Source organism: Stegostoma tigrinum, chromosome 2 (assembly GCF_030684315.1).
Source record: "Stegostoma tigrinum isolate sSteTig4 chromosome 2, sSteTig4.hap1, whole genome shotgun sequence".
Taxonomy (NCBI): domain Eukaryota; kingdom Metazoa; phylum Chordata; class Chondrichthyes; order Orectolobiformes; family Stegostomatidae; genus Stegostoma; species Stegostoma tigrinum.
The window spans coordinates 27308532-27875103 of record NC_081355.1 but is presented as its reverse complement, the minus strand read 5'-3'; the positions used below and the strand labels follow the sequence as shown (position 1 = coordinate 27875103).

At 41.7% G+C, this 566572-nt stretch overlaps 4 protein-coding genes and 1 long non-coding RNA gene across 13 annotated transcripts in view; 2 read left to right on the top strand and 3 right to left on the bottom strand.

The window, feature by feature from the left end:
* Positions 1-97780: 97780 nt before the first annotated feature.
* LOC125462512 (uncharacterized) lies at positions 97781-102577 on the bottom strand. The gene is made up of 3 exons (XR_007249672.1): positions 102472-102577; positions 102094-102143; positions 97781-97846 (listed from the first exon to the last, which is right to left on the bottom strand). It is a non-coding gene; the product is annotated as an uncharacterized LOC125462512 (long non-coding RNA).
* A 68226-nt stretch (positions 102578-170803) lies between these two features.
* Positions 170804-424463, bottom strand: elmo1 (engulfment and cell motility 1 (ced-12 homolog, C. elegans)). 8 transcript variants are annotated; one of them, XM_059652972.1, is made up of 24 exons: positions 424333-424417; positions 403136-403381; positions 364696-364849; positions 360417-360457; positions 359486-359558; positions 351281-351331; positions 347806-347975; positions 338294-338329; positions 322325-322424; positions 320810-320961; positions 314413-314491; positions 301631-301675; positions 294856-294906; positions 288501-288623; positions 285490-285618; positions 273306-273410; positions 261209-261317; positions 247334-247470; positions 196316-196479; positions 190469-190581; positions 188766-188873; positions 187981-188063; positions 180352-180429; positions 170804-171933 (listed from the first exon to the last, which is right to left on the bottom strand). In XM_059652972.1, the coding sequence occupies exons 3-24, from the start codon at positions 364771-364773 to the stop codon at positions 171733-171735; spliced, it is 2226 nt and encodes a 741-aa protein (XP_059508955.1). In that variant the 5' UTR covers positions 364774-364849; positions 403136-403381; positions 424333-424417; the 3' UTR covers positions 170804-171732. The 8 variants fall into 8 exon arrangements, with proteins under 8 accessions (XP_059508955.1, XP_059508960.1, XP_059508962.1 ...); XM_059652977.1 differs by lacking the exon at positions 424333-424417 and adding an exon at positions 424204-424323; XM_059652979.1 differs by lacking the exon at positions 403136-403381 and having other exon boundaries at positions 424333-424463.
* Positions 424464-439592: 15129 nt separating this feature from the next.
* Positions 439593-473522, bottom strand: rp9 (RP9 pre-mRNA splicing factor). 2 transcript variants are annotated; one of them, XM_048562625.2, is made up of 6 exons: positions 473207-473522; positions 467144-467174; positions 464132-464261; positions 457939-458030; positions 444646-444689; positions 439593-442324 (listed from the first exon to the last, which is right to left on the bottom strand). In XM_048562625.2, exons 1-6 carry the CDS (start codon positions 473347-473349, stop codon positions 442147-442149), a joined length of 618 nt encoding a protein of 205 aa, XP_048418582.1. In that variant the 5' UTR covers positions 473350-473522; the 3' UTR covers positions 439593-442146. The 2 variants fall into 2 exon arrangements, with proteins under 2 accessions (XP_048418582.1, XP_048418572.1); XM_048562615.2 differs by having other exon boundaries at positions 444628-444689; positions 473207-473507.
* Positions 473476-488784, top strand: ggcta (gamma-glutamylcyclotransferase a). The gene is made up of 4 exons (XM_048562646.2): positions 473476-473749; positions 477150-477292; positions 487627-487765; positions 487989-488784. Exons 1-4 carry the CDS (start codon positions 473597-473599, stop codon positions 488139-488141), a joined length of 588 nt encoding a protein of 195 aa, XP_048418603.1. The 5' UTR covers positions 473476-473596; the 3' UTR covers positions 488142-488784.
* Positions 488785-536620: 47836 nt separating this feature from the next.
* LOC125448769 (oxysterol-binding protein-related protein 10) overlaps positions 536621-566572 on the top strand; it is a 189164-nt gene continuing 159212 nt past the window's right edge. The window contains exon 1 of the mRNA XM_048524291.2: positions 536621-537665. Coding sequence (XP_048380248.1) covers positions 537364-537665 — 302 coding nt within the window. The 5' untranslated portion in view covers positions 536621-537363. The remainder of the gene's footprint in view (positions 537666-566572) is intronic.

Sequence of the window (566572 nt, the reverse complement as noted above, 5' to 3'; positions counted from 1 at the left end):
TCTTGGCATCCTCAACATTAACTCCATACCCATGAAGTCTCATGGCGTTATGGCAGAATATGAGCAATGAAACCTCCTGATTGCCATGTACTGTCCTTCCTTAGCTGATGAATCAAAACTCTTCCATGTTGAACAACTCTTGGAGTAAGCATTGAGGGTGGCAAGGATGCAAAATGTACTCACTGAAAGATTGCAATGTCCACCATCAAGAGTGGTCTGACATCAGTCCTACTGATTGAGCTGTTCAGGTCCTAAAGGATATATCTGCAAGATTAGGTCTGTGGCTGATGAAGGAACCAGCAGGAGGGAGAAACATATTTGGCCTCATCCACTATAACTAGGTGTAGAGCTAGATGAGCACAGGCCAAGCAGCATGTTGGGAGCTGAAAAGCTGACATTTTGGGCCCATATCCTTCAGATTTTTTTTTTCTGATGAAGGGTCTAGGCCCAAAACGTCAGCCTTCCTGCTCCTCTGATGCTGCTTGGCCTGCTGTGTTCATCTAGCTCTACGCCTTGTTATCTTAGGAACTGCAGATGCTGGAGAATCCATCATCTTTGGCCTCATCTCCTCAAGTCTGCCAGCTTCAGGTGCATCTGTCTAGACGGTCTTAGTAACAGTGATTTGTGTATTGTTGTTGTGGAGAGAAGTCCCATTTTCACATCAAGTATATCCTCTATTGGATTGTGTGGTGCTATCACTGTGCAAAATGGAAAAGACTTCGAATAGATCTAGCAACTCCAGACTGGGCACTATGGGCCATCGACAGTAGCAGAATTGTACTCTGGCACAATTTGCAATTCATGGCACTGCATATCTCCAACTCAATCAATATCATCAAGCAGGGGATCAACACTGGATCAATGAAGACTGCTGGAGGGCATACCTAAAAATGAGGTGTCAACCTGGTGAAGCTACCATCCAGGGCTACTTCCATGCCAAACAGCATAAATAGCAAGTGATAGTTAGAAATAGGTGATCGACCAATGGATCAGATCTACAATCTATCGTCCTGTCGCATCCAGTTGTGAATGGTGTTGGGCAATTAAAAACTCATTGGAGGGGGATGTTCTGTGAATAGGTTCAATGATGGAAGAGCCTTATACTGTGTGAAAGGATAAAGCATTTGCAACCATCAGCTACAAGTGCTGAGTGGATGATCCTTCTTGGCCTCCTCTAGTAGCCCCAGCTTCACATGTGCCAATCTTTAGCCAATTTGATTCACTCCACGTGACACCAAGTAATGCTGGAGGCACTGGATACTGCTAAGGCTATGGACCTTGACACCATTCTGGCAACAGTACTGAACACTTCTGCAGAACGTCCTGCACCCCTAACCAAGGTATTTCAGTGCAGCTACATCACTAGCATCCACTCAAAAACGTGAACATTTGTCCAGGCATGATCTGAGCACAAAAAGTAGGACTAATCCATCCTGGCCAATTAGCACCCCATCAGTCTACTCTCAATCATCAGTAGCAAAGAGTAGGGGTAAATGGGTGTTTTTCTGGTTGGTGGTCTATGGCTTAAGGACATTTAAGTGGTCATTGGGTAAACATCCAGATAATAATGGAATTGTGTAGGTTAGATGGGCTTCAGTTTAGTTTCATGGGTCGGCGCAACTTTGAGGGCTCAAGGGCCTGTGCTGCACTGTTAAGTTCTAAAGTGATGGAAGGTGCCATCACTGCTATCAAGCAGCTTTTGCTTAGTGACTAGCTGCTCACTTTCACCCTGTTTGGGCTCTGCCAGGGCGCCTCAGCTTTTGAATTACGGCAGTAATGAAGTCAAACATGGACAAAAGAGCTGAGTTCCAGAGATGAAGGTGAGCGTGAAAGCCCTTGACATCAATACTGCAGTTGATTAGCTGTAATGTCAAGGAACTGGAGTCAGTGGGAATCAAGGGCAAAAGTTTCTGCTGGTTGGAGTCGTACTTGGTAAAATAGAAATATGGTAATGGTTGTTGAAGATCTGTTAACTCCAGGACACCCCTGTAAAAGGTCCTCAGGGTAGTGTCCTAGACCCAACCACCTTTAGTTGTTTAATCATTCCCTCTCTACAGGTCAAAATTGGAGATGTGTTTGAACATTGGCAAAATGGTCAGCATGATTTGCAATTCCTCAGACATTGAAGCAGTTCATCGTCAAATGCAACAAGACTTGGGTTGTATCCAGATTTAAGTTGAAAAGTGGCAACTAACATCTGTGCTACACAAAATGCCAGGCAGTGACTAGCTCCAATAAAAGATACTAACTCCTAGCCCTTGACATTCAATGGTGTTGCGATCACTGAATTCCACTCAACTCCCAGGATGTTGGGTATCATTGACCAGAAACTGAATTGGACTCTTCGTAAGAATACAGTGGCTACAAGAGCAGGTCAGAGGTTAGGAATACTACAGCAAGTAACTCCCCTCGTGACTCCCCAGAGCCTATCCACCATCCAGGAGGCACAAGTGAGAAGTGTGACAGAATATTCCCCACTTGCCTAGATGGTGCAGCTTCAACAACTCTCAAGAAGCTTGACACTAACCAGGACAAAGTACCTGCTTGCTTGGCACCAAATCCACAAGCATCCACTTTCCCTTCCACTAATGCTCATTAGCAGCAGTGTGTACTTTTGACATGATTTATTGCAGAAATTCACTAAAGGTCCCTAGCATCTTCCAAACCATGACCACTTCCCTTTAGAAGGGCAAGGGCAGCAGATATGTGGGAGCACTGTCATCTGCAAGTTTGCCCTTAGGCCATTCACCTTCCTGACTTGGAAAGAAATTGACGCTCCTTCACTGTTGCTAGGTCAAATTCCCGGAATTCCCTCCATAATGGCATTGGGGGTCTACCTACAGTGCTTGGATTGTAGCAGTTCGCCACTACTTTGAAGGCACCAAGGGACAGGCAATAAATGCTGGCCTAGGCAGTGATGCTAACATCATGAGAGAATAAAATAAAACAAATTTCCATCACACACAGCAGGATGATCCCTCTATTGCCTCAATTGATCTTGTCCTTCTTCAAGATGGTCATAGTTATGGTGTCTCTAAGGTGCACTGGAATGGCCTCCTCCTCCCAGATGAGGAAAGTATGGTCATATTTTATGGCAAGAGTGCTCTACTGCTGTAACTCTATTCTGGCAGCATTGTTGGTTCTCTGATTTCAGGCAGCCTTTTCAACCTTATGTTAGACTAGGATTGAACTGAGGTGATGGTAGGTAACATGCTGCAGTATGTGGCCAAAATTACCCCCATTGAGACCTGAGTAATGGTTAAGACACACAAAGTACTTCTAAAGAGTTCTGACTGCCTGTGTCCTTCAGTTCCACTTACTTTCTCAGTTCCCAGTGGAAGAGATCCTTGGGTGCTTGAGCCATACATGGTGTTGACTGCACTGAAGGATCCATATGTGTAATGGCTGTCAGTAGCTGAATTTTCTACCCACCATGTATTCTTTGGTTCAGACTTTTTGATGAATCCCAGCCATCATTTGTCTGTAAACCTGCCTTTCTTTTAACTAGATAACACAGTGTAGAGCTGGATGAACACAGCAGGCCAAGCAGCATCAGGAGGAGCAGGAAAGCTGACGTTTCGGGTCACCGTGTTATCTCAGATTTTCCAGCATCAGCAGTTCCTACTGTTTCTTCTAACTATACTGATTTGTCCAGTAGAGGAGCACCTTGCATTTGTAATGCGGTAGCCCCTGGATTCTTGTCAAACTAGTCTTGATGTTTTCTGATCGAGAAACAGGGTAGAACCTGCCTAGCCTCTGAACAACGTAGGCAATGCTAAGAAAGTTGGGAAAACATAGCAGGAATGAAGATGAGATTCTTGATGTCAAGAAAAACAGCCCAAATTTCCGCTTGAGGTTATAACTGCGACATGAAAGTCACACTAGAAAGCCGCAAGAGGCCCATTTGAATATAATACCACCTTTTATTACATAATGTCACTTAAATTAAGTGCAGGTTGTTACTTTCCCAGATACCAGTGAGAAACTAAACTGTCACTTCTTAATGTGAAAGTTAAAGTATGGCTGATAGCCAGAGCTTGCTGAGATCTTCTCTTGAGCATCTGTTTTGGCTGGCAGTTCTAAATATCTCAGGCCATGTTCCATATACAAGTGCCCACCTGCACCCTTTTTTCACAGAGATGTCTTCAGCCTCACCACATCATCATGGCACATCTTGAGCAACTTTTAATACAGTTCAGCACTTCAATTCTGCATTGAGGATATAAGGATAAATGGTGAGAGACCAAGTTCCTCTTCCCCTTGTTACCTCACTGTTGTTACTGACACTTAATTGGCAAGGGTCTTTTCCCTGGGGTTGGAGGGGAGGGTTTCAAAACTTAATTTTAAGGGGAGAGGAAAAAGATTTTGAAAAGAACAAGAGGGGCAGTTTTTTTTTAAAGAGTGGTTTGTTTGTGGAATGAACTGCCAGAGAAATTGATGGAAACAGGTACAGTTATAACAAGTAAAAGACATTTGGATAAGTTCATGAATAGGTTTGGAGAGATATGGGCCGAACGCAGACTGGTGGGACGAGTTTAGTTTGGGAACATGGTCGACGTGGACTAGTTGGACTGAAGGCTCATGCAGTGTGACTCTGACGAATAGCTGCAATGATAGAGCCTGGCTTTCCCTGGAAGCTGCTAACCTGTCATAGAGCTGCACAGCATGGAAACAGACCTTTGGTCCGACTCATCCATGCTGACGAGATATCCTAACTTGATCTAGTCTCATTTGCCAGCATTTGCCCATGCCCTTCTAAAGCCTTCCTACTTATATATTCATCCCAGTGCCTTTTAAATGTTGTAATTGTACCAGTTTCCACCATTTCCTCTGGCAGCTCATTTCATACACTCATCACTCTGCATGCATAAGTTGCACCTTGGGTCTCTTTTAAATCTTTCCCCTCTCACCTTAAACCTATGTCTTCTAGTTTTGGACTCAACTACCCTGGGAAAAAGTCCTTGGCTATTCACCCTATCCATGCCCCTTATGATTTTATAAACTTCTATGAAGTCATCTCTTAGCCTCTGATGCTCCAGGAAAAATAGCCTCCATCCATTCAGCCTCTCCCTATAGCTCAAACCATCCAATCCTGGCACCATCCTTGTAAATCTTTCCTGAAACCTTTCAAGTTTCAAAACCATCTTTCTGATAGCAGGGAGAACAGAATTGAATGCAGTATTCCGAAAGTGGCCTAGCCAATGTCCTGTACGGTTGCAACATGACCTTCCAATTCCTACACTCAATGCAATGACCGATAAAGGTAAGCGTACCAAACGTTGCCTTCATTATCCTGTCTACCTGCAACTCTAGTTTAATGGAACAATGAATCTCCATTCCAAGGTCTCTCAGTTCAGCAACACTCCCCAGGCCCTTATCATTAAGTTTATAAGCCCTGTCCTGATTTATTAATTAAATTCCATTTGCCATTCCTTGGCCTATCTGATCAAGGTCCTGTTGTACCCTGAGGTAACCTTCTTGGCTGTCCATTACACAATCTATTTTGGTGTCATCTGCAAACTTACTAACCATACGTCCTATGTTCACATCCAAATCATTTATATAAATGACGTAAAGCAGTGGCCCCATCACCGATCCTTGCAGCACACTGCTGCCCACAGGCCTCCCCTCTGAAAAGCAGCCCTCCACCCCCAACCCCTACCTCCTACCTTAGAGCCAGTTGCATACCCAAATGGCTAGTTCTCCCTGTATTCTGTGTGATCTAACCTTGCTAACTAGTCTACCATGCAGAATCTTGTCAAATGCCTACTGAAGTCCATATAGATATTAAAAACTGAAAGAACTGGGGATGCTGTAAATCAGGAACAAAAACAAGTTGCTGGAAAAGCTCAGTATGTCTGGAAGTATCTGTGAAGGAAAAAACAATTAATATTTTGGATCTGGTGACCCTTCCTTAGAACAGTTCTGAGGAAGATCACCAGACCCAAAACATTAACTCTGTTTTTTCCTTCACAGGTGCTACCAGACCTGCTGAGCTTTTCCAGAAACTTTGTTTTTGCTTCATATAGATAATGTCCACTGTTTTGCCTTCATCATTCCTCCTCATTATTTCTTCAAAAAACTCAAACAAATAAGTAAGACATGATTTCCTACACACAAAGCCATGTTGACTATCCTTAGTCAGTCTTTGCCTTTCTAAATACATGAAAATCCTGTCCTTCAGGATCCCCTCCAACAACTTGCCCAACACTGATGTCAGGCACACTGGTCTATTCCTTGGCTTTTCCTTACCACATGTCTTAAATAGGGGTGCTGTGTTAGTCAACCTTCAGTCTTCCGGTACCTCACCTGTAGCTTTCAATGATACAAATATCTCAGCAAGGGGGCCAGTAATCACTTCCCTAGCTTCCCACAAAGTTCTAGGGTACTGTGGCAACAGTCAAATGAATGCTTACTGGGGTCAGCACTATACTGACAACATTGACGGACTCCTCCAGCCTTCAATCCAGTTTCCCACGTGTCTCCACCAAATTTTCCCTGCTGCTTCTGTGTCTGTGCATTTTCACCATTTGTGCATTATTAATTAATGGTGCCCTTTCCTGCCTGGGCTGAGTAGATGCCTGGTCTCCATGTGTCCTGAACATTGCTGACCCAGGATGTTTCTTCCTTGGTTAGCTGCAGCAATATGCAGGTGATGTGATCACCAGACTGTGCTCCCAACTCTAATCTGGCTTAAGGAACCACAGAGGTAGAAGTATCTGAGCTAGTGGAGGGTGCAGAAGAAAGCCATGTCGGTGCTTCCTCTGAGAGATCTTTGGTTTCTTCAGAGGGGCAGTGGCTGAAAAGGCTGTTTGGATGATGCTGGTGCATGTAGAAGACCAGCAAGGCAATGAGTTGCACAACAGGGGTGCAAGCTTAAACATCCTGTGAATATATTCACGGAGGTGGTATTTGAGGAGCAGCACATCACAATTAATGTTATTTGATTGCTGGGACATGGAGGTCTCGACAACCCTGTATGAGTGATCTTGATCCTGTTCTGCAAATGTGAAAATCCTCTGATATGGTGTGGGGAGATGAATGTCAGCCACCCCACTATCACTCTAGCCTCTCAGCCCTGTTGAGGGCAATTTGATGCCATGTACCAAAAGAAGGGATTGACTGAGATGAAAATGGCTGGCACTGCTGTTATTGTTGGTGCAGTTGCATGAAAGGTGGTGCGTGCCCTGAGTGAGTGAATAGGAAACATAGAGAGCAGGACGGGTTAGTGAATTGGGCGTATTGTGGTGGATGAGAACTACTGAGCAGAGATGCTTCACACAATAGTAAGAGTGGTAGACCTTGAGTCTTGATGGGAGCTGGGTACAATAATGCTGTTAGATAAAGTGTGAGGCGGCAGAGAGAAGATGGCATTTTATTTTGTGGCGTGCAGAAGCCACTTTCCTCTGGACCATGGAATCAGCACTGTCCTAGATAGCAGCTTCAGACCACTCTGTGCACCAGCTGTAAACCCAGCTGCGCACCATGTCAAACATGAAAAGCATTGTCCTTCAGTGTTCAGCTGCATAGCTCTGAAGGAGATGGTCAAGAGAGGCAGATTAACAGCCCAATTTGTTAAGCAGAGCCTTGAAGACAGTGTGCACCTTAATGAAGTGAGAAAAATTGCCAGGGTTTACAGAAGGCAGCTCCCTAAAATTGACACAGCCACAATACGGGAAAATTCAGCCCAATGACTCTCCTCACTGGTGCTGTTCATGCTGGATTTACGGGCAGACAAAGTGTTGTGGCATTGTGGTTGCTATCCATTGAGTATCACCAGGTTGTTCTTGCAGTGCTGAGTATGTAAGGCTTTCCTGTCAGAGTCCTGGAGTTCATCAACATTGCAGTACTGCTTCAGTTGCCACACCTTTTTGGACCAGGTTAATGGAGATAGCACGCCAGCGTAGGTCAGCCCGGGTGTAGTCAGCTCCTAAATAAAACTATAATACTGTGGATGCTGAAAATCTGAAATAAAAGCACTGCTGGAGAAATTCAGCAGGTCTGGCAGCATTCGTTAACATTTCAAATGCAGTATGACTCCTTCTATGCATGAATCGCTACCCCTGTTTCCCTCTCCAGAGACACTGCCAGGCCTGCTGAGTTTCTCCACACTTTATGTTTTTTATGCCATCAGCTTCAGTCTGGGGATTATTGTATCAGACAAACCACGGTCCCATACTTGGGTGAGGAGCCTGTTGCGCAAAATTGCCAATGAACGGAGTGATGGTCTCACCATGAGGCCTTGCCTTTGTTTCTCTGGTGAAATAGGGTGTTTATTATGACCAGGCTATGCTCCAGGCATTTCATCAGGAGGGGAGGACTTTTGGGATTTTACCTCCCCTATGCCTTCTTTGCCAAATGAACTTTTCCAGGGGTATTTATCCTTTCCAACTTTGTCATTGAATTCACAAGTGGAATCAGCTTTGCTCACCTCGGGAAATAGGCCAATAATAGAAGAAGATTCCAATAGAATTAGATTGCATGAAGTGGAAAGCTTGGAAGTTCAATGAAGTGGGAGAAGTGATGAATCTTGCTTTATTTTTTGTAACACTCCTCACTTCTAAGAATTCCATTTAATGAATGAGTGCATAGAAAGTGGGCATGACAAGGATGTTTCCTTTTATGGATAATTTATAACACGGAGGAAATGTTTAAAATTAGAGCCTCCCTTTTAGGACAGACTTCTTTTTCCTCACGTAGTTATGTGACTTTGGAAATCTGCCAAGGAAGGTGATGGAGGTGGGGTCATTGAATATTTTTAAGGTGGAGGTAGCGAGATTGTTGTTAGGTGGAGCAATCTAAAGTTATCATGGGGAGATACTAGTGCAGAATTCAAAATACAAACAAATCAGCCATGATTTGATTGAATGGTGGAGCAGACTCAATAATTGAATAGCCTACTTTGCTCTAAGTTCTTTTGCTGTTCTCTCGAATTCCTCTTTGGCTTTATCTCTTGCTAATAAGTCTGCCAATAAAGATCCACGAGGCACTTGTTCATCCCACAGGGTAGTGCCTGTGCTGGTCAACTATTTTGGGTTTTATGGTAAAATCGATCCCATCATCTCAGCAACTTTTCTCTGACTTACCTGTGCCACCACATTGTCCTTTGAACTAAACCTCTCTTGCCTGCTGGGTCTCATTCAGGCAGTAATATCAATGTCTTAGCCCCAGAGTTCCTAGCCTTTGATAGCAGGCATGCGGCATTCAGGTCTGTCAATGCTGTGCTTGTCCATGGTGGCACTGACATTCTAGATCCCAAACTTCATTTTAACGTGGTGGAATCCACCTGTACATTGATTCTTTTATTGTGGGTTGGACATTGCTTACCAACTACCAAAATGACCTGGCAGTCTTCAGTCACTGGCAATGTTAGCTGAGGCCAGCTTCCGCTGTTTGGTAGGGAACTGAGAGATACACATTATTGATCATAAGCCCCGTTCCACCATCCTAGGAGTCTCTAGTCCTAATTGCTTGTCGGTCTGAGAGGGTGCTGCGTATCAACCAGCCTCTATAACACTAAATAAACATTAAAGCACAAAGGGCTGCATATACTGGAAATCAGAGAAAAAATCAAAAATTTCTGGAAAAGCTCCACAGGATTGGCAGCATCTGTGGAGAGAAATCAGAATTAGCATTTCGGGTCCAGTGACCTTGCTCAGAACTGACAAAGTTCTGAGATGAGTTCTGAGGAAGGGTCACTGGACCTGAAATGTTAATTCTGATTTCTCTCCACAGATGCTGCCAGACTTGTTGAGCCTTTCCAGCCATTTCTGTTTTTGTGAGGAAATACCCATTGCTGCCATAGAAGTGGGCCGTATGCTTCAAAACTGGCCAGTTGGAAATCCCCTGCCTTGGGCCAATGCCACTTATAGTGGCTGGCGTTATGTTTCAGTCTCTGTGTGTCTCCTCTCCTCCTGCTCGAATTGACTGGCTCCAACTCTCTTCTTGTTCTTCACTCTGAAACTGCTCTCCTCTTCTCTACTGCTTTAACTGACCAACTCCAACTTTCTTCTTGCTGCTTCTGACTCTGATGCTAAACAAATTCTTCCTTTAAATGCAGCATTAGGTCTTTGGTGTCTTGTATCTACCCATCATAATCATTTGAGATTTGCAGCAAAAGCCTTTTAAGATCCTTGGCCATCTCTCCTGAGGTGCTTTTGTGTCTGTATAAAAACACAGCATTGCTGATTACTTATTCCTCCCTGACAATATAACGCATGTACACTGAACATCCCATGTGGAAGCAAATTGCCCAAGTTCATTGGATTTCAGCTCTTTGCTGGTTTTGTTTATATAACAGCTCCAAAAGCACAGGTTATGTTTTATCTATACTGCTGGCCAAGATTGGGATGTTAGATCTATTTACTAGCAAAGCTTTCAGCGGTTTAAAGAATAAAGATTTATGGTGGTGCTGATTAAAAAGCTGAAGCTATCTCAATGAGATTATTAATAGATAAGTGTTGTGCCAAAATAGTGTGGTAATCCTGACACTTCATAAAATGTCCCAACTACACTTTGAATGTAATATGCCTTACATGCATCATTATATGAAAGGATACAAAAGTTGAAAAGACACATTATGGGATAACTAGAGTGAGAAGGAGATTGGATTATGTGTACAGCCTTTGAACGCTACCCATCAACATCCTGCTGGTAAAGAGAACTCCTCTTCTATACTTCAGAATTCAAAAGAAACTTGAAGTGGATATGAAGACTGTTTAATCTTATTTGTCTATGTTGCAGCTAAGGACATGCCTTAGGGATTCGTCTCTTAAAGGACCCACCTCCCAGAGCTGCTGGTTAATCGGAGTGCTGCAGCTCTTCAATCCCTGACCTGCTTGGTGTCAGAAAGGCACCGATTAAAGAAATGGAGAGATGGAGCAGTTTACTGCAATTATTGTTCATCTTTTTATGACACTGGCATTTGCTGCCCATCCCTAGTTGCCCTTGAGCTAAGTGTCTTGCAAGGTCACTGTAGATGGCTAAAATTCAACCGCATAGCTTTGGATCAGGTGTCACATACAGGCTAGACCAAATGGCAGTCAAACACAAGCAGAATAGGCAGGGTCTGGGCTCCTGTACCTGGGGATTATTCACTCTGTCAATGTTGCTTTTTTTCCCCTGTTTTCTTGTTTTATTTCCTTTTTGGTTTTTGTTTCTACTTACCTTCTGGGGAGTGATTGCTCATGTCATCATCAGAGGTGACAGCATTGACAAGGAAGGCAGCTTCATCAGGGGCCAGAGCGTGCTGGTGGGTGGTTGGTGAGACCGGAGTGGAACTCTGACAGATGCGGCAGCAGTGAGTTGGTTGGTGAGCCCGGAGTGGAACTCTGACACAGAAACAGACCTTTCAGTCCAAGTAGTCTGCACCAATCAAAAATCTCAATTTACCTGGTCTCATTTGCCAGTATTTGGCCAAAATGCCTATAAACCCTTCCTATTCATATATCCATCCAGATGTCATTTAAATATTGTAATTGTACCTGCCTCCACCACTTCCATTGGCAGCTTGATACGTACACACACCACCCTCTGCGTGAAAAAGTTGTCCCTTGGGTTCCTTTTAAATCTTTCCCTTCTCACCCTAGACCTATGCCTGCTAGTTTTTGACTCCCCCACCCTAGGACTCCCCATTGGTTGTTCACTCTATCCATGCACCTTATGATTTTATGAACCTCTATAACTTCACCACTCAGTCTCCAATGCTCCAGGGAAAAAAATGCCCCAGCCTATTCGGCCTCTCCCGATAGCTCAAACTTTCCAGGCCCAGCAACATCCTTGTAAAATCTTTTCTGCAAACTCTCAAGTTTAAAAACATCCTTCCTATAGAAGGGTGACCAGAATTGTAGGCAGTATTCTATATGTCCCGTAAAGCTGCAACATGAAATCCCAACTCCTACACTCCAATGCTCTGACCAATGAAGGTAAGCGTACCAAATGTTTTTCTTCTTCACCACCCTATTTACCTGCATCTCTACTTTCGAGAGACAATGTGCCTGCACCCCTTGGTCTTTTTGTTCAGCAACATTCCCTCAGGCCCTACCATTAACTGTGTAAATTTTGCCCTAGTTTGTCTTACCAAAATGCAACATCTCACATTTATCTAAATTAAACACTGTCTGCCACTCATTGGCCCATTTGGTCAAGGTCCCGTTGTACTCTCAGATAATTTTCACTGTCCACTACACCACGATTTCGTTGTTGTCTGCAAACTTACTAACCATGCCTCCTATACTCACATCCAAATAATTTGTAGAAATGATAAATTTTAAATTATACTTAAACTGCCCAAAATGGCACAGGAATCATGGCAACGTTGGAAGTTTTTCACTGTATTTAATTTTACTTTTCACTGTAAAATACACGTGGCAATAAAATCATTATTTCATTCATTCATAAAAAATTCCTTCCCCGAAGGACATTAATGAACTCAATTGGATTTTTAGAGCTGATTTTACAATTGATCATTTCATGTTTAGCATTACTAAGATTAATTTTATATTCCACATATCTTAGTTGAATTCAAATTCCTCCAGCTGATAAGGTTATAGTTGAACCAATGTCATCAAAACAATAAGCCTGGGTTTAAGGGTAACAGGCCCAGTGAAATTACAACAATGTTACACTGTCCCCACGAGATTGGGGTCCCCGGGATCGTTCAGACATATAGTTGGGAGGATTTGCTAAGAGCATTTATTCCTCATCCCTAATTGCCCTTGAGAAGTTAGTGGTGAACTGCCTTCTTGAACTGCTGCAGTCCATTTGCTATAGGTAGGCACGCGATATTGTTAGGCAGGGAATTCCAGGATTTTGACATTACTGATTTTGAAGGAACACTGATATATTTCCATGTCTGAATGACAAATGGCTTGGAGGTGCCTTCATGGTAGTGGAGGGAGTGAATGTTTGTGGATGCAGTGACAGTCAAGTGTGCTGCTTCATCTTGATTGGTTTCAAGCTTTTTAAGTGTTGTTAGAGCTGCACTCATCCAGTCAAGTGGGGAGTACTCAATCATTCACCTGACTTGTGCTGTGTAAGTGATGGGTCAGTATTGAGGAGTCAGGATGTGTATTGGAGTTGACACACCTCCAATAACTGCACAGTCTTCCTTTATGCCAGGCATGACTCCAACAAGATTTCTCCTGCTTTCAATTGATTCCTTTTACTTGAGCTCCTTCATGTCACATTTAGTCAATTGGGGCCTTGACACCAAGGTCCTTCTCATCTTCCCTCTAGAATTCAGCTCTTTTCTCTGTGTAACTAAGGCTGTAATGTGGCCTGGAGCTTGGTTAAGGGTGTCTCTCAGATTGCCTGGTTCAGATGTCATCCCCAAACCCCCACACCACCTGACACCACACCAAAAACAGCAAGGATGCTCACCAGGTGAACTTCCATATGGTAGAAGACCCAACTGCTGCTGGTAAAGTACCTGAAGTGGTGAGATAAGTGCTTAATTGCACACTCAAATAGCACAATTTCCCTTTGGGTGGGTGGGAGAGTATCCTCCAATCTTGCTACTGTCAGTAAAATGCCAAGGGCAACAGAAACTAACCTCCAGATTTTTTGACCCCCAACCTGCTCCTGTGGGTCATATAGAACTCAGCCCATGGTGTGAACTGATGTGTTTACCTACTCTGTCAGTACCTCATTTAGTTTTGATGAGCTATCTGGGTACGTTGCTAGAAGATTCCACTGTTTGCTCTGCAAGCGAAGTGGAGAATATTTCTGACACATTGATCAGCAGTGGGCTAGGAATGGATAGAAGATTTCAAAGCATTCCTTCCGATCCAGCTTCAGGGTAGATAAGGTTCTCAGAGTGTGCTATTTCTGTAACATGTAGGGACACATTGCCCAAGCACATTGGGAACACAGGGAAACTGGTAAATATCTCTATCTGCCACTCTAACGCCTCATCTGCGCTATCCCCTCACCCACCGGATACAGTTACTTTCTATCCATAGACTTTCAGAGACTTTGGGAATATTTAAAAGGGGTTGTGACATGGACTGTCCTGAAAATCTTACACTGAATTTGGACTCCAAAAACAGGGACTTTTCATATTTCTGGACCCACTTTGGAAGTTCAGACCAGAAATGTGGAGGTCTGTCAGAAAGTATAGAATCAAAGGGATAAAGTTGCAATCCAATGGTGATTGCCACCCTTCAGAAGTTTTTGGCATTATTTTTATTAAGTTTTCTGAAATAGTTAACATTTCCAACACAAATTAAAACTGGACAAAGGAGATGCAGATGTGGTACACAGAGAGAAACTGATCACATAATATAAACTATTTTAAATTCTTACTCTATATTATGTCTGTAAATAAAATTGATCCATCATTTCAGAATCTCTGATGTGAATAACACTGTTTCAAATCTGCTCAATAAACAACATAAAGAAAACCAGACCCACATCTTTGACCACAGTTATTCTTATCAAGGATGGAACTTCCCTGCACAGTAAATATGGAGAAGATTCTTTCAATTATGAACATCATAAATATAAGAGTCATGAATACAATAATGATTTTGGGAGAAATTCCTTTTCCCTGAGTTTGATTAAAATGTGATGCCCATGACTACATGGAATAGCTGAGGCAAATATGCAATTAAGGTGAACCTAGAGAGGTACATAAGAGAGATAAGAATTGAAAGGAGTCAGATTAAATAGGGTTGGAGTGACTCCTGGACGATAACCACTGCCACACAAACCAACTGAGGAGAATGACTGTCTGTATCTGAAATATATTTAAAAACAAACACTTGCAGTGCTGCTATTTGTCCAATGGGTGGCAGGCTAATCATCTACAGAATCAAATTCAGCGGAGATAATGGGAACTGCAGATGCTGGAGGATCTGAGATAACAAAGTGTGAAGCTGGATGAACACAGCAGGCAAAGCAGCATCTCAGGAGCATAAAAGCTGATGTTTCGGGCCTAGACCCTTCATCAGAAAAGGGGGTCGGGGAGAGGATTCTGAAATAAATAGAGACTGGGAGAAGTGGACTGAAGATGGATAGATGAGAAGATAGGTGGAGAGGAGAGTATGGATGGGGAAGTCGGGAGGGGATAGGTCAGTCCGGGGAGGACGGGCAGGTCAAGGGGGCGGGATGAGGTTAGGAGGTAGGAAATGGAGGTGCGACTTGATGTGGGAGGAGGGGATAGGTGAGAGGAAGAACAGGTTAGGCAGGCGGGGACGAGCTGGGCTGGTTTTGGGATGCAGTGGGGGAAGGGGAGATTTTGAAGCTTGTGAAATCCACATTGATACCATTGGGCTGCAGGGTTCCCAAACGGAATATGAGTTGCTGTTCCTGCAACCTTCGGGTGGCATCATTGTGGCACTGCAGGAGGCCCATGATGGACATGTCATCTAAAGAATGGGAGGGGGAGTGGAAATGGTTCACGACTGGGAGGTGCAGTTGTTTATTGCGAACCGAGTGGAGGTGTTCTGCAAAGCGGTCCCCAAGCCTCCGCTTGGTTTCCCCAATGTAGGGGAAGCCACACCAGGTACAGCGGACGCAGTATACCACATTGGCGGATGTGCAGGTGAACATCTGCTTGATGTGGAAAGTCATCTTGGGGCCTGGGATGGGGTTGAGGGAGGTGTGGGGGCAAGTGTAGTACTTCCTGCGGTTGCAGAGGAAGGTGCTGGGTGTGGTGGGGTTGGAGGGGAGTGTGGAGCGGACAAGGGAGTCACGGAGAGAGTGGTTTCTCAGGAAGGCAGACAAGGGTGGGGTTGGAAAATTGTCTTTAGTGGTGGGGTTGGATTATAGATGGCAGAAGTGTCGGAGGGTGATGCATTGCATCCGTAGGTTGGTGGGGTGGTATGTGAGGACGAGGGGAATTCTCTTTTGGTTGTTATTGCGGGGCAAAGTGTGAGGAATGAGTTGCAGGAAATGCAGCAGACACTGTCGAGGGCGTTCTCGACCACTTGACCCCACCCCCGTGCACCAAACCATCATCTCACAAACCATCCATGACCTCATCACCTCAGGTGACCTCCCACCCACAGCCTCCAACCTCATTCTTCCCCAATCCCGCACGGCCCGCTTCTATCTCCTTCCCAAAATCCACAAACCCGCCTGCCCTGGCCGACCCATTGTTTCCGCCTGCTCCTGCCCCACCGAACTCATCTCCACCTATCTGGACTCCATTTTCTCCCCCTTGGTCCAGGAACTCCCTACCTACGTCCGTGACACCACTCACGACCTCCACGTCCTCCAGAGCTTTCAATTCCCTGGTCCCCAACACCTCATTTTCACCATGGGCGTCCAGCCCCTGTACACCTGCATTCCTCATGCAGATGGCCTAAAGGCCCTCCACGTCTTCCTGTCCTGCAGACCCGACCAATCCCCCTCCACCAACACCCTCATCCGCCTAGCCGAACTCGTCCTGACCCTCAACAACTTCTCTTTCGATTCCTCCCACTTCCTACATACAAAGTGGGTGGACATGGGCACCCGCATAGGCCCAAGCTATGCCTGCCTCTGTGTAGGTTACGTGGAACAGTTCATTGTTGGCACCTACACAGGCCCCAAACCCCACCTCTTCCTCTGTTACATTGATGACTGTATCGGTGACACCTCATGTTCCCAAGAGGAGCTCGAACAGTTCATTCACTTCCCCAACACCTTCCACTCCAACCTCAAGTTCACCTGGACCATCTCCAACACATTCCTCATGTTCCTGGGCCTTTCTGTCTCCATTTCAGGCAACCAGCTACAAACCGATGTCCATTTCAAGCCCACTGACTCCCACAGCTACCTGGAATACACCTCCTCCCAGTTCCACCCCTCTTCCCAATTCCTTCGCCTCCGCCGCATCTGCTCCCAGGACGAGGCATTCCACTCTGGCACATCCAAGATGTCCTTGTTCCCCAAGGACCGCAACATTACCCCTGCAGTGGGTGAGAACACCCTTGACCATGTCTCCCATATTTCCCGCAACTCATCCCTCACACCCTGCCCTCGCAATAACCGCCATAAGAGAATCCCCCTAGTCCTCACATACCACCCCACCAACCTCCGGATACAACGCATCATCCTCTGAAACTTCCGCCATCTGCAATCTGACCCCACCACTAAAGACATTTTTTCCAAGCCACCCTTGTCTGCCTTCCGGAGAAACCACTCTCTCCGCGACTCCCTTGACCGCGTGACACTCCCCTCCAACCCCACCACACCTGGCACCTTCCCCTGCCACCGCAGGAAGTGCTACACCTGCCCCCACACCTCCTCCCTCACCCCTGTCCCAGGCCCCAAGATGACTTTCCATATTAAGCAGAGGTTCACCTGCACATCCACCAATGTGGTATACTGCATCCGCTGTACCTGGTGTGGCTCCCTCTACATTGGGGAAACCAAGTGGAGGCTTGGGGAGCACTTTGCAGAACATCTACGCTCGGTTTGCAATAAACAATTGCACCTTCCAGTCGCGAACCATTTCAACTCCCCTTCGCATTCCTCAGACGACATGTCCATCCTGGGCCTCCTGCAGTGCCATAATGATGTCACCCGAAGGTTGCAGGAACAGCCAACTCATATTCCTCTTGGGAACCTTGCAACCCAATGGTATCAATGTGGACTTCACAAGTTTCAAAATCTCCCCTCCCCCCACTGCAACCCAAAACCAGCCCAACCCGTCCCCGCTTCCCTAACACGTTCTTCCTCTCACCTATCCCCTCCTCCCACCTCAAGCCGCACCTCCATTTCCTACCTACTAACATCATCCTGCCCCCTCGACCTGTCCATCCTCTCCGGACTGACCTATCCCGTCTCTACCGCCCCACCCACAGTCTCCTCTCCACCTATCTTCTCCTCTATCCATCTTCAATCTGCCCCCCCCTCTCCCTATTTACTTTAGAACCCTCTCCCCATCCCCCTTTTCTGATGAAGGGTCTAGGTCCGAAATGACTGCTTTTGTGCTCCTAAGATGCTGCTTGCCTGCTGTGTTCATCCAGCTTCACACTTTGTTATCTCAAATTCAGCGGCGTTCTCTTTCTAGCTTTCAAAATATATTTTGGGGTACATGAAGTGAACATTTTCACTTTAAAAGGAGAGCATTGCCTTCTTTTCTTATCCTTTGATTTATCAATAACTGTGCACTGTTCTCACAGCTGTATTTCACACCAACGTATTGTTAGCAAACTGGATCAGTGTCAGTATAGTATGTCTAAGCTTTTGATAACATTTGTCAATAGCTGTGGCCCAAGCATTGATTGTCACACCTCTCCACTACATACACTCTGCCATTCTAAAAACAGCCTGTCTATCTGTATCTGAGGTTTGCATAGTTGTTTCACTTTGCTGGCCTAAAGTTTGTTAGATTTTGATGAATTCATGCTTCCACTGCTATTTTGCATGTTCTCCGTTACACCCACCACACTTGTATAATCTTTGTCTTCAGCTGACAGAAATAGCTGAACTCAGTCAAGCAAATTGCAGATGACAGCTATCAATATGTATCCCCCTCCAATGATGTTTTGGAATTGCAATAACAGATACTAAAATTAGCCTTTCATGGAGTACAGGTGAATTTTTTGATTGTAAGAAATGTTCATCATTAGATAATTGCTGAGGAAGAAAGTTCCCTGAGAAACTAGTTATAAGACTAGTGATCATAAGCTCAGAGATAATGGGAACTGCAGATGCTGGAGAATCCAAGATAATAAAATGTGAGGCTGGATGAACACAGCAGGCCAAGCAGTATCTCAGGAGCACAAAAGCTGACGTTTCGGGCCTGGACCCTTCATCAGAGAGGGGGATGGGGTGAGGATTCTGGAATAAATAGGGAGAGAGGGGAAGGCGGACCGAAGATGGAGTGAAAAGAAGATAGGTGGAGAGAGTATAGGTGGGGAGGGAGGGAGGGGATAGGTCAGTCCAGGGAAGACGGACAGGTCAAGGAGGTGGGATGAGGTTAGTAGGTAGATGTGGGTGCGTCTTGGGGTGGGAGGAAGGGATGGATGAGAGGAAGAACAGATTAGGGAGGCAGAGACAGGTTGGACTGGTTTTGGGATGCAGTGGGTGGAGGGGAAGAGCTGGGCTGGTTGTGTGGTGCAGTGGGGGGAGGGGACGAACTGGGCTGGTTTAGGGATGCGGTGGGGGAAGGGGAGATTTTGAAACTGGTGAAGTCCACATTGATACCATTAGGCTGCAGGGTTCCCAGGCGGAATATGAGTTGCTGTTCCTGCAACCTTCGGGTGGCATCATTGTGGCAGTGCAGGAGGCCCATGATGGACATGTCATCTAAAGAATGGGAGGGGGAGTGGAAATGGTTTGCAACTGGGAGGTGCAGTTGTTTGTTGCAAACTGAGCGGGGGTGTTCTGCAAAGCGGCCCCCAAGCCTCCGCTTGGTGTCCCCAATGTAGAGGAAGCCACACCAGGTACAATGGATGCAGTATTGGCAGATGTGCAGGTGAACCTCTGCTTGATGTGGAATGTCATCTTGGGGCCTGGGATAGGGGTGAGGGAGGAGGTGTGGGGGCAAGTGTAGCATTTCCTGCGGTTACAGGGGAAGGTGCCGGGTGTGGTGGGGTAGGAGGGCAGTGTGGAGCGAACAAGGGAGTCACGGAGAGAGTGGTCTCTCCGGAAAGCAGACAGGGGTGGGGATGGAAAAATGTCTTGGGTGGTGGGGTCAGATTGTAGATGGCGGAAGTGTCGGAGGATGATGCGTTGTATCCGGAGGTTGGTGGGGTGGTGTGTGAGAACCAAGCGGAGGCTTGGGGACCGCTTTGCAGAACACCTCCGCTCAGTTCGCAACAAACAACTGCACCTCCCAGTTGCAAACCAGTTCCACTCCCCCTCCCATTCTTTAGAGGACATGTCCATCATGGGCCTCCTGCAGTGCCACAATGATGCCACCCGAAGGTTGCAGGAACAGCAACTCATATTCCGCCTGGGAACCCTGCAGCCTAATGGTATCAATGTGGACTTCACCAGTTTCAAAATCTCCCCTTCCCCCACCGCATCCCTAAACCAGCCCAGTTCGTCCCCTCCCCCCACTGCACCACACAACCAGCCCAGCTCTTCCCCTCCACCCACTGCATCCCAAAACAAGTCCAACCTGTCTCTGCCTCCCTAACCTGTTCTTCCTCTCACCCATCCCTTCCTCCCAACCCAAGCCGCACCCCCATCTACCTACTAGCCTCATTCCCCCTCCTTGACCTGTCCGTCTTCCCTGGACTGACCTATGCCCTCCTTACCTCCCCACCTATACTCTCTCCACCTATCTTCTTTTCTCTCCATCTTCCGTCCGCCTCCCCCTCTCTCCCTATTTATTCCAGTTCCCTCTCCCCATCCCCCTCTCTGATGAAGGGTCCAGGCCCGAAACGTCAGCTTTTGTGCTCCTGAGATGCTGCTGGGCCTGCTGTGTTCATCCAGCCTCACATTTTATGATCATAAGCTCGTTGTTTTGCGCATGACATTAAACAATATGAAGCAAATGAGCCCTTCAATATTTTCAGATAATTTTGTAAGCTAAAATAATGTATGTTGCATACTAAAATACTGCAGATATAATTGACAGCGCAGTAAGAAAAACAAATATACAACTGAGGAGGAAACTACTTAAGAGGAAGAATTGAGACCTTTCAATTTCATTTTGTAAATGATTACAACAAATTTATTACTTTTATTTATGGTTGTTGAACTCAAAACCTATAATTATTCATTAAAACATGAAGTCTGGGGAAAAGGATGCCACCATTCCTTTGGAAAAATAGTCTATATAGAAATGCTTAATGTAAATGTTGAATGCTGAAGAGAGGGAGACGTTACTAAAACTTATTGTGTAGTACTCATCAGGGCAAATAAAAGAACACCAAATTTCAAACAATCACAACAATTTATACTGCATGACAAAGGAATGCTGGTAGTTGACAAGTTAGCTCTGACTAACTGGGGCATTGTCAAGTAAAAATTTGGATGGCTACCCAATTACAATCACCTTAATTCATTGTTGATTTCTTTTAATTACTTCAGATCCAAACAAGACTTTTAATTTGAAAGGTAGGACAAGACTCTCAGTTGACATATTTAGAAGTTTCTTCAAACTGAGAAAATTTATTGATGTAGTTAAAGTTTAGAATTAGCACTGCCTGAATTTTGAGGTCTCTGCATTCATACAGAAGAGCTTTCCTAATTCTGATTTGCAGAGCACACATTTGTAATTAAAATCAATATATTTCCTCCTTTCTCATCAGGACAAATTCTAATTGTAATTACCTTTAAATACAGAAAGAAAAGTACACACTTTCCCTATACAAAAAAAAAGCCAGGACCTTTTATGACTTCCAATCAGTGCCCAAGCCATGAAAATATAATCCTCTTTTTATCTCTTCATCGACAGGTATTCTTTTCGTAATATAATGAGCAGTGGGTAGTCTACAACCGATAGTGTTTCTCGATTTTGAGTTCCATTTTATCAGCAATTACTCTGGTTTCTTTCCAGAAGTGAGAGAGCAAGGGCGTGATGCTAATTATATAGCCCGAGGGCCTTGCCAATTTTCTGAAACTGATTCAACAAATGATCCTAAACTTCTAACATGAACACAAACTCTAATTCTTCTGTTTTCCGCTGCAGAATGCCATCTTCTGGGTTTGTACCATGTTATTCACTATCACCAGTAACTGATCTATAATTCTCAGCTACAACATATGCTTTCCATAGAAGAATGTGTATATTTGTTGCTCAACTGCAATCAACTGGAGGATTGCACTTTGCCACTTGTTTGAAGAATTTGTTTGCCTGTAATATACATGTATGTTGGGTTTATTGAAAAACTTCAAGAAGTTGCTTTTGTTCTAGTTAACAATAATAAAGAGAAACAAATTGACAGATTTTGGTGAATGAATAAGACTTTTACACTTACTCATGGAGTAATGGATCTTGATTCCCAGTGCACTTCTCCCAACAGAGTTGGAACATTGGCTGTTCATTTACTACTGTGCTTTTTTTAGTTCAAAGAAATTTGATAAGTATTCAATGGGAAAACATTCATTGGGTGATATATAGCTTAAAATGAGTTAGGTGATAAACATGTTTTATGTGGTTGGCAAGAAATAGATCAAACCTAGCTATGAATCCTATCAAAAGCCAAGAAAATTATGTAGCATATCAAACTTTTCATTGTCTCCCCTAAAATCTTATTCATGTTCTGTTAATGTGCACACATCTGCAAAAATATTCTCCAACTACATGCCTACAATACAATTGCTCCTTTTCTATCTGTTCCTCCAGGTGTGAATCCAAAGTTAATCCATGTCACCTCATCAAATATGAGGACAAAACTTTTCTATGATACTCGGAGTTGTCATGAATCCAACAGGACTTTGCCAGACATTAAACCTATTACCAGCCAATGCCATTGGTGATGTTTAGAAAAGTTTAGAGACCTTCAGTGAGCACAACTGGTTGTAGAAAAGTATACTAGCCACCATCAATTATATTTTTCACCAACTCTATTAACTTTCATTGTAAGAAATAGACCTATTGAGCAATAGTTAAATTTGTTTTTTGAATAACAACTTCATTTTTCAGATGGTCTATTCCAATGTTAACACTCTGGAGAACATTTCTGAGTTCAGAATGAAATATTATCTTCTGTCAAGGTACTCCAGAGATCAAGAATATTGTGTGTCTATTTTCTTTAGCTACGATTTAAGACTTTATAACATTCTCAGATGTATTTCTCATATTCGGATATGTATCATTCATCTATCTAGAAGAGGTAGATGTTAGAGTTGCTGTGGGATTAGCTGACTCTCTTGAGTATGAGGTGCCTTCTTTATTGCAGTGATGTAACTGACAACTTCTGTTAATTGTTTTAGCCACCCTTCAACCCGTTGCTTCTTTCTTCCCTTCTGACCTCCACTTTCAAAAAGTCTCCTAGTTGCAACAGGTTTCCTGTAACAACCAGAGGAGTAAACCCTTTGACAATTTTTAAACAGTTAATCCTTTGTTATTACAAATAAGCCAGAAGTAAACAATCCAATATATACATTGAATAATATACCTAGTTACCTGGCGTAAAGAAGACAAGGGTGTATGTTCCAGACCTTCTTAGTTTTTGAAAATTTATTTTATAAATGGGAAAATAAATCCAGCCATACAACAGGAGTTTTTGCCACTGTGGCCAGGGTGCTACAAAGGCACAGACAAATTGAAAAGAAACAGGCACATAGTCATCCAATGTGGGGAGTATCAGAAATAGAGTAGTCCTTAGTGATGTAAGCAGTCAGCATTCACATCACACACAAATGATGGTTCAAAATTTAGAATACTGTGTCCAATTTTGGGCCCTACCCCTCAGGAAGGACATACTAGCCCTGGAGCGTGTCCAGTGGAGATTCACATGGATGATCCCCGGAATGGTAGGTTTAACGTATGATGAACGGCTAAGGATCCTGGGATTGTATTCATTAGAGTTTAGAAGGTTGAGGGGAAATCTAATAGAAGCTTACAAGATAATGTATAGCTTAGAAAGGGTGGACGTTGAGAAGTTGTTTCCGTTGGGCGGGGAGACTAGGACCCGTGGGCACAGCCTTAAAATTAGTGGGGGTAAATTTAAAACTGAAATGAGACGACATTTCTTCAGCCAGAGAGTGGTGGGCTTGTGGAATTCATTGCCACGGAGTGCAGTGGAGGCCGGGACGTTAAATGTCTTCAAGGCAGCGATCGATAAATTCTTGGCCTCACAAGGAATCAGGGGCTATGGGGAGAGTGCAGGGAAGTGGAGTTGAAATGCCCATCAGCCGTGATTAAATGATGGAGTGGACTCGATGGGCCAAATGGCCTTGCTTCCACTCCTATGTCTTATGGTCTTATGGTCTAACATAGTCCTCCATAAAGTGGGACATGAAGGACTCCAACAAGGAAGGCCATGGAATGCCTCTATATGTCCTTTGACATTGAGGACCTTATTCCAATGTATGCAGTTACTGTCATGTGAGCACAGTAGCATACTGTTGGTGCTGGATGATGACTGATATCTTGCTGCTCACCTCATTCACCGTATTGCCCAGAAAGACTGTATTGCAGGTAAAGACCATGTTAGCAATTGCCCACAGTTCAAGGTAAGAGGGAGTCAGCTCTGCACTCTTCCATTTCTAGTGCATATTCACTGTTCACGTGAGGATGGAAGGCAATGCAGGTCACACTTGGCACAGTGAGCCACAAGCTCAGCTCGGTAATGAAGGTGCCAACTAAACCTTCAAGTTCCTTTTCCCCTTGTATTCCCTGTCGACCCAAACAGTCCCTAGCTTTCAAATGTTCCTACCCAACATTTTCATTCATATCCTCATTACCGGTAACTCCCGCCATCCCCGGCCCTGCAGCATAGTCATGCCAACCATCAATGCCAGAGAGATTGTGACCACCAATGACTCCTCTTCCTGAAGTAATGAATGTCCTCCAATACGTTATTTTGTCCCACCAGTATATGTTGAATTGCCGTCCTTTACATTAATTGGCCCCTCTGCATCCAAAGATGTGGACTCCAGTCTTCAGAATTGACTTCCCTAACTTTGTTACCACAGCAGTGGTGCCTGATAACCCTCTTGGCTTTCACGACCTGATTTCCATAATTGACATGGCCTGCCTGCCTAGAGAATTGCAAATTACATGTCAATAGGTGAGATTAAGCACTAGTGGCATGCTAATGCATGCAGGTTGTCTCACCATTCATAATGTGGCTTCAGAGCTGAACAGTTTTTGTGGATGTCAAAAATCTCATTTCTTCTGATCTCACGTGAGTTTCTCAACAGGCTTGCCACTGCCCATGTCATTCAGGGGCTGGGAAGACTTGGCCCTCAACATTTAATTTGCTAACATTAGGTATGTGTGATAGATATTTACTAAAGAAGGAGAAAGTTGAACTAATGAATCAAACGTTTCATATATTTCTTGTTTTCTCATTATAAATAACCAACCTATAAAGAGAAAGATTATAATAATGAAGATTCCTCTCCCAAAGCCTGCTCCCTCCACTCTACTATATTTCCCAGCACGTCAAGTTATTTCAATGTAGTATATGATATATTTTCTGCATTTATCCAGGTATATTTGGAGAATACTAATTATTTTTCATAAGCCAATTTAAATAAGATTTACTTTGTTTCCAGGGAGCTATTTCACACATTCCTTTCCAAGTTCTTTCACTTGAGAGGTGAAATATTACCACCCCTTTATTTCCACACCTTGCTTTGCACACAGTTTGTTGTGACATTGTCATGAAGATCTACAAGTTATTAAACATAATCATTTTACATGCACTACGGAATTATTCTACCACAAAGTAGCATGCAAGCACTAAACCCAATTTTTGTTGAGCAGCTCCATACTAACATCATTGGCATTTCAATTTAATTTAATTACTCCATTCATTTGGGTGTGCGGAACTGTGGGTATGATAGTGCAGTGAAAAGGGAAACCAGATTAAAATGTGGCATGAGAATTGCAAAGAATGCACAGTGCAATGTGTGGGTGCACTGAGTACATTGTACAGAAGTATTAGAAGACTTTACTCAGAATTCATAAACTGCCAATAACTACCAACATTTCCTTGATTCATATGTTTTTCAGAATTTGTAGATCAAGCAGAACTGATGACATAGTTTATTCATGCGTCAACAGCTTCTGCGTTTTAATTTGCTTCTGAATCTAAAGAGTTTAGCTCAACAGATTTACAATACAGGACTGAACCAAAAGACTAAACTGAAACATTGGTGGCAACAGTGGGTCATTTACTTAGGGAAAACACACTCATACTGGTCAGTGAGGGATCTCTGAGAATGGAATTTGGATACTGGGTCCAAAAAAAAGGTGTTTATTTAGTGCCTCAGCATGCTTCTGAGAAACATTGGAACACAGTCCTTTATAATGATTTACTGCGGAAGTGCAGTGACTTGCTGTTTTATGTAAATGAGGGTTTGACCTTGAAACTAATCTGCTCTGTGCATGATCTGTGAATGCTTAATGCCGACATGGAATGCCAAAGCTGAAAGGCATTTCATTGATATCCCTTGCATTAATAAATACAAATGGGCATCAAAGTGACAAGACATACTTTTTATATTTCATGCAATTGAATTGCAATTTTGATATTAGATTTAATCATGTTTAATTTCTTCTGTTTAAAAAACTTACGTGAACACATTCTGAACCTCATAGTTTTGTTCATATTTTACAACAGTTATAACTGATAATATGATAATTTACCTTTCAACAACGGAAGTTGTTCTATTCTGTTCCTAAATAAGCTTGCTTGACAGAGATATTCTTGATCATTTCATTGAAAATAAAAACTCATTCACAAGTCTCCCTGCAAAATGTCTAATATCCAATCAATGCTTTTAAAGGGCTACCATCTTCATATTTTTGATAAATCTTTTGCTTTAAGTGCTAAATGAATGGAAATAATATCAAAATATATCATCAAATCAATAGCAGTAGAAGTTATATTTCTAAAGTGAATCCTAAATTTGGTCATGTTCGATAAAGAAGTGCAACAAGGTGTCTTTAGCCGTTATTTATGACGAAGACGTTCACTGACTAAGGCAGTCTCAATAAAATTAAGGAATGTGAAGTCTTATCTAATAAGGGTTGTCTCATCAATTTCAGTTGATACATGTCCTGGAATTATACAAGAATGCATTCGGTTCACCATTGTTGAATTTCTATATTGAAGAATAAAGGTGCGGTTGAGGAAATTGTTTCTTGATCTGATATTTTCATGACCCAATGAAATAAGTGTCTCAAGTGCAATGAGCAAACTGAATGTTTATATTTAATTTTTTGCAGCAAGAAATCCAAACAACTTCAATGGAACAAAGGGTGATGTTGTGCAGAATATACAGTCAACAACAAATTGCATTTTCTAAAGCTCCTTTAAAATTATTGACATTCTAGGGTGGTCCAAAAGAATGTTAGGAAATAATGAACAATGAACCATATGGTACGGGACAGATAACCACAGGCCTGTTTAAAGAGATGAGTTTTAAGGGGCTTGTTATAGGAGGAGAGGGAGGGAAAGGTTTAGGGAGGAAATTACTGAGACAGCTAAAGACATAGGCATCAATAGAAGAACAAAGGAAATTGTGGGTTCACAAGACTAGAAGACTACAAGGGTTATAGGTTGTAGAGCATTAGTGGGATAGGGAGGGTAAAGCGATGGTGGAATTTGAAACCAAGGATTAGAATTTTAAAACTGAGGTGGTGGGATGTGAACTTTCAGTTTACTATTCCAATAACATGTGCTAACATCTTCACAAAATGTCTGAAAGTGCACTTATTTCTGAATAAAAGTATCATTCATCTTTAAAACAAATTGACCAATTAAATTAAATATTCATTGAAGAAGATAGTATAAACATAAAATCTCCAGAAAATGTAATATGTTCTTTTCAATTGTTATTTAAGAGGCAAAGTCACCAAAGTCCTATTAGGCCATAGGACTAACTTCTTCTTAGAGAGACAGTGAGGTGGTAGTTTAACCTGAGGTCACTATATACTTCAGGCACGAGGAGAGGTTGAGACTGAGAGTTCTTCATATTAACATCAGCCTGCGTGGCAATTGAATCCATACTGCTATTGCTACTCTGCATTGCAAACCAACCAAATGAACTAACTGACCTCTGGTGTTATTTATGCTACGTTTAGAACAAGCTGTTCGATAGAAATTGAGTTAACTCAATGGACAGCCTTTTGCTGGAAAAATAATAGCACTTAAATGCAGAAGTCAGTCAAAAAATTCCTGATATAATTTTAAGTAATAAACATTCCCAAAGTAAGAGATATGAAATGAATCGCATATCTTCAGTCCTGCAACACCTAATGATCTGCTTTGCATAAATTAACCTCCCCATGACTTGTAAGTGCATATTGGGTTTTCACATTAATTTTCTCTTAAACTCATCACAGAACTTTAAGATTGGCAATTAAAAGACTCGGCAAACTATTAACGATGTGATTAAAGTTGTTGCAATGTCAATCAACCTCTCCAATTTAGAAAGGATAAAACTGAAACCATTAAGTGTCATTCCTTCAGGTAGTGAGTCGTTCTGTGAGATCATAAAAGCCTCTAATTTTATATACTCTTACCCTTTTCTTACTTTTCCCTCTATTTTCTCTCTCCATAGATGCTGCCAGATCTGTGAGTATCTCCACACTTCCTGTTTTTATTTGAGGTCTCCAACATTGGCAGCATTTTGCTCTTGTTTTAGTTCTTTGTGGGTATTGGTTTTAATAATCGGACTACATTACCCTGGAGATGAAAATGGTAGACTGGTACTCTTGTCCGACAAGTATTGTGGAAGCAAATTGAAAACAAAGCCGTGGGAAAGATTAACCTTGTATCTAAAAAGATAAGAATCATATATATTCAGGTCTGAATCTATTCCACCACTTAATATTTTTCATTATAAATTATATTATGCTTATTTCCCAGTAGTCAATCTGAGATGATCTGTTTACTGCATATATGCTTTTCACAGTGTAATCTGGTATTGGTAGCTGATAAAACATGTAGATATTGCATAATCTCGTCTGGAAAAATTGAAATAATTCAACCTAACTAATACACATTGTACAAAAACCTATTTAACTTCAACAGTACTACAGTGAAGGTGTGAATTATTCAATTTGATATGGTCTCTAATATCACAGCAAATATTAATCTGAAGACTCAATGAACAGAGATAAAGTGGCCCTAAAAGTTATAAAATATTGATTTCCATCTGTGAGATTGTGTGAATAGGGTAAAAAATGTAATTAATCAATTAGTTACTGATATAGAGTGAAATAAGTTTCAGATTAACATGAATAAATTGCAATGCTAGTAACCTCTGCCTCCTGCAGGATGATGAATAAACTGGCATAATGTTTATTCAGCATCTTGTCCAGTATCTTACATGATATTGGAATGAAAATCAATACACCACAAAGGTAGCTGCATGCTTTAACCCTTCAGGCACTGGAGGTCATATACATTGGCTGCAAACTGTCACAGCTGTAAACTGGAGGAAGACTTCCTATGTTATTCCGAGCAGAAGTAAATTAATAGCTACCAAACAATTTCCCTCCTGTTTTACAAGGTAAACAGTGGCTGCGGAGATCTTGCTAGCCTTATTTACTTTATGTAAAGTTGAGGTTCTTCCATGATTACATTTTAGATTCAACTCTGGCGTAGACATGGAGAAAAGAAAAATGAATTCCCAACAGAAGCTAAATTGAAATCAATGAAAATTGGGGAGACGATTCTCCACTGGTTGGAGTCATGTGTGTCACAAAGTGGGGCAGTTGTGGGTTTGGAAGTCAATTATCTCAGCCCCAGGAGATCGCTGCAGGGATTCCTCAGGCAATGCTCGGGATCCAGCCATTTTTAACTGCTTCATCAATAATTGTCCTTAAATCATTCATTAGGCCAGGAGTGAGGATATTCACTATAATTGCACTGTGTTCAGCACCAGTCACAACTTTTCAGAAACTGTAGCACTCCATGCCAACATGCAGCAAGACATTCATGTTTGGCCTGATAAAATAGCGAGTAATATATCATGCTTCAAAACGGTCATATAATGATCATGTCCAACAAAACAGAATCTGTGTCTCCCTTTGATGTTCAATGGCATTACCACCACTTAATCCTCCAGCATCAATATCCTGGAGTTTACCATTGATTGAAGTCTGACTGGAGTAGTATGTAGATACTGATGTTATAGGAACAAGTGAGAGACTGAGAATTCGGTGGTGATGGATTTACTTCCTGACTCCTGAAAACCTGCCCACATTTACTAGGGACAAGTCAGGATTTGATGGGATGCAGCACCAATAACACTTAAGCTTGACACCATTCAGCCAGCTTGGTTGCACCCAGCCCACTCCCTTAGACTTTCACTCCCTTCACCGTCAACTAACAGGAATGCTTAACAATTACAAGATACACTTCAATAACTCATCAATGCTTCTTTGGCAGCACCTTCTACACCCACAACCTCTACCATCTAGAAAACCATGGTTAACAGATACATAGAATCATCATCTCAACTGCATGTTCTCCTCTAAGTGACACATCAACCTGACCTGTAGCTGTCCCTCCAGTGTCACTCAACTAAGATCACAATATTGCTTTCCTAACAGTACTATGGGTGTAGCTGGACACGTAGATTTCAGTTGTTCAAGAAGACAGCTTACTATTACTTTCTCCAAAGCAACTACGAGTGGGTTGCCAGAGATGCTCACATCCCATGAACAAATGAACAAAAAGACTTCCCAGAAGGAACCTGTAGCTCCACCATTCCTCTCCCTCAAGACAACATTGGAGTAAGCTATATGGCCCTTGAGATTCAATTGGATCATGGCTCTTCCACTGTGATCTCAAGACCGTCTTCCTTTCTGCTCCACTCATAACCCTTGACTTCCTTATCTATGGACAACCTATCTAATTTAATCTGGAATAAATTCAGTTATTCTGTTTCCACTGTTTTCTAGGATGGAGAATTCCACAGACTAACAACCCCCTGAAAGAAGAAATTTTCCTTATCTCTGTCTTAAGAAGTGAGACCCAATGTCTTCTAGTTCTAGTCTCCCCTACAAAGGGAAACATCCTCCAGGAATGCATTCCGTCACGTTGCTTCAATGTCTTGCTCATTTCAATAAGGTGATCTCTCATTCTGCTAAACTTTATTGAGTGAAGGCAATCCTGTTCAACTTGAATTCATAATATAAGCCTTTCATTCCCAGGAATGAGCCAAATGAACCTTCTCTAATTTGCTTCTGATGCAATTCCTGCATGGGCTTTTTCAAATAAGGAGACCAAAATTGTACACAGTGCTCCTGATACAGTCTCACCGAGGCATTTTCCATTTGCAGTAAAACTTCCCTATTCTTACTTTCCATGTCCTTTGCAGTGAATGACAAGAACTCCCTTTATCCTTCGTAATCATTTGCTGTATCTGCAAAACATTCTCTTATTATTCATATACCAGGACACCCAGGTCTCTGTACCTCTTAGCTCTGAAACCTTTCTCATCTTAAATGGTATGCTGCTTTTCTACTTTTCCTGCCAAAGTGAATAAGTTCATATGTTTCACATTATACTTTGCCAATATCTTTCCCACTCACACAACTATGTCATTTTGTAGATTCTCTACTTCCTGTTCATAGCTTAATTTCTTAGCAAACATGGAAACATGCAGGTGGTGGTTTTCCCATACATGAACTGCTGATGTCCTTCTTGATGGTGGAAGATGTTTAAAAGCTGCTGATGGAGGAGTTTTGATGAATCACTGTTGCGCGTGTTGTAGGTGAGGTTGAAATGTTCTCCAACATTTGCAGTTCCCATTATCTCTGATACAATTTGAACGTCACTGGGAAGCCTCTTCCAGGGATGCCTAATCTGAAGAAGTTATCCTCCTCCCTCCGGACCAACCTCAGGGAATCTCTCTCCCACTGTAACTCTCTTGTAATCTCTTCAGCCTTGAAATGGCTCGCCTATACTCACCTCTACAGGCTCCGTTCCCGCCCCTTTAACTTGTCTGTCTCCTCTCCACCTATCTTCTCCTCTATTCTTCTTCAATCCACCTCCCCCTCTCTCCCTATTTATTTCAGAATCCTCTCCCCATCCCCCTTTTCTGATGAAGGGTCCAGGCCCAAAACGTCAGCTTTTGTGCTCCTAAGATGCTGCTTGGCCTGCTGTGTTCATCCAGCTCCACACTTTGTTATCTCGGATTCTCCAGCATCTGCAGTTCCCATTATCTCTGTTACAGTATAATGAAGTGTTGTGAATGATGCTGAACACTGTGCAATCATCAGGGAATATCCCCACTACTGATGTTTAGATGGAGGGAAGGTCATTGATGAATCAACTGGAGATGGTTGAATCGAGGGCTCTACCCTGAAGACCCTTGCAGAGTTCTCCTGGAGCTGAGTTGATGGGCCTCTAAAACCATTTTCCTATGTGTCAGGTATGACTCCAACCAGCAGAGAGCTCTTCACCTAATTCCCAGGTAGTTCAGTTTTGCTGCCACACCCAGTCAAATGTGGCTTTGATGTGTGTGAAAATAATCCTCATCTCATCTCAGGAATTCAGCTGTTTTGTCCATTTTTGGACCCAGGCTGTAATGAGGTCTAATCATCAGAGAGCAGGTTATTCCTTGCAAGTCCTGCTGGATAACACTGCTGTTGATCTTATCCAACAGTTTGCCATTGATCAATAATAGACAGATAGAGTGGTAATCAGCCAGGTTGGATTTATCCTTTGTACAGTGTTTCTTTCAACTTGATACTATCCTTAACTCCTATTTTTACCATCCTTCTCATGAAACTTTTCCACTGAGAAAAGTCTTTGCTGAGTTATTAAATGTCTCTTTAAGTGTCTACAACTGCATCGCTGCTGTGCTAACTTATAACCTGGTTTCCCAGTTCATGTTAGAGTTCAACCTTTGTGTTATGTTGCTTAACTTTACTTAGGTTTAAAACATTTGTCTTAAAACTACACGTCCCACCTTCGAATAAATTGTGAAATTCTACCATATTATGATCATTGTTATCTAGAGACTCAATTACCACAAGATTATCTATTAATCCTGGCTCATTGTTCATTACAAAGTTTGGAGTAGTTTACTCCCTGGCTATCTCTAAAACATATAGCTTTAAGAAATTATCCTAGGTACAAGGTATGAACTAACTTCCTATGCCGTCTTTGTTAGTTTGGTTCCCTAATCTACACAGAGTCACAGAGTCATACAGCACAGAAACAGATTGTTCGGCCCATGCCAACTATAATCCCAAACTAAACTAGCCCCGCCTGCCTGCGCTTGGCCCTTATCCGTCCCAATACTTCTTATTCATGTACTTATCCAAATGTCTTTTAAATGTTGTAACTGTATGTGTATCCATCACTTCCCCGGGAGTTCATTCCACACCTCAAACCACACCAGAAAGTTGGATGAATTGTGTTTCTTACTAGGTAATAAGTCCCATTTTCCAATTAAATATTGAAAGGCTAGACAAGATTCTCATTAGTGAGTAGTGAGAGGTCTATTTGTATGCATTAATATGCAATAACATCCTCATAATTATGATACCCTGCCTCATTGATACACCAATTCCTAATTCACCCACCTGCAGGGTGGGAAATAGGCTGGAAAAATTCCCAACAAGTCAGTCAGAGCAATAAATGGTTACTTTTGCTCACCACTTGTTTCTCCGGACCTCCACAAGTCACCAATGGCTCAGGGCACACTCCATGTACAACAACCACACAGAGCCATTTCAGTAAGACATTCGGATCCCCTTCAGGAAAGCAGGTGCAATTACCCTCTATCCAACATGCCCAGGAGAAAACAAACCCATTCAGGGCATCCCCTGGCTAGCAACACTTGATCAGGTGTATGTCTGGGCTTTAAAGTTGGTGTCTTTGACAGGAATCCTGGGAGATTCCAGCGTAGCCAGTACTTGCCCTATCAAGAGTGTGAGAATACAACAAACAGGCCACAATGGAGGTTAGTTTGGGAATACAGTGTGAAAAAACTCGTTAGGTCTTATGGATAGAAACTTGTGAAAGTTGTCAATGAGTCAATATTGATAAAATTCTGCTCACAATGATTATTAGAGTACCAGAGAAACTTCAAGCATTAACTATTTTCTCTCTCTTCACAGAAACTGCCAGACCTGCTAATTTTCTCCAGCACTTTCTAATTTTATTTCAGGTTGCCAGCATTGGCAGCATTTTGCTTTTCCTTTAGTAAATACTCTACCTTTCTATTGTTCCTTCCGAAGTTGATAACTTCACATTTTCCCACGTTATATTCCATGAACCGAGGTAGATAGAGTTGAGATATAGAACAGCCTGATTCAAATCTAATTGAATAACAGAACAAGTTCGAGGAGCTGCATGAATAGTTATGCTGTATTTTCTTTTTAATACACAAACTTGCCATAAATTTATTCATGAGGAAGTGGGGAAAGAAATGGTTTGAAATAGAAGTGTGACTGATCAGGTTTGACTCCTGGCTTGTTCAGTGAAGGCTGTTATTCACTATAGGGTGCTAACTATTGATTGAAGTTGGAAACTAAAGCTTTAACTTCGAGTGGTTCTATTTTAGACGCGACCGTCTGCAGAGAATGTTCAAACTTTCCAATACCATTTTGATGAAGGAATTGCTTCTTGACATCATCTCTGAGCGACCGAGCTCTGATTTTAAGCCTATGCTCCTACATTTCAGACTTCCCCAGCGGAGGTGAGAGTTTTTCCCTCTCATTCCTTTCCAATTTTAATCGCCGAAATAGACCATTCCCTAATCTTCTAAACTTCAGGGAATATAAGCTCCTGCAACCTCTTTTCGTTATTTACCATTTTTCAACCTGCACTTATAAGGCCCAAACTCACTGTCTGAGTTAGATCTGACTGGAAATGAGGAGGATTAACTCCTTTCCGAGGGTTTAAATCTGTGGAAATCTTTAGCACAGAGGGCTGTCACGGCTGGATAGACAGATTTGTAATCAGGATAAGGAAATAAAAGGTTCTGGAGAAAAGGCAGGGATGTGGACATGAGGATTATCAGATCAGCCATGATGTCATTGAATGGTGGATTAGACTGGAAGGGCCAGTTGGTCTACATCTGTTCCTACTTCTTATGGTCTTATAATTTGAAAGTGTAGCATTTATTACCCAGAGGGTTTTTAAGAGTAAGCCACATTGTTGTGTGTTAGACTGGGTAAGGATAGCAGATTCCTTTTGCTAATCAAATGTTTCATTTTGTCACAGCCATCACCCAGTGGTCACATAGGGTGCATCTTCCCTGTTTTTTAATTTGAGCTATACTGAATTTCTTGGAGTGTTTGTTGCTGTGAGATCTAATGAGTTCTCTCTTTATCTTTTCAATTTGGCCCCTTTATTTATCTATTGCTCCCTATGACTTTGCTGATGTCTGATTTCTGCTCCATCTTACCATGCGCCATTCCTGGAATGACTTGTCACTCACTGAATATTTGCCAAAAGACTTGCACCCGCGTCAAATTTGAAAGCCTGTATTGCACCCAGACAAACACTGTCAGTGCGGATCAGTCCTGCTTGGTCCCTGACATTTGTCCCAGATGTGGCAGATGGGGAAATTGGTGCCTCACTCTGGTGGCGGTGTGCTGGAGGTCCTGCTCCAAGGGATGGTGGTGACACAGGATGCAGCAGTACAGTCCACAACGCCAGATGGTTCAAAGTTACTATCTAGATTAAAACAGTCTCAGATATTTGGAGGAATGCCAAGTACTGTGAGGGGAAGGTCAATGACCTTCTGTACTACACCAGGTTAAGTGCCACCATATTCTCTCTCATTCTTCAGACATTATCTCTCACTATTGCCTGCAACATTTTCTCTCATTTGCTGTTGACCTCCCCAGCCCCTTACACCACTAACCCCACAATCCTTCTGTGCTACCGACTCACTCTCTGCAGTACCTGCCACCTGTACCAACAGTAACAGCTATGCCATCCACTTCTGTCTCCCTTTGTACCCATCTCTCTCTCATTGCAGGAGGGAAACAGCCCACAATTGGGTAGAAAGAGTCAGGACAAGTGGTGTGAACAAAGAACAGCACAGCGTAAGAACAGACACTTTATCCCACCAAGACTGGGCCGACACATGATGCACTTCTAAACCAAATTCCTTTTTGCTTCTGTGCAGTCTCACTCTGTTCCCAAAAAGCATTGCTATTACAATACTGCTATTATAGCTGTTTCTACCATCTCCTCTGGTAGCACATTCTAGGCACTTACAACCCTTTGTGTAAAAAACTCACCTCTCATATATCCTTTAAACTTTCCCCCTGTTACCTCATACTCATATCTCCTGATAAATGACATTTCTACTCTGGTGAAAAAAAGGCTCAGGCTGTCCATTCTATCCATGGCTTTCATAATTTTGTAAACTTCTATCAGGTCGTCCCTTGACTTCTGATGTTCAAATGAAAACAAGCCAAGTTTGTCCAGTGTCTCATCATAGCTAAAACCCTCTCTGGCACCCTCCTGGCAAACCATTTCTGTACCGTCTCCAAAACCTCTGGCAGTATGGTGACCATACAGCTTTTCACCCCCTGTGTGGAGAGGATCTGATCGTGCCAAGCAAGTTCTGGACTGATATTGGAGGCTTCCTACAATTTACTGTGCCAAGATCTCCTGAGCAATGGCTTATTCCCCCTTAAATTGATTGGAGCCCACTGACAATCATGACAAGCTTCCTGGTTTTCTGCCTTCACTAAACAACAGGGTAGTATAGCAGTAATATAAGCCTGGAATCTATAACTGAAGGAGGGAAAGTGCAAAACGGCAAGTAATGCAAGGCAGGGATGCTTTGAGGTCTGGGTAGGCTCACAGAGAGTGAGATCCATTTGATGAAGTGAAGACCTTGGTGATGCAGCTTTGCTCAGCCCAGTATCCGGGTGCATGTCCCTGAGTGTAGTGTCCTAGCTGCAGTATTACAATAGTAGTTGCTGGAGCAGCTCCAAGCGCAGCATTTAAGTCAATCAGAAGTATGTCTGTTGTCAGGACATGCATGAGGCCAGTGTCTATGGTCAGTGCCTGTAGCGTGTGCCCTGAGATGTTTGTGCCCAGCATCTATCGTGGAGGTTCTTTGAATCAAGTGGGCAAGCTAAAGTTGCCTGGTACCCATACTGACTTGCATGTGGAGAATCCTTGATGTCTGGCTTATTTGGTGTATTTGATGCACTAGGAAACTGAACATCAATGAAACAAGTTGGACTGAAGTAGAGGCATTCAACAAGCAATAATTACTGTCATTTTCCAACTCACCGCTACCTGGCTAGCACATGAAGGATGCCAATGTCTCTAGATGTGGGATGCCATATGGCTGGTGACCATGGCACCTGCCCTGAGATGCCGATGCCTAGTTTCTAACGTGGACGGCACTTGGAACAAGCAGTGAGCTGAATCTGCTTTGGCTTCCTTGTTGAGTTTTCCTGACTTTGAGCTTGTTTGGTGAGTTTTGTGAATGGAAAGCTGAATATAACTGAGATGAAATGGCTGTGAACAAGGCATTTAACAAGCAATAATCACTGTCAACTAGCAACTCCCGTCACACAGACAGAATCTCAGCAGATGGCTTGTGAAAAGTATAAAATGTGGCATAAGTTAAGACCATAAGACATAGGAGTGGAAGTAAGGCCATTTGATCCATTGAGTCAATTCCGCCATTTAATCATGGCAGATGGGCATTTCAACTCCACTTCACTGCACTCTCCTCGTAGCCCTTGATTCCTTTTGAAATCAAGAATTTATCGATCTCTGTCTTGAAGACATTTAACGTCCCAGCCTCCGTGGCAATGAATTCCACAGGCCCACCACTCTGGCTGAAGAAATGTCTCCTCATTCCCGTTTTAAATTTACCCCCTCTAATTCTAAGGCTGTGCCCACGGGTCCTAGTGTCCCCGCCTAACTCTCCCAGTGTCCATCCTTTCTCAGCCATACATTATCTTGTAAGTTTCTATTCGATCTCCCCTCAACCTTCTAAACTCTAATGAATACAATCCCAGGATCCTTTGCCATTCATTGTACGTTAAACCTTGTAAGTTGCTCCCAATATCGAGATGGACTATGCCAAACTTATTGCCTGATTGTGCCACATATTGCACCGTAATCCCCATTGCTCGGACCCCCATAAAATTCTAACCATGATCATCATTAATTTACTTTTTTGGACTGTGCAATCCCACAGTGCTAATGGTGCTGTGTATAATTCAAAAACATGTAACTGAATAGTGCGCAATCTTGGGATATATAATGGAGCAAGAGGCTCTTGCCTTTAACAAGATATAGTGAATCAGTTTCAGGTTACACAGGAATGATAGACATGAGGGAGACACAGGTGCTGAGTCAAACTCCTTTGGGATCCCAAGCTGTTCTCCCACTCAAGCTGCACTGCTAGCTCCAGGCAATTGCCGCAAGCCTTTTATGAACGGGGATCTTAACTGGATGCCTGTGTGACACCATCACACCTCAGCATTAACCCTTTCATGTCTAACACCTCATAAAACAGTGGAGAATGTCTACATTTGATTTGTGAAAAGAAATTTGCATCCAGTGATGTATGATAATGAGAAAATGGTAATTGTTTCAAGCAATTTACTAAGTATCTCTGTAATTTTATGTGTCTATGCTCTGACGCTGTTGATGTATTTGAGTTAACAAAGAAGGTCCATTTCTGCTCCCTGGTGGGATTTAGTTGAGCATACCTTCAACTTACTTCTGCCTTGATATTCTCTGGTATTTTAGAGACACCCATGAACTACTAAGTAAACTTGGATAACAACATTTTAGGATTTCCAAAACTAAAACCTAAGCCGATTGTAAAGGCACACAGTTATCACTGGCTAACAAATATTTTGTCAAACTTGTACATAGGATGGGGTGGAAATTACTGTGTACTGGTTTCTGGCAGTGTAACTGTGCAACCAAAGGCAGGACTGTTGGCAAGGGGCCACTTAGGACAGGCTTTACCTGTGCCTGACATGGTGAGAAGATCGAAGAGTTGCTGAAGTTAATCAAGTGAGAGATCAAAAAGATCCAGTTCTCACCAACAATATAAACTTCTGTGACTAAATACTCTGCCTTCAGGTTAACTCTCACTGACAAATGGTGAGGTGGGCATCTGTTTGCATTTGCATCTTGTTAATACCACAATTCACTGGGTTTAACTTTGCTTTTCCAATTAACTGATAAAACCATGAACGCTGTGAAGGGGAGGAAGGCTAGGTAAGGAAGGAATGTGCTCCTGCCAGTTCAGGAGCATAGCTCCTGTCAGTCTGGTGGCGACAGTGTGGGCAATGCTCCAGTCAGTCTGGGGATGTGATCCTGTGGTTTTGAAGGTTTTTGGACCGCAGTCAGTCCAGTTTGGTGAAAGCCCTTTCCAGAATCTAGTCTATACTGGGGCCAACTCTTGCCTGGGACTCTGCTTGCAGTGCTGATGAAGCTGGGGGGATGGTCACAAGGATGGGGTTCGGAAATTGGGTGTCATCATCAGGAATGTGGACGGTGAGGGTTGGAAAGTGTCTGTGGAGTGGGGGGTGCGCAGGGAAGGGGCGGTCAAAGAACATCAGAGTATGGGGACTTAGATGTAGAGACGGGTAAGTCTCAGCAGAGGCAGAGGAACCTCAATGAAGGCAGCTGTGAGGAACTTTTGGGAATCTCAGTGGAAACATTAACTGATGGTGCACGGAGGAAGGAATTATGTACATAGGGATGAAAAGAAATGGGAGGAGAGGCGGTAAATTACAGTCAGCAGCAGCACGGTAAGAGTTAGTACTGTATCCTACCATGTTGGTAGAGTGTTGCGCAGCGTGTTTAATACCCTATCAAAGTTTGAAATGGCTGCAGCCAAGGTGGGAGGAGACATCATTTGGTGGGGGCTGAGCTGAATTCTGTGAACCAACAGTGCTCCATACCACATTCCAACAAGAAGTTGAACTCAAGGAGCCAAGGTATATTTTCACCCAATTTCTGTGTTGCAAACCCTCAGGTATGTAGTAAGCAATGCAGCAAGGGAACTGTGTTCGAGAAGCTGCACTGCTAGCTCCAGGCAATTGCCGCAAGCCTTTTATGAACGGGGATCTTAACTGGATGCTACAGCTATATAAGGGCAACCCTGACAACTGCTCTGGTTCAGGGTTGGGGGAGGGGAGGTGAAGTATCTAGCAATGCCATCATACCAAGGCCATGTTGGAAGTATTCTGCTTCTAGCTCACCTGGAGAGGAGCTGTCAACTATGCCTGGACAGGTGGACTGGCATACTGTCAGTACAGTGGGCACTGCACACTGCCTCACCCTGTACCAGTCGTGGTGCTCACAAAGAGCTGTTCCCTGAAGCTACATGGGATGCAGCTTCCCATGGAATGCGTGAAGGCTATGGAGGAGGTTAGGTGAGAAACACTGCATGGGGGACAGACATTCTTAGGCACAATGGAGTAGGCTGGAAGTCTGAATATTTAAGAGAGATATGATTATCGACATGACATTACTGAGTCCCCAGATCACTTGAAAGCAAATGTCATGGTAGCACAGACCCACCCCATTATCATTCTGGTCATCTTGCTTCTCAGAAGGAATTGCAGCTGTGGCCTGTCCAATGGCACCAACAAAATCAGGAGGAGAGGACCAGCTTGCAGATGCACAACCGCCCGTACAAGAGGCCAGTGTGGATGATGAGAGTTGGTCAAAAGCCCAGTTTCAGTGCAGATATCTGCAAATCGCAGCCTGTTAGTTTTGAAGATATCTCAGGACGTCCTGGGAAGCTAACATTTACATTTGGCAATTGTTGAACAAGCACCAGCATTCTTATCTACCAGAAGGGAATCCTATCTTTGTTGCCTTAAATGTGACAGCGGCTCTCGATTTCTTTGCAAGTGGATAATTTCAGGGAGCCAATGGAATTCTCTGTTGAATGTCAGGCATCCGCCATCAATGTATCCAGTTGGCGACTGATGCTTAGTTTGCTGACAATCTCCTGGTTGTTAATTTTCTCTTGGATGTTGGGAGGCAGGTAGTCAAGACTGTGGGATTTGCTACCATTGCAGCATTTCTGTAGCTGCAGGGTGAAATCAATTGTATCCATGCAGCCATCAAAGCACCTGCCCAGCACCCAGCAGTGTTGATGACTGGGAGAGACTGCAGCTCCATCTGTGAGCATACTCACCAGATCAGGCATATGTTATCTGGTAGAAAAGCTGCCCCCTCCACAAATGATCCAACAAAAGGGGTTTCTGTTGCGGCAGGACAAGATGAAGCAATGAAAGTCTCCTCTGGGGAGGAAGCTGATGCTGAGTATAATGAACTGGCCCAGGAGGGCCTCTCACAGATGCCAAGACAACAGGGCCAAGCCTCAACAAGGCAGACAGGCAGTTGGAAGCCTCAAAGCCTCCTGCTATGACCAAAGTGCCCTCAAAAGCATTTCTTCTTCCACTAGAGCCTGCTGACTGCTGTGGCATTTGAAACGTAGTGTTGTAGGAGCCTTGGTGAGTTGTCGCAATGCAGCTTGCAGATGGGACACACTGTTGTCACTGTGCACCAGGTCAAGTAGGGTGAATCAGCTGCTCTCTTCTAAATCTGTGTCATGTAAACTTGAAACATGTGAAGGGCTAACACTAAGACCTGGAGCATTCAATAAACCCCCACCTGTAATTCCCACACAAGTCTTTTAACAAATACCTGTTGCTTTCCCTGTTAAACCATCTTTTTTAGTCTCTTTGGAGGGTCCTGCATCCATGCTGCAGGAATTCTATGATCTCCGAGGATGTATTTAATTTGAACCTACTCAGCTTATCCTCCATTTCCTCTCGTTCAAAACCATTAATTTTCCTTTGGTTAGGGCTGAATGTGGAGAGAATGTTACTCAATGCATTCCCAAATGAATGATTAGCATGATTTACTCTATTGTGTTCATGCTCAGTTTCACTTTGTATCAAATGTAGTTCTCCCGTCTTGGGAAATAATGGTGCACTTACGTTTGGCTTTAAAGATGTTATAATGCCATTCTCTGGAGCAGAATGTTCACAAAATGCACAAATTATTTCAAGCAGTTAAGAAAGCAGTAAAGCTTATTCTATACAGTAAAATCCACCCAACATTATAATCTTCAATATGATCAGTAAATAGTGTAGGCTATGTTCTCGAAGGAGCATTTTAATTTAGGGGTGAATCCTAATTAGCTGTGTCTTTTCCCTAGTTGTTTTTCAGTAGTTGTGGAATTATTCCATTTCTACCCTTTGAATTTCTGTGCTGCTGCCAGTGGCAATATTGAGCCTGGTGTCAGTGCTTACAAGACAGGACAGTTCTCCGGAGTAACAATGTGCTCCTGAAAACACAAATGTACAAGAATCTAGAGAGACAGCACCACTGCCAGCAATGATTAGAAACAACCATTCCAGGCATTTTAGAACCTTCCTGTTTGAACAGTGGTAGAGTATTAGCCAAGCAGCGATGGCCAACAGTAGGAGAGATGGCAAGGTTCATTGCCACATAAATAAGGAACAAACCTTGCATTAAAGACAGGGTTAATTACCAGTATCAGCCATGTCGCTTGTTTAAGGCTCCACATTTTGCCCATTCCCCTTGTACCAGTACATCCCTGGTAGCTTGAGATATCATCATGCCGGCTCACTAATGGCAGGTGTGCAGGCTTATGAATTTCTGTTTCTGTCTTTATAGGTTGTCAGCAGCATGATATTCATGCTCTGGTGTTAACCAAATTGTACCACGGCATAAGGAGCTCGGCATTTTATCGAGCTAACAGGTTAAAGTAATAAGTGTCAGTGCATTGCAAGAAAAGAGATTCTACATCATATTATTGGTAGCTATGGGAATGGTTTGTTTGCAGATCACTACTGGGTCTTTTGTGGCATTCAGGCTTTATTTGCATTACACAAAACAGTCGGCCTAAAAACAATGTGCAAACACAGTGTCTGCAGGATTAAAAGGTCTAGGATGGCTGTGTAATATATAAGCACAGAATAAATATAAATAGCAAGAATTTTATATACATTTTTACCACAACAGTGTTTCACATCCAATGAAGTATTTTTGAAATGTAGTAAATGTAACACAGGGTAAAGAAAACATTGCATTTATATTGGGATATTTCTTGACCTCAGGACACCGAAATCACTTTGCAGTTCATGAAGTGCTTCTGAAATGTGGAAACTGTATTAACATAAGAAGAACACATCAGGTTTTGATGTTGATTGCTGGTGGCAGGCATCTTTAACTTAAACTTTTCAACAAATCACACCTGTAGAACATTTGTTTTCTCCCTTAGTTTTCAACCTGCTGAGGTTTATTTTATAGGATCTAGCAAATGTCACTGTTTTTATGTTGATAAATGCAGTAAACAGGCCCCTTAAACATAAATGACTTGTTTACGTTTTTTAAGTGGTATTAACTAAGGGAAGGATTTTGACCTGGGCATTATAACAAAAGTCAGCAGATAGAAAACTAGACTGAAAAATTGTGATTAAGTTAGTCTTGAACAGTTCCAATTGTGAAACCCATGGACTTGGCTGTCAGTGTAATGTGCTTGTAGCCTGAAGCAATTTGCTTTTAAGATTCAAAAGCAATTGGTCGATGTTAGTTCCACAGATCCACATTTTACTTTCATTGTTTGTTGTCGCAGAGATTTCAGTTCTGAAAAAGATTCATACTTGACTTGAGCTTTTAACACCGTGTCCCCCTTCACAGCTTGAGCTTCTTTGCCCTTTCTGATTTTAAGATTTCCATCATGTACAGTTGTTTTAATATTTCTCAATTCTTATTTTAATGAACTGAGCTGTTTGCAAAATAATTTCTGTGCAAACCTGTATGAATGGCTCTTTCTTTCTACCATTATTCTCATTCTTCCCTACTCTTTCCCCACCCACAAAAAGTAGAGATAATGTAAATGGATTATCTCTCTGAAGATTTGACTCCTTGTAATGTCAGCATTAATGTCTACACAGTACGACAAGCATGCCCCATTCAAATATACTTGTTATGTGCCTATATAACGCATATAATGTGAAGATAGTACTTCTGAATCAACTGCGTACATGTGGCTGTCAATTTAATTAAATAAATGCCTGAGATCATCTTAGAGACCTTTATACAGCTGAGTGATGGTAAAAATGACTTGAGTGCAATAAGCTGAGTGCATTGTGAATTCAGCAGTCTTGACATGAAGCACAGGAGAAGAAATGAACAGTAAGAGACAAGGTAATCTCTGAGTCAGTACAGCGCATGCCAATTTTAGAAGCCTAATTGACATCATTCTTTCAGAATTGCCTCTTGTCAGCTGCTCTTAGAAAACCATACCTGTCTTCTTAAATGACAGGGATATTTCCTTTTATGTATTGTGAATGATATGGTATTTCTTTTTATCTTGAAAGTTAACTCTCCAAAATAAGAGTTGGATCTTATCAACTCACAATGTCCATCTCATTCATGGTTTTTATTATTTGGTTAGGGGTTTCTTTTTTGCCTTCTTGCTCATAGATGTTTTTGAATTCCATATTTTAGATTATTGTTAAATGAACCCTGGATCCCTGCACCCTTAAGGACTGATATCGAGGTGAAACTTAAAGGATACCCAGTGTAACAAGATGATCCCTTGGAAAGGTAACTGACAGTAATTTTTCCTCATTCTGTGCTTGCATGCAATCCTTTACAAAAGACTACATTTTAGGCCATAATTACCTAACAGATTTATTAAAGGCTAATAAGGCAAATGAATTGCAGCCGTACAAAAATAAAACAATGTTAGTTTTCATCAGGATAGTAGGAATTACAGATGCTGGAGAATCTGAGATAACAAGGTGTAGACCTGGATGAACACAGCAGGCCAAGCACCATCAGAGGAGCAGGAAATCTAATGTTTTGAGCCTAGACCCTTCTACAGAAAAATCTGAAGAAGGGTCTAGGCCTGAAACGTCAGCTTTCCTGCTCCTCGGATGCTACTTGGTCTGCTGTGTTCATCCAGCTCCACACTGTGTTATCTCAGTTGTTACCGGCTTTCGTTCACTCCTACCACCTTGCTAAAGCCTCACTCAGCTCTTTCCTGACTGCTCCTCTCTTGGTGCTGCCTCAATTTGAAAATTCTTGTCCTTGTTTTTAAATAGGCTCACCCTTCCCCATCTCCTCAATTTCCTTCAGCTTTACAATATCCCAGAACTCTGCACACTGTTAATTCTGCCTGTTGAAACATTCCCAGTTGAAATGACCCCACTATTAGTGACTGCTTGTAAGATTATTTGCAGATTATCAAGAATATTAATTGCTAAGTCTAATTTTATTATAAAAAGACTAACATCTAACACATGATAGTCCAAAAATGTGCAGTTTGGATAGATTGCCCATGCTGTATTGCCCATAATGTGCAGGGATGTGCAGGCTAGGTGGATTAGCCATTGAAAATGCAGGGTTACTGGGATGGGATAGGTGGTTGGTCTGGATGGGACAGCTGATCAGTGTCAATCGATTGACCTACTTCGACACGATAGGAATTATATGAAGTAGATGTTAATTATAAATTAAGAAAAACAAGGTGATAAATACATTTATTCCCTTTATTCATTCACAGGATGAGGGTGTCGCTGGCGAGGCAGCAGTAATTGCCCATCCCTAATTGCCCAGAGGGCAGTTAAAAGTCAACCACATTGCTGTGGGTCTGGAGTCACATGTATGCCAGACCAGGTAAGGATGGCAGTTTCCTTCCCTAAAGGACATTCAAGGACATAATAAAGATCGCAAGGCAGGTGACGTGTGGTGACTGCAGAGTGTGGATGTTCCTGGGTCCCAGCCTGATGAAGGGCAAACAGTCTGCAGTGAATATTGGTGGCTTGTGGAAATTTGGTTCAAAGTGTCATTGAACTGCAGGCAATTGTGACATATCAAGGAAGAGAAGCATTCCTCAATCATTTTGTACCAGGAACTGGAAAACCTTTAAGGATAAGCTCTTCTAATGTGAGCAGTGGTCGAGGACAAGAGGGTATGATTGAAAGTTAGACAAGTAAGGAAATCAAGAAGGCAAAATTTGAGGAGCCTCAGCCTTTGCAATTGCCCAACAGGCTCAAAGTGTTTGCAACCTTTTTGGGTGAAAGTGGTGATTACAGTGTAGATGAATGAACTGACCACAGCCACATGGCTGAAGGAGGTCACACAAGTGGGGTGGAGGGAATTAAAGTGGAACGTAGTGGTAGTTGGAGTCAGCATTGCTGGGGATAGAGGCTTAGAAACAGCTCTCTGCAGCCAGGAGTATGAGTCTCTGAGACTATGTCCATCCCTCTGGCTTTAATGATGCCTTCCACTACTACACTCCTATTTATGGAGGCAAAGTCCAGGACATCCGTTTTAGGTTGGAGAGGGACTTCCTGTGTAAAGGGAAGGATCCAATGTGATGGTCTACGTTGGCACCAATAGCATAAGAAAGATTAGGCAAGAGGTTTTGCTTAGGGTTTATCTGCAGATGGGGGCTAAATTGAAAAACTCTGCATTATTACTTGAACCATGGGAAAATTGGCTTGGGGTAAATGTGATTGCAAAATTAAATATTTGGATCAAAGTTTCAGGTGGGAGAAATGAGTTTCAACTGGAGCACTGAGAGCAGTGCTGGGAAAGCCTGAGCTGTATTGTTCATCTGGATTTTACCTAAACAATGTAGGTACCGTGTTCTAAGACGTCATGTAAGTATGATATTAGAGAAAATTTTAAACTAAAGAATGGGCATGAGGTATCAAGAATGATATGATAGTGAAGAATTTGTTTAGTATGCTTGCCTTTACTGGTATAGCAGTTGGGATGTCATGTTGTGCCTATGCTGGACATTGGTTCGGCCACTGTTGGAATACTACATGCAAGCCTGGTCTCCCTACTATAGGAAGATGTTGTGAAGCTTGAAAGTATTCAGAAAAAATGTACAAGGATGTTGCCAGGGTTGCAGGGTTTGAGCTATATGGAGATGCTGAATAGGCTGGGGCTACTTGCCCTGGAGCGTCAGATGCTGAGGGGTGATTTTATAGAAGTTTACAAAATGTTGAGCAGCATGAATACAGTGGACAGCCAAGGTCTTTCCCGCAAAGTAGCAGAGTCCAAAACTGGAGGGCATAGGTTTAATGTGAGAGGGGAAAGATTTTAAAGGGACCCAAGAGGTAACTTTTTCACGCAGAGGGTGGTGAGTCCATGGAACAAGCTGCTAGAGGAAGTGGCTGAGGCTGGTACAATTACAACATTTCAAATACATCTGGATGGGTATATGAATGGGAAGGGTTGAAAGGGATATGGGTTAAATACTGACAAATGGGATTAGATTTATCTAGGGTATCTGGTCGGCATGGATGAGTGGACTGAAGGATCTGTTTCCATACCGTACATCTCTATGATTCTTTGACTCAATGGCGTGATCTTTACTTAGGACATAACAAACATAGGAAATTACTTTGTGGAAGTGGTTTCTAAACCCTCTAAAAGTGACCATTCTGCATAAATACATTCCAGTGCGAAAGAAAGATTCTACAGGAATGATGCATCATCTATAGTTAACCAAGGAAGTTCACAACAGTATCAAGTTGAAAGAAAAAAGTGTACAAAGTGTAAAGATCTCCAACAGGTCAGAAGATTGGGCAAAACAAAACAAAGATCAAAGAACAACTTAAAGTATAACAAGCAGGGAGAAAATAGCCAGAAATGCATTTACAGATAGCAAGACTTTTGTTATTTATTCAAAAAGGAAAGGAGCAGGCAAAGTGAATGTTAGTCCTCCACGGACTAAATCTGGGAAATGGTCATGGATAACAAGGAAATAATAGATAAACTAAACAGATATTTTGCATTTGACTGAAATGTAGAGGATATAAATAACACCTCAAAAATAAGTGTGTACCAATGTGCATTAGAGATGGAGGGGTTTAAAACAATTGAAATGACCAGGGAGAGGGTGCTGAGAAAAAGCTGACAAGATTTTGGGTGATGGACTTCATCCTAGAGTCTGAAAAGTAGTAGCTGCTTACATAATGAAGTGCTGGTTTTAATTTTCTACTATTTCCATTAATTTTGGAAAGGCCCCATCATACTAGAAAATAGTGAACATTACTCTCAGATTCAAGAGACAAGCAGGTCAAGAAGTTTAAAATGACAGGCCAGTAACCCTAACATATGTCATTGGGAAACTGCTCAAATCTATCATTACTATTAACAGGGTACTTTTAAGATATTGATGTACTCATGCAGATTCAACATGATGAAAGCTTTGTGGGAAATTGTGTTTGACTAACATTTGATGCTCTTTGAAGAAGTGACAAGCGGCATTGATACAGGGAAAACGTGGTGTTTTTAGACCTTCAATAGGCATTTGACTATGTGTAACAATAAATAATACTTCCTGGTGTAGGGGGTATCATATTAATATGAATAGATGATTGGTTAGCTACCAGGAAACAGACAATAGCATAAATGAGACAAGACAGTGTGGAGCTGGAGGAGCACAGCAGGCCAGGCCAGAGGAGTAGAAAAGCTGATGTTTCGGATCGGGACCCTTCTTTAGAAAAGGGAAGGGGAAGGGACCTCTGAAATAAATAGAGAGAGGAGTGGTGAGGCTGGGGGAGGTAGGTAGGGTGGTGATAGTGAGTGCAGGTAGGTAATGGTGGGGATTGGTCAGTGAGGTGGGAGGGAGGATAGATGATTAAAAAAATTTACAGATTGTGTCAGGTCAAGGAGGGGGGGATGAGCGGGAGGGCTGGTCTTGGGATGAGGCCAGGGTGGTGGCGAGATATTGAAACTGGTAAAGTCCCCATTTAGACCATCGGGCTGTAGGCTTCCATGGCAGAATATGAGGTGCTGCTCCTTCAGTTTCTGGGTGGCATCGTTGTGACACTGGAGGAGGCCTAGGATGGATGTGTTGTCCAGGGAGTGGGAGGGGGAGTTGAAGTGGTTCCCCTCCCACTCCCTCGGTGACATGTCCATCCTGGGCCTCCACCACTGTCACAATGACACCACTTGGAAACTGGAGGAGTGGCACCTCATATTCTGCCATGGAAGCCTACAGCCCAATGGTCTCAATGTAAACTTTACCAGTTTCAAAATGTCTCTACCTACCCCCAGTTTCATCCCGAGACCAACCCTGCCTCTCATCCCCACCTTCTTGACCTGATACACCCTGTCCATCTTCTCTCCCACCCATCCGCTCCTTCCACCTCACTGGCCAATTCCCACTACTGCCTACCTGCACTCATCTATCACCCTCCAACCTATAATCCCCAGCCCTTGGCCTCTGCTTTCGATTTATTTCAGAGCTCCCTTCCCCTTCCTCCATTTCTGAACCTAAAATGTCAGCTTTCCTGCTCCTCTGATGCTGCCTGGCTAGGCTGCTGTGTTTCTCCAGCTCCACACTGTGTTATCTCTGACTTCAGCATTGGCAATTCTTGCTGTCTCTGAGTAGCATGAATGAGCCATTTTTAGATTACAAGATAAAGCAAGTGGAATGCCACAAGAATCATTGTTGGAACCTCAATGATTTATAATCTGTAACAATGACGTAGATGACCAGGTGTACGGTTGCCCAATATACTGATGACGCAAAAATAGGCAGAAAGATTAGTAATGAAGAGGAGATAAGAAGCCTGCATAGGTATATAGTTAGCTTAATTGTGTAGCCAAATCTTTGGTAATAGAATACAATGCGGGAAAGTGTGGACTTTGGGAGAGATTGCAGAACATTGCATGCAGAGGAATCTGGGTATTGTGGTACATGAATCACAAAAAGGTTGTTTGCAGACACAAGTGATTAGGAAAGTAATTTATTGTAATGGAAATGGAATATAAACATAAGGGTGTTCTGCTGTAGTTGTGCAAGACCTTGTACTGTGTATAGTTTTGGTCACATTATTTAGTTGCATTGAAAACAGTTCAGAGAGGCCCTCTTGACTGATTCCTGGGAGAACGGTGTTACCCAATAAGGGAAGTTTGGGCAGGTTGGTCCAGCATCCACTGGAGTTTAGATGAATGCGAGGTAATCTTATTGAAATTTATGTTTCCTCTGTGGCCAAGACTAGAATTTAAGAAACAGGAGTCTCTCATTTAAGACAGAGATGAGGAGAATCTTTATCTCGTACAGGGTTGTGAGTGTGTGGGAATCTCTTCCCCAGAGAGCTGTGCAGGCAGAAGCATTGAATATTTTTAAAGCATGGACAGATAGATTATTTATTAACAACGAACTCAAAGAGTATTAGGGGTAGGCAGGGAAGAAGCTACAAAGAGATCAGCCCTGACCTTATTGAACAGCAGAACAAACCCAAGGAGACAAATGGTCTTCTCTTCCTTCTGCTTTAAGGTTTCATAAGTAACAATATATTTTAAAGGAGAGAGTGCTTTTAGATTATGTTTGGCAAGTTGAAGCCAATTGTTGTCAATTTCTACACTGTGTAAGAACTTAGCACAATTATTGTCCTGAGGGTCTAGGCCCACTGGAAGTGTTTCCTGCTGCTTCAATTCAAATTTAAGATTTCCAATATAGAGGGCCAGTTGGAGTCACGTGGAGCCATTATAGATGAATATTTAATGGAATGTACTTTGCAGGACATGACGACCACGCAGGCAGAAAAAGTTTGAGAGATCTGGAAGAACTAGAAGAGATAGAAAGTGCGGGAGTCTATGGGTTGTGCTGGTCTCAAACCAGCACACAACGTTGGGGATTGCTGGAGTGCAGTCCAGAGTGTTGCACGAATGGCCTCAGGAGAAGCTTTTTTTCTGTTAAAGCAGTCAGGGCCTTGATGGGAAACCAGAAAACTGAGGAGAACTGCATCTCAGCTGTTTGTTGGACACTTCTGCTGCACTTCGGGCTGATCGAGCAACTAATTAGTTGCTGTCTGAATTCCCGTCCCTTTTTAAATGGAGACAATGTTGTTGCTGGGACTATATCCAGCCGAGTACTTGTCGTGATGGACACTGCTCTCTCTGAATGAGGTTGAATGTTGTCAAAACAAGGAAGAATAGGCCTGAGGAAAACAGACTGAGAGTGGAGGTGGAGGTGGCTGGTGAGGTCAAGGAAGTGCTGTTGCCACAGGGATGGGTGGCCATTACTACCAAGCGCGCCTTCCCAGGTCACCATTGAGGAAGGCAGCCTCCTGAATGTACAGGAAGGGTTCCAAGGTTCAGCAAGTAGTCTCCCCAAATGGTGGGATCTCAGCTCTGCTGATAAAATGATAATGGTGGAAGAAAGAGGACTGTATTTGTCTGCTAAAGTAGTACAATTGGCCTTTGGTAGGCCATCTTCCACCTCCCCTACTGCTGACAGAATTCTATAACAGATTGAGGGCGATGGCACTCCACCCTGTAGCTTCCCTTGGCTCATGTACCTCCCAGACCCCGCCTAGGGAGCTGGATAAACTGGAGGAGAATATCCACAGAGAAATCACGGAAATGTAAAAGAACACTGAGAGATTTTAACATTATTCCAATCAATATTTAAATAATTAGACTAAAAGGTAAGGAAGGAGAAGAATTTATGGAATGTATCTCAGGACAAGAAATATGTTTCTTATCGATATGCCCTTGATTCAACTTGAAAGCAGGCATTATTGCATCTAGAGCTGGAAAATGAGATTGTTCAAGTGTCTGGAGAACACATAGTAAGAGATCATAAAGTTTGGAGGAGTAATAGAGAAGAGCAAGGAACAATTGAAGTAGGCTGCTAAATTGGAAACAAATGAACTTCAATGGGGGATGAGAAAGGATCTAAGTGGTTTGAAATGGGACTAAACACTGATAGGAAAAATGATCACTAAAAAATGGATGAGCTTTAAAGAATAGAGTAATTCAGAAGTGTACTCACTGTTGCAGGTGAGTATGCTTCCAATTGGCACAACAAAGTCCCACACACAGCAATGAGATAATAGATAAAAGCAAACTATGTTTGATCGTGTTAACATTGGCTGGAACATCAGATACCTTCACTGCTCTTCTTTGAAAGACAATATGTAATCTCTTAAATCCAGCCGAGAGTGCAGATGGAGCCACGATACAACATCAATTTCAACAAGAATGAAACTCCCACTCAGTAATATGCTGTAGCATCAGCCAGCGTGTACTCAAGACTGTAGCAGGACCTGAACCCATGACCTTCAGACTCAAGAGATGCTACAAAATGACTCAAGCCGATGGAGTGAAATTTTGGATTTTATTTTGCTGGTAGCAATAGAGAACAATGTGCATCTATCCTACTCAACAATAATCCGGTAATCCAAGATAACAAAGTGTGAAGCTGGATGAACACAGCAGGCCAAGCAGCATCTCAGGAGCACAAAAGCTGATGTTTCGGGCCTAGACCCTTCATCAGAGAGCGGGATGGGGAGAGGGTTTTGAAATAAATAGGGAGAGAGGGGGAGGCGGACCGAAGATGGAGAGAAAAGAAGATAGGTGGAGAAGAAAGTGTAGGTGGGGAGGGGAATAGGTCAGTCAGGGGAGGACGGACAGGTCAAGGAGGCAGGATGAGGTTGGTAGGTGGGAGATGGAAGTGCCGCTTGAGGTGGGAGGAGGGGATAAGTGAGAGGAGGAACAGGTTAGGGAGGCGGGGACGAGCTGGGCTGGATTTCGGATGCAGTGGGGGAGGGGGAGATTTTGCAGCGTGTGAAGTCCACATTGATACCATTGGGCTGCAGGGTTCCCAAGCGGAATATGAGTTGCTGTTCTTGCAGCCTTCGGGTGGCATCATTGTGGCACTGCAGGAGGCCCATGATGGACATGTCGTCTGAGGAATGGGAGGGGGAGTTAAAATGGTTCGCGACTGGGAGTTGTAGTTGTTTATTGCGAACCGAGTGGAGGTGTTCTGCAAAGTGGTCCCCAAGCCTCCGCTTGGTTTCCCCAAAGTAGAGGAAGCCACACTGGGTACACCCGCCTCCCTAACCTGTTCCTCCCCTCACCTATTCCCTCCTCCCACCTCAAGCGGCACCTCCATCTCCCACCTACCAACCTCATCCCACCTCCTTGACCTGTCCACCCTCCCCTGACTGACCTATCCCCTCCCCAACTCCCCACCTATACTCTCCTCTCCACCTATCTTCTCCTCTATCCATCTTCGGTCCGCCTCCCCTCTCTCCCTCTTTATTTCAGAACCCTCTCCCCATCCCCCTCTCTGATGAAGGGTCTAGGCCTGAAACGTCAGCTTTTGTGCTCCTAAGATGCTGCTTGGCCTGCTGTGTTCATCCAGCCTCACATTTTGTTATCTTGGAATCTCCAGCATCTGCAGTTCACATTATCAATAATCTGGTAATCACCTTGTTGGTATTTCAGCGATTTGACACAAAAACTAGAATGTGAATTCTCGCCAATGATCTTCCTCAAGCTAAATTTTCAACATTAGTTTTGTTGCTAGGGGGTGCCACTGAGCCAGGGATGAGGCGGTTGGGGGGGGGCGCGGTGGTGGTGCTTGGTGCAAGGAAGTAACAATGTAGAAAACAAGAGCTAATCATCCAAATGCTTCCTTTGAAACTGCACTAGACAATCATCTAAAACAAAATTTATGTGATTTAACAGTGTGAAGCTTCAATCAATAGTGTGATTGTATGTTGAGTCTTGCCTATTGTACAGGATCAGGTGAAGTTGTTCAGAGCTGTCCTTTTTTCTTTTTATCAATACTTACGTACTCCTCCATTAAAAAAAAGACAGCATTCTGTTTATAGATATGAGGAGGATCTAGTACATAATATCCCCTGGTTTTATTTTTAATTTTTAATCTTATTAGATTCAAACACACTTTTTCATCCTAGGTTAGAAAGAAAGTGTTCTTATGCTTCTTTTCCTTTTTATTCTCACTTTTCCTTTGCCCTGTGTAACTTAAAGTTTTAAGTTGAAGATTTACTGGGTGATCAGTGTATTAAGAACTTATAGCACATACTTTTCATGACAGTGTTTTACATTTTTGTCACATCTGGTTTAGATAGCTTCAGCTGCTCTGGGAACAATCTCATGCGAAAGTACCTAGGGGATCGGCTTGTTCTTTTAATCCTACTTTTTCCCTTTGTTTCTCTCATTCAGCAATAGTTCAGTGAACACTTCGCTGCAATCAATAGGTAAAGAGTTTTCAGATGCCACTGGTTTTGTTTTAGTTGGTGCTTTTTAACCTGAAATCAATAATTGAGATCAAAAATTCAAATGTACCAGAAAGTTTGGTTTACCACAAAGCTTTCTGCTTATAATCAGTGCTTGAACTAGGAAAGTCTTTGGAATCTGCCATTTGATAATGCTGAAGATAGGCTTTAAAACATAATTTCTTGTGTAAAGACTGTTCAAGATTCATGATTTATCTTTTTGCATACAAATTTCCCCCATTTTATTTGCATGCTCTAGTCTTGGCTAGACCTATTTTTAAATATGATGTTTTTATCTCTGCCTCCAACTCAGCTGTGATACCAGCTGTCGCTGTCTCCTCCAGGCCAGGGCAATCAACTTGAGAAAAAGTAAAGTTTTGTTAGAGTACCAGGGGTGTGGGGGAGATCTGTTTCTATCTCTCTCTTTTACTTTCCCACTATGTCTTTCTCACTCCCTTACTCACATGAGGGACAAAAAAGACAGATATTTCATAAAATCGATCCTAAGCATTGCAGTGACAGAAAATGCAAAGCAAGATCGATGAACAAAAGATCTTCCAGAGATAACTGCAGTATACAACAAACCTAAAATGGGTACTCATGGTATTCTGCTGCCAAGAAACTGTTTATAAAAGGCAGCATTAAACATCTGCAGGAAAGCAAATTTGTTCAATGCAGGTGGTGCAAAACAAGCTGACTGAGACATGATTGCCCACTCCATGCCCATCCCATGTCTTTTTTGATAACTTTGATGGCTGTACATTTGCCATAATAAAGACATTAACTTATACAACCCCTTAGACACAATATCATCCAGAAGCATTTACAGCCAACTAAGCCCATCTAAGTCCTAGCAGACAATTTGTGCACAGCAAGATCCCACATGCAATGATGGCACAACAATATTTTGATGGTCAAGGAATAAATAACAGCCAGGACAATGGGGAAAACACATCTGCTCCACTTCAGGTGCTAAAAGAGCTTTTACATCCACATGAGAGGGGCCCCTGTTTGATGCTTTCTCTGAAAGAAAGCACATCTGACAGAGCAGCACTACCTCAGTACTGCATTGGTCTGTTAATCTTGGTTATGTCCTCAAGTCTCTATGTCAGAGAATTTTCTGACTTGGCTTAAGAGTGCTACCACTGAATCAAGGTTTATAACTGGAAGAGAGCTACACCTAGGTATGACTTGCTGTTTGCATTTATATTGATGTCTGAATTAATATATTATGCTGTTGGAAATGAACACTTCACACCATTATAACTTTTACAGAAGATGTAACATTTACACACTAAAAATATTTATTGCCTTCCAAAGTGACCCTTCCAAACTTTCAGGGTTCGGTAGAAAGAAAAACAAACTGTGATGTCTGTATTGTTATTTCAAAAATACCCTGCACACTCCCATCATGGGCTGTATTCTGCCTTCAATTTACTTCTACCCTCACTATTTGCCACACCCTTATCATATCCCAAACAGCCATTTTATAGGAGGGGCAATCAATGGTGATCACGGATTAACCTTCCTCCAGGAGACTTTTTGAGTGTGGGGTATTTATAATTCACTCATGGGGCTTGACCATCACTGACTGGCCAGCATTTATTCCCACACTTGGTCCCCTCCAGTCTGCACCACCATCTAACATTCCTTACATCCTCTTTCTTGTCCATAAAAAAGGATGATAAAGGAATGTACAGCTTAGAATCCCTTGATGGGTAAGGCTTTAACCTAAGACCATGGTTAGTTAGTTTATTTCTTGGACTGTCCATACTGCTGAATATTGTAGTTTTTTTTTAATCATCTCAATTCTGTCATGTTTTTCTTCAATCAGGGCTGACCGCAAATGCTAGTCTTCATGTGAATGAGAGAAACTTCTTAGCTTATGTTCAATTCAACATTTATAAATCCATTTCCTCTGGTCTGCCAATGAAGATCAAATGTGCAGACACAAATTAGCTGCAGGTGTAGGCCACATGGCTGTTCAAGGATCCTGCACTGCTCCTTGAAATAATTTCAGCAAATAGGGAACTTTCAAAAAAAAATTGTTAAGTGTTCCAGGCTTGATAAGTGCAGGCAAGTATTGTGGAAGAGTCTGAAAAGGATGAATATTGACAAGTGCATTAACTACCGTTCAATATGCTGATGTCACGCAAGCTAGGGCAAAAGAATAGCATTGTATCTCGAAGGAGTTACATTGGGATCTTCCTTATATTCTCAGCAATAATACCAATGTTAGGTGCTTGGAGCATGCTGCCAGGGGAGGTGGTAGATGCTGATACAGTAGCAAAGTTTAAAAGATGTCTAGACAGATACATGAGCAGACAGCGAATGGACCATGGCTATGGACCGGGTTAAGGTAGATGGGATTAGCTTAGAATGACAGCATGGTCTGTAGACATAATGGGCTGAAGGGCCTGCTCTTGTGCAGTACTGTTCAATGTTCTATGTTCTAATGTAAATTGTACATAATTGATATCATAGTGCAATCTGTACTTCGTTTAAGGCCCGGGTCTCTTCTCGTTAGACTCTCAAGTAGTCTTCTTCTACCACACTTGACCAGGAAAGCCCCATAGATCCCTATTAGGAAAGAGGATGATGGCAGTACTATCATAAGATGGGTCTTCTGCCAGGAAAATCTGAAGAGAGGATTCATCTTACAACAATAAATTTTCATCTGCAACATGAGAAGATTCTCATAATGGTGTAAAACATAAAGGAGATGAGGACAATTTCACATGTCTCATGGGAGTTCTGGCTGACTGATTTTATTGCCCATGTGGAAAATGTTAATTTTAGCTCAGACTGTCTTTCATCTAATTCACACTGGTTTAATGAAAATTAACCAACCTGTGTCAGTTAGATAATCCCTGTAGCTATTTTAAGCTAGTCTTTTGGTGTCTTTTTAAAACCATTTCAGTCCTTGCAAATCCCCAGCATTAAATTGGCTTCTGAGATTAAAGGCTCAATTGCCTGTATTTTGTATCACAACAACATTTATACAGCATCTTTAACACAGCAAAGATATCACAAGAAGCTTCACAGCAGGGTTATCAGACACAGTTTGATGCTGAACGATGTATGCGATATTAGCACAATTAATCAGATGCTTTGTTCAAGATTGATATTGTAAGGTCAGTCTCAAAGGCACGATCATCAATGATGAGCCTAAGGATATTGGCACACAGTAGAAAGGAATTTGGAGGAATACAGAATCCTTTGACATTTGTATAATGGAGGAGGTGCAGACATAAGGAGTGGCAAAGCTGTGAAGTGATGTAAACACAAGGATCAGAGGCTTTGCACATCACGATCTAGCATAGGACAGTGAGTACCTGGGTAGTATTTGAACTGGAATTGGTAAGTCTTTCACAGTCCTAAAATCCTCTTGTGTGCCAAATGTGACAAAGCGGACAATCTGTTCCTGTAAAACAGACCTAGTATTTCACATAAAAAAAACACATCATTTAAAGCTTTTTATGTCTCAAAACATCTCAGAATATCTGATGTGCCTCTTGATGAAGGCAATAGGAGTTGATGGAAACACAATCAGTAGATTAAATATATAAAAAGCTGACTTGTAAGTCATTAACCTCCAGGGTGAATATGTCTCTTGAAATCAGCATGGTGTCTGCTTCTCCTGTGCTAACCCAGCAATTTTATTTTTACACAGCCATTAAAATGTAAAGATGAGTTAAGATTATTTGCTACGTTCTGAGTTGAATTTCAATGATTCTATTCTTCAACAAAATGGCTTTCTGCAGTTCACAACGTGAATGCACTTTGTGTCAATCAACATTTGGAGGCATGCTGATTGATCTTTCACAGTGCATATGTGTGCACACAGACACACACACACACACACACACACACACACACACACACACAAATGTATATTTATTTCCTTTCAGATCTGCAACAAAGGTCAATGTTGAAACAGTATTAATATATAAATGAGACACAGAAAGCAAGTTTTTTTTTGATCTGACAAAAATAATTCACATTGAAACAATTTGATTTTCTCCCATTCTTTAGTGAAGCACATTGGATTGATGACAAATCTGAATCTTACCGGATTGGGTCAATGTCATTTTTAGTGAGTTTCATGAAGGTTTTTGTATTGATTGTAATTAGGTCAGCCAGGTTGACATCATATAACATGAGTTCCCTGATTGGGGATATTAATCTAGTCCAATCAGGGAGCCCTAGCTGACAGATAAAAACTAGAGTGTCAGACATCCTGTCACTCTGAGAACTGGCTCTAAGGGAGCTGGATCCATGTCAAGGACTTTCAATGTGTAAATAAATGGTGAGTTGGTGATAGGATACTTCTTCTGTAGAGTTATTTCAGGTGTGACAACAGTACAGCAGGCCCATGAAAACAACTGCTCACAACAGTCGCCTTTGAGTTGGGGGTATGCATTTCTGGCATACTGTTATTTGGGAGGCTGAACTCATTTGATCCTGATGTAGAAGACTCAGCCCAGCATACGGAAAGAATGCAATTTTTTACTGAGAAAATGACACTGAGGCAAATGAAAAGCATTGATAATTCTCCTGACAGCTTGTGGATTCACAGCTTTTTCAGTTATTAGGAGCTTAATGTTCACTAAGGCACAAGATACTAAAACTTTTCAAGATTTGATGGTTTTGGTGAAGGAATATTATAGCCCCAAGCCTTGTCTAATCCTTAGATGCTATTGGTTTTACTTGGCAATTTGAGAACCGTCGGAATCTATGTTGGGATTTCTGACAAGGTTAAGACAATTGGCAGAGGCATTTGATTTCAGTTACTCCTTAATGAGAAGCTGAGATACTGGTTGATAGCTGGGAGTAATGATGTATCCATGCAAAAGTGCCTACCAGCTGAAGACCAACTGGACTTCAAACAGGTACTACAACTGGTATTATCATTGGAAAATGCGCAATTAGAGCAAATCATTTGTAGAGTATTCCAATGGAAATGGACACCCTCACCTGCCTGACTGAGCTTGAATGCAACTTGAGAGAAAGCAATCGCATGTCCTCACTCAAGATACATCCTGAATGGAAGGACCATTGGTCAGCCCACAACAAAACCACAAAGCAAAGCTAAGGCTTGACCAAACGGTTAAAATTTTCTTCAGGGTCCGGACCAGCAGGCCATTGCAGTGGCTGCTGGTATGTAGTCTCAAGACAGCAAGAGTCCCACTAGGCCTAAATTGAGTAAAAGCTCTCTTAGGCCAGTATGCAAGAGAGTGCACACCCCGGAAAGGCCACTGAGATCTGGTTTAGAACAGTTAAATTGCTCAGCAACATCCAAATCAGAACCAATCAAAACAAATGTCTGGTCAAATGGGCACCCAGTTCTGATGGAGGTCAACACCGGTGCGGCTGTTTCAGTGATCGCAGAAACAGTCTTTAACAAAATTTGCCCTGGTCTCCAATCCTTAAGTTTGCTTAAGACCTTGGTTAGACTGAGAACCTATGCCATGAAACTTTTACAGATTAAGGGTACAACTTCAGTTCCGATCTCTTATGAGAAGTAGTTGGTTCAGTTCCCACTGATTGCAGTCAAAGGCTCAGGTTCAAGCTTGATGGGATGAAATTTGTTGAGAAAGATTCACCTAGATCGGCTCAACATTTTTCAATTAGAAAATGGCTGCCTGAGTGAAGTCCTAATTAAATACCAGATGTCTTTCAGGAAGGCTTTAAGATTGACAAGTCGCCAGGCCCGGATCAGATTTGTCCTCGGCTGCTTTGGGAAGCGAGAAATGCAATTGCTTCGCCACTTGCGAAGATCTTTGCATCCTCGCTCTCCACTGGAGTCGTACCTGAGGACTGGAGAGAGGCAAATGTAATTCCTCTCTTCAAGAAAGGAAATAAGGAAATCCCCGGCAATTATAGACCGGTAAGTCTCACGTCTGTCGTCTGCAAGGTGTTAGAAAGGATTCTGAGGGATAAGATTTATGACCATCTGGAAGAGCATGGCTTGATCAAATACAGTCAACACGGCTTTGTGACGGGTAGGTCATGCCTTACAAACCTTATCGAATTTTTTGAGGATGTGACTAGTAAGGTTGATGAGGGTCAAGCTGTGGATGTGGTGTATATGGACTTCAGTAAGGCATTTGATAAGGTTCCCCATGGAAGGCTCATTCAGAAGGTCAGGAGGAATGGGATACAGGGGAACTTAGCTGCTTGGATACAGAATTGGCTGGCCAACAGAAGACAGCGAGTGGTAGTAGAAGGAAAATATTCTGCCTGGAAGTCAGTGGTGAGTGGGGTTCCACAGGGCTCTGTCCTTGGGCCTCTACTGTTTGTAATTTTTATTAATGACTTGGACGAGGGAATTGAAGGATGGGTCAGCAAGTTTGCAGACGACACAAAGGTCGGAGGTGTCGTTGACAGTGTAGAGGGCTGTTGTAGGCTGCAGCGGGACATTGACAGGATGCAGAGATGGGCTGAGAGGTGGCAGATGGAGTTCAACCTGGATAAATGCGAGGTGATGCATTTTGGAAGGTCGAATTTGAAAGCTGAGTACAGGATTAAGGATAGGATTCTTGGCAGCGTGGAGGAACAGAGGGATCTTGGTGTGCAGATACATAGATCCCTTAAAATGGCCACCCAAGTGGACAGGGTTGTTAAGAAAGCATATGGTGTTTTGGCTTTCATTAACAGGGGGATTGAGTTTAAGAGTCGTGAGATCTTGTTGCAGCTCTATAAAACTTTGGTTAGACCGCACTTGGAATACTGCGTCCAGTTCTGGGCGCCCTATTATAGGAAAGATGTGGATGCTTTGGAGAGGGTTCAGGGGAGGTTTACCAGGATGCTGCCTGGACTGGTGGGCTTATCTTATGAAGAGAGGTTGACTGAGCTCGGTCTCTTTTCATTGGAGAAAAGGAGGAGGAGAGGGGACCTAATTGAGGTATACAAGATAATGAGAGGCATAGATAGAGTCGATAGCCAGAGACTATTTCCCAGGGCAGAAATGGCTAGCACGAGGGGTCATAGTTTTAAGCTGGTTGGTGGAAAGTATAGAGGGGATGTCAGAGGCAGGTTCTTTACGCAGAGAGTTGTGAGAGCATGGAATGCGTTGCCAGCAGCAGTTGTGGAAGCAAGGTCATTGGGGTCATTTAAGAGACTGCTGGACATGCATATGGTCACAGAAATTTGAGGGTGCATCCATGAGGATCAATGGTCGGCACAACATTGTGGGCTGAAGGGCCTGTTCTGTGCTGTACTGTTCTATGTTCTATGTTCTAAGGCCTAGGGACTACCAAAGGTGAGAAGGGCCACCTTGCATTTTGACCAGCAAGCAATTCCGCCACTCTGCAAATCCCACCCAGTGCCATTTGCCTTATGTGCAAAAGTAGAGGCAAAATCAGAAGGTTGGAAAAATCAAACCAGGCAGTTTGCAGAATGGGCAACACTGCTCATACGAACTGCGAAACCCAGCGGGATGGTTTCCCTTTGGGGAGATTTTAAACAAACAGTAAACCACTTTACACAACTGGATAAATTCCCAATTCCTTGCGTAGAGGATTTATACACAAAACTAGCGGAGGGTGGGGGGGCGCGGGCTGTTCTTCACAAAGCTGGGCATGAGCCAGGAGTACTTGCAATTGTAGTTGGATGAGTGTTCTCAGAAGTATGCAACGATTAATACACGTAACGGTTAACCCATTTGGTGTATTGTCAATCTGTGCAATTTTTAAGTGGACATTGGAGAACATTTTACAGGGTCTAGCCTGGGTTGCCATTAATCTAAGGTGACATGATAATAACAAAGAAGACCAATAAGGGGCAGTTTGAGAACTTGAACACTGTCCTTAGATGTTTCTCCCAGGCTGATGCATGCTTTAGAATGGAAACATTGTGTGTTCCAGGCACCCCAAGTGACCTATTTGGCTACAGAGTTGGAAGATAAGGTGAGGGCAATCAAAGGTACCGCAGCTCCCAAGTCTGCAGGAAGTTAGGTTCTCCCTTGGGTCAGTGAGCTATTAGAGAAAGTTCATACATAACCTGGCCTCCATCCTGGCATCTTCGCATCAACTCTTAAAAAAAGGGCAGCCTTGGAAATCGTTGTGTAGCTGAGCCATATCTTTCAGAAACAGCTATCATCCTCTAAAGTACTGGCACACTATGGTCCCAAAAAAGAGCTGGAGTTGACATGCCATGCGTCTGCATACAGCATCAGGTTAGTATTAGTTCATAGGTGGCCCAATGGAGAGGAAGGCCCAACAGTGAATGCATCCACAATTTTGACCAATGCCGAGCATAAATATGTCCAGATACAGACGGAAGGTTTGGCGTTATGTTTGATGTCAGGAAGTTCCACCGATACCATTTATGGATGTAAATTAGTAATAATGACGGACCAAAACTCCTGCTAGATCTAATTAAAGAGGACAAGGCAGTGCTGCCTGTAGCTTCAGGCCAAATTCAACAGTGAGCTTTAATATTATGTGAGTATAATTACAAGTTGGAACACCATCTGGGAGGCCAAGTAGCGACTGTGAATGCATTGAGCTGTCTCCCGCTGGCAGTTACACTACCGGTGGTACCGCCACTGGAAGAGTCCATAATGGTTTAAATTTGCTGGATACACTTCCAGTCACAACTGACAATGTCAGACTTCGGAAGTAGAAGGATCTGGTCCTGGCAAAACTGAAACAGCTGGTGGTGATGTGGGAACCTAAGGATCATCACAACCAGAATTGAAACCTATTTAGACCCTGAGATACCAGATCACAGTAGAGGACAGCTTGTTATTACGGGGAGCAAGTGTGCCTGTCCTGAGGAAGTGTTGTCGCCAGATACTGGCTGTTCTCCACCAGGGTCATCAAGGGGTTTCCAAAATGAAGATGATGGTGAGAAGTTATGTCTGGTGGCCCGGACTGGATGCAGAAATAGTCGCGTTAGTGTTTAAGTGCCTAGAGTGCCAACAAGGACAAAAATTACGACCAGTAGCTCCCCCACATTCGTGAGAATGGCTGGATAAACTCTAGACTTGGTTACACATCAGCCATGAAGGTCCTTTCATGGGCTCAATGTTCTTATTTATTGTGACCACTCAGTCAAAGTGGCTGGACATGTATAGAGTTTGTTCATCAAACGTGGGAACAATGATAAAACAAACAATGTGCATCTTTTGCAATATACGGACTCCTGGGAGTGTTGGTCACAGATAACGGGTCATCACTTACCAGCAGAGAATTTGAGTATTTCCTAGAGTCGAATGGTGTTATCATATAAAGACAGCTCCATACCATCCAACATCAAATGGTCTGGCAGAAACAGCAGTCCAAACTTTGAAGGTAGAAACAGCTTTCAACTTTACTAGATACCAAAATGTTCCAGTTCCTATTTGATTATAAGACCCTAATTATGCAACTGCAGGGACAGCAACAGCAGAGTTGCTAAAGGGGAGAAGACTCCACACCAGGTTAAATCTGATCTTCCTGGACCTGGAGTGGGGGAGGGTGAAATGCCCTCAGGAACATCAATGCTGGACACAAAACTCCGCTAAGCGAGAGAGACAGTTTACTTTAGGGGATGAAGATTTATGTAGGAACCATGGGAGTGGCCCTGCATAGATAAGAGGCATGGTTGACATGATGTCAGGCCCAGTAACATATAAAATTTGGGCAGCTGATACAGTCCTGAACAATCAGGTGGACCATATGAAAGCTACAAAATCACAAATTGTGTAGGAGCAAACTATGCCCAGCTCCTTGATAGCCATTTCTGATTATTCCAGAACCTATGGGTTCTCCCCATTCATTAATCGTTGAAGGTACTTTGGAATCTGAGATGGACACGGAGGATGTCCCTGCCTCAATGCCTTTACTGACTGAAGAAGAAAGTGAATTTCTTCTGAGACACTCTGGGTTCAAGAGGCAAGCATTACATGCCACCCATATCAGAGGCAGTGTTGGAGGAATCTGACCCAGTGCTAAAATGCCCCAGGAGGAGCTACAAAAAAACACTGACTCACATCTTTGGACTCAGAGGGGGTAGATGTAGTGATTGTAATGAGGTCAGCCAATTGAGCCTCTTGGAATATAAGTTCCCTGATTGGGGCTATTAATTGGGTCAAATCAGGGAACCCTGGCTGACAGATAAGAACAGGAGTGTCAGATGTTCTGTTCACTCTGAGGGCTGGGTCTGAGAGAGTTGGATCAGTGTCAAGGACTTTCCACATGTAAATAAAGGGTGACTTGGTGATGGGATACTAGCTTCTGCAGAATTATTTCAGTGAGCTCATCACCAGCATGTCTCTTTAGCTTATCAAGGAAGAAACACCCCAGTTTCCAGCACTGCGAGGACTGCTGGAGACCAGGCACCTTCTCAGGCCTGGGGATAGGTTGGTCCCATGGTGTTGATAATTAATAACTTCACCTGAATGAACAGCCAAGCATGGGGACAGGTTATTGACAAAGGCAAGAGAGGAGATTTTTGGAGCCTTGATGAAGATTTTTGTATCCTCACTAGCCTCTGGAGAGGTCCCAGAGGACTAGCAAGTAGCTAATGTTATTCTTCTGTTCAAGAAAGAAAATTAAGATAATCCAGAGAACTATAGACCAGTGAGTCTCACACCAGTGGTTGGGAAGCTATTGGAGAGAATCCTTAGGGATAGGATCCACGAACATTTGGAAAAGCATAGCCTAATTAGGTACAGTCAGCATGGCTTTGTGTGGGACAGGTCATGTTTTACCAAATTGATTGAATTTTTCAAGGAGGAGTCAAATGTGATTGTTAAGGGTAGAACAGTGGATGTTGGCTACATGGAATTTAGTAAGGCTTTTAACAATGTCCCTTATGGTAGGCTCACACAGAAGATTAACCTGCATTGTATCCACAGTAACTTGGCTGCTTGGATTCAGGAATAGCTTGCCCACAAATGGCAAAGGGTACTGGTGGGAGGGTAGTTTTGAGACTGGAGGTCTATGACTAGTGGTGTTCCGCTAGGATCTGAACTGGGGACCTCCGCAGTTTGTGACCTATATGTTCGGCTTGGATGAAAATGTAGATGGGTAGGTTAGTAATTTTACAGATTATACAAAGATTGATAAAGTTGTGGACAGTGTAGAAGGTTGTCAAAGGATACAGCGGAGTATAGACCAGTTGCAGATATGGGCGGAGAAATGACAGATGGAGTTTAATCCAAGTAAATGTGAGAAGCTGCACTTTGGGAAATCAAATCTTAAGGAAAAGTGTACAGTTAATGGTAGGACTCTGAACAAGCATTGATGTACAGACGGATCTTGGGGTTCAAGTCCATAGCTCCCTGAAAATGGCCACGCAAGTAGATAGGGTGGTAAAGAAGACATATGGCATGCTTGCCTTTATGGGCCTGAGAATTGAGCAAAGAGTCAGGATGTCATTAGCAACTTTATAAGACTTTGGTTAAGCCACATTTAGAGTATTACATTCAATTCCAGTTGCCACATTACAGGAAGAATTTGGAGGCTTTGGAGACGGTGCAGCAGAAGAGGTTTATCAGGATGTTGACTGATTAAAAAGCACGAGAGGCCAGAAAAACTCAGGTTGTTTTCTCTGGAGCGGTGGAAGCTGATAGGAAATTTGATAGAAGTCTATAAGATTGAGTTCCATAGATAGAGTTGAAGGTCAGAATCTTTTTCCCAGAGTTGAAATGTTTATTACTGGAGGCATGAATTTAAAGTGAGAGGGGAAGAATTCAAAGCAGATATGAGGGTCAAGTCATTTACGCAAGAGGAGTAGTAGGAGTCTGGAATGTGCTGTCAGGGTTGGTAGTGGAGGCAGATACAGTAGGGACATTTAATAGACTTTTAGATAAGACATGAATATGCAAGGAATGGATGGATATGGAACAAGGGCAGGCAGAATGGATTAGTTTAATTTGGTGTCATGTTCGCTACAACATCACAGGACAAGGGGCCTGTTCCTGTGCTGTACGGTTCTACATTTTAACTTCAGGAATCTTTTATAGTTTTGAAAAAAAAGCATCCTTGATGGCCAGTTAAGCTGCTCTGTTCTGACAAAACATCGTGAGCCAAATCTTCCAAGCTTACTTCATCACTGCAACACACCATGCCTGGCATCACTTTAACCAATCATTGTAGTTTGATAATACACATCCCACGTTTAGAAGGAGATTTTGTGGCACATTAGGTAGCATCCCTGCCTTTGAGCTAGAAGTGTGGGTTTAAGTCCTACTCCAGGAGTTGATAGCCATGAAAGGTGTATTCATAACATGGCCAAACAGGTTGACAACAATCTGTAAGTCCTTCCAAAATGCCCCTTGCAGCTGGTAAGAATGAGTCTCTTGCTCAGCCATACTTGAATTAGCACAGTGTCCCTCAGGGTGTATCCCCTAGTGACAGCCTAAATGTCCACTTCTAAGGAAAACAAGTTAAAGAAACAGACATAAACCCATGCTATGGTTGCTTCCTGCATCACTGGGCACCCCTAAGTCATATTTGAAGTACCCAGAGTGGAACAATATGGTCAAAATAATGTTGTGCACAGCTAATGGCTAATGGCATGCTGGCCTTCGCAACAAGAGGAATTGAGCATAGGAGCAAAGAGGTCCTTCTGCAGCTGTACAGGGCCCTGGTGAGACTGCACCTGGAGTATTGTGTGCAGTTTTGGTCTCCAAATTTGAGGAAGAACATTCTTACTATTGAGGGAGTACAGCATTGGTTCACGAGGTCAATTCCCGGAATGGCGGGACTATCATATGTTGAAAGATTGGAGCGACTAAGCTTGTATTCACTTGAGTTTGGAAGGATGAGAGGGGATCTGATTGAGATGTATAAGATTATTAAGGGATTGGACACTCTGGAGGCAGGGAGCATGTTTCCGCTGATGGGTGAATCCAGAATCAAAGGACACAGTTTAAAAATAAGGGGTAGGCCATTTAGAACAGAGTTGAGGGAAAACTTCTTCACCCAGAGAGTGGTGGATATATGGAATGCTCTGCCCCAGAAGGCAGTGGAGGCCAAGTCTCTCTGGATACTTTCAAGAAAGAGATGGATAGAGCTCTTAAAGATAGTGGAATCAAGGGTTATGGGGATAAGGCAGGAACAGGATACTGATTATGAATGATCAGCCATGATCATAATGAATGGTGGTGCTGGCTCGAAGGGCCGAATGGCCTGCTCCTGCACCTATTGTCTATTGTCTATTCAATTTTATTTCCTCAGTGTTACAGCTGGTATCCTTGTCCTCAAAACAAACAGTTGGATTTTGATTGTCATCTCACTTGCACTTCTACTGTTAAATATCTGCAGGCTGCATTTTCAGGTGATTGCCCATTGTTAATGGGAACAGCAGTAACCTGAAAACGGCAGGCATAAACCAATTCTTGTTGATGTTGTTATACAATCCATGGCTACAGATGTTGGTTTCAAGGTTAAGGAAGAGAAAATCCATCCTCTCATATCTGGATCCCTGGGGCCTCTCCCTTCTTGTTTTCTTTCAAAATCCTTCCCTGTTAAAATCTACTGTTCTCTTTTCCAAATGTACTGTTCTATACTTCTACCTTCTCACTCCACTAATCTGTTGAGGACCTCTTGAATTTTCGAGCACAATTTGCCCTAAATTCTGCTTAATTGTCAAAATTAGCATTACCTGAGGACTGAGGAATTCTATCCTCTGGAATTTACTGCCCTCCCACATGATGGATTTTGTCATGTGGGGCATTTAATCAATTGGTTGGGTGGCAGATGAGGTCTCTTGCAACCTCTACTCCAAGTAGGTTTGTGGTGGGATGGCCCATTGGCACTATTCCCATCGTGCCATCACCAACTGAGACTAGTGCCCACTTAAAGCTCTCCTCCTGTCATGGCTGGTATTCAGCAAACAACCAGCATGGTTTACGCTGGAAACCTGAAATGCAAACACAGTTGAGATTGCTTATGCACTCCTGGGGAGACCCTTGATACAAATGGTACCCTGTGCCTCATCAACGAACACAGAAACAGGAAGAGGCTTGCTGACAGCCAATCCCCTGCCCTTGATGTCGACACCCACCAACTCTATGAACCCTGTTCTGTAGTTCCCTTCTCACTATTCCTCACTTCTGGACTGTGTCAATCTTGGCCCTCGGCTGAGTGCACTACTGGCAGTAGCCTCTGGCTTCCAGGTGGTGCTGTTGAGCAATGTTGAACCTTCTGGCCTCTGATTGATCAGGGAACAGGAATTATTCCCCTAGGGTACTTGATCCTGGATGAAATCTCAGAACAACCCAGTTGATTGGCACAGGCAGTCCAGAAAAGAAGCATGATGGGTCTCTCACCAGAACCCTAGTAGTGGGCAGGATTTCCATCACTAATATTAATTCTCATTTTTGAAGTATCTTAAATTCTGGGTCACTGTTGATGGATCATATGCCCCCTCCTCATACTGATGTGGCCTCATTGATATGTCCAACGCAGTAGGGTATCAAAGGACAATTCGCCTTGTGGTAAGCTTGAGATTTCAATTGTGAGAAACTGTGGGATAGAACATTTATTATTATCCCACAGGCAAAAAGTGAGGAGTGGCTCCTTAAGAAATAAATGGTGAATATTAACCCAAAAATTTGTGAGGGAGGTAGGTGGTTGTTCAAAAGAAATTTTCTAAATATATAATACTGAACAAAAAAAGGTAACACTAGAATCATGCCAAGGATAAGGGATATCAATTACTTAGAGAGACAAAAAAACTGGTATTGGACTCCATAGATCAAGCGGAAACTTTGAAAGGGGTGTTCAAAATCATAAAGGATGTTGATAGAGTAACCAAAGAGGAACCATTTCCAGTGGCTAAAGGGTTGATAACCAACAAGTGGACAATTTAACGTAATTACAAGGAAATCCAAAGGATTGCTGTGCAGAAATATTTTATTCAATGAGTAATTACAAGGAAACCCAAAGGATTGATGTGTAGAATATTTTTATTTAATGAGTTGTTATAACCTTGAATGTGGTACTTAGAAAGTGGGTGGAAGCAGATTCAATAATGACTTACTAAAGGGAAAGGGATAAATGCTTGAAAAGGGTAAAGAATTGCAGGGCAATGGGAAAAAAGCATTAGAGAAGTGGGACTAATTGAATAGTCACGAGAGGTGCACTGATGAAGTTACCTAGCAGGGTGACAGAACGTCTGCAACCAAACACACTGGCTCAGCGAGCATGTCTACAACCTCATCCACAACCGGAGCTACAAATCTTCTCAAAAACTTTAAACTAATTGAATAATTCTTTCAGAAAGTAGAACGAGCTGAATGCTGTCCTTTTGCGCTGCAGCATTCTATGATTCTATTTTCGATTCATAAAACATGCAATCACCCACTCAGTACTTTATTGATAAATTCTCTTGTCAATCTGATTTACAGAGACATTTGCAATCATTTATTTCTACCTATGACATCTTCTCGACACAGCCAATGCAAATTAGCTGCAACTTTGCAATAAGTTTGATTTACAGCTTCAGTCGAAACACAAAATTGAGAGACACTGACAATCAACTCAGTTCTTCATTATCTGGGAGGTATTCTTTAGAAAATTACCATAAAGCCTTGTCTCTCATCAATAATGCAACAGCTCTATTATTTTAATTTTTTGCCTGGAGAAACAGAACTGTACGTGAGTCTATGTTTCATCTCATTGCTCTATGCAGCATGTGTTTGATTGCCTGCAAACCTTTTTTTATTTGATTCCATGTCCCTTTGCCAGCAGCAGCCTTTGTCATTTATCAAGTTCTTCTCTGGGAGAATAACAAGAAGGGAAATAACAGGAGAAATTGCTGGAATTACACAGCAGACCTGACAAAGTCTAGAAGGAGAAACAAATTGGTCAACATCAACAATAGACTGCCCATCAGAAGGGTTCTGTTACCCTATTGGCGAACTTGATTTTCCACTTTTGATGAGTTGTCAGAGATGATGTGTATTTAATGTAGTTTCTGTTCTTATATCAGATTTTCAATTTTGTATAGGTTCTCTTTTTTATCGACCAGATAGCATTTAATCCCTTTCTGAAATGAATCTTCTTGCAGCATGATTCAAATTGGGTTTCTTTCACCAGCTTTGAAAATAAATATGGCTCAAGTATTATTCCCTTGATCTTAGAAAGCCAAGGAATTATCTAGCCACAGCATTAAAATGATAAAAGGATTCTGTAGGGCAGATGCAGAAAAACAATTTCCTCAGGAGGGGAAAAGCAGAAAAAGAAATGGACAGTCATTAAATTAGAAGTGGCATTTCAGATATGAAATCAGGAAGCACTTTTCTTACACAAATGCTACTGGAAATTACCTTTCTGAAAGGCTGAGAATGCTGGGCCAATTAAAGTTTTCAAGGCTGAGATTGATGTATTCCAGCTATCAGTGTCTTCTGAGTGGTTTCATATCATTAGATTCATTCAATGAATTCTGTGTATGGCACAGAGGTTTCATTAAGTTTTGTTTGAAACTTTGCTTTGTAACTGTCCATCATATCAGGTTCCAAAGAAAATTTGTCGAACATTTAAATAATGCACAAATAATCATACTGCAAATGTACAAATTTTTAAACAGTAAAATTGTTTTGCATTTTATTTTTTACTTTTCACTATTTTATAAATGTCACCAGCCTGATATTTTGCTTTTCTGTTTTATTCTCAGCAAATTCAACTATGTGCTTTCATTCGCTGGTTGGGGACTTTCTGTCAAACAGTATGGGCGAGTAATTTATTTCAATCTTTTTCTCTGGGTCTTGAAATGTTCAAATATTGGCAGAACGCTGCGAGGTCCAGAGGCTTGAGATTTGACTAAATTAATTGATACCTACCCGACAATATGAGAAGTTATCCAAGTATAACCTATCCAAAGAAAAGAACAAATTTAATCCAGCCAATCGCCACATTCTATTCTCAATCATTAGAAAAATGACAGACAGAATCATTGACAGTCCCATCAAGCAGCATTACTAAGGGGTAACCAGGTCATAGATGCCCAGTTTGGATTCCAACAAGGCCATTTATTTCCTGGCCTCATCACACCAACATGAGACCTGAACATCAGAGTGATGTGAGAGTGACATCAAAGCAGAATTTGACTGAGTCTGGGATCAAGGAACACTAGAAAGACCAGAGCCAATGGGAATTGGGGAAAACATTTTATTTGCTAGTGTCATACCTAACATACAGGAATTTGTAATTGGGTATTGGAGATCAGTCTTACCTCCAGGAGATCTCTGCATGAGTTCCACAGGGGAGTGTCCAAGGCCCAACCATCTTCAGCAGCCTTGTGAATGACCTTCCCTCTATCATTAAGTCAGAAGTTGCACAATGTTCAGCATCATTTGCGATTCCTCGATGTGGAAGCAATAACTCTCCATGTACAGCAAGACTTGGACAATATCCAAGTTTGAGTCATAGAATCCCTGCTGAGTGGAAACAGGCCATTCAGCCCAACAAGTCCACACTGCCCCTCCAAACTGCATCCCACCAAGACCCATTCCCCTACCCCTGCATTTCCCATGTCTAACTCACCTAACCTAAACTTCCCTGGACACTATGGGCAATTTAACATGGCCAATTCACATATGCTGCACATCTTTGGGCTGTGGGAGGAAAGCGGAGCACCCAGAGGAAACCCACAGGCACAGGGAGAATGTGCAAACTTCACAAAAGACAGCCGCCTGAAGGTGGAATCGAACATGGGTCTCTGGTGCTGTGAGGCAGCAGTGCTAACCACTGAGCCATCGTGCTGAAAAGTGCGGAGTAATATTGTGCAATACAAGTGCCAGGCGATAAACTTCAACTATGGATAATCTCACCAGTACCCCTTCATGTTCAATGGCATGATCATTGCCGTGTTCTCCCATTATAACATCCTGGGGTTTAACATTGACAAGAAACTGAAGTGACCAGCTATAATGATACAATGGCTACAACAGCAGGTCAGAGGCTAGGAATACAGCAGAGAGTGACTCACCTCTTGATCCAAAGCCTGCCTACTATCTGCAAGGCACAAGTCAGCAGAATTATGGAATACTCCTCACTTGCCTGGATGAGTGCAGTTCCAACAACATTCAAGAAGCTTGACACCAAACATCAAACTTGATTGACACCAAGACGACAGCAGAGCATCCAAATGGAGTTCCTCTGCATCACCAGTTCCTTTCCCTTTCTCTGTCTTTTATTTTTCTTGTTTTTTCGATGGTTTTTCTCACCCTGCCCCGACAATTGTAACTTTTTAAACTTACCCAGAGAGTATGGAAAATGGAGGCAATTCCAACTGCAGGCCAGTGTGGCAGATGAGTTGGAGGCCACATCAGCATGACAGATGAGTCCCAGAGTCAAGTCATGGGCCGGAACCCAGAGCGGGAGGCAGTCCGAGCCCAGGCTGGCCTGGGAGATGAGTCCTGGAGGAAGTCCTGGACATGAATCCCAGAGGCGAGTCCCAGGCTGGAGGACAGTATGTGGAGGAAGCAGGGCCTTGTGTTCTGAGGCCTGGCGAGTACAGAGTCAGTGAGAAGGATAATAATCTGAGTAGTTTTTACAGATGCTTTTATTCTTATTCTAGACTAGTTCTAGTACTTTTTAAAACTTTGCATTTCTATGCTACACTTTATTTCACTGTATAAATTCTGTAACAAACACTTAAAGTATCTGTACCTAGGTACCCTGTACCTAAGATGATGCCAAAGCAGTGACATTACAAACTTTTCACTGCACTCAATTGAATGTACGTAACAATAAAGGCTATTCTATTCTATTTTATACACAAACACCATAAGTGAACGAAAGTAAGTCATTGGTTTTGATGTAGGAAACACAGAAGGCAATTTGTGCACGGCAAACTTTACAAATAACAATTAAATGAAGCATTATCGTATTTTCATGACATTGGCTAATGCACCAATATTGACCAGCACAGTGGGGAGAACTCCCATGCTCTTTTTGAATAGTATCTTTGGATCTCTTCCACCCACCTATGATGGCAGACAAGGCCTTGATTTAATGCTTCAGTTGTAAACAGTGTCCCCAACAGTGCAGCACTCACTCAGTACTACATGGCTGTATCAGTCTGAAAATATGTTCAAATCTCTACAGTGGGATTGAAACACAGAGCTTTCTGACTCAGAGGCTTTAAAGGAGGCTATAGCTTCACATTTTGTCAATCATTTTTTCCTTTGGAATTTGTGAATTAAGAAGTCAGCCCTATCCTTTGAATCAAATCTAATTAAATTTTCATAGCACTATAACAGTCCCTAATGTGGTTTATCAGTGTTCAACTTGGAGTTCAACTGGTTATGTTTAGACTTTGTTGGCTGTACATGAGCAACAAATTTTAATCTGAATTCATTAAGGGAAAAAGAATTCCTTGATTTTCCATAATATTGCTCAATTCTCTCTCAAAGGATTAGTTAATGCTGATATACAGTCCTGCAGGATATAGCAGTTCCCTGGTACATTGCCAAAGTGACCATGCTTCACAGCTCTTTGACCCATGGAGAACATTAAATTGCCGCAGATTCTCTATCTATTCACTGCTACATGTATGGCATTTACAATTGTGGGTTAGTGCATGATGACTGCTTCTATCAGCCCAGTAAATTATATTTTTGGACACTTCTTTCGAAATGGACCAAGTCGCATTGGAAGTGAGGGAACATAAGGCTGCTGACCCCAGTTTGAGGACATTCATGCCAGGCAAGGGCACTTAAAAACAAATGCTTGGTCACTACTGGAGATGTGCCAAGGGCAACAGGCTGAAAATTCTTTCAGATGACAAAAAGTAAAAGATGTGTCTAAAGCAATGATCTCAGCATAACTTGGTTTCTCATGTTTGTCAAAACAACAACGTTTAGTTATACTGCCTTCTAACATACCACAATGCTACAAGGCATACTCAGGAGAATTAGCAGACAGAATTTGCCACTGTACTAATAAAGAGATTGTCATGACGATAGATTTTGAGGTGATTTTAGAGGAGGATTAAGGGTAGAGAGACAAAGAGATTAAGTGAGAAAATTCCAGAGCTCAGGGCCCAGGCATCTGAGTGCATGGTTGCCAATATCTTATTTAAGCTATATTTTAGGCATCGATTCTTTTTTCACTTTAATTCATACAATATGGAAATACCTGGCAAGACCAGCATTTACTGCCTCTTCTTTATCACCAGTAAGAACATGAGGCATCTTCTTAAGGTGCGGGCCTAATGACGTAAGTGTACTCACATGCTGTTTGGTAATCGATTCCGGAATATTGACCCAACAATAATATATTTGCAAGTCAGGGGGACACTGAGCTGGAATATCATGGTCTTTCCATAGCCCACTATTTTTATTCTGGTAAGCAGTAATTATCACAGATTTGCAAGATGCTGTCAAAGAAGCCTTCATGATTTTTTGAATTGTGCCTTGCAGATAGTCAGCCATAGTTTACTGACGTTGGATGTAGTGAAAGTTTAAGGTGTTAGATGGGGTACCAATCAAGACAATCGCTTCATTCTGGATAATGCTGAGGTTCTTGAAGCTGCATTCAATCATTACACTCCTTTGTGACTTGATCATGGTGGGCAGACCTCGGGAAGTACAGAGATGAGTTATTATGGTAAAGCAAAGGAAATTGTGAGTGCCCAAAAAAGAGCTGAAGAGCTACAGAGATTGCAAAAGGTTATAGAGCTGAAGGGGGTCACTGAAATAGGAAACGGTAACATCATGGCAATTGACCAAGGCAATTAGGAATGGGCAGCGAAGCCCAGGTCCCATGAATGAATGAAAAAAAATTGAATAAAGGAATAAAAATTTTAAAATTCAGGTCCCTTTTCGAATGACCTTTTAGTTAGGAATACTAATGATATTGGAATCAAAAATCTTAACTTGCACTGGTTGATCTTTCATCAAATCAGCATCAAACATACAACTTTCTCCAGAAACTGATAAACACACTGGCTCAAAGCAATTAGCTGTCCCTTGATCATGAAACATAAACAATCTCAACTATCTCTCTTTAATAATTTGCACTAGTGGTGAATGAAACAAATTGCGAAGTTATTCATGAGAGAACCTATTATCCCAAGGTGAGACTTAACCGTCACTGTCCTAGCAACATCATCTGAGCACCTCACAAACTCATTGCCGAAAGGTGATATTTCTACACCACCTAACATCATTCTTGTCTTTATGTCATTTCACATCCAGACAACTCAAAATAACAACAGCTCAAGCCATCTAGTTGCATTGAATTCCTGTTTCAAGTGCCTCCCCGTTATATATGAAATATTCATAGAAGAGAAATGGAATGAGGCGTATAAATGGAACAAGTCAATCAATGTCAATTCAGGGAAAACAGAACATTTTATTTTCGAGACTTACACACCCTAAATATTTAAATGGACAGAAACTGCAGCATGCTGTGGTATAGATGGATCTCGTTGCCCTTGTACGTGATGCACAAAAAATTAACATGCAGATATGGCAACAAACATGTTGGACATTACTGCAAAGGTTGGAGTGAAGAAAAAAGGAAGTATTGTTAAAACTGTACAGAGCATCAGTGAGATCACACTTAGAGTATGCATCCTTTCTTTAAGAAAGGATATTTTTCCAGTGAAGGCAATGCAATTTGTTGATTCCTGAGATGAAGGGGCTGGCTTATGAGGAAAGATCAGTAGATTCAGCCTGTGTGCATTGGAGTTTGGAAAGATAAAAGGTAATCTTGTTGAAACACACAAGATCCTGAGGGTGTTTGGCTGGATGAGAGTTTCTCATCGCTGGGGAAACCAGAACTTGGAGTGACAGTTTCAAGGTTAGACAACCCCCTTTTTAATTAATTCCTTCATGGAATGAGGGCCTCACTGGATAGGCCAGCGCTTAATACCCATTTCTAATTGCACTTGAGATGAATTGTAGGCAAAGCTGAGGAGATATTACATCTCTCCATTAGGCTTTGAAATTCGCTTCCGCAGGGGCTGCGTCATTAAACATTTTTAGTCAGATTGATGATCCACCAGTGAGTCAAAAGGTAAGAGGCAGGAAGGTAAAAGAAATACTACAATTCGATCAACTATTATCTGATTGAATGATAGGGCAGGAGTAGACAATTTAGCCCCCAGAGGCTACTCTGCCATTTCATACAATCAGGCCTGATTCCCATCTTGGCCTCAACTTCACTCTCTTGCTCACTCTCTATAAGTCTTCAACTCATTATTAATTAAAAATCTGTCTGTCTCCTCCTTAAGATTGCTCAATGTCCTTATAACCTCTTGCAATTTGGGTTTGTGAATTCTCCAGGTTCATGATCCTTTGAGAGAAATAATTTCTCATCTCTGATTAAAATTTACTACCCTTTACCCTAAAACTGTGATCACTTGCTCTAAACATCCCTACAAGAGGAAACATCCTCTCCACGTCTACTTTGGCCATCTTTAGCTTCTAATATACCTCGATTATATCTCCTCTAATACTTCTAAATTCCGGAGAGTGCAGGCCTAGACTGTTAAATCTCTCTTCATAAGACAAACCACTCATGTCAGACAAATCACTCTCCTCAAGTAATGGAATGCAAATTGTACGCAATAATCAAACTGATATCACACTAATGCCTTGGACAGTTGCATCATAGTTCAGAATATTTGCAAGTTTTGTGTCATCTGCAAATGTTTAACTTGTGTTTAGAATGTCGATATATATCAAGGAAAGTAATAATCCTAATATTGCCCTTTAAGAAAACTTACTTTATATCTTCCTCCAGTCTGAAAAATTCTAAGCATCTTAGAATTAGAGGAGGCTTGGGGTCATAATAGACCTTAACTAAAACACGAAAGAAGTGTTTCCTGACACTCAGCCATTTGTATCCACATCACCACTATCCCGTCATTCCACGAGCTTCAACTTTTCTGGCAATTACATGGCACTTTTATCAAACACTTTTTGGAAATGAATGCATGTCATATTAAATTATAAGCCTCATTAACCCTCGTGTCTTATCGTAAAAACTCAATCAAGTTAATTTACTAATCAAAAAATGTTGAACAAATCCAGACAAATCTTTTTCCCCCATCAAGAATGGGCCTAAACTTTTTATTATAAGCAATGATAACCAATCCAGCTGCTTCTTATAAAAGATCAGTACCAAAATTGTACCCTTCATCTGTAAAGGTTCCCCAGTACAGGTTCTCAGTCTAAGCGAGGTCTTGCACAGATCTAAGGGTTAGTGTTCAGAGCATATTTTGTTAAAGACAGGTTCTGCTGATCAATGAAACAGCTGCGTTGGTTTTGATCTCTGTTAGAAGTGGTGAACATTTAATCAGACTTTTATTTTGATTGGTTCTGGTTTGGATGCTGCTGCACAACTTAACTGTTCCAAGCCAGATATTGGTGGACTTTCCAGTTTGTGCACTCTCCTGGATACAAGTCTATGACTTCACTTACACAACTCAGATCTAGAGACACTCTTTTGCTGTCTCAAGACTGCATACCAATGGGGTCGCCAATGGCCTGCCGAGCCAGATCCTGAAGAAAATTTTAACCGTTAGGCCAAGGCTTGGCTTTGTTTCTGGCTTTTTGCTGTGGGTTGACCTAGAGTCCCTCAGTTCGGGACATATCCTGAGTGAGTATGTGCAATTGCCTTCATTCAAGCTCAGCCACACTGGTGAGTATGTCCACTTCCATCGGTCCCATCCACGTGCCTACTAATCATATGCCCCACTTGCAGCCTTTTCACTTGGTAAAGCCAGTTGTGGTGCCTGAAGATCGGTTGCCCTTCAGATAGTAGGCTCTTATTCATGGTTTTTTCATCAATCCTACTGACCAAGCAGTCTCTCAGCATCTCATTAAGGGTTAAACCAAATTCACATTACTCTGTCAGTTATTTTAACCTTGTCAATAATCCTGACATGGATTCCCCTGGTTCTCGGATTCCTGACTAAAACCGATAGCATCTTAGAATTAGAGGAGGCTTGGGGTCATAATAGACCTTAACTAAAGCAATCAACTCTTGAAAGGTTTTAGTATCTGATGTCGCAAGGAAAGTTTAGATTCCTAATAATGGAAAAAGCTACAGGTCCACAAGCTGTCAGGTGAATTATTCATTGCTTTTCATCTGCCCCAGTGTCATTTGCCTGGAAAAATTAATGCATTCTTTTCACATACTGGGAACAGCCTTCAACAGCAGGATCAAATGAGTCAAACTTCCCATATAATGGCATGATGCCAGAGATACTTACCCCAACTCAAAGACGATTGTTGAGAACAAATTTCTTCAGGACTGTGCTTTTCTTTTCATCGCTACTGAAATAATTCCACAGAGACTGGTATCCTGAGACCAAAACACCTAAAGAGCCTTTGGCACTGATTGAGCTCATTCAGAGCCAGTTCTCAGAACGAACAGGCTGTGTGACACTCCTGCTTTTACCTGTCAGCCAGGACTGCCTGATTGGACCAGAATAACAGCCCCAGTCAAGGAGCTCACACTGTGAGACGTCCACTTGGCTGACCTATTAGAATCACTATACTCACTACATTGTGCTGAATTATGTGGTTATTGTATTGTTACATACTGTATATTGTAGCTGGCTGGGAATGCATCTACACTAGTAATAAAAAGAAGCTGACAGAATGTTGGAATTTTCTTCCCAATTATTGTTCCAAGTGTCTCCAATTAATTGCCTACTTTAATTTTCAGATGCAGCATCTGTTAGAGTTGCTTCAGATCAGTGACTAGCTGTTTGATATCCTTCAGTGGGTAACATAAATGGGAAACACAAATTTTACAGCATTCTGTTCTTTCATTTTTGCAATGAGATACAATCAGGACCATGTAGCATTATAAACATTTCTATCCCTGTTGATGTAAAAGCCTGTGTTTTCTTACATAGGAACGTAGGAAGAAGGAACTCAGGACCCAAGTAGGCCATTCAGCTCCTTGAGCCTGCTCCACCTATGATTTTTTTAATTCACTTGTGGGAGTTGGGCATCGCTGGTTGGCCAGCATTTATTGCCCGTCCCCAGCTCCCCTTGAGAAAGTGGTGGAGAGCTGCCTTCTTAAACAGCTGCTGCCCACATCCCTTAGGTAGTCCCACAATGGCCTGAGGTAGGGGGTTCCAGGATTTTGACCTAGTCACAGCAAAGAAACAGTGATTTATTTCCAACTCAGGGTAGTGAGGGGCTTGGAGGGGAACTTGCAGATAGTGGTATTCCCATGTATCTGTTGCTGTTGTCTTTACAGATGAAATTGGTTGTGGGTTTGGAAGGTGCTGTCTCAGGATCTTTGGTGAATTTCTGTTGTGCATCTTGTAGATAGTACACGCTGCTGCTACTAAGCATTGGTGGTGGAGTAACTGAATTTTTGTGTATGTGGTGCCTACCAAGCAGACTGCTTTGTCCTGGAAGGTGTCAAACTTCTTGCGTGCGTTTAGAGCTGCAATATGTGCGGGTTGTCTGCATTGCGGGGCCTTGTAAGGCTCTTTCTTAGGGTATCCTGTACTATTTGTGTCGGCCATCTTGATGTCATTTGTTCTGAGACAGATGCCCATAGGAGATCTACAGCTGTACTGAATCTGCAGTTTGCTTTAGCCTTGTCTGACTGGTATTTTAAAACATTGTTCACAAAAGTCACACATCACAGCATTCTGAACATCTTCACATTGGGAAATCTTTAAATATTAAATATTAAATATTAAGCCTTAATTCTACAGTTTCCTCCCAAAAAAAACACCGACTGCAGCCAGGCTTACAAATAAAAGACTCTTCTACACCATTGCACTCCTTTCATTGCCCTGCTGATATTTACAAATCTTTCCCTTTGTTAAGTTCATCAAATTTAGATTTGGCTTCAAGTAAATTGCTCACTTTATTCATTGACTTCTGAAGGTTGCCTGAATTCATTATAGATATTAACATGATTTTTAATCAGCAAACATGAACCTTTCTCTCCTCTCTATTTGTTTGTCTTTTTGTAATTACTGTTCAGAAGGCTGCAGATCCCTGAGGTAATCCGAACACAGATTAATAATCCCTTGTCACTTTCACTTCACCTTCTACACGTGCCGACATTTTAACTGAAATTAATGAAGAAAATGACGTTGGTTCCCGTAAGCCTGGTATTTTAATTTCTGGACTCACGATTGACAGGCTAGGCATGAAATTTGTCCAAAGCAAAAGCATGAACTGGCAGTCTCAATGAAGGTTGTAACTGCCTGGAACATAGAATGCACAGTGATCTTCTACATTCATAGATTGTAGAAGGCTGAAAGCCCAAAGGGAAGTGTTTGACAGTGCCAAGATTGCAGAATAAAATGAGAATGATGTACACTGGTAAATAAAGAGGTTTCAACAAGGAAGGTAAATCATACAAAGACAATCTGCTATCACCTGTTCATATAAAATATTATACTTTCAAAGAAATCACCCGCTTGGAAATGAGTAATGATCACTTGATACCAAAGAGCTAGACATTGTGCCTTTGATCAACTAAGTGTGGAACACAAAATATGTTAAAAAATGAATTCTGTTTCTTTTTACTATTCTATGCTTGTGGCCACTGTACTGGAACTATTTTCCTCTCTCACATTGGCCCACCAAGAGTCACGAGCTTCACCATGTTGCACACCCATGTATAGTACTCCTGGTTATTTTGCAGAGATAATGGAGCTCCGCGGCACTCAAGTTTTTCCCTTCATAGTAAAAACAAAAATGGAGTAACCCAGCTGGTATGGCAGCACCCATGGAAAGAGAAGCGGAGTTAACATTCTGGGATGACTCTTCCTTAGAACTGGCAGTTCCAGAGCTTGGAGCCTGGAAACTGAAGATATGAACAACAATGAAAATGGGAGATTGTCAAGGTGTCAGATTTAGATATGGCAGAGGGTTGTGAGGCTGGAAGAAGGTACAGAGATAGGGAAGATTAAGTGGGCTTTGAAAACAAGGGTAGAGTTTTAAAATCAATTCATTGCTTGCCTGGAGTCAAAGTATGTCAGCGATCATAAGGATAATAGGGGAACAGAACCTGATGTGAGATAAGACACAGGCAGCAAAGTTTTGATGATCTCAGTTCTGAAGGGTAGAATTCAGGAGAGCAGCCAGAAGAATGTGAGAAAAATTGAATCTAGAGATTTTTTAAAAAAAGCACGAATGAGAGTTTTAACATCAGATGAGCTGGCACAGAGACAAAGTTGGGCAATGGTATAGAGGTAGAAATAGGTAACCTTAGTGACAGTAAATATAAGAGGTTGGTAGCTCATCTCAGAATCAAAGGTAACACCAAGGTTTTGAATGGACTGGTTTAATCCATGATGTAAGGTGTGTTGAATATGTATAATGAAATATAATTTATTTTAGAATTTAGATTTTGAACTAGTGGCATGTGGGTTTTGATCTATGTGTATGAAGAGGTTTAATGTTTAACTTGTTAGTACTTCTGGAGACATGATTCTTAGAATTAGAGTGACTAATCAGAGAATAGGCTACAAAACCCTCAAGACTGGGCCTTGAAAGAAACAGTAACATTAAACTGTTAAGTTAAACAGTTAAGTTAAACATATGACAGAGAAGCAAACTCTGTCTGGTGTTTGAGTGTCATAATGCGATAGTGTTGAGACAGACAGGTTTTCTTTTCTTAATGGTTCAAACTGTCTCAAATTGTGTGACATGAAAATAGGACTTTGTTCTTTTTATGCTATTTCACTTTTCTTTCTTTTGATATTTCAACTTCTGTTCTAACATTAAACCCAAATCTGCAGCATGTGTACTTTTGTTTCTGTGAAAGATGTCTCATTTGATCTGCCATGTCCAGATTTCTGCCAGACTAAAGGAATAAGTCAATAACTGGGAGCAAGCAAAGTTTTGAGGGGATACTGGAAAAAAAAATGATTTTCAAGCACTATTTTAATTGGATACTTGGTTCAGTGGTTGAATCTTATGGTATTTTCATTAAGTGACTATTCATCAAGAATTGCGGAGCATTTCTCTTCATGCGATCTCTCCCACGGCTAAGGGCTACCTCCATTGATTTGACTGAGGCCAGTTAATAACTGTAACACACTTTCTGGTTTTATGCCTACACTAAGTGGGGGTAATACATCAGCTCCATGAGTCCGGATATGTGCTCCATGTGGCTGGTATCCATAGGCCACGCCCTGGGATAGATGTGCCTGGTGTCTAACATGGAGGTCCTTTGAAATAAGCAGCAAGATGAAGTCATCAGGTAACTGAGATAATAAAGTGTGAAGCTGGATGAACACAGCAGGCCAAGCAGCATCTCAGGAGAACAAGTTGCTACTTGGCCTGCTGTGTTCATCCAGCTTCACACTTTATTATCTTGGATTCTCCAGCATCTGCAGTTCCCATTATCTCTCATCAGGTAACTGCCCTGATTTCGATGTCATAAATTCTTGGTGTCTAGATTGATCACAGAAGGTGGTAGAATGGGAAGCTTCATATTAATGAGGTGGGACGTACAGTTAACGATGTGTTAAAAAGCAACAATTTCATATTAATGTGCAATTTGCCACTGCCTCATGACACTGTCGCCTCACCGCGCAGAACTCAGTTAAATGCTGCAGTGATGTTGAGATAGATCTCACAGGATTTTGTGTGTGGTTCTGCCACATTTCTCACCATAGTCCACATAGTTCAGGCCCCTACAAGATTCTGCCTAATTTAATTAATCAATGTGATTTTTATCATATTCAGTAATGTTACTTCTCTCCCCACAGAGATTTAAACTCTGAGGGATATAATCAGATGATGGGTAGCAAGATGTAACCTATAGATTATCTTCTTCCATTGGCAGGAGAATCAAGAACTGGGGACACAGTCTCAGAATAAAGGAACAAGCCACTTAGAATCGAAATGAGGAGGAATTTCTTCACTCAGAGGATTGTAGACATTTGGAGTTCTTTACCTAGAGGACTACTGAAACTCAGTCAACGACTACGTCCAAAATAGGGATGTTTAGATTCATAGAAATGAATGGCATGATGGTATATGGGGGTCATGTGAGAATATTACATTGAGGTAAGATGATCACCCGTGTTAGAACCATCTCTGGAACAGAGGAAAATGGTTGTGGTTGTTGGAGGTCAGTTATCGCAGCTCCATTGCATTTCAGTAGGAAGTCCTCAAGTCAAAAGTAGGGATGTTCCCTGATAATTGCACAATGTTCAACGCCACTTGTTAGTCCTCAGATACTAAATGCAGCAAGACCTGGTCAATATCATGAGATGTGGATGTTGCTGGCTGTGCCAGTGTTTAGTGCCCATCCCTATCTGCCCTTGAGAAGGTGGTGGCAAGCTTTCTTCTTGAATCACTGCAGTGCATGTGCAGTAGGTAGACCCACAATGCCTTTAGAGACAGAATTCCAGGATTTTGACCCAAAGACACTGAAGGAACAGTGAAATATTTTAAGTCAAAATGGTGAATGCATTGGAGGGGATCATCCAAGTACTGGTGCTCCCATGTATTTGCTGCCCTTTCCCTTCTAGTAGTGGTTGTGAATTTGGAAGGTGTTGCTAAGGATCTTTTGTGAATTTCTGAAGTGCATCTTGTTTATATAAACATACTGCTGCTACTGAGCATCAATGCTAGAGACAGTGGATGTTTGTGGATTCGATGTCAATCAACCAGGTTGCTTTGTCCTGGATGGTGTCAAGCTTCTTGAGTGTTGTTGGAACTTCACCCATCCAGGCAAGTGGGGAGTATTCCATCACACTCCTGACTTGTGCCTTGTAGGTTCTGGACAGTCTTTGGTGAGTCAGGAGGTGAACTACTCTCTGCAGTATTACTAGCCTGCTCTTGTAGCCTTTGTGTTTAAATGGTGAGTGCAGTTGAGTTCCTAGTAAATTATAACTCTCGGGATGTTGCTAATGAGGGATCCAGTGATTGTAGCATCATTGAATACCAAGGGATGGTGGTTAGGTTGTCTCATATTGGAGAACATCATTGTCTGACATATGCGTAGCACAAATGTTATTTGTCACTTTTCAGTCCAAGCCTGGTTATTTGTCCAGATCTTGTTGCATTTGAAGATGGACTGCTTCAGCATTTGAGGAATCATGAATGGTGCTGAACACTGTGTAATCATCGACCAACATCCCCACTTCTGACCTTATGATGGAGGGAATGTCATTGATGAAGCAGCTGAAGATGCTTGGGCCTAAGACATTACCCTGAGGCAGAGATGCCCCAAAGCTGGGATGACTGACCTCCAACAACTACAACATTTTTCAAAGTGCCAGATTCGGCTCCAACTTGTGGAGAGTTTGCACCTGATTCCCATTGATTCCAGTTTCGCTGTGGTACCTTCCATCACTGATGGATGATGAATAAGAGTCGACTAATGAGGCATTAATTAGTTGGGTTGAATTAGTCCTGCCTTTTGTGTACTGGGCATGCTTGGACAAGGTATTTTCCACATTGCTGGGAAAATGCCAGTGTGGTAACTTTACAGGAGGAGCTTTTCTAGGAGATACAGCAAATTCTGTTGCAAAAGTATTCTGCATTATTGCTGGCGTATTGTCAGGGATCATTGCTTTTGCAGAATCCAGTAGCTCTGACCATTTCTTGATATCACGTGGAATGATACAATTTGGGTAATTCCAGGGACCTCTGGAGGAGACTGAGATGGATCATCCACTTAGCATTTCTGTCACACAACGCAATGTAAGGTTTTCTCAGTGTGAAGACCAGACCTCATCTGCTGGTTCCCTAAGCACCGGATTCAAATCCAGTCTAGCAGCAATGTGCTTTAGGACTCAGACAGTTCAAACAGTAATGTTGTAACAGAGCCACTCTTAGAGGTAGACATTGAAGATCCCTATCCAGAGTAAATGTGCACCTTCATCACTCTCAGTGCTTCACCTAATATTATTCAACATGAAGGAGCACTGATTCAGCAGCCGAGGTAACAGGATGGTAATGAGAAAGAGGATTCCTTGCCTATGCTTAGCTTGGTACCTTGAGACTTCATGGTTTCTAGACTCAATGTTGAAGACTCCTGGGTCAACTCTCTCCTGACGGTGTACCACTGTGCTGTCACCTCTGCTGGTCCTGACCTCCCAGTGAGTCCAAACACATCTAAGGTTGGTGATGATGGTGTTTGGAACATTGTAAGGTATGATTATGTGAGTATGACCATGTCACGTTGTTGTTTGACGAGTCTTTGAGACAGGTCTCCTAATGTTGGCACTAGCCCCCAGATGTTAGTGAGGAGGACTTTGCAGGGTCAACAGGCTGATTTTGCTGTTGTTGATTCTGGACCAATGCCAGGTTGTCAGTCTGTTTTTGTTCCTTTTCTTCTTTCTAGTGTTTTATACAACTGAATTGCTTGCTGAGCCATTTCTGGGGACAGTTAAGAGTCACATGCATTACTATGGATCTGGAATCGAATGTTGATAACACCAGGTAAGCATGGCACTTTCCTTCCCTAAAAGACATTGGTGAACCAGGTGGGTTGTTCTAACAGTTAGCAACTGTTTCATGGTCATCATTACACTCTTAATTCCAGATATTTTTAAATTCAGATTCTACCATTTGCCATGACAGGATTCAAACCAGGTCAGGTAAATCTCTAGATAAATAGTCTAGTGATAATATGACTAGGACATCACCCCCCACTCTAAAACATGAAAACTAAACATGCTTCGGACCTCAATGCGATCTCTCTGAACTGCCCTAAATGTTTTCAGTCTCTGGGTTTTCTGAACTGAAAACAAACTAATTGTCATCAATGTTTACCCACCGGTCATGAAACTCCACAGCATGAACAATTTTCCATTAATATCACAGTCACTTATAGAGTCATTCAGCATGAAAACAGACTCTTCAATCTAATCAGTCCTTGCTGACCATAATCCCACTCTAAACTAGTCCCATATGCCTGCACTTGGCCCATATCTGTCCAAGCATTCCTTGCTCATGTTCTTGTCTGAATGTCTTTTAAATGTTACAATTGTATGTATCTGCATCCACCAGTTCCTCTGGAGGTTCATCCCATGCATGAATGACTGTAAGGTTTTGTAGCTCGGGTTGTGGGTATTGAGGTTGGTTGGCTCGTGGAGCTGGTTTGTTGATCTGCAGACGTTTCATTACCATGCTTGGTAACATCCTCAGTGCAGCCTCCGGTGAAGCATCGGTGTGTTTTCCCACCTGGTTTTTAGACTCTGTAGTCCTTTGAGCTGAATTGCCTCACTTCCGGTTTTCCTTCTTGGTGGAGTGTAGGTGGTGTTGAGCTCTATGTGTTTATTGATGGCTTCCTTCGTGGAGTGGCATGCTTCTAGGAATTCCCATGCCAGCCTCTGCTTAGCTTGTCCCAGGATCCTGGTGTAGTCCCAGACGAATTGATCGTGCTCCTTATCCATGTAGATTGAGATGAGTGAGTATTGGTCATATCTTTTTGTAGCCAGCTGGTGTTCATGGACCATCGTTGTTAGTTCCCTTCCTGTCTGCCTGATGGAGTGCTTCTCATAGTCTCTGCAGGGGATCTTATAGATGACATTGGTCCTGTCCATGGCGGGGACTGGGTCTTTAGTGGGGTGAGCAGTTATCATAGGGTTGATGTGGGCGAATGTGTCTTTCTGATGCCCAGCAGTGGTCGGAGTGGTTAGTTCCAATGTGTTCCTGACGTAGGGTAGTGTGATGAGTGTGTCGGGGCATGTAGTATCTTCTGACCTGGTTTTTTGGATATCCATTATCTTTGAAAACCTGGAAGAAGGATTCTTCTTCCTCTTCGCCTAGTTCTGTGTTGCTGCAGTGTGTTGTGGCCCGTTTGAATAGTGTTTGCAGGCAACTACTCTCTGTGTAAAAAAAATTGCCTCTCATGTCTTTTTAAAATATTTCTCCTTTTACCTTAAAAATATACCCCCTTGACTTGAAATTCATCACCTGAGGGAAAAGATGAATGCCTTATCTATACCCCTCATGGTTTTACAAGCCTCTATCAGGCCAACCTCCTTTTCTCCAGTGGAAAAGGTCCCAGCCTGTCCAGCATATCCTTATGACACAGACCTTTCATTCCCAACAACATCTTGGTAAATCTCTTCTGAACACTCCAGCTTAATAATACCTTCCTTTAACAGGGTGACCAGAACTGAACACAGTACACCAGAAAAAAACCTCACCAATGCCCTGTACAGCATCAACATAACATCCCAACCCCTATACTCAAAGGACTGAGCAATGAAGGCAAATAATTCAAAGCTTCAAAGAATTATGTACCTGAACCCCTCGGCATCTCTGTTCTACTACACTAATCAAGGCTCTACTTTTAATTGCACAAGTTCTGGCTATGACTTTGCATGGTAAGAGCCTCCATTGGAAACCCAAGGAGTGAAAGGCATTTCGAGGCTTCAGAACAATCATTGGTGGTAGAGAGATAGTAGGAACTGCCGATGCTGGAGAATCTGAGATAAAACAGTGTGAAGCTGGATGAACACAGCAGGCCAAGCAGCATCAGAGGAGCAGGAAAGCTGATGTTTCAGGTCGAGACCCTTCTTCAGAAAATGATGGTATACTGTTTTTATAAGTAGACTTTTGAGTAGGCTTCTCCACGCAGTGAGATATATTGCACTCAAATAACAAGGGACATGCTGCCTTCATTCATCCACATTCAGGCTCAGCCTGTGCAGCAACTTGGTAGAAGTGCTGCATCGATTTAGTGACCATCGATACTATCAAGAGGGAAGTGTCCATTCCCCACACCCCAACCACATCAATCACACAACTTCTCACTGCATTCAGTACCCGCTATCATTACATAAAAGGTAAACGATGAAGCAATGTTGTACAGCTCCCATAGGAACAAATAATGGTTCCCCTTCAGCCAGCATGGGGCTTTTGTAATGTCATTGCTGCTCACTTCACCATCATTGAGCTGCAAATGTTCAATGTGCAAGAAGCAATGGACATTTTGCAAGGTGCCTTAAGCTAGCATCTGAACCCTCAGCCCCTCCACTCTGTATGCGCAGGGAATGGGTGATGAAATGATTACAAATTCAATGTGGTTGCCCTTTGCAAATGGCTGCTGCATGTATTTATTGCCTCGATGTCCTAAAGTCCAGCAAATGTGGATCCAGTGCCTCTCTTGTAGCCTACCATGACTGCTGATGCTGGTTCCCATAGCTCCCATTCCACTTGTGATTCCCAGCACTGTCCTTGTCCCTGCCTCTGCAAATGCTTTTGCTTTCCCTCTTTCCAACTCTGATTTCTCCACCTTTTCTGGCAGTGATTCCCCCACTGATTTTTTAAAATCGCTCTTGGGAAGTTGGTGTAGACCTACAATTTCGTTAGGGAGCAAATTCCAGGATTTTGACCCAGTGACAATGAACAAATGTAGCCTTTTTTTCCAATTCAGGATGGCGAGTGGCTTGGAGGGGAACTTGCAGGTGACAGTGTTCCCATGTATCTGCTGCCCTTATCCTTTTCAATGGTAGTGATTGTGACCCTGTGAGGGACAGTGCATTTCCCAACCAGCTGACCAGACTGGGGGTTAGTCCCCTCCCCCCTAGTTTCTGACATGGCCATTTTGTTGACTGAGCATGTAGTGATTTGTCACACAGGCAGCTGGCATATTCTGTAAGTGTTACATTGACACCTCAGTGTGTCATTCATCAAATGTCCCTCCACCTGGACAAATTCCTACTGCCAAACAGCCTGTCTTTATATCTCTACTGAAGAGTACTTCATGATAAAGATATTCTTTGTCTAGCTGAAATGCCAATGTGCTAAGAGGCATGGCATGGCTAGCATGTACACAGGTGCCTCATGAGCTATCACCAAAAGGATAAGAAAGCAGCCTAATCCATGAGCTGGGTCCTGTCAATACGTACAAAGTGTTCCTGCAGCAGCTTTTCATTTCCGACTGCTGGTGCGCCCTGCAATGCGTCCTCTGCTTCCAAAGTGATCAGTTCAGTCTATCGGAGGAGTGTCATCATGGTTATTTGGCAGATACCAGTGCCCGTAGACAAGGGATGTGTGTGTGCCTGATGCCTGTGGATTGTGCCCTCAGCAACACTTTGGTCACATACAACATTTAAATTGTTCAGACCAATTCTGAGCTGAATCTGCCAGGCACCCAACCTTGTTTTCATGTCACGTTTTCTCGACTTCAAGTTCGTTTAGTAAGTTTTGCAAGGTAGATGTTAATGAGGTGAGTTGGGCCATTAACAAGACTTTTAACAAGCTTTAATCAGTGTCAAAGAGCAGCTCACTGCTGCTGCGCTGCATGAAATTCAAAATCTTTCTTGTAAAAAGACTTAAAACATGCAGTGAGATGCTCTACACTTCATGTCAGTCAAGTAAGGGGAATTACGCATTTTGAAACCTGACGTAATGTCATGACATGGATCATGAGCCTATGTTTATACAGCTGCAAACTAGCTGTTCATTCTTTACCTTACAGCGCCTATAATTTTCTTTATTCATTCACAGGATGAGGGCATCACTAGCTATTGTCCATAGTCCAATAACTATTATTGCCCATTCCTAATTGCCCAGAGGGCAGTTAAGAATCAACCACATTGTTATGGGTCTAGAGTCACATGTAAATCCGACCAGCTAAGGATGGCAGTTTATTTCCCTAAAGAATATTAGAGATCCAGATGGATCTTACTGACAAGCAACAATGGATTCGTGGTCATCATTAGACTTTTAGTTCCAGATTATGTTTTTCCTCACTTGAATCCAAATTCCACCATCTGCCATGGCAGGATTCAAACCCAGGTCCCCAGAACACTATCTGAGTCTCTAGATTAGCAGTCCATAGATAATGCCACTAGGCCATTGCCTCCCCAACAAGCTATGGTGACTAAAGCCTGTCACTGATCACTGTCAAGGATGTAGATTTCATTTCACTGTAGTCTTCATGGAGGAGGATAGGATGGTGATGGCTAGCATGAGGGGACATAGCTTTAAACTGAGGGGTCATAGATATAGGACAAATGTCAGAGGTAGGTTCTTTACTCAGAGAGTAGTAAGGGCATGGAATGCCCTGCCTGCAACAGTAGTAGACTTGCCAACTTTAAGGGCATTTAAATGGTCATTAGATAAAAATATGGAAAATAATGGAATATTGTAGGTTAGATGGGTTTCAGATTGGTTTCACAGGTCGGTGCAACATCGAGGGACGAAGGGCCTGTACTGCACTGTAATGTTCTATGTTCTATGTTCTATGTTCTATCTCAAAGAAACTGGCATTAGCAAAATACTATTAGAGAAATGAATAGGACTGAAAATCGGGAAAGCCCCTGTGCCTGATGGTCTTCATAATAGAATTTTAAACATGTTGGATGCAGATTAGAAGTTATCAACTATAAACCCACTATTTAATAAATGTGTGAGAGAGGAAATGGGTACGTATAGACCTGTTAGCCTGATATCAGTAGTAGTGAAATTGCTGAAATTGTTGACCAAAGATGAACTAAATGGCTACCTAGAAAATAATAGTAGGATTAGGCTGAGTCGAACTGGAGTAATCACGTTTGACAAACATGTCAGAGCTTTTTGTGAGTGTAGCAAGTAGAAAAGGCTAGGGAGAGCCAAAGGAAGGAGATACTGGTAAAAGAGAGTGCGATAAATCTTCACCAGACTGAATCCTGAGATAATAGAATTGTCTTATGAGGTGAGATGGAGAAAACTGGACTTTGCTAGAATTTAAAAGAATGAAAGCAGATCTCAATGATGCCTACGTAATTCTCACCTGGTTTTCCCAGGTCTGGATGGGGGTAGTGTGGGGTATTAAGGCACTGGATATGCCCAAGAAGGCAATGGTCCAAGATGGCGGCACTGTAGGGCTCCTGTGCCGGAGCTCGTCACATCTGACCACTTTTCTTTGTCTTTCTCTCTTTTTTTCCCCTCCGTTTTCCCTTTTTTTAACTGACCTTCTCCTTAACTTGGACAGTATGGGCAGCAGCAAGAGCCTGGGCCCAAGGCGCAGACCTCAGGTGGGCCTACTGCGGTCTTTGAGCACCCCCAGCTTGGAGGAGGGTGATCCTCATGTGAACCTCGAGATATCCTCTACCTGCTTTCCAGAGGAAGCACAGGACCTGTAATCGGTGGCTGCCACGTTGGCGGATGCAACGTTGGTGAGGTAGGGCCAGCAGCAAGAGATGGCACCTTGGGAGCAGTGAACCAATTGCTGGTTGGGTCTGGTGCTGGCAGCAATGGAGGGACATCACAGCTACATTGATGAGGTGAACCCAGCAGTGAGAGACACAACCCTGACATTGGTTGGTCCAGCACATGCAGCAGTAGAGGAGTTTTGGTCCAGCATTCCTGAGGACAGACAATTTCAATGTTGGTTGGGTGTGGTGTAGATGGTAACGAAGTGGTGGCAGTGGGTTGGTGGTGCACACATTGCTGATGTTGATGAGCTGGCTCAAGACTGATGGATTGGCTCTCTTCAAGCTGTATCTTTCTTTTTTTACCTTATTCTTGAATTATTCAAAATGGCGCCCTATCGTGGCAAAAAATGAAAGCTTTTCATTGTATTTCATTGTATTCCTACTATAAAATACACATGACAATTAAATCAAAAATCAAATTATGCAAATGTCTTGCGAGAATGTCCCCAGTCTGCTGCGGTCAACTGCACAAGAAGTAGAATTGTCTCAACAATGTCTTGGGTAAGGTTAGTGAGCTCACAGACCTATTCTCACTCAAGGCAAAATAAAACCCAGTGCTCCAGGCCCACTTGTACTAGCACTTGCAACATCACCTCTGATGAAGAAGAGTCAAGACCCTAGAAGGATGTATAGCTGTGGTGTTCCTCTCCACCTCCATCAATGGCGAGACGTTCTCCTCAGTGAATAATCTCTCTAGAGCAGACTCAGTGTCACATTCTAAAGAGCATATCATGGGCGTAGGCCTGCAGCTGATAAAGGAGATTAGGGCTGAGGCCTCTGACACGCAGAGGATAGTTGGAAAACTATCCCTCCTGAGTCTACTATAGCTGCTGTGCCTCCAGATGAAGCCATTAATGAATTAATGGAGATACTTAGATAGGCATGAGATCATCTGGCAGAGGTGCCAGAGATTATCTGTACCCTGGAGTGAAGGACAAAAGGGTCTGTTTGATGTTATGACTCTAGCATGCGAGTGCATGGCAGCCTCTATGGAACAAGTTGCATTGATGTGGGAAGATAGGCACAGAAGAGCAATTGGTATCTGGCAGTTACACATTGGGAACTTTTCTCCGTTGCTTAGACCATGGATGCATTCCATCTCTGGCAAGGTGAGAAGGGGCCAGAATATCTCAAATTCCCTCCGGGTGATCCATTCCCTCAAGGGCTGAGAGATGTTGTATTGCGCTCTGACAAGGAGAAATCCCAGCAATTGTCATCTCAAGACTCTCCAGGGGTAATCTTCTTCTGTGCCTCCCCTTTACCACTGATCCCATTGGCCCCATCGAGTCAGGCCAAGGAGGCCATACTTGTACCTGGGCAGGGGGGCCCCAGCAGCTCGGAGCCCTCTCAGCCCCAGATCACCAGACAATGTCCACTCAAATTATCTGAGGCAAGCTGGCAAAGCATTCAGAGTGTCCCTGAGGCTCAGCTGTGCGCAGAAGGAGCAGTAGAAGAAGCAGGATTAAAGGATGTCAAATTATTTTAACTGCACTGTTCCATAGAACTAAGCGCTTCCCAAAAATAAAGCACTTTGTGTGGCAGTAATGCGGCGTGATTCTGTGTGAAAAGGCTTCTGATTGTTTCTGTTTCTATTATAGCCATCCTTGAAGGAATGGCTCTCCAATTTTCTGCAACTGATGAACGGCCCCTTTCACACTGATGTTTGAGAAATGTGTGCAAGGCCTTAAGTATTGTTGAGAAACTCTCTTCTGGTGCTCTGAGCCAGAAACAGAGCAGAAGATCATTATAGCAATGCTAAAAATATAACTTTTTAGAATGCCAGACAAAGCAGCATAAAGTCTAAATATTAGAAATCAAACTTTCCCTTCAGGGCAGGATTGCCTCTCAACCATTTATGATTGTGGTTCTGAGTGTCCTATATTTTTCTGTTTGTTTTTGTTTATGAAAAGTCATTCAGCCTCAAATCCAGCCACTATGAAGGTCTCTTGGGCCCATCTACTACATCGCACTCGTGCCTTAGCCTCATCATCGTCAACATCTCTGTCGGACTCTTTTTCTTCCTTGTCTGAGGAGAGCTGTGGTTTGACCATCTCTTCCTCAGCTAAGTTGTTGCTCAGTCACACAGCTAGGCAATGTAGGGTACAGTGGCTGATCATTATCCTGGACATACGGTCCACAGAGTACTGGAGAACAGACCCAGAGCTGTCCAGGCATTGGACTATCATCAGAGGCGAACTGTTCAACAATGACCCTTGAGGATGCTTGGCTAGCACTGTACTGCTAGTCAGCATCACTTTGGACATTCTGCACTGGGATCATTAGTCAGGTTTTCTAGGGGTACCCAGTGTCTTCCAGAAACCAATTCTAGGGATGATGCAAGCAAATACCTGTGTTACCCGGGCGTTGTATGGAATGTAAGTCTTAGAACAGCGCCCTGAATAGTGGGCGCGCAACTACAGGAATTGATGTCTGAGGTCAGAAGTGAGCTTGATATTGACGGAGTGAAGTTCCTTCCTGTTCAGGAATCTGGCTGAATGTTGCCTGGGAGTTCTGAGTGTCACATGGGCTGTGGAGAGTCCCTTAAATCTTAGGGAACTCACTGAAGGAAACAAAACCAACAGCTCAGGAAACTTGGATTTCTGGGGTCTGCAGTGAATTGCACAAATTGACTTTGCTTACCTAAAGTTGGTATCCATGAACTCACACACAGACTTGTGGGTACCTCATGGGGAGATGTCATACAAATCCACAGCTGCATTTTGAAAGGACCAGTGGTGAGGGAGGTCATTACAGAAGGGCCTGCTACTGCTCCTGTTTGCTACATCCTTTCATAACACTATATTTCAAAATCCATTTGTTATTCAACAAATCCCAGATGTTAATGAATCACTGCTTATGTTGAGAAACAAGCCATATCTAAGCTCCTCTATCAATTGGACTTTAGTAGAAAAAACATTTATTTTCTGAATTATATGTGCCTGCTCATAAAATTGAATGATGATGATAACTGTGAGTGAAAGGATAATAGAATCACACAGGCCAGAGTCAAGTACAGAAAGGACAAACAAAATTTGGAGCCATCCATATATTAGTTATGAGCACTTATTGTAAATTAGCTGTCAGATTAAAGAAAATCTTTTACAGGCAAAGCCAAAAACTTTTGAAGTATATTTCCTAGAATTTAGGTGTAGAATACATAAATATTTTGAGACGTGAATTTTTGTGTTGTTTTAGGAACTTAAACTAGTGCAATTTTTTCACTTTCTGAACTGCAAGCCAATCCATGCATGACCTATTTAAGTCTTTACTAATCTTTCTCTCTTCACAAGCCTATAGAATCTTTTGCTATTTCCTTGTATATTCCATGCAAGCTTACTCTCACACTCTGTCTACCCCCTCTTAAACAGTCTCTTTATCTCCCTTTGCATAATCTAAGCTGTTATCAATGCTCAAGTGAGTCGCATTTTTTAGGCCAATTCATATACATGGACCTTGGATTTAATATTATCCCTAATTTCCCTTCTCAGTCATGGTCCAACAATGTTTCTTGTTTATTTCTATGCTGGACTGGGATAAATAACTTTTACAGTTTATCCATGTGTTCTTTAAATGTTTGCCATTGCCCATTGACCATCATCCTTGAAAATAACATCCCCAATCTATCATTGTCAACTCGCACTATGTACCATCATAATTTCTTTTAATTCAAATAAGGGCCCTAGTCTCAGAAACGACTGAGCTGGAGTGCTGTGTGTCTATACCTAACAATAGGCTACACTGCAATGTGTTCCTCAAATCTCTAATTTAAGAACTATCTACAGAAGAGGACAAACATCTTTACCAAAGATTTATACCTGAAAGTGATATTTCATGTTTCTACCCCCTTCATTACCATTTTGCAGTTCTTGGGAAGAATCAGTACAATTCAGCAAGTCTCCTTCAGAACCAGAATTACGTATACTATTAAAATGTCAACTTATTAACTCTCCTAGATTCCCTGTTGAACGGAGTGCATGTAATTCACAACACACTGCAGATTTCAGTGTTTCTTCTATGGTTGATGCTTAGCTGATTAGTTAGCAGTTTTCAGGGTTTACTTTGTCTCATATTTTTTGTAAGACCTGGACATATATTGCCATTTTTGCTGTTTACAATTCTATAATTTCCTATCTAACATCCTTTATAGTGCACATTCACAATGCGGGGAGGCGATGGCCTCACGGTATTATTGCTGGACTCTTAATCCAGGGACCCAGATAATATTCTGGGGACCTGGTTTAGAGTCCTGCATTGGTAGATGGTGGAATTTAAATTCAATAAAATATCTGGAATTAAGAGTCTCATGATGACTGTGAATCCATTGCTGGGAAAAACCCATCTGGTTCACTAATGTCCTGCAGGGAAGGAAATCTACCATGCTCACATGGTCTGGCCTACGTGTGTCTCCAGGCCCACAGCAATAACTGTAGGCAATTAAGGATTGACAATAAATGCTGCCTAGCCAGGGACGCCCAGTGATGAATGATTAAAGGAAACAAAAGCTGCAGTTTAAGTAATGTCCACCACGACAATCTCAGGTACCTAAGGCTAGAAATAAGTGCCAACTTTGTCCTATTCCAAGAAGAATAATTAGTGGGCATCTTGGCCTATGTTTGTCTTCAACCAATAGCACTGAAACAGGTTGACAGATCATTATCTTTTTGCTGGTTAGTGGGAGATTATTTGCATGAGCATTGGCGTGTTTGGGCAATTCGAGGCATGCAGTGATGTTCCAGCATTTCTAAAATGTAGCAGGCTTGCTGGATCAGCTAGTCTGTTTCTACCCACCATTTTTCTATGTTTATCAACTGTAATCCCAGCTGGTATTGGGCAAGATCCCTCGAGGAGGTGTCCTTCATGCTGTGCTTTGCTCTTTCGATATCAACCAGCATTCCTTTTGAATATGACCGCTCCCTTTTCTTCCTCTTCCAATAAAACAAGGGTATTTTCATTAACAGATCAGCTGATCTAAATCAATACGTTAATATTGAATTTATAAAAGATCAAGCGTTATACTCATGTGGCCTGCAAATCAACACCCTAATAATGCAAAGTATTATCAAATCGGGTGGCACCATGGCACAGTAGTTAGCACTGCCACCTCATAATGCCAGGGACCCAGGTTAGATTCCAGTCTTGGACGAGTATCTGTGTGGAGATTGCACATTCTCCCCACACCTCTGTGTACTCCAGTTTCCAAAGTTCAAAGAAATGAAGCTTGGGTGGATTGCCCATGCTAAATTGCCCATAGGTGTCCAAGGATGTGTAGATTAGGTGGATTAGCCATGGGAAAAACAGGGTTACAGGGATAGGGTAGGGGGATGTGTCTGGGTGGGATGCTCTTCACAGAGTCGGTGTGGACTCAATGGGCTGAATGGTCTGCTTCCACACTGTAGGTATTTATGATTCTATGAAAGGGTAGGACTCGGTTTATGCTAATCATAGCATTTAAATTCTGGGGTCTCATTGAGCAGGATGTGTGTGCCTTTCTCTGCATGAAGCACAGAGAGAGTTTTGCTTTGTTACCATACAAACCACAGTGTTAGGTTCAGACTGGTTGTATGACTGGAAAACAAACATTTCAACCTGGGCAGGAGACATTACATTTCTTTATTAAAAAAATTATAGAAGGTAGAAGTGAATCGTGATAATTGTAAGGTAAAAATTACTGTTAGCAGTTTTATTGTACCTGAATTTTGCATGCTCATCATTATTTTAAGGCGAGGTAGAAATTTGCTAAAGTGTTAGTCGGGCATTTGACTAATGAAATTGCTGTGGATTGATTGTACTCACTACCCTGCTAACTGATGTTTTACTTTCTTAGGAGCAATGTATAGGTTTAAGTTGAAATTATATTTCATACGTCAAAAGGACTTAGATATGGGTTAGTTCCACATTTGAATGTTTTTGTGGGTCAGTGGCAAGAAGTCTGGAGGTATGTTTTGTTTTGCATGTATTTTAATGAAATTTTAAATCCTTCAGGTGGATAGTTCAATGCATTATAAAAAGTAGGAAATAAGGGTGGGATTGTAAAGACTTGATAATTCTGAAATCCTGCCCGTCTCAGAGTGGTGTATGCCAGAAGATGAATGATGGCTGAACATCGGATTTAGTGAGATCCTGCAGGTGATCTGAAATGCAAGTTTTAGTTCAGTTTACCTTACAGTACGTGGGAAGAGTCTTAGACACACCAGATGAAGGGGAAAGCAATCTAGTAACTATAAAGAAATTCACCAAAGGAAGTCAATTGCAGCGGTGCCAGCCTGAGTCTGAGCAAAAGCGATAATAGTAACACATCAGAGGTAATGGGAACTGCAGATGCTGGAGAATCCGAGATAACAAAGTGTAGAGCTGCATGAACACAGCAGGCCAAGCAGCATTTCAGGAGCACAAAAGCTGATATTTCGGGCCTAGACCCTTTCTGATGAAGGGTCTAGGCCCGAAATGTCAGCTTTTGTGCTCCTAAAATGCTGTTTGGCCTGCTGTGTTCATCCAGCTCCACACTTTGTTAATAGTAACACATCATTTAGGTTTGGCTGTTTGTAAAGACATTTCTGGGTCAAAAGGGATAGTATGACTTTGAATCCTTTTTACATGTCTATGATGAAATATTTACAATCTTTTATTTATTTCCAGATAGCTCTTGATTCATTTTGTTCAATAGAAGTTTTATTCTTTGTGTCAGAAATATTCTGGCAACCTCTTATGAAGTGCAATGATTCCAGCCAATGGGCAGTTCTGATTTTTCGACAGATCTTTTTGTTTGTTTGTTTAGTTAATGTAGGAACAAATCACTGAGATATGCTCGTACAAGGCTGTGCATTTTCTTTAACCAGAGCAAAAGTTTATTACACAAATGAAGAAATTACATGGTGAACCATGCAGTTAAAATGATCTTAAGTTACACAAAGGTTCCTGACAGCATCCAGTGAAAAGTAAAAAATCAGGAGGTACTGCTGTAAAAGTAAAGCAACACAGTGTTTTTCAACATGTGATACCTCTTCAAAAATACTGCAGAAATCTCTGCAAATGCAATAGAGGTACAGGAAGTGTATAAAACAGAAGCCATAAAGGAGAAGAAAATTTTCACCACACACTGATAACTTCCTGATTCACCGCAGAGTTCCAGTCATTCAAGTAAAAGATGGCATTCCATTTCATTTATCAACAGTTGTCAAACTCCTGATTGATCTAGAAAATGAAGATTTGTGAAGAATTAATTTTTCCAACAGCAACCAGAAAGACCCTGAAAATTTATTTCATCTCAAAGGATGGACTCGAGCTCAAATACCAGCACTATGCCTTTGAACCCTAGGGCTGAAACTCACTTCGAACTGCCCCTGAGAACACTTCTGTTGAAGATTCAGTGTGAAACCGATCTACTGACTAGTCTCAGCAAACAGATTTGCTTCCCTTCACCATTTCTTATTTCTTTTCTACTTTCATCATTAAAGAATGTCTAGCACATTTGACAATATTTAGTGTCTCCTTGGCGTGACAAAATCACCATTTATAAGTGAAAAACATCTCAGTGAACCAGTCAATGACTTGCTCAATGCATCAGCCTCCACTGTCAGACATGTCTAGGCACTGTGCCCTTTCTAGCCTCAGAGTGATGGTACAGCTTGCTCACTTCTCTCAAAAGCTGAGATGCACATGCAAATGCCCTTGTTGTGGATCTACCTGTGGGGACAAATGTTTTTTTTTCCTGCAGTCAATGCAGGGAAAGCTTCCATTTCAACATCCTGCTGCATTGATCATCCCTCAGTCAGAGGGCTGAGGTAGCCAATGATGTTGTCAGCACCTTGTGATGTAGGTGCCCTCATCCTTTTTTGGTGTTGGCCTCAGTTCTTAGCTGACATCTGAATGGATAAGGGGAACATCAGCTGCAGCATAACTGGCATCCAATCCAAACATCTTTACATCAACAGCCTTACTGACCAGCCAACATTGAAAGCGTTGTTTGCATTCTGTGTGTTTGAATGCTCTGCTCCTGCTTGCACTCCAAGTGCTGCTAGATATGGCTGTCTGTGAGATAGCCACTCTCTCAATGGACAAGCTCATATATTCAAAGCCCTGACCCATGGTGGTGCGCATGAGCTGAATATAATAATCCTCCATTCTCAGCCCATGAGCCTGCACTGCCTTAAGGAACTTTGACATTTTGGAACACCTCAGTTGCTCCAAGTAGAGGCTTCACTCTTGTAACCTTCAAAACTCCGCATTTATGCTCAGTTGAGCATGTCTGTTTCTGTCCATTCTGGTAACTGCCCACTCCTGTCTCTGCCTCTTCCAACTCCTATTCACTTGTGGTCTGCTCCTCTAAAAGTCCCATCCTATCTAAATTTGTATAAAGACCCATCAATATCACTGTATTTGAGCTGGTGGAGGGTCCATTGGTAAAGGTGCTGACCACGTTGGCTCAGTTTCTTGAAATAGTCCTGTTTCCATGACACATGTCAAGCATCACACTACCACAGTAACAGGAAGAAGATTGTGAGAGCTAGATTTTTGGAGTAGAAGTCTTTGATATGCTGTCAGACTGGTAAGGGTGCACAATATTCTCTTCATCTAGATTGCAATATTTTCTCATCTTCTCCACCAGATATGCCCATTCCTCCTTTGCTAATTTTATCTCATTGACTCATTTGGCAAGCAATTTCCTTGGCTCATTGCTACTTATCATGGTTGTCATAATATTAAGCTGGAGCTCTCCACTTACTGTGTACAGTTCTGGTCGGCACATTACCAAAAGGATGTGGATGCTTTGGAGAGGGTGTAAAGGAGGTTCACCAGGATGTTGCCTGGTATGGAGGGTGCTAGCTATGAAGAGAGGTTGAATAGATTAGGATTATTTTCATTAGAAAGACGGAGATTGAGGGGGGACCTGATTGAGGTCTACAAAATCATGAGGGGTATAGACAGGGTGGATAGCAAAAAGCATCTTCCCAGAGTGGGGGACTCAATTACTAGGGGTCATGAGTTCAAAGTGAGAGGAGGAAAGTTTAAGGGAGATATGTGTGGAAAGTTCTTTACGCAGAGGGTGGTGGGCGCCAGGAACGCGTTGCCAGCGGAGGTGGTAGACGCAGACACGTTAGCGTCTTTTAAGATATATTTGGACAGGTACATGGATGGGCAGGGAGCAAATGGACACAGACCGTTAGAAAATAGATGACAGGTTAGACAGAGGATCATGATCAGCTCAGGCTTGGAGGGCCGAAGGGCCTGTTCCTGTGCTGTAGGTTTCTTTGTTCTTTGTTCTCTTACTGTCAGAGCTGGTTCCTGGCATTGAAAGACACTTTCTCCTTCAAGGAGAAAGGAGAGCAAGCAAAATGGCACTGTTTGTGGTATTAGAGTGTAAGGTTCTGAAAGGGTTGATACTGAGGGGAACCTCAAGCATCACCCACCATGATGAGATCATATGGTTTTGTGGGCAGAACAACTTAGGATTTTGAAGAAGTGAGACCTAACACTTAGCACTTGTCAAAGTCATTTAGTTGAGATCTGCTCGCTCAGTTACAAGTAAAAGATCCCATGGCACCATTTGGAAGAAAGGTTAGGGAATTCCTTCTGGCACCCCAACAAATGCTTGTCACCCAGCCACCATCATCAAAAACAAAAATTATCTGGTCATGATCGGATTACTTGTTGTGGAAAAAAGCTGTCTGCAAATTGGATGCTGCCCTTCTAACAGTAACAAATTACATTATAGAGATAACAAAGTGTGGAGCTGGATGAACACAGCAGGCCAAGCAGCATCTGAGGAGCACAAAAGCTGACGTTTCGGGCCTAGACCCTTCATCAGAAAAGGGGGATGGGGGTGAGGGTTCTGGAATAAATAGGGAGAGAGGGGGAGGCGGATCGAAGGTGGATGGAGGAGAAGATAGGTGGGGAGGAGACAAAGGGGCAGGGATGGAGCCTGTAAAGGTGAGTGTAGGTAGGGAGGTAGGGAGGGGATAGGTCAGTCTGGGGAGGACAGAGAGGTCAAGGGGGTGTGATGAGGTTAGGAGGTAGGGAAGGGAGGTGCGGCTTGAGTTGTGAGGAGGGGATAGGTGAGAGGAAGAACAGGTTAGGGAGGCAGGGACGAGCTGTGCTGGTTTAGGGATGCAGTGGGGGAAGGGGAGATTTTGAAGCTGGTAAAATCCACATTGATGCCATTGGACTGCAGGGTTCCTAAGCGGAATATGAGTTGCTGTTCCTGCAACCTTCGGGTGGCATCATTGTGGCACTGCAGGAGGCCCAGGATGGACATGTCGTCTAAGGAGTGGGAGGGGGTGTTGAAATGGTTCGTGACTGGGAGGTGCAGTTGTTTGTTGCGAACCGAGTGTAGGTGTTCTGCAAAGTGGTCCCCAAACCTCCGTTTGGCTTCCCCAATGTAGAGCAAGCTACAGCGGGTACAGCAGATGCAATATACCACATTGGCAGATGTGCAGGTGAACATCTGCTTGATGTGGAAAGTCATTTTGGGGCCTGGGTTGGGGATGAGGGAGGAGGTGTGGGGGCAAGTGTAGCACTTCCTGCGGTGGCAGGGGAAAGTGCCGGGTGTGGTGGGGTTGGATGGGAATGTGGAGAGGACAAGGGGGTGCCGGAGTCCCGGAGAGAGTATTCATCCAGCTCCTCACTTTGTTAACTCGGATTCTCCAGCATCTGCAGTTTCCATTATCTTACATCATTAGTTTTGAAACATTTTGAGACATCCACGTACAAGTCTAATGATCTAGCGGATGATATTGCTGGACAAGTTTGATGCCAGATGGAAACCTGGCTTTTGTTTTATATTTTTAGTTTTAACAATGTGCTGTTTCACCGAAACACAATCGTGTAGTTCTCCAGATTCAATTTTATCAATAAAATGAAAGTTTATTAACAGAAGAAAAGAAGATAAAATAGAATAACCTAAACTATTGATATATCACAAGTTTAAAGATTTTGAAACATATGGTAAAATACAATCCCTTTAATCCTAACCGCACTCCTTTAAAGTACTCACACCAGATAGAATTCCCTTCTCTAACACACTTATATTGCTGAACTGAACTGTGGATTCAATTTCCCATCTTGAGAAATTGATAGCCTCTTCATTGAGTGTTTATACAATTGGGTTTAGATTTTCTCAGCTTCAAACAATCCTTTCAGGCTATTAACAAACCAAAAATTACATTCCAGAACTTTCTAACTGAAGCCAAACACAGTATACTTTATTTTATTCACTTGTTAAAAATCTCCCAGTTAAAACAAAACCCTATTACTTTCTAGGGATTCTCTCAGTCTCATTCTGTGTTTTAAAATAAATTACCATGGCTGTCAAAATAATTACAAGTTCACCATTAAACCTTCTCATACATACAGGATAAATTCCACATACCAGCAGTTCAGAATCCAAACACAAAAATAAATTGCATAAAAATATATTTTTATTCTATATAAAAATCACATACCTTACATCAGACAGGGACAGCCCCAGATCATTCTTTGAATCTGCTTTGATCTGGTTAATTGTAAAAACATAAATTCTGTCAGCAGTGAAGTAGAACTTGCAGCATCTTTCTAGTCATCAATATCAAGCAAAACACATTATTTCATATTTGTTAAGCAAAGCATATACTAGAGTTAATAGTTTTCTTTATAACCCAATGTAGAGATGATGTGACTATTGTTTATTGTGTTATGCATCAAAATTGTGAGAGCTGCTATCAGTGACACTGGCGGCCTTACATGTAATATATTCCCCTCACATTCACAACACAGTCAAGATAAAAGTAGGTTATATAAGTTAATTAGTTTAACTCATTGAGAGAAGATAACATTGACCTCACCTCTAGTTGTACACAACTTCATCTGAACCCTTTGATTAAATCAGTCTCACATGTTGGATCAATTTCTCGTTCACTTGGAAACTAGCTGCACAGTCCTTCAGCAGCTTCTTGAGTTTCTGGCTTGTGGAAATGAATCAGTTGCTGATGTAAAGTTACAACTTGCAAACAATCAGATCTAAACTAGTCAAAATCATTTTTACGTTAGGCCAAATGCATAGATCCCGAAATACATTTGAGAGACTGTTTTGATCGCTGTATTTTTTTTTAGCAAACAATCTCATTCATGAAAATTCACTTACTTGATCATTGAAAATTTGCCATTCAATCTACTCTATTCTTTGCTTATTTAACATGTTGAAACTAGCAATGACATCCAAGAGAAAGCAAAAGCAATATTACAATTTGTAATCATGTGGTTGACTTTGGATAAATGTGGTGTTATGAACCAAGATTGGAAGCCTTATGGATCAAATTACACACCATTCACTTCCATTGTATAACATTCAAATATACCAAATCATTCTCAATACACTCATTAAGTGGAACAAAGCTAAACTATCTATAGCCATGGTGCCTGAAAATAGAGTTAATTTGAAATAGAGGACTTTGAGCTATAAAAATAATTTGTTACTGCTTCATGCTTGCTGTTCTGATTGCTTCCCGCCATGTTTATAGACACAGTAATAATACTGAATTGATGTTATTAAGTTTCCAAGATTCATTTTAACTTACTCATTTTTATATGATTGCATCAAAGGTTAAAGTGCTATAAATGTACACCTCATTATCACCTACTGTAGTATTGGTTCAGGATATCAAACCTCATTCATTGCCCTGTTCAATTTGCTTTTAAACTGCAGTATTTGCAATCTGTGATGATACAGAATAAAACAGTGATAGCATTGTCTGCACACTTGTCACTTGACCCAAGGAGGGTAGAGGAACTACACTTGGCTCAGTGTCATTTGTTCTCATTCCTCTCTGTCAAAGTTAGAATTAGAATTTACAGCGTATTCATTTGCCAAGTGTTGGATGATGGGATGTATTTGTGGTTCAGCAGGTACTGAGAAAATAACCAAAGTGACAGAATTACACTTTGGCAGGTTAACACTTTCCCATCCATTATTTCTTTCCTTTTTCTAACCCTCTCAAATTTCATTTGAACTCCAAGAGGTTGGGCAGGGATGCAAGAAATGTAGAATCGCAATCATGCCCTATTATAGACATTTGAAAAATCAACTTGTTATGACACATCATGGAACAAGTGAGGCTTGATCCAAGGCTTCCTGTTGAGATATTATCACTGCACCACAAGAGCCAGCTTTATCCACAAATGCTCTGGACAAACATTTGGTTTGATGAGTAAATGGAACTGAATATTGGAGTAAAATATAGGTCTTTTCTAATTAAGCAGTTCAGAAATATCATTACACATTTCTGGTGCAGGTCCCATCTACCAGATAAGCCAGTAAGCAGCCCTTGCCTGTAAAAACTATTTAACAATGCTATACTTACTATGTAGCACCAACTGCCAAGGACAAAGCATTTTTAACATTTGCCACATGCATCAGGAGTCTGCAGAATAATGGATACAACTAATGTGGCTATGTGTCGAGGTGTCAAGCACCAATCAATCCAAGGAGGGAATCCTGAAGGCATTGCTGGAAATGGTTTAGTGAAGGGACAGGTAATTAACTAGAGAAAAGTAGATCTTAGGAGGTCTTGTGCAGGACACAAAGAGAATCACGCTAAGGTCCTTAACATCTGACCTCCTCAACTGACTGCACAGCCTGTTTATCAATGCTGGTATTATCCATAAACTTTGCCTATTCAATATTTATATGTTTTTGCATGGTCCCACTAACATTTCCATCTTTTCTTCTTTTTCTCCCTCTTGTTACCCACTGGAAGTTAATTCTTTTGGTTTCTGCTTCATCACTTCCCTCAGACTTATGTTGGCCTACTCCATCCAGCATTAGCCGAACTTCTTGAGGCCAGCACTTGATTGGCAATGAATTTTTCACATTAACTAGGTTTCTCTGCAGATGTACAGCCTGTTTGCAGCATTATTGCTGCTATGTGAATTCTATGTCACAGATGAAGGTTATAACTTTCATATTTAAATGACCTCTTCATTTTCTTCTCTGTAATTCTGTTGGACACCATGCTATTCTAGGACTGGAGAGTTGCACAGTCTGTGATCTTGAAACGTCATGATCCCAATGATCGTCAATGGATGATTCACACACATAAAATGCTTTAGTCACTGTGAATCATGACCTCAAGTGAAAGAAGTACCTCTATCCATACCTGGAGTCAATTAATACGATCAGAAGTGACAGGCCCACAGTTCAAATTTCTATCGATCATGAATCAAATGAAACACTAGCTCCACTTCAGATTTGGATCTCTCAATTTATTACAGTTCCAAAGTGCTGTCACACATTAAACCTTTCTTGGATTAAGCCCAAGCTTTCACTGTCTTGAGGGAATGATATTCTAGAATTGTTCTGGATTAATTTTGGGCTTGGGGCAATAAACTCAAGCCCACCTACTGGAGATTCAGTAAATTGAGATAAAGGTTGATTACAAGGTGGTTTGTGCCTTCTGCTGGAAGAAATGGTGTGGTGTTAATTTTCTCATTCCGAAGGAGTTGAATTTAGTGAAAATGTTGCAGGGTGAAATTCAATTTTTAGCAAAAGCACAAAATGGGAACTGTAGATGGATGATTAACTACTGCCTGCTCTGTGACCCCACTGAAGCTGGATTTGATCCGCCATGACCTTATTGCACTTTTACGAGTTTGAAGATGCTACACAAACGCAAGTTGTTTCTGTTGGAAAGCCTTTCCACAGGGCAGCGCTCTTCCACTAAAAAAGTCCCCTCAGTTTAATGGCATGTGTCGAAACATAATTTCCCTTGAGGTTAGCCAGCTCCAGTTCCATCCCTTATGTCTCACAGTAATCAATCATGGAAAGTTGTTTTTATTAGTGGTGTTACCACTAAAAGCCTTGGTGTTGGACAGATTGTCTGATTTGACAATAGCACAAATACCTCACCTCCTGATTACTTTTTATGCTATGAAGCACAGGTGGTAACTCGCCAAGTGAAAACCTGTTCTCTGAGCAGTTCTCAATTGCCACTGTCATAATATGTAGGAGATTGACAAGATGTTTCAATTGTTAGGAAATTAAAATATTAATATTCCTGGTGGAAGGAAAGAAAGCAAAGACAAAAATACTTGCATTTATAGAGCACCTTTCACAAACTCAGATCAAGAAAATAAAATAAAATTCCACCCTTTAACATTTAATAGTGCTGCTATCACTGAATCCTTCACTATCAATATCCTATTAACATTGATCAGAAGCTCAACTGGACTGACCATATAAACACAATGGCTGCAACAGCAGGTCAGAAGCTAGGAATACTGCGGCGAATAACTCACCTCTTGACTTCCCAAAGCCTGTCCACCATCTAAGAGGCACAAGTCAGGAATATGATGGAATACTCCCCACTTGCCTGGATGAGTGCAACCCCAACAACACTCAACAAGCTTGACACCATGCAGGACAAAGCAGCCTGCTTGATTGGCATGACACCCACAAGCATTCACTCTCTCCATCACTGACGCTCTGTAGCAGCAGTGTGTACTATCTACAAGATACATGGCAGAAATTCAGCTAAGATCATCAGACAGCACATTCCAAACCCACAACTACTTCCATCTTGAAGCAGAAAGTCAGCAGATACAGGGGAACACCAGCACAACCAAGCCACTCATCATATTGACTTGGAAATATATCGCTGTTCCTTCACTGTCACAGGGTCAAAATCCAAAAATACCTTCCCGGTGAAGCAACACTTCACCTGCACTTCCCAGAATCTAGTCTACTGCATTCACTGCTCACAATGTGGTGTCCTCTACACTGGGGAAATGAAATGTAGACTTGGCAACTGCTTCACAAAACAGCTACATTCTACTCACAAAAGAGACCCTGAACTACCAGTTGCCTGCCACTTCAACACACCACCCTGCTCTCTGGCCAACGTCTCTGTCTTTGGCTCGCAGCTGTGTTCCAGCGAAGCCCAATGCAAGCTGGAGGAACAATACCTCATTTTCCACTTAGGGACCCTCTGGACTCAATATTGAGTTCAAAAATTTTAGGGCCTAAACTCTCCCATGTCCCAGGCCCCCACCCCACACACCAGGCCTTGTTACCACACAGCCTGCCACTACACACCCCCGTTGTTAGTCACTAACAGTCCCCATCAACAACTATTCACCCTCCCAGCCTGATCGTTAGCAGCTCCTTTGTCTGTCCAACTGTCTTTCTCTCTCTTTGGGCTCTATCTTATCTTTTACGCCTTACCCCATCCACGTCCCTATTTTCTGCATATAAACTGACGTTTTCCCAGCCACCGTCAGTTCTGAGGAAGGGTCACCGGACCCGAAACGTTAACTCTGTTTTCTCCTCCACAGGTGCTGCCAGACCTGCTGAGCTTTTCCAGCAACTTTGTATGTGGCACCGCTCCATATCAGGCATGTTTGACTAGGAATTATTCTCCAGCTCTTAATGTCTGCCATTAGCATAGTGAAAGAACTAATAGGTTGATCATTGAACTATTTGGCCGTGTTATGAATGCACCTTTCACGCCATCATTTCCTGGAGTGGGATTTCAACTGGTTCAGAGGCAGTGCTGCTATTCACTGCACTTCTCTATCCTATAAGCAGATATTAGAGAAGCTACTCAATTAAACCTGTTTTCAGGCATGGAATTTGAAACACACTAGTCTCAGCCCTGATGAAGAGGTGTCATGCTCCTTTATATGCTCCTTGCTTATTGAAATGTTGGCATAAGCGGAATTATGAGAGGGTACTAACTGGAGCTGCATAGTTCAAGATGGTAGCTTGCTCACCAAAACTAAATGAAAGTCTGTTTGATTGCATAATGTGTGTACACTGTAAGATGTTGGCACCTACACAACAAGCTCACACACTCTAGTGCCCTATAGACACAGTATACTGCATGAACAATGTCAGGAAAGTTGTATCAGAGATAATAGGAACTACAGATGCTGGAGAATCTGAGATAACAAGGTGTGGAGCTGGATGAACACAGCAGGCCAAGCAGCATCTTAGGAGCAGTAAAGCTGATGTTTCGGGCCTAGACCCTTCATCAGAAATAGGGGAGGGGAAGAGGGTTCTGAAATAAATAGGGAGAGAGGGGGAGGCAGATCGAAGATGGATAGAGGAGAAGATAGGTGGAGAGGAGACTGACAAGTTAAAGAGGTGGGGATGGAGCCAGTAAAGGTGGAGGTAGGTGGGGAGGCAGGGAGGGGATAGGTCAGTCCAGGCAGGACGGACAAGTCAAGGGGGTGGGATGAGGTTAGGAGGTAGGAAATGGGGGTGCTGCTTGAGGTGGGAGGAGGGGATAGGTGAGAGGAAGAACGGGTTAGGAAGGCGGGTACGAGCTGGGCTGGTTTTGGGATGCAGTGGGGGAAGGGGAGATTTTGAAGCTGGTGAAGTCCACATTGATACCATTGGGCTGCAGGGTTCCCAAGCGGAATATGAGTTGCTGTTCCTGCAACCTTCAGGTGACATCATTGTGGCACTGCAGGAGGCCCATGATGGACATGTCGTCTGAGGAATGGGAGGGGGAGTTAAAATGGTTCGTGACTGGGAGGTGCAGCTGTTTATTGCGAACCAAGTGTAGGTGTTCTGCAAAGCGGTCCCCAAGCCTCCGCTTGGTTTCCTTGATGTAGAGGAGGCCACAATGGGTACAGTCGATGCAGGTTCACTTGCATTCCACATCAAGCAGGGGTTCACTTGCACATCTGCAAATGTGGTATACTGCATCCGCTGTACCCCTTGTGGCCTCCTCTACATTGGGGAAACCAAGCGGAGGCTTGGGAACCGCTTTGCAGAACACCTACACTTGGTTCGCAATAAGCAACTGCATCTCCCAGTCACGAACCATTTTATTGCCACCTCCCATTCCTCAGACGACATGTCCATCCTGGGCCTCCTGCAGTGCCACAATGATGCCACCCAAAGGTTGCAGGAACAGCAACTCATATTCCGCTTGGGAACCCTGCAGCCCAATGGTATCAATGTGGATTTCACAAGCTTCAAAATCTCCCCTCCCCCCACTGCATCCCAAAACCAGCCCAACTCGTCCCCGCCTTCCTAACCTGTTCTTCCTCTCACCTATCCCCACCTCCCACCTCAAGCAGCACCCCCATTTCCTACCTCCTAACCTCATCCTGCCCCTTTGACCTGTCTGTCCTCCTGGACTGACCTATCCCCTCCCTGCCTCCCCGCCTACATTCACCGTTACTAGCTCCATCCCCGCCTCTTTAACTTGTCTATCTCTTCTCCACTTATCTTCTCCTCTATCCATCTTCAATCCGCCTCCCCCTCTCTCCATATTTATTTCCGAACCCTCTTCCCCTCCCCCACTTCTACTGAAGTGTCAAGGCCCGAAACATCAGCTTTCCTGCTCCTCTGATGCTGCTCGGCCTGCTGTGTTCAGCCAGCTCTACACCTTGTTATCTTAAAGTCAGGAAAGTGGTGACTTGCCTGATACAGTTTAAGGTTTCCCTAGTACCAGCTCCAGTGACACAGTGGCAAGAACTTTGAGGCAAATCTGCTTCCATGATGCGTGTCGAGGGATAAATATAAACCTGGACACAGCAGATTACTGTGCTGCTCTTCTTTGCAGCAATATCATAAGATTGCTGCATTTAGTATACTGGGAGCAATTTGCAGTTGGTACTATACTGCTGAACAATTTACTTGCAGTTCTGAAGAAGTCGTATCAGACTCGAAACATTAACTTTGTTTCTCTTTTTGTAGATGATGCGAGACTTCTCAGGAAGAGTCACTCGACCTGTAATATTAACTCTGACTTCTCTCCACAGATGCTGCCAGACCTGCTGAGCTCTTCCAGCAATTTCTATTTTTGCTTCTGATGCCAAACCTGCTGAATTTCTCCAGCAATTTCTGTGTTTGTTTCAGATTTCCAGCATCCACGGTACCTTGCTTTAATTTAATGTCAGCTCCCACCCACAATTTTGTTGCTATGGTCAGGTTCTGATCTTAGGTAAGTAGCACTAAATATTTGTTGTCATCATCATGATATTTGATTACAAAGGCAGTTTGTATGGGATCTAATTAGTTTTCTCTCTCATGCACCGCTTCTCGAGTCCCAGTGGTGTTTTCTGTAAAAAGATTTTTTTACAGCACAATAGGTTTATACATTTTCATAGATACCAGTCCTGTTTCAGCCTCCTTCCAGATTGCTCTATGTAATCATGTGACCCACTGATTTCATTGTTGCAACATTATTCATTATCATTACATATTCTGCTGATTTCTCATTTCGCAGACTACTTCATGCAATCTAGAACTAAGTGATTTAAAATCTGAGCTGATTTTAGGCCAAGTTAGATATTAAGGAAGTTTTCATTATCTCTTTACAACTACAGGAGACAGTCAGGAAAGTGGACATTTGGGCAGTTCAGTCAGCTGGTCACTCTTTGAATATTATGGTTTTACTGTCTGCTCCACAGTGATGGTAAGCAAGGGAGGATGAACGCACCTAATACTAGCAGGAGATACGGTAATGTAGACTCAATTATTAGGGTCATACGAGTGGTCTCAGTGTCTCAGTCTGGAAAGCAAGGATTTAAAATATAGTCAAAACTAGATGACTCATTCTTGACGACTTTGGCCCCTGATGGAAAAGTGTGAAGGTCAAACAAAGAGCAATTCGAACATTGATATGATGCCTTCCATGCTTGAGGATCACATTAAAGCTCACTATTGTGCTCACACTTAAAGAATGGTCACTTGGCTGACATTCTGGAAAACTACAACTTTAGGAAGACAATCACGTTGCACTTTATGGATGTTCTGCATTTAGTGAGATCATGGGATGTTATGTACCTAACTTTAATTTCCCACCCTGACTCCACATCTCTTAATACATTGACTATAAAAAAAAGTCTGTTGACCTCTGGTTTAAAATTATGAACTGAACTCTAATCTACGTTTTGCAGGATAGAGTTCCAATATTCCAAACTAAATAGGATGATTCTGGTTTTAATCCTAGTCCTTTTACCTTAAAGTCACTTACCAGGTGAATGAAGCTCTCTCCAGCTACTCTTATCAAAACTTTTCAAAATCATAAACATTGAATCAAATCACTCCTTCACCTTGTCTATTCCAGAAATATGAGCCCAGCTCATGTACAGTTTAAGTCTTGGGACCCAGGAACCTGAGTGTCTCTTCGCCCGCTGCATGAAAATTAATGTATTTGATAGAAACAATTCCGTGGAAAACTATAGAATGGGAAGCAATGAAAGAGAGACAAGAGGACTGATCGCCAGCCTAGGAGCTGTTTTTACAACTCGTGCTTCAAGACACTGATTTTTATTTTTGCTCATGTTGATCATTTAAATCAACCATTAGTTCAAGTTACAAAACTAAAATAACAGATGTTAAAAAAAGAAAAATCAATCAAGGATAAATACTGCCATCATATTATTCATAAAGAGCCGCACTCCTATTTTATGGAACCCTTGATTAAGCTGCAAGCTTCAAATTAAATAAAATAAACATGAAAGTTGCTGATTACTGGTTTTTGGAATACATTATTTATCACATTAAAAATTAAAATATTTTTCATCCCATTTTTGCATTAGTTAATTTAAGAATAAACTGTGATGAATTATTCATTACTTCCCCCATTCAAGCTACATGCTAAAACTTAATTTGGATTGAAAGAACTTAGAATAAGAGCTCAAAGGTTAAAAATTAGTTCACGTCATTATCTGAGTATGTCTGGGGCACTTCAGAAACTGACAGTGACCATTGAGGTAGAGGTAGGCAGCAAGCAAATTTAGTACTGCCACCTCATTTACTGGGTTGTTAAGTAGAGCCTTGCATCAGCTAGGTTACAGGCTACCTCAAAGTTTGATAGAAGACCTTTTAGAAAGTGCCAATAGCACATGGTGCAGATGTCTTTCTATTGTTAAAGGCAGTCTGCTTCTCTTAAAGGAAAACACTGAATTACAAGAGATTCTGCTGAATATATTGCTGAAATTGTGAACAATGAAAATGGAATGGCAGGCCAGAGAGAGGACTCTGGGGTTATAGATGCTGTGTGGGAGGTCTTAGTGCACAGGATGAGACACTCCATGGTTGCAGGGGCATCTACCAGCCCCATTCTCAGAATGTATTGGCTGCAGCTGATTAGTAAGGTCCATTCCTGAATTTTGACCCGTGGAACTGGTAGCAGAGTCACAAGAGGTTTAGTCATCTTTCATAGGTGATCAAGATTACTGAATGCAATTTCTCATGACATTTCATAATCACCACAACATTACCTTGCCTCAGTACTTAATATGCCACATTCCCAACACTGGCCCATTGTATTCTCTAGATATATTATGTTGAAATACAAGTGAACACTGTGTACTTACTGAGAACAAGTATCAGAATATTTATTCTCAAAGCAGCCAACTACTTTCCAATTCTATCACAGATGCTGCATATTTTGGGCTCAAGCTGGGTGAAAAGTGGGCTTGCCTGATGGATTACAAAGTACAGAAGTGCCTATTCAAGATGGAGCTGATACCTTTGTTCAAGAATATCATTTGGCATGATATCACACTGAAGTAGTCTCTTAACTCTCTTCAAGGTATATGTCTACCTGACCACAGATATATCTAATATCAGAGCATCCTCCTTTTCCCTCTCCCATGAGAAACAGATATGAAGATACAGATCAGAAATAACAGTGCTGCATTTACATATATTATCTTGACGCATTGAGATAATGTTTTGTATAATAGCATCAGATAGAGTTCCTGTACATTTCTTAAGATTATAATATATTGTTCTTTCACTGTTGCTGGTTAAAATTTCATCTCTCCTCCCCCCTCCCCCCACCAGTTTCACATAGGACATTGTAGAACTACACTCAGCACATGGACTGCAGCGATTCAAGAAGGAAGCGCTCTACCACCTTCTCAGGAACAACTAGAGATGGGCAATAAATGTTGCCCAGTCACCAATGCCCAAATTCCATGAGTGAATAAAAGAAAATGTGCTGCACTATTTTACACAATTGTGTGTTATCTCTGATCGTACGTAGTTGTGGGCTGGTCATTGTGGATGTATTATCGGGTTAAAATAATACTTTCAATGTTTGAATTATTGCCTCGGATAATCGTATGTAAATTGAATGGGTCTTCTGTTCAGATTGAGAACATGGGAATGCTGAATGATCTGGGTAGAGCACTTGTTTTCACTACCCTTTCAAGTATCCAAAAGTTGGTGTCATTGCCTCACAGTCTCGTGTATGGACTGAGCTAACCATCTAACTGCTCTTCTATCATGTTCCTCCAGCATTCTCTCTTTTTTGCAACCAAACATCATGTACATAAGCAGGAAGCATATTTGAAAGGAAGGTGCAGCTTGTAGGTGCAACATGACAATCCTAAAGGCTTGATGAGTTGTCTACTATGAGAATTGCTTTCATTGTGCATAGAGTATGCTATGACAGATGCATGGATTGTGAATAATGAGGACAGAAGATGACATACTGGATTTTTCATTTCCTGTGCATACCTTAGAATTTCTTGCCAACATACTGAAGGCTGTTTTCTGGTATGATCAGTGGTAGAATGCCAAATATGTTGAAAATAGCAGTTAACATGCCATTGACTTTCGTATCCTTAACCTGCTTGACAAAAGAACATTTGGTAAAGTAATCTGTCACCAATACTATAATCTTGAGTGTGGAGTAAATCAATGGTCATCACTGATTATGAATTGAAATCTCATTAACTTCAATAAGACTTAAGAACACAATCACTAACACCCAAGTTGAAAACAAAATGGGGCATTGCATTCTTTCTTTGCATTTTGTGCCTCTTCCCAGAAGTCAGAACAGTGGAGTTGGGAGAAAATGTATTGAAAGCATTGAGAATATTTCTGGAAGCCCTGTTTCCAATCTGGTTGGGAACTGCAACCATAGTACAGTTAGGTTGTACTGGTAATAAAATGCTGCTGGTTTTTCAATGTTAGTTCTCCGCTGCTGTTGGTTTAAAATTAATGGGCTTTACTACTGAAGCGCGAGAACTGGGAAGTTAATTGATTGCACTTTTGGTGAATAGAAAATACTCACCTCCTCCCTAAGGAGGTTATTGTGTTGCAGGGTAAGTTGAAGCATTTTGGTTATTGTTCAGTGTAGACCTCGATCCTGGTCTGTGCAATTTAGTTTCCATGTTAATAATGGTCTTCTAGTGTTAACAAAACAGGTTTATTTTGGGAAATAGCCATTGAGCAATCTTCTAAAATGCTCATTCAACGCTGTATGTTGGCTGCACTAAGTTGCTACTATGACATGTTCTCTAGAATTTCATGGATTACATAAGTACTGAAGTAGTTATTTAAGATGGAGTTAATTCTTTTCTCACAGATAAAACAGACAATTTAGGGGTTGGCATGGAATAGCCTTCTTGACCTTTTCCCTGGTAACTGACCCTGAATCTTAGTGGTCCATATTTCCTATAGCCATCAAAGCTATCCTGCCAGTTTTGAAAGGTGATGAGAAAAGATTTTACCTGACTTTCTTTAAATTTAGGCACAAGTTCTCTTGCCAACAGCACCGAGGGTCTACCAGAGCATATGGACTGCAGTGGCTCAAAAAGGCAGCTTAGCACAGCCTTCTCAAGGGCATCCAGGGACTGGAAGCAAATGCTGGTCCACCCAGCCACGCCAATGCCACATGAGTGAATACAAAAAACTGCACTGCATTTTCTGCCAGGATGCAGAGGGTCAGTTCCAAAGGGTTTACAGCACAAATTAGCCTCGAGGCTCAGCTCTGGGACAGGCCGATTGTCACCAGGTGAGGAATCTGGACACAGATGGCTCATATCCAAGCCATTTGTAACATCTTTAGCTGGAATGCACAACGCAGGGGGTTCAGAACATTCTGCAAATATGATCATGTGATCAGTCTCATCATTGTATGAGTCTGGCAGAGTTCTCCAGTTTTAAAAAGAAATAAAGGTTAAACATGGAAATATAGAAAAGGAACATGACGGACTTGAGGCTGTTTTCGTTAGAGAGAAGAAGGTTAAGAGGTGACTTAACAGAGACATACAAGATGATCAGAGGATTAGATAGCATGGACAGTGACAGCGTTTTTCCTCGGAGTGATTAGATTATATTAGATTTCCTACAGTGTGGAAACAGGCCCTTTGGCCCAACAAGCCCACACTGCCCGTTGGAGCATCCCACCCAGGCACATCCCCCAGTAACCCACATACCCCTGAACACTATGGGCAATTTAGCAAGGCCGATCCACCTAGTCTGCACATCTTTGGACTGTGGGAGGAAACCGGAGCACCCAGAGGAAACTCACACAGACATGGGGAGAATGTGCAAACTCCACACAGACAGTTACCCGAGACTGGAATCGAACCTGGGTCCCTGGCGCTGTGAGGCTGCAGTGTTAACCATTGAGCCACTGTGCCGCCTAAATGTGATAGCTAGCACAAGGGGGCATAGCTTTAAATTGAAGGGTGATAGATATAGGACAGATCTCAGAGGTAGGTTATTTACTCAGAGAGTAGTAAAGGTGTAGAATGCCCCGTCTGCAGCAGTAGCAGACTTGGCAACTTTAAGGGCATTTAAATGGTCATTGGATAAACATATGGATGATAACTTACCGGTAGCGGGCAGCGGTGTTTTTCCTCTTTCAGAGAAGGAGCGGGAGCAGCGGAGGAAGTGACGAGGACCAGAGGGGCAGCCTGGAAGGAAAGCAGTGACCATATATATCAGCAAGGCGGCTAAACCCGAGACTCTACAACTGTAGAGTCTCCCACCCGCCCTCCTCCTCTAACCTAGTTAATAAGGTAAGGTTCATTCTAAACTTTCTCTATTGAATATAAGTTTGTTATTAATTTGTTATTATTATTTGACGTAAGCTTTCTACTTTAGTATTGAGTGGGTGTTCAGATAAGTGGGGTATGGATGCTAGGGCAGTTGCTTGCTCCTCCTGCAGAATGTGGCAGTTGGGAGATGTGGCACACGTCTCCGCTGGCTACATCTGCGGGAAGTGCACCCAGCTACAGCTCCTTGAAAACCGTGTTAGGGAAATGGAGCTGGAGCTGGATGAACTACGGATCATTCGGGAGGCAGAGGGGGTAATTGAGAGGAGTTATCGGGAGTTGGTCACTCCTAAGGCTCAGGACGAGGATAGGTGGGTTACAGTTAGGGGGAGGAAAGGGGACAGACAGACAGTGCAGAGATCCCCTGTGGGCATTCCCCTCAGCAATAAGTATACCGTTTTGGATACTGCTGGGGGGGATGACCTACCAGAGGAAGGCCATAGTAGTCAGTTCTCTGGCACTGAGCCTGACACTGTGGCAAAGCAGGGAAGGGGGCAGAATAGAAAAGTACTCGTGGTAGGGGACTCGATAGTTAGGGGAATCGACAGGAGATTTTGTGGGCAAGATCGGGATTCCCGGAAGGTATGTTGCCTCCCTGGTGCCAGGGTCCGGGACGTCTCCGATCGGGTGTATAAAGTTCTAAAAGGGGAGGGCGAACAGCCAGAAATCGTGTTACATATTGGCACAAATGATATAGCCAGAAATAGGTTTGAGGATATAAAAAGTGATTTCAGGGAGTTAGGATGGAAGCTGCAGAGCAGGACGAACAGAGTAGTGTTCTCTGGTTTACTACCGGTGCCACGAGATAGCGAGGTGAGGAACAGGGAGCGGGCGCAGCTGAACACGTGGCTACGCAGCTGGTGTAGGAGGGAGGGCTTCAGATATGTTGATAATTGGGATGCCTTCTGGGGAAGATGGGACCTGTACAAGAAGGACGGGTTGCATCTGAACTGGAAGGGGACCAATGTCCTGGGTGGAAGGTTTGCTCGAGTAGTTCGAGAGGGTTTAAACTAGTATGGCAGGGGGGTGGGAACCTGAGCTGTATACCAGAGGTGAGTGTTGATGCAGGTGAGGCAGTAGCAAGAGGTAGACCAGCTAGCAGGAAGGATTTCCCTGGGAAGGAACCAAGGGATCGGTTAAAGTGTGTTTGCTTTAATGCAAGGAGTATCAGGAATAAAAGTGATGAACTTAGAGCATGGATCAGTACCTGGTGCTATGATGTTGTGGCCATAACAGAGACATGGGTTTCTCATGGGCAGGAATGGTTGCTGGATCTTCCAGGGTTTAGAACATTTAAAAAGAATAGGGAGGGGGGAAAAAGAGGAGGGGGTGTAGCACTACTAATCAGAGAGGGTATCACAGCTACAGAAGCTTCCATTGTCGAGGAAGATCTGCCTACTGAGTCAGTATGGGTGGAAATTAGGAACAGCAAGGGAGTAGTCACCTCGTTAGGGGTTTACTGCAGGCCCCCCAATAGCAGCAGGGAGATTGAAGAAAGCATAGGTCGACAGATTTTGGAAAAGTGTGCACGCAGTAGGGTTGTTGTAATGGGTGATTTTAACTTTCCTAATATTGATTGGAACCTCCTTCGAGCAGAAGATTTGAATGGAGCTGTTTTTGTAAGGTGTGTTCAGGAGGGTTTCCTAACGCAGTACGTTGACAGGCCGACGAGGGGAGAGGCCATTCTAGACTTGGTGCTCGGAAACAAGCCGGGCCAGGTATCAGATCTTGTGGTGGGAGAGCATTTTGGTGATAGTGACCATAACTGCCTCACATTCTACATAGCTATGGAGAAGGAGAGGATTAGGCAAAATGGGAGGATGTTTAATTGGGGAAGAGGAAACTATGATGCGATTAGACATGAGTTAGGAAGCATGGACTGGGAGCAGTTGTTCCATGGTAAGGGAACTATAGACATGTGGAGACGGTTTAAGGAACAGTTGTTGGGAGTGATGAGTAAATATGTCCCTCTGAGACAGGCTAGAAGGGGTAAGATTAAGGAACCTTGGATGACGAGAGCGGTGGAGCTTCTAGTGAAAAGGAAGAAGGTAGCTTACATAAGGTGGAGGAAGCTAGGGTCAAGTTCAGCTAGACAGGATTACATGCAGGCAAGGAAGGAGCTCAAAAATGGTCTGAGGAGAGCCAGGAGGGGGCACGAGAAAGGCTTGGCAGAAGGAATCCGGGAAAACACAAAGGCATTTTACACTTACGTGAGGAATAAGAGAATGGTCAAAGAAAGAGTAGGGCCGATCAGGGATAGCATAGGGAACTTGTGTGTGGAGACTGAGGAGGTAGGGGAAGCCCTAAATGAGTTTTTTGCTTCTGTCTTTACGAAAGAAACGAACTTTGTAGTGAATGAAACCTTTGAAGAGCAGGTGTGCATGCTGGAATGGATAGAGATAGAGGAAGCTGATGTGCTGAAAATTTTGTCAAACATTAAGATTGACAAGTCGCCAGGCCCGGATCAGATTTGTCCTCGGCTGCTTTGGGAAGCGAGAAATGCAATTGCTTCGCCACTTGCGAAGATCTTTGCATCCTCGCTCTCCACTGGAGTCGTACCTGAGGACTGGAGAGAGGCAAATGTAATTCCTCTCTTCATGAAAGGAAATAGGGAAATCCCCGGCAATTATAGACCGGTAAGTCTCACGTCTGTCGTCTGCAAGGTGTTAGAAAGGATTCTGAGGGATAAGATTTATGACCATCTGGAAGAGCATGGCTTGATCAAATACAGTCAACACGGCTTTGTGAGGGGTAGGTCATGCCTTACAAACCTTATCGAGTTTTTTGAGGATGTGACTAGAAAAGTTGATGAGGGTCGAGCTGTGGATGTGGTGTATATGGACTTCAGCAAGGCATTTGATAAGGTTCCCCATGGTAGGCTCATTCAGAAGGTCAGGAGGAATGGGATACAGGGGAACTTAGCTGCTTGGATACAGAATTGGCTGGCCAACAGAAGACAGCGAGTGGTAGTAGAAGGAAAATATTCTGCCTGGAAGTCAGTGGTGAGTGGAGTTCCACAGGGCTCTGTCCTTGGGCCTCTACTGTTTGTAATTTTTATTAATGACTTGGACGAGGGAATTGAAGGATGGGTCAGCAAGTTTGCAGATGACACAAAGGTCGGAGGTGTCGTTGACAGTGTAGAGGGCTGTTGTAGGCTGCAGCGGGACATTGACAGGATGCAGAGATGGGCTGAGAGGTGGCAGATGGAGTTCAACCTGGATAAATGCGAGGTGATGCATTTTGGAAGGTCGAATTTGAAAGCTGAGTACAGGATTAAGGATAGGATTCTTGGCAGCGTGGAGGAACAGAGGGATCTTGGTGTGCAGATACATAGATCCCTTAAAATGGCCACCCAAGTGGACAGGGTTGTTAAGAAAGCATATGGTGTTTTGGCTTTCATTAACAGGGGGATTGAGTTTAAGAGTCGTGAGATCTTGTTGCAGCTCTATAAAACTTTGGTTAGACCGCACTTGGAATACTGCGTCCAGTTCTGGGCGCCCTATTATAGGAAAGATGTGGATGCTTTGGAGAGGGTTCAGAGGAGGTTTACCAGGATGCTGCCTGGACTGGAGGGCTTATCTTATGAAGAGAGGTTGACTGAGCTCGGTCTCTTTTCATTGGAGAAAAGGAGGAGGAGAGGGGACCTAATTGAGGTATACAAGATAATGAGAGGCATAGATAGAGTTGATAGCCAGAGACTATTTCCCAGGGCAGAAATGGCTAGCACGAGGGGTCATAGTTTTAAGCTGGTTGGTGAAAAGTATAAAGGGGATGTCAGAGGCAGGTTCTTTACACAGAGAGTTGTGAGAGCATGGAATGCGTTGCCAGCAGCAGTTGTGGAAGCAAGGTCATTGGGGTCATTTAAGAGACTGCTGGACATGCATATGGTCACAGAAATTTGAGGGTGCATAGATGAGGATCAATGGTCGGCACAACATTGTGGGCTGAAGGGCCTGTTCTGTGCTGTACTGTTCTATGTTTCTATGTTCTATAATGGAATAGTGTAGGTTAGATGGGCTTCCGTTTCAGCTCCTTGGAAAGCATCTTCCAAATCCATGAGCACTTCCATCTAGAACGACAACAGCCACAAATAAATGGGAACGCTGCCAATTTCATGTTCCCCTCTGACCCACTAACTTTGCTGGCTCAGAAATATATTGCCATTCCTTCACAATCATTAGGACAAAGTCTTGGGATTCTCTTGCCACAGCACTGAGGGTCTACCCAGAGCACATGGACTGTAGTGGTTCAAAAAGGCAGCTCGCCATAATCTTCTCGAGGGCATCCAGGGACAGCAAGCAAATGCTGGTCCACCCAGCGATGCCAATGTCACATGAGTGAATACAAAAAACTACTGCATTGCATCTTCAGATTTCACAGGTCAGCACAACATCAATGGCCAAAGGGCCTGTACTGTGCTGTAATGTTCTATGTATAGTTTTCTTTACAATATCTCTTCAAGCCCTCTAGCCTTGAAACCTTGCACAATAAAAACATGACATGGTATCACACTAGTATTATTTATTAACTCCCTTCAGAGTACATGTTTGACTGCTCATAGAAAAGCAATATCACAAGACTTGGCACTGATGCTTCATTTCTCACATCCAGATAACACCAACACAAAGCCCAATGGTACCACTGCCACATGTGGCTTCTACAGTGTCCACAGTCCTCTAGGTATTCAGTTATGGCAGGCATATCCCCCAAATGACATTTTTCCATCTCTCGTGGGTCAACAGACCAGAAGTAGTGGAGGCCAAGGACACCTGCTAATTGTTTCTGAGATAGTAGGAACTGCAGATGCTGGAGAATCTGACATAACAAGGTGTAGAGCAGGATGAACACAGCAGGCCAAGCGGCATCGGAGGAGAAGGAAAGCTTGACGTTTGGGGCCGAGACCCAAAGCGTCAAGCTTTCTTGCTCCTATGATGCTGTTTGGCCTGTTGTGTTCGTCCAGCTCTACAGCTTGTTATCTCACCGGCTACTTGTAAGCCCTTTGGAACTGGCAGTCCTCTGTATCCTGGAGGAAGATGCAATGCAGTAGTTTTTTGTACTCACTCATGTGACATTGGCATCACTGGGTGGACCAGCATTTGCTTCCTGTCCCTGGATGCCCTTGAGAAGGTGGTGGTGAGCTGCCTTTTTGAACCACTACAGTCCATGGGCTCTGGGTAGACCCTCAGTGCTGTGGCAATAGAATTCCAAGGCTTTGTCCTAGTGACTGTGAAGGAATGGCAATACATTTCCGAGCCAGCAAAGTTATGGCTCAGAGAGGAACATGAAATTGGCAGCGTTCCCATGTATTTGCTGCCGTTGTCCTTCTAGATGGAAGTGCTCATGGATTTGGAAGATGCTGTCCAAATATCTTCAATGAATTTCTGCAATGCACCTTGTAAATAGCGCACATTGCTGCCACTGAGCATCTGAGGTGTTTGTCGATGTGGTGCCAAGCAAGCAGATTCCTTTGTCCTGGATGGTGTCAAGCTTCTTGAGTATTGAGGCTCCACCCATCCAGACAAGTGGGGAGTGTTCCATCACACTCCTGACATGTGCCTTGTAGACGGTGGACAAGCTTTGGGGAGTCAGGAGGTGAGTTATTCACTGCAGTTTTCCTAGCCTCTGACCTGCTCTTGTAACCACTCTATTTATATGGTGAGTGCAGTTCAATTTCTGGCCCAAATTAACTCCTGGGATATTGATAGAGAGGAGTTCAGTGATGGTAACACTGTTGAATGTCAAGGGGCAGGGTTTAGATTGTCTTTTATTGGATATGGTAATTGGCATTTGTGTGGTATGAATATCACTTGCCACTTTTCAGCACAAGCCTGGATATTGTCAAGATCTTGTTGCATTTGAAAATGAACTGCTTCAGTATCGGAAGAGTCACAAACGGTGCTGAACATTGTGCAATCATTTGTGAGCATCTCCTCTTCTGACCTTATGATGGAGGGAAGGTCATCAATGAAGCAGCCAAAGATAGTTGGGCCTATAGCACTACACTCAGGAACTCCTACAGAGATGTCCTGGAGGTGAGATGACTGATCTCCAACAATCACAACCTTCTTCCTACGTGTTAGGTCTAATAGCGGCAAGTTTTGCCTCTGATTCCCATTAATTCCAGTTCTGCTAATCCTGCTTGATGCCACACTCCATCAAATTTAACTTTTTTTTCTGTGTATTTGAACCAAAGCCGTGGTGAGGTCTGAAGCTGAATGACTCTGGCAGAACCCAAACTGGACGTCAGTGAGCAGATTATAAATCTACCATTTTACTGATGATCAAGAATAGACTGATGGGATGGTAATTAGCGGTAATTTGTCCTGCTTTTTGTGTACATGTCACACCTGGACAATTTTCCACATTGTCGGGCAGGTGCCAGTATTGTAGCTGTGTAGATGCAAGTGGTATGGCTGAGACCATTGAGAAAAGTGGTATATTCCAGTCTTAGGCACCTGTTAAGTTTCCAGCTCACCCCCATCCTGCTATCCTGCATAATAAGCAAGCTGCTGATGATACAACCATGAACCTCTAGTCTCTCTGCCTACCCTAATTTCCTCACACCAACCTTCCCCATCTAAGTTCCAGTATCCAAAAATTGCAGCGCAGAAGCCCCATGAAGGAATGAAATAACAGATGGGGTTAGGGGTAGGTTTGATATGGGTAATATGGATGAAGTGGTATATTCTTTGATAAAGTGCCACATAATGAACTTGTCTGTAAAATTGAAGCCCATGGATTAGAAGAGGCCCAGAGACAGGAAGCAGGGATAGGGAGGGAGGAGATTTCCATGATGCAATTTTCCATTCTCATCTTGGTTTTGGTCGTGAAATTCTCCTTCAGTATGTGACTAAGCCAAGGTAGCAAAATGTGGCCCGTCAAAGGCCTAACTCTTCCTAGAGTTTTCAACATTGCTTCAGCACATACATAGTCATTTATGGCACTGAATGAAGCATTTGAGATATATGCAGGCTCTCTGTCACTCTTAGTTACCCACACAATCACCATTGTTCTCAAATTCTTCAAATCTTCATATAATATTTTTTGAAATTATTGATCATTCCTGCTTTCACCATCCTCCTGGGTGGGGCATTCCAGGTTACATTAAAAATGTCCTTCATCACAACCTCTTGAAAGTCTTGTCCAAAGCCTCAAATCTGTATCCCTTAGACCTTGTACCTCCAGCTAACAGGGACAGACTTTCCTCGTTTACCTTGCCGAAACCTGTCAGAATTATGTGCACCTCTATCAAATAGCAAATCTCCCAAATTTAGTTTGTCCATCTAACCTTACAGTAAAGATATCCTGCCCCTATTATAATAAAACACCACCACAGCCTTTCAAGCTCCTCATATCCTGAAAGCTTTATCACATGACCTCCAGGCCATTCATTTCACTCCATGTCCTTGCCTTAGGTCTACTGACAACTCCACTCTCACTGTTCACCATTTGTTTTACACTAATTCAAAATCTACTGCCACTTCATTACCCAATTAGGTGATGCTTGAATGAAGGCCACATTTTCAGCCCTTGACCTACTTCCATATCAGAGTAGATCAGGGCTGTTGGAGCAAGTGGCAATGTCCCTAAGCCTGAACCAGGATGTTTGTGGTGTCAGGTTCAGGTCCCACCTATTCCAGAGATATGTCATCATAGTCTGAGCAGGTCAATTTAAAAAATATTAAGTATCTCTTTGCATTGAAACAGGGTATAATAACCTTGCCTCTCAAATACCATCCCATAATGTTATTCTGATTAAACTTGTGGCTGGATATCACTTGGTATATTTTAATATTTTATGTTAAAGTGAAATATAAAATTTCAAACTGTCCAATGGAGAAGCAAACTCGAGACTATCAACCCAATAACAAAACCAATCCTACCAGCACCACTTCTGAAACAATACGGGTGAGAAATGTCAGTTCTCCAATCAAGCCCAGACCCTAAAAATGAATTTAAATTAATATTACTTGCTTAATGGAACTTGCTTAGTACAATTGAATGGAATGTGGTTTGAATGGTGGAATCAGGAATGCTTTGCATTGGAATACATTGAGAAATCTGATGGAAAACATTACTAAGACATCACGAGAGAGCAGGAAAAGAGCAGTTCCGCCTATCCCTGGAGAAAAGGACAAATGATCATTTTCTGCAATTCCTCACATCAATATCCAGTGGAGTAGTCTGACAAACACTTAAAGGCATCTGCTCAATCGGATTAGGCTGATGTGCGGGACTGCACTTAAAATGATTCTGCTCAAGGGCTATTATTTGAACAAATGATTAACTGCTCCATGATCTAACTGTTGTGTGAAAAATGTTTTTGGAACAAATTACTTGCCTGTAGGCTAAAGAGATGCAAAATGCTTGATTTGAACATTTATTTTAATCTTCATTAATAGTTTCTTCTCAAATGGAAGCACGCACAGCAGGTTGGTACATCTGACCTCTGGAGAACAGCATACAATTAAATCAAGTTCATTAATATTGTGCATTTGCAAGCTATGGAAAATATAGCTCTACTCAGGACAGCAGCAAACTGTGGCTTATATCCTTGAGTAGCCCTAGGTTTATTTCCAGAGCGGCCCAGCGCATTCTTCAGAATATTCATTAGTTTCAATCACTGCTTTTAAGAGCTGATTTTGACTTCCTTTTAATTGGATATCATTGTGAGCGTTAAAGGGTTAAATCTTTTGTAATAAAATGCAAAGAGAGCGAGAAAAGCAAGCGAATTTGGCTCAATGCCTCAAGATGTTCCTAAAAGCTCGAAAACTAATGAATTTCTGTTGAAATATGGTTATTCTTATACAGATAAACATAGACACTATTTGAGACACAAAACCCCACACACAAATAAATCATACTAATTTAGTTTTGTTGCTACTGGACAAGGAAGAAATGTTGGCTGCAGCAACAGAATAATTTCCACTCTTCATTAAGTATTTTCAATCCAATTATTCACCAAAGCAGGCAGAAAAGGCCAATGCTGAAAGAAAAAATAGTGCCTCAAATAAAGCTGTACTCTCGTCAAGTAGCAATTGCTGATGAACTAAGCATTGGTAGTACAAGAGTGTGTGGATGACAAGGGGTGAGAAAATGTAATGCATTAAACTGGGCTCACCAACACACGATGACTTGTGGAACAATGAGGCCCAGGTTGCTGGAGGGTGAGTGAAGGGAGGCAAGTCAGACTGTCTGAGGGAGGTGAACAAGATCAGGCTTTTGGCTAGGTGAGAGTGGATTGAGAGTGAGAACATTGTGGCGTGGCAGGGGAAGACAGGTCATCAGAAGTGGGTGGGAATAGGGCTGTCCTGAAGGGAGGATGGTTGGGCCAGCTGGGGAGGCAGGAGTCACTGTTGTGAGGGATGGGGAGTCAGGCCATCATGGGAGTTCATCCAGCTCTACATCTTGTTATCTCAGATTCTCTAGCATCACAGTTCCTACTATCACGGGAAAGTGTCGTGGGTATCCTCCACCAGAGCGTTTTGCTTTCCTAATGGACTCTTGTGACACATTGATAGCATTTCTACCTCTAAGACACGAGGCTAGGGTGCAAAATCAACCTGCTCCAGTGGTGTGTAATAGCATCTCAGGACAGCGTGATCAGGAAATAGCTATTTTTCTTTCCCTTGTTCTTTCTCTAAATTCCATTAGTATTGAACAACAATGGCTTTTTTGATTGGATCTCTCAGCAGAGTCCCTGATTGGCTGTTCCATCCAGATGTTCTACTTGGCTAAGTAAGGATTCCAGGAATAAGATCCCTCCACAGCCACATATACCATCCTTGAAGCACGTCCAGGGATTTTAAAACTATCCCGGACTCTGACACTTTCCCGTGATAGTAGGAACTGCGATGCTGGAGAATCTGAGATAACAAGGTGTAGAGCTGGATGAATTCCCATGATGGCCTGACTCCCCATCCCTCACAACGGTGACTCCTGCCTCCCCAGCTGGCCCAACCATCCTCCCTTCATGATAGCCCTATTCCAGTAGTGGTACCACCGGTGGAGTATCTGCCAGTGGGAGGTGGCTCAATGCATCTGTATTTGCTACTTAGCCTCCTGGACGGTGTTCTAACTTGTCATTATGTGTACTTGGTATTAGAACCCACCATCGAATTTGGCCTGAAGCTATGGGCGGCACTTCCCTGTCCTCATCAAAGGGGCCTAGCTGGGGTTTTGTGACCTGTTATTACTACAAATTTATGTCCGTAAAGGTAACGGTGAAACTTCCTGACTCCAAACGTGACCCCCAAACATTTCCTCCATATCTAGGCAAATTTTCACTATGCATTCACCAAAGCCCTGGATGAATACACTATCGGGCTCTCCTCTCCATTGGGCCACCTATGAGCTAATACTATCCTGATGTCGTATGACAAAGTATCGCATGTCAACACCAGATCTTGTCTGGGATTGTAGTGAGACAATACATTAGAGGATGATAAATGGTTCTTCACTTCCCTGAAAGCTAATGCTTGGCTGCAAAACCATTTCCAAGGCTCAACCTTTTTTAAATATTTAATGCAAAGGCGCCAGAATGGAGACCAGGTTATGTATGAACTTGCCATAATAATTCTGACCTAAGGAAAGACATAAGCTCCAGTACAGAAAAGGGGTCCGGAACACTTTTGATTCCTCCTATTTTATCTTCCAACTCCCCCTACCAACCATGTGTATAAATTCTCAATGCGAGGGATTGGATATTTACCCAATTGCAACAAATGGTTTTCTGGTTGTTTAAAATCCCCTCCTCACAACCCTCACAATTGGTGCTGCCTATTCCGCATATGGACTGGTTTGAGGATTCCTTCATTTTCCAGCCTCCTGATTTCTACCTCCCCTTTCACATGGAAGGCAAATGGCACTGGGCAGGCCGTACAGAATCGTGGAATTGTTTCCTGGTCAACAGGCAAGGTAGCCTTGTCTCCTTTGAGTCCCTACACCTTCCCAAAAAACCTCTGGATATTTATTTGGATTTCATTCAGGCAGCCATTTTCTAATTGAAAAATGTTCAGCCAATCTAGGTGAATCTTTCTCGACCAATTTTACCTGATTAACCTTGGGCCAGAGCCTTTTACTACAATCAGTGGTAACTGAACCAGCTGCTTCTCATAGGAGACTGGAATCAAAGTTGTACCCTTAATCTGTAAAAGTTTCCCAAGAATAAGTTCTCAATTTACCTGAGATCTTGCACAAACTTAACGGTTATGTTCCAGAGCGAAGTTTGTTAAAGACATGTTCTGAAATCACTGAAACAGTTGCGCTGGTATAGACCTCCATTAGAACTATGTGCCCACTTAACAAGGCATTTATTTTGACTGGTTCTGATGTGGGTGTTGCTGAACAATTTAACTGTTCCACATTACATGTAGGTGGACTTTCCAGGATGTGCACTCTCTTGGAAACCAGTCTATGCGTTCTCTAATTCAATTTAGACTTAGTGGGACACTTCTGCTGTCTCAAGTCCGCATACCAGCAGCAACGGCAATGTCTTCCTGGCTTGGATCCTGAAGAAAGCTTTAACAGTTTGACTGTGACTTGGCTTTGTCTTGGGGTTTTGTTATGGGCTGACCTACAGTACCTCTGTTCAGGATATGCTCTGCATGAGGCTGTGCAATTGCCTTCATTCAAGTGCTGACCCCAAGCTCAGTTGTACTGGTGAGGTCCACTTCTATCAGAAAACCCTGCAATTCATATGGTCCACTTGTGGCTTTTTCCAATGATAAAGTCAGTTGTAGCCCCTGTTTGAAGTCCAGTTCGGTTCCAGCTTTTAGGCGCTTTTGCATGGATACATCATTAATCCCACACACCTAGTGGTTTCTCAGCATCTCATTAAGGGTTAAACCAACTCACATGCCTCTGGCAGTCATCTTAACCTCATCAAAAATCCTGTTACAGATTCCCCTGATTCTCAAATTGTTGAGTAAAACCAATAGCATCTCAGAATTAGTGGAGTCTTGAGATCCTAATGTTCCTTACTAAATCCAAAAACTTTTGAAAGGCTTCAGTATCTGGTGCCTCAGGGAATGTTGGGCTCCTAATAACCAAAAAACCTGCAGGTCTACACATTGCCATGAGAATTACTCATTGTTTTTCATCTGCCTCAATGTCATTTGTTGGGAAAAAATTAATGCATTCTTTCATTTTGGACCCACTCTTCCACAGCAGGACTGACCAAGCCAAACTTCCCAAATATTGGCATGATGCCAGAAATATTTATCTCAACTTAAAGACAACTATTGCGAGTGAAATTCTTCAGGAGCAAGCTTTTCTCTTATCGACTCTGAAATGACTCCACAGAGGCCAGTAGCCCACCACAAAATTGCCCTTTATTTACACGTGGAAAGTTCTTGACACTGATCCAGCTCCCTTAGAGCTAGTTCTCCAAGTGAACAGAACCTCTGACGCTCCTGTCTATATCCATCTGCCAGGGCTCCCTGATCGGACCTGTTAATCTGGTCCAATCAGGGAACTCATATTCTATGAGGTCCACCTGGCTGATCTTGTTGCAATCACTAGAGGAGGCAAAAGACACAAAATGTTTGACCAGTTAATCTGATGGTGGTAGGATTAAAATCCTTTATTAAAACCCATCATTAAAAATGAGATTGCAGTGTACTTGGAAGTACACAGTAAAATAGGCCTGAATCAGCATGGCTTAATCAAGAGGAGGTCATGCCTGACAAATCTGTCAGAATTTTTTGAGGAGGTAATGAACACATTAGGCAAAGGAGAGACAGTGATTTATTCAGATTCCCAGAAGGCCTTTGACAAGGTGCTGTGCAGGAAACTGTTAAATAAGGTAAGAGCCCATTGTGTTAGGAGCAAGGTATTGGCATGGATAGAAGATTGGCTGAGTGGCAGAGGGGAGAGAGTGGGGATAAAGAGGTCTTTTTCAGAATGGTAGCCAGTGACTGGTGGAGTTCTGCTGGGTTCAGTATTGGGACCACAACTATTTACATTGTATACTAACGATCTGGACGAAGGAACTGAGGGCATTATTGCTATGTTTGTAGTGACACAAAGATAGGTGGAGGGTCAGGTCATGTTGAAAAAGCGGGAGGCTGCAGAAGGACTTGGACAGGCTGGGAGAGTGGGCAAAGAAGTGGCACATGGAAGTGTGAGGTTATGCACTTTTTGTTGGAAGCATAGAGGCATGGACTATTTTCTAACTGGGGAAAGGCTTCAAAAATCTGAAACACAAAGGAACTTGAGTGTCCTAGTTCAGTATTCTCTTCAGCTGAACATGCAGTTCCCGTTGGCAGTTAGGAGGCAAATGCAATGCTAGCATCTATTTTGATAGGACTAGAATACAAGAACAGGGACAAGCTAATGAGGCTGTATGACACTCTTGCCAGAGTGCATTTGGAATATTGTGAACAGTTTTGGACATTGCACCTAAGGAGGGATAAGCCCATGTTGGAGGGGTCCAGAAGAAGTTTACAAGAATGATCCTCAAAATGAAACACAGTTATATGAGGACAGGATTAGGACTTTGGGTCTATACCCAATGGAGTTTAGAAGAATGAAAGGTAATCTGAGTGAAACTTACACAATATCGAGAGGCCAGGATAGAGTGGATGCGGAGAAGATGTCTTCACTAGTAGGAGATACTCGGACACAGGCTCAGAGTGAAGTGATGACCCTTTAGAACTGAGATGAGGAGAAATTTCTTCAGCCGGGGGTGGTGAATCTGTGGAATTCATAGACCACAGAAGACTGTGGAGGCCAAGTCATTGGGTGTATCTAAAACTGAGATAGGTAGATTCTTGATTAATTAGGGGATCAAAGACTATGGGCAGAAGGCAGGAGAATGTGATTGAGAAACGTATCAGCCATTATTGACCAGACTCAATGAGCTGAATGACCTAATTTGGCTCCTGTATCTTATGGTTTATGGATGAGCTGAAATTTATGGAGAGTACGAGGAGAGAAGTATTGCAACAGCATTGCAAAGAAATGAAATGGATAATGGTTTTAACAGCTGAGTTATGGTTGAGATATAAAAGAGCAATTATACATAAATGGAAGTAGGCAGTCTTAAAGGTGGAGAGAGCATGGGATTGGAAACTTAGCTCATTTGAATCGATTTGATGCCTGAGTAGATTTGTTACATGTGTACGAGATGAAAGTCAATAACTCAGTCAATCTGGGCTGACAAAAGTCTCTTAGAAGCTGTTGCTTGTCTAAGAATTCATTGAAAATTGACTGAAGGACAATATAACTGTCTTTACATGAAAGATGGACAGCGGAATTCTCTGCCACAGGATAACATTTTTCGATGAAATCTAGATACAGATGGAACTAAATTACAGGGCACAACTCACAAATGGGGAATTAGACTAGATGGCTCATGGAGATAAAAATACTGATACTGGGGATGCCAAATGGTTTACGTCGGTGATGTAAAATTGGTGGTGGTTTATTCTCCTTTACTCAATATTGTACTTGATCACTGATGAGTTATACTAATGCCATGAGGTATTGGGTATGTTGCATTGCCTTGTCAACACATGAAGAACAATATATACAGGAGATCAGTCCTGTAAGCAATTAATCCTAATTGCACTGCTTCTCTCTCTCTTCAGGTTTTTAAGGAGGGGTTTTGTACACTGTATGATAGTGAGCCTGACCTCCACTTTGCTGGAGTTAACAACAGCGTAAGACTGCTTAAAAGCATCTTCACACACCCAGTTGCGCAGTCAACAAAATCTAATCCAAGAACATCTAACCACTTCTTTGTAATTCCAAGAACCCTGCAGTTAAGTAGGTGCTAACAATGCTTTAAATTAGTTTTACTATGTAACATGTAGTGCTGACAGCTTCATGTCATTAAGACTGCGTCCATAGAATTACTTAAAACTGTAGCATAGATATAGATTTTACAGCCCTATGCATCCATGCTCCATTTCAGCTTCCACCTACCTTACCTCATCCCAATTTATCTACATATTCTCTTTTCCCTCATGTACTTATCCAGTTTTCCTTTGAATACATCCACTATTTGTACCTCTTCTTAGGTCTAATGGAATAAAAGGGTACAGGGAGAAAGTGGGGACAAGGTGCTGCATTGGATGGTCAGCCAACATCATATTGAAGGGCAGAACAGACTCAGAGAGCTGAATAGCCTACTCCTGCTCATATTTTCTGTGTTTCTGTTCTTCTACTGTGTGTGGCAGTGAATTTCACACTCCCAACTGACTTTGAATAAGACTATTAGGCATGTTTCTTTTGTACCTGTAAGGATATGCTTAAATAACAAAATGTGCTTTTAAAAGTTGTAAATCACGGCAGGAATAGCCAGTTTGTGAGTAGATTGCATTGACTGCTGTGCATGCTGCAAGGAAGGAATATGTAATCAGTCACAGTGGGGAGTGATCTGACTCCTTTTAGGTGCCATGTGTCTGAATCAGTGTTACCATGGAACCGTGCCTCACAGTGATTTTGCTTTGCACTTTCACTGGTTTAGCACCTTCTGTTGTAGGTTATATTGTGTAATGAAGGTTATATTGTGGCCAATTTTGGAACCAAACTGATCTAACACAAGGAAGGTGAAGCAATAAATAAGACACAGACTGAAGCAAAGATAAGTCATTAACTGGGGAGCTGCCTTCCATAAAGAACTTGCTTATTGTGAGATCCAAGGGCCATCGCTACTGCAATAATCAGTCAAGCAAACAGCATAAGAACGAATGTGTATAAAACAGGATAAGTCTCAGCAGATGGTGTTCTCGACGAATTTACAAGAATAAAGATGATGAAGAGCTCACATTGTTCTCAACTTTTCATCCTTTATCTTCTAAATTAGTATTGCTGTTTTCATAGACAAAAATAAATGAGCTGACCTGTGCAATTAACCATAATGCCTAATGGGTCGTATTCTCCCATTTACATTCACTTCAGATGATACCGCCTCTTCAATGCAACACCATATGTGGATATTTTCGCAAATGGTACTTGATTATTTAATTGGTCTCAATAGGTTCCAGGTCTAAAAACATTATTAAGACTGCTTCAGCTATGAAAAATGTTGTGGGTCGATCAAGTGGCCACCGTGGTCAGAGTGTGGTTTCTCACAATGCTAATGAGCGGACTGCAGTTTATTCTGAAATTGCTACCATTCAAGATAATGGAACGCACCAATGGGAAGAGCGTTAGAAGTAAATACATCATGGAAGCAAACCTCAGGCTCAGACCTGTGTTCAGACCACAAGGATTCTGGTTTAAATGTGGCTGGCAAGTTGCCAAATGGACACCAGTCTGTTTTTGTGGGAGGGCTAGAAATTATCCAGCTGGGCAGGTCTTGCAAGATATTGGGCAGGATGAACTTGGGCTGGAGGAGAAAGTGATTCTTGTGCATAGGGAAGAGAAGCTGTGGGATAAACCTGATGGGAGTGGGACAGTAGTTCTCAATACTTCACTGAAATGTCAGCCAAACACTGCTACATACTGAAATATAGAAATACAGAGTAACTAGCATTCATTAGCTTGTATGATGAGCCAGAATTCAACTCTCAAGCTACATACAGAATTGCATAGGATTTTGCAATAGAAATAGGTCATTTGACCCAAAAGTTCTAAACATTATGTTTCATGTGACCTTCCCATCTTAATTTATCTCTCACTAATAAATAGTACACCTGTCTTCTTCTTCATTACTTTTCTACGTTCTGCTTAAATGCATTTTAAATTGAGGAACATAAGAAAAAGAAATAAAGCCAAAGACTCAATTATACTAGTCACATACATCTCTTCCAGAGTGTATTCTGTTCTACATCAGCTGTTTCCTGTTTGAAAGCATCAGCTGGCAAAATGAACAACCTAATGATCAGGAATCCAGAAAAATAGGCTGGGGTTCACACAGTGTTTAGAGGGTGGGGGCAAGTCACACTTGCTGACCCTGCCCCATTTCCAGCATCATTCATATCAAAAGCATGACTCAAGTACTGTTTCAAAACCAAAACCATGCTGTTTGCTTCATAGACCAGCTTTCAGGTTTGAGTTTGGTGGTTCAAGCTAGATTGGATCAAGGTTTGCTTGACCATGGGAAAAGACAGACCTGTGAAGCTGATAGATAGTGTACTGTTGGATGCACTGTTGCAGCACTGAGTTAAACTGATCTAAAATCTGAAGAAAACTAAAATTCTTGCATGCCAGTTTATAGAGGTCAATTCTCAGACATCACTGATTTTGTATAGCAAGATTTGAGGTGCTGTACCAGTGAAAAAATTTACACTGCTTCGTGGTATTTAAGTGCAGATGGTTTATCTAGTCCTAGAATCTAATTAGACTAAGTAATGTTTTGACCATACTGTGGTATTGAATTAGAGCTGTGATTAATTCGGTACATGCTTGTGATAATGACAATAGAACTATGACATACCACTAAAAGCCCATTTATAGCTATGATAAATAGACATCAACACCATGGCAGACAAGTTATTTTTCTTGTCGACTATTCATCAGCATAATTTAGGAGAATTTGCTGCATTCGTACAGCATTAGACACTCGAAGCAGAGAACCTTACAGTAATGAAGGAGGTTATTTGGTCTATTGTGCTTGCATCAATTAGGCCCACTCTTTTTCCATCGTCCTACAATTTATTCTTTTCAAGTGCTTGTCTAGTTTGCTTTTAGAGGGTGCTAGAAAATTGGATCTGCTTCTACAACACTTTCAGAAGTTTGCTACACATCAAAACAGCTAGCTTTGAAAAAAACAAATTCTCCTTAACTCTTCCTTGGATCTTTTGCCAGTTATCCGAAATCTGCATCAAATAGTGGAAAGAGTTTATTCCAGCAGAACACTTCAAATTTCGAACTCCTTTATTAATTCTTCGCTTAATATTTTCTGCTCCGAGGAATTCACTCCCCGTTTCACTGGTCTCTCCAAATAGAATCATAGAATGACAGCAGTGCAGAAGAAGACATCGGCCCGTCGAGTTTGCGCTTTCAAAAGTAATTTAGCAGGTTTCATTCTCCTGCCCTTCCCCCACTGCCGTGAAAATGCTTCCCATCAAGTACTTATCCAATTTCCATTTGGTTGCCACAATACAATCAGCCTTGACCAACCTTTTCAGGCTATGTGTTCCAGATTGTAACACTAACTGAGTAAATATGTTTCCCTCATGATGAAGCTGCCTTTTTGGCCAACATGGGTGTCCTCTGGTTCTTACCTCTTCTGCCAATGGGAACAGTTTCTCACTATTGAGTCAGCCTAGACCCCTCTTAATTGTGAAAATCTTAATCAAACCTTCTCTTGATTTTCTCTTCTCTAAGGAGAGTGACCTCAACTGCTCCAATCTACTGATATAACTGAAGGTGCTGAATCCTGGGAACCATTCTTATAATTCTATTGTACATCCTTTCTGAATTGTAGTGTCCTAATTGAGGACAAAATAATGTTTTACATATTTTCATCCTGTTTCCTGTCTTTACTCAATGCCTCTATTATTAAAAATGCATCATCCTATATGCCTTTTAAACTATTTTCTCAATCTGCCCCACCACCTTCAATGACTTGTGCACATCTATCCCCAGATCTCTTTCTTCCTTTCGCCCCGTTCAGCATTGTTCCCTTTATTTTTTTTTGCCTTTCCTGATTTTTCTTACCTAAACTTTATTAGTTCATACTTTTCTACAGTAAATGTTATCTGCCCATTCTATCAGCTTGTCTACATTCTCTTGAAGTCCCGTGCTATCCTCTTCATGGTACACAATATTTTCAAGTTTTGTGCCACCTGCAAATTTTGAAATTGTGCCCTGGACTCTGAGCATACTTCATTAACATATGCCAAGAAAAGCAGTCTAGTATTGTTACCTGGAGGATCCTACCAATGTCCCCTCTAAGTTACTTGGCCATGTACAGTGATTGGTATTGGCATGCTGATTGCAGCATTAATTTCCGATTCTAGAAGTCACTACCACTCATGGGCTTCAGAGGCCCCTGCAGATGGGAAGAAGTTTAGAGGGAATGCTGCACCTTACCATATACTACCCAGCTCCAAAAATGAAACATTCTGTTTCTTATCACTCACTGTACATATGTTCCTAAACTCCCTTTGATGAGTTTCAAGTTTTCTGGCAAGATTGTCATGTGACACTTTATCAAACATTTGATGTTCCTGTATGTCACATTACTACCATCAGCCTTATCAAGGAACTCAAAAAATATAATTACACATGTTTTGCCTTTAGCAAGTACACTTTGGATTTCTTTCATTAATCAACACCTATCCAAATGACTGTTAATTTTGTTCCGGATTATCATGCCTAAGTATGATAAGTTCTTTCTCACCATTGAGGTTATGTGTCCCAGAGTTGTAGCGATTATTCTTCAGCCTTTTTTAAAACCATGATGTACCATTTGCAATTCTCAGGCCCTCTCAAAACACCTCTGTATTCCTATTGAATTGGAAGATGATGGCTAAAACCTTTCCACCTTCTACCTTTACTTTCCTTGGCATTCTCAGATGCATCAAAACCAGTCCTAATGAATTACAAACTTCAGATATGGTCATCTCTTCGAGAATCTTCTCTTTAACAATTGTTGGTCATTCAGCAGTTTGGTTACCTTCTTGTTCATTATGGTGCTGACAACATCTCCTACCTTGTTTTAAACAGATGCAAAGTATTCATTTCATACGTAAGTCACGTGCCCTGTCTTCAGGCGCAAAATCTCCTTTTTTAAATTCATTTGTCCAATTAGGGATGTGGGTTTTGCCGGCTACACCAGCATTTACTGCCATCTCTAATTTCCCAGGGGGTAGTTAAGAAGCACATTCATTTTGCTATAAGTTTGGAGTTGCATGTAGGCCAGACTAGGTAATGCTGGCAGATATCCTTCCTTCACCCGACAATTGACACAAGTTCCGTGGTCATCATCAGATTAATTTCAATTTTTTTACTGAAGTCAAGTTCCACCATCTGCCATAGCAGGAATCGAACACAGGCCCCCAGAACATTACCTGGATCTCTGGATTAATAGTCCAGCCGTAATGCCACCTGGCCATTACCTCTGCCTACTCAGTCCCACCTCTCCTCTTACTTGTCTTACTTTAAGATTTACTTTTATATTCATTAGCAAACTCTCCTCATATTCTCTCCATGTCCTTCTTAAATTCATCCCTGAACTTTCTGTGTTCACTTACATTGTCACTTATATTAACAGCTTGACATCTGCCAAACAAGCCTTTCATTCTGAGACAAAAGTTGGCATTGCTGGAAAAGCTCAGCAGGTCTGACAGCATCTGTGGAGAGAAATCAGAGTTAACATTTCGTGTCAAGTGACCCTTCCTCAGAACCTTTTTTTCTGCTTCATCTTGCTCTCAAGACCCTTTCATCATGCAGTACCCTCTCGTTTTTGCTGCCTCACTCTCCTCCTTGTTGAAAGGTGCTTCAACAGTACCTAAATCATCTCCACTTTAGAGACAGCCTCTTTTTCTATTACAGGTTTACCTGCCACTTTTTTTGGTTTCAATTTACCTGGGCAACATTTATCACAATCCACTGAAATTGGCCTTCGTCCAATTCAATATTTTTAATATGGATTGGTCCATGTCCCTCATCATTGCTAATTTAAACCCTATAGTATCCTAAATGGCCCCTCACTGATATTTGTCCCACTTGACCCACCTCAAATAGCAGAACCAGATCTTGTGAATTCGGAGACATTGTAATCAAGAAAGTTGTTCTGAACACATTTCAAATAGCGATCTAAAAAAGACATGAGGGGCAATTTTTTTTCACAGAGGATTGGGCACGTGTGGAATGAACTTCCTGAGGAAGTGGTGGATGTGGGTAAAATGTTCAAAAGACATTTGGATAAATACATGAATGGGAAAGGTTCACGGGGGTATGGGCCAGGACCAGGCAAGAGGGATTAGTTTAGTTCGGGATTTGGTTCGGCCTGGACTGGTTGGACTGAAGAGTCTGTTTCTTAGCTGTATGGCTCTATGACCTGCATTATCTATACCCTGTAATTCCTATACCTCTCAGTAATATTCCAGCTCATTTTCTCAATCTGTTCCTCTATTGTTTCTTAATTCTAACCAAATAGGTTATGTCCATGGTTCATCAAGGGCATGGTGTCTCTCCAACAATTCCTCCAACAAATATTCTTATTCATCAGTGAGGCGACACCTCCTCCTTTCCTTCCTGCATATCTGTCCCCAAACACCTGTTAGCCTGTAGCATTAAGTATGTAATCTTACCTTTTTTGAGTCAGAGTTATAATACTGTAATGCTTGAGAAATTTTTACGAAGTTCCATTGGATGTTTTACAACCACTTGAGAGATCAAATGGAGCTACATTTTAATCCAAAAGACCACATACCCAGCAGTGCAATACTTCCTCGGAATTGTCATTGTCATTATAAATCTTCTGTTCAAATCCCTGGATTGTGACTCAAGCTCACAGCCCTTTCACAAAAATGCCTGAATTCTAAAACTGAGCTGCAGCTGACTCTCAAAATCTAATGCTGTCAGTAGAACCACAGCGGAATAAAATGCCACTTTTGAATTGCTCACCTCAGAGCGCACATGCAAACAAAGCCTTCACGCATCTCTAAGAAATGTCTGGAAACAGAAATACCTGCTTAGAAACAACTTACAATGTACAACGGTACCATCAGTAATGGTGTGATCTTTTAGCTTTTGACTGTGGATTAAATCAAAGGTTTATATTAGCCCACATTTTGAGCTGTCAACTATTTTTGGAAGCTGATTAAAAATTAAATAAATGTGGTTGAAAGTTGGGTAAAGCTTGTTTCTAAAACGGGTAAAATATTTATCATAGTCAAAGCAATATTGTATTGTCTCAAATTGTTACCACAGCTTCCTGTCATTATTAATTCCTTGGCTAATATATCTGCACAATAACGTTCCTTAGGAGCAAATTACTGCAATGCTGGAATCTGAACTGAAAACAAAACATGCTGGAGATCACGGCAGGTCAGACAACGTCAATGGAGAGAGGGAAAGCTAACATTTCGAGTCTAGATGACACTTAATCAAAGCTTCTCTCCATGGATACTGCTTGACCCTCTGTGATGCAGCATTTTTTGTTTTCAATAACGTTCCTTCCCTTCTGACACCTTACGGTCTTCTGTTCTTGGAGCTTTTCTCTCAATGACTTGCAAGCTACTCAGGACTCTTCTGCCCTTAACCTTTTGGAGGCTTCTAAACTGCACTGTTACTCTCATAGGTGTTTTCTCTCTGAAAGAAGGATGTATACTCTTAGACTTTTAGATGGCTCTTTCTCCCTTTCTAAGAGGAAGCTGACTTCTTTCTATGTCTCCCTATGTCATAGGACTCTTTGTTGCAAATTAGTGATTATTTTACTGTTTTCTCTCTCTAGAATAACCAGTGAATTACCATGTGATAATACAGTAGCAGAGAATGGTCAAGTGTTGTTAGAGTAATTAATCAATAGAATAACTTGGAACTTATTGCCTGCTATTAGAGTAAGAAATGAATGGCCATGCGATAGTGACAGCACCAGACTTTTCAAGATGGTGGCACCAGCAAGGTGACATCTGTAGCTGAAGGGGTCTCCTGATCCGGCCTGGCCCGGTAGTAGAGCCAGCCACTCCTGGTTGCAGTAGGCCCATAGCGGGGACTCTTGGCACCGACATAGCAGCAGTCGCAGTGGGTTATGCCCGGAGCAGAGACTCCTGGCATCATCGAGGCAGCACCGGAACCAAGCACTTCTGGTTGTGGTCGCAGTAGGCCCTGTCCGGAACTTCTGTACTTTTGTACCTAAGATGGTACCCTCACGTGGCAACTTGTAAACTTTTCACGGTACTCATTTGAGTACATGTGACAATAATATTAATTCAATAAAATAATTCAATTCCCTACACAGCTTCTCCATCTGGCTGAGGATATCATGTTAGTTTAATTCAGCTACCATTGTAATAGGCCCATGGCAGGTGCCATATCCCAGGCCCAACATTCATCTCTGGAACATCTGGATAGCAAAGGCACGTAGATTGGTCTCCTATTTATTGGCTTTAGCTCCACCTTCAACACTATAATTCCAACAAGACTCATCTCTAAACCCCAAGGCTTAGGACTCTGCTCCCCAACCTCTGCAACTGGATCCTTGACTTCCTGACCCGCAGACCACAATCAGTAAGAATAGGTGGCTACACTTTCTCAATAATCCTCAACGCCAGTGTCCCATGAGGCTGCTTACTCAGCCCCTTACTATACTCCTTTTACACTTGTGAATGTGTGGCCAAATTCAACTCTAATTATTTACAAATTTGTTGATGACACGACTAAAGCAGGTTGGGTCTCAAACAACAAGGCAGAATACAGAAAAGAGATAGGCAGCTTAGTGGCAGGGTGTAAACACAACAATCTTTTCCCCAACATCAACAAAACAGAGAGCATGGTCATCAACTGCAGGAAGTGGCGTAGACGGCATGTCCCTGTCTGTATCAATGGTGCTGAGGTGGAGATGGTCGAAAGCTTTGAGTTCCTCGGCATTAAATATTATTAACAATCTAACCTGGTCCATCCACATCGATGCTATAGTCATGAAAGCACACCAACACCTCTACTTTCTCAGAAGGTCAAGGAAATTCAGCATGCCCATAATGACTCTTGCAATCTTTACAGAAGCTCCATAGAAAGCATTCTATGGGTTCATCCCAGCTTGGTATGGCAACTCCTCTGTCCAAGCCTGCAAGAAATTACATACAGTTGTGAATGCAGCTCAGTTGATCATGCAAACCTTCCCTTGGCTCTGTCTGTACTTCCCACTTTTTTTGGGAAAGCAGCCAACATAATCAAAGACCCCTCCCACCCTGGCTATACCCTCTTCCACCAAGTTCCATAAGGCAGAAGATATACAAGTTTGAAATATGGACCAACAGATTTAAGAACAACTTCTTCCCCACTGTTAATCAGGATTTGGAACAGACCTCTGATATATTAGAGTTGAGCTTTCTCTGCACCTTCTGTAGCTGTGACACTACATTCTGCATTCTTACTTATGTAAGGAATGAGTTATCCGGATAGTGCACAAAATAATACTTTTCATTGTGTCTCTGTACATGTGACAGCAATAAATCAAAAATGAGTGATGTGTTGAAATTTTGAACTGGTCACAGATTGATCATATATCTCTGTTATCAGAAATAATCATATTAGGTATTCCGTTAGTGATGAATATTCATTGTAGGACCTTGACAACTGTATCTACGTTGGTGGAAGATAACCTCCTTCATTCAATCCAATGAGGGAAATATGTGACCACTATTAAATAAGAGCACCTCTAAAACCACAAACAGGTCATTTCCTTTACACTCCCATGGTCTAGTGGGAAAGGTACTATGGAATCAGAATGAGATCTCCTGATCGGAATCCCTAATAATTCCTGGATACCATACTGATGCTCAAGCTCTAACTGGATATTTGGTGACATCCAGACTTCTTGATATACCTTGTTAAGGATATTGGTTCACAATGTAGGGGGAATAACAAGTTTGCCATTGAAAACCAATAAGTTATCACCAATAGTGAAATGGCTGTGTGTGCAATAGGTTTTCATTCTTAAGTCATTGGGTTATTTTTGTTGGCCAACATTCTTTATAATATCGACACACAACAATTGTTCCATTCTGTTGAGGTTAAGTTTTGCTTGTTTTTCTAGTCACAATGTTTTAGTTGTTTAGGTGTATAAAATGAATTTGCCAGGAAATACTTTTCGTCTGCTGTGATGCCAGGGGGTACTCCATTGACAATGGCTGCGCACACTCCACATCCACAGACACTGGTATCCAACATGTGCCAACCTCTCAGAATCCTCATGGTACATCTTCAATCCACTGTCAGGATGTTTCTCCATTTCAATGCCCAGCAACTAACATTGCAATGCTGCTCTGAAGACATGACACTCAGGTACATGCACCCAGCTCCTGGACTGGACTATGTTGCAATGCCATCTGTTTGCTTGCTCTCATGGAGTTGACTCTCTCTGAGCCTACCTGCATGCTCACAGCATTGCTACCTTGCATCGTGTTGCCTTCATGTTTTGTGCATTGTCCACCAAAAAAAATACCAGACTCACTGCTCTCCTGTGTTGCTGTTCAATTTGCCACAGACACAAAGCCCAAGAAGCTTGTCCTGGTTGTCGGAAGTTTTTCGGAAAGTGAAGGGGAATGGGGAGTCCTGGCACAGTAAGTCAAGAATTGCATAGGATACCAGCTTGGGAGCTTGGACACGGTCAGTCAGCCACTTGGGATTGCTAGATTCATGAAGTTTTCCACATTTGCAGGAGAAGACCGAAACCATTCCAGTGGGAATGCTGAGACATCCACATCCCACCAACTGAGTAAATGCTACTCTTCATTCCTATGCAACTCTCACACTAATCATGCCGTCAGTGTTGTTTATTGCACGTTGCTTCTAACCAATGGCTGCTATGTCTTTTTTCCTTTCTGCCTTGCAGTACGAGTGGGATGTCTATGGCCCCTTCAGAAAAGCAGCCAGATCTGCACGAAGCTACATCCTGCCATGAATATAATGAATGATGGAGCTGGCTTGAAGGGCTGAATGGCCTACTCCTGCTCCCATTTTCCATATTTCTGCAGGTTTCAATGTTCATAGGCCTCTGAGGAAGAGAGTATCAAGGCCTCAGAGGAAACATCCACAAGACTGCCTCCTGTCCTCCCGCTAGCTCAGACTCTAATGCCTTAATGACTTGGAAAGTTTGGGATTATTAATCTGATAAGCACCTCCCAGTGTTAACTCCACAGCTATCAGTTCTTGTCGCTGCATTATAAGAACGATATGGAAGCATTGGAAGGGGTGCAGAGGAGATTTACCAGGATGTTGCCTGGTATGGAGGGAAGGTCTTATAAGGAAAGGCTGGGGGACTTGAGGCTGTTTTCATTAGAGAGAAGAAGGTTAAGGAGTGTCTTAATAGACACAATAGACAATAGGTGCAGGAGTAGGCCATTCGGCCCTTCGAGCCAGCACCACCACTCATTATGATCATGGCTGACATCCACAATCAGTATCCAGTTCCTGCCTTATCCCCATAACCTTCAATTCCGCTATCTTTAAGAGCTCTATCCATCTCTTTCTTGAGATGGTACTCCGATTTACTCTCTTCCACCATCTTCCATCAGGCAGAAGATACAAAAGTTTGAAAATGCGTATGAACAGATTCAAGACAGCTACTTCTTCACTGTCATCAGGCTTCTGAATGGGCCTCTCAAACATTAAAGTTGATCTTTCTCTGCACCTTCTCTGTAGTTGTGACATTATGTTCTGCATTCTGCATTATATAACTCTGGTGTACAAACCTAAGGTATGATTTGCCTGGTTGGCACACAAACCGATACTTATCACTGTATCTCAGTACATGTGACAATAATGAAATGAAATGAAATAAAATGAAATGAAATCAAATCAATAGATTGGAAATCTAGAAACAGTAGTGATCCAAATAAATTTGGGTGGGGAGGGGAGGGGGTTTACGTCCATATGTAAAGAGCATTAACATTTCCTGAAGAAGTACAGAAAATAATTAAAAAGCAGTTGGAACACAGGTCTTTCTCGCTGAAAGTCAAATTTCAGCTATACAAAGCCCTGGTTGGACTCCTAAGGCAAAATGAGCAGTTCTGGGTACACCTTATTTGCCTTGGAGACAGTGTTGTGCAGATTTGTCTAACCTAATCTCCAAAGGTTAAACTAGACTAAAGAATAGAAGACAGAAAGTAGGATTGTATTTCCTGCAATTTAGGGAGTTAGGCATGATTTCACTGATATTTTCACAACATTAAGGAAAAGAGACGGGTACTTGCCAAGGAAATAAATTCTACTGACTGGGGAGTACAGGACTACAGGGCACAGGTTAAAATATTACAGCCAGAACTTTCAGGCATGAAATTAAAAAATGCTTGTACTGTACATGTAAAAGGTAGTTGAAGTTTGGAACTGTCCCCTGAAAATAGCAATTTATGCACGTCAATTGTTAATTTTATATCTGGGCCGGAAAGTCTTTTTGTTACTCAAAAATATAAAGGATTATGTGATAAAACAAGTATATCTGTAAATATTGCAGATCAGCCATGATCTAATTGAAAGGCAGGACTGATTGAGGAAATAAATAGCTTTATCCTGTTCCTTTTCTCCCAGTGAAAAAGGAAGTGTATGTATTGCAATACTCAAAGCATCAATAGAGTGTGACAGGCTGGAATAAGCAAAGGTTCTTTTCCAGTGCCTCATTGGTTCATATGTTATAGGGAGTGTTTGCTCAAAAGAAATAGAAAGCTCACAAATCATATTATTTGGAAGTTACAGCTTTTTGTGTAAAGTATGGGATAATTTAGGAGTATGTAATTCGCATTTGTTAGATTGTGAATACCAACAAAATTTAGCATTTGTAATGGTGAGACTGAAGTAAAACAATGCATGCACAAGAAATGTTTTCTTGTTATCACACCTAACTAGAAAGCTCCAGGCACATAACAACTTCTGTTTAATACACTAGGCACATCTCCAATATCTAGCTTGCAGGCAGTAAATCATTTATATCACTTCACCTAACAGTGCCAGGTTTCAGATGATTTTTTTTTCCAATTAACACGTGGGTGTTAATAGCTCTCCTGTAATTTAGAGAAAAATGGTAAAAAGGGCATTTAAAATGCATGGTCTAAAAACGTGTCTAATCAGTATTAAGGTGCTATATGGCTATATAGCCCTCAATATGGCAAGCAGGAAGCATGTGTATCAATTCTGAATGCAAATGCACCACTGAAAAAGCGGTAATGTCAGAAAAACTTGCAGAGAAAATTTGAAGATGGTAATAACTCATAAAAATGACGAATTCTAATGCCATGATACATTTTGGGCGTAACCAGAGGTTTTACAATCATTTACAGCCGAATGTTTGAACAGCTGTGAGGGCAGATGGGGCAGCAGGTTATCACCATTGGTTGGTATGTCAGTTTGCTCCAAGTGCTCACTTCTAGGCTATGCCCGTTCAGAGGAACATATCTATCTGTCTGCAAGTGGTCCTATTAAACCAATGCAGGCTGGCAGTTTCCATTGAGCACATCCTACTGAAGCCAAGCACTCTTAGGTTGGAGGGAGACTTACGGTTGCAGACCAGGGTGTAGAGTGGGAGTAGGATAACACTCCAGCTACTATTTTTAACGCCCTCTTCATGGCCACAAATCTGAAATGGCCACAGTCATGGTCACAGACTGCCCTGTGGAGAGACTTCTCTTGCACAGCAACAGTTTGATCGCTATGGCCAGTTGTAAACATCACTTTATGCATTCAGGGAACACATCCATCTTGAGACACAATCTCTCTCTTCTATATATCAGCAGACCCCAACACTGGGCCATTAATCTCTCAGGGGATCACTTTTTGGCATTGAACACTCAGAAGTCTGCCAGTTACCCTTAATTAGACGGTGAGCACATTTCTGGTAAACAAAATAGTCTCCTCATTAATAATCAAGTCAGATCTCACGCACTGACACATTGCAAGTTTGGACACGGAAATGCATTAAGCCTCCAGGCCCTAGCCCTATAAATAATCAATATGCAATCTTCTTTCAGTCTGCGCTCATCTACTAAAGTTAAAATCTATCCAACAAAGAGGTCTCTTCCTGAAACCTCCATAAAACTGACCCTCTCTGTACCACCTCTATCTAGCTGCTGCTGAAATCCTTGTCCGTGCATTTCAATACTTTCATAGAATCAAAAACAAAGTTGCTGGAAAAGTTCAGCAGGTCTGGCAGCATCTGTGGAGGAAAAAAACGGAGTTAATGTTTCGGGTCTGGCGACCCTTCCTCGGAATGGGGTTTTGTTCCTGATTTACAGCTTCTGTAGTTCTTTCGGTTTTTCTTTCATAGAATCATTGAATCCCTGCAGTGCAGGAAGAGGCCATTTGGCCCATTGAGGCTGTACCAGCCCTCCAAAGAGTATCAACCCAGACTCAACCCTTTACACTATCCCCATAACTCCACATTTACCACGGTCACCTAACCTGCACATTCCTGGGTACTACTGACAATCTAGCATCACAAATCCACCTAACATGCACAGCTTTGGACTTTTCAGATACAATTAACTCAATATGCTTCCTGCCTAACCTCCCACCATTCATACTCCCTAAATTTAAATTCATCCAAAATCTCTTCTGGCACATACTATTTCACATCAACAGCCACAGACCAATCGCTTCCTGGTCTCACTGATCCACAGTAGCATCTTTTTTTCACAAAATCTCCAAATTCAGAATTTCCTTCCTCAAATCTCACATTAATCATCTTTTGTTATCTCTTTGCCACAGTTCTCTCAAAGACTCCCTTCCTCTCACTCTGATTCTGGTCTCTTGTATTTCTTCCCACTATTATTGTGTGTGCCTTTAACTGCATTGATCCTAAACTCTGGAATATCTTCCTTTCAACCTCTGGCACTCTGTCTCTATCTTTGCTTTCTCAGCAATGCTAAAACCAGTTTGGTGACATGTTAATGCCACAAAAACACAACAACTGAAAGTGACATGATGCACCATGAAGTAGCAGTAATAAACGCTTTGGCGCATATATTGCAATAAAAAAAGTCCATCTAAACCTTGAAACAATTTGAACCATTTTTCAACTATTTGTAGCATTTGACTAACATGAAAGACACATAAAAAGGGATTTAAGTAAGCATGGCATTGCAATGGTATGACTTCATTACTAGGCTAATAATTCAGAGAATGTAAGTTCATATTCAGCCCAAGATGACTAAAAATTTGAATTTAATACGGGTGATCAGGAAGCTGTGGGATTTCATAAAACCCACGCAATGGTAGTTACTTGTCATTTCTTATCCAACCGGGCTTATGTGTGACTCCAATCCCATGCTAAACCCCAAAGGATATAGGTGCAGCCTATTCCAAACTGTCTTTATAATACGACACCACCATCTCAAGGATCAATTGAGTGAACCTGCTCTGAACTGCTTCTGATGTTTTTCGTACTTTCTTAAATAAAGAAGCCAAAACTTCGCACAATACTCCATGTATGATCTCACCAACACTCTATACAACTGTGCAAGACATTCCTACTTTTGTACTCCATTCCCCTTGCATTAAATGACAACATTCCATTTGCCATCCTCCTCATTTGCTGCACCTACAGACTAATATCTTGTGATATGTGACCCAGGAGACCCATCTCCTTCTGTACTTCAGAGTTCTGTAATCTCTCTCTATTCAAATAATAAGCTGCTTCTCTATTCTTCCTGCTAAATGGGCAGTTTCATATTTTCCCATATTATGTGTTCGTCTTCTAAGATCTTGTCTGCTTTGATTAACTTACCATAATTCCTTTTCAAATCCTGTACTACCTCTTAACAACACTTTCCTAACTATCTTTGTATCATCAGAAAATTTAACAGCCACATACTCTGCCCATCTATCGCCCTGATTGATTTAAATTGTAAGTAATTGAGAACCCAATATTGATCCCAAGCCACAGCACATCCTGTCAACCCAAAAATGATCCATTTATGTCCATCTTCTGCCTTCTATTACCCACCAGTCCTCTTTTCATGATAATATATTACCAAACCACTCTGAGCTACTAGTTTTTGTATACTAATCTTTGAAGTGGGACTTTGGCAAATGTTTTTTGGAGATATACGTGCAGTACATCCATTGGTTCCCTCTTTTTCCACATCGCTCATTACTTCCTCAAAGTACTTTAACAAATTAATCATAAATGCATCATTCCGGTTGATGGTATGATTCAGGCTGGAATCTAAGGGGCACAGGCCAAAATCTTTCAATGTCTTAGATAATTTTGCTTTTAGGAACATCCAGTGGAGTTGAGTACACAATCACATTTTCATAACAAACAGCATCTCCAGGGAAATCAAAAATGAAGAGGTACAGTTTATTCACAGAATGATGCACTTTAAAGGATAAGTTAGTGGATTTTCTTCAAACATGTTCACTATACCTTCAAAGGATTTCCCTGTATTGTTAGTACAGCTGGAGGTTTTGTCACTCTAAGCTGTTAACTGATGAGCTGCTTTTAAAAGTGAAAGGTATTTTTGAAATCTCACTTTAGTTTTTTTTAAATTTATGTTTCTTAAAAGATCAGGGAAATGGTGAAAAATATATTATTGAGGGAATGAATGTTGTTTTTAGCGGTTTATGGCTTCTCCAACACTGGGGCACATGGATCAAAGATGCTACTTAAGGAAGTAAAAGTTCAAAATGCTGGAGAAGCTCAGTATGTTAGCAGCATCTGTGGAGCAGGAAACAATTGATGTTTTGAGTTCAATATGACCCTTCTACAGACTCTTCTCCATCTAAAGAAGTTTTATTTTGGTAGAAGAGCAGTCTTTGAGATGACAGTTAAATTGAAGCTTCACCTGTTGTTCAGGTGAACATGAGAAAAAAAAACCCATTGCTCTAATCCAAGGGGAGCAATGAAATTTCCTCATTTCTTGGTCAATATTCAATTCACAGTCAATTCTGTCAACAAGAGATTAAATGCATGGTTACAAGATGCTCAGGGATAGGAAATAAACTTTTCAGGGTATACAAGAATTCAGAGAGACGGGCAGAGTTGTAAAGAAAACCCGAAAGAACTGCGGATGCTGTAAATCAGGAACAAAAGCAAAGTTACTGGAAAAGCCCAGCAGGTCTGGCAGCATCTGTGAAGCGAAAAGCAGAGTTAACAGCGACCCTTCCTCAGAACAGAGTTGCAAGAAGTAAAGGTAGTAAATAATTACATTAATTAACTCAGTTGGCTGGGTGGTTGTTTACAAGGCAGTGCAAAGCCAATAGTGCAGGTTCCATTCTTGTACTGACTGAGGTCACCATGAAGATCCCACCTTCTCATCATTGCCTCTTGCCTCGCGTGAGCTGACCCTCATGTTAAACAATCCTAATGAGAGAACAACCCTCTGGGATTATGATGACGTCACTTACTTATTGTTTAATGAAACATGGTGAATTAATAATGTTGTAGTAAACGATCCTCTGGGAGATGGTGATTATAATACCATTGAATTCCACTTATTTAAGAAAAAATATACTTGAATTAGTGGGTGAAATCGAAAAACTAAATTAGTCCATAGAATGATGAGTTGACCTCTGATGAGGCTGATGAGGGAGTTGAGTATACATTCTCTGGAGTCAAGAAGTATGAAAGGTGGCCTCATCGAAACATAAAAGTTACTCAAAGAGCTTCAAGCATAGAGATTGTTTCTGCTGATTAAGGAACCTAAAATATGTGGCAGTGCAGTCTCAGGGTAAAGTGCTGATTACCTGGGACTGAGGTAAGGAAGAATTTCTTCACTCAGTGTGTTGCTTGGAATTCTCTGTCCCAGAGTGTTGTGGAGACTCTATCACCAAATACATTTAAGGGATTTTTGATGCCTCAGGGTCTCAAAAGAAATGGAAGTGGGCAAGTGAGTGTTGTTGAAGTCCTGTGTCTTCATTGCATTGAACAAGGAGCAGCGTTGATGGGCCATATACTCTATCTTTGCTCCTATTCCTGCATTCTTATGCTGTTCCAATTTGTCGGATCCTGCTGTATGAAATCGATTGCAGCAGTTCCTCATGTAATAAGAACAGTGTGGCAAAACGAACATCATAGGATATAAATTGCATGGACACGCTCAAAGGATGTGAAAAGGCTCTAGAAAAAAACAATGGCCTTTCAGGGTTAAAACAAGAAGTGGACAAAGGATTTTCTGTCATTTCCTCCAGCCCCGCCAATATTTATTGACCATATATTCTTGTTGGTCAGTAGTGGACAACAGTACAAGCGACTGTTGCAGTGCTTGTTATTTTGTATCTTGACTGCTGTTGATGAGGAAGTGATGAAATAAATAAAGATTCCTTGCCTTTAGTATTAATATTCACTTACCTTCCTGTTTTTCTCTTAAGTATTATGGAATGCACTGTCGCTCTGAACTTTCAATACCCATTGTGAATCTCTTGATAACGCATTAACAATTGTTTGTTCAGACATGAGTGAAAAGCCACAGGAAAGGAGAGAAATCAAAGGAACATGTGCCTAGGACACAAGTAATGCACAAATACCTCCCCATGAGTGGCCAACATGATAAGAAACATAATAAGCTGAAATTGACGAGGAGGCATTTCTCGTAACCTATGCCTTAATTACATTTATCATTCACCTTTCAGCCTCAACATTTTTGTATTATAAGTGCTGAAAGTCTGACTTGATAAAGGTGAAATGAGAGAAGATGGGATTAGGAACATTAATCAATGGCAGACTGAATGACCCAAATGTTTATTCCTCTCTCTCTGATCAAGACTCTTGTTGCCTTCTCTCTTAATGGTACAAGGTAAGGTACAAACTGTTACACTTCAGCGGGTTAGTGCACTGTAAATCAAGCCCTACTATTTCCAGGATCTATGCAAAAGTTACAGATTTCAATAAATACACAGAATTCCTTATCTTACCTGTTGGATTCAGGTTGACAGAATGCAAGGACCAGGTTCTTAACAAGAATTCTGTTTATTACAAATAGATTGATTCTCACTAAACAATTATGAACCATTGACTTCAAACTCTATTAGTTAAAACTCTAACCCACTTGTAACTCTTCCCAAAGCACACACTTACACACAGAGAGACAAAAATATTGTCTGTTATAAGCAGAAGGAAAGACTTGGAAGGCAGTTCAACAGTCCCTAAAAATGAGTTAACAAGGTGGAAACTGGATTAACACAGCAGGTCAGGCAGCTTCAGAGGAACAGGCAAACTGACGTTTTGGGGCTGGACCTTTCTTCTGAAGAAGGGTCCAGGCCCAAAACATCAGCTTACCTGCTCCTCTTACGCTACTGACCTGTTGTGTTCATCCAGCCCTATATCTTGTTATCTCAGATTTTCCAGCATCGGCAGTTCCCACTAATTCCCCCTAAAAATGAGGTTTGCTAAGATAATCCTTTTGATCATCAGGAAGTTGCCTCTCAATCTTCATTCTCCAGATAATTTCATTTGTTTGCAAGAGGCATAAGGTGACTGGTTCACACTTGTAGAAGTCTCTGATTTGTTAATTAAAAGGCATGCTTATAGCAACTGATGAGGGGAAATAAAGTGGCTATCTACATTCTTGAGAGTCTTCTCTCTGCGGAGGAAGATGAGTTTCTTCCCTTCCATTCACTTTTCATGTGAACATTTACATCACCCAAGCTGTCCAGCTACCTGGGAGCCAATGACTTAGCTATTAGCGGGCAGAAGGTCTATGTCATCATTTCAGAGACCTATCTGAAATAATCTGAAACCAAACTTGTTGCTGGCTAAATCCCTATTCGTTCACAGGGCCTGTCACCAATTCATCTGTAACTCGGCTTTCCTTGCTGTTTGAAAAGCTTTGTAAACAGAACTTACAATGAATGTCAAGTAACTTAATTTTAAAAAGTTCAACAATTCTTCAACATTCCTTGGCTTTTAGAACAGTCCTTTTCCCATTTCAGTCCACAATCAAACCATAGAAAAATAAAAAATATGGTCTTTGCAATGGAACATAAGCCATTCAGCCTGTTGAGCCTGTTGCTCAATTAAATTCAATTAGCTCATGGCTGATTATCTACCTGAAAGGTACTTGACCACATTATCTCTATATCCCTTGATATTATTAATCTCCAGAAGTCTATAGATGTTGAAGTTATACAGGACATTGGTGAAGCCTCTTCTGGATTACTGCATGCTGTCCTTGTCACCCTGCTATAGGGAGAAAATTATTAATTTGGAGAGGGCTCAGAAAAGATTTACCTAGATTTGGCTGGGAATGTAGGGTTTGACTTAAAAAATAGGCTGGGATTTTTAAACTGGAGAATAGGAGGCTGAGGGTTGACCTTAAGGAGGTTTATAAAATCGCTAGAGGCATAGGTAAGGAGAATAGCCAGGGTCTTTTCCCTAGGATGGGGGAGTTCAAAACTAGAGGCCAAACGCAGGAGAGTGGGACTGGTTTAGTTTGAGAACGTGTTCATCATGTACTAATTGGACCAAACGGTGTGTTTCTTTGTGATATGAGTCTATGGCCCTAATTCTGCGTCAAACAATAGTTGAACCTCCACAGCCCTCTTGGGTTAGAGATTTCCAAAGGCTATCACCCCTGAGTGGAGAAACTTCTTTCTATCTCAGTCTTAAATGGTCCACCCCTTATCATGAGATTACATCCCCTGATTATAGGTTAATACAAGGTTAAATGTCCAATCATTACCCATTTGTCAACCTCAGTAAGAATGTTGTAACTTTCAAATTAGAAAAATTCTCATTCTTCCAACTCTAGGGAATACTGGTTGAGTTTTCTTGATCTTTCATCATGAAAATATCCACCAGGGATTAATCTCGTGAACCTCCATTGCACTCCTTCTACAGCAAGTATGTTTTTCATAGAAATAGGGGCAGGAGTAGGCCATTTCACCCTTTGAGCCTGTTCCTCCATTCATTACGAACATGGCAGATTATCCAACTCAAAAATCTGTTCTTACTTTCCCCCCCCCATTTCCTTTGATCCTAAGTGGCCTGCCCAACTCCTTGAAATTATACGTTTGGTCTTAAGTGCTTCCTGTGGTAGCAAATTCCTCAAGCTCATCATTTACTAAGTGAAGAAATTTCTCCTCTTCTCAGTCCTAAATTGTTTACGCATTGCCCTTGATAAGGAGATCAAATCTGTACATGATATTTCAGGTGCAATTTCACCTCAGCTCAGTAATTGCAACAGGCCACTCTCATTTCTGTACTCAAACCTCCTTTTGATACAGGCCAACATTCCATTTGTCTTCCTTATTAATATTGTACCAAGATGATAGCTTTTAGTGACTCATGAACAACGACACCATGTCTCTAACAACACCTACACTTCTCAACCTCTTAACAACTCAGGAACATTCTAATCTGCTTTTCTATCAAAGTGAATAACTTCAAACTTATTCACATGCCATGTTCTTGCCCATTCATTTAGCCTGTCCATTTCTGCTTGAAGCCTTCGTGTATCTTCTTCTCAATTTCCATTCTGGCTGGTTTGGTGTCATCCGCTAAGTTCAAAATATCGCAACTGGTTCCATTCATTTCTTTAAATTGTGAACAGTTATGGCCTTAGCATTGATACCTGTAGTGAGCCTCAGGTAAAAGCCTGTCACTCTGAGAATGACCCATATATACCTGCTCCCTGCTTTCTCTCTGTTAACCGATTCTCAATCTGTGCTATTTTATTGCCCTAATCTCATGCAGTCTTAATTTGTTTATCAGCCTCCTGTGTGGCACCTCATTACTTCCTCAGTGAACCTCTATTTTTGTTGAGAACCTAACTTACCAAAATGTGGAGAAGCATATGGTGACAAAGCTCTCTTCTGGATAAACACAAACGCTTTAAATATATACTGCCTGATCAAGACCCCTGCTCCACCAAAAGTCAAATGGACACTTTGTGATTGAATTAAATACTTCCTATTTTATCTTACTGTTTTTACTAAATACTCTCTTATGATGCTTATGATATACTTATGAAATTCTGGGGAAAATAAAGTGTAAATGCTAGTAAGGGAACAACAACCTCATATTAGTTACAAATAAAATAAACACATAAAGTTTGAATGGATTAAAAAAAACCTATTCAGTGTCTGACCACATGATTTTACCAGCATTTTAAATCGTGGCTCACAATGTACAGATTTCTCTAAGCAAAAGCTTGTTCAGGGTATTATAGTGGAGAATTTCTGACTCTTGTCAATTCCTGTAGAATCCAACTCATCAATAAATCTAACTATGGAGCAGTCAAGGTTTATTTATCACAATTGTTGATGGACCAGATTTAGAAATTTCTTGCAGTTTAGTAGTGAGGATAGATGTTTTACCACATCCAGTTTTGCTGGACATTTCCTCACACTGAGATTACATCAAATAAAGTGCAGAGGAAAGCTACAAGTGGGATTTTTGGATTTAGAAAATCACATCCCACAAAAAAAGGCCCATTACACTTAGCTTCAGAGATAATGGGAACTGCAGATGCTGGAGAATTCCAAGATAGTAAAATGTGAGGCTGGATGAACACAGCAGGCCAAGCAGCATCTCAGGAGCACAAAAGCTGACGTTTCGGGCCTAGACCCTTCATCAGAGAGGGTGATGAAGGGTCTAGGCCCGAAACGTCGGCTTTTGTGCTCCTGAGATGCTGCTTGGCCTGCTGTGTTCATCCAGCCTCACGTTTTATTACCATTACACTTAGCTGGCTGTTTGGAAGAACTATCCAATTAGTTCCACCCTGTCACATCTCAGGCTGAAAGGCAACTCTCTAAAGTTACATATTTAGCTGCAGGTGTTATATCATTTAATCTGCCACCTTCACTAGCTTCCAAAGTGTATCATCTAACTTTAAATCCCAGGTTAAGTGACCATTTATGGTAAACAGTTTGCCTTACAGTAGTTTATCCAAGTACTGTATACTATCTAACACTCAAGTTCACACTCAGTTATGATTGTGAAAACCCTTCTCCACTGACTAGAACACATGTTCTCTTTGTTTTGTTTGTATCTTCTTTCTTTATATGAACATGTGCCATTGTCCGATTGGAAACTTTCCAACCAATAATGCAGCTTTTGAAAGTACAGCAGCAACACTTAAGTCAAACTTAATCCACAAGTTTCCATATTTTGACATTGAAACATCAGTCAAAATTCCCTTCATCACTTTGGCTTGGTCCATATGTTTTACATTCCATACTGTTGTATAAGATAATGGCTCTGAATGAGTTAATGCTCATGTTACATTGAGTCAGTCCAATCTGATGATACCATCCAGCCGTTGGATGAAGATAGGTGAGTTCCGCCTGTCGATGGGAGCCGATGTATTCTGTTCAGCTCCCAAGAGTCCTTATTATTTATGACTACTAATTTAATATAGACTGTACCGGTTGCTATCATGCAATAAACTACTTTGTTTGTAAGACATGTAGCTCTCCTGTTTAAATTCACCAGTGGCCTATATTCTACCACAATTAGGCAGGCCCTAGAATCAGCATAGAAAAAAGAAGATTGCTAACAGAAGACCACCCAAACCAGAATACCACATGCAAATCGTGTGGTATCTAAAAATATGACATAGTGTCAATGGTTATATTGTAAAGCATACCCAGAGCCTGATGATAAATCGAATCCCTCACCAAATATGCTACAATAAATTACTGTGTAAACTAATTTCTTTAAATATGAATGTCAAGTAAGTGCAATGTATTATAGTTCATTATTTCAAATTCTGGAAATAATATTTCTCTGTTTCTTCAGATAACAACAACTAAACCTCTGATTTGTTTTTGTTATTTAACAGTGGCATTCCTTATAATAATTATTGGATATATTTTAATGTTTCTCAGTTATTGAACCTAATTGCTTCCTTGTGTACTTACAAACAAATGAAACCGGAGTAAAGGAGGCATTTGATATACGTCTTTATTTGTTCTGAACATAATTACAACATATAACACTTCACATGCTTTGCATTAAGATTTGCTGTTTTCCAACACATTATCATATCACCTTCTTATGTCACATTATAGACATCACATTATTTTGAATTAAAACAGTTGCTCTGAACTGATTTCTAATTTCATGTTCAGTCAGTAACTCAAATAAAATCCTTATTTCATTTTGGTGGTTGCCTCTCATGCCTTGATCTTCCTGCTGTCTCAGGAACACTGGACATCTTGTAAGGATTAGGCAGAGTTATTGTCTGCTCTAGAACAAATGTCTTTTTTTCTGTTTCCTCTGGATATCAAGTTACCTGCATACCATTGGCATCACTGGCTCGGGCTTCTGGATTTGTATATGTCAGCTTCATCTCAGCCCTAAATCTGGTTCATCTGCTCCAGCATGTTTGTTACCAGGATATTTTTTGACACATGAAAAATCTCTTTCATACAGTCCTCTTTCTGACAGCTACAGAGTCACGTTGTTTCCTTTGACAGTGATAGTACCCGGCTTGTGTAACATGGTGTATCCATCTTACTCAATCTTTGCCATCTCATCAATACTTCATCACTTGGCTTTATACCAGGCTATTTACTTCCTCTTCTGTGGTTTACAGAAAAGTTTGTATCTTCTTTTTGCTTAACATCATGACCTCAAACTTCCCAATCAACACTGATGTCCCCAATTCTGACATTTTTGCATGGATCTTGCATCCCATAAAGCAACTCAGCTGGAGTCCATACATTAGAACAAGAAATAATTGTTCTATACATGGCAGCACACGACAATAATGTTACCTTCCATCTTTGCCCTCAGCCTGAGCAATCAATTCCCTGGCTGTAGACAGATCAACTCCAGCAAATGCCATGTGACAATCCTGAAGGTCTCCGCATCTATTCTCGTCACTGATTTCACATCTCAGCCTGAGAGTTAACATTCAAATTCACATATATAACTGCCTCAACTAGGTGGCCTTCTTGGCTAACTTCCGATATGTGCTTTCTGATCTGGCACTTGCAGGTCAAAGAACTCCACACATAGCACAGAGTGTATACTCCAGTATCTTGTCCAAGTGCTATACATTATCTCATGAACATGTCCACAAACAATCAGCACCCACTCCTCTGCTTTTTCGCCTTCAAATGTTTAGTCAATTTCCTCTTGTAACTTCCTGCTGAACCCACTCCCACTACTCTTCTAGGCTAGCCATTTCAGATTATAACACGATGGTAACAGAAATCTTCCTCATCTTGCCTCTTGACCATTGTAACAAAGAAATTAAGCTTATTCTTTTCAATAAACCAAAGAAATAGGCAAGTTAATGTGATTATTTAGAAAAATCTTGTTTTCTATTCCCATTGTTTGCTGTCTTCAAGGAACAGCCTATTGCCAGACGGCCTATCGGAGTATTTATCTCTGCCAGTACCAATTTGTATGATGTATAGAAAAACAAGAGGTGACAGCAATTTCCTTCATCTGGAATTGATTGGCCTTTTCTTTGCACTTGCCATTGCTGGCACAATGGCAGTTAGGAGCTGGCTATATGGAGAGTTGAAGCAGTTAACCTGCATTTTATCATTCTGTTTTAATGCCTTCTATCTGCACTGCTGATGACTAAGCCTCTCAGAGGAGGTTACTTGCTCCATTCTAAGCCTCGCCCTCATCAATGCTCTGTTGGAATGCATTAGACACGACGTAACACTTTGCTAATAACACCACCTTCTGCAGGGTGATTAATGTGCCATCTGATAAGTCGTGTCTAAAATACTGTAGGTGGAAAAAGCTGGAACTGCACTGTGGGTGGACAAATAGTGCGGCATCTTTAACACAAAGAAGGCACTGACAATAATTTAGTCAAGGTTTCCTCATTTTCTTGCCATGCCACATCATTCCGATAAAGTTGCCACACTGTTCAGTAAGAAGCCCTTGATATATGTCTTTCAAATGATTTTTGAACAATGCTGCGTCTGAAAAATCATCTGGAATGAGAATCCAAGTAGTTAATTTCTGTTTGATCACAATTGTCAGCTTTGTACTCCACTCATTCTATCCCCAGTGGGAGGAAAATCACTGATTATTCTTGGCATGAATGTAATCTAAAAATATTAAAAGAGTATTCAATTTCACTGTTTGGTGCCAATAACTCTTTATTCAGATTTCACCATCTTCTCCCCCAAGATGTTCATTCATTCATTCATGATCTTTGTCTGAGGCTCCTTGGTTGATGCCTGTTAATATACATTACAGGGAACTGTTTGTAGACATGTTAAAGCTTTGAAATTCATACCCTTTGATAGTTTCATGCTGCAGAATTGAGATTTATCTTTGGAATAATGCCAATGCTGTAAAATAAATTTGGAGTGGGATGTAAACTGAAGAAACTGTTGTAAAAATTATCCTGTGTTCATTTTCAGGGATGTACTAGCCTCTGTTCATATTGAGAGTGAGAGGTCCAAGAGTCAATAGACATGCTTCCCTGGGCCTTACTAGCATGCTGTGTTTTCAAAGTGACAGTGCTAGTTGTGCCTCTAATAGCAATTCAACCAAGTAAAGACGTTAACTTCATATTGCCTGCTTTGGTTGGCACCTATTTGAGCAGCTGAAGATTCTTGATCTACATTGGTCCCATTGTTTAAGGCCCATTTTACCTCCACAGATTGAAGACAATGCATACTAATTTCTACCCTGCCCGAACTCTGATTGCACTTGCCTATGGAGCTCTATGAGGATTTCTTTGCTGGGTGGTTGAGCCCATTCTCTTTAAGGTCAAAGGAATGGAATTGATTATCAATCCCGCACAAAGGGTTCAAAAGGTTAATCCAGACTTTCATATCTCTGGAGATACAAGATTTACTATATCTACAACTCATCATTCTCAACAAACCATAAGCCACAAGCGCAAGAATAAAAAGCCATGATGAGGAATACAAAACAGAAGTTAGGCAAATTTCTTTCACTAAAAAATTACATGGCTATAACTTCATTGGGAATCATTTGAAACTCATAGTTTGAATGGATTCAAAGAAATACATTTCTGAACGAGAAATTGTTGAAGAAAATTAGTTTTGTCTGTGAAAAAGATATGCGCTTTTTTGAACTGATTAGCTTTAACTGTCCTCCTGAAGACTATTCTGCTCTTTAATTACAAAAACAATTGCAGCAAAGTTTCACTGTCCTTATTAACACTTCATTATTTATGACAGATTGCTGTGGACAAACTGGGTGCCATGTTTTCCTATATCATAACTGGACCTACATCCTTGGAAGGACTTTGGAGTGTCCTATGGTCATGAAAGGCGCTTTGTAAATACAAGCTGTTCTTTCCTTTGCAGTATTGAGTTCTGCCTCTGTAAAACTGAGCTTACAACAGAGATCAACATTACTTTCTCTGAATTTTAAGCTGTGGGAGGTAATATTATATCATGAAAAAAGCGAATTAACATACCAATGCAGGCTCTGGGCATTATCAAATTCAGAAACATCTACCAACTTCAGCATCACCCCACATTTAAAAATATTGTTAACAAGAAAGGAAGCAGAACTACAAGATTAATTAGACTGTTAAAACAAATTTATACAGCATTTTATAAACACTGGATAGGCCTCAGATAGAATGGAGTTTTCCCATTTTTGATTAAAGTGTTTTAGTTTGAATGAGTTTCATGGTGCTTGATCTACTCAGGCTCACAGTTGCTCTTTTCATCTGATCTTCCAACATTTTCGCTCTACTGATTATGCAATCGAGACCTTCAACACATTTTTTGCGGAATTGCATGGCCAGAGAAGCAGAAGCGATTGCCACTAACCAGAGACTTCTGAGATTCATGCCACTGGTGCCATATATCAAGCCCAGCAGCGAATCACTTCAGATGTGGTAAGTCAGGAATTGACCCTCATTCTGTGGCCCTGCATCATTAAGTCCAAGGAATGACGCCAAACAGCAAGTTAGCATCCAACATTGTGGACAAGGACCTGGTGGTGATGGTAGGTTGAATGGTGGAAAGGAAGGAAGTGTTTTATCCCCCGAATCACTAAAGAAGACCACAGTGCCAGATCGAGCCAATGTGGACACAGTTGGCTGGGTCAGTGTTGTATCCTGAGTTAAACACAATTCATAGCTATTAGAAAAGTCAGTGATTTTCTGTATTTCACAGGGTTGCTGCCTCCATCTCCTCTTTGCTATCTCACACTCACGGGACCACCATTCACTCCGACTCTACCAATGCGTGTGCATTACACCAGAGCTCATGACTACAACTCTCACAATTGCATGTATCTTATTCATTCAAGTACACTCACCTAGTCCATCCTCCCAACCTAACAACACTTTACTGAGGAAATATCATGAGCTCTTGTGCTCATATATAGCCATACACTGCTATACCAGTCATTTGCATCATACTCAATCCCTCCCTTTTGTTCCACTGAAGGGGAAATGGATTCAGGCAGAGAGACAGCAAAGAACCGTAGGGCATGGCAGAGAGAGCGATGGTGAATGTAAAACATCTCATGCCATTCAAAGAGACAATATTTAAGTTGGCCGAAGAAAAGCACAACTATGCCTGTGGGATGGAGAAACTGAAGAAGATTCATTGTGGAGTGCTGCGCTGCCCTCCCATTATTGCCAATGCTAACTCATATGTGATCTACAGAAGCTTTTCTCTTTCTTAAATAAATTGTTTCCTCTCTTCTTTTGTGCAGGCATTGGCAGTGCCCAGTGAACCCTCAATCCCAAAGAGGGCAGTGCCAGAGATCCTCAGCTACTGAGAGGAAGCTACTGACTACTCAGAAAATGCATCAGCAAAGCTTTTCTTGCATACTCAACCAGCTCAGAGGCTTTCATCTTGGCAGCTAGATCTGACTTGGAAGCATAATCTAGTAAGGACCTCACTGGCTCATCTCCACTGCTGCTGAAAGAAGAAATGTCCCAGGACTCGAACACTCAGTGGACTGCCAGAGATCAGGCACCAAACTTCTAGCTATTAATAACTTTATGAAAATGCACCAAGAGACACTAACAAAAAGCAAGTTTGTTAGACAGAGTATGCTAGAATGAAGGATGCAGGAGTCCTTCAGTATTGTCAAGACTGCGTTGGCTCTGATGTATGTGTATTTGGCTGTCTCAATGGAGAGGTTCCTGACTGCTGTGAAGACCCAGGTCCAGCACATACTCAGCATCTGCTGGATATACAGTTGGACCTACACGTTATTGCTCTAGCCATAAGTGCTTAGCATCAATGGAAAGGTGAGGATAGGCCTTGATCTCACACCAGATCTTTTCCTTTATGGCACCTGCAGGCATCCAGAGAGTGGGAGAGATGTACACAGCCATCCCAGAAACTTCTCAGGACACTCTGGAGGTGCCCAGCTTCTCCTTATTCTCTCAACTGAGACTCCGAAATCTGCAGAATTCCAAGCTGAGGAGGTTGAGCCTGCATCTGCTCAGGACATCCCCTGTAGGCCTGGGTCCTGTAGGTCCTAAAGACCCTGGGGATTACCACTGAAGTTTTTCAGCCATTCAGAGCCAACTACAGAGCAGGGTTCATTCCACCCCTGCCATGGACGTTGGGAATGCTCTTACACACAGTGGGAGGGAGAGGAAGGAAAAAATCCTGAGGATATATAGATGACACATCATTATAAATAACCTTGCATTTTTGAAATAACATCCTTGTTTGCACTTTAATGTCATTTCTGCTGTCAGATCTGGTTAAGTAGCACTCATGTGAGAGGTGAACAGCCTCTTCAAACTCGCCAAGGATGAAAGAGGTTGTAATGGTTAAGCATTACTCATCTCTCATAATCAACTGACTCTTTGACTACAGATAGTCTCAGGTGTCAGGAATGCTTGAATCATGACATTGATAACTGTAGCCAAGGCATTGCACTTTAATGTAGACAACACTGAGAGTAATACAATGTGCACAGATTGTCCTAGGAGCTGACCAACACACATCATTGCACACTTATTCTCACTTTCAACGTGAGATTATAGAGCCGACAAGTTAGCTTAATGTCTGTTATTGCGAAAATGTTAGTGTCATTATAAAGGATTTAATAACAGAGCATTTAGAAATACATGAAATCGTAAAGCAGATTGAGCATAGCCTCATGAAGGGGAAGTCATTCCTGACAAATACTATTAGAATTCTTTGAGGGGGTAACAAGCAGGCTAGATAAAGAGAAAGCAGTGGATGTGATATATTTGGATCTTCAGAAGTCATTTGATAAGGTATCACATAATGGGCTACTTAATAAGATGAGCTGACAGTTTTGGAGTTAGTTAGTTGACATGGATATTGATTGGTTAACTAATAGAAGAGTTGGGATAAAAAGGGTATTTTCAGGTTGGTAACTTGTAACTGGTGGTGTTCCACAGTGACCGTTGGCTTTGGCCACGATTATTTACAATTTATATAAATGACTCGCATAAGGAAAGTGAATGTAGTATCGCCAAGCTAACAGAAAACACAAAAATAGTTGGAAAATGATTGGAATAACAGCGAATCTGCAGAGGGATATAGACAAGTTAAGCAGATGGGCAAAAACTTGGCAGATGCAACATAATGTGGGGAAATGTTACATTTTGCATTTTGATAGGAAGACTAGAGGAACTGAACATCATTTAAAAGGAAGATAGAGGAATTTGGTAGTCCTCATCTATGAATCACAAAAAAAGCTAGAATCCAAGGTCAGTGGGTAATAGGCAAGTAAAATGGAATATTGGCTTTTACTTCAAGGAGAATGGAATATAAAAATAAGTAGGTTTTGCTAAAACTGTAAAAGGCACTAGTCAGACTACAGATGGAATAAGAGAATATTTTTAGGCCCCTTATATAAGGAAGAATATACTGGCATTGGAAACAATCCAGGAAAAGTTCACTAGGCTGATACCTAGGGGTCAGTTAGCTCAGTCGGCTGAATGGCTGGCCTCTTTTTGTACTCCAAAAAATCTCAAATGGTGGACGGGAGAGATTTGTGGCTATCAGAGCCGCTCCTTTTTTGTGTATTTTTTTCAGTGTTGGAGCTGATTTCATTGATTTCTTGGGCCAGTACTTAATTTTGGGATACATTTTTGCTTTGTTTTTGAAATTAATAAAAATCAAAAATGATATTCTAAACAGGACAAAAGAGAGAATTCAGAAATTCTGAGACAGGCCTTGTGGAAAGCCTAAGAATGGCTCTAGTGTTCATCAGAAAAAGTTCCTAGCAGTGAGCCTTCACAACTGACTGATTGTGAAACTACAAGAAGCTCTGGAAATCGGAATTTGAAAAATAAACAAACAAACAATGAAATTCATGGCTGATGTTGGGGAGACCTCATTATTGGAACTACCCACAACTGGGAGTGTCAGGATTTTATTGATCAGCAAAGCATTTGTTTTTAAGACTTATAAAAATGATCAATCATGATTTTTTTTGTTAATCTATAATAGCGAGTAGGATGAGGATGATTTTTTAAATGTTTTATTGTGATTTGTCTGTTGATTAAATTTCTTTTTAATATAAAATATAGGTTTTAAGTCATCCTAGACCTGCGTTTTTAGAGCTGTACTTTATTTTCTGGTTCTGTCGATTAAATAGTAGAGATGGCCTTTAGTAAAATGATGTGCTTTTCCTGTCAGATATGGAAATTAATGAGAATGTTCCTGATGATTATGTCTGCAGGAAGTGTGTTTGGTTGTGAATCCTACAGGGTTGTATGGCTCATTTGGAACGCCAGTTAGAAGCAATGAGGAATGTACAGGAACCATGGGTGTCATGGGTGGCAGTTTCAGGAAGATGGGAAAACCATGGACACAGACAGGTAAATGGGTCACTACTCTAGGAAAGGTAGGAGCGGTACACAGGTAGTGCAGGAATATCCTAGGGCTATCCCCATCTCAAACAAGTGTGCTGCTTTGAAAAATATAGAGGATGACAGACTCAGGAGAATATAGCACTGAAAGCCATGTTTTTGGTACTGAAACTGGTGCTGCTATAATGAGGGGTTTGTCAGGTTCCAAGCAATTGATTATGATTGGGACTGTTTAGTCAGGGGCACAGACAGACATTTCCGCAGCCGACATCGAGACATCAGAATGGTGTGTTGCCTCCCTGGTGCCATGATTAAGGGTATCTCAGAGAGGGAGCAGAACATTCTCAAAGGGGAGTGTGACCAGCCGGAGGTTGCTGTACACTTTGGTACTAATGATGTAGGAAGAGAAAAGGACAAGGCTCTAAAGGGAGAACACAGGAAATTAGGCAGGAGGTTAAAAAGTAGCTCCTCCAGGGTAGTAATATCTGGATTACTCCCAGTCTCACTGCTAGTGACAGTAGGAATAGAAGGATAGAGCAGATGAATGTGTGGTCGGGGAGCAGGTACAGGGGGCAAGGATTTGCATTTTTAGATCAATGGAATCTCTTCTGGGTTAGAAGCGACCTGTATAAGAAGGGCAGTTTGTAGCTGAATTGGAAGGGAACCAATATCCTGGTGGGGAAATTTTCTAATGCTACTCAGGAGGTTTTAAACTAGCAAGGGGGTGGGAGTGGACCCAAAGAAAAGTGATAAATCTGAGGCTGATACATTTGAGAAGAGGAGCAAATCAAATAGTGAAGGCAGGCAAAATCAAGGCAGAGAACGATGAGGATGAATAAATTAAACTGTATTTATTTCAATGTAAGAGGGCCAACAGTTAAAGCAGATGAACTGTAGTCATGTTTGGAAACATGGGACTGGGATATAATGGCTACTACAGAGACATGGCTCAGGGATGGACAGGACTGGCAGCTTAATGTTCCAAGATAGATGTTAAAGGAAATATAGAAAGTCGGTGGGCGGGATGGGGGGAGTTGCAAGACAGGAGGGGGAGTGGTGTTTTTGGTTGGGGATAACATAATAGCTGTACTTGGGGAGGAAATTTCTGCGAGTGCATCTGTGAAGTTATTTGAGTGGAAATGAGCAATAGGAAAGGGTTGATCACTTTATTGGGATTGTACTATAGGCCTCCCAACAGTCAATGGGAAATTGAAAATCAAAATTGTAAGGAGATTTCAGATATCTGTAAGAATGATAGAGTTGTAACGATAAGGGATTTTAACTTTCCAAACATAGACTGGGACTGTAACAGTGTTAAGGGCTTGGGTGCAGTGGAATTTGTTAAGCGTGTACAAGAAAATTTTCTGGTTTAGTATATGGAGGTACCTACCAGTGAAGAATTTAAACCTGCCCCTCTCTTGGGAAATAAGGTGGGGAACGTGACTGAGGTGTCAGTTGAGAAGCACTTAGGGGCCGGTGTTCATGTTTCTATTAGTTTTAAAATAATTACGGAAAAGGATAAACTGAATCTAAAGATTAAAGTTCTAAATTCGGGTAAGGCCTATTTTGATGGCATTAGGCAAGAACTTTCAAAAGCTGATTGGGAGAGGCAGTTCACAGATAAAGGGATGGCTGAAAGTTGGGAGGCTGTCAAAAATGAGAAAACAAGAGCCCAGAGACATTATATTCCTGTTAGTGTGAAGTGCAAGTCTAATAGGTGTAAGGATTGCTCAATGACTAGAGAATTTGAGGCAATGCTTAAGGAAAAAAAGGGAGACGTATGGAAGGTATGGATGGCTGGAGGGGGCACCATTATTTAAGAAAAGTGGTAAGGAAAAGCCAGGGAACTATAGATCAGTGAGCATGACGTCAGTGATGAGTAAGTTGTTGGAGGGGATTCTGAGGGAGAGGATCTGTATTGATTTGGAAAAGCAGGGACTGATTAGGGATAGTCAATGTGGCTTTCAGCATGGGAAATTGTGTCTCACTAAGTGAGTTAAGTTTTCAGAAGAAGTGACAAGGGAGAATGATGAATGCAGGGAGGTGGACAGTCTATATGGACTTCAGCAAGACTTTTGACAAAGTTCTGCAATGGTAGAGTGATGAGCAAGGCTGGGATCCATGGAATCCAGGGAGATCTAGCCACTTGGATACAAAATTGCTTTGAAGATAGGAGACAGAGGGTGATGGTGGAGGGTTGTTTTTTTGGACTGCAAGCCTGTAACCAGCAGTGTGCTGCAAGGATTGGTGCTGGGTCCGCTGCTGTTTGTCATTTATATAAATGATTTGAATGTGAATTGAGGAGGAATGATTAATAAGTTTGCAGGTGACACCAAAATTGGTGTAGTGAACAGTGAAAGTTATCTCAGAGTACAACAGGACTTTGATCAGATGTACAGTGGACCAAGGAGTGGCAGATGGAATTTAATTTAGATAAATGTGAGGTGCAACATTTTGGAAAGGCAAATCCGGGCAGGACCGATACACTTAATGGTAGGATTTTTCAAGAGTGTTGCTGAACAAAGAGACCTTGGAGCAGGTTCATATTTCCTTGAAGGTAGAGTCGCAGGTAGACAGGGTAGTGAAGAAGGTGTTTGGTATGCTTGCTTTTATTGGTCAGTGCCTTGGGTATAGTGGTTGGGAGGTCTTGTTGTACCTATACAGGAAATTTGTTAAGCCGCTTTTGGAATAATGCATTCAATTCTGGTCTCCCTGCTATAGGAAAGATGTTGTTAAACTTGAAAGGGTGCAGAAAAGATTTATAGGGACATTGCTGGGGTTGGAGGGTTTGAGCTATAGGGAGAGGCTGAATTGGCTGGGGCTATTTTCCCTGGAGCATCAGAGGCTGAGGGGTGACCTTATAGAAGTTTATAAAATCTTGAGGGGCATGAATTCAGTGAATAGTCAAGATAATTTCCGCAAGGTACAGGAGTCAAAAACTAGAGAGCAGAGGTTTGAGGTGAGAGGGGAATAATGTAAAAGTGACTTAAGGGGCAATTTTTTCATGGAGAGGGTGGTGCATGTTTGAATGAGCTGCCAGAGGAAATGTTGGAGGCTGGCACAATTACAACATTTAAAAGGCATCTGGATGGGTATATGAATAGGAAGGGTTTAGAGAGGTATGGACCAAATGCCGGCAAATGGGACAAGATGAATTTATGACATTTGGTTGGCATAGATGAGTTGGACTGAAGGGCTTCTTTCCGTGCTGTACAACTCCATGACTGTATGACTCTGATGTTGAGTGATGCCTATGGGGTGGATTCAGTTCCTGTATCAGGTGAGGTTACTATGCATGTTCCACTTTCTCAACCTCTTCTCTTGCCGGAGGTGAAATGACCCCCTCTTAAACACACTACTAGTCATCTCTCTCTATCTCTCTCTCTCGCTAATGAGAGGGCAACCCATAGTCCACCAGCACTACGGCAACTTTACGTTCATAGACATGGAGGGACTGTCTTATGAGAAGACATTGAGCAGGCTGGGCATGTACTCATTGGAATAGAGAAGAATGAAAGGTGACCTTATTGAAACATATAAGGTTCTTCAAGGACTTGATATAGCAGATGTGGGAATGTGGTTTACCCTTGTGGGAGAGTCTTGGACCAGAGGGTAGAATCTCCAAATAAGTGATTGCATATTTAAGGCAAAAATGAAGAGCAATTTCTTATCTTAGAGGGTTTTGAATCTGTGGAATTCTTCACCAAAAGGCTGTTGAGTCTGGGTCATTAAGTATTTTTGAGGCTGCGATAGATAGATTTTTAATCAGCAATGGAATTAAGTGTTATGGGGAAAAGACAGGACAGTGGAGTTGAGGATATCAGATTAGTGATGATCTCATTAAATGGCAGAGGAGACTTGATGGCTCGAATGGCCTACTCTGCTCCTCTATCCTATGGTCTTATCTGTTGAAGGAAAAGTTCATTCTATCTATCAGCTCTTCAAGAGAGTACACTGCCATACAAGAGTGGGAATTTTATAATAGGCACTTCACACTTCAACTCTCCCTCTTACTGCAGCGACCTGCTGGGAATAAGGGAATAACAGCACAGGCTGCTGCCCCTCACAAGATCAGGACTACCCCACAGGATACTCAAACAATCTCAGGGGCATTTAGCAGTCTACATGCACTCTGAAACAATTTCTCAGGGTTCCTCTCAACTAGCTGGCTATCATACAGATATTGATATCCTGATGGCAGCAATAAGACCAACATAGTCTTAGCACCATGTAATAGTCATACAACCTCTTGACTGCTACTTTTTTGCAAAGTGTCAGTGGACTTATAACATTTCAATACTTGAAAATGGGATCCCCTGAAGATATCAAACATACAATCAGACACCTACCTAGTTATTTATTCATCAACAGAAATGTGTAAAGGTAATAGGACTCTGGAGCAACCTTGTTATGATGTCACAGGTCTGCACATCACTGGGTAAAAATTCTCCAATGTGGGCAGAGATAGAACATACTGAATAAGAATACTGGAATATGCACACTGAATACGTCAATATCAGATACAGACTCAGAGAGGACATGGCTATGAATACTTGTAAAACATAAACCAATCATTACTTAATGTAACTTACACAGAGCCTGATATAAGATTACTGTGTATGTTTGGTATGAAGTCTAATAAATAGTATTACTTTGACAAATACGCCCAAAGATCATCAGTTTTGATGAACAATCACCAAGCTAAGGTTCTTGAGTAGATTTGTAGCTCAGGTTGGGGATGCTGTGGTTGGGCTCGCTCGCTGAGCTGGTTCGTTAGTTCGCAGACGTTTCATTACCCATCAGGTCTGCTCCACCATTCCATCATGGCTGATATATTTCTCTAATCAGTGTTCCTGCCTTCTCCCTGTAACCCTTGATCCCCTTAAAAATGAAGAACCTATCTATCTCCGTCTTAAATACACCCAATGACTTGGCAGCCACAGCCTTCTGTCAATGAGTTACACTGATTACCCACCCTCTAGCTAAAGAAATTCCTCTTCCCAGTCCTAAAGGGTCATCCCTTCAGTCCGTGGCTATGCCCTCTGGTCCTAATTTATTCTACAAGTAGAAACATCGTTACTATGCCCAATCCATCCCGGCCTCTCAGTATTCTGTAAGTTTTAATCAGATGCCTCCTGATCCTTCTAAATTCCATCGAGTACAGATCAAGGGTCTTCATATGACAAGTCCTTCAGCCCAGGGATTATTCCACTAAAGTTCATCTGAACCCTCTCCAGGGCTGGCACATCCTTCCTTACATATGAAGCTCAAAGCTACTCAATATTCCAAATATAGTCCAACCTGTGTGGCTCAGTAATTAGCACTGCTTCCTCACAGCACCAGGGACCTAGGCTCCATCCCAGCCTTGGGTGACTGTCTGTATGGCATTTGTATGTTCTCTGTGTCTGTATGGGTTTGCTCTGGTTTCCAAGCGCAGTCCAAAGATGTGCCGTTTAGATGGATTGGCCATGCTAAAGATGTGCAGTTTAGATGGATTGGCCATGCTAAATTGCTCATTGTGTCCAGGGATGTGTAGGTTAGGTACATTAGCGATGGGAAATGCAGGGATACAGGTATATGGTGGGGGGTGGGGTGGTGATGAGTCTAGGTGAGATGCTCTTGGGAGACTGCCAACTGATCCTCCATCTTAACTTTAAGAGAATCCTGAACTAGGTCTGACAAGTGCCTTTGTGCTTCGGATTTCTGAAGCATTTTTCTGTTTAGAAAATACGCAATGCCTCAATTCTTCCTACCAAAGTGCATTACCTCACACTTTCCCACATTGCATTCCATCTACCACTTCTTTACCCACGCTCCTGGGCTGTCCAAGTCCTTCTGCAGCCTCCCTGCTTCCTCAAAGCTACCTGTCCCTCCAACTATATTTGTATCGTCTGCTCACTTAGCAACAATGTCCTCAGTTCCTTTGCCCAGATCGTTAACGTATAACGTAAATAGCTGTGGTCCCAATGCTGACCCCTGCAAAACTCCACTAATCACTGGCTACTATCCGGAAAATGATCCCTTTTGTCTCTTCTCTCTGCCTTCTGTCAGTCAGCCAATCATCTATTTGTGTCAGTACCTTGCTCCTAACATCATCAGCTCTTTTATTTAGCAGCGTTCCATGAAATATCTTGTCAAAGGAATTCTGGAAATCCAAAAATATTACATGTACCAGCTCTCCTTTGTCTAAGGTGCGTTCTTGGACAGTGAATGATTTGTTGGTGAAGTATAAATTGAGCTAGATTGTGCCATTACTAAATCATTGCAGTCATGATTGAGGCCCTACCAGGGGCAAATGGCCTTACTTCCGCTCCTATGTCTTATGGTCTTATGGTCTAATTGCAAATTCCAAACACTTTTCTCTGGTCCCCAAAGCAAAAAAGCAATTTACTCTGCCCAGTCTATTTCCAGTGTCACGATTTCATGCAATTATTGTGCAGCTGAGTTTCAATTTAAAATGCCAAGGTTCTAACAACGTATTCTTCTTTAAGTGACTTACAGGCTCCACATGAGACACTCAATCTCCCACATCATTAATGATACCTTTTATGACCTTTCAGTCTTCCTTCATTTCTGTGAGGCTCTTTATTTAACTAGTAACATCTTCCCTTTACCCCAAAAGCCAATGGCTTTGTGAATTACCTTGCCCTTCTAGGCCCTATGTTGTCTCCAAAAGAGTTAAGGATAACCACGACCTCTCTTAACCCCATCTGACAGCACTGAAACCCCTTCTACGGCCAACGAGATCCAACAGTTCTAAATGCATTTTAGTCTTTTTCTAAAATTCATTTATATGTATTATTTTTCACGTTCTCCACCCCCAGAACTTTTTCCTGAAAATTATGTGAACATTGGGCAATGCAGTTCAAAGCGTACTTGCAAAAGACAACAAAGTGAATGGTGGTAATGGAGTGTGAAGCTGGATGAACACAGCAGGCCAAGCAGCATCTCAGGAGCACAAAAAGCTGACATTTCGGCCTAGACCCTTCATCAGAGCATCAGACCCTCTGATGAAGGGTCTAGGGCCGAAACGTCAGCTTTTGTGCTCCTGAGATGCTGCTTGGCCTGCTGTGTTCATCCAGCTTCACACTTTATTATCTTAAAGTGACTGGTGGGATGTTACTGTGTTTAAAAGCCCAGTGCCAGCTGCGGAATCTTTGTTTGTTTGTCCTTATTCAAGTGCACATTTGGTCCTCACATGTTTACAGACTGGTCTCTTGGGGACTTCTGAAAGATGGATGGCTGAGGACTCTACCATATGATGTATAGAAACTTGACAAGAGCATACCAGTTTTAGTCTTTAGGAGTAGGCATCATAAAGTAAAATAGACAAATGGAAAATCCTGCGGGGCTTGATGTGATTCTGATTTCAAAAGTACTTTTCACATGAAGTCTAAAATCTACCCTTGTGTTTCCAGAAGTCACTGTTCCCCATGCAACATCTGAGTAAATTCACCTATTTCAGGACAACAAGACAGCATAAATTCATAGATAATGAAATGTGAGGCTGGATGAACACAGCAGGCCCAGCAGCATCTCAGGAGCACAAAAGCTGACGTTTCAGGCCTAGACCCTTCATCATGGCTAGCACGAGGGGTCATAGTTTTAAGCTGGTTGGAGGAAAGTGTAGAGGGGATGTCAGAGGCGGGTTCTTTACACAGAGAGTTGTGAGAGCATGGAATGTGTTGCCAGCAGCAGTTGTGGAAGCAAGTTCATTGGGGTCATTTAAGAGACTGCTGGACATATGGTCACAGAAATTTGAGGGTGCATACATGAGGATCAATGGTCAGCACAACATTGTGGGCTGAAGGGCCTGTTCTGTGCTGTACTGTTCTATGTTCTATCAGAGAGGGGGATGGGGTGGGGGTTCTGGAATAAGTAGGGAGAGGGGGGAGGCGGACCGAAGATGGAGAGAAAAGAAGATAGGTGGAGAGGAGAGTATAGGTGGGGAGGTAGGGAGGGGATACGTCAGTCCAGGGAAGACGGACAGGTCAAGGAGGTGGGATGAGGTTAGTAGGTAGGAGATGGAGGTGCGGCTTGGGGTGGGAGGAAGGGATGGGTGAGAGGAAGAACAGGTTAGGGAGGCAGAGACAGGTTGGACTGGTTTTGGGATGCAGTGGGTGGAGGGGAAGAGCTGGGCTGGTTGTGTGGTGCAGTGGGGTGAGGGGACGAACTGGGCTGGTTTTGGGATGCGGTGGGGGAAGGGGAGATTTTGAAGCTGGTGAAGTCCACATTGATACCATTGGGCTGCAGGGTTCCCAAGCGGAATATGAGTTGCTGTTCCTGCAACCTTCGGGTGGCATCATTGTGGCAGGAGGCCCATAATGGACATGTCAGCTAAAGAATGGGAAGGGGAGTGGAAATGGTTTGCGACTGGGAGGTGCAGTTGTTTATTGCGAACCGAGCAGAGGTGTTCTGCAAAGCAGTCCCCAAGCCTCCGCTCGGTTCGCAATAAACAACTGCACCTCCCAGTCGCAAACCATTTCCACTCCCCCTCCCATTCTTTAGCCGACATGCAGAAACAGCAACTCATATTCCGCTTGGGAACCCTGCAGCCCAATGGTATCAATGTGGACTTCACCAGCTTCAAAATCTCCCCTTCCCCCACTGCATCCCAAAACCAGCCCAGTTCATCCCCTCCCCCCACTGCACCACACAACCAGCCCAGCTCTTCCCCTCCACCCACTGCATCCCAAAACCAGTCCAAACTGTCTCTGCCTCCCTAACCTGTCTTCCCCTCACCCATCCCTTCCTCCCACCCCAAGCCGCACCTCCATCTACTACCTACTAACCTCATCCCACCTCCTTGACCTGTCCGTCTTCCCTGGACTGACCTATCCCCTCCCTACCTATACTCTCCTCTCCACCTATCTTCTTTTCTCTCCATCTTCGGTCCACCTCCCCCTCTCTCCCTACTTATTCCAGAACCCCCACCCCATCCCCCTCTCTGATGAAGGATCTAGGCCTGAACCGTCAGCTTTTGTGCTCCTGAGATGCTGCTGGGCCTGCTGTGTTCATCCAGCCTCACATGTCATTATCTTGGATTCTCCAGCATCTGCAGCTCCCATTATCACAGCATAAATTCATATTCTGGCAATAAATCTTATTTTATTGTAAACTTCATAATTTCAAGGACATTTACTTAAGATATTTCAATGTTGTAAAGGTACACTTCAACAACACACGGATGTGCATTTTCCATTAAATATATACGTAAGGAGCCAAAGATGGTAGAACTTTTTTTTTACATATATAAAATGTTTCCTGGTAAATTAACATCATAATGACACAACATTGACATAATACTGCTTGCTTGGCATATTTCACAAATTGTCACCATGTAATACAGAATTGGTATCTTACTGTACATAGAGCCAAAGCCATGACCATATGTTTAGACTGATACAAAAATTTACTCTTTCCTTCTAAGTATGATACACATTAATAAGCTCTGACATTACCGGCATCATAATATACATTTTATCTATCAAGCAAAACATGTGGCTGAAAGGACAGACCATAAAGGGAATGCAAGTTGAGATATTAATAGCCCTAGATCAAACTGATTTCTAGCTTCCTGAATGAACACAGGCTGATTTTCCATGTTTTTTTTAAACACATGCACAAGGGTTTATACACATACAAACACATTGATGCATGATCTGAAATCTCTCATTATACTCCTGATCCTATTCACCATTCTGATGAAGTCCTACCAGAACCAAACATTCAGCAAAAATGCAATTTGTAACAAGTCATGAGATTGTCTGAGAAATGGTCCAACTCCCAGTGAAGGTAACACTGTAGCTAAGACACTGCTTTCAGTGGCACAGAAGCACAAAGGGTTTTCTTCCACCAAATAATGCCCAAGAAATCAGAAAACAACCTGGTCTAGTTAAAGGTTAGCAGAAGCCAGAAGGTAACAGGAAGGTATACTGGTAACAGAGAGAGCAATTGGGGAAGAGGACAGCTCCAGTCACTGCTAGTTCCAGTTTATTCTCACAGCTGTGAGCCTGTTCAGTTACAGTCATAAACAAAGTCGTAGTTGCTTGGCTCCTTGGGGATAGGAGGCGGAGCTTCTGGAATTTTGATATTCTCCAGGTCAAGAAGGCGAAGCTTCATCTCCATGCTGAGGAGTGTGTCGAGGTCATTCTTGGTCAGCTCGCTCATCATCTCCTTCCCAAGAAGAGCATTCAGTCCATCCGTCCACACACAGTACTGGAAAAGAGAAAAGGACAGAGTTGAGAACGTTCAACCGCCCATACTCATTGGTTTGAGTTGCTGTCTTTTTAATGCCAGGTCTTTGAGAAATTCTTGTCTGAAGACCCACAAAAAAGCTTCAGAATCAACACTAATTCATTCATCAAATGTGCAGTGCTGTCTGATTTCTTGCATTCTGTGACATATTCATGAGTGTTCATAGTATATGCAATTCTAAATCCTTCCAGTGGTCTGCATTCTTAATTTTAGTTTTTGTTGATTAGGAATGTGTGAACCACTATTAAAAGTGCTACATTATCCATTGGTAAACAAACCAGATTACGATAACTATGATTATGAAGAATGCCTTATGAAGAATTTACAGCATAGAAACAAATCATTCGGCCCTCTAATCTGTGATGATATATGTTTTCTCCCATCCTACTTCATCTAGTCCTATTTGCATATCCTCCTATAACGATTTGATCATCCCTTCGCATAATATTAAAGGTCTCTTGTTGGGTCAACTCACAGACTTCCATTTTCTACAGAAAAGAGCCTCAACCTATTTGATATTTACTGATTGTTATAACCTATGAAGTTATGGTATCAAAAAACAAAGAACTAGAGATGATGAATATCTAAAACAATAGAGGAAATTGCTGGAGAAACACAGCAGGTCTGGCAATATCTGTGGAGCGAGAGAAGACTGAATGTTTTGAATCCAACTGATAGTAACTAGTAAAAGGTGGCATTTATGCTGAAAGACAGGGAGTGGAGAGGGGGAGGATTAGTGAGCAGAGAGATGGAGACAAATATGAGAGAGAGAGACAGACAGACAGACAGACCAACAATTAGACAGACAAAGAGATAGTTGATAACAAATCAGGGAAGGAGAAAAGCCGAAAATAGAGACAATGTGTAAGTGAAAATGCGTTGATTGAGGTGAAAGGAGCCCATGTCATGACATAGCCTGGAACGTGGGGCGAGATGAAGGACATTAGGCCCGAAAATTACTGAACTTGATATTGAAATTGAAGGCTGTAGGATCCCCAAGTGCAAGATGAGATGCTATTCTTCTAGAATGCGTTGAGCCTCGCTGGAGCACCACAGAAGGCCCAAGACAGAGATGTTGACAAGGGAGCATGGGGGTATGCTGAAGTGGCAGGCAACTAGAAGTTCACAGTTATTTTTTGGACCACTTTGGTATCATTCTGGTAAATCAGTGCTTCCCAAAATTTTCTTACTGTTAACACCACTTTGAGGAATATTGTCATAGCCGTCAGTGAAAACTGACAGCTGTTGGAACTTGGTCAGTGCTCCATTGTTGATAATTGCTGCTTCAGAACTGGCAACTGCAAAAATTAAGCTTGCAGTCCCGGAAAAGTTTGTGATGCCTACTTTGGGAAGCTCTGTCGTAAATCATTTTCATGCTGTTTCTTCAGTGACTTCATATTCTTTCAACAATCATTATAACTGTAAACATTAGTGTGACGAGATGGTGAGTTTGCTGTTTATCTAAAGCCAGTGAGTACATAATTAGACAATATATGATGAGCGTGTTACCGTTTGTTCAAGGCTACCTGTTATGGCCATACTTTATTTTTCAGATATAGAAGTACTTTTAGTTTTATTTATATAAACGGATTTTCCCTTTTTGGGCAGAGACAGCAGGGCTATCTTTTTGATCTAATCTATTTCCTGATTTCCCCAGGGCTTGGGCCAACTACAGTCAGGGAAATCAGTGGTTGGCTCAGTTCTATCACTTCCCATAATGTAACATTTACTAGTTAATAGTGAATAAACAAGATGGTGCTCATTCCCTGACTAAACAAACTGGTAGAAACAAAAACAAAATTTGCAGGAACAGCTCAGCATGTCTGGGAACATCTGTGAAGAAAAATCAGAGTTAACGTTTCGGGTCCGGTGACCCTTCCTCAGATCTGAAGGCAGCTAGGAAAATGTCAGTTTATATGCAGAAGATAAAGGTGGGGGGGTGATAGTGCTGTTAGTGAAGATTTAGACAAATTTGGCAGGGGCATGGAATAGAAGCCAAAGTGCAATAGGTGTAGATGCACAAATATAGAAGAAAACAAATTCAAACCAGTGCAAAAGACAGCATTTACAGTCAGGTTATGGCACAAGGGATTACAGGCTAAACATAAGAAGGATGTTCCCAATGGCTGGGGAGTCTGGAACCAGGGACGATTGTCTAAAGATAAACAGTAGGCCATCTCGGACTGAGATGAGGAGAAATTTCTTCACTCAGAGTGGTGCGAGTCTGTGAAATTCCAAGCCACAGAAAGCAGTCAAAGCCAAAACCCTGAAGTTTTCAAGAGGAGTTAGTAAAGGGATCAAAAGAGGAAGCGGGAACCCCAAGATGACTTTCCATATTAAGCAGAGGTTCACCTGCACATCCGCCAACGTGGTATACTGTATCCATTGTACCCGGTGTGGCTTCCTTTACATTGGGGAAACCAAGCAAAGGCTTGGGGACCGCTTTGCAGAACACCTCCACTCGGTTCGCAGTAAACAACTGCACCTCCCAGTCGCAAACCATTTCAACTCCCCCTCCCATTCTTTAGATGACATGTCCATCATGGGCCTCCTGCAGTGCCACAATGATGCCACCCGAAGGTTGCAGGAACAGCAACTCATATTCCGCTCAGGAACCCTGCAGCCCAATGGTATCAATGTGGACTTCACCAGCTTCAAAATCTCCCCTTCCCCCACTGCATCCCAAAACCAGCTCAGCTCTTCCCCTCCCCCCACTGCATTCCAACACCAGCCCACCCTGTCTCTGCCTCCCTAACCTGTTCTTCCTCTCACCTATCCCTTCCTCCCACCCCAAGCCGCACCTCCATCTCCTACCTACTAACCTCATCCCACCTCCTTGACCTGTCCGTCTTCCCTGGACTGACCTATCCCCTCCCTACTTCCCCACCTATACTCTCCTCTCCACCTATCTTCTTTTCTCTCCATCTTCGGTCTGCCTCCCCCTCTCTCCCTATTTAATCCAGAACCCTCACCCCATCCCCCTCTCTGATGAAGGGTCTAGGCCCGAAACGTCAGCTTTTGTGCTCCTGAGATGCTGCTTGGCCTGCTGTGTTCATCTAGCTTCACACTTTATTATCTTGGATTCTCCAGCATCTGCAGTTCCCATTATCTCTATTATAGTGGGAACAGGTACTAAGTTGGATGATCAGCTGTGATCTCACTGAATGATGGAGCAGGCTCAAAGGGCTGAATGGCCTACTCCTGCTCCTATTTTCTGTTTCTGAATGTCTTGGAGGCAGGGTGAAGTCAGTTTTGAATTTTTTTCTATGTATTAGCCCCTCCCAATGCCAGACCATCCATTTCGGGGGCTATAATTACCCTCTAGTTTCATGCTACTTTGAAGGTGGAACATTACTTGAACTGCATCATCTGTTAGCACGTTTTTGCTTAGTTGATTAAAATATTTTAATTAGCAAGTGTTGATGATATTTTTGTGGGTACAGGTAGTGTTGAGGAATCAGGGACGCTGCTGCAGAAGGTCTTGCATAGACAAGTCTGGGCAAAGAAGTATCAATACAATGTGGGAAAGTATAAGGTAATGCACTCTGGCAGATGAATAGAGCCATAGAATATTTTCTAAATGGGTAAAGGATTTAGAGATCTGAAGCATAAGGGGCTTGAGAGTCTTAGTTCAAGATTGTCTTAAGGTTAACATGCTGTTTCAATTGGCAGTTAGGAAAGCAAATGCAATGTTAGCATTGATTTCAAGATGGCTATAATACAACAGCAAGGATGTACTGCTGACGCTGTATATGCTCTGGTCAGACTGCATTTACAATTCTGTAGGGAGTAGTTTTGAGCCCCGTATCTAAAGAAGGACATGTTGGCCTTGGAGGGGGTCCAGAGGAGGTTTACGACAATGACCTATAGGATGAAGAGTTTGTCATGAGGTGAGGAGTCTGAATCTGACTTTGGAGTTCAGAAGGATGAGAGGGGACCTGATTGAAACATACAGAATATTGACAGGCCTGAACAGAGTGGATAAGGAGAAGACATTTCCACCAGTCACAGAGAGAAGGACCTGAGGGACTCAGCCTCAGAGTGAATGGATGACCCTTTAGAACTTTGAAGATGAATTCAGCCAGAGAGTGATTAATCTGTGGAACTCACTGTTACGGAGGTTTGTGGGGCTAGGTCACTGAGTGTATTTATGACAGAGATTGATAGGTTCTTAATTAGTAAGGGGATCCAGGGTTACAGGGAGAAGGCAGGAGAATGGGGTTGAGAAACATATCAGCTGTGTTCAAGTGGAGGAGCAGACTTGATGGGCAAGTGGTCTAGTTCTGCTCCTCTATCTTATGGAAGGCTGATGGCGTGAGATAGGTGAATTAGCACTTGCAGACGTCATTGAGATTACTAATGCATTGAGTTGGTGACAGAATCCATGGGGGTGAGATTGGCTTCGTTGCACTCTGAATTCAGTAACACTTTACCACTTCTGCACACTGAATGAAGACAAAAGTTTTAACAAAAGTAAAATCCATGGGACATGGAAAATGTTATCAGAATTTATCACATTACACCATAGGTGTTCTTTTAAAAATCCATATTTTGTCCTTATGATACTGTCCGCTCTTTGAATTCACCTGAAGATGACAATTATTGCCAGTTCAGCACATCTAATTCATTAGTTTGATCTGTTCAAAGGACAACTGCAAATGGCAGATCTACTTCACTAAATAACCTGCTGATTTTGTTTTGCTGCAGTCTTCAATTTTAGTATTTAGTATTAATGTTCTGGTATTTGTCAGGCTGAATTGTATTGGTTTTAGGCATCATTTACCCAGGGCAATCAAGTTCAAATAAACGCACAAAAATGATGAATGTGCTGTTAAGATTACGCAAAACAACTTCTTGCAATGTCAATATCTGACTCGATATCCTGAACTGTACACACATGGTGAAAAACCTCACAATCTTGAGAAGCATAAACAGATCCTGATTGGATTTCATAGCAGAAAGTGAAGCAATATTTAATATCTTGTACACTAATATTCTTCTGATAATTCCCCTGGGCAATTTTTACACTGCGTGTTCTGTTTTCTCATTTATCAATTAATTGCCCTGTAACCTCATGCATCAGAATGCACAGCTAACAACGAAAAGTTTATGCAATTCTGCTCCAAGGCTGAGCACCTTTGAGATGATTAGCCCTGGCCACTAGTTGACTTACATAGCAACATACGTAGTATGTTTAAAAATGACTGGATGAGTGCAACCCCAACAATACTAAAGAAGCTTGACACCATCCAGGGAAAAGTAGCCTGCCTAATTGGCACCACATCCACAAGCATCCACTCCCACTATCACTGACACTCAGTAGCAGCAGTATGTACTTATCTACAAGATGCACTGAAAGAAATTCACCCAAGATTCTCAGCAGTGCCTTCCAAACCCACGACCAGTTCCATCTAGAAGGACAAGGGCAGCTGATATTTGGGACCACTGTCACTTTCAAGTTTCCCGTCAAGCCACTCACCATCCTTATTTGGAAATATATCACCTTTCCCTCACTGTCACTGGGTCAAAATCATGGGATTCTCTCCCTAATGGCACTGGGTGTCAACCCACTGCAGGTGGACTGCAGCAGTTCAAGGAGGAAGCTCACCACCGCCTTCTCAAGGCTAACAAGAGACAGGGTGTAAATATTGGCCACCCAGGGGCACCCAATTATGAATAAGAAAATAAAAACTCTATCAGCTCCTTGAGCCCATAGTACCATCTAATAGAATCACTGCTGATATTCTGCCTCTACCTCACTTCCCTGGTTGTTGCGCCTATTCTTTGGGTTCTGAGATGCTATCAATTAATCTATCTCATCTACGAATATACGCTATGATGGAGTATTCTGCTAACTCCAAAATGCCCTATTAATTCCCACTATCTGTTTTCAGTTCATTTACCAAGCCTCCTTCCGAACTTATACAATGCCCTCATTTCCACGAGCTCTTACCTTATCTTTTAACCTTAGGTGTGATATCTTACTGAACGACTTTGGAAATTCAAGTATACCACAGCTGCAACCCCACCTTAACCATTATACTATTTACATCCCCAAAAACTTGAATAATTGGTTAAACATAATTTCCACTTGTAAAACTGTGCTGACACTGATCTTCTCAGTACATTGCTAAGAATTCATCAATAAGTTACAGCAATTTGCAAACAACTGATATCAGAATATTTGGCTTGTAGCTCTGTTTTCTCTTTTTCCCTTGCCAAGAATAATCGTATTACATTTGTTAACTTGCAATCAGTTGGGACTGTCTGTAATCTATGCAATTCTGGAAAGTCATTACCTGTGCTTTCGCTCTCTCTGATTCTAGGACATAGGCCTCCAGTCCCAAGAATTTATCAGCTTTAAGCCCCTGAGGTTTCTCCAACACTTCTTCTCAGCTGACATAATTCATTTTACTCTTAGTAGCCCCTCTATATTTCCAGTATGAAATCTGCATTCTCTCCATGAAGGCAGACACAAAAGGCACAATTTTCCCTTTTTGAAATTCAATGGCAAAATCACAAGTCTATCAGCTTGTTAAGAGCTGACTAGCGAGATTCAGACAGAATCTCAATGAATCTCAGGCCTCTATGATCAACAATGGTGCCTCCCTTCCCCAGAAGCTGCCAGAGGCCAGCAGCTTCTATGTCATACAGACTTCAGACAGGCCAACTCCTCAGGAGATCCAGTGAGAAATTAGGTCTTTTTCTGTTCCTTCTCATAAGGTGGGGGTCACAGTGCGAAAGGGGAGGACAAATGGATGGCTTATAGAAGTCACTCACTTGTCCCTCATCTGACACCCTCCCTCTTCTTGACAGCAGACAGCTCATTCTGGTTACCCAGTCAAAAGTCAACCATTTTTCTCACCTACCAATATGGTAGCAAAATTAGACAGTGACGATAGATGTCTTTACTTGTCTGTTGATTGACGACTTAAAGACCTTAATTTGTGTTGAATGATCCTTCTCATTCAGAAATTAGTTTTTGAGTTAGCAAGAAGAAGGTGAATATCTCACCCAAATGTTTCCTCTTCTCACCACTTCAAGGGAGGTGAATGTTTTGCTATAGCAATATGGTTCAGCCATTTATTCATTGGCCCTACCTCTAAAGGACCAACATTTACCTTAGCCACTGTCCTCCTTTTATAAACTTGGACAAGTTTTCACAAGCTGTTTTGATATTCTTGGTTACTTTATTCTCATTCTAATTTTTTTCCTTTATATCTATATTTTGGGTATCTTCTGCTATTTACAAAAGTCTCCCAGTATTGGGCTTAATAATATTCTTCCCAGTAGTACGTGCTTCTTATCAGCATAGTGGCTTAGAGGTTAGCACTGCTGCCTCTCAGCGCCAGAGATCCAGGTTCGATTCCAGCCTTGGGAAACTGTCTATATGGAGTTTGCATATTTTCCCTGTATCTATTTGGGTTTCTTCCCACAGTCCATAGATGTGCAGGTTAGGTCGATTGACCATGGTATCCAGGGACATGCAGGCTAGGTGGATTAGCCATGGGAAATGCAGAATTATAGGGATAAAGTAAGGGGGTGGATTTGCGCGGGATGTTCTTCGGAGGGATGGTGAAACTTGATGGGCTGAATGGTCTGTTTCCACATTTTCTCATTAACTCTTAACTTGCTTTTCCCTTATGCTCAAGTAATTAGCTTTAGGATTTGTGTTTTGGATTTAAACTTGCCGCTCTCAAACGTAATAACTGAACTTAGTTACAATAACACTTTGACACCTCTCAAGCTACATATGTTTAATTCCTTAGTTGGACCATGAAAGTTTGAGTAATCATCAGTAAATCCAGCTATGGCACACGCTTCACTGTGATTTAACCTAAAGGCTGGCCAAGCAACAGGAAAGTTTGTATTAAATTCTCAAATTCTCAAGCTCACGTTCTGGTCCCCATAGAAGAAAGGGGTTATGTATTGATAATAAGCACCAGTTAAGATAATAGTATCATGAATTATCATCAAAAACCTGCCATTTTTTCTTATCTTCCTTGACCTTACATTTCTCCAAACCTATGCATTAGCAGCAGCACCATCAAGTACCTGGTAGGAATGTATATTGTAATCTTAAAAAAAACAAATATACTGATGTAATTTAATTGCTGCATATTTATAAATCAAATATGAAGAGAAAATACTAAACAGGCTGATTTTAAAGAAGTATTGACTTTGTTATATTGTATTTGAAAGAACTTTGGCAGCCAGTTCTTCATTCAAAAATATTCAAGGCTTTTCGTTATGAAGTGCCATTAAATAAAATATTAATGGAAAATTCTTCAAAGGTTGCAACAGTTTCCACATCAAGCACAAAACTGTTGAGAAAGCACATTAAAAATAACATTAATGGAAGAAAGGTGTTGCACTTACTTCATGCTTGTCAGGAGCAATGAAATTCAAGGCATCATCTGGGTCATACAGAATAGAGAAGGCAAGTTCTAAGACTTCCTGTGGAGACCATAACAACATGAGCAATCAGTCAAACAAAGGGCACCACGTACAAGGGAAGAGACTATCTGCTCACATCAGCTCAGGTCCAAATCACGTATGCTTTTTTATCTGACAGCTGCTTTCAACCACAACTTGCATTTATATAGTAATGTAAACATAGTCAAATGTTTCATGCAATTTGCCTTACGAATAAAGCAGGATTTTAAAAAGAGTGGTTTAAAGAAGGTGAGAGAGGGAAGGGAGAGAGAGGGGAAGATGGAGACTTGAGAGATATTCAGGGAAGGAATTGCAGAACTGTGGATCTATTGGCTCAGCAAGGTAAAACGATGAAAATTAGGGATGCACTGAAGACCAAAATTGGGGCAGCACAGTGATCTCAGAGGCAATGAGGGAGGGAAGAAGGTACAAAGGAATTCTAAAACAAGGATGAAAATTCGTAAATGGATGTGTTAGCAGATCCAGTGCAAATGATGCAAGTTAGGATGTTGTCCGCAGAGCTTTGAATGATCACAAGTTTAAGGGCAGAGCATTACGGGAAATTGACAGGAATAGTTGAGTTCGGAAGTGACAGAAGCAACAGGAAGAGTTTCAGCAACACAACAAAATGTGAGGCTTGATGAACACAGCAGGCCAAGCAGCATCTCAGGACCACAAAAGCTGACGTTTCGGGCCTAGACCCTTCATCAGAGTGGGGGATGGGGTGAGGGTTCTGGAATAAATAGGGAGAGAGGGGGAGGCGGACTGAAGATGGAGAGAAAAGAAGATAGATGGAGAGAGTATAGGTGGGGAGGTAGGGAGGGGATAGGTCAGTCCAGGGAAGACAGACAGGTCAAGGAGGTGGGATGAGGTTAGTAGGTAGATGGGGGTGCGGCTTGGGGTGGGAGGAAGGGATGGGTGAGAGGAAGAACAGGTTAGGGAGGCAGAGACAGGTTGGACTGGTTTTGGGATGCAGTGGGTGGAGGGGAAGAGCTGGGCTGGTTGTTGTGTGCAGTGGGGGGAGGGGACGAACTGGGCTGGTTTAGGGATGCGGTGGGGGAAGGGGAGATTTTGAAACTGGTGAAGTCCATATTGATACCATTAGGCTGCAGGGTTCCCAGGCGGAACATGAGTTGCTGTTCCTGCAACCTTCGGGTGGCATCATTGTGGCACTGCAGGAGGCCCATGATGGACATGTCATCTAAAGAATGGGAGGGGGAGTGGAAATGGTTTGCGACTGGGAGGTGCAGTTGTTTGTTGCGAACTGAGCGGAGGTGTTCTGCAAAGCGGTCCCCAAGCCTCCGCTTGGTTTCCCCAATGTAGAGGAAGCCACACCGGGTACAGTGGATCCAGTATACCACATTGGCAGATGTGTAGGTGAACCTCTGCTTAATGTGGAATGTCATCTTGGGGCCTGGGATAGGGGTGAGGAAGGAGGTTCCCCTGCAACCGCAGGAAATGCTACACTTGCCCCCACACCTCCTCCCTCACCCCTATCCCAGGCCCCAAGATGACATTCCACATCAAGCAGAGGTTCACCTGCACATCTGCCAATACTGCATCCATTGTACCTGGTGTAGCTTCCTCTACATTGGGGAAACCAAGCGGAGGCTTGGGGACCGCTTTGCAGAACACCTCCGCTCAGTTCGCAACAAACAACTGCACCTCCCAGTCGCAAACCATTTCCACTCCCCCTCCCATTCTTTAGATGACATGTCCATCATGGGCCTCCTGCACTGCCACAATGATGCCACCTGAAGGTTGCAGGAACAGCAACTCATGTTCCGCCTGGGAACCCTGCAGCCTAATGGTATCAATGTGGACTTCACCAGTTTCAAAATCTCCCCTTCCCCCACCGCATCCCTAAACCAGCCCAGTTCGTCCCCTCCCCCCACTGCACACAACAACCAGCCCAGCTCTTCCCCTCCACCCACTGCATCCCAAAACCAGTCCAACCTGTCTCTGCCTCCCTAACCTGTTCTTCCTCTCACCCATCCCTTCCTCCCACCCCAAGCCGCACCCCCATCTACCTACTAACCTCATCCCACCTCCTTGACCTGTCCGTCTTCCCTGGACTGACCTATCCCCTCCCTACCTCCCCACCTGTACTCTCTCCACCTATCTTCTTTTCTCTTCATCTTCGGTCCACCTCCCCCTCTCTCCCTATTTATTCCAGAACCCTCACCCCATCCCCCTCTCTGATGAAGGGTCTAGGCCCGAAACGTCAGCTTTTGTGCTCCTGAGATGCTGCTTGGCCTGCTGTGTTCATCCAGCCTCACATTTTGTTGTCTTGGATTCTCCAGCATCTGCAGTTCCCATTATCTCTGATACTAGAGTTTCAGCAACAGATGTGTGAGGCAGTTATAGACAGAGGTAATACAGAAGTGGATATCGTCATTCTTTGTGGATCGTCAGGACAAGTAATAAATGTTGGTCCTGGCAGAGATACCCATTTCCCAGTAATGAATAAAGTAAAATGGTAATTAGCAAAGTTGCTTTTCTTTCCAGTAACTGAAATTGGAAAACTAATTGAAACTAACTTCTGTGCTTGGAAAATGTCAACTGAGGCACACAGTAGTGTTTCTGCTTCAGAGCCAGGAGGCTTATGTTCAAGTCCCACCTATTCGAAAGCTAAGTAATCACATCACACCCCTGAACAGGTTGATTAGAAAATATTGATACTACAGTGCATTTAAAACATGTTACAGATGCTGATCGGAAACATTCCATTTGGTGTCCACATAGTCACGGTTGCTAGCTTTCTCAAAGGTACTTGTACTTGCTGAATGCTAACCAGCCTGGAGTCTCATTTGTAGGCCATCCACTGTGTTCACAAGCCAAGAGAGTAGCATTGCTACAGCTGAGAATTGTGCAGCAATTCAAAACCAGCTCAGATCCAAGAGTTTGCACTGGATAAGTACTGGACACTGCTTTAAATGTCACGCAATCTGATTCCCAACACTGTTGACACACACTGCTTTCTCTAGCAGTAGTCCAACAAATCTTCAGCCTTTACAAGCAGTTGACAGGTTCGTCTCCCGAGAATACTTTAACACGTTCATTGGTGTCTGTTTTATATTACTTTGGAGAAGTGGCAAGATTCTGTTTTTTGCTGATGATTCAATGTCACATACAATTATGATCTCAGTCTGTTGCTGTCAGCATCAATGTTTCAATCATGGAGAGAGTTGACTGAGATATACTAAGCCCCAACTCCTTTGGGTTGGATGTTCAACTCCAATGAAAGTTCTTTTTAAAATACAGAATCTTCAAAGTGATTGATTTAAATTGATTTGTTTTGGAATTCTTTTAAAAATAAATAATCATTTAGGGCCAGTAGTTATCTCTTGATGGAAATGCCTCTGCAGTGAAGTGTCATTCATCATTTCTTACATTCTGCACCATCTTTTGAAGCTGACAAAAACCATTTACGTCACTTCAGGAGAGATCGCCCCGACTGTATTGTGTGCTGAGTAGAAAGCCTGACAACAGCAGTGAGATATAGCTGCCATACTAAATAGATCTGCTGCTCCAGGGATAACATTTCGGTAATTCTGCTCCCTCCCTGGTGTAAACCTTAGCTTGCTCAAAACTCAATATGCATTTCACCCACACGTAATGTCACTCACCAGCATTCGACAGCTCCACAGCTCACCAACTGCCCATGCTCCTCCATCTTTGAAAGCCTCCACAGTCATTTACAAAGGGATTAAATGATGAGCAGGGAAAGACCAGGTCTATTTAACCTGCCCTGTTATCCCTGGTGCTTGGAACATTGTAACTAGACAATTCTAACCTCACTCATCCCCACACTGGACACTAAGAAGAAAGTCCACTAAAAACCCAATCTTATTGAAGGAAAAAATACATTTGGAGCAAAAAGTGATCAAAAGCAGACTGGGAGACCAACACATCGACAAAAATGTTTCACCCTGCCAATGCAACAGTTTTCAGTCCAAATCACTGACCACACTCAGTAGTCTTCTTCTGGGCTCTTAAACAACTATATCTCCCATCATTCCACCACTGACAACAAAGCCTTCATCTCCCTCTTGGTCTACGTTCTGTAACTCTCATTTTAAACGCCTACACTTAATCAACTTTGTGATAATGGCTATCACTGGCAGGAATTACCTTTATTGTCCCTCCCTAGTTTACCTGACTGAGTGGCTTGCTTGGCCACTTCCAAGTGCAGTTTGAGATGCAAATCTGGAAGCCCAGGATTCATATGTAAGTCAGACCATGTAGGCATGGAAGATTTCCTTCTTAAGAGGATACTAGTGAACTGGCTACGATTTTACAATTTAAGAGTTCCATTTTTGAGTTTATTTATTCATAAATTGTAATGAAGGAATTTGGGTAACTGAAAGCGGTCACTTCAACTGATATGAACATTTTAGTTCCACATTCTCAATTTTCTGCTGGTGGAATTTAAGTTCATACTGCTAGATTGTTAGCTCGGCTCTCTGGATTTACTACACTATGCTATCGTACCCAATTTGATTCCCACTGTACAAATAAAAACTATTCATCAGCATTGTTTTCAAAAAGTCAAAACACCCTTTCATCTTCCATTGTATTCAAGAGGCATTGTTTCCTAAACTGTGGCTGTTCAAGTGCATTCTCCACACATTCAAGCAATTTTCATTTTAACCCCCTGTGCGCGCTCAGCATGGCAGCAAAGATCCAGTCCAGAATCATCTTTGGAGTAAAATTCAATTTGGCAGTTTCCACATTGTGTCAAACAAGCCTATTTTTGACTGTTTATTTAACAGTCTGGGAATTGTAATGAAGGAACATTGTGACAGAAAGCACAGCAGGCAGAGGCCTACACACAGGATTCAGTACAGATTTTATAGAACCCCTACCGTGAAGATTGGGCATTTGGCCCATCAAGTCTGTACTGAACCTCCAGTGGGCTCCCAGACCCACCCTATACCTGTACCCCACATTAACCATGCCTAATCCACCAAGCATACATATCCCTGGCCTGCAGGAGGAATTTGGAACACCTGGTGGAAATCCACACCAACACGGAGTTCGTGCATACTCCAGTCACCTGGAATGGAACCCAGGTCCCTGGGATTGTGAGGCAGCAGTGATAACCACTGAGCCACCTTGCTGCCCATTAAAAACGCTTTGCCTGACACAGAGTTGAACCCTGGACCCTCAGGTTAAATTCTAATGTTCTATCGACCAAACTATTTAGACCCTAAGATTTATTACTGTATCATGGATATTTCCCTTCCACCCACCACCAGGTCATTCATGATATTAAATTATTAACATTGTGGAATTAAGCTGTGAAGAGGAAGAACAGAGTTTGGGTTTAGTTGCAAGTTACATTTGTCATAAATGCCAATAAGATGGAACAGAATTTTAGCACTTATTTTCTTCCCATTTTCCAAGCTGTGCTCTCCCTGCTACACCAGTGTCGAACAAGTCTGTAAATTGTTTCTACTCAACAGTGGTAACTCAGGTACAACACTGGTTTTAAATTATGGCTGGTGTTACTCTCTAAAGTCAATTTTAGACAGCATTTTAAATGCGTGTTCCATACAATTTCACAGGTTCCCTTACTGATAGGTGTGGTTATAGTTTCATCCAATTTGCTCGGCAATGCTCAATTAAGAAATATCACAGAACAGTTCAGTCGCCAACCTGCTCTTTCATCAACTGATGTGAAAGGGTCCCCATTTGCAGCTGAAAGAGTCCACCAGCAAACATCGTCTATGCTTGTTGCGATCAGACACTTGACATATCTGCAGTCCCAGTTCCCTATAGGTGGTGATGCATGCACATCACAGAATGCCTTTGTATGTTATGAGGATATTATGTAACTCAGTGGCAGCAGGCACGCCTCAGAATCAGCAGGCTCTGGGTTCAAATCCCCCCCAAGAGAAATTATCTAGGCTGACATTGCCAGTGCAATCTGCACGAAAGGAGTATTTTTGGGTCCTGTCTAACGTCTCACCTGGAAGTAAAAGCTCTTGTGACACTATTTTGATGAGAAGCAGAGTCATTCTCTCAGTGGATTGGTCAATATATATTTCCCAAAGTAGATCAAAGAAACAGATTGCCTACTCATTATCACATTGGTATTTGTAGGAGCTTGCTGTATGCTAAGTGGCTGCCATACTTCATTGACTGTAAACACTTTGGAGCGATCTGACATTGAGAATGGTGTGTATAAATGCAAATTCCTTCCTTCTATCCTCTCTTAAATGAAGCACATTATATGTTAATTTTGGATTATTTGAGCAGGGTGCTAACGTCCTGCTCAAAATTACGCTGCAAAGTGTCTTTATTGCTGCAGTTTAAGTAAATTTTATCCGCTGAAATGACTGCAATGAAAGAACCTCAATGCAAAGTCAAAGACATGGCAGTCAGATAGAGAAGTGATCCTCAAGCTAACACGTGCACTGAACTCTACTTCAATTTTCACAGAATTAAGTACATTAATACACATTAGTACAGGAACCTTAATTTACATACTTAGCAGAGGAACAATAAGTTCTTGTGTGTTTCCAATGTCCTTGAACTCCTGTTGAGTTTTACTGGGCAAATCACAATGGATCAATACCTTGATCATGGGAGTCTGACCTTCAGTAGCCAAGGCTAACATACTCAATAAATTTCCACCCTCCTTTTTCCTATGTCTTGTTTATTTTGTGATGAGTTTTTTTTAATGAAAATAAATTATGTTATTCAAGGCTACAAATTAGTGGCATTCATGGAATAATTTTAACAAAATACCCTTTATTAATACCACAAAAGTAGAGCCTGGTTCATTAAAAGAATCCATCAGGGAATTCAGAAGAAGCTTTATTAGTCAGAGTGATGAGAATGAGCAACTCCCTACCACACAGAGAGATTGAGTTTCCTGTACAGATGCACTGAAAAGGAGGTGAGATAAGAAGTGGGAGAAAGGAACAGAGGGCAACGCTGATCGTTTGAAATGAGGAAAGATGGGAGAAAGTTCAAGCAGTGAAATAGTGTGTTTGGACTGAATGACCTGTGATATGTGCTATATCCTATATCATCAGTCAATAATCAATATACCTACACACTTTAGACATGAAAATAATGTGCATCAAGCCTTTCCTCTTCTCAAGGCAGGAAATGATAAAAACAGAGGAAAGAAAGATTTATGTTTATACAGCACCTTTATAACCTCAGGATTTCCCGGGCACTTTATAACCAAAGAGGTATTTTTGAGGTGTAGTCACTGCTGCAAAGTAGAAACCAGGAGCCAATTGCACACATAGCTAGGTCCCATAAGCAATTGTAAAACAAATTAACATATTGTGTGTTTTAAGTCTTGGTTGAGGTATAAATGTAGACCAGGATACTTATAAGTCAATTGCATTGCTTCATGTAGCATAGAAGAATATTTTATGCCCACCTGAGTGGGAGAGATGGAACTTTGGGTTAATGGTTAATTCAAAAGGCGTGCATTTTCATTGTAATACTCTGAATACACATTTTTACATTCTTTTACTACTAACATGAGATCAATAATTATCTTGGCATAAAAGTGGAATCTTTCTGAAGTTCACGGTGAATATTTACCTTATTTTGCTTAAGGGCACCCTTTTCTTTCATGTGCGGACAATCCTTTCCGGTCACAATAGCTTTGATATCGGCCACCGGTACTGATTAAAGAAAAGAAAAGATTTGTTGATTCTGTCACCACAGTATACACTAAATCATCGAACAGAGAAAGGTATTGGTTATGTCACTGGGCAAATAATTCAGGGGCCCAGATTAATGCTCTGGAGATAAGGATTTAAAACCCACCATAGCAGCTAGAGGAATGTAAATGTAAAAACTCATCTGGTTCACTAACAGTAGGGAAATGTGCCTGGTCTGGTCTGGTCAGGTGACTCCAGGCCCACAGTAATGTGACTGACACTTGTCCTCTGAAATAGCTTAGCAAGCCACTTGGCTCAAGGGAAAGTAGGGATGGGTGTGGGTATGAGCTCAGTATGTGTAACAGATTTCTACTTGATCAAAGCTGCTCTGGAAACCATAGTCTAAACGTGACTCCGAAAGCAGCGATGCAACATTTTTTTAAGACCTTGATTCAATTATTCATGAATTCTGTAATGGTACCGTTGATGACACAAGGTCAGGCAGGTTGCCACAGTGCTGTTTTAATGTGGTCACCTCCTACATCACATATACCGAGGGGGGTGTGGGGAGGAGTAGGGGGGCACCGTCTGGGTGCCACAAGATTACCTTTGCGCTGGGGCACAAACAGCACAACTCTGTAAGCATTGTGGACAAAAAGAATGTTCCCCACGTTTATTGCACATGTGAAGAGTTGCTATCAACCTGTAACTGACTTCACTTACACTTATCCTGCAAAGATTCATGTGGCACCTCTCCCTGAGGGCTCTCCTCCTGATCTCCATAGTGCAGGACTTTGTGGTTTGGCGAAAGGCGGCAATACCAGAATTTGTCTGTAAATTAATAATTATTTGGCTGTAAAATTAATAGTTTTGTCACTTCTCGCTCAGGTTTAAAAAGTCATTGTTATGAATATAAATATTCATGCACATTACAAATTTTAACAAAGCTGAACTGATATAGATAACTCTTCAGTCCAAATATAATGACACATTTACCAAGGCTGAATCAACATAAACCTTCCGAAGCCTATTTTCCCATTCTTGTTGTGCTGACCTTGCCACCTGGTACCGGCACAGCAAAACGGAAACATAAGCCAATACAAATATTAGTGGTTCTTGGTTCATAAAGGATGCGGGGTAGCCCCAGCAATCCCTCCAAATACCTTGATATCACTGATTCAGGCCCTTAGAGTCAGCAAGAAGGCTCTTTGCAAAGTTCATCCACTGTCAGTATGTAACATGTATGCTGGAAGTGTATATGGCACACGGTGATCTTCAGGTTAAACCCTTAGTCATCTCTCTCTCTAAGGAGAATGCAGCCCTATGATTTGGTCAGACTAAGGTGATTTTACCTTTATACTATCAAAATAAGAAGCTGGCATTTATGTTGCATCTGCAATGAAATAAAAAATCCCAAAGTTCTATAATCCATGAATATACGTTTCCACATAGTGTAAAATGCAAAGCTTTAAATGATAATCAGATGGAAGTGCTGCAATTTTCACACATCTCGAAGAAACTTTCAGTCTATCTTTGCAGAGTGCCAGGTTAGTGTTCTTCACATTTCTCCAACTTTAGTATACGCACAGTTAACTGTGCAAATTTGCTCTGTTCTAGGCTTGTTCAGTTCTGAGGAGAATTAGGAGCGGGCAATATCTGTTGACATTGGCAACGTCATTCAAAATTTAAAAATGAATAAAAATGATATAATGTATAAAGTTACAGAAAGATATAGTCCTATTCATTAGTAATTTATTAAAAAAGTACAAAATAATGGCTCAAAACATTCCAGCAAGTTTGTTTTACTTTGACATTAGAGAAGTGGAGTGATCTATTTGATTGTGATGTTACTGTACAGAATCCGCATTTCCAATGCATCCATTTATATAACTAAGGCTACATTTGCTAACACCAACGCAAGTGCAACTTTAAATTGCGCATGTGCAGACTTTGGAGGACATGGCTGGCAGAGTGTGGGGTCAAGACTGGCTCGCAGGTGGGGAAGAGATTAGGACATGTGGGGAGAGATCAGGAAGTGGGTGAAAGGGAAAGGCATGGAGTGGGAAGAGATGGGGATGGGGGGAGAAATCTCTCTCACTGCACCAACCATTCCTGGGCTCTCCTCATCTCTCCAGTAACCCCAACTTTCTTTCCTGAGTCCTGGGCACTGCACTCCTTGACTCATCCACATCTCCTGGCTTCTGGGCCCTCTTCCCTTCTCATGCCAGGGATTCCCCACATGCGGCATCCCTCTCCTACAGCAAAGCCCAGTTCAAATAAGTCTACATGATGACATCAATGCTGGGAACCGTGTACATGCCAATGACTGCACATATGTAGTTGCTCGCAGTTGCTGGAATCAGTATATAATTGAGATGTTTACTTTGCTAGAGGTGAAGGTGTGGATGAATCTGACTGCTGGCTACCTTGTCTCCGTCGGCTACTGATCTTCCTGAAACAGGTTCCTTCACAAAGCCGGTTTAGCCGCTGCTGTTTGACCAGTTCCAGGATTTCAGGCTGAATCTTCTCTCGGAGTTCACTGCGGGCAAGAAGGACAAATGGTCAAAGACAGAACACTATTCTTATAAACAGGAAAGGGATTAAGCTGGGATGAGTGCATTTAGGGGTGTGGAACATTAGTGTACAACGGGCTTTGGGCTTTGTGGGTGTAGATGAATAAACATGCAATGGAGAGTTAACTTTTGGATTAATGTTGAAACAAGAAGTGTAGCTCTCTCACCTACATAACTGGGAAAACTAATCAAAACTAATTTCTGCCAGGAGCTAATTAAAATTTGTTTCTCCAAATCCAGTTGGTCTGGCAACCTGCATTTTGCTGTGTCTTCTAGAGACCTCATATTTAAGGGGGTCTTGAAAACAAATGCCAATGATCTTCGTGGAAATCCAGCCCCACTACACTACTGGAACAGCTTCTATTCTGTATGGGGATCTGTATCTAATCTAACCTGGGATTAGCTGATATAGGAATTGCAAATTCAAAGTAGAAAAAAGTATTTCATCTCTCTCATTAAGTGATGAGAACAAGAATTCAGCACAGATACCTCTTCAAATGAGCATTTAAAAAGTTTTAAAAAATTGCAGCATCATTCCTGAGGAAAGGGTTATAATTTTGGATGAGCACTTAGTCACACTAGATGTAACCATTCAACATGCTCAGCAAATAGAGCTTCTCAAGTAATTACTTATAATTATCCTGCTTGTTATCCCTTTTGAAGCCATAATTAATGGAGCCTTGTGTTTCATACTGACATTTATTACCACATGGCAATCTGTGCAAACCAGAATATGGACTCATGCCTACAATTCAATGTAAACCCTAACACTTTCATGGTCTTAATTTGAAAGATAATTACCTACCACTTCAAACACATTTGAAAATACCAGTTTTAACAAACGCAAGTTTAATTTACTATGTGTGAATCCATTTTATACAACACTTTGATTATTTTCTCTCTTCCCCTTTTAGAGTGACTTTGCTCTCTCTCCATGTCATTTCCTAGTTGTAACATTTACCATTTTCATTCACAGGTACAGAAGACATATCTTCTGCTTAAAATGCTGAAACTTGGAAGTAAAAGATCAACTGTTTATCACCTTGAACCAGCTGGTCAAGACTTAGCACTTTGTGTGCAATCCTAAATTTAGCTGTTGTATAGGTTTCACCACTAATACTGGGCATCATTTGCCTGAGGAATTTAAATACTCTTTCCATCAAAATTTTAGAAAACCATGTCCATTACGTGTCAGTGATAAATAAAAGAAATAGAAGTTACAATACTGCTTGTTGCCAGATTACTTTAAAGGGCTATCATTATCTCAGCAGGGTCTGGGATTTACAGTTTAGAGGTGATTATGGAATAGTGATATTGACACTGAACTTTAACTTAGAGGCAAATGTTCTTGGAACATAAATTCAAATCTCACCATGGGAGCTAATGACACTTTAAATTACATCATTAAAATCAGGAATCGAAAGGTGGACTCAGTAATCGTGACAAGTATCAGAGATTGTTACAGAAACCCATCTGGCTCATTCACATGCATTAGAGAAAGAAATCTGCCATGCCTACCTGGGCCAACCTACATGTGATTTTATAGACACAACAATATGGTTCTTCTAAAATGGGCTAGCGAACCATTCAGTTCAATGGAAATAAGGGATGGGAAACAAATGCTGGCTTTGCTGGTGATGACTAAATTCCATAAAAGATTAATGAGAGAAAAGCAATTTGACTGATACTTTGAAGATATTATTAAAGGACTAGCTTGTCCAGCTTGTAACTGATGTCCATTTCAAGCCCACCGACTCCCACAGCTACCTGGAATACACCTCCTCCCACCCACCCTCCTGCAAAAATTCCATCCCCTATTCCCAATTCCTCCGCCTCCGCCGCATCTGCTCCCATGATGAGGCATTCCACTCCCGCACATCCCAGATGTCCAAGTTCTTCAAGGACCGCAACTTTCCCCCCACAATGATCGAGAACGCCCTTGACCGCGTCTCCCGTACTTCCTGCAACACATCCCTCACACCCCGCCCCCGCCAAACCGCCCAAAGAGGATCCCCCTCGTTTTCACACACCACCCCACCAACCTCCGGATACAATGCATCATCCTCCGACACTTCCGCCATTTACAATCCGACCCCACCACCCAAGACATTTTTCCATCCCCACCCCTGTCTGCTTCCCGGAGAGACCACTCTCTCCGTGACTCCCTTGTTCGCTCCACACTGCCCTCCAACCCCACCACACCCGGCACCTTCCCCTGCAACCGCAGGAAATGATACACTTGCCCCCACACCTCCTCCCTCACCCCTATCCCAGGCCCCAAGATGACATTCCACATTAAGCAGAGGTTCACCTGCACATCTGCCAATGTGGTATACTGCATCCACTATACCCAGTGTGGCTTCCTCTACATTGGGGAAACCAAGCGGAGGCTTGGAGACCGCTTTGCAGAACACCTCCGCTCAGTTCGCAACAAACAACTGCACCTCCCAGTCGCAAACCATTTCCACTCCCCCTCCCATTCTTTAGATGACATGTCCATCATGGGCCTCCTGCAGTGCCACAATGATGCCACCCGAAGGTTGCAGGAACAGCAAATCATATTCCGCCTGGGAACCCTGCAGCCTAATGGTATCAATGTTGACTTCACCAGTTTCAAAATCTCCCCTTCCCCAACTGCATCCCTAAACCAGCCTAGCTCGTCCCCTCCCCCCACTGCACCACACAACCAGCCCAGCTCTTCCCCTCCACCCACTGCATCCCAAAACCATTCCAACCTGTCTCTGCCTCCCTAACCGGTCCTTCCTCTCACCCATCCCTTCCTCCCACCCCAAGCCGCACCCCCAGCTACCTACTAACCTCATCCCACCTCCTTGACCTGTCCGTCTTCCCTGGACTGACCTATCCCCTCCCTACCTCCCCACCTATACTCTCTCCACCTATCTTCTTTACTCTCCATCTTCGGTCCGCCTCCCCCTCTCTCCCTATTTATTCCAGTTCCCTCTCTCCATCCCCCTCTCTGATGAAGGGTCTAGGCCCAAAACGTCAGCTTTGGTGCTCCTGAGATGCTGCTTGGCCTGCTGTGTTCATCCAGCCTCACATTTTATTATCTTGGAATTCTCCAGCATCTGCAGTTCCCATCATCTCTTATTAAAGGACTAGCTGTCTTTGATGTTGGGTTATGAAGACAAGACTATTTTAATAAAGGATTAAGTGGCTGGAAGTTTTTGAAAGTTTTATTGTCAGATACAGTGAAGGTCACAATATTTTGAACTTTATTTCATCTCAACATAGTTCTGCAGGTTTGCATACAATGATTGATTTGGCGTGAATGGGTGAAAGAAAAGAATGGTGGCTAGATTGGTATGAGCTGACATTGGGGCCTATACAGACCATCAATGCAGTTGGCGGGGGTGAGGGTGCATAATTTGGCATATAGGGTAAGAATAGCTGCCGAGGTGAGTGAGATATGAATTGGCATGGAGAGTGAGGAAGTAAGGGTCATGAAGAATGAGGGATAATGAGTCTAAAATATGAGGAAACACTGTGGGAAGGACCTAACAGTAGATAATTTAAACAGCCCATCCCATCAATCTCTGGCCATCCCATCGCAGAACCTTTGGCCTCAACCAATTTGCATCTGGGGCTGGCAGAACCAAATCCATTCCACAGCAGTGTCCAACACCAGAAAAACACCAGCCCCTATTAGGGGGAGCTTTCTCCAAGGCCAATATGATGAACTGGGAAATTTCCCAATTTGTGTTACTAGCCTCAGAGCCACAAAAAAAAGGCCCAAAATTCAAGATCCTGGAGGGAGCAGGATGAACAAAGTAGGACTGAAATATATCATGGGCCTCCTGCACTGCCACAATGATGCCACCCGAAGGTTGCAGGAACAGCAACTCATATTCCGCCTGGGAACCCTGCAGCCTAATGGTATCAATGTGGACTTCACCAGTTTCAAAATCTCCCCTTCCCCTACTGCATCCCTCAACCAGCCCAGTTCGTCCCCTCCCCCCACTGCACCACACAACCAGCCCAGCTCTTCCCCCCCACCCACTGCATCCCAAAACCAGTCCAACCTGTCTCTGCCTCCCTAACCGGTTCTTCCTCTCACCCATCCCTTCCTCCCACCCCAAGCCGCACCCCCCGCTACCTACTAACCTCATCCCACCTCCTTGACCTGTCCGTCTTCCCTGGACTGACCTATCCCCTCCCTACCTCCCCACCTACACTCTCTCCACCTATCTTCTTTACTCTCCATCTTCGGTCCGCCTCCCCCTCTCTCCCTATTTATTCCAGTTCCCTCCCCCCATCCCCCTCTCTGATGAAGGGTCTAGGCCCGAAACGTCAGCTTTTGTGCTCCTGAGATGCTGCTTGGCCTGCTGTGTTCGTCCAGCCTCACATTTTATTATCTTGGAATCTCCAGCATCTGCAGTTCCCATTATCACTGAAATATATTTAGTGGTTTTTCAGAATTAAAATCTATGATCTTAAGGAATCCAATTAGTGCATTCAGCCATGCAGATCTCTAGTGCCGAATCTCCTGTTAATATGCTTTGAATCCCCTAGCCAATTCTGAGTAATTCTAAAAGGGGTTTAATTTATATGCATCAAAATGTAGGCGATTGGCAACAGCACAGTGCCTTGAAGAAATGACTTAATTTAACTTCTGATGCTATTAGAATTTCAGATACATCAAGTAGAATTAGTGAGCAAACATAGCCATTTCTACCCGAAGGAACCAGAACACTTAAAATACTATAAAAGCATCAACCTTGAAATTGATGTTAATGTAAATAGGTAATGAGTAGTGCATTTTGGTAGATATAGCAACTGTCCATTTTCAACATGGGCATTTTAAGAGAAGAGTATTGTATTGTACAGATTTAGAAGGGATATTTTTTGACATAGCAAGGGGATCTGAGAGAGGAATCTTCAACTGGAGTCATTATTCTTAAGGTATCCAGAGACCATAGTGGAAAATGTGAACATTTAGAAATTGGATTGATGGTGATGAATTTATTTGTAATACTATTCATTCTCAAACAACCTGTGATATACGATACCACCAGATTTGGGTTTTTAGATGTACCAGAAGGCTCTACATGTGTAACTATATTACTGAAGAGGAGGAGAGAAAACTGAGCTAAAAATAATTTAGCCCATTCTTTATAATGATCAATCTGTATTCACCCTTTCGACATTATTTGCTTTAACCACTATTTTTCTCTTAAATAGGAACAGGAGCGGAGCAATCATTCCCTGAGAGCCATCCCACCATTCCACTAAATCATGGCCAATCAGTTTCTCAACTCTATTTGCCTAATCACCATACCTCTTGATTCCATTACCTAAGAAAAAGCTATTGATCTCAATCTTGAAATTTTCAATTAGCCTCCTCAATCACTGCCTATTTAATTGGCGATTTTACAGATTTTCACAGCTTTCCCTATGAAAATATGCTTTCTGATTTAATGCTTGAATGGTCTTGCTCTAACTTCAGGATATTTCCCTCTTGTTCTGGATTCCCCAACCAGAGAAAGAAGTTTTTCCTTTATATAACCTAGCAAATCCTTTGGCATTTCAAAAACTTTGATTAGTTCACTCTTCAACCTTCCGTACTAAAGGGAATGCAAACAAAACTCCTGCAAATTGCCTGCCTCTGCATGGAAATCACTCCAAAAGGTTTCAGATGACACATATCAAGAAGAAGAAGACTAGAAAATATTGGATGCTTACAGGATTGGACGAGACTGGAAGTCTTCCTGGTTCATCCTCTCGGATTGCCGGATTTTCAGGATCTCAGTATAACTCAGGTTCTGCAACTTGCTCTTGAACTGATCCAGTGAGTTAGGCTTGGTAGTCAGTGCTCTTGTGATCTGCTCCTTTACAACTTGCATCACCTGAACAGAAATTTAAAAACAAAAACAAACAAATCCTGGTCAGCCTATACGTTCACTTACATTTCATCTAGTGGCTCTGAAACAGCTGAGATTTGGAATGCAGCATTTAAACACAAAACTGTTCCGTCTACAAAACTGAATGCAATTGCAAACAGGAGGTACAGCTTTGATTTATATGCACATATTAATCAGATTCCCGTAATCTACATTTGGGATATCCCCCAATTAGGTCAGTTTTTTCCGTGCATTGAAATAATCAGCATTGTATTCTTGCCATGGATCAGCACCACATAATTTGTATCAATCCATAAATTTTAACAAGAATTGACAAAACAAAATCTTAAGTTCAATTACAATCTGTATCCGTTCTTTGTGTAAGAAGTACTCTTGCTATGTAGAAAAGTTGAGGATGCAGCACACTCACTCCTTGTTTTATACTGATTCGCTAATGCAGATCTGCATACTCGCAAGGTTGGTCCTGAACGCGATTTTGCTTTTTTTGCCCCCACTGACGAGTCCCAACAGATTGTGCATCCTCTGTGGAAGTTACGAGAATTACATCATAGCAATATCTCTGTTTTTTGTTTTCTGCACGAGATCCTTGCACTATTGCCCACAAATAATGAAGATTTGGTGTTTTTGCTTGTTTAATACATTGATAGATTTGGATGGTACACTAAATTAATCACATCAAATTGCACTATTACTAAAAGTGGTGGTACTGAGTAACTTGATAAAGTGGCAATTCTACTGCTTAAAACTATTACCTACTCAAAACGCCATCTGCACACAAGTACAGACAGATACAAAAAGAAGTGTTATGGGCAGAGGGAAAGACTGGGAAGGTAGTTCAGTGATTCTGTCCACAAAGTTTGCTGATCAGAACACAGCTCCTCAAATCTTCCTTCTCACAGGATGACTAGGCATGCACTTCCAGCAACTGGAGAGGGGAAATAAAGTGGCTATTCACAGGCTTGAGATACTTTTCCCTGCACAGGAAAAACAGCTCCATCCCTTCCACAGGCTCTTAAGGTGAAGTGGTAGTTTCTCTCCCTCTGAGCCAGGAGGCTTGCATTCAAGTCCGACTTGCTCCAGAACTGTGTCTAACATCTCTGAACAGGTTGATTAGAAAACAGTTTTCTTAAACTACATTGAACCACATCTACAATACTGCATTCCGAAAAGGGCACCAGACCTCAGGAGGATATATGGGTCTTTGTATAGGTGCAGTGCAGATGTATCAGATTGACGGCAGGGTTTAGGTTACATGGTTATATTTTATAACCCCGGCACAAATTCCCTTGCATGCATAAGATTAAGTAGTCACAAGATGTTTAAAGAGTTGCTAAGGATAGCAAAGATAAACTATTTGTTTTGGTGGGTGAGTCCAGAGCAAGAGGCACAACCAGTAACTTTGTGTTAGTCATTCAGCAGTGAAGTCAGGAAGCACTTCTTCATGTGAAGGACAGAGGAAATCTGGAATGCTTGCCCACTTCAAAAATGGTGCAGCCTGGATCAATTAAAAATGTCAAAATCTAGTTACAGATCTGTATTACTTAAAAGTTTTAAGGGTTAAAAACCAAAAGGTGATAGATGAAGTTAAGATGTAGATAAGAATGATCTAATTTAATAATATTAGTTTGAAGCATTGAATGCCCTACTCTTGTTCTTATATTACGAAGTTATTCCCAATACGGTATCATTTGCTAACACTTCATGGCTGAAAATATGAACTACACCAAGAGCTGCCTTTTGTTCATTTTATCAACACTACTAGATATATCCTCAGTCACCTTAGGAGGAGGAGTTGCACTGGGAGATATCTTTTTAGGATCACCAGCCATGGACCTCAATTTAAACTTTTGGAGGGTGAGTGGCAAACTGCAGAAATCATATCTGGTCTACTATGACTCCTGGGCTCAACGCAAATGCTGGCATTCCACTTCTCAGCTGGGACAACAAAGTAGCGGCAGAAAACTGTGGCGATTTCCCTCTCTGCTAAAGTAAAGGAAACATCATGCACTTGGGAAGAGGAAAATCCGAGGTAAGGATGGCCTAAGCTCTTCTTGGGGAGCTTGGAACAGTAGGAGTTCTTTTCCTGGCTTAAGCAGGGAATATTTCACATTTTTCAGCAGCGTCTACAGTTGATTCCCTTCAGTCACAGGCCTTGTCCAGTTCAGTCCCAATGGCAACATGACAGCTTTTGGTGGGCATCCTTGGCAGCTGTTCCTAGCAGCAGATTAAGATCGCAAGTGACGAGCAGCAAAGTAACTTGTAACTCTGTGCCAGATAAATAATAAATAATAAAATTGCCCAGATATTCTTTCCAGTGCTTTGATCGTGTCACAACATCCCATCCCTGTGCTCCTGCAAATCACCCCCATGAGCATTGTATCAAAATCTGAGGTCACCAAAATCTATTTGTAACAAGTACACAGAATGTTATGTTGAAAAGTTCTTCATTCATAAGCTTGCAATCCCCACCATTCTCTGGGCTTTGCTGATACTGTAGGTGGACATTATTTTGCTGGGTTTTTTTTTCAAAATCATCCTTTTGCTGCATTAACAATCTCTTTCTCTCACTTGAGTTACCATGGTTTCCCAATCAAAACTGACTCTCTGGTTGATTTCTATTCTGTGATGATATGCCTGTTTGGAAGTGAACTGACGTATGATCTTATTGCTGCAATATCTCCACTGGGGCACCCATGATGGATGCCCCTCAGCTGCCTTGCTCATTGAACAATAACTGCAGGATTTCCTGAATACCCAGAGGCAGATTCTGCACTATCCAGGGAGACCTCCGGACACAATTTGTAACGAGTAGTTAGTACTTTCTGTCTAGCAGTAAAATATCCGTTTTCCTTGCTTCACTCATTTATGATTGTGCATAATATGTCATTTTGGTCTAAATCTGAATTTGAGAAGCATTTTCGCACTTGGGTATACCCAAGAGAATGGGAACTCAACAATCTAGTGAAAAGCAAGGGCAATACTCCATACGTCCAAGAATGGGATTCATCAAAAACACTCTCATAGTTATGAACTCTAATTAAATACAAATTTATATTCTGTATTAATATTGTATATGTGCATTTTCTAAGTCATTTTATGTCTTAAAGTAGATCTTAAAAGAATCTTATTGAGGTAACTGAAAAGAAGTAGTATCTATTAACATTTTTCACAACACCCCCAGATATCCCAAAAGTACTCTGAAACATAGATAAAGTTGTAAAGAGGGAAGCCCAGCAACCTACGTGTCCCAGCGAGATCCCACTAACAACAATGCAATTCGGAACAGATAAACAGTTCTTTAGGTTATGATTTAAGATAAATATTAGCCAGGAGAACTCCCACCCAAACAGGATCTTTAGCCTGACAGAGTTGACATGACCTTGGTTTAATTTCTCATCGGACAGACAGCATTTTTGACAGAGTAGCACTCCCTTAGTACTACACCGGAGTCTGTGTTAGGGGCGGCATGGCGGCTCAGGGGTCAGCACTGCTGCGTCACAGTGCCAAGGAACCGGGGTCAATTCCACCCTCGGGCGACTGTGTGGAGTTTGCACATACTCCCTGTGTCGGCACGGGTTTCTTCTGGGTGCTCCAGTTTCCTCCCACTGTCCAAAGACGTGCAGGCTAGATGAATTGGTCGTACTAGATTGTCCATAGTGTTCAGGCATGTGTAGATTGGGTGGGTTATAGCGGATGGATCTCAGTGGGATGTTCTGAGGGTCAGTGTGGACTTGTTAGGATGAAGGGCTTGTTTCCACACTGTAGGGATTCTATGATGATTTAGACTGACCCTTAGTTATTAGAATAGAATTTCAATGCAGTGGGAAGAGTAGGCACAGTTGACATTTACTTCAATTTATGCCAATGCTATTGATCTTTTCCTGCTCATGAACCACATCAGAGTTTACTGACAGTACATAAACAAGTAAATTAAACTGAAACTCATACCTGCAGAATGAAATATGAGCAAGAATCAGTTAAGGTGGGTGTTATTTACATGTACTAGATAATTTGTCAACAGAACCCATTATTTTCTGATTCAGAAGCTATCATTTTATAATCAGATCCAAATCTGACAGTGAAAAATCAAGCAAAGATTGCAGTGAAATACAATCCATGTGAGGACGTCAGTTAGGTTCAGCTAATAAAAGGTATCCCCGTTTAGTGGTTGTCAATAAGACTTTGACTATAGCATAGCAAGCACATGATATCGCCGACTTGGTAGCATTCCAACTGACACTCAGTATATCCAGTTTTGTAAAAAGTCCCAAGGAGCTGGGCGATCTGTGAACTCTGCCATGTTTTGCTGAGTATTTTTCCAACAGTTTGTTGCTATCTCAGCTCTTCAGTGAGCTTCAGAATGAAATATAGTTGTATGCAATTAGTAACCTGACAGTCCTGGTTGTTAAGACCTCTGCTTGTCTACATTATAAACTGCAAGCAGACTGCTCCATATTTAAAATGCAACCAGAAGTCATTAGAAAACAAAATTCATCCAGCAGTAAGGAAATGTCATTTAGGTTCCATAACAATTGTGGAAGGGATTGAATGAGATGAACAGGTTTCACTACAGGGTCAACATACATTTACACAGCACCAAAACCAGGACTGCAATTGTACATCTGCATGGTTTATAGTCCTCCTCACTTATAGCAAGTGGCAGGGCCTTCAGTGACCTTGTTACTATTCTAAGGTACGCGCTTCTGAAATATTTCCCCTCATTACGTTCCCTCTGCCTTTTAAAAAAACACTTCACAAAATGTTTCAGAAAGACCAAGCTTCTGCTCACCACTAGCTCCTCTTCCCATCGTGAAAAAGAAAGGAAAGAGTTTACATATAAGTGTAGGCACTAGACACATGTTCAGGTAGGATTAGAACCTATAGCATCAATTTAGCAACAGTTGATGCTACTCTGTTTGGTATCCATTGACTCGTATATTGGATATTTAGCTGTTTGAAGCACACCATGTTAGTGGCCATCATTCTGTTTTGGCTGGGGAAGATGACTACATTAACCACTAACTGGACCAACTGTACCTGCTTTTGCTCTCTCCTCAAAAACAAATGGGCAGCACATTGGCTCAGTGGTTAGCACTGCAGCCTCACAGCACCAGGGACCCGGATTCGAGTCCAGCCTCGGGTAACTGTCTGTGTGGAGTTTGCACAATCTCCCCGTGTCTGCGTGGGTTTCCTCTGGATGCTTTGGTTTCCTCCCACAGTCCAAAGATGTGCACGTTAGGTGCTTCGGCCATGCTAAATTGCCCGTAGTGTTCAGGGGTATGTGGGTTATGGGGGATGGGTGTAGGCGGGATGCTTCAAGGGGCGGTGTGGACTTGTTGGGCTGAAGGGCCTGTTTCCACACTGTAGGGAATCTAATCAATAAAACCTAATCAGGATTATTGAGAAGGTTGCCACTGCTTTTCATCAGACACCAATGTGATGCTCAGAGATAATATAAACTGCAGATGCTGGAGAATCCGAGATAACAAAGTGTGGAGCTGGATGAACACAGCAGGCCAAGCAGCACCTTAGGAGCGCAAAAGCTGACGTTTCGGGCCTAGACCCTTCATCAAAACTGAAAGAACCGTTCTGAGCAAGGGTCACCAGATCTGAAACGTTAACTCTGATCTTTTTTCTTCACAGATACTGCCAGAACTTTTGAGCTTTTCCAGCTACTTCTGCTTTTGTTGTTGAAAGAGAAAAGCAGTTGGGTAAACAAGGGGGTGGGTAAAGGTCAGTCCAGGAAAATAACTAGCTGCTAATGGGGACAGTTAGAGGCTGTCAATGGGTTGTTTGTGGTAGTAGGCCATGTGATAAAAAGGCCTGGTATATGGGGGCTGGGTTAAGGACAAAGGAGAAGATGCTCAGGCCCAAAAATTACTGAACTTGACACTGAGTCCTGAAGGCTGCAAGGTCACCCAGTGGAAAATGAGATCCTGTTCCTCCAGCTTGCTCTGAGCTTTGCTGGAGCAGTACAGCAAGCCTGAGACAGAGATGTTGGCTGCGGAACATGGTGGTGTGTTGAAGTGGCAGACAACAGGAAGCTCAGGGTTATTTTTGCAGACAGAGCACATGTGTTGTGTAAAATGGTTGCCCTGACTGCATTTTCCTCAATATACAGGAGACCACATTGTGAGCAGGGTAGGCAGTAGACTAGTTGAGTGAAGTGTAGGTGAATTGCTGCTTCACCTAGAAAGTGTGTCGGGAACATTGGATGATGAAAGGGGAGGCAGTAAATAGGCAAATGTTACATTTTCTATGATTGCATGGGAAAACACCATGGGGGTGGAGATGGTGTGGACCAGGGTATCCCAGAGGGAATCATCCTCGTGGAATATTGACAAGGGAGGGGAAGGGAAAAAATGTGTTCTGGTGGCATCCCACTAGAGATGTCAGAAATGGCAGCCAATGATCCTTTGGTTGTGGATGCTGGTAGGACAGTAAGTGAGGAATAGGGGAACCCTACCAGTGTTGTGGGAGGGAAGAGAAGGTCCAAGGCCTGAGGCGCGGGAGATGGGCTGGTCATGGCTGACGGCCCTGTCAACCACAGTAGTGGGGGCTCCTTGGTTGAGGAAAAAGGTGGATATTTTAGAAGTCCCCTTTTCGAATTTGACATCATCGGAACAGACATGAGGGAGACAGATAAACTGGAAGAACAGAATGGAGTCTACAGGAAGCAGGGTGTGAACAGAAATTGCTGAAAAAGCTCATGAAACTCAGGCTCTTTGTGTCATCATCATTATTTTGCCTCCTTTTGTCTTTTGCAAACTTGGCTATAGTACATTCACTTTCTTCATCCAAATCATTATTGTATGTTGTAAATAACTGTGGTCCCAGCACTGGTTTTTATGGCATGTCACTAGTTACAGGTTGCCAACCTGAAAATGCCCCATTTATCCAAACTCTTCATCTTCTATTAGTTAGCCAACGACCTATGCTAATATACTACCTCTAACACCATGGACTCTAATCTTAAGTAACCTAACGTGTGGTATCTTAACAAATAGCTTCTGAAAATGCAAATATACCACATCCCCGGCTTACCTTTTAACTCACTTGCATGTTACCTCCCCAAAGAATTCTAGTAAATTTGTCACACATGATTTTCCCTTCATGAAGTCATGGAGACTCTGCTTGATCGTAGTATGCATTTCCAAATGCTGTTATTATATCTTTTATAATAGACTAAAACAATTTCCCGATCACAGATGTTAAGCTAACTGACCGATTGTTACCCGGTCTTTATCTCCCTCTCTTAAATAAAGGTTTTACGTTGGCAGCTTTACAATCCTCAGGGACTTCTTCAGAATCTAAGAATTTCTGGAAAATTACTATCAATGCAACTACTAGCTAGTTCCTTTAATATCCTACGATGCATCCCATCAGGTCCAGGAGACTAATTGATCTTTATTCCCATTAGTTTCTTTTCCACACCTTTTCTCGAGCAATGTTTGTTGTATTTATTTCATTCCTTCCTTTTAATGCTTAAGTATTCAGCAATTTTGGAATGCTATGTGTCTTCTACTGTGAAGACTGATGCAAAGCATTTATTCACCTCCTCTGCCATTTCCTATCTCCCCATTACTATTTCCATTACCTCATCTTCTAAGGGGCATATGTTCATTTTGGCTTCTCCCCCTTTTTATAGATTTAAGGAAGCTCTTGATATTACTCTCAAGTTTTCCCTGAAATTTTATTTTCTCCCTTTTTTTGGTAGTTTTTATTTATCTTTGTAAAAGCTTCCCCAGTCCTCTGACCTACTATTGATCTTTACCATGTTGTCTTAATATCTGATGCTATCTTTAACTCCACTGGTCAACTACGTTGGCTTACACCGTTCCTAGAATCCATTTTTGTCTCCATTTTACGGTTTTGCGGTGAGCTAGGAACTATTTTATTAACCATCTGCCATTTTTTCTTAACTGTTTTGAAACCACTTTTCCAGTCCACTCCAGTTGGCTTTGTCCTCATTCTTTTTTTAAATTATCCTTAATAGATTAGCACAGTGGTTTCTGGGTTATTTAGCACTAATTTAAACTTAGCACAGTTCTTCCTCCATCTCAAAATGAATATTAAATTCTACCACGTTATGGTCGCTGTTTCTGAAAGGGGCATTTTATTAAACTTGAGATCATTGATTATACCTGTCTCATTGTTGGATCCATCACATATTATTCGAGGAAACTTTCCTGAATATTGTCTGTTTTTTCTTCTTCATGGTTTTTCTGTCAACCTGACTATCCCAAGCTACAAAAAGAATAAAGTCAGCCACGATTAACGTACTCCCAATTTTACAGCGGAATGTTGTAATAGTAACATAAACTTTACAAATAAAACTACTTTGTTATTGCTCGGACATATGATGATTTGTGATACGCATGTGGAAACCAATCTGGTAATGCGTCATCAGGGAAGTGGTAAGGACAGACTGTTCCTCTGTACGGTCTCAGCCATGGTGTAGCACCACTCTGACATGCATTTTGTACCTGCTCAAAGGCCACTGCAAAGACCCTCACTGACCCGTAACCATATTGAGAAAACATTGATAATAATCTATGATCGTATGTATGATCTGGATGTGAACATAGGAAGTATGGTTAGTAAGTTTGCCGATGACATCAAAATTGGACATGTAGTAGACAACCAAGGAGGTTACCTCAGAGTACAACAGGACCTTGATCAGATGGGCCAATGGGCCGAGGATTGGCAGACGGAGTTTAGTTTAGATAAATGCGAGGTGCTGCATTTTGGAAAGGCAAAACAGGGTAGGACTTATACAGTTAATGGTAAGGTCCTGGGGAGTGTTGCTGAACAAACAGACCTTGGAGTGCCGATTCATAGTTCCTCAAAAGTGGAGTCGCAGGTAGATAGGATAGTGAAAAAGGCGATTGGTATGCTTGCCTTTATTGGTCAGTGCATTGAGTATAGGAGTTGGAAGGTCATGTTGAGGCTGTACAGGACATTGGTTAGGCTACTTTTGGAATACTGCACAGTTCTGGTTTCCCTGCTATAGGAAGGATATTGTGAAACTTGTAAAGGTTCGGAAAGAAATTACAAGGATATTGTCAGGGTTGGTGAGTTTGAGCTATAGGGAGGGGGTGAACAGGCTGGGGCTATTTTCCCTGGAGTGTTGGAGGCTGAGGAATCACCTTATAGGAGTTAATAAAATCATGAGGGGCATGGATAGGGTGAATAACCAAAGTAATTTCCCCAGGGTAGCAGAGACCAAAACTAGAGGACATAGGTTTAAGGTGAGGGGGGGGGGGCAGATTTAAAAGGGACCTGAGGGGCAACTTTTGCCACACAGAGGGTGGTACATGTATGGAATGAACTGCCAGAGGAAATGGTGGATGTGGGTACAATTACATTTAAAAGGGATCCAGATGGGTACATGAATAGCAAAGTTTTAAGAGGGATATGGGCCAAAAGCTGGCAAATGGGACTAGATTATTTGAGGAAATCTGGTTGGCTTGGATGAGTTGGACTGAAGCGTCTGTTTCCATGCTGTACAGTTCAATGACTCTTTATATTCTTTCCAGTGAGAATTGTTGTGTCACATTTATCATTCAGAATTATAGAATGGTCAAATTTACTTCCTCCCCACTTGGTATAATCAAATTCAGAATAGATAAAAGGACAAAACATTGCATAACACTACAAAGATTATTCAAACCGTATTTCTAGGGTATTCACGCATTGAGGCAGTAGCAAGCTCACAATCTGGGTTAATATGGGTGCTATAGCCATGTCAATGGTAATTCAGTTCCCAATGTCACCAAACAAATGTTCTGTAGGGGAGCAAAAAGGAAAACATTTCTGATATCAGTTTGTTTTAAAACTTGTGATTCAAAAGGTTCAGCTTTACAGTTTTTAATTTTTGTATGCTAATCACTTTTAATAATTTACTAACTGGAATTGATGTGATAGATGCAGAGGATGAAGATGAGACCTTGAGAAATGGCAAGGCAGAGTAAAATTTCAAGAATGCTGAGGAAATGTGGAAGGACAGTGTACAGTGCATCTTTCAGTTCTCTGGTTCAACTATCAGTCGCTGGCTTGATGGTGAAGTAGCTGAGCACATAAATAACTCAAAAACAAAATGTGCTTTCCATTGTTCTGTTTCTCCTTAACATTTATTTTAAAGAAAGCAGATGCTGTGGTGCACTCCAGCATTAATTCAGTTGTAAATAATGCACTGTCTGATTATAGTCAGTTTCATCGTCCCCAATAACATAAACCGCAGAATTGGGCTGCTCAAAGTGCATGACAGCATTACAAATCATTATAGAATTGGGGAAACAGTATCAAAAATATAACAGGGAAATGTGGGGTCAGATTATATGCTTTAATTGTTTCGCTCATTATTTATTGCAAAATGGCAGCAGCAGAGTAGCAGCATTCGGGCCTGGGTTCCAGGGCTCAGGGATCGTCTGCTTCCTTCTGCCTTTTCTCTTCCTTTTGCTCATTTTTTTTTAAAAAAAAGAAACCTTTCTGAGAGGGTGGGGGGGGGGGGCCCGAATTCTCACTGGAAAGAATATGTAGAGTCATTGAACTGTACAGCATGGAAACAGACGCTTCAGTCCAACTCATCCATGCCAACCAGATTTCCTCAAATAATCTAGTCCCATTTGCCAGCATTTGGCCCATATCCCTCTTAAAACTTTGCTATTCATGTACCCATCTAGATCCCTTTTAAGTGTAATTGTACCCCGGAGAGTCGGCAGCTGCGGGAGCAGTTCCTTCCTCGGCTGGGGGGTGGGGGTCCGGTTTAATGGCTGAAATGGTAACCCTGGGTGGTGGCAATGGCAAAAAACGTAAACCAGAACGAGGCACTGGCTGCTTCGGTGCAGTGGGCCCAATGTCAGGTTTGAGTCCAACTCGGGGTCCAGCTGCTTCAGCGGTGGCTGCGTTGCCAAGATTTGCCCAGTACGGGACCACGGCAGCGTCGACATCAGTGGCGGCAAGTTGGCGCCGAAGAATGCATTTCCAGCAGGGTCGGCGTGGCTCCAGGCCATGTCTGGGCCCAGGTATCTGCCAATGGAGACAGTGGCATTCTGGCTGTGCCACAGTACAGGGGCTCAGGGCACCTGAGTGATCGCAGCTGGAGGGATGGACCTTGCAGCTTCGTTTTTTCTGGCAGAAAAGACTCATGGCAGAGGTGGGAGAAAGATCTGGACATTTCCTTTCTTTTTAGCTGTTTCTTTTATTTCAGTTCCTGTTTTTAATCCTGTCTTTTACACACCAAGATGGTGCCAGACAGTGGCATTCTTGTACACATTTTGTTGTACTCTGGTAACCCTGTAATTGTGACAATTAAATTTTAATCTAAATCTACCTGCTGAGTTGTGCTAATTAGTTCCATTTGGTTGGTCTCGCCGATTTCTTTCCAATCGCAGCTTGTGTTGGGAATTTGCAATGGAGTGAAAGAAAAGTTTTATGCTTCATAGGGGTTAAAGATCTCTGCTATCAGTAGAAAACATAATAAGAGACCTGGCTGAAACTGAGGCCTCAAAAACTACAGAATCTGAGAGAGACTGCTTCTGTTTCCCTGACATAATGATAACTGAGGGCACCATATTGTGATATCCACTGTGTAGCAACAAAAGCAGTCTACAGATAGTTACTGGGAGACTTTCAACATCATAGCAGACATACAGAGACGGCCCTGGGTTGTTACATTTGATAATTGTTTGCCAATGTTGAATGCTGTATTGAGGCAAATGTTAAGGTAAATGCCTGGCGATATTTTCAAACAAATAATTGGTCCTCCAACCCTGGATTAACAAAAATCTTTGAGGTTTCTGCACTCTTCCAATTTTGAGTTCTTGTGTAATTATGATTGTCATCAGTTCACTGTTGAGCGCCCTGGCTTCAAAAACCTTGTCCATGTGTTCTGGCAATTCCTCCCTAGATATATCTGCTCCCTCGAAGACACTGCTGAAAATCAACCTCTTTAACCAAGCTTTAGAGACCAATTTTAACATCTCCTCACATAGTCCAGTGTCACATTTTCTTTGATAATGCTCCTGTGAAGTGCCTTCAGGTAGTTTATTAAACCATCATTGGTGACTGTGGTTTCAGATACCTAGATCCTGAGTTCTGTAATACCCTTTCTACATCTTTTGACTTCATCAGCTCTCTTTATGACCCTGCTTAAATCCAACCTCTTTACCAAACCTTTAGTCATTTGGCTTGAAATCTCCTATGGCTCAGTTTCATACTTTTTTCAATATAATGGTCTAGTAAAGCACCATGAAACATTTTAGTACATTAAAGAAGCCATATAAAGATAATGTCACTATCAAAGGGGCTAAATAAATGCATATTGTCATTCTTGATATTTTTAATTCTGTCCTCATCCCCAAGTCGATTAACTGAATGTGGAATTAAAGCTTTTAGCATGTGTTTAAAAATATGCAAATTGTTATCTTTACTGAAGGCAATTTTCTAATGAAATAAAAATATAATCTATTCTCCATTTAAAGTATGGGTTCAGTGTTCACATCTGTGCAATGTTCTGTTTAAGTTGCAAAATTAAAATGCACTAAATTATTTTCAACTAAGCTGAGCAGACTATAACTGAAGCAACTCTATTTGAACGGAGCTGTAAAAGCCAGCTGGGTTGCATTGTTGCTCACAGTTTATGGGACCAAGAAGCAGCGGAGTGAATCTGTTCTGGGGAAAGGGCTTTTGTATAGATTCACAAACAGATACAGGATGGGTTAAAAAGTCCGTCAAATACATTCACAGTGAAAATGGCAAGGACTTCGCAGCATCTGTCTGTTACTTTTAATTATTTTCAAAGTGACAAAGGCCACAACCATCCCTCACCTTTCTCAAATGTCTCGTAGCCAGTTTGGTAATGTTGGACCTGCATAATTAGTAATATATGCAGTCCTAGGCACAGTGTGCTTCTTGTGGTCAATTTATACACAGTTTAGCGCAATGGTTAACATGAAATGGTATTTAACAGTCTGGATTCTTGTATTATCATAGGCAGAACATTAATTAAGAAGAAAAAAAGTAACAAACAATATTAACAGAAACTGGATTCTTAATTTAAATACATAAAGATTGCAACTAAAACCCGCTATTATATAGCCCCTGATAATGTAGACAAGCAAGTCAAGGTGCTTCAAAGTTGTCACGAGAAAATCAGCGTCGGAAAATTTTCATGCTCATAAAAGGAGAGTTTACTAAATGTTTGGTCAAAGAGCTATGATTTAAAGAGCATCTTAAAGAAGGAAAGAGAGAGCGATAAAATAAATGGAAGCAACCAGGGAAGGAATGAGAGAGCTTAAAGCCTGACATTTGGAAGTCTCACCACCAAGAACAGGAGTAATAAAAATCAGTTCTGCACAGAAGGTGGGAATTGGAGGACAGGAGGATATTACTGGAATAAGTAACAAGGCATTGCTGCAACGTCAATGGAGATCAACACAGGGGTGTTCCAAGTGGGAGTTAGGATAGAGGCAGCAGAATTTTGATGATCTCAAATTTATGGAGAATTGTAGATGAAAAGCTGGTCATAAGGACAATATTAGTAATCCCCAGGTGTGTGGTACATCTGTAAACCAATCAGGTCAAGCAATATTGGTACGGAGATGGGGAAGGATTGCAAGTGGCCAAAGAACCTGCGAAGATCAGGATCACCAGGGTCCTGCCATACTTAACAGCAGGATCTCCTCATCCATTTTTGGGTCCATTTCCTTTGTGGTAGCTGACCAGATATTTAGCTGGTTGCGGCTGCAAGTGGGGATCCAGGAGAATAACTCCTTCCAACGTTGGGCAGGAGTTGGGGAGAATGTTGGTCTTTGTGCTGAGGTGAGTTAGGGAGATTGGACAATGTACCTGGGAAGGACAGGTTCATGATCACAACGAGGGACAGAATGGCTGCAGTTGGTGGAAGGGGGACCTGAGGGCCAGAGATTCAACTTGCGCTCCATGTGGTCAATAACAGGCCAGTGAAGCCACCAGCCCAGACAGCAGTGATTTTCAAATTAGTCATGCCGATCCATGGTAATACTCAAATCCAATAAAAAGGGAAGAAGTCTGAGTGCGGTGAGCTAGGATCACATTTCATGCACTTTTGTGATTTAACCATTACCCTTCTCCCTCATCAACAAACCCACTCCCCAGCCCGTGGTCAAGGAGGCGAAGGGAATTTAATAACGAGGTCATAATATTAGTAACTCACCAGGGTTTACACAGTTACTTGATTAGCTGTGAAAGGTTTAATTGCTTTTCCTTTCATTACAGTGAATCATTAACACAGAACCTTCGCACAATGCTGTTTGACTACCGATTTTTGATTGATTCTACCTATCAAGGTATTTTGTAGACACGTAGAAATGTATAATGGAAGAAGTAGTTAGCACAGAGCAAACAGAAACACCATTTATCTGCAAATCACTCCAAGTAATTCTGGTTGACATTCAATTCCGTAATGTCAGCTTTCTGCGCAACGTGCAGGTTTACTGACTTTCCATAACACTAATGTGGCTTCTGAGCAATGTGAATGTTGAGGAAAACAATGCTTAAGAAACATTTTGAGCAGTTGTAACCAAGGCCGGCAACAGAACTAGGTGCCAGTTAAGGCTAAGTGGTAATATTTTCATATCGGGGCTCAGAAGATTGTGGGTCGAACGCCTACCCCAGTGATGTCAGTGTAGTGTGCAAGGAATACAACATTCCCACAGGATCCCCTGTCAGATGAAACATTAAAACAAAGTCATGAGTGCTCTCTCAGTAGATGCATAGTATCCCAAGGCACTATTCTGAAGAACAACAAAATAATTCACCACAGTAATCCACAAGTTAATTGTCAACCAGAGTAATCTGCAACCTGGTCATTATCGCAGTGCAATTTGGAGCAATTTCATGTGCACAAATTAAATGCTGTGCTTCCTACATTACAATAGAGAGTATACCTCAAAACTACTTCACTTGCTTCAAAATGCTTTGGAATATCCTATGGTTGTGGATCTCCAAAATACTTGGGATACTGAAGAAATCCATTCAGCCTATCACGTCTATGCTAGCCAGTAGAAAGCTATCTAGCTTAACACTAATTATCATCTCTCAGTCCATAACCATGCACGTTACAGCATTTTAAATGTACACAAAAGTGATTAAAGTCTCCAACCCTATCACCCTTTCAGGCAGGATTCCAGATCTCATCTGCCTCTAGGTGAAAAAATCTCTTCTTAATTGCTCTGTTATCTTTCAACAAATTACTTTAAATCAAAGCTGAATGCTATTGACCTCTTACTGAGGGAAACAGGTCCATCCTATCCACACTACTGAATCATCTCATTGTTTTATACACCTTAATTAGTCACTACTCAGTTTCCTTAAAGGACGTCATACAGCTTATCTAGTCTTTCCTCATGGAATAAATCCTCCATTCCAGGCAATATCCTCATAAATCTCCTATGCAATCTGTCGCACAATCACATCTCCCCTGTAATGTGGTGACCAAAAATGGACATTGTGTTCTCCACCAGTGGCCTATCTAATGCTTTACAGACTATTGGCATAACCTCCCAGCTCTTATATTCTGTGATCCAGCTAACAAAGGAAGGTATTCTGAGTGATAAAATTGCTCCTCAACGCTGTCTTAAACAGAGTCCCCTCGCTGTTAACTGTCAACAGGCATCACAGATAGGCCTCTCACTGTCTGCATAGAATGTCCTGAGCAAAAGGCAGATAGAGATACTGAGAAAAGACAGGTCAATACAGAAAGAGAGAGAGAAACATAGACAGAAAATCATAGGCAGTTGTAGTGGCACTCAGCAGACGGTAATCAGAAATGGGAACCTTGGCTTACACACCCTCTGCGGCTGTATCATTGCTAACCAAACCAAAACATGAAAAAACCCACGATGCTCATTGCTTCACTTAGATGAGATATCAAAAAGTGGGAGCCACGTGCTGGAATTTTACTTTCAATGTAGCGGTTTTTTTGACAGATTAATTGGTGTTGTCCCATGGCTAATTTTTAATCTTGTCATGGTGCAAAATCAAACAAAACTTTTTTTGCAGCAGACAATGATAAGGCCTTGTTAATAGCCAAATTTCACCACCTTTTAAATATGTGCTTAAAATAAACAACAAACAGCACGAATCTAATTAGTTTCACACTATTTGCTATGCTCATCAAACACAAACAAATGTGTAATTATAGCTTTCAGACATTTTATGGACTTGGCACAAGTTATAAAACAAGCAGCTACTGACTGCACAGGGGTGTAGTCTTGAATGATGATGAATTGTTCTTTTAGTTAAACTTGTAAGCAATTTCACATACACTGAAGTGCAAGTAAACTTTCACCAACAACTCAGATTCCTTCAAAATGTTCACATATAAGAAAGATGAATGAGTCTATGAAAGTGACCAACTATCTGACTGGCTACACTATGCAAGCCAAATGACTGACAAGTTGACCAATCTTGACCATCCTATTGATGCATCAAAGTATTCAAATAGTGAATGATTAAAACCTGACCTAAATGGTCAGAAGCTGAATGACCAAAGCCATCCAAGGAATCTCAACTGATGTGATTACCAGAAGGAAGGAGCAGTTTGTGTGCTCCGCCTTGACAGAGCAAAGGTAAGGGCTTTTATCTGTGGTAATATGGAGCATCACACTCTGGAGCTGGTGATAACGTTCTTTTCCAGGAAAACGAGGAATGTTTGTAAGAAAAGAGGGCATTGACAGTTTACACAGATATATGGATTCTTGAAAGTTATTTATATGCTTAAATTAAGTCCAATACACCATACGATTGAGTATGACTATAGAAGTTCCTCAATCATTGACAGCCATCTGCGATTCTGATATAAACAGATCCACACACAGTTAATTAATACAACTGCAAGTGAAAGAAATTGTGGAATATTCTCTGAATAATTATAATTTGGGATGCAGTGCCTAAGTTTAAAAAAAAACAGGCTCTGGATGCAGAGATTTTAAACAGACACCCAGAACACAATGACATTAGTTTAAATGTTTCTGTATTTGATTCGTGATGATAACTGTTTTTCCCGAAAATTAGTTCTTCCTGAAATTGATTAAACACAGGCAACAAAAGCGTAGTCTCACAGTTCTTTCCAAAAATTGCAAAGCACAGTGCACTATCCAATTATTCCCAGTATAAAGAACCCCAATGAAAAAATATAATCCATTCTACTACACAAAATATCAGACTATTCCCTTCTATTGTATACGCATCAGGCATACCTTTTTGCTTTCAGAAGGTCAGTGTACCAATCCAGCCCCTTAATTCATACAGATCATCAGTGACCCAATTCAATCCACAATGCAGAACATCAGTGTATCAATCCAATCTCTTCAACTATTCAGAACCTTATGAATTTCTGAATAAGGGTCACTGGACTTGAAATGTTAACTGTTCTTTCTGTGCACAGATGCTGCCACACTTGCCGCGTTTCTCCAGCAATTTTGGTTTTTATCTCTATGGTTCTTAGCTTTATTTCACTAGTTAGATGCATTCCTAGGGTCTGTTAAATGATTACCCCCCCCCACCATCTCCAATATTTTAAAACTTAACAAACAAAAATACTTGGAAAACAATTTTTCAAAAATTGTTTGGATTACAGCAAGTCCAGTATTTACCCTACCTGAGCACGTTTATCATAAAATCATCGACCAAAGTCCAAAGATGTACAGGTTAGGTGGATTGGCCATGCCAAAATGCTCATAGTGTCCAGGATCGTGCAAGCTAGGCAGATTAGCCATGTGAAGTACAGGATCACAGGGATAGAGAAGGGATTGAGTCCCAGTAGAATGCTCTTCGGAGGGTCAGTGTGGACTCGATGGGCTGAATGGCTTGCTTCCACACTGCAGGCATTCAACGGTGACTTGGCTAACTTACCAAGAAATATGACCTGCAACATATCTTGGTCAACATAATATGCATTTACTGAGACTTCAACGTAATACTGCTAGTGCAGCATTGACATTTGATGTAAATTTAGCACCTACTTTGCACAGAGCAATTCACAGATTGCTTCATGCAATTATCAGCATTTTAATTTAACCTATCAAACCTCAGCTCTAGCATTCAACAGTTGATGACTTTCACCCTGTCACTGAAATATAACCCTGGAACTGAGCTGTCTGCTTCACAGCTGAAAGTTCAAAGCTTCAGGACGTGTCGACCAGTTTGACAGTGACAAAGGGCTTGATGTTGAACCTGCAACAGTTGTGTACATATGGTTTCCTGGACTTTGACTGATGAACGCTTCAAAGACAAGACATAAAAGCTCATGGTTCTCTTGGATGCCAGCAAAATAAAACCATTTCTGACCCTTTGTACAAACACCAGAGTCGTGAATCCTTAGAAATGAGAAAGCAATCCCAATTCCTCAATATTCAATTTATTGTTGAAGCAATTGATTAAAGTAGTAATGAAGCGGTTCTATAAATCTTTCTTAATACATTTCCAACCGGTGTCTTCATATTATTAGCAGTTTTTTTTAAAAATAACATCCAATTTACTATGACGGCTCAATTTATTTATCCCTTGTTCCCACTACACCCACACCCAGCTCGTTTCATTCTTGTTACTGTTCTACATGAATGGCCTTTGTTTTCTTACCTGAGTCTTTTGAAAATTTTAAAAAAACTAAAAACCAAAAGAACTGTGGATGCTGTAAATCAGGAACAAGAATAAAGTTGCTGGAAAAGCTCAGCAGGTCTGGCAGCACCTGTGAAGGAGAAAACAGTTAACGTTTCGGGTCCAGTGACACTTCCTCAGAACTCAGAAGTTTTGAGGAAGGGTCACTGAACCCGAAACGTTAACTCTGTTTTCTCCTTCACAGATGCTGCCAGACCTGCTGAGCTTTTCCAGCAACTTTGTTCTTGTTCCAGAAAAAACAACTAATTTAGGTTACTAACAGCGCCATAATATTTTGGAATTGCAGGCAAATTATTTAATACGGTAGAAGATTTGTTACTAATGCAACACTTATCCTACGTGCTATTAATTACTTAGAAGGATGTTTTGGAAAAAGTTTCTCCACAAGTTTGCTGAACATTTACTGGCAATTATGAGCAGCAGGGAGGAAAGAGGGGAGCTGTAGATGAATCTAATATGTCAGCAGAATTGTCATGTTACAGAAATGTAAAATTCAAAACAGTAGTTAAGCTGAAACCAATAAGATATTGCCAAGGATGGTGTATGCTTGTGAAGTTTATGCTTTAATTAAAAAGAAGGTTGTCATGTGCAATTTGACTTGTACTTAAGACAATTATCTGAACACCAAATGCTTTGAAGCAACATGCGAAGAAATGTTGATGCCAAATGATGTGTGTGCCACAGGAAATCACTTCCAAAGTCCTAAGAAAGTTCTCTGGACAAGAATTTGGGAAAATAAAGGAAAATAGCCTAGATAACCGAGTGATACTCACAAAAATGTATTATTAAAATCTGAATATTTGACAAAAAGTGACACTTGAATGTGTATGTCTCAAAGAGCTAAGATTCAGTTTTCAAAATATGTTGTTCACAAATAAAAAGAGAAAATTAAAACCTTTTTAATGCAATTTTAAATAATGGCCAACATTTGAAGAACCTCAAAAAATACAGGGCTAAAGAAATAAAGTAAGTCTGAAAGATATTAATTAACAAAACTATGGTAGTGCAAAAAATAGAAAATCGAAACCATAGTTGGCCATTCTACTCCTTGGGTCTGTTGCACCATTCAATTAATTTGTGGTTGAAATTATCTTCAACCTTGCTTCAATTCCATATTGATTAATATCCTTCCTTACCAAAAACTTAATTGGTGAACTCTGAACTTTGCCTAGTTCTTGCTCAACATTATTTGTGATTCTATAATGGCTACAGAGATTTCAGCAGAAGATCCAAGCTGACATTCCTAAGCAGTTCTAGCAACTGCACCAGGCAAGATATTGACTTCTGAATGAGCCTTTAAATCAAGCCTCCATCTGCCCTCTCAGCTGAATGCAAAAAAATTATGGCGCCATTCGGAGAATAGTAGCTGAGCTCTCTGAGGCAGTCTGGCCAATATTTATCCCTTAACCAATGTCAACATGAGATTCTGCAAATTTAGCACAGTTACTTTCAGGACTATTTGCAATATGCAAATTGGTTGGTGTATTTCATCAATTACATTAGTGATGATGCTACAATAATATTAGTTGTACAACTATTTGGAACATCCAATTATCATGAAAGATACGGTATAAATGTAAATTTGTTTTTTCTTCAGATACCCAGACAGAGTTTGTATTGACCAATGATAGACTCAGTTTAAGTATTGCTTATATATGATTTTCCTCCATTTAATAATTTGCATGCTCAAGAACTCAATGTAATACTCAACATATGGAATATTATTGACTGTTTAAAGTCAATACCACATCCCCAACTAGGTTCAGCACAATTGTAATGAAATCAAGTGTTCTTTTACTCATTCTTCTCTGTTGCACACATGTAGATTATGTAAGCCATCCATCTATATATGTTCTCTCTTTTGTGTTAAGTAATGTCCAATAATGAGATGCCCACTAGAAATTAAGCGGAGGCTGCTAAAGCTAGGTGACACTAATGGTGAAGAGTGGATGTTTCTGTCTCAACAACTTAGGCTGGATTCAAACACAGGTCCCACAGGTGGAAGAATTATGCATTGGATCACTCAACAATATTTGAGTGTCTCCATAAATAACCACCACTCCAAATCAATTAGCAACAACGAGCAGCGCAGTCACATAGCTCTCCTTTATACACTCAAAATTAGAACATCATAGCTTTTTCACACAAATTGCACGCTCAGTTTATTTAAGCAATAGTTTGTGCAAAGTACCAAAATAGTAATAGATCACAGGGTTCAATATTTATGGGATACACTATAGAGATATAATATAAAGACAGAGGGGAGGATATGAAATGCTCACTAATAACTACTTGCATCTTTAACAAGTACAACAGCCTAAGGGATTTCAAAGGAATGTTATCAGATGAAAACTTATACAGAACCAAAAGAGGATGAGCATGGATGATGAAAAGTTTGGTCAAAGTGATAAATAAAAAATGTAGACAAATTTAAATAAATGTAGTTTTGTCATTCCTTTCAAAATATCATGAAATTCCAAACGTTTTAGAGGCAAAACACTTTTTTTGAGTTACAGGCACTGTTCTAATGTACAAAACACCACAGCCAATCTACACAGCAAGATCCTGCAAACGGCATGTTAAATGACTAGAAAACCTCACTTGGGCATTGAATAAGGAATAAAAGGTCAACCAGAACACCAAGGAGACTCTTCAAATAATGTTGTGGGATCTCTTAAGTCCATCCTAGATGCTGTTTCAATTTGTTGTCTCAGCCAAAAAGCAGGCTTTAAAAGTACCTGCAAATGAGGAAAGAGAGCCAGAGAGGTGGATGGGTTTAAGAAAGGAATTTGAGAGCAAACATAGCAGGGATCTCCAATTGATTAGAGGATACAGAGTAGGGGAATTTTTTTTAGCACAACACAACCGGAAGCCAAACTGCCTCAAACTCACAGTGGTTGAAAAACATTACATGCAGCAGACAGAGGTGAATTCTAAGATCCAAGATCAGGCTGAAATCAAACACAAGCCCAAAGAGATCATTTGTCAGAAAACTCAACAACATTGGAGCAGAGAGTAATACAGCATGGAAACAGGTCCTTCGGCCCAAACTGGTCAATGCTGACCACAGTACGCATTCAGCTAGTTCCAATTGGCCACATTTGGTCCATATCCCTCTAAACCCTTCCTATCCATACCCTACCCAAATGGTACTTAAAATGTTGCCATTGTACCTGCCTCAACCACTTTCCCTGGCAGCCCATTCCATATACGCACCACTCTCTGCATGAAGAAGTTGCCCCTCAGATCCTTCCTAAATCTTTCCCCTCTCACCTTAACCCTATGCTCTCTAGTTTTCAACTCCCCATGCAAATGCATTCATCCTATCTATGCTCCTCATGGTTTTATACACTTCAATAAGGTCAACCCTCATTCTCTTACGTTCCAAGGAATAAGGTCCTATCATGGCCAACTTCCCCCTATAACTCAGGCCTATTAGTCCTGGCAACATCCTCGTAAATCTTCTTTGCACACTTTCCAGTTTAACTGTATCTTTCCCATAACAGGGTGACCAAAACTGTACACAATACTCCAAGTGTAGCCTCACCAACAATTTATACAACTGTGACAATGTCCCAACTCCCACACTCAATGCCTCGACCAATGAAGGCCAGCGTGCTGAATGTCTTCTTCATTACCTTGTCTACCTGTGATGGCGCTTTCAATGAACTATGCACTTGTACTCCTAGGTCCGTCTGTTCCACAACGCTCCTCAGGGCCTTACCATTTACTGTATAAGTCCTACCTTGGTTTGACTTTCCAAAGTGCAACACCTCACACTTATTTGCATTGAATTGCATTTGCCTATGCTCAGCCCACTTCCCCATCTGATCAAGACCCCTCTATAATTTTTGATAACTTTCCTCACTATCAACGATACCTCTTAATTATGTGTCATCCACAAACTTCCTAATCATGCCTTGTACATTCACATCCAGATCATTTACATAAATAACAAATAACAAAAGTCCCAGCACCAACAGGACTAATAGGCCTGAGTTATAGGGGGAAGTTGGCCATGATAGGACCTTATTCCTTGGAACGTAAGAGAATGAGGGTTGACCTTATTGAAGTGTATAAAACCATGAGGAGCATAGATAGGATGAATGCATTTGCATGGGGAGTTGAAAACTAGAGAGCATAGGGTTAAGGTGAGAGGGGAAAGATTTAGGAAGGATCTGAGGGGCAACTTCTTCATGCAGAGAGTGGTGCGTATATGGAATGGGCTGCCAGGGAAAGTGGTTGAGGCAGGTACAATGGCAACATTTTAAGTACCATTTGGGTAGGGTATGGATAGGAAGGGTTTAGAGGGATATGGACCAAATGTGGCCATATTTCTTACATTACAGCAATGATTACACTTCAAAGTTATTTCATCAGCTGTAAATCACTATCATATTTTGAGGTTGTGTAAGGAGCTGCATAAATTCCCAGTTCTCTCCTTTCTTCCTTCTTGTTGTTGATAAGCATTAAGTTATTGAACAAGAGGTGTTTTTAATGCTTGTGTATCAGTGCTTTGTGTAAAAACTATCCAGGGTCATCTCATCATTGAATGTCAAGCCTTCGTCTCCAGTACTGTCACTAACCTCATCTCCACTGAAGATCTTTCCTACCCAGCATCCAACATTGTTGTACAGCCCATTTCTACCTCCTTTCCAAAAATCAAGAATGGTCTGGTCAAGCCTATTGTTTTAACACTGAACTTACTTTCTCAATGTCTTTCTTTCTCAATTATTTTTTTCTCTCCCAGTCTAGCCTCTTCCTTCCTACCTTCATGGTTTTTCCAATGCCCTCTGCCACTTCAACGCTTTCCAATTCCTGGCAATAATTAACCTCCTTTACACTTTCTAAACTCCATACTCCATTGGGATGGGCCGGAGCTCCTGATTTCTCCCAACCGGTTCTAATTCACCACAGTGACTTCTGCCTGGCTAAACCTGCTCTCACATTGATCAACTTCTTGAACCTCCATTCATTTCTTCCAAATAAAAGGTGCTGCTGTATCCGCACATGTCCTAGCTATGTCAGCCTTGTCATGGAGTACATGGAACATTCTTTCTTCCAAGCCAAATCCCTATCTCTGCCCATTCCTTGGATGAGGAACTCCCCTGTTAAATCTTGCCCTTTCAATACTTGTTTTTTTTGTTTTCAGATTGAGGTAATTATCAAAAACTGCAAAAGTTTCTTCAGAAGTATACCCTCCTTGATATTTTGGTGATTAATAATGTCATTTACGACAGAACACAATGAATATGATGGTGCATTAACTTGTTTTGCTTCAGAATTACAGTTTAATTTTTGAAGGAATTTTGTTTGATAAGAATTATTTTATCCAACATGTTCAGTTGGGCACAGTCTGCCATTTAGTCTTTTTGTAAGTGCTATTTCCCTTTTCACTTTTTCCGGATGTATTTATTTATTCTCGTTCCTTAAAGCTTGTTTGAATCCATAACATTTCAATGTTTGTAATCTGCCATTTTCAAGCTTGCATTAAATCAATGCTGTTCAGACACTGTTGTCTTAAAGGTTGAATACTTCTGTAATGTAACAATGCACCAGTATTTTATTGAAATTTCTGAAATTTGACATTACTGTATGAAAGTCTTCCAATACAGCTTTGAAAATTAGATTAACATTAAAACTGTATTGAGTTACTTCTTTCAATCTTTACACTTTAAGGAAATGTAGTCCATCTTTTTACTGCTGACTGGAACTTTCTACCATTTCAAACAGAAAATATTTTAAATTTCCTGCCTTTTACAGGTTTTTCCTACTAACTGCAAGAAGAAGACAGGCTTCCTGACAGGCAAAATGGACATTTTTCCACCTTTCACAGCCCAAGACATGTATAATTTCTAAAGGAAATGTCTGTGGCTGCTGTATGAAAAAATCTTCTCAGCAAAAGTACAGTTTAAGTTATGAGTATATCAATCTTACATTGGTCTCAAGATTCTTATATTTTTCTTCTGTTAGACTCTTCCTTCAAATCTTTCAAGTTTGTCTTTCTGTCCCCCTTAAATAAAATGCAGCTTTTATGATAAGGCAACCTTTGTAAAAAATAACTATTAATTAATCATCCAAGCATATTTACACTGACGTAAATTAAGAAAACCATAATATCCAGACGAAATTGTATGTTAAACAGTATTTGAGAAACATCATTTTTTTCCAGTTAAAACAAAGTTTGCTGTATTATGCTACGACTAAACATCTTCATAAACTGAGCCTAAGGTCCTCATTATCAGGGTAGGGGATAGACCACTGGCTGGTTTAAAAAGGACAGATACTTGTGTGACAAGCAGTTTATTGCATGAAAGCAATATGAACTGGTTACATTCATTTGTTCTGGATAGGTACAAGACAACCAGAGCTTGGTCAATGGCGATCTGTTCTGACTAGAGATCTGGTGGTAGGAAAAGCTTTCTAATGATGCTTTACAAATGGCGGTTTTAGCGCTTACTACAAATATTAGAATCTGAAGAAAAATGTTTCATGTATTTAAAAGGCCTTAGAGTGAGAAGTAGGACATTTAGAAAATACTATTTTTAACAAACTGCATGCCAACAAATATAAATTTTATACATAAAGTAAAGAATTGCCAAAAGGTTTTGACAAAATTACCTGCATCTTAAATAAATTCTGTGAAGCAATATAACAACTAGTGTTCAAATATTTTTAGATCTGTAGTTTCCATGATAAGAATGATACTGGGGCTTATAATGACAGGTTTGTAATTGCTGATAGAGCAGTTTAAACCATTAAAACAATGTGAATGGGTAAATATGGAGAAACAATTTGCTTGGGGAACATGGGAACATGATCTTAAAATTAGAGTTAAACCAATCAGGAGTGAAATCATGCACTATCTTTTCACACACTGCATCAGAAATCTGGATCACTCCCCCCACAAAAATGCTGTGGATGGTGGGAGAATTGGTGCTTTCAAAGCGGTGATATATGAATCAAAATCTTTGAAATAAGATTGTGGCGCTGATCAGATGGCACCTGGTCTGAGAAGCTGGAGACAGTAAGAACTGTGGATGCTGGAAGCTAGAGTCAATTAATGTGGAGCTGGAAAAGCACAGCAAGTCAGACAGCATCCAAGGAGCAGGGAAGTCAACACTTTGGTCTCAAACCAAGGGTTGACCGAGCTTCTTTCAAAGCTTTTGATTTATATATCACTTGAAATCTAAGTTTCAAACTTATATTGAAAGCACCAATTATTGCACCATAGATGCTGTCTGACCTGCTGTGCTTTTCCTGCTCCACATTTATTGATTTTGCTCTGAGAAGCTGGACAGCCTGCTCCTCACAGAAGTGACGTGGAGGAGGCGGTGCTGGACTGGGGTGAACAAGGTCAGGAATCACATGATACCAGGTTCTAGTCCAACAGGTTTATTTGAAATCACAAGCTTTTGGAGCGTCACCCCTTCTTCAGGTGTAATGATAGAGGTAGTATCAGACACAGAATTTATAAGTTCAAGATCAAAGGGTTTCTCTTCCATATGCATGCGCGCGCACACACACACACACACACAAATTTAGGGGGTGAATTTGTATTTGCAGATACATTTTATTTTGTTCAAAAAGCACACAATTTATAGGCAGTCAGTCATGGTGTCTTACAAATTCCTACTTTAGAAATAAAAATAGTCTGACTCCAAACTAAAACATAATCAGATTCTAAACAAGGCCTCACACTGAACATGCATTGTCTCACCTAAAACATCACCTCTTCTTTACACTGATAAAACCTTTAGTTCTCTCAGGACTGTGACTTGAAATGAATTTGGGGATTTTCACATACATATTAATCAATTAAAACCTTCTAACTGATTAAAGACTTGACAGCATCTTAGGTTTGTTTAGTACATCCTCATCATTGGTGAGACTTTTTGATCTTTTACTTATAAATTCTGTGTCTGATAGTACTTCTCTCACTAAAACCTGAAGAAGGACTGAGACTCTGAAAACTTGTGTATTTGAATAAACCTGTTGGACCATTACCTACTGTCGTGTGATTTCTGATCTCATAGAAATGTTATGGCTCAGAAGGAGGTCATGCAGCCTATCCTGTGCTGTTGAGATAGTGATGCTGATGCTGGAGTCTGAGATAACACAGTGTAGAGCTGCAGGACCAAAGCAGGCCAGGCAGCATCAGAGGAGCAGGAAAGTTGATGTTTTGGGAAGAAGGGTCAACTTTCCTGCACCTCTGATGCTGCCTGGCCTGCTGTGCTCCTACAGCTCCACACTGTGGTATCCTGTTCTGTTCTTGTGTTATTTCATGGTAGCAATTATGTTTTGTCTCAGTTAATCCAGAGCATTATAATGATATGTAAATTGCATTCGGGGACAGCCTGATCCAAGTAAACAGCAGAAATCATTTTCTATATTTTAGAATCCCAGTTGCAATGCCATAAAAGATCTATAGGCTAGCTCAGTAGAAGAGGCCAGGATGTTTTTGTTATTGTTTTTTATTGCACAAAATTGACCAAGCAAAAAAAAGACAAACACAATGTCACATTACTTACCAAAACATTAAACAAAATAAAGGATGTGCTTTGAACTTGAACGAACTTCTTAGTGAATGCTACAACACAATCAAAATGTTCTTCCAAATGAGGATACATTTGATCTAAATAAAAACCCTAAGAACTGTGGATACTGTAAATCTGAATCAAAAACAAAAATTGCTGGAAAGGTACAGTAGGTCTGACAGCATCTGTGGAGGGAACTTAGAGCTAATGTTTCGGGTCCAATGTTCCTTTCTCACAAAGGTGTGTGTGTGTGTCTACATTTATTCTAAACTACAGGATGGGTACTAAAAGTTTTCAAATCACAGACAGCAATTGTGATTTAACTTCAGATTGATTGTGCTGTTAATCTCCACCTAGTTAGGATTAATATTATGCCACTGAGATGTCCTCAGTCAATTTGTTTTCTGTGTGTCACAATCTTAGTTTTGAATGACGCAGTATCTTCACTTCACTGAGATCAATCAAAACAATACTTGAATACAACAATACTTCAGGGCTGTTAAAAAAGAGCAGGTAAATTAAACCTTGCTGAAAATAAACTCAGATATATTTCTTCCCATATAATGATAGCTTCATGGCATCAGAGTTAGTTAAACAATGTTCTGTGAAAACAATGACTGGAACAACAAGCAGATACATCATCCAAGCCTGTTCAAAGCAAAAGGTTATTAAGGAAAACAGACATGAAGCCACATTGATCAGAAAGGACTTGTGACTCCAAGCAAAGTACTGATGACAAAGGTTCCTGTGATGTAGCAAAATACCATTCTTGTTGACAATAAGGAATTTAAGTAATGATTCTGTTCCATGCTTAAGTTGGAAGGCTTAGCTCAATAAGTGGAAAATTCACAGAATAGCTTGGTAGTATTTAATTTAGTAGGTTACATTTGATCAGTAATACTGAAAGCCAGCGATTTATACTGCCAAATGCCTGTTGAACTGAATGATCTGTTTTTGGAGATGTGGATTATTATGATTCTGGACCACAGTGGCAAATTCATGTTATGGTTTTGGATGAGTTTACCAACTTAGGCTATGATCTGATTAGGTACCATAAATCTTTATTCTTAAAGTGATACTAAAATGAGAGTTCCAGGGAGTTTGGTAAGGGAATAAAGACACAATTGTCCATGGCCTTGAACACACATTAAATCATTTACAATACAAGTTTGAACAGTAATATATTCTACAATATATGCACATCATATTTCTAACACCCAGAATTAACATACAGTGAACACAGATAAAAGTCAATGATCAACCAGCCCACAGCATACGTTAAAAATTGGTCACGCAAATAGGCTGGATCCCAAAAAACTTCTGGGTAACTCCCCCCGAAAAAAGAAGTTAATGACATGGTGAGTGTTAAAATCAATTAAGCTTCACTGGGGGCTTTAATTCTTCATTTTTGCAAGTCTGGCCTTGACATTCCCTCTCAAGAGAGACTTTTTAATCATGGATTACCTTAAATGACTGATCCTTTTCTAGGAGTGATTACACTTCTGTCAAGATCAGGCTTCTCCCCATTTGAAAGTATGCAATCCAGTCGGTACTGACACAAGTCCAGTCTTTCACCAATAGCTGGCTTCATCAGGCTTGTTACATCCCTGAGATTTTCCCAAATTCTAACCTTGTTCAGTTATATGAAGCAAATTCTGCTTGTGGTTTTTCAACCTCTGCTCTTTCAGCTACACGTATAACGCTTACAGGTTTCTTCTGAGCCCCTCACATCTTCCTCCAACACAGAACCAGTCATGTTCCCACTTTCATAGCTTCCCAAGAATTCTTCTGAACTTCCTAGCTGCTTATAGCTCCTGGAACTTCCTCCTCAGTTCATTCTACCAGCACAAAGCATCCTTTCTCTGCCAACCAGCTAAAATTCAACACTGCAAATTTGGAATCTGCCCCATCTCTTTTTCCAACAAACTGTCCCTGGAACCACTTTTCAGTGGCTCTCTGAACTATCATGAGTGTCTGATCAAAGCCCGACAATACGCCCTGCACCAATGCGGGGCAGAATTGAATGCTGTTACCTAGCAACTTTTAGAAATGCTTATTCTGCAAACATATATCTCAGAATTCCTAGAAATGGATTTCACCATGGGATATAGGCATGAACAGAATACGTGTTGTATCACAGGCATCAAACAGAAATTTTCAAAAAGTTCTCCACACAGTGCCAACAAAAGTTTTCGCCAATTCATGTTTTAACAGACATTTCCTGATCGGAGGGTGCTAGTTATGGTTACAATGATAACGCTGAGCAAGGCAGCTGTCAAATCAAATCTGTTTTGATCTTTGATCCTCACTGTAAGTTATGAAGCTGTTAAGCAGTACTGGGCATTCTTAGTCCAGTGCAAACCAGCCTCAAGAAGCTATTATGAACAGCCAGAAGGAAAGGATTCAACATACAGCATCAAAACGTACCATTTAGTTCAGATAGCACAGAAAATATGCAATATCTGCCAACATTTTATACTTGGCTAATGAGGGTGTGTTAATTTTACACAAAATGGAGGATTACCTTTGCATTACAGTAGATCAGATTACAGTGTGCAGATCTTTAATTCTGCAACATAATTCCAGGATGAAATACTGTGGTTCTAAAGTGGCATTCAAATCTCACACTAGGAGAGGAGGAGCTTGGTAAAGAGCTTATTAATTAGATGTAAACTCATTGACATGCACAACAATCCATGGGAAGCAGTGGAAATTAATCAGTGATAGAGCCTGGTATTAGCCTGTTATTTAGTTGTTTACTTAATCATGTTGTTGAGACAGCTGCTATAGACACATCACAATCCCAAACACATACTTTTCACTGTCAGTCACTGGCAGGCAACAATCTCACGAGCTACTGTTCTCTAGAACTGAAGACTAGTCATTAGCAAGCCATTCCATCCTACACTTTCCAAAAGCAGCGTGCGCTGAGGGACACACTAAAGCTTGGGGTATCGCTGTCAAGTTGGAGTGGGGAAAGACCACTGTCTAAGATCTTTTTGCTGAAGTTGAATGGGCATCCATTCAACAATTGGACACGCACAGCACCCCCAACACCCTGCGCCACCCCAAGGTGCCTCAAATGCATGTAAATATTGTATAGTTTGTGTAAAAGATGTCTTTGGTTTGTTGGATAGTCAAACTCCAATGTTTATTTATTTCTTTGACATGCTACTCTGCAGAAGCAAACTGCATTTGTGATTATGTGCATACACAAAGATATTTTTTATGAATAATGTATATTTTTGAAATTAAAGAAGTGGTCATTAAACAGCTCCCATTTCCCACATGCAACATCTATAAAGAAGCATCTTTTCTCATTAGAATGTCAGATTGTCAGTAAATATTATCTTTACCAAAGTCTGCAACATTAAAGAAAGATTTGTATTTATATAGCAACTTCCATGGCCTTAGGATGTCCCAAAAGGCACCACATGAATTCTTTACTGCAAATGTGGTCTCTCACGCGTCAGCAACATCCCTCAATGACTGAACACTCACTTGTAAGTGATCTTCCATGAAATATTGGATTAAATATAGCTTGCATCCTAGGTACCATATCTGTCCCTCCCTCAGAAGAGCTGCAGCTTCAGGAAAGGGAAACTGACAGGGTGGTCATGAGAGATCAGAAAAAAACTCACTGTCATATAATTGCTTTAGTTTAATATGGGGAGATGCACCAAAGACGACCAAACTTTCATGAGACTGCACATATAATAAGGATCAATACCTCTTTGTGAGTTAGAAAGCAGAGTGCTTTAAAGAGTTACTGTATTAAAGTACTTGCATCGTCTGAACACCCACAATTAGATCACTGCTGCAAATCCAATCAGCAATCCCTCTCTTGATTGACAACCAACATATCGTAAAGTGTAGTGATCTTTCTTCTGCTGCACTGCAACATTGTCGCCTCAAGAAGTTGTTCAAAAGATATCAAAACGCAACATTTAAGCACATTGGCACTCCAAGAGCAAGCAGTTTATTGGATTTGATCTGATAAAGGAATGACTAATTCTTAACATCTAATGTTTAGTATGTCAGATAAATGCTCTTGCTGCTGAAGGTTCTGACCAAGTTCCCTGATGTAACCTTAACAGCAACTTTTTAAAAATATAGAACATAATTTCTTGTAGCCACATTGCACTTCTAGACACCCCAGAATAGGGAATCTGTTTAAAAAGAGAACTCGAGAAAGAGTATAGCATAACGTGTAAATGTGACACGAGGTTTTCAGTCAGGTAAAGAATGAACATGAATACCATCCCTGTTGTTTAGTGTATTAGCCACCTACTATGTAATGTTTAGTCAATGTTGAATTTTATTGTTTCCTTACTGTAAAAATCTCAGAATGTAATTTTTTTGAAATGCAATTGTTAGTGTAGGTCACTGGGAATTTGTTTCGCTTTTTAAACAGTTTTGCTTTCCACAGGGACCTTATTGAAATAAAGTGAAAATGCTAGAAATTACTGTAACTTGAATGGTAGAGCAACAGTTTGGCTTCCAATCTCCAACCTGTCAACATCTCATTTAATTTGCAACTAAGCATTTCCATTTAAGGCATATGGTGTAGGGCACTGGAAAATACAGAACAGAACATACAGGAACACTTTCTATTGTAAGCCACAGGCAACGCTGACTTGTTTTGAGGAAGGGTCATCAGACCTAAATCATTAACTCTGATTTTTCTTCACAGATGCTGCTAGCCCTGCTGTGCTTTTCCAGCAATTTCTGATTTTGTTCCTGACTTGGACAGACTTGATTGTTCTTTCTTCATCATTGAGCTAAAATCTTGAAATTCCCCACTTAACAGCACAAGGGAAACGTCTTCACTACTTTGAATTCAGCAATTCAAAAAGGCAACCCACTACCACCTTCCCAGGGTAACTAGCAATTGAAAATAAATGTGCTAACAAAACCTTTGCTCCAACAATGGAATTAAAAATTGGTTACATTGAACCTGGCTCTAAAATCTGTGGTTTACCTGGAAAGAAAAGTTCCAGAAGGAAAAATGATCAGTGTGTTTTGTTTTCTTAACAACTAAACATGCGACTGGTTTAAAAAGAGGTTTATTCTGCTTTTCCTCATTATGGGAGATGACAAGTCTACTGTTTGTCATCATAACAGTGGCAATCATCCAGAAAGCACCAGAGGAATTGGTGGTCCAAATGCCTGTATGCATTTAAATGTAATGCTGCAGCATGGTGATAGTTAGTAATATTAATATTTAATGTTGCAGCTCCAACAGAGGCTGTATAATAATTGTTTCCATATCATCTGCAAATTTCACAATCCATTTCCAGATGCTGAGACAATTCATTCAAGTATTTGGTCCTCGTATACCTTGCCCATATGAAACTGCTAAGAAATCTCCAACAAACTAGGATATTCATTTCTCTATGATATGTTGTGTCTATAGTGACAGAGTTCTGAAAGCAATGAACTTGTTGGTAACCATTTCAATTCATTTCAGATTTCTTTCTGTATATATTCAGCTATAGAAGAGAAGTTAGATTATTAATCCTGATTAACGAAATATACATGACTGATTCTCAAATTACATTTTACTATCCACATTGGACTTCCAAGCCAAGCTATGCTTGAAATGTTTAAGGCAATATCTTTTGTAGCTTTCTTACAAATTTGGACTGCAGGGTTGGAAATCACTCGGCTAACAAGAGTAGAAAGTGTCTGCACTAAACTGATAGTTAGTGCATTTGACCGCAGGATACAGGAACAGAATTAGACTACTCAAACCACCGAGTGTGCTCCACCATGCAATCATGGCTGATATCTTTTGCAACCTCATTCTGCTATCTTGTGCCTACAACCTTTGATCCCTTACTAATCAAGGATTAATCTCTGTCTTAAAGGTACTCAATGTCATGGCTTCCACAGCCTTCTGAGGCAATAGATCCCACAGATTTACCATCCTCTGGCTGAAGAAACCCTTCCTCATCTCAGTTCTAAAGGAGTTGTGCCTTCACTTGAAGGCTGTGCCCTTGAGTCCTGGTCTCTCTTACTAGAGGAAGCATCTTCTACACGTCCACTCTGACTCTAAAGCCACAGGTGTCGTTCCTCCAGTTTATGTTTGGCCTCACTTGGACAGTGGAGGGAGCCAAGGATGGACATATCACCAGGGGAGTGGATGGGGGAGCTAAAGTGGATGGCAACTGGTAGATTGGGTTGGTTCATGCACATAGAGCAGAGACGCGCTGCAAATCAGTCTCCCCTACATAGAAGAGGTCACATCAGGAGCAAAGGATACAGCAGTTGAGGTTAAATGAAGTGCAGGTAAATCTCTGCTGGATTTGGAAGGATTGTTTGGGGCCTTGGATGGAGGTGAGAGGGGAGGTGTAGGGGCAGGTGTTGCACCTCCTGCAGTTGCAGGAAAAGGTGCCAGGTGTGGTGGAGGGGTTGGTGGGGAGTGTGAAGCTGAAGAGGAAGTCACAGGGCGAACAGTCCCTGCGGAAAGCAGCCAGGGGTGGGAAGGGGAATATCTTTTTGGTAGTAGAGTTTGATTGTAGCTGGCAGAAATGTTGGAGGATGATGCATTGTATTCAGAGGTTAGTGGGGTGGTATGTGGGGACAACATGTTTGTGGGGAAGAGGGTTTGATGGCAGAAGCACGGGAAATGGGGGAGATGTGGTTGAAGGCCTGACAAAGGGTTTTGGCCAGAAACATTGACTTCCCTGCTCCTTGGATGCTGTCTGACCTGCTGTCCTTTTCCAGCTCCACATATATCGACTCCCCTTCACAATTAACAGCAACATATTCACTGAATCCAACACAATCAAAAGTTATCATTGACCAAAACATTGTGCAGGAAGTAACTTACCAACTGACTCCCTAAGTCTGTCCACCACCTACCAAGCACAAATCACAACTGTGGCAGAATACTCTGCACTTGCCTGGATGAGCGTAGCACCAGAAGCATGATTTATCAGACTAACTTCAAATCCACTTTCTTGATAGGCCTCCATAAACCTAAATTACCTTGTAGATCAAACATTTGTTTAACTGGGCTTTGATTATATTCAATGACACAGCCTCTGCTGCCAGGAAACAGAAGGTCAACAACCTTGGGAAAAAATATCCTCTGCATCTCCATCTTAAACACCAAATGCCTTACTCTAAAACAGTATCTCTTAGTTCTACATTGCCCACAAGAGGGAACATCCTCTGAACATCCCCGTCAGAATCGTATAAGTTTCTATCCGCCCTGTAACCATTCTGTGACCAACACACAAACTGAAACTGACCCCACATGTGCAATTCAATGTATATGATGTCAGTGTGCAACTTGCTACTTAAGTCCAACAATTCTCATTAAAAATGTTTTGGAGATAGGGAAAAATTACTTTCCCCAACAACTACCAACTAGTTTTCAATTGTACCATGTCCTCCCTTCTGCTGTATTCCCTTAACAATAATCACTCTGAATTCACGGGCTATATCACAATCAAACAATGTAGCCTTGTCAGTGTATGTGGTGCATGTCCTGGGGCTTGATGCACAGTGTTAGTTAATTTAGCTCAATTCCAATGAAGGGGTAGAAATTTACTGTGCCATAAACAATTGAAAAATGTTTTGTAACAATGAAAATATTTAGGTCTCCAGACACACAGATGAATGACTGAACAGTAATGCTTGCCAACCTCAAGATAATAGAGACTGTTAAACACAAAAGAGTTGGGGAACATTACTGTGTAACATCAAAATGAATTTTCTTTGTGTAGTGCTAATGATAAATAGCAAAATCAGCTGCAAGTATTCAACAGGATTTTCACGTAGTGGAGCTCATTTTACTCATAACCTCAATAGAACGAATAATGCCACATAAACAATACTCCACTCTCCATCACTCAAGGTGCAAGGCGGGAGTCTGATGGAATACTCGCCAATTGCCAGCTCCAACAACACTGAAGACGCTTGACACTATTCAGGACAAAGCAGCCCTCTTGATTGGTACCACATCCACATACATTCACTCCCTCCACCACTGGTACTCTGTAGCACCAATGTGTACACTGCAGAAATTCATTAAGATTCCTTGGACAGCATCTTCCACACCCATGAGCAGCACCAGGTAGAGGAATAAGGGCAGCGCTGTTCCTTCAGTGTCACTGTGTCAAGATCCTGAAATTCCCTCCCTAACAGCAATCTGGACTACACCAAGACTGCAGCTTCTTTAGAAGGCAGCCCACTAACATCTTCTGAAGGACGAGAGATTGGCAATATATGCTGACCCAGATAGCGATGAACACACCCCATGAATAAATTAAAAATAATACAATGTTTCTTTGTGCTAGGAGACTTTTGGCCCTTCCCAATGACCCCAGTTTTGTAAGGACATCTTGATACCACATTTGGTTAAACATCGCCTTGATATCAGGGGCAATCACCCTCACTTTCCTCTGGCATTTGGGCCAATGTGATATTTAGTTCAGGTACAAGTTAACCTGACAGACCCAAACTGAACATCAGGGCACAGGTTATTTAATTCAGCAAATGCTGGTTGATAACACTGTTGATGACTGCATCCATCATTTTGATGACATTTGAGAGTGCACTGATGGGACAGTTATTGGCCCAGGTGGATATAACCTACATTTTGGGCACATGACATTCCTGGGCAGTTTTCCATCTTAATGAGTCAATACCAGTGTTGTAACCATACTGGAGTAGTTTGCTTAGGGCCCTGACTAGTTCTGAGCACAAAAGTTGAGTACTATTGCTGGAATATTGTCAAGGTCCACAATCTTTGCAGGATGCAATACCTTCAGCTGTTTCTTGATATCATATGGAATAAATCAAACTGGCAGAAGACTGACATCTGTGGCACTAGGGACCTCAGGAAGGGGTTGAGATGGATTGGACAGTCAGTACTTCTGGCTGAAGATAACTGCAAATGCTTCAGCTTTGTCTCTTGCACTGATGTGCCGAGCTCCCCCATCACACAGGATGGAGATATTTGTGCAGTATCCTCTGTCAGTGGGTTGTTTAATTGCAAACCATCATTCATTACTGGTTGTGGCAGGACCACACAGCCAAGATTTGATCCATATATTCTTTAATTGGTTGGATCCATCTGTCTCAAACTGCTTATGCAATTTGACAAGTAGCCCTTTGTTGAAGCTTCAACATTTTCTAAAATTCATTATTAGCTGTATCTAATACAGCTCCTGGCATTCTCTCATATACCTTCATTGAACCAGGCTGATCAGCAAGCTTGAGGTAATTGGAAGAATGGGGAATGTGCCAGGCCATGAGTTTAGTGTATGGTTTTATTGTGATGAAAGGTATCTGAAATACATTCGTATACCTATGTAAGCAACAGATTTAGAATTTGAATTTTAAAATAGTGGCTTATGAGATTGGTTAACTTTTCTGAAAGGTAAAGAGGTCAGACAGAACTTCTGGGGTACTGTCCTAATCCTGCAAGTATCAAAAAGGCCACAACCTCTGCAGTGCTAATTGAAAATTGTTCTTGTTTCCTGCTCTAGTTTATGACAGGCAGGTGAGCATTGAAGACCATCAGCTTGTTTTGATTCTGAATAATCAAAGACTGATTATACTTTAGAAAACCCAGAGATTGAAAACTCTTAGGGCAGTTGAGAGAGACCTGACTGAGCTCATAAGTAAATATAATCTCTCTCTTAGAAAGGAGTACTGGACAGTTCAGGGAAAGCACAGTTACTGCCATTCACAAAGAACTGGGGAGAATCATTAAATTAACTCCAACATTTGACATAAAGGGGTGGCTTCTCTGGATTGGAATATTTGTAACAGATAGTGTCAAGAAGCAGTACGAGACTTTAAGATCTTTTAAATTGTGCTCTATGTCTAGGTAACTTGATTTCTCATTTATATTCATCTTTTGGGTCATAAACCTCTATTCTGTTGTCAACAAAAATCTTAAGACTTATGTGGTTACGTTTCAGTGAATGACCACAGTGTTAACTAAAATAAAAAAAACAAGCCAGTTTTCATTCTGGGATCTGATTGATCTAGTAGTACAATGAGATGACATTAGCATACAATTCTGCTTCTGGTGATGGCCCCCAACTTGTTGGATCTGTTTGAAATCTATCCCATTCAATATGGTGGTAGTGTCACACAACATTAAGGACGTTTTCCTCAATGTGAAGTCAGGGCTTCATCTCTACAATGGAATCAAATGCATTTTTCTCTCTTCTTGTTTCCCTCATCACCCACTGCAGATCCAATCTAGGACTTGGTCAGCTGTGGTGCTACTGAGCCATTAGAACATAGAACAGTACAACACAGTACAGGCCCAAACTTTTACCCTAAACCTAAGGTCTACCTTAACTCCACTCCTACTTCATAAATATCATATCATCCATATGCCCATCTAATAGCCACTTAAATGCTCCTAATAAGGCCGACTCCACTACCCGCTATGGCAATGCATTCCAAGCCCCTACCACTCTCTAAGTAAAGAGCCTACCTCTAATGTCTCTCCTAGATCTACCTGCACTCACTTTATAACTATGCCCCATCATAATAGCTACCTCCACCCTAGGAAAACATCTCTGGCTGTCTACTTCATCTATATCTCTGATCACTTTGTACACCTCTATCAAGTAATCTCTCATCCTTTGTTGTTCTAGAGAGAATAGCCCTAGCTCTCTCAACCTTTCCTCGTAAGGCTTCTCCTCCATTCCAGGCAACATCCTGGTACATCTCCTCTGCACCTTTTCCAATGCTTCCACATCTTTCTTGCAATGAGGCAACCAGAACTGGACACAATGCTCCAGGTGTGGCCGAATGAGGGTTTTGTATAGCTGGAGCATAACTTCACAGCTCGTGAACTCAATCCCTCTATTAATGAAGCTAACACACCATACGCCTTCTTAACAACTCTATCCACCTGGGTGGCAGCTTTCAGGGAAGTGTGGACATGAACCACAAGACGCCTCTATTCCTCCACACTGCCAAGAATCTTTCTGTTAACCCTGTATTCTGCTTTCAAGTTTGTCCTTCCAAAATGAATCACCTCAAACTTTTCAAGGTTAAACTCCATCTGCCACTTCTCAGTCCAGCTCTGCAGCCTATCAATGTCCCTTTGTAACCTAGAACAGCACTATTCACAACTCGACCCACCTTTGTATCATCCGCAAACTTACTAATCCACCCTTCCACTCCTACATCCAAATCACTTATGAAATTTACACCATTCTTGGTGAATTTCATTGAAATTCACCACCCAGAGTCCATTCTATGTCCTTGCCAAACTCAATGCTTCCAACAAGTAGTGTTCAACACGGAAGAGTATTGATTTATCAGCTGAAGTGAAATGGTAAAATAATCAGCAGGAGGTTTTCTTGTCTGTGTCTGTCCTGATGCCATGAGACATCAAGGGTCTGTTAGCAAATTTGAGGGCACCCAGGCAACCTCCGTCTCAACCATATGCCAGTTTTGCCATGTTAGTGGGACAGGTAATACCCAGGAATGGTAAAGGTGCAGGCTGAGCTATTTTAAGGCATAATTCTGGTAGAATTACTATGTTAGGTTGTTGCTTGGCTATTCTGTGGAACAGCTCTTCCAATTTTGACATAAGCCCCCATGTGTTAGAAAGGAAACTCTGCAGGATTGCAGGGCTGCATCGCTTCTAGTTCCTTGGTCAAAGAGTTAGTCAAAGAGGCTTGAATTTAAGAGCAGCCTAAATCATGCGAAGGAGGTGGTCAATGGAGCATGGTTTGAGAACCACTGTTGTAACAAAATTAATCTTTCTCGATCTGTCTTCATGAAATTTTTTTTACATATGTAAGGTAACATTCCTGACTACCACCTGTTTCAAGCATTGCTGATGGAAACTCAAGTCATTCATTATTCTTCTCTTGGAATCATGCTTTATTAAAACTTTGACTTCCAGGGACTGCCTTTGATAAATTAGCAGATATGTTTGTGATGGGTCTCCTTCCTTTGCTCTTTGCTAGGAATACAATTCATTGAAGAAAGCATTCCGCTACTGAAGTACAGTAAACTATCTTTAAACACAGGAACAAAAACAAAGTTGCTGGAAAGGCTCAGCAGATCTGGCAGCATCTGTGAAGGAGAAAACAGAGTGAACGTTTCAGGTCCGGTGACCCTTCCTCAGAACAGTTCTTTTGGTTTTTATAAACTATTTTTAAACTTGGTCTATCTCTTTAAAGCTGCAATTTCTAACTGATCTCAGCGAAAATGTTTGCTGCTCAACTACTCCTGAAGGTATTACCTAACCAACCTGTTCAGTTATGTAACGGCACAATTCTGCAGCAGGTGGGATTTGAACATGGGTCTCCTGGTTCAGAGATAGCTGCAAATAACAGACACATCTCAAAGCCAATTAGCAGCTAATTGCAGTTGGGCAGACAAGTTAGCCTGGAAAGTAAATGTGACATCAGGGTTTTACTTCTTCATCACTTCTGTACTGATTTTAATTCTGACTTGTAAATACAATATTTCAGCCACTGAGTGTATTACAGGTAGGCTCAACCAGATGAATGTGATACTTTGGGGAACAGGAAAATGAGACAATTATTTCAATTTGTGAATATACACACTGTCTAATCATAGGTGACAGCAAGATTGATTTATTTATTTTAAATTTGCACAATCAGATTTTAATTTAGTTTCTGCACTCTTCTTTTATACTATACCACAATGTGCTTTTCTGTCTCAAATACTACTGTAGTTGTATTGTTGTGTCTACTATTTTAACGCAGACATTGACATTATTGTTGGAAATTTTCACACAACACTTAAAGTAACAAACAGGGAATTTCAAATAAATGATTTCAAAATTCTCATTGCCATTTTCAAGTTTCCTCAGAGCCTTGACCCTTCTTACTTCTGGAACCTTCTTCAACCCTAAATTCTCCAAGATCTATCCATTCCACCAACTTTAACCTTCTGTATTTCTCCAGCTGTAATTGTGACGAAATCTGTGGTTTGCAGGACTGTAGCGAACACAAAGCTTTATAACTTTAACCAGAAAATGGCTGCTCATACAACCCTGGCCTATGCAATTTGCCATCCTGTGCTTTTGAAGCGAGCATCAGGAGTAGATTTTGGATGAGAAAAGAAAGAGGTCTATTCAAATTCAAAAATTGAGACTGGTTGAATTTGAGATGGGAAATGCTGACTAACAATGTTTCCTTTTATCCAGCAAAATAATTTTGCTTAACATTAATTTGAAAACTCTTTGAAACTTAGGTTCAGTAATGCTATTTGGCCTCATTAAAAACATAATTTCAGGAGAACCTCTACATTCATAAGAGGGCCAACATTATCAAGATGTTTGGGAACCATTAATCAGATGCCAGGTTAGAACAGTAAACAGTGATAAATGATTTTTCCCTTACTTTTCGGAGATGCCCTTGGCGTGTTTTTTGCGTGTGCTGATGGAACTATATAACTGCAAATTGTTACTACGGGCCACACTTTAATAATACTGTAATTACATTTTTGAAAGGGAAAACTAGCAGCATGACTATATGAAATATATATGCAGAATTATTAAATACAGCAAGTAATGGTAATGGAATGTGGATTAAGCACAGTATCTAGACATAATATCGATCAGGACGAGAATTACCCAATTTGTGCCGGCCTGCAGAAAATGTAGAACAAAATTAAAGACAATGTTTAATCCTCATTGACAGATTAATTCCCAAAAATGAAAGCTGGGTATACACTCCAATTGGGCCCCAGTAAGGATTCAGAAGCAGAGGAGGAACAGAAAGATATATTCTCAGTTTACTAAAACTGGGGCAACAAGTTCAAATGATTGTTGAAGAAAGCAGCATGAATAGAATAGACTAGCCAAGCTGTGACAGACTAGGGAGATTAGAAGATCATCATTTAGTTGCTAATCTATTTATTATGTATTCTGTTCAGACAGCTTCTCCAGATACAGGAGTAGGAATACAGAGTAACAGAATCTAATCAAATTGTTTTATAACTGTAATATGACAACCATGCCATGGCAATTCATCCTTCTTCAAGATAAAGACAAACATTAGATTAGCTTTCTAAACGAGGTTTTGCACTCATTCACTACATTTTAGTGAAATCTGCCCTTGGACCGTTAAATATCCCCACTGCTCCAGAGTTTCTAGTTTCTCTTCACTTTGTAAATACTTTGAGCTATATTTCTTTGACACAGTGTGCACAGCATTATATGAAAGGGGACTAAAGTGGAATTAGGCAAAGGTATAAGGAAGAAACAAAGTCTGCGTTTACTCTGTTAAAGAGCAAAGAGGAGATTATGTAACTGTGATTGAGCCACAGTATGACACCAAGGCAGGTAAAAGGAAAGCAGGAAGAACACAAAAAGCCAGGCAGCATTGGCCAGAAAGGAGAAGTCAACGTTTTGGGTATTACCCTTCGTCAGGATTGGATGTGGGGATAGGGGAAGCTGCAGATAAAGAGAAGGGGTGGAGGCAGAATGGTGGTGATAAATGGACACTGGTAGTAAGTACGACCTGGTTGGTCGATGGGAGGGATGAATCCAGTTGCTAGTTGGAAGGGAGGGTCAGTAGATGGAATGGAAGGGAGGAAATGGGCCTGGAAAGGGAACTGCGGAACGAGTGGGGAGGTTTTTGAAAATGGAGAGCTCGATGTTGAGTCCTCCGGGCTGTAGGTTGCCCAGGCAGAGGATAAGGTGTTGTTCCTCAAATTTGCAGTTAAGAGTCACTGCGACATTGGAGGAGGCTGAGGAAAGACATGTTGGAGGGTCGGAATTGGAATGGGAGGTGACCAGGAGCTTAGGCTGGCCATTGCAGTCCAGGCGAGGTGCTCATTGAAACGGTCACCTCGACTATGTTTGGTCTCACCGATGTAGAGAAGACCACATCAGGAGCAGTGGCTGCAAGTGACGAGGTTGGAGGAGGTTGAAGGTGAGGCTCTGGTATTGGTGGAGGGGGACTTCCTTGAGATCCATCCAGTTCCCCCTCCACCAGTACCCTCCTCCACCTCGCCCTCGAAAGTTCCTCACTCTCAATGACTTTTCCTTTCATTTCTCCCACCTTTGCCAAATCCAGGGGATTGCCACAGGCATTCGCATGGGCCCCAGCTATGCCTGTCTCTCTTTCAGTTATGTCAAACAGTCCCTCTTCAGTAAGTACACCAGTACTGTTCCCCAACTCTTCCGCTGTTACATCGATGACTACATTGGGACTGATTCCTGCACACAGGCTGGACTGGAGCAGTTCATCCACTTCGCTAACAACTTCCACCCCACCCTCAAATGCACTTGTTTGATCTCAGACACCTCCCTCCCCCTTCTTGACCTCTCCGTTTCCATTTCTGGCAACTGTTTACAGACTGACATTTTATATAAACATGCAGACTCCCATAGCTACCTAGACTACACCTCCTCCCACTCTGTATCCTGCAAAAACACCATTCCATTTTCCCAATTTCTCTGTCTTTGTCGCATCTGCTCGGAGGAGGAGATGTTCCACTCCCAAGCATCCCAGGTGTCCACCTTTTATAAACAACTCTTTCCCCCCTCAGTCATCCAGACAGCCATCCACCATGCCCCCTCCATTCACTGCTCCACAGCTCTTAGCCACCCCACCCCTCCCAAACATAACAAAGATAGGGTCCCGTTTGTCCTCACTTTCCACCCCACCAGCCTCTGTATCCAACATACCATCCTCAAACACTTCCATCAACTCCAATTAGATCCCACCACCCGGAGCATCTTCCACTCCACAACCCTCTCTGCCTTCCGTAAGGACCTTTCCCTTTCCACACCTTAATTTGCACCACACTCCCCACTAACCATTCCAACACCACCCCCCCACTCCTGATACCTTTTCCTGTAACTGTCAAAGATGCAATACCTGCCCACACACCACCTCCTTCTTCTCCATCCAGGGCCCTAAACAATGCTTCCAGGTGAGACACAGCTTCACCAGCACCTCCTCCAACCTAGTCTAATGCATCCAGTGCTCCCAATGTGGTCTTCTCTACATCGGTGAGACCAAATGTGTACTAGGCATCTTTGCCTAGCTTGTAGCGCCAGCCTAAGATCCCAATCACTGCCCTTTTCATCTCCCTACACCATCCCCACCCACTCCCCCTCCGGCATGTCCATCCTTGTCCTCTTCCAGTGTCGTAGCGATTCCAAATGCAAATTTGAGGAAGAACACCTTACTTATCTTCCACCTGGGCACCCTACAGCCTGGAGGGCTCAACGCTGAGTGCTCCAATTTCAAGTTACCTTCCTACCCATCCCCCAGCTCTCTTTCCAGTCCCACTTCCTCCCTTCCAGCTACCAACTGGATTCATCTCTCCCATTGACCAACTAGATAGGTGTCCACCTATCACCGCTATTCTGTTACCCCACCATTCCCGCCCCTGACTTTAACTGCAGCTCCCCCTATCCCTACATCCAGTCCTGAAGAAGGGTAATACCCAAAACATTGACTTCTTCTATCTTCCAAATGCTGCCTGGCCTGCTGTGTTCTTCCAGCCTCCTGTTTATCTACTTTGGATTCCAGCATTTGCAGAATTTTTTGTTTCTATATAAAAGGAAGGGACCTGGTGATGGTTTATTAAACTCAGGAGCCCAAATAAAGCAGGTTGACAGCTGGTGAGCAGTGTTTGAAATGTCAGTTATATCAAGTTGATTAGATATTTGTAATATCTTTACATTCTACACAATATTCCTCTTCTACAATATTATACAGTTTATGCTACTTGATTCTGACAGGATGGGAAGATAGTGGAGGGGTAGGGTTCATAAGCCAGAGCTCGTCCACTCCATCCGTTCCTTCTCCTCTTTACATCTTTTTCTCTTCTTTTTCCTTCTTTTCTTTCTCTCCACTTAGCTCCATTCTGCGGATATCGTCAGTGGAAAAGAGTTGGGCCAGTCCAGACTCTAGGGGTCTCCTGGCCTCCTCGAGGAAGCCCAGCGCCCACTCCCCGCCTCGAGGAAGCCCAGCGCGGACTCCCCGCCCCGAGGTGAAACTCAGTGTAGATTCCCTGCTGTAGAACCTTTTGATCTATACCTAAGATTTTGTACCTAAGTATCTTTGTGCCTACGATGGCACCAGGAATAGTGATGTTGTCCACTTTTCACTGCACTCGTGTATCCCGTACTTGAGTGCAAAAAACCTAATTCTAATTCACATTTGAAAAAGAGATGCATAGTTATTTTTATAAAGTTGTCAACACAAATACCCTTAACAGTTTAACAGCTTTCTGACATAAGGTACTTTATACAGATTCTTGCAAGATCCAGGCAAGAAAATCTCAGGAGAATAAAGACTGGCAACACAATGCGAAAAATATTAAATGTGGAATGGAGAGTTAAGCCCAACAAGGTCAATATTGACTTGGTTTTGTATTCTGCCTTTGAACTGTTTCACATGCCCTCACTCATATTTCTACCAGCGAGATCTGCTGCAAGCAGCTGTCTCACATTTGTGTGAATACCAGTCAATCATAGATAAATTGCACGTATTAAAGACTTCACTCCCGGCTGAACTATAGAAAGCAATCGCCTCTGTACTCATTATTTGTTCAGAAATTCCTCTTCCCAGTAAAGCTTTTAACTCCTGTAACTCTGGCAACATATGGTCAAATAAAATTTCCATTAACATTGAGCCTACACTGAAGAAACACACCAACTGGCCCAAAGTTTCATGTTTACCTCCACAGGAGCTATTTCACCAACCTCTTTTCATCTGACCCTATTAACACATCCTCACATTGCTTTCTCCACCATGTGTTTGTCCAGTTTCCCATGAAATGCATCTATCCTCAACTCCTTCTGGCAATGCATTTCCAATTTTGAGCACCTTCTTGATAAACCTTCTCTCTTGAATTCACAGTTGGAGTTACCTACTGTTTTGGACTTTCCCTGCAATTAGAAGCATTTTTTCTGTGTTCATCTAATCACATCTTTTCAAGCTTTAAGAGCACACTTAGCTCATTTAGGACCCAAAAATTCCACTTAGGACGGCACGGTGTGTCGGTGGTTAGCACAGCTGCCTCACAGTGCGAGTGTGATTCCAGCTTCACACGACTGTCTGCGTGGAGTTTGCACATACTCACTGTGTCTGCGTGGGTTTTCTCCAGGTGCTCCAGTTTACTCCCACAGTCCATAGATGTGCGGGTTAGATGGATTGGCCAGGCTAAATTGCCTATTGTGTCCAGAGATGTGCAGGCGAGGTGGATTAGCAATGGATTATGGGGATAGGGTAAGGGAGTGGGTGAGGGTGGCATGCTATTCTGAGGGTTACTGTGGACCCAATGGCCTGAAAGGTCTGCTTTTACACTGTAGGGATTCTACACTTCTAAGGCAACTGAATGAAGCCAGCAGGTGGATTGACAACTTGATATTTTTATTTCAACAAATCTCTAAGGGATTTCAATTACAGGACCGCTCCAACAAATTCAGATAATCTCACAGCAGTCCACCAGCAATAATTCAATCACTAGTCTGTATCAGTCTTAATAATACTTGATACAATCACAGCATACTTTTGCACAGCACGTCAGGTTCTTTAGCTGAGCAATTCATTAGGTAGCTTGTGCCCAAAATCACAGGCCTGAGGGTTGTGTGACATTCATCCTCACCCCACATCTAAAGAAGTGCAGTGGGTTAGTGAAACCTGACATCCTCTGACAGTTTATCCTATTGTATAGTGGATGTGTTGTTGGTTAATTCATGGCAGTGGGAAGGCAACGGAAGTGAGAGAGTGAGAAAGAGCGTGAGGTGGTGGAGATGATAATGGGGAGATAGAAGATGAATACAATAAGGGGGCCTGGTTATGGGACAGCAATAGCCTTCTGATGAGCAGGAAAAAGTGTTCAAGTTTCTCCTTCATCTGCAAGAATGTTGCTGGAACGATTGTAGCTTTTTAAATAAAACTATTGGTGGCTGGAGATTAATCTTCAACTGGACGGCCTCACTGCAAATCAATGTCAATTCAGGGACCATACACCAACAATAAATTTCTCATTTGTAACAGGTCCAGCGCCAGGCTTAGGCTTCCACCAAAGATGCTTCAAAAAGCACGCATGCTAATTGTAGCTATGCAATTTAAAGCATCAAGGTGCTTGGGACATAAATAGACATGCAACCCACTTTCTAGCATCTTTGCTATTCTAGGTCACTACTTTGGTTTGTTGGAAAACATACGTAAGAAATCATGCTAATAACCCTCCTCCTAGTTACAACACTCTGAAAAGCAATTCCATGACATCATTTTTTTTAAGATTGCTTTGAGGAATATGCTAGTGATCTCCCATAATCAATATAGTTGGAAATAAGAGCAGAATTTCTTTTCTAGTTAATTAATGGGATGTGAACATTACTGACAGGATCAGCATCAACTGTCAATTCTTAAATTGCCCCCAAGTAATTGGTGACGAGTCGCCTTCTTGAACTGCTACAATCCTGGTGTTGTGGTACCCCTAGAGTTCGGTTAATGAGGTGGTTCCAAGATTTTGAAGAAGGACTGATAATGTCATTTAAGTCAGGATAAATGTGCCCTTGCTCTTCAAGTTGGTAGACGTCTGGAAGGTGTTACTGAAACAACCTTTCTCATATGGTCATACAGCACAGAAACAGACCCTTCGGTCCAACCAGCCCACGCTCACCATGTTCCCAAACTAAACTAGTCCCACCTGCCTGCGCTTGGCCCATATCCCTCCAAACCTTTCCTATTCATGAACTAAATGCCTTTTAAACATTGTAACTGTACCTGTATTCACCACCTTCTCTGGCAATTCATTCCACACACGAATCACTCTCTGCAAAAAAGTTGCCCCTCGTGTCATTTTTAAAACTTTCTTCTCTCACCTTAAAAATATGCTCCCTTGTCCTGAACCCCTCCACCCTAGGGAACAGACCCTTATCATTCATCTTATCTATGGCCCTCATAATTTATAAACCTCAATAAGGTCACCCACAACCTCCTTCAATCCAGTGAAAAAATGCCTCAGTCTTTTAAATCTATTTTAATATCTCCAACTCCCCTTTCCCAGCAACATGTCTGAAAGTAGGTCTGTAGAACATCTTGAGCTGCTGCAAATTGATGCAGCCACAATAGGCTGGTAGTCAAACAAGTTTGAGATGGTCGAAGGGATGCTAATCAAGAGTTTTGGTTTGTCCTGAAAGCTGGGTCACTTATTTTTGGAGCCATGTTCATCCAAGCAAGATGAAAGTATCACATTCTTGACATGCACCTAGTGAGTGTTGGATAGGCTTTGGGGCATCAGATGATGAGTTATTCACTGTAGAAAACCCAAACTCTGACCAGATATCGAAGCTACACATTATTTATGTGGCTGATCCAGTTAGGTTCTTGATCAATGGCAGCCCCCCTCACTGATTGTTGACGGTAAGGTACTTTGGGCTGGTAATTGTAACTAAGCTTACTCTTGTTGGAGACTGGTACTTCTGAAAAGTATTGCTCTTGCCAAACTTCTCAGCTCAATCCTGAATATTGACTAGTCTTGCTGCAAATGCACATGGACTTCCTCAGCGCCTGAGGAGTCACAGATGATACCGAACACTCTGCAAGCCTGCTTCTGACTTTAAGATGGAGGGAAAGTCATTGAGGAGCAGCTATAGATGTTTTGGACCTAGGACACTGCCAAGAAACATGCAGCAGATGCCCGTAGGCTGAGATGAACAGCTTCCAGCAGTGGCTGAGGCTATCTTCTATCTTGTTGCTCAGCACTACCTCCACCTGAAGTTAGATAGATTCAGAATAGAATCCACCAGCTCAAAACCAGGCAACCATGAGGTGTTGTCAGACATCAGCAGTGGCAGAATTGTATCGAACCTCATTTTGTAATTGCATGGACAAACATATCACTTATTCGACTATTACCATCCATCAAGCCTGGGAACAAATCCTTTTTACATGACAAGTGCGAGAGGACATGCCAGGAGCAGCACCAGACAGCAACAAAAATGATCAGTCAACCTGGTGATGTTACAACGTATGCATGCCTAACAGAAGAAGCAGAATGTGATAGACAAAAATAAGTGATCCACCGTCAACGGATCAGATTAAAGGGCTGCAGCCCTGCCACATATAGTTATGAATGGGGGTGGGCCATTAAACAAACTAATCAGAGTAGGAGACTCCACAAGTATATGCAACCTCAATAATGGGAAGCCTAGCACGAAGGACAAGACTTGTATTTGCAACAATCTTCAGCCAGAAGTGCCATGTGAATCATCCATCTTAATGTGGACATTCAGTTGGTGCAAAACCCAGTCATTAAACAATTGGATTTCACTCCAATGTAATGCCAAGAAATGGCTAACATCAGTGGATAAAGAAAAAGGCCATGGACTCTACTGTGGACTGTAAGACTTGTACTTGTTCTGGTACAGCAACAATGTGAAAACATCCAGTCCTTGTCACAAAAAGCAGGACGAATGAAACCTGGCCATGTACTGCCCCAGTCATCACCGAAATTATGGAAAGTGCTTCTGACTATGCTGTCAGTCACATTTAGCCAACAATAACCTGCTCATGGATGCTCAGTCTGGATTCTGTCAGGGCCATTTGACTCTAGGCTTCTTCACAGGACTTTTCCAAGCATGGACAGAAGAGCTGAACTTAAGACATGAGATGAAAAAGTGCCAAAGACAACAAAGCAGCACCTGAATACGGGATGAAGGAGTCTCAACAATATTTGTATCAGCGAGAAATGAAGAAAAAATCTCAACTAGTTGGTATCATACTTGGGAAAAAAAATCATTGGAGGACAACCATTTCAGCTTCAACACATCAGTGCCAGAGTTCCTCGGATCCGAAATATTAACTCCGATTTTTTCTTCACAGGTGCTGCCAGACCTGCTGAGCTTATCCAGCAACTTCTGTTTGTGCACCTATAGCAATGACCTTCCCTCCATCGTAAGCTAAGAGGTGGGGATGTTCTCTGATGATTGCACAATGTTCAATATAATTTTTCAGTATGATACTGAAGCAGTTAGTGCTCACAGACAGCAAAACCTGCATATCCTTCAGGCTTCAGCTAGTATTTGGCAAGTTACAGGCATGTCATGCAAGCGTCTGACAACGGCCATCGCCAACAAGAGAGAAACTAACCACCCCCCCCGACATCGAACAGAATTAGCATTGCCTAGTTCACCAATGTCAACATCCTGAAGCGTAACTTCAACCAGAAACTGAACTAAACTACCCATATGTATATACAAAACAGTAGCTGCAAAACAAAGTCAGAGTTGAGCAATTTTGCAACGGATAACTCACTTTCTCACTCTGCAAATCTTATCCATCATCCACAAGGCACAAGACTGGAATGTGATGGAATATGGCTTGCTTGCCTGCATGTGGTACTAAAATACTTGGGAAGCTCCACATTATCTTGGACAAAGCAGGCTGTTTGATCACCACCACGAACACCATCTTAAATGTTGCAGTGCACAGTGGTGATCCACAGATCATACAGCAGTACCGTGCCAGGGTTCCTTTGCCAGTATGGTGCAGAGATGAGTTTTTCATCACCTGGCAGAATGTGAGCACAGGCGCATCAGAACACCAAATCTTGCAACTCCCCCACCCCCACCAAGTCACATAAAATGCTAACTTAAAACAATATCACTACTCTTTCCTTGTAATTGAATAAAAATCAGGGAAGTCCCTCTCTTAACAGTGGTTAGATATAACTACAACACATGGAACTATAGCATTTTAAGAAGTTGGCACCTCACTATCTTCGCAATGACAATTAAAGACAGGCCTTACTAAAGCCACTCACCCCATAAATGAATCAAACTGAACTTCCCTGTATTAGATATGACTCCTGGACAGTTGTATGTTTTCTTCCTATTTGCCACTGGCTTCAACTTTTCAGCTAATGCATTAGATATTATTAGCTGCAACATTAGCCGGTATATTCATACCCTTTTAGCACGGAATTTGCAGTGGGAAAACATTCACAATGTCACACTTACTTTTGCCTGCCCCAAGAGTGATATATTTGTTTTTACCCTGATCTAATTAAAGGTTCAATTGAATTCAGAATGTATTTTCTGTTTATTTGTTGCGTCACAGCAAACCTTTAGAATAGACAGCATGTAAAACTGATTTGGCAAATGCATTGTACCCTGTCTCTTCATACAACAGAAGACATGTCCTTATAGCGACTAGCGTACGTACAGATCTAAACAGCTTGGAAAATGGTTAGATAGATTACTTGATGTCAATACTGCATTAAAACAGCTTTCCATGCATATAAAATCTGGAATAATTGGAATGAAACATTGGGTGGATTACACTTGTATATGAGTTGAGCTGAAGGCTCAGTTTACAAAAATCTTCCTTGAAAATTAACTCTTGCTGGGATTGAGTAAAATGTCAAAATCAGTCACACATTGCAGTGATATCACACTGACATTTGGCAGAGTTGTTATTTCAAGATCTTCATGAAATTCAGAAGGAAGCTGGCACTAGTGCTGTTTCTTTTTAAAGCTACAAAGGAAATTCACCATATGTCAGCGATGTCAGGACCTGGTTTTCTCACAGTACATGTTGGCATTACACAACATGCATCAATAAATTATCTTTCACTTTAGGAGCATAAATCTTCAATTCTATCACAGTCCAGCAACACAAAGTAGCAGCACTGACCTTGTTGAAGTCCTCAGACGTTGCTCTCATTTCCTTCCAAGTCTTATTTAACAGTTGGATACAGATGCAGAAAAACTCCTCAAACGATCGGTCGTGGGTAAAAAACATGGGGTGAAATTCATTGCAGGTCTCGCTGGCTGTAGAGTCATTTGAGAATTGGTCGCAGGGCAAAAATGGTGGGAGAGGAGGAATAGGTGAAAGACAGAATTGGGGGTCAAGTTGAAAAGACGGAAGTGGTTTGAAGGGATGCGAGGGAAAGAGGGTGGTGAAAGGAAGCAATGGGGTGGATTTGGAGAGTAGCATGGGCGGGGGGAAGGAAGTAGAAAATACAACATTTTTATACACAGACTTCAAACACAATGTAACAGGTAACAATGCACACATTCTTAAATATTACAGCTTCAACTAGACACGTAGGCCTAGATTTACAGAGTTGTGGACTGATCCATGTCCAGAAGTCCTGCCCCTATTTCTGACATACCTCAGTAGGGAAGAAGGACACACAAGGGGAATCCAAACTTAGTAGGAATCACTTGAACACTCTGGTGAGTTCAAATAGAACAGATTTCTGTCCAAACAAGGGCCTTCTCCCCCACTGGTGGAGTTAAAAATTCTTGGATCAGACAATAAAGTTTGAGGGCAGCAGATTCAGTCTGTAGAACTTGCAAGCTTTTCTAAATAAACTATTCCTTAAAAATAATAATAAGACACACCTGTGCCTGACAATTAAAAAAACACTGATCTAGCAATTTCAACAGCTACTTTCAATGATTTAATCCTACATGTTATCACTGTAGCATTACTAGTGCTTGACTGCTTTCCAGAACTATTGTTATCATGATCAGCAGGACTCCAAACTCTCAGCTTGTTTGACTATGAAATCAAAGAGGTTATGAAAGGATTAGCTGTCTTTCATGTGGAGTTATGAGCATGAACATTTGATTTTGTAAGGGTTAAGTATTTGACAGAATTCACATGTATTGAATGGGTTTTCGCAAATGAGATTTTTGTCTATACAGCAAAACTTGTGATAGACATTTGAAACATTATTTTAGTTCAAATCAGCATAGCACAGAAGTCAACTAATGACAGATCCTGGATTAATTGGTATGCTGGTTATGAGACTGTGCAGCTTCAGGTGGCACTAAGTTAGCATTGAACTGTCAGGGCCTCTGGGAGTCATGCGCTGGTACAGGTGAGTGATGGGCATGGGCATGGGGTTATGTGGCGGCTGCCTTTGAAATACTGGGTGCCAGGCCTGCAGGGCCTAAAGTTTAAGCAGAAAACGTGAACCGAGGCAAGTCTTTAAGATAGCCCATCCTGGCACTTGGGAACATCTGTGTCCGGTTCCAATCTGAGCCTGGGGGCAGCAGGCCTGAGCCCATCCCACACCTATCTCAGGCTGGAGTGGGCATCGGGCCCAATGGGGCACTTAGCTCCTGAGGCACATGAGGCAAGCTGACTCAGCCCACTCAGAAGTGAAAATCCAGCTCATACAGTCCAGTTCAAAGTGATAAGACAAAGAAAACTCAGAGATAACAAAAGCTATTGGGCCCTTATGAACACACCATTTCAGATATAGATTTACACTCAATAATTAAAACATACTGATCCATGGGCCCATCCCATCTGGGAGGATGAATTCTTTCATATTACTTGTAACAGTCACTGAGGTGTGGAATATCACTCGCACAATGGCTTCACAATTACGCAAAAATTTGCCTTTGGTTCTACACAGGGTTCATGGCTTCTAGGTGTTGAACAAATCAGTCTATATTTAGATGGTGTGTGTTGGTATGAGACTGGAAAAGCACAGCAAGTCAGACAGCAACCAAGGAGCAGGTAGGTCAATGTTTTGTGCTGAAATCCATCAGGACTCTATATTTGCACAGTGCTTTGTGATTTTCATCAGAACGTTTCAACATATTCACTTTCTTTGGAAGTCATAGATGAGTAATTGCGGTAATATCTCCACTACAATACGGATTATGAACATTCAGATCAAACCCAGCCACCCCTCCCTGGCCCTGGAAGTGACTGTCATTAGTATTATAGATTCCCTGCAGTACGCAGAAAACAACTAGAAATAACTGATTTTAACCCTGTACATCTAATAGCCATCAATAAGGAATTCATTCATCCAACAAAACACTGAAGTGCTCTATGTAGGATACAATAGTGATGTAGGCACATTTTATAAGCAGAACAAAATGGAAGATTTATTTATTTAATATGAAATGGTTCTTCAGTTTAGTTGGTAAAGAAAATAACTTGTATTTATTAAACCACTTTCACAGGTTGTCTAAAGGACATGACAGGCAATGAAGCGCCTTTGAAGATTATTAAGTATTGTAATTAGGAAATACTGCAGCCAAATTGTGCACAGCATTAACGCACGAACAGCAAGAAGATACATGATCACATTATGTTTTAAAGTTTCCCTGCATTGAAGCTATTTTCAGGACTACGACATCCAATCTATCACTTAATTAAAGTTAGATTGATAAGAACATTAACGAGCTCAGTAAATATTATGACAAACATTTCAAACCAGACAACATAAAGGTATTGGTTAATCTATGCAACTACATATGTGGTCAGTCATGGCTACCTGGTAGCATTTTTATCAGGGTCAGGAAGCTATGGGTTCACATTCCACTCGAGACAATTCCGAACATAACCTAGGATGATGCTTCGGTGCAAAATTTTAAGGAGTGCTACACCAACAGGCAAGGGTACAAAATTTGCTCTTGGTGGGGGATTTCAACATTCACCAGCATGAGTGGCTCAGCACCAGCACTATGGATCCAGCTGGTCAGGTCCTAAAGGACACAGCTGCTAGACTGAGTCTGCAGCAGGTGGTGAGAGAATCTCTAGGAGGGAAAAACATAGTTGACCTCATCCTTACCAATCTGCTGGTTGCAGATGCATCTGTCCATTGCAATATTGGTCGGAGTGCACCAGAAACAAAGTCCCACCTTCACATTGAGAATGCCCTCAATCGTGTTGTGTGGCACCATCATCATGCTAAATGGGACAGACTTCAAAAAGATCTAACGATTCAAGTTTGGGCGTCCATGAGATGCTACCATCACTGAATTTCCCACTATCAATGTCTTTGGGGTTACACTGACCAGAAACTCAACAGGGCTCCCCATTTGAGCACACCATGGTTACAAGAGCAGGTCAGAAGCTAGGAATACTGTGGCAAGTAACACACCTCCTGACTTCCTAAGCCTGTCCACCATCTACAAGGCACAAGTCAGGAGTGTGATGGAATACTCCCCACTTGCCTGGATGAGTGCAGCCCCATCAACACTCAAGAAGCTTGACACCATCCAGGACATAGCAGGCCACTTGACTGACACCACATCCATAGCATCCACTCCCTCCACCACCCATGCTCAGTAGCAGCAGTGTGTACTATCTACAAGATGCACTGCAGAAATTCACCAAAGATTTTGAGACAGCACCTTTTGAATCAACACCCACTTACATCTCGAAAGTCAAGAGCAGCAGACATATGGGAACACCATCAGCTGCAAGTTCCCTCCAGCAACTCACTATCATGACTTCCAATTACATTGTCGTTCCTTGCCTATTGCTGGGTCAAAATCCTGGAATTCCTTCCCTAAGGACATTGTAGGTCACCCTACAATGTGTGGGCAGCAGCGGTTCAAGAAGGCAATTCACCACCACCTTCTCACGGGCAACTAGGGATGGACAATAAATTCTGGCCAGTAAGCAATGCCCATGGTCCCATGAGTGAATTAAGTAGATTAAACAATAAAAAGAGGCTTACCTCTCCTTTCAGAAGTCTGTAAACTATCACATATCACTACTAGAAGAAAAGCCAGAGGCCTTATCTTGGCATCCCATAAACATGTCTTTCTCAAGCAATATTATAAACCTGAAATTATCAGGCCATTTTCTTATTGTCTTTTGTGAGAGTTTCCTATGCACTCATTGGCTGCTTGTGTCCTCCATTACGACAGTAACTTTGCTTGAGAAGCAATTCATTGGCCATAAAACATTTGGGCTTGCCATGGTGACATAGAAAAGGTGTAAAATAAATAGAAAGGTTCTACCTTTATAACTACTTTTGGGACACTGGTGGTGCAGAATGGTTGCTGTGTTTGCCTATATTATCAATGCATTTTACAAGTGATTCATTAATTAGTTTGAGATGTGTTAATGCGCTTGAAATGTAAATATCCATTTTAAAATGTCCAAAACTAGGCAGTGTTTCTCACTTGTCTCTCCTCTCTGTTTTAAACTGAAACCATGATTATTTTAATACAAATATGCTGAAAAATAATAGGATCAAGAGTATGCAGCCAGCCCCTCAAGCCTGCTCTGCTATCTGTCAAAATCATGACTGATTCTGATGGAAGAACTTCACTTCCCAGCCTATACTTACAACCTTTTACAACCTTGTTAATGCAGAATCTATTGAACATTGCCTTAAAAATACTCATGACCTTGCCTGCACTGTTCTCTGGGGAAGAGAGTTCTAAAGACTCACAAATCTGTGAGAGAAAATAATGATCTTCATCTCAGTCATAAATAGAAGAACCATTTCTAAAAACTGTGCCCCCTAGTTTTGTAGTCTCTCTCACAAGGGGAAACATCTACTCAGTAACTAATATGTCAAATTCCCTCAGGATCTTAAAATATTTCAATAAGATCCCCTTCCATTTCTTCTAAACTACAATGGATATCCCAATCTTCCTTCATAAGGAAACTTCACTTGTGCCCATGAATAACCTTTTGTTATTCATTTACCAAAATATCTAGATCCCTCTAAAGCACAGAGTTCTGTAACCTTTCTCTGTTCAAATAACGTGATGCTCTTTTCTACTTAGTGATGTAGTGAAAAAGTTCACATTTTCCAACATTATAATCCATCAACCAAATTTTTGCCCACTTACAACTTTGCCCACAGGCATCCTCATGTCTCTTCACAACCTATTCTCCTATCAATCCTTGTGTTATCAACAAAGTTAGCAACCATACATTTGGTCCACTCATCCATGTCATTGAAACAGATTGCAAACAGCTGAGTTCCCAGCACTGGTCTCTGTGGCACTCCACTCATTACATCTTGCCAACCCGATAATGTTCCATTTACACCTACTCCACTTCCTGTTAGTTAATCAATTCTTTGATCATGCTACATCCTACATCATGAACTCTCCTTTTGATTCGGCACTTTGTCAAATGCTACCTGATAATCCATGTCCACGACATATAAAGGTTTCTTCTTGTCTATGCTGTTTGTTACTTTTAAAAAAAACTCCCAATAATTTAGTCAATTATGACTTTCCTTTCACAGAACCATGTTGATCCAGGCAGAGGGTATTGAAACGTTGCAAGTGTCCAGCTACAACACTACCACAAACATTCAGTTAACTGCACTGTAGCTCAGGGCTTTCTCCTTTCTCGAATAGAGGAGGTACATTAGGGATTTTCTATCCTGTTGAGGTCTTTACTGAATCTAAGGAAATATGGAAATTTAGAATCAATGCATCTACTTCTTTTATGACCTTAGGATGATATCCATCAGCATTCAGTTCAAATAATTCTTCACTCTATTTCCCTAGTGATTGTAAGTGCTTTAAGTTCCTTCCTAGTTTTCACCCATTGATTTGTAATTATTTCTAGGATATTACTTGTTTTTTCTAAAGTGAAGGCATACGCAAAAATTCTATTAAATCGTCTCTTATTTCCATATTTTCCATTATCAATTCCTGATGATCTTAACAAAACCAACAATTGATTTAGTTATTCGCAGTATTTTAAAATGCCTACAGAAGTTAACACACAGTTTGATTTTATATTTCAGAGTGGTTTTCTCTCATATGTTAATCACTCCTTTATTTTCTTTTAGTCATTCTTATTTTCCATTCTGTCCAATCCTATGCCTTGCCAATGATCCCTCTGGATTTTTATGTTTTTTCTTTCAATTTGATGTTATCTTTAACTTACTCAGTTAGCCACAGATGGTGTGTTTTTCTTCATTGGAATGCATCTTCCCTGGATGTTATGAAATATCTCCTTAAATGTCTACTACTTTTCTACTTCATTCCTTAACTCAGATTTCCAGTACACTTTAGCCAGCTCTGTCTTTGTAGCCTGATGGCTGCCTTTATTTAAGTCAAAACACCAGTTTTGATCCAACATTAGTCCAAGGCCCGTTCTTACCCCCATCTAACTGAAAGCAAAATTCAATGGGATTTTGATCACTGCTAACTTGGAGCACTTTTACTATGAGGTCATTAATTACTCCCGTCATCAAACTAATCAATTGGTATTGGATTAATGAACTTTAAATCAATACAATGCAGCCTTATCTATAGAATCAGTAGTGAAATCCTGATACCCTTATATCTGTTTAAAGTCTACATAATACAAAAGATAAAACTAAGAATTGGGAATACTCCCTCACCCAAATATTGACTTGTATATTGTGATCTATTATTGGAAAATACTTTTCCTGATGATATCTCACTGTGCTGAAGGCATATGTGAAGAACAAAACCTTAACAAAGTAAACCCTTCTTTTATATTTCAAAGTGATGCTGTTGCATTGAGATTTCAATTAGTTTAACATGAACTCTGTCACCCATCAAGAACATTGACAGCCTAATCTCACTGTTACAGAGCCAAATCATAACATCAAACTAACCATTTCTGAAAGACTTTTGCAATGAGGCATATAACTGAAAGCCACTCATCACAATCTTGCTAAACAGTACAGACAAACCATTCAAGACAACTGATTTTTTTTGTTATACTTTAAAATTTTGTTTTAAACTGAGCCTGTCTTGAATTTTAAATTCATTTCAAATAGCTTGCAGTGATTTGTTATACAAAACCAATTATAACCTTACCCACCATGGAGAATCCTGGCAGGCAAACAGCTAAAATAGCCTCGGTAATCTACCCACACCAGTCCCATAATCACTGCTGGTGATAATATAATCTGTTGGTGTTGGCCTTAATTTTTTGCCTTTTGTGGACTACTGTCACAAACAACTTAGTCAACAGAACATCTGTGACTACACTGTAAAATTAATAAATTAATTGTGTAGCACTTTAGAACATCTCAGAAGAGTGAGGTGGGATTCTATAAGTACAAGTTTTAGTTTTAATTCCTTCATTAAGCTCATTCAAGGAAGGCGCCCAGGATAATGGATTTTGAATCAGGAAGATTCACACTACAGCAGTAAAGTGTTTCCTTTTAATGCCTGGACTGGATAGAGAAAGTTGCTTCTTTCACACTTGGTGAGGGAGCACTTGATGTTGTAACTAGATTGTAAAAGATTGGAAAATGATTTTTTTAATTTAACACAGTCACCTTTAATCCTGATAAGGGCAAACATTAGCGAAAATAATCAAATTTTTCCTTTCAATTTAAAATGATATATTTTGCTCCTTTTGTATTTCTACCATTGATACAAAAACATTTGCAACAATTATTGATTAGATGAATAAATCGGGATACATACTTAGATTATACAGGAAACTAATAAGCAGCATTTTGAGGGGGGGCCAAATTGTTTTTTTTCCCCTATTTTCCTCAATCTTGCCACCAACACATACCACAGCCTGCATTATTTCAGATGTTGGTACTCCCTCTGTGATCCGTTTATCCTTGAGAAATGCCTGAATTCTTCCTCGCAAATGGGAAGTAGGTGCTCATTGTGTAACTTGTTGTTCGACTGGTTGAAGCTGCCAACCAAATCTTCAACAGAAAATTAGGCAAATTATCAAAATTCAGCAACAAGATGAAGACAAGGTCAAAGGATTCGGAGTTGAGTGAGTCAGATTCTAAACTTTGGAATATAAGAGTCTGAAGGAAAGTAAAGGGATCTAAGGGCACACTTCCACAAGCACTCAAAAGTTGCAAGCCAAGTCAACAATGTTTAAAAAAAGTAAAATGAAACAAAGATTTGTTTCTGGTGGAACAAACTTGGAAAGCAAGGACATTAAGTTAAATTTAGATGAAGCCTAGGATTAACCAAATTTGGAACACTTAACATATTTTTGGACAGTAAATTACAAAAAATATACAAGGCATTTTGGAAGTTGCAAAATAAAGTGTTACGAAGATATTAGATATGAGGGATTATAATAACGATTAGAATGTTTGAATAGGCTGGATCACTTTTAATTATTTGACGGGGTAGAGATGATGTTTTCACTTAAGAGGAATCTGTAACTATGTGCAGTAAACGTAAAATAGTCACTGAAGAATCCAATATCGAGTTCAAGAGAAATTTCTTTACACAGAGTATGGATAACAGTAGAACTCACTAATCCATGGGCAGGATGAGGGGAATGGCACTGATGATTTTGAAGGGAAATTTTAAAAAAATGAACACTGAAGACAACGCAGATAAGGTTAGAAAATGAAGTGAATGTAACACCAACACAGGCCAGATGGCATGAATGGACTGTTTCCATTCTGTACATTTGATTCATTTTCATGCAATATTATAGGGTTGCCTCCTGGACAGGAGTCAGCTGAACTGATTTTCACCGCATTTTCACCATGGACGTCCAGTCCCTATACACCTGTATTCCGCATGCAGATGGCCTCATGGCCCTCCGCTTCTTCCTGTCCCGCAGGCCCGACCAGTCCCCCTCCACCGACACCCTCATCCGCCTAGCCGAACTCGTCCTCACCCTCAACAACTTCTCTTTCGATTCCTCCCACTTCCTACAGACTAAGGGGGTGGCCATGGGCACCCGCATGGGCCCCAGCTATGCCTGCCTCTTTGTAGGTTACGTGGAACAGTCCCTCTTCCGCAGCTACACAGGCGCCAAACCCCACCTCTTCCTCCGGTACATTGATGACTGTATCGGCGCCGCCTCTTGCTCCCCAGAGGAGCTCGAGCAGTTCATCCACTTCACCAACACCTTCCACCCCAACTTTCAGTTCACCTGGGCCATCTCCAGCACATCCCTCACCTTCCTGGATCTCTCAGTCTCCATCTCAGGCAACCAGCTTGTAACTGATGTCCATTTCAAGCCCACTGACTCCCACAGCTACCTAGAATACACCTCCTCCCACCCACCCTCCTGCAAAAATTCCATCCCCTATTCCCAATTCCTCTGCCTCCGCCGCATCTGCTCCCACGATGAGGCATTCCACTCCCGCGCATCCCAGATGTCCAAGTTCTTCAAGGACCGCAACTTTCCCCCCACAGTGGTTGAGAACGTCCTTGACCGCGTCTCCCGCATTTCCCGCAACACATCACTCGCACCCCGCCCCCGCCACAACCGCCCAAAGAGGATCCCCCTCGTTCTCACACACCACCCCACCAACCTCCGGATACAACGCATCATCCTCCGACACTTCCGCCATTTACAATCCGACCCCACCACCCAAGATATTTTTCCATCCCCTCCCCTGTCTGCTTTCCGGAGAGACCACTCTCTCCGTGACTCCCTTGTTCGCTCCACACTGCCCTCCAACCCCACCACACCCGGCACCTTCCCCTGCAACCGCAGGAAATGCTACACTTGCCCCCACACCTCCTCCCTCACCCCTATCCCAGGCCCCAAGATGACTTTGCACATTAAGCACAGGTTCACCTGCACATCTGCCAATGTGGTATACTGCATCCACTGTACCCGGTGCGGCTTCCTCTACATTGGGGAAACCAAGCGGAGGCTTGGGGACCGCTTTGTAGAACACCTCCGCTCAGTTCGCAACAAACAACTGCACCTCCCAGTCGCAAACCATTTCCACTCCCCCTCCCATTCTTTAGATGACATGTCCATCATGGGCCTCCTGCAGTGCCACAATGATGCCACCCGAAGGCTGCAGGAACAGCAACTCATATTCCGCTTGGGAACCCTGCAGCCCAATGGTATCAATGTGGACTTCACCAGCTTCAAAATCTCCCCTTCCCCCACCGCATCCCAAAATCAGCCCAGTTCGTCCCCTCCCCCCACTGCACCACACAACCAGCCCAGCTCTTCCCCCCCACCCACTGCATCCCAAAACCAGTCCAACCTGTCTCTGCTTCCCTAACCTGTTCTTCCTCTCACCCATCCCTTCCTCCCACCTCAAGCCGCACCTCCATCTCCTACCTACTAACCTCATCCCACCTCCTTGACCTGTCCGTCTTCCCTGGACTGACCTATCCCCTCCCTACCTCCCCACCTATACTCTCCTCCCCACCTATCTTCTTTTCTCTCCATCTTCGGTCCGCCTCCCCCTCTCTCCCTATTTATTCCAGAACCCTCACCCCATCCCCCTCTCTGATGAAGGGTCTAGGCCCGAAACGTCAGCTTTTGTGCTCCTGAGATGCTGCTGGGCCTGCTGTGTTCATCCAGCCTCACATTTTATTAGCTGAACTGAAAGACTGAAAATTTCAGTTGGGGTTCTATTCCCTAGGGCCTTTCCATTAACATTAGCAAAATAATTAATAGAGAATCTGTTATGAAAAATTAGCTACTTACTAATTCAAATTTACTATAACGCTTAATAGTTCTTTTATTTGTTCACTAAAAACACCATTTTTGGACTAGGTTCAAAAGCCATCTTGCAGCAAGGACACATCTTCCAGTTCTAATGAAATAACCTACATTTGTATAAGCTCCTTTCACCTCAGAATTTCCACATGTACTTTACAAGAACTAATGTGCTTTGGAAGTGTAGTTGCTTTTGAAACATTGAAACTCCTTTGCTCTTACTAAACGCAACAAGATAATGATAGTCTGTTGTGTTTGGTTAAGGGATACATATTGGTCAGGACACCAGGGAGAATGCCTATCTTTCAGTCACAGCTTGAGGATATGAGGCAGGCCATTTAGCACTGAAATTCACAGAAATTTGTTCACCCTGAGAGTGGTGATCCAGTGGAATTCCCTGCCGCAGAAATTTGAGGCCAAATCATTGAAGGTTTTGAAGAAGTAGTTAGATCTAGATCTGAGGGCTAAAGGGATCAAAGGATATGGGAAGAAAGTTGGAACAGGCCATTGAGGTGGGTGATTAGTTATGATCATATCGAATGGTGAAGTAGGCTTGATAGACCGAGTAGCCTACTCCAGCTCCTATTTTTGATGAATTAGAATCTGATCATGGAAACATGCAGATGGATTGATTATATCCAGCCTGAGAAGGCAGATAAGGTCTCAGTGAGACTTTTACCCAAAATATGGCACATTTGAAAGTGCAGCATTGTCTCAGTACTGTACTGCAGTGTCAGCCTACATCAAATGAACCTATAACTTTCTGTTTCAAAGACTGACGCTTAAGAACAAGAACAGAAAACACAAGTTTAAAATTACATCTGCAACCTTGGCTGAATTATTCCCAGCCTCTATGTTTCTTCCCATTCGTTATGGGAGACTGACAAGTACATACTGAACAGAAAGTGGAAGTATTACTGTATTTAATTTGCTTTTAATTAGCAGTACTATTACTCAGAGACAACATCTCTCCTTTTTAACCAATATTTAAATATGTGAGATCACTTAAGTGCCTTGTTAATTCTAATGTCAATGCCAGTGCCAACACCAACAAATGAATCAGTCTAGGTACAGAAAGTAGCAGGTCTAATCTGCAAAGTTTCTTAATCTGTAAGGTCATTTATAGCAAAACAATCATTTAACACCTTCCAACATCTTTCATTGACCCCTTAAATTGAACTATCGCATCTATACTCTTGCATTATGCAGAGTCTGTTGGCTAGTTAGTGACCTTAGAAGTGCGTCAACTCAAGGGCTATCTATTAAATGCCTGACAGTCCCAACTGCAGGTGACAAATTGATAATTAACTCTGTAGAACACAATGTATCTGCATCGTAACAAATTTGAGAATGCTTCTCGTGCCTCTGTCAGTCAGCCAGATCTGACGTTCATTCCCTGGAAAATACAGATGAAAAAAAATCCACAAAGTTTTTCACAGGAGGACATGAAACTTAGGAACTCTCGCCCTAAAAACCAAGTGTGGGCAGAGTCTTTGAATAATTTTAAGGCTGATGTGGATAGGCTCTAGATAAAGGTTAGCAGGGGAAGGGGGAATTGTGGATTTGTCATTATAACTAGATTAGCCATGATCTTGCCACGAATGGTTGGGCAGGGGTAAGGGGTCAAAGGATCAGCTCCTGTTTCTTTCAGTCCAATTAACTGCCATTTGGCCCATCAATCTGGATTGGCTCTCCACTAGTCTAATTAAATATTAATTTCACCATTCTACTCTCTACCCATAGTTCAGGATCATTCCAGAATGAATCTCACTTTCTTCTCTTCCTGTAAAATTCCCAAACTAATTCTTCTTTCCTTCTCTCTCTTTCACTTCAAATCTTCTCCAAAAAATTTACTTATTTTAACTTTATAATATTATACGCTTTGGGGGTATCTCACTCTGTAAGGATAAAACTGACTCTATAGGTTTACATAGGCTGCTTCTAATCTCAGGTTTTACACAGAATAATCTCTTACACAGAGATTGTTCACCTATTCCAAAAGAAATGCAGGTTATCCTTTATACGTGTTTGCAATTCTGGCCTCTTGCCTATCCTCAATTATCACAACCCCATTAATGATATCCAAATTTCAGTTTAAATAATTGGCTTTAATCTCTGCAAGTCTCTCCCTAACCCTCTCCAGTGATCTGCATGCCTTCCTTTAAAGGTGCTCTTCAAAACTTTTCGCTTCTGTCAAGGTTTTAGTCGAATGCTGAAATATTGACCAGGTTACATTCCTGTGAAGCACCTGGGGTATTTTACTATCCTAAAGGTACTATATAAATACAACTGGATTAACATTTCCAAAATTTTCTCAGTCAATCTAAACTGTTTTCACAACCTACCTGGAATAAACTGAGATAATGGGAACTGCAGATACTAGAGAATCCGAGATAACAAAGTGTGGAGCTGGATGAACACAGCAGGCCAAGCAGCATCTTAGGAGCACACAAGCTGATGTTTCGGGCCGCGACCCTTCATCAGAAAAGATTTTCTGAGTTCATCCAGCTCCACACTTTGTTATCTGGAATAAACTGACTTCAATTTACAGTCTAAGTTACCAAGAGTTGTTGTTTATCAACTATCAATAAGCAATATTTACAACAATTTAAATCAAATCCTGGACCCTTTCCTCAATCAACTCTAAATTTTTAACCTACTGAAGGAATGAGTAGGTTGAGTGAAACAAGCAACTAACAATCTAACTAACACTTTAAATTTAGAAAGGCTCACAACATTCGTCCAGATGCAACACGTATTTGGCAAAAAGATTTAAGCATTATGTTCTTGGCAAGAATAGTTAAGTTAGGTTTTTGGAAGTGCTGGCGCTATCTGAGTGATTACACAGCATGGGGGATATGGGGTGGTGATGGTGATAAAAAGATTTTAGTGAGGTTTCTGTTTAGCCATTATTCTCAGCAATCCAGATTTCAACTGCATCAGAGTATCCTGCTTGGTAGCTCAATGAAGCCTACAATATGTCGTTATACATATACACGCACCTATCTGTAATCCACGTTAGAACTGTGTAATTTGAGGTCAGTTGGTGAATGCCTCTAAGTGTCATTTTAGTAGAGTCACTTTAGAAGCTATTAAGCACAGTCTGCAGGAATTAAATGCTGGAGGAATTGCACTGCATTAGCACCTGTAAAGGCCTAGAACCTATTTTCACAACCCCCTCAGGGCACAGACGCACAAGAATAGGTCAAGGTTTTGCAATTTCAACCACATCCACCTTCCTACCTTAATAAAAAAGACAGAAATCAACAAAACGTTTAAATTTGCTGTTTAAAACATTTAAAGAAAACATAAACAGAATCGTTACAAACTGAGGCTCCTTAAAGTGAAAATATGTACATTTGTGCTTAATAATACATTAAAACTTACGAAGTTCTCCCACTTTAAGGATTTCACACAGCATCTTGGTGAGCTCAATGCTACTACGACCAAATGGGCACTCATGCTTGTCTTCTCGACTGCTATTCTCCAGTACAATCTAGGAAGAATCCCAGCAAGAGTAAGTATATTACAGTCATTTGGTCTACAAGCTATCAACACAGCAACAGAAACAGTTCAATGGCTTTATGTTTAAAGTGCATGAAACTTTACAATATAGAAAGAAGCAAATAGCCCAATGCTGGTTTTGATGCTGTATGTGAATATCCTCTCATCATCATCTTCTTACTCTATCAACATAGAATAGTTTCATTTTCAGGTTTTTTTTGTAGTTGTGCACTTATTTAGTTTTTCCTTGAATGCATCTATGTTTTTTGCCTGTTCATATTGTGGCAAGTTCCACAGTCTCACCATTTTCTGGATAAAGAGATTGCCCTTGAACTTGTTTTTGTATTAATTCACAGGCTATCCTTAATTGTTCAGAGGGCAGTTACACATTAACCACATTACTGTAGGTTCGGAGTCACACACAGGCCAGACTAGGTAAGGATGGAACTTTCCTTCCCTAAAGTACATTAGGGTGAGACATTAGTGAGACTAAGAGGTTAGTGAACCAGATGTGTTTTTCTGACAATCAAAAATGGGTTCATGGTCATCACTGGACTCCTAATTCCAGATTTTTATTGAATTCAAATTCCATCAACTGCTGTGGTGGGATTCAAACCCAGAAGGTTACCTGGATCTCTAGATTAACAGTCCAGCCACGGGACCACTAGGCCATCGCCTCCCTTTTTTGGATTTCACACTGTATTCACTGACAGCCAACTTGTATTCATGGCTCCTAATTTTAGGCTCCTTACGAGTAATACTATCAGTCAAAATGTAGTGAGAATGACATTTCCAGAATGGGTATGTAATGTCTGATAGCAGATGAGATGATTAGCAGCTGAGCAGATGATTTGATCATGACAGCATCATGATTGTTTCAGGAAAATCTTTTCATTGTTTGTTTGCAGGCATAATACAACTGTGCACCTTATTCACAATGTATGTGAAAGTTCTAAATGGCAACAGCATGGAATGACATAAAAGATGCCTGCAGCAGTCTCTTGCATTTCAAGTAAATCCTTCTGTCTTCTCACATCACATAATTACTGTAATTAAGACATTTTACATTACTGCTCAAGGATTTAAGTTTGTGTAAAGTATCTACAGGTTATAGGTACAAAAATGATGCAAATATGGATACTTCAAGAGTTGACTCTTAACGTTGTCATATTGAGAATGTGTCCACCCCACAAAGGAAGTGGGAAGCAGAGAGAAGAAACAGAGTGCAACATTCAGCAATGTGTGTCCACCTCTCTTCTGTAAGCTGGTATTGCAGGAAGCAGTACACTGATTTGTCTGGGTACAGCTAGCAAGAAAGGAAGAAATTTTGTCAAAAACAAACTTGACATCCTATGTGGAAAATCTTTTAAAAGATCCATCAATCTCTCAAAGAGTCACACAGATTTAAGACCTCAAAACTGTGCAGATCATAACATCGGAGTCTAACTCTACAGCAGCTGAAGAAATATCACACGCACCAGCAGCTGAAGAAATATCACACAGCTTTAATTACATACGTTCCTGGTACATATAATAACAAGGCTGTCAATGATATTTGACTCAAGTCTTGGAATTAAATGTACGTATAACCAGGTAACATACATCCAATGCTATTCTTCCTGCTTTAAGCTTGGTTGGAAATATCTAATCTTATTCATGAGAAGTGACAGACACCTCCAGCCCCCTCCCTGCCACAGAAAAGAGAAATTACTCCTAGCTATAACTGAAAGATAAAAAAGCGTACAATCCCACTCCTTGTTTCCACAAGGTCATAGAACACAACAAGTCCTCTAGTTGATGGATGTCTTCCAGTCACTGCAATCTTTCAATTTGAAACCACACTCCTGAACTGCTACCACCCAATGTTGCGCTTGAATTGTCCCATACATAATGCATTCCTATTCCAGGCACTGCAGTTTATGCTCTAATCAGCCATGACATGTCAGATTTGTGAGATCCTACAGCACAGGGCATCAAAATATATTTACGTCAACAATGAATAAATATTACAGATCAAAACTTAAATCACCAATTGTTCTATATGAATCAACACAAAACTACAGCAGGAAATCCCACTTAACACATTCATTACTGAAGCCACCATTAAAATTGTTGCTCCTGGATCTCATAAACCACACAGTATAATAATCTGCCTGTTGTTAACTGTGCTCCCTACCTTTGTTCATAACAATTCCACTCTACATCAATACAACACTTGATTTTCTTATGCTCCACAGCTTCAAAGAAGAAGAACAGAATCCAGACACAAGCAATTGTTAAGGGAAAAGTCCAACAGGTCTGATTCTGAGTGCAGCCACAATCCAATGTGTTATTGATATCAGCTGTGGTTCAGTGGTAGCATTGTCACATCTGACTCTTAAGGTTTGTTTTCAAGCCCCACTCGAGATACTTGGCACTTGATCCTGGCAGACATTTCAGTGCAGTACCAAAGCATTCTCAGAGGTCCTGAGTTACTAAAGATTAACCTAAAGTCCCAGCTGCCTTCTCTAACATACATAAAAGATGCAATGGCACAGTTTCAAAGAAGAACATAGTAATATAGTTCTACCAGTGTCTTTGCCGATATCTGTCTCCCAATCAACATCACTGAACTAAATTAACTGGTCATCACAGCATTGTTGATTTTTGGAACTTGTTGTGATTTTCCTATCGTACAGCAATAGCTACAATTCAAAAATAGTTCATTGGCTATAAATCACCTTGGGATATCTTAAAAAAATACTTGCAATTGTAAAGCAACTTTCACAGGCTCAGGATGCCTCAAAGTACTTGCAATAAATGCATTAGCACTAGCGATCTGCGCAAGGGTAGGTCCCACAATAATTTCTCTACACTGCCTTGTGCCTTCCTCTTCAGTTGATTGGAATTTCAATTTCAAGTTGTCCAACATCATCATTTTCTCACTACCACTTTGTCTAGATCCTTTTAACCTTTGTTCAATTACAGCCTTCAGCAAGTTCTCATGCCTCCGAATGCAGTCAATTCAACCACTTCTTTCTTGCTCTTGTATTCTCTTCAACTGACCTGCTCCATCCTTAATAGAATTATATTTTACAAACTTCCAATTTGTGGATACTTGCTTTTCTCAAGGTTCATGTTTCAGCCCCTTACAAGACAACACTCCTAATCACAGTGTTGACAATTCTTTTCTGAAGACTTCCACTCATTTTTATGATGAGAAATTCTTTGGAGAATGTATTCTTTGTATTTAGAACATAGAACATAGAACATAGAACAGTACAGCACAGAACAGGCCCTTCAGCCCACAATGTTGTGCCGACCATTGATCCTCATGTAAGCACCCTCAAATTTCTGTGACCATATACATGTCCAGCAGTCTCTTAAATGACCCCAATGACCTTGCTTCCACAACTGCTGCTGGCAACGCATTCCATGCTCTCACAACTCTCTGCGTAAAGAACCTGCCTCTGACATCCCCTCTATACTTTCCACCAACCAGCTTAAAACTATGACCCCTCGTGCTAGCCATTTCTGCCCTGGGAAATAGTCTCTGGCTATCAACTCTATCTATGCCTCTCATTATCTTGTATACCTCAATTAGGTCCCCTCTCCTCCTCCTTTTCTCCAATGAAAAGAGACCAAGCTCAGTCAACCTCTCTTCATAAGATAAGCCCTCCAGTCCAGGCAGCATCCTGGTATACCTCCTCTGAACCCTCTCCAAAGCATCCACATCTTTCCTATAATAGGGCGCCCAGAACTGGACGCAGTATTCCAAGTATTTGTTCCATCTGATTTCTTTCTGACCATAAACATTTTCTGACAAGGTATTTCTCAGGTACTTACATTTGTGCTAACTCTTCCAGCTCTTGGTTATTCATTGTCAACTCTACATTCCCAAAAATCTTTGTTTTAATTTTCATAACAGTTGCCTATTTGCATTAATTTTCATTTTTAACGTCTTCACAAATGGATAGAAAGTACAAAATGGAACGTGTAGGCGTATGTTGTGCTAACTACAAGGGCTGGTTCATCTGCAAAGCTCTCTACTTCACCAACTGACTCCAGCTTTGATACCTTTCTGTCCTTCATCTAGCACTTCTTTAATCATGGTTTTCACATACATCTTAAAGACCAAAAGTGATTAAAACGGCCTTGTTTTAACTCACACCAGAGTATACTAGACCTAGTTTCATTGTATATTGTAGCAGTCTGTTCCACGTACATAGTTTAAGTTTGACTTTTACCCCTCCAATCAACTCAGGTTACCTCCAGCACTTGTACCACAGCTTAGCTTGTTAGAGGTTTTTGCATAATCCACAAAACAAGTGCACATTACTTGCTCATTTCCTTTTGCCTCTTTCACTGAAAGCTCTCATCACTGCTTCTCCACACTAGCCTCTCGAGTTCGACAGCCGTTTGGTTTCTGGCAAATTGTAGCCCTCAGGTCATTGCTGGTAGTTAATTCAGCTATGAAAATGCAATTCAATGGCTAGGTTCTCGCTCATTGATTACAGTCACTGCCTGGAATTTGTGAGACATAAGCATTACATGACTCTTATCAGTCCAAACCCAAACTTTGTCGAAGGCTTCCTGAATTTGGACATGGGTTGCTTGAGAATTTGATGAGTTAAAAATTGTGCAATTATTAATATACAACCCCATTTCTGACCTGATGATGGAGGGAATGTCATGGATGAAGCAATTAGATGCTTGAGTCTAGGACGCTACCCTGAGGAACTCCTGCAAGGATCTCCCGGGTCAGAGGTGACTGACCCCCAACATGTGGTTGTGGTAAACATGGGCACCAACGAGAGAATGCTTCAGCCTTGTTTTTTGCACTGATGTGCTGAGCTCCCCCATCATTGAAGACTGGAATTTTTTTTTGAATATATTAATTCTTGAAAACTGGAAACCACCAATTGGTGATTGCTTATTTTGTCAATCTCTACCTTCCCGGGGCTGGTGGGAAAACAAATGGGTGGTTCAACTTTTCAGCCACGTCAAAGGGCAGATAAGAGTAAACCATGTTGCTAATGGACGGAACACCACATAGACTAAAATGGATAAGGGCAAAGGGCTTTAGTGAGACAGTTGGGTTTTTACAGCAATCCTATAGCTTCATGGGCATTTTGCTGATAGCACATTTGTAACGGTGCCAATTACTCAGCAATCTCCTACAACCTCTCTGTCAGGCAGAAGATACAGAAGCTTGAACACACGCACCAGCAGCTTAATTAACAACTTCTTCCTGGCTGTTATTAAACAGCTGAATGGACTCTCTAACTTCAAATAATGCTAATCTTGCTAATGTTGAACTCGCCTAGCACAGGCCGTTTGCAATGTAACCTGTTGCCTCCGTCTTTTTTTTTCACCCTATCATTTGTGTATCATTGCTTACAACATCTGCCTGTACTGCTCATAAACAAAGCTTTTCACTGTACTTAGGTACACGTGACAATAAATCAACCAGATCAAAATCTGTGTTAAGAGTGGAGGTGATATAAATTTCTTTTTCTTCACTATTGCTTTTCACTCTTCCTTGCCTTCATCTTATTCACTTCTGTCCCTGTTTCTTCTGGCTCAGTTCCTTTCACATTTTCATTCTAGTCTTAGCTGGACCTACTTGTTTTTTCAACTCTCCCTATCCTTCCGACTTCATGTAATAGTCACTCTAGTCTGCAGATAGATAACAGAAAGAATGCCACACAGAGATCACAAGGCACACCATGATGGTGCAGATGCAGGAAAGAAGCACCCGCAAGTGCACAAACCAACCAAGGTGTATGCACAGAAATGTGTGATTTTGGCAGTACAAGCTGAGAAGGCTGTCGAGCATATGGGATCCTTGGCTTTATAAACCGTGTGACTTTAATCCACATATGGATTAAGCAAATCAGTTTAGTAACAACGCTATAAAGGAGGAATTCCTACACTATATATGGGACGGTTTTCTAGGCCAATGTACTTAGGAGCCAATTAGATACTAGACCATCCTAGACTGATTACTGTGTAACAAAAAAGGAATAGCTATTTAGCTGTGTGAGGCCCCTTGGGATGGCAGACCACAATACAATAGAATTGTCCATCAAGATGAAGAGTGACACAGTTGATTGTGAGACTAGGGTCCTGAATTTAAATAGAGAAAGCGATGATGGTATGAGGTGCTTTGATTATTGGCGAGCGTTACTTAAGGGATGGTGGTGGATAGGCAATGGGAAACATTCAAAATGCACATGGGCGAATTGCAACAACTGTTCATTCCTATCTGGCGGAAAAGGAAAATGGGAAAGATGGCCAGACTGTGGCTTACAAGGGAAATTAACAGCATAAGATGCAAAAAAAAGGCATACAAATTGGCCAGAACCTGAACAGACGTGAGACGTGGAAGCAGTTTAGAATTCAGCAAAGGAGAACAAAAGAATTGATTAAGAAAGGGAACACAGAGTACAACAGTAAGCTTGCGGGGAATATAAAAACTGACTGTAAAAGTTTCCATAGCTTTGCAAAGAGAAAAAGATTGATGAAGACAAATGTAGGTCCCTTGAAGTCAGAAATCGGGGAATTTAAAAAGGGGAACAAAGCAATGGCTAACAAACTGTAGTGATTGGAACCAGGTAGGCCTCATTGACTACAATGCCCTTGATTGGGGTCGTTAACCTGGGTCAATCAAGAAAGCCTTGGCTGACCAATATAACCAGGAGATTAGAATCTCCACTGACTCCAAGCTGGCCGGCTACATACAGTATATTGTGCACTAGTAAACAAAGAGTGACTTGGTAACAGGAACAGGCCTCTGTGCTGTTATTTCAGTGGCAACAGCAGAAAACAGGAAGTGCCTGAAGAACATCTGCTCGCGACTGTCATCTTGGAGTTGGGGTAAACATTTCTGACATCGTGCCTGTATTTGGGAAGCTTGCCTTATATGACCCTGCTGTTGAAACCTGGGCCCAGTATGTGGAAAGAATGTGATTTTTTTTTTCCAGGCAAATGACATTGGGGGAGACGAAAAGCAACGAGTAATCATTCTGACTGCGTGTGGACCAGCTGCATTTTCGGGTTTAAAGGGCTTAACTTTCCCCGAGGCACCAGACCGTAAAGTCTTCCACGAGTTGATGGACTTATTTAAGGAATATTGCAACCCCAAACCTCCCCTAATACTGAGATGCTATTGGTTTTATTCGGCTGTTAGACAGAGACTTTTGATGAGGCTATGACGACTGACATGGGCATGTCATTCTGGGTTAACCCTGAATAAGATGCTAAGAGACCATATGGTATGTGGAATTAACAACGTAACCACGCAGTAGTGCTGAAGCCAGGCATAAGCTGCAGCTTGCCTTGTCGTTAGGAAATGTGGCAAGGGGAGCATAGGAACGACAGGGCATCCCAATGGAAGTCGACACCCTCACCTGCTCAACTGAGCTTGGGGAAAACCACTTGAGTGTAGGCAATCGCAGAGCCTCACACAGGGCATGTCCTGAGCAGAGAGACACTAGGTCAGCCTACAGCAGAACATCATAACAAAGCCAAGCTACGCCAAGTGGCTAAACAGTTCTTCAGAGTCCTGGACAGCAAGCTGCTGCAGTTGCTGCTGGAATGGGAGACAGCAAAGGAGTCCTACAAGGCCCGACTCGAGTAAGAAAACTCATAGGCTGGTACCCAGGATGGTGAGCACCCTGGAAAGTCCCTCTACATGTGGGTTGGAACAATTAAATTGCTTAGTGATACCCAAATCGGAACTGATTAAAATTAACATTTGATTAAATTGTCACCCAGTTCCCATGGAGGCTGATACCGGTGCAGCTGTAACTGTGGTTACAGAATCTGTCTTTACCAAGATTTGTTCGGAACTCCAACCTTTAAGCTTGTGTAAGACCTCAGGCAGACTGAGAAGAAGGGTTCTACTTCAGTTCAGTTCTCTGACGACAGTGAAAGGAATGCCGGAACCATGGGAATGGCCCTATACGGGTAAGAGGCGAGGTTGATGCAAGGTCAAGTCCCATGACTTATGAAGTCAGGGTAGGTAATACAGTCAAGAACAAGTATGTGAATCACCTCTAAGCTTTTACCTCGCAAACAGAGGAGGGGCAAAACGTAACCAGCCCCTCAGAACAGCAAGGAGGCCTGCCTGAAAACACAGGTACTCCCCCCTCCATCTAGTGTTGAGGGAACATCAGAGTCTGAAATGGATGCAGCCTCCATACTGTTACCATTGGAAGAAGCAAAGGAAGTTCTCCTGAGACAGGCCACGGTCTGGTACAGGCTGCCTATGTCTGAGTCCAAGTCAGGCCGGGGGCGGAAACGTTGCAAGAGAAGCTACAAGCAAAAGACCAGGTCTATGTTCCCCAGACTCAGCAGGTGTTGGGTGCAGTGATTGGAACCAGGTAGACCTCATGGACCATGAGATTCTTGATTGGGGCTGTTAACCTGGGCCAATCAAGAAAGCCTTGGCAGACCAATATAACCAGGTGATTAGAATCTCCTCCATTGAGGACCGACTTCGAACTGGCCATCCATAGCCAGTGTAGTATGCATTAGTAAATAAAGGGTGACTTGGGGATGAGAACCGGTCTCTGTGCTGTTATTTCACTAACCAAATACACACATTAATTTTATGTCCCCAGAGGAGGTCACAACATACACCAGAAGTGCTGGAGCAGACAGGGTTTGGTGAGAGAAAGTAATTTCATTCAGCCCCTATCAGTGGGAAATAATGCTGGAGAAAATGATGGGATTCAAGGCCTATATTTTCCCAAGCCTCTAAATATCAAAATACTTAGGGAAGTGGCCACAGAAATACTGGATGCATTACTGGTCTTCGTCTAAGATCCTATCAATTCTGACCCAGTTCCTAGAAATTAGTGCGTATTTAATGCAACCCCTCTATTTTAGAAGGGAGGCAGAAAGAAAACCAGGAAGTGTAGATCAGTCAGCCGGACATTGGTGGTGGGGGAAATGATAGAGTCCATTATAAACAAATTAATAGTTGAGTATTCAGAAACACTGGCAGAATTGGACAATGCCAGCAGTGATTTATAGAAGTGAAATCATATTTGACAATTCTGCTAGAATTCTTCAAAGATGTAACTAATAGAGTTGATGTGGGAGCACTAGTGGATGCAGTTTATTTGGACTTTCAGAAGGCTTTTGACAAATTCCCTTTAGCCTAATTTGAAATACAACATAGAAGATTTCTTTTAGGGCGCACTCCACGTTCCAACCCAGAAAGCCACGTGGTGACAGATAAGATTGGAAGTAGTCTTGACATGGTTTTACTTTTATTTACAGAATAAAATGCTACAAACATACATCTAAATTTACCACACTACAGTTTCAATGACGTATCTTTGTATTTGTTCAAGTGAAACCCCAATTACTGCCCAATTCGTCTGCAATTAACACAATTTGAGAAATAGAAATTTGTCATTGACTCAACGTTCCTTGAACACAAAATGGGAAGCTTGGGGGTTGCTGTGAAAGAAAGTTGGAGAACTTACTTGGGAAAGCATGGAGCCTCATAAAGGCTGCAGACAGCAATAAAGCTGGTACAGTCAGTTCTTTCTTCTTCTTGGTTGGCTTTGTTCCTTCTGTCACTAAAACAGACAGGAAACCTATCCAATCTATTACATAATTAATTGTGCTCAGTGTGACAAGCTATGTGTTTCTGCAACTTCAGTTGCATAATTTTGATAGTGTTAATTGCTAACTTTAGAATGCCGCTAAGTGTTTTGCTGCTTTTTTTTCTGAAATTAATTTCTGGTAGCTTTGTAGATCTAGCAATAAGACAATGGATAATTTAAGTGCGATTATCAAAGTAGTTGCATTACTGATGGTATGCACCATCTAACTCCTACAGAAATAATCAGCAGGCATTTCTAATTTCCAAATGTCCTTCACAAATGTGCCAGTGATGCTTCACAACACAAGATGGGCATGAATGAATGAAATTGAGCATTACGGAATTGACGCAATTTTAGCCTATGGTCTAATTTGTGGAGCTATGAATGGCCTCAGGCTATTTTAAGTCTCGACTCTGGATGGTATTCCTCGAAAATGCTGTGAGCAATAGGTGATATTCTTAGAAAGGCACAATTAATTTGAGCCCCATGGGTACAAGAGTCCAGAGGCAAAACAATTTTCAGTATGGGAATTATTGGAGAAACTGTAAGCCTGAAAAGCTTTTCTCAAAGTTTAAATTGGTAGACAAGGCTAAATATTTAAGTGTATGCTGACGGTAGAAAAACACCATCAATGACAAAACTGAAAGTCAATCTGAAAAATAAAAGAATGCTGGAGTTATTGTGGCACTTCATCCAATCCTATTCCACCTAACCAGAGATTTATAGAAATTGTAGCCGATACATATTTTGAATATTTAATGGCTTTCTAATGATACATTTGCCTTTCAACAGTGATATAACAAAAGACAATCATAATGAAACTGTGGACACTTTTATTCTTTGCATCAGTCTCTGCATAAAACATCTAAACTGATTTAGTTTCTTCTCATCATAAATTTCAGAATCCACAAAAGATTTTCTCACAAAACACTGACTAATACTGTGCATTTCAAATTTTGGCACTTAAATAACTCTCACAGCAACATGATTTCCATGTGCAAAATTTGATTAACTTGTGTGCTGAGCATTAAAAGGGATAATATTAATTTGGTCTGAAGCTCAGCTTTTGCATATGAAAGTAAAAAGATAGCAATCAATCCAAAACTCAAGTTTTATAAACTTGAGATGGCACGATACCAGTTCCAAGAAGATAAACCCTCCTTCAGTACGTTAAAGAATTGTCTCTCCCCTAGCTGATATGTGCTACACCACACTGTGATAATCCCAAGCCCACAGTGGTATAAAGTCCACATGCACAAGATAGAAAATATAACATCTGAATACATCCTGTATATCTGCAGACCTTTAACCAATGTTCTTTTCATATACGTACAGCTTCCTACCTGCAAATAGTCTTGCTACCCCTTTCTCGTTTGCATATTTGTTGGCTGTCGCTCCTTTTTCACTGACCTGCCACCTATCTCGACAAACTTATCAACCTACTCAGCAGTCAAATTCTAACAACTGACCCTTTGCAAAAAAAAGCATTATACATGCTACAATGTAATAAACAGATCTCTCATCAGAGCTGGTATTTAGCCCTAGCAATTACTGTTGTCATTTGGGCACTGATGGATTCCAAAATATACTTTTTGTTCGAATTGACAGTGAGTCATGTTTCTAAAATAGATGATAAATGACTAGTACAGAGAACTGAGAAATAACCTGATATAGATTTTTGTTTTAAATACTAAAGACGTCTGATGGGGTGTGTAGGAAACGCCACATGTGGATTAAGATACGAGAATGTCCAAAACTAGAGGTAATTATAGAAGATGCTTCCCCTAAACCTAATAAGAGTGTTCAGCAGAATTTTTTTTTAACCCATTAGTGATTATACAATTAGTATAGCATCAAGAGTTAGCTATTTTAGCATCCCAGGCAAAAGGAGTAAAAGAGTATGCAAAGAAAGCAAGGTCTTGTAAAGTGGAAGTAAGATCATGTAAAGCAAACACCAACATCAATCTGAAGCACCAAATGGCCTGGCTCTATGGTGTATGTAATTGAATTTTACTGGATTCAGCACGGTGACCTAAGTTGCTCTGGTATGAGACAATGCAAATTCTGATAAATAAACAAATTATGCAAATAAAATGCATCTGAACTGCAGAGATACAGCCAGTGGTTTAGGCAAATTACACACACGATTCCCTCAGCAATGCTCCACCATTCAATCAGGTCCCAGCTAACCTGCATTTCATCTCCAATTACTCTCAACACCATGACATTAGGAAATATATCGACTTCAGCTGTGAAGGCTCCGATGCCATAGGATCCGGAGCCCTTTGGGGGATGGAATTCCAAATTACCACTAACCCTTTCTGTGGAATAACTGTCCTACTTCCACTAAATACAAATAAGACTGTGACAGGTCTTACCCGAATGTAAGCATCTTGATGGTGCTTCGCAAAGTACAGCATATTGTCAAGGGCCAGCATCCCAGGCGGAGTCTCAGTAAAATCCATGGCCGGATTTACATGATTCTAGATTGAAAGAAGCAAAAGAAAAATTTACAAACACAACTCCAGTTCTCTAGGCCCGAAACGTCAGCTTTTGTGCTCCTGAGATGCTGCTGGGCCTGCTGTGTTCATCCAGCCTCACATTTTATTATCTTGGATTCTCCAGCATCTGCAGTTCCCATTATCACTGATCCAGTTCACAAGCAAGCAGCTTGTCTGTGTCTCAACAATCTGTGGACACACCAAAAGCTAAGCAGAGTAATATGACTGTGTGGGTCAGGTGGGCTACATTCATGTGCAAATCACTGAACCGGAAAGTAAAAGAGGAGGCCATTTGTCCCATCATACCTCTTCAAATGTGCTCTTCAGTTGAGTCTCAAGAGCCCTGCAAATGTTTCCCTTCAAATGCTTGTCCAATTCCCTTTTGCAAGTTACTATTGAATCTGCTTACATTACCCCTCATACAGTGTACTCCAGACAATGCAAGCTGGATGCATAAAGATTTTCACCTCATTTCCACATTTCAAGTCCTCCAATTGAAAGCCTTGGTCCATGATTTATCTCAGAAACCTTTCTAAATTTAAAAGAAATACAGGAGAAGAAATACTAGGAAGTAAGGCAGTTTCTAATTCCTTCTCCCTAAATCAGTGAATAATAGTCCCAGGGGGCAGAGTGACAGCTTTCATGCTGACTACTGATTAACTGTGGGCCCAAATTTTTGCATGGTCGACAGAGTGCATCATATAAGAGTTAGGCAACAATGCTTGCTTGCCATAGCCAGTGTGATCTCCTGAATTAATCTTAATTCACTTACAGGGAGCAAAGAAAGATTTGCCTGATTCTACTCACTGTAATTGCTCGACTTTTTGATCTGGATTTAAGCCTCTCCAATAGCATTGACAGAGTGGGGAGTAGTTTGACTTGATGAGAAAGCATCACTGCTGTACACAACAGGTTGGCTTGACTATCGACCCCCGTCCACACTGTGTGTTGATAAAGGTCATTCCAAAGAAGATTCATATCAGGCTCAAAATGTTAACACAGTTTTTCTCTCCACAGATGTTAACAGGCCTGCTGAATTTGTCCAACACACACTGCTTTGATTTCATTCCTTCTTCCACCTGACTTAGGAAAAATAACAAAGCAACAACATGCAAATCATTGTGATTCCTTGAATGAGCTTCTGATACTAATGGGGAACGACCGTGGGTAGCTCAGCAACAGCAAGAGAAATGCTTTCAGCACAATCCCACTCACTGGTCACATTTTCACTCATTTAATCATCACCACATCACCCCCTCCCCCAACTATTCTCACAAACTCTTCCAGCACCCATCTTGTCTCTCACTCAGTCTGTTTCACGGCCCTCGCCATTGACTCACTGTCAGGCACCAGTCCATAGTCAGTCCATCCTTCACCCACCACCCCTCACGCAGACATCCCTCCCTCACTCATCCACCAGTCAGTCACTCCCACCTACCCATTTCCCAGTCATTCACTCACTCACTCCTCACCCAGCCAACTGACCCGTCCCACAAAACTCATTTGGTCGCTCTTCATCCATCCCAGTATCAGTCACTCTGTCGTTTCTGACCAAAATCCAGCAGTAGAAATGTATAATTTTGAAACACTTGGGTTCCAGACCGAAGGCAAACCTACACACTTTCTTGTTTATGCAGCTACGAGCTCGACACACAACTAGACATGTATAACCCTGTGTGTGATACTCGACACAGAAGCATAATTACATTAAGAGGTAGTAAGAACTACAGATGCTGGAGAGGTAACTTCTTCAGGGTAGGCATCCTTAGAAAGGATTTTTTTCTGAAGAGGGTCTAGGCCCAAAGCGTCAGCCTTCCCGCTCCTCTGGTGCTGCTTGGCCTGCTGTGTTCTTCCAGCTCTACACCTTGTTATCTCACAATTACATTAAAACAGTTTTGGTCATTCCCAAAGACTACTGGGAAAAACAGAGCAGTACAGCAAAGGACAAATTCAGAATCAGAATTCTATATTTAAGAAAGGGCAATTCAAAATGTCACAATGGATGATAAAAATAAAATCACACACCGAGTGAAATGGGCAGATTCAGTAACTTTAAATTGCTGTAACAAGGTAGTCAATGGCATATGTTGATCATGTTGCTTATAAGTTATTCCATGGCAGATCACTGCAAGCGTGAGCTGATAAGTTTACAAGAAAAACAGGGCATCTGGGTCCTGAATGAGCAAACAAGTCACATGTTATTTCTCAAATCAGTCAGATTGAAGGTCTGTGAAAATAACACTGCATGGGCTGAGAAGAAAGTGCAAACTCAGCTCGGGTACAGATACAGAAACAAAGTAGGGGAGAAAGAGGACGGGTCTTGTAAGTAACAACAAATTTAACCGCATCAAATGTGACATTTGCAAAACTTCCAACAATCAAAAGTGAAAGAATGAGACTTCATAATTATCAGTTAATTTGCAGAGCCAGAAAACATAATTGGTAAAAATATTTTTTTCATTTGTTCCTGTAATGGGCGTCACTGGCTAGTCCTGCATTTACTGCCTGTCCCTAACTACCCTAGAGAGGACAGTGGCAAACTATGCTCTTGAGCTTTTGCAGACCTTGGGGTGTAGGAACTATTATCATGTGAGTTCTAAGATTTTGAATCCAGCAATGGTAGAGCAGTATTGACATAATTCCCCATCAGTTTGGCATACACCTTGGAGAGAACCCGACAGGTGACGGTATTCCCACGTATATGCTTGCTCTTGACCTTCTAGACAGTAGAGTTCGTGGGTGTGGACGATGATGTCAGAGAAGCTTTGTCAGTCACTGCAGTGCATCTTGTAAATAGTACATACTGCTGCCACTGTGCATCAATGATGAAGACAGTGAATGTTGAATGTGGTAGACAGGGTACCAATCGAGCAGACTGTTTGGCCCTGAATGGTGTCAAGCATCTTGAGTGCTACTGGAGACACACTTATTCAGCAAATTGGGAGCATTCAATCACATTCCTAACTAATGCCTTGTAGACAGCGGACAGGTTCTGGGAGGTCAGGAGGTGAGTTACTGTCGACAGAATTCTTAAGCTCTGACTTGCTCTTGTAGCCACAGTATTTGTATGGTTGGTCCAGTTCAGTTTATGGTCAATGGTAACACTGTAACAATAATGCTATTGAACTACGAGGGTATATGGTCTGATTCTCTCCTGTTGGAGATGGTCATAGACTGACATTTGTGTGGTATGAATGTAACTTACCAATTATCAACTACTGAAGCCTGGATATTGTCCAGGCTTTGCTGCATATGGACATGGTCTGCTTCAATATCTGAGAAGTCAGGAATGGTACAGGACATGATGCAATAATCAGCGAACATCTACATTTCTGAACTTACAACAGAGGAAAGGGTCATTGATGAAGCAGAAGTTAGTTGGCCTAGGATAACCCCCCAAGGAACTGCAGGTTTGAAACCATTGACCTCCAACACGGCCACATTAATTTCTGATAGGTTCAACTTCACCCAGTGGTGAGTTCTCCCTTTGATTCCCACTAACTTCATTTTTGTCAGGGCTCCTTAATGCCACAGGCAATAAAATGCAGCCTTAATGTCAACGGCAGTCACTCTCAGCCCACCACTAGAGGTGAAAACTTTTGTCCATGTCTTGACCAAGGCTGTACTGAAGTTAGGAGCCAAGTGGCCATCATGGAACCCAGGCTGTGCATCAACGAAACATGACATGAGAGGTGGCGGTGTTTGACTGCGGTGGACAAGATCAGAAGTCACATGACAACAGGTTACAGTCCAACAGGTTTACTTGAAATCACAAGCTTTCAGAATGCTGCTCCTTCGTCAGCGCTCTGAAAGCTTATGACTTCAAATAAACCTGCTGGACTATAACCTGGTGTCATGTGACTTCTGATCACTGAGACAGGTATTGAATAACAATTGTCGCTTGGTAGGATTGTGGACAACTCCTTCCATCACTTCAATGAAGAATTTAAAACTTATTTCATTCTGAAATGGGGACTTGGGCAGAAACTAACAGAATTCAAATCTGTTACAAGTTTAGTTCGTATGTACTGCAACCACCAGGCACCCTCTCAGTCCACCTCCATTAATTTCGCATCTTTTAATGTATTTCAACAGTGAGCTGCTATACCATGAAGCAAACAGGAAAGCTGTGCTACTCAATCAATAACTTTGAATATCCACTACACATATTCCTTGCCTAAAGTTGTTGTATATGAATAATGGTGACTTGCACTAATCATACTGTTATCCTGCCAGCAAACTCCAACTTAACTGGGAATCTTAATTATATAGGAGTGATCAAAACTTAAAATATTTTTAAAAAAATACATTCATTTAAAGAAGTAGAAGTGACATAAGTGTGAATTTGATCAATAGCTTTATGATGTTCTAAAACTTCATTATTTATTTTAAGACTTAATCATCATAAAATCAAGCTAAGTTTCAAAAATGCCATTTTGATGTAATTTTCAAAGTCTTCTTATTAAAACACTTAAATGTCAACAACAAAAATTTGAAATGTCAAATGCATACTTCAATTTCTTGTTCATTTCACTGCAAAAGGTCAAGCATGTAATGTTAAATATTACTTCCAATTGATTTTACACAACTGCGCGCAAAGATCAAAGTTTCAGGTTAAGGTTTTTATTTATATTTTAAGACTATGTTTGAGAATTTAACTGAGTCTAAATGATGACACATCATTAACATCATGGATAATGTTACAAAGTTATCCTGCTGGGGGTCCCCTTTTCTCTGAATAGTATAAATGTGAAACGATATCACTGACATTAAGTCAACAAGGATTTGGGCACACTGATAATGGGAACTGCAGATGCTGGAGAATCCAAGATAACAAAGTGTGAAGCTGGATGAACACAGCAGGCCAAGCAGCATCTCAGGAGCACAAAAGCTGACATTTCAGGCCTAGACCCTTCATCATTTGGGCACACTGATACTGTCATTACCTGGGGACAGAAGGTCCAGATTGACATCCCACCTTGGGAAGTGACGACCACAGTGATGTGTCATAATGTGGGGTGGCACGGTAGCTCAGTGGTTAACACTGCTGCCACACAGCGCCAGTGACCCGGGTTTCAGCCCACCCTCGGGCGACTGTCTGTGTGGAGTTTGCACGTTCTTTCCGTGACTGCGTGGGTTTCCTTTGGGTGCTCCGGTTTCCTCCTGCAGTCCAAAGATGAGCAGGCTAGGTGGATTGGCCATGCTAAATTGCCCGTAGTGTTCAGGGATGTGTAGATTAGGTGGGTTATAGAGGGATGGGTCTGGGTGGGATGTTGTGAGGGTTGGTGTGGACTCATTGGGCCAAAGGGCCTGTTTTCACGCTGTAAGGATTCTATGATCTATGCACACATACAAGCAAGTGGATTAAGAAAAAAAAAATCCATCCCACATTACAGGATGCCAATTATGGCTCAAACATAGCACTTCCCGAGTCTATTGTTCAATTCACATTCAAGAGATAGAATTACACCTGGACTAGCATTTCACCTGGATGTGCCACATGGAAGAGATGAAACATTATCCAAGCTCACACCAGTTCTTTCAGGTGGGTGTGAAAAATCCTGATTATACAATTATACAAAGAACAGCAGGAGGGTCAACCCCACCACAGCCCACCTAGTGCACCGGAACACAGTTATTCCCCAAACAACATCAGTAAAATAGATTATTTGGTCTTTATCTCATTTTGAAGGACCTTGCTGTGTACAAATTAGCGGCAGTGTTTCCCAGTTCACACAGTGACAGAACTTCAAAAAGCACTTCATTATCTGGTAAAGCTCTTTTGGAAGCGCTGAAATCATTGAAGAATTTCATTCAATTCTACAATTTGCCAATGCATTCAAGAACAAGGCAGTCATATAGCGAAGACTAAGATTATGCATTGTCAATGTTGAGTGATCAGGCAGCAACAGAAAGGAGCTTTGAGCTTCTGGCATATCCTGAAGAGTTTTACCTTGCTGACAGTTAATGGAAAACAAAGTATTGCCTCTTTCCAATAGGTGGTCCGGCAGCAATGGTGAGGTAAGGCTGAGACACGTACATATGACAACTGAGACAGCACGTAACAGTGAGTCAGCAGGGAGCCAGAAATGTTTCGTTGGAGGTAACTTGCTGAGCAGTAGAAAGTCATAGATTAATATGAAGTCGCAGGTAGGAACAGAACGAGGAAAAGTGGATTACATGGGAGAAGCAATGCAGAAGAAATAGCTCACTGCAGTGAAAGTTGAAGAAGTCAAGGTATATAAGGAGGTGTGATAGGGAGTACAGGCAATGGCCTCAATCTTCTGACAGCAATGATCCCTGCTGAACTCACAGTTACTTCCTTACTTTGAGTCATACTCTACCTTTCTGGGCTCAGGTTAGAGAGCTCAGTACATCTTCAATCCAGCTAATGCCTTGCAGTGTTGGAACAGCCTGGAAAGGCATGCCACACTACGTTTTTGCAACACAAACTGTCATATTCCAAAGAGCATGTGGGTGAGGGTGTCACACAGTCAGGCATGTTGGTGGTGGTGGTTGGGGGTGGCATGATGGTTGGTGCACAAGTGAAGTGGAAAGTGGCAGCAGAGGGGGCAGGTTGCCAATGTGCTGCAGTGAGGGTGGGGTGGGGTGCCAATGTGGGTGGGTGAGGGTGTGGAGTGGCAAGTGAGTGAGGGCTTGTGGGCTGGTGAAGAGTCATGTGGTGGACCAATGGTTCCCCATGAATCGGTTTTCTCAATCATGTTAAGTAAGTTTGAACTCTCTGAAGTCTTTAGCACCAACTCGAAGTTTGTTCACGGTGACCTGAAATTAAGAGTTAGCGTGGGACAGTGAAGTCTGGAACAGGTGCGAGTTAGCATAGGATCAGGCAGAAAATTAGTGCAAATCTATTCTGAGAAGCTAAAGAAAATTGAGGGAAGCTGTCAGCATGGTCAATGGCAAGTGTTATTATATCATCGCCAATTGCAAAATCCAGGCCAACTTTTGAAATCTTTACCACTCAGCATTCAGCATCAAGTGCACTTGAACTAGATTTTGCATCTTTTCTGACTTTGCTCACTGCTGTAATGAAATCTTTCCTCAATGTTTCGTTTGCCGTTTTCCACAAATCTCTGTCTTGCTCATGAAAGCATGAGCGTGGAGAAAGTCAAAGGGAGGAGGAGGTTATATTTCATCACACACCCTTTGAGTTAGAATGCTCAGAATGGTCCAACCCCATTCCTTAATTGTTATTGCCAACCTGCCAAGAATTAATGTTGCAGTTCACACGTTGTGGGCCACCAGAGTACGATACTGAAGAACACCCAAAAACACAGTCCTCAGGAGTAAGGAGGAGGAAAACAATTAAAATTTCTCCTTTTCTACCATTAGATACAATGGGCATAATAATTCTACAGGTTCTTACCGTTAATCGCTCATTTGAACTATAAAATTAGGAGATGCATAGATCGGGTTGACAAGCAGAATCTTTCTCCCAGAGTTGAAATGTCTCATAACAGGGGGTATACATTTAAGGGGAGAGGTGGAAAATTCAAAGGAGGCGTGTGGGGCAAGTTTTTTTTACACAGAGAGTGGGAGGAGCCTGGAACACACTGCCAGGGAAGGTAGCAGAGGCAGAAATGATAGGCACATTTAAGTGACTTTTAGATAAGCGCATGAATATGCAAGGAACGGAGGGATATGGACAAAGTGCAAGCTGAAAGGAGTAGTTTATTTTGGCATCATGTTCAGCACAACAACGTGGGCTGAAGGGCCATTCCTTTGCTGTACTGTTCTATGTTTTATGTTCTACCTGACAAGGTTAAAACAAAATCAGTGAAGAGCTAATCAAAGAACCAAAAGCAACTATGAAATGTAGGTCATCCACCGAACAAGCTTTGTGTGAAAAGAAACAGACAACTACACACAGCACGACACTGACAACTATTAGTTTCTCCTCAGAAGTGAGACACTGAAATTTTGCCTTGAGGCCATAACATTATGCCAATTCTGGATACTTATCCATCTCCAGGAATTCGTGCCCAGTTCAAAATTAATCTCAGAACTCCAAGCAAGTCACAAAAACAGCTGGACATTAATGCATTACCAGTGGTAGTCTTTAGCTTGCAATCAAAATGAAGATGTGTGCGTGGAAAATTAAAAAGACTGCACAATAGTCAAATTAGACCATTTAATGTGCCGGTGTGGATCAACAAGAAATGTGTAGGACAAATACAAACACACACACACACACACACACACACACACACAAAACAGTTAAAATAATCAGAGTGAATACAGAAACATAATTAGCAAAAATCAAATGCATGTAACCACAAAAACACTGCAGGGAAACAAACACCTTACAAAAATAAACTAGAACTAATTTATTTACGGAACAAATCTGAATGAATATGGTATTCTTAGAAGCAACGTTTCTTTGGCCAAGACTCCAAAGGTTTACGAGGACACATAGTTGGAATCTTATTACTTCCCAAAATTTTAAGTCTAAACTTGCAACTTAATTTGCATTATTAACTCTCACCGTGCTGGGGTGCAACCATTTCATCAGACTAAAACTAGAATTGCCAATGTCTCAGGTGGAATCAGGTTCAATCCTCATACAAAACAAAGCAAATATTAGAAATACTGGAACTCTGAAACAAAACAAAGCCAGCAAATGCTGGAAATACTTAGCAAGTCTGACTGCACCTACAGAGTTAACATTTCAGATTGATGTTGGAAAATATTTAAAATATAACAGGTTTTAATGTCTTACGGCATGACCATTGTTAATAAATGAAATAAAATGTAAGTTTAAAATACAATTGCTAGAATACTGAAAATATTCTAACTTTTCCCTGCCATTACTCGCTTAAATCTGATTCTGGAAATATGTTAGCCATGTTTCTCTCATCCAATGCTCCCTGATCTGCTGAGTATTTCTACATTCCCCTGAATTTCTGGTGTAAACCTTCCAGGTTTGTACAACAAGAGTAACAGACTGCTGATCTGTTAATGATACAAAAGCAAGATGAAAAATAATGGACTGACAAACTAGCTTTTATATCTATTTGTCAGTTAATCATATGCATTCTCTACCACATCCCGTCATTATGGATGTCAGGACAAAGGAGTAACAGGAACTAAAAATGGACAATATCTTTGGTGTTCCAGAAAATGTTGTACCTGGCTATACAATTAACAAATTAGCAGGGAGTAAAGAAACAATTTAATGAATTAGCTGACCTTAGCAATATGGTTATTGCCCTCTTAGACACTGGGAAGCTTGAAGTCAGAAACTGAAAAGGAGCAGTCACTTTATTGGGAGTTTTCTATAGAACCCCCAATAGCAGCAGAGACACTGAGGAATAGATTGGGAGGCAGATTTTGGAAAGGTGCAGAATTAATAGGGTTGTTGTCATGGGTGACTTCAACTTCCCTAATATAGACTGGAACCTCCTAAATGCAAATAGTTTGGATGGAGCAGATTTTCTCAGGTGTGTCCAGGAAGGATTCCTGACACAATATGCAGACAGGCTGAGTAGAGGGGAGGCCATACTGGATTTGGTGCTTGGCAAAGAACCAGGGCAGGTGTCAGATATCTCGGTGGGAGATAGTGATCGCAACTCCCTGATTTTTACTATTGTCATGGAGAGGGATAGGAGCAGACGGTATGGGAAAGGATTTAATTGGGGAAGGGGGAACTACAATGCTATTTGGCAAGAACTATGGAGTATCAACTAGGATCAGATTTGTCAGGGAAATGCACGATAGAAATGTGGAGGGTGTCTAGGCAGCAGTTGCTACAGGTACTGGATAGGTTTGTCCCACTGAGGTAAGGAAAGGATGGTAAGGTGAAGTTGAACACCTCGTCAAGAAGGAAGAAGGAAGCTTACTTAAGGTTCAGGAAGCAGGGATTAGACAGGACTCTAGAGGTCTACAAGGTATCCAGGAAGGAACTGAAGAAAGGATTTAGGAGAGCTAGAAGGGGGTATGAGAAAACCTTGGCAGGTAGGATCAAGGAAATCTCCAAGGCTTTCTACACTTTTGTGAGGAACATAAGGGTGGCCAGAGTGAGGGTAGGGCCAATCAGGGACAGTGGAGGAAACTTGTATGTGGAGTCAGAGAAAGGTAGGAGAGATCCTTAATGAATACTTTGTTTCAGTATTCAGCAGTGAGAGGGACCTTGTTTGTGACGACAGCATGAAGCAGCAGACATACTCGAACAGGTTGTTGTTAGGAAGGAGGATGTGCTGGAAATCTTGAAAACTATGAGGATAGATTAATCCCCTGGGACAGACAGCATATCCCCAGGTTATTATGGGAAGCGAGGGAAGAGATTGCTGCCCCTTTGGGAATGATATTTGCATCCTCACAGTCCACTGGAGTAGTGCCAGAAGATTGGAGGGTGGCAAATGTCATTCTCTTGTTCAAGAAAGGGAATAGGGATAATCCTGGAAACTATAGACCGGTCAGTCTTACTTCTGTGGTGGGCAAATTATTGGAGAGGATTCTAAGAGTATTTATGATTATTTGGAAAAATACAGTTTGATTAGAAATAGTCAGCATGGCTTTGTGAGGGGCAGGTCATGTCTCACAAGTCTTACTGAATTCTTTGAGGATATGACAAAATACATCAATAAAGGTAGAGCAGTGGATGTGGTGTATATGGATTTTAGGACGGCATTCAATAAGATTCCACATGGTAGGCTCATTCAGAAAGTAAGCAGGCATGGATTCAGGGAAATTTGGCTGGCTGGATACAAAACTGGCTGTCCAATAGAAACCATAAGGTGGTAGTAGATGGAAAATATTCAGCTTAGAGCTTGGTGACCAGTGGTGTGCCGCAGGGATCTGTTCTGGGATCTCTGCTCTTTGTGATCTTTATAAATGACTTGGATGAGGAAGTGGATGGGTGGGTTAGAAAGTTTGCCGATGACACGAAGGTTGGAGGAGTTGTGGACAGTGTGGAGGGCTGTTGTAGGTTGCAATTGGACATTGACAGGACGCAGAGCTGACCAAAGAAGTGGCAGATAGATTTCAACTCAGAAAAGTGTGAAGTGATTCACTTTGGAAGGTCGAATTTGATTGCAGAATACGGGGTTAACAGCAGGATTCTCGGCAGTGTGGAGGAACAGAGGGATCTTACGGTCCACGTCCACAGATCCTTCAAAGTTGCTACCCAAGTTGATAGGGTTGTAAAGAAGGCGTATGGTATGTTGGCTTTCATTGGCGGGGGAATTGAGTTTAAGAGCCATGAGGTTATGCTGCAGCTCTATAAAACTCTGGTTAGACCACACTTAGAATATTGTGTTCAGTTCTGGTCACCTCATTATAGAAAGGATGTGGAAGCTTTGGAGAGGGTGCAGAGAAGACTTACCAGGATGCTGTCTGGACTGGAGGGTAGGTCTTATGAGGGAAGGTTGAGGGAGCTAGGGCTTTTCTCATTGCAGTGAAAAAGGATGAGAGGTGACTTGACAGAGGTTTACAAGATGATGAGAAGCATAGATAGAGTGGATAGTCAGAGACTTTTCCCCAGGTTGGAAGTGACTATTATGAGGGGGCATAATTTTAAGGTGATTGGAGGAAGGTAAAGGGGAGATGTCAGAGGTAGGTTCGTCACATAGAGTGGTGAGCGTGTGGAATGCGCTGCCAGCGGTAGTAGTGGAGTCAGAGACGTTAGAGACTTTTAAGCAACTCTTGAATAGGCACATGGAGGATAGTAAAATGTATGGTATGCAGTGTAGATTGATTTTAGTAGGACAACAGGTCTGCACAACATTGTGGGCCGAAGGGCATGTACTGTGCTGTACTGTTCTATGTTCTATGTTTTTAACTGTTACCTGTATGTCTCGCTGTGCCTAAGCACCCTATGATCTGTATGTCATTGTTTGCTATGATCTGCCTGTAGTTCTCATAAAATAAAAACTTTTCACTGCACTTAGGTATATGTGACGACAATAAATCAAATCAAAGAGGATCTTTTGTACTGTGCAGAATCCTAATAATAAGTCAGAATAGAACTCTGATCGGAGAATCAAGGTACAACAATCAATGTTTTCATCTATTTAGAGTTTCCTTAACAAACATGTATACTTACAATGAAGCCCAGCTTTTTATAATCTCTGGTGTACATGGACTTTCGCTTCTCAATACTGCCACTATTAGTAGGTTCCAAATCAGCATCAAAAGCAATCCTGCGCAGCTCGAATATGATATCCCTTTGTGACTGTAAAAGGAGCCAAGAAACAGATCACCAGTTAAACAAAACTAAACAAATATAATGGCTCGGAGATAACAAGATGTAGAGCTGGATGAACACAGCAGGCCAGGTAGCGTCAGAGAAGCAGGAAAACTGACGTTTTGAGCCTAGACCCCAGGCATACAACATCAGCTTTCTTGCTCCTCTGATGCTGCTTGTCCTACTTTGTCCATCCAGCTCTACACCTTGTTATCTCAGATTCTCCAGCATCTGCAGTTCCTACTATCTCTCAAATATAATGGCTCAATGGGTTGAAGACCATACATCATAACGCTCCAATGACTTTATACACGAAGATAAGCACATGTGAGAGTGGCCTTTGGATCTTTCCAAGAAAGAATGCAGCAATTTCTCCATCACACCACTTAGATGCTTTGTGTGAAGTGTTAACTGACATTAATTGAGATTTTTCTCTTCTACACTCATGCATCTTTGCCCCATAGTTAGGTTTTAATTTGGGGCTGTGGTTTGCAATCCTGTACATACAATTTAGTGCCCATGATACAGAGACATCCTCTTTCTCACCCTCCTATCAAGAAGAGATCCCAGATTTCCCCAACCTTTCCTCATAGCTCAGTCCTCTTACCACCAAGAGGGAGGTTGACCTTTTATGTTTCTCAAACAATAAGGATATCCAGATGATTGTTTGGAACTGAGCTCATGTTGATGTCCCCATTCAAACTTCCCAGCAAGATAGCTGAAAGCTGCAGCAACATAGCGAAGGATTACTCCCACGTTTTTTGGGCTGAATGAACTAACATATTCAGTGAACTTTCAAGCACTGTAAGCCTTTATACAAACAGGCAGTCTGAAGTGTAACATGAAAAAATTGAACCTGCTTGTCAAACTAATTTCATGATAGAGCCACAAGAAATTGTGGCTGTGTCCTTCGCTAGAGAACTAATCTATTTTTGTGCTTACAAAACTGAGAGCGAGCAAGTGAAACAACTCCTTTGCTTCCCCATCATATATATGTCTTAAGGGGAAACTAAATTAGTTCATAAAGGAAAAAGGATTGGAGTAAGAAACTCTGAGGGTTGTGTGAGGTACAGCAGGAAGAAGTTTGTGCACGCAAACATCAGCTAGAGCAACTGGTCATAATAACCCATTTATGTGCTATAAATTCTATGTAACTCATAAGATATCAATAAATAAGGGCACATGTAACATGGACCATCTTTTGTTCAACTGAAAATTTCCACCACACAGCCCAATATACTGAGATTCCACCTAAATGTGTCTACAATTACACAGAGATAGTAGGAGAGTACAATTACACAAATAGTTTTCCAATACCATTTATTTCCTTCTTCAAGAATGCCCAATAAATATTACTACAAATTAAGGGCTTTATTTTCTGAGCTACCATGGAAACAAAAGTGTAACAGTTACATTACTGCAATTAATAATCCACAGGCCTGAACTAATAACCTGGTAATTCTAATCCTGGGCAGTTTTAATTAAATCAGGGATAAAATCTGGAAAGAGTAAAAACTGGTATTTGTAGAAGTGAAGACAACCCTCTCCTGCCTTTGAATCCTCTGACTATGAAGGCCAACATGCCTTTTGCTTTCCTCACATGCTTACATTCAGTGGCAGGTGTGCAAGGAAACCCAAACTTATTGTGCCCCTAATAATCTGCCTTCCTGTTTTTGTTACCAAAGTGGATAACCTCTCATTTATCCAAATTATACATCTTCTGCCATGCATTTGCCCACTCACTCAACTTGTCCAAATCACACTGAAGCTTTCTGCATTCTCCTCACATTTCACACTCCCACCCAGCTTTGAGTCATAGGCAAATTTGAAGGTATTGTATTTAGTTCCCTCATCCAAATTATTCATATATTTTGTGAATAGGTGGCATCCCAGCACAGATGTCTGCAGTACCCCATTAGTCACTGCCTGCTACTCAGGAAAAGACCCATTTATTTGCACCCTTTGTTTCCTAGCTGCAATCTGGTTCTTTAACCATGTCAGTAAAATACCCCTGATCCCATGCACTTTAACTTTACATACTAATCTCTTAAGTGAGGCCTTATCAAAAGTTTTCTGTAAGTCCAAACAAAACCACAAACCAGATTTATCAACACTACTATTTACATTCTTGAAAAATTCCAGCAGATTTGTCAAACATGATTTCCCTTTTGTAAATCCATGCCGACTTCATCAGATCCTGTCATTGTTTTCCAAGTGCTCCGCTATTAGATATTTTATAAAGAGCAGAGGCATTTTCTCCACAACTGGCCTCAGGCTAACCAGTCTGTTTTTTTATTCTATGTCCTTTTTCAAATAGTGGGGTTAGCTACACTCCAATCCAGAGGAATTTGTTACTAAATATTGTCATTACCCTGCCTCATCCGAGTAGAACTCCTATCTACACCAACATGCAAACTGCAATAGTCTAACAAACAACATGAAAGTTCAAGAAGGCAGCTCACCATCATCATCTCAGTATAATTACCGAAAGGTGCTGCCTTTGCCAGTGATATGGAGGTGCTGGTGCTGGAGTGGGGTGGACAAGGTCAGAAGTCACATGACACCAGGTTATGGTCCAACAGGTTTATTTGAAATCGCAAACTTTCGGAGTGCTGCTCCTTCGTCAGGTGAAGCGACTTCACCCGATGAAGGAGCAGTGCTGTGAAAGCCGGTGATTTTGAATAAACCTGTCAGCTGAATTCCAAGCCATTTGGGGCAGTCAGTGGATCAAGACTGAGAGTAGCACACAGCAGCTGGACAATGAGGAAGCTTCTAAACACAGCTCTGACTGGTACCGAATGAAACAGTGATGGGGTATCATCACTGTACAGACCTCATTGATCAATATAGACCTAAACCAAAATACTCACCTGATCCTGCGGATCCATCTTAGTCATCATCCGGTCCTCCAGAAGGTTAAAAGTGAGTACTTGAAGAACATACAGCTGGTGGGCCATTTCAGTCTGAATGGTCCGGGTTCCACGAATGACGTGCTATTGCACAGAAAGAATTCATGAAGAAAAATCAGGTCAGCAGTCCATTCACAATCCATGCTCAGCTACACTACCACTGGAGAGGTAAATGACCCCAAGCTATCTGTTGCCTGCCACTTTAACACAGCAACATGCTCCCTGTCAGGCTTGCTGCAGTGCTCCAGTGAAGCTCAGCGCAAACTGGAAGGACAACACCTCATTTTCTACTTGGGAAATCTGCAACTGTCTGGACTAAAAATCAAGTTCAAGAATTTTAGGGCGTGAGCACCTTCTTCCATGTCCTTACCCCAACCCCGATAGGCCTTGTAATCACATGGCCTACTGCCATAAATGACCCATTCTCAGCCACGAACTGTCCACATTAGCAGCTGGTTATTCTGCTATACTGACCTTTACCCACTCCTTTGTCTACACAACTGCTTCTCCCTTTCTCTGCGCTCCATCTCCTCATTTAAATTTACTCCTCCTCCCTCCCCAAAACCCCTTCTTTAGCACATGTACCAACCCTTTCTTAGCTCCAATCAGTTTTGAAGAAGGGTCACTGGATTCTAAATGTTAAACCTGCTTTCTCTCCACAGACGCTGCCAGACCTGCTGAGTTTCTCCAGCAGTTCTGCTTTTGTTTTTGATTTCCGACATCTGCAGTTCTTTTGGTTTTTTTGCACACTTTTAAAAGGTTGTGAGGCTTCCTGCCTCAGCTACCCTATTAGGCAGTCACTGGCTCAAAACATTACTCAAATTTTATATAAATCTCCTACTTTTCACCTTGAAACGATGCCCCTTGTTACTCACCCTTTGATGAAATGAGACTGCTGCTTTCTATTTGTCCTGTCCATGCCCTCAATCAGATTCCATCCTCAAACTTCTCTGCTCCAAAGAAAACAACCCGAGCTTATCTAGCTTCACGTCATAGCCAAAGTGCTCCATCTCAGGCAGCATCCAGGAGAATCATCTCTGCATTCCTTCTAGTGCTACATGTGCATTCTGGACTGACAGTTTTGTGTTTTAATAAATACACCTATTTCTTTCCGTCTGCACATTTCTTCCCTTTTCTCTCGGGCGCACTCATTCATTAACTCTGGCTCAGTCAGCTCCATCTGTGGTCTGGTATTTCAAATGAGTGTACATTCTTCACAAATAAGTCTAGACAGCGAGTGCTGCCAGATTATTCAAATAAATGCAGCAACACAACCCAGCCCAACAGTGACACACAACAGTTTTCAGCAAAGGCAACTGAATAATGATCTGGAGCAGAAATCCAAGTGGTTTTCCTTAATTTTGTCCTCAGGGACTAAGTGAAATTTTACTGTCTAATTCTTCATAAACCTGTGCCATTCTGGTAATGGCAGACGACTATAAAATCCTATGGGGCATTCCACAGTCAAGAAAAGCACTTTGAAGGTACTGTTCTTGAATCTAAAATTGACTGTCTAGACATGGGGTGGGGCCATGGAATTACTCTGAGGCACAAGTTAGTATTGTCTGAATGTGAGACAGCGATATTCCGTCCTTTTGAAGAGCTGTGCAATAAAATGGAGCACACAAAGTTCATCAAGTGGAAGGACGCAGATGATGAGAGACCAAGAATGAGCATTTTGGGATTTTCAGCTCCAGAGGCTGTAGAGTAAACGGTGTGTTAAATTGGACAATTTACGATTAAACCTTCTGTGAAAGCAGGAGGCTGTGAAGGAAGTTAATTTGTCTCATTTTCATTTTTGAATGTGTGGTTCTTATTCAGTGCTCAACATTTTACCCAGTTATTTAAACAGAATTTTGTATGAATAGATTGGTGGAGAAATCAGAGGTAAGCTGAGTCTGTTAGATGAAAATTGTAATGATCAGCCAGGGTCAGTTACCAACATAATAGTGAGACACACGCATATGCCATTATTTATGGGTAAATGCTGCATTAAGTTTAGATAAGGTACAGATCATATTTAAATGTGAACATCCAAAAGCTGCTGTCCAAAATGTGCTGCTCTGATGCTAACTTCCAATGATATCTCACTGTATGCCACATTAATGGCACACATCAAATGTCATACCTTCTTTTATGTGGTAGATATGGAAAAAAACATGCTGCACATAGTCAGGACTAGAAATTATAAGTGGAAGCACCCATAGGCAGCACAATGACTCAGTGGTTAGCACTGCTGCCTCAAAGCAGCAGGTACCCAAGTTCAAAGCCACCTTCTGTCTGCATGGGTTTCTTCCCGCAGTCCAAACATTTGCAGCCTAAGTGTATTGGCTGTGCCAAATTGCCCACAGTGTCCAGGGACGTGCAGCATTATAGGGGAGAGAGGGAGGGAGGTCTGGATGAGATGCTTTTTTGGGGTGTGATGTGGACTCAATGGGCTGAATGGTCTGCTTCCATACTATAGGGACTCTATGATTTAACAATGTGTTAAATGTTAATTAATCAACGGAAGTGGGGACAGGGGGCAGTCGGTATAGCTCTCATGGAGTTGTATGGAAAAGAACCATCGCATTCCTTAGTTTTTTTTAATTTGTTTACACAAGATGGGCATCACTGGCTCACCCCACACTTACTGCCCATCTCTAAATGCCCTTGACAAAATGGGATGTGCCACCTTTCTTGAACCACCGTAGATCATAGTGGGGTACACCCACAGTGCTGTAGAAAGGAAGGGAGGATCAAGATTTTGACCCAGTGACATGAAAAATAGTGATACAGTTCCAAATCAGGAAGCTGTGGGGCTTGGAAAGGAACTTGCATGTGGTGATGTTCCGTACATCTGCTGCCCCTTGGTGTTCTAGCTGGTAGAGGGTGCAAGTTTGGAAGGTGATATTGAAGCAGCCTTGGAAAGTCTCTGCACAATACCATGTAGGTTATACACACTTCTGCTATTGAGTGTGGTGGAGGGAATAAATTTTAAAGAGTATAGGGTGCCAATCAGGTAGGCTGCTTTGTCATGTATGGCAATAAGATTTTTCAGTGTTATAGGAACTGCACTCTCCAGACAAATGAAGAGTAATTGACCATACTCCCAACGTGCACCTTGAAGATGGTGCACAGGTTGGGAAGTCAGAAGATGAATTAAGCGCAACAGATTTCTTGTTCCAGTAACCACAGTATTTATATGACAAGTCCAGTTCAGTTTCTGGACAAATGTGTAAAGGTGGTGTCTTTTTATTTCTCTCTGATGAAGGGTCTAGGCCCGAAACGTCAGCTTTTGTGCTCCTGAGATGCTGCTTGGCCTGCTGTGTTCATCCAGCCTCACATTTTATTATCTTTTTATTTCTTTTTAGTTTTGAATCTCCCAGGATATTGATAGCAGGGTTTCAGCAATGGTAATGCCATTAATATCAAGGGGAGAATGTTCGATTCCCTTTCATTAGACGTGGTCATCAACAGTTACCTGTGCAGCGTGAAATACTACTTGCCACTTATCAGCCAAGCCTGGATACTGTTCAGGTCTTGCTTCATATTGACACTGGCTGCTTCAGCATCTAGGGAATTGTAAATGAAGCTAAAAAATTGTGGAATCATCAGCAGACATTTTCATGTCTGACCTTGTGTTAAGTGGGTGGGTCTCCAACTATCTTTCAGTAACAAAAACAGAAATTGCTGGAGAAGCTCAGCAGATCTGGCAGCATCCGTAAACAGAAAACAGAGTCAACATTTCATGTCCAGTGATCATTCATCTCTCTGGTAAGGAGATGTTTTGTTGGTTGCTCTGATCATTCTGGTCTCAAGTGCTGTGTTTTCCTCTCGGGGCTAATATTCAATTTCAAGTTTCAACAAATTTGTGTGCAAAAATGTTTTGAGCTGAAAGCTACAGTGTCAAATTTAACTCAAGATCCAGGGGTCCAGTTGCCCGATGGAAGTAATATCAAATTCTCATTACTTATCTTTGATGTCAATACTTCTAAATTTAATAAGCATTTCCCTTTTTAACTAAATGTAGAAACTTTAATAATAAGTTAGCTTTTAAATTTGGTAAAAAGAAACACAATAATATTGGTAACTTATTGTACAATTTGCTTGCACGTTCATTTATTTGCAACATCGTCGTGGTCACAACATTATCAGACTTCTTTAAAGAACAAACAAGACTAAAAGGCTAATCCAATCTTTCACCCAAGGGGTTGAAATCTGAATGGCATTCCAGCATGTGCACCATTAACACAGGCTGCATATGCATCTTCTGTTTCACAGACTCTAATGTGAGATGTACGTCAAATGACAAAGATCGTTGACCTGAAATGTTAAGTTTATTTTTCATCTCCCATGAATTCTGCCCGACCTGCTGAGTATTTCTTGCATTTTCTGACTTATTTCAAAATTACAACACTCGAGGTACTTTACACTGGGGGATAGGCCAGGGATAGTTTACACCAATCAGTGCATTTGCAGAGTACTTTTGACGTTTAGAACAGCTTGCATTTATATAGCACCTTTATCAAAGTAAAATATCTCAAGGTGTTGGATGGGGTATCATATAAAAGAAAAAGAGAGAGGTTGAGAGGTCACTGTTTAAAAATAAGGTGTTGCCTCTTTAAGAAAAGGATGAGACTTTTCTCCCCCTTGAGAACATCATGAGTGTTTGTAACTCCCTTCCTCAAAAAGGTGTTGGAACAGCACAGCAAAGAGATCATGGAGAGTTGTCAGACTGAACAAGGCTACAGAGATATGTAACTCTGTGTAACTCATCCATGAGTCTGATGTTAATTTGACTTCATTTAAGATTTGATTCAATAATTGAGAGCATAATCTGGTCAAGCTCAGAGCTCCTGCGCAAATTCTATCTCAACATTCTCTCTGGAACATAAGATCATAAAAGGCAAGAGCAGGCGTCTGTTCTTTAACCCTTCAACCCTGTCCCACTTTTCTATAAAATCATGGCTGATGTGCTCCCAGCCTCATTCTTCTTTCGTGACAGTTAAGGTTCTTCACAGGAACATGAAGAAAATTTGACAATGAGACATATAATACTGTTGCTGACCAAAAACCTGGTCAAACATGTATGTTTTAATGGACAAAATGGAGGTAACAGCTTAGGGTCAAGATAGCTGAATACAGCTGGCATTGCTGACGTGGTGAAAACTGGGTATGCGCAATGCCTACAGTTATAGTAACAAAATCCACTGATATCATTACAGCCAATATGATACAGAGAAGCTCTTCTAATGAAATTAATTGATCGTTATAATCTAAGTTTTGTCTTAGGAAAGCAATATTCACTGCATCTTGTAATATTTTGCCTGCAGGAATCAGACCATCTGAACGATCACTTAATCAGTTTCAATCAACTTAAGACGATTTGAGAAGTTCAATTTATGACAATTCCCTGAGTGGTTCCTTTTTTAGGAAGTTATAGGAAGGATATCGTTAAGCTGGAGAGAGCTCAGAAGAGATTTACCAGGATGTTGCTGGGAATGGAGGGTTTGAGTTGTTAGGACTGCTGGATAGGCTGGGACTATTTCACCGGAGCATAGGAGGTTAACAGGTGACCTTATAGAGGTTTATAAAATCATGATGGGTGTAGATAAAGGTGAATGGCAAGGGTGTCTTCCCTAGGGTAGGGGAGTTCAAAGCTAGGGAGCATATTTTTCAGGTCAGAGAAGAAAGATTGAAAAAAGACCAGGGAAATATTTTCTACATAGCGGGTGGTTTGTGTGTGGATTGTACTTCCAGAGGAAGTGGTGGATGCAGATACAGTTACAACGTTTAAAAGACATTTAGGTAATTTCATTGATAAGAAATGTTTGGATGTTCATGGACCAACTGCAGGCTGGTGGGACTAGTTTAGTTTGGATTATGGTCAGCATGGACTGGTTGAACAGAAGGGTCTATTGAGTTTAAAGTGCTGTTTGACTCCATAGTTCTAAGTCTTCATAACTGCCATCTTCCTCAAGACCAGAATTCCTGGTTGGCTGGATATCTAAGTCACTGCCCTGATTTTTCCAACTTTGGAATTTTGTGCATTCTTCATGGTAGCCAAACAGTCAGGCTTCTCAGCCCTAAGCTCTGGAATTCACCCTCCAACTTGTCAGTCTCCAACTCTTCCTTGAGACTTTCCTTAAACCTATTCGCTCCTTGATTTCCTTCTTTGACTCAGTTTAAATTTTTATCTCATCATGCTTTCTTGAAACATCTTCAAACATTATAAAAGGTAAAAAGTAGTATATAATTGCCGTTTTCTAATAAAACATGTAATCATTATTCAAGCATAAATGATGGCTTTTCCCAATGTTTATTGCAGACTTACAGTTAAAATAATAGATCGCAGCTGTTTCTGGGCCAAGATATTTGCAATTTCCTATGAAGAGAGAAAAAGATATCCACAGTTTAAAGCAAGTACAATTTAACAAGCAATCACAAATATGAAAAGAAATAAAATTACTGAATAAACCTGTGAATCCAGAGTTGCAGATACGTATTTTACCATAATACAAGAGTAAATAATACTAGTGGTACAGGGTGGTTTCCTGTGCTGCTGCTCCAGTGAGTGCCTGATACGTTTGTTGCACCCTGCTGAAGATATCAAGACTAAAAACTGGACTCCTGGTTCTCGAGTGAAGTATTTTCATTCAATATCACCCATCACATTTTCTCCTTCTCTCTCCATATGTCTTCATGGTTCATTTATTGTTGATCATTTCAAATCATGGTTCTTATCATGATATCACTAAACCCACTCGGTAAGAAAATGGGCTACCAAACCACCTCAGCCAGCATGGGGTTTGAATGCATACTTACTGTGTTATTCTGAACCGGAGCATAGGAGGTTAACAGGTGACCTTACAGAGGTTTATTTGAGAAACTCCCTTCTACTACTACCTTCTGTCTCCTGCTGCCCAGCTAGTTTTTTATCCATCTGACTAGCACACCATGGACCCCATGTGACTTCACTTTCTCCATCAGCCTGCCATGGGGATTAGTTTTCTAATCGGCTGAACTAATTTACATTTTAATAATAACTGAAATTGACTAATACTATTGAAGTGGTGTATAACTCATTGTAAATCTTTAAATGTGGCAGGGAAGCTCTCTCACACTTCATTACTATATTTCCTGCCCTTTGCAGACTTGTTATGCACTCCCACTGTATTGTCCATCCTCCCCTCATAAATTTCTCTATTAGATCAGAAGCGTACAGCAAATTTTGTTTTAACTGGCAAAAATTATATACTGTGATGTTTGAGTACTAATGCTGTAAAATAAAGCATAACAGTAATATGTATATCCTCTGTATTATGTTTCTATTACTTACTGTGCAATTTTACATTGATTTCAGGAGGTGTGTTGATGTTTTCACATAAATTTTTTTGAGGGATGTTGATGTCTCGAAACTTTGCTTGGTCAGGGCTTTCTGCAGTTATACATACCTCTTGATTATCTGGACTATTTGATCAACTGGCACTGCCTGGTCCCATTGGTGTTGGTTAATAGAAAGTTTGCTAAACTTCCCAATGTTTATCTGCTGCCAGAGGCTTGGTTACCAATTTCCCAAGTTTTCTCTCCAGCCCACTTAGTTTCATTTTTCTAGCCCTTCCTCAAGGTACGTGCACTGTGGCAGTGAAACCCAATCAGAATTGCAACTCTAAGAAAATATTACCCGCTCAGCCTGAATGACTACATCCCCCTTTTGTACAAGGGATTGCCCATTTTGACTCAATAATTGATCAGTCCATCTGTTCAAATTGGACTCAGGACCCCTTCCTCAAACCACCAACTTGTGATGCAGCCTGTATCTTTGCCTTTGCTTTCTTCTGTTTCTGCACATTTTCTGGCAAGTCTGAAATGCTTTGTGCACCAGCCTTTGTTATATTCTTCCATGATGAGTGTTGCCATTAGGTTTGTGACGTTTACCCTTATTAGTGATGTCTGTTTCTCTTTAAGTCCTTCAGAGTCACCAGCGAGTTTTTTTCTGCCCTGGCTGTTCTTAAAGACTCTAACTTTAGGGAGTTCTGGAATTTTGACTCAGTGGCACTGAAGGAATGACAATACAATTCCAAGTCAGGATGAAGTACAAGTCTTCAGTAATTTTGCTGGAATGTCATCAGAGTCCATTGTCTCCAAAGCCTTCAGGCGGTTGATAAGGTTCCCCATGGCAGGCTGATGGAGAAAGTGAAGTCACATGGGGTCCAGGGTGTGCTAGCTAGATGGATAAAAAACTAGCTGGGCAACAGGAGACAGAAGGTAGTAGTAGAAGGGAGTTTCTCAAATTGGAGACCTGTGACCAGTGGTGTTCCACAGGGATCTGTGCTGGGACCACTGTTGTTTGTGATAGATGTAAATGATCTGGAGGAAGGTGTAGGTGGTCTGATCAGCAAGTTTGCAGATGACACTAAGATTGATGGAGTAGCAGATAGTGAAGGGGACTGTCAGAGATTATAGCAAAATATAGATAGACTGGAGAGTTGGGCAGATAAATGGCAGATGGAGTTCAATCCGGGCAAATGTGAGGTGATGCATTTTGGAAGATCAAATTCAAGGGCGAACTATACAGTAAATGGAAAAGTCCTAGGGAAAACTGATGAACAGAGAGATCTGGATGTTCAGGTCCATTGTTCCTTGAAGGTGACAACGCAGGTCAATAGGGTGGTCAAGAAGGCATATGGCATGCTTTCCTTCATTGGACGGGGTATTGAGTACAAGAGTTGGCAGGTCATGTTGCACTTGTATAAGACTTTGGTTTGGCCACATTTGGAGTACTGTGTACAGTTCTGGTCGCCACATTACAAAAAGGATGTGGATGCTTTGGAGAGGGTGCAGAGGAAGTTGCCTGGTATGGAGGGTGCTAGCTATGAAGAGAGTTGAGTAGATTAGGATTATTTTCATTAGAAAGACGGAGATTGAGGGGGGACCTGTTTGAGGTCTACAAAGTCATGAGGGGTATAGACAGGGTGGATAACAAAAAGCTTTTTCCCCAGAGTGGGGGACTCAATTACTAGGCGTCATGAGTTCAAAGTGAGAGGAGGAAAGTTTAAGGGAGATATACGTGGAAAGTTCTTTACACAGAGGGTGGTGGGTGCCTAGAACGCGTTGCCAGCAGAGGTGGTAGACACAGACACGTTAGCGTCTTTTAAGATATATCTGGACAGGTACATGGATGGGCAGGGAGCAAATGGACACAGACCGTTAGAAAATAGATGACAGGTTAGACAGAGGATCTTGGTCGGTGCAGGCTTGGAGGGCCGAAGGGCCTGTTCCCGTGTTGTAATTTTCTTTGTTCTTTGTTCTTTGTTCAGCTGTTTATTGATATTATGTGAAGCTAATGAATTGCTTGTTAACTGGCAATCATGGCACTGGGAGGCTGAGATGAGTTATCCACTTGACACTTTTGGCTGAAGATGGATGTAAATGTGTCAACTGATGTACTTGACTCCCCCTTCATTGTGGATTAGGAATATTTGTGGAGCTTCCTCCATAATTTAATTTTGTTTTTTTGTCCAACATTATGTGGCAGGATTGCAGAGTTCAACATCAATGCCTGGTGCTGCTTCTGGCCTGCCCTGCTGTACTCTTCTTTGATGCAGGGTTGACTTCCTGGCTTGATGCTAATGGCGAGTATGGAAAGCGAAGGCCAGGAGGTTACAGTCTGTAGCTGAATACACTTCTGCCACTGAAAGACAATAGCATCTCGTTGTTGCTAGATCTGTTCTAAATGTGTCCCATTTAACACCGTGGCAATGTCGCACAACACGATGGGTATCCTCAATATGAAGACAAGGCTTTGTCTCCAAAATGAAGTTGTGGTGGTCACTTTTACAGATATGATAATGAATGCATCTGTGGCAGGCCAGCTGGTGAGGATAAGGTCAGGGCTAGTTTTCCCACGGGTTGGTTCCTGCGCCACATGTCGCAGATGCAGTCTAGCTTCTATGCTGTTTAGGACTCATCAGGCTCAGTCAGTATTGGTGCTACTGAGCCACACTTGGTGAGAAATATTGAAGCCCCCTAACCTGAACACATTCGGCATTCTTGCCATCCTCAGTACTTTCTACAAGTGGTGTTCAACATTGAGTAGAACTGATTCATCAGCTGAGCAGGGGTGTTGAGTGGCAAATCAGAAGGTTTTCTCGTACATGTTTGACCCAATGTTGTGAGACTTCATGGAGTTGGGGGGGGGTGGGGGGGGGAGGAGGTCAAATGTTAATGCCTCCCAGGATAACTCCTTCCTGATTGTCTTGTCAACTCTGGTTGATATTAAGGATGGTGATGGTGGCCAGGTTGCCATCAGGGTATGATTCTTTTAGTACAACTGTGGCAGATGTTGTTTGACTGGGCTGTGGAGCAGTTCTCCCAATTTTCACACAAGCCCCAAAATGTTAGTGAGGATGACTTTCAAGGATTAATAGGGCTCGGTTTGATTGTGTTACTTCCAGCATCACAGGTACATCAAGTGTTCTAAGCAGTTGCATTCCTTTCTTTAGGCTTTGTCGCATTTTGATAGAAATGAGTCATTTGCCGGGCCATTTTAATCAGCAGGCAAAAGTCAGCCACGATGCTGTGGATCTGGAGTCATACGTAGACCAAACCAGAGGACACCGGATTTAATTCACTAAAGGGCATTAGTGAACCAGCTGGACTTGTATGATAGACGATTGTTACAGCAGCTCTTAATTCCAGCTTTTATTGAGTTTCAATTTCACAACCCGTCACGGTGGGCCTTGAACTAGAACCCAGCTTGGGCCTTTTGTATTATTATTCCAGCGACATTACACCTACACCACCACCTCCGCGTCAATGTAGCACAGTCTGCAAGGTTGGTAACTATTATCTTGCAAGAGAAAAATACATTGTTCATCCAAGCAAAATCCAAAGGGATGGACCAAAAATGTGCAAACATTATTGAAATTGCCTCCCTCCTGCTCAGTTTGATCTCTGTTCAGAGCATAACTTCTTGTATCACAAAAACAGGCAGTGATAAGGCCTGCTTTTACAATTCCTTGTACTGTAGTTGTTATCTTGCAGAGATTGGGAGGAATAATCAAAACCAAGAACACATGAAAGTTGCATTTACAATTTGATTATTCCATTCACAGAGACCACGAGAAATACTATCAGTAATTTTGGTATGCTGAGTAGAATGGCTTGGCCTATCCAGGGTGAAGTATATAAACCAACTTAACCAAGATAACAGCACCGCTATCACCAGAGGAGAGAGGGAGGCACAGTGGCTCAGTGGTTAGCATTGCTACTTCACAGCGCCAAGGGTTCAATCCCAGGCCCTGGCAACGGTCTCTCTGGATTTTGCAACATTCTCCCCATGCCTGCGTGGCTTTCCTCTGGGTGCTTCAGCTTCCTCACACAGTCCAAAGATGTGCAAGTTAGGTGCATTGGCCACGGTAAATTGCCCGTAATGTGCAGGCTAGGTGGATTAGGCATGCTGAGTTACAGGATAGAGTTGGGAGGGAGGGGTGTGGGTGGGGGTCGGGGGGTGGGGATCTGGGTGGGACGCTCTTTGGAGGGTCCATGTGGACTCGATGGGCCAAATAACCTGCTTCCACATTTTAGGGTTTCTAGTAAATCCAAGGCACAGGTGTGATGGCCCAGCAACCCAGAAGTCATGAGTTCAATCCCCATCACAGTAAAAGATCTCATCATTTTTGGATTGGCATCACATTGAAAAGTCCAAAAGATGTCCTAAAAACATCCAAAATGTTTCACTACATTTCACAATGGAATGGAAGCTACTTGGGCCGATCTACTTCTGACTCGAAGCCCACACTATATGACCCTTAAAATCCTCTGGATAATTATAAGAGGCAACAGAAGCCCAAACTCTCAGCAAAGATGGCCACCGTTGGCAAAAAGGATATTGAAAATAACCTTTAAAATGAAACCCTTCCCTGAAAGTTACGTGAACATCTATTCCTTTTATGAACTGTTTTTGATTAGCTGATCTCATTTAAAATTAACAACAAGCAAAATGCATGCAGTTATTTGCACAGAAAGTCATAATTAGTTGAACGCCTTCAGGGTAGATTGTGAAGTTTTACCATTTACTGATTGAGCAGCATCTGAAAGGACAAAGCTACAGATTTCAGTGCTGCCTCTCTCTTCCTCAGAAAATGGACTGAATCAAACATAATTGTTTAAGGAATAAAATTAACTAAAATAAATAAGCTTTATGGTGAAAATAATGTAAAAAGACTGAATAGTATAAGGTTTCATTGGAAAACATAAAAGATTTACTATTCTTACTTTGGAAAAAGCAAAGAAAAATATAAGCAGATTTAATTACGGTTTATTCCCAGAGGAGCATCAGTCCAAGAAGGACCATTAGCGTTGTATATCTTTTTAAGTTCATTGCACAGTTTCCCCTGGAGAGTATGTAGAGATATTACTTCCTTAAAAACAATGTTTTTGTTACTATTATCCGTCACAGTATATTTCTGGGTTTGGTTTCTTAACAGCTTTAAGCTCTCAGAAGAAGCAAAAATTCAGACTGTGTCCCCTGTTCTCAGTTACCAACACGTGAAGCAGCATCAGATTCACTGAGCTATGTCACTCCCATTATTTACTCCCACTGCTGCTGCTTCAGATGAGGACTCAACCAGACCACACATTCGAACCTGTGCCCATCCCTGCCCTGTAACATTACTGTTGTTGTGCTGCCCATGTAATATGATTGCACTGCCTTGTGATACCTTTCATTTATTTTCTCAATGTTTTTGTTTTTATTTGTAATTATTTTAATCGACCTGTTCAGACATGTTGGGACAAACCTCTAGGCAGGTCGGAGTTGAACCCAGACGTTTTGGCCTACCATTCAGTCTCAGGTGAGAAATTACTCTGACATTTGCCAGCGTAGTTACTGGAGAATTAAATGATGGCAGAAGAGCCCAACATTACTTGCAACAATTTTTGCAGCAAAACAATCAAGCCACATGATTTGTTCTCTGCTCATATTTCTTCATATAAAAAAGCTAGCATCTTTCAAAACCAGAGACAAACACAAAACACATCAATCAGGGCAGATATAAAATTTGAGCGCAATTGCAAATTATGCTTAAGGAAGAAGATTTACTTACAGTCTGAGAACAACTGAAGGCACCAACATTACCCTCCAGATCAAGCTGTGACAGCAAGCAGCAAGAAAGCAGGAGGCAAAAGCTTTTTGTTAGTAACACACACAAGTGCAAGGAATGAGAAGCAGAGCCATCAACAATTTTACAATATCCTACAACTTCATGCTGATTCCAAAATGAACAGTCTACATGAAACACAGTGTAGTGTCGACTTGATGCCTCCTAACCTCAGCCATCCAACTCTGCGGGTATTTAATACTGAAACTTCAAATTGTTATAAATTCAATCCTGCTACCTGGTTTCAGAGTTACAATAAAGAAAGGAACAAAAGAAGGAAAGCATCCATTTAAAACATACCTTATCCCAAAAGAAGTAGGTGAATTATTGCAAGTTTCATTGGGACAATTATGAAGCAGAAGAAATATTACATCTACACAACCACGTAATAAATGTGCATTTTGCAGTGTTGAAGTTAAGTCTAATTAGCTCTAAATTTCCTTGTTTCCTTACACCAGTACAATTATTTCTCCCTTATTTCGGGAATGTCAGCACTGATGACGACTTTCTTGGATCTGTACACAACGACTGCGAACAACCCTCACCCAGTAAAGAAACATACCCACATTTCCCTTCGGAAATGGAAATGGAAGGGAATCAGGCAGGTTTCCTTTCGGGTGATGTTCTGACCTGCCCTCATTTTTATATTCACTGAACTTGCAAACAGGCCCCAGGAAAATCTCCCTCATTGTCCTTCGGTCTGCCACACTATCACCTTCACCCTCCCACTGCCAATTTGGACAATATTTTGAGAAACACTGCTTAGATGAAGCAATCAAACTATATGGCCCATTAACTGCTTTGATGGCTTTTGTTTCTGTGTCCAGTACAACTAAATAATGTTGTTTGAGTCAGAAATGATTAGGAGCAACTTCTGCTTACAAGTAGGAAGATGCAGAGTGCCACTGTGCAGCATAGTAATGTTAATCATGGGTCACTCTTACCTTGGATTCAGAAGGTTGTGCATTTGAGTCTGACTCCAGAGATTTCAGCACAAAATCAATACACTTAGATGTTATGACACTACTTTGAAGAGTAACTGTATTGTGCATATGTGCTTGTGTGTTGGAGGGTGTGGTTGTGCACGTAAGCATCTCGTCTTTTTCTAACCAAAATTTTAATCAATCAACATGACTAAAACACATCACCTAGTCAGCATCAAATTTTTGGGAGGTTTCTATGTGCAAACTCACTGCCATGTTGCCTAGGTTACAACAGTGGCACGTCAAAAATGCTCAATTGACTATGAAGTGCTTTCGCACATTTTGAGATCATGAAAACCGCTGTATAAATCTTTCAAGTCACGCCTTATGTAGGGAACCACAGGTGATGGAAGAGATATTAAAGAATATTTCGCGTCACTTTCTAATGTAGCGAAAGACGTGGAGATTAGAGAACTCAGGGAAATAAATATTGATGTTCTTGAAAACAGTCCATATTATAGGAGAGGAGGTGCTGGAGGTCTTTAAAAATAAAAGATGAAGGTGGGTAAATCTCTGGAACCTGATCAAGTGTATCCCAAGGCATTGTGGGAAGCTAGGGAAGAAATTGTGGGGCACCTAGCAGGGATATTTATATCATCTACAGACATGGGTGAGGTGCTAGAGGGCTGGAAGGTGGCTAATGTTGTGCCTTTATTTAAGAGAGGTTGTAAGGAGAGGCCTGGCAACTACAAACCAGTGAATATGACATCGGGTGCAGGTAGGTTTTTGAAGGGGTTACCAAGAATAGGATTTAAATGCAGTTGGAGAGGCAAGGTCTGATTAGGGATAGTCAGCTCGGCTTTGTGCATGGGAAATCATGTGTCACAAACTTGATTGAGTGTTTTTGAGGACGTGGCCAAAAAGATTGATGAAGGCAGAGCAGTAGATGTTGTCTACATGGACTTTAGTAAAGCCTTCGACAAAGTTCCACATGGTAGACTAATTAGTGAAGTTATGTCACACAGGATTCAGGAAGATGCATGTCAATCACATACAAAATTGGCTTGATAGTGGGTGACAGAAGGTGGTGGTGGAGGGTGTTTTAAAGACTGGAGGTCTGTGATGGAGCGTTCTATAGGAATCAGTGCTGGGTCCACTGTTGTTTGTCACTTATATAAACAATTTAGATGAGAACTTAAAAGGCAAGGGTAGTAATTTATAGAGTCAAAAGCATGAGAGCAAACCCTTTGGTCTAACCAGTCTATGCCAAACATAATCCCACGAGTCCCATGTGCATGCTCCTGGCCCTTATTCCTCCAAACCTCTTCTATTTCAATATCCATCCAAATGTCTTTTAAAACATTGTAATTGTACCTGCATCCACTACTTCCTCAGGAAGTTCACTCCACTCATGAACCACCCTCTGTGTAAAAAAATTTGCCTCATGTGTTTTTTTAAATCTCTCTCCTCTCACCTTAAAAATGTGTCCCCTAGTCATGAAATTCCTCATCTTAGGGAAAAGACAACTAGCATCAACTCTATCCATACCTCTCATTATTTTATAAACTTCTGTCAGGTCACCTCTCAACCTCCTACGCTCCAGTGAAAAAAGTCCCAGCCTTTCTTTATAACTCAAACTTTCCAGACCTGGCAGTTTGCGGATGATATCAAAATTGGTGGCATAGTCGACAGTGAAGAATGTTGTCTAAGATTACAAAGGGATCTTGATCAATTAGACCAATGGGCTGAGAGTTAGCAGATGGAGCTTACCTTGGATAAATGCAAGGCATTGCATTTTGGTAAAGCAAACAAGGAAAAGACTTACACTGTTAATGGTAGGGCCCTGGTTAGTGTTGTCGAACAGAGAGACTTAGGGGTTCAGGAACATAATTCTTTGCAAGTTGTGTCACAGGTAGACCGGGTGGGGAAGAAGGTGTTCAGCACATCTTCATTGCCAAGACCATTGACTATAGGAGTTGGGACATATGTTGAGGTTTTACAGGATATTGGTGAGTCTTCTTTTGGAGTAGTGTGTATAGTTCTGGTCATCCTGTAATATGAAGAATATTATTAAATTGGAGAGGGTTCAGAACAGATTTACCAGGATATTGCCAATATTGGAGGCCTTGAGTTATAAGGAGATGCTGGAAAGGCTGGGGCTTGTTTCACTGGAGCATAGGAGGCTGAAGGATGACCTTAGAGAGGTTTATAAATTCATAAGGGGCCTAGATAAGGTAAATAGGAAAGGTCCTTTCCCTCGAGTGACGGGGTTCAAAATTAGGGGATATATTTTATTGGTAAGAGGAGAAAGATTTAAAAGGGACCCGAGGGTCAACTTTTTCACATGTGTTTAAAATGAACTGTCAGAGGAAGTGGTAGATGCAGGTACGGTTACAACATTTAACAGACATTTGGAAAGGTACTTGAAAAGGAAAGATTTAGAGGGATATGGGCCAAATGCAGGCAAGTGGGACTGGTTTAGTTTAAGAAACTTGGTGGTCACGCATGAGTTGGACTGAATGGTCTGTTTCCATGCTGCATAATTATATGATTCTTAAGTACTTTTAACCTCGGATGTCACATCCATAAGACTATTGTGACAGACTATTCCCATCTTGGACTACAAGCAAGGCAGGTTTTAGGATCCAGAATTTAACTTTGGAGGAGTGTCGGTTAATGTCCCAGTTCAATAGATACAAAGTTCTTTCTCCCAGTGTGGACATGGGCACAGATCACAGGGATGTCAGCGAACAGACAAAAGTGCCATGGCTCTTAACACCATGCAAGTGTGGGGAGAAAAGAGAAATGTAGTAGTAATTGTGAATAGTATAGTTAGGGAAATAGATATTGCTCTCTGTAGCAAAGCCAAAGAGGTTATTTTGCCTGTGCCAAGGATAAGGGCTTCTCTTCTGTGCTTGGAATAGCCGAGGGGGGGGGGTTGGATCCAGGTATCACGGTCCACATAGGTGCCAATGACATAAGTAAGGACTAGTTTGTGCTGAGGGATTACAGAGCATCTTGGCACTAAATTAACATGAAAGATTACTGCCCAAGCCATAGGCAAATTGGCAGAAGGTAAGAAAGATTGAAGAGGTAAATGCATGGCTCAAAGATTGCTGTGGGAGAAATATTTCTGTTTCATGATTCCTAAAAAAATGCAGCACAAAGAGATTGAATGCAGTTGTACATGAACATCAAAAAGTCAAGATGGAGACGCAGCATGTAATTGACAAGGCAAATTGAATTTTGGCCTTTATCATTAAAGAGTTGGCGTTCAAAAATACGGAAGTCTTGTATAACAAGGTGTAGAGCTGGATGAACACAGCAGATTTTCTGAAGGGTCTAGGCCTGAAACATCAGCTTTCCTGCTCCTCTGATGCTGCTTGGCCTGCTGTGTTCATCCAGCTCTACACCTTGTTATGTCAGATTCTACAGCATCTGCAGTTCCTACTAAGTCTCGTATTAACTGTGCAGGGTGTTGGAGAAGGCACACCTGGCATACTGGATACAGTTTTGGTCTCTGCATTTAAGAAAGGGTATGCTAGCACTGGAGCCTGTTCAAAAGACATTTACTAGATCAATACCTGGGACAAAAGGTTTAATTTATCCAGAACTGCTAAACAGGCTAGGTCTTTATTCATCGAGTTTAGAAAAATAAAAGGACAATATTGTTAAAACTTGCAAGGTTTTGAGGGGGTTTTAAGGGGTAAATGTTAAGAATACGTTTCACCTTTGGGGGAATCCAAGGGTCATAGTTGCAGTGCAAGAGAGCACTCATTTAAAATTGAGATGCAATGGAATTTATTCTCCCAAGATGATGCATGGAATTCTTCATACCAGAGAGGTGTGAATGCTAGATCACTCAAAATTTATAAAGGATAGATTGATAGATTATTGAAAATTCAAGGAGTTGCAGGCTGTGATGAGCTGGCATGAAAGAAGATTTGAGGCTTGGTGCAAATTAAGCCACGATCTTATTAATAGCACAGGCTTGAAGAGCCGAATAGCCTACGCTTGCTTCTTTTCTCAAAATTCTCATTTTCCTAAACTCCAGTGAATACTGATCCAGTCAACCCAATCTCTCATCATACAACAGATCTGCTATCTCAGGAATCAGTCTAGTGAAGACACAAATTTATTCTCTTTGGATTGCTGTTCCCACTGCATCCCAAGATTAGCACCACAGATACATTCTTCACATCTCTACTGGCGCCACCTCAGAGTATCACAAAACCAGTGGTGGGCCCCAGTTCCTGTGTGTTCTTCATCTCATTCAATGCCTTAGCAAGAAATATTTTTCTTCCTTCCAGTTTTTACAGAATGCAAGCTCCAACAATGATCAGATACTGACGGCTTGCTTGTACTTTCTTTGTACTCACCCCCTCCCCTCTGTTCCCATCCCTGCCTCTAATCCCATCACTTGTCATGCATTCACTATACCTTCGGACCATCCACACTATTTCTGAATGATCTGTGGTCAGAAAGTAACTGTTTTATCCCATTACACTCCCACCTCAATGAATTTCGAGCAATGGCATGATATCACGCTATACTGCCATCACCTTCACCTCCATGAAGTCCTCTCCCAGCTCCATGGAACTTTTCACCCATCACCAACGGCCTCTCTCCACTTGAACATCTCCCTCTGCCTATACTTCAATCTCTCCATCTGAGAGTTGTCGACATGACATTAGCAGCCTTAATTTGTCTGTGCCCCTCATGCATTCCAAGACCATAATATATAGGAGCAAATTTTGGCCATTCAGCCCATCAAGTCTACTCTGTCATTCAATGAGATCAGGGCTGATCTGACAATTGCCAACTCCATTTTGTTGTCTTTTCCACATAATCTTTGATTCCCTTCCGGATAAAAATCTACCTCTCAGCCTTAAATATATGATCCGGCCTCTATAAACTTCTGTGGTAAGGAATGCCACATATTCATTACCCTCAAGAGAAGAAATTCCTCATTTCTTTGGAAATTTATGACTGAACATGCTTCCATTACCTTCCAGCAGTGCAATCTAAATCACATTATAGCACACAACATTTTAAAAAAAACTTTCTCAAACTTTCTCTAATTTTTGGCTCTTTTCTCAATTATCCTAAACCGGTGTCCTCTGATTCTCACCCTTCCGGTCTTTCATAATAATTTTATTCATCATAATGGTTTATGATTTTGAATGAAAAAAGTACTGAAATTCTGAAATAAAAGCAGAAAGTTCTAGAGAACCTCAGTAGGCCTGGCAGCATTGGTGAAGAGAGAAGCAGAGTTAACATTTCACGTTCAATCTGACTTTTCTGAGGAATTGAAGGAGGCTGGGAAATCGTTTTTATGCCGTTGATAAAGGGGGCGGGGGAGCAAGTTGAACATTTGCTGAGCAAAAAACAAATGGGGTGCTAATGGTAATAGAAGAGGGGTGCAGATTCAAAACAGGTGCTAAGGATGGGGGTAGATAGTATAAAATTAGGTTGGCTTGGCTGAGAACAGCCCCATGGAAATAGGACTCTAAAGGGGAAGGGGTGCAATCAATTCAGAGGACAATGTTTATATTCCAGTGTCTGGCCCCGGTCACACTTTCAAGGTGAAGCAGCAATATAGTCGTACTTCTCAAACATCGTCTTGTTAAACCGTTAGATTGTCGAAAAGCAAAACACTTACATGTTTCGGGGGAGAGAGTTGGATTGTGGGGGTTATTGGGAACACTTTCAAAGAGGTGGCACAAGGTTGACGGACTAAATGTACAGTAAGTTTCCGTCAATCTGAAAGTAATGCAAGACTATTTACAGTTCCGAAAACCAACAAGCTGGACGGCTTTCACTCGAGTTGTAAAAGTCAACTGATTGGAAGGCATAAAGGAAATGAGCGTTCATCTCATTTATATGAATACAGGCCGGGATTACAAAGGAGCAACAGTGCACAAAGCTAGACCAGTCTCCTATGCATGTTTACAAATTCACATCGTATTACAATTAATCTGTCGGGAAAAACTTGGTCTTGCTTCTCCAAATGATTTGATTGTCTCCTGGCAATTGTTAGTTATGGTTGTAGTTATTCATATAAACAATTCATTTTCATAAGGTGGACTGCTTTATTTTTTCTTGCACAAATCATAAAAATTTTACAACAGTGTTTTCAAAAGGATTTTAACTGCAGATTTATGGAGCCATTTGCAACTTTTTTGGGGGGTAATGCCCCATGCTCATCCATAAACACAGTGCCCTCACCAAAAGATGCTCCTAATGACGTAATTTTCTAACAAATCTTTAGCTACCTGTCCCAATGACAAAGAATGTCAAATGTTGCTTGTAACACTCACTTGACAGACATCAGGATGTTTTGCCACATTAAAGGAATTTTATCAAGGCTGGTTATTGTTTTTTTAAAAAGTTGGGAAACTTGTTCGTGACATGCTTAAGAATTATTGACAGAAAACCAAAGAATTGATCCTATCCGGATTTTAGGTGAACAGAATTCTGGTTTGTCTCTAGAACATTACAGAGTATGATCAATATGCTCAACTAATTTCTATATAAATTATCTTGCTGCAAAATTAAAAGCATTTGGCACTTTTTTTTTACCTAGCTGACCACTTATTATCCTGCACTAGAAAGATTTGAACAGACTAACTATTTTAACTAGCATATCTACTCTTGGATATCTGATTGTGACATAGAGGCATCATTCCAAATACAAAGTGTAAATAAACTCTTCTCAGCGGCTTGAAAACCCAAAATGACCAGCCTGTTAACCCTCGTAAAGTAGGGTTTCCTTCAGATGGGTTTTGGGGCAAAGGTCAAATTTACATCAATTTGTGCAAAATGTCGGAAGATAATCCTGTGGACAATTCCAACCCAGGGAGTTTAGAGCTCATCATAGGAAATTGTGAACAGAAGTCAATGAAATCCGATCATTTGTGTGCTGCCGTCAGAGAGGGAAAAAAAGTGGCCTTAAGCACTGACCTGATTTTCTTTTCACAATCCAACATTTTCAGGCAAAGTGAAACTCTTTTCCCCATCTAATGTGACCTCCATGTGACTTCAATGTTACATAACCTGGTTGACTTCGAAACATGCAACAAATGACAGCCTTCCCAGTACGACCCACATGTGGGATGACAAATTCTTACCAAACAAAACACTGGTCACTTTGACTATGGGAGTGGTGGAGAATGGAGTGTTCTGGTGCTACTAATACCCCTGATTGCTAACAGCCACAGTACACATGCTCAGAAAAGCAACAATGGGTCAAAGGTGACAGGACCAGGACACCAGCCTGGACTCTCGGAGGTTGTCCTCGAAATAAGAGACAAATGGACCCCCTTACAAGACATGGGACAATCAAAGTGAGGGAGAATTATGCAAAGCATGGGACGGCTAATCATCCTGCCCACATCCTGAGAACAACTGTTGTGCAAAGAAAGAGCATATATTTTGCATTAACTAGCAGGTTCAGGGAGCATATTCGACATGGAAATGGATGGAATTGTTCAGCTATATTTGATTCATTAGGAGAGTCACTGTGTGTATTAAGATGCTTCATTGAGGAGAGAAATGTAGCCTTTAGCCATGCATCATTAATTACGGTTGTAAATATCTGCACTCTCAAATGCTTCATAAAACAAACCCCAAAAATTGCCCGTGTTAATACTTGCTGCTTCAAAATAACAGCAACAACATCAAGGGCTCGGTTAGTAAGGCTACACATAACATTGTCAGTGCAGTGTGGAGCTGGAGGAGTACAGCAGGTCAGGCAGCATCAAAGGGACAGGTAAGTGGATATTTCAGGTTGTGTCCCTTCATCAGGACTGGGGAGGGAGAAGGGAGCTGGGAAATAAATGTGGGGTGGGGTGTGCGGTGGGCTGGGCAAAGGCAAGTGGGGTAATGATAGGTGAATGCAGGTAGGGGTTGTGGAGACTGGCCAATGGGAAGGGTGGGGCAGATAAGCAAGTAGGAAGATGGACAGGCTGCATCAGGTCAAGGAGGCGGGGATGAGAGGCAGGGCTATACATGGAATGAGGCCAGGGTGGGGAGATTTGAAAAGCTAGAGAATGCTATACTGTGACCGTTGGGCTATAAGCTCCCAAGGTGAAATATAAGATGTTGTTTCTCCAACTTTTGTGTGGCCTCATTGTGACATTGGAGGAGGCCCAGGATGGACATGTCACCCAGGGAGTGGGAAGGGGAGTTGAAATGGCTGGCAATTAGAAGGTGGTGTTGATTGGAGTACACAGAACACGGATGCTCTGCAAATCGCTCACCAAGGCAGCACTTGGTTTCTCTGATATAGATCAGGCCACATCAGGAGCAACAGATGCACTTTACCAGGTCAGATGATGTACAGGTGAATCCCTGTCGGATACGGAACGTTTGGGGCCTGGTTCGGAGGTGGTGTAGGGACAGGTGTAGCAGTTCCTGCGGTTGCAGGGAAGTGAGCCGGGGGTGGTGTGGAGTGTGGAGCAGATGAGGCTGTCGTGGAGGGAGCTGTCCCCAAGGAAATCAGATAGGGGTGGGGAGGGGAATCTCTCTTTGGTGGTGGGGTCTAATTGCAGGTGACAAAAGTGGGGGATGCTGATGCATTGGATTCAGAGGTTAGTAGGGTGATGTGCAGTCAACACCACCTTCTGGTTGCCAGCCATTTCAGCTCTAGTTCCCACTCCCTTGGCAACATGTCCATCCTGGGCCTCCTCCAATGTCACAATGAGGCCACACGAAAACTAGAGGTACACCACCTTATATTTTGCCTCGGGAGCTTACGGCCCAATGACCTCAACATAGAATTCACGAACTTCCAAATCTCCCCACACCTGTCTCGTCCCATGTCCAGTCCTGCCTCTCATCCCCGCCTCCTTTACCTGATACAACCTGTCCATCTTCCTTCTCACTTATCTGCCCCACCCTTCCCATTGACCTATCTCCACAAACCTCTACCTGCATTCACCAATCATCAGTCCAACTGCCTTCCCAAGCCATACCCTACGCTTTTATTTCCCAGTCCTGACGAAGGGTCCTGACATGAAACGTCAACTTTCCCATTCTTCTGATGCTGCCCGGCTTTCTGTGTTCCTCCAGCTCCGCACTGGGTTATTTCTGATTCCAGGATCAGCAGTTCTTACTGTCTCTGAGTGTGTCACAAATCTACCCACTCTACAAATCCATCATGCACCAAGAGGATGACCAAATTAATGGCAAAACATGCTGAATGCTGAACAATTTTACACACTCAGGTGTGCGACACTTGGAACCAAATTCAGCCTGTCCCAATTTATTATGTTTTGGCCCATAATCAAGGTCAGATCTTAGAATGGAAAACAACAGAATCTAAAAGATAGAGAGACTGGGAAAATATTCTGACATATTTGAAATCGATTATTAATCAAGTATGGTGTTAAATAGTAGCCACATATGGATTTTTAAAAATTGGATCCCATCTACTGGAAATATTCAAAGTATAAATTTGTTCAAATGATAAGTTATACAATGCTTTGGACTTCCAAAATGCACTGAATAGAATTTCATACGCAAGTGTTTTAAATAAATATGCTGTTTAGTGAAAGCAGAAAATGGTGGAAGAATTCAGCTGGTGTCACGCGAATACTGCTCGACTATACACCAATCTGTGCATTTACAGGGTGACAAGCTGAACAACTAAGTCCCTCATACTAAAACACCACTCAAATCATAGCTTATGTGCTTACAGTTTAGCTAATGAACCAAGGTCTGGTAAACATCTCATTGCTTTTATTAAAAGAAAATCAGCAGTCGAACGTACACCCTGCAGCTCAGCAAGGCTCACCATAAAAATCAATTCTATTTGTTCTGCACTGAAATGTGTACCAACTTCAACCACTTCCTATTAACCAATGCAGCAACAATATATTGATATCTTTGAGGCTCCCCACTGAAATTTGCTTCACTCACTTTCATCCCAATATGTTTGTGGAACAACATCAAAATGATAACTACATTGTTTAAGAGATAGTAGGAACTGCAGATGCTGGAGAATCTGAGATAACAAGGTGTAGAGCTGGATGAACACAGCAGGCCAAGGAGGCCTTGGAGGAGCAGGAAGGCTGACATTTCTGACCTAGACCCTTCTAAAGGATAAAGAGCATTTCACATGAGACGCGGTTGAGAATTCTGGGTCTATACTCAATCGCATTTAGAAGAATGAGAGGGGCTATCATTCAGACTTATGGAATACTGAGAGGCTTGGGTAGAGTGGATGTGAAAATGATGTTTCCACTTGTAGGAGAGACTAGGACACAAGGGTACAGCCTCAAATTGAAGGGGCGCCCTTTAAAACTGAGGTGAGGAGGAATTTCTTCAGTCAGAGGGTGGTGTGTGTAAGGAATCCCTTGTTGTAGAAGGCTGCGGGGGCCAAGTTATTGGGTATCTATAAGACAGAGTGAGATAAGTTTATAATTAGTCAAGGGATCTAGCATTTGTGGGATAAAGGCAGAGAATGGGGTTGAGAAACGTATCGGCCGTGACTGATGGTGAAGAAGACTCGATAGGTGGAATTGCCTAATTCTGTTTCTATATCTTATGGTTATATGGCCAATGGGAAAGCCAGCATTTCTTGACCATGCCCAGTTACACTGAGGAAATGGTAGTTGTGGCGCAGTTTCTTCTTGAGTCACTAGATTTGGTTTGATCGATGAATGTCAGGAAGGGGCAAGCAACAAAATCACATTGGTTTGGGTTTGGAGTCACATACAGATATCAAATGATGCTGTCAGGTATCCTTCCCAAAAGGACATCAATGAACCTTTGGGGTTTTTAAACATGGCAATCTGACACCTTTATGATTTTGTTTACTGCTAGCCACCCTTTGATTTACAGATGTTGAAACTGAATTCAGATGTGGATTTTGCCTTGAAATTTGAATTTGTTTTCTCAGATCATTAGTCTACACAGCAGTGATTCCAGTTAATACAGGCAATATAAATAAACAAAGCATTAATGGCTGATCCATGAATTCAAATTTCATCCTTCATAACCTGTTAAAATGGGATAGATTCCATGTAACTGAGCTAGTTTGCAGAATATTGTAAAAAAAGTCAACTATCCCCGGCACCAAGTGGGATAACAGATAGGAGGAATGAGGAGGCCATTCAGCACCTAAAACTTTTTCCGCCAGTCAGTGGATCATTGATGATCTATATTTTAAGCCCTACTTTGGTTCCATAAGCCTTAACATTTTTGCTTGACCAAAATCTATCAATATCAGGTCCTAGATTAGCCCCCAGTAAAATCCAGGTACCAATACAAAATAGCCACACAAGATCCTACAACAATTCTAGCAGCTGTAAAAACAAAGTCGATAAGGCAAATGTGCAAGGAAGATCAAGCAAATAGAAATTTGCCAGTAAATACCAACAAGATATCTATAATAGATAACAAGGTGTAGAGCTGGATGAACACAGCAGACCGAGCTGCATCAGAGGAGCAGGAAAGCTGACGTTTCGGGCCTAGACGTCAACTTTCCTGCTCCTCTGATGCTGCTTGGCCTGCTGTGTTCATCCAGCTCTACACCTCGTTATCTCAGATTCTCCAGCATCTACAGTTCCTGCTATCTCTGAAACAAGGTATCACAAGACTTCACTTGCAAAACATAAGACAGATAAAGTGGTGCAGGTCATACATTTTAAGCAGAATGATAAGCTGATAATGAAAAAGGATAACAACCAGTTTTGAGGGGGGGACAAACATTGCACACATGTATATAAGCATTGTAACTGCACTGAGTTTGACAACTGACAAATTAATGGATATCAGATCAAAGGATATCTGTATAAATACCTGTCTCTTGTCGTCAGGGGCTTTAAGGAAGAGTGCATTTATCACAGCAATCGTGTAAGTCTGAATGTCAGCATCCGACCTTTTACGACCAAAATAACACCAAAAACATATTAACATGCTGTTCCTTTGTACATTTCAAACAAGACCTATTTCATTGATTCTATCAGCAATATTAAATCATAACGATCTGGTTTACATCCATGCACTCTCGAAAACAATCTAATTGTTGTCTGTGAGTCAGTTGAAAGGAAAATACCAACTCTGCTTCTTCTACATAAATCAATGCTGCTTTTCTCAACTGTCACATCAGTTGAAACTTATTGTTTCTAACAACATTCCACTGTGGCCACAGTAAACACACAATCTATTTGATCCAAAAGCAGAAAGTGCTTCTTGATTGAACATTTAATGCTTTTAGAAGGTTTCACATCTCAGTCCCCATTATATTTTATATTACTTATTATAGGCTTCTCAATGCAATAGCCTATAAATTACAGATGGCAGGATACTGTACTGCAGTATTAAATAACATAAATGGACATATTTACTGTGTATGCAAAATTCAACATTTAACAGAAACTCTTTAAAACTAATATGAAGCCTAAAGTATGACACATTAGTAGTCTGAGTGCTCTAATTCAACCCTCTCTATGATTTTACGAAGGTACCTATACTAAGAAGCACTTAAATTACAAGTACATCCTTATTTTAAGTACTTTTGGAAAATGATTGAGTTTCCTTACCATTTGAAAGATCACAGAATCATACAGCATATTTAGCCCATTTTGTTAATGCCAACTAAGCTACCTGCTTAGCCCCTTACCCCTGTCCAATTCTCTTAACTATAAATGTTCTCCTTTTGTGTATTGATCTTATTACTCTCTCAGGCAATATACTCCTATAAACAATTTGCTGTATAAATCTGGTTGTTTATGTTTATCAAATACAGCAGTAATTGCAAGATTAACCCTAAGAAGCAGATTTATACAGTAAGTCAGAAAGACGTTAACCATTCAACTTTCGCAATTGCTTCCACACAGTCACATTCCCTTCAATCCATAAAGTGGAATTTTTTCACATGTTTATCATGTGATCCTTTATTAAAGGGCTCCTTAAAGTAAATTAACACAACATCAATTGCATTACATTCACAAGCTCTCTTCAACACTTTACATAATTTGCCACTAACAAATCCATGCTGGCTTTCAATTATTAGTCCACATTTTACCAAGCGCTAATTAATTTTTTAAGACATTCACAAGATACAGTAGTCATTGGTAAGGCGAGCATTAATTGGCCATCCCTAGATGCTCTTGAGAAGGTGGCAGTGTGCTGCTTCTTGAAACACTGTTATCCGTTTGCTGCAGGTAAAGCCACAATACTATTAGAGAGGAAATTCCAGGATTTTGACCCAACAACACTAGAAGGATAACTGTGGAGTCAGGATGGTGAGTGGCTTGGAGAGGAACTTGCAGTTGGTGGTGTCCCCAAGCATCTACTGCACTTGGCCTTCTGGATAGTAGTGGTTGTGGGTTTGGAAGATGTTGTTTAAGAAGCCTAAGTGAATTTTCGTACCAAATTAATACCTCTGAGAAAGACTGCCTTACCATTAACATTAGTCCTACAGGTGGGAGCTGCCCTCTCTCCATCTTTTGAATAGAGGTATAACACTTGAAGCTCACTCAATCTCTGGTAGCACTCTCACAAGGAGGACTGAGAGATTGTGGGCAGTTCTTCTGCTATTTTCATACTTACTTCCCTCAGCAACCCAGGATGCCTCCATTTCAGACAGGATGGCTTTTTTAATTTGTAACATTTTCTGGCTATTTTGTGGCTCAACACTCAAATGGGGAGCTTCACAACTGGCACTGTTTTAGTGAACCTTTAACGAACAATTCCAATATAAATAGTGTTGCTTACTATACTGTTTTGCCCTGGACAACATTGCAAAATGCCAGTTTCTTACACAAAGACACTGAAAAATACGATATTTAACCATGATACCCAACCTCTCCAATCTCACTCACCTCCTTTCTACAGGGAGGTTATAACCAAAGAAGGTTACTGTTCTACAGCCACCGAAAGACCATAAAATGTAACTTAAAAAGAAGGAGTCTTATTTTAAGCAATTCGTGTTCTGTATTGCATGGTGTCAGGAAAGCCCTTCAATTACAGATTTCAGTTAATTTCTACCACTAGTTCACACAAAGAAAGTTTTTGAAAATGTTATTTTTCAGCACTTGCTCCATTACAGACAAAACACATCACTGAGAAGAGAAGCTGTAATGAGGCCAGAAACCTTCCCCATGGGGAGCGAATGATTTATGGCTGAAGTATACAGTTCTTGGAAGACACATGTTGGTTGCACTGACACAAGGCTGGAGCAGATATAGCATTCACCCTGCCAAACACAATTGGTGTCTGAATCACAGAACTCAGGAGAAGGCCAATTCAGTAGGCCCATGCCAAACCTTTGAAAGAGTTAGTCGACTTGTCCTGTTCCTCTCTCTTGCTCCACTGCCCTACACATTTCCCCTTGTTAAGTATATACTTAGCTACTCAGCAATATTTGAATCTACTTTCACCTTGTTTTCAAACATCCTATAGGCTGTTGTGGTGCAGTGTCCCTATCTTTGATCCAGGAGGACACAAATTCAAGTCCCACCTATCCAGAGGTATGTCATAACATCCCTGAATAGGTTGGTTCAAAATATCAAAACATCCATTTATCTTGCCAAAATGAGAGCTGTAGTTCATAGAATCTGGTATCTCCTTAACTATCCACCAACCTAAGACAGCTTCAGATAACCTTTGGGATTCCAAGTTCGTGAATGTAACTGAGTCAAGTCTTGCCCAGTCATTGCTGATGCCCCATGCATATGATCAATAACCAAATGTGCATCATGCCCGTCACAAAGCATTAGGTGCTCATTGAGACAGTTTCTATGGATTAATTTCACTGTAGGCTGAGAGTATTTATCTGGTCACCATCAGTGGCTGTGTCCACTGAGCCTGTGAACTTCACTTATTGTGGGACATTCGGTTGATCCCTTGTCCATTGAGAGCTGTTGAATAAGGAGAGTTTGTATTACGTTCCAATACACAGCTGGCACTTGGACACTACGTGGGTCCCATCACTTTCATCCTACTGAGCCCCTCCACACACCTTACAGATCAGCTTGGGGAACTTTTGTATTTTTCTTTTCTTCCCAAACAGCTTGAACTATAAACCCAGCCTGTTCCTACCTTCTGAAGCACAGTTAGTCCTGAACATAAGAGGTCTTGTTGAGCTCCTCACCTTCTGTTCTCTAGTTGCATCGCATTTTTTGGCGCATGTCATGGAGGGTTCCTCTCTGTGAGCCTTAGCAAGTTTTCTCACACTACCTTCCCAAACTTGCCTCACTACCGAGGCCATGCCCCTGCCCCTCGTTGTCTTCTCTACTCATAGGCAGACATACTGACCACTGCTGGATCCTCCCAGGATTCCTGGCACCAACGCCATCTTTAAAACCAAGCTGTGCACCCAGTCGAGTGCTGGTTGCCCACTGCTACCCTGCACAGCTCTTGTCAATCACCCGAGACATAGAGTCAGAGAGCTGTGCAGCATGGAAACAGATCCTTTGATCCAATTTATCCGTGTCAACTAGATATCGTAAATTAATATAGTCCCATTTACCAGCATTTGGCCCATATCACTCTTAAACCCTTCCTATTTATTAAGCAGCACGTGGTCACTGACACACTGTTTGCATTCCATCAGAACCACTCAACTACTGACCGCACTGCAACCTTGGTTCAAATGTGGACAAAAGAACTGTTAAGGTCAGCGACTGCCATTGACAACGAGCTCCCATCTGACAAGGTGTGGTATCAAGGAGCAAAGTTGGAAACAATGGGAATTGGGGAAAATGCTGCTGACTGGAATATATCTAATGGAAAGGGAGATGTTTGTGGTTGTTAAGATCAACCATTTCAGCTCCAAGCTCTATAGGATTTCCTCAGAATAATGTCCAAGGTCCAACCATCTTCAGATGCTTCATCAATGGCCTACCATCCATTACAATGTCAGAAGTGGGGATGTTCACTAATGACTATACAAATGTTCAGCTCTATTCGCAATTCCTCAGACACTGGAACAGACCATTTCCAAATGCAGCAAGACCTGGATAATATCATCACTTCTTGGCTCAAGCCTCAAGTGATATTCTTGCTAAACAAGTGCCAGGCAATGATAATCTCCAACTACGGAGAATTTAACGAACCAATTGTGATTCAATAGTATTACCATTCCCAAGTCTTCCAGATAAAGCATCCTGGGGGTCACCATTGACCAGAAACTAAACTGGACCAGCCAAAAAAAATACAAGCGCCTCAAAAGCAGAAATTAGGAATCTGCAATATTTCTGCTCCAACTACTCAAGACACAACTGTTCACTACAATAGTTAGTGATGGATTAAGGATTCACTTAGCTAGCTGGTTTGTGATGCAGAGTGATGCCAACAGTGTTGGCTTAATTCTCGCACAAGCTGAGGTCACCACAAATAACATTCCTTCTAGACCTCTCTTCTTGCCCAAGTTGTGGTGACCCGCAGGTTAAACCAACACCAGTCATCTCCAATGTGAGAGGACCGAAAGACTATAGTGCCTTCACCCTTTTAACTGGAAAATCATGGAATGGACACTGTGCTTCAGATTAACAAACCTTCTAAGGCCATACCTGAAGTGTTCTGTGCAGTTATGGGCAGCATACCTTACAAGTGATAAATAAGCCTTCATTGAAAGGTTACGTATATTTACCAGAATGATTATCTGGTCTCCAACAGTTAAGTTACAAGGGTAAATTAGGACTGAACTCTCTAGAATTCAGATTCTTAAGAAACAATCTGTTTTAAGCCTGAGGTTGTAAGGGAAACAGATAGGGGAGATAAAAAGCTACTATCCTCTTGTTTGGAACACTGAAGAATGGAGGTCTAAAACTGAGAATCTTTGGAGTGAGAAATCAGGAAATATCTTAAGTAGAAACACCGCAAACTTACATCTGTGACAGAAGAAACGCCTGATCATTTTCACCACATACTGAATCTCTGTCACTATTGCTTTTCTGAATGCTCTCCCCAACCCCCACTCCAGACACATCATGCAGCTACTTTCAGTCTCTCACAGAACATGGGCATTGAAGGCAAGGTGGGCATTTGTTCCCCATCCTTAATTGCCCTTGAATTTGAATGGATTGCTAGGCTATTTCATGACTATATCAATCAAGAATGGAGTTAGTGAGGAAAATGATAAACTAAAAGACTCATCCACTCATCAGCAGCTGGTTAAATGCAAGTGAAACATGTAATGATGCCAACAGGAACCCAGAGGGGCAGGCAGTCGCACCCTGAAATGTAACTGACTGTTGTTCAAGCTGGAGGACTGAAGGAAGAAGCAGCAAGCTGAATGGTTCTGAAGAAGGATCTAGCCCGAAACATCAGCCTTCCTGCTCCTCTGATGCTGCTTGGCCTACTGTGTTCATGCAGCTCCATAGCTGAACGGTCAGATTGCTGCTATGAATTTCGTTTCAGAAAAAGGTTGCCACCTAGTTTCTGTCTGGCAGCTGGGGAATTGGAAAACTGCATGGCAATGAGGTGAGGTGATGTAATAACCTGGAAATTATTATGTGCTAATGCATGCAAACAGGCAACTTGACCTGCAGTCCGATACTCGGGTGGAAAATGGGACTTTTTGCTCTTGACATCGGGAATATCCTTACTGCTGATCCCATGTTATTCTCCCAATATTCTCACAATTGCCCACGTCATTCAGAGGCTGGGAAAATTCCATCTAGTGGGCTCAAAACATCAACTCTGTTTTTCTCTCCACAGATGTTGCCAGACCCAAGTTTCTCCAGCACTTCCTGTTTTGATTTTATTTCAGATCTCCAGCATCCACAGTATTCTGACTTTATTTCAGAATGTGGCCATCTGGATTTACCAGCATTTACGCTCATTTCAATGATATCAGCATTTGTTTTTATCCGAGCCTAACCTTAAATGCATCTTTGCTACCAACTTCCAACTTCCTCCAGTGGAAATGAGTTACATGTTTCAAGATTTTTATCGGATTTTTTGTAGCAATCTTATATTTATAATCATTAAATTTAGAACCTCCCCACAGGTGCAAATATTGCTATGTCAGACCTATCAAACACATTCATAATTTTAAAAACTTCCCCTTAGCACATTTTTTTCTGAAGGAAAGAATCTAACCTATTCCATCTGCCTTGATACTTATGATCACAATATAAATCATTTTTGTATTTTCTCGAGTTTCTCTTCATTTTTTCTACAATGTGGGATCAAAGCATACCATGCCAATACGGCACAACATCTTATTTACATTCTGAGGACTTACCCTTGTAGATGTGGCATTAGCTGGCCAATAGTGATCTCTTGTGCCACCTTCTGGTAGAGATCATAACTGTTCAATACCATTGACTCCAAGATTGCTAGTGACCGTTGTAACACAGATACATCTGTTGCAGATTTGTTCACGTAACTTGCTATCTGTGTGTTTAAAAAAAATGTTTTGAATTCTGGCCTTAAAGTTTCTGCAAAGACATTACAGCCCCACACATGGATACAAATTTACATCCTCAACATTTCTCAAACCGGTCATAATGAACATACAGCCTCTATGAAGCTGGTACCATCTGAGCCACGTGTATACAGATAATGCAACAATTTTCATCTGTTTAGTTGGAAGTGGGAGGCGGGGGAAGCTGCAAGGAAGACACTTTTACACTCGAGGTAGTATTTGTTTTATGGTTTAACAGATTTGGCAAATTTAAAAAAACATTGAGGTTATTCAAAAATTTGTGATTTGCAATTGCGAAGATTATGAAAAATGTACAAGCAACAATAGGAAATAAAAGCAGGATAGAGGTTTTCAACTGCTACTTGAACCAGCTTTTGTTTTTCTTCATTTTGTTTTCTTTGTTGGGGGCAGGTGAAAAGCTGGAAGTTGGTTGTTCATGATGGACATTCAGAAGCAAATCAGTTAAATGTGAAATGTAACGCACTGGGTTACAAATCAGTTAAATGTGAAATGTAACGCACTGGGTTACAGTTGGTGAAATGTACGTAAGCTATTGTCATTGTTGAACAGCGACTCCTAGAAGCCAGCTACTAGGTTTTCTCAGAACAACTCCACCTCATCATGCATTCTTTACAGCCCTCGTTTACAGCATATCCAAAAAGCTAAATCCCTCTCAGCCCTGAACTTTGATGGTGGTATCTCAGTTGGGGGCATACTGACATCTGCACCACAAGGTCCCGTTTTGAAGTCCTATTCCAGGACTTCAGCATAAAAATCAAGCCTGGCAATCTGGTGCAGTACTGAGGAAGTGCTGCACTGTCAGGGTGCCACTTTTCAGATGGGGCATTAAACTGAGCCCCTGTCTGCCCTCTCATTTGGGCATAAAAGATCCCATGGCACTACTTCAATGTTATTCCTGGCTATTATTTATCCCTCAACTGACAAGCAAAAACAGATTATCTGTACATTATCAAATTGCTGATCATAACAGCTGGCTGTCTGTAAATTATTACAGTAAGTAAAATGAACAGATACACTTCTATGTGGTCCATGCATCTTCACAAAACACCACCACTTCATTAGCCTTTATTTTTTACGCCTGATCACTAGCTTTTAGTAACTTTACAGAATAAAAGCAGATGAGAGAACTAAGGCACAGATCAGACATGATCTAATTGAACGTTAGAATAGGCTCTAATGGCTGGATGACCTACTCCTGCTCCTTTGTTCCTAAGCACTGTATAGCTGTGCCAATCCTTACTTGGCCTGTGCTTTCTCTCCATCATTCTGCTCTCCCATCATTATTACAAATCATAACAGCCATCACAGTACCTTTTTGATGAAAGCCACAGAGAACGTATCCCAGGAAACAATTCCATGGTCCATGAGCTCAACAAACGCAGTCAATGTGAATGACAGCATATCTCCAAAACTGTAAGAACAAATAATGCACGAGTCAGTCCAACTGTCTGAACTCAGATCACAGGGGAATTTTGCTGAAGCTGTTTCTGCACTGCAAGAAATTAGGCACAGGTATACAACAGACGGAAGCCCTACTGGTACCAATACAAGCCTGACATGGTACTGTAGTTGTCAGAAAGCTCAGAGCATGTGGGTAGCTGCAAAAGAAGTGAATAAATTAGATTATGCCAATAACTCAGTAAACAGCAGCACCATAATCTGAAAGGAAGAAGTATTAGTAGAAATTGTGCAGTGCAGCCAAGAGACCATCATGCAATTCCCATGCATTGGATTATAGAACTCCAAGAATAGGTAAGCAACTAGCTTCATTCTCTTTTCCAGCTTTGTCAGTGACTCTGTCATCCATCAAGAATTACAGTAAAATAATCAACAATCTTTTTACCAGAAAACTGTTGGTGTGGGGATTCTAGATCTAAAAATAAGGAATAAGCTCACAGAAGAAAATGTTTTGAGCCACACAGCATGGCTTCATTAAGTGCATAGTAAATTGGAGCCTGATACACAACTTGGCTTGGTGAAGATACGTTAGTTTTTTTTGGAAATGCAGAATTCACTATCTCCAGTTTTGTAATTAATTATGCATTATCTTCCTATTTCAGGTAAAGCTTCTAAACATAACTGAGAGGGAATGAGGACTGTCCTCCATCAGCCTGAGTTCACGTGATAATTTAAATGCCATTGGCCAGATGTTACACTCAAACGGACTAATGTAGGATCTTCATGCACGCAGTCATTCACCAGGAAAATGTGTTTGATCCTCTCCTCGTGGCTAAGAGGGTTAATTCCACAGAATCAGGATCAGCATATTACTGACTCCAGTTTAACGAGTAAAACCCACTCAACACAGCAATAACATATTCTGCAGTATTTCCTCCAATAGCATGTAAGCAAGGAAAAACATTTTGGCTGTTTATTTTTTTAATGCAGTTACTATTGGACACAAGCATTCTACAACAACCAGCAAAGAGCAATGAGATCAATCGCTGATCAGCCTCCTAAAAAATACAAGTGGAGAACGGGCAAAATGGAAGAATGTGAGAGAACTTCCTAGCCTTTTCAAACAGTGCCACTGGGTCACCTGAAACTGGCAGATCTGTCCTGGGTTAATATCATACTTTTGGCCTGTTCATGGCACTACATCAGCTTAAACACCTGATGTCAAGTGCCTGAATCATGTCTTGGAGCAACAACGTCCAAACTGCAGAGTCATACAATCCTCACCAATCACAACTTACAAGACAAAAGAATTCATTCATGAAGCAATATTTTCAATACATACATAATGCACTGTACATATTCCAGTTATTTTCCAACAGACTGATTCATTTCAACTTGGAGGCCATCATCTAATCACCCAGTGTGTTTACTATTACACTTTTCTACACACAAGGGCATTTTACTCACCTTTCATAAAGTCAGTCACACATAGAAAAAAACACACACTGCCTTCTAGATTCTCCTCACCACTTTACATTCCTAAAACAAAACAAACTTGCAGTCTCTGCCTCCTGCAGATCCTTTAGAATGTCTTACTTCGAGACCCTATTCCCTCAGTTTCAGTGGCCCTGTCGTGTCTCACTTAAGTCGTCATTGCCTGCACAAGAGCCCTTACAGTGGGTGCCAATTAAAAGGTGTGTATCCTGCTTGCAAACAAACCCAGCCAATTTCCTTAACCACATTATTCCTTTTCGCACTGTGGGGAGACTGCGAACAGCAGACTAGGCACCTGAAAAGGGATTGTCTTCAGCAAAATAGGGAAGAAGCAATGAGATTAATTGAATAGTTTGTTCAAAAAGCCAGTACGGCTACTCAGGGTCAAACGGTTTCCTGTACTCAGTAACTGTATTCTAACAATGATTGCTCAGAACCTGATATCAGTTGAATGGTACTCTCAGTGTCAGGTTAGCACTGTTAACTTGATAAAATAGAAAACAATATGTATCTAACTAAAAGGCAATATTTTAGGGTGAGTGCAGAAGACAACTTCACTAACATGACAGCAGAGTATTCAGCCTTCCAGCCATATTGTAAAACAACTCTGGACTGATGACAATCTACACATAGTGAATATATATGTACTACTCCAAGAATTTGCCAAAGATTATCAAGAAGCTGACTGAATGCTCAAATGGAGGGTCTCGGCTTGAAAAGGACTGAATTTATCAATGAAAGGTTCCTTTCAGAACCAAATGACCAAGATCATCAGCCCAGCACTCCACACTTATCTACTCAACATTATAGGTCTATCTAGAGCAAAAAGTGTGAGATTTTAGAACACAAACAATTGATGTTCCTGCCCTCAAAATAAAATATCTGATCCCAATCTATTCCTCATGCAGACACATGGATTCTGCATGGTAACATACCAACATCATACAAGTTATTGTGTAATTATATCTATGGAAATGACATCAACAGACAGTTCACCATTCTCCATGCGAATCAAAGAGATCAAAACAAAGGCTGCGCATGTTTACCGCAACCAACAATATTGCCAACCATTGACCCAGCCAACATTAACCAGCCAATGCTCTACATCAGTGATTTCATCATGTGGAGCTTTCCAAAATGAATAAGTAGAAGTCAGATATAAAAAACAAAAAACAAGAACAAAGAACAATACAGCACAGGAACTGGCCCTTCAGCCCTCCAAGCCCGCGCTGACACATTTTGTCCTTGCATACTAAAACTCCCTTCATATCCCTCTATCACCTTGCGATTCATTTAGTTGTCCAAGTGCTTCTTGGATGCTGCGACTGTCTCTGCTTCCACCACCTTCTCTGGCAACGCATTCTAGGCACTCACCATCCTTAGTGTCAAAAACATGCCTGGTACATCAAACCTGTGTCTTTAGTAATTCATCCCTCCCCCGGGAAAAAAAAGCCTCACTTTCCTCTCTATCCGGGCCATTCACAATTTTATAAACTTCTATCAGGTCACCCCTCAACGTCCTGCATTCTAGTGAAAACAAACCGAGTCTTCCCGACCTTTCCTCATAGTTAAAATCCCCCATACAAGGCAACATCCTGGTAAACCTTTTCTGTACCCTCTCCAAAACATCCACATCTTTCAGGTAGTATGATGTTCAGAACTGTACACAATATTCCATCTGTGGCCCAACTGAAGTTCTATAAAGCTGCAGCATAACTTGCCTATCCTTATACTCAAATGTCCCTTCCAATGAATGCAAGCATGCCATAAGCCTTTTTTACCACCTTATCTACCTGCACTGTCACCCTGCTACCCTTCCTAAACAATGGGACAACATTGGTTGTTCTCCAGTCCTCTGGGACCTCATCTGTGGCCAAAGAGAATACAACCATGCCTGTCAATGCTCCAACAATTTGTTCTCTCGCCTCCCTCAATATTCTGCAATGGATCACATCAGGACCTGGGGACTTGTCCACCATAATACTTTTTAAGACGGACACTTCTTCCTTTTTTAATAGCAACTCGGTTTAGAAACTCAACACTCCCTTTCCTGAGATCATCCTCCGACAATTCCATCCCTTTGGTGAATACTGACAGAAAGTATTCATTTAGGACCTCACCTGTCTCTTCTGGCTCCACACGCAGATTCTCTTCTTCGTGTCTGAGTGGCCCAACCCTCCCCCTGGCTAAACTCGTGCTTTATATTATAACATATAAAAGCCTTAGGATCCTTCTTAATCTTATTTCCTAACAACTTTTCATGACCCCTTTTCACCCTTCTAATTCCTTGTTTAAGTTCTTTCCTACTTTCCTTACATACTTCAAGGCCTTCTTCAATTTGCATCCTCCGAGACCTTACGTACGCATCCTTCTTCTTCCCGACCAAGGTCATAACATCCCTGGTCATCCAAGGTTCACATAACTTGCCATACCTATCCTCCATTGTTGCAGGAAAGTGCCACTTCTGAACTCTTATCACATGCCGCTTGAAATGTTCCCACGTGTCTGATGTAGATGTACTCTCAAACAGCCACCTCCAATTGAAATTCTCCAGTTCCTGCCTAATATTGTTGCAGTCCACCTTCCCTCAATTTAACACCTTCACCTGAAGATAGTTACTATCCCAATCCGTCAGTATCTTAAAACTCACAGTTTTATGGTACAACTCTCGAAAAACTCACCCACTGAAACTTCACTCATCTGGCGGAGCTCACTTCCCACCTGAGATGCTGCTTGGCCTGCTGTGTTCATCCAGCCTCACATTTTATTATCCCAGCATAACCTCTTCCCTGTTTGGACTGTTTACATATTGTTTCAAGAAACCCTCCTGAATGGTCCTTACAAATTCTGCCCCATCTAAGCCCCTAACACAAAATGAGTGCCAGTCCATATAGGTGAGGTTAAAATCAACCACCAGAACACTTCACCAATACCTTCCACCCCAACCTCAAGTTCACCTGGACGATGTCCAACACATCCCTCATCTTCCTGGACCTCTCTGTCTCCAACTCAGGCAACCACCTAGAAACCGATATCCATTTCTAGCCCACCAACTCCCACAGTTTCCCTATTCCCAATTCCTTCACCTCCACCACATCTGCTCCCAAGGATGAGGCATTCCACTCACGTACATCTCAGATGTCCTCATTTTTCAACGACCACAACTTCCACTCCCCCCCGCTGTGCACCCCCCCACCCCGCCGCAGTGGTCAAGAACGCCCTCGACCATGTCTCCCACATTTCCCATAACTCATCGCTCACAAGCTGTCCCCACAATAACCACCAAAAGAGAATCCCCCTCGTCCTCACATATCACCCCACCAACCTCCGGATACAACGCATCATCCTAAGACACTTCCGCCATCCACAATCCGGCCCCACCACCCAAGACATTTTTCCATCCCCACCCTTGTCTGCTTTCCAGACGGACCACTCTCTCCGTGACTCCCTTGTCCGCTCCACACTCCCGTCCAACCCCACCACACCCAGCATTTTCCCCTGCAACCGCAGAAAATGCTACGCTTGCCTCCACACCTCCTCCCTCACCCACATCCCAGGCCCCAAGATGACTTTCCACATCAAGCAGATGTTCACCTGCACATCTGTCAATGTGATATTCTACATCCGCTGTACACGGTGTGGCTGCCTCTACATTGGGGAAACCAAGTGGAGGCTTGGGGACCGCTTTGCAGAACACCTACGCTCGGTTAGCAATAAACAACTGCACCTCCCAGTCACGAACCATTTCAACTCCCCCTCCCATTCCTTAGACAACATGTCCATCATGGGCCTCCTGCAGTGCCACAATGATGCCACCTGAAGATTGCAGGAACAGCAACTCATATTCCGCTTGGGAACCCTGCAGCCCAATGGTATCAATGTGGACTTCACAAGCTTCAAAATCCTCCCTTCCCCCACAGCATCCCAAACCAGCCCAGCTTGTCCCCGCCTCCCTAACCTGTTCTTCCTCTCACCCATCCCCTCCTCTCACCTCAAGCTGCACCCCCATTTCCTACCTACTAACCTCATCCCGTCCCCTTGATCTGTTCGTCCTCCCAGGACTGACTTATCCCCTCCCTACCTCCCCACCTCCCCTCACCTTTACTGGCTCCATCCCTGCCTCTTTAACTTGTCTGTCTCCTCTCCACCTATCTTCTCCTCTATCCATCCTTAATCCGCCTCCCCCTCTCTCCTTATTCATTTCATAACCCTCTCCCTCTCCCCCTTTTCTGATGAAGGGTCTAGGCCCGAAACATCAGCTTTTGTGCTCCTCAGATGCTGCTTGGCCTGTTGTGTTCATCCAGCTCCACACTTTGTTATCTCGGATTCTCCAGCATCTGCAGTTCCCATTATCTCTCATCACAACCATGCTGCTGTTTTTACACTTTTCCAAAATCTGTCTGCATTATCTCTCCTATCTCCCGCTCGTTGTTGGGAGGCCTGTAGTATACCCCCAGCACTGTGATTTCACCTTTCCTGTTGTTATGTGTTTTACCCATACTGCCTTACGGCACAAGTCCTCTGATGTACCCTCCCTGAGCAAAACTGAGAGATACTCCTTTACCAGTAACACAACTCACTCATCCCTTTTATCTCCCTTTCTATCATATCTGAAACATCTAAAACCTGGGATTTTCAGCTGCCAGTCCTGTCTCTCTTTCAACCAAGTGTCTGTAATCGCAATAATGTCATTGTTCCAAGTACAAACCAACGCTCTAAGTTCAGCTAATATGCCTAATAGACTTCTCGCATTGAGACACATGCATTTCTGACCACCTCCCCAGCTCTTTGCAGCAGCATTTCCCTGCATGTTCTTGTTCTTAGTAATGTCTTCCTTGGTTTCCACCTCTCCCTTACCTTCTTCATCTACTACCCTACTCCTCTGGTTCCCATCCCCCTGCCATACCACTCTACCAAGTCTGCCCCCAAAGACATTAGTCCCAGTCCTGCCCAGGTGTAACCTGTCCAGTTTGTACAAGTCCCACCTCCCCAGAGCTGGTCCCAATGCCCCATGAATCTAAAAACTCCCCCTTCAGACCGTCTTTTCAGCCATGTGTTCATCTTGTATATCTTGCTGTTACTACTGAGTAGCTGGTGGCACTGGTAGTAATCCTGAGATAACTATCTTTGAGGTCCTACATTTCAACTTTCTTCCTAGTTCTCTTTCTTGTGCTTTTAGGACCTTATCCCCTTTTTTCATCTGTGTCGTTAGTACAACTGGCTGTTCACCCTTCCCCTCCAGTATGTCCTACAGCCTTTCTGAAACACCTAGGACCCTAGCACCAGGAGGCAACATGCCATCCTGGACTCTCGTCTGCGGCCACAGAAACACCTATCTATTGCCTCTACAATTCCCCTATACCAACAGCATTTCTACACCTATCTCTCCCTCCCTCTGCAGCAGAACCAACCATGATGCCATGAATTTGGCTGCCGCTGTTATCTCCTGTTTTGCAGGGGAAGAGGCACAGGGAATTCCTGTACTGCCGACTTAGCTGCTCCTGCTCTGCCTGGTGGTCACCCATTCCCTTCCTGCCTGTGGAGTCTGAATCTGAGGTGTGACCACCTCTCCATACATACTATCCACAACACTCTACAACTCTTGAATACTCTGAAATGTCCTCAGCCGCTGCTCCAACTCCGAAAGCTGGGATTCCAGGAACTGCAGCTGGAGACACATCTTGCGCGTGTGTAGGTCCTGGACACTGGAAATGCATCCGGCTTCCCACATCGAGCAAGAACAGCCGACTACGAAATGCAGCACTCCTGCCATATCTTGCTGCTTTAGTTAATTATTCACGAGAATGTTAAACAATTTTAATACAAAGATGATGTTTTTGATGCTCTCTGCTCTGATAATTTCGCAAAGCTTATCGGTTACTCACCAACAACAGCTTCCAGAAATACTTTAAACTCGTGCTCCTTTACCCGCTGGAACTCTCGCTGCTGACCTTCCTCTCGCAATGTTCTGTCTCATCTGAACCTTCCCTCTCCCTTTTTTTGGGGTTGGAGGAGGAAGGGGAGTGCTGGAAACACTACAGTAATTTTTGGGCCAACCGCTGCTTAACAGCAGGTTTTTCCCCCAAGAGTCTTCACGCTCGTATTGACTGCAAAGTCCACTCCAAGAAAGCAAACAGGCAATGGCTCAGTACCCTCTTCCATAACACAGTTCTTCCATAATGTCAAACAGCCAGGAACCTTTTCTTCTTTCTACTGGACCTTTGTCATGTGATCACCTCCTGATTCCCCCAAAACCTGTCCACCATCTCCAGGGCACAAGTCAGGAGTGTGATGGAATACTCAAGTGATGTTAATCTCTTGACCATTTGGTGGCCATACTGTCAACTGCCCAGGTCTTAGGCTCTGGAACTTCCTCTCTAACCCTCACAACCTCTCTACCTCACTTTCTTCCTTCAAGACACTCCTTAAATCCTATCACTTTGGCCAAGTTTTTGATTGGTGACCTTCATATCTAATATGACTCAGTGCAATAATTTGCTTTATAATGATCCTGTTAAGTACGTTAGGACATTCTATTATCTTAAGGGCACTATAAAAATTTGAGTTGTAAGGCGTTGTGGTCCACCTTCCAAGAACTGTTGAAAAAGAATACCACTACCCTAAAAGATATTTTGCTCAAATTCAAGAGCCACCAGAAGCGTTTTGCATTGCTACGGGAAGGACGAAGTGGCATCTCAATCCCAGGAGTGAAGGAAGCATGCGGAAGGGTTTGGCACTACTCTAGACCCAGACGTAGGAGCAACGTGCTATGGTTCCCTCGAGACAGGCAAGATTCAAAAAGGGCCTTGGTGGGGGGGTTGGGCGACATTTTCACACAGATGGTGGTGTGCATGTTGGAACAAGCTGCCAGAGGAAGGGGTAGAAGTGGGTACAATGACAATGCTTACGAGACATTTGGACAGAGACATGGATAGGAAAGATTTAGAGGGCGTGGGCCAAATGCAGATAAGTCGGACCAGCTGAGATTAGGAAACCTGGTTGACCTGGATGAGATGGGCCAAAGGACATGTTTCTCTGCTGTATGACTCCACGAAGGCAAAACAGCCTTCAATGTTAGAGTCAGAAGCACTGTAAACCCGGACTTCTCATATTCCATCAGGAAGTACTTGAACTTGTTTCACCAACTTGACACTATCTCACTGAACACAGGAGCTGTTATGAAAATGAACACAAATTCCTAAAAGCTAAAGTTCCATCCATTTTACGGTCTACAAGATGGTCAAACAGTTCAAACTTAAATGAATAAAATCAGCTTAGAGGCCAACCTCAGCAGCAGGTGAGTGAGAGAAGTAGGAAGGTGAGCAGCACAATGTACTTGACCAGCAGGATTTGTTGTAGGAGTCACTGTTTTTCCACCCAGCATCTCAGGTCATTAAATAAATAGCCAAATCAGATCTCAGCTAGCAACAATTTATACTTAGTTGAATAGACTAAGATTAATATACCTAAGTTTGTTTATGACACAAAACTAGTCATAAGCTGTGAGAAGGACAAAGAGGCTGCAAAGAGATACAGATAAAGCTAAGTGGAGCAGGCAGCATTCAATTTGCTACAAAGAGAAAATAGAATTTGTTTAAAGGTATGAAATTTCTTAATATGGATGTTCACACAGACATGATCGTACTCATACAAGGAAAATGGCGTGAGCATAAAGGTACAGCAAGCAATAAAAAGGGCAAAAGGAATGTGATTTTTATTGCTAGGGGATGGAGTATAGAAAAAAAAAGTGTCCAGAGACTGGGTGAGGCAACATCTGACACACTATGTTCATATTTACGGACAGGCGCACTTGCATTGGGAAAGTTCAATAGATTCGTCCTGGGAAGAGAGGGTTGTCCTATGGTGAGATGCTCAGTCAATTTGGTCTATATCCTCTGGACTTTAGAGAGAAGAGAAATGACATAATTCAAATGCCAAGACAAAAAGCAGGCATGAACGATTCCTTCCCTTCGCTGGGGAATTCAAAGCATATCCCTGAAAGTTGCCACCCAGGTTGATAGAGGTGTTAAGAGGGCATACAGGTGTGTTAGGTTTTATTGGTAGAGAGACTGCGTTTTGGAGTCATGAGGTCATGTTGCAGCTGTACAAAACTCTGGTGCGGCCACACTTGGAGTATTGCGTACAGTTCTGATCGCCGCATTAGAGGAAGGATGTGGAAGCATTAGAAAGGGTGCAGAGGAAATTTACCAGGATGTTGCCTGGCATGGAAGGAAGCTCTTATGCGGAAAGGCTGAGGGACTTGAGGCTGTTTTCGTTAGGGAGAAAAAGGTTAAGAGGTGACTTAATAGAGACATACAAGATGATCAGAGGATTAGATAGGGTGGACAGTGAGAGCCTTTTTCCTCAGATGGTGATGGCTAGCATGAGGGGACATAGCTTTAAATTGAGGGGTGATAGATATAGGAGAGATGTCAGAGAGTAGGTTCTTTACTCAGAGAGTAGTAAGGGTGTGGAAAGTCCTGCCTGCAACAGTAGTAGACTCGTCAACTTTAAGGGCATTTAAATGGTCATTGGATAAACACGTAGATGATAATGGAATAGTGTAAGTTAGATGGGCTTCAGATTGGTTTCACAGGCCAGCACAACATCGAGGGCTGAAGGGCCAGTACTGTGCTGTAATATTCATTGTTCTATGGGCAGTCTCAGGATAGGGGGTTAATAATTCAGGGCTCAAATGATATAGAACTTTTCATTCAAAGCTGTAGTTATTTGGAATCAACAATCCCAAAGGGTTGTTAATGCTTCACCTTTGAGACTAGTCTCTCACAGAATCAAAAGATAAGGAGAATGGGCAAGAAAATGGAGTTGAAGCAGATCAGCCACACTTGCACTGAATAGCAGGGGAGGCCTGAGGATTCATATGATCTGCTCCTACGTCCATGTCATGTATACTGAAAAGGCATTAGTGAATCAGATGGGTTTTTTAAAAATCGGTATCTGAAATAGATGCAAGAGTCATTTCTGAGATGCTGTAAGATAGGGAAAAAAAAGCCTAGACGATCAGCCTGGGCATTTTGAGAGTTTTCTGCTTTTTCAGTCACTATTATTATGTTCAGCAATACTGTGGTCTTACCACAGGATGACTGCAGAACATTTAATGAAATAGTTTATTATTTGCCAATTCCAAATTCCACATGGCCTTTATTTCAAATGCTCCTTATGGGTTCCCCACCATCACAAAGGCCAATCTATAAACCTATTTGATTCACTCCATGTGTTATTGAGAATGGTTGGGCACACTGAAAAAACAAAGGTTATGGCTCTGTCAACTTTGGGGGCACGGTGCTGAAAACCGATGCTTCAGAACTAGTTATACCTCTAGTCAAGCTATTTCACGACAGCTATAGCACTGGAATCGACACAACAAAGCGCAAAATTGTCCAAGTACACACTGTTCACTAAATGCAGGACAATTTCCAAGAGCCTCCCCTCAATCACAAGCCCAGTGACAGATTTTATCACTGACAATGCTTTCGACAAAACCTGCTCATCTATCACTTGATCACTGTGGTTGGTTCATTAGTTTGCAGATGTTTCATTACCCTGCTGAGTAACATCATCAGTGCAGAGTCCGATGAAGTGCTGCTGTGTTTTCCTGCTTGTTATTTAATCTCTGGGGTCCCTTTGGGGTTGATTATCTCATTTCCAGTTTTTCTTTGTAGTGGTGAGTATATAGGGTCTAGTTCTACGTGTTTATTGATGGCCTTCTCGATGGAGAACCAGGCCTCTAGAAATTCCCATGCTTGTTTTTGGTTTGGCTCATCCTAGGATCCTGAAATTTTCCCAATCGAACTGGTGGTTCTCCTTATCCGTGTGTATGGAGACGAGTGAGTATTGGTCATGTCCTTTTGTTACTAGTTTGTGTTCATGTATTCTCGTAGCCAGTTTCCTTCCTGTCTGTCCAATGTAAGGTTTGTCACAGTCCTTGCATGGAATCTTGTATATTACATTGGTTCTATCCATTGTAGGTAAGGGGTATTTGGTTCTTGTTAGCAGTTGACTTAGGACTGATGTAGGTTTGTGTGCTGCTCCGATGCCCAGGGCCTCCATTTGTGGGTGTTGGGGTGGTTACTGTTGAAATTTAGCATTTGATCCACGTGTGTGATCTTTCTCTATACTTCAGTCAGAAATTCGCCATTGGGCCTGTGTTCTACCATTACGTCCAGAAATGGGAGGTGTTTGTTCTTATCTTCTCTGGTGAATTAGATGTCAGTGAAAATGTTGTTTATAAGTTGGTGCTTTTCTTCTAGTTTTGCCTGTTTCGTGATGAAGAAAGTGTTGTCCACATATCGGACCCTATTTGGGTTGGATCTGCGGAAGGCTAAGCTTTCAAGTCTCTGTATCGCTGCTTCTGCTATTAGTCCAGAAATGGGTGACCCCATAGGTATCCCGTTGATTTGTTCGTAGATCTGGCCACTAAAGGTAACATGGATTATGAGGTATAGGTCCAGTAACGTCAGCATGTCGACTGTGGAAGATGATGTTAGTTGGGTCTGGTTCTTTCAGTAGTGTTGCTAGTGGCATGTCCATCGATGTGAATAGGGCGGTAATGTCAAAGGACAATGTGGGCTCGTCCTTGTCTAAACTTACTTCTGAGGGTTTTGAGGTGCTCCTGGGCTGAGTGCATTGAGTGTGTTGAGCTGTTGACGAGTTTCTTTAGTCTTCGTTGTAATTCTGGCCACTGAGCATCAAAGTAGAACTCAAGCCTACATTAACCCTATGTCAACTGCTAACAAGAACCAAGGCCCTTTACCAACTATGGACAGAGCCAACATAACATACACAATTTCAAGCAAGGGCTGCAACAAACATTACATTGGACAGACAGGAAGGAAACTGGCTACAAGAATACATGAACACCAACTAGTAATAAAAAGACACGACCAATACGCACTCATCTCCATACACAAAGACCAGGAGAACCACCAATTCAATTGGGACAACACCAGGATCATAGGAAAAACCAAACAGAGACAAGCATAGGCCTGATTCTCCACCAAGAAGGCCATCAATAAACACGCAGAACTAGACCACCACTGCACAGCATACACACCACTGCAAAGAAAAGCCAGAAATGAGGTAATCAACTCCAACGGACCCAAGAGTTTAAATAACAAGTGGAAAAACAACAATGCTTTATCAGAGGCTGCACTGATGATGTTACCTAGCAGGGTAATGAAACGTCTGCAAACTAATGAACCACCTCGGTGAGTGAGCCAACCACAGCATCCACAACCCAAGCTACAAATCTTAAACCTTAAATCACCTGATCACTGATGCTTATTTTGGGTTCCTCCAGGAATATTCACCTCCAGACCTCATTTACAGCTTTAGTCTAAACATAGACAAAATAAACCAAGCTCTTTAAACATCAAGAAAGCATTCAATGGCAGTGTGCTGTCAGAGAGCCCAGGAAAACTAAAGTCAATGGAAATTAGAGGACACTTTCCACTGGCTCGAATCCTACAACGAAAGATGGTAAAGATAGGAACATTGCTGTAGATGCTCCTCAAATTAGTATCTGAGGCCAAACTATCTACAATTTCTTAATTGTCCTTTCTTCCAGCATAAGTACAGAACTGGGGCTGCTTGCTAATGACTAGAGAGACAGTCCCAATTGAAACTCCTGTGACAATCTCATTTCCAAATCAAGACTGGAGAACGTTTAGTTTGGACCAATTAGCGTCAACTTACATTCATACCACAGAGTTGGCAGGCAATAAGAGAACGTTGATATTCATTGGCATTACCATTGTTTGCCTCTGCACCCCTGGCCTGCCAAACCTCACTCCCCAGTCAGCATCTTGGGATCAACTCCAACCAGAAACCTAGGTTGAGCCACCATCTTAATACTGTGGCAATCAGAGCAGGAGAGAAGTTTGATATTTTGGAAGAAGGGTGTCACCTCTTGATTTTCCAAAACCTGCCCACCATCTAACAAGGCACAAGTTAGGAGGGTAACAAAGTATCTATTATAATTGTCTGGACAGTGTAACTCTAACAACTCTCAAGGAGCTCAACACCTTCCAGGATAAAGCAGTACACTTCATCAGCACCCCGATGAACACTGCATATCATGGCTGCATTGCACTATCCACAAGGCACACTGTAGTGGTTTCAAACATTCCAATCTTACTACCTTTAGAATCATCCCCTACCCCATTCCTGCAACCCTGCTTTTTCACATGGCTAATCCATCTAGCCTTCATAATCCTGGACACATTAGACAATTTGGCATGGCCAAATCCCCTGATCTGCACATCTTTGAAATTGGGAGGAAACCGGAGTACCCAGAGGAAAGCCACACATACACGGGGAGAACGTGTAAACTCCATACAGACAGTAAACCTAGGACGGAATTGAACCCACATCCCTGGCACTGTGAGGCAGCAGTGCTAACCACTGAGCCACTGAGGCCCCCACAAAGGATAAGTTCAACTGACATGGGGACACCACTAACTGCAGCTTCCCCTCCAAGTCACAGACCAAGTAAATTCGGAAATATCACTATTTCTTCACCACCAGCAGTCCTCTGAGTATTATAACTTCCAGTGTGTAATATAAAGATTTCTGATGACAGCAGCCTTTTGATCTTATTAAGAGGAGTAGCTCAGATACAAAATATTCAGTAAAATTAAAATTTGGAAAAGAGGGAGAGGAAGTATTTTATTTGAAAACTTAATACACCAATATGGCTACAATTCTCGACGACAACAGTGTTAAGATCCTCAGTCAGGAAATGCATTCATATAATCAGAATGCACGATGTATTTCTTAAAATAAGATAAAATTATTAATTGCAAAGCCACAGGGACCACTTCAACTTCATCAGACAATGAGAGCCTCCAATTACACCTCTTCACAATTGGGCACCTTTCTGGAAAAGTTTCCCAGGGGAATGACTAATTCAGACTAACGAAAGATACCAGCCCATGCTCATCAGAAAAGTGTTCGGCTGAGTGATTTTAGCTCTATTACATTCGAAAGAGACCATACCTTATTGATGGGCTTCAGATTCTATGTCGAAGTTAAGTGCTAGCTTCAAATAACTAGTAACCCATATTGTAGAAGACAGTTTACTTCTACATATAGTTCTGAACTTGGCCCCATCACTTCATGGAATCATTCAAAATTGGGTAAAGAGCAGCCACATCAATTTAATACTCCATTTTCACCGAGTATTTTAAATAATCTTTCATTCAATGGTCCTATAAAATCAGGATGACAGTCTTTTGGGTTATTAGGGGCATTTAAACAGTCCTTGGATAAGCATATGGATAATAATGGGGCAGTGTAGTGGGAGGGGCTTAGATTAGTTCACAGGTCGGCGCAACATCGAGGGCCGAAGGGCCTGTTCTGCGCTGTATTGTTCTATGTTCTATGTTCTATAATCCAGGCAGCCGCTCGACAGACATACTCAAAGTATGTTGTATCATTTCTGCGTGTGACGTGACAACAATCTGCATTGGTCTTTCATTCAAAAATTCACTCAAAACATGATTAAGGTTTCTGAAAATAGGACATAGCCACACGATGTTCTCCTCCCCCAAAAACTGCATCCAAAAAATACTATCACTTAAATGAAAGGCTGTTGTAACTCACTGCCACCCACTCATCATCTTAAGGATGGGCCAAATCTCAACACCAACAATGCATACTTTCACAGTGGACTTGCAAAGCAATAGCCTTTGCAAATTTAAGACCCTTTCTCATGCCATGGTGAAAGAAGAAATACTGTACATTCATTGGCTCAACAAGAGCGAGGATCGTCGTATTAACAATCACAAGGATCTCATAACATTGACTGTCACTAGACAAGATGTATTTTCATACACCTGTTTCAGAAAGGTTCATAAAATATAATCAAAGCAGAACTAAAACCAACCTGGAGATAGAGAGAGAAATAAAGCTCTTCAGGTTTGAATCTTGTACTCATAATCACATCAATATTTTATTCAAAAAAATATGATTTTACAGCTTGGTAATTCAGGATGTTTCACTTCAGGTAAAATATTTATTGTGTAGCTCAATAATTTTACAAAGCGCGTGGCATTTATTGGTCAGTTAGTGCCTTGATTATTTTAGTTAGTACGCTTTTGGGACTGTTGCAATCTTGATCTGATTCTGGAAACTTGCATTAGGGATGCAGACTGGCAAGGAAAATAAGAGGGTGCAATAAAAAAGGCGCTTTTTAGTGAAAAGAGGAAGAATCATCAAACTGCTCGTTATCACATGCAACACAAAGCACTGCATAGAGCAAGAGGCAACACAGATCAGAGCTGGAAGCATTATTTCAAAGTGTGAGGGCTTGATTTCCAATCATGCAGTAAGAGAATGCACAAAATCACACTCCATTTGGATTCTTACCATGGCTTCATAATCTTCTGCAGTTTCTGATAACGTCTGTAAAAATTTAAAAACTTGCACATATTACACAGTTCTCTGAAAAGATGCAACTTACATAGATTGGCACTAGGTAGGCTTGTGCCTTCAATTTCCCCCAGGTTACTATTTGAGAAAGGATCAAGAGTTGGAGTTATACTTTAAATGCAAGATAAAAAAGAAATTAAAGGCAAGATAACTTTTATCCAACCGAGGGCAGGATAGTATTTCCACTTTAACCAATATATGATCTTGGAATCAAAAGCAGTGGTTTGGGTGTATAATGGCTCTTCAAAATATACCAGCAAAAGATTTGAGCCGGTAATATTGTTGTATACTGGAACATGAGTAAACATTGTCATACACCAGCTGGTATCTACTCTCTCATTAGTAGAAATAGTAGGGTTGGGTGAAAATGGGGAGAAGAAAAATATAAATCCAGATCAGCAACATGCTCAAAATCCCACTATACTCATCTGCACAGGAATAAAAAAGAATTTTGTAAACTTGAACTGTGTTGTACAAAAGGAGATCATTTGGTCCATGATGCCTGTGATAGCTCTTTGAAAGAGCGATCTTAAAAAAGAAACTCCCTTTTCTTTCCCTGCAAGTATTCATCAAATTTTCTTTTGAAATCACAGGCTTACAGCAAAGGCACTCCAGATTGTAGTTCACAGCATGTTCAGAAACAAAAAAGATGCCCTGTCGCTTCTTCTGCCAACTCTCTTAAATCCCCTGGTAACCAACAGTCCAACCAATGGAAACGGTCTCTCTTTAGTTACTCTATCAAAACCTTTTACACACCTGACCAACGTTTTGTCATACTGTCATTTTTACTGCATCCCTCATCAGGATTGTTGTGTCAGACAGGTCAACTTGGATAACATCTGACTAAACGCGCTTACATTTTCTTTGAGGGCACAAAATGGAAATCTTCGGGAAACCCGTGCGAATGGCAAAGACTTGGGCAGCTGCTAGCTAGAAAGGTAGAACTGCAGCAGACCTGGTGGACTGAATGTGAATTTGCAGCTGACAGTATCTGTGTGTGATCAACTGTCAGTGAGCAGGCATGTTGGAAGATTCCACCTGTCATGTTAATGGTTAAATCACTGACCCTACAGGGAATCACATTGAAATTACAACACAAATATAGACATGTGTCCCGCTCAGCTGATGTCAGAGTTTATGAATGAAGCAAGCCTTGTCTAACTAAACATTATCTAACTTTGTCTCCCTCATGTGTTTGTCCAGATTCCTTTCAAAGACAGATATGTAAGTCATCTCAACTCCAAGGAGTAGCAATTCCCACATTCTCAGATCTCAAAAATATATTGAGTCTTATTCATGATATTCAATCACAGTTTTAAAAACACAAACAATGCAGGCATAAAAATTTATTATTCAAACTAAATATGTCTTTATGCATGTTTTTCACAGGATACGGACATTGCTGACTACACGAATATCTATTGCCCAAACCCCCTGCAGCACAAATGTGCACCTCAGGACGAGATTGAAAGCGGTCCAGTTTAGAGTTCATTCAACACACCACAATTTAGCAATCTTATCGTGGAGAAATGTGAAAATTTCGAGTTATTATAATGTTATTAGCTCATTTATTTCCAACAATCACAAACTGCGATGGGGCAATTTTTTTTTAAACAGACACAGCACTGGACCTGCTGTTCCCTGCTCTAACTGGATTGTGGATATTACAGCACGCAGAGCTCTGCCACAGTTTTCTCGTTCTGCTATATTCCTAACTCTCCACTTCAATGAACTCCCGTGACATTGAACAATCAGTCGCATTCTGTCACTCCAAATTGAGTTGGTTGATCAGATAACACAGATATCACTGTGTCATGAAACAGAAACCATCGATGTGTCCTTTTCTCCTCATTACCCTTTCCGGTAATTACTGTAATTGAGAACAAATGTATGCCAAGGTACAAATGATTTGCTTTACCAATGATAAATTGACAGATTTGGGGATATCTGGACAAGGACTAGGTGTCCAAAGGTAAATACAAAACATAACATTTGATTAAATCAAGGAATTAATATATCTGATGGTCATTATCTAAAAAGCAGTGATAATTAAACAAGGTCAAAAGCATGAAAATGAGGTCAGGCTGAGGTTTTTTTCTTTGAATTTCAATAGTCTGAATTCTTGGTCTCCAGGGCCTCAGTGATTTTTCCTCACTTGCCTCACAGGGATCACCGTCCCCTCCAAAACCCATGTAATCGTTTTACAATTGCAAAAAAAAACTATAATTTGCCCAGTTCATTCAGCACTCAGTTTGCATTCATCACCCATCTCCTAGACAGCAAATTCTTCTATTATGCTACAATTGAGAAAACCCCAAAAAGAGGAAGGAATTTGAGCCAGCACGGATACAAGAATCAGACTTCAGTTGCAGTATCCAAACATACAATTTAAATTAACCTTGGCCACCGTCAGCCCTATCCGCAAACATAAATGGCTCTACTTCTGCTGCAGTCAGGCAAAAGGGAATGAAGTTACTGCTACTTCTTCTAAGCAAACTGCCGTCATGAAGAAGTTGTAACAATTCATGTGATCTCATTTTCCCTCACAACTGGATGACTTCTTTGGAGAACATGGGGTAGAACAATTACTCCAGAAGAGCACAGTGATTTGGTTTGATTCCTTGCAATGTAGTACACTGCATTCACTGCCCACGATGCAATCAGCCTCTATTCAGTCTACTAGCATGACCCTAAGTTTACCTTCACTCGTCATTTCAGTCCTCTACCTCAGTCTCACTCTGACCTCAATCTGCTAGTGTTCCAAGGCAGCTCAATGACAGCTTCAGGAACACACCTCATCATTCAACTGGGTATTTTACCACCTTCTGAACTCAACATGTCATAAAATGGTCTACAATTTTAGACTTTAACCTCTGCCTTTTTATTTCACGGTTTCATTTTGTTGCCATTTCTTTTTTTCATCTTTCATACTGCATCTGGATATCTACTACCTTGCCTTTCACACCTCAACTGGACACACCTTTTGTTTCTTCACTATACTCTTCACTATACTATGCCTGCCTTTGGATTTTGTACTAGAAAACCTTCAGTCACAAACAGTGGAATCTAATAGGGGTCTCCTTGCGGCGAAACATTTGTGGCAGAATCGAACAAGAAGTCCGGCCAGGCCTAACTCAGAGAGGGAATATGCCACCCTTCCTTTCAATGAATCCATTCAGAGATGTTATTACATACCTTTGGAGCAGGAAGGGTTTGAAACCAGGTCTTATGATGCAAAAATCATGACACTACCGCTGCACCACAAGAGTCCCTCCCTCCTCTCTTGTATGCTTTTGTAAAGCAGCAAGACAGGTTTCTCAATAGGCAGCAATGAGTTACCAATTAAGGGGGAGGCTAACTCATTAAATGCCTTATTATAATAGTACAATTCCAATCAGTACCTCCCTATCTTACTAAATACACCGTGCAGGTTAGAGGTTGAACAATCTCAGCACATAAGTCACAGCTGGTGACTTCAGCTCATCGCAGGTTGTAAACAGCCTCTACGTTGCTCAACATCAAATAGCATCTCAGAGCATACAGACACCAGTCCCATTCACGCCTCAGGCAACAGTCAAACCCTCACAACCATCGTGGTACCTCTTCAATCCACTTGCAGGATGCTCAGGAAGCACAGTCTTGTATTACAGGGTGCACCAGCAGCTAGCATTGAAAGGCTGTTGCATGGACACCAAGCTACATTTCAGGGCTGGTGTCTTGTTCTCCTTTCCCACGTAGCTGCATGCTTGCAGCATCCATGCGACACCACAACAATCAGCTCGGTTATATAACCAGGCAGCTTGCCTTGCTGCTCAGCAGTCCGCACTCAACTCATTAACAAACCTGAACATTAAAATTGAAATGGCAACAATGTTTTTAGTTCATTTTCACTGTTTCGATCCAACAACAAAGTGTTACTTTATAATTTGGCAATATTTAATTAATTTGCAAACCCCCTACAATGGCCCTCCACCAAATATTTTGTGACGGCAAGAGAAACCAATCTGTTTTAATGACCAGCACGTTCAGGGACAAAGGCTATGACAAAGTGTGGGTGCACTGGCTTTAAGAGACCACAAGGGCACCTAGTGCAAATGCTATGATTAATATAGCATTGCTGTTTCTACACAGTTAAACATCCTCATAGAAAGCTGTTTTTTCAGTAATGACATCAATAAAAACAGCCACATTCAACACTGACAATGATATTTGTGTGCATTTACTGAAAGTGCCTCCGTGCCCTATCAGAATCATTGCTCGGCAGCAGCAAGTTTCATGTCAATTACAACAGTAAAATGTATATCTTACGGTGTAACTCATTTCTAAACTGGAAAAAATATTCGGTGTTGTGTGACAGGGGGGTCAATGGAATTTCTATACCACCACAGGCAAACCTGTCGGGTTGAGAATTCTTTCCCCTGAATATAAGTCACCATGTGCTCAGCAGTTTTTCTCTCCAGGTTGACTATGTTCAACGACCCCTGCGGCCTTTGAATTTGTTAAACTCCATGTCCACGTGTTAATGCAGATTTAGTGAAGGAAGTTTAAAAACACCTGTTTTGACCTCCCCTCTCTATAAACTGCAAAATTGATTTGGTTAATCCATGACCTAGTTTGACAGCTTGACTGTGACAGTCACCCAAGTATGAGAATTACCAGGCCAAAAGATATGTACACATTTCACATGGTCTCTGTCAAAACGCACATTATTACTACACAGACATTACCTGCTGCCTCCAATTATCAGCACTGAACACAACATTGAAGGTTAGAACCAATTTGTAACAAGAATCAAGTTGTCTCCTTAGGAAAGTACAAATTCAGTATGTTTTCTAAAGAAAACGTACAGGAACTGTAAAAGACTTTCACTGCCGTGTAGTATACTTGTCCCACAAAAGGTCCAAGTTATGTTTAGCTGAGCCAAGGTACGAAGGCTCACTTTTCCAGATGCGTTAGTAGTTCCAGAGTGAAATCTGAACTTTTGTCATAAAGGACCCACACTGAGAAGCTTTCTCCCTCGCAATTTAGGGGATTAAAATCGATCACATTCTGTAGTGTCCCAGACTCCTCTACAGCACTGCAGAGATTCAAGGAAGTCCTCAAATCCGCTACAGGCAATAACTTCGGTTGAAAGGAAGCAAAGTGGGAGAAGATTATCTACTTTCAGTTTATATTATGGCACTAATTGTATCTTAATTGCATTTAAATTCAAGCAAGTTTTAGGCATCAACCTGGGATTCACTTGTCCTTCTACAAAACAAGCACAGACTTAAACTCTGATAACAAAGTGTGGAGCTGGATGAACACAGCAGGCCAAGCAGCATCAGAGGAGCACAAAAGCTGACGTTTTGGGCCTAGACCCTTCATCAGAAAAGGGGGATGGGGAGACAATTCTGAAATAAATAGGGAGAGAGGGGAGGTGGACCAAAGATGGATAGAGGAGAAGATAGGTGGGGAGATAGAGAGGGGATAGTTCAGTCTGGGGAGGACGGACAGGTCAAGGGGGTGGGCTGAGGTTAGTAGGTAGGTGCGGCTTGAGGTGGGAGGAGGGGATAGGTGAGAGGAAGAACAGGTTAGGCATACCGTGACAAGCTGGGCTGGTTTTGGGATGCAGTAGGGGGAGGGGAGATTTTGAGGCTTGTGAAGTCCACATTGATACCATTGGGCTGCAGGGTTCCCAAGCGGAATATGAGTTGCTGTTCCTGCAACCTTCGGGTGGCATCATTATGGCACTGCAGGAGGCCCAGGATGGACATGTTGTCTAAGGAAAGGGAGGGGGAGTTAAAATGGTTCGCAACTGGGAGGTGCAGTTGTTTATTTCAAACCGAGCGTAGGTATTTTGCAAAGCGGTCCCCAAGCCTCCACTTAGTTTCCCCAATGTAGAGGCAGCCACACCGAGTACAGCGGATACAGTATACCACATTGGCAAATGTGCAGGTGAACATCTGCTTGACATGGAAAGTCATCTTGGGGCCTGGGATGGGGGTGAGGGAGGTGGTGTGGGGGCAAGTGTAGCACTTCCTGCAGTTGCAGGGGAAAGTGCCACGTATGGTGGGGATGGAGGAGAATGTGGAGTGAACAAGGGAGATGCGGAGAGAGTGGTCTCTCTGGAAGGCAGACAAGGGTGGGGTGGGAAAAATGTCTTTGGTGGTGGGGTCAGATTGTGGATGGCGGAAGTGTCGGAGGATGATGCGTTGCATCCGGAGGTTGGTGGGGTGGTATGCGAGGACTAGGGCTTTCTCTTTTGCGGTCATTGCGGGGGCGGGGTGTGAGGGATGAGTTGCGGGAAATGCAGGAGGCATGGTGGAGGGCGTTCTCGACCACCGCGGGGTTGCAGGGGAAGTTGCGGTCCTTGAAGAACTAGGTCAGAAAACGTATCCTTTCAATGTTTTCAACTTTGCAAATGAAAGCCTATTAAAAGTGAGTGAAAGTTAGCTCCTGGAATGGCATGTCATTTATTAACATCTGGCCATAGTGTTCATTATTATTTGTGATCTAGTAATGACAGCACTGGTTATAATGCTGCAGTCAGTTCTTGAGAAAATCTAGACCACGAATGCCTGAGATGCTAATTAAAGCCAATCTACGGTCGCACTATTTCTCCCATAAATTTAACACTAACTTGACAAACAATGGCATTAATCCATACTGGTACTGGCAGCATTAGAATACCATGTGCTGATATGTGTTGTGTTAGGCTAATGCGGAAGCCTGATTCACTCGCTGCTCTCTGCAGACAGCTGCATCTAAAGGAAACAGAGTCAATGATAAGGTATAAACACTGGAGGAGTTGCTCCTTTAAACTACATTTGATTTCCTGTGCTGTTCTCCCGTGTAACTGACGAAGGAGTCAATTGACTTGACAATAACAAAAAAAATTAAGCACTAGCGACAGGCACATACAGCTCAATGCACTCGATCAGTTCCCCTATCACCAGAACCACCCACCAGCACCCTCTGCCGAAGAAAATGCAGACAGTCACCGTGCATGGCCAGCTCAAGTATCAAAACAAACTTCGCCTTTCTTCACAGTCAGATTTTTTTCAAACTAACTATCGATAATTTTAAAAACATGAAGTTTAAATATGTTTTAATTTGTTTGGAATTTTCCTTCCTTTGGAGGCCCCAGTGAATCAATGACTCTCATGAGACTGGGATTCTATTCAGCAACAGGCTATCTTAAAGACACGTGTCAACATTAGCTGCAGCCTGGGTTTAACTGCTGATGTATGATCACTGACAGGCAGCCCAGACAAACCTCAGGGAACCTGTAATTAACTTGCTGCAGCAAAGGCATTTCAGCTGCTGCTGTCTGTTGGACAAAATGTGCCACATCTACTGAGTGGTGTACTGGTTGTGCTACTGTAATAAGAATCCCAAGAGCAAAAATTCAAGTTCCACCATGGCAGCTTGAGCGTTTTAAGAGCTTGACAATGATCCGATGTAAGGTCACTTGCCTAAAACAGTGACTCTGTTCCTCTTTCCAGAGATGCTGACAGACATGCTGAGTATTAATAATCAGCTTCTGCAATAGTCTGCCTTTGTGTTGAGGACTTGACTTCAGCTGAAATGTCCAAAGACAGGGGCTTATTGTGTTAAAGACATTAAAGTGTGAAGCTGGATGAACACAGCAGGCCATGCAGCATCTCAGGAGCACAAAAGCTGACGTTTCGGGCCTAGACCCTTCATCAGAGAGGGGGATGGGGTGAGGGTTCTGGAATAAATAAGGAGAGAGGGGGAGGCGGACCGAAGATGGAGAGAAAAGAAGATAGGTGGAGAGGAGAGTATAGGTGGGGAGGTAGGGAGGGGATAGATCAGTCCAGGGAAGACAGACAGGTCAAGGAGGTGGGATGAGGTTAGTAGGTAGGAGATGGAGGTGCGGCTTGGGGTGGGAGGAAGGGATGGGTGACAGGAAGAACAGGTTAGGGAGGCAGAGACAGGTTGGGCTGGTTTTGGGATGCAGTGGGGGAAGGGGAGATTTTGAAGCTGGTGAAGTCCACATTGATACCATTGGGCTGCAGGGTTCCCAAGCGGAATATGGGTTGCTGTTCCTGCAACCTTCGGGTGGCATCATTGTGGCACTGCAGGAGGCCCATGATGGACATGTCATCTAAAGAATGGGAGGGGGAGTTGAAATGGTTCGCAACCGGGAGGTGCAGTTGTTTATTGCGAACCGAGCGGAGGTGTTCTGCAAAGCGGTCTCCAAGCCTCCTCTACATTGGGGAAACCAAGCGGAGGCTTGGGGACTGTTTTGCAGAACACCTCCGCTCGGGTCGCAATAAACAACTGCACCTCCCAATCGCAAACCATTTCCATTCCCCCTCCTATTCCTTAGACGACGTGTCCATCATGGGTCTCCTGCAGTGCCACAATGATGCCACCCGTAGGTTACAGGAACAGCAACTCATATTCCGCTTGGGAACCCTGCAGCCCAATGGTATCAATGTGGACTTCACCAGTTTCAAAATCTCCCCTTCCCCCACCGCATCCCAAAACCAGCCCAGTTCGTCCCCTCCGCCCACTGCACCACACAACCAGCCCAGCTTTTCCCCTCCCCCCACTGCATCCCAAAACCAGCCCAGTCTGTCTCTGCATCCCTAACCTGTTCTTCCTCTCACCCATCCCTTCCTCCCACTCCAAGCCGCACCTCCATTTCATACCTACTAACCTCATCCCCCCTCCTTGACTGTCCGTCTTCCCTGGACTGACCTATCCCCTCCCTACCTCCCCACCTATACTCTCCTCTCCACCTATCTTCTTTTCTCTCCATCTTCGGTCCGCCTCCCCCTCTCTCCCTATTTATTCCAGAACCCTCACCCCATCCCCCTCTCTGATGAAGGGTCTAGGCCCGAAACGTCAGCTTTTGTGCTCCTGAGATGCTGCTTGGCCTGCTGTGTTCATCCAGCCTCACATTTCATTGTCTTGGGTTCTCCAGCATCTGCAGTTCCCATTATCACTGTGTTAAAGACATTAACTGGTGATGAGTCTGTGCCCTTAGTCAGTCTGACTAATACATGGCTCCAGGCTATATCAATGTGGTTGGTGCTTCACTGGTCACTGTACTACCTAAACAAGCCGCTCAATCCTACCAAGTATTGAGGGGTAGGTAATAAATGTTGATTTTGTCAGCAGCACCCAGAATAAATATAAAAGATTATACGGGTAATCCTATACTGCAAAACAAGATTGAAGACTGAAGTCTAGTTGTTTCCAATATTGCCTTCTTATGATTTGATCAAATATTATATCATATCCTTATGATATGATTTTACTGTGTTAATTTACTATTAACACTGTAAACCACAGACGTTATGACACTCCTTCCACCTCCTGCATTCTCGACACCCTCACCCTGATCATCATGTTGACAAACTTTTATTTAGCAACCAGTCTCATTCTTCCCACCCAGATGCTCATCTTAATTATACCTGAAAGATGGAGATACTTACTCAGATCCACTTTCCACCATCTGTGTTAGGAGGGAGATGCCATCGAGGTTAATGAACTCCTGAGCAAAGGTAATGTCGCGGGAATGATTAGCCAAATCTTTCAGCGCTTCTAACTTGGCATCCATGCTGGAAGACTGAATCCTCTCGTGCAGCCCCTGTGCTGTTTGAGTCTACACAAAAGACACAGGCCAAAAAAACACAACAACGTGCAGAAAATGTACTGGAAATGAAAACATGACTCTTTGCTGCACTTCTGAGATTTGAAATGGGACACGGAGACCAGAAAAATTGGCAACCTCCCAGCACCGAAATCAAGTGAGCACTTTTTATGGCTTAGCCACAGAAAGCCACAATAGGAAGCTGGCTCAAAATAGAGGGTATCACAGGTGAACTCTACCCTACCTTTACCAAACAGTCACAATGCTCAGGAATGGGAATGGAAACCCGAGTAGCGATTCTCTTTACTAACTAGCGTGGGCACTGACTGTCCAAGAGTAAATACTGCAACAGAATGGTAATTAAAGGCCTCTGCATGTGAAAGGATTGGAATCAACACATGGAGAGAAAATGGGAAACTGATATCTTCGTGGGAATAGGAAGGAAGTCCACCGGGATAGTAATGGGAAATGGGATAAAACAAAGAACTGCGCATGCTGGACGCTCTGAAATTAAAACGGAAATCACTGGCAGAACTCAGCAGGTCTGGCAGCATCTGTGGAAAGAAAGCAGAATTCACATGTTGAATCCAGGGTCTCTCTGTCAGAAGAGTTCTGAAGAGGAGTCACCAGAGTGGAAACGTTAACTCTGTTTTTGTCCCACAGATCCTGCCAGACCTGTTGAGTTTTGCTAGCAATTTCCTTTATTTGAATGGAAAATGGGTCCTTGGATAACACCACTGTGGGTAAGAAAGAGAACAGACCGGCATAGTACCCCACAGCCCATCATCCTCAATGTGAGTAAGGCTCAGCTGATACAACAGTAACCTCAGGAGTGAAAAGTTTGCATGAAACCCCAAAGATTTGAACACAAACTCTAAGCTGACACGCCAGGGTAATTCTGAGGAAGTACAGCATTATCAGATTCATCAATGTTCAAAGGAGACATTAAACTGAAGTTCCATTTGACCTCTCAGGCTGATGTAAAAGATACCATGGCACCAATGAAGAGAAGGTGCATTTTTCTCTTGTCCTGGCCAATCATCAACCTCAACCAACATCATTTAAATGACATTTATCACATTTGCATATTGTGCAACTGTGTTCAAAGTACCTGCACAGTTATGACTGCTCTTCAGAAGAACTTCATTGACAGTGAAGCACTTTTGCAGGCTGAAGGGCTGCAATTTCTTTCAGGAACTTAGATTAGACAAGGGGCTTACAAAAAGCCATATGTGTATTAAACACTCAGTCTTTGGGGTGAGAGGATAAAGAACTGTGTGGTAGATTTAAATATAATAAACCACCATGCTGAATAATGAGCTGCAGGCCGACATTAAACAAATCTTTTAAGAAAATTGACCTCACTATCAAAAAGATTTAAAAGCACAGGACTTCCTACTCATCTTAAAAAGTGTTGTATAATTATTGTTAATGCCACATGAAAGTTTTGTTTGCCATATATAGGCAAGCATCCAAGAGCGTTCTAATATTTGACATTTCAGTAAAAGCTGGCAGGTAATGTTCCTGAATCCTGTTTCATTCTTAGGAAGAAAATGATCAGCTTTCCCTGTACAGTACTAAAATTTGCATTCATGTGGTTTTTCAAATATGACAAACAGAAAATGTTTTTAAAAGAACATTAATGTTGTCATTATCTTGGTTTATACTCCAGTAAATATCCTTCCTTGTTAAGTTCCCCTTTCTACCAAATTCACCTCAATGACAGAATACAGACTTACATTTATATGCAGCCCATCATAACTTCAGGTCAGCCCAAAATACTTTACAGACAATGAAGTACTGTTGTAATAGAGTCACGGTGATAATTAAATAAAACAAAGCTGCCAGTTGGTACTTGGCAAGATTCCACAAACCATAGTGTGCCAGTGACCAGGTAATCTGTTTATAGTGATATTTTGAAGAATAAACATTGACCTGAGGATATCTCCCTGCTTTTGTTTGAAGTACAGCTGCATAATCTTGAGAGAGTAGAATGGGATGTGATAAAGGTTCATGACGATTTTTATTATTATTTGGAAACTTGGGCAGTTATAATAGACAGAACCATGTAAAGCTTCAAATTTCATTTGTATTCTTATATTGTGTGGGTTGAGAAGGGAATGGCTTAGTTTTTTTTTATTTTGAGAGTGGTACTGTGATGTGTGGAAATTTGTTTACGTGCAATTAAATTAGAACATTTAAAAATAAAAGCCTTGCAGTGAATAGTTCAGTTCTTTAGAAAAACAAGGGCACAACAGAGGAAACAACCTAGGCTGTAGCCTAACAACAAAGCAGGCTATGACAAAGGGAGACAGAAAGAGTTTTGTTTTATCAAGTCAGAAACATTCAGAAGGGTAGCTTCTTTCAGACAGAATTCAGTTATTCAAAGGAAAAACGGTTTCAAGAGCAGCAGTGTAGTTTAGCAGTCTCCAGAACAGTCAGGGCAGGAGAAAAGAAATCTTAAGTAATCAATGCTAATAAGAGAAAAGCCGCACAAATAGAAAGCTGTGGAAGAAGAATTAAAGGAATCCACGTTAAAAAAATGAGCTGAATTTGTTTAACAGTTTCAGAAAAATATATTATGTAAAGAAGCCAGCATTGAGTGAATGCAGAAGTTTGCCAGAAGGAAACGAAGTATGGTCATGCCAACTGAAAAAGGAACTTAAAAATGGAAACAGGGTAATAATTCTCTGAGTTTAAGCATCTATAAGGTTATTGTTGGCATAAAAGGGTTGAATCATTATTTCTGCATTATTTGCAATACAACAATTTAAAATATCTCTTGTATAATATCAAACAGTTCATATTTGTTTGTTTTTGTGTGCAAGAAGCTTAACAATTTTTTCTTAGAAGCTCACCAGCAGCTGACAGTGAATATATTCAGTGACTACCATCGCAAGAACCAAACTGTAAAAATATAAGGAAACTGGGTTTCTTTGTGGAATCTGATGTACCCAGTATTACTATCAGCTGGGATCACAACTAAGGCCTCAGTTTAATGTCTCACATAAGAGATGGCACCTGTGACAACACAGTGCTCCCTCAGGTAGTGCATTGCACTGCCAGCCTGGATTATATGCTCAAGCCTCAAGTTAAATGGGCGATTTTCAAACTCAAGACAAATAGGCCTTTACCACAATGTAATAACTTATAGCAGCAGCTGATACTGAGCTTCAGTTTTTGGAACCACTTATTTCTCACAACGCAGAGCAGCAAATGCTAAACAAACTAAAAATGTTATATCACCAAATATAAACTTGCAACAACATAAATAACAAGGGTTATAAAGAAATGTAAATGTCACAAACACTACTCACCGGAGATGCTGCCAACCGAAGGATTGCCCCATTTTTTATTTCATTCCGGTTCTGGGGGATGGATATCCACATGGTTATACATCGTTGGGTTTGTTTTACTTCAGAAATATGTTCAAATACTCAATCTGTTTGTTTGCTGCTCTGCCTACCAGTCTATCATTAGCAAATGGTCTCTTCGCAATCAAAATATATTAGAAACACAAGAGAATTCAGGGATCATACTGATGAATCCTGAGGCTGTCAATGGGAGTTACCATTCAAACCAGCAAAGCACAAACCCGTCAACCACCAATTTACTCTGTGAGTGACATATAAAGGCTTCACCATTACACCATTGTAGCAGCCACCCATTGGAGGGCATAAACCAAATAATGGGCATACAGTTCTCAAAGTTCTCTACTATTGGAGGTTTTCCTCACTGTCCCTAGAAATGTTCCAGATTAATTGATATACAGTCTCTGCCAAATCAACAACCCCGTTATTGTTGCATAAAAAGGAAAGAAAAATCACAGAGCTCGAGACCAATGGTGGGCAAGTGTAGCAATGTAACTGCCTTTTTCCCAGTCAATCAATTCCCATGTTCTGCAATACCCGCTGTCTCAAGGCAATTTTTTACTGAGTGGGAAAGCGCTTTATGCTCGCAGTCCATAGCCGAGTGCACCGATGGACATAAACACACTGTGCCTTAAAGCCAGTGGGAAAAACCTTTTAAATTATCAATTTGTGTTAATCAAAATCACTCAAGATTAGAAGCAACCCAATTTAACAATTGAGAACTGGAATCATCCAACTTCAGGGCCAAACACTGAAGTATCAAATACCAAATGTACTCCAACAGAATCGAATTACAATCCTGAGCTAATTCACAAAATGTCTCCCATCGAAGGACTCAGTATCTGACAGTGAAAGAATCAAACCCCGTTTTTACTTCCATGATTTTGTCATTGTGATGCAGTCGAACAGATTGGAGATCAGGAAGCTCAGCTTGGGGTCAAACAGGAGTCAAGATTATGAACAATCTAGTTCAGAGTTTGGGTGGAGGTGCCAGTGGGTAGAAAATGGAATCAGTGATTAAGGAACAGACTTTGTAACCAGGACTGAAGCCACTGAGTTCAGACTTCCCAATTAATCACCACACAGACCCCCTGTTAAGAGCACGGCCCGAACCAGTTTAAATCAAAACTATGCGTACAATAGATATCAAAGGCATTTGCTTGGGGGGGGGGGGGGGGGCAAAGAAGAGAAAAGGTGTTATTAAGAAGGGAAATATCCTAAATATTACGAGTGATTCAATTATGGTGTAATCTTATTACCCTTAATCTGAAACAAAGGGAAAAATGGGAGACACGTTGATCTGGTTTTCAAGGCATATACTTGAAAATACACGTGGATGCATGGAAAGTATTCCCACCTCCACATCGCAAACCTCAGCCTTTCTGTAATGAGAAGTTACAGCAGGCTCTTTGGCAAAACAAGATTTTAAGTTGAGATAACAAGGTGTAGAGCTGGATGAACACAGCAGGCCACGCAGCAACAGAGGAGCTGGAAAGCTGACGTTTTGGGTCTGGGCCCTTCTTCAGAAATGGGGGAGGGGAAGGGGGTTCTGAAATAAATAGGGAGAGAGGGGGAGGCGGATGCAAGATGGGTAAAGGAGCAGATAGGGGGAGAGGAGACAGACAGGTCAAAGAGGCGGGGGTGGAGTTAGTAAAGGTGAGTGCAGGTGGGGAGTTAGGGTGGGGATAGATCAGTCCAGGGAGGACTGACAGGTCAAGGATGCGGGATGAGGCTGGTAGGTAGGAGGTGTGGGTGGGGCTTGAGGTGGGAGAAGTGGATAGGTGGGAGGAAGGACGGAGAAGTTAGGGAAGCGGGATCGAGCTGGACTGGTTTTGGGATGGGGTCGCGGGAGAGGAGATTTTGTTGGTGCCCACCCGAAGGTTGCAGGAACAGCAGCTCATATATCGCTTGGGAACCCTACAACCCAATGGTATCAACGTGGACTTCACAGGCTTCAAAATCCCACTCAAAACCACTGCCCTAGCAGAAATCAGACTATTTGAAGCTCTGCCTTCCTTTTGTAAGCCTAGACTGGGATTCTCATCCTGCTTCCTGCCCTCCCAAATACCATTTCCAATATTGCAAGACTACCTGCTACAGCCCTTTGACATTTTTAGCTCACTGGCTCTGAGATTTCTTCACCAGTCTCCAATCTCCTCCAACAACAAACTCCAAATCGCTGCAGCTCTGCTGTGCGTATCTTATCCTGAACAACCCACCGCACCCATCCTCCCCCAGTTAATTAAAAGTTCTGGTCTCTTTTGGTCCTTTCCCTCCCCACTCATGGTAAACTCTCTATTCCCCGGCTGATGACCTGTAGGGCACTGCCAAACAACCTTTGCCCTGAATAGACTGACAACTTTGTCATTTTAATCAGCTTTCCACAAGCTGAAAATGATTTGCGATGAACTTTGCCTTAATTTTTACTTTACTTTTTGACTCATCTATAAGTTATGTCATCAATATATATGCTGTGGTATGTCAACTTATAAAACTTTTCACTGTATTTTTTCTGTAAAAATACATGTGACAATAAATTGCTATTCTATCCTAACTCCCAAAGAGCTCCCTCTGTCCTTCATTTCTCCTTCAGAAATCTTTGCAGTAAGCCGTCTCTATGCCCACGTCTTAGGTCACCCCTTCCTGACCTGTTCTCTTAGATCTGCTAAAGGAGACAGTTGTTACTGATGCAGGGAGACTTGAATGCATTCAATGGTAATCATAATCCTCTAATGAACAGGGCCAGAAAAGCAAATAGTTATCAGAAAAATCTTCTGCAAAATAGGCCATAACTAAGGTAGTAGGCAAAATGTGGAACTCACTGCCACAAAGATTAATTGAGGTAAACAGAATAGATATACAAAGGGAAGCTGGATAAATGCCAGGGAGATGTAAAGCAAAGGGCATAGAGTTAGGTGAAGTTAAGGTAGGAGGAGAATCATGCGGATCATTAACACTGGCAGAGAGCCATTGAACTGAGTAACCTGCCCGGGTGCTGTAAATGTTATGTTTGTCTGATGTCCGTAACACCTCCAAAATATTGAAAGCTCTGAGAAATAAAAGAAACAAATAAAATGATGGAGCTGCTGAATCAGGGCACACAGAGCCTATATGTATTTTTGAGCTTCTAAACAATGTCACTGCCATGATTTACAATACAATTTTGCACAAGACTAATTAATTTGCTGGGATTCTTCATGAAGTGTACTGTTTATATCACTTCAGTACATTTCCTGAAGTTCCTGTTTGTTCCACCAGAGTGCAGCCTTCAACCAGATATGCCCAGTGTAAAAGCTGCACTAGAGTTTTCCAATGTAAAATCACGAAGAATTATCTGGAAAGAAAATGTTTGCAGATCTACATGGAAAATGCAGGGGTGTAACAGCAGGTGAATTGCTTGGTCAGAAGACCAGCACTGACTCAATTAACGACCTCCTTCTACGTTGTAAATCATTCCAATCATTCCAATTGTCAATGTGCAATTGTGAGAGATAACCCTCAATTCCAAAAGTGCTCAGGTGAGCAGATAAACTGTTAAATAGTTGTCAACAGTTCTTCAGTGAGTCAGCAATTTTCATTTACACAAATGGACCATTACTGCAACAAAACGTCCCAATGTATTTCATGAAACATGAAATGACACCAAGGAGAGCAAGTATATACATGGCTAGGTAGCTTTTAAAAACAGGTTTCTAAGGGCAGCAAGAGAGAAAGGTAACACGGAGATGTGGCAGCAGAGACTGAGACAATTGAAAGTTGGAACGGAGGGGAGCAGAGTGAGACCAGCAAGAGAGCCAGAGAATCACACTGGGGCACAGCAAGTCTCTAAATACATCAGTCATTATGTTGCAAAATGCCAGGTACATGAGCATTTGGTGCTACTTAAAGTCCCAGTTCAGAATTCCAGCCCAACAGGGAAGTTAAAGATAGCTCAGCTCGGACAGCAAGAAAGAGGCCCAGTCTAGAGCACCAATTACAAATGTGCTCACTTACATCCGCTGTTTCCAAAAGCAGCAACAACTAGCTCTAATTTCTGATCCTCATTTTCAAACCCCTGTCTTCACCAGCTCTTCTACGTAAGAAACTGAGGCCATGTCTGCCCTCATACGTGCAGTGGTGCTAGTTTGAAGAAGAGTGGGAGAGTTATGCATAGTGTCCTGATCACTAATTATCCCTCAATCAAAATCACAAAAAGATTATGTGGCTGAGTCGTCATCTGAATGGTACGTACTCCATGGCAATACCTCGACGAATCAGAGTCCACGTGCCAATCAATCAGCACTTTATTCTCATACGGTATGAAATGCTCCTCTTACATAGGCATTCTTGCAAATGTCCTGAGGAATGCAAGATGCAAAGCTTCTACAAAATGTGTCTTTTTTCATTGGTATATAAGTAGCAATCTGTTGGAGGTGATGCTGAACGATAGGATTTACCATGCTTTTGGAGAGGTAAGGATTGATTCGGGAGGGATTGATGAGGGAAATCATGTCTCACAAACTTGAGAAAGTAACCAAAAAGACTGATGAGGTCAGAGTGGTAGCTACTGTATACATGGACTTTAGGAAAGCCTTTGATAAGGTTCTGCATGGCAGGCTAATTACTAAAGTTAGGTCACATAAGATTCAGGGTGAGCTTGCCAATTGGATACAAAATTGGCTTGATTTTAGGAGACAAAGGGTGGTAGCAGAGGGTTGTTTTTCAGCCTGGAGGCCTGTGACCCACAGGGTTGACTTTTATTTCTCATTTATATAAATGGTTTTAATAGAATATAGGAGGCATGGTTAGTAAGTTTGTGGGTTACAGTGGAGAGTGAAGAAAGCTAAGATTACAAGGGGGTTTGATCAATTGGGTCAATAGGCTGTGGAGTGGCAAATGGAGTTTAATTTGGATAAATGTGAGGTATTGCATTTTGATAAAACAAACCAAGAGCAGGACATATACAATTAATGGGAGGGTCCTGGGCGGTGCTGTAGAACAGAGAGACCTATGGATTTGAGTACATAATTCTTCGAAAGTTGCATCTCAGTTAAATAGGGTAGTTTGGAAGGCATTTTGCACGCTTGCCTTCGTTGCTCAGAGAATCGAGTATAGGAGTTGGGACATCATGTTGAAGTTGTACAGAATACTGATGAGGCCTCTTCTTGAGCACTGTGTGTAGTTCTTGTCGCCTTGTTATAGGGAGGATATTATTAAATTGGAGAGGGTTCAGAAAAGATTTCCCAGGATTGTGCCGGGAATCAACGAATTGAGTTATAAAAGCAAGCTGGGACATTTTTCATTGGAGCGAAGAAGGTTGAGAGGTGACTTAATGAATGGCCATGGATAAGGTGAATAGCAAGGGTCTTTTCTCTATGGTGGGGGAATTCAAAACTAGGGGGCATATTTTTAAGGTGAGAGGGAGAAAGTTTTAAAATGGACCCGAGGAGCAACTCTTTTCTTAACCCAGAGAGTGGTTCCTCTATGGAATGATCTGCCAGAGGAAGTGGCAGATGCAGATACAGTTACAACATTTAAAAGACATTTAGTTAAGGACATGAATAAGACAAGCTTGGAGGGATATGGGCCAAATGCAGGCAAGCTGGATGAGTTTAGTTTCGGAATCCTGGTCAGCATGGGCAAGTTGGGCTGAAGGGACTGTTTCCATGCTGGAAGACTCTATGACTCTACATAATCTCTTTTTGAGATGTTCATTGAGGGTAAAATGTTGACCAGAATGCCAAATACTTCAGAATACTATCATTGAATGTATTACCTACAACTTTACTCAAGCGTTTGGTCACTGAGTCAAGTTAACTAGTCTCCTGGGCACAATGATTTGTATCGTGGGATAGCAGCAGGGCTCATGAACTTCCATAATTCCACAGATTCTATATGAGGTCTTATAGAGTGAAAAGCAGAAAATGTAAGCCACCCTGATTAAGAAAGCAGTGTGAGATGTAAAGGGCATATCTTTTTATTGCCTTTACAATGTGGACTGTGGGCTGAAAAGGAAGATTCTGACTTAAAGCAAAAGGGCTGTGCAAAGAGATGGCTGCAGTGGGTTTTTTTATAAAAATTGGCATGGATTTCCCAATGCCATTCAGTTGATACAAGCTAACAGATGGAAGCCATGCATGGGGACCCTGCAGAATCAACAGCACATCAGACTCCAAAGGATTTTCCCAGTAAATTGAAGATTCCCCTACATTTAGAATGTTCCAAAAATGTCCATTTAAGTTTGAGGATTTGGTTCACATGAAATTAAGTGAAATAGTTACTCAGAGACAGAAAGATTCATGGTCTAACACCATACCCACCTCACACACTCAACTACCCCTCTAGGCTGACCACTTACACTTTCCGCAGGCCCTGACCTGATAACCCAGGACCTGAGCTCCCTTCTCTTGCTCTCCTCCCCACTTAGTCCCTTCTAAACCCCCAGCCACCCAATAAACCCAGCTCGAAATGAACCAAAGCCGAATCAGATTCCCCAACCTCAAAATGTAAGGCGTTATTATTCAAAATAGGGCTGCTGTTGATTCGGGAAAATATATTCAAATGGACTGTGGAACAGCCTACATACAGGAAGCAGGAATAACTGGGTCAGTTGCAAGATGCAGAGCTGTAATTAGCAATGTACAGCAAGTTGTAGGGATTGAGCCCTAGCAGTTTACAATCAGTTTTCATCACGTGCTCCAAAGAAATCACAATACATCAGATTAGGAATATCTCCAAGGATATTTAGAAATCTCAATTATGATGAAATAATAAGTATTGACGTATAGCAGGCATCTATATGAAATGATTTCAATGTGAACGCACTTTTGAGGGTTCTTGTGGTGTGGTGCTAGTGTCACTCCCTCTGGGCCAGCAGATACCAGTTCAAGTCCCACCTGCTTCAGATGTGTGTAATAATGTCTTGGAACAGGTTGATTAAAACTACCAATGTGAGGGGACCATATATCCAAATATATTCCCAAGAACCTAAAAAAATAGGAATGATTTAACTGAAACATATAATCTTAAGATGTATAACAGAGTAGATGCCAGGAAGGTCCTCTCCTCTGAATCAAGAACTAGGAATTAAGAGTCTCAAAACAGAGGACTGACATGGGGAGACTTTTCTTTCCTCAGTGAGTTGTGTACCTTTCGAATTTGCAGCTCCTGGCAGCTGTGGAAGCTCATATTGAGAACATTCAGAAGAGAAATTGATTGATTCTTGGATAGTAAGGAAATGAAGGGATATTGAGATATGAGTAATTTGGAAAGGTGACATTGAAATACTTTGACCCACTTTGAAGCCCAGTCTTAATGTGGTGGCTCAGTGTCAAATGTTATTTTGGTGGTCACTCCATTGACTGTGTGTAAAAGGGCAGGTTGTTCTAATTGATAGCACAGGGAATGGAGGGACAGGAACAGTCTGACCCAACAGGGGCATCAGAATGTCACTGCCAGCAGTCAGCAGTCAGTAGTCAGTAGTCAAATAAGCTGTAAGGAAAAGACAAGTGTGCAAATGTTCACAATATGAATGAGTTAATAAGTCAGCTCAAAAACACAATGTATTCACAGAGTCAAAGAGCACAAAATATGTCAAGACTACATTGTCAGGTGATATTTAACAATAGATTTGTATTTTCCTGCTCTCTCAGTCTTTCATCGTTCCAGGAACATGTGTCCACATGCTTTACATTTGTAGATGTCTGCTAATGCTACAGGTCAGGGAGCTCATAAGGCTAGATCCACTAACCATTCACAGTAAACCAGTGACAGATCTCACCCCGATCCTGCCCATCCATCTCCCATGTCTGCAAACCAACCAACTCACCAACCCCACGCCCAATCTCTGCTTGATGATCTAATTTACTGCGTTGCCTCATTAACAAAACTTCAGTTTTAATACATTAACTCAAAATCTGTATTCTGACAATGAATGCGCATATAAAATACATTTTTTTCATCTGTCTTTCTTCAGATTTCCCCACACAAACCTCTCAGTAGGTACTACACAATGTCTACATTTTGCGTTGTTCAACTGCATCTTTCAATAGAAGGATCTTACTCTCATCTTAGCTCCTCACACCATGTCTTTTGATTCGAATTTATTAAGGATACTTTGCAGGGATATACACATGAAGCAATATGCAGAATCACTCATGCACATGCACTTACCTTCTCTGTGATGTAAAAGTTTGTGTTATCTGCATACTGCAGAGCATAGTTTTCAGGGTTTGTTAGAGACCAACTAGATTTGGAAAGAAAGCAAAGAAAGATTGTTTCCGGTTACATTACACAAAGCCACAATCGCCTCACAGCAGTTATACAAAAAAATAGTGATACAATCATACTGCCATTTTTCTTCAGAATACACAGAGCTTTACCTCTATCACTCCCAAATTATCCCCATCTGTCATCCTTCTCCCACCCCCTGACCTGCTATCTAATATGATTACTCACCAATCCAAGAGCATGTGCTGCAGCAGGACAGTAGTGGATGGTGAGCACTGGGTATTATTTAGGTAGACAATGTGTTGCTATCTGACATACAGAGTCAGGGATCACTGGGATTTGTCGTCGGGAGCAGGATGAATTTTCTTCCCCTTGGGCCGGCATTCACCAGCACTATTCCCAAGTCGAAATATTATCATTTTAGTAAAGGCTAAATGTGTTGGGACTCAATGGATTTACAAGAATGAGAGGTAATCTCATTGAAACATACAGGATTCTAAAATGGCTTGACAGTGGAAATGTTGAGAGGATGTTTCCCCTCTTGGGAGTTTCCAGAACCAGAGGGCATAGGCTCAGAGTTAAGGGTGCCAACCTAAGGTTGAGATGAGGAGGAATTCCTTCTTTCAGAGAGTTGTTGGTCTTTGGAAATCCTTGTCTCAGAGAGCTGTGGGGTCAACTCCACAGATCTAAAGACAGTATGTTTAAGGCTGAGATAGAGACATTATTGGTCAGTAGGGGAAATACATCTCCAGTATAATGCTATACTTACTTCCTAAGTCATAAGAAGTCTTGTTCCTGACCACTGACAAGCCATTTCCTATGAGTGAGGACACCGGCACATAAAACATTGCAAGTTATGCCCAAAAGTACTTACCCATCACAGACCTCCCGTATTATAGAAGCCAAAGGTTTTTTCTGCAATTACGATGGAAAAAAGGTTATTTTTAAACAATGAGATTTCTAAAGCTCAGGTGACAATTGACTAAGCAGTAAGCAAGTTCCTCCATCCATCTCCTCAGTATTTCTGGTATTTATTTTTCCCAGCTCGATTTACAAAGTCAGCGGCTCTCATGATTGTTGAACAATCTCAAACTATAGTTAACATCGAGCACACACACCCATTTTCCAATACAGTCAGCTGGGCCGGTACTGGGGAGAAAAGGGAACTATCACTGAATGTCGGTGACACTGTTATAATTTAAGACATCACCATCAGCTGGTTTACTCAGCTATTTCTGAAGAATCACAGCTTGGATATCAACTAACCTCATGGCTATATCTGAGATACTCTGGTTATGGGCAAATGACCTATTTCCTCTATTGTCCTTGTTATTATGCTCCAGATTTGGTCCAGTCATTCTTTAGGCAGTCTAAATCCCAAGTCAAACTGAACATCTATTCCTCACGTGGCATGAATGCTTGCACCAAATTTCTATCATTGTAACCTCTTCTTCTGTAATTATGAACCAATATTCATACAAAGTCAACACAAAGCACTTCATCAATGCTGTTACCACATTCCTGATTAATGGCTCTCTGGCTAATTCCCACAGTTCAATCAGATCTCAAGAGATATGTTGGCAAACCATTTTACCGCATCAACCTTAGTTTTAATCTTGCACAAAATGAGATTTAAACTGAGGGCTGAATATGTATTCCCATTGCTTCTACTTTGTCGCAAAGTAGGCAGTCTTTTACAGAAAACGTACTCAGGGACAACATCAAGCTAGTGTTCTATACCCAGACCACTGATCACATGACAAGTCAATCTGCTGGCCTGGTTTCAATTGCATAAATGGGTTGAAGGTAAATCAGCCAGGGTATTTTCTCAAGGTTTTTATCTGAGTATAGGCTTTGGGATACCATGTTACAGCTGTAGAGACATTGGTGAGGCCACTTTTGGAGTAATGTGTACAATTCTGGTTGCCCTATCAGAAGCGTACAGAAAATATTTACAAGGACGTTACTGGGACAGGAGGATTTGAGTTATAAGGAGAGGCTGGAATCTTTTTCACTGGAATACAGGAGGTTGAGGGGTGCCCTTCCAATGGTTTATAAAATCACTAGAGGCATAGATAAGGTGAATAACAAAGGACTTTTCCCTACAGTGAGTGAGTTCAAAACTGGAGGGGTAAAAGATTTAAGAGGGACCCCCCTGAGTGACAACTTTTTCACACAGAGGGTAGTCCATGTATGGCATGAACTGTCAGAGGAAGTGGTAGAGACAAGTACAGTTACAACATTTAAAAGACATTCAAATAGGTACATGGATAGGAAAGGTTTAGATGGATGTGGACTAAACGCAGGCAAATGGGACTAGTTCAGTTTAAGAAACCTGGTCAGCACGGATGAGTTGGAACAAATGGTCTGTCTCAGTGCCGTCTGACTATATGCAGTATTTCAGCTTTCCCAGGCTGGGAGACATGTATTATACAGGGTACAATAGCCTCGTGGACGAGGTATTAGACTAAAAACCAAAAGATCTTAAGTACAAAGCCCATGATGGCAAGTTGGAAAACTGAATTTGACAACATTAACTTGTCGGTCTGTGTCAGATAAAATAATTACAAAAGCGTCTGGATTAAACCCAATTCATTCACTTGTGTCCTTCAATGAAGGAACCCTGTTATTTGTATTAGCCTCCGATTAGTTCTCTGCTATACATTTCGCTCTGGCCCCCAAATAATTTTGGGAAAGCAACATGTACCATGCTGTTCATACCAACCATGACCTAAGAGAAAAGAAAAGCAGAAACTTCCCATCTTTCTGCACAAGTGATAAACCGGAAACAGAAATTGCTGGAGAAACTCAGCGAGTGATCAGACCTGCTATTCTTGCTTTTCTCCTCTACCTTCCTTGGCTTCCTTGTGCTGCAACCCATTCCTCAGCCTAAAGCTAAGGGAGGAAACCTAGAACTTTGCAACCAGCGAAACTTCACGAGGCAAACCATGGCAGTTTATGCAGTGGAACTTTACGTGACTCTGTCATTTGCAAAGTGTTTGCAGCAGAGCAAGTATTACCCCAATTCATTTGTGGCAAACCATGTTGAAGCACGGATCTGTTTCACCACAAAGTCTTGTAAAATCACTGACCAATTTACTACACAGTACACCGATAAACAAAGCTTATGCAGGTATAACAGGCGAGGGCACCACTTGGCTCCTTTACTAACCTCCTCTCAGTCAGTCACACAAAAACAAAAACATTCATCCATTAATTTTTGATCCGGTTTAATAAAGGAGAGTCAATTATAGTATTTTTAATGAAAGAGAGCGACATTATATTACCTACTAAGCCCTCAGAATAAAAACCTGATGACACACAGGCACACAAATACTCGTGAGGAGCTGGGCAGGAAAAGTGTACAGACAGGAAAGCAAAGATGAATGTGGTTACACATCTGGGGTGCTACAGGTTGTGAGAATGAAACAATCCGAAGTCTAAACACTCAGCTGCTGTCCTGTTTGTTTACTGGTGGCAAAGATTACAGATCTTGAGTTCTCAAAGGCAGGTGATTTCAGCTTCCCCCCACCCCCCCCCCCCCCCCCCCCCCCCACCCGCCCCGAAGTGATTTCTAACTGGCACTAGATTTTGAGGTTGAGATGGAGACTGAGAGACAGAGAAGGGGAACGTGACAGAGACAGAGAGAGAGACACATACAGAGAACATGCTGGACAGAGAAAGAACACGGGATGGAGAGACAGAGAACGCAGGGTGCAGAGAGAGAGAGAGAACGCAGGGTGCAGAGAGAGAGAGAGAACGCGGAATAGAGAGAGAACACGCACAAGAGAGAACGTGTGAGAAAGAATGAGTAAGGGAGTGAGAGAAAGAGAGTGTAAAAGGGAGGGAGGGAGAAATAAAAGCTTTCAGGATAACTGCTATTGTTGGTCCATGTGCTTTCTCCTTTTTTTTGTTCAAAGGCTGCTGTCGAGAAGCCATTCTTTTGTTTACTGCTTTTAGGCACCCTTTCGCTTTTCAATATGTACAGTTATCATGGAAACATGAGTTAAACGAGTACAAAAATTTCTTGACATCACTTGAGTTTCAGTGCCTCTTGACTAAAATGGCAAATCGAAGGAAGCCAATTTTGTATATTCCATTTGATTACCCTGGGTTTGTCAAGTGATCACAGCAGCTATTTTAGGTAAACAATATTCTTTCTGAAGCCATTTTTAGTCCAAAGTCTCATTTAATAACATCAAGTGATTAAGTTCAATGTTGGTGATCACAAAGTGTGGAGCTGATGAACACAGCAGGCCAAGCAGCATCTTAGGAGCAGAAAAAGTTGGTAGTCATTTTCAGTACAATCGCAACATTGCTCCACCATGAAAGAACTGACATGAACAATATTTCGCCACTTTCTTCATAGTGAATATTCTATTATCCTGTTAACATGAAATAACAACACTTTCTTTCTCTCCCTCTCTGTCCTAACCTGGGTTCAAAACCTGCTTCAGTACTAGTGGTCAACTTGTTCACTGGGATGCACTACATTCCCAGTTTTACCCTGTCACGGCCCAATTCGATCATCTCTGTGCCACATTTAGGGGTTTTTACAATTCAGTTTTCCTTGAAGTTGGTGGTTGGTAATCTCAGGTTTTCTTCAAGTGAGTCTTGACTTTCATCCTGCCCTTCACTTGGAACATCCAATGCCTGTTGTGTACAACTTCCCGCTGTGCCTTTGTGACTCTTACTGTTAGAACCCGCTGTGAAGTATGCTTCCTTCGCCGATTCACCGAATTGTTGTGGTGCAGGAGGCCATTCAGCCCATCACATCTGGACCATAAATTCATGCCTTTGCCTCATAACCCCCAGCACTGCTTTTATTGAAGTAAGCATCTAATATCCTGTGGATGCTTCAATTGTTCCTGCCCCAACCAACCAATGAACCAATAGCCATTACAATTCACTATCCTTTCCTGTTACTTTGAACAGGAATGAAGGTGCAATTTAAAGTTATGATCTTCTGTAAAATTGAACTGCATAAATTGCAAATTCTTTGGTAGTTTCCCAAATGCCTCTAATTCTTAAGAAATTGATGGTGATTCAGTATTTGTACTCAGATCTATCAGCTTAAGCATCACTCCACGGACATTCAAGTTATTGCTTCTTCGCACAGGCAGCATCAACCTTTGGTATACAGAAACTCTTACCTGATCAATTTCCATCAACTTCGGAAAGGCCCCAGGCCATTCAATGGCCACTTTCACAATATCTGACGGTGGTGGCATCGTAATGGTTTATACCCTCGCTGGGGAAAGCAGGGCAAGTTGTCTCACTTTAACAGGACCTGAATCTCAGCTAACCCTAAAATAAAACACAAGTGAGAAATCAGCTGGGGAAAAAAATGCGTTCTTTGTTTAAAGAGTACATTGTCCTTTATTTGACCAAGCACAACAAAAGCTTACAGAAAACCAATCAGAGACAACAGATACCACTTTCTGCCACGGATTGTGGCTTGGGTTCCAATTCTCCCTTTGTAAACAATGAATATTACCCTGCCAACATTAATAATCTCAATAACAAATGCCTCACCCAGCTGTCAACTACCATTCGCAATATCTTCTTCCTTGGTTTGGCACAAGTTTGTCTGATTCCATTTTTGTGAAGCGCACTTGAGTTGTCTATGTTAAAGATACTGTATCATAGTAAATTGTTGTTCGACTGGATAAGATGACTCAATGTCTAACAAACTCACACTTGTAACCAATTAAACCCAGCTATTTGAAGGACCAGTCAGTAATCGTTAAAGGGACAACCAACTGGCACAAGAACATCAGGCCTGTAAATGGATTAACTAGTAACAGATTGCAGACCCATAAACTGGTTAACTGACAATCCAGATATCAAACTTATAAGTTTGGAGACTGATGACTGATAGATACTAAGTATCTGACAAAACCAGTCACATAGCCTGAATGTGTAAAATTAAATATCCATAATCTACCACTGATTTATGTACTGTCAACTGTATTTCTTACAAATGCAGTGAAAAGTGTTGTTTTATGCCGGTGCTCTCTGGCACCATCTTAAAAGCACAGAAATAAACCAGGCAAAGTATAAAGGTAGAAAAATAAAGAAATAAATTTAAAAGCTCAACAGTGCAGTCGTTCTCAAGTGCTTAGCCATCGGCTTTGATCTAGGGTCGTCCACCCCAAAGCTGAAGCTGACATCTGCATGAAGCAGGCATCCAGCTTCGAGCCCTTTCGCAGTGCCGGGGCCACAGAGCCACATCACCATTCTTCAGCACCATCTTGCTTCTACTGACAAGGCCTCTGCCACGAGACCATATTGTGCTGATCTCTGCAATTTAGCCTTTGTTGAAGATGTACATGGGACATTAGCCTAGCATCTTCGTGCTTTGGACCACAGGAATATAGATTTTGTAGGGTGTGGTATGGGGATGGAGTTGAGCACTATTGCCCAATTGCAATTACAGGCAATACACTTCATCAGGAACAAAATGATTAACTTCAATTCTGAATTAAACCGAGCATTTCAGCATTCTCATATGAACCTGCATTTTCTTGGCTGACTGAAATGATTACCAGCTGAATCTTTTGAGAGAATTCAAGATTAGTTTTGAGATTTCCATTAGTTGAGTACTTCAAGGATTCCAAACATTTAACTGAATTAGTTACAAAATAAATCTAATTATACATACATACGTACAGACACACAATATAGAATCAGCACAAGACAGTTTTGAGTGTTGCTGATTGAGCAAAATAGAGCAGTTGCACAAATGATGTGATTGAGTCAATGAATCGGTTTAGAAGATCAGAAACTAAGACAAATGGTCTTTTCAGACAGTACTTTTGCTGTAATACAACCGAAAGATCTAACACTTAATCTGCTGGGATGTACTCCAGAACAGCAGGTTGGTAAGTGAGCATCTCACACTTGTAGTCTATCTCCTGGTTATCATGCCATCCTAGAGTGTATACGGGTGAGCATGAAAGATGATGCATGTGGATCTCCAGAAACAGGCAGAACTCAGCCCATTCATTAATGAAGGCAGCCTTTACACTCTGAAATTAGTCTTTAAATTTGCCACCAACAAGGAACAGCTCTTCAGCTAAAAGAGGCGGGGGGGGGGGGTGGGGGGGGGGGTGGGGAGACACAACTTTATATAACATCTTTCAAAACATCCGGACACTCAAAGAATCTTACAGCTAATGAAGTATTCTCAAGGCACAGTTGCTCACAGGGTAACCAACTTTGCACATCATGTGATCCCACTAACATTAGGCTTTTATTTGCTACTGCACAGCCTTTGAGGATTAATATTGAGTCTATTGAATTTAGACCTTAATCACCACTTCCTTTTCCTCCCACCTAAGTAGATATTAACTGACGACTACTACACCCGAGACACTGGGAGTAACAGAAATGTTAGGTTTCCACGTGTATAGGGTCAAAATTTTACCATTTACCTCCTCCATTCTCACTATCTAAGTCTCTGGGAACACCTTCTGGGTGAAACAGTGATTTACTGGCACTTCAAGTAAGTTTGTTTACGTAGTCACTGTTTAGTGTGGTTTTCTCTACACTGGGGAGATGAAGCACAGACCGGGTGACAGTTTTGCCAAACACCTGTGTTCTGTCTGCAAAAACAACCCTGAGCTTCAAGTTGTCCAACATTTCAACTCAAAATCGTGTTCTCATGCTAACATTTCTATCTTAGACCTGCTGCAGTGCTCCCTCCGACTTCAGTGCAAGCTGGAAGAACAACACTCAATCTTCTGCTTAGGTACCTTTCAACCCTCCGGACACAACAGCGAGTTTAACAAATTCAGAACAGGAACAGCTCCTTATCACCTATCTAGCTTCCCTACTTCCCTGGTTTACTATCAACAATCCCTTTGTCTGCCTACCCTTCTTCCCCTCTTTCTCTCTGGGCGCTGTCTCCATGTATCTTTCCTTAACAACCCTCCCTCATCAGCATAAATACCACCTTTGCCTAGCTGCTCTCAGTTCTGAAGAAGAGTGAATGACTTTTGATTTGATTTGATCTTGTCGCATCTGCCTAAGTACAGTGAAAAGTTTGTTTTGTATGCTTTAGAGGCAGATTATAACATATAGATCACTGGGCAATCAAACATAAAGAACATAAAAGAACATAAAGGAATACAAAGTTACAGCTGCGCAGAAGGTGTACAAAAAGCAAAATCAGTACTAGATTTGAAATTTGAGAGGTCCATTCACAAGTCTAATTACAGCAGAGAAGCTGTTCTTGAACCTGTGGGTGCATGTGTTTAAGTTTTTGTGTCTTCTGCCTGATGAAAGACGTTGGAAGAGATTATAACCAGGATTGCGGCGGGGGGAGGGGGGGGGGGTGGGGGTTCTTTGATAATGTTGGCTGTCTTTCTGCAGCAACGTGACGTGTAGACAGTGTAAATGGATGGGAGGCTGGCTTGCATGACAGTCTGGGCTGTATTCACAACTTTCTTACAGTCCTGGGAAAAGCAGTTGTCATACCAAGCCATAATGCATCTGGATAGAATGGTCCTGGGGCGACTAAGGACTCAAAATGTTAATTCTGCTGTATCCCCACAGATGGTGCCAGTCCTGCTACGTTGCAGTTTTTGTGTACTTCAAACCTTTTGCCCATCCAGGGGTTGGGTGCTGTTGCTGTGCCACCTCCAAACAACAGCAGAAGCGATGTTTAGAACCACTCTGACTTGATCATGTTGTCTGGGCTGGGCTTTCCATGAAAAAAGCACTACATTGTTTCACAGATCATACTTGGCTGGACTGTGTGGGAAAAGACTGCAAAGAGCATTATGTCTCCAACATCCAGAACAGAAGGAAAATGTTTGAGGTGGATGGGATACATAAGATATGAATCAGTATAAACAGGAGTGAAATTAGAGTAAATTTACTGCAGTTGGGAGAAGAGTCAGGGCCAGTCAGCCTGACTCAGGCCTACACAGTGAGCACCAGACAGTCCAGCCATGTTGCTGATTGTCCCAGCCAAAGGTATGAGGTGGTGGGAGAAATAGTCTGCAGTCAGAAAGGAGGGCCAATCTGGCCCATGGACCCACAGTTCTCACCAGAAGGATCAATTACTTGGAGGATTGTTAAGTTATCAGTGAAATTTGAGGGATATAGCTTAGACTAGCATAGGAGTTTTGAATCTGGACATTAGGAAGTTCACTTAACTAACAAGTTTGTGCTTGATCCAAACACAATGGTCAGTATGATTTTGTTCTTCATGGAATCTCAAAGTCGAAGAACTATTCTAACAAGGCACAGTAGCCAGGATCAGGAATGTCATACATGTGGAGTCATGTGCTGATTCCATACAGTACGTGGCTGGCAGAGTAACCCTGGAATTTATCCACCTTTTTAAACATATCTGGGTCAGGGAAGCCTGTCTCACTGTACCAGCTTTTCCATGGTGTCCTCTCCATTTAATGTTCTAATCTAATCATTTACATCTCTCTCTGAACTAATGTTGTTTCCCAACCTGTTCCATTCCCACTCCTTTTACCTTGTGCCATCATCCGTTTTGATCATGAATCATTCTTGCCTTCCACACTGACCTATCACAGACCTTCCACTGTGTTCTTTCTCAGCTAACACTTTATATCTAGTGCTGAACTTGCTTAATAACCATTAAATCAGTCACAATTCTGTCAAAAAAGTCATCAATTGCAGATAACATTTGGCCAGCTGATTGTTTGACGGATATGTTTAATTGCAGTAAAGTATGTAAACTCACCCTTTGCTTTACAAACAGACATCGCAGTCCTACTTTGTAAACAGCAGCAGAAGCAGTTGGAGAATCATAGAGATGAACAACACAGAAACAGACCATTCGGTCCAACTCATCCATGCTGACCAAATATCCTAAATTAATCTAGTTCCATTTGCCAGCATTTGGCCCAAATCCCACTAGTACTTCCTCCTCATATACCCATCCAGATGCCTGTTAAATGTTGTATTTGTACCAGCCTCCACCATTTCCACTGGCAGCTCATTCCAGACACATACCACACTCTGTGTGGAAAAAGTTGCTCTTTAGATCCCTTTTAAATCTTTCCCCTCTCACATTGTGCCCTCTAGTTCTGGACTCCACTATCCTGGGGAAAAGATCTTAACCATTCACCCTATCCATGCCCCTCATGATATTACAAACTTCTATAAGATCACCCCTCAGCCTCAGACATTCCAGAGAAAATAACCCCAGCCCTTTCAGCCTCTCCCTATAGCTCAAAACCTCCAACCCTGGCAAAATCCTTGTAAATCTTTTCTGAACACTTTAAGTTTAACAAGATCCTGCCTATAGCAAGGAGACCAGCACTGCAAACAGTATTCCAAAAGTGGCCTAACCAATGACCTGTACAGCTGCAACATCACCTCCTAGCTCCTATGCTCAATGCACTTACCAAACACCTTCTTCACTATCCTGTCTACCTACGTCTCCACTTTCAAGGAACTGTGAACCGGCACTCCAGGGTCCCTCTGTTCGGCAACACTGGCCAGGATCTTACCATTAAGTGCTTAAGTCCTGCCCTGATTTGCTCACCAAAATGTACACCTTGCATTTATCTAGTTTAAACTCCTCAGTCCAACAACCTATCTGACCAAGGTCCCGTTGTACTCTAAGGTAACCTTCTTCACTGTCCACTACACCACCAATCTTGGTGTCATCTACAAATTTACTAACCATGTCTCCAGTTACCTGTAAGTTGGGGATAATGGGAACTGCAGATGCTGGAGAATCCAAGATAATAAAGTGTGAAGCTGGATGGAGCTCTGACGAAGGGTCTAGGCCCGAAACGTCAGCTTTTGTGGTCCTGAGATGCTGCTTGGCCTGCTGTGTTCATCCAGCTTCACACTTTATTAACCTGTAAGTTGGGGCCTGTTTTGCCCTGTTATGTAAATGGGGCAGTGCACCAGGTCCCAATACAATGCAGCATCATCCCAACAACACTGATTGTGGAGACATTTCCACTCAATGAACAGGAAACAACAATCTCAAATTCTCTTCCCTCTCTGGCCACCTCATTCACTAGCATGTAACAAAATATCTAATAATACTTCAGGATTTTTTTTTCTCTTTCATTCTGGTTAAAAAGTAACAAGCTAGCGAGTGAATATAATCAGATAAGTGGATAAAACCGATAGCAAACAAACCATACAGTGAACAATTATTGGAAAGGAGCAGAGAGTTTTCTTAAGAAAAACACCATTTAAAAAAAACTCTCCTTCCTGCACATTTCACAGCAACATACGGGGGGAGGTCATCTTGTTGTCTGAAAGAGCAATGTATAATTAGACCCACTCACCTGCTCTCTCCCTATCGTCTGTGTATGTTAGTGGGGCAGAGCAGAGAGATTAGAATCTACACAATACCAGCCTTTAGAACTCAATGTTCTGTTGCAGCAGCAGTTCAGTTTCTGAGGAGCTCTCAACTTGCGAAACATGACGTTCATTCCACCCTGATGGTAATCTCAAGCCATTAAATCCCACATTCCAAACTAATTATTGCTTTTGCTCTGGTTTGCAAACATCCAAATTGCAAATCCACTGCATCAAATTTATTTTGCAGTTTCATCAAGTGACACACCACACTGGGCTAAGTATTTTTAGTTAAAATGGGAGTCACAGACAGTATTTATTTCCCCCAAACATTTATTAACACATGAACCTTAACTTTGCAATGAATTCCTTAGCTATAACCTTTTCCGGTATCTTTTGAAAACCATTAAACACAGTTGTTTTTCAACCAGATTGTTAAACCAAACAATGTTGAAGAGAATGTAAGTGAAACAAGTGAAAGTCACCAAAGTCCCAGAGGACCACAGGCTGCTAACTCATCGGAGAGACAACCAATGATAAGATTAACTTGAGCATCACCAGGTCTCATTCAAAGGGAGAGAATGAGAAGACAGGACCTTCATGGTGACCTGAGACAGTACAGGAACTGAACCAGTGCTGTTGGCATCACATTGCATTGTAAACCAGCCATTCAACATACTGAGCTAAACAACACCCAACCAAACAAAATAGAGCCGCAAAATAGATAGGAGGAGCAAGTTGTTTGGACTCTCCAACCCATCTCACCATGTAAGATAATGGTTTCTCTACCTCAAATCCACTTTCAATAAGATCCACATCTCCCACAAATTCCCTTCGATTCTAAAAAATTTCAATCAATCACTAAATATACGTGATAAATGAGTACGCAAAGCTCGCTATAGCTGAGAATTCCAAAGATTTCTCCAATTTGAAAAATTTCTGCTTCGTTCATTCCTGAATGTGCAACTCCATTTCCTGAGACTAGGACCCTAGATAGGAGCAGATTTGTTGAATTGAGCAGAATATCAGGTCAGCAGATGGGGTCAGGTCTAACAGGGATGGGGTTTTACATAGAACATAGAACATTACAGCACAGTACAGGCCCTTTGGCCCTCGATGTTGTGCCAACCTGTCATACCGACCTCAAGCCCATCTAACCTACACTATTCCATGTACGTCCATATGCTTATCCAATGACGACTTAAATGTACCTAAAGTTGGCAAATCTACTACCGTTGTAGGCAAAGCGTTCCATTCCCTTACTACTCTCAGGTTAGGAGAATCGAGATGGGAACAGGGCATAGTCAGTGGTAAGTCAGAGACCCACTTTATTAGTTACCCAGAAGGTGCAACAAGCTTTCAATCCTCAATTCATTTTTTAAGTCTTCAACAGCACATTCCTGACCCCCAGCTGAACGGTCAGATGGACAAATGCAGCAGCCATACAACAACACCCGCCCCTGTAAGTTCCCCTTCGAGGCATATACCCATCCTCACTTCAAACAATGCCTCTTTCCCTCATCATCACCAAACAAAATATTTGAACTCCTTCCTAACAGCACTGTTGCACATCTACAAAGGTGACTCACACCTTCTGAAAAGCTATCAAATGCTGGCCTTGCCTGTGGCATCCACATATCATGTGATTTTTTTAAAAATTCAATCTACATTTGCCTACTTACAACATAATTGACTTTATTAAGTTTCTGATAAAAGTACATCACTCTTGAACTCAATGTGAAATTTTATTGTAATACAAGCATTACTTCCCAAATGATCCCTTACTGACATTACTAAGGAGGCTGTCTCAGCACACAAAATCTGAAGTATTTTATTTCCCGACTCATTCCACAACATTTACCATCTGTAATCTTGCACTCAAATTCCCTTTGGCCTTTTGAATTGTCTAGTCTTATACGAATGATGTGGAGGTGCCAGTGTAGGACTGGGGTGGACAAGGTCAGAAGTCACACGATACCAGGTTATAGTCCAACAGAGATAATGGGAACTGCAGATGCTGGAGAATTCCAAGATAATAAAATGTGAGGCTGGATGAACACAGCAGGCCAAGCAGCATCTCAGGAGGACAAAAGCTAACGTTTCGGGCCTGGACCCTTCATCAGAGAGGGGGATGGGGAGGGGGAGCTGGAATAAATAGGGAGAGAGGGGGAGGCGGACCGAAGATGGAGAGTAAAGAAGATAGGTGGAGAGAGTATAGGTGGGGAGGTAGGGAGGGGATAGGTCAGTCCAGGGAAGACGGACAGGTCAAGGAGGTGGGATGAGGTTAGTAGGTAGATGGGGGTGCGGCTTGGGGTGGGAGGAAGGGATGGGCTAGAGGAAGAACCGGTTAGGGAGGCAGAGACAGGTTGGACTGGTTTTGGGATGCAGTGGGTGGGGGGGAAGAGCTGGGCTGGTTGTGTGGTGCAGTGGGGGGAGGGGACAAACTGGGCTGGTTTAGGGATGCAGTAGGGGAAGGGGAGATTTTGAAACTGGTGAAGTCCACATTGATACCATTAGGCTGCAGGGTTCCCAGGCGGAATATGAGTTGCTGTTCCAGCAACCTTCGGGTGGCATCATTGTGGCAGTGCAGGAGGCCCATGATGGACATGTCATCTAGAGAATGGGAGGGGGAGTGGAAATGGTTTGCGACTGGGAGGTGCAGTTGTTTGTTGCAAACTGAGCGGAGGTGTTCTGCAAAGCGGTCTCCAAGCTTCCGCTTGGTTTCCCCAATGTAGAGGAAGCCGCACCGGGTACAATGGATGCAGTATACCACATTGGCAGATGTGCAGGTGAACCTCTGCTTAATGTGGAATGTCATCTTGGGGCCTGGGATAGGGGTGAGGGAGGAGGTGTGGGGGCAAGTGTAGCATTTCCTGCGGTTGCAGGGGAAGGTGCCGGATGTGGTGGGGTAGGAGGGCAGTGTGGAGCGAACAAGGGAGTCACGGAGAGAGTGGTCTCTCCGGAAAGCAGACAGGGGTGGGGATGGAAAAATGTCTTGGGTGGTGGGGTCGGATTGTAAATGGCGAAAGTGTCGGAGGATGATGCGTTGTATCCGGAGGTTGGTGGGATGGTGTGTGAGAACGAGAGGGATCCTCTTAGGGCGGTTGTGGCGGGGGCGGGGTGTGAGGGATGTGTTGCGGGAAATACGGGAGACGCGGTCAAGGGCGTTCTCGATCACTGTGGGGGGAAAGTTGCGGTCCTTAAAGAACTTGGACATCTGGGATGTGCGGGAATGGAATGTCTTATCGTGGGAGCAGATGCGGCGGAGGCGGAGGAATTGGGAATAGGGGATGGAATTTTTGCAGGAGGGTGGGTGGGAGGAGGTGTATTCTAGGTAGCTGTAGGAGTCAGTGGGCTTGAAATAGACATCAGTTACAAGCTGGAGATGCTGCTTGGCCTGCTGTGTTCATCCAGCCTCACATTTTATTATAGTCCAACAGGTTTATTTGAAATCACAAGCTTTCATAGCGCTGCTCCCTTGTCAGGTGAAGTGCAGGAAAGCACACAGGCACAGAATTTATAGGCAGAGAGATCAAAATATCTTACAAATGGCGTGAATGGAGAGTCAACGGACCGAATAGTAGGTGCAGGGGTGACTGAAAAATCGGATTAAATTGAGGTAAAGAGATAATTCCAAAAAATTAAAAATGAGCTGGAGACAAGCCAAATGGCTGGAATAAGATGACAGATACAAGAGTCATATGCTGAGGGTCTAACCAAAGTAATAAGTAATCCAAAACTGTACAAACTAATTAAGGTAGAGAGATCATAACAAGTTATCAAGGTGATGTCATCAAAACAGGAGAGTGAGAAAGATTTTACAAATACAGAATAGTGTGGTGGGGTTACATGTAGTGTGACATGAACCCAACACCACATCTTCATGGGTACAGAACGTGCTTATCAGTTTCAGCTCGGTGATTCTGTGTTGTTGTTTATCTCGGGCGCTGCCTTGGAGGACACTTACCCGAACATCAGAGGCTGAAATCTCTTGACCACTGAAGTGCTCCCCGACTGGGAGAGAACGCCTTTGTCTGGCGATTGTTGCATGGTGTCCATTCATCCATTGTCATAGCATCTGCATGGTCTCACCAATATACCATGTCTCTGGGCATCCTTGTGTATAGCGTATGAGGTAGACACCATTGACCGAGTCACAAGAGCATCTGCCATATACATGGAAGGTAGTGTTCCCACATGTGATGGTAGTATTCATGTCGATGATCTGGCATGTCTTGCAGTGGTTGCCATACCAAGGCTGTATGGCATTGTGTTCACCATTATCCTGAAGGTTGAGTAGTTTGCTGTGAATGATAGTCTGTTTAAGGTTTGGCGGTTGTTAGAAGGTGGGAAGTGGAGGCGTAGGGATTATCTTGGCGAGATGTTCATCAACATCAATGACACGTTGGAACAGGCAATGCTCAACTCATCCATTGCCAGTTCCAAGATGTCACAGCAAAAAAGCGCAATGACCTCCTCAGAAAACAGACACAGGACATGAATGATAAGAGTACCCTCAGTACTTCCCCAGAGCGGAGAAAATACACTATGTTCTACACAGCCTTTAACATGTTATCACTGACGACGAACATCACACCAAGATCATCCGTACACCTCCTCTTCTCACCTTCAAACAACCGCCAAACCTTACACTGACCATTATTCACAGCTAACTACCCAGCCTTCAGGACCACATCGACAACAGTAAACAACCCTGCCAAGGTAACCTCTGTAAGACATACCAGATCATCGACATGGATACTACCATCACTGGTGGGAACGCCACCTTCCATGTATATGGCAGATACTCATGTGACTCAGCCAATGGTGTCTACCTCATACACTGCAGACAAGGATGCCCAATGACATGGTGTATCAGTGAGACCATGCAGATGCTATGACAGTGGAGGAATGGAGAGTGCACAACCACCAAACATGAATGCTCTCTCCCAGTCAGGGAGCACTTCAGCAGTCAAGGGATTTCAGCCTCTGATCTTCAGGTAAGCATCCTCCGAGGCAGCCTTCGAAATACACAACAACACAGAATTACCAAGCAGAGGCTGATAGCCAAGTTCCACACCCATGAAGACAGCCTCAACCGTGATCTTGGGTTCATGTTGCACTATATGTAACCCCACCATAGTGTTCTGTATCTGCAAAATCTTCCTACTTCCTTGTTCTGACATCATCACTTTGGTAACTTGTTATGATTTCTCTACCTTAATTAGTTCGTACAGTTTTGGATTACTCATTACTTTGGTTAGACCCTCAGCATGCAACTCTTATCCCCGTCATGTTATTACAGCCTGAGGAAGGGTCACTGGACCCGAAACATTAACCCTGTTTTCTCCTTCACAGATGCTGCTGGACCTGCTGACCTTTTCCAGCAACTTTGTTTTTGTTCCATGTTATTACAGCCATTTGGTTTGTCTCCAGCAGCACCTTATTTTTAAGTTTTTGCAATTATCTCTCTACCTCAATTAATTGGATTATAGGTCATCCCTTCACTTGCTATTCAGCTGTTGACATTTTACACCATCTGGCACTTTTGACCACCTGCGGAGACTCATTATTCAGCCTACTGACACTCCACTCACACCAATTTTATGATCTTTTGATCGCTCTGCCTATAAATTCTGTGCCTATATGCTTCTCTTCACCTCACCTGACAGAGGAGCAGCACTTTGAAAGCTTGTCATTTCAAATAAACTTGTTGGACTATAACCTGGTGTCATGTGACTTCTGACCTAGTCTATATGAACATTAGGTAACCCATGATTGTTGCATTAACTTAAATATATGTTTGTCTTATTTTTTGACTCATAATCTGTCCAATAAGATAATTACTTTGAGGGGGACCAATAACCAACTCCCACCAGTGTTTTCTGTCCTATTGTTATTTCCTATCTTTATCTGGGCTGACTTTCCTGCCTGACCTCCCAAGTCAGATACATACTGACACAGAAAAAAAAGAACAAAAATTAATGGATGTTTTTCACAGTAGCTTGCGTAAAATAACATCAGGGTTTGATTCTATGAAGTTGGGTACTTTTGGCACAATTTAAAGGAAGAACTCAGTAGACTGCAGCAGAACAATGGGCAGAAGCGGTTCATGACAGAATAATGTGGTGTTACATTTTGAAAAAGGAAATCCTGAAATGAATTTAAGTCTTGAGTACATATAACATCCAGTACATTCATCACAGAGTCATAGAGCTGTACAGCACAGAAACAGACCCTTCAGTCCAACCTATCCATGCCGGCCAGATATGCTAAATTAATCTAATCCTATTTGCCAGCATTTGGCCCATATCCCTCTAAAGCCTTCCTATTCATATACCCATCCAGATGTCTTTTAAATGCTGTAATTATTCCTGCCTCCACCACTTCCTCTGGCAGCTCACACACCACCCTATGCATGAAAAAGCTACCCCTTCGTGAAGTACCCACAGACATGAGGTGAATGATTGTGGCTTGCTTTTTGAGCTACCAAAATACGGTATTTTATTTAAAATGCAATGGCGATGGGAGCATGAATGTCAATCATTACATGATTACTTGTCATTGGTCCCTGATTGTGCAAGTGAGAATCAACCACACACTGCTCTCAGGCAATAGTCCACATTGGGCAGACCACAACTATATTTATCAGATGAAGTTTAAAGGTCAGATTTAAAACGATCCTGAAGGAGAAGGACCAGTCGCTCAAAGAAAAAGAAAAACAGTCTGTCATTTGTTACCTTCTCTTTTATAGCTCACAGTGGGTATTTATAAATGACAATTTATTTAGACTTGTAGAACTGCTCTGTAGTGTGCTATCAAAAGGCTCAGGGTTCAGAAAGACAACAGTCTGATTGCTCTTGACATTTTCTAGGGGAATTTGATGCCATGCGGATGACAGCGATCAGGGCTTTAGAACACTGCAGCAACCTGACAATTATATCATGAATATTCTCCTCATGAGACATAAATAGCACAGTGTGGGTGGAGTTAACTGGAAGAGAGAAACATATGGACAGTTAGGCAGAAATATGAAGTCTAGCTACATTTACTGTGGAAACATATGCAAAGAACATTGAGGAGCAGATGACTTAAGCAGACTGTAAGCAGACTTAAATCACTTGGAGAAAAGTTGAAAAAATAACTTTTTCAAAAAAACTTTGGTATAGTATTAAGACTGACTATCAGCCAGAAAAGCCATAGAATTGAGTAGATGCTATGAAGTAAAATATATCTGAACGGAAATTACTTGCACCTGCCCATCTGAGTATTACACCTTGAGGAGGATAGATTGGCCTGGGAGGAAGTACCCCACAGCTTTACAAGAATGTTATCTGGATTTCAGGAGTTAAGTTATGATAGGCTACAAAGCCAAGTCGAGTAGAATCGCTAGCAACAATGCATCCCTCCCTGATGAGTTCAATGCTTGCTTTGAACAGATCAGTGAAATGATGTCCCAACAGCCTTGGGTACACCTGTATCCATAGTCATCAAATAGGCTTTCCTGAAGGTGAACTCAACAAAGTGACTGGCCTGGATGGAGTCCCTGGCCATTCCCTCAGATCCTGGTGTGGACAAGCTGGCGGGAGTATTTTTAGACATCTTTAACCTCTCCTTACTATGACGTAAGAGCCTCACCTGCTTTGAGAAGGCCACAATCATCTTGGTGCCAAAAGAAAATCAGGCAATGTGTCTTAATAACTACCACCTGATGCCTCTGACATCCATCATTATGAAATGCTTTAAGAAGTTAGTAATGGCACACATTGTCTCCAGCCTCCCAGGTTGTCCTGATCCACTACAATTCACCTACCATCGCTGTAGGTCCACACCATCTCCCTGGCCCTAAAATCATCCCTGAGATAACAAGGATAGCTATGTCCAATTCCTGATCCTGCCTTTAGCTCCGCCTTCAACACCATAGTTCCAACAAAACTCATCTCCAAACTCCAAGATCTCAGACTCTGCTCCTGGACCTCTGACTTCCTGACCCACAGACAGCAAACATTAAGGATGGGCAACAACATGTCCTCCACAGTAATCCTCAACACTGGAGTCCCGCAAGGCTGCGTACTCAGCCCCTTGCTATACTCCTTATACATTCACGTCTTTGTGGCCAAATTTAGCTCTAACCTCATTTGCAAATTTGCTGATGACACCACCATAGTGGGTCAAATCTCAAACAACGAAGAAACAAAGTACACAAAAGAGATATAATGGGAACAGCAGATGCTGGAGAATCCAAGATAACAAAGTGTGGAGCTGGATGAACACAGTAGGCCAAGCAGCATCTCAGGAGCACAAAAGCTGACGTTTCAGCCCTCTGATGAAGGGTCTAGGCCCGAAACATCAGCTTTTGTGCTCCTGAGATGCTGCTTGGCCTGCTGTGTTCATCCAGCTATGCACTTTGTTACACGAAAGAGATAGACAGTTTAGTGGCATGGTGTAAAAGCAACAATCTCTCCCTCAATGTCATCAAAACAAAGGAGCTGGCTGTCAACTTCAGGAAGTGGAGTGGAGGACATGCCCCTGTCTGTCGCAATAGTGGAGGTGGTCGACAGCTTCAAGTTTCTCAGAGGAAATATTACTAACAATTTGTCCTGGTCCCTCCATGTAGATGCCACAGTCAATAACGCACACTAATACCTCTACTTCTGCAGAAGGAAGTTCTGCATGTCCACAAACACTCCACCAATTGTTTATAAATGCAGCTATCCAGTTGCATCAAAGCTTAGTATGGTAATTGGTGTGCCCAAGACCACAAGAGATTACAGAGAGTTGTGACCATCATGAAAACCAGCCTTCCTTCCGTTGATTCTATCTATACTTCCTGCAGTCTTAGAAGAGCAGCCAATATAATCATAGACCCTTCCGACCCTTGTTATACTCTCTTCCACCCTCTTCCCTCGGGTGGGAGATACAACAATTTGAAAACAAATACCAACAGATCTAAGAACAGCTTCTTTCGTGCTGTTATCAGAGTTATGAATGGACCGCTCATCTATTAGGTCTAATCTTTCTCTGTACCTTCTCTGTAGCTATAATACTATATTTTTCATTCTGTTCTGTTACCCTGATGCACTTATGTAAGGGATGATTTGTCTGGTTAGTTTGCAAAACAATATTTTTTAACTATGTCGTGGTACCTACGACAAATCAAGTCACAAATTAGGCCTGTTTACTCATAATTTAGAAGGTTAAAAGGGGATCTAATAGAAGCCTGCAAGCAAAAACAGGAAAATAAAGATTAACTGTTTGCACTGTTTGGGAATTCGAGAACTAGGGGGCATAGACAGAAAATTAAGGCCAGACTACTCAGGAGAGATGTTAGAAGTATTTCCATATATAAGCGACAGCAGATGGCTGACATTCTTTTCCACAAATGGGAATCAATGCTGTATCAGTTGTTCATTTTAAGTCTAAGATACCTCATTGTTTGTTAATCAAAGGTATTAGGAGATGTGGCCAAAGACAGGCATATGAACTTAGGCCACAAATCAGTCAGTCATGATGTCAATATCTGGTGCAACAGGATCAAGGGGCAGCATGTCCTCCTCATAGAATCACAGAATCCCTACAGTGTGGAAGCAGGCCATTTGACGCATCAAATCCACACTGGCCTTCCAAAGGTCTTCCCACCCAGATCCACCTCCCTTCCCTTCTCCCTGAATTCCCATGGCTAATCCACTAAGCCAGTATATACCGGATACTGTGCAATTTAGCATGGCCAATCACCTAACCTGCACATCTTTGGACTGTAGGAGGAAACTGGAGCACCCAGAAGAAACTCACGCAGATGCAGGGAGAACATGTAAACTCCACACAGACAGTCACCCGAGGGTGGAATCAAACTGGGTCCTTGGTGTTGTGAGGCAGCAGTACTAACCACTGAGCCACACTGCCACTCCCTGTTCTCCTGTTCCTATGTTCTTAGAAACCACCAAAAACAATTCAAGTCTTTTGCAGCCATTCGTAAAGAAACCAAGATTTACTTAATCAAAAAAAAGTCAGAGCAATAAAAGCCTAGTCATAGCCAAGGGGATAATTCTGGATTGGGAACCCGTGAAAAGAAGCTGGTTACCAGACACCAAAGCAGATTCAATCCTTTACAGGAAAATACGTTTCATTTTCACACAGGCTGATAAACAGAGTTATGACTTCTAATTGTAATTTAACAGTTTGTCCTCTATTTACTCAATGACAAAATTAACAAGCCAGCTAAGAAATTTCATTTCATCAAAACAGTAAATTGTTTGCATTATGATCCTAACTGATCTTATTGCTTAAATCAGATCCAAGACTAAAATGTGGCTCAAGATCTTCATTTTCTGTTTATTTTTCTACCGAAGTTAATCATAGTGGTGTATTTATAACACACGAAGTGTGCTATAAGGCAAAAATGCTTGTGATTGTGTATTTACCTTATTATTGACCTTCCCCAATAAAGACCAGACTTCAATTCATTTTAAGAGAACAAAGCTACCTGACATCTCTGAATTCCTGTAGTTATGGACTGTGCAAACAGCTGAAAGAGACTTCAGTCTGTTGTTAACGACTCTGGGAGGTAGTCAGAAACTGGGGGCTACTTACAGCTGGTTTTACTGGCCACCACGGATAGCAGGCAAAACACGTTAGCACAATGCTGTCCAGTAGTATTTAACTGCTCACTAAAGGTGTAGTCATCATGTTTGCCACATGAAACAAAATATTTGCAAGAGTAATGAAACAAACACAGTCTTTAAGGTCATAAATGTTTTGTGATCTAAACTGCTGCAATGACAAGAGAACAGCATTAAAAGTGTTCTACAATCTAACTGTTTAGCAAGCCTGCTGCAAACACCCACAAAGCGTGGTGACAATCAAAAGCTTAAAGTGAAACCATGAAGCCACACTGTTTAAGTCAATTTTTTCTCTTTGGTTTTCTTCTACTCTTATAATGCAATCTTCGGCTCCTTTCTCCATGTTTTTACGCATCTAATTTAACATGGTGTTTCTTTACCCAGTCTTCAATGGATTGTTGGTCCAGTCAATTACTGAGTCCCTAAATGTCTTCCTGCTTTCATATTTTCAACAACTTTCGGTGCAAAATTAATTGAAGATGATGGATGAGGAACAAACTCAACACTTATTTAGAAGTCGCCCCTGGCCAGCAATTCTGGGCCAATAGGAATCAAAATGCTAGACATGCTTTGCAGGCGTTTCAGTGAGTTGAAATGGCAACTGTGTAGAACCAAGTTGCACATGGTCCAAACTATAAAGCTAAAACATTAAACCTTGTTTCAGCACCCACAGACTAAGAGTAATCTCACTCCTATTACCATCCACTGAATCCTAATGCAAGTGTGTAAGTGGATGCATGAAACATGACAAACACGATCTCTTTGCCCATAACCCACAAACAACAACTTTTAGTGCCATAAAGAATGGGTACTTGGAGAAGATAGCAGAACCCTCTCCAATCCAACTACTTCCAACAAATGACATAAAATAGTATCTGTACAAGGGGAATAATTGTCAGGCTGAACAGTAGTCTCAGCTCGGATGCAAGAAATTATGCAAGTGTCATCACAATGCAATACAAACAGCATTTGCCTCAATCCTTGGAGATTCAAAGCATTCATTACAATTTACCTTCAGGAATCTGTGTGACCAGCACAAAGGTTAGGCTCAGATCCCAATATATCAGGGAATATGGCAACTTCTTTGATCTGAACAGCTTCTGGATGAATGCTGTAAGCATAGCAGTTTCAAGTTGAGACTGCTCTTCTCTGATTTAAGCCAAGTCAACAAATAAAACAACTGTACACAATGAAACTTCTGTGCAGCAACAGCAGATTCTTTATGAAATGGCTTCAATGCTGAACTACCAAATAAGAATCTCAAAGATTTTGATGCTAGTTTAGCTTCCTAAAGGTTAAAAACTGACACAGCAAACACATCAGTCATTGAAATGATACAACAGAAATCAGAACAAGAGGAAATGAAAATTCAGAGTTTGGTATATGGTTGGACTAAAAATAATCACTGTCTTCGCACCTTAAAAGTGTTCCAATATTTTGCTTCAAAAGGCCATTTCAATTGGGGTGTCGCCTGCGCTGTGACTGAAGAATGAGCTTGAAAACAGTCGGAGTTTGTGCTTTGGTTTGCCCCTTTTACTTTGCTGAGTAGAACACGGACTGAGTCTGCATTTCTGCCAGACAGTGTCCATCCTCCTTGAGAGTTTAAGATAACAAAGTGTGGAGCTGGATGAACACAGCAGGCCAAGCAGCATCTCAGGAGCACAGAAGCTGACGTTTCGGGCCTAGACCCTTCATCAGAGAGGGGGATGGGGAGGGGGAACTGGAATAAATAGGGAGAGAGGGGGAGGCAGACCCTCTCCCCTCTCTCCCTATTTATTCGTGCTCCCTCTCCCCATTCCCATATTTCTGCTGAAGGGTCTAGGCCCGAAACGTCAGCTTTTGTGCTCCTGAGATGCTGCTTGGCCTGCTGTGTTCATCCAGCTTCACACTTTGTTATCTTGGATTCTCCAGCATCAGCAGTTCCCATTATCACTCCTTGAGAGTTTAACGGGATTATACATCCAATATTTCACTGAAAACAATATGATTGGTGGCTCAGATTTAAAACATTAATTGTCACCCAACTCTCTCCTCTTGCCACTGATTGTATTGTACTAAGAGCAGATGGGCACCTTACCCCCCAAAGTGGGCATCACAGGCCAGTGACAAAGGGTTGGCCCAGCTGGAAGACACCACCTTGTCTCAAGCATCGACACCACTGTCTCAACTGCCCTATAAACAGGACAGCATTCTCCATTCCTGGTTAAAATTAGAGTGCAGAGAGAGCCGGGCATTAGGCCCAGTGCACACGGCCCATTTCATGATTCCTCTTCTTTAAAAAAGGCCATAAAATCCAACCATAAGCATATCCTACTGTTCCAGCCAACCTCTGGAATTACAGGTTATTGTAAAACTGTCCAAATTATCCTGTTACATAAAAATGTAGGAGGGATATTGCTACCAAACTATGTACAGGCTAAAAAATAGAATCACGCAATACAAATGGAGAACAATCAGCCCATTGTTTCCGTCTTTAATATTCCTCTATAGAAGGTTCACTCAAGTTCCATTCCTCTGCTTTATTTCATCGCCCTGCAATTTTTCTCTTGGCTAACTACTTGTCCAATTGCCTTTTGAACATTACTATTGCTTTTGTTTCACCAGCCTCACAGGCAGTACATTCCAAATCATAACCACTTGATGTGTAAAAAGAAATTCTCACCACCACCAATTCTTTAATTGTGTGTTATTTGTGTTAATTTGTGCCCTCTGGTTTCTAGCCCACGTGACCCTGGAAGTCAAATACTTCATTGGAAAGCCACCCTTTCAATTTCTATTAGAGACACACTTTGTAGAATAATGAACTCAGAGGGTGGAGGGATGCTGTTTAGAATTCACTGCAGCCGTGCAATGCCCTCGCAGAATCACATCATGAGACTGTCAAAGAAGGAACAGTACTCTCAAACATTCTCAGTAGGTTATTTCTATGGCTGCTCAGCATATATCTTGCATTGTATTAAATAACGAGCTCACAACATTGTGTTCAAGCAGAGTTATGGGGTGGGGTGTGGGGGAGAGGGGGTGGTGCTGGTGTTGGCGTTGGCAGGAAGGGATAGAGGGCCAAGCCTTAAATGGAGTAGCTGGGAATGAAGTGCAGCTATGACTAGAGGAGCACTAACTAAAAAGAGGGGGAGTGTTGGTGAATGAAGCAGCAGCAAGCACAAGAGACAGGGAATCTGTGATTCAAACAGCAATGAGTCAGATTGGAAGGAAGGGCAAATGCGATGCAACTAGAGAACAGAAGGTGAGGAGCTCAACAAGACCTCTCAGGCCCAGGACAAACTGCACTTCAGAAGGTAAGAACAGTCTGGGTTTATAGTTCAAGCTGTTTGGGAAGACAAGAAAAATACAAAAATTCCCTGGCAACCAGCTTATCTGCAAGGTGTGTGGAGGGGCTAAATAGAATGAAAGTAATGGGATCCACGTAGTGTCCAAGTGCCAGCTGTGTATTGGAACATAATACAAACTCTCCTTATTCAACAGCTCTCAACAGGCCAAGGGTCTACTGAATGGCCCACAATAAGTGAAGTTCACAGGCTCAGTGGACACAGCCACTGATGGTGACCAGATAAATACTCTCAGCCTACAGTGAAATTAATCCATAGAAACTGTCTCAATGAGCACTTAATGCTTTGTGACGGGCAGGTTTATGATGCACATTTGGTTATTGATTATACGCATGGGGCATAAGCAATGACTTGGCAAAACTTGACTCAGTTACATTCACGAACTTGGAATCCCAAAGGTTATCTGAAGCTGTCTTAGGTTGGTGGACAGTTGAGGAGATACCAGATTCTGTGAACTACAGCTCTCATTTTGGCAAGATAAATGGATGTTTAGATATTTTGAATCAACATGTTCAGGGATGTTATGACACACCTCTGGGTCAGATGGGATTTGAACTTGAGGCCTCCTGGCTCAGAAACAGGATACTTCCACTCCACCACAAAAGCCAACAAAGGACTAGCCTTTCAAGACCTGCACATTTTCTCTGCTCCTTTCACATTTTCATATTTTCCAATCAACTTTTTCAGAGCTTTTATGACACACTTCTGGATCAGGCAGGACTTGAATTTAAGGCCGCTTGGCTCAGAGGCAGGGATACCACCGCTGTACCACAAGGGGCTAATCCTTTCAGTTTTCAGATATTTTCCAGTCAACCTGCTCAGAGATGTTGTCACCTGCCTCTGAAGTTGGAGGGCCTTCTAGCTCAGAGGCAAAGACACTGCTACTGCATCAAAAGAATCCCTTCCTTTCATTTTGCACCTACTCTCCTGAAAATGTGAGTATCTGTGTCACAGGCAAGCAGTCATCTGACAAATTGTGGGATGGGAAAGGGCAAACTGGTAGGAGAGATAGAATGGGCATGTGTCAGTAGAAATAGAGTGGGACACGTGTGAAGCCAGAGAGTGTACAGGACCAGTGGGAAGCAGAGAGTGCTTCCTCTCAGGTGCACACACATGGAGCTACTCCAGAATGTGGATTGACTGCCATGAAATACACAGGCCATTCGCAACGACACAAAGTTCAAACAGATTTCTCGTTTCCAAAATCAAACTTAAGCTGCCATTGACAAGAAAGAAGTGCCAAGCAATAGTTATACTTCACCCAATAGGGAGAAAATTTTGAGGGAATGTTAACCTGTGGATATGTTCATTTTTAAATTAAAGGTCCACAGCTTATTGGTTTATGTTCCCTGACTGACTAATTCATTACTACACACAAAAGCTACGGACCCTGACAACATTCTGGCAATAGTGCTGAAGCTGTGTACTCCAGAACAAGTTGTGCCCTGAGTAAAGCTGTTCCAGTGCAAATATAACAACAGCGCCTACCCAGCAATGTGGAAAATGACTTGTGCTTAAATGTAGAACAAATCAAACTCAGACACGGACAGCTCTGCTAGCCTACTCTCAATCACCAGCAAAGTGATGGAAGGGTGATTTGACAGTGCTATCAGAGCTTACTGATGCTCACGTTGGGTTCCACTAGGAGCATCTAACTTTTGACGGCATTACATTCTTTGTTCAAACATGGAGAAAACAGATGAACTCTAGAGGTAGGGTGACAGCCCTTGACATCAATGAAGCATTTGGCTGAGCATGGCTTCAAGGAGCCCTAATAAAACTATAGTCAATGAGATGAGGAGGTAAACTGTCTGTTGATTAGATTCATACCCAGCATGAACGAAGATGATTGTAGTCGCTGGAGGTCAATCATCTGAGCTCTATGACACACTGCAGAAGTTCCTCAGGGTTGTGTCCTAGGCCTAAATATCTTCAGCTGCCAAATCACTGACCTTCCCTCCATCATACGGTCGGAAGTGGGAATGTTGACCAATCATTGCACAATGCTCAGATACTGGAGCAGTCCATGTTCAAATACAGCAAGATCTGGACAATATACAGGCTTAGGGCAATCAGTGGCAAGCAACACTCATGCCACATAAAAGCTTTGGGCAAGGACCACCTCCAACATGAGAGAAACTAAATTACTTCTGACGTTCAATCTTATTACTATCACTGAATCCCACATTAACATCCTGCAGGCTACTGTCGACCAGACACTGAACTGGGTTAGCCATATAAATTCTGTGTCTACAAAAGCAGGTCAGAGTCTGTGAATTCTGCAGTGTGTAAATCACCTCCTGCAGCTCAAACAACAGATCAAAGAGCCTGGCAACATCAAGGACTGAGCAGGTCTCTGGGTGCCCTGACACCCAAAGTGCTGCAGAATTCAAGAAGGTGGTTCCTTATCACCTTGTCCAGGGTATGAAGCAAGGTGGTTAATGGTGGGCTGGCCAGCGGTGCCCATATCCCATGCATGAATAAAAAAAAATTCAAGTTTTTGTACAGTACACACAGTCAGTGTGGTCAAAATGCAGGGAGATTTAAGAAGGGAATTCCAGAGGGTAGGGCCGAGGTGGCTGCAGACATGGTCAACAGTACTGCATCTATGAAAATTGGAGCTTGTCCATAAGGTCAGAATTGGGGGACCATTGAACATGGGGATAGATAAACATTTCAAGGCCTGCACAAACACATTTATCCCGCTGAAATTATTAACCTCTCCTAAAATACAGTGTAAAAAATGAGGTTTAGCAAGATTTCATTTTTTGTGCTTTAGAGATCAGTGTTACGTTACCTTGTGGTGAAAATTTAACTGGTAAACAACTGTTTGCTTATGATGAAAACAAGATGTGTTTTCTTAGAATGAGTGCATAGCTGCATGCAAAGTTTTAAACCAAAGTTCTGTATTGCAGTCCTGACAGACTTCCTTGTTTAAAATTCCCATATTTTATGACAGACTTATGACTGTGATTTAAAATGGGCTGTCAGGAAGTCTGTAGGCTGTATCAAACTCTAAAAAACACATCCCAACCACAAAAACCAATGCAAGTGGAGGTACGTACACCAAGGCTTTTGTGATAAGCATTATAATCTGCTTGAGAAAATTGCATAATACTCCCACAGGCTAGATTGTCTGCCTTTGCATACAATCCCCCTGACTACACCAATTAAAACCTCCCACGTCTCCATCTATGCATCATTACACCTTGGTAGATTAGCAGGTGTAGTTTCTTAATATGCATTTCTGTATCGAATTCTGGCTCCCAGCCCTAACAGCCCTGTCTGTGTCCCCTTAGAGAAGAAGATTCAAAACCAAACCAGGATTCGATTCATCCTGCACTGAACATGCACACCCTAGGTGGAGAGAGATTGTGTGGAAACATGCATTAATTAATCTGTTAAAAGAGAAGCCTCTATCAAAAGCCTGGCAGTGAAACTCCAGGCCACATCCGCAAATTTCTGAACGTGAGAATGTATAGTCGGTTCTGCTAATAAGCAGGATAACTGCATTCCTGTGAAACATCGCATTACAGAAATCATACTGTAGAAATTACAGGGCTTATGGGAAAAGTGGAGTTGGGGGCAGATCCCCAAAATAAAGAAAAATCACTCAAAATCACTCAAAAATCACTCAAAAGCCTAACATAAAACATAGCATAATCTGAATAAATGTTTAATACATATCTAATAATTAATAGAAGTAAATTTAACATCACCTTGAAAAAAATGTCAAGATGACTTGATGGGGAAGGAGGTTCTACTGTACCTCTCACAGAAAGCACTTCACAACAAGGTCCGCAAAATGATCATGTGATGCCAGCACAGAGCTCTTTCGGTGCAAACATTGTATGTATTCACGACAAAGCCCGCAAAACAATCATGAGATGTAGACGCGTACTCCCCTGTGCACCGATCAAATCACGTTATTGCCAACACAAGTTTGTGTGTTAGAAATAGTGCACTTCTATTCACCAATTGTGTTACAGCCAATTTGCGCTGACGGAACACAGGTTATAGCAGAATTGACTGTATAAAAATAGAGAATCAAAAGCTACCTATTTGCAACTTGCTCCAGAGAAATGGCTTGAGATGGAACACAAACACTGGCCATAGTATTTAAAATGAAACTTTCAGGTTGAGCTGTTTTCTGATCTAATGTTCAAAGCAGTTATCCAATTAGCTAATCGTGATTAAAATGATTCATGACAATATCCTATAATTACTTATTTAAGGGCACAGAATGGTACTAGGTCTTCAGGTTAATTTGGGTACGTTTGCAAAGATCCATTGTCAGTAGTTACCCGACAAATTTCTATTATATTCATTTGAACTGAGCACATAATGAAGTCGAGTTGGTATGAACTGTCATTTTTTGGCAGATGTACAGCCCATTTCTATTAATAGCGATTTCATTAGTGGAGTGAGGTTCCTACCCATTAGAGAACAGCAACTTATTAATACAATGGAAACTTGTGAAATCCATCATTACACAATGAAATGGCTCAATAGCACAAAACCTACAAGATTGGTCTTCAGGAAAGTTTAAGATTATAGTCATGGCCACTTCAGGGAATAAACATGCTCATACGGAAATAGCGATCACTTAGCCCTCAAAGCTAACCCACTCAGTTAGTTTACTAATTCTGATAGGAAAAGATGTAGTGAATGTTTATTTTGTAAAATGAACACTATCATTTGAAACTAAATAAAAGATTGAGATAGTTAAATCATTTAATGCAAATTATAGATTAAAAGATAATAACACGTTTTGAGAAATTAACGATAAAACTGATCAATACCAACACATGATTTAACTCCCTTTTGTCATCTATCACTTCACAACCTTATCAAACGAAAACATTTAAAAAAGCTTCAAATTATCCTCGCACCAACAACATTTTGCTATGAATTCAATATTCCTATTACATCTTGTTTGATAATGAGCTCTCAAAATCCACGTGAATGGTTTAATTCTAACTTTAGATCATGTCAGTTCATCTTGATTCATCCACCAGCAGAAATAGTTTCTCCATATCTACATCATTAAATATTTTTAACATAAAATGCCTATAGTGCAGAAAGAAGTTCATTGAAACCCTACAGTGTAGAAGCAGGCTCTTTCTGCACTGGCTCTCCAAAGAGCATCCCACTCAGACCCAGCTCCCCAAACTCACATTTCCCATGGCTAATCCACCTAGCCTGCACATCCTTGGACACTATGGGCAATTTAGCACTGCCAATCCACCTAACCCGTACATAGCCATGGAGTCATACAGCACTGACATTTCAGTCCAATCAGTCTGTGCTGAACTTAATCCCAAACTAAACCAGTCCCACTTGCCTGTGCCTGACCCAAATCTCTCCAAACCTGTCCTATTCTTGAACTTATCCAAATGTCTTTTAAACATTGTAATTCTACCCACATCCACATCTTTGGATCATTTGAACAACTCAATCAAATCACACCTCAATCTTCTAAAACCAAGATAATACACATCAGGTGTATGGGGCTGTCCACATAATTTAACCCTCCAAGATCCTGGAGAATTGTGATGATAAATCTATACTTCCTAAAGCACAGTGCAAGCTAACAAGAAAGTTAAGCACAAAAAGGCATTAAGCTAATCGATAAGAATAGGAATTGGTACATCATCTTATGGCTGCACAGGACATTGGTGAGATAACAAGGTGTGGAGCTGAATGAACACAGCAGGCCAAGCAGTGTAAGCGGAGCAGGAAAGCTGACGTTTCGGGCCTAGGCCCTTCTTCAGAAATGGGGGAGGGGAAGAAGATTCTGAAATAAATAGGGAGAGAGGAGGAGGCGGATAGAAGATGGATAAAGGAGAAGTTAGGTGGAGTGGAGACAGACAGGTCAAAGAGACAGGGATGGAGCCAGTAAAGGTGAGTGTAGCTGGGGAGTTAGGGAGGGGAGAGGTCAGTCCAGGGAGGACAGACAGGTCAAGGGGGTGGGATGAGGCTAGTAGGTAGGAGATGGAGGTGGGGCTTGAGGTGGGAGGAGGGGATAGGAGAGAGGAAGAACAGGTTAGGGAGGCAGGGACGAGCTGGGCTGATTTTGAGATGCGGTTGGGGCAGGGGAGGTTTTGAAGGTTGTGAAATCCACATTGATACCATTGGGCTGCAGGGTTCCCAAGCAAAATATGAGGTACTGTTCCTACAACCTTTGGGTGGCAATGTTGTGGCACTGCAGGAGGCCCGTGATGGACATGTTGTCTAAGGAATGGGAGGGGGAGTTGAAATGGTTTGTGACTGGAAGGTGCAGTTGTTTAGTGCGAACCGAGCGGAGGTGCTCTGCAAAGTGGTCCCCAAGCCTCTGCTTAGTTTCTCCGACGTAGAGCAGGCCACAACAAGTACAGCAGATGCAGTATACCACATTAGCAGATATGCAGGTGAACATCTGCTTGATGTGGAAAGTCTTCTGGGGCCTGGGATGGGGGTGAGGGAGGAGGTGTGGGGGCGAGGGAGGAGGTGTGGGGGCAGGTGTAGCACTTCCTGCGGTTGCAGGGGAAGGTGCCGGGTGTGGTGGGGTTGGAGGGCAGTGTGGAGCGAACAAGGGAGTCACGGAGAGAGTGGTCCCTCCAGAAAGCAGATAAGGGTGGGGAGGGGAAAATGTCTTGGGTGGTGGGGTCAGATTTCAAATTGCGGAAGTGTCGGAGGATGATGCATTGGATCCGGAGGTTGGTGGGGTGGTACACGAGGATGAAGGGAATTCTGTTTTGGTTGTTATTCCGGGGAGGGGCTGTCAGGGATGAGTTGCGGGAAATGCAGGAGACATGGTCAACGGCGTTCTCAACCACTGAAAGGAGGGGGGTGGAGCGGTCCTTGAAAAACGAGGACATTTGAGATGTTCAAGAGTGGAATGCCTCATCCTAGGAGCAGATCCAGCTGTGGCGAAGGAATTGGGAATAGGGGATGGCATTTTTTCAGGAAGGTGGGTGGGAGGAGGTGTATTCTAGGTAACTGTGGGAGCCGGTGAGCTTGAAATGGAAATCGGTGCTCGCAGTGAGGCAGTCCCCAGTGAGCCCAAAAAAAAATCAGCTGCCTCCTTGTGGGGGGTGGAAGAGAGCAGGAAGCAGACACCCTCTGACCACAGCAGTTGTCTCAGGGCACAAGTGGGAACAGTGCCAGGGAAAGAGTAGGTTGCAGTGGGGCTGAAAAAAAAGGGATAAAACAACAAGGAAGCAGCTAGACGGATATGGCACGACCGAGAGGCTACAACAAGGGTGCGAGAGAAAAGGAGGCAGTGGGGGACACAGGAGTAAACTGCAAGTGAACCAAAGGTGTGCGGAGGTGGGGGGGGGGGGGGGGGGGGGAGGAGAGTGAGAGAGCGACAGACAGAAAGACGAAGGGGTAACAAGGTGGAGCTGGAGGAACACAGCAGGCCAGGCAGCACCAGAGGAGCAGGAGGAGAGAGAGAGACAAAGAGAAGGAAGCTGCAGCGGTGAATGTCTGAGATAGTGGAAGGCTGAAGGGAGGTGTAAGACAGTGCAGTGTTATTTAAAGGGTGAGAGATGGAGAGTGAGGGAACAAAGGGAGACTGCAAAGAAAAAACAAATTTAAACACTTCAAGATAGGAACACGCAGTCATCTAAACCCAGGAAAATGTGAGATGCTTGAGATAATGAATTAGTTGGAAATGAATGTGGAATTTCTACCTGAAGTTTGTATATATTCAGGAGCTACTGTATGAGGAAACAGAAATGGATGGTATTGTTATGTTAAACGTGTCAATTGTTGAATTTAAATCAAAGATTAGATCTGAGATGCAGCAAAAAGAGTAGCAACTGCTGGTTAACAGCTTCCAGCTTTGTAAATATGCAATGGGAACAAGTTAGTTGTGAGTCAGTCTGGAAAGAGTGTTTAGCGTGATGACATTTTGTACACAGAAGTGCGTGTCAGTTATTTTGGAACAAACATTTGTTGCTCATTTATGCCTGGGGTCTTGTGCCAATTTAAATGCTGCAATGTTGAGGAAATTAGTGCTTTGAGTGGCGTGGTTTTAAATTTAATGGAAGGTCGATACTAATTGAGGCTATTTTATGAATTTGTCTAACTCTGCTGCTGGATGAGTCCAAATACTCACATGTCAGCACAACCACAGAAAGAACTGCAGGAGACTGGAACATGTAATAAACAGTTCACAAGAATTAAAAAGGAGCCTCAGAGCAACAAGTAGCCCCCGAGAACAGAAACGCCCTCAAGAATCCCAAGAGAAGTCTCAGGAAAAATAATTATTTTGTGCTGCAATTCCCACTCGTCTAACCCAACATCTGGGGGCAGCTTGGTGGCTCAGTGGTTAGCACTGCAGCCGCACAGCGCCAGGGACCCAGGTTCGATTCCAGCCTCGGGCGACTGTCTATGTGGAGTTTTCACACTCTCCCCATGTCTGGGTGGGTTTCCTCCGGGTGCTCCAGTTTCCTCCCACAGTCCAAAGATGTGCAGGCTGGGTGGATTGGCCATGTTAAATTGCCCGTAGTGTTCTGGGATGTGCGGGTTACAGGGAGATGGATCTGGGTGGGATGCTCCAAGGGTCGGTGTGGACTTGTTGGGCCCAAGGGCCTGTTTCCATACTGTAGGGAATCTGTGATCTAAAATATTTTGAACGCTCCTAATCTATTTGACTTTATGGCATTGACAGAAAAAGTAATCAATTTTGGAAATAATATGACCAAATAACTTCCAATTTTAATATACTGTTCATTAACTCAAGTTCTTATTGTCTCTACTGGAAACTTTAAATGTTCCTGAGTTCCTGTAACTCCATAACTGATCCCCTAGCCTGCACATCCCTGGATACTATAAGGCAAATCAACATGGTCAATTCACCTAAACTGCGCATCATTGGACTGCAGGAGGAATCGCCCAAGGAAACCCGTGCAGATGCTGAGAGAGCGTGCAAACTCCACACAGTCACCCAAGACCGGAATTGAACCCGGGTCCCCGGCACTGTAAGGTAACTGTGCTAACCACTGAGCCACAATTTAATACTGGCTGAATCTTCTGATGGTGGCTACTACCTTTTTTAATTGTAACAGTGAAGGCTATTCTACTGTGAGCAGAATGACAACCACCTGCATTTCGAAGCAGAGGTCTCCGAGGAGTTAAATTCCTTGCTGACTGACCCCTTCCAGACCCAAAGGCGATGACAGCCAATTGGGCTTTTACTGCTACAAGAGCTGAAACCAGTCAATGAATACAGACTATGGATCAAACATGTGACTTTGTCCTAACTTATAAATAGTGCTACATTCCCCCAAATAATACATACTGCCTCCTGAAGTAGACAGATCCTCCACCAGCAACATGTAGATGCTATCTTGCACCCCCACTTCCCTTATAAAAACATGAATACCTCTCAAAAAGTAGAAATGCAAAACCCTCCCAAAACTTACAGTTTGATCCTTAACACTGTTTTTGTGGTAGACTGTTTTAATTTTTATTCTTTCACAGCATGTGTACATCACTAGCTATGGCCAGCATTTGTTGCCCATCCTGACTTAACCTTGTGAGGGTGATGATGAGTCATCGCTGTGAACAGTTGCAGTTGAAGTGGTGTAGGTACACTCGCATCCTGCCACTGCACTTCACTGGACTGGGTGTTCTGTGTGCAAGGAGGAAGAGGAAGCTCGGGCAGGGAGCACCGCTCACATTTCAAAACACATTCATGATGCACTTAAGTGAGCTTTTCTTAAATGGGAGATCTCCATGATCACAAAACCCTCATGCATTTCATCCAGACAATATAGTAAAGCTAAGTTTGATTCCTATCGGCTCAGCCCATCAACCTCATCAATAATCTACTCCCCTTCCATTTCTAGCAATGGCTATTCTGTGCAATTTACATCATGTGATAAATTTCATTGGAACAGAATATATTCAGAACTCAGTGGGGTCTCATTCAGCAATGCTCAAGCAAACACTGCCTTATTGTTGGAGGCAACTGCTTTCTTTATTGTTCACTGTTCTGAACAGCAATGACTCCAAATGGTGGTGAGATAACTAATTCAATTTGTTTGAAAATTCTGGTTTAGTCATCTACATTTTTAATTTTTAAAAATAAATATTTAGATCCGTTTTCTGTTCTGTTAGCATATTGTTTTCATTTTAGTTAAGATTTCACTGGTCAGCAACACTCACACATCAGGTTCAGTACAATTAGATTAAATATTTTCTCCATTCCATTGCATCAATGAGACAATTACACAAGAGCAAAATAATGCCTAGTTGTTTGTTTTGTGTCTATTATGTGCTAAATTAGAGGTCAGAAATTTATAACAGCACAGTTTCATTCTGTTGTTGCAACAGAATTCGAGTCTTGGATGAAATGACAGCCCTTACTTATTGCCCCACTAGTTGGAAAATTTTTGTTTTGTGTGTGTTAAACACTAATATAACCGTTGAACCAACTCAAGAAAGTTGTGAGTTGCAACTCAACAATCACAGGGAGCAAATTTATTCTTTAGTCTTTCAACATGGTACCAGGTCACACATGCACCCAGATCCTAAACAGGGCACCTTAGGAGAAAGGGAAATATGATCCACTGAGTCAATCCTCCAAGAGGCTGCCTGCAGTTCCATCAACTGTCTGGGTACAACTGTTCTGAACCCCTTTCACTGCATAATGTCTTCATCTTTGCATTCTCTATTAACTTCTGTTAACATGTGACTCATTTGCCACTTCAGACTCCAATATTCCCTACCCACATATAGAAATTTAAAATAATTAAAGATTTATGCCACATTGATGCATCAGAACATGAGAAGAATTCCCTGGCTTCCTGGATAACAAAGTGTGGAGCTGGATGAACACAGCACGCCAAGCAGCATCTCAGGAGCACAAAAGCTGATGTTTTGGGCCTAGACCCTTCATCAGCGAGCTACTGCCTTAGAGTTGAACATGCCAGCCATATGAAACAAGCTCAACCTCCATTTAGCATCTCATTTGAAAGAGTGTAAACAGTATAGAACTTCCCTTCATAACGCAATGAAACGTCAGCTCAGCTTATTTGTTACAAGTTTCTATGTTGGGATATGAAGCCACTATCATCTGAATCAGCAACAAACAACTGTTTTCTGTTTCAGTGGACTCTCAGAGGAAACACTCAAATAAAGACAAAATAGTGTGCATGCTGGAAGTCTGCAACAAATAGAGAATGTTGAAGGAACTCAAAGTCTGGCAGCATCTGTAGAGACAGAAGCAGAGTTAACTGGAGATCAGAAGAAGTCACACCATGCTCGAAAAGTTAACAATGTTTCTTTCTCCACAGATGCTGCCAGACCTGCTAAGTTTCTCTGGCGTATTCTCTGTGTTTGGCAAAAAGAAAACATGTTGGAAGTTTGCTGCAGATCCATTGGCAGAGAAAAGACATTAATGTTTTGAGTATAGATTATTCGTCAAAACAGTTGGTTGAATCTGAAAGAATCTTACTCTGACAGACGTGCTTCGCATTTCCCATTATTAGTTTTGGACAAATCATATGATATACCCTCTACAATGTCAATTGTGAAGCTTCTAAATATTACACTGTCAGGAGAATCAACATGGATTAAGAATTATATTTCATCTTGTTCATATGATACATGCATCCAAATATTCTTAGCCATGCGTTGTGTAAATAGTGCCTTAGGGTAAAAACAAAATCAAGACACTTTACAAAAGCATAATCAGAAGAAATATATAGCTAGGCAAAGTTGGAGCTATTAAAAGTGATCAGAGAGTTAGGTTTTGAGGCACTTATTAAATAAGGAAATTCCAAATATTAGGCTCAGCAAACTGAATACATGGTTGCCAACAGCAGAGCAAAGGATATACAAAATGTCAGAAACAGAGACTGAAGATTTCAAGTAGGGGCATGGTCTTGTAAGATCAGAGCAATTTGAAGGATTAGAGGGGGCTAGGGCAATGAGGAGATTCTAAATACAAAGATGAAATCTTCTATTGAAATGATAGCAGGCCAAGAGACAATACAGATTAGCAAGGACAGCGGTCATGGGTGGAATAGGACAGTGGTAGATAAAGTAATGACAACTGAGCTTCTGGATCGGGTGAAGCTTGTAAAGACTGGAGAATGGGAGATGATCATAAGTAAATAACAGATCAGTCAAAAGGAGCCCAAAGCAAGGATGAGAGCTTCAGTAAGGTGGGATGCTAAAATATCTGGTTTGGATTGAAGCAGTGATGGGGGAAGCAGAAGAAATTGGCAGCGGAGCCCTCAGTGGTCTTGCAGTGAAAAATATTTTGTGCATGAATATTTCATCTTGTAGGTAGGTAAGTGAGCTACTTATTAATACATTTCTAATCTAGTAAGGATCTTTCCACAGATGTTCAATATATTATTATTTACAAAAATGAAACTACTCACAACATCCTAAATTGGTCTCCGAGCAATCTCGACGGCGTGAAAATGTACACTGCAAGCAATTATTAGATTTCATGTGTGTCAATTCAAAAATTCACAATTATTATTGGTGTTAATAAGTACCAGTTGGTCTTTCCAAATAAAATGAATTTTGATCTTGCAGAACAAAATATTTAACAGAACAACATTTAATGGAACAACATCTCAGTTTCTTATCCTACAATCCATGTGAACAGGAAAAGAACATAACCACCAATATAACTTTAATCTTCAGGCTAACAATATTCTAAGCAGGCAGTCCACCTCAAAATTTGTGTGCATTTCTATAGCGTCTTGAATGATTTTGCTAATAAGAACCTAGTTAAGCTTCAAATGGTTGGCTCTGTGATAATGGATGACCACATAGTAAAATCTATTTTATGTGTCATCCTTTGCATTTTATGTTTTGTCAGTACACATTATGCAATGGAAATCAGTCACTCATTCTTGTCTTGTAGAAATTGGAGCCAAATCATGCTGAGGTTTTCCATAATCCAGTAGTAAAACTGTGGTGCAACACAATGGATCCTCTTATAAATATGTGTGTATCATTACACACTTAGCTCATTGAGGAGTACTCTGTCCTGGAGTAGATCTTGAGCACATCAGAGAGGCTGGCTGGCACTTAAAATTGCACTACTGCACTGTCACAGGTGCCATTGGTCCAATAAATCTTTAAGCCACATCCTCACTTGTTTGTTCAGATGGGCAAAAAGGATCCCGTGGCAATATTTGATGAAGAACATCAAGTAGTTGCAATATCCCAACCAATGTCCTTCAACCAAAACCACCAGAAGGACAAAACATGAACTCAGTCTTCACTCACGTGGAGTTTCTACAATTACTCTGTTCACATACTGACAATTGTGTTTGCCTACATAATGACTATTACACTTCAAAGAAATTCATTGGATACAGGAGCTTTGAAATGTTTTAAAAAGTGAATGCAAACCACGTTAAATAGTTTCTCAGATATTGCCCTAGTAGCAACAGATAAGTTGAGGATCTAAATGCACTTTCATGAAAATCTATTCATATATACATTTCTTGCCATCAGTCAAATATCATCCAACATTTATGGATTCACTGAACATGCACCAGAATGAATACAGTCTGCCCAAGTACAACCCAGAATTGCATCATTCTCAGGTTAATGGACAAATGTAATTGTTTCTGGTCGGTCTATTTCCTTTTCCATGTAAGTGTACCTTTTCTCTACAAATGCAGCTATACGCTAGATGCAGCATTATGAGTCAGCTGGTGTTATTACTGGGCAAGTTAGGTTCCAGTCTGACTCTGGCTTGAAGCACCATTTTTGCTTATTTATTAGGTGGGTCTTTCACTGAAGCACAAGAACACGATGCTGTAAGATTTGATCTTAATAATAAAACAGAAGTCTATTATGCATAAGAAATAAATATCAAATAGAATAAATAAAGCTATTTACAGTAAACACAGTATTGAAGATTATGAAACATACTCTAAAATACATCCCATTTATCCCAATAGGAACCCTTTACAGTACTCAAGCTCCACTGCTAGATTTCACTTAGCTATTCCTTTCAATTCCCAATCTTCAGATTGATAGTCTCTTCTTTGAGTATTCACACAACTGAGATTAGATATTCGTAGCTTCGAACACTCGCTTCAGGATTCTAACCAAACGTCACAGGTCTGGGGGAATATTTATGAGTGCAGTTGGGGAGGGTTTAAACTAAAATTGGAAGGAAAACAAGGGCAAAAAAACTAGCACGGGAAATAGTAAAAGTAAAATGCAGAGAATTCAAACCATTGTGCAAAACAGTGTGAACAGGACAAAAAACGTTAAGACGACAAGACTTAAGGTTTATGGACATAGTGCCAATCAAGCAGGTTACCTTGTCCTGGATGGTGTCAAGCTTCTTGAGTGTTGAAGCCACACTCTTCCAAGCAGGTGGGGAGCATTCCACCACACTCTTGACCCCGTAGATGTCATGGGGGTGTCTGGTGGTGAGTTATTTGCTGCTCTGGATTCCTAGCTTTTAACCTGCTCTGACAGCCACAGGACTTGTATGATTAGTTCAGTTTCTGGTCAATGATAACTCGCCAGAATGTCAATAATGATGGCAATGCCACTGAATATCAAGAGGTGACGGTTAGGTTCTCCCTTGTTGGAGATGGTCAGTGCTGGCATTTGTGCAGCACAGATGTTATTAATGAGCCCAAGCCTGAAAACTGTCCATGTCCTGCTGCACCCTGACATGGACTGCTTTAGTTATCTGAAGAGTCACAAAGGGTGTAGAACATTGTGCAGTCATCAGCAAACATTTCCACTTTTGACTTTATAATACAGGGAAGGTTATTGAAGCAACAGCTGAAGATGGTTGGATCACTATCTTGAGTAACTCTTGCAGAGAAGTCCTGAAGCTGAGACGAGTGACCTCTGACAACCACAACCATCTTCCTTTGTACCAGTTATGTCTCAAACCAGCGGAAAGCTTACCCCGATTCCTGATGAGTTCAGTTTGGTTAGGGCTCATTGATGCTACACTCAGTCAAATGTGGCCTTGGGTGGCACAGTGGGTCAGTGGTTAGCACTGCAGCCTCACAGCACCAGGGGACCCAGGTTCAATTCCCGCCTCGGGCGACTGTCTTTGTAGAGTTTGCACATTCTCCCCGTGTCTGCGTGGGTTTCCTCCGGGTGCTCCGGTTTCCTCCCACAGTCCAAAGATGTGCAGGTTAGGTGGATCGGCCATGCTAAATTGCCCATAGTGTTCAGGGGTGTGTGGGTTATAGGGGGATGGGGATGGGATGCTTCAAGGAGCGGTGTGGACTTGTTGGGCTGAAGGGCCTGTTTCCACACTGTAGGGAATCTAATCTAATCTAAATGTGGCCTTGTTGTCAAAGGCAGTTACTCTCAACTCACCTCTCGTTTTCAGCTCTTTTGTCCATGTTTGAATCAAGGCTGTAATGAGGTCAGGAGCTGATTGGCCCTTGCAGAATCCAAACTGGGCATCACTGAGCAGGTTATTGCTGAGCATGTGCTGCCTGATAGCACTGTTGATGGCACCTTCCATCACTTTACTGATGATTGAGAGTAGACTGATGGGGCAGTTATTGGCCGATTTGGATCAGCCCTGCTTTTTATGAACAGGTCAAATCAGGGCAATTTTCCACATTGCTGGGTAGATGCCAGTGTTGTAACTGTATTTGAACTGCTTGGCCAGGGAAATGACAAGTTCTGGAGCACAAGCCTTCAGCACCAATGCTGGAATGCTGTCAGGGCCCATAGCTTTGGTAGTCTCCAGTGCTCACAACTGTTTCTTGATCTCACATGGAGTGAACCGAATTGACTGAAGACTGGCACCTCTGATGGTGGGTACAACAGAGGAAGGCTGAAATGGAATATCCACTTGGTAATTCTGGCTGAGGATTATTGTGAATGCTTTGCCTTTTGTTGTTCCCTGTTGTTTGTTCCATCACCACCTGCTGCAGACCCAGTCTAGCAACTCCGTCCTTCGGACCCAACCAGCTCAATCAGTGGAAGGGCTGCTGAGCCACCCTTGGCGATGGACACTGAAGAATACATTCTGTGCCTTTACTACCCATGCTTTCATCCAAGTGGCGTTCAACATGGCGGAGTACCGATTCATCAGCTGAGCGGTGGATGAGGGTAAGGGAGTGTGGGGCCACGTGGCAATCGGAAGGTTTCCTTGCCCGTACTGGACCTGATGCAGTGAGACTTCTGGGGCTCTGGAGTTCACATTGAGAAATCCCAGGGCAGTTCTCTCCCAAATGGGACAGTGCTTTGAATTGTGGCACCAACCCTCAGATGTTAGTAACGGGGACTTAACAGGATCGACAGGGCTGTGTTTGTCTTTTACATCTCCAGTGCCTTCGTCGACGCCTGATGGTCCATCAGGTTTCATTCGTTTTTTCTTCCTCCGGAGTTTCTTTTAATTTATAAAACTATAATGACTTGCTAGGGCATTTCACAAGTACTTAAGAATCAAACATATTACTGTAGGACTGGAGTCACATTTGGCCTAGGTGCAGTTTCCATCTCCTAAGGACACTAGAGTTCTTCAGTGAGCCAAACGTGCTTTAACAACAAGTTACAACGGTTATCATCAGACTTGAAATGTCAATGCTTTTAAAATTCAAGTTGCTATGGTGGGATTCAAACCCGGGTTCCTAGATCCCTTGTCCAGTGTTATAACACAAGCCCATTACCTTCCCTTGAAATCCTGTAATGGAGACTGTCAGCTCTTAGGGTTTGTCACTAAATGCTGGTCTTTGCTTTTATTAATGAGATACAGCCTTTGATTCTGCATAGGTTCATTAGTTTTCCAGTAAAGTTAGGTTGATTATCCTCTTTTGTGAAGACTGATACAAAGTAACTTTTCCAGTAGTAAGCAACTTCCTTTATTTTGCATTATTATTAGTAATTTTTTTTAAGCGCTTACGTCTTAGCAGTGGTAGAAGCCAACAACACCTGGCTGTAAAACATGTCATACTTTTTTTTAACAACTATCTTGAAAGGCCTGCATTTTCACGGTTGATTTTGTTCCTAAATAGTTTTTTTGTACAACTATGGAACAACGTTTACACAGGAAATTAATAATTACACCTAGCATTCAGCCAAGTCACACAAATCAATGCATTTTTAAAATAAATCTTAGAAAATTTGACTGAAGCCACTTAGAATTTTTACTCAAGATCTAATGTAGTGGGCAAATTTTTTGGCCGCTTGAACCTTGTGGGTACAACGTCTACTTCCTTCTCAACTAACACCCAGAGGGAACTTAAAAGTCTCTCGACAGAAAACATCCATCAGTGTTGATATAGAGGTATCTGGAAAAATGTTTCCATATTATTGCCATGACAACTAAAGCATCTGATTCTGACAATGTTTACAGTCTCAATAAACACAGGATTGCCAGTGCCAAAAAGAAAATCTATGGATGCTGAAAATCAGAAGCAAAAAATGAAATTGCTGGAAAAACTCAGCAGGTCAGGCAGCATCTGACAGAAAGCAGAGTAAACTTTTTGGGTCCAGCGGCACTTCTTCAGGGTTGCATTTGTCCTTGTTTATGAAATAAACCAGGAGGAAATTGCTCAACAAGGCTAAAAAATAGCATTTAAAGTTATTGAAGTAATATAAAAAGCCTTAAAGAGACATGTGCACAACATACACACAAAATGTTACGCCAACCAGACACACGTGTTCACAAAAGGATCAGTCTTTTGGAGAAGGTAGATTGTTATCTAAACAAAAGTCTTCCCCCCCGCCAACCCCAAGTTATGAATAACAAATTGCAATTATTTATTCTCAATTGAGTTGATGCACAATACCCAGGTTTTTCTCGCATGGTTTGTGGCTTCACTAGAGTAACTCAACTGAAGCACTGCCTTAAACTTATAATTGCCCAGTATTCCAGCGCAAAAATCACAAACATTCATCACAAACCTTAATCCATTTGTGAAAAGAAAATCAACAAACAGAGCCAGCTTTTGAGCATAAATTGACAGTCGCACTGGAGATCTGACAAATTATTTATACTCATTCTTTCATGTTACTTTCATTTCTAGTTCCTGGTCATTTCAAATTTAACACAGCGCACTACAAGCTCCCAAAATAAATATTCTGTACTTTTCACAACTGTTTTTCGCACTCAATGCTACATGCAATGTTACTAAAGCCGATTAACCCCACCCTTTCTAGGTCACTAAAATGCAGTCTTGTCTTAATGGTGAAAATGAAGCATGCCCATTAAATAACTATACCAGGAAATCCTGTCAACAGTCTTCTCGCACCAAGTCCAAATAAAATGTGGTACAATTACAATATGGCTTCACCAATCCAGCTGCACTCAGCAGTGTTTTATAATAGAGCGCATCATACTCTCAGTAACTTACAATTTCATGTCCAGTTAACAAAGGCCGTTTGATTTCTTGTCCCAATACAGAAATTCAAGAAGCTGGTATTGGTATGAAGCTTTTGGCTGCAGTCGTTAGAAAAGGAAGTAAGGCTTTCATCACGTATAGCTCAAAGGAAGCTGTTCAACTAAATGGTGCTCGGGTATGTTGCATCTAAAGCAATTGTGGGAGGAGGAGCAAGATTCTCAGATTCAATCCACAGGTGAATCAGGTCCAGAAGAATTTCTGTGAATTCAAATGAAATATTTTTAGTGCTTTACATAAATATTCAAATAAGGTGATTTCCTGATCATTTTCTGCATGTGCGTGTTTTGAATGATTGCCCGTTCTGTATGTTTTCTCATCATACTTAGTGTGAAGTTTTCAGACTTTTGAAATCTATCTCGAAAAAATGTTCCTTCCTATTGAGTAAGATTGCTTTTTAGTCCAACATAACATAAATAGCACTACAGCAAAACTATTCACTGTCCACACTACATACATTTTTACCAAGTCCACATTAGTCCTTGATTGAATGGAATTGATTACTGGAATTCATTAAAGGATAATGAGCACTAATCAGTGATAATTGCTGCAAGATCTTCAAATGATTATGACTGCTAATACAGTTTATCTGACAGCATCCCAGCTCTTGTTTTGTTTTGTGTTAAGGGAAAGAATGGCAATGTCAGCACCAACCACCACCAGATGTTCGACTAAAACTTCTCTAAAATTGCCCAACTAGTGCCTCAAGATCAGGACCCAATGCTAATATGCTGGTTTCGTTTCCTTTAAGAGTGGCTTTGACCGCAGTTGTCAATTTCATGGCCAGACTAGCCACTGGCAGAGGGGATTGCTGACAACAGCTAAAGTGAACACAGGGCACTGTTTTTGCTGTTGCAATTAGATAGTCCCTAATCAGCCTGCTCAGAAATGTTATTACACATCTCTGAAGCAGGTTGGACCTGAACACAGGCCTCGTGACTCAGAGGTAAGAACTATCATTAAAATCACCAATTTAAAGTCAATATACCCACCACAGGAGCAACCAGGGCTTATATTTTTGGATGCTCCTGGTGGCATTCACATTTTTTTGATTCCCAAGAAATTGAGAGTACAGATCTTTGCACTCTTTTGAAAAATTGATGTAGATCTCAGCTCTGTGTTCATGCTTTGCAAATCCTACCAATTTCTCTCATTTCCCCATGAGAAAACTCATTCCATCCAAGAACTGATACATGATTACAGAGAACAGACAGAAGGTGATTTTCTTCGTGATTGTCAACATTGTACATGGGCTTTGCTGAAAAGTATCAGGTCGCTCTCCCCATTGGACTGTCAATGCCTCAGGCCAGAGGGAGGACCTAACTCTTAGCACAATACCAAATTCTTCATATAGCGCATCCATGTCAACCTGTCTAAGATTGCATGTTGAACACCATCACAAAATGTTTCAAACTGCACAACTTTAAAAGAAACTAAATAAAAACCAAAAGAACCGCGGATGCTGTAAATCAGAAACAAAAACAAAGTTGCTGGAAAAGCTCAGCAGGTCTGGCAGTATCTGTGGAGGAGCAAACACAGTTAACGTTTCGGGTCCGGTGACCCTTCCTCAGAACTGGTGGCATTTCCTGACAAGGAGCTCCAAATGAGCTGTGCTGCAAGTCAGAAATGGAGCGGCTGCACCAAAATGGTGCCAATGAGGTTGGACAAGGATTTCTACATTTTTGCTCCGGTCCATATGCTACTATCACCATTAGTACAGTATCACAGATGTTGAACAATGCTCAGTGCAAGCATTCTCTCTCAGCCTGAAGAATGTTGATTCAAATCAACTTGCTGAGATTTGAGCACAAAACCTAGGTGAAGATACCAATTCAGTACTTTAGGTGTGCAGCACTGTCAAAGGTGCAGTCTTTTGATCAGAATATTAAATTGTTTGACTATTTATTAAAATTTAATTAAATGTAAAGGTAACATCGCACACTGTATTCTTCCTGTGGCTTGTTTCCAGTATTGCTTCAGGCAATGTTGTGCTCATTAATACCCAATTTTCTTTCTCAAATGGATCCCATAGATCCCTTGGCAATGTTTCAAAAAGAACAGAGGAAGTTCTTCTCATTGTTTAGGTCCATATTTAGCTCTCAACTAATATCAATAAATAGATACATGGTTATCCTAAAGCTATGATAGAACCTTGAGGTGCACAAATTGACTGCCATGTTTCTTACATTCCATTGATGAGCCGACCAAATTAGCTCAGTGACTATAAAGCAGTTGGGAAGTGTTGATGTGGAGAAAGGCATTTTATAAATGTCTTGCTTTATTTTCTCATATACTATGTAAAACATTTACTCAATGAACCATTAACGGTCTCCCTTAGTCTTTATTTTGAATTATTTCCAAAATATACACCCAATGTCATACTTGGATGTGCTGAAATATATAATCAATTAAAAAACTGAAGGCTAGGTTTTCAACAGTTGTTGAAATATTTATACAGAATTTAAAGCAATGGCACCAAGCCTACAGGTTATTGATTGTGTAAAGTTAAAATTATTGACTTTGAAAACCAAACTCTCATTACAAAAAAATCTTGTAGAGGAAAGGAAAGCAAGAAATGGTTGGTTGTTCTGAATTCCTCCTGAAGAAATATGAAAATTAAACAAAATTGGCAATGAAACATTTTGGTTAACGCAGCAAGGTGGGGATGTAATTTCCATTCATTTTTTTCCTTGTGGTCATAAGGTTCCAGTTGAATTTACAGATTTCAGATAGGAGTCTACCATAATTGTTATAATTGACTACAACATCCATAACAGTTCATTTGAGGTTCGTATTCGAGACCACTACTTAGTGGCCCCTGGCAAAAAGTGTAGGTGGCAAAAGAAAATAAGATTGAACTCAACTGTGGTGCTCTCTTCAATGTGAGTACTCATTTTAGTCTCACACACTTTCAACATCCACTTGTGCAAAGCCAAACAGCCAATCATGATGTCAGGGTAGGGAAGGAAATGTGGGGGAGCAAAAAAAAAGAAGTATTTTCTTTATATATCACTAGCACTAAACTGTAATTGTTTAACTTTATTTCTCCATATGCCTGTAAAGATTTGCTGGAAAAGAATAGACTGTAAGTGTTCAAAATCCCACGTCACACAAGAACAAGCTAATTGGCACCAACATTGCCTCAAGCGATACTGGAAACAAACCACAGCAGGAATGTAGTGTGTAATGTTACCTTTTCATCTCATTAAAATTTAATCTATTGTCTAACAGTTTAATTATTAAGGTCCACAGGACATGCCATACCTCTAAAGCTGGTGACCACAACTTCCACAATTATCTCACCAACCTCGTCATGGTTTGAGGTGACATCATGCAATTTTACAACATGTCAATTTTGAGGTCAACCTTTTAAAAATTTCATACTTGGGAAATTAGTAACACAGCAAGGTGAGCATTTCTGTCCATCCCTAGTTGCCCTTGAGGAGTAAGGGTCTTATTTTATAAACTAACAAGGCAGCTCACTACCTTCCTCTCAAGGAGAACTGGGGCTGGTCAATAAATGCTGGCCTTAGCTGTGATGCCTATTGACAAATAAAAGAAACTTTCAGTTCATATTGTCAGTAGGTATTTGATAAAACTGAGTAACGAGTGTCATAGATGTCACGTCTAGACCACACTAATCGGGACAGCACATTTCCCTCCCTCAATGACTACATGGAACAAGTTGGATTTTAAAAGTGGTCGCTTTTAAAGGCACTACCTTTTCATAACTCAGTTTGGAAAATCTGGAAAAAGTACTCAAAGTGCGATACCACGATTTGTAAGCGCAAGTTTTTGCAGTATTATACCAGTAACATAACCAAAGTATTTTAAAATATATTCTTTGTTAGTACAGAAGGTATTAGCTGTGCTCATTCTCAGGAATAACAGGAAATGTCTGCATTTCAGCCACATTGTCAGCAAAGCCCTCCCAGATCAAATACGTGTTTTTCTGAAGTGGATTACCAATTAGATGTTAATTAGTGCCAACTTCAAGCAGTTTTCTCCTGTGGGCTCCAGGCCAGGCTAAGACAGCCAAAACTAATACGCAGCTCTTATAGGAGAAAATCTGGCCTGGAATTGTATAAAAGATTCCCGGGGGGAAGTTCACTGTTTAAAGTACACAACTTCAGTATCAAGACTTTTTCCAACATCTTTCTTTGTACACAGGTTTCTTTTCTTCACTATATCTACAAAAGGTTACAGTATGGCTTTAAACAGTGATTTTTCACTTCCTTTTGCAAAAGAAACTACAGGAGAGGAAAACGGCCAAATGCCAGCACAGGTTGCCACCAAGGCAGGCCACTGATGAAAATGTACAGACATATAGAGCAGTAAACGTACCAAGGAAAACAAATGAAGAGAAGTGGGCCAGAAATGAGCCCAGACCAAGCTGAGTGCCACTGGTCCTCAGAAAGCACTTGGACATCAGTCATCAAGATAAAGCCTTTGAATGAAGCAAACTTCAGAGCGTTTCATTTCAGCAACACAGCTCTGTGCTTATAGCACAGTTTACACTGATTTCTATAATTCCCTATATAGTGATAATCCACTATAACGAACTAATTTTACTGGGGAGATTGGCTAACGGATCATTTATTAGTGCTTTCAACAGAACCGCAATACTTCAGAATTATTAGTTTGATAGATCAAATCCATTTTCATTTGGCTTTTGGTCATTGTCATACAGTGTAGAAGAGGCTCTTTGGTCCATTGAGTCCATGCCAGCCTAGCCACAGTCATCCCACAGCCTTGAATGTTATGACATTTCAGCTGCTCATCCACCTACATGTTAAAGGTTGTGAGGTTTCCTGCCTCAACACATTCCAGGCTTCCACTGAGTAAAACAAATCCCTCAAATCCCCTCCAAGCCTTCTGCCCTTCATCTTAAAATTATGCCTCCTTGTTACTGATCCTTCAGCGAGGGGCAACAGCTGCTTCCTATCCACCCCGTCCATGCCCCTCAATCTCATAAACTCTTTTATCAGGTCCCATCTTAGCATTCTCTGCTCTAAGAAATACAAATTAAACTTATTCAGCCTCTCTTCATAGATAAGCTGCTCTATCCCAGGTGAATCTCCTCTGCAGCCTCCCTCCAGTACAATTACATCTTTCTTATAGTGTGGTGACCAGATCTGCACATAGTACCCCAGCTGTGGCCTAACTAAAATCCCATGCAGCTCCAACATAACCTCCCTGCTCTTATAATCTTTGTCATGGTTGATAAAGGTAAGTGTACCATTGCTTTCTTAACTACCCTATTAACCTGTCCTGCAGCCTCAGGAATCTGTGGGCAAGCACCCCAAGATCCCTTTGTTCCTCTGAGCTTCCTAGTGTCCTGCCTTTCATTGCGTACTCCCTCGTCTTATGGCTTCTTTTAGTCTTAGGAAAGCTGAACAAACTAGAAATGGAATCATAAGTTTCAAGCAGACTATTAATATCCTCATGACTTCAGTTTGTTTATATGAAAATAAATTTACTTTTTCAAAATTATTTGTTTCTTTCTGTGGAATTAGTGCCTGCCTGAATATGAAATGGCTGGTAACTAGAAGAGAATGTGTCTCTTGGAGCCTAATAGAGACAACATGCTGACAGCATAGCCAGGACTATAATAAAACAGCACAAAACCACATGGAGAATGACTGGATGATTCCAATACTAAAAATAAACTTTAAATAAACAGGAGTCACCTCCTGTTTGTCTCTCAGGCACAGTGCCTGTAAAGAGAACCAAATGCGGCCAACTAAGCAAAGAATTAAAAACTGAAAGAACTGCTGATATTGTAAATCAGAAACAAAAACAGAAGTTGCTGGAAAAGCTCAGCAGGTCTGGCAGGATCTGTGGAGAGAAATCAGAGTTAACGGTTCGGGTCCAGTGACCCTCCCGCAGAACAGAACTGTTAAAAAAGAATTGTATCCTTGCCATGAAGAATAATGATGACAGAATTTCACAGGAGATATAAGCTCCTTCCTCTTCCTGCTTACGAATGAATCAAAGGACAAACCTACATTTCTAAAGGACATTTCATGACTCAAAGATATCCCAAAACACCTCAGAGCCAATAAATTACCTTTGCTGTCACTGTTGTAATGTCAGCAAATGCAGCACTTGATTTGCCTGCAACAGTGTGACACAAATAACAATGTGAGATTGATGTTCAATCTTCTTGATTGGTGCAAATTGAAGGCTGAATGTTGCCTAGGGCACTACAGAACCACTTGCTATTCTTCAAATGAAACAATGGAATATTATACATCCCACCTTGAACAAGGTTTTACGTCTGTTTTGATAGGTGTCATCTGTGACAGTGTAGTATTCCCTCATGCTACAATGGTTTCATTCCATTCGTGTGGTCAAAATGTATTCTGGGATCTCATCAAACCAATTGTATCAAGAGCAAGAATGTTTTTACTACAGAAGACCAGAATTAACATGCCAAATGGTTTACTCCAGTCTGTCCTGATCATCATGCTATTCTAAACTAATCCCTTCTGCCTACATTTGGTTCATATCTTTCTATTCGCTGCCTGTTCATGTGTCTGTCTAAATACCTGTTGAACACTGCTGTTATATTGACTTCTACTGTCTTCCCTGGTAGCACCTGTTTCAGACACCTATACCCTGTGTGTGAAAACTTGCCTCATACATCTCCTTTGAACTTGCTCCCTATCACATTAAACCTATGCCCACTAGTATTTGACATTTTCGCTCAGTGAAAATGGCTCTAACTATCCACGCCTCTCATAATCTTACATACTTCTATCAGGTTGCTCCTCAGCTTCCAATGATCTGTGATAAACAATCCAAGTTTGTCCAACTTTAGTTTATAGCCAATCAACTCCATTCCAGGCAATATGCTGTTAACCTCTTTTGCATCCTCTTCAAAGTCTCCAAATCCTCCCTCTAGTGTGGTGAACAGAACTGCAAAATATTCCTTTTTTTTCGTTAATTCATGTTCATTAACCTGATCCTGGCTATTCTTTCAATGGATTTACTCAACTTAACCTCTACCTTCTCTTCAATCACCCCACATACTGACCTAGTGGTGTTGTCTCATCCCCCCATCCCTAATCCCACCACACTAGTTTGAACCAACCCAAATAGCACTAGCAAATCTCCCTGTAAGGTCATTGGTGCCCCTGCAGTTCAGATGCAACTTGTCCTTCTTGTACAGGTCCCCATTGCTCTGGAAGAGATCCTAATGATCCAGTGTTCATGTGTCTGCCCAATGAAGCCCTGTCCTCTTAACCAGCTCTTTAGCCAGTCATTCAATATTATCTTCTTATTTCGGGCCTCACTAGCACATGGCACAGGGCGTAATCCCAAGATTATACCTGTACAGGTGCTGCTTTTCAACCTCCCACCTAACTCCCTAAGTTCCCTTGGGAGGGCCTCATCTCTCTTCACATCGACTCGTGTGCGTTGGAAATTGGTGTCTCACTAGCTTGATGGCATTTTTTGAAGTAATGAAGAGGACTGATGTGGTAGAGCAGTGGATGTGATCTTTATGGATTTCAGTAAGGTATTTGACAAGGCACTGCATAGTAGACTGGTTAGCAAGGTTAGATCACACGGAATATGGGGAGAACTAGCTATTTGGATACAGAACTGGCTCAAAAATAGGAGATGGAGAGTGATGGCAGAGGGTTATTTTTCAGAGGGGATGACGGTGAGCGGTGGTGTGCCATAAGGATCGGTGTTGGGTCCACTGCCTTTCATTACTTATATAAATTATTTAGATGTGAACATAGGAGGTATGCTTAGTAAGTTTGCAGGTGACACCAAAATTGAAGATGTAGTAGACAGCGAAGAAGGTTGCCTCAGAGTACAACAGGATCTTGATCAGATGGGCCGTTGGGCAGAGGAGTGGCAGATGGAGTTTAATTTAGGTAAATATGAAATGCTGTATTTTGGAAAGACAAATCAGGGCAGGATTTATACACTTAATGGTAAGGTCCTGGGGAGTGTTTCTAAAGAAAGAGACCTTGGAGTCAGGTTCATAGTTACTTGAAAGTGGAATCACAGGTAGACAGAATAATGAAGAAGGCATTTGGTATGCTTGCCTTTATTGGTCAGTGCATTGAGCATGGGAGTTGAGAGGTCATGTTGCGGCTTTACAGGACATTGGTTAGGCGATTTTTCGAGTACAATGTACAATTCTGTTCTCCCCACTACAGGAAGGATGTTGTGAAACTTGAACAAGTTCAGAAAAGATTTACAGGAATGTTGCCAGGGTTGGAAGGTTTGAGCTATAGGGAGAAGATGAATAGGCTGAGGTTATTATCTCTGGAACATCGGAAGTTGAAGGTTCACCTTATACAGTTTAGAAAATCATGAGGGGCATGAATAGGGCAAATAGACAAGGTCTTTTCCTCTAGGTCCAAAAAGCTGAATAAATCCTGCCCTGCCAAACATTGTTCAACCAGTCTCCACCTAATAATCTGTAAAGTGATGGAAGGGGCTATTAGCACATCTGATTGGCATGAACAAGTTGGACCGAAGGGTCTGTTTCCGTGCTGTACATCTATGTGTGGCACAAGCAAAGTAATTTCCAGTTCGCAGACATTCAGTTTATCTTCTGCCAGGGCTACTCTACTTTTGACCTTATTACAGCTTTGATCCTAACACAGTCAAAAGAGCTGAGCTCCAGGGAAGAGAGTGACTGCCCTTGACATCAACCAAGTTCAATACCAAAGAGCACCAGCAAAACTGGAGACAATGAGAATCGGGGTAGGACCCTCCATTGACTGAAGTGCACAAAGGAAGATGTGATTGTTGAAGATCAGTCATCTTAGCTCCAGGGCATCCATGCAGGAGTTCCACAGGGAAATGTCCTAGGCCTAACCACCTTCAATCGTTTAATCAATGATCTGACCTTCAGCATAATTGGGTACATTCACTGTTTATTAAACATTTTCAGCATAATTCCTCGGATTCTGGTGCTGTCTATGTCCATATGCAGTGAACATTCAGGTTTCAGCTGAGAAGTGGCAAGTAACATGTGCACTATACAAATACCAGTCAATGACAATTTCCAACAAGGAAGAATTTAACCATATCCCTTGGTGTTCAGTGGTATTATCTTCAGTGAAGGCCCCACCATAAATATCCTGGGGGTTACCAGTGACCATAAACTGAACTACCCTATAACGACTGTGGATATAGGAGCAGGTCTAAAGCTGGGAATTCTGTGGGAAAGTCACCTCTTTCTCCCTAAAGCCCTGTCCACCACCTACAAGGCACACAGCAACAGTACAATGGAAGACTCCCCACTTGCCTGTATAAGTGCAGCTCCAACAGGAGCCATGAAACTTGGCACAATCCAGAATAAAGCAGCCGACTTGACTGGCAACCCAGCCACCAGCTTCAACATTAACTTTCTTCACTACCAATGCACAGTGGCAGCAGTGCGTACCATTTATAAGATGACCTGCAACAATTGCTCAAAGCTCCCCCAAATGCATTTTCCAGACTAAGACCTCTATCACCTAAACGAACAAGGGCAGCAGATACAGGAGAACTCCACCAAATTCCTTTTCAAGCCACACACCACTCTGACTTGAAACTATAATTCCTATTTCTCCACTGTTGCTTTGTCAGAATCTGAAAACTTCCTTCTTAATAGCACTGTGGGTGTCCCTACACCGCAAAGGCTGAAGTGGTTCAAGAAGGCAGTTCACCATCATCTTCTATACAGCTATTGGGTATTCACAATAAAGTTGGTCGAGCCACCAACATGCACATTCCATACAAATATTAAACAAGTGCTTTTTAAAAATTCTTAGGAATAAAACATCTGAAAGATGACTATGATGCTATTCACTTCAGAAACAAAGGTCCTGTATTGCAAGTGTCGAACCTCAGCAGTTATCCAGGGATAAGGCACTAAATGAAGGACATTGACACTTACCTACACGCAATAAAAGAAGGGGAATTGCAACTACACACGTTTAAAAGTATTATTGAAATTTTCAAAGCTTGATCGGTTTCTTTTTTTGTTAAGAATGTTAAAGGATATGGAACAAAGGTGGAGAAATGGGTTAAAACACAGATCAGCAATGATCTCAATGAATGGCCCGTAAAGAGGATCAAGAGACTCCTAGTTCTCTGTTCGACACACTATACTGGTAAGGGTTGAGCCAAATAGTCTACCTGCCATTGAGCTGAGAAATGATGTAGCAAAAATAAAGGATGTTTACTTTGAATGGGATTATCCAGACAAAGTGATGAGGAAGAAATGGAGAGCAAAAAATGCAGAAAACTATAAACTGAATAATGAATGAGTAGCACAATGAACAATCAGTAACCAGTACAAATCAGTGACGGCATCACTTTGATAAAATTAAGGGTCAAGTAGTGAGTGAAAACACAGAGCAGTGCAATGAGATGTTCATGATTTCGGTATCAGAAACAACCACACACAAAGGGAATTGTCACAATTATATCAGCTTTCATCAAGGCTTTATTTTTTCCAAGTTCTTTTTGAGCATGTTTCCCCTTCTGAAAAGCATCTCAGATTCATTTTGCACTTCAGTTCACTGTGCATCAGGTATCCTATAAGGCCTACCTATAGGTCTATTATTTTCTTTTTGAACCTTAATGGTGAGTATCAACTGGTCACTCCACTGAAGGGGTATATAACAATTCTGTCAATCCTGCATTTACCCAACATCCAACTCTTTCAAAAAGGAGACTGTGGTAAAGTTACACCTCACTGGGATAATGTACTAGAAATCAAGACCATTATACTTGGAGTTTTCAAAGAAGTTTTTTTTTATAAACAGAAAAATCCTCAAGTCACCTGTATTTTAGAATCAGGTTGACAGAAAAGGCAGACCCAGATTCTGCACTTACCAAGAATCACTATTTATTGCAAATAAATAGGTCCTGGTTACAGAGGAACAATGACATACAGCAATTTTTAAATAATCCCTGTACCATGATTGTAACAAGGTCAGCCAGGTGGACCTCATTGAATATGAGTTCCCTGTTTGGGGCTGTTAATGTGGTCCAATCAGGGAGCCCTGGCTGTCAGATAACAACAAGTATGCCAGACATTCCAGACTCTCAGAGCTGGCTCTGAGGGAGTTGGATCAGTGTCAAGGACTTTCCATGTGTAAATAAACGGTGACTCAGTGATGGGATACCAGCCTCTGTGGAGTTATCTCACTTTGGTTCTTAGAACTGTTCTGTTCCCATTTCAGTCCTCAATCAAAAAAAACAGAAGATGCAGTCTTTACAATAGAGACATCAGGTTTAGGGAGTAGGTTCCAGTGGGCAGGGCCCAGGTGGACACCAATGATGGGGCTGAGGAAGGAGGCATGCACATCACTGGAAATGACAGCATGATGGCAATGCTCCTGGAGTAGCAATCCAGCAGCTCAGAAGGTTGCTAGTCACTACCTTCTCAAAGGCAATTAGGGATGGGATATAATGCTGGCCAACCCAAGCAACATCCAACACCCTCAAGTGAACTTAAAACATGCTCTGGAGATCATGTTCAAATCCAATCACTGCAACAAGGGAAATTTGAATTCAGTGAATTAAAAAATCCAAAATAAAAAAGATCCCTCAATAACAATGAAACCACTAGACTGTCATAAAATATTCTTTGGGGGAGGAAAATAGAAATCCTTACCCAGTGTAGGATACGTGAGGCAAGAGAGCAACAGCAATGTGATTGACTATCCCCTGATGAGGCCTAGCAAGCCACTCAACCATTTCAAATCTCTCAGATCAGTAAATTTAGAATAATACCAAACAGACCACCTCACTACATCAACCTGGGCAGTGGAAACAAAAAATGCACACCCTGCCCAGTTGGCTGTATAATCTAACAGCAGGAGAGCCATATTGGAATTGGGAAAGCTTTTCTAAAGACTAGACAAACAACAACCCAATGTAGAAATATATAAAAAAAACATGCAGCCAACGCCTGGAATTCTCTGAATCACTCCTGGTCGTTTTTGTACGTGGGGCTGTAAGGGTATAGATTGAGAAGTGTCACAAGCAACAGTCACTGTGATGATGTCATGTGGACTTGTGGGTAGAACAAAGGAATGTGTCCTAACATCTGGCCTTCCTCAAAGTCCCTGTAGCAATGTCTATCACATCAATGAAACCTGTAACTAGTTGCTTACATGCATTGAACTATACCTTTGTAACTACAACAGCCTCTACTAGTTAAACCAAGAAATGGTTTTCCTCTATCACATTCGACCAAACAGATCTAAGAATTGCCTACATTTAAGCAGTATGGTAGCAGCAACCCTCATCATGAACAGCAACTCATACAAAAAAATCCAAAGTGAGGACGCACTATCTATGGTTTACTGAAGAAATTAAAGGAAGAGCAGAAGCTTGTTCAAAGATAAGTTGGAAGATCAGATGATTGCTCAGTATACCGAGAACAGTGAAGAATCATTAAAAAGTTAATCAGAACAAAAATTACAGCCCACGGGGAAGCTACCTAAAAACGTAAAAACAGTTAACAAGATTTTTCTCTCGGCCCCTAAAAAGGATATGCGAGCAAAAGGACTGTTCTAAAGGGTCCTCTAGAGGGTGAAAATGGGGTGTTGCTTGTACATGGTAAGTAATGGCTGAAGTAGTGAATAAATATTTTGATGCAGTCTTCATTATATACAATACAAAAATGTCACAGAAATATATACCTGTCAGAGAGAGGTTGGTTGAATGAAATTGGTGAAATTACAATCATGTGGTACTAAACAAACTGATGGAGCTGCAAGCTGACAAGTCCCCAGGACCAGATAGACTTCATAATAGCATCTCAAACTATGTGGCTAATGAGTAGTATATGCATTACTTTAACTTCCAAAACTTTCATAAAATTTGAAACGGTACCATCAGACCGGAATGTAGCAAGCGTAACATCTCTATTCAAGAAGTGAGTGAGGATGAAAACAGACAACTTTAGGCCGTTGGCTTGACGTTTTCTCATCAGGAACGTGTTTCAATTGATCATTATGGAGCTCATAAAGGGCACAAGGGGAAAAAAAATCAATGTAATCAGAAACAATCACCACATGGTTTTGTGAAAGGAAACTGGTGTTAATCCAATTTACCGGAATTGTTTGAAGGAATAACAAACTGAGGGATAAAAACCTTAATGTACTGTACAGGGAATTCCAGAAGGAACTGACAAGATTTCTCATAAAAAGACTAGAGCATTAAGTAAGAGCTCATTGTTTGGTGGCACCCTTGAAGAGAAAATAGAATTAACAGTTCGAGTCCAGTATGCCTCTTCTTTGGAAATGAAAGGAGATGGCAAGTATTACAGTTCCAAAGAAGAGTCATACCGACATTTTCTGTGTTTCATTCAGATTTCCAGCATCTGCAGTATTTTGCTTTTATAGGAATTCATTGTACAAGAAGCAATATAGTACCATGGATATAACGGAGGGTCTTGTGTTGCAGTGATAATGTCCCAGCCACTGGGACATAAAGTTTGGGTTTCAAACCTATCTACGCTGGAGGTGTGTCAAAATAGGTCTGAACCACTTGATTCAAAAGATTTTGCAAGACTGGCTGGCTAGAAGAAAGCAGAAAGTACTCATAACTGGGTCTTTTCAGATTGACAGGATATGACAAGGTTGGCAGCAGTCTGTACTAGACCCTCAACTTCTTAAAACAGATATCAAAGACTTAGAGAGGGGATCTGCAGCTGACAAAAAAAATGGGAAAGTAGGTTATGAAGATGATCTCACAAGGATACAGGCCGATACAGATAGGTATATGGGCAGGCAAAAATTCTGGCAGATATGAGTATAATGTGGGAAAATGCAAAGTTGTTCACTTTCACAGAAGGGCATTATTTAAATGGTGAACAATTGCAGAAGTTGAATGGTACAAAGAACAGCAAATGTTCAAGACAGCTAACGGAATGCTATACTTTATCATGAGAAGAACAGAACACAAAAGTAAGGAGATTATGCTTCAGTTCACAGAACCCCTACAGTGTGGAAACAGGCCCTTCGGCCCTGCAAGTCCTCACTGCCCCTCAGAGCATCCCGCCCGGACCCATCCCTCATAACCCACCTAATCTAAACATCCCTGAACACTATGGGCAATTTAGCATAGCCAATCCACCTAACTTGCACATCTTTGGACTGTGGGAGGAAACTGGAGCACCCAGAAGAAACCCACGCAAACACAGGGAGAATGTGCAAACTCCACACAGATAGTTACCCGAGGTTGTTTCGTACATAGAGCCGTGGTTCCACATCACAAATACTTTGCCGAGCTTTGATGATCCTCTTTTAAAAAAGGATGTAAATGCATTGGGGACAGTTCAGAGGAGGTTTACTAAATAAATAACTGAACAAGGGCATATTGTCTTACGAGGAAAGATTAGACAGTCTGTGTCTATTTTTCTTGTAGTTTAGAAAAGTGAGGGATGAATGGATTGAAGTATATAACAGGCTGAATGGTCTTAGCAAGGTGGACATTAAAGAATAACTCTTCTTGTGGGGAGTCCAGGATTAGGGTCTAGGGGGGGCGATGTTTTGAAATTAGGTTTTTTTTGAGGTCAGAAGTGACGGGAAATTTTCTCTCCGAGGATTAAGAGACTTTGAAACACTGTTCACTCAGAAGACCATGGAGGTGTCGTCATTGAATATTTTTAAGGCTGAGGTAGGCAGGTTCTTGTAAGGAAAAGGAATAAAAGGTATCAGCAATAGATGGGAATATGGAATTCAGAATACAAAGAGATCAGCCATGATCTTATTGAATGGTGAAGGTCAAATGGCTTACCTCACTCCTAACTCATAAGTCTGTATAGGTTATTGACATTAAAGTGTTAGCTACAATTTGCAACTCAGATACTGAAACAGACATCTCTCTCATAAAATAATACCTGGGCAATGTTTAACCTGGGGCTGATAAGTAGCAAGTGACATACATAATACAGAAGTAGCAAGCACACATTCAATAACTACTGTCGTTGAACTCCCCTACTGCCAGAATTAACCAAAACCTTAACTGGATTAACTGCATAAATACTGTGGATAACAACAGATTGGAAGATGGGAATTCTGAGACAAGTAACACACCTTCTGACTCCCTGGCATCCACTAGACACAAGTCAGGAGTGTGATGGAATACCCCTGACCTGCCCAGATGAGCAAAAATCATAAAAATCAATTATTTTATTTAACAGTTTATGTAGTCAGAATCCAGTCCCATCTCACATGACAGTACTGTCACACAGAGAGGTAACCTGCTCACTGTTTAATTTCACAAGTCAGTTACATATCCTAAAACTTCAAAATGCTTGAAGGCCTTTACAGTTTTGAACAACTGACTAATTCTGTGTGACAGCTCTTTTCTGAAACTTAACTAAGCACAACTTATGCTACACTACAGAAGGGACAAATTTCCTGCTCATGTCCGTGCATGGACACAGAGTTACTCTTTACGTATTTAGTTAATCATCTACCTACTTGGATAAGAATGAGTTAAAGAGGGCCAAGATATGAACAATGAGTAAAGACACTTTCACAAGTCGGGAACACCATGCAGGAATGAAACATAGTGTATGCTTACAGCCTATAAAGCATGCTTGCATTGACCATGATGCAAAATGTGACACCCTGCATCTGCTGCAAACAGACTTTCAAAACCTGCTCAGTCATATCAAGTGATGATTCTTGGAGGAGGTTCTTCACTAACATTGAATGTGTCTGAAACTTTGACATGACAAGGATGAGTAATTTGACAGCTTGGCCTGATCGTCCCACCCTTTCCAGGGGTTTGGCGATTCACGTAACTGAATTCGAGTAAAAAAATCTCTCAAATTCTACCTCCTTGGAAAGGTTTTACAATACTTAAAAATCATTTTGAAAGTTGCCAAAATGTAAAGAGAACAAGTTATACCACAGCACATCTCACAGAAGCATCACTACCATCAGCACCTCTTGATGCTAAACTGATTCTTGCTTTCTTTCTCCTAATTGCTCATTTCAATATAAATGACAAAACTTTTCTCAAAATGCCATTGTCCTTGTGTAGTCCTGCAAAAGGAGTTTACATGGCACAGCTCCAACTACATCTAAAATGAATAAACCTTCACTTGCACATTATTTCCTGCACTTGTTTCTTATTTGATCTGTTCAGCGGGTGCTGCCTGGAAATCAGAAATGGTTCTGATCACTTCCTGAGCTCACCCTGAACAACGCATTTTTCAGATTGGTTTAAAAATAACCTGTAAGTGAGATCTCAAAAGCCAAGCTGCTTGTGCTTACACTGTACCTGAACCTCTGTCAGCAGCACTGTGGCTCACAAAAGCAACTCAAAATAAACTGGGCGTATGGTTTAAACTCAGTTCTTTGTAAACCCACCTGAACATAAATCCTCAGACAAGGACACAATCAAGCCAGATTACCCAAAACAGGTGCATAAGTGTGACTCAAATTAATTTCAAACCATCAAGACCTGCAGGTTAGAACTTGGGAGACTAGTACAAACAAGGACACGTGCACCTGCTCTGGGAAAGGGATTTTTGGAAGTGTTTAGAACAGCACGTTTACAGAATCATCCACAGCTCAGTGATTTATGCAAACAATCTCCCGCACTTCTGCCCTCACCCCTTCCCTTCCCCGCCACAACAACTGGGGTCCCACTGGTCCTCACTTACTACCTCACCAGCCTCCACATCCCAAGGATCGTAAGCTACCACTCCTGTCATATCCAACAGAATGCTACCACCAGACGTATACTCCTTTCCCCTCCCTTGACAACATTCCACAGGGACCATTCCCTCCAGGATATCCTAGTCTACTCCTCCTCCATTCCCAACAGCCCCTCACACTCCCACAGCTCTTTCCCATGTGGTTGCAGAAAGTATTCTTACATAAAATCTCAAAACTGAGAATTTAAATTTTCTTAGCTTCAAATAACCTGCAGTTTTTTGACCAAACTCTCAAGGTTTTGAAGCTGCACAAATTAAACTTTTGCTCAGGCAACTTATTCCTTGACCCACTCTAAAAAAACTCCTTTCTAGAAGAGAAACTATACTTGCTTCTGACCCTTGTCAGTTATCATCTGAACTACCCTGAACCTTAAATCTTTGGGTTTGCTGAAGTAATATCAATCCTCAATTATTCTGAATTGAATCAAGCCTGTGGCCTTCTGCACTTACTCCACCTCAAATCCAATCATAGAAATATCTTCTTCTATTAACATTCCATGGGTTCACAGTCATATGCTCTCTGACACATTCTGGGTTAGGTCACTGTTCCAGAAGTATTTTCTGATCATTTAAAAAAAACCTTCTCAAACATACCAACACACATTTATACTATTCAGAAATCCAAACCCTAAAAATGATATTTATAAGAGATCTCACACTTTTCATCACAATTCCTGTACTCAATCCCTCTATAGACCCCTCTATCTGCATTCCCTCCATTCTGGCCTATTCTGTAATCTCACATCTCTTGTCCAACTGCTGCCTAGGCTTTGAGCGCTAGATTTCTTTTCATAACCTCAATGCATGCCTCCTCCACGTTCAGATATTCATTACATCATTTTTTTTAAACCAAACCTGTTATAATATCTCCTTGATTTTGGCTCAGTGTCAAATTATGTCTGACATTTTGGCACAGGGTCTTGTATGCTGATACTTCAGGGATGCTTTAGAGGTGCATTTCTCTTATTAGCAACACATGAAAGCCAATTCTTGAAAACTGATGAAACGAAGGTACCATTCAAGACCTGAGAAGCCTTGTTCCATTCTGCTGTGCCTGGCACATAAAACATACGCACTATTTCTTAAAATAAAAGTTAAGGTATTCACTTGAAATATTTGCACTTTGCTTGTAAAATTTAACTTGTACTCTTATCAGCTATTCATATTTATTTAATACTGACTCTATAATGAAAAGCGATTGTAAGGCACATCACATAATTGGGAGAGGAATGGATGTCAAACCTTTGGTTAAGGTTCAGAAGGTAAAGGATTGGTCAAAGGTCGTAAGTCTGAGTCAACTTTTGAAGATGGAGATGAGGGTAAGGAGACAGAATGGTGACGCAGCCTTAAAGAATGTGAGCAGTACTTGCTTAGAAAAATAAACGTGCACAAGCTCTCTTGCACCAGGCACGACAGAAATTATTTCATATGCCCTTAAATGAAGAAGTTGAGAAGTCAAAGAAAAGTAAGATTTTCCCAACAGTGACAGTTGCCCCTTTTAAAAGGAAGGACTCTGCTTAGAAGAATGGTCCTCTTTAAGTAGGGTCTTCACATTGTGGAATTAAACTCAATTCCATTATGGCAACTTCTATTGTATAGTACGTTTCACAACCTCAAGGCATCCTAAAGCATTTTAATGTTTGTGATATATTTTTCAAGTGTAGTCATTGTTGTAATGCAATAAACACAGCTGTCAATTTCCAAACACATAGAGTAGGTCACTTGTCCCATCATTCAACACAGTCATGGTTGAAATGCTATTAACTATATTCCAGCACACCTCCAAGAATCTTTCATTCCCTTGGTAATCAGAGTTTATCTACATCTGCCTTAAAAATATTTAAACATTCTGCATCCACTGCTTTTTGAGGAAGGGAATTCCAAAGACTCACAACCCTCAAAGAACAAATCAGTTCCTTATCTGTGTCTTAAATAGGCAACCCCTTAATTTAAACTACACCCCGGAAGTAGATTCTCCCAGGAAAGGAAGCATCCCTTCAACATCTGCCCAGGCAAGTCCTCTCAGGGTCGTATATGTTTCAGTTAAGCCATCTCTGACTCTTCTAAACACTGAAAGATACAGGCCTAGCCGTTCTTCAGAAAGCAATAATGAAATAGAATGATGCAATGATTACATAATCTATTTCCATGGCCACAGACCTGAAACGTTAACTGTTCCTTTCTCCACAGCTGCTGCCAGACCAGATGACAATTTCTCGCATTTTCTGTCATTATTTTCTGATTTCCAAAGGCAGCAGAGTAAAAACAAAATCAATTCATCTAGCTCTGTACTAACCAAAATTGTCTCACAAACAGAATCCTATTGCTTCCGATTAAAAAACTAATCACTCCTGGACAAAACGTTCATAGTTAACTCTGTATCAAAACAGAAATGATAAGCAAGGAGTGAAAGGCAGCACACCTGGTCTCAGAGTACCCAAGTGCCCAGTGCTGGTTGTTCTGACACAGCCTGGTTCCTAATAAGATCAGCTCCTTCCAGAGCAAGTAAAAGGGTAACAGCTGATGGGTGTCAGGTAGAAGATTGTCTGGGAAAAGGCTTCCCTTCAAACACGAGACGGAGTTAACAGGAGTCAACTTCATCATCCACTTCCAAATTAAATACGCCCAGTACAAATAATTCTTATCAGCATGACAGTGAGAACAGGATTGGTGCTACTCACTTCAACACCTCAAGCAGAACAAACATCCATGAACTGTAGGTTCACAGCAACATTAAAATTTGCCTTAACTGGTTTAACCAAAACTTCAAAGTCATCAACTGTTACTACAACCATATAGTTTAGAAGACTTGGATTGGCACTGAAACAAAGATTTTACACAATTCCTTTAACAAAATAAGACATCCTGAGACACTTCACATGAACTTAATGAATGTGAGCACTGAACACAATACAATATCAGGGCATTACAGCCAAAATCTTTGTCAAACTGATAAGGCTTCTTAAAAGGACAGAAAGATAGAAGCATACAGAGGGAACTGCAAAGGTTACTCATGAATTAGCTGAAAGGCAAAGTTTAGCAACGGTGGAGTAATTAAGATTGGGGTTGTTCAAGAGACCAAAACAAGATACAAGCACCTGTGACCTCTTAAGGTTAGAGGTCCTTCTCTTCACCCTCAGCCCTCGTCCAATTAATAGAACTTCCCTTCAAATGCAATTGAAACCTGTTTAAAAGTGACAATAAGTCACTACATTTGTCCGTTCAAGCTGAAGTGGTTGCACTTGGAGAACCAGGGCATCATTTTGCTTCTCTTTTCAATGAATTTGTTTGTCAATGAAAAGGGTCTATTTCAAGGAGGTCAGTGTTAAGTTTACGGGCCTACTTTTTAAAAAACCCAACCTGGTTTTCAAAAAACTGACAAGCAATAAATGTTTCCTGCAACATCTGACTACAGTTTGCACTCGTCTTTTATAGCGTTGCAAGTTGCTGGAGTTAACAATTCTTTCGGGAAAATGTGTTTTCAAGATAACGGTCGCGCTTCAGTGTGTTTGAGGGAAATGTTGGATTTTTTTTTAAAAACGGAGAAATGTTTTGGGTGTAGGTCATCCTTTCAGTGCCGAGCAGGGATTATCATGCTTTCCGACTCCAGCGGGGAGCAGGCCGCTGTTGCACAAAAGAGAAGCTGACGGGACAGGCAGCGTGAAGCTTCCAAACAGGAGCTGGCACGAATTTAACGTGAAGCCAAAACTGTGCTCCCTGGTGTTTGCAATGACCGGGCTGGCTGGGTCCGGTGAGGCACTCAGACTACTCGCCGGGGCGGGACTACGGGTGAGCAAGGCTCCAAACCCAACAGCTCAGCCCCTATCGCCCAGGCACCGGCCGCTTTTCCTGCACCATTTTGCTGGGTGGGCTACTTGTACCGGTGTGTGTGTGTGTGAGAGAGAGAGATGTGCCATTTCCTTCCTGCTGAGGCAGCATTTACGAAGCACAGTCTCAACATTTTTGAAAAAAAAAGCACCGCGCAGAGTCGAGGGGTTGACTCCAGTGTGTCAGAGTCACGCCGCTAACCTCGGGCCCGCTGTCTTTTTAAAGCCCCAGGCTCCGACTCCAGCATTAGCTGCGGCCGTCATGTAACGCCGGATCACACATTGAGAAAGAGAGAGTGAGAGAGCTGGGGATCTCGCACTGGGACTGTCGGCAACTGGTGATGAGAAAGTGGGCCCCAGCTGCATATTGGAACTACAGTGACTAGAATTCACCGGCAAAGCAGAGCGGGGGTGGGCTATGCGCAGAGCACCATTCAAACAAATACAAACATAGAGGGGGTGGGAGGAGAGTCAAAAAGCATTCCAACCTGCTTTCCTGTTTACTATCGTTACTAACAATACATGTCCCTCTTCTTGCTGGGGTTGTGAGCGCCTTGGCTTTTTATCATTAATGGCTCGATCTCAAAGAGGATTGAGAGAGAGCGGCAGTGACTGACCTGGCTGCTCTTGCCTTTTCCACCGTCTCAGCCCCAGCGGCCGGGCGCTCGGTGCCGACTTGTCACTTCACACACCCGCGCCTCCTGCTGGCGAGCAGAACCGGACCTTCAAGTCAAAACCCTCGTCAATAAGTTTCTCGTTTCAACATTTAAGAAGCACTTTTATTTTCCAAACAAGAGATGTGATTAAATGCAGTATTCATCACTACGTTAGGCAACCTTTTCTCGCCCTGGTAATACGTCCCTGGATTATCAAAGCATCGTTGCATCCATTTGTGAAAAGGACGCTGGACTGCTGGGTTAATAGTGAGGGTTCTGCAACTTCTGGGCCGGTCCCGTACCTCAGCCCCTGTAACAGTATTCTAAATTATCTGCTAGAGTAAGTAATATTGTCTTGGACATGCGTAGCCACAATGACGGTATGAAGTTTGTCATATTTTGTGGTATTTCCCTTTTATTGCATTGGGACCATTGTGTTTCTCAAAAGTTTTCTAGCCTTTCCATCTTCATGTACATCTTATACAAGTTGATGTATTCTCTTATAAAAGCAAAATCCTGGAAATAGTGGAAATCTAAAACAAAAATGCCGAAAATACTCAGCGGTTCAGGCAGCTTGAAGAAGCAGAGTTAATATTTCAGGTTAAGATGTCTCTTTGTGATGAATGTTTGCAATCTGATATTATTTGAAACCGGCCTTTCTAAAGTGAACGGAACCATGTATAAGTTAGATCTGCATTTCTACATTGTGTGGGTTGAGAAGGGAGGGACTTCGTTTCACTTTTGAATTCTATGAGAGGTACCAGGATATCCGGATATTTGTTATACTAGGTTTTAAATTAAAAAAAACCCGAGTCCAGTGCTTTAGAAAAACAAGTATAAAAGAAAGGGAGAACAGGCAGTTGACTACCCTATGATATATGAGGAAAGAGAAACAGATTATTTTCAGAAAGGTGGAACCGTCCAGGAGGTAAATGAATGTGCAGGTATCTTTCAGAGAAAAACAAGTCGCTCAGGGAGAAAGAACCTGTACAATTAGCAGTGAAATCTAGCAGTCTTTCGAATAGCCAGAAATGGACAAAAAAAGCTTGACTTGTTCGATGTAAGAACGAGAATTTCCAGAAACACGGAGCTATGGAAGAGGAGTTTAAATAATCCATCTAGAGAAATAAGAGATCTGACTCCTGAAGTAACATTAAATAAAGAAGATAGTTTGAAATGAAAGTTGAAGTTCACTGAAACAAAGTCAAGAGCAGTTGTGCCAATGGTACAAGGATCATTAAAGCGAGATTTCAATATTTGAAAGATTATTGTTAATGGTAAAAGAGTTGAATTTTTTTGATATTTGTAATAAGACCATTTCAAATATTTCTTATATCATGTAAAATTGTGTACTTGTGTGTAATAAGTTTAATGTCCTTTTGTTAAAAGTACATTGGCAGCCTCTTGTGAATATTATCAGTGTCATATTCAGTGCCTGAACAAGATGATAACCAAATTATAAAAGTAAAACTATGGTCTATTACGTCAGATTGCACTCTAGAGTTTGACTTGTCCAGTATTACCATTAGCTGGGATCATATCACTTTCAGTAAAGCTGTTTTGATGAAATGTCATCTCAATACAAGACAGTAACTGTCACCATCCCCAAGGCCCCATAGGTGCACTGACGGCAACTCCAAACTCCCTAAGCCACTCTGACAGCAATCGACAGGCCTGGAGACACACACACAAATACTGCTGAAGGTCTTGAGCCATGCTGACAGCAAACCCTGAGGGCTAGAACCATTCTCACACCAGTAGGTGAGAACTTGAGCTACATTAACACCAATTCCAAATGCTGGAGCCACATTGACAGCAATCGATAAGGCCCAGAGCTGCACTGATAAAAATTTCTGAGGCCCAAAGCTGCAGTGAGAGCAAGGCAGGGATTCATGCACCACAGCTACTTATCCGCCAAGCTGGATCTCCTAACAAAGGCTGGTTTTGTCCCGCTTTTGATGCTCATGATAGGCTCACTAGTGCACTTATCAACAGTGAATGCAGACCAGAAAGATCCTGTGATTGAACGAGCATGACAGAGTCAAATTTTTGGTCAGAGGGACGGCTCCTGACAAATTTTGTCTCTCACATATAGGGACATTTTTCATGAACGGTAGTCAAGGGGGTGTGGCTGCCTGAGCTCAGGGCATTGGCTCCAATCATTTATATCGCATGTAGTTCCTCATTCTGGGCCTGGACAGAAACCAGATCTCATGTAACTTTTGGGGCCATATGCGATATCTTCCTTTTGTCAATTTTCATGAATTGAATTCTGCCAACACATATCAACAATTTGTATTTATCAAGCCTCTTTAAGGAAGTAAAACATCCCAAAGTATCTTACTGAATTATTGTCAGACAACATTTGATTTTAAATTCCATCACACAAGTGGATATTCAGACAAGATTTGGTCAATGGATCAGGCAAAAGCTATTCTTAAAAACAACTAGGCAGTAATTCTAAAGAGTGATAATGGGAACTGCAGATGCTGGAGAATCCAAGATAACAAAGTGTGGAGCTGGATGAACACAGCAGGCCAAGCAGCATCTCAGGAGCACAAAAGCTGACGTTTCGGGTTTTCCTCAGAGGAAGGATCTAGGCCCGAAACGTCAGTTTTTGTGCTCCTGAGATGCTGCTTGGCCTGCTGTGTTCATCCAGCTCCACACTTTGTTATCTGTAATTCTAAAGACTTGTGCTACAGAATTAGTTGTCATCCTTGCCAAGCTGTTCTGGTATAGCTAGAATGGTGCACCTACCCAGAAATATTGAAAATTGCTCACTGTGACAGCCTTTAGTCCAAAAGCTGTAACTGTACGGGAAATATATATTATCATTGAAATGCCAACAGTTTCTGTAATTGTTTTCAAGAAGGTTTGAAAATTACTGTTCGAAATATGCAGCAATTGTAGATGGATTAACTACAGAATTCTTGGATAATAAAAAACACTGGATGATATGATATGGTGACCCTTGACTGAGAAGCTGTCCAACCAACAGGAATAAGTTAAGATACAAGAGCCATGTGTTCGAAGACAGCAAAGAGAGACGATGAATCTACAGCTGTAAAGATGACCTGTAGATAGAAGTCATGGAGTTATACAGTGCAGAAACAAACTCTTCAATCCAACTGACCTGCGCCAACCAGACATCCCAAACTGGCCTAGTCCCATTTTCCAACATTTGGCCCATGTCCCCCTAAACCCTTCCTATTCATATAGCCACCCAGATGTCTTTTAAATGTTGTAATTGTACCAGCCTCTACCACTTCCTCTGGGAGCTCATACCATACAAGAGCCACCCTTTATGTGAAAAGGTTACCCCTCAGGTCGTTTTTAAATCTTTCTCCTCTCGCTATAATCCTATGCTCTCTAGTTTTGGACTCCACCACCCGAGGGAAAAGACATTCACTATACACCTATCCATGACCCTCATGATTTTATAAACCTCTATGAAGTCACCCAGCAGCCACTGATGCCCCAGGAAAAAAAAAGCCCCAGCCTATTCAGCCTCACCCGATAACTCAAACCCTCCAGAGCTGGCAAAATCCTTGTCAATATTTTCTGCACCCTTTCAAGTTTAACAACATCCTTCCTATAGAAGGGCGAGGACAATTGTATGTAGTGTTCTAAAACTGGCCTCACCAATGTCTTGTACAGCCACAACATGACATCTCAATTCCTATACTCAATCTTCTGAGCAATGAAGACAAGTGTGCCAAATGTCATCTTCAGCATCCTATACACCTGCACCCCAGGGACCTACCATTAACTGTATGAGTCCTGCTCTGATTTGCCTTACCAAAGTGCAACACCTTACCTTTATCTAAATTAAACTCCATCTGCCACACCTCTGTCTTTTGGCCCATCTGATCAAAGTCCTGTTGTACTCCACTACACCATCTATTTTGGTGTCATCTGCAAACTTATTAATCAGGCCCCCTATCTTCACATCCAAATCATTTATACACATGACAAAAAGTGGACCCAGCAGTGATCATTGTGGCACACTGCTGGTCATGGGTCTCCGGTCTGAAAAGCAACCATCTACCACCACCCTCTGTCTTTGACCTTCAAGCCAATTTTTTATCCAATTCAGCACATAGTTGTGAGTCTTGCCATATATAGGCACAATGAGTTTTGTTTCCATGACACCTTGTGAATATTCTTGCACTATCGTACCAAACTCACCTCATTAACGCCCTATCATACTTCTATGGTATGCATTGCATTCGATGTTAGACTGATTTCACTACTCGCAATAGCCAGAAGAACTCAAAGTGCGCAGATATCACAGAATACTCTGGACTCCCATGTGCCAATGTGACTTCCAACTTTCCTTGATGTTAAGTATGACTCGAACAAGGGGACCATTTAATTTAAATATAAATAGTATCAGAGGTGGCAGCATATTGGTAATGTCACTGTATTCTGTAATTCATGGAACCCAGGCTAACATTCTGGGGATGTGTTCAAAGCCTGGTACGGCAGAAGGTGCATTATGCCTTCAGTAATAATCTGGAATCAAAAGCTAACCTATTGATGACCTCTTGCCAATTGTCGTTAAAAACTCACTTGGTTTTCTGAAGAAGGGTCCCGATCCGAAATGTCAACTTTCCTGCTCCTCTGATGCCGCCTGGCCTCCAGCTCCACACTGTGTTATCTCTGACTCCAGCAACGGGAGTTCTTACTATCCCTGGTTGACTAACTTCCTTTAGGGAGCGATATCTATACAACTAAGAGCAAACAAAATATGAAGGCCTCACCAATGACTTCCACATCCCACAAAAGAAGTAACATCTCAGGGAGTATCTTAAAGTAGTTTTCTCAAGGCTGATATCAGACTGTCTTGATGTCTGGGTCTGAAGAATGGACCTATGAAAGCAGCATTCAGATATGATAAGGTTTTGAAATACGATTGTTTGCAAGGACAGCACTGAAAAAGTTCTAAAGATGGTGAAGGAGGAAAGATCATCAGTGAACATTATCAAGAAAAGGCAACAGTCAGATTGCCCAATAAAAAATGAAAGAACTGCAGATCCTGTAAATCAGGAAACAAAACAGAAATTGCTAGAAAAGCTCAGCAGGTCTGGCAGCATCTGTGAAGGGAAAAACAGAGTTAATGTTTCGGGTCCGGTGACCCTTCCTCAGATTGCTTATATTCAAAGACATGAAAGCTTGCTGAAGGAGATGATTAAATGAAGACTACAAATATCTGAACCAAGAGGGAGAAAGACAATGATGTAACAAGACTATTGAGATCGGAAAGGGAGCTAAACAAAGTATCTAGTTACATACTTCACTACCATATGTGGTACATTGCTCTGTAACAATTGTCTGCCACATTTCCTACATTATTAGAATTAACATCACTTAAAAGTACTTAATTGACCACAACACATTTCGTGATGTTCTGAGGTTGTGACAGGAGCTATATAAAGGCATGGAGCCAATTAAAATGTTGTACAGTACACTGCTGGAACCTTTGCACAAAGTTAGTGTCCAATTCAGAATCACTAATGCAAAAATAACTTCCAGTCCTGCAAGCCACCAGTGTGCACAAGTGCAAAGAGACAGTTTAATTCAAACTGCTTTTTCATTTGCAGAGCCAATGATTTCACTCTTGAAACATTTCTACCCCATTGCTTTCTTCTGTCACACATTGTGAAGTGCGTTAATATCAAGATCTATTAATTTCTAAACATTTTACTATATCACTGCAATTCCAGTAGTAACCCGTTGGCACAAAATGTAAAAATTCACAGATTAAGACTAGGCAATCAAGCAAGTTGCTATAAATCATTGATACCCATGGAACCATATCCCATGAAAGATCCACACCTGCAAAACAAGGATGCAGAGGAAAAACATTAGCAGCTCCCCTCCTGAAAAACAGATCATTTGCTCTTCAAATACACTGACAAGCTAAAAATTGCCTGATTTGCATTTTCATCATGAAACTCTTTTGACACCAGTTTCCATCTGATTAATGTTCAATAGTGATCAGCATTCTGCTGAAGGCATCAGTGAATTGGGTTGCACTACATTCACTGTGCATGAACACAGATTGTTCATCGTCATAGAGACATAAAACTATGATTACATATTTGTTAATAAATGTGCGTTAATAAATTTGTTTAAAATTATGGCTACTTCAATATGTGATGAAGTGACAAAGCAGATAACATATGCATTGAAGGCCTGGATGTATTTTGAGCTCCATTTAACCAAAAACACGAGGTATACAACAAGCTCTCAGGTTGACCTGTATTTCCATTGGCAACACCATTCCCCCAAATCTCATCTCAACTAGTAGAAACAAATCTTTGGCCCACAATCCACTTCAAGCAGTTCTAACATGAAGTAGAAGTTATCATTATTCCCGCAGTGAGACTTCTGGTTAAAATCGCAGATCAGGTCCTGATCATATTGATAGGAATTGAATGACCAGAAAGCAACAGCATGGAGGGTAACTGGTGAGACATGCATCACATTGGAACTCAGACCTGCCAAGAATTAACCTTAAAAAGTGCACATTCAAAGCTAGAGATCTGCACTAGCATGGAAGTAGGCCACAAGTTGATTCAGAGTGTTTTGTGATAAAATTCCTCAAGACAATTTTTAAGACCCAGGGCTCTCTTCCACTAATGTGTCAAAATAAGCATGTACTCAGTTGGAGGTGGGGTTGAGATCAGTGTTGTTTATGAGCACTGCAATACTACACATCCAGCCATGCGTCTGGATGTTTTGTGAACAATTATTGAATAAGTAAACTTTGGATTTTTAAAATTCTGAATTCCTGATTATTGTAAGTGCTCATTATATTATGAATGTTAAGTTTGGGGCAATATAATGGGGTGCATGGGTGTATGCTCATATTAAAGGGATTTTCAAATTGTTTTTCAGGGATATGTATTAATGAAAACTTTTGTGTCATAGTGAAGTACATAATTAACAAGATCATAAGGTGGAGGAGCAGAAGTAGGCTGTAAGACTCATTGAGCCTTTTTAACCTTTCTATGAGATCATGGCTGATCTGATATTCCTCAACTCTATTTTCATGCCTTATCCCCAAAAACCTTGATCCCCTGACTGATTAACTATATTCAAGATAGACAGATTTTTAAAGCTCCAGTCTCTATACCCATTTGTGGTAAATAATTTCACAGATTGACTACCCTCTCTGAGGAAAAAGACTCCTCATCTGCTATAATTGGGTGACCCCTTGTTCTGAAATGACGGTCTCTGGGCCTAGACTCTCCCACAAAAAGAACAACCTCTCTGCATCTATCCTCTCAAGTCCCTCAACAATCTTACATTTCAATAAGGTCCCTGTCATTCGATTAAACTCAAATAAGTACAAGCCCAACTTTCTCAGCCACCCCTCATAAGATAATCCCACCCTTCATGGAATCAATGTGGTGAACTTCCACTGAACTGCCTCCAATGCCAGTAATATTGTTCCTTAGACAAGGGTACCAAAATTGTTCACGGTATTCCAGATATGGTTTGACCAGGGCCTTCTATAGTTTTAATAAGATCTCCCTATTTTATTCTCCATTAGCTTTGAAATAAAAGTCAACAGTCCATTTGCCTTCCTCTTTATAGTGGATGCTGGCTTTTTGTGATTAATGAAAATGGATCCCAAATTCCCCAATACTGCAGCTTTCTCCAGTCTTTTCCATTTAAATAATATTCAGCTCTTCTAATGTTCCTTTCAAATGCATTTCACATTTTCCCTCATTGTCCATATCCCTCTATAAACCCTTTGTACCATTGTCATTATTTGCCTTCACAATCATTTTTGTCTCTTTACCAAACTTCATGAAAGTACATTCACTTTCATCATCCAAATCATTTATTTTGTAAATAATTGTGGTCCCATCACTAATCGCTACAGCACTTTGCTAGTCACATGTTGTCATCCTGAAAATGTCCCCTTTATTCCAACTCTTTGTTTTCTACTAATTAGCCAAACCTCTAAGCATGCTAATATATAACCCCCAACACCATAGGCTCTTAGCTTGTTAGATAGCCTTATGTGTGGTAGTTTATCAATCATCTTTTAGAAAAACTATACCACATCCACTTGTTTCCCTTTATTTACCCTGCTTGGCTAGTTTCCATTTAATGAAAGTGAAATATGAGTCAAACAATTGACTTCAGGCTTTGCAATGAAGCACACGTAGCTACAATTTTTAAATTAAGGAGAGACTTATAACCACACAGTATATTATAATGTACAAAGAACTTAGAACTCTTACCGCATAGTATGATACCATATATGATACAGAAGAATAGTGTAAAGGAGAATAGACTAATATCCATTAAAAGTCTAAATTTAGTGTGTTAGCTGTTTTAGAAAACTCTTAGGTGTCTACAGTATTTATTGTGCTATTATATGACACAAGGCATGCGTAGGTTACACACACACACACACACACACACTAGTGTGTTCAAAGTATCATGGATCGCAAATTACAGAATCAGTCCTGGTCAGTGTCACAAACAAGATAAACCAAGGTCCTGGAGTAGGGGGTGGGGTTGCAAAATACAAAAGCGGGAGGACCAAGGTCTGTCAGTCTGGTTATGTGTTTCAAGACCCTGGACTGAGACATCAAGGTTCAAGGCTGGTAGGATAAAGAAGTAGGATACGAGGGATATGTGTGGGGAGCGGTGGTGGAGGGTGGAAGGGAGGCTTCAAAGGCAAATAACAGTGAAAGAGACTACAAGAAAAACACAATTAACTGGGATCTAAGAAAACCTCAAATCACTGAAGTAACTAATTACTTGCAAATGAATGCTGTCTATCCAGGTAAAGGCTACATACCATAGCTACTTTATGGGAGTCAAATGGATACTATTGTATTGAATATCACGTAAAATGTTAAATTTAAATCTGAGATTGAGATTTAAGATGTAGTGAAAGGGGTAATAACTGTCTGGTTAAAATATTCCAGATTTGTGTATGTATAGTGGAGACAAATTAGCTGTGATTAATTGATTGATTGTCACATGTACTGAAGTACAGTGAAAAGCTTTGTTGACAGGCAGTACAGGCAGATCAAAGTTAGCCAAGGTGTACATAGATAAGCTGCAGAGCTGGGCTGAGAGGTGGCAAATGGAGTTTAATGCAGACAAGTGTGAGGTGATGCACTTTGGTAGGAGTAACTGGAAGGCAAAGTACAGGGCTAATGGTAAGATTCTTAGTAGTGTAGATGAGCAGAGAGATCTCGGTGTCCATGTACACAGATCCTTGAAAGTTGCCACCCAGGTTGACAGGGCTGTTAAGAAGGCATACAATGTTTTAGCTTTTATTAATAGAGGGATCGAGTTCCAGAACCAAGAGGTTATGGTGAAGCTGTACAAAACTCTGGTGCGGCTGCACTTGGAGTATTGTGTACAGTTCTGGTCACCGCATTATAAGAAGGATGTGGAAGCTTTGGAAAGAGTGCAGAGGAGATTTACTAGGATGTTGCCTGGTATGGAGGGAAGGTCTTACGAGGAAAGGCTGAGGGACTTGAGGCTGTTTTCATTAGAGAGAAGAAGGTTGAGAGGTGACTTAATTGAAACATATAAAATAATCAGGGGGTTAGATAGGGTGGATAGGGAGAGCCTTTTTCCTAGGATGGTGACAGCGAGCACAAGGGGGCATAGCTTTAAATTGAGGGGTGAAAGATATAGGACAGATGTCCGAGGTAGTTTCCTTACTCAGAGAGTAGTAAGGGAATGGAATTCTTTGCCTGCAACGGTAGTAGATTCGCCAACTTTAGGTACATTTAAGTCGTCATTGGACAAGCATATGGACGTACATGGAATAGTGTAGGTTAGACGGGCTTGAGATCGGTATGACATGTCGGCACAACTTCGAGGGCCAAAGGGCCTGTACTGTGCTGTAATGTTCTATGTTCTATGTTCTAAAGATCAAAAAGAACTAACAGAGGCATGCAGGTTACGTTGCACAGGGTGTGTGCTAGGCAAGATCAACATTAGCAGGATCAGCATTATTTGAGGCTAGAGAGTCCATTCATCAGTCTAGTAATTGCTGGAAAGAACTGTTCTTGAACCAGCTGGTGCGTGTATTCAGGTTCCTATATATTCTGCCTGACAGAAGAGGATGTAGGACATCATTACCCTGGTGTGATGTGTCTTTAATGATATTGGCAGCCTTTCGATGGCAGTGAGCCACGTAAACAGAGTCCATGGATGGAAGGTTGGCTTCCTTGATGGCCTGGGCTGTGCACACCATTTTCTGTAGTTTCTTATGGTCCTTGGCAGAGCAATTGCCAAACCAGGCCATTATGCACCCAGACAGTATGCTTTCAATTGTGCATCTGTTGAAGTTGGTGCGGGACTTTATGGACGTGCAAAATTTCCTGAGCCACCTGACAAAGAAGAGGTGTTGTTTTGACTGTTGCATCTAAGTGGGAAATCAAGGGGAAGTTGTTGGTTATCATCAGGCCAAGGAACTTGCCATTCTCCACCCTCTGGACCTCAGTTCCTTTGATGTAGATGGGGGCGTGTTCTTTCTGGAGTCAATGATCAGTTCTTTAGTTTTGCCGATGTTGAGAGTTTGTTCTCATTACACCACATCATCAAGCCCTCTGTCTCACCTCTGTATTTTGAATTTTCGTTGTTAGATATCTGTCCTATGATGGTGGCGTCATCAGCGAACGTGTAGATGGTGTTCATTCAGAATTTGGCAATACAGTTTGGGTGCACGGGGATTACAGTCAGGGGCTAAGGACGCATCCTTGGGGGGCTCCAGTGTTGAGTGTTATTGTGGATGAGGTGCAGTTACCTGTCTTTACTGATTATGGTCTATGGGTCAGAAAACCGAGGATCCAGTTGCAGAGGGCAGAGCCAAGATCAAGCCCAGACCTTGACTCATCAGTATGCAGAAGGTGATAACTTTTGGTTGTTGGCTTTTTGTGTGCAGAAGTGTCTGTCAGTTATTTTGAAAAACAAACTTTTACTAACTTATGCCTACTATTTGTGACAGTTTAAATACTGTGGTATTTACAAAATAGAAAATAGAACACATAGGAAATAAAAAGTGAAAATGCAATGTTCAAGGGTATTTGAGTTAATGTTTTGTACCTGAAATATTAACCCTGATTTCTCTTCACAATGCTACTAGACCTGCTGAGTTTTTCCAGCAACTTCTGTTTTTGTTTCTGATTTACAGCATCTGCAGTTTTTTCAGTTTTTAATTTCTTCAAGAGTATTCAATGTTCTGGAAACATAGGCAAAAAGGAGGTGGTAGGTATTAGTGCAGTAGTAAGTAGTGATATCAGTGTAGTTGATCATAATATGAATCCATTTTGGTGGAAATATGGAATTACAAGGAAAAGACATCAAGGGTGGCAGTTGTTTATGGGATTCTGAACAATTGTGTCACTGTAGAACAAAGTATAAATGAGGAAATAATTGAGATAAAGAGGCCAATGTAATTGTCATGAGTGATTTTAATCAGCATATTGATTGGATGAATTAAATCAGTAAGATGAACTTATAGATACATCAGAGATTGTTCCTTAGAGCAACACAATGCACAACCTGCTCAGGTACAAGCTATTTTAGATATCGTAAACCATAATCAGGTAGAATAAATAGAAAATCTCATAGTTAGGTGTCCTCTAAGGATTAGCGATCATAATATGGTGGAATTTCAAGTTAAGTTTCAGGGAGAGAAATGAGAGTTTCAGATCTACTAGTTGCTTGCCAGTTTAATAAGCTACCTTGCTCTGATACTAACATTTCAGTCTTGGGCCTGCTATAGTGTTCCACTGAAGCTCAATGCAAGCATGGCGAACAAAACTTTATTTCTACTTAGGCACTCTATTACCTCCAGGACTCAATGTTGAGTTTCACAACTTCAGAATATGACCACTATCCTCTATTTTTCTTACATCCCCTATCCACCCCATTCCGAGTTTGTGTTGTTTGTTTTATGCCCATTAGAGCAGACCCATTTTCTCTATTTCACACCTTCATTTAAACCTATTTTACATATCTATCCTGAGATAGTAGGAACTGCTGATCCTGGAGAATATGAGATAACAAGGTATGGAGCTGGATGAACACAGCATCTGAGGAGCAGGAAAGCTGAAGTTCTAGGTCTGGACCCTTGTTCTGAAGAAGGGTCTAGAGCCAAAACATCACGTTTCCTGCTCCTCTGATGCTGCTTGGCCTGCTGTGTTCATCTAGCTCCACACCTTGTTATCTTACAATTCTATCCCTCCTTTACCATCATTAGTGCTCATTTTTGTCTTTGCTCTGGCCACCCTTGTAATTTGTTCCAATTGCACCTCCTGTCACACTGTCAACATCATAAAACCCATTGTTTTCTAGCATCTTTCAGTTCAGCTCTAAGCCAAATATTAAGTTAACTAGCCTATATTTCCTACTGCCTCCCACTCTTTTTGAATAAAAGAGTTATAGTTGTTTATTTTTCTAATCTAATGGGACTGTCCCTGAATCAAGGGAGGTTTGGAAAATTAAAATCAAGTGTCAATCATTTCACTGGCCACTTCTTTTAAGCTGCAATGATGAAATCCATCAGGACCCAGGCACTTGTCAGCTGCCATCTCCAACAATTTACTCAGTATCACGTCAGGTAAGTGCAATTTTCTTGAATTCCTCCCTCCTGTTTCATAATTTATCACTGCTTCTCACTTGTATCTCTATATTGAAGACTAATGCAAAATACCTGCTCATCTGCACTTTCCTTATTTTCCATTATTAATTGTCACATCTCACTTTCTTTCAAATCAACTTGTGACAACCACTTTGTGATTTCCTTTCTTTTAATATCTATAGAAAATCGTTGGTATCTGTTTTGTATTCCCAGATAGGTTTTGTGCTCCATTTTTCACTTTATTCTTGTTTTAGTTGTCCTTTATTGTTTTCTATATTTATATTCTGTCTTTACATTTCGTCTAATCTGTCCAGAACCGAGAGACATCCTCACAGAAACTGACAAAAACTTCTTTCTACGTACTGACAAGCATTTGTGCCATAATCCACCAAAAACTGATTTTCTTTTTCATTTTTCTCATCACAATTTGTGAGACCTTGCAGCAAAGTGGCTGCAGTAACCTGCACTAGAATAATGACCAAAATTCAAGTTACATCATTGAATATGGAGCACTTTGGGATGTCCCCAGCACTATAGTCAAAACAAAGCTTTCCCAGCATTGTTTCTCTTTCATGTTTTTGCATATGATCAAGGTATGGGACAGTGGAGATAATTTACTACCGTAATAGATTAGGTCAAGTTGTGAGACTGCTCCGACCTTACCTTGACCCCCAATTCAACCTTCAGTGTAGATTCTTAGCTATATAACAACAGAAACTGTTTTGAAAGGAATGTTCTTGTCACTTAAATAAACACCTCCACCCCACTTCTGCCATTGTGTTTCATTACTGGAACACAAGGGAAATCATTATAGTGGCTCCTAAGCGAATTTACATGTAAATAATAAAAACTGCATTTGTCTCCATGTGAACCACTTTGAGGATTGATGAATAATTTTGGGGTGAATGTGTAGAAAGCTATCCAACTACTCTACTTCAATCCACCTTCCAGGCTTGTTGAGGTAATTCTTTGACTCTAGAAGGGACAGGGGAGGGTTGAATCCTTGAGGTTACCATGTTCTCTTAACTTGTATTATGACGTGAAAGTGCTAGTATTGGACTGGGCTGTACAAAGTTAGAAGTCACACAACAGCCGGTTATAGCCCAACAGGTTCATTTGAAATCACAAGCTTTAGGTGATGAAGGAGCAACGCTATGAAAGCTTGTGATTTCAAAAAAGTACCAGTTGGCCTATAACCTGGTATTGTGACTTATGACTTTGAATCAAGTTAAACACAGCAAAGACAGCAAACAGGGATGACTAAAGGGAAAGAGTGCAGCTTTTCTTGAAGGTGGTATTCAGCAGAAGTCTTTGGCCTTGATCCCTTGTGGCATGGACAAAATTCCTGCTGTGGTTTCTCCTCTTTAGCTGTCTCTAATTTGAATTAAATATTTTCACAATATCTTTGGTTCTTAATATTTCATTGCTTTTTCCCAGCATGTTTCCTTTTGCTTCTTCACCATTCCTTTATGCTTCCCTACTGCCTTGCTCTCATTCCCAAACTCATCTCCCTCACTACACTTCTCATTCTCACTACTGCTTCTCTCTGAACTCTCTTCCGCCTTTACATCCAATTTACTTGAAATTATATAAATTGCTACAGATTTAAATGCATGTTGATCAATTAAAAGAAAGTGGCAAGCATACTTGTGATACCACTTGCAGACACAATGGATATTTGTTTATAATGATTCTTTTGTTTCTATTGTGCAGCTAATGAACCATTAAGATGTTGTCATTATAACATTGGAAAATGCTGTAGCTAATTAGGGCAGCACAGTAGCTCTGTGGTTAGCACCGCTGCCTCACAGAACCAGGGACCCAGGTTTGATTCCACCCTTGGGTGACTGTGTGGAGTTTGCACATTCTCCCTGCGTCTGTAGGGGTTTCCTCCCACAGTCCAAAGATGTGCAGGGTAGGTGGATTGGCTGTGCTAAATTGCCCATAATGTTCAGGGATGTGTAGATTAGGCAGGTTATAGGGGATTGGATCTGGATCGGATGCTCTGAGGGTTGGTGTGGACTTGTTGGGCCGAAGAGCCTGTTTGCACACTGTAGGAATTCTATGATTCTGATTGTTATACAGGAATGCATCAACAATAAACAGTGAAGTTACTAATAAGTGTCATATTGTTGCCCAGTATAGAGGGGGAGCTTGTCTACTGTTACGAGTCAGAGTTCTACAGGACAGCCAATTCAGCAGTTCTAATGAAAGGTAATTAACCAAAATGTTAACTACTTTTCTTTACATAAATGCTACTAGTTCTGTTATTTCCATTTCCTGCTAATATTAAATAAGAGACTATTGCTAAGAATAAACTGCCTTGCCAATCAAATTTTTAACTTAAATGTGATAACCTGAGGTTACGGAAATAAAAAATATTTTAAGAAGCACAATATTGACTGGTCTGAACTGAACACCGCATACCTGCAAATATTAGATCCAGAACATTCCAGGCATCTACTATACTGCAGGATCATGTTTCACAAGTTTGACCTTTACTTCACAAGAGGTTAAAACAAGGAAGGATATGGAAATAAAGTATCAATATTGCTTGTGAAGGAGCTTTACAGAATTCTTGAACTGTCAATGGTACAATCCAAAAGCTTTATTGCAATTCACAAATAAACTCAATCTCATTGCTACATCTTGATTCATTCATGCCCTTTTAAAAACATAACATGCATAACACTTCTGTCACTTAAAAATTAGCAATATCATGACAAATCTAAATCACAGGGGTACAAAACGTGCAAGTTAATTGATTAATATCATAAACACAGCAAAAACACTACCTGTTGCTGTATTACACAAAACATTGCTATTTTTTCCCCATTGCCTTTCCAGTAGAACATAACAGAACAGCTTTAGAATGTCACTTTGTTATTGTGTTCCTACACCAGATTTCAATTATTATAAGGTACGTTTATACTACATTTGCTTAAGAACCAGAAGTAATATCATCAGCTAAAATTTTTACAATCAAAACATTCCCACCAAGACTAGTCTTTGATCTGGCAAAATGGACAGGTGTACACCAGCTGGACGCATGACTTCAATGGACAGAATTTTATATGGATGCAAAGAGCTTGCCGCCACAGAAGGAAACTCAGCAGGCAGCTGATGGGCCTACAAGAAGCCTGCCATGCAGCCTAAACATGCTGGAAGCAGGTTAAATTGGTGCCCAGTGGGATTTCTGCATTTCAGTGAAAGGAGATCTCATTCTCTAGAACTGCTGGCTAGATTGCCTGGCACCTGCAAAGGCCAACTTTACTGTTGCATGGCAGTATGACATTGGAGCAGAGGCAAAATACTGCAGATAGCATAAATCTGAAACAAACATAGAATGCTGACAAAATTCAGGTGCAGCAGAGAGACAAAGTTGACATTTCAGTTCCATTAATGAATCTGCTTCAGAACAAACACATGTTGGAAATTTTATTTTTGTATTTTGACAGAGGCAGAGGCAATGCAAGAGACAAGAGACTTTGGGGCAGGATGCAAAAGTGAAGAACAGACATAATGCAATCAGTCGTCTATTACCCACTTTTCTTACATATCCTTCCCCATCCCCACCACATTTTGTCTTATACCTTGTTTATTTTTCTCTTAATAGAGGTCCCAATCCTTTCTTTCCACATTTTATACCTTTACAGGTGTTTCTCTTCTCTATCATTAACAACCTCTTTTTCTTCATCAGAAGTATATATATTTTAAAAAATTCCAACACCTTTCATATATCATACCTGACATGAACTGTTCACATTCTCTCTCCACAGCTGAGTTTCTCCAGTATTCTATTATTGGGGTTCATTGGTGTAGTACCAAGCTTAATTGACTCAATTATTTGAATATTGCTAGAAAGAAAAGGCACATTTTTTGCAGCTTTTGACTTGGTACTTATTAGGACAATGACAAGTAATAGTTGCATCACAAGCACCATCACTTATTCACTGTGCAAGGTAGATGCTGAAATAGGGATGTATCAAAGCCGTCCTGTAGGGTGATGGCAAACATTTCAGTGGCAGGTGAAGCTACCTGCTTCACATCGCTACTATGCAATAGAAACACAACAGCTACTCAGGCTGCCATCAAACCAAAAGACTTTTTACCCCTGACACAAATGAGAATTGAGAATATGAAAAGGGTAATTTCAGTGGTATGATGCTGGATATGTTGACCATATGTATCAAAGGCTGGCATCAAACAGCACATCCCTTTACCTGTTAGCAAAAAACAAGGTGATGACTGCACCCAACCAGCTTGCACTTGCAAAACTCAATGAGAATCAATTCTGCAATTCAACAGCATTTGTTACATAATCCCAAGTGCGTAAAGCATCATGCTGGCAATTAGTTTAATATTGTCGGATCAGGTTGCAACATTGAGTCATTGACATGTACTGACAGCTATAACTATTAATAACACAGGATGCTATATTTTGCAAACAGAACATAGTGCCTGTTTCAATGCAGTAAAACAAGCATCAGCCACTGTGGTTTGCCTCTCTCAGGGCAATGTCTCGAACAATCAGTCAACCTGCTTTGTTTAACATTGATATTTAAACAAAGCTTAGCAGTGTGTAAGTCATCATTAACAGATACGTTCTCCATGGCAACACATCTACCAGGGTCCATGTGCCAATCAATCAACATTCTTCTCTCATAGGTACACATCCTTTTACTTTGTTATTACTTGTGAGTTACCCCGCTGCTTACAACACAAGATGTGGCTTTTTCAGCAATACTCAAGTTCTAAACTAACCAACAATTACTTGTATAGCTGAATTATTTCAACATGTTGTGCAGGTTGTCCGTTTCAATGCCAGCCCATCTACCAAGTTATGGAAGTGAACTCAAGGTGTGTGGGAAGATGCTGGGTTGAGTACCCACCTTATTTTACATGCAATCCACGTCATCCGGAACACCACGGGTGGGGGCACATAAAATCCAACCCAATGTATGCATACTCTGTTAGAAAGGGAAGCATGTTAACTTTAATCAAGTTCAGGTATCAGGTTTATTTCTACAGTTTTTCCTCATTCTGATGAAGGTACTCAATTTCTGAAGCTGCTCAAAGTGAGTTTATGAACATAAATATTTCTTTTGAAGAAAAAGAAAACAGTTCAGTCTTCTATCTCATTCAGAGCTATCACTTGATTTTCTGGACTTGTGTTTTTTTCTTTTCTTCTTTTCCTTCTTTCTCCTCTTTTCTTTTCTCTTTTTCTTCTTTTTGTGCCTATCTCCTGAATCCGAGGAGCTGGAACTGTTACTGTCCGACGTGGTGTCCTCTAACATCTGTTTTAGCTGTTGTATCCTAAAAGAAAGAGTCACATTATAGTAATTAAAACAAACAACCATGCTCATTCAGGTTTTTTTTAAAGTAGTGAGTTATTTTTATTTCAACTAGAACGCTCAATTACCAGAGAAAATCTATTCAACTTAGAAAAAGAAAGAGACAGTTTATTTAAATCGATAGGCGATAGATTCAATCAATTGCCTAATTAATATGTACAATTTACATTAATGCCTTGGATGAAGCAAACAAAGCCAAATTTGCATATGCGACAAAGATAGGTAGGTGAGGAAGTTTTTAAGATGCAAAGTCTGCAATGGAATATAGGTTAAGTGTGTGAGGAAAAAACTGGCATGTGATTTACAATGAGGCAAAAACTATTAAGTTATCCCAGATAATAAAATGTGAAGCTGGATGAACACAGCAGGCCAAGCAGCATCTCAGGAGCACAAAAGCTGACGTTTCGGGCCTAGACCCTTCATCAGAGAGGGGGATGGGGTGCTGCTTGGCCTGCTGTGTTCATCCAGCCTCACATTTTATTATCTTGGATTCTCCAGCATCTGCAGTTCCCATTATCTCTATTAAGTTATCCCATTCTGGTTGGAAGAATTGCTTAAGTGAAATACAATGTTTCAGTCTGTTCTGGTACACCTAAAGACAAATACCCTTATAGTACAGATGAGGAAATTTTTTTTCTCAGGATTGTGCAACTGTCTCAGAAGGTAGTTGAGATAGGACACAAAATATTTTTAAAAGATGGAGGTAGATTTATTCCCCTAACTCAGAAGAATCTAAGGTCATTGGGGATAGATGAGGATGTGGAATTCAAAACAAACAGATAAACCACATTTTTACTGAAGAATGAAGCAGGTTTGAGGGGTAGAATGACCCACCTCTACTCCCAATTAATATATTTTGAAATAATTAGGAAGATGTACAGAATTCCAGGCTATATTGCAGGAGGAATGAAATAAAGAGGTAGGGAAGTATATCACAACACTAAAGGATGTAGTTGAGATCTTACTGAGTACCGCACACAGCTTTGGTCCTCTATTTCAAGGAGAATTTTATTTTAATAAGAATATAAGATGATTTTCTCATTTATTATGTTTAGCACTTCTTAAATAAAGGAGTGACATTGGCTGTTTCCAAACTGAGGGAACATACCTAAATTAGAAGAGCTTTGGAAAATAATGACAAGACATCAATTCCCTAATTACAATTTGTAATATCCTGGAATGGAATCAATTAGATTTGGAAGTTGTTCAAACTTTAATCTCATTTATTTTCTCCAGGACTATTTAAAAAATATTTTGCACATACTTCAATCTGGGTCTAAAAGTCACGAAAATTGCATGCAATTCTAAGTTCCTGTTCAAGCCACGCACCGCACTGAACTGGAAATATATGCCATCTGTGTTGCTGGGTCAAGACCTTGGAGCTCCATCCCCTACATTGCGGGTCCATCTATTCCAGTAGACTGCAGAGATGTAAGGCAGCAGTCCATTACTACTTTCTCAATGGCAGCTATGAATGGATCATAAATGCTGGCAAAACCAGCTACACCCACATCCCCTGAACAAACAGAAAAATACCCAAGAAGGGGCGCGAGTACAAACTTTGGAGTTACAAGCCTTCGGTGGGATTGGGGGAGGGGGTGGGTGGGGTGCAGAGAGGTTGGATGGTCTTGTGGTAATAATCGCTGGATTGTTAATCCCCAGACCCAGATAATGTTTTGGGGACCCATGTTCGAATCCTGCTGCAGCAGATGGTAGAATATGAATTCAATAAATATCTGGAATTAGGAATCTAAATGACGACTGTGAATCCACTGTCAATTGTCACTGACATGGTCAGTGTCCTTCAGGGAAGGAAACTGCCATCCCTACCTGGTCTGGCCAACGTGACTCCCGACCCACAGCAATGTGGTTGACTCATAGGCAATTGCCCTCTGGGCAATTAGGGATGGGCAATAAATGGTGCCTGGCCAGTGATCCCCTCATCCTATGAATGAATGAAGAATAAAAAGGAGCTCCAATGCAGCAATAAAGGCCACCATGAAGGCCTAACCAAGTGACAAAAGCTGCACACACACTCTCGCAGATTCCCACTGTGACAGGTCTTCCTTCCCCTCTCATGAAGTTACATCATTTTTCAAGCCTCAGAACATGGAAAAAATTTGGAAAACACTACCCTAATATTTTTAGGCACACATTTTAATATAGCTCATTCCATGTTTCTCATGATTTCCATTGTGCTTTTAAATCAGTAATGGAACAGACTGTTATTTCCACTCAGTCTATGCTTGCTACCACAATGCTTACCTGGTTTCCTTTTCATACCGTTTATTTTCTCTAATTAAATCGTACATGGGATCCTCATGTGCCTAGTAAAAGAAAATATCACATTAGTGACTTGTTTTTGGCAAGTACAAATTTCTGTACACCAAACATTATACAGTTATAAGATACGTTATCTGAAACATCGATTTAGATTATTGATTGGACTTTTTTTCATACTTTGGACCATTTGGAAATAATGGCTTGCAAAGATGACGAGCTACAGCAGTGAAAACAACAGGTGCATTTATAAAGAATACAAGCTGCTTGCCTAGAGTCACTGAGTCTACAATAGTTTCAAAGAAAGGTCATATTACTCAGTTTGAGTGTGTACAACATAATCGGATCTGAACACTGTGGGTCTGATTTCTCCTTCCTTGGAGGTGGCAAGAAAGGTGGTGAGAAAAAATATGGGACAATGTCGTTCTGGAGAAAGGCTCACCCCCTCCTTGCCAACTTTCTTGAGGTCTGGGAAGACAGCCCACGGGTGATTTTCTTGACCTGCCACAAGTTAAAGCCCATAATTGGTCAATTAATGGACACCCGAGGCCTCACCTCTGCACCTACTCCAGCGTCTGTCACCCCTTATGAGCAAGAGACAGCCAGTTTCCCAAATGGGAAAATCAGGGCAACCTACTGCAAGATTGGGCAAAGGAGTGGGCTTGGCAATTGGAAGCACAAGTGAGGGATGGTCTCTGAAAGCCATCCGTCTACTCTATGTGGCAGAAATATTGGGAGTACTAATTGTCCCACTGCTAAATAACCTGAGTAGGCAACAATCAGCAGATTTTAGATCTTTATTTGGCTAGCAGCTTTTGGTGATCTGGGATGCCAGCATTGAGGCTCATGATTCACCTAAACTAAAGCTTATCAATCAGTTGTAAATGAGCTAATTGGCGGGAGATATTAAAATGTGAGGCTGGATGAACACAGCAGGCCCAGCAGCATCTCAGGAGCACAAAAGCTGACGTTTCAGGCCAAGACCCTTCATCAGAGAGGGGGATGGGGTGAGGGTTCTGGATTAAATAGGGAGAGAGGGGGAGGCGGACAAAGATGGAGAGAAAAGAAGATAGGTGGAGAGGAGAGTATAGGAGGTGGGATGAGGTTAGTAGGTAGGAGATGGAGGTGCGGCTTGGGGTGCGAGGAAGGGATGGGTGAGAGGAAGAACAGGTTAGGGAGGCAGAGACAGGCTGGGCTGGTGTTGGGATGTAGTGGGGGGAGGGGAAGAGCTGGGCTGGTTGTGTGGTGCAGTGAGGGGAGGGGACGAACTGGGCTGGTTTTGGGATGCGGTGGGGGAAGGGGAGATTTTGAAACTGGTGAAGTCCACATTGATACCATTGGGCTGCAGGGTTCCCAAGCGCAATATGAGTTGCTGCTCCTGCAAGCTTCGGGTGGCATCATTGTGGCACTGCAGGAGGCCCATGATAGACATGTCATCTAAAGAATGGGAGGGGGAGTGAAAATGGTTTGCGACTGGGAGGTGCAGTTGTTTATTGCGAAGCGAGCGGAGGTGTTCTGCAAAGCGGTCCCCAAGCCTCGGCTTGGTTTCCCCAATGTAGAGGACGCCACACCGGGTACAATGGATGCAGTATACCACATTGGCAGATGTGCAGGTGAACCTCTGCTTAATGTGGAAAGTCATCTTGGGGCCTGGGATAGGGGTGAGGGAGGTGGTGTGGGGGCAAGTGTAGCATTTCCTGCGGTTGCAGGGGAAGGTGCTGGGTGTGGTGGGGTTGGAGGGCAGTGTGGAGCGAACAAGGGAGTCACGGAGAGAGTGGTCTCTCCGGAAAGCAGACAAGGGTGGGGATGGAAAACTGTCTTGGGTGGTGGGGTCGGATTGTAGATGGTGGAAGTGTCAGAGGATGATGCGTTGTATCCGGAGGTTGGTGGGGTGGTGCATGAGAACGAGGGGGTTCCTCTTTGGGCGGTTGTGGCGGGGGCGGGGTGTGAGTGATGTGTTGCGGGAAATGCGGTCAAAGGCGTTCTTGACAACTGTGGGGGGTAAGTTGCGGTCCTTGAAGAACTTGGACATCTGGGGTGTGCGGGAGTGGAATGCCTCATCGTGGGAGCAGATGCGGCGGAGGCGGAGGAGGAATTGGGAACAGGGGATGGAATTTTTGCAGGAGGGTGGGTGGGAGGAGGTGTATTCTAGGTAGCTGTGGGAGTTGGTGGGCTTGAAATGGACATCAGTTACAAGCTGGTTGCCTGAGATGGTGAGAGATATGGTGTGTTTTCTTTTCCCCTCAGCTTTTGAGTTGGTCAGCACAGAAAGCACTTGTCCCAAAGTTGAAAACCAAAAGGGAAAATTCTGCTCAGACACAGAGAAATAGAACTCGCCTGGAGCAACAGTCTTTGTCCTGTCTCTCTTTTCATTTGCTCTGAAATGCCTCAACAAGTTTGCGAGTTGCAAACCTAGTCGTAAGCTTCATTATAAACAGCAGGCTACTAAAGGAGGCTACAAAATCTACTATCAATATCTCGCAGGAAAAGAAAATTTAGCCAATCATAACTGATAGACGAAGACAGCTCAGTGCTGAAAGCATGCGCAGAAAATGACTCAACCTGAGCTACAAATCTTCTCAAAACTCGCTAAAATGACTGTTCCAATTGCTTATTGTAGGCAGTCTGTGAGTAACCTTTTCTGAATTTAATGGTGCTTGGCCAGAGCACTAGCATTGCAAAGTTTTGAGTACTTTTTTCCCAGAATTGGAGATAATATGCGTGTGCTAGTTTCCAAGAGTAGTTATATATATTTGCAAACCTTTTGTTACTAATCTTTAAATCTTTGCTCAAGTAAGTTTTGTTTGCAATAACCTAGTTCTTTGTCACTCAAGGAACCTGAATGACTGGTCTCTGATATTGAGACAAGTGTTTTATTTATTTATACTTGGCAATACCATGTCTTTTTAAATTCCAAGTATGTTGCATTCTGTGGCGGAATGGGACATATTTCGTCCTAACATATGTATGTTTGAATGTAATGAAATGTTATTCAGTGCTTCGGAGAAGAATTATGTTCAATATCAAAACAAAAATAGAAAATGTTGGAAATATTCAGATCAGGCAGCATCTGTGGAGAAAAAAATTGTTTCATGTGACTTCATTGGAACCGAAAAAGTCAGGAATAACAGGACTTCAGCAAGTAGTAAATAGCAAAAAGATAATAAAAAGGTCTTTGATTGGGTGATGACAGGAGAAATATGATGATAGTGAAGCCCAAAGGATATGGAGATTGGCAATAGAAACATGGGAACCGGGTAGGCCTTTCAGCCTATTGAGCCTGCTCAATCACTCAGTAAAATCATGGCTGATCTGTGGCCGAACTCCAGCTTCCTGCTTTGGGCCCATACCCCTGGACACCCTTACTTATTAAAAATTTGTCTCAGATTTAAATTTAACAACTGAATTAGCATCAATCACCATTGAGGAAGAGAATTCCTAACATCTGTCCTGAATGGCCTGGCCCCAATTCTTAGACTATGTCGCCTGGTTCTAGAATCTCCAACCAATGGAAATAGTTTATCATCATCCACCCTGTCTTTCCCTGATAATACACTGAAAACATCCATTCTAACCTTTTTCACCCCTTAGCCGTCTAAATTCCAGAGCATTGAGGGCTAAGCTGTCTAATTCTTCTCAAATTTAACCCCCAAAGTCCAGATACCATCCTTGTAAACCGGCACTGAACTCCACGTGGGCCAAAACATCCTTCCTAAGGTGTGGTGCTCAGATATGCTCATAATACTGAGTAGGGTGTAACTAAGGTTCTATGAACTGCAGTGTAACATCTGCATCCCTCTACTCCAGACCTTTAGATATGAAGGTCTGCATTCCATTAGCCTTCCTGACTACTTTCTGCATTTGGGTTTGTGAATTTTAAAGAGGTATGCACCTGAACTGCAACTCTTGTTGGATATCCAGTTATTAACTCTGTGCCTTCTAAAAATACCCTGATCTATTCTTTATTAGTCTGAAATGGATAACCTCAGACTTGCTTATATTAAAATCCATCTGCCCAGCGCATTTACCAAAGCTATCAATATTCTGTTATAATTTTATGCTTGTCATCAACACTACCTACAATGCTATCCAGTTTTGTGTTGTCAACAAATTTGAATATTTGCCTTTTTATGCCATTATCAAAGTCATTTATGAATATTGTGAATACATGAGATCCCAACATGGATTCCTGCAGGACACCATTGGTCACATCTTGCCAATTCAAGTACTTACTCATTATTCCAATTCGACTTACTGCTACTCAAACAATTTCCTATTCATGTCAGTAGTTTGTCATCAATTCCATGGACTTCCACCTTGGCTAACAAGGAACACTTACACACATCTAACTATTAGATAGGAGGAGGGGGTTTGAGATGGGTAGTAAACTATAGAATACCACTCCACTCTTTTAAACAGGAAGTAAATTCTCCTCGACACTCTCCTGTCGAACACTCCCAGAACAGGAACAGCATGGGGTTACAGGCTGAGTGGTGACCTTACAGAGGATTACAAAATAAAGAGGGGCACGGATAGGGTAAGTAGTCAAGGTATTTTTACTAGGGTGGGGATGTCCAAAACTAGTGGGCATAAGGTTTAAGGTGAGTGGGGGAAAATATAAAACAGACCTGAGGGTAACGTTTTCATGCAGAGGGCGGTCTCTCTATGGAACAAGTTGCAGAGGCAGCACAATTACAACATTTAAAAGGCATCAGGAAGGGTTTAGAAGGATGTGGGCCAAATGCAACGAGATCAGATTGGGATGTCCAGTCAGTGTGGACAAGTTGGACTGAAGGGTCTGTTTCCACGCCGTATGACTCTAAAAAAGGTGACCTGCTATCCAAAGGGAAAAAACATGTAGAAAAATCAGTTTGTACCAGGACCAACTGGAAGAAACAGTCAAAACAATGTTATGCTTGAATTTTTCAGCAAACACTATGAGAGGTTTGTGATTTACCAAAGACAGGAACAGTAAACTGTGCACTGACTTACAGGAAATCTACTCTGTGACATCACAAATCATACTCACCTATCATGCAAAAAAACACAACAACCATGGGCAACAATTGTCTATCCACAATGTTTACCCTGTTTTTAACGAGCTCCACACGTGAATTTCACCACCTGCAGGGGGTCTAAGGAATGGAGCCCTTGCAGATATGGAGGAATGACTGTACTTTCATTCTGTCAGTCATTCGGTGCACACATTCAACCTTACTCACCCACTAACCCTCACTCATACAGTGCCAGGCAAGTGGGCAGACTTGCGGGTGTGTGCATGCGTGTCAATAGGCTGACAGACAGGGGAAGTTGGAAAGCATGTCTGCGGAGCAGGGCTGAGAGTGTGCAGGAGCAGAAGACAACAGACGTGGAGGAAAAAGGCAACCAGGGGAGGTTGTAGGGAGCAGAGGCCATGGTGAGCGAAGGCCAGAGCATTAAGAAAACCTGGAGATGTAGCAAGACTTTTTTTTTGGGTGGGGAAGGGAAACTGGCACAGAGAATCAGGGCACCGATCACAGCTACAGGATTTATTCTAACGATTAATTTGTTAAAATTTTATTTCAAACACTAGATGCTGTGAGTGAAATAAATGTGCTAATTGCAGAAACCTATCTTCTACCTTGGTTCCAAATCCTACAACCCCAATGGCTGATGAGATGATTGGTTCCTGATCCCACCATCCACACGTTGAAATCTGATGTCCCATTCCTGTGAGCTGATTGCTGACTGATTCGTGTGAATAGCAGATGAAGTTAGTTGGAATCAAAAGCGTGACAAAACCAGTCACTGAGTGAGATAAAGGGAAAGAGGTGGAAGAGTACAACAGAGATTTCTGTCTACAGTTGAGATTCAAGATCTGAAAGTTAATCTATGGTACAGTTAGAACTCACTTTCATTTTCTTGTACTTCCCTTGAGAGTCTTTGGAGAAGTATTTATCAAGAGCCACCATGGTGGTGACAGAGGGGGAAAGGGCAGTGTGAGAGGAGAGGAGAGAGCAGACAGAGAGAGAGATTTTAGCCAGCAATCATTTAACCTCTGCAGAGGGGTCTTGGGCCTATTGATTTTATTATTTTGTAATTTCATTGCATGATTAAGGCCTTTTCTTTTTAAAAAGCATGGACGAAAACAATGGAGAAAAAAATGCTTTAAGCCACAGTGTGGAAGATGTTGTTTTAAAATGAGATACTGGCGCTCATTGAGAGTTGAATCTACAATGTTGTCTTGTTCAAGAAATGGGGGAAGATCGTTAGGCATATCAGCTTTGTGTTGTGGGTATAGGTTGGGACAGGGGTGTGTGTGCATGTCTATGTATATTCAGGGCTATTTTGCACAGAGACAGCCCTTTGCTGTTTTTTTTTAAATTGAGAGTTGTGGGTTCAGGAAGGCTCAGTATATTATCAACTACTTGACTGGTTCCTGGGTAAGTGGCCACAAACCTTGTATGTAAGCAACAGAGCAGAAATATCTAGCATGCAAAAAAAAAACACATCCCAATCTTTCTCTCTACTGTGTGAGGAAATAATAGAAAATCTCCAGTAGCTGTTCTGGTTCACCATTTCCCTGTAAAGTGATTTCTCTGCAACTTGCCTGCTGAAAGAAAAAAGGGGAAAACCCATCTTCAGTGACACTGAAATGGGCAAATTCTGAAGCAGTGAATGAAAGAAAGCATCCGGGTGCAAACAACCTTGTCTCATCAAAAAACTGGAAGGAAACAGAAGGAATTGAAAGGAAACAATTCAACACCTGAGGTTTGGATTGGTGCTACTGAATAGTGACGATGTTGCTTTTGTTTTGCCACCCTTAATATTCTTGTCTTAAGTCTGGTGTGTTTGTATGTGGGAATTTCTAAAAAGATGTAGAGTTCAAGTTATAGAGTTATAAGCCAGCAATTCATGTTTCTATCAATCCATTCATTAATAAACAGTTTGATTACAATAAATACTTTCTTCCTTTTCAACGAAACAATCTTTTATGCATTTTTTTTGACGTGAATTAGACAGGTAAAATTGGAAAAGTCAATGGTTTAATCAAATTCACATCGTGGCAACTCTAGGAAATGGGACCCGATTTCTAGCACACTACATCCGAGTTGTGTGACACCATAAATCATTTGAGAAATAGCTCAAGGATATGAGTTAATCTAAAATACATCTTGCTGCTGTTTCACTGCTACACTTATGTTCAACAGAGACTATCCTGTAGGTTTCATGCAAAATCTTTTTGCTTTGCTAAACAAATTGAGTAGAACCTTGCTTAGCTCTTTTCTTGTCTCTACCCTCCAGCATGCCTCATTCATTATACGAAGCATAAGTTTAGATAATGTGTCAAAACAGGTAAAGAACAGCCCACATCCCCAATATTAACATAAGATCTGAGCAAGAATCAATATCTCCCAGGGATGAATTGTACATAAATGTTGTTAAGTATTTGATTAAAGTGAGCATTAAAGCATCATTTAATGTGTGCATTCATATATCAATTGATGCGTTTATTCATGTACTTATTTTGTTTTTCTAATAACAACATTAATTTAGACAAGTTTCCTTGAATTCCTTCCAAGCAGTCTGTACCATTTAGGGCTTTTCCAATATATATTTCTCTTTTCATGATTTCACTTTCCCAAAGTCAAATAAAGCTTAAAATCTGACTGTGGAAGCCCTGCCACCAGTGATAAATATTTCTAATCAGTAAAAGCAAACCAGAATGCTACCAGTACTAACTGTTCCCAACTGATGGAAGTCTACCAATGTCAACTGGAATCAATAATTCCCAACTCGTTGAAAACTGACTTAGCCATTTAGTTAAATTGTTGGAAATTTTGAATGAAATATTTCAAGGTGCTTCACTGGGCATCTTAAAACAAAGTACAACACCAAATAAAAACAGTGTTGAAAATACTCAGATCAGGCAGCTGCAGAAGAAACAAACAGAATTTGTATTGCATCAGATCTTTTGTTTGAATGAAGGAAAGTTAGGAATAACAGGTTTTGAGTAAGTGGTAAGTAAGTTAAGGATAAAGGATGGTCTTTGACAGGTGAAAGACAGAAGAAGTTAAATGATAACAAGGTCAAAGAAAATGGTGATGGGACAGGGGAAGAAACAAGTAAATTTTAAAAATGCCTTGAGCAGTTTGTTGTTGCTTGATGAGAAAAACTAAAAGTTACAAGGAAAAGGAAACAAATTTTGAGATGCTGGTGGCACAGTTTATGGTCTAAAAATGCTAAACTCAGTCAATTAAAAGTTAGGTGCTGATCCTCAAACTTATATTGAGCTTCACTGGAACAGCATGGCAGACCAAGTACATGCCAGCCTGAGAGCAAGGTGGATAATTAATAACACAGGTTTCCTTTTATATATCATTCACCAGTTCTTTTCACTTAAGCTTTGCGATGCAGTCTGATTTCAGATCATTCAGCCTCCTCTACAATAATGTATTCATAATTTCTACCCATTACATTTCCTGACACTTAATTTGTTGCATTTCACTTCCGTTGCTTTCAGTTTCCAACTCAATAAAATGTTTACATACAGAGCTTGAACCTCTTCTCTAGGGGGACACAGAGATCTACTATCTCTGGTGTTTGCGGCAGCTGTCCGAGCAAGAGTGTCAACAGGGAGCTTTAACAAGAAGATAAGTGACTCTTTACTGGGATCGAATGCTGGTAGGCGTATCAAAGGAATTACAAGTAATGTGAAGTTAAAACTTTTCCTGATGTTTGTAAGCCAGTATTTCCAATCTCGTTTTGTCTAGTGAAACAGAATTTTTATTTTACTGTTAAAAGTATACCCATGAATGAGTTCAGTAACTAACCTAAAAAAAGTTAGGATCTGACAAATCAGATTTCATCTGGAATCTAATTTGTCTTAACAGGAGGTGGGTGCCTAATACAGATAAGATGACAGTTTAATTCTTTGAATGGCAGAGGATGTACAGCTTCAAAGATCTTGCAGATCTTTCATGATGCAGAACCAAATAACTTATTCAAAGAGCACGGCAAGTATAATAGAATGTCATGTATTCATTTTAACTTACAGGTAAGATCTCAGTTTAAGATATCATCTGAAAATCAGAGCCTGAGAGAGACACTATCAGTATTGTACTTGTGATGCCTTCAAAGTGGACAGAACTTGTATCCATTCAACTTAGAAGTTAAACTCACATAGTAAAATTCTTTATATTGCTATTATATCCCACATTATTTTACATGCAAAACTAGGCAACATTGATGGAATGAAACGAGGTCAAACCTGATGTAGCTCGGTAAGTCCTATAATAAATATGAACAATACCAGTAGCACTACAAAAACAACCTGCTGTTACTTGGTTTCAGGAAAATTTAGCTTTAATTGGACAGATTTCAAAAACAGTAATCTAATATGCTGAAAATATGAAGTGAATTTTAAATACGCAGATGAGTTTGGGTAGGGTGCAGGTGGATTTGTTTTTATTATCTCACAGGATGTGCATAACATTTGCTAGGTGATTATTTATTACCCATCACTGATTGCCTAGACGGCAGTTAAATGTCAACCACATTGCTGTTGCTGCATCTGACCCCACCACCCAAGACATTTTTCCATCCCCACCCTTGTCTGCCTTCCGGAAAGACCACTCTCTCAGGGACGCCCTTGTCCGCTCCACACTCCCCTCCAACCCTACCACACCCGGCACCTTCCCCTGCAATCGCAGGAAGTGCTACACTTGCCCCCACACCTCCTCCCTCATCCCTATGCCAGGTCCCAAGATGACTTTCCATATAAGCAGATGTTCACCTGCACATCTGCCAATGTGGTATACTGTATCCACTGTACCCGGTGTGGCTTCCTCTACATTGGGGAAACCAAGCGGAGGCGTGGGGACCGCTTTGCAGAACACCTCCGCTCGGTTCACAATGAACAACTGCACCTCCCAGTCGCGAACCATTTTAACTCGCCCTCCCATTCCCCAGACGACATGTGCATCATGGGCCTCCTGCAGTGCCACAATGATGCCAACCAAAGGTTGCAGGAGCAGCAACTCATATTCCGCTTGGGAACCCTGCAGCCCAATGGTATCAATGTGGACTTCACAAGCTTCAAAATCTCCCCTTCCCCCAGAGCATCCCAAAACCAGCCCTGCACGTCCCCACCTCCATAACCTGTTCTTCTTCTCACCTATCCCCTCCTCCCTCCTCAAGCTGCACCTTCATTTCCCCCCCACTAACCTCATCCCGCCTCCTTGACCTGTCCGTCCTCCCCAGACTGACCTATCTCCTCCCTACCTCCCCACCTATCTTCTCCTCTATCCATCTTCGGTCCACCTCCCCCTCTCTCCCTACTTATTTCAAGACCCTCTCCCCATCCCCCTCTCTCTGATGAAAGGTCTAGGCCCGAAACATCAGCTTTTGTGCTCCCGAGATCTTGTTTGGCCTGCTGTGTTCATTCAGCTTCACACTTTGTTACATTGCTGTTGTTGTTGGTTAGACCAGTTTAGATGGCGGCGAAAATATTTCAAATCTGTTTCCTGATTAAAACTTGCCTCTCATTTGCTCAACTTCATACTTTGAGGATGGCCGTACATGAAAAACAACACCATTAACTGAGGGTGGGCTGCAACTTTAAATACAGGCATTTATCCTATAACGCGGCAGTTGCATTCTTGCGTGACATTGTGCTATAGAAAATTAACACAGAAAATCACATTATAGGGAAACTGCTGTATCAGTACAGCAGAAAGTTCACGTTATTCAAATGGCGTCCACTATTCAATCATGTTACAGCCTATTCGTGTTAACGAAACACGCGAGAGCAGAAATATCTGTATGATAAAATGTCTGCACATCTCATTGCCATTCTGCCTCTGAAATTTTATAGTATTAATGATTCAGTTTCGATATCTTTGTGTAACTTCGCAACTTCAAAAAGGCATGGGTATGGAAGATCCAGGTGCTTGCTGAAAGGAACCTTCAGCGTCAGGCACATCACCCAAGACATTCCTCTATCACCCTTTGGCTAGGTCCTGATTCCCTTCTCTCTAACCAGGCCTACTCCCACCCAAGATCCTCAATCTTTTCCCTAATCATCAAGGCATTACTGCTCCAATATTCCATCATGTCCTAACCAGGCTCTGGACCCAGCCCCATCACCAGCACTTTGAGCCTGCCCGCATGAGGCTCCCATTTCACCTCTTATGTCCTTGAACCGACTCCTTCACCATGGTCTTCTTTCAAAAGACCATAAGGCACAGGAGCAGAAATTAGACCATTCGGCCCATTGCATGGTAGAACTGACTCAATCATGGCTGATAAGTTTCTCAACCCCATTCTCTTACCTTCTCTCCATAACTTCCGATCCTCTCAACAATCAAGAATCTATCTCTGTCTTAAATATATTCAATTATCTGGCCTCCACAGCCTTCTGTATCAATGAATTCAATAGATTCACTATTCATTGGATGAAGAAATTTCTCATCTCTGTTCTAAAAGGTCTTCCCTTTACTCTAAGACAGTGCCCTCAGGTCCAAGTCTCTCCTGCTAATGGAAACATCTTCCCAATGTCCACTCTTTCCAGGCCTTTCAGTATTCTCTAAATTTCAGTTAGATCTCCCCTCTGCCTTCTAAACTCCACTGTAAAGGCGCATAGTCCTCAAACTTTCCTCATAAGTTAAACCTTTCAATCCTGGGATCATTCTTGTGAACCTGCTTCAGGGCTAGTAAAACATTCTTGACATGTGGGACCCAAACTGCTCACAATATTCTAAATGTGGTCTGACCAGCACATTATAAAGCCTCAGAAGTATATCCCTGCTTTTATATCCTAGTCCTTCTGTATTAAATGCCAACATTTATTTGCCTTCCTAGCTTCTGACTCAACTTGCAAGTTAACCTTAAAAGAATCCTGGACAAGGACTCCCAAATCTCTTTGCAATTCAGATTTCTGCATTTTCTCCCCATTTAAAAAAAAAGTACATGCCCCTATTCTTCATACCAAAGTGCACGACCTCACACTTTCCCCATACTGTATTCCGTCTGTCACTATTTTGCCCACTGTCCTAACCTGTAAATTATTCTGCAACCTCACTAGCCACCTCAATACTGTCCCTCTACCTATCTTTGTATCATCTGCAAACTTTGCCAGAATGCTCTCAACTCCTTCATCTAGATCATTAATGTATAAACTGAAAAGCTGTGGCCTCAACACTGATCCTTGCAGAACATCACTAGTCACCAGCTGCCAACCTCAGAATGACCCTTTTATCCCCACTCTCTGCTTTCTGCCAGACAGCCAGCCAATCTCCTATCCATGCTAGTACCTTACCTCCAACACTATGGGTTATCATCTTACACAGGAGCCTATTGTGCACTTGACAAAAGACTTCTGGAAATCTAAGTAAATAACATCCATTGGTTCTCCTTTGTCTAACCTGATCATTATTTCCTTAAACAGATTTGTCAGACATGACCTCTCCTTGACGAAACCATGCTGACTTTGCTCTATTTTATCATGCATTTCCAAGTATTAAGAAATCTCATCCTTTGCAAATGGACTCCAAAATCTTACCAGTGACAGAGGTCAGGCTAATTAACATGTAATTTCTCATCTTTTTCCTTACTCTCTTCTTAAGCAGGGGAGGTTAGATTAGCGATTTTTCAGTCCTCTGGGACCCTCCCTGACTCCAGTTATTCCTTAAAGATCACCACCAATGCTTCCACGATCTCTTCAGCTTTCTCCTTCAGAACTGTGGGGTGTAATCCATCTGGTCAAGGTGGTTTATCCACCTTCAGGCCTCTCAGTTTTTCTAGAACCTTCTTTTTGGTATTGGCCACCATACTCACTGCTGGCCCCCAACTCTTGAATTTTTGGGATGTTACTCGTGTCTTCTACTGTGAAAAGTGATGCAAAGTACCTGTTCAATTCCTTCGCCACTTCTTTGTTCCCCATTACTACTTCTCCAGTGCTGTTTTCCAGGAGCCCAATGTTCACTTTTGCTCTCTATATATCTAAAAAAAACTCATCCGTGTAGGTTCCAACCTCTCAGAATCTCCCTCTCCACTTAAGAGTCTGAGGTCCCCAAACTGCCCTGTACGATTTCTGCATCTCACTCTCCAACCCTGCCAATCAATCTAATATTGCAAGTTAAAACTTTCTATATAGTTGTCACCGATGCCTCCCCACACAAATGAAAGCCCAGCATATCAGTGTTACTAAAACAAGTGTTTATAGGAATCCCAAACTGAGGCTTTCCCTCAACTTTCTGATTAGCCCATAATTTAACCAATTTTGAGAAGCAAAGAATGAAATTTTTTCTGACTTACTACTCTGAACTGTTCCAATTTCTGATTGCCACTGATGAAATAGGGACATTCTCTATCCCCGGTTCTGTGTCCAAAATTTTTGCATCTCCAGCCTGGAAACAACAGTGAGAAATAGTAAAAGTAACAACAGATAGCAATTCTTCAGTGCTAACCTTTGAACATTTCCAAATGCTATCTATGAAAGAAAACAATCTTTGAAGCCAAACTGAACTACTAAAGTTGTAGCAGGTCACTTAGATAAGGTGAAGGTAATCAGGCAGAATCAACACGGTTTGTGAAAGGAAAATCATACTTGACCAATTAGAATTCTCCAAAGAAGTAAAATATGATCTGGCTAAAAAAGGGGATGGAGAGATGTACTGTTCGTGTTTGGATTTACAGAAGGCATTTGATGAGATGCGACATTAAAAGTTAGTACAGAAAACAAAAAAAGGTCATGATGTAAGGATAGCATATTGGCAAGTTGTGTGCTATAGAGATCAGTGCTGGAGTATTAACTGTTCGTAATTTATATAAATTACTATGATGAAGGGAGTGAAGGAATGGGTGCCAAATTTGCTGACAACACAAAGATAGCTATGAAAGTAAAGTGTGAAACAGACTCAAGGAGCCTTCAAAAAATTACAGATAGATTAAGTGAATATCAAAGATGTGACAAATAGGAGTATAATGTGGGAAAATGTCAGCTGGTCCATTTTGGTACGTAGAATTAAAAAAGACCCTATTAACTGAATAATGAGATTTTGCAAAGGTCTGAGATACAGAGGGAACTGAGCATCAAACTGTCTGAATTGCAATAAGTACAGCAAATATTTAGGAAAGCTAACAGAATGTTATTGTTAACTGCAGAGGGGTTTGAACAGAAAAGCAGATCTGTAGCCTGTACAGAACTGTGTACAGTATCGATTACATTCTTCTTTAAATAAGGTAAATATATTGGAGGCTGTTCAGAGAAGGTTTACCAGACTAATTCCTGGAACGAATGGGCCGTCTCATGAAGACAGACTGGACAGGAATTGCTTGTATCCACTAGAGTTTAAAAGAACAAGACTAGCTGAAATGATCCTGAGAGGTCTTGAAGTGAAGAGGGTAGAAGTGGAAGGAAGGTTTCCTCTTGTAAGAGAACTAGAAGTTGACATCCTTGTTTTAAAATCAAGGGCCATCAATTTAAAACAAGGCAAAACTGTTTTTCCTGAGAGTTGAGAGTCTTTGAAACTTCAGAAGATGGTGAAAACAGAATCCTCGAGTACCTTAAGGCAGAGGTAGACAGATTCTTGTCAACAGTGAAAGATTGTCAGGGGTAAGCAGGAATACAAATTTGAGGTTACAATCAGATATTACTGAATGGTGAAGCAGGTTCGAGGGGGTTAACAGCCTATTCCAGTTCCTAATTCCTACATTCATTTTGTTGAAACTTCAGAGACAGATTTTCAAGTAATCATGCCTGCCAACATTAGGTTTTACTGCAGACACAAACCGCACAGCTCTTATCCCGTCAATTTCAATACAAAATATATACTCCAAAATCTGTTCCAAACAAGAACATCCTATATTTTGCAAGGTATTGCTAACTTTGAGGAATTTTACTTTAGCCATGTATATTTCAACAATTTCAACAGTATCCAGAGCAACTGGATTGCAAATAGTGGGCTGCATATGAATGGGAAATTTTACTGCAAACAGAGTGGAGGGACTGAATGTGTCTGAAATTCAGATTAGTCCAGCCTGACAGGCACCAGCTTTTCAACTGAGCAGCCAGTTTTTAACGACAAAAAAAACTTGTTCAAGGGATGTGTGTGTATCAGCAACGCCAACAGTTATTGCTTACACCTTGAGAAGGTGATAGTGAGCCACATTCTTGAACCGCTGCAGTCCATGTGATGCACGTATATCACAGTGCTGTTAAGGAGGGACTTATCCTACAACAAAAAACTGACTAAATAGTTCCAAATCAGGAAAGGTGTGACTTGAAAGGAAACATACAGCTGCTTCCATTCCCGTACATCTACTGCCAATGTCCTAGAGAGAAGTCATAGGCCTAGATGGTCCTGTCAAAGGGGCACAGAACACACTGCTGCCATTGTGTGCATGCGGAGGGAGTGAATGATTAAGCTGGTGGATGGGTTTGGGGAATCATAAGGGCTGCTGTTTCATGGATAGTGCACAAGTTCTTGAAGGTGGTTGAAGCAGCACTTGTTCAAGCAAGTGGAGAGAATTCAATGAAACCACCAGCCTGTCTTTCAAGTTTTGGAAAGCAAGTTACACGTTGCACAATTTCCAAGCTCTGACTTGCTCTTGTTGATACGCTATTTGCATTGCTGATCCAGCTCAGCTTTTATTCTAAGGTAAGCTTAATGGATGTTGATGGGTGGGTGGGAGAAAGAGAGACAGCAGATGCCCTGATGGTAAAGTCATTAAATGTCAAGGGCAGATAGTTAGATTTTCTCTTGTTGGAGACAATCATTGCCTGGCAATCGTGTAGCATGAATATTATTTGCCACTTATCAAACCAAGCTGGATGTCCAAATCTTGCTGAATACCCCCCCAAAAACACACCCACACATACTCTTCCCATTGACTCCTTGATATCACAATTGACCAAATGTTGCCTCAATGTCAAGGGCAGTCACTCGCATCTCACCATTGGAGTTCAGCTATTTGGACCCTGATAGTAATGAAGTCAAGAACTAGAGTTTCTCTGAAGGAATCCAACCAAAGGTCAGTGAGCAAGGTGAGTAACTGGTTTTGATTTGTCTTGCTATTTGTAGACAGGACACACCTGGAAAATTTTTGTTAGGTAGATCTTAGTATTATAGCTGCACTGGAACAAATTATCCAGGGACATGGCTAATTCTGAAGCACTTCTTTAGTCTTGGGTCGATAGCCCTTGTAATACCACAATATCTTCAGCAATTTCTTGATGCCACAGTGAACTGATTTGACTAAACACAGGTATCTGTGATGCTGAGTGTCTTAGGAGGGACCACGCTGGATACTCAATACTTCTGGCTGAAGGTGGTTGCAAAAGCTCCAACTTTGCATCTTCCACTGATGAGCCAGTCTCACTCATCATTGAAAATGGGGATATTTGTAGAACATCCTCCACCTGTTAACTGTTTAACTATGTATGGCCATTCACCACTGTATGCAGAGGGAAGCAGAGTTTAGATTTAATGCATTTGATATGGAATCAGTTAACTCTTGTTTATCACATGCTGCTTCTGAAAGTAATCCTGCATAATAGCTTCATTATTCCACTATCTCATGTTTAGTTATGTCTGGTGCTGTTCCTGGCATTCCTTCCTATGTTCTTTACTGAACAAGGCTTTTTCCCTTAGCTTGATGACATTAGTAGCATAGGGGATATGCCAGGGTATGGTGTTACAGATCAAATACAATTACACCTACATTGGGAGTGGAGGTCACAACCAGATCAACCTTGATTTTGTCAAATGGCAGGCCAGGCTCAAAAGGGCATTAACGCTGCTGATGATGACATACAATGCCACAAGGGGGCTCAGTTTTTATCTGTTTGAAATCAATTTCATTTTGCAGAGTGGTCGGACCACACATCACAGTGGAGGGTATCTTCAATATGAAGATGAAATTTTATCACAAAACTAGTTATTTGGTTTATTTAGCAACTGAAAAAGTAGAGACAGAATTAACTGAGACACAGAGGTGGTGGATAAGAGGCATCTGTAAGTTTTCATACCATGAATAAACATACTATCAGGTAAAAGAGTAGTGTCTTGTTTTGTATTTCACCACCGGGTTTGGACACTACTATAAGTAGAATCATACAGCATAGAAACAGGCCCTTTGGCCCACCACTCCTATGCCAACAAAACACCAAACTACACTAAGCCCAGTTACTTGCACTTGGCCCAAAGCCTACTATGTCCTAGAATTTGCATGCTTGACCAGATACTCATTGAATGTTGCAAGAATACACGCCTCCACCATCCTTTCAGGCAGTGTGTTCCATATTTATGCAAAACAGTGAAAAAAGTTTTTCCTCAAATCCCCTCTTACTCTTCACCTTAAACCTGAGCCATGTGGTCTTTGATAGAAGTCTACTAGGGGGAAAAGATTCTCACTATCTACCCCTTCTACACTACTCATTTTTAAAAAATACTCCCTTTGTAGAACCCCATCACGCTTATGTGTTCCAAGGAAAACAAACCCAGCTTTATCAATTTCTCATTGTAACAGACTCTGCATCCAAAGCAACATCCTGGTGAATCTCCCGTAAACCTTCTCAGTGCACCACATCCTTCCAATAGTGTGGTGACAAAACTGCACATTGCATTCAATCTGTGGCCTTACCAGTTTTCCATGCTCCTTGGATACGTAGGGCAAGCATCCTGTATGCCTTCTTCAGGGATCCAAGGGCTTGTACACCATGGTCCCTTTGTTCTACAGTACTCTCTAAAGACTTACTATTCATTGTGTAGATATTTCCCTTATTAACCCTCCCAAAATGCAATACTTCATACTTATCAGGTTTAAATTTCATCTGCCACTGCTCTGCCCAATTTACCAGCTGATTAATTATCAGACTGCAGCCTGAGACCATTCTCCTCACAATCAACACCACCACTTTTCACACCATTTGCAAACTTACTAACACTACCTCTGCATTCACATCCAAGTCATTAATGTACATAACAAATAAGAATCCCAGTACCACTGATCACAGGCTTTCAATCATAAAAATAACCTTACCACTATCACTCTTTGCCTCTTATTCACAAACCAATTTTGGATCCAGTTTACCAACTTGCCATGAATCCCATGAGCCCTTAGTTCTGGACCAGCCTTATATGTGGGAACTTGTCAAAGGGCTGACTGAAGTCTATAGAAACTACAACTGCTCTAAGTAAATTAGTCAGGCAGGATCTTCTGGTTCAAATCTCTGCTGGCTAACTCTGAGCAATTCCTGCCTTTCCAGGTGTTGATTAATCCTATCCCTCAGAATTTTCCTTATTGTTGATGTCAGACTTATGGGTCTGTAATTACCTGGCATCCGATCTGTCCTTCTTGAAGAAAGGAACAACAAGTGGATGACAGATGAGTGGGTTACTTCAGGACAAAGTACAGCAATGTCTTCCACACAGTAAGCAGTAAGGAATATGCACTTATGATGGCAATGTCAGATGACTGACTACAAAATGGTCTCATCCACTTCCTGAACAGAAGCAACAATAGCCAACTACTTCTGCATCACTGGGTTAAAACAGGCTAGAATTGCGCAAGATGACAAGAACAAGGAAGAAATGAGTAAGGCCAACCAATCTGGTGATGAGGATCTTTCAACACTTCTGCAGGAGATTGGAATCGAAATTCTAGCAGAGGTAATCACCAAAACGTTTGCCAAAGTGGACACTACAGTACATTGCACAATGGATCTGACAGATGACCCTGAACCGTCCAACAAATGCCAATTTATTTAGCTGAAGCCACAAGTGCCACGGAGACATTCCCGGATTTCACACCGCAGCACAAAAACAGTCAAAAGCCAAATGCTGCAGATGCTGGAAAACTGGAATGAAACAGCAGATGCTGGAGAAACTCAACACCTCTGGCAAAGTCTGTGGAAAAAGGAAGATTTAATGGTTTGAATCTGAAGACAAAAACATGTCTGATGTATTGATGACATGGTGAACTATGTTGCACTCATGCAAAGACAGCACACAAAGCAGAACAACTGATGACATTAGTAGAACGGGGGTATGCCAGGGTATGGTGTTACAGATTGAATACAATTACACTGAAATTGGGAGTGGAGGTCACAATCAGATCAACCTTGACTTTGTCAAACGGCAGACCAGGCTCAAAAGGGCATTAACACTGCTGCTGACGATCTACAAATAAACAAATTTGGGAGCTAGTTCTAGAAAAGTTGTTATCATTTAAACAAATTTGGGAGCAGGAAAAACAGAGAGAAAAGCCATTTTCCCATATTCACTGCTTCATCATTTTCATTTGATTTTTTTGACACATGCATGTATAAGCAAATCAGGTATATAGGGGCTTCTGCTGCTGTGTTTAATCACCACTTAACATGATTTTGTGGGTGAACCCCTCCAATTTGATTTACCACAATTTTACTGTATTTAAATATGGACATATTTACTCCCTTTAATTCAGTTCCCAAATGAACATGTAGCATTAACGAGATTCTGCTTACATTGCATGACTTTCACTTCTTTTCCCAATGGCATCCAAAGTCCTTTGGTAGGAGCATGTGCCAGGAAATCTCTTGCTTCTTCATTGCCTGGCAGATCTGGAATACAGTCTTCAGGCTTGTCATCATTTTCCTGAGTACACAATTCATTTTACAGGTAATGTAAATATTGCAAATATTGTGTAATATTTTACATTATGCAGAATGATTTAGACCCAAAACCGTAGAGAATTAATTTTGTTTCCTGCAAATTAAACTGAAATGAAAACCAGATAATGACTGTAATAATAAGAAATGGGGCAGCACAGTGGTTCAGTTGTTAGCACTGCAGCGTCAGAGTGCCAGCAACCTGGGTTCAGTTCCACTGCCGGGCGACGGTCTGTGTGGAGTTTGCACATTCTCCACGTGTCTGCATGGGTTTCCTCCGGGTACTCCAATATCCCCCTACAATCCAAAGATGTGCAGGCTAAGTGGACTGGCCATGCTAACTTGCCTGTAGTGTTCAGGGATGTGTAGATTAGGGGGATGGGTCTGGGTAGGATGCTCCGAGGATTGGTGTGGACTTGTTGGGCTGAACAGTCTGCTTCCAGACTGTAGGGATTTTATTCTATTCCATAATCACACATTTCAAAATTGCATTTTAGTAGTTTCATTGTTAACAGAGAAAAACATACATTTTTTAAAATAAAAAACATTCTAACATCTGTATCTCATTCCTACAAATGATCAAAAATGTATGACAAAACAACTTATTTTTCATTATTTATTCTCATTCTCAACATTTTCCCTTAAATTTCTATGCTTGCTTCCCTTTATTAAAGGCTTTATTCATGCTGCATTATAGTTCTATAGTTACCATAATGTGTCCTGCTTTTCTTAGTGGTTACTTTAAGACAAGAACGTGGATAGTCATTAGCCATAAGCTTTTTTTTACCACAGTGGCTTGTCATAGCTAAACCCTCACTTGACACCCACAGATTGCTGAACTCGTCACAAGTTACAGCAGCAGAAACTGTTTATTTCCCAATGCACAAAGCCCACAGAAAACCAAAGTTAATTCTAAAATTCCTACTGCTAAGTCAGAACCTCAATTACTTAAATCACATGCTAAAACGTTGTCTAGATTCAATTTTACAAGTCATTTCTCTAACTGAAAAGAGAAAGGCATTATCTTGAATTCCTAAGTAGAATTAATTGTTATGAAGACATACCTGTACATTTTATTGAACCTCATCATGCTAGAATCGTTGAATTAAGATACTGTAGGCAGCCATTTGGCCTGCTTTGTCCATGCTCGTCCTATGCAAGAGAACTTGAACTATTTCTCCTGCTCTTTCCTCTAGCTCTACATTTATCTTCTTTCAGTTTGGTTAGCCAATTCCCATTTGAAAGTCAAGTGTTTTATAGTGTTGAAATAAACACATACAAGACATAGCCTAACGTTTTATCATGTTTATGTTAGAGTGATTTGGAGCATTATATTACAATGGCAGAATTATTGCTTGTTCAAAGCTCAAACTTTTGACTGGCACCAGTTTAACTTTTTAAAAATCCATTGTAGGTATTAAAACTACAAGACTAAGCTTTGAGCCCAGATCGCTGGTTACACTATGCTGGAAGGAAATTTTTCATGCAGATCACCTTTCTACTGAAAAAGTATGAGCATGTTTAGCTCTCCAACTTCATGACATTACTGGGGAACCTTGTGACATGAAATATGCATTTATAACCAGACATTTCAGAGTATTAATTTCAGAGGAAATAGGCAAGAAAACCAATTTGTTACATTTAGGATTACATGTCAATTCATAAGAATTCACCTCTATTTTAGACCAGGTGAAAGGTCAGACTATGACTTGTTCAGTAAACTAGAAGACACATGACTTTGTCACAGATATAGGCCAGTTACTTTAATAGCATACAAATAATACATATATTGGATACAGAATTCTACTTCAACTGTTCAGAGTTGTGAAATTAGATCATTTGTTTTCATAACTTGCTAAAATCTGCCATAACATATTTCAGAAAATTTTATGTTTAAAGCAATATCAATGCTTAAATAGAATTCATGTAACACTGTAAATATGTAAAAATATGTACCCAACCACATCTCATCATTTTTTCTGCCTCCTTCTACTCTTATTTGACTAAACACTAGGAGAACTACATAAATCAAAGACAGAAAGCAATAAGGATGGAACCAAGATTATCAAGTTGCAGAGGAAGGTTCTGTACCAAAATGATTATGCACCCCGGGAAGATTTGATTTTATAATAAAGGAAACAGGTCACCATGAAGACTATAGTTAAAGTATAAAAATGGGGATAGGACCCTCAGTTAAATTCCTTTTGTATTATTAATTCAGGATCCAACTCCACCTTTCATTGTCAAAAGCCTTAGGAGGTGACATTGCTTGGGGTTATCAGTCCATAAATGTGCATTTTTTTTCTAAACCTTTATTTTGGTGTGTTAGGATTGCAGGGGATAAAGATATACATTAATATAGTTGCAAGTAACTTAGTGATGTATTTGTAAGACTAACATTATATTACAATGGTGGACTTCTTGTTTATTTGTAACACAAACTTTTGACCGGCACCAGTTTAATTTCTTAAAAATTCATTGTAGGTATGAAAACTACAAATTAACACAATAGTAACATTTCATATGACTTAGAACAAATGTGTAGTGCATTAAATTGATGTGCTACATACTATAGGAATTTCAATACTGGCTCTTGGACATAATTCTTTACCAAGTAAGATTGTAATCTCAGAACATTAGGACACTAGTATTAATACACAAACAAAAATTAAGAGCAAGAGTCCCCTCACTCTCATTAGTCGCCAAGTGTTATGCAACAGTAGGAAATGAGGCAAGGATCTATCAACCTATCAATCTATTTGCTTTGGGATTGTGATTTTTGCAGAATAACCAACAACCAAAACCAGTTTTTTTAAAAAAACGTATTTGTCAATATTATTAAGTGCATCAATTCAATTTATGACTAACCTTAATCATTCCTGGTGGTGGCTTCTCGTAGCTATTTAAAAAACAATTGCAATAATTTAAAGACTTCACAAACAAGAAACATCCAGACTAGTTACTCTGTATGAGGTGACTATCTTTTTACAAATAAGGGAACATGTTACAAGTATGGTTTACATTTCTTACTAAAGTCACGTAGTTATATAAATTAGGTGTTAAAGTAGAAAGTACATGAAACCAAGAGTGATGATCTCCTCCCTGTTGTTGTTCCTTGGACTCAAACTTCAGCGTGCAGTCTCACAGCCCATTCTCCCAAAGCATTCACCCTGGCTACCTCCAACCTTGCTTGCTGCTGCCATTTGCCTCACTGCTTCAATCTCAGGCTGCATCTCTTGATAGTCTAACTATCAGCAGAAAGCATGGGAGAGAATCAACCTTTTCACCTATCCGTTCTGCTGGAAGAGACCCACTTTTTTCTAATTGGTTGCCCTTTGAATCAATTTTCTAGGAAATTTCAGGAAAAAAATTGACTGCCACTCCAACATTGTTTTTCAAGCATTATCAAATGCACAATAAGCAGGATTAATTTTGTCTGAAGTATTCCTGCTTCATAACATCTAATTACTGTGAATCATATAATCACTGGCTTAAAGGGGCTTACTGATGAGTGTCTTTCATTTCTAAAGAAAAAAATTACTATTAATAATTATAGAAAATCCCAAAATGCTTTATAGCTAATTCAGTACAGTTATTGTTATATATCAAATAGTCTTCAATCTACACATAGTAAGGTCCCTCATACGGCATTATAATATCAAATAATCTGTTTTGATGATTTTTTTTCAAAAATTAAGGGCTGATGATATCTTCAGCAAGGTGAGATTGCAGAATTAAGTTGATTTGTACAAACTTAATTTTCTTCATTATGAGACATACCTTTCTTTCTAACTTCTGTATCTATTAAGTATAGACAATCGGGTGACCTCAAAATATTAGGCTCTGGCATATGAACAGGCACTTATTCTAGATTGGAAAAGTAACCTGGTGAATCAGGTTACTAGGAAACAAATTAGCATTGGATAATTATTAATGATTTGGAAAATGGCACATTCAAATTATTAACTGAAACAAATATAGAACACTACCCCGGTGTACCAGTGACATGAAACAAATTTTTCAACTCCACAGCCCTTAATCCCAGCTGCATTTTCATAAACATGAAATATTTCACATGAACATTTAAATCTAATTTTTACTCCCTTTTTTGTGTGTTTTGATATTTCATGGAAAATTGTGCAAGATTGAAAGACATAATTCTTGCCTACCCTAGCTGTACAAGACAGAGTCCCAGCAGCTTCAATGGAAAAATAAAAGCAAAGTACTACAGATGCCAGAGATCTGAAATAGAACTGGAAAGAAGTCATGAGATAATGGGAACTGCAGATGCTGGAGAATTCCAAGATAATGTGAGGCTGGATGAACACAGCAGGCCAAGCAGCATCTCAGGAGCATAAAAGCTGACGTTTCCGGCCTAAACCCTTCATCAGAGAGGGGGATGGGGAGAGGGAACTGGAATAAATAGGGAGAGAGGGGGAGGCGGACCGAAGATGGAGAGTAAAGAAGATAGGTGGAGAGAGTATAGGTGGGGAGGTACGGAGGGGATAGGTCAGTCCAGGGAAGACGGACAGGTCAAGGAGGTGGGATGAGGTTAGTAGGTAGATGGGGGTGCGGCTTGGGGTGGGAGGAAGGGATGGGTGAGAGGAAGAACCGGTTAGGGAGGCAGAGACAGGTTGGACTGGTTTTGGGATGCAGTGGGTGGGGGGGGGGGAAGAGCTGGGCTGGTTGTGTGGTGCAGTGGGGGGAGGGGACAAACTGGGCTGGTTTAGGGATGCAGTTGGGGAAGGGGAGATTTTGAAACTGGTGAAGTCCACATTGATACCATTAGGCTGCAGGGTTCCCAGGCGGAATATGAGTTGCTGTTCCAGCAACCTTCGGGTGGCATCATTGTGGCACTGCAGGAGGCCCATGATGGACATGTCATCTAAAGAATGGGAGGGGGAATGGAAATGGTTTGCGACTGGGAGGTGCAGTTGTTTGTTGCGAACTGAGCGGAGGTGTTTTGCAAAGCGGTCTCCAAGTCTCTGCTTGGTTTCCCCAATGTAGAGGACGCCACACCGGGTACAATGGATGCAGTATACCACATTGGCAGATGTGCAGGTGAACCTCTGCTTAATGTGGAATGTCATCTTGGGGCCTGGGATGGGGGTGAGGGAGGACGTGTGGGGGCAAGTGTAGCATATCCTGCGGTTGCAGGGGAAGGTGCCGGGTGTGGTGAGGTTGGAGGGCAGTGTGGAGCGAACAAGGGAGTCACTGAGAGAGTGGTCTCTCCGGAAAGCAGACAGGGGTGGGGATGGAAAAATGTCTTGGGTGGTGGGGTCGGATTGTAAATGGCGGAAGTGTCGGAGGATGATGCGTTGTATCCGGAGGTTGGTAGGGTGGTGTGTGAGAACGAGGGGGATTCTCTTAGGGCGGTTGTGGCGGGGGCGGGGTGTGAGGGATGTGTTGCGGGAAATGCGGGAGACGCGGTCAAGGGCGTTCTCGATCACTGTGGGGGGGAAGTTACGGTCCTTGAAGAACTTGGACATCTGGGATGTGCGGGAGTGGAATGTCTTATCGTGGGAGCAGATGCGGCGGAGGTGGAGGAATTGGGAATAGGGGATGGAATTTTTGCAGGAGGGTGGGTGGGAGGAGGTGTATTCTAGGTAGCTGTGGGAGTCGGTGGGCTTGAAATGGACATCAGTTACAAGCTGGTTGCCTGAGATGGAGACTGAGAGGTCCAGGAAGGTGAGAGATGTGCTGGAGATGGCCCAGGTGAACTGAAGGTTGGGGTGGAAGGTGTTGGTGAAGTGGATGAACTGTTCGAGCTCCTTTGGGGAGCAAGAGGCGGCGCCGATAGAGTCATCAATGTACCGGAGGAAGAGGTGGGGTTTGGGGCCTGTGTAGATGCGGAAGAGGGACTGTTCCACGTAACCTACAAAGAGAAGTCATATTGGCTTCAAAGTGTTAACTCTTTCTCTCCGTAGATGCCGCGAAATCTGCTGTGTTTTGCCAGCATCATGTTTATTTGGAAAAAAAAATTGATTCAATGATCCCGATACTCTAAGGAGGGGTCAATCTCAGTCAGGTTGTTGCATCACTTATACTGTTCTTACTGTACTGCAAACTAGCTACTCAGCCAAGTGAACTAATCAACACCCGGCACTGCTGAGATTTTACAGTGGTTCAGTGGTTAGCACTGCTGCCTCGCAGCACCAGTGGCCCGACTTTCATTCTACTCTTGGCCAACTGTCTATGTGGAGTTTGCACATTCTCCCAACGTCCGCGTGGGTTTTCTTCAGTGCTCCGGTTTCCTCCCACTGTCCAAAGATGAGCAGGCCAGGTGGATTGGCTATGCTAAATTGCCCGTAGTATTCAAGGATGTGTGGATTAGGTGGGTTATACGGGGATGAAAACGGGTCTGGGTGGGATGCTGAGCGAGTTGGTGAGGACTTGTTGGGCCAGAAGGGGTCTAAGTCTAAGACTCACCTTCTCATTCTCTCTCCTCATCCGAGGCATGGTAACCCTCAGGTTAAAATGCCACCAGTGCTGTCTCTGTAATGAGATATTAACCCTTTTAGTCTGTAAAGGCTATGGTGATTTTACTGTATTAAGCTTTACGCTTCTAGCCAGGAATTAACCAGATACATCCTTTATCATAGTCAGCCAACCTATTTGGAGATTTAAAACAACAAAAGGTGAGGGGGGTGCTTTGGTGTCGATTCATGAGGGTTGGGGGTGGAGATGCTGTTGGGTAAAGCAGTGGCTAGGTAGTGGACGAAGAGAGTTTGGGCAGCTGTGATAAATCAAGGCACTTGTTCAATATTTACATGGGAGCTAGCATAGGCTTTTAACAATCCAGCTCCCCCAAGGTCACAATTAACCCAACAGACACAGAATGCTCCAAAATTTTCAGAGCGAGAGAATTGCCCATTTTGCAGATTGTCTGAATACTTTCAGTTCCAGGGCCCCTCAACAGAAACCACCTATGTTTTGTTTCACGATTCCAGAATTTGCAAATTTTGATGCTACACAGATCACACAGGGGGAAGTCTCCGCTCACAAGCCTGCGAAGGGAATCTGGGCAGCTGTCAGCACCGAGGGAGAGAGAATCAGGGTCACAAAAGCAGAAACTTAGCAAGCCTGGCAGCATCTGTGGCAAAAAAGCAAAGTCAATGTTTTGACTTCTGGGCCAGACACACGGTGAGACAAATACGCGTCTCTCTCTCTCCAGCTCTAGAGGAGACAGCAGCATTTAGCCCTGCGTGTCTTCACCATCCCCCCAGACTTCCCCCTTACTGAGGACGAATGGTCAGTCCTCAGGGACTCACCTTTGTCCTCCTCCACCCAAACATCGACGAATACAACTCACATTTGGACATTGAACAGTTTTTCTGCCACCTCAACCTCCACGTTTACTTCTTTAATTGTGAGCCTAACCCTCCCTCTATTGATCACTTCTCCTGGACCCACCACTCCCTCGACTTCGTCATATCAAACTGCCATCGAGGCGTCAATCACCTCACCCTCGCCATCCCTCGCATCCACTCCAACCTCTCCCCAACAGAATGGGCAGCCTTCCGCTGCAATCCTAACCTCACCATAAAACCCTCACGAACAAGGGAGGCGCAGTTGTAGTATGGCACACTGACCTCTACTTTGCTGAGGCCAGACGCCAACTCCCTGACACCTCCTCCTACCACCCCCTTGATCATGATCCCACCCCCAACCACCAAACCGTCATCTCCCAGACCATCCACAACCTCATCACTTCAGGTGACCTCCCACCCACAGCCTCTAACCTCAATGTTCCCCAAACCCGCACTGCCCGTTTCTATCTCCTTCCCAAAATCCACAAACTTGACTGCCCTTGTCGACCCATTGTCTCTGCCTGCTCCTGCCCCACCGAACACATCTCCACTTATCTCAAGATAGCAGGAACAGATTTCTGAAGAAAGGTCTCGGTCCGAAATGTCAGCTTTCCTGCTCCTCTGATGCTGCTTGGCCTGCTGCGTTCATCCAGCTGTACACCGTTTTATCCACTTATCTTGACTCCATTTTCTCCCCCTTGGTCCAGGAACTCCCCAACAACGTCCAGGAGACCACCCACACCTATGCTCAGTTCACAAAAAACAGCTACATCTCCCAGTTGTGAACCATTTCAACACAACCTCCCACTCCTTGGACAACATGTCCATCCTGGGCCTCCTACGTTGCCACAATTATGCCACCCAAAGGCTGCAGGAACCCTGCAGCCCAAAGGTACCAATGTGGTCTTCACAAGCTTCAAAATCTCCCCTCCCCCAACCACACCCCAAAATCAGGCAAGCTTGTCCCCGCCTCCCTAATCTGTTCTTCCTCCCACCCATTCCCTCCTCTCAAGCCCCACCCCTATCTCCTACCTACTAACCTCATCCCACCTCCCTAACCTGTCCTTCTGCCCCCCACCCCCAACCTATCCCCTCCTCCCAACTCAAGCACCACACCATCTCCTACCTACTAACCTCATCCCGCCTGCTTGACCTGTACCTCCTCCCTGGATCGACCTATCCCCTCCCTACCTCCACTCACCTTTACTGGCTCCATCCCCGCCTCTTTTACCTGTCTGGCTCCTCTCCACCTATCTTCTCCTTTATCCAGAGATAATGGGAACTGCAGATGCTGGAGAATTCCAAGATAATAAAATGTGAGGCTGGATGAACACAGCAGACCAAGCAGCATCTCAGGAGCACAAAAGCTGACGTTTCGGGCCTAGACCCTTCATCCATCTTCTTTCCACCTCCCCCCTCTCCGTATTTATTTCAGAATCCTCTCCCCTCCCCCATTTCTGCAGAAGAGTCTCCACCCGAAATGTTAGCTTTCCTGCTCGGCCTGCTGTGTTCATCCAGCTCTACACCTTGTTATCTCTAGATTCTTCAGCATCGGTAGTTCCTACTATCACTATCTCTCGCTCTCATCCACGGTTTTATTTTTTCGTTCTTCCAGCCTTACAAGGTCTCGACATGTTTGAGCTTTTTCACTTCTTGGTGCAGCCGTTTTTTCTTCCTCCTCTCCGGCTCCTTTTCTTCCGCCGCGTGACGCTTGCGCCGATAGTGCCGCCGTTCATGAGCACTCGCTCGGCTGTCCTCCGCCATCTCAGCCGGCGGTCATGGGCACTGTGTTGGCCGCGGCCTTGAAGCCTCAACTGTTACCGCCGCCAGAGAAGAATCGAGCACCTCCCACTAACCGGCCCCCGCCTTTGGAGCATGCGCACTGGCACGAAGACGCCCGAGGCCGTGACGATTAGCCGAGGCGGCTGTAGCGTGACTGTTGGTTGTCGCGTTGAGTCGGTTGTCCTTGACGTTGGTGTCCACGATCTGCGGCGGAAAGCTTCTCACCGTCATGACGGTGCCTCCCAACGGCACGGAGCAGATTCACGTTCCAGTCGGTGAGGGAGATTCCTTCCGTTACTTCGGTTATGGAAGTAATTTGCTGCGGAAACGGTTGCAGCTTCAGAATCCTTCAGCCGTGCAGATCGCTGTGGGCTACTTGAGGGTAAGTGAACAAGGCATGGCTGCCTCCCTCCTCCACTGTCACCGCTACTGACCGGGGTATTCACTCTGATCTTATGGTGCGGCGGGAGCACACCACTTTTGTTTTCGTTAACGGTGAACCGAAATAAGAGTTGCGATGCTAGAGATCCGAAATAAAAAAACAAGAAACGGAGTATTCCGTTGAAGAATCACCGGGCTGGGTGGTGGGAACAATTGTGGGCCATTTGGTCAATCAAACCCACTTTACCATTCATCATGATCATGACTAATCCTCTTTATCAGCTCCCTTCCCATACCACATAACAGATTTTTAAAGGCAAAAGATGAGGATATCTTAACCTGTTCAGAGTTGACCTCCAGAGCCTCCTGCTGTAAGAAATTACTAGAGCAAAACCTTTTAAAAGGTAAATGTTGCAAACTTCAGAGCTGCTGAAGGTAAAATAGCACTTGCTAATAGAGGCTTTTACGAAGAAGAAAGACTTTAACAGTTGGGAAGAAGTTCATTTTTGCCTTAATCTCAGTACATCTGATGAAGGATTTGGCTTTTTGTTCACAGCGTTATTTAGTTCTGGTGCAGGGAGAATATTTCCAAACTTGGCCTGCAGCAGAACCTGCACCATGTCTCACTGAGTAGGTTGTTACGAAGTTGTGTAGAGTGTGTGGTTCCTTTCGAGACAAAATCCTTTTCTAAGCATAGAGATTTATACAGAGTGTCTGCATGTAGCTTAGATATGCAGCCAGTTCTAAAATGGAAACATAATCAATTGGCTGTGTGATTTGAAACCTTAGGCTTGTTTTAATAACTAGCTGGAATCAGCCAATTAATTTAAACAAAACATTTAATGATTGAAAGCCAATGTCCAAGACAGGGAGAGGGTTTTTGAAAATCTCTAAGAGTGCAAAGCACCATCTAAGAAATAAACACCTAGCTCTGTCAAGAAACCGCTAAGCTCTCTAAGAATACACCATCTTAGCTAGAAGTACTGTGGTATCTTTTATGGATAAGAGTCTTCACAGAGACCATCTCTGACAGCAGGATTAGCAGAAGAAAGGCATTTATGACTGGAGAGATAGTGGAGAAGGCAGAACATTTCCAGAAGAGACGTTCTGTATGGACTTTGAGAGACAAAGTTTTAGTTTAATTTTTTCTTGTTGCTTGGTTTATGTAAGTGGGATTTGTATTTTTTTGGAATAGCATACCAGTTGAATTTTGTTCAGTTAGGGAATAGTTGGGAGTTTGGGAAAGTTATTTGATTTGTTAGTAGTTTTGTTGATTTGTTGACTGTTAGAGTTAAATAAACTGTTACTTGTTACTTATAAAGTGAACATCAGGGATTTTCTATCATTTAACCTCCCCTTCTCCATAACAGCGTAACAGATTAGGCAAGGTGAGATGAGCTTCTCTGGGTGTTTCGCGTTTAATTATTAGATGCGGACCTCTACTCCCGCCATAACAAACGGGGCAAAAACAGAAGTAGCTGGAAAACTTCTGTTCTGAGGAAGGGTCACTAGACCCGAAAATGTTAACCCTACTTTTTTTCTTAACGGATGTTTTACCAGCTACTTCTGTTTCTGTTCCTGATTTACAGCACCTGGAGTTCTTACGGTTTGTAACAGACTGGGGGATTGTGTTTAGATTTTAATTATCAAACGGGTTCAGCTTTCCTTTCCAACAGGGGCAACTGTGATGAATCTGGTTTGTATTGGAGATTTCAGCCCTGACAAATGCTCCAAACTGTCAGCTTAGAGCTCTGACAGTTGTGCTGTTCTGAATTGGGGAATACCTTTAAAAGCACTCATGATCTGGGGGATAACTGTCCTGGCGCTGAAGCCAAAACAGAGCAGCAAAGGTGCAAACTCCAGCCTACGCTTGTATGAGGCATTGGATTTTGCTTCGTGCTGGGACAGGGCCCATTACTGTCCACCTATGGGAGGGGTAAATGCAGCCCTCTATCAGTTGACAGCAAAGCCAGACTGTGGGTGAGTTTGCAGTGATCCTTGATTTGTAGAGGACAATACAGCACTGTGGCCTGGACTAACCTGGATTGGATGGTTGTGACATGAGAAATGCATTTATAAGAATAATTGTACACTGCCTTGTAGTAATCGCATGTCCTCTCGTAATTGAGAAAGAAGGACCATTAGAAGTTGACAAAAGGAAGGTAGTGTCAGAAGGGAACAGCTGAAATAGTGTGCATCTTGAAAGCTGTAAACGGAGCAGCCGTTGTAAGAAACAGCAAAATAATGTGAACTGCAGCCTTTAACTCTATTTCTGGGTGCGTCAAAGTGATAGCACCTCCACTGTCTCCCGGGGAGTGTTCCAGCTCTGGTCAATGTCAGTCTAAAAGACAAGATCAAAGAGCTAGAAAAGAGGAGAATAATCAAGGAAGGGTTAACTCTTCCAGTCCAAGGCACTAGTGAACTGAAAGTGTGCATAGACTCAAAGAATCTCAGTAAAACTTGGAAGGTACCTCACAGTCCCACACTGATCATCAAAGAAATTATTCAGTAACTTGCCAAGGTAGAATTCTTTATTTCTGTATTGTGGAGGATAGATTATGACAATTGAAGCTGGATAAAGGCAACTAGATTGTGGATGCCATTCAGTGGACGGCTGTGTGTCTGGGTAGATGGATTAGTGTGTGTTCAGTGTTTTCATTGCTCCAGAAGATCAACACCTGAGCAAATGGTAAGGTCAGAAACTGAAGAATTCCAAATGGCTCTAGAGCTCATTAAACAAACATCAAGCAGTGCCTAAATAAAAATGTAGTTCAAAGCACATGCATGTATTATGTTCCTACTGTATTCAATGGGATTTTGGTTGTGGTGCAGATCAAGTATTTTGACTCATTTGAAGACAGTCAGCATTAAGGTTCTGTGATTATTATGTGATTAGAGTGTGACAAGCTCATCCATCGGCAAGCAAAAGTTCTTGAATCTGAACAAACAGATTGGAAGATATGGCCATATTGATCTTTTTCTTCATGCTTTTTTGTCTTTTCACTTCATAGCTTCTTTGGTTATTTGATTTGTGACAGTTTTAAAAAAGTATGTTTAGCAACTGTGCATTATAATCATAGAATCCCTGTGCATTATAATCATAGAATCCCAGCTCTGCACTGACTGTCTGTCTGAAAAGCATCCCTTTCCCTGTAACCCTACATTTACCATGACCAATCCACCAAACCTGCACATCCTTGGACTGTGGGAGGAACCTGAAGGACCCAGCAGGAAACCATGTAGACAGAGAGAAAATGTGCAATCTCCACACAGTCAGATTGAACCTGGGTCAGTGGAACTGTGAGGCAGGACTGATAACCACTGCTATCATGCCACCTTGTGGTTCAGGTGTGGAATTCCCATTTTTTTACACTCATTCAACTTTTTTTTTCCCTCCCCAGGGCTATAAGCTTGCATTTGGTTTCCCTGATTTGCAAGAGAGCGCATGGGGAGGAGGTGTTGCTACTGTTATCTCAAGTCCTGAAGATGTTGTATGGGGCGTTATATGGCAATTGGAATCTGCTGATCGGCCATCTTTAGATGAGCAAGTATTGTCTTGTATATCTAGTCAGTATTTTCAGACAAAAAGTTCTTTTCTGAAGACAGTTCACCAGACCCCAAACACTAACTCTGCTTTCTCCCCACAGATCCTCCCACAATCTGCTGAATTTTGCCAGCATTTGTTTTTGTTTGTTTTCCAGTGTCTGCAATTCTTTGGTATATTTAAAAAAAATTTCTTTGGAGATTAATAAATGATGGCCTATCCGATGCAGTCTTGTTTTAAAATATGATTTGGGTTCCGTCTTTGATACAGACATGCTTATGCCTAGGAATCAATTTATCCTTTATTTAGGACAGGTTACAAGTATTCTTAAAACACGGCTATATTGACCATGGTGTATAAGTGCATGTTGCAGTGGATAAACTTGATTTGCATGACGCAGTTCTCTATCCAAGGAGCAGTTAGCCAAAATTATCTTTCCTTTTGTAGAGGATTCATTGCAGCTGTCCAAGTAGTGATAAAAGTGTCTAAAGGGAAGGTTTTCATCTTTTAAGCTGCAGCTTCCATTTATTTTCTGGGCTTTATATAAAAACGCCATTATGTATATCTGAGCAAAAGGCATTCGTTTACTCAACTGACAGTAGAACCTACTAATTTATCTGTTGTTTATCTGCTTTAATTTCTGATTACTATTGTGACGATGCCAGGTTCTACTTGTGCTTCCGTCTAAAGACCTCAACAAAAGACTATATTGTTGTGGAGGAGAGAAGAGGTCCGGTACATACAGTTAAAACCATATGAGAATGTACAAAAAGAAAATCAGAAAGGCTAACAGAATGTTGGCCTTTACATCGAGAGAATTAGAATACAAAACAATGGTTGTTATGTGACAGTTATACAAAATCTGGTTGGTCACATTTGGAGTACAGTGTGATTTGGGCACCACATCATGGGAGGGGTATGTTGGCCTTGGATGGAGAGTTTCCAATGGTTGGGGAAGTTTAGGATGAGGAGAAAGAGTTTAAAGATTTGCGTGAATTTTGTGAATAGGTGATCAAATTTTGAAACACTCCTCTTCAAATAGCAATTAATGCTAGATTGATTTGATTACAAGGGTTGTTATCATCTATCTTGTAATTTGGTTCAAAAGCTTTTTGGGCAATTCAAAGGAGACTTAAATGGGGTCAGAAGCAAGTCCAATTTCTCCTAGAGAAAGGAGATTGTTCAGGGCACATAAAGAAATAGGTTACTTCAGTGAAACCATGCAGTTTGAGCAATTATTGACATCTGATTATTATTGCAGTGATTAGAATTGTGTTTAGTCACAAGATTGATTTGAGTCTCAGCTCTGTTGGGTGAGCGGTCATGAAAACTGTCCTGAGACCTCACTGAACTGGAACTGAGTGGAGGCAGTAAAATCAAATCACAGAAAGAGAGGGAAAGATTTACCTCTATTTTTGAATGACGATAATTTAATGGTGTTGGGGTGAAACGGGATTTTGCTTCTATGTATCTTAACCCAAACCACGAGCCAAGTTACAGGTAAAAATCGAATATGTCCAGCGACCTCATGATCCCTACCCCCTCTGTGCCCACCCTGACATGGTTGATTGGGACTGGGATACCCACGGGGTGGAAACTACCTCAGATGCCTGCCCAGCGACCACAGTGGAATAACCCTTTCCTGAGGAGACCCTGGAAAGGGGGACCGGGAGGTCCTTGTTTTAACTGTGGGAGATATGGCCACTGGAGAGCAAAGTGTCCTTATCGCTAAAAACCAAGCGGACAATTGAGGGGCCTGCAGTGGACCCAATTCACCACCAACAACCCTTGTGCCTGACCCCAAGGCCGGAACTTCCCAGTTGGCAGTACGTCCCCCCATCAGGAACCGTGTATTACGCTGCAAGTGGCTGGAATTCCAATTCCGTTTATGATTGATATGGGGACAATTCATTCCACCCTCTCACAGGAAATAGTGAAGGAGAAAGGATTCCAGCTATTGGGCACCACTGTAGCCTTATCTGGATTTGAAGGACTGGAATGTATATATCCCCAAACCGTGCCATTATCAGTTGAGTATTGTGGACAATGCTGTAATATCCCCTTTACTGTGACAGCTAAGCTCGGATGTAATTTAGCAGGACGGGATCTGCTTTGCCCATTAGGAGTTGAAATTATCTGTACAGATGAAGGTATAACTTTGGGACTGCCTGGTCGAATACAGGACCCCCCCCCCCCCCCCCCAAAAGTTCGCAGTTCACCAGTGGTGGGGACTAAATGTTGAACAATCAACCTTTGTGCCGCTCTTCCCAACACCGGATCCCCATGTGACTGTTTATGATTCCACTGGGTGTTCCACCAAAGATAGCCAGTACTATGTGCCATTCCAGGGCATGGAATTCCCTGTTTCAGTTATTGGAGAGGTGGAAGGTAAGGAAGGCTCTGCTTACAGCTTTAAGGGCATTTAAATGGTCATTAGATAAACATATGGATGATAACGGAATAATGTAGGTTAGATGGGCTTCAGATTGGTTTCACACGTTGGCGCAACATCGTCGGCTGAAGGGCCTGTCTGGCACTATAATGTTCTATGTTTTACCTTGCTCAGATACCAAACTATTTTTGGCGATAAACAGGATTGGTAGTTCCACATATAACCCGAACTGTAAACTCCGGGTATATACCTAAAGACTTGGGACTGCTGGCCTACGCCTTAACTCGACTCGCCTCAGACACCAGGGGAATATGGCAGGGATTTTCTGAGGGACGCTTGAAATACTGGAGGCAACCACCACAATGTCAGAAAACTAATCCACCATATTTCCAGTATGGACCAGACAAAAGATATAGAGCCCCAATTATGGGTTGCCTCCAGAAATGAAGTTGGTTATACTCCTTGTGCACCTGTGCAGATGAAATTGAAGGACAATCAGACTGTCCCCTCAATTCCCCAGTACCCCTTAAAGCCAGAAGCAGAAGAAGGGGTATGAAATCTTTTAAGTTCTTTTCTGGAACAAGGGATTCTAGGCCGATGCAAGTCTCCTTGCAACACTCCCATATGTCTCATTCCCAATCCAGGATGAAAGGACTGGTGACTAGTACAAGATCTGAGGAAGGTAGATGAGATTGTTGCACCCTTGCACATCTTGTTCCAAATCCAGAGACTGTTTTAAGTTGCATACCTGCCGATGCCTGTGTGTTTACAGTAATTGATCTACAACATGCTTTTTTTCACCATACCGCTACACCCTGACTCTAAGTACCTGTATGCCTTTACTTACCAAGGCCAGCAGTATACTTGGACCTGGCTGCCCCCAGGGTTTTTGTCCACTCCCCCGCATTGTTTTCGCAGACCCTCCAGAAACAATTATGGACCCTGGAACTACCACAGGAATCAACAGTAGTACAGTATGTGGATGATTTCTTTGTTGCCAGTGCATATCCAGCTGCGAAACTGATACCACGGTATTACTGAACTTCTTGCACTCCGTAGGATATGTCATCCCACCCCACAAGGTAAAATCCTGCCAAGATGAAGTTAAGTTTCTGACTGCTGTACTCACAGCAGAAGAACAGAAATTAAAAGAGGATCAAATATGACCCATTGCCAATACTCCACCGCCTACAACCCCTAAGCAGATGCGTGCCTTTCTCGGGCTGTTGAATTTCTGTAGACAATGGATACCGAATATTGCTATCCATACCCGCCTAGTCACCCCATTAACGTCCTCCAATGCCCAGCTTTACATTAACAACTGAACAGTTGACCTCATTAACTGAATTGAAAACGGCCTCCTGAAAGCCCCAGCCTTAGGTTGACCTTTGTACGACCGACTGTTCCAGTTATATGTCACCATTAAAGACGGTTGCGCCACTGCTATTCTTACCCAAGTGCACAGTGATAGAAAGCAACCAGAAGTATATTATTTGACTAAGCTTGACCCTGTGGCAGCTGGATTCTCTCCCTGCTCATAGGTACTTCGAGCAATATATGTTCTCATATCAGCTGCCTCCAATATAACCCTACATCAACCAGTTGTGGTTCTGACTCCACATTCTGTTGTTGAACTTCTCACTTCGCAGCAGACCTATCATTTAACTCAGGCTTGTTAAAATAAATGAGGCAGCCCTTCTCAACAGTCCGCTACTTACCTGCTCCCACTGCACCACCTTGAATCCTGCTACGTTTTTGGCAGAGCCACTACGACACCTCTCCTCCCCTGAGCATGATTGCCTATTGAGAAATCCTCTTTGTACCACTGCTTGTGAGGATTTGGCTGACCTGCCACTTCTAAATGCAGAATTAATCCTCAATGTAGACAGAAGCTCCTTTTGTTGCACCCACGGGACAGCATTCTTCAGGATATGCAGTTGCCAGCGATTCTGAGATTATAGAGGAAGTGGCTTTTGAAACTCCGACGAAGCGCTGGTGTTATGTCCCGCTTTCTATTTATCTGGTTAGGTTTTCTTGGGTTGGTGATGTCATTTCCTGTTCTTTTTCTCAGGGGATGGTAGATTGACTTGCAGCCAATGTGTTTGTTGATGGAATTCCGGTTGGAATGCCATGCTTCTAGGAATTCTCGTGCATGTCTCTGCTTGGCTTGTCCTAGGATGGATGTGTTGTCCCAATCAAAGTGGTGTCCTTCCTTATCTGTATGTAAGGATACGAGTGATAGTGGGTCATGTCGTTTTGTGGCTAGTTGATGTTCATGTATCCTGTTGGCTAGCTTCCTGCCAGTTTGTCCAATGTAGTGTTTGTCACAGTTCTTGCAAGGTATTTTGTAGATGATGTTCGTTTTATTTGTTGCCTGTATAGGGTCTTTTAAGTTCATTAGCTGCTGTTTTAGTGTGTTGGTGGGTTTGTGGGCTACCTTGATGCCAAGGGGTCCGAGTAGTCTGGCAGTCATTTCGGAAATGTCTTTGATGTAGGGGAGCGTGGTTATGGTTTGTGAGCCCGTTTTGTCTGTTTGTTTGGGTTTGTTGCTGAGAAATCGGCGGACTGTGTTCATAGGGTACCCGTTCTTTTTGAATACGCTGTATAGGTGATTTTCCTCTGCTCTGCATAGTTCCTTTGTGCTGCATTGTGTGGTGGCTCGTTGGAATAATGTTCTAATGCAGCTACGTTTGTGGGTGTTGGGATGGTTGCTCCTGTAGTTCAGTATTTGGTCTGTATGTGTTGTTTTTTTTTTGTCAGCCAGTCTAGTGGAAATCAAATGTTCGGCTCACGCCAGTGCAATAGATGCAGTCTCCCAACGCAATGAGCAGGTAGATGCTGCTGCTAAGCAGCCTTATTCCCCGTACTTCTGGTTTCATTGGATTCCCAGCAAAACCTGGTTAGGAACAGTGTAGGGACTGGTATGCCAGACCTGGGTGAGATACAGAAATTACAAGGAGACGTCCCTGCTGACGAGCACAAACTATGGACTCAAATGGGGTGCTACCTTGACCCTCAAACTAAGCTATGGGTGACCCCTGCGGGACAAGTGTTTTTGTTCCTCCTTTGCTCCTACCAATCTTAGTTGATTATGTGCATAATTGTACACACTTGGGCAAGGAGGGAATGGTTAATACTTTATTACAAACCTGGTGGCACCCAGATTTCCAGAAAGCAGCTGAGAGATGAGCAAAAGCATGTTTAATTTGTAAAAAGACGAATGCTGGAAGAGGGATGCCCAGTGGTTCTGGAACCATCCCCTTGTCGTGGGCCTTTTGCTTGTCTACAACTTGATTTTATAGAACTACCTAGAGTACATTGTAATAAGTATTGTTTAGTAATAGTAGCTGTATTTAGTGGATGGATCGAAGCCATCCCAATGACTTACAATACTGCTACAACAGTGGTAAAAATGTTGTTGAGGGAAATAATTTCCTGTTATGGACTTCCAGAAATGATAAGCTTGGCCAATGGACCACACTTTTTGTAGCTAGAGTAAACGAGATCTGCAAGGAGCTGGCTATAAAGCTACAGTTCCACTGCACTCTCCATCCAAAAGCCGCCAGAATAGTGGAATGAGCAAACGGCACTCTAAATAGTAAGTTGGCCCAGTTAACACAGTTAACTGGACTGAACTGGTTGAAGGTCCTACCTTTGGCGCTATTCCATGTGAGAGTTACCCCCTCGGGTAAAACAGGGTTATCTCCTGCTGAGATTGTCTATGGGAACCCCATGCGGACCCCATGGGGACTTGGGATAGTCCGACCTTCCCTTCCTGAAAAATTGGATATGCACACTCTGGGGCGGAAAAGTTAACCAAAACTCTCCAAAGTTTACATTTATAGGTACACCAAGCCTATCAAGAGGGTGACAATCTGTCTAAAGGAGACTACCCTACTGTAGACCCTGGAGCTTTCTTCCTGATTAAGAACTGGGACTGGTGAAATTTGGAACCAAGGTGGAAATGACCATATCGGGTGCTGCTGACCACCCCCATGGCTGTGAAAGTGCAAGGACAACCCTGCTGGATTTGTAGAACCGACTGTAAATGAGTCAGTGAAGGAATAGGGAAAAATTAAGGAAAAAAATGCGTTGGATAATTGTGACTCTGGTCACTTTGGGGGATTTTACTCTGAGGACAGAAGGATTTCGGGCCAACACGTTTCTGTCCCTCTGTCATGTTTATGCCAAACTGGTAGAGCAGGGAGCATGTTGGGTATGTGCTGAGATTCCCCAGCACGGTGAGGCTATGATTCCCATGTCTATTGCCCCCTCAATGCCAGTGAAGTAGCTTCAATACAGACTTTTTCGGCTTCCACCAATGCTAGTGCGGTCAACTGCTCACAATATCAACATAGTAGTGATTGTCAGCTATGTTGTTTTGAAGGGTGGAGAGCAAGAAGAGCCCCCTCAGATCCCAAGAAGTTAGTGACTGCCTTGATAGTGTCCCTTCCTAAAGATCCATCGAATGCTACCAGTTACTTTAGCCATGCTCTGAGTGCGCCTCATGATGCAGGATACAGCTCCTATGTAAAAGAGTATTGCACTTGCACAACCTCTAAATGGAACTTATTGGGCGTGCAGGAACCGGGCCTACACCTGGTTGCCAGGAGAGAAAGCAGACAGTGGCGGAATCACTAAATCCCACGGCCGCCCTTGGAAGGGTTGGTGTTACTTAGCATATTTGGTCCCTCACTTACAAATTGAGTCACCCCACGGAACATCCTCGTTGGAGTCGACAACACAAGGAAACTGCTGAAAGGGAAAGTTTTCTAGATGATCCTTTCTCCCCTTTATGGAACTGCCCAATCTTCTAGGGAAGTAATCAATTTAGCGGCTGCCCTGGAGGTACTAGGTAACAATACAGCGGGAGCGTTGACCGATACTCAGAAGCAGGTAACTGAGTAATCTGCTGAAATGGTTGTAATGCGGCAAACAGTCTTACAAAATCGAATGGCCCTAGACTTTATGCTGGCAGAGAAAGGCGGGATGTGTGCCATTATAGGGAAGGATTGTTGTACTATTCCTGACGAATCAACCAATATTACCGACTTCTCCAAGCACATTACCCAAGAAGTCCAGAAAATCTGAGGTGTTGGTAATGACCTTCATGGGTTTTTGGGAATATTGGGGGCATGTTACATTTTGGGATTATAATAGTTATTGTATTTGCCTGCATTCTTGTTTTTAAGGTGCTTGTGGCCACTGATCCAATTGCTGTAGTTTTTGACTTCAGGAATATTCTGTGTGATCATACAATCATCAAAAAGGAGAGAACGATAAAGTATTGGGGAAGCAATAGTTAGACGTTTTGCTGAAATAACAATGTACCATAAATTTTGGAATGTGTGCCTGTGTTTGGAACAAGTTGAAGGTTGCAGCTGTTCTCCCCATGGCTGGGCCTGCTTCCTCTAACAATATTCCCTTGAATAACTGCACTGCTTATCTCCTTATGACGCTTGTGAACAGTACGGGATGTGATAACATTTAGTCATGTCGGGTAGAGAAATATGTATGTTAATCACACACATGAGGGCTATAAAATGTACTGCTTTTATGCTCTACACAGAGGTCCGACGAGAGTCCACCAAGTGAGACCTTGACTGTTAGTCTGGTGTTGACTCCAGATCTCTCTCCGGCTAAGCTAAAATAAAGAAGTTAATAGAACTCTTGTGGGATCTGCAAGTTTTTGAGTCAACAAATCATTCTTTATAGATATTTTATTTTAATTCTTTTGTGTAATAAACTTCTGTCTTTTAAAACTGAATCCAAAGCTCTGTGTGCTTGTGTTTCAGTAAAAGTCCACCATGTTAAATTTCAAAAATATCAGGCCATTTTCCATTCTGGGATTTTACTTGCCCAGTGGCAACATCAGCTGAAATCAAAGCACTAGTGCCTGGGCCAAAATTAAGTCACATGCACAAATGTGCATTGATTGGGAAAAGCTGGTATGAATCTGTAAAATACAACTCCTTCACAAATAAACTGGGAACCCTGTCTATCTCTATGTATAATACGGACCTAGAAATGAGTGAGGCCAGCACAATTTCCAAATATATGAAGTCAAACTCTCTGCAAGTATTGTGAATTGTGCAAGGGATGGACTTCAAAAGGAAATATACATGCTGGTAAAAGCAGGTGGATATATATATATCGGGTGAAATTCTAATGCAAAAAGTGTGAAATGGTACATTCTGTTGGAAGAACTAGAAAAGGCAACAGTGGGCACAATTCATAAGAGGAACTGAAATTAACTGGAGGGTATATTGACACATCATTGAAGACAGCAGATTGGGAAAATAGTTAAAAAGGCAAACTAGATCCTGGGCTTTATAAATGGGAAGGATGTGTAAACTTCAGAGGGTACAGTAATAACTTGTAGGAATTATGCTTAGGATGGAGAAACTTCATTTACATGCCCATCATCATCTTGGCTCTTTTTGCCCTATTGTGGACTCATTCCTCTTGGAATGAGAGAGAGGCACGTATTAAGGGATATTAAAGTGGTGGCAAAGCCTATACTTGGGTGCAGGTAGGGAGAGGTGCCAAGTGAGTGAGTAGGCAGTACAAACAGCATGCAGGATTATAGTATGGGAGTTGGGGTAGCTGAAAGTGTGTGGGGACATTTGGTGTAGGAGAACAGTGAGAATGGTGGAGAGCTTCTGTGGGATGTGGGTACAGTAGCAGAAGTAGAGAGAGAGTAAAAGGTATCAGACAGAAGATAGGAACACTTGCACTGGCAAATCTTGTTTGCTGGGTATTGCTGTAGATCTGAGAATTCATTGACTTCTGCACAGTGGCAACCACTGACCTGTCCTGGCTGCCACTGCTGATCTAGGTGGAAGGGAAAGTCTTGACTGTAACCAGCCATCCTTCAGCCCCCCCCCCCCTCCAGTCTTGTCTATAAAGGAGGGCATCAATTTTTCCCTATCTGCCATGTTGGGCAAATGTAAAGAAATTTGTAGGGCAATTCTGTAGTGCTTGTTCAGGTGCACAGTGAGCTTTTAAAGGGGGTCTGGGTGCAAGGCATGCATGTCTTTTGGCTGATATCTGTTGAGTGGTAAGCAGATCTGGTAATGGCATCTGGCAAGGTAGGGATAGAATAATACGAAGGGTGTCAAAGATTCAGCCCATTATTTTAAGCAGGCTTATCAAACTGGATGGTCTTTTTCATGCTCAGTTACACTAGAAGAGGAAGTTGGCAGGCTGTCTGATTGTAGATACATAGTTTGCAATGATGCAGTGCCATTTGCTGGGAAAGAACGGCGCGAGGAATCTGCGAATCTGTACTCTGGATAACTTGGGAACTTCTGTAAACTGTTTGAGGGACTGTTCATGAATGTATAAGTCGTGAAAATAGAAATACTCAGTACAGAAATGGTAATTCCTTCCATAAACTTGTTTTGTTGGATGGGATTTTTTCAAATGTAATCTTTCTGCTCTTCAGTTTAAAAAGTGAAAAATATCAGTCTCATACACTAAATAAATATGAAGGTATGTGAATCCTTTCCAGAAGTTGTCCTATTTTAATTCCAACAACAGTTTGTTTTCTTTTGGTATTGTGCTTGAAATTTAACTATCAGAATCATCTATATGGTAAGGCTGGTGGGAAGCTTTAATGATGAGGAAATTGTTTGAATTGAAGCTAATTTACGGTTTCGCTATTACATCAGGTCCACAAGGGTAAAACAGACTAAGACCTCTTTTCTATCCTATAATCCTTGGATAGAATCAACCTTATCACCATTTAGTGTTCTATCAAAAATATAAATCTACTCCCATCACCTGTGAAAAAATGTTTGCCATAGCCAGTGATGGTTTCTGGTCTATTTTATTTCTGAACCTTTTTTGAAGTTGAAATGGTTGGTTGGGTGATTAGCGGTGATCAGACAACACGCAGGGACTGAACATCTGATATGTTTTTCCCTTACCTCCCCAACAGTCAAGAAGGTGTAAAAATAGGACTATACAGTCCAATACAAGTTAACATTCAACGAGAAAATACAGGAGAAGAAGTGTTGTGTTGGACCTACCAAATGAATAACTTTCATTCTGCCCTGCCGTCTCCACTTTATAAAGAGGTAGGTTTTGAAAATGCAGATGGGCTGCCAAATAGCAGCCTGCGCAGTTTAGTGGGAAATTTGTTTTTGAGATCAAGTCACTTGTAAATTATATACTCTTCAGAACATACATGTTGTTTAAAAATTAACTCAGTGAAAAATTAATTATCATAGCATTCCATTTCTTATAACAACTTAGTTTAAACAGATGCTTTCTCACTTATTTACTCAAAATGTTTTGCAGGTAATCTGTACAGGTGCAAAACAGAGTGGATTGCCTGCTGAATATATTAAGAAGTTGGATGCAATAAAAACAAATAATTACAATGAAACCAACCCGTTTACAAGCCAGATCAGAATGATATTGCATCATCTACAGAATGACGCATCAGAATGAAAGATGTTTTTTGAAAGGTTATTGTCTATGACTACAAGACAAATGAATTAAACATGCTGATCCCTTGGGATTTTGTTAAATTGATTGAGACGTAAAATTGTACAAAGTTTGAGAACTTGACAATAAATGTAATTCAAACCGCTGCATGTAATTGAAGGTAAAGTGCAAACATTGTTGATTGAATTTACTTTCCTTTTTCACAGTTATTACTCCTCCTTTGATGTCTAATATTTGAAATGTGATATCTGTTTATGCTTTTATTTTAAATGTTGGTCTTGGACAAATTGAGTCCTCAAGCAATGAATCCTTGTTTCTTAATCAAAAAGGCCCAAGTAAGATTTGTTGGGCATTGACAAAAAGACCTGTCCTAATATCTACTTTTACTGGACTGTATAGCAATTATCACATGATCGGGGAAAAATGTTAACATTTTGTTATTATCGCTTTAAGATTTGGAAATATTCTCTTTTAGAATTGTCAGATTCCATAATGGCTTTATTATATTTCCATTTATTAATTCTTAGAAAAAATTGCTATAAGGCTTGCCTAGGATTTTATCAGGAGAGAATCACCTGGAATGTGATTTTAAAAAGTACTGTAATGAACATGTAGTTTTCAAAATAAAATTATCTTTGGGAAGTTGGGCAGTTTGCCAGATTATTGAGCACGAAACAATTTTTAAAATTCAGACTATTCTGGAAAATTTCAGGAATGTAATTTGAAGCCATCTTTCTAGCTAAAACATGACAGCTTGAAGTGGAATTGTCATGAACATTAAATCTTCTACAGCAAAGTTGTGGATTGGGTATAACACTTTTTGTACACGATTGGGATATTTCAAATCTGTTGCAAGAAAACTCAGTCAGACTAGCAAGTAACACTCGTCTGGGAGGCAGTATTATAATATTTCTACAGCATTATGATTATTTTTGCTAGTTAGAATGAAACATTTGAATTTCGCGGCCACTTAGGTGGGCTGAACTTCATAGAGGTATAGAAAGGATGCTGTCACAAGGACCGGATGGGATCTATTGAAAGATGCTGAAGTAAATAGGTACGGAAGTGCGAGGTTTTGCACTTTGGAAAAAAGAATACAGGCATGGACTATTTTCTAAATGGCGAGAAAATTTGTAAAGCAGAAGGACAAAGTCTGGGAGTGTTGGTCCAGGATTCTCTGAAAGTTAACTTGCAGGTAGAGTCTGTGATTAAGAAAGTGAATGTAATGTTGTCGTTTATCTCAAGAGGGTTGGAATCTAAAAGCAGTGATGTGATTCTGAGACTTTATAAAGCTCCAGTTAGGCCCCAATTTTGGGCCCCACACCTCAGGAAGGACATACTGGCACTGGAGCGTGTCCAGCGGAGATTCTCACAGATGATCCCTGGATTAGTAAGTTTAATGTATGATGAATGGCTAAGAATCCTGGGATTGTATTCCTTAGAGTTTAGAAGGATGAAGGGAGATCTAATAGAAACTTACAAGATAATGTATGGCTTAGAAAGTGTGGACGCTGGGAAGTTGTTCCCGTTAGGTGGGAAGACTAGGACCCGTGGGCACAGCCGTAGAATTAGAGGGGGTATATTTAAAATGGAAATGAGACATTTCTTCAGCCAGAGAGTGGTGGGCTTTTGGAATTCATTGCCATGGAGTGCAGTCGAGGCCAGGACATTAAATGCCTTCAGGACAGAGATCGATAAATTCCTGATCTCAGAAGGAATCAAGAGCTACGTGGAGAGTGCAGGGAAGTGGAGTTGAAATGCCCATCAGCCATGATTTAAATGGCAGAGTGGACTCGATGGGCCGAATGGCCTTACTTCCACTCCTGTGTCTTATGGTCTTAGGGAAATTGTGGAGGTAGAGCCAGAATCCTCCAAACATCTTTTGATGCTAGAGGACTGTAGAATTGCAAATGTTAGATTGTGGTTCAAGAAAAGGTGCAAGCATAAACTCTATAAACACAAACCGGTCAATTTAACCTCTTTCAGAAAACTGTTTTAAAACAGTAAATTGGGGGAAAAATGAAGTTACTTAATGCTAACTTAATTAATTTAAACTGATGCAGTTTAATCACAGGTAAAATATATATGACTCGCTTGGGCTTTTATGTGAATTAATTGGGGGCTTGTTGACAGTATTATAGTTGTTGTAATTGTAGAATCCCCAAGGTGTGGAAGCAGGCCATTCAGCCTACTGAATCCACACTGATCCTCTGAAAGCATCCCACCCAGACCCATGCCCTACCCTCTCCCTGCATTTTCCCCACCCTAGTCACTATGGGCAATTTAGCATAGCCAAACCACCTAACCTGCACATCTTTGGACTATGGGAGGAAACCCACGCAGACACAGTTGTTTCTGGACAGAAACATTGTTCAACAAGCAAGTACGAGGATCATTGTTTTTCCTGATTGGTTTTAGTTTCTTTGGCATAGATGTACACACAACAATTTCAAAATTTGCAGACAGAGCTTGGAAGTATTATGAACTCTTGAGGATCAGGCAGTGCATTTGGTGAACATGTGGATGCAATTTAAAGCTGACAACTGTGGAGGAACATATTTTAAGATGAACAAGAGGAAATGCAATGTAACCAGATGTGGAATTTCTTGGGTGGGTGATGTTGGTAATGGTCCATAAAAAGCATGCTTTGAGATATTAGTGCATCTTTTGTAGTAGGAATCAGGAGCACAATTTTTCTTTCAAGTAATTTTAAGACATTCTATGGCTTTTTTTTAATTAACGCATTTAGACAATGTGTGTGATTATATATAAAAGTAAACATTGTCTTCAGTACTTGTGCCAACATGTGGGAGTAACTGGTTTTGTATGTCATTGAGGAATTCTTCAAATTCTGCTCGTCAATGCTCCATTAATTTTAAACAGTGCAACAAAATTGCTTCTCAAAAATATAGTATTGAGATAGGTGCAAGATTACAGGCATAGGTGATGCACACTACCACACAAAAAGCCATTGCTCTGTGCAAAATTTCAAGTTGTTGAGGTCATGGCTAACACACATCCACCACAAATTCTCCAAGTTGCTGGAGAATTTTAATCAGAGACTTACCGTACCCTATTTCCTGCATCTGTTAGTTCAATCCTAAAATTAAGTTTAACAATCAATAACATTCATTGTAATGGCATGATCTGCATATTTCCCTATAAATGACCACTTGAACAAAAGCAGTCTTAAAGCAGAGATTTTATACTTGTTTGCAAGCAATTCATTGGCAGGCTTAAGTTTTCCTGTCACCTGTTAACTGAGTATTCCTTTGTTGTCTTTCTTTCACATTTCATTCAGTCCCTCCCCTCTTTTCCAATCCCCTTTGCAGGTTTCTTCTCCGTTCTCACCCAACTTTTGTAGCATTCCCTGTTTCCCTCACCACAACTGCAAGCCTCTCTGTCATCCCCAACACCCCACCCATACTTTAGAGAAAATTTTATCTTAGGGTCCTTTATACTTCTGCAAGTTCAGTGAGAGATTTTTTTTGGATTCCTCCCACTTAGCAAAAATATGTTAATCTTCTGTATAGGTTCCTCCTGCTTTCATGTGATGCTGTATTAAACATTTTTCCTTAGTTATTTGAATATTCTGTTATGAAGTTGTAAGCTTTAATCTAGTCAATTTTTTGATATTTTATACAGCTATATGAATAGTCACTTAAGCGTTCCTTTTTTTTTGGAAAAAAATCCTTACTAAAGGTTTATCAGTAAACATGTTTCATTTCTTGGTCTTTGAGTGTTCTCTTATCCTGGTATCTAATAGTATTCATGTGATAAGGATCATTGTCATCTTTTATCAGTTGGGTGAATCCGGTATTCCTCCTGTATTTAACATCTTATTTTCATGCTTAAGAAGAACAAACTGACCGGCCACCCGGCTCTCTATATAGAGTCATAGAGATATACATCACAGAAACAGACCCTTCAGTCCAACTCGTCCATGCCAACCAGACATTCTAAATAACTCAAGTCCCATTTGCCAGCATTTGGCCCATATCCCTCTAAACCCTTCCTATTCAGATACCCATCCAGATGCCTTTTTAAACATTGTAATTGTACCAGCATTCACCATTTCACCTTTATACCATGCCCTGTAGTTTTGGACTCCCCCACCCCAGGGAAAATACCTTGTCGATCTACCCTATCCAGGCCCCTCATGATTTTATAAACCAAAGTCACTCGTCAGCCTCCAACGCTCCAGAGAAAATAGCCCCAGCCTATTCAGTCTCTCCCTGTAGCTCAAACCCTCCAACCCTAGCAATGTCCTGGTAAATCTTTGCAGAACCCTTCCAAGTTTCACAAAATCCTTCCAAAAGCAGGGAGACCAGAATTGCATGCAGCATTCCAACAGATAAAATTAAACATTTGTGAAATGATTTAGGTAATTGGATTACAGTTAAGAGACCATGTAACTTCAAATAAGCAAATTGACCTGAGTACAGCTATCTCAGCAGCTGTTTGTGATGAAAAGAGAAAAAGGGAATAAGTTCAATACTTGTGTGTGAAACAGGACGGAGTAAGGGCTAACTATTGGATGGAAATAAAAAGTTGTTACTTTATAGGAAGCAAGTAAGGTAAATTCTTTGAAGGTAAAAAATGACCAGACATCTTGCTTCACAACAATTCCTGTGAGATTGCATATACCAAAAAAAGGGATCCTTGTGATGATGCATACATGACCGTGCATTGCTATTTCAGATAAGTATAGCTACTGTCTAGATAAAGGAATATTCGGCTCCAAGTCTTTTTATCTTTCTGAACACTGTACCTTGAGCAAATAATTGATCAATGGTGACTGTTTCACAGCCCTGATTTTTAAAGAATAAATTTAAAAATAGTGAGAAGACTCTCACACCTAATATGGAATAATGATTAGGGATGGCCTATGATTGAGCAAATTATCATTTCCCATACTTCTAAATAAATCAACACCAAAAAAACCATTAATTATAAATATAATGTATGTTCATTATAGATAATGTTTGCTGCCAGTCACCTGTACTGCAGAATCTTCTGAACCAAGTGGGTCTATGGGAACAAGGTAACATTACCTTGATGGATACCTCTGCTTTCTTTGGCAGCCTTGCATTTGTAGTGAGGACAGGTTGAGTTTTGGATGCTTGAGTAGAAATAAGAACTACTTAAGTTTTCAAGATATTTAACATTGTGACCTATATTCTTTGCATTATCATTAAAATGTCAAGTTTTCTTATAGTAAATTTCTGTTAAGATTTAAATTGTCTCAGGTAATCTTCTGTATCAAACATTCAATAAACCTAACTTCTATTCCCTTTGGAGGGGGAATATTTTCTGAGGAGTTTCACTTCAACCCTTACAACATCCATAGAAGTTACAATCTAGCTATACAATTGTATTTTGGTCTATCGAGAGAAATGTAACACCATTGACAGCCTTTCTTCCTTTTGGATGGGGTGAGGGGTGCTAATTGCATTCGGTGGGCTTAAATTACCTGACTTAGAATCTAGCTCCCTCTGGTCACAGTTGAGGAAAATTGCTTGAGAGATACTCCTGATTGTAATGAAGGGGGAGTTATGATTGTAAAAACGTTACAGGTGGCACCCAAAATCACAGGTTGGACATTTGATACAGAATCTCTATATCTGAAGTTGAGTTGGAATAAATATTGGAGGGGAAATAAAACCCAAAATTAATTCATTGTCACAGGATGCACCGTCATTTTTGTTGTTTGCTTTTTTTCTGACCAATCATTAGGCTTAGCCCTCATCTTTGCGCATTTGTAAATTTTCTCCTCAATGCTGATGTTTTCCCTAACTTATTTAATTAACTAGACTTGATAGGACCTTACTATAATTGTTTTCCTTTGAAGTAGGAATAAACTTATTGAGCATTCTGAAATTGTCCCTTAAATGTCTGCCACTGCAGGTCTATCCATCTATCCCTTAGCTTAGTATGCCAGTTCATGCCATCTAACTCAGCTTTATGCCCTAATAGTTGCCTTTATTTAGGTTTAAAATACAAGTTTTAGAACCTCTGTTTTTTCTTTCAAGCCGGATGTAAAAGTCAATTATACTGTGGTCACTGCTACATAGGGGTGTCTTTACCCTGATGTCATTGACTAACCCTATCAAATTGTACAATATCCACTTTAACATAACCTGTTTGTAGATCACTTCCAGAAACTGCTACACTAAGAAATTATTTCAAAAGCGTTCTATGAACTTGTCACCAGGCTGCTGTCAATCTGATCTTTCTACTTTATATATGTAGATCGAGGTCACCCATAATTATTGTTCCTTGATCACAAGCACCCAACATTTCTTGTACACTTCGTCCCACATTGTGGTCATTGATAAAGGGCATGTATATTACTCCCACTGGTGACATCTTTCCTTTACTCTTCCTCATCTCCACCCAAACTATTTCTACATCCTGATATCCTAATTCGAGGTCACTAATGCCATCCTTGATTAACAGTACCACCCCTTTCCCTTTAACTAGGTTTCTAATCTTGATTGTAACATAGCCTTCAATATTCAGGACCCAATCCTTGTTATAGCCATGTCTTCATAACGTCTATCAGATTAGATTTATTTACTTCACTGTGCACTATCAATTTGTTTATTTTGTTATATACACATTCAGATACAGAGCTCCTGGTTTTGTATTTTTCTTATCTTTGTAACTCCTAGTCTTGATTGTTGCTTTATTCCGAGGTTTTTTTTCTCTGTCCCTTCCTGCTATTCTCTGATCTGAATTTTCCATACTACTACTCTTTGTTATGCCACATCTTTTCACATGTGATCCCTTGTCTCTACTGTACAGTTTCAAACTCTGTCTACTTCCCTATTAAGTGATAATGGGAACTGCAGATGCTGGAAAATCCAAGATAACAAAGTGTGGAGCTGGATGAACACAGCAGGCCAAGCAGCATGAAGGGTCTAGGCCCAAAATGTCAGCTTTTGTGCTCCTGAGATGCTGCTTGGCCTGCTGTGTTCATCCAGCTCCACACTTTGTTATCTACTTCCCTATTAATGTAGTTTGCGAGAACACTGGCTTCACTATAGTTCAGGTGTAGACTGTCCGAACTGAACAGCTCCCACTTTTCCCAGTACTGATGTTAATGGTCCATGAATAGGAATTTACTTTGTGAATCTGAGTCGCATATTCATCTCTTAAAGCTTAATTACTCTATGCCAATTTGCATGCAACTTAGGTAATAATACAGACAGAATTTTCAAGGTAACAAAGTGTGGAGCTGGATGAACACAGCTGGCTAAGCAAGCAGCATCTTAGGAGCACAAAGCTGACATTTTGGGCCTAGACCCTTCATCAGAAAAGGGGGACGGGGAGAGGATTCTGAAATAAATAGGGAGAAGAGGGAGGCAGATCGAAGATGGATATAGGATACGATTGGTGGAGAGGAGACAGAAAAGTTAAAGGGGCTGGGATGGAGCCTGTAGAGGTGAGTATAGGTAAGGAGGGGATAGGTCAGTCTGCGGAGTACGGACAGATCAAGGGGGCGGGATGAGGTTAGAAGGAGGAAATGGAGGTGTGGCTTGAGGTGGGAAGAGGGGGTAGGTGAGAGGAAGGACAGGTTAGGCAGGCGGGGATGAGCTGGGCTGGTTTTGGGATGCAGTGGGGGGAGGGGAGATTTTGAAGCTTGTGAAATCCACATTGATACCATTGGGCTGCAGGATTCCCAAGCGGAATATGAGTTGCTGTTCCTGCAACCTTCAGGTGGCATCATTGTGGCACTGCAGGAAGCCCAGAATGGATATGTCGTCTAAGGAATGGGAGGGGGAATTGAAATGGTTCGCGACTGGGAGGTGCAGTTGTTTATTGCGAACCGAGCGTAGGTGTTCTGCAAAGCGGTCCCCAAGCCTCCGCTTGGTTTCCCCGATGTAGGGGAGGCCACAACAGGTACAGTGGATGCAGTATACCACATTGGCAGATGTGCAGGTGAACATCTGCTTGATGTGGAAAGTCATCTTGGGGCCTGGGATGTGTGTGAGGGAGGAGGTGTGGGGGCAGGTGTAATACTTCCTGTGGTTGCAGGGGAAGGTGGTGGGGTTGGAGGGGAGTGTGAAGCGGACAAGAGATTCCCGGAGAGTGGTCTTTCCTGAAGGCAGACAAGGGTGGGGACGGAAAATTGTCTTGGGTGGTGGTGTCGGATTGTAGATGGTGAAAGTGTCAGAGGATGATGTGTTGGATCCAGAGGTTGGTGGGGTGGTATGTGAGAATGAGGGGGATTCTCTTTTGGCAGTTATTGCGGGGACGGGGTGTGAGGGATAAGTAGCGGGAAATGCGGGAGACACGGTCCAGGGCGTTCTCAACCACTGTGGCAGGGGCGGGGGGGGGGGAGGGGAGTTGTGGTCCTTGAAGAATGAGGACATCTGAGATGCACAGGAGTGGAATGCCTCATCCTGGGAGCAGATATGGTGGAGTCAAAGGAATTGGGAATAGGGGATGGCATTTTTTCAGGAAGGTGGGTGGAAGGAGCTGTATTCTAGGTAGCTGTGGGAGTCGGACTGCCTACAGGCAAAGGGGGTGGCCATGGGTACCCACATGGGCCCAACCTAGGCCTGCCTCTTTGTAGGTTACATGGAACAATCCGTCTTCCGTACCTACACTGGCCATAAACCCCACCTCTTCCTCTGTTACTTGAACAGGAGCTCGAACAGTTCATCCAAATCACCAACACCTTCCACCCCAACCTCAAGCTCACCTGGACCATCTCCAACACATCCCTCACCTTCTTGGACCTCTTTGTCTCTATCTCAGGCAACCACCTAGAAACCAATATCCATTTCAAGCCCACCAACTCGCATAGCTACCTGGAATACACCTCCTCCCACCCACGTTCCTGCAAAAATTCCATCCCCTATTCCCAATTCCTTCGCCTCCGCCGCATCTGCTCCCAGGATGAAGCATTTCACTCCCGCACATCCCAGATGTCCTCGTTCTTCAAGGACCGCAACTCCCCCCCCCCCCCCCCACCGGTCAAGAATGCCCTCGACCGTGTCTCCCGCATTTCCCGCAACTCACCCCTCACACCCAGTCCCCGCAATAACCGCCAAAAGAGAATCCCCCTCATCCTCACATACCACGCCACCAACCTCCGGATCCAACGCATCATCCTCCAACACTTCCGCCATCTACAATCCGACCTCACCACCAAAGACATTTTTCCATCCCCAACCTTGTCTGCTTTTGGGAGGGACCACTCTCTCCGTGACTCCCTTGTCCGCTTGATCTGCCTCCCTCTCTCTCCCTATTTATTTCAGAACCCTATCTCCATTCCCCTCTTCTGATGAAGGGATTAGGCCCAAAATGTCAGCTTTGTGCTCCTAAGGTGCTGCTTGGCCTGCTGTGTTCATCCAGCTCCACACATTGTTATCTTGGATTCTCCAGCATCTGCAGTTCCCATTATCTCTGATAGAATTTTCAAGATCTTGCTTTTTAATGTGGTGCCTAACTCCTCATACAGAACCTCTTTTCTAGTTCTATCTTGGTGGTACTGAAATGGACCATGCCCACTGGGATTTTCCCATCATACTGCAAGCTTCTTTCCAACTCTGAGCAAATTCTCCAGTGAAGCAACACAGCAATGTGAACACTTACACTTTGCTGTAGAGAATGGTGTCAATTACCCGTCACTGTACTAGGTCTTCAATTGCTCCCAATCTTGTTTCACTTGCAGTTACACATTCCTGTCCTTGACCACTGACAATATCAAAAGACAGTATTCCACATAGAAGTACTGCAGGCAATAAGCAACATTCCCTCTCATTTTCTTACTAGCTGCACAGACCTCCAATGCTCAATTGTGGTCATAATTGCTGTGATTCATGTGCCAACAGCAATTATCTTGTGCATGTGCCATCGGAGCCATGCAGCTTAGAGGGAATATTGATAATAATACCTTGTGCTAACAGTGACATACCTTATCTTCATGGAGGAAGATACTGAAAATCGCTCAGAAATACGAGGCAACCAAGAGACTTGTGAAATTGAAGAACTAACAGTAATTGATATTAAAAAAGAAATAGCACTTGAAAATATATATGGGTTGAAAATTGATAAATTCCATGGACAAGATAAGCTATATCCCAGAGCAGCAAAGGAGGTGGCGGTAGACATAGTGAATTATTAGTCATATTTAAAAATTCTTTAATTGCTGTAAAGGTTCCTATAGTGTGGAAAGGAGCAAATGTAACCCCATTATTTACAAGAGGAGGGCGAGTGTTTGGATAACAACAAACCTGAAAGTTTAACAGGGAAAATGTTAGAACTGACTATGATTAATGTGATAGCTGGATGTTTAGAAACAGTGGTAAAAATTGGAAAATTCAATATAGATTTCAGAATGAGCAATAATGTTTCATAAACCCTTAGACTTTTTAAAGAAGAGATGCTACTAATGGACTAGATAAAAGAGAACCAGTGGATAGACTTTATTTTGATTTTAGAAGGGATTTAAAGGGTCCCACACAGAGATTATTAAACAAAATTAGAGTGGATGAGATTGGAAAGAATATAGTAATATGGATTGAAAATTGGTTACCAGACAAACGAGGATAACTGAAGCCTCAGATGATCCATCAAATGTGAAAACCAGCCTAGATCACCATGTTCCAACAAAATACCTAAAAGGACATGTAAAAGACATCTGAGCTAGATCTTCCAAGGGCTGGCAACCTCCCACAGTTTGAATCTTTTTTCTTACGAAAGGAGGGAATTCCACATTTCTGACAGGAGATTCAAATCGGGCTCTTTCAGAAAAGGCAGAGCCATATTTCCAATCTGACAGTTTTATTTTGAAGCAGAGAACTGTCAGAGGAAGCCAAACCAGTCAGCTGCTGTACTCTGAAATTTAAAGGTCCAGAATCGCAGACAGCTGCTTTAACAGCTGTTGTCAAACAATAAGTATATAAGGCAAGGAGGAGTGGTAGGATGACATGCCAAAAGGTAACAAGGAGGCCAGGTAACTGATGCAGTGTTACAATAGGTCAAGGTGTGTAGGCAAAATTGGGCTCTGCCGAGGCAAGGGAGGGCAGATGTTGGATTATGAAGCTCGGTCTAGTGGTAGGGGACATGGAAATAGTCCTAGGGGTGAGGGGTGGACGGAGATAGGGGTCCAGAGCAGGGAAAGAGTGGGACTGGATCCCAGGGAGGTGGTCAAGGTAGATTATGTCTGGAGTGGGTAAAGGGTGCAACACCAGGACTTTAGAACATTATCCCAAACAATACTTACCAGAAGCCTTACAATGCAGCCATTCCATAGTCAATAGCTAGATTCAGAAGGTTAGTAACCAGAAGAATTCAACAAATTGTGCTTCCCACCAGAAAATGAAGCACATAACATAATACTATGGAGAAATTCCACAGAAAAAGGAATAGTTGGTGTTCATCTTCACTCCTAACATCTAGCACCAGTCCCACTCATTCCCCATGGAGCTGAAAGAAATGTTTGATGCTGAAGTTTCACCAAAAGAAATGTGGTGGGGAGGGGAGTGAGATACAGATTAATGAATAAAAATGTAAGCCTTTTAATGAATAATGAATAGTAAGGTAATGATGGGAAAGGGTAAACATTTGGGGATGGGATGAATATTTGTGAGAAGATGTAGTATAAGGCAGCAGCTATAAATAGGATAGCTCATGCACCACAGAAAGTGATGCCTGGTCGTGTGACACAGTATGGAGCAGAATTTATCGTACAATAGTCATGGAGGATTTTTCCTGCTCTGCATATATTGCACATTATTCAATGGCCAGTTCTGGTTACCAAACCTGCTTCATGTCCATCTCCAAGCATACATGCAACAGTTGAGAGCTTAATAATGGCCAGGACATGCTGGAGGACTCCACTGCTCTAGAGATTGTACCTCATACTGTACAGCACTCATTCTGTAATAATTATGTGTTCAATAAGTTACAGGCTCGATTTTCCATGGATGCATAATCTACTGGAGGTATGATGGCACAGAACCTCTGTGTATCCCTTGTTAAAAATCAAGATTGAGTTTGTGTCATCTGCATTGTTTCTGGAAGGTTGAAACATTAGAAGGGTCTTGATTTTCGAGTTCTGCTATTGAACAGCAGGACAACCATGAATAGCTGGAAAGGCACACAACAGTCCCTCAAAGGCCAGTCAGGGAAAAACCCTCAGGCTGTGGAAATGAATGTCACTGGTGGCATTGCCCTGTGACAACTTCTTTGGAAATTATAGCTTTCACAGCAATTTGTTCAAATGCAGGCAGGACTGCCTTTTTATTTAAATTCTCATGTGGGGCTATCAGTTAGTAGGTGTCATGCTTCTTTAGTGCAGATTTAACAGCCTGGTTTTCCTTCATTCCTTCTTTCACTTTAAGAAGAAATAAGTAGCAACTCCCCAGAAAATGGTACAAATGGCAATTTAGCTGCAGAAAAGAAAGTTCATTATAGGTTTACCACCAAAGTAACAGAACAAGCTTTCTCCTTTCAACTTACTTTCACCTGCAGGGTACAACCAGATTTATGTCAGTATGTATAAATAGTATGAAATGACAAAAATGGTATTGTCAAATCGTTAATGTGCTCCAATGAAAATGGGTACAGGCAAATCCCCTACCAGGTGGAACATATCCTTCTTCCATTTTCCATCCCGAATTAATTCCCACCATAATCAAATAAAACATTGTGAGAAATCAAGGCCAGTCATAACTTGCTACCGTATAAGTACATAGAAACATAAGAAATAGGAGCAGGGGTAGGTGATTCAGACCCTGTCACCTGTACCACCACTTAATAGCATCATAGCTGATCTGTTCTAGGCCGAAAAAAACACTTTTTGCCAGTTCCTCAAACCTCTCATTTCTTTGATATGTGAAATATTTATCTACCTCCTCTAAATAGTTTCAGAGATCTAGCCTCTACACTCCCTAGAGTAGAGAATTCCATACAGTCACTACTCTTTCAAAGAAATTCTTTTACACCTTAGTTTTAAATGAGTGTCCTCTTAATCTGTAACTATGTCCCCCAGTTTGAGTTTCCATTAGTAAAAGCATATTCTTAACAACAAACCTGCCTAGTCCCCTAAGAATCTCATCTGTTTCAATAAAATTATCCTTGTTCTTCTAAATGGTAGCTGATAAAGACCCAATATGTTTATTAGCTCTTCTTGACAAGTCACCCCTCCATTCCAGTAGTTAGCCTCTTTTGAACTTCCTGCAATGCCAGTATATCCTTTCTTACATGAGGCCAAAACTATTCACATTACTCCAGGCTTGGCATCATCATCAATCTGCATAGTAGTAACAATACTTGGAACTTCCACCTCCTGGCAATAAAGGCCAAAATTCCATCTACTGTCTCAATTACTTGTTGGACCTGCATGCTAACATTTTGTGTTCCATGCACAGAAATGTCCAGATTCTTTAGTGCTACTGTCTTTCCTGTAAAGAATGTTAATTCTTATTGTCCTTGATTTTTGACTAAGTATTATAATGGGAAAAAGACTTTTAAAAACCAACAATTATGGAAGGGATTGATGTAGTTTTTAGAAGTAAGCAACGTACTGTCGTAAGCACTAATTATAAGAGCTGTTTACACCGTTGTTCATTCCATCAGTAGGGGAAATTGAGGTGCAGATGAACTGGGTCTGAGGGTGTGCACAAAAATGAGATTTGCCAGCAACAACCAGCTGATTGACACCTGGTCACTTCTCTACAAACCAATGACAAAAGCCTCCTTCCTGCCAACAACAATGTGATTGTCTCCCAGGTAGCTAAACAGCTTGTAGATGTGATCAAGGTGGTCAAAAGCATTCAGATCTCCGGAACTTATGGTGTTGTCTTTGTCTCTGCAATAAAAAAACCTGAAGCCTGAAGAAATGCAGTTTATTTTCCCTCACCAGTTGCTGTTGCATTTAATCAATAAGTCAGAGATTTTATAAGTTGTGAACCAGTTGCTCTATGTCTCCTGCAAGAAAGTGGATGTACTGGGGAAGAATGAGTAAGGAGCAACAAGTTATGGCAAGCCAAAAAGATTATCTCAGCAAACTCTGTGATAGGACCATTGAATGCATTCTCAGTCTTTCCCTCCACCCATAAAACAACATATTTTGTGCACCTACTTGTCTTTATGTGTGGTGTGAGTTTTATAAAGGATTTAGTTTTAACCAGTAGAGTTATATCAACATTTCATAGTTGCTTACCCGTAATTAACATATTTATTTGTAATAAATAGTCATTCTTGTTAAATATAGAAATCTGGTTCATATTTTCCATTAACCTGGGTCTTAAAAGACTGATAAACTGAGAAATGTTGTGTAGTTGGATAAAATCTTTAACTTCTGTGATGACTCCAGAAATAGTAGGCCTTGATTTCCAGCATGAAACCCCAGTGAGGCATGACACTCCTTTTAAGTCTGCCTATTGATTCTTCCTGCAAAAGTGCGCGACCTTAAACTTTCCAACATTACACTCCATCTGCCAAAATTTGTCCACTCACTCAGTCTACCTATTTACTACTGTTTGCCCTCAGCACAACATGCTGTCCCGCTTATTTTTGTATTGTCAGCAAATCTGGATACATTATACACAGTTCCTCCACCAAGTCATAAATAGATAGTAAATAATTGAGGTGCTAGGACTGATTCTTGCATGGCATTCAACTAGTTACATCCTTGCAATGGAATAAGGTCCATTCATCCACACTCTGTCTTCTGCGTATTAACCAGTCTACAATCCATGCTAATACATTATCTAAATACTGTAAGCTCCTTTATTGTGCAATAACATTTTATGTGGCTCCTTATCAAATACCATCTGGAAATCCAGATACACTACATCTACTGATTCACTTTGGCAACCCTGCTTGTTGTACCCTCAAAGAACTCTGGCAAATTTGTAAAATATAATTTCTCTTTCACAGAACAATGTGGGCTCTGTTTAATTGTATAAAGCTTTCCTAATAACCTGCTATTTCTTTCTTAATAATGAGCTCCCGTATTTTCCCAACAACAGATATTAGGCTGACTGGCCGATAGTTTTCTAACTTTTTTGGCTCCATTCCTTTTTGAACAAGAGTTGAACAACATAGCACAAGTTTTCCAATTCACTGAGATTCACCAGGTATCCAGTGAGTTCTGGATTATTTTGACCAATGTCTTCACAACCTTTGGATGCTCCCAGTCCTGGTCACTTGTCTACTTCAGGGTCATTAATTTATCAAATAATTTACCGCTCGTGGTAGAGACGCTTACAAGCTCTTTCCTCTAATTAGCACTTTGCCAATCAGATATATTCAGATGGCTAATATGTCCTTCACTGTGAAGACTGATTAAAAAAAATCATTAAAACTATCTGCCATTTTGCTGCTCCCCCTTATGAATTCTGCAGTCATATCTCCAATGGACCTACTTTTGGTTTAGTTCTCTCTTTTCATGTATCTTTAGATTCCCTACCGTGTGGAAACAGGGCCTTCAGCCCAACAAGTCCACACCGCCCCTTGAAGCATCCCACCCAGACCCATCCCCCTATAACCCACACACACCTGAACACTATGGACAATTTACTATGGCCAATTCACCTAACCTGCACATCTTTGGACTGTGGGAGGAAACCAGAGTGCCCGGAGGAAACCCACGCAGGCATGGGGAGAATGTGCAAACCCCACACAAGACAGTCACCCGAGGCGGGAATCGAACCCGGGTCCCGGGTGCTGTGAGGCTGCAGTGCTAACCACTGAGCCACCGTGCCGCCCCAAAGATAGAAGCTCTAGCTGTTTGTTTTTATATTTCTTATCAATTTACTTTTGTAATTAATTTTCTCCCTCTTTATTAACTTTTTTAGTCTTCCACTGCTAGTTCCTAAAAGATTCCCAATCCACTGGCCCATCATTAGTTTTCGGTTCTTTATGAGCCCTTGTTTATGATTGCATATTCTTCTTAACCATGTTGTCCACATGTCGTTCATCTTTATATAAAAGAGTAATTCCATTAACTTCTAAACACCTTAAGATTCCCATCTTTCAAATGCGTATTCTAAACTTATGTCATTACTATATACTTCTTTGGCTACCATCTTGATAGGTGTTAAAATTTCACACTGGTTTCAAGTAATCCAACTAGTCACAGTGAAACAGTAGGTCTGTTCTCAGTCCAGAGTAATGCAAAATCACAATTTATTCTTGTACTCAGTAGAAAAAAAACTATAACCAAAAGTGTCAATTAAGGCATGTATTTGACTAAGTCTCCCCATGCTTTTGGGATGATGCTAGAATTAATGATTAAGGAAGAAATAGCACTACATTCAGAAAAACTTGACACATGTAAACCGGGTAACACCTTTATCCTTTCTGGCAAGAGTGAGAAAGGAAAATAATGAGGTGAATTATCCCTGGAGAGATACTCACCCTCATTGATTCCATGCCAGGTGAGGAGGTCCACTGCGGAATGTCTTGACTCACAAGCAATTAATAGCCTTAAGCCATTTTCCTAGTTATCTGCCTCAGGGAAGGTGAGAAAATGTTCTCGATTTTGATTAGTAGATATTTTAGTAGTTAATGTTCTCGATTTTTATTGGCAGAAATTTTAGTAACCTAAATCAAGTTTGTGTTATGGTTTGTCAAGTCACCATTTGATTGGCTGTTTGGAGGTTGTTTGAATCATTTCTGCGCGCCTTGGGTTTGTGGCGTTTGGTCTCTTCCGCGGTTCTCCCGAGTTCATTGTTCCCTTCTCCGTAACGGTTGGTAGGCTGGATCAATTTCGATGTGCTTGTTTATTGCTTCTTCGGATGAGTACCATGCCTCGATAAATTCCGGTTCTTGTTTGGTATTTCTTTGTGCCAGTACCTTCACATTGTTCCAGTCGAACTGGTGTCCCTCTTGGTCCTCATGGATGGTCGAACCGGAAGAAAGCTGTCTACGAGAATCCATGAACACCAGCTCGCCACCTGAAGGCACGACCCAATGTCACTGGTATCCGTCCATGAGGACCAAGAGGGACACCAGTTCGACTGGAACAACGTTAAGGTACTGGCACAAGGAAATACCAAACAAGAATGGGAATTTATCGAGGCATGGTACTCATCCGAAGAAGCAATAAACAAGCACATCGAAATTGATCCAGCCTACCAACCGTTACGGACAAGGGAGCAACGAACTCGGGGGAACCGCGGAAGAGGCCAAACGCCACGAACCCAAGGTGCGCAGAAACGATTCAAACAACCTCCAAACAGCCAATCAAATGGCGACTTGACAAACCATAACACAAACTTGATTTAGGTTACTAAAATATCTACCAATCAAAATCGAGAACATTAACTACTAAAATATCTACCAATCAAAATCAAGAACATTAACTACTCTTAGGCAACCTATATAAAGGCGAGCACCAGAGGAATCACCCACCTACGCACTGATGATGTCTTCTTGACTGGAGACAAAACGTTTGCAACTCATTTGCCAAGCTCGGCGAACAAACCAACAACCAACTAATTTACCCGAGCTACCAATATTTTGCAACATCTCTAAGGTGAGAAAGGTGGCAATAGTTTTCAATTGAGTAAGTAGGGAAACCTGCCTGCAAAATTGGCAGGGAGACCTGCATTTGTCTCGATCTAGCAGAAATCAGATATGCAGATGGAATGCAAAGGGGCGATCTCTGAAAGTTATCTCCCAACTCTTGCCTCCAACTTCAGGGCCTCCCCACCTCCATACTAACTCCACCCCGAAAGAAGGAAAAAAACCTACCTTCGGACCATTAAATTCCTTTCTCTGAACAGTAGGCAGCAATCAATGGCCTCTAGGACACAAAAGTTGCCAGCATTTTATAGGTGGCAGATTTTGGTGAGCCAGATGCCACTGTTGAGGCCTGTGATTCATCGTCAAGGTTGTTGAAACTGATTTGCAATTAAGTGAAATGACTCAGCAGTGGGGGTGGTGAGTTAGTTGACACCTAAAACCTATCTCAATCACAGATAGCAAAGTGTAGAGCTGGATGAACACAGCAGGCCAAGCAGCATCTTAGGAGCACACAAGCTGACATTTTGGGCCTAGATGCTTCATCAGAAAAGGATGTCAATCACAGGTAGTATGACAAGCTGGCTCCCACAAGATCTAACTGAGTGGCATGTTTGTAGTTAAACAGTAGAACTGCGAAGTGCCAAAAACAGCAAACATTCCAAATTTTTACTCCCGTTAGAGAATATTCAAAGATATATTTTTTTGTTTTTCAATCTGTACATGATCATTATCAGGTATTTCTTCAGCCCTCCATCTCATCCCTACCTGACTCATCTTCATGAACTTCCGTTTTAGTTTCCTCTGGTGGCTCCCCGTCACTTCCAATTACTCTTTTGTACAATCTCTTTGGAGAATTCCACAGGTGATTCAACCATGGCCTACTTGGACCTGTGTCACGCTGCTGAAGCTGTCAGGTCAGTATCTAGCACAATTGTTTTTCTCTGCCATTTTTGTTTATTCTTGAGGAGTTTTGTAAAATAATCAAAATAGAGGTCAGTCTTTTCACTGAAGTTGTTTTTCCTGGACTAATACTAACCAACTGTGATTGTTCATTACCAAATTACCCATTAGCTTCCCCAAATCTTCGCAATGTTGAAAGTAATGTATTCTGTTTGCTGCTTACATGACAATGTTATATCAATTTCCATCTCTTCCCCCTTTATACGTTTCCACAACCAGAAATATGGAATGTCACATTCATTCTTTAAAAAAAGTATTTACAGCCATATTTTCAGACCTACCTAATGTCAGGGAGACCACAGTGAGCTACCATATAAAACTTTTATATCTTCTCATAGGTAACAACTTTTCTCTGAAACAAAAGCAGAAATTACTGGAGAAATTCAGCAGGTCTGGGAGCATCCATGGAGGGAAAGTAGTGTTGATGTTTCAGGTGCAGTGACCCTTCTTTAGAACTGATAGTAGCTAGGAAAATTTAGTATATATGCTGAAGATGAAGGGGTTTTTGGGGAAGAAGTACATGATAGGTGGAGAGACAGAACAGCAGTTGGGCAAGCAAGGGATGGATAATGGCGAGCCAGGGAGAAATAAAAAGCCAATAATGGGGACTGTTAGCAGGTGAAAGTGCATTTGCTGCGATGTAAGCAGCCCTTGTCATGAGAAGGCTGGGGTGTGTGGATATATAAAGAACACGGAAGAAGGTGTTCATGCCCTAAGAATATTGAGTGCTGCAGGGTTCCCAAGTGGGAATTGAGATGCTGTTCTTCCAGCTTGCACTGAACCTCACTGGAAAACTGCAGCCAGCCTGACACACAGATGTTGACTAGGGAACGCAGTGTGTTGAAATGGCAGGCAATTGGAAGCTTAAGGTCATTTTTGCAGACAGAATGTAGGTGTGCTCTGAAAAGCAGTGGTTCAACCTGTATTTCAACTCCCCACTGAAAAGGAAACCACATTGTGAGCAGTGAATAGAGTAGATTCGATTGAGTTTAGTGCCAGTGAATTGCCATTTCACCTCGTGTTCTGGAGGCTTGGTTAGTGAGGAGGAAGTAAATGAATAAATGTTGCACCATCTGTGTTTGCATGGGAAGATGGGGGTGGTGTTAGGACTACAGGAGGAATGGATCAAGATGTCCCAGAGGAAATAGTTCCTGCGGAAGGGTAACAAGGGAGGGAAGTACAGTATGTGTCTCATGGAGGCACTTTGCTGGAGGTGAGAAAGTGACACCTTTTTGAATGCAGATGTTGGTGGAATGGTAGGTGAGGATGAGGGGTGGGGGAAGAGAAGGAATGTACACAACTGAGGGCCCTGTCAACCACAGTGGTAGGAAATCCTCAGTTGAGGATTCAGGTGGACACCTCTGAACCCCTCGCCCCCAACAACACTGTATCTGGTTGCACCACTTGCAGTGGAGATGGACAAACTGGGAGAATGGAATGGTGTCTTTACAGAAAGCAAATGTTTGTGCATGTAACTGTGTAGGTAACTGTAGGAGTTGGTGAGTTTGTAATGAACTTAGATAACCAATCTATCCCCATAAATGGAAACAGAGATGTCAAGGAAGGGAACGAAGGGAGAAGTCAGAGATGAAAGAGATGATGGTGAGAGCAGAGTGGAGATTTGATGAATGTTTATTAGTTTTTTTAGTGAATAACTTTTCTCTGACTGCATGTATTTCTTTTCCTGCTGTTTCACCTTGCTTGGAGTATTTTTTGCTTTTCTTCCAATCCATCTTTTCCCCATTTTCAGTCTTTTTCCTTCACACTATACATGATATGGTCTCATCCACATGTCATGTTTCCTCGTCATCCTGTGTCTCAAATACCTTCGATTCACCCTGGCTCTTCTATCTTCCATTTCCACTCTCCAACTCTTGCCTCTCTCTTACACACCTGACCAGCTCCTTCTACAGTTCCATACAATTTCCCTATCTTCCCTCTTCTGTGCCATGCTCCGTTTATCTGCTAATGTAGAACGTCCAGTAAACCTTTCATACTTATTGTACCAATGATATTAGTCCATTTGCATCATGAACTGTAGACCCAAAACACTACTCAACAACAACTAGTTCTTCTCTGCTTCACAACAGATGGAGGCTTTAAAATAGGTACTCAATTTTTTTTCCAAAATCTGCTCCAAGTAACCCATTATGTTTCATCTCAAATTTATATTTGGCCTTCACTGCCCATACGTAACTTTGGAAGTGGGCTGATGTTAATGTTAACAGCTAATCTTACTTACTCCACATGATGGCGATATAATCATTAAAGAAACCTTACAAAAGGGCCCTTTTGTTTTAAAATACAAATGGAAAGTGCAGGAAATGCTGAATAGGTCAGCCATCTGGAGATGAAACAGTTGACATTTGAGGAATGGAACCTGCCTCTGCATCCTCAAATGTTAAATTGTCTAGAAGGATATAGCACCTTCTGGCTTTCCTTTCCATTTTATATTTTGATCTTGTTTTCATTCTTTAAGTTTATAAATGTCCTGGGTGGAAGGTTTGCTCGAGTAGTTCGAGAGGGTTTAAACTAGTATGGCAGGGGGGTGGGAACCTGAGCTGTATACCAGAGGTGAGCGTTGATGCAGGTGAGGCAGTAGCAAGAGGTAGACCAGCTAGTGGGAAGGATTTTCCTGGGAAGGAACCAAGGGATCGGTTAAAGTGTGTTTGCTTTAATGCAAGGAGTATCAGGAATAAAAGTGATGAACTTAGAGCATGGATCAGTACCTGGTGCTATGATGTTGTGGCCATAACAGAGACATGGGTTTCTCATGGGCAGGAATGGTTGCTGGATCTTCCAGGGTTTAGAACATTTAAAAAGAATAGGGAGGGGGGAAAAAGAGGGGGTGTAGCACTACTAATCAGAGAGGGTATCACAGCTACAGAAGCTTCCATTGTCGAGGAAGATCTGCCTACTGAGTCAGTATGGGTGGAAATTAGGAACAGCAAGGGAGTAGTCACCTCGTTAGGGGTTTACTACAGGCCCTCCAATAGCAGCAGGGAGATTGAAGAAAGCATAGGTCGACAGATTTTGGAAAAGTGTGCACGCAGTAGGGTTGTTGTAATGGGTGACTTTAACTTTCCTAATATTGATTGGAACCTCCTTCGAGCAGAAGATTTGAATGGAGCTGTTTTTGTAAGGTGTGTTCAGGAGGGTTTCCTAACGCAGTACGTTGACAGGCCGACGAGGGGAGAGGCCATTCTAGACTTGGTGCTCGGAAACGAGCCGGGGCAGGTATCAGATCTTGTGGTGGGAGAGCATTTTGGTGATAGTGACCATAACTGCCTCACATTCTACATAGCTATGGAGAAGGAGAGGATTAGGCAGAATGGGAGGATATTTAATTGGGGAAGAGGAAACTATGATGCGATTAGACATGAGTTAGGAAGCATGGACTGGGAGCAGTTGTTCCATGGTAAGGGAACTATAGACATGTGGAGACGGTTTAAGGAACAGTTGTTGGGAGTGATGAGTAAATATGTCCCTCTGAGACAGGCAAGAAGGGGTAAGATTAAGGAACCTTGGATGACGAGAGCGGTGGAGCTTCTAGTGAAAACGAAGAATGTAGCTTACATAAGGTGGAGGAAGCTAGGGTCAAGTTCAGCTAGAGAGGATTACATGCAGGCAAGGAAGGAGCTCAAAAATGGTCTGAGGAGAGCCAGGAGGGGGCACGAGAAAGGCTTGGCAGAAGGAATCCGGGAAAACACAAAGGCATTTTACACTTACGTGAGGAATAAGAGAATGGTCAAAGAAAGAGTAGGGCCGATCAGGGATAGCATAGGGAACTTGTGTGTGGAGCCTGAGGAGGTAGGGGAAGCCCTAAATGAGTTTTTTGCTTCTGTCTTTGCAAAAGAAACCAACTTTGTAGTGAATGAAACCTTTGAAGAGCAGGTGTGCATGCTGGAATGGATAGAGATAGACGAAGCTGATGTGCTGAAAATTTTGTCAAACATTAAGATTGACAAGTCGCCAGGCCCGGATCAGATTTGTCCTCGGCTGCTTTGGGAAGCGAGAAATGCAATTGCTTCGCCACTTGCGAAGATCTTTGCATCCTCGCTCTCCACTGGAGTCGTACCTGAGGACTGGAGAGAGGCAAATGTGATTCCTCTCTTCAAGAAAGGAAATAGGGAAATCCCCGGCAATTATAGACCGGTAAGTCTCACGTCTGTCGTCTGCAAGGTGTTAGAAAGGATTCTGAGGGATAAGATTTATGACCATCTGGAAGAGCATGGCTTGATCAAATACAGTCAACACGGCTTTGTGAGGGGTAGGTCATGCCTTACAAACCTTATCGAGTTTTTTGAGGATGTGACTAGAAAGGTTGATGAGGGTCGAGCTGTGGATGTGGTGTATATGGACTTCAGTAAGGCATTTGATAAGGTTCCCCATGGTAGGCTCATTCAGAAGGTCAGGAGGAATGGGATACAGGGGAACTTAGCTGCTTGGATACAGAATTGGCTGGCCAACAGAAGACAGCGAGTGGTAGTAGAAGGAAAATATTCTGCCTGGAAGTCAGTGGTGAGTGGAGTTCCACACGGCTCTGTCCTTGGGCCTCTACTGTTTGTAATTTTTATTAATGACTTGGACGAGGGAATTGAAGGATGGGTCAGCAAGTTTGCAGACGACACAAAGGTCGGAGGTGTCGTTGACAGTGTAGAGGGCTGTTGTAGGCTGCAGCGGGACATTGACAGGATGCAGAGATGGGCTGAGAGGTGGCAGATGGAGTTCAACCTGGATAAATGCGAGGTGATGCATTTTGGAAGGTCGAATTTGAAAGCTGAGTACAGGATTAAGGATAGGATTCTTGGCAGCGTGGAGAAACAGAGGGATCTTGGTGTGCAGATACATAGATCCCTTAAAATGGCCACCCAAGTGGACAGGGTTGTTAAGAAAGCATATGGTGTTTTGGCTTTCATTAACAGGGGGATTGAGTTTAAGAGTCGTGAGATCTTGTTGCAGCTCTATAAAACTTTGGTTAGACCGCACTTGGAATACTGCGTCCAGTTCTGGGCGCCCTATTATAGGAAAGATGTGGATGCTTTGGAGAGGGTTCAGAGGAGGTTTACCAGGATGCTGCCTGGACTGGAGGGCTTATCTTATGAAGAGAGGTTGACTGAGCTCGGTCTCTTTTCATTGGAGAAAAGGAGGAGGAGAGGGGACCTAATTGAGGTATACAAGATAATGAGAGGCATAGATAGAGTTGATAGCCAGAGACTATTTCCCAGGGCGGAAATGGCTAGCACGAGGGGTCATAGTTTTAAGCTGGTTGGTGGAAAGTATAGAGGGGATGTCAGAGGCAGGTTCTTTACGCAGAGAGTTGTGAGAGCATGGAATGCGTTGCCAGCAGCAGTTGTGGAAGCAAGGTCATTGGGGTCATTTAAGAGACTGCTGGACATGTATATGGTCACAGAAATTTGAGGGTGCATACATGAGGATCAATGGTCGGCACAACATTGTGGGCTGAAGGGCCTGTTCTGTGCTGTACTGTTCTATGTTCTATGTTCTATGTCTATATGTTCCATCTTAGTTGAGAGTTTATGCAATTTCTATTGAATTTCAAAATAGATATTCAATTTAGCCAAATAATTCCTCATCATTTAAAGATTGTAACTACAGTAAGTTTGAATTAAAATTAATACATGAACAAGAATTTATATTGTGTGTACAAGATGTACTGCAGAAATTCACATAAGATGCTTAGACAACATTTTCTAAATCCACAGCCATTTCCATCTAGAAGGACAAGGGTAGCAGATGCATTAGAATGCCACCACATGTAAGTTCCCCTCCATGTCACTCACCATCCTGACTGCACAATTATCACCGTTCCTTCAGTGTCGCTGGGTCAAAATTTAGGAATTCCCTCTCTAATGGCATTGTGGGTCAACCTACAGGATGTGGACTGCAACGGTTGAAGAAGGCAGCTCACCACCACCTTCTCAAGGGCAGCTAGGGACGAGTAATAAATGTTGGCCAGCCAGCAACACTGATGTTCAACAAGTGAATATATTTTTAAAAATTCTTTTAGCACAATTAGTGTCCTGAGGCACTTCACAGGGATATCATAAAGCAAAGTAACACTCTGAGCCATATAAGGAGATATTAAATTAAAAGCTTGGTGATGTTTTTGTGACACTAAAGGTGCAAGCAGATAGACTGAATCTCACATTGTTGCCAGTGAAAAGGATGGTATTGGTAGCTTGGGAATCAGGTTTGGAATGAGGACGGAAAACAATGTCTTTAATCTTCCCAATACTTACTTGGAGGTTTTGTCAGCATACATTTGGAAACTATCACTGCACCACCAGATGTTGTTGTTGACGGGCAGGATGTAGATGAGAAATGGGAAAGGACCAAGGATATATCCTTGGGAACCAGTCATGTTGGGGCAAGAGCAGAAAGTGACATTGCAAGTGATTATCTAGCTACAACTGAATGGATAAGGCTGAAATGACTTGACAGCAGACATCACAGCATCTGGGGAGGAGAAAAGAGTTAACATTTCGGATCCGGTGACCCTTCCTCAGAACTGGTCACCGGATCCAAAACTTTAACTCTGTTTTCTCCTCCACAGATGCTGCCAGACCTGCTGAGTTTTTCCAACAACTTTGTTTTTGCTCCTGATTTACAGCATCCGCAGTTCTTTTGGTTTTTTAAATACTGGAGGTTGGTATGGTCAACCATGCTAAAGGTTGCAGAAAGGTTGAAAAGGATCAAAGATGCAACGTCTACCCTTCTCAAAATCATGTTTGATGCTGTTTATGAATTTGCTAAAATAAATTACAGAACTATGGTAGGGGTTGACACTTGATTGGAGAGATTTAAGTATAGTGTTCTGAAAAACAAGAGGATAAGACCAGGATGCAACAACTCATTCAACTGAAAAGGAGGTTGGATGGTAGCTTGCAAGAACAGTGTAATTGAGAGTTTTCTTCTGGAGAAGAAGGATGATGGAAAATTTAAAGGCGGGAGGAACAATATGTGAAGAGACAGAACCATTTTTAAGGTAAAGAGTACCAAGAGAAGTTGGGTTATCAGGAAATTTGTGGGAATAGGATTGAGATAACAGAAGACGGGTGTCATGGATAGAATTAGCTCAGAGTTCATGAACATTGTGTTACATCATGAGGATGGTTCGTGCTAACTTGTATGCCAAGGATCAAGAATTCAGTCATTTTTGTACCATGGTCAATAATTTCTGCATCAATTATACGTGTATGCCAATTATATATCTTTACTTAGAGTGTCGAATGCTGAATTAGTAATTACATATATATTAATTATCTCAAAAGGCAGCAAAATACATTAACAATACCCTTCAAAATTCTGTGGCGCTTAAACAATTGATAAAGTTGTTCAGTCTTTTCTCCTTATGCAAGTGCTTTTTAAATTAGTTTTCACCAATATCCACAGATAAATTCACAGATTGTATAGGAGTGACAGAAACATTAAATTATTTTAATTCTTGGTTCCGCATTTGCTCCTTATATAAAAAAAGCTCAAAATATTGTATTTGTATTTGTCAAAATGCACATTGAAAAACCTTGATCATTATTACAACGATGCAAGTAACAAAATTATCCTCTGCATGAAGAAAGGTGGTAAGGAAAAGCCAGGGAACTGCAGATAGTGAGCCTGACATTGGTGTTGGGCAAGTTATTAAAGGGAATCCTGAGGGATAGGATTTACATGTATTTGGAAAGGCAAGGACTGATTAGGAATAGTCAACATGGCTGTGCGTGTGGGAAATCATGCCTCACTAACTTGATTGAGTTTTTCGAAGAACTGACAAAGAGGATTGATGAGGGCAGAGTGATGGATGTGATCTACATGGACTTCAGTAAGGCATTTGACAAGTTTTCTCACGATAGACGGGCTAGCAAAGTTAGATCACATACAGGGAATACTAGCCATTTGGATACAGAACTGTCTTGAAGGTAGAAGACAGATGGTGGTGGTGGAGGATTGCTTTACAGACTGGAGGCTTGAGACCAATGGTGTCCCACAAGGATCAGTGCTGGCTCCACTGCTTATATCATTTAGAGGTATGGCCAGCAAGTTTGCAGATGACACCAAAATTGGTGGTGTAGTGGATGGTGAAGAATGTTACCTCAGAGTACAATGGGACCTTGACCAGATGGGCTAAAGAGCCGAAGAGTGGCAGATGGATTTTAATTTAGATAAATGTGAGATGCTGCATTTTAGAAAGGCAAATCAGGGCAGAACTTATACACTTAAAGGTAACATCCTGGGGAGTGTTGCTGAACAAAAAGACCTTGGAGTGCAGGTTCACAGTTCCTTGAAAGTAGAGTCTCAGGTAGACAGGTAGTGAAGAAGGCACATGGTATATTTACCTTTATTGATCAGTGCATTGAGTATAGGAGTTGGGAGGTCAGATTGTGGCTGTATTGGACTTTGCTTAGGCCACTTTGGGAATAATATGTTAAATTCTAGTCTCCTTGCTAAAGAAAAGATTTTGTTAAATTTGAGAGGGTTCAGAAAAGATTTGCAAGGGTGTTGCCAGGGTTGGAGGGTTTGCGCTAGAGAGAGAGGCTGAATAGTCTGGGGCTATTTTCCCTGGAACGTTGGAGGCTGAGGTGTGATCTTATAGAAGTTTACAAGAACATGAGAGGCATGGATAGAATAGGATGAATAGCCAGGGTTTTTTTTCCTGGCGTGGGGGGTATGTGTATGGAATGAGCTGCCAAAGGAAGTGGTGAAAGCTTGTACAATTACAACATTGAAAAGACATCTGGATGGGGTACATGACTAAGAAAGGTTTAGAGTGATATGAGTAAAATCCTGGCAAATGGGACTAGATTAATTTATGATATCTGGCCAGCAGGAATGAGTTGGACTAAAGAGTCTGTTTCCGTGCTGTACAGATCTATGACTCTATGATTCTATCACAATGTTTTTAATGTACACACTAAAAAACTATGTTTGTCATGTTTCAAAAACATAATAAGTACTTTGCGTCAGTCTTCACAGTGGAAGACATGAGTAGTATGCCAGCAATTAGGGAGAGTCAGGGGGCAGAGTTGAGTATGGTAGGCATTACAAAAGAGTAACTGCTAGGAAAGCTAAAAGGTCTAAAAATTGATAAATCTCCTGGCCCCGATGGGCTACATCCTAGAGTTCTGAGGGAGGTGGCTGAGGATATAGCGGATGCTTTGGTTGTGATCTTTCAAAAGTCACTGGAGTCAGGGAAAGTCCCAGATGATTGGAAAATTGCTGTTGTAACCCCCTTGATAAGAAAGGATGAGGGCAAAACATGGAAAATTATAGGCCGATTAGCCTAACCTCGGTTGTTGGTAAAATTCTTGAATCCATTGTTAAGGATGAGATTTCTAAATTCCTGGAAGTGCAGGGTCAGATTAGAACAAGTCAACATGGATTTAGTAAGGGGAGGTCGTGCCTGACAAACCTGTTAGAATTCTTTGAAGAGGTAACAAGTATGTTAGACCAGGGAACCCAGTGGATGTTATCTATCTAGACTTCCAAAAGGCCTTTGACAAGGTGCCTCATGGGAGGCTGCTGAGCAAGGTGAAGGCCCATGGTGTTTGAGGTGAGCTACTGGCTTGGATTGAGGATTGGTTGTCTGATAGAAGGCAGAGAGTTGGGATAAATGGCTCTTTTTCAGAATGGAAACCTGTGACAAGTGGTGTCCTGCAGGATTCAGTTTTGGGGCTGCAGCTGTTCACCTTATATATTAATGATCTGGATGAAGGGACTGGGGGCATTCTGGTGAAGTTTGCCAATGATACAAAGATAGGTGGACAGACAGGTAGTACTGAGGAGGTGGGGAAGCTGCAGAAAGATTTAGACAGTTTAGGAGAGTGGTTCAGGAAATGGCTGATGAAATTCAACGTGAGCAAATGCGAGGTTTTGCACTTTGGAAAAAAGAATATAGGCATGGACTATTTTCTAAATGGTGAGAAAATTCGTAAAGCAGAAGTACAAAAGGATCTGCAAGTGTTGGTCCAGGATTCTCTAAAAGTTAACTTGCAGGTAGAGTCCATGATTAAGAAAGCGAATGTAATGTTGTCGTTTATCTCAAGAGGGTTGGAATATAAAAGCAGTGATGTGCTTTTGAGACTTTATAAAGCTCTAGTTAGGCCCCATTTAGAATACAGCATCCACACCTCAGGAAGGACATACTGGCCCTGGAGCGTGTCCAGTGGAGATTCACACGGATGATCCCTGGAATGGTAGGTTTAATGTATGATGAACGGCTAAGGATCCTGGGATTGTATTCATTAGAGTTTAGAAGGTTGAGGGGAGATCTAATAGAAACTTACAAGATAATGTGTGGCTTAGAAAGTGTGGACGCTGGGAAGTTGTTTCCGTTAGCCAGGGAGACTAGGACCCGTGGGGACAGCCTTAGAATTAGAGGGGGTAAATTTAAAATGGAAATGAGGAGACATTTCTTCAGCCAGAGAGTGCTGGGCTTGTGGAATTCATTGCCACGGAGTGCAGTGGAGGCCGGGATGTTAGATGCCTTCAAGGCAGAGATCGATAAATTCTTGATCTCACAAGGAATCAAGGGCTATGGGGAAAGTGCAGGGAAGTGGAGTTAAAATGCCCATCAGCCATGATTTAAATGGCGGAGTGGACTTGATGGGCCGAATGACCTTACTTCCACTCCTATGTCTTATGGTCTTATGGTTCATTCAGATCTACACCTTGTTATCTCAGATTCTCTGGCATCTGCAGTTCCTACTATCTCTCTCCTTCTGTATTATCCCTTCCCTGGTTGGGCTGTTTACGCACTGTGTCAAGAAACCCTTCTGAACAGTCCTTCCAAATTCTGCCCCATTCAAGCCCTGGCATGAAGAGCGTTCTGGTCAACATAGGGGAAATTGAATTACCCACCATAATAACACTGCTGTTCTACATTTTTCAAAAATGAGTCAACATATTCTCTCTCCTATCGCCCGCTAGCTGTTGGGAGGCCTGTAGTATACTCCCCTCGTTGTGATCTCACCTTTCCTATTCCAGAGTTTTACCCATATTGCATCACTGCATGCGACCACTGATGTATCATCCCTCAGTGCAGCTGTGAGATACTCCGTTACTCATAATACAAGTCCCCTATTCCTTTACATTCCCTTGTATTACACCTGAAACATCAAAATCCTCGGACATTCAGCTGCCAGTCCTGTCCCTTTTTCAGCCAAATCTGAAACTCTCCATATCTTTGCAGCTACATGCTCATCCTATATATTCTGCTGTTTCTATTCTGACTAGTTCATGGCATTGATAGTAATCCTGAGATACTCTGGCAAAAAGAGCCTGGGAGTTCTACATTGAGTAATTCACCAGTTGTCTACCCAAAGTCTGTTCACCATGTACAAGGTACAAGTCAGGAGCATGATATCCCCATTTACCTGGATGAGTGCACCTCCAACAATACCCAAGAAGTTTAACAACATCAAGGACAAAACAATTCACATCATCAGAACTCCATCCACTAGCTTAAATAATTATTCCTTTCCTCACCGATGCAAAACTGTATCTCATCTACAGGAAGTACTGCAGTAATTCACCAAACTTCCTTTGACAGCTCCTTCCAAACCCACAACCACTTCCACCTGGACAGATAATGGCAGTAGACACATGGAAACACCACTATCTTCGGGTCTTCCTCCAGGCTAGTCAATATCCTGACTTGGAGATAAGTTGCTGTTCTCTAGTGTTGCAGGATCAAAATCCTGGAACTACTTTCCTAACAATATTATGTAAACTTTAAGGGCTGCATGATTCACTAAAGCAGCTCAATAACATGTTTGCAAGTGCAATTGAGGTGGACAGCAATATGGCCCAGCCAATGAAACCTGCATTCCATAAAAACAAATTTATAATAATTCTACTGTTGTTTTACAGATCCTCCATGACCTTTGGGGCGGCGCAGTGGCTCAGTAGTTAGCACTGCAGCCTCACAGCACCAGGGACCCAGGTTCGATTCCAGCCTCGGGCTACTGTCTGTGTGGAGTTTGCACATTCTCCCGTGTCTGTGTGGGTTTCCTCCGGGTGCTCCGGTTTCCTCCCACAGTCCAAAGATGTGCAGGCTAGGTGGATTGGCTATGCTAAATTGCCCATAGTGTTCAGGGGTATGTCGGTTATAGGGGGATAGGTCTGGGTGGGATGCTTCAAGGGGCAGTGTGGACTTGTTGGGCCGAAGGGCCTGTTTCCACACTGTAGGGAATCTAATCTAATGTAATTAGTATTTACAACATTGGATTGGTTACATGTGAGTTTATAGATCAATTTTATCAGTCACCATTTTTCACAACATAATCTAGTCACAATCACTAACAATGCATTTCACTGCTAATACAGCTTTACAATATTTTGTTATTGTGAAAACTTACATTATTTTTGGAACTGTCAGTGAGGCTATAAAGGTGGTGACTATAAATGTTGTAAATAATTGTAGGTTGCTATTGAGCTTAATTCCAGCATGTTAGTGTTTTCTTGAGGTTTAATGATGTTCAAAATAAAAATAGAATTTTATTGATTTTCCTGAACTCCTGCTGCTTTTGGGATCTGTTTTCTCCCCTGAGGTGTTGACGTTGAATATGACAAACATAACAATAAATGTCAAATTTGAAATAGTCAATTAAAACAGTTTTTAAAAACCCTTACAATGGCACATATCCAAAATATATTGATATGTTTGTGTCGTAATACTGTACATTATTTAAAATGAAATTAGTACATTCAATTCTTTTGTCTGATTGCTTACTTTACCTATTAATATGTTTTTCTGGCAATGTTTCAATTATACATCAAACAGCATATCATACCTTTCCCCTTACAAAGCATGTCACAGAAAACCAATATATCAGTTTATTTATAGTCTTTTCTGTTGTTATTGCTAGTGGGATAAGCAGTTCATTGGCATCAACCCACAAACTAAATTAGTTTACTTGATTGCTTCCATGTTGCTCAGCATTCTTATTAGCGACATGCACTGATAACATGCTTTGTCTTCAGAGATAATATTTGCTCAGATATGAAAGGCATGTGAATTATTATTGTTACTAATTAATATTGACAGCAGGTTAAAATCTCAGTTTGACTCAAATTCTACACCCGATGAGATAGTGTAATATTGATAATTCATTCAAATTAATGGGTAAAATCCTATCCTATTAAGAAAAAAATGGAAAATGTTTAGATTAAATTATTGCTACCCTGTTCCTAAAGTTAGGCTTCAGTGTCACTTTGACTCAGTGTTAGTTCTTGTAGTGATATGGCAAGGTCCCAAGAAAGTACTGCATTATTGAAAATACAGTCTTAAAAATGAGATGTTATACTAAGGTGCCTTTAAACATTAAAAAATTTTGTGGTACTATTTGTAAAACAGTAAGGGAGCTATTCTAGTCAATATTTATCTCTAGCCACACCACCAGAATACAGTAACTGATCATTTATTTTCTTTGTTAACTGCCAGACTTTATCTATGTGCATTACTTGTGTTTGGTTTCAAAACAAGTGTCAGTACTTCAGAAGTGATTCACTGTCTATGATATATTTTGGAAAATCCTGAGGGAAAGATGTTTATAAATGCATGGATCGTTTCTTACTTTCTCAATTTAGGACACAATGCCTCAGTTTTCAGTTCCTGCAAATAAAGAATTCAAGATTAGTGATAAATATTACTCATGTATACAATCTGAAAAACTTCCTTCAGAGTGATGTAAATGCAAAATGGGAGACACTTTCAAGAACACAAAGTTTTTGATCATTAATTCAGCAGCTACATGATCTAGACCAATTACACCCCATTAAATTAGTGATCAAATCTAATCAGTCTCTTTTGTCACTGGTCATCACTTCTGACATATGTAATAATTAATGACTTGTAATGCAGCAATTTAATCAACTTGTCTTTGGCTCATATTTTAGTAACTTTATGCCAGCTACAGTTGCCTTGAAAACATTTGACTATATAGCCAAAATGATTAATATGCTGTTTACAGTACATTTACAAACATATCTTATGGAATCTTAGGGGCTCTGAGTGAATTGGGCTATTGCAGGATTTGTAGCAGATGCAGATGAGCAGACTGAGAGGCTGGATTTAATTTCAGGAGCATCTTGCTGCACTTTTAATGCTTTAGTCAAGTGACACGGTAAGAGTCACACAATGCAGCAGCAATTTGCCAGTTAAGGAGGATTATTGTTTGCTAAATACTTTGTTGACAACCCAACTCACCTCATTAATATTCTGCTCTCTAGCATACCAAACTCACCAAAAGTTGAGAAAAGCAGATAAGGATACTAGAGTGGTATCTGTCAGATTCAGTTTGCTCCTTGTTCCAAATGACCTCCATGTGGCATTCAATCAAATTTGCAGTCAAGGACATAATCTATAGGCACTGGCTGTACAACCCACTCTTGCACAATCATCATTACACCTCTCCAACACAGTGGCAGGGCAGTCTGGAAGCACAGACTTGGATTGCAGGGTGGACCAGCAGCTAACATTAGAAGGCTGCAAAGGGGCACCTTGTGCATACCGACAGGTACCCAGGCCACAGATTGAACCACATTGCATCCTCAGTTGAGGGGCATACAACTTGTATGGCAGTGTGCTGTCTCATAAGTGCACCACAATAGCTGCTTATCAAGGCGATCACACTGCAAGTGAAGTAAGCAATCAGCGATGTATCAAAATCTTGAGGAGTAGTCTTCACTTAAACCCAAAGGTGTGTCCATCCATCGGGCGATTCTGACAAAAAGTCAAAGTCTGGGCGCTTCTCAAATGGGGCTATTCAGATAGGTTACTCAAGAGGTGGGACATGGTGCATCTGTTGGCTCAATATTATCTGCAAGGGGGTTTTATGACAAAGATGAATGGGAATGGGATCACGCAGGAGCGGGTTGGTCCATGTTCAGGACCACACTGGCTTCAAGTGGCGGGGGGTGGGTGAAGGTGTGGAACTGGTGAATGACCACATCTGGAATGGTCACCTCCTACTGGGTGGGAAAGGTGGGTAAGTGCAGGTGCAAGTGCATACAGACATCTTGTGTGAGAACCTGTAGATGTGCAAAGTCTATGGGTCTTACAACTTTTGGCTACGAGGATATGAATTTGGATGTTCGGGACTTAGTGATATATTCAGGTAGAGGCTAGAAATCAAAACAGAGCAATGGGGAGGAAAATTACTGTACCCACACTTGGAATGGATGGGGTACACTATTCAATGAGTGAGGGAGGGAGTTGCTGGATCCAGCAATGGTAGGGTTTTTAAAAAGGGAAAGAGCTTTGTACACAGACCCATGTTGTGCGCTTGACACACAGCTGTGGGGTTCCAATTTACTGGCCATCCATATTCATTGCTCCCCTTTGTGCGAGTTCCTGGACCTCTCTCCTGCAGATATTGCTGAACGACTCATGGACAACTAGATGCTTGTATACAGTGGCAGTTAAAGAATAGGGATGTTGCAGCAGGAAGGCCAAAAGTGTCAATATGACCTAGTGACATGAAAAAGTATTGTACCTCTTGTTTGTAGACAATGTAGCAGAATCTCAGCACAGACCTCCATCCATGGAACTTCATCTGTGGCCATGAAGCAATGCCTGATCTTGTTACCATGCCATTCGGGCCTAACAACCAGATGTACGTAAAGCAGTGAACATTATACAGAAGTGGAAAATTGATTCCAACAAATTATCACCAAAGAGACCTCTATAGATCTTCCTGCTCTCTCTCACCACACCTAAGTGTACTTCCCTGGTGTCACAGCTGGGCTGGAGGGAGCGTTCTCAGCAGCAGAGTACATTGACTCTAAGGGTTTGGTCAGGTGAGCTCAGGGGCCAGACATGCTGAGGTTCGTTCCTCTCTCCAGATTCAACCCTTGTACAGGATCTCCAGGTCCTTTTGAGAGATTCAAAGTGGTGTTTTCCCCTTTCTGACAATTACCTTGAGCAAGCTGAGCAGCTTTGGAATGCTAGTGTTCATTTGGCTGCATAATGGCCTTTTAAACATAGTGTGGGTACAAGGTATGTCAATTTTCTAGCAGTTTTCCAATGAGCGAGAAGTTATTCTGAGAATGGACCATGGCAAGACAGGGCCAACATTGAATGTTAGGGATGACATAGAGGAAGGATTGATTGTTAATGTGGCAAGTTTGGTAACCTACAGCGGGAGAATTCACTAGGCCTTAGAGTGGAATTCCTTCCAGTAAACTTGATACAATTTGTACATAGCCAAAAAACACAAGAGTCAGCCTGTAATCTTGATAGGATTGTCTGTTTGTAAAGGTTGTTCAATATGAATTAATTTCATAAGTTGGTGGGGTCTCGGGAGCTACATAGCTCAATTGTTTAGATTGCTGGTTTGTGGTTCAGAATATTACTGACAGTGCAGTTTTGATTCTTGTTCTAGCTGCGGCTAACTTTGTCCTGTTCCTGAATATGGAGGCGAATCACCAAGACAGCAGTGTGGGTAAAGCATCAGAAGACAATGGGGAAAGAATTCGCCTTTACGCTTAGCACATGTAAAGATTGTTATGGATCTCACTAATTTAGGAAATTAAAGTGTCACCTTGGCTCCTAGCATAGATCCTTACAGCATTAATTGGACAACTATGACAGTAGTTTTTGTTAGTTAGAGCAATCCAAAACCAATCGCTCTGTTTTCTCTTCTCTCAAACCCCTGTTAGCTTTCACAATTTCTGATGTACTGACTTTCAAAAGAAAACCATTAGTATGTTTTGCTAATCAACCTGTTCTGAGATATTATGACACATCTTTAGTGCAAGTGACACTTCAATCTGGGCCATTGTGTCCAGGCGTAAGGACACTACTACTGTACCACAAGCACCCCCTCTGATGAACTCAAAGGATGACTTCTAACTTAATGGGATGTGTTATGGACCAGGCCAAACCTCCTCAAAACACATCAAGGGGATAGCCTAGACCTTCACTATTTCTTGTTTAAAAAGGCAAGTGCCAAATGTTGCATTCCAGATGCAATTCAATTGGTCAAACTACCAGGCGTGAAGCAAAATACACTTTATTCAAACACTATAGTTAAAATATAAATAAAAGAATTGGTTTAACAGTAACTAACAAAATAATAAACTACTCATTAACTGTTCTAGTATAGTAACATCCCATAAGCACTCTCTGGACAAAAACAAAGTCAATAAAATACATTGTTTCATATGCAAATCTAGCAGTAGGAGAATAACCAAGCTGTTAGCTGTAACAGCTTCCACATCCAGCTTCAAGACCCCAGCAACTGTTACTGAAAGCTAAAACTAAAATTGTGTTTTTGTGGTAGCTTATCTTAAAAAAAACCCAAAGCATCACAAACTGTTTACTTTATTGGTTTGAAGCAGACCGCTTGGCATCTCTATCTTAACCTCTCTTCACACCAAAAAAAAAGACAAAACATAGCTCTTAAAGCCATAGTATTGTCACAGATAAAATGGAATGTAGATCAAATCGCAACAAGCCAGTTTGTGAAATTATGTCTTTCAAGACTTTGGGAATTACATTTTTAATGACTGACCATCATAATCATGAAACAGACAGTTAAGCTAATTAAAATTGGTCATTGGAGTGCACCTCAATCAGCCATTAACATCCAAGACTAGGCTGATAACATTTTCAGGCAAGCTGGGAAATAGGAGATCAATCTGCACAGAAATAGCAAATAGGCTATTTAAATTAGAAACCTATGCCAGATGCAGACTCAATTACAATTTTCAGGTACAATTGAGCAGACCTGGGCCCTTTCATTTCCTCTAATAAAGGGGAAATATAGGCTTACAAAACAAGATGATATGGCAGTATTTGGATAACAATACACAGAATGGGCAGGAAGGGACAGGGTATACAAATCTAGGTAAATAGCAGGAAAAGGGTGTATGGGAGAAATTTTTCAACAAGGCAAAATTAATGAGTCATTATTTGAGTGTAGATAGCATTCAGAACAAAATAATTAGTGGCAACAGTGCAGGTTAATGGGCATGGTCCGAGAGCCATTATGGAGACATGGGTACAAGGAGATCAAAGCTGGGAACTAAATATTCAAGTATGTGATGCTTTGAGAGAATAGGAAGGAAAGGATGGTGGGGTAGTATTGTTGGTACAGAATTGAATAAAAAAGTACTGATTTTTGGATTGGAAGATGTAGAATCTGTATGAGTGGAGATAAAAAAAATAAGAAAAGACACTGGTCAGCATACTCTATGTTCCTTGATGGTAGCTGTATGATGGGTCAGGGAATAAATCAAGAGGGCATGTACAAAGGCAGTACATTAATCATGGGTGTTAGTGTGGGGATATTGAGCCTCTCTGATAATTGAAACACAAATCCCCAATCTGTTGTGGGAGTAGAGATCCCCCTCTAATAATTAAAATTGAAACACTCAAAGTTGACCTCACCTCTGTTAATCTGTTAAACTGTTAGTAGAGAAGGGCAAGTTAAATGATAGAAAACCCCTGATATTCACTTTAAGAAACAAGTTAGAAGTTATTTATTTAACCCTAACAGTTAACAAAACTATTAGCAAACTGAACAATTCCCCCCAACTCCTGTCAATTTTCAAACTGCACATAATTCTACTGGTATGCAACTCCAATAAACAAAGTCCCACTTATATAACCCAAGTAGTAAGAAAACATAGATTAAAACCAAGTCTCTCAAAGTCCACACACAATGTCTCTTCTGGAATGTGCTGCCTTCTCCACTGTCTCCAGTCATAAAGGCCTTTCTTCTACTGTCATCGAGTCATATATGCCTTTCATCCACTGATCACTACTATCAGGGATGGTTTCTCGGTGAAGATTCTTAGTTAGAAGTATCATGGTACCTTTTATGGATAAGGTGGTGTTCTGTCAGCGAGTTTAGCAATTTCTTGTGTGAGTTGGTGTTTATTTCTCAGATAGCAGTTTGCTCTCACACAGATTTTCAAAAACCTTCTCCTTATATCTCTGGGATGACAAATCAATTTTCATACAAAAGCATTGGTGAGAGGTTGTCAAAACCTTAAGATTTAAATTCAATTGGCTTTTAATTGCTAAGTACTTGGTTTAAATTAATTGGCTAATTCCAGCTTGTTGCCAAAACATCAAAACATGTCTAAGGCTTCCAATCACACAGCCAATTGATACGTTTCCATTTTAGAACTGGCCGTACATCTTCAGCTACATGCAGATACTCTTCTTGTGTATCAATCTCCAAGCTTAGAAAAGCACTTTGTCTCTTAAAGGAACCACACACACTACACAAATTTGTTAAACACCACACCTTAAAGAAGACAAAATCACCATTATAAAAAGGGATTCAACTTTCAAGTTTCAAAATCTCCCCTTCCCCGACCGCATCCCAAAACCAGCCCAGCACATCCCCACCTCCCTAACTTGTCCGTCCTTCCTCTCTCATATCCACTCCTCCCACCTCAAGTCCCACACCCACCCCCACCTCCTACCGACCAGCCTCATCCCGTCTCCTTGACCTATCCGTCCTCCCTGGACTCACCTATCTCCACCCTAACTCCCCACCTACACTCACCTTTACTGGATCCATCCCCACCTATTTGACCTATCTGTCTCTTCTCCACTTATCTTCTCCTTTGTCCATCTTCCATCCGTCCCCCCCCTCTCTATTTATTTCAGAATCCACTTCCCCTCCCCCATTTCTGAAGAAGGGCCCAGACCTGAAACATCAGCTTTCCTGCTCCTCTGATGCTGCTTGGCCTGCTGTGTTCATCCAGCTCTACACATTGTTATCTCATCATTATCTCATCGTCTTTAAATCTTAATACCATTATCATGAGATACATAGGTCAGTAATATAAAGTTCCACCCTTCATACCACTTCTCAAGACATATGTAACATTGGACTGTACCGGTTCTATCTTATCTACACATTTTCTTTTAAATGCAACAACGCATCTGCAGTAATATTTTTACAACATGCAACATGTACAATATGTAAATCAAAAGCCTGTAACTTAAGACTCCAATGAAACAGTCTCGTCTTCTTGTCCTTAAATCTTTCCAAAAAGAAGTGAGTTGTGGTCCATATACACAACTGTCTCTGAAGCATTGTTTGTAACATAAACACAAAAACTACTTTGAAAGGCCAGTATCAAACTCAGCAACTCTTTTCCAACAATGGAATATTTTCTCTGCTCGATATTGAGTTTCCTTGAAAAATAACCAATTGGCTTTTCAATTTCACGTTCATCCCCCTGTATCAACACAGCTCCAACCCCTATGTTGCTGGCATTGATTGTGACTTCGGAGGGTTTCAAGAAATTTTGGTTTGGCTAAAACTGGTGGTTAACACAGCTTTTATGTTTTCCTAGCATTGTTCTGTCCACCGAAGTTTAATATCCTTCTTTAGCAAATCTGTTAGAGGTGCCTCCACACTACTAAAGTTTGGTACAAACTTCAGGTAGAACCTGTTCAGTCCCAAAAATCAAACCTCTTTCTTCAAGGATGGTCTTGGAAATTCCTCAATGGCCTTTGTCTTCACGTTCCTCAGGGTCATCCTTCCATGTCCGACGTTATGTCCCAAGAACGTCACCTCTGCCTTCACAAATGCAGTTTTTGTTAAATTTTTAACCAGTTTTACGTTCTGTAGTCTTTCAAAGAGCTCTGTCAAATGTATCATGTGATCTTTCCATGAATGGCTAAAAATCACTAAGTCATCTATATAGATGGCACAATTAGTTAATGCTGCCATAACTCTGTTCATAGGTCTTTGAAATGTGACTGATGCATTCTTCATTCCAAAGGGCATTACTTTAAATTGATACAGCCCATTTGGGGTTACAAACTTAGAAACTCCTTTCGCTTTCTCTGACAAATGTACTTGCCAGTAACAATGAAGTAAGTCCAACTTTATGATGTAAGTGGCTTGTCCAACTTTTTGCACACAGTCTTGCAGCCTTGGAATTGGGTATGAATCTGATTTAGTTATGGCATCGACCTTCCAATAATCCACGCAGAATTATTGAGTACCATCAGGTTTAGGAACCAACATAATTGGCAAATTCCACTCAGTTTGACTTGGCTCGATGATGTCTTCTTGGAGCATTGCTTCTACTTCCTTCTGTACCTGTGCAGTTTTGAGAGGATTAAGCCTGTAGGGTGTTGTTTTATCAGAACAGCATTCAGCCTCATGTACTATAATATTAGTGCTCCCCATTCTATTCCTATGTTTGTCCTCATATCACTGCAACAAGCCTTTCAATTCAGTTCTCTGTTCCTGAGACAGAGAGCTCACTGTCCTATCCTATTCTCCAGGGACATCCAACTTATATTGACACCCATCAAAATCCAAATCATCTGGTTTTGATTGCTAACTCTGAGGGACACTAACTAATACCTGTTTCTCCTGTTCTCTGTCCCTGTCATAGTAAGCATATTCACATGACATAACCGATAAAAGTTACTTCCTATCTGGCAACTTTACCAGAAAATTCACCTGACTCAACTTCTTCCCAATCTGATAAGGACTACTAAACTCTGCTTTGAAGGGATCTCCTATCGCTGGTAACAGCACAAATACTTTATCCCCATGGGTAAATGTACAAATTTTAGATTTTTAAAATTTGCTTCTTGCTTCATTAGATGCTGTGCCAACTTCAGATGTTGTCTAGCTAATTCACCTACTTTGTTTAATCTTTCCCTCCCCTCAGATACATAATCCAACTGTGAGATCTCTGACTTCGGACCTATCAACTTTTCCGTAATTGGTTTTAAAGGCCACCTTACTTCATGTCCAAATATCAATTCAAATGGAGTACACTGAATCAATTCAGTTGAGACATCTCTAATAGCAAGCAATATAAATGGGATACCTTTATCCAAATCATTTGGGTAATCCTGGCAATAAGCCCTCAGCATGGTCTTTAGGGTACTTGATTTACAGTGTTGGATGCCTAAACTATCCATGACATGCTTAAATAGTTTGGCAGTAAAATTGGACCCTTGGTCTTACTGAATCTCCCTGGGTAATCCATAACAGGTAAATAAAGCAAGAAACTCCTCCACAACCGTTTTTGCCTTAACATTTCATCATAAAATTGCCTCTGGAAATCTGGTAGACGCATCCAACATGGTTAATAATATTGGTCTCCACTTTTCGTTTTAGGGAGGAGACCTACACAACCAATGATAACCCGCATGGAAGGCTCTTCAAATATGGGAGTTGGCATCAAAGACAACTTTGATTCATGAGGGGCATGATTATTGGAAGGTCAATGCCATAACTGAATCAGATTCATACCCAATTCCAAGGCTGCGAGACTGTGTGGAAAAACTTGGACAAGCCACTTACATAGTAAAGTTGAACTTACTTCATTGTTACTGGCAAGTACATTTTGTCAGAGAAAGTGAAAGGAGTTTCTATGTTTGTAACCCCAAAGACATCAATTTTATTACTGCCTGTGGTTTTCCCACCATTTGACAGCATGACAGGTACAGCAAAATTCAACCACATCCTCACATAATCCAGGTCAATGGAAATGCTTTTGTATTTTAGCCCAAGTCTTCCTCAGTTCTGCAGGTAATTCATGTGCTACCCACAATACCTCCTGTCTATATTCTACCAGCAACACAATCTGGTGAACTTCCACCCATTTCTCCTCTGCGCTAACCTGCACCCATCTCCATGTTTGCCTTAGAATTCTATCCCTAAAGATAATAACATTCAGGAATACATTCTGATTCCTTTTCCAAGTAGGCTTTATGATATAAATCTTTTATTGTCTCATCTTTTTGTTGTAACTCCATTAACCTTGCAGAACTAAACATCTGTGCCTGATCTTCTACCTGTTCAGGTTTTTCCTTTACCATTTCATCAAACAGGGTGTCACCTATGTGGACCTCAATTCCTTGGTCTCTTTCTTTGGTTTTTTACTTCTAGCTGTAACTTATGACTGTGGGATCTTGTTACCACACAGTTCAGAAAAATTCCAGGGTTTTTAACTCTTCAGTTCTCTGGTTTTCCTTCGGCTTCTCCGGTACAAGGAGCATCACTCCCATCTTTGATCCTGCCAGGTCGTTTCCAAGAACAAACCATATTCCTGGAATAGATACTCTTTCAGTCATTCTCTCTGTCACTTCCCCTGTCTTGATTGGACTTTCCAACCTGATCTTACAGAGGAAACACTATATCTCTCTCCACTTATTCCATCGACTATCATTCTCTTGGATAACATTTCAGAAGAAGTGTAAATACTTTCAACACTTACTATTACAGACTGGTTAGCTCTTGTATCTCTCAATATTTTAACTTTTTTACCTTCTCCCCCTGTTCTTCCTGAGTAAACCTTACCTATGCAGGTGAAGTCTTCGTAGAGATCAGGCACCATCTTACTATCCATCCTGTGACTACACTTTGCACTGTCCTGCAGCTCCTCAACTTCCTCTGTGATGTCCTTCACCAGCTCAACTAATCCCACTGGTTTAGCCTCTTTTACCACACCCCTTTTTCCCCAGTACCTTTCTTAAACCACTAGCACTGTGACTTCATGTGTACCACGCTCTTAGTGAAAACACCCGAGGCCTTTCACCTCCTTTTCACCCTCTTGAGTTTATTTTTTCACTTGTGGTAAACTGTTTCCTGTGTGATCTACTTTTGTTTTTCATTGAAGGATCTCCCTTTTTCCCAATTTCTGTTCCTCATGCAATGAAATTGCTGTCAGAAGCTAAACTTTAATTAATGCATTAATGTGTATTCATCTGCCATCTCTGCAGCTCTTCTCGCTGTTTGAACTTCTTGTTCCTCAGCATGAATTCTTATCATTTCTGGAAGTGAGTTTTCAAACTTCCACAGCAGAATAATCTCTGTAAGATCCTCATATGTCTTTTCAATCTTTAGTGCTCTCACCCATCTATCAAAGTTGCTATGTTTAGTTCTTTCCAATTGAACATAAGTCTGACCATGTTCCTTCCTTTATATTTCTGAAAAACCGTTGTCCATATGCTTCTGGTACAAATTTGTAGGCACTCAAAATAGCCTGTTTAGCATTGTTGTAATCTCTTAACATCTCATCTGACAGCACCACAAACACTTTACTAGCCCTGTGTGCCAACTTGCTCTGAATTAACTGTACCCACGCAATCTCTGGCCAATTCATCTTCCTAGCCAGTTTCTCAAAGGAAATGAAAAAGGCTTCTATGTGTTTGTCATCATATTTTGGCAATGTTTTGACATATTTGTATATATCCCTATCAGGTCTTTGGCTACAATGGATCTGCTCATCATCACTCTCCTACTCACTAAACCTATCTTCTGCCTTCATCTCCATTCTTTTACATCAGTTATCCCACTTTATTTTCAACTTTCAAAGTTCAAACTCTCTATCTTTTATCCTCTCCTTTTTCCCCCTTTCTTCTCTCTCTCTCTTTTCATTCGGCCTGCAATTCTTTCCTTCCTTTTTCCTCTGCTCGTAACTGTAATTCAAACCGTTTCAGTTCTCTTTACCACCTCTCCTGCCCTGGCTCTTTCCTTTTATTTATCTTCTAACTCCAATCGTCTAATTTCAATTTAAGTCTTTCTAACTCCGCTGTATTTGCCTGTTTCTCTGACATCACTAAATGCTTGCCCAAATCCATTGCAATTTCAGTTTTCCTCTTATCCCGAGTTAAACCAAATTCTCGGGCGTTTGCCACGTCTAAAAGTAGATCCTTCCTTTATTTTTCTAAACTTTCTTGGCAAATTTGGGAAGCACCTTCAAACCCCAGAACTTCTTTAGCAACGTTAAGAGCCATATCTCTCACCTTTACGTTAACCAGACACAAGTAACCGAATTCAAACAGATTTTTCTCACCTAGGTTTTAATTAACGATCTAGGACACTAATCACCAAGTCTGCTTAAATCTGCCCAAATCCATTTAGATCCGTTCAGATCCCATGCATGAACAGGCCAGATTCTGGACCTGAGCCCACAAACTGTTATGGAGGGGAGGTTGAACCCCTCTGTTAGTTAAAATTGAAACACAAGCCCCAAGTATGTTACCTTGAGAGCAGAGGTTCCTTCTAAGAATTAAACCCAAAACATCCAGAGAAGCTCACCTAACCTCGCGTAATCTGTTAAACTGAAAAAAAATGAAAAAAAAACCCCTGACATTCATTTTATAAGTAACAAATAACAATTTATTTATTTAACTATCACAGAGAACACATTAACATATTAACAGAACTACTAACAAACCAAACAATTCACCATTGACTCCCAACCTCCTATGCTCCAATGAACCTCCTCTGGATCCCCTCCAAGGCTAAAGCATCCTTTCTTAGATACATAAGAGGCTACTGAATGAAGATTCTGAATCAAACATTATCACAGATAAATCACTATCTGATTTTATTTCAAAATTATGAAAAGTTGGGGAGAAATTAGTTCTGCAAAACTAAAAGTGAATGGAGCTGGGATCATCATCTCTTTAGGAAATTGTTAGGGGGAAATGATGGCTCAGCGGTACTGTCACTGGACTAATACTGGGAGAATGGAAGAGAATGGAAAAGCACAACATCTTTAAAGCTGAGAAACAAGATAATGTCAATATGTGGAAAGATTGTGTGAGAATACACACAGATCACATGGAAAAGTTAATCTGCAGACACTGTGAACAAATGGAAGGAGAATAAGAAGAGGAACATTTAAAAAATAGGAACAGAGGTAGAGTTTGCAGCCCTTTGACCTGCTGTACCATTCCTTACATTTGATCATCCAAATCATTTGCTAGTTCCCATTATTCGTTCATATCCCTCGATTGCTTTAGGTCCCAGTGCTGCATTCAACTCCTTAAAATGTTTGGCCTTGACTGTTTTCTGTGCTAGTGAATTTCACAGGCTTACCACTTTTTGCTGAAAAGATTTCTCGTCACTTCAGTCCTAAAATGGCCTACCCCATGCCCTTAGGCTCTGATTCCTGGTTCTGGATTCACCAGTTATTGGGAGCATCTTTCTGGCATCGTCCAAATCATACTGAGCATTTTGCGTCCTCATCACAGTTTATCCTCCGACATGGCTTCGTGTCACAGTATCTTGGCCTTTGTTACCCAGGCAGATGGAGTATAAAAGTAAGCACGTTTTATACAATTACATGGGGTTTTGAAAAGACCACACCTGAAGGTCTGTTCACAGTTTTGATCTCCACAGAATTTACTTATTTTAGAGGGATCTTGTGGTGCAGTGGCACTGTCTCTACCTCTGGGCAAAACATTCCTGGTTCAAGTCCCATCTACTTCAGAGGTCTGTCATAACATGTCCAAACAAGTTGATTAAACATATCTATGTAATATGAGACTTAATAAAGGTTCACTTGATTGAACCTTCAGTTAGAGAGAAATAGAAGAGCACCATGTAGAAGCAGGTGTAGACCATTTTGATCTTCGAGCTTCTCTATCATTTGACGAGATCATGGCTAATAGTCTAACTCAGTACCCTGTTGCTGCTTTCTCTTCACACTCTTCAATCTTTTTAGCCCCAAGAATTATATCTCCTTCTTGAAAATATACTATGTTTTGACTTCAAACACTTTCTGTGGAAGAGAATTCCACAAGTTCACCCACTCTCTGGGCGAATAAATTTCTAATCTCACTTCTAAATAGCTATCACATACCTTAAACTGTGATTAAATAGTAGGGACTGCCGATGCTGGAGAATCTGAGATAACACGGTGTGAAGCTGAAAATGGGAAGGGTCCCGACCTGAAACGTCAAACTTTCTTGATCCTCTGATGCTGCTTGGCCTGCTGTGTTTATCCAGCTTCACGCCATGTTATCCCTTAAACTGTGATACCTGGTTCTGGACTCCTTGATCATCAAGAACATTCTTCCTCTGTTTACCCTGTCTAGCCCTGTCAGAATTTGATACCTTTAAACTTGCTATGAATTCCTTCAAAACTTGATGGGACAAATGCTGAAAGTCTGCCTCCATGAATAGAGTATCTAGAGTTAAGGATCACAGTTTCAGGATAAAGTTGAGCCATTTAAGACCAGGCTGAGGAGATATTTCTGAATAAAAGAGGGGTTGAATCTTTGGAATGCTCTAATCTGAAAGACGATGGATGCTTACATTATGACTGTGTTCAAGACAGATTCAATACAATGTGGAGTCAGGCAGCATCAGAGAAGCAGGCGATAATGTTTCAGGTCAAGTCCCATCTTCAGGCTTGGAAAGGGGCAGGGAGCTTGGAAATAAATAGAGGGAGGAGGGGAAGATAGGTGGGATGGCGACAAGTAGATGCAGGTAAGGGGTGGTGGGGAAGATGGACTGGTTGCATCAGGTCAAGGAGGTGGGGATAGAAAGCGAGTTGGACCTGCGAATGAAGCCGACAGCAGGGAGATATTGAAACAGGCGAAGTGACACAACCCACGCCCTCCACCTCCTCCAGGACTTCCAATTCCCTGGCCCCCAACACCTCATCTTCACCATGGACGTCCAGTCCCTATATACCTGCATTCCGCATGCAGATGGCCTCAAGGCCCTCCGCTTCTTCCTGTCCCGCAGGCCCGACCAGTCCCCCTCCACCAACACCCTCATCCGCCTAGCCGAACTCGTCCTGACCCTCAACAACTTCTCTTTTGACTCCTCCCACTTCCTACAGACTAAGGGGGTGGCCATGGGCACCCGCATGGGCCCCAGCTATGCCTGCCTCTTTGTAGGTTACGTGGAACAGTCCCTCTTCCGCACCTACACAGGCCCCAAACCCCACCTCTTCCTCCGGTACATTGATGACTGTCTCGGCGCCACCTCTTGCTCCCCAGAGGAGCTCGAACAGTTCATCCACTTTACCAACACCTTCCACCCCAACCTTCAGTTCACCTGGGCCATCTCCAGCACATCCCTCACCTTCCTGGACCTCTCAGTCTCCATCTCAGGCAACCAGCTTGTAACTGATGTCCATTTCAAGCCCACCGACTCCCACAGCTACCTAGAATACACCTCCTCCCACCCAGCCTCCTGCAAAAATTCCATTCCCTATTCCCAATTCCTCCGCCTCCGCCGCATCTGCTCCCACAATAAGACATTCCACTCCCGCACATCCCAGATGTCCAAGTTCTTCAAGGACCGCAACTTTCCCCCCACAGTGATCGAGAACGCCTTTGACTGCGTCTCCCGCATTTCCCGCAACACATCCCTCACACCCCGTCCCTGCCACAACCGCCCAAAGAGGATCCCCCTCGTTCTCACACACCACCCCACCAACCTCCGGATACAACGCATCATCCTCCGACACTTCCGCCATCCACAATCCGACCCCACCACCCAAGACATTTTTCCATCCCCACCCCTGTCTGCTTTCCGGAGAGACCACTCTCTCCGTGACTCCCTTGTTCGCTCCACACTGCCCTCCAACCCCACCACACCCGGCACCTTCCCCTGCAACCACAGGAAATGCTACACTTGCCCCCACACCTCCTCCCTCACCCCTATCCCAGGCCCCAAGATGACTTTCCACATTAAGCAGAGGTTCACCTGCACATCTGCCAATGTGGTATACTGCATCCACTGTACCCGGTGTGGCTTCCTCTACATTGGGGAAACCAAGCGGAGGCTTGGAGACTGCTTTGCAGAACACCTCCGCTCAGTTTGCAACAAACAACTGCACCTCCCAGTCGCAAACCATTTCCACTCCCCCTCCCATTCTTTAGATGACATGTCCATCATGGGCCTCCTGCAGTGCCACAATGATGCCACCCGTAGGTTGCAGGAACAGCAACTCATATTCCGTCTGGGAACCCTGCAGCCTAATGGTATCAATGTGGACTTCACCAGTTTCAAAATCTCCCCTTCCCCAACTGCATCCCTCAACCAGCCCAGTTCGTCCCCTCCCCCCACTGCACCACACAACCAGCCCAGCTCTTCCCCCCCACCCACTGCATCCCAAAACCAGTCCAACCTGTCTCTGCCTCCCTAACCTGTTCTTCCTCTCACCCACCCCTTCCTCCCACCCCAAGCCGCACCTACTAACCTCATCCCACCTCCTTGACCTGTCCGTCTTCCCTGGACTGACCTATCCGCTCCCTACCTCCCCACCTATACTCTCCTCTCCACCTATCTTCTTTTCTCTCCATCTTCGGTCCGCCTCCCCCTCTCTCCCTATTTATTCCAGAACCCTCACCCCCTCCCCCTCTCTGATGAAGGGTCTAGGCCTGAAACATCAGCTTTTGTGCTCCTGATGCTGCTTGGCCTGCTGTGTTCATCCAGCCTCACATTTTATTATCTTGGATTCTCCAGCATCTGCAGTTCCCTTATCTCTGAAGTTATTTCCCAGCTCCCTTCCCTCTCCTCAGTCTTGAAGAGTCCCAATCTGACACTTTAACTTTTCTGTTCCCCCTATGTTCAAGACAGAGATCTTGAAGACTCTAGAGTACTACGTAAATCAAGAAAATGATTAACATTTGATGGGGACATTCCGCCAATACTTATTGAATATGGAAGCAAATATGATGGCCAAGTGGTTCGCTCTTGCTTTATGTTCTCAAAATGTTCTTAATGTTCAGAAATAATACTCGAGATTACATTCAAGCACGTCTTTATTCATTTGCAGGATGTGGGCATCATGCTAAGCTGACCATCTCCAATCTCTTGAGAAGCTGGTTAGTGGGCCACTTTCTCGAATCACAATTTACAAGGATTACCACAAATCCTCGCGTTTTGCTCCACTTATCGGAATACCGACTAGAAATTGTAAATTGAGAATATTTGGTTGGTTGGATACGACAAACGAAACCGCAATTTTATGGGAGCGAACTACTTCCTTCTGTACATGTTTCAGAAAAGTTTTACATCCGACAAGCAGGAAAATTGACTATTCGCGTCGAGATCTTTCTTCGCGGTGGAGGGAGGGGTGGGAGAGAAAAGATTTTTTTTAAGTGTCGTTATTTATGGGGACATCAACAGCGCCGAAGTGGTAAAGTTAGTTCACCATTTGGTCTTTTGTAAAGAGGTATAGTCAGTTTTACAGGGGACTGCGCCGCTCGTGCGTGGACGTCCAGGCGCACGTTCCCGCTTTACGTAACCGTGCGCGAGCTCCAGCCGAGGGAAGGAAAGTACAAGCTCACCGAGACGAGAGACGGAGTCAGTGTCTCCAGGAATTCCGGACTCCAGTACGGAAAGGGAAGGGCTGCTGTGGACTGTTATGGGGATAGGATCACGAGGAAGCCAAGGCCATACAGCGCCCTCCGGCCATTGTGACAGGGTAGTAGAGAGCTGTACCCTTGTCAGGACCCACAGTATGCGTGCGTGACACGGAGACCCTCCTGACTTGACCTGACTGGAAAGGGAGAGAGTGCCAGGCGAGACGTCTCCTGGACGCGTATGCGCCACCGAGACGGGGCACCACGTCACTGCCAGCGAGAAGTCAGCAGATTTGATGAAGGAGGGACTCGTAGCGACTACCTGACAGAAAGTGGGAGGGGAGGAGGGGCAGCTGTGGGGAGGGGAACTAGTCCGCTGGTTTAACTCACTGACAGCGGCGGGGACAGCAGCAGTGGAGTATTTCTCTCGGTCGCCCTACGCCTTCGGACGGTGTGGCTCGATCACCGGACGTTTGTTAATCGGAGCGTTCCATCGAACGTGCGCGACCCATCCCGCCCCCCTCTCCACTGCCCGGCGCCGCGAACTGGCTGCACGTCCTGGCCGCCGCGGTGCGAACTCTGTTCGCCTGTCACACTTTTTATTTTCGCGCTGTTGTTGTTTATAAACCCATCCCGTCCCCTTCCTTTTACTCTTTCCTCCGAAAAGAAAACGACAGCCAGCTTTTGTCGCGGTCGATGTTTAACACTGAGAAAGTGGCTCCTGGCGGCGCTGCTGCTGCAGCTGCTGGTGGTGGCGGTGGTGGGAGAAGGTTCTCTGGTTCTACGGGGGAAAGGGGGTCGTTGGCGCTGAAAGCAAACACCCAGGATAGGGCAAAGACCAACTGCAGCAGCCCGACCTCAGCAGCTGCAGCCGCGGATTCGTTGCGGGTAGTCCGCGAGGACCAGCAGAACCACCACCACCGTCATCCGGAAGCTGGCAAGGTTGTGGAGGGTTTACTCAGCAAGTACACCAATCTGATCCAGGGCTGGCAGCACAGGTACGAAATTAGGGAGAATGTGTATACGACTTCGTTTGGGAAATACGTTGGTAGCAATCTGCGCTTGTCGTTAATTGTATGAAATACACTCTCAACTTGAGTAATTCACCCATTATGTCTCGACATAGTGGCGAATGCGGTATAAAGGGAGATTGCAAGAACTGCCGATGCTGGATTGACAGTGTTCCGAAATTTTAACGTTCCTGCATGTTGTAATATGAGCTAAAATAGATTGATCTTCACAGAGCTAGTTGGACAAATGATTGAACTCGTGCCTCAAATAGGTATGTTTTTAAATAATACATCAAGCCCAAATGACCTTTTGGTTGAGGTAATCATTTAGTACGCTCTCTAATGGGTGCAGTGTGCTGATTAAAACCACTTTCCTGGTTACTACAAATATAATGAGATCCAAAATTGACAGCTCAAATCTCCTCATCGGCTTGTACTCATGAGGCATTATTTGAGTAGAAAAAATGGAAAAACTATAGTGAATTGCATGGAGATGATGTACTGTGAATTTCTGAGTTTGAATGTAGTAATCTGAAGTCTGTATGAATTTAATATATCAAATAGTTTAATGAGTAACCTTTCCACCTTCATTTCGTTATGCCTTCTGTGATCACTACGCATTGACGTGGGGTTTATTCTCTGCTTCGTACAGTGTTCCAGCAATGCTCAATATATAATGGAACTGAAATTTAATTTTAAATTCACTGTTTTACGAAGGCAGGTAATGACTTTAAGGCTGTGTTTCCAGGCTTTTGAGTACTGATCGTAAACAATCTGAACTTTGCTTATGCTTGTCAAACAACTTTACACCAGCCAACAGCCATGGAACATAGAACAGTACAGCACAGTACAGGCCCTTCGGCCCACTAAGTTGTGCAGAACTTTTACCCTAATTCTAAATTCTATCATTCATATGCCTAGCTAATAGCTGCTTAAATGGCCCTAATGAGGCTGACTGCACTACCCTCTCCAGCAATGCATTCCACGTCCCGACCACTGTCTGAGCAAAGAATCTACCTCTGACGTCTCCCCTATATCTACCTCCACTCATTTTAAAACTATGCCCCCTTGTAATAGCTACCTCTACCCTGGGGAAAAAGTCTCTGGCTGACGACGCAATCTGTACAGTAATGCCCAGGAGGAACTTGTTACCTTTACCTAGGCTAGCCAAATGAGATTCCAGGTACACACAGTTTTAACTGCATTCTGAAGTGTCCCAGCAAGTCTGCCACTGTTTCAAGAAGTTGCATCACCAGCATTTGTCAAGGCCAGTTAGGAATAATCAATAAATGCTGTCTTTGCCAACGACATCCCAATTCCTTTCATGAATAAATGTTTAAAAACCTTTAGGTGGAAGAGAGAGACAGCAGATCATATGGCACATCATCTACTCAGCAACACCAAATAAGCCAAGAAAAATAACACTTCTTTCTCAAATGTAGAAAATGCCATTTCTAAGGGGAACAAGGAATTTATTGTGGCAGCTGTCTGTCCAAATGCACACTTAAAGTGGTCAGTGTCGATTCAACCTCCTGGCTGGGCAGAAACTTTCTTGTCCCTACCATGAAGGTTACCCTGTGCACCAACCTCACTTATTTTTAGATGAGTTAAAACCACAAGCATCACAACAACTTATGATACCATGCCAGCAACTCTCAACAGCCATCAGGAGCACCAGCTGACAGGAGGAAAATGAGGGAAGAACAGCAAGAGTTCATGGAAGCGAGAACACAAAAAAAGGAGATACCTCAAATACTATAACACTGCTGTCATAATTTGCCAATCCATTCTTACTGTGAATGAGCTTTTTTTACCAAGCTCAGACAGTAAGAAAAAAAAAACTTGCACTGAATGTAGATAGAAATTTCTATCCCTGTCACTCTAGCTGCTTGCTTGGGCCCCTGAAGTTTGAAACATTGCTGGCTCCTTGGATGTTGAGTACACTTTATTGTCTCTCGTTCATGGCCAATCTTCACAACAACGCAATCAGCAAGGACAGCAGGACCACAAGAACCCCCACGGGTTTAAGCAGAAAGCACTGGGCAGCAACCAAGAACAGGAACACCAGCTGATTTCCTCATCGCAAAACCAAAAGGCACAAACTGTAGCAACCACTCACCTGACCAGAGCATACTCTGGTCACCCAGCCACCTGACAGCAACAAACACAAAATGAAGCTGAAACCCTGAATTAGGAGGAAGCCACTGAAAAAGCCTTCTGTCAGATCACATCACTCTGTGCATTAGGAGGGAGACCATTAGTGGCTCCCTGATGACAAATGCAGCAGATTAATGTTGTTCAGGGAAGGAGACTGTTATCCTTACCTGGTCTGGCCTACAAGTGACTCCAGACCCACAGTAATGTGGCTGACTCTTAACTGCCCTCTGAGTAATTAGGGATAACTTCATTCACACTCTGGCAGTTTCAGTATATAAAACTATATTCTTATAAGCAATACTCAAATGTATTTGGGTTCCACTGTTTAATCTGTGGAACATTTTAAGTTTGTAGTGTAATTCCTTATTAGGAAATAAGGAAGTACAGTCAGAAAATCTATTTTTGTTCCATTTTTAAAAAATTGTTTATTTCAGATTATTTTGTTTTTCTCTTCAATCGTGCAAAAGAATTAGCTCTGCTTGATGTCTGTAATCAATAATCTGTTAGAAAATCCAGCATTGTTTGGAGCCTTTTCTCGTGTCAAATGGTCATTTGCTAGGTAACTAGAATGCTCTAGCTTTTTGGAAACTAATGTTACTATCCAGTCTGGGAATGGTTTCATCTTATGCCATTGGCTAGATTTTTTAAAGAAAAAATCATACCTTCACTGTTTAGATCATTTTCGTATTCCTACCAAATTAATCTTTGAACTCTGCTCGTGTAAGGGAGATCTACAAAAATCTCTAGAGTGAATTGTTCAGATTGATGTTATGCATTAATGAGATTTGAAAGTGAATGTTGATGTAGTATTTGGCTGAAGGTGGATCACTTCCATGTTTGATGTTTGTGTACTCTAACATGCCACAAAGGCAGTCTTCTAATTGATTGAGAAAGGGAATTTCTGTCTTGCTTTTTCATCCAGAGACCAATGATAAAAGCTCAACTATTGTATCACCTGAATTTTACCAACTGAACACATTGCTGTTACTTGGAAGTTTTCTGGTTTGAGGGATAGCCATGATCTTTCAGTATTTTTTGCAAAATGAATTCTGTGTAAATTGACACATTCCCATTAATTCTATGTTCAGTATTAGATGGCCAAAAGAAAATTCTTCAGTTTGAACATAGAACATAGAACATTACAACACAGTACAGGCCCTTCGGCCCTCCATGTTGTGCCGACCTGTCATACCGATCTCAAGCCCATCTAACCTACACTATTCCATGTATGTCCATATGCTTATCCAATGTCGACTTAAATGTACCTAAAGTTGGCGAACCTACTACCGTTGCAGGCAAAGCGTTCCATTCCCTTACTACTCTCTGAGTAAAGAAACTACCTCTGACATCTGTCCTATATCTTTCACCCCTCAATTTAAAGCTATGCCTCCTCGTGCTCGCCGTCACCATCCTAGGAAAAAGGCTCTCCCTATCCACCCTATCTAACCCTCTGATTATTTTATATGTTTCAACTAAGTCACCTCTCAACCTTCTTCTCTCTAATGAAAACAGCCTCAAGTCCCTCAGCCTTTCCTCGTAAGACCTTCCCTCCATACCAGGCAACATCCTAGTAAATCTCCTCTGCACCCTTTCCAAAGCTTCCACATCCTTCTTATAATGCAGTGGCCAGAACTGTACACAATACTGCAAGTGCAGCCGCACCAGAGTTTTGTACAGCTTCACCATAACCTCTTGGTTCCGGAACTCGATCCCTCTATTAATAAAAGCTAAAAGTTTGGAAATGAATAAATACAAGATCAAAAACATGCACATCTACATATTAGTCTAATCAAAACTGGGGATTGTATACAATTAACTAATTTTACACCCAACATCAAAATGGATACCAGTTTTTACCCCAGTATGTTCAGAGAATTTTTGGCTTAATGTAGCCTATGCCAAGTGTCAGGTTACTGCATTAGGTCTCCCCACAACCTGTGTTTGACATTTCTGTTAGAGGCACGTCTTCATTTGGCTTCTCCTCCTAACTGATTTCATGATGTGGACGTGCTGGAGTTGGACGGGGGGTGGAGATTCAGAAGTCATATGGCTCCAGGTTATAGCTTTGGGTACGCGGCTGCTTTGTCAGGTGTAGCAATCTTTCTGAAAGATTTGATTTCACATAAATCTGTTGGACTGTCACCTGGTGTCATGTGACTTTTAGCTTATTTGAAGCACAGGGCGTTAGCAAGTATTAATCAATGCACCACAGTTCCATTGTACTGCAGTGTGTTTAATAAAAAGAACTGTTCAACTTCATTGAAAAGTTCTTAGTTTAATTATTTCACTAAAATGGTGGTATTATACAAATCCATGATAATTGAACTGATTGAAGACACTTAAGGCGATGAATTGTGTGTTAACTACATTCACCTATGGTTTAAGAAATCCTAATGTTTGCAGAATTTTTATTGTTACAATGTGACTAATCTCCATAGTACAGGATATGCATAGTATTCACTCATGATATTACACCAGGTTAGGTCATTGGATTAGAAATGAAATGTAGAGATATCTGATCATTTATGCAGTTTCCAATTTCAAACAGGTATCAACAGAGCTATATCAACTATAAAGAGGCACCTCCAAGGGTATTTGACTCTCCAGATCAAACAATGTTGATGTTCTAATTTGATTTGCATCACTGATTTGCCTTAGAACGTGCTTCAGACATTTTTCCTTCAAATTAACCAACTTGTTACAAGTCTAAAACAAACATAGCAATGATTCTGTAACATGGCTGAATTCAACAAAACCTTATTGAAGAAGAGGATGAAGTAATAGGGTTAAATGCTCAGACAAAAATGGTAACTTAAAACAAAACTTCACGTTGCGGTTTCCCCTCTTAGATTAGTAGCAAGATTAGCAAGCTTAGATTAGAACAGAATAGCAATGAAATGTTTCAACTAAATTTTCATAAATAATAATTTGGAATGGAATTAAATGTAACTCGGTGGGGGGAGGAAATGTTGCAGGTGGTCAGGGAATCATTACAATTTATTTTCAGGACATTAATTGCTGCGGCAAAAATAGATGGTAAACACGGTAATCCATTATATAAGGTTGGAATGTCCAAATTGTGATTTCTTGATTTGTTCTTAGATTTGTTCTTTCTTGAAACTGTGTTGAGACTTGGTCACTTAATCAATGTAAGTGATCAATTTTTAATTCCCATCTTAAAGCATTCAAAAAATTGAATTATCAATTTAATTTAAAATTCTGTAAAATTATTTAATAATCCAGAAATCTCAGGTGTAGATACTTGATACTCATTAGCCCAAACCTGAATGTTGTCCATATCTTTTTGCATAAGTGCTGTTGGATTGATTATTACTCAGTCTAGACTTTGATTACCATCAACCTAGCCCAAGAGTGGCAGTGGCAGCAGAAGTACTCCTGTGGCAAATTCAAAATTGACTCGAGGACCTCGCAGAAAGATCTACTTGATTAGTGCCTCCTAACTATCTTGATGGTGATCGATAGGCAGGAACCATGGGATGGTCAAAATGCATGTCTGCCCTCAAAAACCAGTTTAACACTAACGGAGAATGCTCTTGATTTCTTTATCTACCTGGGAATATCAAGACTGATTTGACAAAGTCGAGGAGCTAATAAATCGCAAGCCCAAAGTCTGATTCAAGTGGAATCACCTCTGAAATTTAAGGAAAAGAAAGCATGTCTTCAGACAAATATTTCTTTTATGCAATGTGTGGTTGTAACCAGTGGAGGGTTTCCCTGATGCCTGTTAGCTTCCGTTTTACTGGGTCTCCTTGATGCTCATGGTAGTGTCTCTCTATTCATCCCTGGAATTTCTGTCTTGTTCATTTTAGGATGAAGGTTATAATGAGCTTTGGTGAAACATGTGATCCGGGCTGAACCTGAGAATAAGCATTGATCATGTTATTGATAATGAAATGCCTGTTGGTAGCAGAGTCAGTGACTCTTTACATTGCTGCGCATGTTAGGCAGGAGAGGTTGAACCCCTCTGATAATTAAAATTGAACCACAAGCTCCTGTCTGTTGTGACAGGAGTAGAGGTACCCCTCTAATGATTAAACCTAAAACCCCCCAGAGAAGTTTTCCTCACCTTACCAAATCTGCTTAAAAAGGAGTGGTTAGATGAAAGAAAATGCCTGATATTCACTTTTTATAAGCAAAAGTATCAAGTTATTTATTTATTTAACCTTAAAAGTGAACAAATTAATGGAACTACTAACAAATTGAACAATTCTCCCTTTGACTACTAACTATTCTATAACTGAACAAAATTCTACAGGTATGCTGTTCCAATAAATACAATTCCACTTATATAAACCCAGTAATAAAAAAACTAAATTAAAATTTAGACTCTCAACATCTATACAGGATTTGTTTTCCAGAATGTTCTACTTTCTCCACTGTCTCTCCAGTCATAAATGCCTTTCTTCTGCTGATCCTTCTGTCAGAAATGTTTTCTCTGTGAATTCTTCTGTTTAAGAACCTTAGCTAAGAATGCCATGGTACCTTTATGAATAGGTAGTGCTTTCTCAGCAAGCTTAGAGATTTCTTGAGCAACAAATATTTACTCTTCAGATGGCAGTTTGCATGCTCAACGATTTTCAAAAACCCTGTTCTTATATACCCCTGATGACCTGTCAATTTTCTTATAACAGGATTGATATGAGTTGTCAAAACCAGCAAATTTAAATTCAGTTGGTTTTCATTCTCTAAGTGCTTTGTTTAAATGAATTAGCTGGTCTTCAAGCTAGTTACTAAAACGTCAAAACAAGTTTAAGGCTTCTAATCACGCAGCTAACTGTTACATGTTTCAATTTCAGAACTGTCTGTACCTCTTCAGCTGCCTAGAGATACCATTTTTTTTGTTTCAGTCTCAAACTTGAAACAGTATATCACCTCTTAAAGGGACTACACACTTTCTCTTTCTCTTGCCCCCTCCCCACCCCGCCACCATCGTTTTTACAAACAAATTCTAACTTCCTGACTTCTGATTCACAAGCACTCTACATAACTTCACAACAGTGCAGAAGACTGAGTGGCTGATTACAAAATCTCATTTGCTCTACTATTTTGTGGACAGGATGTAACTGGATAATCCTCTATACTCTGATAGATGCCAGTAATGTAGCTGTATTGAAACAGCCTTGTTAAGAGTTTGGTAAGTCCTGGAGAACAAGTCTTCAGCGCCATAGCTTTTGCTGTGTCTAATGCATTCAGCTGATTTTTTTTATAACACATGGAGTGGATTGAATTTCCTCAAGATGGCTTCTTGAGGCTGAGATGGATTATCTACTTAGCACTTTGTACCAGATGGTTGCAAATACTTTACCCTGATTTGTGTTGGGCTCTACTTTTTATGGAGGATGAGGATATTTGTGGAGCTTCCTCTTTCTCAAGTTATTTGTTTAATTGAGTCGTCACAATTGATGACTGGGTGCAGCTTCCTTGCACCCTTAAGGTGGCCATATATGATATGGGGAAACTTGCAAAAATGGAAACTTAGAAAATACTCGTGAATCCAGCGGTTTTGATCTATTGTGCACAACTTTATTGTGAAGCTCTACGGTATTCCATCTTGGTAGTTGTCCTGAAGATAGTTGTAGGATAGTGATGGAGAAATGGATCAAAGTATTGTGGAACAGCATGCATAATGGATGGAGGTACAAGTGGATTTGTCCCAAAATCTCCAAATAGCTCAGGAAAATCTCTAGTCATGGGAGTGACTCAGAAGATAAAAGGCTGCTCCATGTATTTGGTATATATATAGCTATCCTTTGACAAAGTAAATGTATGATGGTTAAATGGGAGCTACTGGATGTATTGTACTTACATTTTCAGAAGGCCTTGGTGAGGTGCCACATCAGAGGTTATTGTTGAAAATAAAATCCATCAGTATGGGATCATATAATCCTTGGCAACAGGTCATTTGGTCCAACAAGCCCACACCAACCCTCCAAACAGCATCTCACCCAGACCACCACCCACCTTATGCCCATAACCCTGTATTTGCCATGCACTAACACACCTAATCTACAAATCCCACAGCAGTATGGGTAAATTTTAGCATGGCCAATCCACTCAACTTGCATATCTTTGCACTGTGGGAGTAAATTGCAGTACCCAGTGGAAACCCACAAGACACAGGGAGAATGTGCGGAATTTGTACAGACAGTCACCCAAGGCTTGAATTGAACCTGGGTCCCTGGTGTTGTGAAATAGCAGTGCTAATCACTGTGCCACTGTGCTGCCCTCTATATTGGCATAATTAGAAGATTAGTGAGCTAATAGGAAATGGCAGGCATAAACAGGTCATTTTTTGATTGCGAAGATAAAATGGGTGGTATGCTGTGGGGATTGGCTTCAACATCTTAAAATTGTTTTGATGAAGAGACAAAAGGCATAGTTGTTAATGCTTAGTGATTGGTAGGAAAGTAGGTTGCAATGAGGCTGCAAAGAACAGGTAAAGATCTGACATGCATTAGTAGAGTGGATCAGATGAACCCTGTTCATCCATTTTATGCAAAAATGAACTTAAGACTTCATCGTCTGTCGCAGATGGCTTGCAGACAGAAGCAATGAGAATCAGTTGATCAGTTCCATTAGCGAGTTTGTGACCAGGGCCTGAATGTGACTTCTTGGAGCTGTCCGAGTGGATAACGCAGCTGGTGAGAGTTTCAACGCTGACCAAGGCAGCCGAAAAAGAGATTTTGAAGATTAACGGTCAATATCATAACTTTTAAAAGATGAAAAGAAAAATTACTCCATTGTTGCTGAACAATAATACCTGCAAACCGTAAGTGCAGTGTAGTTATCAGCATTGGTGTGGCAGCTAGGGCCAGAAACCAACTGTATAAGCTGAGCAGCAAGTGTATGCTGTTGCACCTGCCACACAGTGGTTCTGTGTTCCAGGATCTTCGCTTAGCAAGCGGTATAAAAAAATGTTTGCCTTCATAGCTAAGTCAGTCTAGTTTTGGAAGTGTGACCCAAATTTACAATGCAATATTAAAATAAAACAAAGAACTCTGGTTTTATTTCAGATTCAGCATCCAAATTGCTTGTGAAACTCAGGTCTGGCAGCATCTGTGGAGAAAAGGGAGAGTTAACCTTTTCTGGTGAAGGGTCATTGGTCACGAAACATTATCATTGCTTTCTCTTGACAGATGTTGCCAGACCTCATGAGTTCCTTTTAGGAATTTCAGTTTTTGTTACTATATAATGCTGGTTGTGTGCACCATACTGGCAGCAACAGCAGGGTGTGCGCAAGTGCAGGCACATACAGAAGCTGATTGGCCAGCCAAAGCATGGTGAAAATTCGGCATGGAAAATGTTCAGTTGTAACACAAGGCTTTCCACATCACCTTCATCCACTTAATTATTTGTGCATCTGGCACTTTTCTAAGTTTTTACTACTGTCATTTCAAATGCCTGAAGAAAAGTGACAAGCATAGGCTTGTAGCCAGTGTTGAAACAGAAGTGCAAACATCTTGCTAGTCAGAACCTTGTAGAACATGTATCTGACTAATTTGGAAGCCAATGATTGCAATCTGTGACAGCCAAATTAACTGCAATTGGCCATCCGTTAGTTTTATAAGTGCATGTATATTGAAATGGAGCTATATCAATCCTGTGTGGAAACCTCAAGTATTCTACTGACTAGGCAGCAGTGCACCATCAGTAGCAGGGTTAGTATGTATGGAATTCAACATTAGTATGTTGGTGATGTTATGAATGGTCACAATCACAGCAGAAGTGAAGAATAACCATGAGTTATTCCAAGAGCTACAACACCAGATGAAGATGCAGTTTTGTCATTTGACTTGCCTAGAAAGTGAGGTGTGCACTTACTGAAAAAACTTGAAATTTATTTGGATGGCATGGACAGCAATGGTATTATTCACTTGCGCACACACTTTGAAAATTACAGGAATAAAATACCAAAGTTATAGGAGCTAAGTTCTTTGCTCAGTTGGATATGTGTCATACATACTGGTTGATTTGTCAGGGGAATGTTGAGAATTTGTGACCTTCCTTCCATCATTTGGAAGATGTTGCTTGCATTCTTTGATTTATCCATCCATCAGGATCCCTTTTAAGCAGCACATGGATGGACTTACAGGGGAAAAAAAGACGGAAGATATTCTCAGATGTGTATACGCTGGTGATATTTGGATGGGCAAAGCAAGAGTGCATTGTTAAAATCTACACTTGCTAATGGTAGTTTGTTGTGAACAGCTTGCTGTAACAGCAAGAAATGCCACATTATAGTTGGAGGCAAACAAATGTTAGAATTTAGGAAATCATTTGATCCACTCAAACTCTTAAGATGAATGGCACATGCCACCTCCCTAGGATAAAGAGGACTAGCAAACCTGCCTCTCATTTCTTGACTTCTCGCACCATATATACAATATCTTTTGCTATGAGCATATAAGGAAGGGCATTCCATTTTTGATAGGAGGGCTGTCAAAATGTATTTGAGTCACTTGAGATGTTGTCAGAGACATGTTCTACAGTGCAGGTAATCAGTAAGGCAAATAGAATATTGACCCTGATTTCAAGGAGTTTGGGAGTAGGGAAGTCTTATTGGTTAGGTTCACTAGGATGATCCTCTGTATGGAGGGATTATCTTGGCAAAGGTTGCAAAAGTTGGGACTCTCCTCGTTGGAATTTAAAAGAATGTGAGGGATGATTTCATTGAAACATGTAAGATTCTTAAGGGCTTGACAAGGTAAATGCTGGGGGAGGATGGTTCCCCATGTGGAACCAGAGGGAATCCCTTCATAATGAAGGGGTTCCAATTTAAACTCTTGAGGACACATTTCTTCTGAGGGTTGTGTCTTTGGAACTCATTGCCATTGGAAAGCTGTGGAGGCAGAATTCTTTTTTTTGTACATTTAAGGCTGAGATAAATTCTGGAATGGTAGGAGATTCAAAGGTTACTGGGTAAAGGCAGTAGATGCGAGGAATGATCAGCCACAATTCTGTTGAATGGCAGAGCATGCTTGAGGGGCTGCTCAGCTTATTCATGTTACTATTTCTTGTGGCCTTGTGGTTTGATACTAAAACTTTAGGAAAGAGACTGTCATGGAGCCTAACCCTTCCAAAAGTGTGAGGAGGAGGCATTATTCAAAATGACAGAATAATAATGACAAAATAACTTGGTTGTCCAAGTTTGCAAGCATATTCAATTACTTAGACGTAGTGTATGACATTTGTTTTAGTAATCAGTTTCATAAGATTCCACATTTAATGTGATTAATTGTAGAAACTCACCACAAACCATTGGAAACAATTTGGCACAAGCTGAGCGTACCACCATGACCAAACCAGTTTCTGGTAAGAATACAAGAATGACATTGATGTCTGTTTAAAAATACATTTCAAAACAGGAACTTCAGGGGCATTCAGCATGTTACCAAATCTGTAGAAACCGGTTTTTGCTAGACTTGCAAGAAAGTGGCATAGATATCGAAAAAGATGTATTTTACGTCGAATTTTGGTCCAGACAACTGTAGCCAACTTCAAAATCAAGTAGCAAATGATCCATGACTGCATTATTGAGAGTTTTTCTTCGAAGGCTAGCCAGATACAATAGAACAGATGTCACACAGAAACACACTGATAACCTAAGCTATATAGAGATGAACTAGGTGTCTCAAAATGGGTGATTTTCCAAAGAAAAGTTACTGCTTCGACTTCAAAGCTTTTCACCAGGGCATGATTGCATTTACACCATGGGCATCCAGGTCGGGAGCATACAAGACACTTAACAAGCATAACGCTATTGCTGATCCCTGGCTAATATGGAATACTCTAAGGATGTGCAGGGCATTCCAGAGTCACTAACCAGGTTAACACACACAACTAGTTCTATGATGATGAGGAAGTTCCATCATCATCTTGATCTAAAATTAGAACTGATTTACTCATCGTCCGTGCTGATGACTTTTTCCTAATTGGGTAATTTTCCATGCTTCCAATCATGAGATTATTGAAGGCTGTCTTGAGTACAGCTGTAGCTGATGCCAGTACAATATTCAATATATTTTGTACTCCTAAAGGAATCGTAATTGACTACACTATACAGGCGATCCTTTGCAGGGAGGTTGGTGTGTTGGAATATAAACCATGTGACAGCCGAGCCGACGTAACTCTATCTTGTGGTCCTGCCAAATAAATGATTTGCATCATTGAGGCTAAACTAGGTCTGTGTGTTGCTGTGCTACTGAATGCCTATAGTAGTAGATCAACCACCAACAGAAAGTGTTCAGAAGGCAGGTTTAAAACAACCTAATGAAACCAGCACCTGTCCAAATTCTTGAAATACAGAATAAATGTCCAAAAATAGCAGGAGAATTAAGTGACATGCATGTGCAAAACTGCCTAGTCTGTGCACAAGACACAAGGTTCTGGTTATGCATTGAACCAAGGGAACTTGGTCACCAGTAGAAGTATCAAAAGTGTGCAGTGTGCTTAGGTCCCATGAGGTCTCTATATTGAAGAAGTAATGATGGAGAAAGTAAAGTGCTGTGGGGGTAAATCACCCCAAGTTCCCTTTAATTTGGCTACTTAAGAAATCATGTAGTGAAACAATAATTTAAAATTTATTGTGTGTAGCAACCAAAATAAAACCTAGCCAAGTAAGCAAGTTAAGCTTCATGAACCAACTCGGCTATTACCTGATTGTTGGTTGGAATTGTGGCCAAGTTCCACAAATAGTGTCTGTCACTGGAAATGTCCGGGATTTGATCTGTGAGCAGTGTTGTGCTTCAAAGTTCTACTAAAAGTGGAGTCCTGGTGTTTGATTCTCATACAGATTTTCATCCTTCGAGTCCATGTATGTTTTTTTAAAATCCTTTCATCCAAATTACTATCAGAAGTAGCTTCTTCGTTTCTTGTTACATTTTGGCATTGACAGGCTGTTTGAAGACACAGCTTTCCTGCAGTTAACTCTTTTTAAATTCTACTGCAGGGCAAGCAGTTATCCTTGTCCTTTCTGACAACAAACTGGATGCTTTTTCAAACGGGTGTCGAAGCAGTTTGTTCATGTACTCTCGACCCCCTTTTCCCAAACATGTATACATTATCCTTGCCCCTAATAGTTTATTTCAGATAGTTATTGCTGCTGCTTTGTGTCATTAAAGTTCTGATAATTATAATATTACAAAAGCCTATGCATAGAATGGTACAACTGTAGACTAGCCAGCACTATTTATGCAACAATGAACTCTGAGTCAAATTGTAGAAGACCAAGACTGCCATGAAAGCAATCAACTCTTCAGTGACATACAGGACACCAATATGACTTTGTTCTTGAATTGTAGATAAATCTGATCCCAGGAGTTTCATGCATTTAATGAGATTTGGAAAAACTGTTCAATCATTTATGTATTATGCGAACACTTAAACTTTTTTTGTGCAAATACTTTTTGCAACTACCCTAAGCCACATGTATTGTCACACCTATGGGGCGTGGGGAACCAGAGAGAGATGCTATACTTTTGAAGGAATATGTTAATAAGTAAACAATTGTGATACTATCCACTGTTTAATCTTATAACAATGTCTTCAACTAAACTAGAACTACTCTAGTTTGCCAATCTGTGTATGAGATTGCTAAACCATGTTAAAGAAACATAGAAACACACCCTTTACTAAATTTTTCTAATGTGTGTGATGTATTAACATCAGAGCTCAGGAAGGGATATTAATTGAATATATGACTACGCTGAGATATCAGTCTGAATCTTGAGTTTCTGGCTGAAGGACTATCTCAGTTGCCTTGGGAACTACATAACCTGCTGCTATGAGAATACTGCTGAGAGAAGAGAAACCTATTCTCGGGGAAAGCTACTGACTTTTGCATTTGCTGTGGCTAATCATCAGTTGAAGAGTTTGACATCAGAATTGTTATGGTTTTGCATTCTGCTGGGAGGCAGGCCAAGCCTTCCCCAAGCGCAAGTTAGTGAGAAATATTAAAAGGGTCAGTGTACTGGATGTATATATTATGATGAAATCTTCTCATTGCTATTTTCTTCTGCACTGAGCAAGCCAGTGTTTTCTGAGACCCAATGAGAGCACACTCCATCCAAAACTTTTAGATGGTAATATTCAAGAAGTGGATTTCATTGCAAAACTTTCAAGTCACTCATGACGGTTCAAGGACCATTAATTCAAATGATTGCAGACCGGGTCAGAAGGTCACTAAGTATGTGAACAACGGGCAATCTGCATTCAGCAATGAGCTGTTAAGCTGCACTGTTCAAAGGGTAACTGAGTTTTACTGAGATAAACAATGAATTACAGAACCAAAATAAACAAAAATATAAATTGCTGTAGAAACTCAGATCTGGTAGCATCTTTGCAGAGAAAAACAGTTAACATTTTGAATCCAGTGACCTTCTGAAGAACTTGTTTTTGTTTTTTGACCTTCAAGTTTGTGTAGTTGAGGACAGGGTGAGATTTTGAGCAGCTGGATTTCTCCCTTGTTAGAAGGAACACAGGAATAAGTTCTAGAAATTAGTATGCAGCTAAGATCAACTCAGGACTTGAGTTGATGAAATTAGGAAGTTTTCTGAACCTCAGTGTAGTTGAGAGTGCGTTTGAAAGCTCATAAGCAGTTTTGCTTGGCATAATTGAGCATTGGAGCACAGGAGGAAACACCAGGGCGAAGGACAGCTTGGTGAAGTTAGCAGTCAATGAAGAACTGGAGTTATGTTTTCTCTCTTTGGAGTCCAGAGCATGTGGATCCAGGGTAAGAGTGTGTTGATATGAACAGGAACAGTCATTGAGCGTATGGCGATGGAGGTGCTCTGAGGTTTCAAAGCTGAATCAGCAAAAGTGAAGAATTGTAATCCTGTTTGAAGTTTCACGATGAGATTTGATGACCTATTGTGTCATTAAAATCAGTAAGATTCTGTGGGACATTTGCTGTTTAATGTCTGCTGAAGGGTGTTTGATTACAGGGCATTATCACTGTTTACCACTTGTTAATTTGGGGTCTTAAACATAAGTTGTGCATGCACTGCAGATTGTACTACTCTCCTAATTAGTGTAACCGTAGAATTTTGTGGCTTTATTTTGCAAGCCCCCTGAATCTTGTCATTTTCACTGTTTTATAAATCTTCTTTTGTCCCTAAACAGATCATAAAATAATTTGGCTTTTGTGGGATTTGTCATCCACAGACAAATGAGTGCTGGAACTTGCTGAGATTAAGGTAGATAAAATATACCGTGTAATTTTATCTAAGTTGAAAACTAGAATGGCTTTATCAGTTGCTGAAACTTGTCTGGAAAGGGAAGATTTATTGCTTCATTGTTGCAAATATAAAATCATAGTATTTTACAATCCTGAAGGAGGCCATTTGACCTGTTGTCTCTGCACTGTTTCCTGCAAGAATTATCCAGTTTGTCCCGTTCTCCAGCCTTGTTTCCATACCTCTGTAAAACTAATAACTTCCAAATATGTATCCAGCTGTCTTTTGAAACCTTCTTTGGAATCCACCTCTACCCCTCTCAGGCAGCACATTCCAAATCCTAATAACTGAGTAAAGACGTTTCTCCTCATCTCTCCCTCCTAGCTCTTTTGCTGACCATCTTGAAATTGTGACCCCAAGTTACTGACATACCAATCAGTGGAAACAGAACATCTTTCTTTACCTTGTAAGAATTGTTCAACATTTTGAGCACCTCTATAAGGTCACCTCTTAATCTCCACTCCAAAGAGAATTAGTTCACTGTCTCTAATCTTTCACTGTATCTAATATTTCTCATTCAAGGTATAATTCTAATGAATCTCCTTTAAACTTGCTCCAGTGCTTTAACATTCTTTAAGGTACCCCTTCTCAGTTATGGTGACTGAACTGACTTCTCCCAGAATGAGCAATGAATTACCTTGACTTGATGGTTTCCACCTAAGGATGTTAAAGGAAGTAGGGGAGCACATTGTAGCTACCCTAACTGTAATCTTTGAGAGTCCCCTAGATTTGTTGCCCCCTCTAGAATAGAAAATTGCACCTATTGCTACTTTTTAAGATGTCCAAAAGAGGAAACCTAGGGAATTATGGACTAGTTAACCTAACATTGTTGGAGTCTGTAATTGAGGATGGGATAAATAAACACCTCACACGTTTTCAGTTAATTAGGGAGAGCTAGCATGAATTGATGACAGATAAGTTGTGCCTGACCAACGTTCTTGAATTTTTTGAAGAGATGGCTAAGGTAGTGGATAAACGAATGTCTGTGGATGTTGCCTTTTGAACTTGCAAAAGGCATTTGATAGGTTCCCCTGTAAGAGACTGCTAACAAAGTTAGAAAATGACAGAACTGAGGGCAAGTTACTGACAGGGCTAGAACTTGGTTGAATTGCTGGTGACAGAAAGTAGGGATAATGAATGCTTAAATTGGCAGAATGGGACCTAGTGGTGTCCAACAAGGATATATGTTAAGGCCTCAACTGTTCATGTTATTTATTTAAATAGTTGGATAATTACGTCGGAAGTAATTTTCCAAATTGCTGCTGACATCAAGTTGGGAAGCATTGGAGCGTAGATGATAGCATAACATACAGAGATATTGGTAGACTAGATAAATATGCAAAACTGTGGCAGATAGACTTCATCGTAAGCAACTGAGGTTATCCGTTTTGCATGGAAAAAGGATAGATCATAGTACTTTCTACATGGTATGAAGTTAAATGCATTTATGTGTCCAAAGAGAGTTGAGTTCAGGCACACAGATCTTTTAAAAAGCCATGTTGCAAAAAATAATCAAGGCTAATGGGATGTTGGTCTTGATTTCTAGAGGACTTGACTATAAGATGTTACTGCAGCTATTGAAAATCCTGTTTAGCCCTCACTTGGAGTCGTAGAAGACCTGGGCACTGTGCCTTAGGATTAATCTGGAAGAGACTACAATGTATGTTTACAACAATGATACATAGATTTCAGAGGTTTAATTAGGAGGAGAGAATATACAAATTCAGCCTGTTTTCTCGAGTTTAGAAGGCTAATGGGTGATCTGATCGAGTCGATGTGACCATCAGTGATCTGTGGATTTTAGACCCTGTGGAAGAAGCCATCTTAGATCATGATTGAAAACTAGTTGCTGGAGACAGTTTGCCCATATGAGCTTGTGGTTTTGAATTTGTTCAGCATCAAATAAAAATGACTAAAGTCAGGTACCCAGATCATGTATGTGGAGCTAAAGGTCTCCGCCCTGATCCCGATTTGAGAGATGCAGCAAACTACACATACCAAAGTATCACTAACTTGCTAAGATATTGCCCAATTTTCTATCAGAACATACATCTCCTAGGCAAGTTTACTGCAAAGGATATTTGTGCTACTTGGTGTACTGAACAAGGAACAGTTTTCAGTGCCAGTGCTGAAGTATGATGTCACTGATTATCTGATACTGTATGTGATGCAAGCTTATAAAAGACTTGGATCAACCCCTCGCGTAGCAATGATAACCAAGTTTAATTTGAATCCAGAATGTCATTCTGAAGGATGCTGCACACAGATTAGCGTAGAATTGGCCATTTCTTTGCATTTCAACTTGTGCCTGTATAATATATAAGCCACTTCAAAACCTCTTTCTCAAACTATTTATACCTGTTTCAAAGCACTTGCAAAGAATGTTAGTTCATTTTTAGAGCTAATTTTGGAAATTGCAATACAAACAACAAAAAACGCACTGCTGATATGTGGTCAAGAGTTGTACTCCCCTTTGAAGAAAGTTAATGTCTGCACAGTGTGAGCATTTTTCCAAATTGAACGAGAAGTCAGTGTGTAAATTCCCTTTCAATATGGTGGCAGAGTAGGATTCCTGCGCTCGGAGCTCATCCGCTCGGTGTGCTTTTCTTTCCATTTTTTTTCTATTTTGTTTTTCACTTTGTTCCCTCTCTCTCACCCTTCGCTTTACTCATTTACTGTGAAGAGTTTGGATGGCATCCGTGGTGGCAAAGCGGACTCACAGAGGGAGAGCGAGCCCTTAATTTTCTGGGGTGTGCATGGGACCTAGAATCTGTGACTGTGACTGCTACATCTGGGGAGGTGACATCGGTGATGTAGGCCCAGAGGTGAAAAATTATGCCGAAGGATCAGCGATGTTTTTGTTGGTTGGGTCTAGCGCTGGTGGCAGCAAAGCAGTAGCTGAAGGGTATTGAGGTGACATCCAGCTGGGCTGAGGCAAGAGCCATGACTTGGATGTTTGTGGGGGGCAATGAGGTGATGGCAAAGGTGAATTGGCCCAGCAGTGAAAGATTGTACCTCTGGATTGGTGACTTTGTTAGTTCGTTCCAGCGTAGATGGTGGTAAGGCGGTGGTGGTCTGTACTGGCTGAGAACTTGAATGTAGATGGTCTTCTCTTTAAGCTGTACCTTGATCCATATTCCCCTTATTCTCAAAATGATTAAAATGGTGCAATATTATGTTGTTGAATGATCACTTTCTGCTGTATTTTGCACTGTAAAATGGTTGAGAATAAAATCATGCGTTTGTTTATTTATATAATCAACCCAACAAAACTTTTGAATCTGATGGACAAGTATCTTGCTCAGATCAAGTAAACTACATAATGAGATGTAACTTTTTGTACGTTACAGGATATCCTAACAAAAGGTGACCTGAAACCTTAGGGGACACACTGTTCCTTTTTAAGGAAATTCATTCAAGCTGAAGGGACCACTGAAAGGTGGCATCTAGTATGAAAGGACTATAGTTTTTATCTCTAAGGATATGATGAGACACTGAAGTGCACCAACATATTACATCAAGTAATTGAGTCTAGTCTGAGGGATGCAAGAGAAATGCCCTACTGTCTAAATATGAGCAATGAGATTCAGGGCCACGTCAGCCAGTGCAGTGGTTGTAGTGAATATCCTGCTGAGCAAGCTGAAGGACTGCTTTTGACATTATGGACAGACTGTAGATCAAGTTGTATTGATAATTTGATTCTAACCTGAACTTATTATCTCATTAGTCAATTCTGGGAATTGGATCATCCAATATCAAAGATCTTAGAATGGTTAAAAGAATTTCTCGGTGGTCATGACATTCCTGATAGTTGTGAGGCTAACGTAACTTGAATAGTTAATTATCCAACTTGGAGAACTATTTAACAGTTAGAGTAAGTACTACTCTAGGAACCGAGTCACTTAGCTTCAGACCTGTGTAGAGAATTTGTCACCTAAAGCATGCACGGTGAAAGTGAGTGACCCACTTTATTGTCACAGACATCTATGTGCAACTGGAGAAGCTTCTCCTTGGCTGATTTGTTTTTTTTCGGCACCTGTGCAAGGAACCAAATAATCAAGAGTCCCAAAAGTCAACTGCTCCCCAATAAATACTTTGGATCAGCAGCATCAATTAAAGCAGCAGCTCTTGCCACAGCAACAACATTCCCTGCAGAGGAAATGTTGCCCCAGAAACCATAAGACGTCAGATGACAAAGCCAACAATAACTCACCTCAGTAGAAGACCTGAATGCTTCAAGGACTAACTTTTGCATTAAACCAGACAGAATAAGTAGAGAGAAACTAGGAAGAATTTTGTTCGCTTTTTTTTTGGTTGAACTGTGTATGTGGAATACCTTTCAAATTGTGCATCATCTTTTTCTTTCCATTATCCTATAACTGGGGTATTTGGATTGTTACCTTTTGTACGTTGGCTTGCCAAATGTGACCTCTGATCATCAAAGATATAAAGTCTTTTATTTTGGAATGTTCCCACTTTACACACAATGGAGCAGCCCCTCAGAATACTCTAAAATAAGGGGACATAAAACACTGGGTGAAGTGTTTACTGCAGATAGTCAGAAACTTGGGTAGTGATATAAATCCCTGATAGTGTGTCTGTAGTTTTGTGAACAACAATCTCAACTTGAAGTGATTGCAGTTTAATAAACAAGAATCTCATTTGTGTACTTGAAGCATGACTATTATTTTGTTTTTCCATTTGAACAGTACTCACTGTTTTAACATCAGCCCAATCATATTTGCCAAGTACTCCATATAATGAGTACTCTGCCTAGGGACTGAAGGTACATATGGGAATTAATCTACTACATTTGGCACTAGATCAAGAGGTTGATATAATGTAACCTTGAAATGTTGGCTTATATAGCTTGGAGCGATACTTTCTTTTTAAAAAATCTATATACGTAGTAAGTCTATTGGAGTAAGAACTTTGAACTCACAAATGAAATGACCTGATTGCATTTACATTATTGTTAATTTAGTTCTCTCTCAATAGCGTCAGTCCTGTTTCCAAACTGATTTCCATGATATTTCAACACAGCAAAATGTACAGAGGAAATGTAAGAGTCACTGGAAGGAATTGAAGGCATTCCTTTCAGGCCCTGAAGACCCTCATTTATTTAAAAACAAATCTACTCACCTTGCTAATATTATTATATGACTGATTTTCAAAAATGAGCGGAAAGTGCTACATCTGAGAAAATATTGCAGCTGTTAAAATGGCACGTTTTCTTAAATTAGATTTTATTGCCTGAAAAGAGATTCATAATGAATGCTAAATATTTCTATCTTAAACTCATTGCCTTTGTATTAGAGAACTACTTAGCTCATGTTAATTGCAGATGTTGTTATGCTTAAATGGTTCAGAAAAGATTTACAAGGATGTTGCCAGGCTAGGAGGGTTTGAGCAATATGGAGAGACTGCATAGGCTGGGGCTATTTTCCCTGTAGTGTCAGATGATGAGGCTGAATTTACAAAATCATGAAGGGCATGGATAGGGTGAACAGCCAAGGTCTTTTCCCCCATGGTAGAACAATCCAGAACTAGAAGACGTAGGTTTGAAGTGAGAGGGGATACATTTAAAACTGTCATAAGGAGCAACTTTTTCACATAGTGGTGCATGTATGTTATGGGCTGCCAGTGGAAGTGGTGGAGACTGGTACAATTACAACATTGAAAAGGCGTCTGGACGGGTATCTGAATAGGAAGGGTTTAGAGGGGTATATGCCAAACACTAGCAAATGGGACTAGATAGAACATAGAACTGTACAGCAGAAGAATGGGACTTTTGGCCCCTAATGTTGTGCTGTATATGATGTCAAGTCTAACTAATCCCTTCAGCCTGTCCTTGATCCATTTCCCTCCATTCCTTGCATGTTCATGTGTCTCTCTAAAAGTCTCTTAAACACTTGTATCGTATCTGCCTGCTCCACCACCCTTGGTAGTATATTCCAGACTTCTACCATTTTTGTGTTTAAAATGAAAAGTGCCCTTCATATCTCCTTGAACTTACCCATCTCCCCTTTGTATGCATGCTCTGCAGTGTTAGACGTTTTCACTCTTTGAAAAAGTTTCTGATGGTCAACCCTGTCACTGCATCTCATAATTTAATACTCTTCTATCAAGTCTGCTCTCAGCCTCCACTGCTCCAGAGAAAACGACCCAAGTTTTTCAAGCTTGTCCTATAGTTCATAATCCAGCTAGCTTCCTGGTAAACCTCTGCTGCACCCTCTCCAAAGCCTCCATGTCCTCCTTGTAATATGCTGACCAGAACTGTGAATGCAGTACTCAAGTGTGGCCGACCAAAGTCTTTTTAAGCTGCAACATGACATCCTGACCCTCTCCCTCTCCCTCTCCCTCTCCCTCTCCCTCTCCCTCTCCCTCTCCCTCTCCCTCTCCCTCTCCCTCTCCCTCTCCCTCTCCCTCTCCCTCTCCCTCTCCCTCTCCCTCTCCCTCTCCCTCTCCCTCTCCCTCTCCCTCTCCCTCTCCCTCTCCCTCTCCCTCTCCCTCTCCCTCGATTCCCTGACCAATAAAGGCAAGCATGCCATACGCTGCCTTTACCACCTTAGCTACTTGACTGGTTGCCATCAGGGAGATATGGACATGAACCCCAAGATCCCTGTCTAATCAATGCTGTTAAGGGTCCTACCATTAAATGTATACTTTTCCTTAGCATTTGACCTCCCAAAATGCGGCACCTCTCGCTTATCAAGATTAATCTCCACCTGCCATTTCTCTGTCCATTTCTGCAACTGATCTATATCCTGCTGTATCCTTTGACAACCTTCTACACTATCCACAACTTCACCGATCTTTGTATCGTCTGCAGACTTATAAGCTACCCATCCATATTTTCATCCAAGTCATTTATATATAAATTACAAACAAACAGGATCTGTCTAGCACAGATCCCTGTGGAACACCACTATTCATGGACCTCCAGGCTGAAAAACAACATTCCACCACTATCCTCTGCTTTCTACGGCCAAGTCAATCCTGAATCCAAGCAGCCAAGTGACTGTGGATCCCAAGCATCTTAATCTTAACCTACTATGAGGGGCCTTGTCAAAATCCTTACTGAAATCCACGTAGACAACATACACTGCTTCACCCTCATCAATCACCTTTAACACCTCCTCAAACTTCAATCAAGTTAGTAAGACGTGACCTGCCCTGCACAAAGCCGTGTTGACTGTCCTTAATTAAGGCATGCTTTTCCAAATGTGCATGTGTCCTATCCTTAAGAATTCTCTCCAATAGCTTTCCGACCACCAACATGAGACTCCGCGGTCTGTAGTTTCCTGTATTTAGGATATCTGGTTGACAAAGATAATTTGACCCAAAGGGTCTGTTTCTTTGCTGTGTAGCTGTGTCAATCTATGAGCATCCATCTTATTGGCCTTTATCAGTGTTAGTGAAAAGTGCTAGAATCTATTATAATGATGTGATAAATAGACACTTAGAGAATAATGATTCAAATGGGCATAGATAGTATGGATTTGACAAACCTTTAGGAGTCTTTTGAGCATGTTATGAACAGAACTGATAAAGGTGAGCTGGTGGACGTTAGTATACTTGGATTTTTGGAAGGCTTTTGATAATGTCATACAGGTAGTTGATTTTAAATTTACCTGGGTAAATGTTGTCTCATACTGGCATGAATTTAAGGATTGGCTAAAAGAAAGCCGAGAGGGGAATAAATGGGCTATTCTCATGGAAACATAGAAAATATGAACAACATGAAGCCCCTTGGCCCTTCAAAGCTGTTGCATCATTCAATATGATCACAGTTGATTATGCAACTCCACACCCTCTTGTCACTTTGTCTGCCATTTGATCCCATTAGCCTTAGGAACTATTGCTAATTCCTTGAAAACATTACATGTTTTGCCTGAACTGCTTTCTGAGGCAGTGAATTCCACAGGCTCACTGCTCACTGGGTGAAGAAATTCTTCTTCACATTGGTCTGAATTGGCCACACCTGAATCTTTCAGTTGTGACCCCCTGGTTCTGACTCCCTGGTCACCTGGATTGGGCAGAGAATACAAGAGTTTGAAAATGTACTGATTAGATAAGAACAGATTCTTCCCCATTGTTATCAGACTTATGAAGGGGCCTCTCGTGTTAGTTACTTTTTTCTCTGCACTTTTTCTGTAGTGTAACACTCTGTATTCTACATTCTGTTCTATTACTCTGTTATACTTATTTAAGGTATGATTTGTCTGGTTAGCACACAATGCAATACTTTTCACTGTCTCAGTATTTGGCAATAATAAAAAATCAAATCAAAATCATCCTTCTTGCTTTTATCTTGTCAAGTATTGTTAGAAACTTATAGGTTTCTATCCCCTCATTCTTCTAAACTCCAGTGGATATTGTCCAAACTGATCCAGTCTCATATCTCATGTCTTATGTCTTATGCCATTCCTGCAATGCAAGGACTCAGTGTGGCAAACTTTTGTTGCACTCCCTTCAAAACCAGAACATCTTCCGATAAGGAGATCAAAATAGTACACAATATTCTCTGGTCTGGTCTCGCCAAGGTCCTGAACAATTGCAGTAAGGTATCCCTGATCCTGTACTGGAATCCTTTCACTGGAGATCAACATAACATTTGCATTCTTAACCATTTGTTGTACCTGTATGTTTACTTTCAGTAACTGGTGTACAATGACACCCAGATCTCATTGCGCCTCCCCCTTTCCCACTCACTGGCTGAGGTTATGACCAACATATCCACTATTTCTAGGACCACATTCTTAAGTTCCTTAAGTATGTTAGCCATTATTGGGAGAGAATTTGAATATTGGACTAGTGAAGTCTTGTTTCTATTGCTCAGATTACATCTGGAATTGTGTGTGTGCATTTTCTTTTTTTTAAATCCCCAGAGTATGGAAACACGCCCTTCGGCCCAACAAGTCCACACCGACCATTGGAGCATCTCGCCTAGACCCATCCCCTTATAACCCACCTAATCTACACACCCCTGGACACTATAGGGCAATTTAGCGTGGCCAATCCACCTAGCCTGCACATCTTTGAACTGTGGGAGGAAACTGGAGGAAACCCACGCAGACATGGGGTGAATGTGCAAACTACACACAGTCGCTCATGGGTGGAATTGAACCCAGGTCCCTGATGCTCGGAGGCAGCAGTGCTAACCACTGAGCCACCGTGCCATCTCTTTCGTACCCTTGCCTTAAAAGGATATATTGCAGTAGAGGGAATGCAACAAAGTTCACCAAACATGTTCCTGGGATTAAGAATTGTCTGATGTGGCAAAATTGGTCAAACTACACCTGTATTCCACAGAATTTCAAAGAATAAGAAGTGATGCAATTGGAGCCAACAAAATCGCCTTTAGGAGTAGACAGGGTAGACACCGATAAGATGTTTTCCCTATTTGGATAATCTCTGATTAGGGGACACAATTTCTCAATTAGACCACTCTTAACCAAGATGAGGATACTTAGTCTAGAGTAAACAATTCCAAAGACACTCAATCTTGAGAGCTGTAAGAGCTCAGCCCTTACATTTAAAGTAGAGATTGACAGATTTCTAAATAACATGACGTAAAGGGATATGGGAATAGTGAGAGGTATAAAAGGCATTGAAATGTTGAGCAGACGAGATCATATTGAATGTCAATAGACTGAATGGCCAAATGCTCCTATGATTTCCCTTCAGCTGCACCCCGAACACGAATGGTCTGAAGGTCTTCGTGCGTGGACGTTCAGCCAGTTTACATTCATCACAACGCTTCTTCTGCCTAGCTGAACTTGTCTCCCCATTGAACAACTTATTCTGCTATCACTCCCTGCAAATGAAGGGTGGAGATATGAGTGCTCACATGCGTCCTAGCTGTGCCTCATTTCAGTTGGGCACGCAATATTTTGTTCCAATCCTACTTGTGGCTTGGTCCCCTCCGTTTCACCTGTGTAAATTATACCCTTCTTTCAAAGCTTAGTAATTTACTGATCGAAGATAGAAATTTGAATCATCTTAAATACTCAAAAATGACACTTTTCAATTCCTGTTCAAACAAATTAGAAAGTTAGCATTTTTGCTACGTTCTCTTCAGAATGGCTGTCGCTTCTGTGGCTTGTTCAGACAAATGAAAGAAACATAAGGAAAAGATGGATGGGGGAAGCAGGGGAATGTCTGAAGTAAAATCTGATTTTCTGAACTTCCATTTTCCTGTGAAGAGAGATTAAATATGTTCACTTTACCAAATTGTTTTCATAATTTCGTTTATTATGGGAGCTGGTACTTGTTCTTAACTAATCATTAATATGGCTGCGAGTAACAAATTTGAAGACTGCCTGTCTTTCTTTCATTAGTAAAACCAGTTGAGAGTAATTTTAAGTATCACTTTTGCCTGAGTTAAGTATTAAAATGAGAAAGATATTGTGAAACTGAGCCAAGTGTAGTTTATGTAAATTTCCAGAGGGGAAAATGACAAGTGTACGAGTCTCCTTATTTTTGTTTTTGTTAAAGCTGTCTGTGCATGACTCTTGTTTTGCATAATTTGCTCTTATTTTTGACATTTTCCCTCACACAATATGTGGATAATTATTTATATTTGCAGATGGCATTCAAGTATTGTTTATCTGATGTTATAATTTGTTACTTTAACACCCAACAAAAAATTCAAGTTTTGTTTCATTATCTCTGTGCCTCTTTAATTTTGTGAATTTGAGCTTCCTTTAGTAGCTTCTTTACTGTATTAGTTGCAACTCTGTCTTTATAGGTTAAGGTTAAACACCAAAAATATTGAGCTGAAGATTTAGGAGTAGACCTTGAATTGCTGATTTTTAGATTCCGAGCAAATTTCTGGAGACAGAACAATGCCGTAATACTACTCTGAAACCGCAAATATGATTAGCAAGTATGTTTCTCTCATCTGTTTTAGTTCCCAGGCTTTCCTTTAGTGTCTGGCAGAGGTTTTTTTTGAATTTTCCAGTTTAATTTCAATTTTTCTTGTCTGAAAGTATTTTCTTAATGAAATATTGTCTTCCAATTTGTGCATATTGGACACTATGGTGTAGAAACAGATGAATTGACTCATCTAGTTTATGTATCAGGTTTATGCATTTGTCCTGTGTCAGAATAGTGTAGAACAGTACAGGCCGTTCGGTCCACGATGTTGTGCTGACCTAGTATCCTACTCGAAGATCAAATCTACCCTGCATTCCCTACATTTTACTATCATCCATGTGCCTATCATTCTTCCTCCATCATAAGCTCAGGAGTGGGGATGTCTGCTGATAATTGCACAACGTTCAGCACCATTTGTGACTCCTCAGAATCTGAGGCAGTCCATGTTCAACTGCAACAAGATCTGGACAATATCCAGGCTTGGGCTAACAAGTGGCAAGTGACATTTGCGCTACATAAATGCCAGGCCATGACCATCTCCAATAAGAGATGACCTAACCACAGTCCCTTGACATTCAATGGAGTTACTACCACTGAATCCCATACAATCAACGTATTGGGTTTATCTTGGACCAGAGACTCAACTGAACTCACCACGTTTACACAGTGGCTACAAGAGCAGGCCAGAAGCCATGAATACTGCAGCGAGGAACTTACCTATTCACCATTAATAAAGCACAAGTCAGGAGTGTGATGGAATACTCCCCACTTGCCCAGATGAGTTCAGCCCCAACAACGCTCAAGCAACTTGACACCATCCAGGACAAAGCAGCCAACTTGAATGGCACTATATGCACAAGCACCTACTCCTTCCACCACTGACTCTCAGTACATACTGCTGCTACTGTCTACAAGATGCACAGCAGAAATTCACCAAAAATCCTCAGAAAGCACCTTCCAAACCCATGACCACTGTCAGCTAGACAGACGGACAAGGGTAGCAAACATAAGGGAACACAACTGCCTCCAAATTCATCTCCAAGCCACTCACTGTCTTCAGTTGGAAATATATTGCTGTTTCTTCATTGTCACTGGGTCAAAGTCCTGGAATCTCCTCCCTAATAGCATTGTGGGCCAACCTACAGCAGGTGGACTGCAGCAGATCAAGAAGGCAGCTCACCTCCACCTTTTCAAGGGCAATTAGGGATGGCTATGAAATACTGGTCAGCCAGCGATGCTCACAAATGAATAGAAAAACAAATCTGGTTGACTCTGAAGTGTCCCCTGAAATGGCTGAGCAGATCAATCGGTTGTACTAATCTCTACAAAACTTGAAAAAATGAAATCTAACCAGATGGCATCTTAGTAACCAGAAATAACAATGTCAAAAATATAGTGCTGTTGACCCTGAAACTCTTTACTAACATCTGGGGGATAGTACAAAAATGGGCAGAGCCATCTCGCAGATAGTCATACTCTCGGAATCATAGCTTACAATGTCCCAGGCATCGCCATTGCCATTCCTGGATATGACCTGTCCAACCAGCAGAGTCAGGAGGGAGTTTTCTGAACAGTCCTCAACATTTGGCCCTGGGCCCCATCAATTCTAACAATTTCAGGTTAAACATGGGCAAGGATGTGGCACAGTTGTGCCCTTGATAAAACCTTGCTATTTGTTACTATTTAAAACACCTGGAATCCTGTGAGACAACTTTGCTGACTTCAAAGGTTCTTTCTAATGATGTTGCTTCCCTCTTTGCCTCTCTTGACATCCTTTTGAAGGGCTCATTACTGGCACTTGGCCCTGGCTAATTGTGAGTGGTGACTTTAATTGTCACATCCTACCCTTTTGCCACACCTTCTGCCCAGTCTGCTCACTGGGATCTGCTCTTATTATATTTTTTTCATTCTTACTGCTGAGCCAGTAGAATTGGCAAACATAAGACTCAATGGGAGTTTTACACATCCCAATGCAGAATTCATGTTCACTTTAAAGCTAGCGGTTTGAGATGTTTATGAATGTATAACGAATGATGGCATTGACACAGTGGTCTTACTGGAAGCCTTGGTAAGGGGTTAATGAAGTCACTACATTGACAGTATCTTCTGCCAGTTACTCTGTCCATAATGACACAGGCAGTATGGCATTTTACACCAGATCACAGCCTTGGATGGTTGCCTACGTCTCTGGCACTTTTTCCTTTTGAGTGTCTCTGAATGTTCTGCTTCATCACTTTTTTGTTAAAATTCATTGTTCTGAACTGTCCTCCCAAGTGTGATGAATGTTGTCACTGAGATACCTGAGATGTTTTCCTCCCTCAGTCTCTGCAATAAATGACAACTCCGCCGTTGGTTATTTTAATTGCCCTCCCAACTCGTCGTGCTCCCTCTCTTCGACTGTATTCACAGTCATATTATCTCTCTAAATTTAACCCTTCACATAAATTCCCCAATCCATATTCATGGTCACCCATTTGGGTTTTCTAGTCTCATTGTATCGTTCACAGCTAAGGCCATCTCTGAACTTCACCCTGCATTACATCCCCTTCAATGCCCAAACCCCGCCTCCTCTATTTGCCCAGGAAAACACTAACTCCAGTTTAC

What these genes read in the sequence shown, in the direction of transcription:
- elmo1 (XM_059652979.1), bottom strand. Translation starts at nt 364,773, where the DNA reads ATGCCACCACCGTCAGATATTGTGAAAGTGGCCATTGAATGGCCTGGG. An exon ending in ACTTTTACATCACAGAGAAG is followed by an intron (nt 351,332 to 359,485) that starts GTAAGTGCATGT and finishes TCCATCCCCCAG; the next exon opens with AACCGGAATGAAATAAAAAA. An exon ending in CTGTGGCTTTCATCAAAAAG is followed by an intron (nt 320,962 to 322,324) that starts GTACTGTGATGG and finishes TTAAACACACAG; the next exon opens with ATAGCAAGTTACGTGAACAA.
- rp9 (XM_048562615.2), bottom strand. Translation starts at nt 473,349, where the DNA reads ATGGCGGAGGACAGCCGAGCGAGTGCTCATGAACGGCGGCACTATCGG. An exon ending in CACCACCAGGAATGATTAAG is followed by an intron (nt 464,262 to 467,143) that starts GTTAGTCATAAA and finishes TTGTGTACTCAG; the next exon opens with GAAAATGATGACAAGCCTGA. An exon ending in CGGTATGAAAAGGAAACCAG is followed by an intron (nt 442,325 to 444,627) that starts GTAAGCATTGTG and finishes TCTTTCTTTTAG; the next exon opens with GATACAACAGCTAAAACAGA.
- ggcta (XM_048562646.2), top strand. Translation starts at nt 473,597, where the DNA reads ATGACGGTGCCTCCCAACGGCACGGAGCAGATTCACGTTCCAGTCGGT. An exon ending in TCGCTGTGGGCTACTTGAGG is followed by an intron (nt 473,750 to 477,149) that starts GTAAGTGAACAA and finishes TTCCCTCCCCAG; the next exon opens with GGCTATAAGCTTGCATTTGG. An exon ending in GATCGGCCATCTTTAGATGA is followed by an intron (nt 477,293 to 487,626) that starts GCAAGTATTGTC and finishes CCTCCCCAACAG; the next exon opens with TCAAGAAGGTGTAAAAATAG.